The sequence below is a fragment of the Ambystoma mexicanum genome, chromosome 3q (genome assembly GCF_040938575.1).
Source record: "Ambystoma mexicanum isolate Mex_15411 chromosome 3q, UKY_AmexF1_1, whole genome shotgun sequence".
NCBI classification, from domain to species: Eukaryota; Metazoa; Chordata; class Amphibia; order Caudata; family Ambystomatidae; genus Ambystoma; species Ambystoma mexicanum.
The window spans coordinates 1,264,138,188-1,264,697,314 of record NC_090926.1 but is presented as its reverse complement, the minus strand read 5'-3'; the positions used below and the strand labels follow the sequence as shown (position 1 = coordinate 1,264,697,314).

Sequence of the window (559,127 nt, the reverse complement as noted above, 5' to 3'; positions counted from 1 at the left end):
ATTGTTTGGGACATTTTGGAAAGTCTAAGGGGGTCGTATTGCCATCTGTGTAGCAGTTTGATGGCATGAAGCTTGTATTGACTTGATATGGACGTTTTGGAGGCTGCCTTACACATTGTTTCCCATAGGTTGGAATGCATTTCTTCCCCAAAGTCTTTTTCCCATCTCTTCCGCAGGGGTTCCGTTGAGCCGTTTCCCGCCGCTATTAATTCTTGGTACATTGCGGATATGAGGCCTTTCATCTCGGATTTAGAGTCCAGGATTTTCTCAAATGGGGTGAGATCTCTGTTTAGTTTGTCTCTCCATTCTGCCTTCGTTAAGACCCCTTTCAGTTGGATGTACTGGAATGTAGATAGGGTGCCTATACCCAGTGCTTCCGTTAGATCTGGTAAAGTGATAAACGCGTCTTTTTTCTGTAGATGTCCTACTCTCTCCAGGCCTGCCTCGTACCATGTTTGGAATCTGCCCACATCAGGTATATGGTTGTTTATGCCAGGCGACCATAAGTGGCTGAGCGGGGATGGCCAGGTGGTGATTTTGCGCATTTCTTTGCCTATGCGCCAAATACTCCATATAGTGCTTAGGATAGGGTGGCCCTTGATTTTCCGTTGAACCCTTTTGTGCGGGGTCCAGAGCCATTCCGATACTGTGGCAGGAGACAGATAATGATTGTCCATTTGGACCCATTGGAGGTTAGTATGGTCTCTAAGGTGTGGGATCAGGACACGCAGCTGAGCAGTTTTGTAGTAGGTTCTCAGGTCAGGAAGCCCGACTCCTCCCTTGTCCTTCGGGAGCGTTAGTGTGTTGTATGGGATTCTTGGTTTCTTCCCCTGCCATATGAATCTTACCATGATCTTTTTGGTTTCAATAAAAAACTCTTTGGGTATCTCAACCGGTAGCATTTGGAATGGGTACAGGAAACGGGGAAGGCATACCATCTTAACTGCATTGATTCGTCCAAGCCAGGAGATCGTGAGCTTCTCCCATTTTTTGAGGTCGGCTGCGAATCGCTGGAGGAGCGGAGGAAAATTGGCTTTGAAAAGATCGTCCAGGGTTTTGGTGATCTGTATGTCCAGATATTGTAGTGTGGCATGTTCGAGCTTGAGGCCAAACGGGAGGAACTTGGCGTCATTAACTTCTGCGGTTCCCTGAAGGGGGAACAAAATGGACTTGGTCCTATTTACCTTAAACCCAGCGAATTGGCCATATTCATCCATTAATTTGAGGGCATGAGGGATGGACTCTGTGGGGTTAGTTATGTGGAGGAGAATGTCATCTGCATAGAGGGCGGCTTTGTACTCTGTTGGCCCTAGCCGCATCCCCTCTATCAAAGGGTCCGCTCTCATCTTTTGTGCCAGGGGTTCTAGTGAGAGTGCAAACAGAATTGCGGAGAGGGGGCATCCCTGTCTAGTCCCGCGATGCAGTTCGAACCACCTGGAGTATTCCCCGTTAACGAATATCGCTGCCATGGGGGATGTGTATAATGCTCGTATTCCCTTTCTAGTTCTCGGGCCTATTCCCACTTTCTGCAGGACCGCTCCCAGAAAATCCCACTCCACTCTATCAAAGGCCTTCTCGGCATCAATCGATAGTAGGACAGGGTCGCCAGGGAGGTCATGGGCCGTGTGGATGAGGTGTAGTGTTTTGCGCATAGAATCAGCTCCCTGTCTCCCCAGTATAAACCCGACCTGGTCCGGGTGGATCAGGCGGGGCATTAGCGTTTCCAGTCTGGCAGCTATTACCCGAGCATAGATTTTGGCGTCGAGATTGAGGAGAGAAATGGGACGGTATGATCCACAGCACTTGGGGTCTCTCCCTTCCTTGGGGATCACTGTTATAAGTGCTCTTTTAAAGGAGGCTGGAGCCACACCCGTTTCTATGATTTCATTAAATAGTTCCGTTAGGAAGGGTGTTAGTTGGTTGCTGAAAGTTTTATAAAACCCAGCAGTGTAACCATCCTCCCCTGGGGACTTGCCGAGCGTTAACCGTTTAATTGCATCATGGATCTCCTGTTCACTAATGGGGGAGTCGAGGAGCTCGGTGTCAGCATGCGTTATTGTAGGCATAGTGATCGGGGATAAGTAAGCGGTTATGTCTAACTGGCCAGGGGTTATTTCGGAGGTGTAGAGTTTCTCATAAAAATTGGCAAAGGATTCCGGGATAGTCTGGGGGGTCTGGGAAAGGGGGACAGAGTCATCCAGTATTTTGGTCACCCTGCGCTCTGTCCTTTGTTCTCTGAGCCTGGCAGCTAATAGAGCATCGGCCTTGTCTCCTTTTTCGTAAAATTTCTGTTTTAAAAACTGCAGTTTGCGTACTACTTGGTCGCGCTCTAACAGCCTAAGTTCTTCCCTTTTCTGTTGGGCTATTTTCATTCTGTCTGGGTCTACCTCTGGGTCTTCCCTTATCTCACCCTCCAATTGACATATTTCGGTCCGTAGCCTATGTTCTATAATCTTCCGCTCCCTTTTTTTGGAGGACCCCTCTCGGATCAGAATGCCTCTCCATGTGGCCTTCCCTGCCTCCCATACCATTTGTTTGGAGACCTCCCCATTATTATTTATTTTAAAATATTCGTCAATTTCGGTCTCCATGGTGGTTTTGAAGACCTGATCTTTCCAAAGAGACTCGTTACATCGCCACTTTCCTCCGTTGACAGGTAGGTCCGCCCAATTGATATCGGTCAGAACCATGTCGTGGTCGGACCAGGTTATTGGGACTATGTCGGATTGCTGTGTCGTGGTTGTGAGAGCACTTGAGAGATATATATAGTCAATCCGTGTAAATGTGTGATGGGGGTTTGAGTAGAAGGTATATCCGCTTTCGGTGGGGTGCATGAGTCTCCACACGTCCTTCATGTCGTATAGAGCCATCATTGCAGCCAATTCGATGGGCTCCCTCTTGTTTTGTTGTCTCGCTTCAGGTCTGCCTGGCTTCCAATCCTTGTGCGGGTCAGCCCATTGATTAAAGTCTCCTCCCAGGATGATATGCCCTGTGGCTTCTAGCATTATTTTAGGGATCGTTTTCTCAAGGAATGCAACCTGACCAGTGTTGGGTGCGTATACGGTGGCAATAGTCACCTGAGATTTTGCTATTTTGCCCGTTATGAGCAGGGCACGGCCCCCGACGTCGGACCATGTTTTATCCACTTCAAAGTTGATTCCTTTCTTGAGTAGAATTCCAACACCGCCTCTTCTGAGTGGGCCCGAACCCCAAAACTCGAGGCCTCCTCGCTTCCCCAGGATGCTCCGCTCCTCGCCCCTAGCATACTTGGTCTCCTGCAGGAGGAGTATGTCAATATTGGATCTACGAAATTCCCTAAGGACCAAGGATCTTTTAGTCGGGGAGTTCAAGCCTTTCACATTGATAGTCCCGACCCTGAGTGAGTCTCTCACCATGTGTTCATCAGATGTCGCCATTGTTGGGTACTTTTAGAGGATCGCTCACTTCAGGTGGCCAGACCGGTGTTTGATTCTTCCATCCCATGCCTTTGGTGGTAAAGCAAATTCGTTCAGATGTTGGTGCTACTGTTCTCAAGTTCCTCTTTTCCCTTCCCCCCCTTCCCCCCCTCTCCCTGAGTTGATGGTGTTCAAGTGAACCCAAGAACTGAAAGTGTGCCATTTTAGGCGCTTTGACGGCGTCCAATTCGGACTTGGTGGAAATGTTCAGTCCAGTATTGGACCACCAGTGGAGACCGTTACATCACGGTCCGATTCGAATATACTACCATAACATACCATTGAGCCCCCTTATCCCCCAGTCCCCCCACCCCCCATCATACTTTAATTCAACAATAACATTAAGAAAAGGGGAAACAAAGGTGTAACGATACGTGTGCACTCCGGCTCTTTTCTTCCGAAGCTCATTTCCCTCCTACTTCAGGAGGGGGTTTTGCGGCCGAGCGTCGTCGTCCAGCAAGTGAGCTCCTCCCTCTGTGACGATGGATGATCGTTTCCGAACATTTGCAGGCGTGGGTTGCAGTCAGTTAGCTTGCAAGGTTCTTGAGATTCTCTTTCATTTTCCATTTTCGGGCGTATTGTTTGGTCGCATGAATTTCCTTGATCCTTTCACTCTTTTTCTTCTACTTCTAGGACCCTGAAGTTCCCATTGCATTACCGCTTGTTCATGCCCGTCCCTTTCACCTCCTCTAGGGGCCGTTCCGAGGATGTCCGCAATGCAGTCCTTGATCTCTTGCTCTGAACGAAGGACAATCTTCGAGCTACCGTGTTCAAATGTGAGGGAGAAAGGATATCCCCACCTGTATCTTGTGCCCTGTTCCTTGAGCCACTTCGTCAGGGGGCTGCAGAGGCGCCTCAGTGCCAGTGTAAGTGAGGATAGGTCCTGGAAGATAGTGATTTGCGCACCTCCCAGTGTAAGCGAGTCCCCGGATCTGGCCTTCATCAGGATCCTGTTCCTGTCCTGATACCGATGAAACCTTGCTAGGACAGAGCGTGGTCCACCAGGGGGCCCACCAGCCCTGTGTATCCGCTCCGTTTTAGGTTCATCTATCTCCTCGTCTGCCATTAAGATCTTTATGATGTTGTGTATTGTGGTTTTGAGTGAGTCCTCCGTTTCCCCCTCGGATTCCGGAATTCCGAAAAAGCGGAGGTTGCTCCTTCTCTCTCTGTTTTCCAAATCATCCATTTTGAGGCGTATCTCCTCTTCCCTTCGTTCGATGTTACGGATCCTCGTGTCCATTTGGGCTTCAAGGGTGTCAATCGAGGCCTGATTGTTCTCCACACCTTCTAACCTTTCCTCGAAATTGTCCATTCTCTGGGTGATCCTGTCGATTTTACCGCCTAGGTTGGCTCCGAGTGACTTTATCTCACTTAGCAATGCAGCAATGTCCCCTTTGGTGGCAGCGGCTCCCGCTTCCGCGGCGTCTGTTGACATTGTTGCTTTCTGTCGAGGATTCGGGGAGGATGGGGCGTAGGTGTATTTGGCGAGCCTACTTTTTGCGCTCATGGGGTGGGTCCCAGATCAGAGGAGGCACACGCCCCGTAGTCGGGGGCCTTACCCTCTTTGTCGGAGCGTGGGTGCCCACCTAGCAGGTTGAAAGTCCAAGGCACAGGGGACAATCCACTTTGTTGGTATTCCGCGAGGCGAGCGCTGGGCGTGGTGTATCCGGCAACGTCTTGGGTGGGAGTATCCCCCAAAAGAGTGTCTTCGTCTGATTTGGGTGCTTGTTGCAGGGTTAATAGCAGATGAAGGCTGGTGGAGGTAACGGTGCAATAAGGGTGACAGCCCTTGACGGCGCTTCTGGGTGTTTCGTGGTGTGGCAGGAATCAAGGGAAAGCGTTGGGGAGGGTCATATGCTCATTGATGGCCTTGATGCCCAGTGTCTTATAGGTGGGGTATCCATTCAATCGTGGGTATGTGGGGCCCCAATGATTGAGGCCTATGTGTTTTATTGTCTCCTTTCCTCTCCCCTCTCCCCTCTCCCCTTTCCTTTATTTGGGGGATTGCGCTGTTTCCACACAGTCAGGTGAGTGTTGAGGGGTGGATGGGTCCGTGGGCGGATCTCTTCTTCGTTCCGCATACTCCTCCCCGAGCGTGAGTCTCTGGCGGGTGTCTGGAGCCGCGCCCGCAGGGCCTCTCGCGTGATACGCGGTTCCTCGAGGAGAGGAGAGGCGGCGCGTAGCTCCAGCTTCCCGCGACCGCTGGGGTGAAGGGGGGCACGGGGTGATCACTGTTCACAGGGGGTGTTGGGAGGGGGGGGACGGCCGCGTACCTTTCTCCCTTAGGCGGGCTCGCCCCGTGACCCAGTGGTCGCCTCCTTCAGCGCGGGCACCCGTGGCGTCGGCGTCTCCGCTGGCCCCTCCCGGGTAGAAAGCTGCTGTCTCAGGGGGATAGGCAGAGGAGGCTCCACCAGTCCCGGAGGTCCGAGGCCTGCCACTCGTTGCTGCCCAGGGTACTGGAGCGCCGCGGGGCCGTCACACGTCGCACGCGTTGAAAGGCACTTATCTCAGCCTTCCGAGCTCCGTTTTGGATCGGATTTTTTGCCGGCATGGGGGGTGATCCTCCGACTACTGCTCCACTATTTTGTTCGTGGGGGGGGGTCCCAAGGAGGGGGCTCAATCCGCCTTATGGACCTACGGTGTCGGAGCTCACACAGAGGGAGGATCCATCCGTGCGCCCCCTGGTGGCCAGTCGCATCATTACTTTTTGAGAGCGTTCTATTTCACCTCCGTCCCTCTGAGTCCCACCGTTGACTCACTTTGCTGAACTACTCCCGGTTCTCCTTTTGCCCCCCTGTTTCTTCACTGCTCTTCACTGTGCACTAAGGTTTCTTGCTCCTTCTACCCTTTGGACACTATGCAGCTAGATTACTTCATGCACCATTTTCACCTCTACTAAGGGTACTGGAGGCTCTTCTGATTCTACCCTTGTTGTCATCTTTTCATCCTTCACTTCTGGATTGCCTGAATGGACGCTTTGCTGCTCCTGGTGGATTGTTATGGACACTGGCTAGTTGCGCCCTAGTGGCGATCGGGATAGGTTATTTGGAACTTCTTCATTGAGAACAATATTGGGGACATTTCTTCAGTCTTCACTACCTTCACATAAAAGTCCCTGGTCATCACAGATAAGTAGGTTCTCTGCAGTTTCGCCATACACTGCAGGTAAGATTGGGATTGTGTGGGGGACGGCTGGTGGTTGCACTACCTTATCAAGTGCTCTGATTTTTGACCTTGTGACCTTACCTTTTTTCCCTAGCTCTGTTGCTCCTGACTTTTCACCCAAGCCCCTGGCCTGTCAGGTGTATTTCCTACCTTGCAAGCTGCGCTGTTGCGGGGGAAGGTTTTTTTGTCATCGGTCCACGGGCTACGACTGAACCAACTACTAGGAAGTGATTAGAGCAGGCGCATCATTCTAGTGGTTCACAACAGTGTGGGCAGAGTGTCTTGTGCTTGCTAACTTGCACAACACTCTTTTGGACTTTCAGTTCTGCTGTAAGGAGTCTCTTCCATTGTTGTTCTGCTTGGAGGCAGATCCAATCTACAAATACTCACCGGTAGTGCGGATTGCGCACTGTGTGTGGGCAGTGTGTCTTGTGCTTGCACACTTGCAAGACAATCTTTTGGACTTTCAGTGCTGCTGTATGGAGTCTCTCTTCCATTGTTCTTATGCTTGGTGTCGGACCCACTCTACAAATACTCATTGATAGCGCGGAGTACATGCAGGTGTGTGGGCAGTGTGTCTTGTGTCCTCTGTCAACTGGGGAGCTAGTGCTGGTGTTTGGCATTTAAGGGGCTAGGAACTGTGCCCTACTTTTCCCTCCATTATCGCCTGATGTCATTCCAGGATGGCGTTAGAAGGTCCACACACCTGGCAGCAGTGCAAACTTCAGGAGCTCTCACCCTCGAGCCTACAAACACCACAGAAGGCGAATGTCTCTCCCGCGCACCTAAGAACATGGCTCCAAACATGATATGTGACGGCTTTATGGTAGCGCATATCCCCTCTTGCACTCACGCTGGAAAATGGATTATGCATGTGATCCCAGACACCCCATGTCCCACCCTTCAATCGTCGAACTCGGGGAATGGTTGGGGGAGGTTCGGACGTAGTGCCATGGGAGGGTAATGGTAACCTCTGGGACTCTACCAACCCTGTTCACCTTCCAAATTACATGGCTCCCATACCCCCCCCTGACCCTTAAAGTGGAGCAGGCAACTTCCACTGGCCTTGAATTGATTTTGGAGCAATGTTTGGGCCAAACCGTTGCGGTTTGCTGCCCCCAGCCCCCGTGGCTACCATCTTAAGGGGAGGTTTGTCAGATGATGCTAAATTAACAACAGACAGCTCTCAGCAGCCTGTTCCCTTGGCCCACGTAACTCACCACTCCATTTCTAAAGGTGCAGCGGGGCCGTGATACTGAGGTTTTATACACGCAAATTGAAAGCCACAAAAAGGCTAGTATGGTGGTGCATGGCCTCTTTCTTTACATCAATCCTGCCTGTCCTGGAATCTTTATCTGGGGCCCCAAAGGTGCAGGGACGCTGTGTTTCTAATCAATTCCAACTGGAAAGCTTGCTCACTGGAGAGGAATCGTATTAATCTCCACCACAGGCCTGCTCAGTCTTTTCACCTGGAGAATCAAGGAACCAGATTGGCAAAAAAATGACACTGATGGGCTGGAGGCCTGCCTTTCCGATGCAGCATTTCTTCCATTGCAGAATAGCATCATGGCAGCCCTAGCCATCTCGTCGGCTCCCTTTTGTAAGCTTTACAAGTCTCTAAACGATATGTTGAGAGATCAGTCTACCCTCCTGGCAATGATGCACTCGAAATTAATTTATTTGGAAAACCTAGCTACCGCAGTGCACAACAGGTTGGACAAACTGGCCGAAACGCATTTGGCATGGCAAAACAGTCTATGTGATCTGGCTAGGCGTGAGGAGTTTGATTAAAATACTTTGATGGCTGCCCTCATAGAAGAATGCAAGTGGATGAGATTGCCTCATAACATTTTAGCCACGCCCTGCTCAAACATGTCTGAACCTGTGGGCGGTCAGCGTCAAGTTTCATCAAAGCATCAGGTTGATGCTAGAGCCGTAGCCACCGGCACTGCTATTCTAGTCACCCCGCCAGCTGCATTAGACTCAGAGCCCTTTGAAGTAACCTTTGATCGGATATCTGCTGGGCCCTCTACCTTAGAAGCTGACGAAACACTTATGGATAATCTAGTCACCACCAATAAGAACATGTTTTATTTACATTAATCCCAGACTGGGGGCCTTATTGTGTTGAACGCCTTGCTACTGCCCATGGAATCCTTGGCATCTGTTTCCTCAAAATCCTTTCCAATATTCCAAAGATCATCCCAATTGGTTTCAGAGATGCCCAAAGTCAAACCCCTTCACCAACAACAGAAATAATCTAAATATCAATAACCTTTACATAGACCCAAGTCCAATGGGAAAAGGGCATTCCTAAGAAACCTAAAGACTCCACCAAAGAGGCAATTGATTGCTAGAAGAAGAAAGTGGACGAACCAAATCCTGACTTCGCCTGTGGTTACAGCCGTGGTACTCCCTTCCCCTCACTCTAGGCAGGCTATTCATGGCTGCGGAATCAAAACCCCAGACGACACAGGGGTGTCGGCCTTCTTAGAAAACATCAGTGTTTATGACAAAGATGGCATGTGGGATGATCGGGTTTCTGAAGCCTCTAGAATTGTGATGCAGGATGGTAGCTTGATAGTCCCAGGAGAGCGACCGCTGGAGGTCTCCCCTGTCAAAATGGGGCAAAATGAAAGTGTGGGCTAGAATTTTACCCCCTTCCAGACTCTGGAAAAATAAATATTGGCGGAGTGTGATAACCCACAGGTGACAATATATGGTCACCATTACTCCAATCCTCACAAAACTACAGGCCTAAACGCTGCCTCAGCAGCTAGAAAAGGAGCTCTAAGGTTATGTTGGAATGCATTCTGCCAGCAAATGACAACTTAATCCTTAACAAACGTTATGTTCTGAAACTGCTGCTCTAGATACTAAACTTGAGATACATTAACTCTGATGACATTCGAGTGGCGCAGTTTGTTAACGAAAAAAGAACAAACCTGGTTATTCTTCATCTAAACTCCTTATTGATCAGATCTATCTTGAGGGAAGCAGGGTGCGACTTGCTACACTTAGGTTTTGAATTATCGGAGTACACTGACGGCATGAGAACAATCCCAAAGACCTCCTCACAAAAATATGATCGAGTCTCCTCTAGGCTGGAGAACAGGGTAAATGTCAACTTTGAGGTTACCCTCAAAGAAAAGAGGATAGGTCTCAATGAGCCAATCAAGTATCTTCCCTTGAAAGTAAGGATTGCAGTTCTTAAGTCCACTGCTAATTTAGACCAGAAGGTGGAAGAACCTTTGAACCCAATGATGTCTAATACGATCTCCCAAGACTGGTCATGGTTGGCCCGTGCACTGGCCTGTTCAAGCAATCATTAGATCCAAGTAGCCCCTTCGCCTTTGGATTTGCAAATTGGCTCATGGAATTCAAGGGCTTTGTTCAAATATTCAACAATGACCTATATCTGGGTTGGCTCAATGTATTGTGTTTACAAGAGTCTTGGATAAGAGTTAATCCTCACTGTGATTGTTTTGAAGGTTATCTGAACCCGTCAAAAAAAGGTCTGTTGGGCTGTTAACCCTTATAAAACTGGGCAGGGTATTTGTGGTTAAGGAGATTTATAACCTGAGTATCTTTATCCTGGTATTTGAAAAATCAGATGATAGGGGTCTACCATGTGTTCTTTAATCTGTATTGGAATGATGCCATGTGTGGTAATGATGGGTTTATTGATTCTGTAATTGACCTGCTCTACGAGGTACTTGTTGCCCACAGAAACCCACACTTTATACTATGCAGTGATTTTTTGACAATCATGGGATCCTAGCCCCCACCTGCAGTCTGTCCAAGAGGGCCACTCGATGGTCCAAAGAGATCTCTTTGCTGGGTCTCTATTTGTTAAAAGGGCAGACAAAGGTTGACTCCCCAGCTATGCCTACCCGGTCTAGGGGTATTCAACTGGCTTGTTTAGATTACTGCTTTGTTTCATTTAATGTTTTGTGCAATGTGCTTTGATTCACTGTGAAACCAATGGAAACCAGCAATCATGATATGCTGCAGCTGAGCAGTGTGGGATTTGTTTCCTCTTCTAAAAAATGTCTAAAACCATCAGTACTAATAACGCAGGGGAGGCATCAACTTCGGATTAGGCCCAAACAAGACCCTGCTCTCATGACGAAGCTGGGGTGGAATCTGTTGGGAACCAACTCTGAAGTCGAATACTCATGGATCCTAAAGCATTTCATGGAGCATTCTACTGCCCACCACAAGGCAGAATTTAAACCCCTGCATGTCTATAATATGTAGGTGGTGAAGGCTAGGAAACTCCTCCACACGGATAAAAGGAAACTTAGGAGAGCAAGGTGTGAGGGCTGGGAGTCCCTGATTAAGACACACAGCCAAAAATATAGAAATTGGAGGATAGCAAGTAGAGGGTCTATAGCCCAATATGATCCAGAACATAATCTGAAACAGTGTGTAAACTGAGCACGAGGTCCCTGTGGGATTTAATAAATGACAATACAAATTTTCAGTCCAACTTGCAAATGACTGCAGTCTCGGAGGAAGCGTGGATGGCACATTTCTCTGCACTTTTTTCAAAGGAAGGACATAGCACAACTCCAAAGCAGTGCTCGGTGGGTAATTCATGGTCCAATGTGTTTGACAGGGTGGACATTGAAGCTAGGGTTAGGAGCTTGAGCTCCTCCCGGGCCCCTGGACCCGACGGTCTGACTAATGCTGTGTTAAAGGAGGCTGTGGGTCCCTGGACTGAGTTCATCTTTCTGGTTTTTAGGCAGGTTGTATTCTTTTTTAAACGTTTTATTGATTTGGCTGATTTACTCAACCTTTCAAAAATTACCTTTATTTCATTACAACAAATAGATAAAATCATCTAACAAAAATATTTCACATTGATCACTATAAAATACCTTCATGATAATAAAACCAAAGAAACTAAAATAGCAAACTGGAATTAACATTTTAGAGATAAACAACAATTTATACGAAATCCAATTTGTTACTACATCAGTCTTAAAAAAAGGAAAGAATAAAAAGGAAATGTGTAATTCATGTCAAAAATGTTGGTTAAAAAAATTCAAGATAAAAAGAAAAGAAATTTACCAAATTTAACCAAAATTCCAAATGACCAAAATTTCCATATTTCCTGGCTGTTTCTCCCAAGATCAGCTCATCATTATTCAGATCTAATTCTAACAGAAAATTCATAATGGCATACCCTAATGGTCTCAAGCGGATATGAAAAATATGATGCCACAGCTTATCTGCATCTATATTTCCATATTGTTTAGAAAAGACCACAAGTACTTACATCGCTCGGGTTGCGATTTAACACACTCAAACGATACATGTTTCAATGTTTCAGTTACGCTATTGCAAAATCAACATAGCTGCCATTATGGTGACAGGGAGTGCTATTTCCCTGTGACCTCTCGTGTTTTCCATAGATTTTGTCTCAATTGCAAAAGGCCTGCACAATGCTGTTTATCAGGGGACTGAAGTAGATAAAATTCAATTGAACCATATCTCTTGTGGGCAAATGGATTTTTCTTAAAAGTACTATAATAGCCACAGCTTTCTCTTGTTCGAATCTAGTCTAATTCCCATAATTTTTTCTTAGCCAGATTTAGATTTTGTAAAAGGATCTCCTCTGAAATACAAGTATGTATAATTTCTTGAGCTTTAGACCTCCAATTAGACATAAACACATTGTTAGAGTTTTTAACATATTTGGACAGAATGGTCAGTATGTTCTGTTTCTTATCCGCAAGTAAGCATTTCCAATAGAGCATACACATTTTCCACAAATAATGAGCATTTAGGGAAATTAGACCCAATTCATGTCTAACCAGTACTATCGGCGTGGAGGATGGTAACTTTAGGATTGTTTTCCAAAAGGAGCCCTCCAACTTATTCCACTATGAAATAGATTTTGGTGTTTTGGTTTCAGAACCATAAGTTATAATTGGAATAGTTTTTTGTTTATAATATGAGAAAATCGGTGTAACAGAGAATTTGCCAAATTTACCATCAATGACTCTAGCTTCTGATGAAGCAGTGTTTAGTTTCATTTTCACACTTGTCTCATAGGGCAGATCCTGCAAATGGTTATTTATGTTAACAAATAGGTATATATAAGATGATACATTTGGTAATTCTGATTTGTCCAAATACCAAACATTTTTACAACTACGTTGCTTCAGATTTCCAAACTGAACGACTTGAATTTTTTTTGTATTTATTGCTATCATATTTTGGTTGGCATATTTTTCCAGAGATTTGAGCATTATATTATATTATTTATAAGTCTTGATTAATCTTTTATAATATCACTAAAGCCCTCACCCACATCCAAAATAAAAAAGTTATAAAGAGTCGATGCGAGAATGCATCCGTGCTTCAATCCCCTCAATGTCACAATTCGTTCTGATAGAAGACCCTCTCTACTTAACCTTATTTGGATGGAGGTGTCAGTATGGAGTTCCATACTCCATTTGAGTATGTTCCAAGGACAATTCTCCTTCAATAATTCCAAAAACAGCAGTTCACAAGGTAACGCGTCAAAAGCCGTTTTGAAATCAACGAATGCTACATACAAGGGTTGTTTCTCTTTCTGATGTTTTGCAATAATAACATTTAAGGCCAATAGATTTATGCTAGTACCAAGTCCTGTAATAAATCCTGTTTGGTACAGATCTCTCAAATTATTTTCTGTCAACCATAAATTAAACTCTTTTAGCACAATACGTGCAAAAATCTTCCCAGGACAGTCAAGTAGGGCTATTGACCTGTAGGAAGAAGGATCAGATCTATCTCCTTTCTTGAAAATGGGCAGTATCACTGATTGTTTCCATGATCAGAGTATTACATTTGAGGACATGACCTGGGAAAAGATTTTATTGAGAATTTGAGCCCATACCTCCGGATGTTTTTTCATCATGGCATTGTCCAAACCATCTGGCTCTGAGGCTCGTGACAAGGTTAATTTGGCAATATCATACTTTAAGTCTCCTTCATCAACACTCAACTGATGACTCCAATTTGATCTATGAATTATGGGGTAGGGAATGGTGAAGGGCGTTTGATAGATATTTTGATAGTATTGATGCCAGACTTTTTCCGCTATTGAATTCAATGGCATTATTTCTTGTGGCCAAAGAGTTGCTTTATTGAACAGCCCCCATATTTCAGCTGTGGACTTCATTAGCATCTTCTTTAACATTTGTTCACTATCTTTTTGATAGCACAGGGCTTTCCTACTCCGCAGCCAATGCTTGTATACCGATTTCAGATGTCTGGTATGTTTCTTTCTTTCTGTGAATGGTAAATACTGAACTTGTCCAATATCGTATCTTAATTTGCACTTTCTGATTTTCAATTCCATATCAAATACATGCACATGTCTGTGCCCCTGAGAGTTGCGTTTTGATTTAGATACCAGAAATTCCTGCATCAGGGAAACATATCCACTTTCTCCTTGTGCATCAAAGATTCAAAATCAAGTAGGGTTTGGGTTGACCATCGTAACCGATTGCTACCATTGTTGGCGACCACTTGACCTTTAAAGAAGTCTATCGGCTTCTTAGAAGCACTCACATCCCATAAAAAGGTTAGACGTAGTTGTCAATGGTCACTCAAGTTATTAGGAGTTATATGCAGAGATTCAATCCTGGATAATAAATTGTGATCTGTAAAAATATAATCAATGATAGCTTTAGAGGAGACTCTATGCCATGTAAAATGTGCAGGAACATCTGATTCTATTGTCCCATTTAACATAACATATTGTCTCTTTCATCAGGTTAATCCATCTTCTTCCATCAGGTTTTTGCTGCGCTAATACATCTGATATTAGATGGAGATTCAGATCACCCATGACCACCACAGAGTCTATCTTCTCGACTAATAATAAATTGTCAAGTACTGTTTCTATCTGTTTAAAAACTTGTCTGACGACAATTGAGCTCTAGCCCAATAAATATTTATTATTGCCATGGTATAATCCGCTTTCCACAAGATGATAGCTTGAATGAACGGCGGGATTGTATCGCATAGCTGAGCAATAAAATTTGATTTCTTCACAGCTACCATCACACCAGCTATAGGGCAAACTCTTACCAATCTTAATGCAGGGGTAAACAATATCTGATATCAGTCCCATGTTGGAGCACTTGTCAACCACGTTTCTTGTAGTATGACGATATCAAAATCATTCAGATTGCTTTCCTTTGAGTTGATGAAATGATGGAAACCTCTGGTATTCCAGGAAATTAGCGAGACACTCTCCAGTGCCGGTCATTGTTATGACTGAAAATGGTTTTCGGTTTAGTACCTGTTTTGAGAGAAGGGCTGAGATTGGGAGGCAATTAATCTCTCTGCACTGTAGATTCACATTCTTGTCTTCTCCATTTGCTCATTTCGAGTCCAACTCAATCGGTTCTGCTCCTGAGTTAGAATAAAACCCATCTCAAAAAGCAGGGACCTTTCACCCCAAATCATATTTGCTATGACCATCGACCGTATAGAAATCCTGACTCTTGAAAGATCGTTATCAAGGAATTCAATAGCGCTAATATCAGAGGACATTATATTTCTTAGATTTGGTACATCCCTGCATATTTTCATTCTGCTTGAACGATTCAGATCAAATTTATCAAATGGCTGGCCTCGACATTCAACAATTAGAGAGTGATGATTTGGTTCTTGATGCATCCCAGTCGCAAACTTGTTCTTGTTTGCCACTTGCTAATGCATTGGTCGAGAGGCATCTGTATTTCCAACTTGTCTTGAGGTTGCCTGAAACTGTATTGGAATTTGTTGGACCACTCGGTCCCTTCAATATAGGTTGGTATGCAGGAGTTGCGAGAGCTCCCTGACTTAATGTGTGTAAAGCCTGCTCATTATGCTGATTCAGTAGATATAGAGCAACCGATTTTTGAATTTCCTCCCTCATTTGTTCGGAAGAAAAACTTCGACTTTCTGCAATAGTTTTAGACACTTCTTCAATAAATTTGACTTCATCTTGTTTATTCTCCATTTCTTTCTTCTGGATAATGCGCTGTACAGTTTTATCTAAGTTTTGAGATTCTGCCAGGGCCACTAGTTCGTTGAGTGGTTCATACGTCATGATAACCGGTGCTTTGACTTGTTTCAGTTGTTGCTCCACCACCTTTATTTGATCTTGAGCCACTTTCTGATTTGACTTTTCCTGTTGTTTTTGCGATTTGTTAATCATTTTTAGGAATCTCCTTGTTTTTGCTTTATGAGCATTCTTTGTTTGGCTAATTTCTAGTTTTTTCCTCATTTCAGATGAATTCCTACACGTTAACATGTCTTTCTTGCTCATTTTAGAATTTTTAGCATCAAATATTTGAAATGTTTGAGCATCTGAAGTTTCAATTAGTTCCCTTCCATAAGGCACATTTATTGGTGATTTTGCCTTGTTTGATACCGATCCACCATCAACAAGAATTGTTGGGTCCTTCGGTTGCACATTGCTGCAGTTTTCCTTTCCAATTACTTTAACCATATGGACTCTCGTTGTAACACCTTCATGAGTACCCTCCTCTTGTGAGATCAGCACGCGCCTTTCGTTGTCAGTTTGAGAACCTACAGTAGGAAAATTTGCAATGTCTGATTATTTCGTATGTTTCACATGGTGTATTCACATTGTTGTTCTCACAATTTTTGTCATTTCGATTAGCTAATTGCGATAGCACAATGGTTTGGTAATTGATTTTTTAGTCCATTGCTTTGTAAAGTTTAGCTAAAGTCAATAGGGCCGTGTTCATAGCTGACAGCGTGTTATTCACCATTGTATGTCTCACGGCAGGATCCTTTACTGCAATAGGCTGGCTAGCCGTATCTTTAGACCCTTTATTCTTCATTTCATATTTTTATTTCCTTGCTGTCAATCGTAAGAAAGACAATGACTGTGTTGAGATTTCATTTTCCACACATTCATACGAGTGTAAATTGTATATTGGGATGCACTCACAAAACTCCGACCGTTGGTACAGATCTTTTGGTTTGTGATATCGCCATCTTTTCGGCTATGCCTTTCATTCGGGAAACCTCAAGTTGCATTAGGTCAGCAGTGTTAGAGTGCACGAAAACAATTTCTTCCTCGGTACAAGAGGTATTGCTAGTATTCATGAAGTCTAAAGCCTCATTATCGACTTGACCAGTAATGCGTAACACATTGTAAGCCACTCTTACGGCCTGATTCATGGAATTATTTGCGTGAAAAATGCAGATTTGCGCACCTTTCTGCCCGAAAATCCTTGTTTGAAGTATGGAGATTTTCAGGCTGAAAGGCGAGCAAATCTGCGTTTTTCATGCAAATAATTCCATGAATCAGGCAGTTAGTCTTTTTTGGTTCTCCACAGTACATGTAGTAGGCTGTTCAGTACCAGAATTGACTACCACCGGATGCACACTTATTGCAGCCATCTCACAATGATTACCTTCGGTTGTCATTGTCATATCCGAGAGCCCAACAGTCATTGTGTCTATGCCGATGGTTACTGGCAGATCTTTTTTAAGGGAACAACTTCCTTGCCAATTTGAGCATCCAGTGCCTTTAGTTTGTTTTGGCTTATGGGTCTTGCAGGTATTGGGTGGTCAAAGTAGTTATAGTATGTCTGTATATCCGCTCCCATAGACCGGGTGCGAGGATGCCCTTTGAGAAATTACTTTCTCTCAGCCATACTGCCAATCACTTTTTTGTGTACAGGAGAATCGCCATGACCTTGACTGAGGAGGTCACCAGGAACACGTAATGGCATTCCTGATTTCAAGCTGAATTGAGTAAAATACATTATCCCAACCGCTTTTAAAGAAGTACTCCGTAGATAATAAATCAGAGCACAATACTATTTTCCTCTGTACTTTTATGTAGGAAAGACTTTTATAATAACACACACACACTTCCGGGCCTACCCACTCGAAAGTAATGACCCCAAAGGACGCACCTCGTACTCTAGAGGACGCGCACCTCCCTCTGGGGATCAACACCCTGTAACTGGAATTGTCAATCATACAACACACGCGCTCATCACACTATGCGCACTGAATGTGGCAAACAAACAAAGTGGTGCAAGGGGACCGGAAAGCAATAACAAGAACAAATACTTCAGCTACACACCTTACCCTGCATCGTAAGTTTTAAGGCGCTAGCATTCATAGACCACCTGCCCAGACCGGCCCACAGACAGCAGCCCCTTTCTCAAAAGCACACAGCAAAAGAGCAAGCCCGGGCAGTATATGGAAAGCTGGGTAAAATGGGCAGGGATTCCATACTTAGATTAATCCAGGCAAATCCAGGCAAAAACCACTAGAAAATGATGAAATAAAAGTTAAAGTTGCATTGTAACTAATAAATCCAGTCAAAATGGGGAGCACTTCTCACTTCATACTGTTGATTGCAGAAAGGCAGAAAAACTGCAACCAAGTCACAAACTCGCTCGGCGTTGCAGCGTGTATAGCAGCCACAGACAGCCCTTGATTCCAAAGCCCTTTTCTCCAAAGCGCGCAGGTTGTATTCTCTTGCACCATTCCAGATTCCTGGAAATCGTCAAATATAGTTCCTAATTTTAAGAAGGGCAACAGAGAAGACCCTAGGAACTAGAGGCCGATAGCTCTCCTGGACATCATGGGCAAGTTCTTTTCCTCAATTCTATTACGTGACCTAAACACCTTTGCTGGGAACTCAGCCCGTTTAGATCCAAGACAATCTGGCTTTACCAAGGGGGTGGGCACTAGCCTAAACATCTTTCTGTTAAACTTATTACAGATGAATGCAATCAAGAATAAGGGGGTCATTACGAATTTGGAGGTAGCCATGGTGCTATTAGCACCATAGCTGCCTCCAAAGTCGTGTCCCGGTTCTCTGAATGGGGATTTACCGGGTCATTCCAACCTTCGAAGACCCGGTAAATCCCCATTCAAAATACTCTTCCCCATTCGAGCCCCCATAGGGCTCAATGGGAAGGGGGAAGGATGCTGTTATTGGCTCCCTGGTCCCTTAGCGGCTCCCGCTAAGGGACCTCGGAATGCGGCGGTAAGCGGTTAACGGCACCGGCATCCTTACCGGTGCCATTAAACCTTACCGCTGCACTCATAATGAGGCCCTAAGTCTAGCTATTATTTAGCCTCTATTGACTTTCAGCAGGCATTTGATAGTGTCGACAGGGAGAGGTTGTGGGCTAAACCTTGGAGATGGGGTTGTCCCACCGACTTGGTAGATGCCATTAGAGCTCTTTACACCAACACTTCAATTGAGGTCAGGCTGTCTATACGAGGTGTGAAGTCCAAGAAAATCGAGACCCATAAAGGTTTAAAACAAGGATGTCCCCTCGCACCGTTATTGTTCAGCCCTTATATTTCTGACCTGCCTAAAACCTTGAATGCTACCTCTGCCTTCCCACTGAAAATTCAGGGATTCCCTATCCCTAGGGCAGTGGTCTTCAAACATTTTTGGCCTGGGCCCCCCTTGAGCAAAGTTTGGGCAGGCCGGGGCCCCCCCCCCAAAAGTGCCAGATGGACAGTATGTAGAAATCGCTATGAACTTTTGCGTGCCGTCACCGCACCCTACTCCCAGTACAGACCCTGGGCTCTCCCCACCCTACTCCCACCACTGTCCCAGTGCTGCCGCCCATCCTGCTCCCACCACAGTCCCATAACACAAGCATATACACATCCATACACATTTAAATACAAAATAAATCACCATAAACGTACCTCGCGTGGTTGCTAAAATGCCCCACTCCAGGTTGCTCTGCCCGTATGTGCGAGGAGGTGCAGGAGCACCCCCTCGCACATACATACATACATGCAGTGCCCCAGCCAGCATGTCCAATGAGCTATGTAAGGCTGGCGAATCAAAACACCCCCAGCGTTGCGTGGCTCAGTGATCATGTGCGGCTGGGGAAATAAACTGTCAAAGGCAAACGGTGTTTCCCTTTGACAGTTCAGCCAGCCCAGTAGCACTCCCTCAGCTGGAAAAAGCATCTGAGGGAGTGCTCAGTGTTTCACTGGGCTGGCTCCTCGGATCCTCCATAATGGGTGAGGTGTCCAGTGGGTGGACGCCCCTCACCCATTATGGATGTGCCGGCAGGCTTGGACTGGCCTATAGGGCAATATGGAGATGAGCGTACCAAAAATGCAAAATGCTAGTGTAGGCCAGTAAAAATGGGCCACTTTTTTGGCCAATGTGGGCCAGTTTGAGGAGTTACTTCACTATGCAGCTAGTAGTTTGGACCATTGTTGCTGAATAAATATTCTTTAAATATCACCATTTGTTTACATTTCAACAAAAAAACAATCCCTTGGGTACTATTTCAAACAGTCTGTGACTAAGCACTGAATATCCATTTGCAACTGCTGGCCATTTTTCATTGGTGCCTAAGACCGTTTTATGGCCCAGTCTGACCATGTGAGCTGCCCCTTCCCATTTCCTCCAATCTAAAAAAAATAATTTTATTTTTTTACATTTCATGCTGGGCTCTGGCGCCCCCCCCTGGGATGCGGCAGCGCCCCCCTGGGGGGGCGCACCCCACAATTTGAAGACCAGTGTCGTAGGATTATATATTTTGCTGATTTGATTCTCATTGACCAAACCCCAGTTGGTCTGCAGCACAGGTTAGGGAGTAGTTTCTTACCTGTAACTCAATTTCTTCAGCGTTTGTATCTTTCATGGATTCACATGCTGTGAATATTCCCTGTCGTCAGGCTGGGAATCCCTGGTTACTTTGATTTAGTACTTTTCCTATGGAAAAACCTTGACACCTTGAGTGTCCCATCAATATTGTTGTGGGTGCATTTGGTCCCTGTCAATAGGACGTCAAGTGTATAAGCTCGACCCCAGCAGCTTCCCCTCAGATTTTAAACAAGCAAGCTGGAGGGTAACCCCCTGTAGATGATGTTTGCCTGTAGGGGAAGGACGAGTGCACATGCGTATCCATGAAAGATACCAATGCTGGAGAAATGGAGTTACAGGTTCGGGATATAAAATCTATTCACAGCATGTTAATCCATGAAAGATCCAATGCTGGAGAAATGGAGTTACAGGTAAGAAGCTACTCCCCTCTCCAGCATTGGATCTTTCATGGATTAACATGCCGTGAATAGATTGTATATCAAAATATATGTCTGGAGGAGAAAAAAAACCAGGCAAATAAAGATTTGAAACCTTTGCATTTTTACGCTTATGCTAGAAGTATACATACATAATTACAAAAATCTGGGAAGCTGCTGGGCTTACCTTACTGTGACAGCCGTTGAAGGTCTGCTCCCCCCATTTGCACATTTTCTGCATACTGTTTTTCCAGGCAGTAGCGCCTAATGAATGTGTGAAGCGCTGCCCATGTTGCTGCTTCACAAATGTCTTTGATGGGCACTCCCGACCAGAGAGCTGCCGAGGCTGCTGTGGCTCTAGTAGAATGTGCCCTGGCTGTAATCTGCAACGGCTTGTTGGCCTTTGCGTGGCAGAAGGAATTCGCAGAGGATAGCCACCTTACAATGTCCTGTTTTGTGATGGCTTTACCTTTGTTCGAGGGCCCAAAAGCAATAAAGAGCTGTCTCGCTGCTTTAAAGGATTTTGTCCGGTCCAGATAGTATTTTAATGCCCTTTTTACGTCTAGGCAGTGCGATGCTCTCTCCGCTCGGGAGGTTGCTTTCTGGAAGAATGTAGGTAGGTTAATAGTTGCATTCTTGTGGAATTCAGATGGCTCTTTCGGGATAAAGTGAGGATTGGTGGAGAGGATTACTTTGTCCTTTGCAAATCAGAGGTATGGAGGGTCCACCACTAAGGCCTGTATTTCAGAGACTTGTCTGGAGGACGTAATGGACGCCACTTTCCAGGTTACAAACTTGATATGCACCGAAGAGAGAGGCTCAAAAGGGGGTTTCATGAGGCCAGCTAGGACCAGATTTAATCTCCACATGGTAGAATACTTTTCTTCGGTGGTAAAATACGAAAAAGCCTCTTTAGGAAGTGCTTGAGCAGCCGGTCGCTGTAGAGAGGAGGTTTTCCTCTTTTCATGGTGAACCTGGAGATTGCTGCCAGGTGGACATTTATAGAGGGGATTGCAAGACCTTCCTTTGCTAACTTCAGTAGATAGGGAAGAACCTGTTGAGGTTGTATGGCCAGCGGTTGACGGTTGGACTGCTATGAACACCATGCATAGAACCTTTTACACTTCTGTTTGTAGGAGTTGTTAGTGGAAGGTGCTCTAGCTGCCGCTAGTATGTGCTGGCATTCCTGCAGGATGTCTAGGTGACCGAATTCAGTGTGATCAGGAGCCACGCTGTCAGCTTGAGGGAGCCAGGGTCATGATGCAGAATTGCACTGTTGTTCTGTGACAGGAGGTTGGCATGAGACCCCAGACGTATTGGGTTTTACGCCGATAGTGGAAGGAGATCCGAGTTTGTCTGGGCCAGTATGGTGCCACCAGGATTATCTTCCAATGGTATCTGTGGATCGTCTGGATTGTTATCCTGATCAGCAGGAATGGCGGGAACGCATATGCGAAGATGCTGCTCCCTGGAAATGAGAACGCATCTCGCTGTGAGCTTGGGTGTGGTAACCTGCTTGAGGATTCTTTGCATTGTTTGTTGCACATTGTAGCGAAGAGGTCCAGAGGAAGCTGGTCCCACGCAGAGAAGATCTTGTTTACTTGGTTGTCGTGAAGGTGCCATTCATGGGACTGCGTAGAGTCCCTTCTGAGGGTGTCTGCCTGTTGGTTGTGTATCCCCGGAAGGTAAAATGCATGCAGAGCGATGTTGTTGTGAATGGGTAGTGCCAAATGGATTGGGCTTCCTGAGACAAGGTGTCTGATCTTGTTCCTCCCTTCTTGCGCAGGTAAAACATTGCGGTGGTATAGTCTGTGAGGATCCACAATACTGAATTTTTGATCAGTGGAAGGAAAGACTTTAGGGCCCAATGGACCACTCGCAGCTCCAGGACATTTATGTGTAGGGGTTATTCGTCGGGAGTCCACAGACCTTTGATCTGGTGTTTGCCTAGGTGAGCTCCCCAACCGCCAAGGAGACATCGGTCATGATCGTGAGTTGGTTCTACTAGTGGCATCCCTTTCGAGAGGTTGTCGAGGACCACACACGATTTCAGTGACTTTGAGAGAGCATGGGTGATGGTTATTTGGTCTCCCTAGAAACCGTGTGTCTGGGACCACCTGGTAGCTAGACATCGCTGTACTCGTTGCATGTGTAGCCTGCAATTGGGTATTAGTGGAATGCAGTACAACAGGATCCCTAGTAGAGCCATGTATTTGCGCACCGTGATTTGTTTGTTCTGTGAAAAATGGTGCACCCAGGAACACCAAAAATTTCGATGGCATAGTTGATTGCAAATCTCAATTGTTGGAGCAGAGTTTCTGCCTGCCTTCGCGAAGTCGCAGTTTATTGATGTGTTGGGCCTCAGACCAACCAGTCTTCTAGGTATGGGTAGACCTGGTGGCCCTGTTTTCTGAGGAAAGCTGCCAATGGTGCTAGGCATTTGGTGAAAGTCCTGGGGGCTGATTTGAGGCCGAATGGAAAGACTCGCAACTGACACTAAAATGCTGGAAGAATGACCTTCTGGCTCAAATGAAATTCCGACACCACTTTCGAAAGAAAGGAAGGACGAACTCCAAGGACAACCCTGTCCTTATGAAACACAGTGAGGGGTGGCTTAACTGAAAGTCCCTGCAACTCACTCTGCGAGTGGAAGTGACCGCAACTAAAAATACTGTTTTAAGAGTCAACAGTCTGAAAGGACAAGAATGTAAAGGCTCAAATGGAGCACCCATTAGAAGTTTTAGAACACGGTTCAAATCCCAACCAGGCACCTGGAAAGGTGACGGTGGAAACCCATTAGTGAGCGCTTTGAGAAACTGAGAAATTAAAGGAATCTTGAAATAAGAACACTCCTCAGACGAGCGCTTAAATATGGACAGCACCGCCAGGTAACCTTTAATGGTACCCACTTGCAGGCCCTTGTGGGCTAACAAAAGCAAAAAAGACAGAACCACAGGAATGTCACTTGAAAAAGGATCCACATTCTTAACCCTGCACCAGTCGCAGAACTTTCTCCAACGGCAACGGTACAGGGACTTGGTTGCAGGCCGTCTGGCCGAAAGTAACACCTCCATCATGTCTTCAGGGAGGTCCCAATCCTTATACCTCAACCTTTCAGAAGCCACGCGTGAAGGTTGAGGTATCTGACCTCTGGATGGAGAACCTGAACCCCCCCCCCTCCCGTGAGAGCAGATCATCTCGATAGGGAAGACGACGTGGAGGGCAGATGGACAAGTCTAGAAGGTCCGGGTACCACGTTCTCCGGGCCCATGCCGGAGCAATGAGGATCATCCGGGAACCGAACCTCTGTAACCTCTGCAGCACTTGCGGGATGACGGGGACTGGAGGAAACGCATACAGCAGTGGGAAGGACTCCACCATGAACACGTCTCCTAAGGCCCCTTTTGGAGGAAATTCCCACGAGCAGAACCTTTTGCACTTCCGGTTGACACTGGAGGCGAAGAGATCCACTTGAGGGGTCCCCCAAAGGCCGAAGATCTCCATGTGACTTTCCTGAGCCAGCTCCCACTCGTGCGAGATCGCGCTATGCCTGCTCAGAGCGTCCGTCGTCTTGTTTTCGTCTCGGGTCAGATGAACTGCCGAGATCGAAACTTCCTGCTGGATGGCCCAGAACCAGAGCTGCATCGCCTCCCTACCCAGAGGAAGTGACCCTGCCCCCCCCCCCCTTTTGTTGAGGAAGTGCATGGCCACTGTGTTGTCCGTCAGAATCAGGACATTCCTCCCTCACGCAGCCGGCAGAAAAGCCTTCAGGGCTAGCCTGACGGCCCTCAGCTCCAACAGATTGATATGGAGTCTGGACTCCAACGGAGACCAATGACCACTGTCAACTCATTGGCATGAGCTCCCCATCCCGTGAGGGACACGTCCATCACGATCGTCACCTCTGGCCAGGGCAGCCAAAATGGAGCCCCCCTCATCAGATTGCCTTCAACGGCCCACCACAGGAGGTCCAGGGCGACAGAGGGCGGCACCTGAATGGGGTCAGACATCCTGCCGGAGGACTGTGACCACTGCATCTTGAGAGCCCATTGTAGAGATCTCATCCGCAACCTGGCCTCTGGTACCAGAAGAATGCAGGATGCCATGAGGCCGAGCAACCTCAAGAACTCTAACGCTGGGAGACTCTGGGCATGCTGAAACTTGTGCACCATCTGCTGAATGTGATGAGCCCTCACCTGGGGAGGAAAACACTGCCCCAGGGATGTGTCGAGCACTGCTCCGATGTACTGGAGCCGCTGAGTTGGCGTCAAGTGGGACTTGTTTAAGTTGAGGACAAAGCCCAGCTTGTGAAGGGAGTGGCAGGTGACGGACAGATGATCCAGGACCTGCTCGGGGGAGCGCGCCCTGATCAACCAATCGTCCAGGTAGGGGTAGACATGAATCCCCCCCTTTCCTGAGATATGCTGCCACCACCACGAGCTTGGTGAAGACCCTCGGGTGGAGGTCAATCCGAACGGCAGGACCCGAAAATGAAAGTGCGAGTCGCCAACCGCGAACCTCAGGTACTTCTTGTGCTTCGGATGGATCGGCACATGAAAGCAAGCGTCCTTGAGGTCGAGAGACACCAACCAGTCCTGGAGTTGAAGGGCCTGGAGGACTTGAGAAAGAGTAACCATCTTGAACTTGTCCTTCCTGAGGAGCTTGTTCAAACCGCGCAAGTCCATGATGGGTCTCAATCCCCCGTCTTTCTTCAAAATCAAAAAATAAGGGGATTACCATCCCTTGTTCCTCTCCGCTACAGGCACCAGTTCTATGGCGCCTTTCTCCAGCAGGGATTGTATTTCCTGCGCAAGGAGCGGATACAGACTCTTGAAAGAGAGATTCCCTGGTGGATTGTCGGGAGGCCTCTGCCGGAAAGGAAGACAGTAGCCGTGGGCTATGATCTCCAGAACCCACACATCTGAAGTAATGGCACACCACTGTACAAGATGCTGCGACAGCCTTCCCCCAACCGGCGAACCATGGGACATGACTGAGCTGAAGCGGCTGCGGCAGTGCCTGAGGGCAAAGAGGCAACTGCCCGAGCGGCTTTGGCAACTCAAGTAACCTGTTTTCCACCTCTGGTACTCCTACGGTGGCCCCTTTGACTTGCAGCTCCTCTCGATTTAAGAACTTCCCCTCCACTGCTGTCCCCTATGACGAAAAGGTGGAGGTTGGCGGACTGCAGTGCTCAACGACTTCGCTGCAGCTTTAGAGGTCTGCCACCTCTCAAGGCTCTCGTCAGCCTTGCTGCCAAAAAGATGTTCACCATCAAAGGGCATGTTGAGGAGCCAGGCTTGCACATGGGGAGCAAACCCGGACTTCCGCAACCACGCAAACCTGCGTATTACGGTGCTCGCCGCCATGGACCGGCTGACACAATCTGCCACGTCCAGACCCGACTGAACGGACTCACACATGACATCTTTGCCATCCTGCACAATAGCAAGAAAACCATCCCGTTCCTCCCCTTCGGGAATATGTTCAGCCGCTAACGAAATACAGTTTCACAGAGTGTGCATGAAACGTGACAAGGCACACACGGAGTTGGCTGCCTGTAAAGCCATACCCCCTGAAGAAAACACTTTCTTCGCCCAGCCATCAAAACGCTTGTCGTCCTTATCAAGAGGGACGGTAGGGTACGACGTCTGCTTTGCTGGGGCCGTAGCCGCCTGCACCACCAAACTCTCCGGAGTGGGGTGTGTGGTCAAGTAGCAGGGGCCGCTACTGGCTGGGCGGTATTTTCGCAAAGACTTGCTCACTGCCGGGAGACTCTCCGGAGCAGTCCAAGCTTCTGCCACCCTTCTCTGCAAGGCCATATGGAATGACAGTACCGGGTCAATTGGTGGACCTTGGTCGAGGATATCCGTCTGGTCATCCTGCAGAAAATCCACTGGTGGCGCTGACCACCCTAAGTATTCCGTGACCCTCGACATAAAGCGCCGGTACGAGGAATCAGCATGAGTGCCAGGCTCAGGCCTACAGAACTCCACCTCCGGAGAGGTGTCCAGACCACTGGCATCGTGCAACGACTGCCGCAGGTCTTCAATCTGGCTATGACCAGACAAAATCTCGTCAGCTACCTCCTCAGGAACCATACCTTCCTCACACCCTTCATCCACCTCAGCAATATAATCCAGAGGCTGGAATGAGGGCACAGAAAAAGGGACAAAGACATTTTTAGCCTTGGCCAGAGCCTTTCTAGGGGGTTCCACTGTGCCACAGGGTACCTCCGACAAAGCAGCCTCAAAAGGAGTCTATGTAATCGGTGTTGACGTCGAGTGTGGCACCGACGGCTTCGACACAGTCCTCGAGGGTGGAGCCCCGAGCGTGTCCTTTGACAGCCTGGGCGCCGAAGGCGTTGACGGATTCCTCAGAGGCAGAGCCTTGAGAGAGTCCCTCGAAGACCTCACAGGCTCCGACGGTCTCGAGGGCGTCGAGGACCGGGACATGGAACAGGCATGTCTAGAGTGACCATCCTTGTCCGACCAGGACCTCGAAGGGGCCCGGTGATCGCAACGACCGCTCGAGCCCAAAAGGCGTGCGAGTGGTGTCTCTAGTACGGTCACGGCCGGCGTCTTTCGACGGCGCAGACGGAACGGAGCCCTGCGACTGAAAAATCTCCAACATCTCCTGCCGGAATGAATCCCATTCCGCAGGAGTGGAGTGCTTGTTGGGACAAGCCACCCGCCGACGAGCGGAGTCCTCGGACGAGGAAGGCGACCGATGCTGGCGCTTCCGTGAGTGCCTCGAAGAGGAATGGCGGGACCTACTCCTGGACCGGGACCCCCCAGGGACCTACGCCGACGATGCGGAGAATCACTCCTCGAATCGTCAGTCGAAAGCCCAGTGGATCTCGACTTCTGGGGCATGGCCACCTTACATACAGAAAGCTTCTTCTTACGCTCCCGCAAAGCCTTCAATGTAAGCGACTGGCAGTCTACACAGTCATCCGTGTCGTGGTCCTCACGAAGGCACCAGAGGCAAGTGACGTGCGAATCCGTCAACGACATCTTGGACCCGCAGTCCCGACACTTCTTAAAACCCGGCCGCGGGGTGGAAGAAGACGAAGACATCAGGGAAATCTTCACAAGGAACAGGTTCGAAGAACCAAAAGAACAGAACTCAGAAGACCGAGGCGCGCCGAGATCTCCAAAGCGAACATGTTCGCATAAAAAACGGAACTGAAGCTACGGGCGTTGTGCGTCCTACTTATAACATACAGTGACGTCAGCTCAACGGAGGCCCTCGAGGACAGCGTATCGTCGTCATCGACGCAGACACCGAAAATTTTCCGAAGCAGCACAGCTGTGGTGATTACTGTCATAGATATGGAATATGTCGGAGGGCCCAATCCCCTCAAACAACACATTGTCATGATCTCTGCCCCCAACCCCCTGAGACAACATACTAGAGCCAGCCCTCGATCACCCACATGGACCTTAAAGGCCTCTCCGTCTTATCGGAAACCCACTTGGAGTCAGACCTGGCGCCTGCGGTGCCAGGCGTAAACATAACTCTGAGGACATTGGCATTGGACTAATGTACTGTGGGAAACATGGATGCCCCCACATAACCCAGTTCTATGAAGTGAGCTATGCGGTCTAGCTTATTGGGTGGGGTTCAACACAGGGATACCTGGGACACTTGGAGGCTATTTAAACCACGCCCGGGCAGAGGAACAAGCTTTGCGTTACTCTGCATTTGCAGCGTGACACTCACCGTGTTCGGCTCGGTCTCTTGTAGGCCTTTGCCTTTTCCTCCGCATCCGGTGCACCTGCAAGAACAAGAACAGTGTTAATAGTATACTTACCTTGGGGAGTATCCTGCTTCCATCCATCGCTCCGCCAGTCCTTTGGGCAGCATTCACAACGGTGTCATCTCCATCTCGGCACGCTGCATCCTAGAAGAAGCGAACAAAAGGAAAAGACATTAATACGCATACGCGTATCCCTGCTCACCCGAAAACAGCAAGAAGTGTCAAACGCTTACCTGGACTCGAGCCGCTCAGGGTAACTTCAGTTCCGGAGCATGCCATCGATCTGCAAAGGGAAAAGACAAGACAGGTTAGCACATAAAGGACAAGAAGGTGCTGCATATCGCGCTTACTCACCACACCTTATTCTCTCAGCCGGCAGCTACGCTGGGACATTACAGCGCTTGTAGGGAGCAGAGAGAGATTTGATCAGCACAAGATCAAATCTCAGATTTGATCAGCACAAGAAAAAGCAAACAGCACAGCGCATCGCGCTTTCACTCACCGCTTAGTGGTCGGCTCCCTTACGCCGCTTGACATCTCCGGCCTTGCCAACACCTAAAGGAGAAAGGAAAAGTTATAAAGGGGGCAAGAGACAAGAAGAGGACAATTCAATAAGAATCGACAAACCTACCTTGCCAGACCCAATTGGGCCCGCACCAGTGAAGCAACTAGGTTGCCTAGTGCCCACATCGACTGACGCACCCCTGCACCGAAAGAGCAGGGCGGAGAGCACACAACACCAGAAAACAAGGTGAGGAGAGGACACAGGTTTGGTCCCCAAGGGAAGAGGGGGTTAAGCACCCAGAGACAACAGAGTTTAAATCCGGAAATCCTGTGTTTCAGGTCCAGTCTCCAGCCGAACAGATTCCAGGGAAGGGTTTGAGGTCGTGGGAGGTCCAGACAGGCTGAGTGGCGTCCCCGTGGATACCAGGTGAGCGTTACACACATTTCCTCCCACTCGTGAGTAAGTCATTACTGGGCTTTGTACCGCCTACCTCTCTGCAAGGTGGCGAGCCACATTTGCATTGTGCTTGGTGGTAATCCCTGCTGCGTTGGGAGGACTGGTAGTTCCTTCGATATCCCTGGGAGTAGTAGCCGGATCTTCAGTAGCTGGATCTTCCGTAGCTCTTGTGCCTTGTGGAAGACAACCTGGTGTGACCTGAGGCTCCCGGAAAGGGATGAAAAGACCTTCTGTCCTGTAAGGCAGTTAATGATCTAGCAGTATCGGAGTTTGCCTTCATTGCCTTAAGAGTCTCAGTGATTGTGTTGCCAAAAACGTTCTCTCCCTGGAATGGCATGTTAACCACCTTATGTTGATTGCAACTCCTGTCTAAAGTCGGTGCAGCATAGCCATCCTTGTCTTCTCAGGATGACCTCATTACCAATTTGCTTGAATCCCGTCCCTGCAAGATCCACTCCAATGTTGATACTGTGGTTTGAGGCCTCCTCGCTCTCACGTACCAGTTTCATGGCCTCCTTTCATTGTTGCTCTGGCAAATGCTCTAAAACGGGAGCCAACCAGTGCCACATTTCGCAGTCATAGTGAGCCACTATCGCCAGGTCATTGGCAAAATTAACTGTCATTGCCCTGATGGCTAGAACTTTCTTGCTGAAAGCATCGATTTGTCTGCCCTCATTCTTTGGGGGTTAAGCGCATTTGTGTTGTACACGTGCTTTGCGACTTGCTGCCGCTTACACTACCGACTCCGGAGAGGGTTGAGAGGTTAGACATTTTAAGGTCGTGTCCGGTGCCTTGAATTTCTTGTCCAATTTTAGTTTTACTGCAGGTTCAGAGAAAGGATGTTTCAGGGTTCGTAACCCCACTTGCCAAACATGGACTAGGATGGGTATTGCAAATACAGCCTTTCAGCGCTTACCCATGTGATCAAAAAGAAAGCAGTCTTTCTTTTCCTCTGCCGGAGTTAGGCCAAATTCTTGGCACGCCTTTGATACCATGGCATGGAAAGCACCAATGTCGTCTGATGGAGAGAGTTGTGCTGCACTTCCTTGTGTTTCCTGGTCTGGGTCATCTGTATCCCACGTATCATCTTGGTGAGGAGAGTTCAAAGATGTGGAAGAGCTTTTGTCCCTTGGACCTATGTTCTGATCTGTACCCACTAGCTCCCGTTCTTCTTTGCCGCTTATTAGTGGGCTATTTCTTCGTGGAGGTGTATGCCTGGGTGGAGATTGTGACAAACGCAAATATTTGGTGTGGCCCCTGGACGAGTGCCCCTGATCTCCTCCTTTAACTGCTTGCTGAACTGGTGTTACCTGGTCTTTCCTGCATTGATGGATCCCCTGAGGCTGAGGAGGTGGGAGCTTAGCATTGAGGAACTTGCAGAGATATTATAGATCGTGGATTTATAAGAGAGTATGTTGGTGTCATATCTCCTGTTCCCGATGGTGTGGAGGGAAACCCAAGGGGTACACACTGAAGTCTTACTGGTGTTCCTTCCCCTCTTGATTGGAGCCAAATGGAAGATCTGTCTTGCGCATTGAGTTGGATCATGCATTCTTCGGAATCCGAATCCATGACCCCTGGGCACTACTCTCTAGGAGGTTCAAAGTCAGATGTTATCTCATGTTGTCAGATTTCATCAGGCATGATTTCGGTGTATTTTATGAGTGGCACATCTAGAGGGAGTTTCCTGGGCTCTGTTGGTTCCTCCGTTGGAGTTCTCAGTATTCCTTTACTACAGGACAGTATATTTTCCTCTTGTAGCTATGGGATATGTTGTTCAGGATGAACCGTGGCTTGAGCCATGGTAGAATACATTGATGGAGGTGTGTGAAGTACTGCTTCACTCCCTGGAGGGTTTTGTTTTTTGTCGTCGATGAGTGATGTCCCGATTTCATCATCAGAGGATGTCTTGTGGACGACTCTTGACCAGACAAGGATCTATGCCCTTCTTTAGAAGTACAATACTCAGACGACGAGTGTTGTTTCTTCTTCGTGGCCGAAGGTGGAGTCTTCATGGATGATTTGGTCTTATGCTTCTCTTTCGTCGGAGAGGATGTTCTTGACGAATGGGACGTCTGTTTTGTTGACGGGCGTGACGATGGTGCTTTTGTCGATGGGATTTTCGACAACTGTTTAGACGTGGACCGGGAGCCTTCTCTGCTAACCAGTTTCTTTTTATTAGGAGACTGAGGTTGTGAGGCAGTCTTATCCTGGCTAGTCAACTATTTAGGCTCACATGTCTTGTTTTTTTGTAGGTCGTTCTTCCGACCTGGACCTGTGGCTTGATGGTGAACGCCTATCAGAGGGGGTAGAAACTCTCCCACTCCTTGACAAGCCTGCCTCTGACGCCGGGTATGCCCCTTCATCTAGCCAAGAAATCAGTCAACACTTCCGGTCTTTGAGGGTTTTCTGAGAGAAAACCTGACAGATTTCACATTCTTCAGAGGAATGGTTCGGGTATAGGCAGTATATGCGGTATGCAGTGATAATATCATGGCAAAAATGTCACCTATACAAAAAATCGTGGCAAAAATTCTGTGGTTTGACCGGGTAAAGGTGAACCCTATAATACCATTTAAGGGGAACAGGGGTTGCGTGGGTGTCCCCGCTCCCCTTAAATGGGATAATGGGAACCACTGCATTTTTGCCGCAATATTTTGTAACCACAGCAATTTTTGACGCGATTTTAACACATGGAACCGTATATGCAGTCTACATGCCTGTCACCTTCATAGATGTTTTAGGTTGCATGATGGTGATTGACGGGCGTGACGATGATACCCTCTACCCTAACCTGTTTAGGAATGGTTAGGGTATAGACAGTATATGCAGTCTACATGCCCGTCACCTTCATAGACAATTTTTAGGCCGCACGTCCCACATGGCCTGAACAAGGATTTTTTAGGTCCAACGGTCTCCATGTTCGTAGCAGAGACAATATTCATCAGTTGCTCTGGTTTTAATGTAGTGTGGAATAATATATGTTTTGTGTATAAAGATAATTTCTTCATGAAGAGAAGAACTCGAGGAACCCCACCATCTAGAAAGACGGTTGAAATCTGAGGGGAAGCTGCTGGGGCAGAGCTATCCACTCAGTATCCTATTGGTGGCGACCAAAAGCACCCACAATAGTGTTGTTGGGACACTCAAGGTGTCAACGTTTTTCCATAGGAAAAGTACTAAATCAAAGTAACCGTAAATTCCCAGCCTGACGATGGGGAATATTTACAGCATGTGAATCCATGAACGATCCAATGCTGGAGAAGTACAACGTATGACGTTCATATCTGCCAACAGCTTAAGAGTGAACACCACAGAAATCCAGCATCTCTATCTTAACATCAGCCCAGAAAGGATCCTAAAGAAAAAGAAAACATAAATCAATTTGCTTTTTACTTGTAAGGTACGATATTGCCTGTAGTGGAATCAGTTACATACTTAGGTACTCTGATCAATCAGCGTAAGCGAGAGGCCTTGGTACCTAAGGCTCAGAACTAAAATTAAAAGATTGGCTGTCCAGGGCTTGGCCATTCACAAATGTTATGGAAGGTTCACAACAACTCTGGTGATATCTTTCTATAAACCAAAGGTGATTCCGGTCCTAACATATGGGGCTGAAGCAATGTTAACTGTTTCCTGGGAAGTGTGGGGGCTCCTTGAAGGCTGGTTTTGGAGGACAGTCCAGGTGTTGCCTAAAGGGTTACCTGTTGCCATGATTAGGTACAAGTCAGGGCTTCAATCCATGGAATCCATAGTAAGATGGAAGATTATTGCGATCTTCAGGAAGTGTGTTCTGTCCGAACATCTTCCTCCCTTTGACATTCTGCAGAATGCTATCAGAGCAAATCATAATTGGCTGTTGGACCAATGGCAAGTGTGTCAAATAAGGTTTTGGTGATGAAGCCAGATGAGGTTAAGCTAAAGTTCAAAAGCCAGGATTGGATTGACACGCAGGCAAAACGATCCAAATAAAAACCATCCCTGGATTTTGTCAGAACACCAATTCCTACTACACGGTCCCGCGTACCCGACAGGCTTACGGGAGTCAATATAGCTAGGGACAGCAACAAGCGCTTCTATTCCTCTAAAGGCTTGTTTCGAAGGCATTGGGGGTTGCCATGGCGACGATGGCCACTACTACGTCTGCAGTCACGTGTTGCTCCGGTTTCCCGGTCACGTGACTCCCGCGTTGTAGTCACGCAATCTTAAGTCCGCCCAGTCCACTGTTTCGGTGCTTCTGATTGTTTTCTTTGGATTACTACAGTGGCGCTTGCTATTTTGGATCTTGTCTCTTCTTGACCTCTGGCCTGTCTTTTGGATTTTGCTCTTGTCTTACCCTCGGTATCTCTGCTTCGAACTTCAGCTACGAACCCCTGCTACGACCCGGACTTCCTTTTGACTTCGATTCTTGTCTCATGCTTTGTTTTGTCTGATTACCTGGTTCTGACCCGGAACTCTTGGATCCTTCATCCTAGGCGTACGCGTGCCGGCGGGAATAGGATACGAGTGCTGGATTAGAGACTGCCTGTAGCACTTCTGGGATTCTTTACTCTAGGCGTACGCGTGCCGGCGGGAATATGATACGAGTGCTGGACTAGAGACTGCCTGTAGCACTTCTGGGATTCGTCTCTAGGCGTACGCGTGCCGGCGGGAATAGGTCTTGCACCGGACTGAGGATTCCTTCAACTCCGTGAGTCTGGGCTCATTTCGGACTCTTCTTGGATCCTGGGAGATCAAAATCATCCTACTTTCTTCGTTGCTTCCCGTCTCACGGATATACAAGTAAGAGTCCTTATTTCCTGCTCATTTTCCGTTATTGGTTCTTTGCCTTTCCTTGTCTTATATAGTTCCTGTATCTTTACAGAGGCTGTCTACTTCCGATCTGTTGTCATTTTCTTGTCGGGATGTACCGTACCTTACCCTACTGACAATCAGTGAGTGTTCAGCCTATCATGTGAAATTACCAGTCATCGAGAAGAAACCTGCAGTCATCAGGAGTTCCAGAGGGTCCTGTTCATTCTTCAAACATCTTTCAACCAATTGACCGCTCAGACTGTTTTTATATACAACTGAGTGTTACATTGGTGGGAAGAATATACCACTGCACTACGGGTTCAACAGCTTCTCTTCAATCACCAGGCGCTTCACCCTGTTAAGGCTCAGAGCTCTGACAGATTTAGCCTTCGAAATGAGGTATGAAGGCAATTGGTTCACTGCCCTATCAAAATTTCCATCTCCTATGTACAGGGATATATTTATGAGATTTCGGATAAATATTCGTCAGGAAACAGAGTTTACTAGAAACATTGAACTTGTAGATTTTGTGTGCTGGGAAATTCTATTGAAATGTCTTATCACCCGATGCTGGCTTGCAAAGTCTTAGCTGAATTAAGATCTTGCTATTTAGTAGACCTGCTCAATGAAGTAAGCTTGTTATCCGCTCAGGAGCTGTAGTAGCTACTGCTAATTGGGGATAGTAAAAGTCTTATTTTTGTAGCTATGAAATTCATGGATCAAATATTGAATGGTGTTGATGTGTTGGAAGGGGATTAATAACCTGGATGGAGATTGGGGTATAAAAAAAACCCAAAAACATTGTCAGAATGTTATGATTTTATGTGACATTTTTTTGTTGTTTGGAAAATTCTCGCTTTAAAAAAAAAGATTTTAATAAATGAAATGCAAATGAAAATAAAATAAATAAATAAAAATAAATGCCTATCTGGCACTATCTCTAAAGGATGGGAGCACACTCGACCATCAAATAATAAATAACAGTCCTAGTAGTGTCCGTAAACATAAAATGGACTATACTAACAAAACCTATTGCCTGCCCTTGCACTTTAATAACAAATGTGTGCAGGGAAAATGTACATGTAAAGAAAATAGTGTTCAGAAATGATATGTCAGGATATCTGAGGAACAAGGGTCCCTTCCCCACGTTTTCAGCACGGGACAAGGTGACACCCTAGAGTTTTAGAGCACATGGGCTTCTTCGGCACAAGGATGCAGCTCAGGGGGGGGTGTGGCTATCCAGCCATGGTGTAGGACGTGCCTCGCTAGGCAGCTCCTGCTGATCCGCAAAAACGTTTATTAATAATGACTGCCGAGCTCCAGAAATGCAGGCAAGGGCGTCGGAAGAAGTGCGCCACACTCATTGAAGGAGGCGAGAGCAGCACAAAAAGAATCTCCAAGTAAATGAGATTTGAAGAATCAGACACTCGTGGAGATCGGAAACAAGATGGCGGACAACAAAGGAACAGATGGACACAGTTGGTGACACGAAAAACCGGGTCAGTGTAACAGGAACCCGGGAAGGGATCGGCATTATGGAATATATGGACTCAGGACCGGACTGGCAGCAATAGCGGCGGCATCAGCGGTTCGCAACGTTTGACTGCAGCACAGGCACCCCCAAATGAAGGGGCACGGCGCTGCAAAGCGTTAGAGGAACCGGTGGCATCACAGGAGACCGGCACGTAAGGATAAGGAACCTATGGCCCCGCAGGCACCAGCGCGAAATAACATGGCAAGGTAAAAACAGAAGAAAGAGCCGCGCTGGGGACAGAGCACTGCAGGGGCACAAGAATGCAGCAACCCGCCGCACCATGGAACACACAGGGCTGTGCTTCTAATTCCATGTTAATTCTGGAGCTACATCAAAGTGTCCTCCTTGGGAAAAGCTTTGAATGTGGTGAACTGAGCAGTTCGATCTGCATCAGCTGGCAGTGAAACTGACAAGGTATTCGCATGAGTGGACCAGAACTGTAGGGATACCTGCCAAAAACACACCACCAGACAGCAAACGAAAAAATGACACTGGAAGTCATGCGGTGAGAGACACTGGGCAGTAAGGCTGCAAATGGGCACTCCCAGACTCGACAACATAGTTCGTGCATTGGAGGAGAACAGAAGGGAGAGACTACACACAAGTTAACACAGACTGCAGCGCAATGCACTGTGCATGCACTCTGACAAGAGCTTGATCCCCCACGAGGACTGGACGGAAAGGGTCTTTGGCATTGACTGGGGAGCATGAAGCCGCAGGAAAAGAGACAATCCACAGAAGCATAGGGTGCACGGAGGGTACCCAGCTGTTGTTGGAAAGGATTTGGCAGGCGTCACTGCAAACACCAGTAGGAGGCCTGAGAGCTTTGCAGCCACTGGATGGGTGCTTGGGCATAAGGAATTGGTGGCGGGAACCCAGCGGGGAGCCTTTAGTAGTGTCAAAGAACTGTTAATATGGAGTATGGGCTCCAGTCTCAACAAGACTTGTAACTCGACGGGAGGCTAGGCGACAGAGGCAGGCACCGAAGGGGGGAGCCCCATTTTTCACAAATGAAGAGTAAGCAATACAAACTAAGGAGCTAAAACAAAGGCTCCCCTACACAGGTGTCACCGCACTAAGGTGACAAGCGCTGCTGGAGAAGCTACAGAACCTTGGGCGGGTCAACACAAATGCCAACCCTGGGCTCATATACAACACACAGTAACAAGCACAGCCACCAGTAGGCAGCAAGGAAGAGCCTGAATTCCACTGAGGAGCGAAGGACAGCTTCACCACAACAAAGCTGGAACACCTGGGCAGACGCTCTGGCTGTCACTTGCCCAACTACCGGCCCAACGGCACGAAATTCAAGAGGCGCTGAAACAGCACAGCCCGCATAACACACACCCAAACTCGAGAGAATAGAGGAGACAATCCCAGCAGTCGCTGAGATGGCATCCAAACAACACTAATCGAAAGGGAAGCAGCCCACCATGGACGAATACGCCAGGACATCCCAACCAACAGATGGCACCAGCAACAAGGAGAGGAGCCCACAGACAGATACAGGACCAGCGAGAAGTGAAAGACAGATCCTAGAGGCAATAGCAGACTTAAAGGTCACGTGGGAAACTAAACTGGAAGCAGCTATGGCAAATATCAAGACATCTCTTGGATTCAAGATCGATGCAGTACAAGTGGACGTCAACCTAGTGCGACAAGACATCAAAGTGATAGCCGAACGCACAAGCAAGCTGGAAAAAGAAGTTCAGTCAAACATTACCACCTGCAAGGCGAACGCCTCTGAGATTCACACACTGCGCCAACAAGTGAGCAATGCTCCTCTCACTGAGGCCCAACAAGGCTGAAACACGTGTATGGGGTAGCTGTTGGTACTCTTGTTCAGAGAGGAATTGCCATAGCATTTTGGTACTGGACTGCCCATGTGGGCGGGACAAAGACTGATATGCAAATGGATAATTTCCCATCTGTGAAAGGTACAGTGAGCAAAAAGCGTGTGCTGCAAACTCTCATCTCAGAACAGGTTATCATGCCATGTTCTTTCTGGAGAGGAGCGCCTGCTACCTTTTTTAAAACAATTTGGAAAGCACGACTAAGGAGGCCGAAGGCCGGGCCCGGAGGAACAACGTACGCATAATAGGGCTCCCGGAAGGCGAGGAAGGCTCAAACCACACAGACTATATAGAAACCATGTTGCTGGAAGAGATCGGAGGAGGGGCACTCTCCCAAGGATTCGCGGTAGAGAGCGCCCACCGCGCACTGACATGGAGACCGGCCCCCCGGAGCACCGCCGAGGCCGATCATCACAAAATACTAAATTACCAGGACAGGGAAAGAATCCTGGAGTACTTTCGCAAAGGGGGCACCATAAGGAGAGCATCTGTGGCAATAACTACACACTCCAGGTGCAAAGATGCGGACTAAACTTTGGGGCAGTAAAGAGGAGATTGCGGGAAGCGGGATTCAAATACATGCTGATGTATCCTGCAAAACTTAAAGTCTTTCATAAAAACAAGGCATTGTTCTTCGAGACCCCGGAAGAAGCTATGGACTGGCTGGATGCACAGAATGGCTCGCCGGAGACGAAGGAGCAACGCGAGAGCAGAGACGAGAAGTGAAGCATCGGCACGGAACACTGAGGTGCTGTATATATAATGACAATGGGACTTGAATAGAGTTCTGCACAAGCTTGGGAGGAGTTAGGATGCACAGGTGGTGGGTAGAAAACATTGAAGCTAAATGCAGGCGGCACAGAGGACCCGTCTAACACCCCACCAGATAGACTAGTTCGGTTGTTAGTAGTGTGGCAACCTCCTGTTGGGTTCCTAGCACCGATATACAGGGTAGGACTAGATGCGGGAAGGCCTGAGAACCAGGGATGGAGCTGGGCTACAGTTGGGGACCGGGAGGGGGGTGTGTTGGGGGGGTTTGCAGAGTATATGGTTAGGGTTATAGGGGTAGTTGTTGGGGAACAAGCTTGCACCCATATGCCTTTGTGCAAGATTCACGCCAAGTACACCTGGAGTGAAGAACAAGGAGGGAGGGGGGACGGGATACAGATGATAATGGGAGACCTTAGAATAGTAACCTGGAACGTCAGAGGGCTCAACAGCTACCTGATGTACCTGAGAAGGCAAAAAGTGGACATAGCCCTATTGCAAGAAACCCACCTCACCAAAGAGAAGAACAAGTTACTTTCTTACCTGGTAACGTTCTTTCGATGGGATGGTCCGACGACGTATTCCATATCTATGACATGTAATCAGCACAGCTGTGGTGATTACATGTCATAGATATGGAATACGTCGGAGGACCCAATCCCCTCGAAACAAGAGTTGGTAAAGAAAAAGTGGAGAGGGACCACCATAGGAGCAACGTATTTAGCATAAACCAGGGGAGTAATCATTTGGGTGGCGCCACATGTGCCCTGCCAGATGCTACAGGCCACGGTGGAGCGGGATGGGAGGATGGTAGTGATTCGGGGGCTGCTAGAGAACAGAGAATTGTGCATCATAAACACATAAACCCCAAACCAAGACACAGTGGCCTATTTTAAGACATTATATAGTAAGATCAGCACCCACATAGGAGGAGCGGTTATATGGGAAGGGGACTTCAATTGCACGCTGAACCCCAAAATTGACAGATCAGACACGTAACTAGATAAGTCCACCCCTGCAGCGAAAATGCTACAAGCCCTGCTAAGAGACTTTGGGCTGGAAGACATATGGAGGCAGCAACACCCGCATGATAGGCACTACTCACACTATGCCGCCCCGCACAACCTGCACACGAGACTAGATTACATGTTCGACTACTCCCCTCTGGTTCTAACATGGCAACATCAGCCCCCCAGAGCCAGGATCCCAACATGGATACTTAGTGCCGAGGCATTGAAGGACACTGCATTTCCAGAGGACCTAAGGGAGGAGATAATTGGGTATTTCAAAATTAATACAGGAAGCGTGGAGACAGAGGGTACCCTATGGGAGGCCTTTAAGGTGGTAGTGAGGGGGGCGGCCATATCCAAATCTAGAGGGCTCCAAGGGGGCATAGTGCGAGAGCTACAGGAGACAGAAAAGACACTAGAAGCATTTATGAAAAGAGGGGGCACCTCACACGAAGTCGCTGAACGTGTGAGCCAATTACAACAGGCATGCGCTGGGCTCTGGGAGAGGCTATGTGTCACGACCCTCGCCCAAAACCCCCTCTGGCAAACCCATTGGCCAGGTGGAGTCAGGACTAGGGCCTCTAGAGCCTGGCATCCTCTTCAAAAGCCCTCATGGGGCCAGTTCTGGCGCCTATGGCGCCAGGCTCATACATCATGAAAAACAATGTGCTTGGGAACTACTTTATTGTATTGTTAGCCAACATGGAGGCATCCACATAGCTTGGTTCCCTAAGAACCAAGCTATGCTGTCTAGTGTTTTGGTGTGGCAGGCCTGGAACTACTTTCCCTGGTACTACTTTACCTGGGCTATATAAACCAAACCCTGACTGCAGAACATGCTTCTTGTTACTTTGCAGCTTGCAACGTGACACTCACCGTGTCCAGCTATTCCCTCGAACCTCGGAAAAGCAGAACCTGCAATGAGACAAAAGGAACATCATTAGCAGCAGCATCTTACCTGCAGTCTTCATCTTTAAACACTCGCAGCTACTGAGAACAGATTCCTCGAATCTGCATGCCTCCCGGACAGAACGACCTGAAAGAGGAAGATAGAGGCAACATTAAGGAAAGCTGGAGAGACATTTACAAATTACGAACTGCTCAAAAGGCTTACTTGGCTGGTCCCATCTCGGCTGGCACCATTCCGCACATTCCACTCGTGCTGAAGAACACACCGACCTACAAGGAATGAAAACACAGGTTAGCAAAGGCAAGACTTCACAGCGCTGCGCATAGCGCTTACTTACCGCATCATAGCGCTCTTAATGCACCATCATTTACCAGCGAGGCTCAACCAAGCCAGTTTGCCACGCTGAAGCTCCGCATACCTAAGGGAGAAAAAAGAGACATTTTAAACAAAGAAAGGCATGCAGGATAGCAACAAAACTAAAGAACAGCAATAAGACCTACCTGAACAATATCAAACGGGCCGGCGTCAGTGAAGTAACTGGACCGCACTCGCCCATGAAAGGCAACGCGCCCCTGCAAAGAAGGCAGGACGTAGAGCACGCCTAATTCTACCACAAGGTGAGGAGAGGGCGCCAGAGGGACTGAAAGCATACAGGGGTGGAGGGAGGATACTTGCCCCAGTCGGTCAGTCTTGAATACAGTCCTCCTGTATTTTCAGGCAGAACCCTCCCTGCAGACCACATCAGGGCAAAGCTGAGAAGCATACCAGCGAGTAACCCGGCTGGGTGGCGTCCCTGTGGATACCAGGTGAGCGTAACACTATGCAACCTGAATTATAAAAAATACATTGAAAGACAACACGCAGGGGGGAGACAAACCAGGGAGGCTGCTCGCATGGCTATACACAAACGAGACACCTAGAACAACAATTAGATAGATAACGGGAGAAGAGGGCCAAGTCTGGAACACCCAGGAGAGTGTGAACGAGAGATTCCTCAGATTCTACAAACACCTCTATGAAGATACAGTAGAGATGACAGAGCAGGAGACTCAAGAGACGTTAGAAGACATTGGACTACCTAAACTGAGTCGGGAAGATAGGGAGAGCCTAGACGCCCCAATCACAATAGAGGAATTAGAGACAGTGATAATACGTTTGCCCACAAGCAAAGCCCCTGGAACAGACGTGCTCTGCAGTGAATTCTATAAAATATATAGACAAGAAGTGCTTCCTCCGCTAATGGCAATGTTAAACTAGGCCTTCGAGAAAGGGAAGCTGTCGGAATCTTGGAGGGAAGCGGTAATTATTCCACTCCTTAAACCTGACAAGCTAAGCGCAGACTGTGGGTCGTACAGACCACTATCCATGATAAACCAGGACAGTAAAATTCTTACGTCTGTGCTGGCGAATAGACTTAAGCGGGTAATAAATAAACTCATACTCCCTGATCAAACCGGATATGTCCCAGGTAGAAGCATATCTGATAACCACAGGAGGCTCCACCATATTATAGAACAGGAAGAGGGCGACCCAAGTGAAATAGCAATAGTCTCGCTAGATGCAGTGAAAGCCTTCGACTCTAAGGTGGCCTTGGATGATGGCGGCCTTGAAAGAATATGGGATGGGACCAGGGTACCTGCGGTGGGTGAAAATGGTGTATAGCTCCCCAACAGCCAGGGTCAAAATGGGAGTGATAATCTCAGATAAATGGCACCTCAGCAGAGGCACAAGACAGGACTGCCCATGGTCTCCGATGCTGTACATCCTTGCAATAGAACCACTAGCAATCTACTTGAGACAGCAGTACGAAGAAATAGGGGTTCACACTAGGTGAGGACCGCACTTGATATCGTTCTATGCGGATGATATGCTGTTATACTTGCGGTTCCCAGAGGAAAACTTGCAATACATCTTGGAGGGGATGGAGCGCTACGCGACTCCTTTTGGCATAGCAGTGAACCCCAAGAAATCGTGCATGTTCCCCCTGATGAGGTACAGAGGAGTCCCGCAGGAGAATTTACCCATCTTGCAGATAGCCTGGCAGACCAGGACATTCAAATACCTGTATCATACAATTGCAGACGAGCATAAATATAACACTGAAGGAGCAGTAGAAGGTATCAAGAACAGCATGGGGTTCTGGGCAAAGCTCCCCCTAGCCATGGTGGGAAGGGCGGCCTTGCTCAAGATGGTGGTCCTGCCTAGGCTACTACATTTTTTCACAAACATGCAAACGTCCCACACATGTTGCCCAAACGCTTTTTCATTAAACTCCAAAACATATGCAGAGGCTTCCTGTGGCACAACTCCAGAAACAGAGTGGCCCTCTGGCAATTACAAAACACGTATGACAGAGGGGGTATAAACCTGCCGAACTTGGAGATCTACCACCTGGCGGCGCAGTTACAATGTGTCGCTAGGTGGCTGTCGGAAGAAGAGACAGCAGAATCTAGATTGTTGAGGGGCGAATGCAGCCCTCACTTCCTAAAAGAACTGATATGGCTACCCAAACCAGAGATGCATGGGCGATCGAGATTGCTGCAACGAGGCTGGAAGACGTGGCACAAAGCGTGTCGAGTTATGGGAAACCCGACCCCATGCTCCCTCAGGCGCCACTTGTGGCGCTATGCGGGGTGGATGAGCAACTGAGGAAGGGGATCCGTAAATACTGGGAGTCGGTAGGCCTAGCGACCTTGGGAGACATAGGGCAAGAGGGGAAAGCACTGGAATTCCAAACGATAGTAGATGAAACTGGGATACATACGGGCAATAAATAACATATACCAGAATAGTTAAACGGGTGAAGGAAAAGTAGTCTGAAATAGCACTAGCAGAACAACCTGATACTGCCACAGAAACGATGTATGATATTTCGGAGGGGGGGCATGAAATATCCCAGATTTACGAACTGGTGATGTCCAAGGTGGGCAAGGAGCTGCTCCAATTGAGACGGGACTGGGAAGAGGAAGCGGGAGAACCTATGCAAGATGGGCAGTGTGAAAGAGCTCAGTGATACCATAAAAAGGTGTCCAGGAATGCGAGGCTACAGCAGATTCAGTTATATGTCACCCATAGGGCGTACATGACTCCCCGAAAGATGGTCAGATTTGGGGGTACAGAAGTACAAAAATGCCCCAAGTGCGGGGAGATGGATGCCGGGATGATCCATATGTTCTGGAGGTGCCCGGAGGTGGGAAAATTCTGGGAGGAAATCAAGCTAGGACCATCTGGAAAGGGAATCAAGCTAGATGTGGAATCCGTGTGGGCATGCATGATGGGGGATTCACCAGACCACGAAACCTGAAACACGTATGCAAACTCAAGGAACTGGCCTACATTCTGGCCAAAATGAGAATACTTTTTTTAGTGTGGAGACTAGTGATTAATCATATACCAATAAATGTGTGGCCTCAGAATATGTTTTTTTCTGGAGTGGTCCTCATAGTATATGTGGACTGCTATCCTTAGGAGTAGGGTGCACGGATCTTCTGCCCATCACGAGTAGGGGCGAAGATTAATGTCTTGGTAGGGCTTGGGGCCACATTTCCGAGAGGAACTGTTTCATAGGTCATGAGACCTTTTTGCTTTTATTGACCTTCATAAGAAGTGTGTGGTCCCCAAGTATTGGATCACTTTTGTGAATGCTAAAATAAATTGAAAGTTAAAAATGGGATTTTTGTATAGGCCCATCCGTTTTAAAGTTCTCCTTTTTTAGTGGTCTTTTTTGACTGGCTTCTTTCAGGATTGTGGTCCAGTATTGCCTCAGTGACGTATTTCATTTGGTGCTTTTCCACTTGGATTGGTTTTTGATACAGGAGTCCATGATACAGCGGTTTTTTGGTTGAATACTTCCTCCACAACACAATGTTGTTTTGGTCTTTTTCAGAGGGGTATCCCGGCTAATTTCTTGGGATATCCTTGGTTTTAAAAAGAGGTCAATGACTGTTATTTGTCGTCATCTTCAGGAACGTGATTTGTGAGCCTGTCTTGATAAGATCAGGACAAGAATGGGGTCCGTGGAACCGTCATCCCAACTACCTAGAGAAAGGAGAAAACCAAAAAGGGTTTTTTTTTGTTTGTGAGGTCATGTTATTTAGAGATCATCATATGAATAGATTGTTAGTGAACAAATTAGGGTTAATTAAATTGTTAAAGATAATTAATTGGACAGTCTGTGTCTATTGGCAGAGGGGAACAAAGAACTTGCTTTTTACCCAGGGCGTGATCTTATCCCCATAAATAATTGTTACCTTCCATGCAGCTCTGCTGATCAATTGCTATGAGCTGTGTTATTATTGAAGGCTGGAAGGTTGCATCTTCATATCCTGTAAAACACAATGCGGTGGTGTGTCAGTCTGTGTACTTAACCAATTGCATAGTACATGAGTGATATTGTTCCGCAAAGTCTACTAGATGCCAGCTGATCCGTATCTGTGCGCCCTCTGGTGGAGAGGTGGCGCCCAAAGGGGCCATGCAGCGTGGGGCGTTCTCGCTGAGGGTCTATGGGTCCCTGCTGCGAGTGAAGCAGCCTGGACCATAGCATTGCATGCAGTGTGCTCTCGGTCGCGAGCGCTACAGGCAGATGTGTTTTCCTTGACTCGCGATCATGAGAGGGTCATATTTTTAAAATGGCGCGTAAGACGCGGGTGTTTTTTGAGGACGGGCGGGACTGCCCGTGTTAGTTGGTTGGAGTATACGAGCGCGATCGTGCGCAAGGCCGGATGATATGCCTGCCGCAGCCCGCGATCACGGGTACATTTCGTTTACATAGCCTTTAAGTTTTTGGAATTGCATTTTCAAGTGCTTCTCTTACCGAGTTGTTCGTCTGGCCGCCGCTTGTCATCAAACCGTGGGACGCCGGAAGACTTCGCTCTCAGTGTCAACCAACGGTTGCTTGGCAACGGTGCCGGATGTAGCTCTACCGACCCCCGGGTCGAGGGGTCACACCAACCAGGGCAGCTTTCCTTTGCGTCCATTTGGGCATGGTACGCAGCAGCTCCAGCAGACCCTCGCTACCCTGTGAGGAGATGCTCTTCGAGAAGTTTCTCGGCCTCATGAGGTCTCCTCAGATGGGGGTTATCATCAAGGACACCATCAGGGAAGTCATCCCTGCCATGCTAGTGGCACCACAGACTCCTCCATCGGGGCCCAAGGCCCTGGCGCAGCCGCCAACTCCGCAACCTCTGCCGCCAGGTTGCAGTCCCTGTACCTCAGCCTCTGGCACCATCTACTCCTCCTCCTCCTCCACAAGATCCTCCAGATCCGCAGGATATGGACGAGGAGGAGGATCCGGACACACCATCCTCAGCCAGGGCCTTCCACGAATGTCTTGCTGGCCTGGCGGAGTACCTGGGCCTCCCCCAACTCGAGGTTGAACATCCGACAGAGGGGGTTCTGGCTAAAGTCCTCACGAGATGCCCCTCTGCCAACACGGGGATTCCACTGCAAACCGATGTAGTCTCCTTGGCCAAGAAGGGTTGGCTCAAGCCCCACTCAGTCCAGCCGGTCAATCGACGCCTGGATGCCAAGTACAGGCAGATGGAGGGGGATACACTCTTGCTCTCCACCCATCCTCAGCCACACTCCTCGATGATCGCTGCAGCATCACTATACTCCAAGCCTCAGTCATCCTCAGCCTCCTCCTCTGCAGCACTGCTGGGCAAGGAGGAGATGATCCTGGAGGCGTACGGCAAGAAGATCTACTCCAACGCCTCCTTGCACCTGCATCAGGCCAACGCAGATGCTATGAACTCCTCACCTAGTGCCAATCACGCTTTAAGGCGGGGGCTAGCGGAAGCCAAACTCGTGGCTCATGACCTCATGGAATCCACAGTGGCTCATATTGATACCTCAGGCCGTGCAATCTGCATTGCCACGGACATGAGGAGAACAGCCTGGCTCCAGGCAATGAAATTCAACCCGGATGTCCAGGAGCGCATTCTAGATCTACCGTTCGAGGGGGCAGACTAAGAGCTGTAAATATGGAGGGTTCTGCGGCTTCCAGGAATGCAGATCCAGGCAGCCGGACCGCTCGACGTCTCAGGACCGGCGCAAACAACAAAAAGTGGGGGGTGCAATGGTGTTTTCCAGTCCCCCTCTTCAGCGTCAGCCTACAAGGGAAAGAAGGCATGACACGCCCCTTCGGGTCCATGTGTCTCCGGTGGGGGGCAGGATTGCTCTCCATGCACAATTCTGGCACCAGAATTTAACGGACCCCTAGATCCTCTGTAGTATCCACGGGGTACCTTCTTCCTATCCCAGCCTCTCCTCCCTCCTCCCCTCCACTACATCAAGTTGGGACAGCAACTCTTTTGACGGAGATCCGGTCGCTCGTAGAGAGGCAGGCAGTGGAGGAAGTCACAGCCTCCCAGCAAGGTTTTGGCCTCTGCTCCAGGATTTTCACCATTCAGAAGAACCAGGCGGCCAGAGAGTTGTGCTGGACCTTTCCACCCTCAACCCCTCCCTACCCCTGCAAAAATAAAGATAGTTATGCTAGCTTTTTTAGCAGAGACATTGGACAAATGAGACTGGATGTGCTCCATGGACCTGAAGGAGGCTTACCTACACGTCCCGATTTGGCAGCCCCATCGTTCTTTCCTACGGTTCAGGATCATGGGCTACCATTTTCAATACAATGTCCTTCCATTTGGCCTCAACTCGGCCCCCAGAGTCTTTACCAGACTCATGAACGCTGTGGCGGCCCGCCTCAGAGCGCAGGGCCTCCACATATTCATACCTCGACGACTGGCTCGTCAGGGCTACATCTCCGGAAGCGGTTCGCCACTCTTCCCATTCCCTTATGAACACACTGCACGGTCTGGGCGTCTCGCTCACCCTCAAGAAGCCACAGCTGCAGCCTACTCAGACTCTGACATTCCTCAGACTCATTTGGGACACTTGCTCCGAGAGGGTTTTCCCATCAGAGGACAAAATCTCGGCCTTCAAGAGGGCCACTGCCCACTTCCTCAGCAGAGGTGACCTCGGCATGGTGGTACCAACATCTCCTGGGTCTACTGGTGGCAGTCCCGTTAGCCGTGCCGCACACAAGACTAAGGATTAGAAGAATTTAGCTGCACTTCGCGGCCTCATGGAATCAGGAGCAGAGCTCGCAATCCGAGATCATGAACGTTCCTTCATGTTTCCACTCGGACCTAAACTGGTGGTCCATGGACTACAAACTACAGACGGACAAGCCCTTTCGGCCGCCCTCTCTGCAGGCCACCATCACCACAGACTCCTCACTCGAGGGCTGGGGAACCACCCTGAAAGATTTCTCTGTCCACGGCACCTGAACTAGACAGGAGCAGGAATACCACATCAATTGTTTGAAGCTGAACACCATCTGGCTAGCGCTCAGAGCATTTCTACCATTTCTCAAGGACAAGGCTGTCCCTCAGACAGACACCTCGACCAGCATGTACTACGTCAACAAGCAGGGAGGCACCAGATCCCCTCCTCTGTGCAGACTGGCGATCAGCATGTGGGAATGGGCCCTGGAAAACGACATTTACCTCTCGGCAGTCCACCTCCCGAGGGAATCCAACCTGGAGGCAGACAGGCTCAGCAGGCTGGAAGCAGACAATTACAAGTGGAGCTAAACAACCTTGTTATTCAGGAGATCTTCAACAGGTGGGGTCATCCCCAAGTGGATCTCTTTGCCACCTGGCACAACAGGAAGTGGCCCCAGTTTGCATCCTGGTAGGGTCTGGGTCCTGGCTCTCTGGGCGACGCGTTTTACCTCCAGTGGACCGGCATGAAGGCCTACGCCTTTCCTCCCACGCCCCTGATCCACAGGGTAATTTGCAAGATCAAGGAGTCTCACCAACTCCTCATCATTCTGATTGCTCCATGATGGCTGGCCAGGCCATGGTTTTTGGAGCTCCTCAGCCTCGCAGAGATGTCCCCTATACACCTCCCAACAGGTCCAGCACATCTTCTGGCACAGCAGGGGGGCAGAATCATCCACCCCGCACCAGGGAAACTAGCCCTCACAGCAGGGTACATGAGGTGGTAACGCTTTGGCACCTTAGCCTCTCACAAGCCAATCTGGAGATCATACAGGGCACCAAGAGCAAAGCCACCAGGGCCCAGTACAAGAGCAAATGGACCAGATTCTGCCACTGGGCAGACTCCAAGGGAATTGACCCCTTGGCCTGCAATTTGGACGAAGTGCTCTCCTTTTCAGCGCATTCAGGCGTACATGTGGACACCTGCTGTACATACCTTGCAGCCATTGAGGTTTATAGGACTTCTGAGGAAGGCATTTTTCTCCTCCAACCCTATCATCAAGAAACATCTGACTGGTCTTGCTAGGCTCTACCCGCCCGTCAGGAGACTGCACCGGGTGTGGGACCTTAACATAGTCTTGGGCGCCCTGGCGCACAAACCATTAGAGCCAATGGCATCCGTGGACATTAGACTGGTCACCATCAAGACGGCCTTACTAGTCGATCTTACCTCGGCTCGCAGAGTCCACGAGATCCAGGCGCTGGTCGCCTCTGAACCATATACCACCTTTCACAAGGAAAAGGTAGTCATGCTGACGCACCCGGCATTCCTAACCCAACGTTCCATCTGCATTTCACTTGAACGAAGAAATAGTCCTTCTCACGTTCTTTCCCAATCCCAAGGACGGAGCACAGAGATTGCTGCACTGCCTGGATGTCAGGCGTGCCCTAAAATTCTACTTGGGCAGGAGCAAGGGCTTCCGCAAGTCGGACGCCCTGTTTGTCACTTTTGGAGGCTCAAGGCCAGGCTATCAGGCCTCCAAGGCCTCCATATCCCGCTGGATGGTCTCTGCCATCAAAGAAGCACATGAGGGCCAGCACAAGACACGTCCGGCCAACATGCATGCCCACGCAGTCAGGGCTAAGGCAAAGGCCATCACATTCCAGCGCTATGACCCTTGGCAAGTCATAAGCAGGGTGGCCACGTGGGCCTCTCCCTCAGTTTTCTGCAAGCATTACTGTTTGGATGCCGACTCTAGATCGGATGGGGCTTTCGTACAGGCATTTTGCAGGAACCTATTTGCTTAAGGAGGGTCTTCTCTCCACCCTGGGGCTGAAATCAGTTGTAATCGCCCATACAGTATGGAGGAAAGGGGATGGGACGTAAGAGTATTTATAAGTTACTCACCGTAGTGACTAACATACTTAGTCCATAGTCCCCTTTCCTCCATACGTCCCACCAACCTGCCCCCTAATAATACTGGTGTCATTAGGTAATGCTAAATCTATTGTCGACGCATCAATGGGGACTGAGGTGTTGCGCCGTAGGGCGGAGTCAGGGCAGCGCATGCTCCATGGGCCACACCCCGCGTGCCTCTAAATTTAAAGGGGAAGAAGGTTTTTTCTGGTGAAAAAGGTTCAGTCTCCCGTCACTTGGAATGGACACCCATACAGTATGGAGGAAAGGGGACTATAGACTAAGAGTATGTTAGTCACTATGGTGAGTAACTTATAATTTGATGTGTCAGTGGCTCAAGATGACTGGAAAGAGCTCTTACCAATGGCAGAATACACCTACAATAACTCATACCATTCCTCAGTAAAGACCAGTCCCTTCTTCTGCACCTACAGGTTCCACCCTTTGTCCTATCCAACTCAAGTGCCTCCCGAGACAATATCCAGCAAGGCCATAAAATAGCGCAGAAGGCTCTCCAGGAATCCGAAGAAAGACTCAAGAGGTATGCGGACCGACATTGTACCACCACACCCCAGATCAAGGAAGGAAAACAAGTATGGTTGTCCTCCAATTTCCTGCCACGACATTTGATACCCTCAAAATTATCTCCCAGGTACTTCGGTCCATTTCGAGTCTTATCCCGGATTGGCACAGCAGCATTTAAGCTTCAGCTCCCAAACTTGCGGTCACGTATCCACCCGGTACTCCATGTCTCTCAATTGAACCCAGACAAACGTAGCCGATTCCATCGGTGGGTTAAGAACCAACCCCCTCCGATTCTCACATCTACGGGACTGGAGTATGAAGTTGGGGGAAATATGCGATTCCCGTTATCATAGAGGCAGGCTACAATACCTGGTGGACTGGAAGGGCTACTCTTCGTCAGAACGCAATTGGGAACCCGTTTCAGCGGTCCATGAACATCGTCTTGTTCGCATCTTCCATCGGCGCCACCCAGGCAAGCCAGGGGTGTGCCCCTCTAGGAGGGGACATACTCTATTTGTATTTTATTGATTTATAAAGCGCATTACGCCAAAGCGCTGTACAAAAAACAACATGATACATAAAATACGAATGATAAAACTGTTGAAGCATAACAATATGAATCAATCAAACAACAAAACAATGGAAAGAGCAATTAAGTGAAAGGGGGGGAGGGAGAAGGGACAGGTTGGGGGTGGAGTGAAGGAGGAGGAGGGCAAGAGGGGGAAAGGGAGGGAGGAAAAGGGGGGTAGAGGATGGGAGGGAGAGTGTCAGGGAAAGAGAAGGGGGAAGTAGAAGAGGGTAGGTGATTCAAGGAGGAGGATGGAGAAGAAGAGATTTCTGGGAAGGGCGGAATGAAGGGAAGGTGGGGGAAGAATGGATGGCAAGAGGAAGGGAGTTCCAGTGTAAAGGAGCTAAGAGCTGGTAGGAGCAAAAACGGGAGGAGGCACAGGGAGGAGGAGGTGAAGTGAGAAGGAAATGGTCAGCTGATCGGAGGGAACGGGAGGGAGAGTAGAAGGAGAGAAGGGAGGAGAGGGGGGGGGGCAAGACCATGAAGAGATTTGAAGACAAGACAGAGAAATTGAAATTTAAGTTGCGAGTGAAAAGGAAGCCAGCCAAGGTAGGAGAGAGAGGAAGAGATGGAATCACGGGAGGTAAGGAGACAAAGGGTGCGTACAGCAGAGTGGTAGATAGATTTAAGAGGGGAAGGTGAGAATTAGGGAGTCCAAAGAGTAAGGAAGAGCAGTAGAAGAGGCGGGAGAAGATAAGGGAGGAGATTGAGAGTTTAGTAGCGTGGAAAGTGGGAGAGGGGCGGATTTTGCGAATATTAAAGAGGTGGAAGCGGCAGGAGCGAGAAGTGAGGGAGATGTGTTGGGAGAAGGAGAGAGAGGAGTCGAAGAGAACACCTAGGTTGCGAGCCTGAGAAGAGATGGGTAGATTGGAGGGAGGGAAGTGAATGAAAGGGGGAGGAGAGGAAGGGGGAAGAGAGTTAGAGGGAAAAAATAAGACTTCTATTTTGTCAGCGTTAAGAGAGAGAAATCGGGAAGACATCCAGTTCTTGATGGCAGTGAGGCAGGAAGAGAGCTGTAGGTGGAGGTCAGTTGAGAAGGAGGAGAAGGAGAGGAAGAGTTGAGTGTCGTCGGCATAGAAGTGGTGAGAGATGCCAAACGAGGAGATAACAGGGGCAATGGGGGAGGTGTATAGAGAGAAGAGAAAAGGGCCAAGAACAGAGCCTTGGGGTACGGCATAATCAAGAGGATAGTTAGGAGAGGACCGACCACCCCAGGAGACTGTAAAGGAGCGGGAGGAGAGGTAAGAGGATAACCAGTTGAGCACGGAGCCTTTGAAGCCAAAGGAGGAGAGAGTGCAAAGTAGGAGGGGGTAATCATCAGTGTCAAAGGCTGCAGAGAGATCAAGGAGAATAAGGATAGAGGATTGCTTAGCATGACGGGCAGTAAGAAGGGAGTTCAGAATAGAGATGAGAGCAGTTTCAGTGGAGCGTTTAGGACGAAAGCCTGATTAGAGGGTGGTAGGATAGAGAAATTAGTGGTGAAGGATGAAAGTTGAGAGTATGCAAGGCGTTCAAGAAGCTTGGAAAGGAAAGGGAGAAGAGAGGTAGGTCTGAAATTGGAGGTGAGGCATGGGTCAGCAGAAGGTTTCTTTAGTATGGGGATGACCGTGGCATGTTTAAAGGCAGAGGGAAAGGTAGCGGAGGAGAGACACATGTTGAAGAAGGAAGTGAGGTAGGGGATAAGAAGAGGGTAAATCTTAGGGATGAGAAGGGAAGGGAGAGGGTCAGTAGGGGCAGACGTGGGATGGGCTTTGGATAGGAGGGTGGAGACCTCAGAGGGGGAGATAGGTGAGAAGGAGGACATACAGGAAGGGGGAGAGGGGGCGAAGAAGAAGGGAAGTCAGAGGTGGAGGTGAGAATTATTTGCCGAAGGGAGACAATCTTAGAAGAGAAGAAGTTAGCAAAGTCAGAAGGAGAGAGTGAGGAATTAGAGGAGGGATCAGGAGTGGGGGGAGAGAGGAGTCGAGAGAGAGTTTGGAAGATGCGGCGAGGGTGAGTCGCTTGAGATTGGAGTAGGTTAGAGAAATAAGAGGACTTAGCAGAGGCCAGACAAGAGTCGTAGATGGAGTGATGAGAAGTAAGAGGTTTGGTTGGATAGTGAGGGGGCTTTGAGCCAGAGTCTCTCGAGATATCTGAGAAGGTGGCTCAGAGAGGAGGTGAGGGCTGAGCCAAGGTTGAGAGGGTTTCCGGTTAGAGATAATCAAGGGAGTATGAAATACCAGATGAAAGGGAGGAAAGAGCATCATTCGCTGATAATAAGGAGTAGTTATGGATAGATGGGAGAAGAGAAGTACAGGTGTCGGCGAAGAGAGAGGGGTCAAAGTTGCGGAGGTCGCGTCGTGAGAAGACTGGAGCGGAAGGGTAAGGTGAGGAGGAGTGAGGGAGAGGAGAAAGGGAAAATGAGAGTAGTGCATGGTCAGAGAGATAGACAGGAAGGGTAGAGACAGGTGAAGAAGGGTAGGAAGAATTAAAGATGAGGTCAAGGGTGGAGCCGGAGGAGTGTGTGGGGGAGGAGGGGAGAGGGGAAAGGAGGTAGGAATCAAGGATAGAGAGGAGGGGAGAGGATTGAAGGGGGGTAGGGAGATGAAGATTAAAGTCGCCAAGTACTGACAGAGGAGAGGGGGAAGGAGAAATTAGCGAGAGGAGGTGATCCAGGTCTTCATGGAAGGAAGAAAGTGGGCCTGGGGGTCGATAGATGATCAGGAGAGAAATAGGGTGGGGAGAGAAAAAGGATTTGTAAAGGAATTCAAAGGAAGGGAAGGAAGGGAGGGCTGGAGAGGTGGGGGAGGAGATAAACTTAGGGTGGTAGAGGAGGCCGACACCTCCACCACGGCCGGTAGCACGAGGGGTATGAGAGAAGGAGGAGGAGGAGGAGGAGGAGGTGGTTAAGGAAGCTGGGACAGAAGTGTTATGGGGGGTTCCAGGTTTCAGTTAAGCATAGAAAGTGGAGGTTGAGGCGAAAGAATAAGTCAAGAGTTGCTGCGGTTTTATTGCAGATGGATCTGGCGTTCCAGAGTGCTAGGTTCATGTGACTGGAATGGTGGGCGGGAGGGGGGAAAAGAAGATTAGGGAAGTGAGTGAGAGAAGGTGAGGTTCGGGAGGGGTAATGGGGGATAGGGGAGAGGACGGGGCATAAGGGGGAGGGAAAACGAGAAAAGGAGGGAGAAGAGAAAGTGAGAGTGGAGGAAGGAGAGGGGAGGGGAGAAAGGAGAGCGAGGAGAAGATTTGGAGTATTGCATAACAGGGGCTCAAAAATAAGGCAAGTCAGGAGGGCCGTAGCAGTAGGTACTAGTGAAGGCGAGGATAGAAAGCAGTGTGGAAGTATCGAGATGGGCCAGAACCGGGGACTGGGTAGAGGAATCAGGGGCAGTGTAGGGGCCACATGGAGGGACTAGGGTAGTAAATGGGGGGGGAGTGGACAGGTACTGAGATCTTGACCAGTTGCTCTTTCTACTGAGAGGGAAAGATGTAAGGAGGTGAAGGCTGAAGTGGTGTGGAGGCACCAGTAGTAAACACACAGTACAGGTTGTAGTTGGGACCTTGACCCCTACGTAGGTGCAGCCCTACGGCAAGACAGAGGAGGAGACGTGTAGACTCAGGCGGGCAATGTCAGCTGGGGGTGACTGAAGGCGGCTGATTCCAGGGTGGTAGACCCTCACGTAGGTGCGGCACACAGCAAAATAGGCGCCAAGGTGATGTTCAGGTGATGTACTGTGATGAATCCTTGGCATTCACGTCATTCTCATAGAGCACAATGCGCTGTATTGGCAGAAGGCAGGATTCCCACTACCAACATGGCGGCATCTGATCTACAGTGAGTCTAGTGGTGCATCTACACCCGGTCACACCCCCAGCGCCAGAAACAGGATATAATGGCAAACCGAATGGGCAACTTTGCGTTTCTACTCTCTCTCAAGAGGAAATCCGCTCAGTAAGTTCTTCGCGCACTGTCGATTTCACAAACCTTTCTGTAACTACTTTTGCTTTGTCTTGTCTTCCAGCGTACTCATTATCAATCTATTGATTCCCTCGCAGTCCTCCTCTGCTTACGGCGGCAACGTCAGTCCTGTGCACGTTGAGGCTCTCGCTTCGGTGTTGGTTCTGTGGCAGCCACTCAGAGCTCTGAATGCGGTTGTTTCACACCACTGGTATGCAACCCTACTTCTAGTCTGCCCCGATGACTAGTATAGTATTCCCGTAACCGTTCCAATCCTTCTCAGCCAACACTCCGAGTAGACCTCTTTGTGGGACTACATCTCCCATAACTACCCGGAGGAAGTTAACAGGCACGGCTGCAGGGGAACACCTGTAGACTATCTACACTCCAGGCAGAGCCACGGACACGCATCTGGTATGAAGTGATTCGTGGTGTAGGACTTGCCACATCTTGGTATCGGTCTTCCTTTTCCTTGATCGGTTCACTGCCTACTTCACTGTGCTCTTTCTCTTATATATCAAGGATCGTTCCGCTCTTACAAATCTGGAACAAGTCTGCTGCTTTGCTCCTTCCACCTCGGAGCCGAACAGAACAGCTTGCTAGGGGACTGTCCTTTTCTAGCTACCCATCGTCTGATTGAATCCAACCGGAACTATATTAATCCTTGTGTCTTGATTCAGGGAACTAGACACACAGAGTGGTCCTCTACCCCGACGCTATCTCTAGTACATCGGTAGGCATAGGACCTACACACCCTAGCAGCTCACATCAGGGTTTTTTCCCCCCAGGAGGGTTTCCCTGGAAACCCCTCTTTGATCCTGGTTTCTCAGGATGACAGAGGGGTGACTAGATGGATTCTCATATCTGCTACCTCGTCATCAGAACCAGGTAGGTGGCTTTGAATTACTTACAGCTGTTATAACCGACTCATTGGGGTCTCGAAGTATTACAAGTACCAACAAGCATGATCTCAGTTGTATTGCTATTGAGGGTAGCACAGATAGAAGTGTTTTAATGAGGTACAACTACTCATAACTGCCAGTCAGTTTGATCACCAGTGTCATCGGCGTAGTTGGTATAACTCATGCTGTCAAGATGGTCAAGGAGAGGACGAATTAATAATTTAAAGAAAGTGGGAGAAAGAGATGCACCTTGAGGGACACCACATTGCATCAATTGGATGGGAGATTTGTAGCCCCTGAGACAACACAAGCAGATCTGAGACATAGAAATTAGGAGAGCCAACATAAGGTGTTATTGGAGCACTTCGCGATAGTGCCTAGTCTCTCCAGCAGCAAAGCGTGATCGACAAGATCAAAAGCTGTGGCGAGATCTAGGAGAATTAAGAGGAAAATCAATCACAGCGGTTTCAGTGCCATGTGATGCACGAAAACAGATTGTAACAAGCCCAGTAGATTATTATTTTCAATGTGTTGCTGTAGTTGACTATATGCGACTTTGTCCAAAATCTTTAACAAAAAGGTAACATTAGTACCAGGGTGATAGTTGTCTGCAGAGACAGGATCAAGAGTAGCCTTTTTTTTATAATCGTGGAGATCCAGACATCCTTGAGAGAAGCAGGCACAGTAGAATTGGTAAAAGATGAATTAACCAGTCTAGTGACCAGAGGGCCTAGACAACTGAAAACGCCCTTAATCTTAACATGATGACAAATGTCAGGGCAGGGGGATGGCTTAAGGTGTTGGACAATATTGGATAACTCAGACTCCAAGATCTCTTTAAAATTGAACACGGGGATAGAGGTGTCAGATAGGTTAGGGACATGGGCCCCAGTGATGGAACTATGAGGATTGAATAGTTTAGCTTGTAGCAAGGTAATTTTATTGCGATGAAGATTGAGTTTGGCATTGAAGCCCGATTGAATCTCAAGACACCACTCATTACTTTTAGTGATGGCAGAATAGGAGTTAGCTTTGCCCTCAAAATTTTTTAAAATGACTTGGCATTGCTGATGCTATTGCCAGAGAAATCGTGTTTAGCAACCAAGATAAGTTTGTAGTCAGTGGTGGATTTGCGATACCAGGCAAGATTAGCCTCAGAAGGATTGTCGCGCCAGGTCTCTTCCCTTTTGGGAGTTCTTAGGTCAAGGATTTTGTCAGAGAACCATGACTGGCCCAGTGTTTCTGTCTTGACAATTTTAGTTGGGGGGCGGGTGGAGGAGTGTGTCTGTGACTGAGTAGACAATATCCTTGAATTGATCAACTAGGGTGGTGGTACAGCATGAAGGTAGCACGTTTGCCAGCATAGTTTGGGCACGTTCACTGAAAGCGCCGAGGGAGGTTTTTCTAATATTCCTGTGTGTTTGACACAAGGGTTGGAGTTCCGTCTAACAATTTTAGACGGGAGATCCAGTGAAAAGGAAATAAGACAGTGATCAGACCAAGGGCAGGTCATCATTTCCAAATTAGTCAAAAATAAGCGATGAGACAGTACCCAATCCAGAGTGTGTCCATCTTTATATGCCCAATAATTAAAGTCACCTAAGATGATGACGTAGGATGTGGGTTTAATAAAGTCACCAAGAAGCATAAACAACTGTTCTTCGAACAGAGGCATACAGTTGGACGATGCATGGTGATAAGACAGATGGTGTTGGAGTTAATGACATTTTTGATCAGAGTATGTTGGCACTGATCAATGGTGATGTGTGATAAATATGTTATGCCAAGGAGTCTCTTATAATCACTGCAGTGTCGCCATCCCCGCCCCCCCGCCGACAGGATTGGCGGCCAGTTCGAAAGATTTGATAACCATCGGGAAGGGCTTCGGCAGTGGCACGATTGGTTATGACAGAGGCAAGTTTCAATGAGGCATAGAATATCAAATTTTCTCAATCCCCTCTGCGTGCTGGACTAGAGAGCGGGTATTTAAGAGCCCCATTTTAAAGCAAGAAGGAGCAAAAAGGAGTCACTTCCACATGGTTAGGGCACGCAGGGGTGAGCGCAGTAAAATTGGAAGATGTTTTGGGGGTTCATATGACATGCAATGAGGTTACAGAATGAGCAGGAGTGAAATCAGCATGAGGTATGGTTTGCAAGCCACCGGCAGGGCCAGCTATAGCGTATGGGAGCTGGTATCTACCTGATGAGTCTCCCATTTGTGCGAAGCAACAGGAGCCCACAAAACAGCTGCAAGAATGGTAAACAGGAAATGGAAGGACGGAACAGCACGGACCGGCCTAACTCACGTGCCTGGTTGCAGAATTATAGGAGCAGGAAACTACAGATTTGATGGGGGTTTGTTGGCCTGGTAAAAAACAATCAACACAACTTTTCAAATGCAGAACTAAAATTCTTAAAAGGCTAACAGTACATACAACAGATACAATAGATAGAAATCAAGGTAGGAGGAAAGATAAAACTTAATAAGGAACTGATGTAAAGCAGCAAATTAACTCTAAAGGTTCCAGTTTAGCAGCAATCAAACAACAAAGTAACAAAGTATTGGAGCTCTAAACTTGTTGCTTAAATAACTTTAGACTGTGTAAGAAATCCACAAGAACTCTTCATCATTCGCTGTTTGTCGAGACTTCAAGCCCTCTCTGAACTGCCTTTAGCTAGGGCTGCGTTTTCGAACTTCCAAGACTTGCCAGGCGAAGACACGTCTCTAGAACCTTGTACTAAGCTCATGTTGTAGTAACCACTTCTTTTCTTCCCTTCAAGTGACTTTTCTACATGTGTGTGCAGAGTAAATGCATTACTGTACTAAGTTGGGGATCAACAAACCCCTGGGATAGGTTACTAAAGTCTTACCGCCAGTAGGACTTTAGGAAAACTCCCCTAATAGGGGCAATTGTCCTGGAACTCCAGAGTGTGTCCATGCTCGATGACGTCGAGCACCCATTTGCCTGTGGAGATGTTATGCCACATGTCGACAAACTGAGATAGCCGGCCTCCCGGCAGTGTGCTGAAGTGGGGGCTGGGGACATGGGCCTAGTCAGGCTTCGTTCAGCGTCTGTGTCCTTGTGGCTTGCATACGACTATGCTGGGTACCTACCCTGTAGGCCTGGGTACTTCCTCTATATGTCTCCTGTGCAGTGGATCGAGAGGGCAAGCAGTAGGAAGGGCTGAGCACCTTGGAAGTCCGGGAAACCTTTCCTTCCTCAGAGCGAAAGGTCTGCCTCTTTTGTTGCAGCAGGGCCAGAGAGCGTGCCCTCTCTGTCTGTCTTGATGGCAAGAAGAAATACGGCCACTGCCTTGCCTTATCCCAGTCAAAAAGCAAGCTGACCACTCTGGCTAGACATCTTGCCTGAAGTTTGTGGCTCTGAGCCAACCTTGACGGTGTGGGGCGACCCGTTGCCCATCTGCCGGAAACCAGAGTCGGAAATGTCAAGGGCGACCATGATTGCCTGGTCAGATGCCACTTCCCCCTCCTGAAAGATGGCTATGGCCTCCGGTTTTTCTGTCCTCTGACAGGAAATCCAGAATGGGCACCAATTTGTACCAGAGTCCTCCGTTGTAGTGTGCAAGGACGGCTGGGGATTTGGCAGTCTTGACTGTAGACAACTATGCGCTTTCCAGTCGCATCCATCTTCCTTCCATCCAGGTCACGTGGTACTGAGCAAGAGGATGATGGATTAGACTACCTCTTTCTCGGAGCAGCCGAGACTACAGAGTCCGGCGTTGGATGGCCACTGAGGCATTAATGAGCCGTATCCGGAACCATATATTCCGTCTCCAGCCTCTCCTTTTTAGTTGGTGCGGAAAAGGGTTTTTGCATCACCGCCAACCCATCCTCCCAGAAGTTATCCAGAAGCAGGACTGAGACCACAGTCTTTCTGGAGGATTCACAACTCTGGAAAATGAATTCCTCCTTTCCTTACTGGAACAGGTTGAAAATCTTGGCCGCCCAGGAAACATTGCCTGGAAATATCCCCCTTCATCCGGGGGAGAGCCCCTAGATGGTAGTTCTACATCTGGAGGCTCACCATCTGCAGGGACGTAGTCTTCAAACTCATTCGTACCCTGGGTACCATCTGTATCCAGGTTGGTGTTGGTATTAGTGTCTCTTACTGACAGGTCTAACTCCTCTACAGTATGGGGAAGTGAACAGGAGGTGGGTGCAGGATCAGAGGCACTGGAGGAAGTGGCACTAGGCGGGGCCAAGATGGTCTTGATGGACTAGCCACAAGGGCTGGGCCCCGAACCACAGGAGGATCAGGAGAAACCAGTGGGAGGCACAGCTGAATCTCTGACCAGACTGTGGAGAGTTGACAAAATGTCCAAACAGACATCTCTTGGCGATAGATATCTCAGAGCCTGAGGCGTCAAGATCAGTGCATGAGGCCAGGGGCTCGTAGAGTGAGTAGGCTCAAGTTGTTGCGCAGGCAGCTGTGGTAGCAGGCCACCCCACCCTCCATAGGGTGTGGGTCAACATTGTTAGAAACCTCTTCCTCCTTGGACAGGACAGAAAGAGCAGACATAGGGGATGAAGACCCAACCCTGGCAGGCCTCACAAGGGATGTGGCAGGCAGCTCAGGGGCCCTTGTGGGCTTTGGAAGAAAATAGATCTTTTGGCGCCTCCCTCTGCTGGAACCTTTCGTTAAGGTGCCCGCTACAGGCCCACCTGGAGAAGGTAATGCAGACCGAACAGACCCAGCCAGGGCTGACAGAGGCCTTAGAGGCAATGCTACCCTTGAGATAGCCGTCGTTACTGAAGAGACAGTGCCTGCAGTCAGCCTACAGACGTGACAAAAACCGGTACCGCTGGCCTGACGGATGGTGTCGACAGAGCCTATGTCTTGGAGTCATCAACGAGGATGTTTTTGGGGTCGTCAACGATGATGCTGCTGACTATGACCAATGGTTTGTCGACAGTGAATGAGTGGGCAATCTCTGGCTCCTTGAAGACAGGCTTCCCTTCGTGGCCATTGCCGATGCAGTCTACAGACGCTGCAGTGCTAGTTGACGAAGAAGACTTGAGTGTGGCGATTTTGCCTTTTTAGGTACCTTCCCCTTGGAAGTGCCCTCAAAGGATCTCAACCACTTGCCAGTGGGAGTGTACGCTTCTTGGGCCTGCTTGATTGCGCACAGATGCCAAGTCAGAAGCCATTACCTTGTACAGCCATTAGACCAGCCTCCAATGGCAATTCTTTCTCGTTTTAGGGGAGAAAGACTGGCAGAAGACAGAGGGCATCTCCTGATGTCCCGGACCAATCTACCATCTAGGGACCGGCACACAAGGGCCTGCAAGATGCGATCTTGCCGCATCCACAACACATGCGACCCCGCACATACCTGGTATCCCGACCTGCCTATCCGTGTCCAACTTTCTCAAGGAATCACTGACTCAGAATTCGCCTGTGAGCACGCCCCAACGAGAAGGAGACTACCTATACAGGAACGTCCCAGTGCCAGAGCTGTCTCCTGTTATTCCAAGGTAGCTGTACCCATCACAGAACTTTACACAGCCAACTCTAGGCTTATTATCTGTGCTCATCCTGACAATGTGCACAACCATACTGGCACAACACCCCGATCTGCCACAAACGGGACACCACCAACCAACATGCTAGCACCCCCAATAGTGCTTGTATCCCACCTGCAAATAACATTATGAAAGTCACCAGCACAAATTTGACTACCAACTTGAAAGGTAGCTGTCAATTTGTAGATCTCTATAAGCAAGCCCCAAACTCAAATGTGACTGAGCATAAAGGCTATAAATGTTTATACCCTCCTTTCCTTCAACCACACCGCCAGTGCAGGAAGCCCAAATGGAGATGTTCACAATACAGCCTTTAGCCCTAATGCCGATGCTAAAGTTTGTTGCCCTTTGAATTTCTTATATGCTTACAACACGATTGCTGACCATAACCCCTCCCACATCCGAGCCATCCTTGGTCAATAAGCCAATTGTGAACGAGCACACCATGGTTCACAGCCCAGTTGCCACTTGTGATACTGTTTGCTGTCTATATGCAAACTGCCATTTTTCTCACCAGAAGCCAAATACCTTTTCTACCAACAATGTTGGTAACTCCCCCCACTCCTCCAACCATCCAGCCCCACTGCCATTGCCTGTAAAGCAAATGTTTCTGGCTTTAACAGCGCTCTTAGGCTCATCTCTAATGAAACAATTGGTCATCCTCCAGCTCCTAATGTGAACATACATGACCATAGCCCAATTGCTCACAACACATTTCCGAAAACTGCCAATCTTACCAAAACCCCCACATATCATCCGATAACGTAAACCCAGCCAACACCATTGCCCCCAAGACGACAACCTCAGGTCCAACAGCATGGGATCGTTGCCTTAACTATGCATTGATCAATGCCCACTCCCTACCAGCGCACGCCTTAGACATTAACAGCCTTATCACCTCTTGTAACACAGATGCACTAGCAATCTCCGAAATGTGGCTACATGAGGCATCAGGGCCAACATCATCACTAGCTATCCCCCGGGGACACGTAATCTACCGTAAAGATCGACCAAACCTTACAGGAGGCGGCGTTGCCCTCCTCGCCAACAAATCATTCAATAGAATACATTGCCTATGTTACTCACCACTCCGAAATAGGCCGAAGATGCAGAGGAGTGACCTTGGAGATGATGGTGGTACAAGAATCGATATTCAGCCTTCCATCACAGCTCCCCTGAGTACAAGACTCAGGCTTCCTCAAAGAGGGGCTCTTTCTACAATGTACCTCTCTGCTGTTTTAGTTGGGACAGACAGAGGTGTCAATTGAATAAAAGAGTGGGGAGAACACACACCGCCAATACCAATGCTGCAAAGGAATACAAAGATATTAGACAGTGTTGAAGTATAGGCAAGTATTCAGAACAGTTGAATTAAATGGGAAACTACCTAGATAAGTATTGGAGTGGAGCTTCCCCGGGGTGGATCTACAAGAAATAACACAAATGAATGGGAATAGTCTAAAGAGCCTTTTAAAGGATCAGTCCCAACTTATATACATCGAATTGGCAACAACTAACCTGAAATAAGATATTTTGAGGAAAGGAATCCATAAAACAGAAGACAACGAAAGGAGAAAATAACAAACAGGAATGTTAGCACAGTGAAGTCGCCCCAGACGGCATGAGGGTCGCACTAGTGCCGGGTTGGTGCAGTTTCAGCAGAGCGTTTATATGCACTTGAAGACAAGTTAACAGGCTAGTCACTCAATGTCCCAAAATCCAACAGGAGACAAATATCCAAACAAGTCGTGGAGATAAAATAGTAGCAGAGATGGGATTTGCCAATTAGGTATGTACCTGAGCACACATGCATCCAGAGTAGGTGTAGAAAAGTTCCGGATAGTTGACAGCAAGTCCTCTGCTTTGGTTCCGTATGCAGAAGCGGTAACCTGGAATGAAGTACTGCAAGAGACAGAAGGGAGCCGGATCCAGTAGCGTTCTGAGTCAACAACAGACGAGCACGACAAGAATAAAGGAGGAGACAAGCCAATCCAATAGTCAAGCAAGGGTCAAAACCAGGAGTTCAGATGAGGAATCGTGTGGAAGACACGAAGAAGTAACGGACGTAACCGCGTGTAGCTTGTTACGCTAATTAGCAGCAACGAGCCCCTTGAAAGACGGTGGTTTTATAGTCGTAAAGGGGCGTGTCTTGCCGTACGTCTTCCACGTACAAGACGTGTCAGCTGACCAGGAGTCCGTCGTAGTTTGTACAGGCGCCATGGTAGCCTGTATCTGGTCCACAGAGGAGCTTGTAAAGAAGTCGTATTCTGCAAGGAGGCCCGTGGAGAAGCCCGAAGTGTAACAGCCTAGCATTTCGGTGCTGGACTGCCCTTGTTGGTGGGACAAAGATGGATATGCAAAGGCATATTTCTCATCTGTGAAGGGTGCCGGAAGCTAAAACATAGTTGTAGACCCTCCCGAGTGGAAGAAATTCCATAGAACAGGGTATTTGACCCATGTTCGTTCCTCAGTAGAGGGGCTCCCACACGCCTTTGTCACTGTCGGACAACTTGACACCAACCTAGAGGGCCATGGAGAGAGGCCCTCTCAAGTATTCCGCCGCACCTACATGCACCTCATATCACCCAGCAGGCCCCACCGCAAACTTTGAACAAATCCTCCTCCATATCATTTGGGACAATATTTAGACCGCTTCCAAAGTCATTGTATTAGGTGACCTAAATGTAGGCCTCAATGATTCCCATGACAATCAAGCCACCTCACTGGCTAACGCCATCAAAACCTTGGCATTCAATGTATGCATTAACAATCCCACCCACGCGAAAGGCTGTGCACTTGACTGGATTGCAGAGCTCAACTGCTCCATCATCGTGTAGTCTAATATCCCCTTGCCCTTGGTCGGAACGTTTAATACCCTTTCTTGACTCCCATAATTTTAAAGGCACCTCTCTCTAGAGACCCTGCTGGATCACTATACCTTACCCTAACTAGCCCCCCCCCTTCAACCCCCCCCCCCCCAAGTGCCCTAGATGGTTTACTCCCAACCTCCTTGAGTTCTGCAACAAGAAACGTGCAGCAGATTCACCATTGGTCATCCTGAAAGCCCAATTCACCAAACTAGCAACAACTTATAAACAGGAAATCCTTAATGCAAAACACACTAACAACTCGAACACTAATGAAATATTTACGCTTTAATCTTCAGAGAACTGGAAACCCCAGCCACCCCACCCTCCACCATGAACAAGGACAAAGCCTGGCGCACAAGTATCCAGGTAGCCATGATCAACAAAAATCGACACGGTCAACCAAAAAATCTCCAGCATGCAAGCCACCTACACTCACCCCTGGCACCATAAACCATACTACGGTACCCTCCCATCTAAGCTCGAATACCCCCCAGTTGCGTTTCAAAGAAGTCCTTTGTCCCCGGCCCCTGCCATTGTCTCCCAAGTGTCCCATGACTTTGGTTCCCCTACCCTCCCTCCTTCCTGCCCGCCCCCGTCCTGTGATTGGGTATGTACAGCCTGCTTTGTTCCTGGAGTTGGCCAGTGCTCCCTGCACGCCTGATTCCAACTTGGCGTTGCAGGTGAGTGCGGTACTCCTTTAGGACCCTCGGCCCATTGGTAATGCCTCAATTTTGGCCTTTTCCCAACGGCCCCCGCTGTTGTCTCCCAAGCGTCCCTTGACTCTGGTTCCCCTTCCCTCCTTCCCCACCCCCTCACCCAGATTGGTTCAGTCAATGCTCTTAAGCGACATTCCCAGGGAAGCCCTCTGCCCAGCTGCCCCTGCGGCTAAGGGCTGTGAGACAAAGGATGGCTTCCCACATTGGCGGCTCCAAGAGGTGTCAGCAGGTGTCAGCAGTGGAAGCCAGTGACTAGCCATCAACCAACATCAACCACCAAAGTAAGTGTGGCATGGGTGGGGAGTAGAGCAATTACTCTAATCCAAAACACCCTGTCATTCTACATTACCCTACCTCATAACTGTGATTACTACCATGTGCCACACATAGATAAGAATTGTGAATGTCAGCCCTAATGTCTAAATTTTGTGCTATTGCAAACACTACCCTGCGTCGCATCTGGATGGGACTGTGAATGCTAGCAAGTCCCAAACTCAAAACTTTGAATATCGGTATGTGCCGCTCTTGGTCAGAATTGTGAACATCTGCCAGCATTACATCCGCCCGGCAGGACCCTCATATCTAGGTGTATCCTCTTTCTACTAGCATCCACCTCCTTCTACTATATGTGTTTAGTCTTAGGTGTAGGACTTTCTCCCACTATGCAGGACTCTCAAATCTAGCTGTATTTAGTCTTGCACCCAAATTGCACTTTCAGATGTAGGTTTTAGCTGTGTTTAGTCGTGTACCCAAATTGCACTTTCAGATGTAGGTTTTAGCTGTGTTTAGTCTTGTACACAAATTGCATTGTCAGGTATAGGCCTTTATTCCACTATGCAGGACTCTCAATTCTAGCTGTGTTTAGTCTTGTACTCAAATTGCATTGTCAGGTGTAGGCCTTTATTCCACTATGCAGGACTCTCAATTCTAGCTGTGTTTAGTCTTGTACCCAAATTGCATTGTCAGGTGTAGGCCCTTATTCCACTATGCAGGACTCTCAATTCTAGCTGCGTTTAGTCTTTCACCCAAATAGCACTGTCAGGTGTAGGTTTTAGCTGTATTTAGTCTTGTACCCAAATTGCACTTTGTCAGGTGTAGGCTGCTTCTCCCACTGTGCAGGACTCTGTGTTTAGCCTTGTACCGAAATTGCTCTGTTAGATGTAGGTTCTAGCTGTGTTTAGTCTTGTACTCAAATTGCACTGTCGGGTATAGGCCTCTCTCCCACTATACAGGACTCGAGTCTGGGTGTAGCCCCCATCTCTGCTCAATATAGGCTGTTACCTGCTACATTATGAAAGTTAGGCCCACCGGTATAGGAATCGCTATTCTAGAACTGAACATTTATTTCCACAGCCAAGCAAGCTCACAGCCTACGGTACGTATATCTCACACCACTAGCATGGACACAGGCCGCAGACACGACCAAGCATCCATGCATGATAGAACACGCCTACGGCTAAGCACATCCGGCTTAGTGCACACATAGCTGGCCAGACTGAAACACCTGACTTATTTCAACACCTCTGCCACGAGCATAGAGCAACACCACCCGAAAGGAATCTGGTATAGCTGGCCTCGTAGACTCTCTCAACAATAGCAATCTATCTCCAGCCCTGAACATCACCCACCAATGTGTCTCACCTCTTTTGGGCTGCTTATGCCGAGCCTTGCCAGCCACCCAAGTCCTAGAACGGCAACATGCACACACGCATCCACTAATCTAACCCCCCCTAGTATTTCCATCCACATTGACTACGGTCACCAAGGGCGTTCAACCAAGGAAAAAGCACATTGAGGCCACACAAATGGGGAAAGTTTACTATAAAAATAACAAAATACAATACAATGTCAGAGCTTGAAGTCATAGCTGTCCTTAAAAACTTCTAAAAACAAGAGAAATGTCTGCCCTGCCGTGATTATTAAGGACTGCTCAGATGCCCTAGCGCGATTCCTTGCCTCCTTCATAAATGCTGCCTCCTCGACGGGAATAGTGCCCACCAGCCTCAAAGAAGCTTGGGGGCGCCCTCTCAAAAAACCATCGCTAGATTCCACAGTACCTAACAACTACAGACCAATCACTACAGTACCCTTTCTGCTGAAAATTCGAACAAAGCCGCCTAACTACAAGTACAGCACTTCCTAGAAGTAAACCACATTTTAGGAATGTGCCAGTCAGAATTCTGCCCGGGCCATGGGACGGAATCAGCACTACTGTCATGCCTGCGCCATGGGCGCATATATTGGCTATCATTATGGACAAATGGTTATTCATTTATCTACAGAAAACTCTTGGATCAACCGCTATTCACTTCTTGGACCTTATTTCCCATTTGCGAGACTTTGGTGCTTTTCTATTTTTCCCCAACAAACTACACTTACCACAATGCACTTGGCTATAACCATCTATTCCTGGCTATTCCTATTTGTCATCATCGGAACTACAATCCCCAGAAGCCCTAGGGATCAGCTCTGCTTCCACCAGTTCAGGAACAGAGAGGGAGGAGGCAGATTTTATGCAGGTGTGCTGATCCAGGTGCGACCAATTAGCCTGCTTCTGTGCTGGGCAGGGCGGTATAAAAGCTGCTGCCTGCAGGAGCTCAGTCTCTTGCATTAAGAGTCCTTCCAGCACCTTTTTGCTTCGAGCTACGAATTTTTGTATGCTGTTCCTGCTTACACCTGCTTTTGATCAAGTGCCCTGCCGGGCTTTCTGCATTGCAGCCGATCACGCTCTGCTGCCTTCTACCTTCCGCCCTGGCCCTTCCGTCTCCAGCCTTGCAGCCGATCACGCTCTGCTGCCTTCTACCTTCCGCCCTGGCCCTTCTGGGCTCCCTGCCTCAGCCCTGCTCCTCTGGGCGTCCTGCCTTGCAGCCTGCTACGCCCTGCTGCCTACAGCCCTAGCCTTTTGGGCTCCCTGCCTCAGCCCTGCTCCTCTGGGCACCCTGCCTTGCAGCCTGCTACACCCTGCTGCCTACAGCCCTAGCCTTTTGGGCTCCCTGCCTCAGCCCTGCTCCTCTGGGCGTCCTGCCTTGCAGCCTGCTACACCCTGCTGCCTACAGCCCTAGCCTTTTGGGCTCCCTGCCTTGCAGTCTACAGTCCTCTGCAATCCACAACTGTTTACCTGCATTTATTACTTTCAGTTATTGCAGCCTCCGTTTCCTGACTGTTGCTCCCTTGCTTTCTTTCTCGTTTTCAACCCTCAGTTCTTTATCCCTGTCCAATTCAGTTATACTGCTTTCCTTTCATTTCCTTCTGCTAGTTTGCTCATCGACTTCCCTATTCCTGGATTTATCTGTTATTGTCTTCTCTTGTATCGTTTGTAGACCCCTTTGTACAGGGCTTGTCTGTTGGTTTCCGACAAGCAACCTCTGCCCCTTCCCTTGTCTAGTTTCTGTGTTACAGACACCCACAGCTGTTGTTCCCAGCCATGAGCAAACAGCGTGGGCCTCCGTTATAGCAAACTGTGCAGAAGGCTAGAGTTTTTCCTAAGGTCCGTGGACCATTCTTCCCCATATCTGCATACACCCCAAGAGGGAATCCATTCTGTTGTACCTTATTTCCTTGCTACACTTGCCTACTCTTTGTTCTCTTTTACCTTCGGCTGTGTGTGTACTTATCTGTCCACCTTACTTCGGCACAACCACCCAAACCCTACCTGGGTGCCCTGTGCCACTCTTAACAGAGTGCCATCCGTGACAACTACTCAACCTAAAAAACCATTTAGATGAGATCAGAGACTATGGTAAACCGGCCCTCCTCCCGGATCTGCCAGCCGATCTTGACCTTGTAGATCACAAAAATCTTTGTCACCATCTCACTACCTCAGCCAACCTCTCAGCCAAATCCTCCAAATGGATCACCTTTCTAGAAGGGAGAGTGATGAAAGTTTTTGCCGAGCATCCCAGTGACTCTCCAACCCCTATCTCATGTGGGGTTCCCCAAGGGTCATGCATCTCCCCGACTCTCTACAACATTTACCAGATCTGTCTTTGATATACTGGGCACCATCGGCATATCCTACACCAACTATGCTGATGACACCTAGATCCTCCTCCCTCTCGAGGCAATTATGCAGAAGACGAACACGCTGTATACTCTCCCATCCAGACATGGATGGCAGCTAACCGCCTCTGCCTGAATGTTAACAAAAATGTGCTCCTTCCTATAGGGCCCCCCAACCCTACTCATAAATCCGGACCAACAATACACAGCATTCCCCATAGAAGACAGCCTTGTCCCAGTCTCTCCTGCCTTGAAAACTTTAGGGGCCTACCACCCTCATTATCCCACCAGGTTAATGCTATTGCATCATCTTCAGTTTATGCAACTAAACTTTTAAATGCATCTAGACCCTTCCTTTTGACGGACAGTAGCCTTTGCACTGCCAGAGCACCACAAATGCTTTATCAACACCGCCCACCCGCTTTTCTGCTACACAATATCACTTGAACCCATTGTACTAGGCCAACATGGACCCCATATGCCCACTGCCTCCGCCAGCCCAAAGTCAAAAGCTCTAAAGCAGGAGGTGCAAGTTTTCCATTCACATCAGCTAAACAGTGGAACTCCTTAGTGCCTACGGTTAAGAGCAGAACTTCATACCGGGAATTCCGAAAAGCCATGAATACCTGGCTGTTTACCTAGATCCCACAATGCTCAACTGAGTGCATGCGTACTGCTCTACCGCTAATGTCTGTACTTGACCTCATTGTATGTCGTGGCTCATGAACTGTAAGTAACTGGTTGTAACAGTGCAGCGATGTCCCAGGGCTGTTGTGCGCTTTATAAGTGAAATAAATTAAATAAAAAAGATGGGGCATCCCTCCACAACATGATCCAGGTGCAGGCAGTAAATACACTTTTGGTGGCTGTCTTTAATGCAGCCATTCTTCGGAACACATCTGGAGCAGACCTTGAAAAGGACCTTGTCTGCCTCAGACATGGATGGGTTAATGGGCCCAAATCTCAGCTTGCAGCTTCACACAACGTAGCGATCCAACAGAAGGTGGGACCAAGACCGGCAATGGAAGCCTGCTGCCGACAAGTCACAGCGGTGACAGACTACACTGCCATATCCCCTGTCCCTCTCAAGGCTTGCTCCATTCCTCCCTCTCAGCGTGTGCTGGAATAAGGTCAAAATAATACCAGACCTGGCAGAAGCCCTGCTCCCACACTCCCAGACGCAGATAGAGCTCAACCCATCAACCACCACATGTGCAGGGGAACTGCCGAGGTCCATCCTTAACGACTCCCTTACCTCCGGCATCTACCCAGCACCCTTCAAAATGACGCATGCCAAACCCCTTCTAAAAGAAACCATCATTTGACCCTCTCCAACCAATCAACTATAGTCCCATTTCCAACACCCGATTCTTGGAAGAGCTCATTGACCGCACTGCATACCTCCAGCTCAACTGTTTTGTGGAAACCATCAACCTCCTAGAACTCATGCAATCAGGTTTCCAATCTCGCCACGGAACAGAGACCGAAATAATCTCTATCTGGGATGACCTCAAAGTTACTGCAGACTCAGAAGGGTGCGCCGCACCTGTTCTTGCTTGACCCCTCAGCAGCTTTTGACACAGTTAAAAACACAATCCCCTTGACAAATTACACTCTTTAGAGATCCAAGATTCAGCACTCGACTGGATTGCTTCCTTCCTCACTAAAAAGACAGCAAATCACCTATGCCCCTCTTTTCTTCTCCACCGCATGCCCAGTTAGCACAGGAGTATCCCAAGGCGACGATCGCTCGCCCCTTCTCTTCAACCTTTACATGACCCCTCTGCCCAGGCTTATCCGCTATCACAAACTCACCTGCTATAACTATGCAGATGAGACAAATCATCCTGAGGATTCCCAAATCGACCTCAGACCTTCACCCTGACCTAGCAGCATGCATTACAGCTATTGATCTCTGGATGGCGAGTAACCATCTTCTTCTCAACCTGGGGAAAACAGATCACAGTGTGTGGTAAAACAGTTCTATTCCCACCGCTGTCTCCCTGGCCACCCTCCCTCTGTGCCCCCTTCCCCACCTCTGTCAAAAACCTTGGCTGCGCAATGGTCTCTGACCCAATTCTGTCCCACCACATTAACAATGTACATTAACAATGTATCCAAATCCTGCCACTTCCACCTTAGGCTTCTGGAACACATCTTCCCCTACCTCACCTACCACAATAGACTGGCAGCAATTATGTCCATTGTCATGTCCAGACTCAACTATGCAAACTCCCTTTACCTGGGGTGCACCGGCCTATCAGCTGAAACTCCAAATAGTCCAAACCTCTATTGCCAGACTGCTCCTTGCGCTGGGGCCAAGGGATCACATCTCACCTGCTCTCTGCACCTTACACTGGCTCCCGATTGGGCGATGGGCAACCTTCCAAATCCTGTGCATTACTCAGCCGGCCCCAAATACTTACATGAAATTACGCCTTACCACCCAACCTGCACTCTAAGGTCAAGCACTGACCGCCTCCTAGTGGTCCCCACCTCCAATTCAGTCAGGATTGGAGGGTCCGCCCACTCAACCCCAGCAATTTGGAACGCTGTGCCACCCCCCAACCCGCTTGTTCGACACATCCAAGACTACATAGCATTCCGGAAAGCACTCAAAGCCTGACTCTTCTCCTAAATGGTACAAAGGACAGATTTGGCCTGCGCTCCCCCATGAAACCATGCCTGCCGAGCAACCCCTATGGGCAGGTAAGAATGACAGACACAAAACCCGGTTGCCTGTAACAATTGTGTTTAACGTATGATCATGTTGGCTCCTTGCATGTTCGGCAATAAATGCCCAGTTGCGCCTATGCAATAATGCATTGTGTCTACCCTTTGTCCGAAAACTCCAAACCCGGGATCTAATAGCCTTCTGTTCTAGCGCTAAGATTGGACTTGATATTTGTTTTCTGCCAGGTATGCACTATGCTCTCAGATCAGGTGATGTTTACCTTTATTTGTCTGGACATTAATACCAAGGACTACAAACCTAGGGCCTGGTAGCACTTATGTTCTAACGCTATGATTGGTCTGGCTCTGTCTTCTACTGGGTATGCACTACGCTCTCAGATCAGATGAGGTCTCTAGCACGTTCAGTTCTCTTAAGTAGCAACGATGCAGTGTTACTCACAACTCAAACCATAAACTAGTACAGGAATAGTCAACCATCTGCTGTAAACGAAAACCTGGGACTAAGAACCATGGGCCTATTAGCACGTATGCCCTAACATTAGGAATGGACCAGCTTTGTTTAACTGGAAAGGTACTACGTTCTTCAATAAGGTGAGGGATCTGGCTAGACAAGCTCCTTTAAGTGACAACGATGAGCTGTCACCTAATAATCAATACTGAAACCATACACTAGACCAGGAATACTCCACCATCCACTGCACATAACAATGTCAGACAGGCACAACACTAACAGCACGGCCTGGTTTGACGCTGGACCTTCAGGTTCATCGAGTACCTGACCATGTATCTAGGAAGTACTCGTAATTCCGATGGGACAGAACTGGATGTAACTGCACATAGAGAAGGTGTTAACCTATATTCAATTGCCCGCTCAAGTAGACACAGGTATGGTGCACTGTAGATCTGCAATCGCTTGGCCCAGTAAAGGTTTGCAGCAGGTTTGGGAATCAGCCAAACTCAACATTGATGATATTGTTAAGCCAGGGAAGTTCCAGCTGTGCTTGGCCAAACAGAACTAACTTCACACTAGACCGAGACATTTTTATTGTTTTCAATATTATTCAACTTACAATGCACCAAACACAGTGCTCCAATAACAATCCCCAAACTTCCCCTTCCCCTCCTTGCAACTCCTTAGAGCTCCTCAATCCCACCATTCCCTTTCAATGATTCACGGGAGTGCCTTCCCCAGCACTTTCCAAGGAGCTATCTCCTCCAGAGGCTTCCTGCATAGATCCCGACAATGATACGCATGGTCGCACCTAGTTGCAAGTGTACCCGCCTCTAGTCACACTGCCTCCCTCCACACCACCGTCTCAGCATCTGCCCATTTCAGGATGTCCCTCCACCAGGCCCCTGCATTTGGTCTGCTACTTGCTTTCCACCCCATTGCTATCCTTCGTTTGGCCAGAATATATGCCAGATCTTTAAGTTTACTCACGTGTTTGAGTTTGCCTGGTCTCGGAAACCCGCTCACCGCAAACGCCCACAGAGACTCCACGTCCAAGTTTATTCCCGTACCCACCAGGAGGAATGCCGCCTTGCCCCAGAATTTTGAAATTTCAGGGCATGCCCAGAACATGTGTACCATCCCCGCCTCCACCTCACCGTATTTCGGGCATGTCTGTATCCCAGCATTTTTGAACTTGACAATTTTCTTAGGTGTCATATAAGCTCTATGCGTGACATATAGTTGTATCTGTTGCAGGCTCACATTTCTTTACACTTTCTTATGATAGTTTTGCATTCTGACCCATAGCCCCATCCCCTATCATGTCTCCCCCTTCCTCCTCCCAGTCTCGCCTCAACTGAACCACCTCCTTCCCGACTTTGGACATCATCAGTTCATAAATTCGGGAGACCTCATGGCCACCCTCAGACATCACCTGGAACATTTCTATAGCAGCATCCGGCTGCCGGGTCAGCTCTATTTCTGACCATATCTTCCTTATTAGCATTATCAGCCTGACATATGTAATGCATTGTCCACTTTGTAATCGTGTATCTTCTCTCAATGTATCAAATTCTATCCTCTCCCTGCCATACATCTCCCACACTTGATATTCCCACGGGCTCCCAGTGATCTCCGATAATCCTCCTCAATTGCATGTCTACCCCCTTCAACGCCACTAGTGGTACCTGTGGTGAGCACAGCCGCAGGCCTCCCATCACTTGGCAGGATCTATGCCAAATCATCCTCCCCAAGTATAGTAGCATCGGCCTCATTTCTCTCTAAGGTTCCGCCAGCCACATCCACTCATTCAGGAAGAACGGTATACATTCCTCCCTGAGCAATTTAGATTCTGGTGTGGGGTCCTCGGATGTCCATCTCGCCACATACTGGAGTTGGTCAGCTAGGTAATACACCTCAAAATTTGGCAGTCTGATCCCACCTTGTTCGTAGGGGTTCTGTAACTTCCATGGTCCGATCCTAAACCTAGAATTATGCCAAATGAATCCTCATCATATACTCTGCATCTTAGTGAAGAACCGCTTGGGTATCATGTATGGGACATTCGCAAAAAAATGTAGTAATATGGGTAGCACTATCATCTTTAACAATGCCACTCTGCCCATCATAGGCCGCGGTAACCTGGCCCAGAACACCATACTGTATTCGAAGTTCCCAACCGCCCTCTCTGTGTTATGTTGGTGTTTCTCCTCAGTCTTATGGTAGATGTCCACCCCCTGGTACCTAAAGGTGTCAGTTGCCCAACCTATCTGCAACACAGGTTGTTCCCGACATGATAATCCCACGTACCTGCCCCGGGGAAATATAACCAACTTTTTAAGGTTAATTGTTAGACCCGAGACTGCCGCATAACGGTCCATTACCTCTAGAATGTATTGTAAGTTTTCTTTGGGGTATTGCAGACATAGCAACATATCACTGTATGCAGATGATATCAGGTGTTGTCGCCCTTTCGTGCTGATGCCTACCTCGCTGTATTGGTGCCTCAGATATGCCGCTAGATGTTCCAGGACCAGGATAAAGAGCATCAGGGACCATGGGCACCCCTGCCTGGTGCCCCGGCTCAGGGTCCATCGCTCCGAGATGGTCTGTCCTGTACGGACTTGTGCCACCGGCTCGCTATACAGCAACTGGGCCCATCTCAAGTACGTTGATCCTATTCCATATTCTTTTCGAACTGCCATCAACCACGGCCATTTGACCGAGTCGAAGGCTTTTAATGCGTCTAGGGAGACAATCACCACTTCCCGGGGACTCCCTTCTGTCCGATCAATAACATGGTGCAGCCTCCTGAGATTATCCGAAATACACCTCCGCGGGACATACACCCTGACCAGACTGGGTATCAATTTATTTATCAACGGCCTTAGTCTGCGTGCCATCACTGCGGTGAGGATCTTGCTATCCTGATTGAGCATCGACAGTGGTCTATAGGATCTGAAATCTGTGCCCATTTTATCTGGCTTTCGGAGCGGGATAATGATCTCTTCCCTAGGGTTCTCTGGTAGCCTAGCCTTATCAAATGTCTCATTTAACATGGCCAGCATCGATGGAAGTACCTCGGTTTTATATACTTTGTAAAACTCACTCGGGAGCCCATCCAACCCTGGGGCCTTGTTAGTGGGTAGTGTCTGGACCACGTCTCCAACTCAGAGCGTGAGTGGGGCTTCTAGGGTCTATCCACCTCCCCCAGTCTGGGCAGAATGATCTCAGCCAGTGTGCCTGATATGTCGATATCCCCCTCCTCCGCAATATTTGCATATAGCCTTTGGTAGTATTCATAAAAGCAGTCATTCACCCCTTCTTGAGTGTCCGTCATCGACCCGTCCCCCTTTTGCATTTCCCTGATCGCCTGTCTGGGGATTTCATTCTTGCACAACCAGACTAACAACCTTTCCAGCTTATCTCCCTCTGCGTGTAGCCTCAATATATTTTTTGTAGCTCAGGTTGCATAATCTCTCCCATTGGGCCCTGCATTTCTCTTGCAACTGATGTATAACCCCCTTCCTCCTCCGTGGGGCCCGCTCCCTCTTGCATTTTAGCTTCCATCTCTTTCTGTGTCTTGCAGTTCTCGTACTATGCCACCCTGTAATCCTTTCGGTTTAGAGATTGTTTCCCCCCTAACCACCACCTTGAATGCCTCCTACAACGTACCAGCTGACTCAACACTCCCCGTGTTATGTACAAAGTATTCTTTTATCGCCTCCCTCAGGTCTTCCCTGAATATAATGTCCCTCAATGCTTCCGCTCGAAGTTTCCATGTCGGGATCTCGGCCTGGGGGCGAGATCTGCCACGTCAGGACCAGCGGCGCATGGTCCGAGAGGACCGCTGCTTTGTATTCAGCACCTCTCATGTCCCCCAATAATGTGTTAGAACAAAATATATAGTCCAGCTTGGTGTGTAGATTGTGTGGGGCTGAGTAGTGTGAGCATCCTCTGTGTTGTGGCTGTAGTCCTCTCCACACATCCACCAGACAGAAGTCCCTCAAAAGCGTCCTCAAGGATTTCGCTACTGCAGTAGGCTTAGCTATTTTCTCATCTAATCTATCAAGTGTGGGATCTAATATACAGTTAAAATCCTCACCGAGTACCAATCCCCCAACTACATATGAGCTAAACTTAGTGTACAGTCCCTTAAAGTATGACGGCGTGCCGTTGTTCGGGGCATAGACATTAATGATGTTTATTTCTTTGTTCCCCAACAGCCCCTTCAACAACACCAGTCAGTTCCTGGTGAACTTAAGCACAAACACTATAATAGGGAGCATAAAGTTATCTTGGCAGGCACAGGAAGGTAATCAGGAACAGGGGATCTCTTCCAACTGCACAGATACTCACACATACCTACCAATATGCTGGATCTCTATTCTTTGCACCAAAAAACAATTAGAATGCGGCTATCCCCCATGATTAACTTCGGCCTAGCTTTATACATTTATCCACCACCATGCATCCCTCAATGATCATTAGAACACAGCTATACCCCACGAAACAAATCGGTCCAGCTGGACACAATCTCATACAAGCATCAGCTACACATGACAATTTGGCCTGGCTGCTCAAATACTACTGGCCTCTGACAACCTCCACACCACTCCTAACATTAGAATGCAACTACCCACTGCAAACCTTCTGCCTTGTTAGGCAAGTTTGTATGCAGTACCCTGTGGGAGACTACATCAGCGTTGTCCTCTTGGCAATAGTTTGGTATAAGCATGTACTACACAAGTTGGTAGAGTGACTGAGCAGCCAGGCCTATCTCAAGAAAGGTCAATGTGAGCTGTGGGGCTGTAACAGACTTTCACAATGACAAGTATCCAAATAAAACTTATACTCAAGGTTTCTTGATTAAACACTTATTTAACAGTCAGTTTGAATAAGCCTTCTTTAGAAGGGAGCAATAAATGTAACAAAAATATACTTAAAAAATACACAGTCAGTTTTAATAAATCAGTAGATACCCATTTGGGATGGCACATAGACACTTCCTAAACCCTGAGGTGACAAATAACTAGAACACTGGACATTGACATATCACTGCCATGTTTAGAGCTATTTTTGAAGCCCTCAATGCAATGTAGATTAACCCTTTCCCAGCTACACAACTTATAGAATGTGTGACTTTTTGGAGGGATGGTTAAAGCACAAAGTCAGAGGTTAGAAGAGTCTTTCAGGGAACCAGGACAGCCAATGTCAATTGAGCAGAAAATTTAGGAGAGCTGAATGACTTCTTGAAGGTGAGTAAAAATTCTTGCACAAGGTTTTAGAAATCTTTGTAGAAAAATAAATCACTGTTGGGCCAAACGCTGGAAGGTGTGTGAAGGGCAAAGCTGCAAGCAACTGTGCAAAGCCACCCAAGGCAAGTCTCAACTGAGAGCTAGCGTGGCTACACAACACGAGGTAAGTACCCCTTAGTTTTACAGTACCTTAAGGTCTGAAGGAATTGGTTCCAGCTGGCTTCTGTTCCTGTAGTAGTCTACAGATCCTGTTGTTCCTGGCCTGGGCCTCAGTCGTGGGTACTAGAGGGAGGACGTCTGGGGACTCTTGCACTACAGTTTGAAAGTTGGCAGGAGCAATGGGCAAACTTCAGATCAGCAGCACTTCAGCACCACTGTGGTTCTCCGATACCTAATGGGCTTTCCTTGCATCTGGGGTCCAGCACGCTGTTGAGTCCGGAGGATCTTCCTGTAGCTCAGGTCCGACTTAAAGACTACACACTCGATTCTGGTGTTCCTCTCCCTGGTAATCGGTTCCTGTAGCAGCAATAGAAGTACAGCCAGCTCTGAGAGGATTTCCAGATGAGTTTGTCTTGGGGTATATTGGTCCCACCAACCCAAGGTGAAAGTCGTCCTTTGCAGGGCTTCTCCAGTCGAGGCAATTTCAGAGCTTCAGCACTGCAGCAGGGCTTCACCAGGCAAACCAACGGTCCAGGAGTTGCATCAGGTGTCTCTTCCAAGTTCTTCTCTGGATTCCTTCGTCCAGTGGTCGACTCTGCCTTCCGAGCAAAAGACCTCTACCTTTATGCAGGTATCTCCCATTCATTCGCAGCCTAGCTGTCAATCACACAGCAGGGTGGGTGTCCTCCAGGGACAGCCAGCGGCTAATCACCTTTGGGTGCATTCCTGTAACCAAGGAGACTAAGCACAGAGTTTCGGGCACCTCCGTCATTTCCTGCCCTGTCAGACACCACTGGAGCCAGAGGCGGGCTTCACCAGTGTATCCCACCAAAGACAAGACTAACGAAGAGACCCAACCTGGTTTGGCCCGCAGAATAAATCTCAAGAAGGACCTTTCCAACAAGAAATGGTGAAAAAAGACAACTGGTGCCATTTTTTTTTTTAATTAAAATGCTTTGATTGATTTGACAAACTTTTCATTTATATTTACATACACTTTTACAAAAGGTTTAGAAAAATATATTCTTATTGTTCATCTAAGGTTCTTTAGTGATCTCACTCCAAAATTTAATCACCATGAATATAAGACGTTGATTTTTGCCTTCAAGATGTTCTGCCCATTTTTCCTCGGTTGTCGACTGTTTTCCCGAAATTTTGAAGAAGTCTCTGTATAATTCTCTTTTTGCTTTGAGACCTGGATAAACCATAATCAAATGAAATAGAGTTTCCACTCTGGTTTGATCTTTGCAAAATCGACAAACCGAGGACCTGGTGTCTGTTTTATCTATCAAAGATAGGTAGTCTCGGGTGGGCAGTATATTTAATCGAAAACGTAAAAAAAGATCACTGGTATTACAAAATGGAAACTGTGACAGGTATGATGTAATTCATTAAGTGCTCTTATTCAGTTTCTGCATGAAGATGTCATTTATATTTTTTCTGTTCTTCTACAGTTCTTATCCAGTCATTCATTTGAACTTTCCGTTTTGCATACTGCGGTCTATTAACCAACATTTCTTCCGTGATCTCTTCTCTTATAATTTTCGATTTGATCTCAATAGACCATTTCAAGAGTACAGATGTCTGAAATGTTTCTTTTTTTTCCATCAAGATTTCCAACACTGGTGTTTTTTCCTCGGAAATTATTTTTCTTAACAGATCCATTTGTTTCCACAGTACTATGGATTGGACAGATTGTAAAGCTAATTCAAATCGTATTCTATGAATAGGAAATACATTATTCAGTGCAAAGGTTTTCCTCCAAAATATTGCTTCATAATAGGGCCATCTCAGTTTTTGGTTAATGAGTGACTCACTCGCATATGTCAAGATTGGAATTACTTTTTGTTTATAGGACAAAATTGTGGCTTTTGCTGAATATGTCCCATATTTTAAGTGAAAGAAGCGTCCTTGTTTTGCCAGAGATCTCGCTTTCTCCTCAATATGTTGTTTCCATTCTGCTTCATTCACGGATTAATTAAAACACCTAGATATTTTATTGTTTTGGTTGCCATGACCACTTTATTTTCTAGTTGAATCTTTATATTATATTGGAACTTATTTTTTTGGGTAGTAAGTTTCATTATTCTAGTTTTGTCGATGTTAATTTGTAGGTTATTCTCTGTCATGTAGATTTGGGCTTTGTTCACTGTTTGTTGAAGTCCTTTCACAGTTTTATCTAGGATAATAATGTCGTCAGCATATATTAATGTTTGAATGGCTTCACTCTTGAGCTTTGGCGGATTGGCCATGTTACTTTGAATTTTATCACCAAAGTCATAGGTAAAGAGATTGTAGAGGCACGCGGCTAAGGGACACCCTTGTTTTAACCCATTGCCAGTAGGAATGGATTCTGTCACTCTTCCGTCCTTCGTGAGTCGGACGCATATCGAGGTGTTCGAATATAGCTGTTTTATTGGATTTAGAATGTTTAAAGGGCATCCCCAAGATCTTAGCTTAAACCATAGTAATTGCCTATTGACTGAATCAAAAGCAGTCCTTAAATCTATAAAGATTGCATATACTTGGTATGATTTTGCCATTGCTTCATGTTTTATCATATTTAGCAACAAAAGGTTTACATTCGTGCCTATTCTATTTACAAAGCCTGTTTGTCTTTTAGCTTTTTTGTCGTGATCTATTGCCCATGCATTGTTTTTTTGGAGGTAACCAGCAAATAATTTTCCCAGGGGATCTAATAAGGCTATCGGTCTGTAATTAGCCAGATTTTTTCGATCTCCTGCCTTATAGATAGGAATCAGAACAGCTGTTGTCCACGTATGAGGAATCTCTTTCGTCTTTTGTATTAATCTTAAAAGGAAAACAAAGAATTTAGCCCACTCTTCTGGCGCCGCTTTTAAATTACTGTTTGTTTGCTAAGCCATCAGGGCCTGGGGCTCGCGAAGAGTTGAGTGACTTGATAGTATTAATAATCTCTTCTATATCCCAATTAAGATCCCATGGATCATCATCTTTTTCTATTTCATTTGTGTCTGGTTGTACAGTCTTTTTATATAAAGTTGAAAAGGGATTCACCCATCGATCTGCTTCTACTTCTTGAATCATATTTTGTGATATGGCTGAGCCATTCAACAGGGACCATAGTTGCCGCGTATTTTTTTGATTCAGTGCTTTCAAAATTGCTTCTGCATCATTCTGCTTTATGGAGGCTTTAATTGATTTTATTGCATTGGAATACTTGTGTTTTATGATGATATGGCATTTGTAACGCACCTATACACACGTGTTTCAAGGTGCGACGAGGCAGGGAGGGGGAACAGAAGGAAGACAGACAACGATCCTACTAGGCCAGGTATCATTCAGATCGCGCAAGTGCATGGGTAGGGGGAAGGGAAAAAGTGAAAGGGGAAAGGGAGGGGTAAAAAAGGGCAGTACAGGGTAGAAAAAAGATAAATGATAGGGCCAGCTGGTGGCAAGTGCAAGGTAAGTGCAGACAAGTGCTGGGAAGGGGGCTGTAGGGATACAGAGACAGTCCCACAGTGCAGGGGTTGCCAGGGAGGCAGTGCAAGTAGAGAGTGGCAGTGCCAAGGACCGAGATCAGTGAGAATGGCCCAGTTGCAGATTCGGTGCAGTTTCAGTCAAGAATTAGCAGGAGGAGGGGGAGAGAAAGCGGAAGCAAAGAGGAAGGTTTTGAGGTGCTTCCAGAACCGGAGATGGTTCTCCTCAAGTTTCAGGGAGGAAGGAAGGCTGTTGCAGAGGGAGGCCCCTGCCGCGGAGAGAGATCTACCTCCAACTTGTTGCTTGGAGAAGCGGCTGACCCTGAGGGAGTTGGAGGAGGATGAGCGAAGAGCTCGAGAAGGAAGATATTTAGGAAGAGAGAATGGAAGGTATTTAGGCCCCAGTCCCCAGAAGGCCTTGCGGACAATGCAGAGGGTTTTGAACTTAATCCTTGCAGCCACTGGGAGCCAGTGTAGAGATTTCATTCCTGGAGAGATACGGTCCCTGGGCTTCAGGCCAAGTCTTGCAGTCCTGTTCTGGATAAGTTGCAGAGGGTGGAGTGTAGAGGCAGGAAGATTTAGATAGAGGCTGTTACAGTAGTCCAGTTTCGAGAGAACCAGGGCTCGGGAGACCGTGAGCTTCTGGGGGAAGGAGAGGAAAGGAAGAATACCTTTGAGGAGGTGCAGCTGGTAGGGTGACTTCTTAGAGACGTCAGATATGTGACGAGAGAAGGCGAGTGTGGAGTCGAAGATGACCAAGGTTTTTTGCCTTGCAGGTAGGAGCAGGAAGAGGGCCAAGCGAGGCCGGCTAGAGAGCTGCAGGGAAGGAAGGAGTGGGTGTGCCGATGAGTAGAATCTCAGTCTTACTAGCAGAGGTCATTGGCGGCACAGCATTCCTGGATAGCAGACAGTCAGAGATGAGGGAAAGAGAGGAGGCGGCCGAGGGTAGCCTGAAAATGAGCTGGGTATCAGCTGGGTATTGTTCCTTTTTTATTTCAAATTCAAAGTTTAATTCCTTCTTTTTTCTCAGTTTTCGCAAGCATTTATGGTGTTGCTTTTTTATCGTTTGAATTTCCATGTTAAAATAATGGGAATGAGTGTTTTTGTCCCTGGTTTGATCCCACTTGATATTTTTCTAAGATCCATCCATAATTCAATTTGTTTGTCTTGAATTGGTGCATCTTCAAAGATTGAGACTATTTCTGATATTTGATGATGTTTTATTCGGAGTTTATTCAGCCCGTTGTTAAGTTCAAGTTCAGGTAGAGTTATTCGTTGGTCATTATTTGCATGGATAGCCCATTCAATCTGTATCAAATGGTGATCACTGTCCGGCTGCATCGAGTTACCAGTCGACGTTATTATTTTTCGAATACCTTCCGATATATAAATATAATCGATAGATGAATTGGAATTTTCTCGTGACCACGTCGGTAGTGGTTTATCTTTGCTATTTACTGGTTGTTCACTCAGAAAGATGTTTCGAAGATTTACTTCTTTAGTCCATTTTTTAGCTCTACTTGACATCTCTCGCTACGGGCTAAGTTATCACCTTCTTTATTAAAGAGATGAAAATTGAAGTCTCCTGCTATAATGAATTCAATTTCACTATTGGAAAAGGCCAGGTTGTCAATTTCTTCACAAACTGAATCTATGAATCTTGTCTCTGACATAGCGTTTGGATTCCAATAGATGTTAAAGATGGATATAAGATCAACAGCCTTAGGCAAAGACACTTTGTTATTATTCTCTGTTGACATTCTAATAGTTAAGTATTGTGCCCATGGGTGTATGTTCTTACTTGAGATTATTCTCCATGCCGGCAGTAATTTTATTAGTATCAACATTCCAGTTGCTGGTCTTCCCTGTTGTGAGGGTATTGCTGGCTTCATTAAGGTACTATACCCATCGCATATTACCTCATTGCTCAGCCAAGTGTCCTGGAGGCAGATGATGTCCAAATCATCCAAGATTGATGAATGTTTTTCAAGGAGATGTTTATGTCCTCTCATATTCCAAGAGCCTAAAGATATTTTACTCTCTTGGAAATCATTACCATTTCATTATTATAGGTAAGTTTTCCTTTCACTTTGATCGACTGTCAAGTTTGTTTTGTGCTGTGATGTCTCACGATAATCACGCGATAGAGTTTGTGTCATGATCTCTGCTTCCAAAAGGTCAGGGTTTTCCCAACTCCCTTGGAAGCAGATCCATAACCCAGGTTCCGAGTGCCAACCAGTCCCAATTGGGACCTTTTGGACCCAGTCCTGGCGCCAGTGGCACCAGGCTCATAAATATGCCCAGTCCCAGCGCTGGAAGCGCCGGGCTCATAATGCTTGGGTGGACTTACCTGCAGCAGACCATGCTGCTTACTTGCCTGCCAGTTGAGCCTCTGCTCCTCTTCTGTTTGGAACTACTTTTCCTGTTGGGTGGGGCAAGAGCCACTCCCTAGATTCAGAACACTGGAACTCTTCTGGAAAGCAGGAACTCTTTTCTTACCTAGGCGTGGCTGTGGAAGGAGACACCTAAGCACTACAGGAGGCTATTTAAACCACACCCGATGGATGAATATTGCTTTGCGTTATTCTGCATCCTCTGCAGACGAACGCTCATCGTGTCTTCTGCATCTGATCCTGGGCCTAAGGAAAAAGGCTTACCATCCTGAATCCAGTCTTCAGCAACACCTATAAAGACAAGAAAGAACAGGTTAGCATTACGGTCTTCAGTGACAGCTCTTCACTTACCTGGTCCATCTGCTGTCACCAACGCCTCGCGCTGCATTCCGGCATCTGAAAGACAAAGGCTTACCTACTCTTCGCACGCTCCGGAGGCCTTCGGCGCTGCATCCCACATCTGAAAGACAAAACAAGGTGCGTTTAAAGACATTGGGGAACTTTAATACTCACGTGCCATTACTCCTTTCCACATCTAACCCAGTGGGTATTCCGGCAACCTGCAGCCGCTCCGAACTTATACCTGCAAAATAAAAAGACAGTTAGAGCGCATTGTGAAGCAGGCAACTAGCGCTTACTTACGTGCTTCCAGGCGCTTCTATTCATCACACGGGCTCCATCTTCAACTCACTTCAGCCCGTCATCCGCCATCGCCGGAACCCTGCAAAACAAGAAACATCATTACTAAAGACTTTAAAGACATTAGAATTACTCGAAACTTACCGTTCGTGCAGTAAACGACGGACAGCAGTCCTCTGAAGTCAAGAGGCCTGCTCCCCTTATCCAGTGAAGAAACTGGTTACAGCACCCTGCCCCGAGGCAGATGGAGAGCACGGCGTTCACTTACCTAAGGTGAGAGCGTTAACCTTTGGGGTTCTACAGGAGAAGAGAAAGGGAAGAAGAGAGAGACATTCAATAACCCAGTTCATTAATCCCATATTTTCTATCAGCAGACATCTTACCCTTCGAGTCAAACATACAGTGCACAGAGGTCCAGCCCAAAGAGCCATCCGTGTGTTACACATCACCTTTGAAGATACGGTATACGCCCAGTCAAGACCGGCATCTCTACGGGAATCAGGTGAGCGTTACAATTTGGGTGTTTCTTTGATCTTGTGCCTGCAACTTTGTTCTTGAATCATTTGCATTTTGCGCAGATCTTATCACTTTGCTGTGTTCTAGATGGTTAATTGCCTGTTGCCTGAATAATGCAAGGTTCTTTGCTTTTTTGTCGGCCATCTGTTTTGAAACAAAGATTTCTTCTATTTCAAAAGCCAAATTTAGCAACTGATGTCTGGTTGTTAAGACACGTTGTATTGTGTCTTGTTTGTAAAAGTCAATATGTGCTTCTTCCATATATCGTGTATTTGGAAACAATACTACTTCTAGGTCATCAGAATTGATTTTAGTCAGTTGAGGAATAGCTTTAAACAATCGTAGAATGTTAGATATGTTTATCATTACCGGCTCTTCTGTATTTGATGTAGTCAGAAATACTGCTATTCTATAGGCACAAGAAGCCTTCGACGGGTTTTGAAAAATTGGTCTAACTAATAAAGAACTTGAATGAGCCGTAGGGTTTTTGTTGTCAATGGAGAGGTTACTTGAAACATCTTCGTCATGTTTGCTTTGAGATTGATCTATCACTGTGTCTTGACATTCGTCAATGATGATCAAAGTGGCATCTTGTGAGTTTAATGAGATTGAGTTACACTCACATCATCGGCAGTTGATAAATCTATCATTGCTATAGAATTTACCAGATCGCAAAGCGTTTCTTGGTTGATTACCTCCAACAGCGCGTCCAATGGTTCCAACAATGCTTGCTTGTCCACAAGAGCAACATTTTTTTGTGCGTTTGACATTTTTAATTTTTGAGACGTTTGTTGTGTAAACTTTTTTTTTTTCACAATTTGGTCAATGTTCTTTTTTTACCCTTCCAGTAACAATTTCTGAACTGACTGCATTTTCCTGAGGAATGCACAAGAACCGTTTTGAGGGTTTTTTGTAAGTCTCTTATTCTTTGGTTTGTTTGTTATTTCGTGACCGACTATCCCACGCTTTGAAAGATCAAAGATGTCAAATGGAGTACAAGAAGGTGGTTCAACATTAACCTGCAGTGTCAGTATTGTCAAAATACTTGGTACAGCCAAAACGGACTGAATTTCATATTGCGTGCTTTGATTCAATTTCATAACATCTGCATTATTTGAAATCTCAGTTTGTGTTTGATTTGTTGCATATTGTTTTTGGTCTGTCGTTTGTAATTGTTTTTTTGCTTTGTCATCATCAATTTTTTGGTAATTGATGAAACAGTTTCCAAAAGATTCTCTTTATCTACTCAATCCACTCTTGCTAGTTCTGCTAATCGCATTTGCCACATTCTAGATGTTTCGGCTTCATGTTTTAGGCGTTCCTGGATGGTGTTTGTAAAAGTTTCCAGGTAAATTTGTTTGGTCATTATCATCGCTAGCAACGTTGCTTGATCTTTTGTGGAATAGACAATATATTCTTGAATCTTTAGAAATGGAATCATTGCAGTAGATAATACCGCCACTAGTATATTTTGTAGGTCGAACATTGTCGTGGGCAGTCTTTGTTGAGTTTCCAAAGAATCATTTTGATCATCAGTTTTTATGCTTGAGGAAAAGGAATCCATATTTTCCGTTTTAAGTTTGGGTGGCAGCTTATTCAAGGGAATTGTACTTTCTTTCAAAGGAGAACAAGATCTTGATTGTACAATTGGCGTAGATGTCTCAATATTGCTTAGTGGGTTTGGCGTGAATACTCCACTGAATACTTTGTTTCATTTTTCCTGAGAATCCATAATAGCGTATATCTGTGATATCAAGAGATAGATGAGCAATTCTGACTGCTATAGGTTTGTTATGATCATTGTTTCTTGAGACCATTGGTAAGTATCTTGACTGCCAGTGTAATTTTGCTGCTTTTGCTCGATCTTGTAACGATGGTGTGAAGCAACTGTCATCTTCTGTCGGTTTTTGAGGTATTTTAGGTATAGATTGCACTGGCAGTAGTATAGCCAATGCCGAATTGTCTTGCATGTTGTTAACTATATCCATTTGCTTTGATTTCAGTGAGCAACTGTTTTGGAGGGGAGGAACATCCTTTGCGGAAACAATCAGTTTAATAGATTTTATAGTGTTATTTTCACTTGTGTTGTTCAATTCTATTACATGATTTGACATCAGAATATCTTGTTTCGGCAAAAGACATTTCCGAGGTGACAGTACAATAGAATCTACAATTTTAGGTATGGTTTCTAAATATGGTATTTCTTTACAGCCTTCAGTTCTTATTGGTTCATTGGGGAGATCATCTATTGGAGTGCCTTCTCCAGGAGTCATGTGATAAATGGGGATTTTGCTCATTTGGGCTGTGGATTCCTCTAACTTCCCTTGCAGTCTAGTTCAGGGTTTAGACAGTTCCATAGATGATGTTACAGTCACAGACAGCAGACGAGTCTCTGATATATCTGATTTGCAAGAATCACCTCAAGAAATTAAGCACTTACCGCCAAAACCAGCTGCAAACAGCAGACAACAGCGCCCCCTTATCTCCACGTGGGCTTCACGCCGCAAGGGTCGCGCTGTTGTGATTATATGCCGGTGATCAGGGGGAGTGTCCAACGAGGGCCGTGTGACGCCAGTCACGTGACGATGTACGAGGCTCTGGTCTAATGCTCAGCTGACAGTCTTACGCGATTTGGAGCGTGTGATGGATTCCGGGTACAGAGTCTCAAGGTAAGCAAAAGTGAAAGAAGGAGCAGTTCCCAGCCGCATCAGCAGACAACAGCGCGCCCTTATCTCCACTTGACAAAATGGGCACCCATGGTTGCTTTACTGCAGCTGCAATTGCAGCCCGCGGTAGAAGCACTCAATGGTAGTAAAAAGTAAACCACTGCCACCAGCCATTAATTGTAGAACAGGTAAACAATTTACATGAGAAACTAGACAAGGGGATACTAAGTAACCCCTCCAGCACCCTATTGTAAGATAGTGTGTGCTGGGTCTAGAAAGTTACAAATGTAAGTAAAGTCAATCTCACTTCACTGCTCTTGGAAACAGTAGTTATCCAAGAGAAGGTATTTAAACCTCAGAAAAAATCCAAAGGATTTCTTTGCGACACTGCACTGAAGGTGCTGTGTGTCGATGTATAAAGATGATGCCTATGGGGTTTGTCCAAGAGATTTAAAAATCACAGAAAAATACATGAGAGTGGGAAAAAGGTCTCACTCTCTCCATGATAGAAATGAAAAGTCTTAAAGTCCAGGAAAAGAGTTGGGGGTCACTAAGGTAGAACGGAAGTAGCACATTTCTGATCATTCTCCCCAACACTCGTCCCTTCCCCCCAATACTAAGACAGGAGGATTTAATCCACTCCTGGATGAATCATCTTACTCCAGTTGGTTATACTTCCTGGAGAGACCATCAGCATTTTGGTGATTACACCCGGACTTGGGCTCTATGGTGAAATCTAACCCCTGAAGGCTGGTTGACCATCTTAACAATTTAGGATTCTCCCCCTTCATCTACATTAAGCAAGTCAACGGTTGCTGGTCTGTTTGAATTACAAAAGTAGATGCATACAAGTATGGTCTTAACTTCTTCAAAGACCACACTAATGCAAAACATTCTCTTTCAATTGTTTCACACCTTCACGGTCCTTCCTACTGATGAAGCAGATAGGATGTTCCCTGCCTTTCATCCAGCTGACTCAGAACTGCACCTATCCCTGTATTTGAAGCATCAGTTTGTACAATAAAGGATTGGTTGCAGTCAGGAGCTCTCAAGACTGGTGCTTGACAAAGAGCTTTCTTAAGTCCTTCAAATGCCTTGCGGCACTCCCATTCCACCTGACCTTGGGGAATTTGGGTGAGATCACCACATTCAAGGGAGAAGCTTTGAGTTCCTATGGTATCTGTGAGACCTAAAAAGGCTGTCACCTGGGTTTAAGTAGTGGGAGTGGCCCAGTCTTGTACAGCGTGTACCTTGCTAGGCAATGGCCTCATTTCACCTCCTCCTACCTCATGTCCAAGGTAGGCCACTTTACTCTGACCAATTTGACACTTGATTGCCTTTATGGTCAGATGGGCCTGAACAAGAGCCTGCAATACATATCCCAGGTGGTCAAGATGCTCTTCCCAAGTGGGGCTGAACACTGCAATGTCATCCAAGTATGCCATGCAGAAGTCCTCCATCCCATTCAGAACATGATCTACCATAATTTGGAATGTAGCAGGTACATTCATTAGTCCAAAAGGCATAACCCTAAACTGGTAGAGGCCTCCTGGGGTTGAAAATGAAGTTTTCTCTTTGCCATGGTCAGTCAGAGCTATTTGCCAATAGCCCGAGGTTAGGTCAAATGTACTGAGGTACTTGGCTGAACCAAGTTGGTCCACCAGCTCATCTGTCCTAGGCAAAGGATGGGCATCAGTCGTGGTGACTGTATTAAGAGCTCTAAAGTCCACACAAAATCACAACTCCTTGGATCCTGCCTTGGGCACTAGCACAACTGGACTAGCCCATGGACTTGTAGATGGCTCTATTACCCTAAGATCAAGCATCTTCTTGACCGCTTCCTTTTTGTGGGTTCTTACATGGTCCGACATTCTGTAACCCGTGCTTTTGACAGGGAGACAGTCACCACCGAGTATATCATGCTGGCCCCAAAGGGTCAAGCCTGGTGACAGTGAAAACAGGGAGGCAAACTGATTTAACAGAACTTTGCACTCCTCCTGTTGTTGCAGAGTCAGATCAGAAGAGAGATGAACTCCTATATTGCCATCTAAAGGCTGTCCCCTGAGAAGATCAGGCAGAGGTTCACTCTCCTACTCCTCTTCATCAGATGCTAAGAGCAAAGCTCCCAGTTCTGGTCTGGATACATATGCCTTTAGCCGATTAGTGTGAAAGACCCTAGGGGCCTCCTTGGGATTTCCCAAGTCCACTCAGTAATTGACCTCTCCAAGTTTGCCCACAACCTTGAATGGTCCAATCCATTTGTCCTGTAAGGCCATCAGCCTTTTAGGCCCCATAACTAGAACTAGCTGGTCTGGAGTAAACTCCACCATATTGGCCTTCTGGTCATGCCACTGTTTAACCAGAGCCTGACCTGCTTCCAAGTTATCAGAAGCTTCTGTCATCATTTGTGTCATTCTCCTTTGGAGACCTAACACATAGTCAGTGACTCTCACTGGCTTGAGGGAAGGAGCACTCTCCAACCCTTCCTTGATTAGGGCCAAAGGACCTCTAACCGGATGACCATAGAGGAGCTCAAAGGGGCTGAAAACAACCCCTTCCTGAGGGACTTCTCTATAAGCAAAGAGAAGGCATGGCAGTAGAAGGTTCTACTTTTTTCTAAGGGGCTCCTCTACAGCACCAATCATGCTCTTCATAGGTCTATTAAACCTCTCCACCAACCCATTGGTTTGGAGATGGCAGGCGGTTAATAACTTGTAGGTCACTCCACAGTTTTTCCACATGGCTTGCATGTAGTGAGACATAATTGGTCGCCCTGTCTGAGAACCTCCTTAGGAAAACCAACCCTGGTTAAAAAAAATACCAAGGAGGGCCTTAGCCACTGCCTCAGTAGTAACAGTTCTCATAGTACAGTCTCAACAGTACCCCCATATATCTATATCTATCCCATATATATCTGTACACATCCTGTCGCTATATAACTGTCGCTATGTACGTCCCCACTGTCCAAATCACGTGCCTGGTCTCAGGCACTTACACTGATAACCACCATATCACACCATTATGCCTACTCTCTACTATACACCATCATTCAACCAGAACACAGCTATACCACTGTTAATTCGGCGTAGCTGTTCACATACGAACACAACTCCATGATCACCTCATCAACCTAATAAAAGGCAACTAGCTCAGCACATTCCGGCTAGCTGTTCGCATAGGCGTCCCTCAGGCCTAACACAGCCAGAACCCAGTCTAGGTGTCCACGCACCAGACTGAACACATCCAACTGATTTTCCTGGCACCACACCTATCGCTGGGAAGCAGCTATCATCCAACAACTACACCAGCTGCACACATATCCGGTGCACCCAAGCACCGTTCGACATTCTCTCTCTACTGACAAACAACGGTTCCCAAAGGCGTTCAACCTACCAGCGCTTTGAGATCATACCAATGATACATAAAACGCTATACAAATGCCAAGTAAAGTAACATAACATGGGTATGGCTTCAGGATACGTGGTGGCATGGTCTACCACAACCAATATTAATAGGTTACCTGAAGATGCGGGAGGGTCAAGGGGGACCAACAATGTCAATCCCTACCCTCTCGAAAAGAATGTATCTACATCAGACCCCATCTTGGGCCAGCAGAAATAAAGAGAAATACTTTCCTTTATCTTCTTAAAACCTAAGTGACCAGCTAAGGGAATCTCATGAGCTAACTGTAGAAACTGGGGTCTTACCTTCTGAGGCACTACAAGTCTTCTGTAGTCTCCTGGGGCAGACTCAACAGGCTCACTGTAAAGGAGGCCATTCTCCCACTACAGCCTGTTTCTCCCTGGCTCTTGCCCTATTCAGCTGGGAAGCTGCCTGTTGGTGAAGTCCTTCAAGAGTAGGACACTCTCTTTGACCTCTGCTGAAGTCTGCCCTAGAGGGTCCACCTTCTGCAAGCAACGTTTGTAGCTCAGGATGGTCTTTAGCATCCAGATCTCCAACATAGGGAAGGGCTTCTTCCAGCTCTATTTCACCAGTAGCTCTTTCACCATTCTCTGGTTGTTCTTCACACTCAGTCTTAGCTGGTGGAGGGGTCACAGGTGTGACCTTGGACTGTCCTCTTGGGGATGTCCTAATTTTGTACACAGTGGTGGCACCCTTCTTCTTTCCTGAGACCGTGGGTTTCCCCTTTGTCTCCTTCTTTGTCCTTGAAGTAGAAGGAACAAGTTACTTACCTGTAACTGTTGTTCTCCATCATGGGTCTGGCATGGATTCACATGCTCATGAATATTCCCCGTCATCAGGCTGGGAATCCTCCGTAATAGAAAAAAAGAGTTTCCGTTTTGTTTCCAAACAGTCTTTCTCCTATAAACCAAGCACTGAGCTCTGGGTCATACTGCCCCCCAGCCAACGACTGTCCTCTACCTAAGCCCCTCCTCTGGCAGCCATCTTCAGATTACGTAGCACGTAAAGTGGCAGTAGGACCATGAAAAGAGCCGCAGAGGGGCAGGCGGGAGGGTTTGCATGTGAATCCATGCCAAACCCATGCAGGAGAACAACAGTCAGAGGTAAGTAACTTGTTCCTTCTCCAGCATGGGGTCTGGCATGGATTCACATGCTCATGAATAAAAAACACATAGCAGTACACACATGCACAACAACGGGAGGTGGCAAGGCTCAACAGAAGCAATCTCTTATCTCCTCACTAGGCTCACCTTCAAGCGAACAGGTTGCGCAGCACAGCTTGGCCGCCTTTGGACTACTCCCTGGAATCCCCGTCGATGCAGTAGAATCTCCTGAAGGTGTGCATCAACCGCCACGTAGCAGCCCTGCAGATGTCCAGCAGGGGCACACCGGAGCAGCAGTGATTGCTCTGGTAGAATGGGATCTTGGCCGGCCAGGCAACGGTCAGTTTGCCAACTGGTGACAGCGAGTGATACAGCCCGAGAGCCACCTGGAAATGCAAGCCTTGGACAGGGCCTTCTCATGGTTCACAGGACCAAAGTTCATAAAAAGCGGAGAGGTTTTCTGGAAACTATTCGTGCGGCCACAAAACTTCAGCGCTCTAGCCACATCCAGCGAGTGCAAGTATTTCCAGCCAGCGACTAAGGCGTAGGAAAATATACAGGTAACACAAAGGGCTTGTTTAGATTAAAGTTCGACGGCCCCTTGGGCATGAAGGAGGAGTGCGTCCGCAGCACCACCGTCGTCTCGTAAAAAGTTAAGTAAGGTGGTTTACAGGATAGGGCTTGTATCTCACCCACTAGTCATGCAGAGGTGATGGCCACAAGAAAAGCCGTCTTCCACGACAAACTTGAGTGGAACAGAATGCATAGGCTCGATCAGGGCTCCCATGAGCCTAGTAAGTACCACATTGAGCTCCTTCCCTGGCGAGAAGATCCGTGACCACTGCCAGCTTGACTGGAGGGGACGCTGACATGCTGAGAAGGTCCGGGTACCAGATCTGCCTCGGCCATGCTGGTGCGACAAGGATCATCCTGCATCTGCACGGTCTGAGTTGATTGAATGGTCCGAGTTGATTGATGACTCGAAGAAGCAACAGCTGTCATGATGCATGCCCCCAGACATCAGGAGCAGACCAGCCTACCCCAGTTGCTCGTAACCCATGGGGACCTGTAACAAGCAAGATGGACAATTCCACCTTGGGGGAACTCAGGACACCGAAGGCCACGTGGTGGGTGAATGGTGGGGGCCGGAGACAGCATATCCTGGAGGAAAGCAAAATGTGAATACTGGTGTGAAATTACACGGCCGACATGCCAGCATCGGGACGCCTCTCTGCAGGTTAACAGAGACGCTAGCGCCCGACTCCGGCGTCAATCAGGAAGTGTTGGAGACCTCCGGCGACCTTCCGCGAGTCGGAACGCTGCGTGTCTGTGGATTAGCAGACCCGCAGACATTCGACTCGGGCGGCGGTCGGGAAAGAAAAGAAACGCCAAGTGGACCCACGCGAGTCGGAACGTCGCCGGCTTACAGATTAGCAAGACCGCGGACGTTTGACTCAAGCAGCAGCAGTCAAGGGGCTGCGAACAGGGAGAGGAGGGGCTATCCCGGCCAGGGAGAACCGTGGGAGCTCCGCAGCATTGAGTGCGACGGAGCCGCGGATTATGTAACCAAGGATCCTGACACTCTAGCAAACACGAGGCTCCCAGAGACACACACAAACCCTTCCAGGGAAATATTATTAAACACTTACCTAGTCAAAGGAGACTGGGACCGGGAGCGGCTGGAGGTTGAGGATGGTGATACTGTGCAATGCATCCAGGGACAAAGGTGCGGGGCTTGGGGAGGTTTATGTAGACTAAACAAGGAAGTGAACACTGATTGGCCTGTTGAGTTTTGCCTATTTAAAGACGGCAGTGAAAGGCTAGAGTGTGCTCATTCTTGGCTTTGTTGCAGGTCGAACCAGACAGGACACCAGGAAGCACTGAAGGCTGGTGAGCGTATGAGGACTAGGAAGAGAAGCCTGGCCAGAAGTCCTTACCCACTCCCTGCAAGCAAATTGAAACAATCCAGACTCAGCACAGAGAAGGAGATTGTTAAACAATTCTGAACAAAAGCTTATTTTCTTTTCATCCATTTTTGTAAGTCTGAATAAAGACCCATTTTATTTTTCTCAACATCGGCTGGCAGTCTCATTGTCAGAGGACCTTTAAGGCCACAAAAGGTTGCCTTAGGACTTCCTAGAGTCAGTCATGGCGCCGTTGGCGCCAGGCTCATATTATTCCATCTTGTTACAGGGAGCATGGAAACACACATAGCCCATCCTAAAAGAACTGAGCTATACAGTCTAGCTTCGGGTGTGGCTGGAAGGACTACTTTACCTGGGACTACTTGTGCAGGGTGTGACTGGAGGGATTACTTTACCTGGGACTACTTGTGCAAGGCCATATAAACCACACCCTAAGGACAGAACATGCTTTTCGTGATTCTGCACTCATGCAGCGTAACGCTCACCGTGTCTGCTTAGCTCCAATTACCCGGTCTTCAGCCACGCCTGCCTTGGGAACCGCGAACCATCAGCACCTGTGGAGAAAGGAAAGGAAGAGAACAAGAGCAGCAATTGAGTCCTTACCTGAGAAGTAGTCCATCCAAAAGGTCTTTCCTTCTGCCGCTCTCAGGATCATTGCATCTGCAGAAAGGTAACACAAGCATAAAGAGCCAACACTCACCCAGAAGCTGCGCTCTTCCTGAATTCCATCGAAGTGGTTCACCTGCTCGCCGCTCTGGAATCACACCGCACCTTCAGAACAGAAAAGAAAGAACAGCAGGTTAGTCGCGCAAAAGAAAAGAACCATTTGTACATTTCGACACCACGCTCTCGCGCCAATACTCACCTGCGGGAATTCTGCTCAGCGTCGTGGGGAGACGGCAATCCTTCATCTGGCACCCTCCTAAACCGCATCTGTAAGAGAATAAGAACAAAAGTGAGAACTTTGGCAACTAAAATCATTTAAGCAAACTATGCCAAGTGTCTATTGGCATATAGACTTACCTACAGAGTCGCAGTTGTGCAGGACTCCGCTACAGCCCACAGGATCAGTGACGCAACTAGATCCAGAAGAGAGGCTGGAACATTACCGCGCCCCTGCATTCAATTGCAGGACGGAGAACCCCCCATTAAAACACCTAAGGTGAGGCATAGACAGAGAGGGGCACTTGGAGGTTATGGGAGGTGGGAGCCTAGTCTGCCCCTCACGGCTGGTTAACATCTCGTTTCACATTCTAGGCAAACGCTCCCCTGTGAAGAAGTAGTGAGACAGAGGAGACACGTGCAGGCATTCATCACTCAGCTTCGTACGATGGCCCCGTGGAGACCAGGCGAGCGTAACAGCAACGGAGGGAACGCATACAGAAACAGGCCGTCCCAGGGGAATGAGAATGCATCCTCCATGCTCCCTGGCTGAGGAAACCTGCTGGCGAACCTCCGGCACTTGGTGTTCTTCATCAATGTCGTTAACAGATCGATCTGGGGATTGTGCCATTTGTCGAACAGATGGTCCACTTGGTCCTGCCGAAGCTCCCACTCATACCAAGAGCGTAGCTCCCTGCTGAGAGAGTCAGCAACAGTGTTTTTTACTCCTGGCAGGTGGAATGGAATGAGGAACATCCCCTGGGCAACGGCTCAGTGACAAGTCCTGCACCTCCCTGGAGAGTGCCGGGGATCTGGTGCCCCCCTGCTTCCAGACGTTAAACATTGTGGTGTTATTGTCCATGAAGACCCTCACCACTTTGCCCTTGAGGGATGGCAGAAACGACCTGAGGGGCTAATAGATCGCACGTAGGACTAGTACGTTTATGTGTAGCCTCTTCTCTTCCGGCAACCACAGGCCTCTGGCGTGAATATGTCCGGTGTGGGCTCCCCATCCTTACAGAGACGCAACCGTCGTGACCGTATCCTGGTATGGTGGCTCTGGAAATCCGTGCCTCTGGCAATATTAGAGCGTACGCCCCACCATCTGATCGCTTGTCGGACACCTGGAGGCAACAGGCATCGTGGAACTCCTCAAGCGGCTGCATCTGTAGCCTGCAGAGCCGCATCAGGTAAATGCACGACATCATGTCGAGCAGCGACTTGATGGTCCTCCCTGTGGCGATCTTCAGTGCCAACAGCCGTTGCATCTTGCCCAGGATGGACGATATCCTTTCCTCCGATGGTGACGCCAGGCATGACACAGTTGAGCTTGGATCCCAGGAACAGAGTGTCCTGCGATGGAGTTAAGCAGGACTTTGCATAGTTCACCAAGAACCCCAGATCCGTCAGAAGATGGACGGTTTGAATTGAATTTGAAAATTAGAATTTTCTTTTCCATCTTTCTCGTGCTGCTTCGCCTCATCCTTTTTCTGAGTGGCCCCAATATCCTTGTGAGTGGCCCTATTAGCAACGCACAAGTCAGCAGCCTTGGCCAACTTCTTGGGAGCAATCTCTTGAGTCAGCCTAGTGCTGTCTCAGCTCAGGAGAGCAGGCATCAAAAATAGATTCCAACAAAAACAGATTCCTCATTCCTTCAAAGGACTTCACCTTGTAATCCTTAACTCAACCATCTAAGTTTTTCAAACATTCACACACTGAGGTAGCTCAAGGATTACCATCTGTCCTTTTGGGGGTCCTAAACCTTTTAAAGGTACTGGGAAGGAGTTTTCCCAAATCTGGCTATCAAAGCCAGCTTCACATTCTCATACTCCTGCCTTTCAAGTTTACACAGCTCCATTACAGCATCAGTTGCAACCAAGGGAAGCCTAGACAAAGTCAAGGAATCGACTGATTCCATGTGAAACCCTGAATCCCATGATTGTATTCAAAAGGCACCCAACCAATCCAAAATATAAAGTTTCACATTATATATACAGCTTCTATTGGCGGGCAAGGCCTCTTGGGACTGGAAGACCTAGAGGACTCTCGGAGGGAAACATTTTCAATAGACCAGCTTTTCATTTCAAGTGCATGTTGCATTTTGATTCCCTGAGCTTGATGTTCTGATGTGTGGCTTGAGCCTGCAACCTTTAAATTCCAATTCAAGTCTCATTTTCTCAAGAGACACATATTCCGGACTCAGTGATGGACCTTGTGGGGTCCCAGTGGACATGATTTGAGGCAAAAGGGCAGGCTGAGGCAAAGAGGGGGTCTCCTCCTGAGACACCTCTCCCTCCTCTGACTCTTCTAAGAAATTAGTTTCCACATGTATGTTAGTAGGTGTTACAGGCCTACTACCCAAACTATGGTGATTCAACAACGTTGTAATCAACTCATTTTTCTTTCCTTTTATAGTAAGATTCCTGACTTTAAACATTCCTTTCAGTTGATATACTGTCAAAATGATCAGGGCTTCCTGACTACAGTTATCCATATTTGGCATGTTACAATTGCTGTTCTGGTGGAGCTTAGCCTTATGGAGGTTTAGTTGAACACAAGTAAAGCAAAATATTTAATGTAACAACTCTACAATAGATCCTCACCACCTGCCACCAGTGTTAGGCAAGATTGTATGCAGTACCCTCTGGGAGACTGTACCCGCCTTGTCCTCTTAGCAATAGTTAACCCAAACTTTGGTATAAGCATGTACTACACAGGTTGGTAGAGTGACTGAGCCGCCAGGCTTATCTCAAGAGGGGTTAATGTGAGCTGTAGGGCTGTAACAAAGACTTTCTCAGCGACAAGTATAAACAAAAACATATACTCAAGGTTTCTTGATTAAACAATTATTTAACAGTCAGTTTGAATAAGCCTTATTATAAGGGAGCAATATATGCAACACAAAAATATACTTCAAAAACACACACTTTCAGTTTCAATAAATCAGATATCCATTTGGGATGGCACACAGACACTTCCTACACACTGAGGTGACTTAAATAACTAGGACACTGTGGACATCACGGCCGATTTAGAGCAATACTGAGTTTGGTGTTTAAAGGGAAAAGGTTAGAGGGTAGAAACAATGGTAAACAAATATTCATAAGCAGGTAAGTACTTTTGAACCCCCAATACAATGTCGATTAACCCTTTACCAGCTACACAAGTTCTAGAATGTGTGACTTTTTAGAGGGATAGTTATAGCACAAAGTCAGAGGTCATCAATTGAGCAAAAAGTCTAGGAGAGCTGAAGGACGTCTTGAAGGTGAGTAAAAAGTCTTGCAAATGTTTTAGAAATCTTTGTAGAAAATGAAATCACTGTTGGGCTACAAGCTGGGAGGCCTGTGAAGGGCAAAGCTGAAAGCAACTCTGCAAAAGGCAACCAAGGCAAATCTCAACTGAGAGCTAGCAAGGCTACACAACACGAGGTAAGTACCCCTTCGTTTTACAGTACTTTAGGTCTGAAGAAATTGGTTCCAGCTGGCTTCTGTTCCTGTAGTAGTCTGCAGATCCTATTGTTCCTGGGCCTCAGTCGTGGGGCCAAGAGGGAGGATGTCTGGGGACTCCTGCACTACGGTTTGAAGGTCGGCGGCAGCAATGGGAAAACTTCAGATCAGCAGCACTTCGCAGTTACAGCTTCTCCCGAATAGCACCACTGCGTTTCTCGGATACCTTATGGACTTTCTTTGCATCTGGGGTCCAGCACTCCGAGGTGGCTCAGTCAGTCCTGCTTCCTGGGAGTCCGGAGGATCTTCCTGGAGCTCAGGTCCGACTTAATGACAACACACTTGATTCTGGTGTTCCTCTCCCTGGCAATCTGTTCCTGCAGCACCAATGGAAGTACAACCAGCTCCAAGAGGATTTCCAGATGAGTTAGTCTTGGGGTCGATTGGTCCCACCAACCCAAAGGGAGAAGTCATCCTTTGCAGGGCTTCTCTAGTCTAGGCGAATTCAGAGCTTCAGCACTGCAGCAGGGCTTCAACGGGCGAACCAACAGTGTAGGAGTTGCAGCAATCGGCTCTTCCTTTTATGCAGGTTTCTCCCATTCATTCCCAGCCTAGCTGTCGATCACTTTGCCCACGCATTTTTCCCAGGTGCGTTTGGCCCCACGACCCCTCCCGGGTCTGAGACCCCCCGGCATCCACGATTGCTTCCCCCTGACCCTCTTCCGCTTTCCTTCTCCCATCCCCTCTCTCCTCCCAGCCTGCACCTCTCACCCCTTACTGGCCACTTGTTCTTCCATTGCACGACCTAGTCGCCGGCACCACCGCCAGCACGCCACTTTGCCCAGGCATTTTTCCCAGGTGAGTTTGTCCCCACAACCCCTCCTGGGCCTGGATTCCCATATTGTAAAACTTTTTTTGAGCCCCCCCGATGTTCACGCTTGCTCCCCCCTGACTCTTCTGCTTTCCTTCTCCCTTCCCCTCCCGCATCCCAGCCCGCCCACCTTCCCCCCCTAGTTGCCGGCACCACCGCCAGCACGCCACTTTGCCTAGGCGTTTTCCCAGGTGAGTTTGTCCCCACGACCCCTGCTGGGCCTGGATTCCCATATTGTAAAACTTTCTTTTGAGCCCCCGAGGTCTCGTTGTTCACGCTTGCTTTCCACTGACCCTCTTCTGCTTTCCTTCTCCCTTTCCCAGACTCCTCCCAGTCCGCCCCCGTACCACATGCCTAGTGGCCAGGTTGCTACACTTAACGGACCCCCCAGGGCAGTCCTATGCCCGTGCAGCCCCTGCAGGTACAGGCAAAGTGCTGCTCCCACAGAGGCGGCTCCATAGCGTGTCTGCAGGTGTCAGCAGGGGAAGCCAGTGTCCAGCCGTCAACCAGCAGTGACTAGTAAAGTAGGATTGCCCCGGGTGAGGAATAGAGCCATCACTATACCCTGAACACCCTGCCACATAGCAACCTTGCCTACACTAGAATAAGACTGATTATTAGCCTTTGCCACTGAGATAACACTATGGTTGTTGGCCGTATTGAAACTGCATTGTGAAACCTAGGCCTTTCTCCCACTATACACGACTCTCAGACCTAGGTGTGTTTTTCTTCAGTATTTAAATTGCATTGTGAAAGTAGTGCTGTCTTTGGTGTTTGCCTTCTTAGCAAAACGTTCATCTAGCAAACTGTTCTATTGTCTGAGCTCTTGTTTTGTTCAATTGTCTACTATTATCTCATCTCTCCTTGACTCGTCTGCTTGCGCCCCTCCGTGTCCTTCCATAGTGTTCTCCCCATCCCTACACTCCCCCCCCCCCCCATCTCCTCTTCTCTCCTTACCTACTCTATGGTGCTCTATCTCGCCTATCTTTTCTAAGTGCTTCATTATTGACTATCCTGCTCTACTTAATAAATCTGGTAAGAAGAAGTTTAAAAAGGACATCCTGGTCTCCAACCCAGGCCTCCCCAGCGCTATTACAAAAATCGGGGGTTGCCCCAAATAGTGGTACAGCTAATGAGGGGGTCTCAAATATTCAAACAAGGAAATACAAAAGCTGTAAAACATTCAGTTCATAGACTAAAGTCATTATTTTGCTTAATTGGTGATAATGGTATCAAACATATCCACTAATTTTCCTTAATGGCAGCTAAGGATAGTCTAAGGGAATCTTACACAATATAAAGCCAATGTTGTAAAAGAAAAGAATTTATTGAACACAAAGAAAAGGACATAATAAGACCATAATAACAAATTAGCTATCGGTTACAATGCTGAAAGCAAGGTGCATATAAAGAGTTGAAACACCTCAATTTAAACAGTTGAAAGACACAAATAATATGTTCAAATTTTGACAAAGCTAAACATTGAATGGAAAAAATACATTTATACACAAAAGTAAATTCACTAAGACAGGTCTGCCTACGTAAACTTTTCACATTACTTCATGTTGAAAAAACTGGTGGTCTCAAAAAAATATGATTTGAGATGGTTAGAGTTCCAGCAAAGAAGAGACCAGAACTACGTTTTGGCAGGGCCACCTGTAAGGCCGTTGGTGTCAGAAAAAAGCGCCTTCCTCAGGGCAAAAGTAAAAAGCAATAATCCCCAAAATAAATGTGGGGGGAATTCTTCCGGACAGAATTGCAAGATGCCGAAGTCACCTCTGTGCCAACCCGAGCACAAATGTCCTGTGATGATCAAGGACCAATTTTCATCAGTAAAGCCTTGGTGAAGAAATTATCAAGGTGTCCACGGCAGGATAAGGTCCTAGTTCCTTGGATTCATCATCTCTGGCCAGACTTAAGGAAGTGATGCTGGCGGAGTACAAATTGATCCTGAAATCAGATGTATGAGATTCCTTACATCTATTGAGTGGCCAGTTGATGAAAATGAGTGGGTTTCATAAGCGATTTAGAAACCTTTCCCTTGTTTGGGGAATCGGGGCTGTGCGGGAAGCGCTACAGCCGAGAGCAACAGATTTGCACGGGAGTCTCGCATCAATACCAGGGCTTCCTCCAGGCAAACCCTCACTGACGACCTCTTTGTTGTTCCCCCACCAGACCTATGGACTCTTCCTATGGTCTCTGTGCTTTCTCCTTTCTCTTCTCCCATTAATGGTGGCACCCGGTGGGAGGCCCGCCTGGCCTCCTTTCACTCCTCTAACTTCATCATAAATGTTTACCTGAATGGTACCATTTTGGTCCAAGCACCTCAGGCCATCCTTCTCATCTTTCATAGATGCTTCCCGCGCCTCATCAATTTCTAATCCTGCTACCTCTCTCTTCCCTCTGCGGCTTCCTTGCCTCCCCCGCTGTCTCCTCCTTCCCCTTTGGCCCACCCCTCGTGGTTCTTCAAAACCTCCCCAGGGCGTACGACTGATTTGTATCCCTCCCCGGAAGTCTTTCAAGGATGGCAACCTTCTCCATATTGCCACTCTTAACTCTCGCTCAGCTGTCAAACACTCCTGACATCTGCCGCCTCCTTGAAGAAGTTGACCTCAATGTTCTCGTTCTCATCGAGACATGGTTCACAGCCAACTCTGTCATGAGTTTTGACACTCTCCTTCCTGATGGCTACAAGATCCTCTACGCGCCCAGGTCCAATCATTCCAGAGGGGGGTTTAGCCCTGATCTTCCGAGTGGATTCCTGCCTCTTCATTCCTACGCAGGTCTACTCTTTCGAATGCCTCGTCTGCAGGCTCTCTCTCCTGGCCATTCCTTTATTGTGGTTACCATCTATCGGCCACCTGGTCAGATGTTCTCTTTCCTCGCCGAGTGGGCAGACCTCTCCTCTTCCCTCCTGGTCTCGACCACTCAACTCCTCCTTCTTCTTGTAGACTTCCACGTGGATGCTTCCTGTCCTTCCTCTGGACTCTATCGCGACCTCTGCAACTCTCTCTCTATCCTCCCCTGTGGCCCTACTCCCTCTGCAGAGCACACTCTGTGTGTTCTGATCTCTACAGACCTTCCCCTTTCTATTCCTCTCACCACTCCTCTTTCCTGGAGTGATTACTTTCTCCTTTCTTCCCAGCTCACTCTCCACCCCTCAGGCCAAGCCAACTTCTGCACTGCCACCTTCCTTCTCGGTTATCCGACCCATGAAGCGTGCATCAGTTGAGGCTTTCGCTGACATTTTCAACCCTCCTACTCCTTCGGCTGACTTGCACCCTCACACACCACATTCTATGCTCCACTCTGCTATATCTGATACTCTTGATGTTCGTGCCCCTGTCATGAGGATCCGCTTGAAGCCCAAAGCCAAGTGCAACTCCTGGTATGCCTCAGACCTCGTCACCCTTAAACCCAAGTGCCGGGTGGCTGAGAGGAAATGGCATGCTTCCTGTACATCCTCTGACAAACTGGCCTGCCACTTGCTCCAAAGGCAACACAGGCTCTCTGTCCACACCAAGAAGAGAGCCCTCATCCAAGTCTGCAGCATCCAAGAACTGGGTGAACTATTTAAAATCTGAAAGGAGCTGGCCAATCCTGCTGCAGTCTCAACCTCTCCTGCCTCCCTCCCGGGACCTCTGCATGGCCCTGGCTTCTCATTTCATCTCTAAAACTCCTGTCCTCTCTTTCCTCTCTTCCTCTTTTCTCTACTCCCCACTCCTCCTCTGGCCCTTCAATGGCCATCCGTCCTCCCTCCTTCTCTGTTTTTCCCCTGTTCTCCCCAGACAAGTTTTCTAGACAAGTCTGATCTATGAAAACCTCATCAAAACAGGTTCTCCCTGTTCCTCTAAAAACATCAAGGACCACATTGACACCATGGCTCCTTCTTTGGCTGACTTCTGCAACCATTCCTACGCCACTGGGGTCTTCCCTTCCCCGCCTGAAGCACTCTCTTGTGCACCCTCTTCTTAAGAAACCCTCAGCCCAACCCTCCTGCCCTGCTAACTACCGCCCAATCTCCATCACTCCTTTCCTGGGCAAACTCCTGGAAACGTTGGCAATCTCCCAGCTTAATCGTCACAATGAAATCAGTTGGTTGTCTTCATGACCATCAGTCTGGCTTCAGAGAAGCCAGAAGCACGGAAACTGCTCTCCTGAACATTTGTGAAGACCTGCTCTCAAACCTTGACTCCAATACCATGTGCCCTCATCTTACTTGATCACTATTCTATTTTTGTAGAACGCCACTCGCCCGCAGGCCTCATAGGGCTAACAAGACCGACATAGAACAGGTAAAGATGGATGCATTTTGGGAGATCTAAGTCAGAAACCAGATGATATGCAGACTGCTCAACCGTCTCCGTGATAACCAGAGTATCACCGATCAGGCCCTGGTTTGGCTGACCTCTTACCTCTCCGATCGACCCTCCCAGGTCCAACTTGGGTCCTTCCTCCCCTTCCCAGGGGTCTAACCTCTCTCCCTGGCTGTGACGACACTCCGCTCATTTTCAGGCTCCCCTCCGCCACCTTTTTTTTGGCATGCTTTATGCACTCTTTTGGAGTGGTGTGAGTGTTTTTTCTAATATATATATATATATATGTATAAAAATAATTTATTTATGTATTTATATTTTTTGGTGAGCACTGTGTGCTAATCTGGTGTCTGTCTAGTGTTTATTTTGGCTTCTTAGCCTGTTTTCTCTGTTCTGGGCTGCATCCAAAGGGTGCAGTCTGTGGGGTGTAGTCCTTTGTTTGTGTCTGGCCTTTTCACAGTCCCACCCTCCCCCTCCAACCCGCCCACCTCCCCTAATTGGTGCGTCCACCTGATCATAACTGACCTTCCCAGGGAAGACCTCTGCCCGGCAGCCCCCTCGGCTAAGCGCCCCGAGGCAAAGGGCGGCTCCTACAGTAGCGGCTCCAAGGCGTGTCCGCAGGGGAAGCAAAGGAAGCCAACAGACACCAACAAAACTAAGTGTGGCATGGGTGGGGTGTAGAGCAATTACTCTACTCCAGAAAGCCCTCCCCACTCCACCTCACCTCTCCATAACGTAGACTGCCATAGAATTATGCCATGCATTCATAGAGAGATTTGTGACGACAAGCCTAATTCCATTCTTGGCCTGACTGTAAATGTTGCATTGCATTACGCACCAACACACTAGCCAATGTTAACTAGTGCCACACCTATACAGAAATGTTTAAGATTAGCCCGTGTCATCTTTAGACAGGTGTAACAATTTAACATGTGCCACACCTGGATGGAATTCTTAACGTTAGCTTGCGTCACATCTAGACGGGATTATGAATATTAGCATGTACCACACTTAAATGGAATTCTTAACGTTAGCTTGTGTCGCATCTAGATGGGATTATGAATATTAGTGTCAGGAGTAGGGTCTGGGGCAAGCCCAGGAGACAGTATACGAGAAAATGAGGAAGAAACTACGATTCCCAGCATGCTTAAGGGGCGAGTTGTAGTCTATGCACTTCACGCCATTGAACAGCGGAGCCATTAAGAGAGTATTTAGCCGTTGACCGCCCAGCCACAGGTGCCGATAATTAAGGTTATGCAGCACGGGCGGTCATGACGGCGTTTGAGGAGCATTGGACGAACTAATGGTGAGCGGGAAAGAAGCGTTCATGGAGGCGAACGGAACGGAAGGCAACACGACAGGGAGAGAGAGCGTTGCCGGTTTGCACTCACGGACCCTTGCCGTCTGACTCTAGTGTTCACGTGAATCCTGCAGCAGCCTCCTGCAAATTCGTTTTCTACGCGGGCCGCGGCGGTGACTTAATTTCCTATCGCTGCCTGCAGACTATGCGCGGCAGTAGCACGCTGAGGCTACGGCGCTTCACGGCGACAGTTCCTGATGTCTGGGTGTTCTTGCGAGGCACCCGGACGCTAAGATAAGTAACTCCTAGTATTCATGTGCATCTTGAGAACACTATATGGTGTGCTACGTTTGAGAGACTTATGAGTTAATGTAAACCAGTGCATGTTACACGGGTTACACTTGGAGTATGAGGCAATACTCTCAGTGCAGGAAGATTCTCCATCAATGGGAAGGGGCAAGGTGGTCCAGTCCTATTATGACAGGAATGTCACGAGTTATGTGCTTTGTTTCTGTTTGCTTATGTTAAATGTCAGCCCACGGGGCCATGTGTCATGTTGAATTCATGTAGGGAGTATTCCCTTGTGTGTACCATACAGTTGGTGTTGCTTTATGTCTGCTATATGTGATATCTCCATGGTCAGAGTCATGGGTATGGTAATTAAGAACCCAAGTTCCTACGTTAGTACATTCAGGCAGTAGACAGGTATACAGGGGTTTCAGTATTTAGTATTTTGTGTGATATGGGATACATTACTCACCGTAATCGTATTTCTGATGCTTGTATCTGCTTAGATTCACATGCTGTGCATAGGCTGACATCTAGTGGAAGCTGCGGAGTATTACAGTTTGTTTTTCGAAAATTGGGCATCGACACAGCCAGTGTCAGTAATGCTATCCCTAGTGTGACGTCCACTGTACCCATGATCCCTCACACATCTAGGACCCTCCGATTATATTTTTTCTGACATGAGGTAGCATGAGGAGTAGCGCGAGTACAGATGATCCAAGCAGATAGAAGATAGATAAGACTACAAGCAGCCATGCGCCTTCTCTCAGAGGGGAAGGAAGGGTGGGTGACATGTGAATCTAAGCAGATACAAGCATCAGAAATACGATTACAGTGAGTAATGTATCCCTTCTGAGGCTTGTGGAATCTGCTTAGATCACATGCTGTGCATAGATTAGCCAGCAGTGTTAGAAGGAGGTGGGATTTGAGAAGGGTCATGAGCAAATAAATGTCTTAGAACCGCTTGTCCCACTTGAGTATCTGTCTTGGAATGGGTGTCAATGCAGTAGTGCTGAGTAAAAGTGTGAATAGAGCTCCAAGTAGCTGCTTTGCAATGCCTCTTGTCGAGTGGGCTCTGGGCGTAAAAGGCACGGTGACAAACAGTTGATCTGTTTTCCTAAGCGGTCTGGTCTTGTTTACGTAGTAAAGGACCGCCCTACGCACATCTAGGGTGTGTAGTTTAACCTCAGCTGAGCTTTGTGGGTTTTGGAAGAAAGCCGGAAGCTCGATGGACTGGTTTACATGGAATTTAGAAATAAACTTAGGCGAGAACCTAGGGTGTGTCCGTAAAACCAGTTTAGCCTTATGAATAGTAAAGAAAGGATCCTGCACTGACAGCCTGAATTTCACTGACCCTTCTTATGGATGTAATGGCTACTAAGAAGGCAGTCTTATAGGTCAGGTGTTTGAGACTTGTCTTATGCATGGGCTCGAATGGGGGATGTGTTTAGATAGCACCACGTTCAGGTCCCCTCCTGGTGGTGGGTTAGATCTAGGAGGATGAATTCTCTTTAATCCCTCCATGAAGGCTTTAACCACGGGTACCTTCCACCACGACACTTTGCTATGTGAGGTGGTGTACGCTGACAGTGCTGCCAGGTGTACTTTTAGTGAGTTGAAAACCAACCCTGCGTCCAGGAGGTGGAGCATGTATGTCACGATTGTGGAAGGAGTGCAATCAACTGGGTTGATTTGTTTATACTGGCACCACATAACAAATCTCTTCCATTTGTCGAAGTAGCAATGCCTCGTGTTCGGTTTCCTAGACTCTTTTAGGATGTCCATAAACCTCTGTGGTAAATTGAGATGTCCAAACTCTATGACCTCAGGAGCCATGCTGCTAGGTTCATGGAGTTGGGTTGAGGATGCACCTTCTGACCTTGGTGCTGGGACAAAAGGTTGTACCAGCCCGGGAGTTTGATGGGATCGCACACCGAGAGTCTGCGTAGGTGTGGAAACCACAGTGGTCTTGCCCACATCGGAGCAACTAGGACGAGCGTCATCGACTCTCTGTTCATCTTGTTCAGCACCTTCCTGGAGAGGAGTTGGTGGAAATGCGTACGCAAACATCCCTGACCAGTTCATCCACAGGGCGTTCCCCAGGGAGTCTGGTTGGGGAAACCTGGATGCGAATCCTGGGCACTGTCTGTTTTCGCTTGTGGCGAATAGGTCTATAGTGGGGAAACCGCACTGAGAGAAGAGATCTTCTACGATATCTCTGTGTAGACACCATTCGTGTTCCTCCAGTAAGGGATCTCTGCTCAAAGCGTCCGCTAGAGAATTGAGATCCCCTGGAATATGTTGAGATGACAGAAAGATGTTCCGTCTGAGTGCCCATATCCAAATTTTCTGGGCAAGTCTGGACAGATTTGGCAAACGAGTCCCTCCTTGCTTGTTCAGGTAGAACATGGCTGTCGTGCTCTCCGTCCGGATCTGCACCGACAGGTTCAATAGGTGGGGCTCGAACGCTTGAAGTGCTCTGAAAACTGCCAGAAGCTCTAGCAGGTTGATGCGATTCTTGGCCACTGTGTGAGACCAGAGACCCTGAGCTGTGTGGTGGAGATGGTGAGCTCCCCACCCTATCGGGCATGCGTCCGTCGTGACTAGCGCCTGTATCTCGGGATCGTAAAAGGGTTTCCCCTTGGATAGATTGTCTCTTGTCCACCAGTGGAGGCTTTGTACAAGTGTTGGCGAAACGACCACTAGATCGTCCCACTGACCACTTGCCTGAGACCACAGTTTCGCCAACCATTCTTGCATGGGACACATGCGCGCGCGCGCGCGTGTGGGGGACCAGGTAAATACATGACGCCATCATGCCCAGCAAACGCATTGCTTTGCGTACTGTTATCTGGCGACCGGTTTGATTTTGCGGAATTTGCAGTAGTATATTCCGAATTCTTTCCTCTGAAGGAAAAGCCAACCCCTCTTGCATATTTAGAACAGCTCCTAGGAACTGCTTGGAGGTGCTGGGCACCAGACTTGATTTTTTCTCGTTTATGGAGAAGCCCAATTCGAAGAGGAGGTCGATAGTTCTTTGAATGTTTGTCCTGCAAATTACTGGGGTCTCCCCCGTGATGAGCCAGTCGTCCAGATAAGGGTACACTGGGATTGCCTCCCTGCGTAGGTGTGCCGCCGCCACCGCCAGTACCTTGGTGAATACCCTTGGAGCCGAGGCTATCCCGAAGGGCAGTACCTTGAACTGGTAGTGCTGACTGTCCACCTTGAAGCGCAGATATTTTCTGTGCGCTGGGACCATGTAAATATGAAAATAGGCATCTTTCATATCCAATGTTGCCATGTAATCCCCCTTTTTTAGAAGGGGAATTACCTCTTGGAGAGTAGTCATGCGAAATTTTTGGGGCTTGACATACTTGTTTGCAGGCCGTAAATCCAATACTGGGCGCATTGTCAAATCTTTTTTTGGCACAAGGAAGCAAGTTGAATAAATACCCTTGTTTACCTGGTGCCCCGGGACGAGTTCTATCGCGTCCTTTGCAAGAAGAATTTCGATCTCTTCGAGTAGGATCTTCTGGTGGTCTAAGGAGTGTATTCTTTGCCGTGGAGGGTGGTTTCGAAACGCTCTAGGAGTTCTATGCAGTATCCTGCGGACACTGTGGACAGCACCCATCTGTCTGATGTGATCCCTTCCCAAGCTTGGGTGAAGATGGAAATGCGTCCCGCTACTGGGGATGCGCGAGAAGGGACCCTTAACGGAGTGTCACTGTTTTGGTGGAGGCGTGCCCCCTCCTCTATTGGGACGGCCTCTACCCCTACCACGACCTCTTGTTACCCCTGCCATAACTCTGGGTAGACTGCTGGTTAGTGTTCCATGTAGTACCCTGGCCTTGGGAATAGTTAGAGCCTCTTTGGAAGTTTTGTCCGCGAGGCTGACGAAAATTGCCATTCCCTCTCTGGCTAGGGGGTTTGTTGGTTAGTTGCCCTAGGGACTTGAGTGTCTCGCACTCGTCCTTGGCATTCTTTAGCGCGTCCTCGACCGCCTTTCCAAACAATAGATCCGGCTCCACCGGCTTATCTATCAAGGATGCTTGGGTCTCGGCCTTGAAACCAGACTGCCGTAGCCAAGCATGCCTCTTGATGACCGTGCTTTGAGCAATTAATCTGCTGGCGTTATCCGCGGCATCAAAGGTTGATTTTAAAATGCAACCTGATACGGCTCTCCCCTCAGCCGAAACTCGTGCCAATTGGCTCGTGCGCGTCGAGTCTCGGTTGGACTTCTGTTTGCTGGAAGTGGTGTGGGTAGCGCTCGTGTCGCCGGGGGTCTTCCCCATAGCTGCCCTGCCAGACAACCTTCCGAGGTCGGGGACTTGCGCTTGGCTTTCCATCGACTCCACATTGCCCTCGCCGTCCGAAAGTACGGCGTCGCTGCCATCGCTGAAGGCACCCTCCGCGGCCATGGCCTCTTGTCGCCTGGCGTGGTGGGCTCAACGCTTTGTCGAACGGTCCTTAAGGGTCTTCGGTTTAAACCGACTGCACGCTCTGCAATTCACCTCGGGGTGGTCCCTCGGCAAGCAGAGGTTACATGTGGCGTGTCTGTCAACCCAAGGATACTTGCGGTTGCACTTGGGGCAAAATTGAAAGGGGGTACCCTCCATACGCACTCTATGGCAGCGGGCTGGGAGTGTAGGAATATAAGTAGTGTACCTATATTAAACAGAGTGTAGGATATGTGCCACCCCCCACTCTCCCTACTTGCAGGGCCGAGTCCAGAGGACTTCCGAAGCCCGGGCCGAGGCCAGAGGCCTTCCGAGGCCCAAATCCGTCGCTGTAGTCCGACGGTTGAATTTTCTCTGATCCGGCGTCGAGTGTCGATGTTCGGAGACTCGACGTAGAGGTGGAATAAACGGGGAAATATATAACAATATTAGCAAAATCTGACTAAGTCAGGGAACTCTGCTCAGTGCTTCCGACCAGCAAGGCGGAAAAAAACAATCTGAGGGTCCTAGATGCGTGAGGGATCATGGGTACAGTGGACGTCACACTAGGGATAGTATTACTGGCACGCCCTGTGTCGACGCCCAATTTTCAAGTTTCGAAAAACAAACCAATACTCCGCAGCTTCCACTAGATGTCGGCCTATGCACAGCATGTGATCTAAGCAGATTCCACAAGCCTCAGAAATATATATATATATATATATATATGCATGTTCTCTATTCCCTACCTTCCCTTTGTCATTACACCCCCTTTCCCTAACTCCATCTTCCCCCAATTGGCTGCCATATGGTTATCTGTGTTTCTACATTCAGACGCCCGTGCCAGCCACGGTGGGAGAGTCGATCTATTCGGCTTCTGTGGTTCGGGAGAGAGGGTTGAAACCATTTCATCCCTTCTTCGACTTGACAGAATTATCGGCCCCCGATTTAGGGGTATTTGAACCACCCAAGTCAAATGGATTAAAATCCTCCTTCATTAGCAGAAGTGCTAACGACATTGCAAGAGATCCAAGCAGAATTAATGCATGCCAGACAGGAATCAAATACTATTAAGGCTCAGGTACAAGGGTTAGTGGCTCAGGGTACTCCCTTGGAGGGGGCAGGGACGTCTACGGGGGCTACCTCAGGAAGAACATCTACTGTCATTGTACAAGCACCCAGCAGTGTGCCATTAGCAGCACCAGAAAGATTTGCAGGAGATCCTAAGAAGTATATGACATTTTTAACACAATGTAGATTGCATTTTTTGTGTAAACCCGCTGCATTTGAAACCATCCAAGCTAGGACAGCATTTGTGATTTCTTATTTGACGGGGGATGCAACGGCCTGGGCCATGCCTTTGGTGCAAAAGGATGATCCGCTGTTGTACAATTGGGATATGTTTTTGACAGAATTTGGACGGCTATTTGATCGAAGAGAAGTTTCATTAGCCCAGGACAAGGAATTGTTAGCCTTAAAGCAAGGAACGCGTGATTTAGTATCCTATGTTATGCAATTCAATCGGTTGGTCATAGAGACAGATTGGCCAGAGAATAAACAGACGGTCTTGTTTTATCAGGGACTTAGGGAGGAATTGAAGGATGCGATGGCCCAGGTGGAACCACATCCCAGTTCATGTACTGCTATGATTGACCTAGCCTTGAGGTTAGATCATCGCATGAATGAAAGAAAAGGGGATAGGACAAGACCGGAGGCGGCACCTTTTGTAAGACTGGACAAGGGCCGGGGAGGAAAAAGCAGTGATGGGGAGCCAATCCAAATAGGGGGCGTAAGAGGTCCTTTGTCGGCAATGGAGAAGGAGCAGCGCAAGGCTAATAACTTGTGTTTGTACTGTGGGCAACCAGGCCATTACATACGAACATGCCCTAATACGCCAAGGAAGGTGGGAAGCAAGGTGGAGGCGGGAAAAGGAGAAGGCCGGCCTTAGGGGGAACGCAGGTGTCAGGCCCCAGTATGAATAGGTTCCCAAGCTGGGCAGCTAATACCATGGATCACAAAAATTCACATGTGTATCTGTTGGTAACGTTGATTTTTGCATGCACAAAACAAATGGTGTCAGCTATGGTAGATTCAGATGCTACTGGAAATTTCATTGATATCGATTTGGCACAAAAGTTGGGATTACCAGTAAGAGACAAGGCCCAGGTGGAAGGAGTACAGTCAGTGGATGGTTCTCCTTTAATATCTGGTCCCATTTCTCAGCAAACCCAACCAATTCAGATGAAATGTGGATCAGGGCATACAGAGAAGATTGTGTTGGATCTGAAAGCAACTCCTCAATTTGGTCTCATTTTGGGAATGCCTTGGTTGACCTTACATAACCCTAGTATTGATTGGGTCAAACGAGAAGTTTCATTTAAAGGGGCAGGGTGTGAAGAACATTTGGAGGAAGTGGTTGGACCGGCCCTTTTTCTGGCAGATCAAGTAAGGGATTCACAAGTGTTGGGGGCTGTGGGCCTTGGCATTCCTAGGCAGTATGTGGATTTCGCAGGAGTGTTTGACAAGAAGGGAGCAGAGAGGTTACCTCCACATCGCTCTTATGACTGTGTAATCGAACCTCGAGCCAAGTTGCCATGCAGTCGTATTTATGCTTTAACAGAAAAAGAAAATCAACACTTAAAGGAGTATTTGGATGATATGTTGCAAAAAGGGTTCATTAGACATTTCACTTCACCAGTATCATCCCCTTTGTTTTTTGTGCCGAAGAAAGAAGGAACACTCAGAACCTGCATCGACTACAGAGCCTTGAACAAGGTGACCATAAAAAATAGGTATCCCCTGCCTTTAATATCAGTTCTCTTGGATCAAGTGAAATCCGCAGTGGTCTATACTAAGTTGGATTTGAGAGGGGCATATCACTTGATTAGGGTAAAGAACGGGGATGAGTGGAAAACAGCCTTCAGAACTAAATTTGGATTATTTGAGTACTTGGTGATGCCCTTTGGGCTGTGCAATGCCCCTGCCGCATTTCAGTATTTCATGCAGGATGTGTTTAGGGAATTTTTGGACATATTAGTCATTGTATATATTAATGAAATCTTGATCTATTCCGAGTCGCAAGAGCAACACGTAGATCATGTGCGAGCAGTATTACAAGAGCATGAATTATGTGTTAAGTTGCAAAAATGTGAATTCCACACTACTCAGGTGGAATTCCTTGGATTCATACTCACTCCTACAGGTATAGTCATGGACTGGCCAGTGCCTCAATGTATCAAAGACATTCAATCCTTCTTGGATTTGCCAACTTCTACAGGAAATTCATTAAAAAATGTTCACAAATTGTGGCACTCATAACTAAATAGTTATGAAAATCTTCAGGGTTTCATTGGAGTCCAGAAGCAAATCAAGCATTCAGTGCACTAAAAGAGGCATTTACCTCTGCTCCTGTATTGAGACATCCAGATCCAGAAAGACCTTTTCAAGTAGAAACTGATGCTTCCAATAGAGCGGTGGGTGCTGTGCTGTCTCAGAAAGATGGAGAAGGGAGATGGCATCCAGTGGCTTTCTACTCCCGGAAACTCACTGGTTGTGAGCAGATTACTCATTACTCTATTACGGACAAAGAACTATTGGCCATACGAGCAGCATTTCTGGCGTGGCGGCAGTATCTTTTGGGAGCGAGACATCAAGTACTGGTAGTAACTGACCATAAGAATCTACAGTACTTTAAAACTGCACATACGTTAAGTCTCAGACAGTTGCGGTGGTCACAATATTTCAACGAGTTTGACTTCCTGGTGACTTTTCGGCCAGGGAAGAAAAACGGGAAGGCTGATGCATTATCTAGACAGCAAAACTTAGAAAATGTAATGACAGAGGTGAAGACTATTCTTCCTGTGGAAAGAGTGGAAGGAGCAGTGACCAGCAGTCTGTTGAAACAGGTGAAAAAAGAAATGAAAAAACAAAAAAAATGAGGCATGAGTCAGGAAACCTTTGGAGACTGTCAAAGACGGGCTTCCGTACTATGCAGGGAAGTTATATTTACCCAATCACGACTTCCAAAGGCTCTGCAGTGGTGCCATAACTCCCCATTGACAGGGCAAGTGGGGAGAAAAAAAGACACAGGAAATGTTGACGAGGTATTGCTGTTGGCCAAACTTAAAACAGGATACCATTGATTATATCACAAAATGTGAAACATGCAAAGCCGATCATGTACGGAAGGCAGGACTATTGCAACCTTTGTCTACTCCTGAAAATGTTTGGACTCATATTTCTATGGACTTCATAACTGACTTGCCTCCTGATAATCATTATGACACCATTTGGGTGGTAGTGGATTATTTGTCCAAACAAGCTCATTTTGTGCCTTGTCAAGGTATTCCAGGGGCAGGGAAATTGGCAGAATTATTCTTACAGAACATCTTTAGGTTTCATGGGTTGCCACAAAGTATTGTGTCAGATAGGGGTCCACAGTTTACATTTAAATTCTGGCGTGCCTTTTGTCAAATGCTGGGTATTGAGTGTGCTTTATCTACAAGTTATCATCCACAGACTGATGGACAAACGGAGCGTGTCAATCAGACTTTGGAGCAGTATTTACAATGTTATTTGCATGACGGGAGGGATTCTTGGGTACAGGCTTTGTGGTTAGCAGAGTTTACGTACAATAATACTGAGCATGCTTCACTAGGAATGACACCTAATGAATGTTTGTATGGACAAGGACAGAATATGTTACCAGAACAGTCACCCCCAGTGGAAACCTTTCCAGTGTTGCAGGAGAGAAAGGAATTACTTCTGACTATGAGACAAAAGGCTAGAGTAAATTTAGAGCAAGCCAAGAAGGATTATAAGAAACAGGCAGACAAGGAGACTGGCAGCTCCTCATTATCGAGCGGGTGACAAAGTATGGTTATCTACACGTAATTTACCATTGGCAGGATATCGTAAATTTGCCCCCAGATTCATTGGTCCTTACGAAGTTGTAACATGCATATCGCCAATGGCTGTGAAACTAAAGTTGCCCGATACCTTAAAGATACATCCTGTGTTTCATGGGTCTCTCCTTAAACCTGCAGTTCCGGGAACACATGTACAGAGACCACCAGTCATCACCAAAGAAGATCAAACAGAGTATGAAGTAAAGAAAATATTGGATTCAAGACTCAGACAGAGGAACTTGTGGTATTTAATACAGTGGGCTGGTTATGGGCTGGAGGATTGTTCCTGGGAACCGGCCAGTTCGGTGCATGCTCCAAGATTGGCAAGACAGTTTCACTTACGTCACCTGGAAAAGGCAGGACCTGGGAGGAGCCCTGGGAGAGGACGTATTGTCAGGAGTAGGGCCTGGGGCAAGCCCAGGAGACAGTATACGAGAAAATGAGGAAGAAACTACGATTCCCAGCTTGCTTAAGGGGCGAGTTGTAGTCTATGCACTTAGCGCCATTGAACAGCTGAGCCATTAAGAGAGTATTTAGCTGTTGACCGCCCAGCCACAGGTGCCGATAATTAAGGTTATGCAGCACGGGCGGTCATGACGGCATTTGAGGAGCATTGGACGAACTGATGGCGAGCGGGAAAGAAGCGTTCACGAAGGGGAACAGAAGGCAACACGACAGGGAGAGAGCGTTGCCGGTTCGCACTCACAGACCCTTGCGGTCTGACTCTAGTGTTCACGTGAATCCCGCAGCAGCCTCCTGCAAGTTCGTTTTCTACGCGGGCCGCGGCAGTGTCTTCATTTCCTATCGCTGCCTGCAGATTATGCATGGCAGTAGCACGCTGAGGCTACGGCGCTTCAAGGCGACAGTTCCTGATGTCGGGGTGTTCTTGCGAGGCACCCGGACGCTAAGATAAGTACCTCCTAGTATTCATGTGCATCTTGAGAACACTATATGGTGTGCTACATTTGAGAGACTTATGAGTTAATGTAAACCAGTGTAAGTTACACTGGTTACACTTGGAGTATGAGGCAATACTCTCAGTGCAGAAAGATTCTCTATCAATGGGAAGGGGCAAGGTGGTCCAGTCCTATTATGACAGGAATGTCACGATTTATGTGCTTTGCTTCAGTTTGCTTCTGTTAAATGGCAGCCCACAGGGCCATGTGTCATGTTGAATTCATGTAGGGAGTATTCCCTTGTGTGTACCATACAGTTGGTGTTGCTTTATGTCTGCTATATGTGATATCTCCATGGTCAGAGTCATGGGTATGGTCAGGGGTATGGTGTAGGGTAATTAAGAACCCAAGTTCCTACGTTAGTACATTCAGGCAGTAGACATGTATACAGGGGTTTCAGTATTTAGTTTTCTGTGTGCGCTATATATATATATATATATATGAGATACATTACTCACCGTAATCCTATTTCTGATGCTTGTATCTGCTTAGATTTACATGCTGTGCATAGGCCGACATCTAGTGGAAGCTGCGGAGTATTACAGTTTGTTTTTCGAAACTCGGAAATGGGCGTCGACACAGGGCGTGCCAGTAATACTATCCCTAGTGTGACGTCCACTGTACCCATGATCCCTCACGCGTCTGGGACCCTCAGATTGTATTTTTTCTGACATGAGGTAGCATGAGGAGCAGCGCGAGTACAGATAATCTAAGCAGATAGACCTACTGGTTTGAACAGGGGTCTTTGGGCTAACAGAAGACAGACTTGTCCATCTGTTTAAGAGGGAAAGAATGTTTTTGAGGTGTGGAAGGAGGCTGAGACTGCTTCCTCTGTTTTTCCCCTTCGAGGTTCGGGTGTAGTGTCTCTATCTCTGGATAATGGAGGTTGGGACTCGGGAGCAGCTGTTGTGCGGTCTGTTGACGCCGACTCCTGGAGTGCGGACTGGGGAGAGGTCGGTTTCGTCTTCTGACGATCGAACCTCCGTTACCTTGGGGAGCGAGGCACTTCTGGCAACAGTGGATGGTTGCCTGGAGTCATGCGGCGATCTAGATCGAGAACGCCCAGATAAAGCCGATTCAGACTGTTCTCTATGTGCCTCTTTCCGAGTACTCGACGTGCGTGTCGAGTCTCGGTTGGACTTCATGTGTTTTGTGAAAGTGCTGTGGGTAGCGCTTGTGTCGCCGGGGGTCTTCCCCATAGCCGCCCTGCCGGATGACCTGCCGAGGTCGGGGACTTGCGCTTGGTTTTCAGTTGACGCCACGTTGCCCTCGCCGTCCAAAAGCACGGCGTCGCTGCCATCGCTGAAGGCGCCCTCCGCTGCCATGGCCTTTTCACACCTGGCGTGGTGGGCCCAACGCTTGATCGAACGGTCCTTGAGTGTTTTCCGTTTGAACCTACTACGCGCTCTGCAGTTAGCCTCAGGATGGTCCCTCGGTAAGCAGAGATTGCACGTGGCGTGCCTGTCAACCCAAGGGTACTTGCGGTTGCACTTGGGGCAAAATTGGAAAGGGGTACCCTCCATACGCACCTTGTGGCAGCGGGCTAATAAGTGTAGGAATATATAAGAATGTACCTATATACCAAAGGAGTGTAGAGTATGTCACCCCCCCACTCTTCCTACTTGCAGGGCTGAGGCCAGTGGCCTTCCGAGGCCCAATCCGTCGTGCAGCTCTCGACGGTCAATTCTTTCTCTGTGCCGGCGTCGAGGGTGGATGTTCGGTGACTCGACGTTGGGGTGGAGAAATGGGGAAATAACAATATTTGAGCAACAGTATGGCTAAGGCCAGGGAACTCTGTGGAATGCTTCTGACCAGTATGGCGGAAAAAAACAATCTGAGGGTCCCAGACGCGTGAGGGACATGGGTACAGTGGACGTCACACTAGGGATAATATTACTGGCATGCCCTGTGTCGACGCCCATTTTCGAGTTTCGAAAAACAAACGAATACTCCGCAGCTTCCACTAGATGTCGGCCTATGCACAGCATGTGATCTAAGCAGATTCAACAAGCCTCAGAAATACATATATGCATGTTCTCTATTCCCTACCTTCCCTTTGTCATTCCACCCCCTTTCCCTAACTCTGTCTTCCCCCCATTGGCTTCCACGTGGTTATCTGTATTTCTACATTCAGACACCCGTGCCAACCACGGTGGGAGGGTCGATCTATTCGGCTTCTGTGGTTCGGGAGAGAGGGTTGAAACCCTTTCATCCCTTCTTAGACTTGACAATTAGCATGTACCACACTTACATGGAATTCTTAACTTTAGCTTGCATCGCATCTAGATAGAAATGTGAATGTTAGCTTGCGCCACACTTAGATGGAATTCTTAACTTTAGTTTGTGTCGCATCTAGATAGAAATGTGAATGTTAGCATGTGCCACACTTGGATGAAACTGTGAATGATGGTAAGTGCAACACTTGATTGGAATCGTGATCACTAGCCTGCCTCACATCTAGACAGAATATTGAAAATTAGCAACGATGGAATAGTGAATGATAGCAAACATCAGACATAGACATAACTGCAAGGACAGCAATGCCAACTAACCAATCCACTAACAATTTCATCCCTCTGCATACACTTCTCAAACTCTAACCAAACACAACCACAAGCCTAAAATGCAGCAATACGCACTTCACTACACTGCAAAACAAAACAAACCCCACATAGACTTGAACAACAGCACACGACGACTACCGACCGTAAAACAGCCCAAGCCCAGCCGACTGACCCACCTTTGCTGAGGCTGCCATCAGCACATCACTGCTCTCTTGCACTTTTCCAGCTTATTCCCACTAACTCACCCCCTCCCTCTTTCAGAGCCACCAGAGCGCCAGTGGACCACTCTGGTGGTGATAGTGCACGGTACAAATATCCTTTAACATCTCCGACTGTCCGCTATCCAAGAGTGGTGTGCCGCCAATGATCACTGCCTTAATGCCAGTAAGACAGATTCTCCTCAACGGCACACCTGCTCCCTCCTTTACCATCGCTCTTTGGCCGGTCTCTCTTGGCCCTCTTCCTTCTCCCACTTGTGAGGCTAAAAACCTCAAGGTCATCTTTGACTCCACACTCTCCTTCTCTCCTCACATCTCTGACATCTCTAAGAAGTCACACTACCAGATCCACCTCTTCAGAGGTATTCTTCCTTTCCTCTCCTTCCCCCAGAAGCTCACTGACTCCAAAGCTATGGCTCTCTCTAGGCTGGACTGCTGCAACAGCCTCTTTCTAAATCTGCCTTCTTCTACTCTCCGCCCTCTACAACTCATCCAGAACAGGACTGCAAGACTTGTCCTTGGCCTCAAGCCCAGGGATCGCATCTCTCCAGGACTGACATCTCTGCACTGGCTCCCAGTGGCTGCGAGGATTACGTTGAAAACCCTCTGCATTGTCCACAAGGCCTTCTGGGGTTTGGGGCCTCAATAACTTCAACTCTCTTCCCAATTATCTTCCTTCTTAAGTTCTTCGCTAATCCGCCTTCAACTCCCTCAGAGTTAGTCGCTTCTACAAGCAACGAGTTGGTGGTAGATCTCTTTCTTCAGCTGGGGCCTCCCTCTGGAACATCCTCCCTTCCTCCCTGAAACTTGAGGAGAACCATCTCCCGTTCTGGAAGAACCTCAAGACCTTCCTCTTTGCTTCTGCTGTCTCCCCTTCTCTCCTCCTGTCTCCTGCTGAACTCCTGACTGACACAGCACCGGTCACCTGGCTACCCTCTGATCTCGGGCCCAGGTCCCCTCCCCTGCCAGCTGCACTACCTCACAGGCAACCCCTGCACTTGGGGGCTGTTTCTGTATCCCTATAGTCCCCACCAGCTCCTGACACTTGATGTATGCACTCACCCCTGCACTTGCCACAAGCTGGCTGCACTTTTTACCTATCGTTTTTATGTATTCTATTTATTACTTTTGATTCTATGTACTGCACTCCCCCCCCCTCCCACACTTTACCTTTCTCCCCTCCCCTGCACTTGCGCAATCTCAATGTCACCTGGCCTAGTAAGATCATTGTCTGTCTTCCCTCTGTCCCCCCCCCTTGCCTCATCGCTCCTTGTAAAACTTGATAAGCGAGTTATAAATGCCATATCATATATCAAGGTGGTTGTCCTCCAAAGACAGCCAGCCGGCCAATCACCTTTGGGTGAATTCCTGTAACCAAGGAGACTAAGCATGGGGAGTTTTGGGCACCTCCCTCGCTTCCTGCCCTGCCAGACATGCTGGAGCAAGAGGCGGGCTTCACCAGTGAATCCTGCCAAAGAAAAAAAAAAGGAAACAAATGGGACCAAACCTGGAATTGCGTGCAGAGTAAATCTCAAGAAGGACCTTTCCAGCAAGAAATGGTGAAAAAAAGACGACCAGGGCCATTTTGACAAAATGGGCAACCAGGGGCGCTTTACTGCAGCTGCAATTGCAGCCCGCGGTAGAAACACTCAATGGTAGTAAAAAGTAAACTGCTGCCACCAGCCATTTATTGTAGAATAACATAAAAAATCTTATTAGAGAAGTTAGATAAAGGGGATACTAAGTAACCCCTCCAACACCCTATGGTAAGATAGTGTGTGCTGGGTCTAGAAAGTTACAAATGTAAGTACAGTCAATTTCACTCCACTGCTCTTGGAAACAGAAGTTATCCAAGAGAAGGTATTTAAACCTTAGCAGAAATCAAAAGGATTGCTCTTTGACACTGCACTGAAGGTGCCGTGTCACAATGTAAAAAGATGATGCTGATGGGGTTTGTCAGACTCCAAAACCCAAAGAAACAGAGTTCAAATCACAGAAAAATACATGAGAGTGGGAAAAAGGTCTCACTCCCTCTACAATAGAAATTAAAAGTCCTAAAGTCCAGCAAAAGAGCTGGAGGTCTCTAGGAAATTAGCACATGTCTGAGAATTCGCTCCAGCAGGCCTAGAAGCACACATACTTTGTGGACACGCACTTCCACTGACCTAGACTACGGTTCCTAAGAGCGCTAAACCCACAGTGCATTGAGATCATAACAACGGTAGAAGGTGCTATACAAATGCCCAATAAAATAACTGAAGAAAAATGTTGATGAAAAACTATCAAAATAGGCGAATACTCAAGGAGCGAAACTCAAGAACTCCCAACACGAAAAAAAACGTGCAGTATGAATCTGAAGATGGTCACTTGGGGTGGAGCTAACGAGGACAAGTGTCATTGGTTGGGGCAGTATAACCGAAAGTGACAGCAATAGGCTATTCAAGCAACAATGCCATTTTTAGCTTAAAGCTAAACTGCTTTATTTTACAGAGGAGTAATACCATAGGCTTATCACTTGCATGCATCCATACTTTTGAGTAAAAGAAGAGCGCATAGGTAGAGTACGGACAGGGGCGACCATGTTGGGTTGCATTCTGAAACACAAGTCGTAGACGGATGCCATCTGTGACAACCTCTTATTAAACCTTTCCAGCAGACAAACTCTGCCCCTGTGACTAGAAATATCCTCGTTGAGACACGTTCATGCAGCCGATTTTCCCAGGACTCCTTGGCAGCATCCTCCTCACCTCTCTGCCGCAATCTAGCCTCTCGCCAATCTCACCAGATTATACACGATTTAGACCTTCCTTTAGGGAACAGCTGCCTTAGATTCATACATATGTAGTCCATGTAAATAATACAAATATACAAACCTTAAATTCTGGGCATGCACACAAAGGCTGTTCCAACATTTTGAAAAGTATCAAAGAGGATCTCTAGAAATCTACAAAGCTGAACAGGACCTGTTTCAGTGTTTAGGGTTGTATTGTATTTTTACAAGCTCACAGATATATTGAAAGCTTGAAATGAGGAAAGAAAATGCTCTCTGGAGCTTTCACATTATCCCAAAGGATAAGCAAATGACAGTCTTAAAAGCAAATTTCACCTGGTTGGAAAACGGCTTTGCAGGGAAATAAGTAAAGTTGCAATGAGGAGAAGTCACTATGTTTGTAGCGTGCTGTGGTTGACTGGTCCTGACTGGTTTTAAAAGTGCAAAGCAACAAATGTGTTCGGTTAAAATGCAGTCTACAACACCGACAGTTCCTTCGTCTACTTGAATCCCTTTGATAAAACAGAACAGTCTTTTTTTCAAACGCATCTCTTCTATATATACACTTTGCTCAATCGCTCTACTTCTTGGGCCTAATTCTTTTCTTTCCTTCTCAAAGTCATTCCACTTCTAGGGCCTGCTCTCCTCGGACGATTGAGTATTCTTCAAGGGCTCCCTCTCCTGCTTCATAGTGAGAGCAGGGTTATGTTTTTGGATCAGACGTCCAACTCCCTCACCAGATCAGTCCTTCTTGGGCCTCATCCTGTGCTTCTTCCCTGTGTCCTTATTGGTGGGTTGGGCCTGCGTCCCATCCTTTTTCTTCTTTTCCCGCATGATCTGTTTATACCTGAGCCGCTTGGGGTTCAGGCCATAGGCCCGCAGGCGCTGCCCACTGAACTCGCGGCCACCCAGCCTCACTTTGGCACTCAAGAGATGACCTTGCAGTGTTCTCTTGTGCTTTACCTTTTTGGCTGCTGGGGAGGGACGGGGTGTGCTGCCATTCTTGGCACCAGTGTCCTTTGGTTGCCTCATAGTTTTGCAGTTCTCCCTTGGATGGGATCCAGCAAGTGAATTCTTTGGCTTGTCTTGGTTTGCTTTAACTTTGGGAACGAGGAAGTCATCATCTTCTGCCTCAGATATAGGAGCATCTGCCTCTACTTCACCCAGGATCCCGCTTTTGGTGCTTGGGTCCTCTTCACCTTTCTTTTGTTGCATCATCTTGTCCCGTCTCTTTATGTCAGACTGTCTCTTTGTTGCAGGTTGATCTTTCAAATCCTCTACTTTCCTGTAAACACAAGTAACATAAGAGAATGTTTTAGTAATTATGAATGTTTCATCCCAAGCAGCAAGACAACGGGGTGTTGGTGTATGTTTCCTACTGGAACAACAAGGTTGTGTGGGCTGGGTGGAGGTGTAGCGAGAGAGCTGTGCATTACGAAGCACTGAATAGCATGGCTACAGTAGAGCTGTGTTTGTGTCCTACCTGAACAGTAGGGAGCCATTCATGGCTGGATGGCGGTATAGTGAGAGCTGTGCGTTTGGCAGCAACAGAATATAATGGCTGCAGTAAAGCAGTGTTTGGGTGCTGCTGGAAAAGCAAGGAGTCATGTACAGCTGGATGGCAGTGTAGAGTGAGAGTTGCGCGTTTCCCAGAATTGGAATGGAAGGGGGACTGTAGAGTTGTCTGGGGGTCCTACTTGAATAAGCAAGTATTCATGCAGAGTTGGATGGAGATGCTGCAAGAGCCGAGTGTTTCTCTGCAATGGAATAGTATGGCCACAGTAGAGCTGAGTGCCAGTCCCAGTACTTGACTACCAATTCGGGATCCTTTAGGTCATGACCGGTATATTAGTAGAGGTATGTGATGGCCCCAGCACGATACACTACTCCCCCTTTCTCCAGCCTTTTCTCTAATCACCTATAGGTGTCCTAGTCTACCCCACTTTTACCAATTACCACACACACTTCCTCTCTAACTGCCCCATCTGCATCCTATGTGATCTATCCATATGTTCCACATGCCACTACCTTTTTAGCTTTCCTCTCCTTCCTTTCATCCACCTTTCCCAATGTAGAGGAGCAGGTGGATGCATTTTCTCTAATCGCGCCCCCTCACCGCCGTCATACTGGAACAGTAGGAGAAGAGCCCTATATGGGACTCCATGTGTTTTCCCTATACAGCATCGTGTGTATGAGAGACAATATACACTCAGAGAACCATATCAAATGTATCTTTGCAGAGTGGAAGGATATTGTGTGGAAGGATGCCAGCACGCACCATTGGACATCATGGAGCGCCAAGTGAAATTTGGTGAGCGAAGAGTAATGACATGAAGAAGACGTGTGAAGACATACTGAAACGATATGAAAATACTTAAGAGCGACGATGTAACTGAAGTAACAAGAGAAACATGTACGAAATAAAAGAGTAATCACAAATACAAAAGAAGATAAGCAATAAGTGTAAATACGCAGTAAGCAAGGTAGATAAGACATATAGACGCTTGCTATGAGGAATATGTAACGTGGCTAGGACGCCCTTAATTGGAAGATAGACGCCACCTCGTGTTAAGATTCAATCCAGCTACCTCAGATACAGACCAAGGTTGCTGAGTCAGGAGATGCTGGAAAATAGCTTTGGGTGCAAAACGAAGAGAAGTCTGTGTTGGCCTGGTATCAAGGATGATATTTTTGAGCCAATTATTGGAAAATTAAAAGTGTATAAAATCTATAGACGATAGAGTGAGCAAGTCTCTAGAGGCCAAGAGGAGCAATGACACCCAGCATAATGTATTCAAATAGCAGTAATAAGAGGTTGAAATTGACAAATTTGCAGTCTTGTCTCACATGATTCAGAAGTCGGAAATAAGGGCAATTCATTAAAATATGGATTAAGATAGGGATGTCCTTACACTGCCTTTGATGTCCCAGCACAGAGAGCAGGCTACAAGGTCAACTGCAGATGGGACACTTTGGCTCATGGTCGAACTGATGAGAGCTGATGGAATAATTGGGAAAGTGGGGAGCAATCGGACATGACTCAAGCACCTAGGTTTAGTTTCGCTTACGTGCTGCTAACGAGATGGAAGTCCAAGGCTGTGTGAGAATGTCAACCAATCAGTGGGTCTATGGGGTAACCTGCTATACAATGTTGCATAGACCAATCGGCTGCCATCTTGGCTGCTATAATCAGTATTATACGTATTTAAAAGGTATTTCAAAGCGTGCCCTGCAGATAATCAACAGCCAATGGTGTACTAACCCCTATGCATTCTCTAAGTAGATATGTTCCCCTAACCAATCCCTCCCGCCAATAGGTTTTACAGTTTGCCACGTAGGATGTCGTAGATGACGAATATTGGGGTATATAACCTCTGTATAATCAAGTCTGTGTGTGAGTGTGCAAGCATCGGTCTGATGTCTGCCACTTTGCCCAGCTTTATTAAATTGAGAATAAAGTAGCACTTTGCCATATTCTTTCAGTCTGTCCGGTTATTTGGTCAGATCTTCATTGGTAATCCCATCTAGCACAATAGACGCTTCAAGGTGCTAGAGCACACATTCCTTTTGACCACATCACTCTCTCATCTTGCAACTCATCTTCCCTGTCCTGATTTCTCCACACCATCCCTTGCAAGATAACACCATACTTACTCATCACACAGCGATCTCAAGATCAGCTGTTTCTTCCGTGGGTTCTGAGCTTTCATGGTGTATATTTTTTGTTCGTGTTTTTCCTCATTTTCTGACCTGGAACACAGACAATACGGGGATGTTAACACACCAAGGCACTCAGCCAATGCACTGCTCCAGATATGATTAACAGTAAAATGCATGAAACATGACCTGCCAAGCACAGATTAGCAGCTGCACTTCAATAGTGGCTACTGCACAACCACATGGACACACAGTGTGCCACACCCTGTACTGCATCATCCTCTCCCTAGTCCCCACACGCCTCCAACACAGTCCTCAGACCCCTCCTCTCACCTGTACATACAAGTCTTCCTCAGGGAGCACCACCTGTTCAGCTCCTGATCTTCAGCGGCAAGAATCTAGAGAAACAAAATAAAAGTTATGCAGCGCTGAATTCACAGCAGGAAGGATGGCAGGGCTGAAGGACAATGGCCAAGGAGGCAGAGGGCATGATGCATATGGGAGGGCATTAAGGGGCATCACTGTTTCTCCAAGAAGGAGAGAGTGGAGGCCTCCGGGGGAGCTGGGGAAGCACAGCTAAATGCAAAGTATAAAGCAAGGGCTATAGGCTAGGGAGAAATGGGATCAGGGGGAGAGATAAGGGGCTACAGGGTTAAATAAAAGACAAATACAGGTAGAGCTAGGGGGAGAGAGGAATGGAGCGGCAGGTTCAAAGGTCAGGAATAAGAAATATTTGGGCTGGAGGTGTCTTGGGTGGAAGGAGAGAGGCTCACGGCAGTAGAGGAGGTGCAGCATATGGGAGCGGTTACATGGTTATCAGTCATAGGGATAATGGAATGGAAAAGCCAGGGCAGTAGATTAACCCGTCCTGAGCGAGAGAGGAAGGGTCCCAGGGTTACAAGTCAGCAATGATAGAGAAGCGAAGTTGAATTGTGAACAGGTCAGGAGCGAGACAAGAAGCGCATGGTTACCCATTAGTGTTTATGGAAGAAGAGAGCAAGGGAAGGTGAGGTGCACAGGAGAAGCTGGGGCTGGAGCTGAGACCAGTCAATGCAGAGCAAATACCTCCTCAGTAGAAAGGCCGAAGTCACAGGGCACCACCTGTCTGTACTTGAAACGGCAAGGCAGGTCGTCTATTATATCCTCATAGTCTAGCCGATAATATTCATCCAGGTATTGCTCGAACGTATTATCGCCTACAAGGACAAAACAAAAATGATGGCACTGGCGGAGCCTCATCACTGCTAAACAGTGTGATGTTGGAAACGGTAGGAGAAGAGTAGGGTTGCCTTGGTTCCGGCCTCTACATTTCTCGCACTTAACCCTCGCCTACCCATTCCTCCCCCCCCCCCAGCTTTTTGCGCGCTTGACACTCTGACCTGCACTTCCTTTCACTGGCACACTCTGCTCTGACTAGCACCTACCCCTTCACTCTCCCCCGGACTTCTTGTTACTGTACTTGCACAATCCGAATGACAAGGCCTAGTAGGACCATGACCCCTGTTCCAACCCCCCATCCCCCACAACTTCATTTTCTTGCTGCGCCAGGATACACCTTTGCTGTAAAGGCGCATTATAAATGCCCAGAAAATGAGGGGAAAGAAAATCAATTGGCAGCGAGACCACCGTAGGACTGCACTAACAGAGGCTGCGGCCGCACGACAAGCAGATTCAATCAGCAGAAAGGAGGCTACAGGGCAGAGTGCAGCACTCTGCAGGGAAGCAGCCAATGTTGTCCCAGCGCCTTCCCCCCATTCATAGCGCAGCTCGTACAGTAACTACTTTACTTACTGGGATCAAAGATAGGCTTTTCTTGACTGACCACCTCTGCAAACTGCGATTTGCGCTTCTTCTTTCCTACGAGAGGTGCCTCCTGTCGCAACCTCTTTCTCTTCTTCTTTGAGATGGAGGGCTGGGGCTGGCTCGGGTCATAGTCTGCATCCATCTGACAACGAAACAATATAAATAAGTGTCTCCTGGAACACACAGGGGAGAGAGTGCGCATAAATGATTGAAGAAACACAGGAGCAGCCCCTTGGCACAGAAGCCTCGGAGGCACAAGGGGAATTGCTGATGGAGGTGAAGGGAGGCAGAAAGACCAGGTGGGGAGGAGGTTTTAGGACAGACTGTAAGAAGGTGAGGAAGTTGGGCCACAAAGGGGGGGGGGGAGGGACACAAAGCAACACAATAGTGGAGATGGGGAGGCTGCATGTCCACGAGTGAGGGGTAGGTTGGTAGGCTTTCACGTGGACACAGGTGCCGGAACACAAAGGGGATGGGTGCAGGGTGGCCAAACAGAAAGGGGGGGGGGGAATTGAGCGAACAGGCCCACAAAGGGGGGGATGGGGTAAAGCACAGGAGCAAAAGGGATGGGTCCACAGCAGCACAGAAGTTGTGGGGCACAGGTGTACAAGTGGAAGCGGTGGCTGAACAGGTCCGGGAGGGGGGCGGGCACAAGTCCAGAAATGGTTGAGGGATGCAAAGGAGTACAAAGGGGTGCGGGCGGGCAGGCACACAACTACAAAGAATGCAGAGGAAAATTACCACAAATGGGGAGGAAGGGTGACAGGACCATGCAGGTGGGCAGGGGCTGCTGGGAGGAGGGGGAATTGTGGAAAGGATGGCCATCCCCCAGAAGAAACAGTGCGACAGGGAGGCTGCAGGAGCACTAATTAATTATAAATATGCAAGATGAGAGGCGGCAGGAGTACAAAAGTGGGTTTGGCTCTTGACATACCACAAAATCAGGGTCATTGCAGTGAGGCTCCAAGTCTTCTCCGCCCCACCCTTCCTCTTCAGGATCTGCCACTTCGTGTCCGGTCCAAGTATCCCAGTTCCACTGATCTACTTTCAAAGAGTCCAAAAAAATATGATTGTTCTCTACATTATGCGTAAGACATAGCCAATGGGTTCATAGTCGGAGACTCCAACGTCAGTAACAGTTACCAGCATGAGTGATGCAGGAAAACAAATACAGCTGGGAAGACAGAGGAGTTCACCTGATTGACTGACTTGGATGATATGTGTTTGTACATTAAAGAGTAGGAGAAATTACTTTCCGGTAATGTTCTTTCTATGGATTCTTCTCCCGAAGATTCATCAGATAGATATCCCTTTCCAGCGTCAGCTGCTTCAAAAACATTGCGTAGTGCATCTTGACTTGATACGCAGGTTACCGGATGGGACGTCGGTATTGGTATTTGTTATGTTTATATAGCGCTTTACTCCAAAACGCTGTATATTTTAACTAGATATATGACAATGCATTACTTACCGTAAAAACATTTCTGATGGTTGTATCTGCTTAGATTCACATGCTGTGCATAGGTCCGACATCCAGTGGTCACTGCGGAGTATTGCATTTTGTTTTTCGTAGTCGAAAATGGGACGTCGACAAGGCGTGTCTGTAACACTATCCCTATAGTGACGTGCGTTGTACCCACAATCCCTCACGTGTCGAGGTCCCTCTGTTTGTATTTCTTCTGCCCTGAGGGAGCCTTCTATACGTGAGTGAGTACAGAAAAGAGAGAGAGATGTAGAAAGGTGTCTATGTTCCTTCCATCCGAGCGGGGAGGAAGGGTGGGCGCATGTGAATCTAAGCAGATACAACCATCAGAAATGCTTTTACGGTAAGTAATGCATTGTCTTCTGATGTTTGTTAATCTGCTTAGAATCACATGCTGTGCATAGACTAGCGAGCAGTACCCGGAGTTGGCGGTGGGTTATGAGAAGGAACAGTAGAGAAAAGATGTCTTAATACTGCCTGTCCCACTTGGGAGTCAGATCTAGAGTGTGCATCTAGACAGTAGTGTTTTGTAAAGGTGTGCACAGAACTCCAGGTAGCCGCTTTGCAGATGGACTCAAGGGGAACATTTGCAATGAACGCTATGGAAGCCCCAGTGCCTCGAGTGGAATGTGCTCTTGGCTTGAAGGGTAGTTCTCTCTTAGCAAGAGTGTAACAGAGTGATGCATTGAACAATCCATCTAGATATAGTGGACTTTGAAACTGCATCTCCTTCTCTTCCTGCTGCCACCGAGACAAAGAACTGATTAGTCTTTCTCAGTGGTCTGGTTCTTTCCATGTAGAACATGACAGCTCTGCGTACATCTAGTGTATGCAGACATTTTTCTCCCAAGCTGGAAGGGTTTTGAAAGAACGTTGGTAGTTCTATTGACTGGTTTACATGGAATTTCGAGATGAATTTTGGTGCAAACCTTGGGTGTGTGCGCAGAACCACCTTATCCTTGTGAACTGTTACGAAGGGGTCTAGAACAGAAAGCCTGTAGTTCACTTACTCTCCTAATGGAGGTGATAGCTATTAGAAAAGCAGTCTTAAGAGTGTGGTCTTTAAGAGTTGCCTTTGCATGGGTTCAAAAGGAGGGCCCATGAGTCTAGAAAGTACCACATTATGTCCCATCTGGGAGCTGGGTTAGCTATCGGAGGGTGTATTCTCTTTACCCCCTCCATGAAGGCCTTGATAACTGGTATCTTCCACCACGACACTAAGTTGGGAAGTGGTGTATGCAGAAAGTGCCGCTAGGTGGACTTTAATGGAATTGAACACTAGACCTGAATCCAGTAAATGGGTCAAGTACAGAACAATGTTAGTGGGAGAGCAGTCAACGGGGTTGATGCTCTTACCTCTACACCAGATGACAAATCTTGTCCACTTGCTAGAATAGCAGTGGCGAGTATTAGGTTTTCTGGCTTCCCTGAGGATGTCCATACATCTCTGCGGGAGTTGTAGATGTCCAAATTCTATGATCTCAGGAGCCAGGCTGCTAAGTTCATGGTCTGAGGGCATGGATGCAGTGTCCTGCCCTTGTCCTGTGACAGCATGTTGTACGGGCAGGGAAGTTTCACTGGGGGAGATAGGGACATCTCCATCAAGTGAGCGAACCATGGCTGCCGGGCCCGCATTGGGGCCACTAGTATCATGGTAACCTGCTCCTGGTGCATCTTGTGCACCACTTTGTTGAGAAGGGGAGTCGGGGGAAAGGCGTAAACAAATTTCCCTGACCATTGAATCGACAGACCGTTCCCCTTGGACTGGTTCTGGGGGTACCTGGAGGCGTAACTTTAGCATTGTGAGTTCTCCAGAGTTGCGAACAGGTCTATTTCCGGGAATCCCCATTGCGTGAAGACGTCTAAGACGATGTCTTCGTGCAATTGCCATTCGTACTCTTCGGGCAGGGGGAAGTCTCTGCTGAGTTCGTCTGCTAGCAGATTGAGTTCCCCTGGTACGTGTTGTGACAGTAGGAACATGTTGTGTTTGAGAGCCCACTTCCATATATTCTGGGACAGCTTGGACAGTCCTGGAGAGTGGGTGCCCCCCTGCTTGTTGATGTAGTACATGGCTGTGGTGCTGTCTGTAAGGACCATCACTGTCTTACCTTGTAGGTGTTCCTGGAAGGCTTTTAGTGCTTTGAACACCGCCAGTAGCTCCAGTAGGTTTATGTGCTTGGATGCTACGTTCGGAGTCCACACTCCGTGAGCAGTCTGATGGGATAGGTGAGCCCCCCATCCTGTGAGGGATGCGTCCGTGGTTAGAGTGGCCTCCACCGCGGGTGTGGCAAAGGGTTTCCCTATTATCAGGTTTTCCTTTGTCCACCACCGTAGCGAGAGAACCAAGGCTTGCGAGACCACCACTAGATCGTCCCATTGTCCGCTGGCCTGACACCACTGGCTGTTGAGCCACTCTTGCATTGGGCGCATGCGCAGGCGCACGTGAGGTACCAAATAAATACACGACGCCAGCATTCCTAGCAATCGCATCGCTTTGCGCACCGTCACCTCTCGACCTGCCACATATTGGGGGATCTGAAACAGCATGTTTTGGACCCTCTCGTTGGAGGGGGAAGACGAGGCCGTCCTTTGTTCGAATTAGAGCCCCTAGGAATTGTTTGACTTGGCTGGGGTCTAAGCTGGACTTCTTCTCATTGATGGAGAAGCCCAGTTGGAACAAAAGGTCTACAGTCTTTTGGGTGTTTGAGAAGCATGTCTCGTAAGAATCCCCTGTTATGAGCCAGTCGTCGAGGTAAGGGTATACTGGGATGGATAACCTGCGCAGGTGGGCCACTGCCACTGCCAGTACTTTCGTGAATACCCTTGGTGCAGATGCTATGCCGAAGGGTAGCACTCTGAACTGGTAGTGTTTGCCCTCTATCATGAACCTGAGGTATTTTCTGTGCGCTGGCAACATTAAAATATGAAAGTATGCATCTTTCATGTCCAGTGTTGTCATGTAATCTCCCTGTGATAGCAGTGGGATCACTTCCTGTAAGGTCACCATATGAAACTTTTGGGGTTTGACAAACTTGTTCGCTGGGCGCAGATCTAATACAGGGCGCATGGTTAGATCCTTTTTGGGTACAAGGAAGTACACTGAATAAATACCTTCCATTACCTGAGATAGAGGCACGACCTCTATGGCTCCTTTTTCCAGCAGTTGGTCCACTTCTTGGAGAAGGATGGCGAGGTGTTCTGGTGTCATGCGGCGTCCCCTCGGGGGTCTGTATGTTGGGGAACTGTTGAACTCTATACAGTGGCCGAGGGCTACGGTGGAAAGTACCCAGCGGTCCGATGTTATTCCGTCCCATGCTGGAAGAAAGGATGTTAACCGGCCCCCGACCGGCGTTGCATGGGAGGGGACGCGAATCTTCGCGTCACTTGGTGGTGTTGTTGGCTTGGGAGCCTCTGGGGGTGGAACCCCGGCCTCTTCCCTTGCCACGACGTTGACCCCTCTGATTGTACTGGCCGCTATTAATTTGGTAGTTGCTGGCAGAGTACTGTTGTTGGTTTTGTTGCTGGCGTTGTCCATGAAAAAAGCGCTCATTACCAAATCCCCGCCTGTTAGGGGGTTTTGAAATTTGGTCTAAGGTCTTTATTGTATCAAATTCTTTCTTCGCGTTCTCCAGCGCGTCATCCACTGCTCTCCCAAAGAGGTTGGACTCCTCTGTGGGTTTATTAATAAGGGAAGCTTGTGTTTCCGCTTAAAACCGGCATTGCGAAGCCAGACGTGACGCTTCAGTAAAATTCCTTGTACCAAAGTGCGGCCAGCCGTCTCTGCTGCATCAAGGGTATTCTTGACGATGCTTTGATTGACCAGAGAGCCCTCGTTAACTGTAGTCAGTAAACGAGTCCTTAGGGGTTCGGGAGCTTCTTCGATGTCCTGTCTGAGCTTAGCCCATTGAGCATCGGCGTAGCTTGCCAATAGGGTGTTATTATTGGCGATTCTGGTAGAGAATGCTGCAGAGGTGGTGATTCTCTTGGCTAGGGCATACAGCTTCTTCCCCTCTTTGTCTGGGGGTGCCTCGCTAGTAGATAGTGGGACTCCTGCCCTTTTCCTGGTGTTGGTCACAACCAGGGAGTCCGGGATTGAGTGACCCTTAATATATAATGGGTCTGATTGAGAGGGAAAGAACGGTTTCTCAATCCTTGGATTGACCCCTCTCACCAATGCCGGAGTGGAAAGAGAAGGTGTAATACGTCTCTTAACTGAGGCGAGGATGGGTATAACCTGGCTAGTGGGGGGTTTTTCTTTGATAATCCTCTCCACAAAATCGGTGTCTGGGGCGACCTCCCCAGTTTCGATCTCGAAATGTGCTGCTGCCTTCTTCAGCAGTGCATTGAAGGTGGGTTGATCATCGACAGGCGAAGGGTTCCTGACTGGTGTAGTTTCAGTAGACCTGATGACAATACTGCTACTGCCTGTGTCAGTCGACCTAGCCGGTGACTGCCAGGGATTTGGGTCGCCCTCGCCTGTGTCTTCCTGGAATCCTTCCTCACATAGGTTAGTTTCCTCGTGAAAACCTTCCTCTTCTTGTTGGTCCTCAACATAGGCGAACTCATCTTCATCTTGGAAGAAGGTGTCTTCCTCAGTGGGATTGTAAGAGTATGTCCTCCTGTATGGGGTTATAAAACTTCTGGTATTTAGCCCTTGGACTCTCCAGGGGTGCCTCCCTTGGTCTCTTGAGTGCCCTGTCTTCTGGGATGGACATGAACCTATCTAGTTTGTCCATACAGGTCTGGAACCTTTCAAAGGTCCACTGAGGTTGGCCAGGACAGTCTGGGAAAGAAAAGGGGGTTTCTTCCTCCTGTAATAGTCTGGTTCTGTCCCATAACGTCGAAGAAAGAGATCCTTCGCCTTCTGAGTATCCTTCTTGCTGGCTAGGGCCTTCTGTCGGCGTCGGGAACAGGCCTGATCTGTTTTCCGGCGCCTTCGGCGTATCTTTGGCCTTGTGCGTGGTTTTCGGCGTTGCACTCGCCGTAAGTCTTTGGCCGTCCTTAGATGCTATGCGCGCGAGGCTTTCGGCGATCATACTCTCTTCCGAGGGATCGGTCGCCGTCGCGCTATGAAACGTCGAGCCTTTGCTCGTCGAGTCCTTGCTCGTCGAGTCCTTGCCCGTCGAGTCCTTGGTGGCAACGTGAGCGCTCTTGCGATGCGCGTCGGCGGAAATTTTGGTGTTAGCGCCGTTATTTTTAGAGTGCCCAGTCGCCGGTGGCGGGGAGGGCTGACGACCCGTACTGTCTGTGGAAGACGTTGGTGGGTCCGGCGTCCCTGTTGGCGCTATGGCTGCCTTCGTCTTCGACGAATGTGTGCCTGGGGGTATGTGCTTTGGTGTTTTTTTTGTGTGCGTCCTTGTCGCCGGGGTGTTCATCCCCATAAACTGGGCGTGAGCCGGGCTTGTCGGGGCCGGGGACGGACGACGAGGAGCGTGAACGCTCCTTTGAGAGGTCTACAGCCTCCGTTACGGGGGCTGTGTAGTCACTGTCCTCGTCACACTCGGCGGCGGCAGCGGGCGAGGAGTCAGGCCTAGACATGGCGTAGGCCGCCCACCTTTTGACCCTGCGGTCTTTTAGAGTTTTGGGCTTTAGTAATTTACAGACCGCACAGCCGTCCTCCTGGTGATCGAGGGGCAAGCAACGGTTGCACCGTTTGTGCTTATCCTTCCAGGTATATTTACCCTTGCAAAGCGGGCAAAACCTAAATGGCGTCCTCTCCATAGCTGAGGGTAATAAGTGTGACTACGACCTCGAAAGAGAGGGAGGGGAAAGAGAAAGGCATTCTTAAAGAAAAGAAAGAAAGACCACAAAACCCCACTCTCCCTACTGTGTATGGCCGGCGAGGCCAGGCCACGTGTTCGGCAGCGCCGAAGGATCTCCTCCGCTCGTCCTTCCGTCGAAGATCTTGCTCGGCGGAGAAACGGCTCTGCGTCGAGGGAGGGATCTACGTTATTGATATTAATAACAAACGACGAAAGGTCGAAGAAACTATTTGGCAATGTCTCTCGAGGAGCTCCGCATAAAGGCGACCAGTAGCTGGGCGGAAAAAAACAATCTGAGGGACCTCGACACGTGAGGGATTGTGGGTACAACGCACGTCACTATAGGGATAGTGTTACAGACACGCCTTGTCGACGTCCCTTTTTCGACTACGAAAAACAAAATGCAATACTCCGCAGTGACCACTGGATGTCGGACCTAAGCACAGCATGTGATTCTAAGCAGATTAACAAACATCAGAAATAACATAACAGTAGAAGCATTTACAATTATGAATCAGACCAACAAAACAGTAAGTAGAGCAATTAAACTGGAGAGTAGTGCAGTAGAACTGAGAGAGAGGGAGGAGTGAGGGGGAGAAGGAGGAGGGAAAACAGAAGGGGGTAAAAGGGTGAGAATGGGGTTGATGGGGGAGGGGAAGGAGATGATCAGGGGGAAAAAGATCAAGGGAGGAAGGGTTTCATGGCGGGGGATGGAGAAGGAGAGATTTAAGGGATGTGTGGAATGAGGAGAAGGAAGGAATAGAGAGGATTGAGAGGTAGATGAGTTCCAGTGCAGGGGGGTTAGGAGGTGGAAGGAGCGGAAATGGGAGAGGGTACAAGGGGATGGAGGAACAGTAAGAAGGAAGTAGTCAGCAGAACGAAGTGAGCAGGAGGGAGTGTAGAAAGAGAGGAGGGAGGAGAGATAAGGGGGAGCAAGACCATGGAGAGATTTAAAGACTAAGCAGAGAAAATGAAATTTAAGTTGGGAGTGAAAGGGAAGCCAGCCACGGGAGGAAAGGGAAGCAGAGATTGAGTCAAGGGAGGTAAGGAGACAGAAGGTACGGACGGCAGAATGGTAGATAGATTTGAGGGGGGCAAGATGAGAAGTAGGTAGTCCAAAGAGTAAGGAGGAGCAGTAGAAGAGGCGAGAGAAGATAAGGGAGGAGATAAAAAAAATGTAGTAGCATGGAAAGTGATAGAGGGGCTGACTTTGCAAATATCAAAGAGGTGGTAGCGACAGGCACGAGAGGTGAGAGATATGATGGGAAAGAGAGAAGTCAAAGCCTAAGTTGTGAGCGTGGACAGAGATAGGGAGATTAGAAGGAGGAAAGTGAATGAAAGGTGGGGAAGGGGGAAGAGAGTTGGAGGGGAAGAATACGACTTCAGTCTTATCAGTGTTGAGGGAAAAAGCGGGTAGACATCCAGTTTTTAATGGCAGTAAGACTGGAAGAGAGTTTAAGGTGGAGGTCGGTAGAGAAGGAAGAGAAGGAAAGGAAGAACTGAGTGTCGTCATTATAGAAATGGTGAGAAATGCCGAATGAAGAGATTACAGGGGCAAGGAGGGAGGCGTAGAGTGAGAAAAGGAAAGGGCCAAGCACCAAGCCTTGGGGTACACTGTATTCCAGAGGCTGGGTAGGTTCCCCAGGAAACAGTAAAAGAGCGGGAGGAGAGGCAAGAGAACAGCAAGTTAAGAACAGAGCCTTTGAATCCAAAGGAAGAAAGAGTGTTGAGAAGAAGGGGGTGATCGACAGTGTTGAAGGCAGCAGAGAGGTCAAGAAGACTAAGGATAGAGGATTGCTTAGAGTGTCGAGGGGAGAGGAGGGAGTTAAGGATGTAGGTGAGGGCCGTTTCAGGAGAGTGTTTAGGACGGAGGCCAGAGTGAGAGGGGGGTAGGAGAGAGAGATTGGTGACAAAAGGTTGAGAGCTGCGAGTAGGCAAGGCGCTCGAGTAACTTAGAGAGGAAAGGGAGAAGAGAGATGGGACGGAAGTTCGAGGTGAGAAGAGGATCAGCAGAAGGTTTCTTCAAAATCGGAATGATAGTGGCATGCTTGAAAGCAGAGGGGAAGGTAGCTGAGGAAAGGTAGGTGTTGAAGAAGGGAATAAGAGGAGGGTAGATCTTAGGGATAATAAGGGAGGGGAGAGGGTCAGTTGGAGCAGACAAGGGGAGGGCTTTGGAGAGGAGGATGGAAACGTCAGAAGGAGTGACAGGCGAGAGGTCGGACATGCAGGTTGAGGATGAGGAGGGAGAAGGGGTAGGGGGGGAATAAGAAGAGTAATTGATTTTTTGCCGAAGAAGGGCAAGAATCTTGGAAGAGAAGAATTTTGCAAAGTCAGAGGGAGAAAGGGTGGAAGAGGCTGGGGGATCGGGAGTAGGAGGGGAGAGAAGACAAGAGAGTTTGGAAGATGTGACGAGGGTGGGAGGCTTGGGAGTGGAGAAAGTTAGAGTAGTAGGAACATTTAGCAGAGGAGAGACAAGACTCAAAGTGAGTGGTAAGAGAAACGAGGTTTGGTTGGAAAGTGAAGGAGATTTGAGCCAGAGTCTCTCAAGACGTCGGAGGAGACGCTGCATGGAGAGAAGTTGAGGAGAGAGCCACGGTTGAGAGGGTTTCCGGGTTGGACAGAAGAAGGAAAGGGGGTAAAGTAGATCAAGAGAGGAGGAGATAGAAGAGGAGAGCGTGGATAGTGCGTCATTGGCTGACAGTGAAGAGACATCTTAAAGGTACATATACTGCGTCACTACGCCCCTGTACCAGAGTTCTCTACCCTCTCTCCTCCAAGCTCAGCCACTGCAGAGGAAGACCAAAAGACTAGCAAACAGCCAAACTGTTACAAAGAAGGTGGAACATAAAACAGTAACTTCTTCAATGGATTGCTTTTCTCACGCAAATTACTCATCAGATAGACTCCCAAAGCAGTATGTGGTCTGGCGGTGGGATGGAAGTCCCTACACCAGAAGGTTATGATGCACTGCCCTTCCAAAGAGAGCATCAGTCCCACGTGACACATCCAAACAATAATGCTTGGCAAATGTTTGCAACGAGGATCAAGTCGCAGCCTGACAAATGTCTTTAACTGGCACTCCCCTTTGCAGTGCACAGGATGCCGCTACACCTCTTGTGGAGTGTGCCCTAATGGAAGCTCTTTCTCTGGGTGTTGATTGCACTCTGCTATACAGTGCGTTACTCACCGGGAGATTGTCTGTTTAGTAACAGGCAATACTTTTGGTGACAAGGAAAAAGCTACAAACTGATCAGTCTTCCTGAATTCAGATGTTCTCGCCACATAGAAACCAAGAAGCCCTCTTGGGGTCCAACCTGTGGAACCTCTCCTCTTCCTTAGAAGGGTGCAAAGGAGGGTAGAAAACAGGTAAGTTAATGATCTGGGAGGTGAGAACTCCAACACAACTTGGGCAGAAACCCAGGTCGCACTTTCAAGGAACCTTATCCTTAATGAAACTGAGAAAGGGAGGCCTGCATGACAAGGCGTGCAGCTCACTGACCTTTCTGGCTGATGTAATTGCCACCAAAGAGACAGTTTTCAGCGTGAGCTGTCTTGGAGAACAGGAGTGCACAGGCTCAAACGGAGCCGCCATAATAAAAGGAGACCAAATTATGGTCCCAATCCGGGACAACGAAAGGGATGGGCAGAAACGTATTCACTAGACCTTTCAGCAACTGGGCCATAACCGGGATTGTGAAGAAAGAACCTTGATCCGGGGACCTTTTCAAAACAGACAGGACCGCCAAATACCCTTTGAATGTTTGTACCTGAAGGCTTGAAGAGGCTAGTGACAGAAGGAACTCTACCACTGAAGTTGTGGGACAAGCGATTGAATAGCTCCTGTGTTCCCTGCACCACGCCTCAAGGCTTCTCCATCTGCGCACATACAACGATCTTGTAGATGGTTAGCGTGCAGACAGCAGCACCTCAAGTACCTCTTCCGAGAGGTCCCAGTCATCAAACATCATCCTCTCATGAGCCATGCATGTAGGTTGAGGGGCTTTGGGTTTGGGTGGAACACCAAACCTTCCGACTGGGATAGGCGGTCTGGCAGCGGAGGCAATCTGAGAGGTGGGCAGATGGCCAAGTACAGAAGATCTGTGTAGAATGTCCTCCTTGCCCAATCCGGGGCGATCAAGATCATGGTCGCTTGAAACCTCCTGAGAACCCACAAAATGAAGGTAATCGGGAGGGCATAAAGGAGTTTGAAGACCCACGCCACCAGGAAAGCATCACCCAGTGCGCCTCTCGCCAGGAATTCCCACAAACAGAACTGTTTGCACTTCCTGTTGGACCACACAGATCCAGTGAAGGGGTACCCCACTGAGCGAAGATCTCCTTGAGAACTTCCTGACACCACCCACTTTTGTGAGACCATGCTCTACCTCCGCCAGTCCGTTCTCTTTCCCCACCAGATGTACGACTGAGATCTGGTTCTCCAGTAACCAGAACCACAGCTGCAGTGCCTCCTCAAATAGGGGCAGCGACCCAACACCTCCCTGCTTCTTAAGGTAGTGCATTCCCACTGTGCTGTCCGTCATAATCAGGAAATGTTTCCCCTGCGAGAGAGGGCACACAATCTTTTAGTGCTAGCCTGATAGCTTGCAGCTCCAGCCTGTTGATGTGCCAACAGCTCTCCATAGCTGACCAAAGGTCGCTCACCTGCAGATCGGAGCTGTGAGCGCCCCAACCCTTCAATGACGCATCCGTGATCACCCAGGCCCGAGTTCCACCACCATCATCATGTTGTCCCTGCTTGTTAGGCAGCATTGCATGCAGTACCCTCTGGAACCACCACACACAATTAGGACTACAGGTGTAAGCAAGACCAACCTCTGGTCTAAGTCTGTACCACACAGTTTGTTGGTAGCGAGCTGAGCAGCCAGGCGTATCGCAAGAGTGAATGTGAACAGCACATGTAGTTACAGAGAGGACTTTCAATCACAGTGGTTCAAGTAGACCATGGGTGCACAACATACGGTCCGCGGGCCAGTTACGGCCCGCCTTGATTTTTTTTCCGGCCGGTGAGGCACAAAGACTTGTGTGTGCTGATTTGGGGGGTGGGGGGGGTTCGGGTCTGTATGGGTGCATGCATGAGAGTGTGCTGAGTTGGGGGTGGGGGTTCGGGTCTGTATGGGTGCATGGTGTATGCTTGAGTGTGTGCTGATTTGGGGGGTGGGGGGTTCGTTTCTGTATTGGTGCATGTTTGAGAGTGTGCTGGGTTGGGGGTTCGGGTCTGTATGGGTTCATGGTGTATGCTTGAGAGTGTGCTGATTTGGGGGTGGGGGTTCGTTTCTGTATGGGTGCATGTTTGAGAGTGTGCTGGGTTGGGGGTTCGGGTCTGTATGGGTTCATGGTGTATGCTTGAGTGTGTGTGCTGATTTGGGGGGTGGAGGGGGTTCGGGTCTGTATGGGTGCATGCATGAGAGTGTGCTGAGTTGGGGGTGGGGGTTCGGGTCTGTATGGGTGCATGGTGTATGCTTGAGAGTGTGCTGATTTGGGGGGTGGGGGTTCGTTTCTGTATTGGTGCATGTTTGAGAGTGTGCTGGGTTGGGGGTTCGGGTCTGTATGGGTTCATGGTGTATGCTTGAGAGTGTGCTGATTTGGGGGTGGGGGTTCGTTTCTGTATGGGTGCATGTTTGAGAGTGTGCTGGGTTGGGGGTTCGGGTCTGTATGGGTTCATGGTGTATGCTTGAGTGTGTGTGCTGATTTGGGGGGTGGGGGTTCGGGTCTGTATGGGTGCATGGTGTATGCATGAGAGTGTGCTGAGTTGGGGGGTGGGGGGTTCGGGTCTGTATGGGTGCATGTTTGAGAGTGTGCTGATTTGGGGGGGTTCGCGTCTGTATGGGTGTTTGTTTGAGAGTGTGTGCCGAGTTGGGGGTTGGGGGGTTCGGGTCTGTATGGGTGCATGCTTGAGTGTGTTTGGGGCATAGTGTTTGTTTGGGGGTGAGGGGCCCATGGAGCATAGTGTTTAGTTGGGGTGAGGGGGCCATGGGGCATAGTGTTTGGTTGGGGGTGAGGAACAGGGGGCATAGTGTTTGGTTGGGGGTGGGAGCCATGGGGCATAGTGTTTGGTTGGGGGTGAGGGGGCCATGGGGCATAGTGTTTGGTTGGGGGTGAGGGACAGGGGGCATAGTGTGTGCTTGGGGGGTGAGGGACAGGGGGCATAGTGTTTGCTTGAGGTGTGGGGGACAGGGGGCATAGTGTTTGGTAGGAGGTGGGAGCCATGGGGCGTAGTGTTTGGTTGGGGGTAAGGGGGCCATGGGGCATAGTGTTTGGTTGGGGGTGAGGGGGCCATGGGGCATAGTGTTTGGTTGGGGGTGAGGGACAGGGGGCATAGTGTTTGGTTGGGGGTGAGGGACAGGGGGCATAGTGTTTTCTTGGGGGGGGGGGTGAGGGACAGGGGGCATAGTGTTTGCTTGGGGGTGAGAGGTCCATGGGGCATAGTGTTTGCTTGGGGGTGAGGGGTCCATGAGGCATAGTGTTTGGTTGGGGTGAGGGGTCCATGGGGCATAGTGTTTGGTTGGGGGTGAGGGGGCCATGGGGCATAGTGTTTGGTTGGGGGTGAGGGGTCCATGGGGCATAGTGTTTGGTTGGGGGTGAGGGGGCCATGGGGCATAGTGTTTGGTTGGGGTGAGGGGTCCATGGGGCATAGTGTTGCACTCCAAGAGTGAACTCAATAATAAAGCTAAAACAGGCACAGTTTGGAGATGTACATCCTTTGCTTTTTTGAGGAAACCTGACTCAACGAAGGCCATACTCCTCTTGGGCAACCCAAACTATAGCAGTCCAAAATAACTGAATGTCCAAACAAGGGTCAATAAAATATATATAATTTAATAACTAAATCGAAATAAATGATAACAATGGAAAATGTGTAGTACAAAATGCAAGTTTGAAATGCAATAAAAATCGTTACCCCTCAAAAACATTCTTTCCATGTGTTTAATACAAATTGGGGATTGAAAAAGCCTCCTGACATGTCCCGCCTACCGCCTCGCCCACTTTTACTTTTCGGCCCACTATAGCCCTAATGTAAGGTACTTTCAGCCCTCTGTCAAAATCAGTTGTGCACCCCTGAAGTAGACACTTATACTCAAGGTTTCTTGGTAAAACACTTATTCATTTAATTACACAATCATTTATAAAACATTTCACTAGAAGACGACAACTTAATATTATAGACCAATACACTCCAATACAAAACTAAGTTTTTGAGACAGTTTGAGCTCCCATGAAAAAGGGGCCAAATGGCAGTTCAGTTATTTAGCAGTGGCAAAAAGGCAAAAAGGACAAAAGAATAGATTATATATACTTTCTGGGCAGTGCAAATAGTTTCAGTTCACCAGAATAGTTCAATTCAAGTCAATGGTCCAGGACAAAGTCAATGGGCTAGTCTTCTGGATAGGATAGGAAAGAGCAGTTCTGGTATCAAACGGTAAAGTCTTTGCAAAAGTTCTCAGAAGTAGTTTAGGTGAAAAAGAATCATGTGTGGGGTCACAAGCTAATTAGGCCTGCAAGTTGGGAACGTTTCACAAATTTTTCTACGAGAGTGGCGTTCTCTCCGTCCGGTTGGCACAGTACCTTTGTATGAAGAAAACAAATGTTTCTGAAGTCGTGGTTCCTGGCTGTTCCTGCAGATCTCGCTGTTCCTGAACCTCTGTCGTGGGGACAAGAGGGAGGACGTCAAGGGACTCCTGCACTGCACGGGATTGTTGAAGAAAGCAAACAAAATGGCGTCACTTCAGTTCCAGTAGCTGTAGATTCAAGACTGGTGTCCCTCTCCCTGGTTAAACCTAACCAGCCTTGAGAATGTTATCTAGGTGTCTTACGAGTTGATTGGTCCCACCAACTCAAAAGGAAGAAGCCGTCCTTGAAGGAGTTTCGCTGTCGAATGGAGTTTGGCAATTCGGACCTGCAGCAGGGCTTCACCGGGCAAACCAATGGTCCAGTGGTTGCAGCAGCCGTCCTCTTCCAGCTCGTCTTCGGTTCTTTCGTTCCAGTGGTCGACTGCCTTCCAGTCCACAAGACTCGCCTTTTAAACAGTTTTTTTTTTTTTTGTATATAATCTTTATAGATTTTTTAACAAAGTTTCAAAAAAAAAAAACAGTTGAGAAGAAAGGATTTGTTCGAAAGGAACGGAAGAAACGGTGGAACTTTTCATTCAGTCTGTATTGGAAGAAGCACATTAAGAATGTATTTCATGATGTTTATAGTTGCCAACTGCCATGCCTGTTTGTCTCCGTCCAACAGTTTGTTCCAACATGTTTCTTCCTTTTGAAGAGTAAAATTTGTAAAAATGTCTGTCGGGTATCTGTCACAAATTACTATCGTCGCCGGACAGTTCAGGAGTAGGTGGCGTATGGTTTCCTTGTCCGTAGTGGACTTGCAGAGACGGCAGCAGCTGGATAAGGATTGTTGTCTAATCGCCAGTATTTCGTTAAGTTTCTAGAAGGTTCAATCTTATTTTTAAAAAATAGTTTCGGGCCGCTCTATTTGGAAATAATTTCAGAAAAGGTTGGATAGAGTCGAGTTTCTTAGAGAAGGGAGGTAGGTGACTGGCAAGTTTATACTTTGAGGCAAAGTCATTGGTGTTGATCCAGTCGAGTTCTTTGATTTTCTTGACAACTCGAACGGGATTGGCGATGAGGTCTTCTGTGTTGCAGGCAACTGAGTCTAAGATGTTCAAAACTTTAGTTTCCCATCGAGTGAGCATATGGCAAGTACCCAGTCGGATTTCTTCACTTATCAGCTGGTATGCGTAGGGCGTTTCTTTCTGTCTACATTTCCGATAAAGCATGACGCTATTACAATCCACAATTGATTTTAACGAGGAGAGAGTTAGTTCTCGTCTAATTACTGATATCGGAGTTGTTTTCGGCAGGCCCAAGATTGGGCGCCAGAAGTTTGCTTCTAGTTTTGGCCATAAGTCGTGAGGAAGATTCGGCATTGCTTCGGCGCCATATGTCAAGGATGGGATAAGTTTCCTTTTGTAGAAATCTCTTACAGGTCTAATTGAGAATCTACCATATTTGATGTCAATCGCCTTTCCTTGTGTGGCTAGCTTGGTAGTTTTGGCGCGTAGGGACTCTTGCATTGCTTTTTCTTTGTATGAGCTATCTAGGGTGACTCCCAAATATTTAAAATTTGTGACTTTTTCGATGGTAGTAGTGCCGAGTTTCAAATTCGGTGCTGATTTCTTTTTAGGGAATTTCTCTATTATCATCATTTTTGTTTTGGATTCATTTATTTCCAAATTGTTTGACGTCATGTAAAGTTGAAGATTTGTTAATTGGCGTTGAAGACCAATAGGGGTATTATCCAGCAAAATCAGGTCGTCGGCGTAGAGTAGGCGACTAATTTGTTCTCCTCCGAGTTTAGGGGGGAAAACTCGAATCTTTGTTTCCGTTTCCTGAAAGTCGCCTAAATAGGACAAAAACAGAGCCGGTGCCAGTGGACATCCCTGTTTGACGCCTCTGTTAGTTGTTATTGCTTGTGTTAGTGTGCCTTGCTTATTCAGACGGACCCTCATGGTAGTATTTGAATAGAGGGCTTAAATTGGGTTGAGTACGTCTAATGGACATCTCCATAGGGTAAGCTTTCTCCACAGTCTTTCTCGATCGACTTTGTCAAAAGCTTGTGTGAGATCGACAAAGATGATATATAGGCGTGGGCGACCCTCCAAGATTTTGCTTTTGAGGGCACTCAATATCAAAATGTTGGCATTTGTCCCCAAATTCTTTTTAAAGCCAGTTTGAAGCTTGTCGTGGCACAGGGAATCTTTGGCCCAAGTAATGAAATGTTTTAACAGCAAGGACCCAAACATTTTGCCTATTGGATCAAGGAGGGCGATAGGACGATAATTCGCTGGATCTAATCTATCCCCTTTTTTATAGATAGGGACAACATTTGCACAAGTCCATGAAGATGGAATTGATTTTGTGGATGTGCAGCGTTTAAATATTTGGCTCAAGAGAGGAGCCCAAGTCTCTGGATGAGATTCCAAATCGAGGTTCGTAATGCCATCCGGTCCAGGCGCACGTGATGGTTTTAACTTTTTAATTAAGGCGATAATGTCCTCAATGTTGTCCACACTGATCCAGGGGGTATCGTTTGGTTCCATCAAAGGGGATTTGATAGTTGGACTCTTAAAAAGAGTTTGGAAATGGCATTCCCAGGTCAATTGACCAATTCCGTTTATTTGACATGGTCGATCTCCTGGTGCAGTTGAATGAAGTAAGGTCCAAAAGTCTCTGGCGTTGTTTCTGGTGATGGCCGTGAGAATATTTTCCGCGTCTTGTTGGTACAACTTATGACGGTAGCATTTTAACCATGATTTGTAGTCTTTAACGGCCGCTTTAATGGTCTCAAGTGCAGATGAGGGCTCCAACCCTTTTGCTTGTCTTTTTATTCTCCTCAGTTCTCTTTTTTTTTCCATGACTAATGTGTCATAGGTATGTTTTCGGTCTGATGGTGGAGTCTTCTTTTTTTTTTGAGGAGCTTTGAAGATGGTCAGTAGGGGTAGGTAGTCCACGTCTGTCTTAGGGAGTTGATTACTGTAGTCTTTATATTGTGCTGTAATAATAGTTATTGCTTGTTCCGTTAATCTGAGTCTTGTTCCTTGCGTGGAGAGTTCAATATCTGAAGTCATGGTGTGGTTAATCGGAGAGGACGTAGACCAGGTTGTTTCTAGCAGGTTATGGTCGCTTTCCTTTGTTTTAATCACTTTAAAGGAGATGATGTGAAGTAATAGAGAACGAGATACAAAGATATAGTCAATTGTGGAGGATGAGTTTGCTCTTTCCCAAGTTGGAAGTCTATTAGGGTCGGGAAATGTTAGATCTAAGTTGTCAAAAGATCTAGATTTCATTAAGTTTTGCCATTTTGTCGGCCTCTGATCTGCTGCTGATTTTTTTGATCTGTATCCCTTTGGGTTTATCGAGGGTTGACTGTTTATGTTGAGGTCGCCACATAAAATTACGTGATCAGGCTTATGTGTAACTTGCACCCAGTCCAGTTCTTGTTCTATTGTATTGATGAATCTTGAACTTTCAATAGTGGCTGGGTTCCAGTAGATGGTCACAATTATGAGTGTCTTTAGCAAGGTTTTAGATGATTCTCTTTTTTTGGTAATCCAATTTAGCTTTACCATCAGCATGAAATGGTTTTCTTTTAGCTTTTGCGAGTTTACGAGACCTCGTCCGCTACGGATTGCGATCAGAAGACCAGCCGTTGGGCGGCCTAAAGAACCTTTCTTAGCTAACACTGTGTGGATTTCATAGCCATCAAGTACTGGAGAGTGTAAAAGCCATGTCTCTTGTAAGCAGACAATATCATAGTTTATTAGGTTTGAAGGTCCTGATGTAAAATGAAGGAAACCTCTGGTGTTCCACGAGCACAATTTTATTTGGTTTTGAACATTTGCATTTAGACGGTCTGTTGTGTTGCTGTTGATCGTATTCTCGAATGGCTACTTTTGTTGGTTTAACTTTAGAGCCTTTGGTAACCATGACCAGAGAGAAAGTAGAGGTGAGTTTGAAGATGGATTTGTTGTCACTGGATAGGGTTCGTTCTGAACTGTCCTTTGAAGTTTTTGACCTTCTTTAGGGAGCGTCAGTCTACCAGCCCGCTCTCTATGCTCTGGGTTTAGATTTTCCGGGCCTTTAGATGGCTCCTTAGATTTTGATTTATTGATTATTTCAGACTGATTAGGTTTTTGATCCAAGGCTGGGCCGTTGATCGTTTTTTTTGATGATTGGTGATGTTTTTGACGTGAAAACTGGGAGTATTCTGTTGCTTTTGTAGATGCCAAGAAATCTTTATTAGCTTGGTAGTTGCAGGTTTTAATTTTTCTCGAAGATTCGGTGAGATCGTAGCCCATTATTAAAAGTTCCTCAAGGGCAGATTCCAGGGCATTTTTTGTTGCGTGTGACGCTATGTATAGGTGTGAAATTGCCCTGGATCCCTGATGGCTCGGGTCAACAATTTGGAGATCATCAGACTTCACTACTCGTAGTTTCGGAATGTAACTGAATAAGTCCATAACCGATCTTCTATTTAATATTACCTCATCATGATTTCCCGGGATCTGTTCTAGTTTCAATATCCATCGTATTAGAGGTTTTGTGTGGTGTTTTGTGGTTTTTGATTTGTAGGTTGGTCGTTGGGCTTCCTTGCTGGGGGCTCTTGTTGAAAATTTCTTTGGTTGTGCTTTTGGCCACGAACATTGGGAATTGTTATGCGATCTATGGGATCGTCTTGCTGGCTGCTTACTCGAAAAAGTTTTTTTCCGTATTTCGATTTCTTGTTTTGGATAGTTCGTTTTAGGGGCTATCAAGGACTTTTCAAGTGCAGGATCTTTAAATTTATGGTTAGTCATGGCCAGTCGCGTTCTTCGTTCCTCTAGAGTTAGAAATGGAGATTCTCTAGTCTTTGTTTCTTTATTAGAATTTCCTACCGGCAGTGTAGGAATTGTAGATGGATCAAATATTTCTTCCGAGTTTCGGTTCAAGGTGGTTGATTGGTCAGTGATATGTTGAGAGATGTTCATCATTTCTTCGTTATTTAGAAATGCTTGTATTCCTCTAGGAGATACATTTTGTATTTCCTTTTCGACTCTGCTTACCACCCCAGTTTTCTTTGGTTTGTCCTTTATTTTTAATGGAGTAAAGAGGTCTCTTTGAGCATCTATAGCTTTTAAGCTTGTTGAATTCGCTTGTTGAATTAAAGGTGTTATTGGTATTAATCCTTGTTGGTGAGAATTTGTTTTTTCCACCCTTTTTGTCAACTTGGTTTTTTCTGTCGAGAAAGTGGGTGGGACAGTTAGGTCGATGAATGAAGAAATTTGAGTACTTTCTGAATTTGTTTGCGAGATGACCTGGGGGGTATAGCACGTAGTTGGAGCCAATTTTTGAGGTGGGTCAGTAATCTGATCGTGGTTCGGTTTGATCATAGATGCGGAAGTCTTTGATTCTTGTGCCATGATATAACCCTCTAAGAAAGTTATTTTGTTCAGCATTGAAGTTTGAATCGCTGTGTGATCTTTCAACGAGTCCGCTATTGTTTCGTATAGTTTAATGAAAGGGTTGAGGGCTATCGATAGTGCTGACATTAAAGTACAAGTGTCAAGCTTTTTTGGATGTGGGTCAGTTGCATTGGTGTCACGATGAACAGCTGATTTAATTATCCCAGGAGTTGATGGTCGTATAGGTGGTGTAATGATGTTTAATGATCTTCTAGGGGGGAAGTCATAAGAATGTCTTCTTTGGTTACTATAATTGTCTAGGTTTGAGTAGAAAGAATCTAAAGTTTTCTCAAACTGTAACTTGTTTTTAGATTTGACAGAATACTGACTTCCACCATCTTTGTCTTGAGTTTGTGGGATTAATCTTGAGGGCTCGCTTAGTTGTTGTGGTGAAGTCGACAGAACCTGATCTTTGTGCTTGGTGCTGTCGTTTGGTTGATGTAATGTGTCATTGATCATTTGTTGGTCTTGTATCAGAAATTGAGTGGGATTTATTGTCGTAGAGCCAGTTTGCTTTGGTGATGCCGAGATAGATTGGAGAGGAACAGAGCTCTCTCCTTCGACTTGCTCTCGCGTGAAAGTCTGGGTGCTACTCTGCACTTCTTGATCACTGATGAAGGTTTTCGCAGAAGTAGTGCTTTCTGGGGCTGGTGTTAGATTAGTTATAGATAGTAGTGCCAAGTTTCGAACCTGCGAAGTCCCCGACTCTTCCTGGATAATTTGTGGTATTTTTGAGGACACTTGGCCTGAGAAATGCCATTTTGTTGGATCAATATCCGGAGCTGGCCAGGTGTCATCTTTTGTTTGGGGGATAGGGGACCTTCGTTTTGCTTGTAACAATCTACGATGCTTGCTAGGTGGTGTTATTGCATCAGCTGCCTCAAGGATTTCTGCGTCAGTCAGCTCTTTACATTTTTCTTGGATGGCTTTGGAGTGTCTATTGAAAAAGTCTGATAATAGCTTAAAAGGGCCTTGTGGTTTTTTACTGCCCTTTCTTGTTACTTTGGAGCCGGCACGAGGAGCTTTAGTAGGATGTGTTTGTTTAGGTAGAGGTTTAACCAATCTTGTGGGTTCCACTTGGTTATTTGACAATTCTAGGGTTGAATTTTTCTTGGTAGAGACGTCTCTAGGTCGTGATCTCTTTTTTTTTGTTATGATATTAGACTCCTGCGATGGTGACTTTGTTTCTTGGGGCACAAATGAGCTTGTTGAAGCCATTGCGTTGTTTTCTGGATTTGATATGTTTGCTAGTAAGTTAATATGGGTTTCCCTATGTATCATTGCTGATACCGTAAGACCAGCTATAGGTGGCGCTGCATCCATTTCTCTTTCCTTCACCAAGGTTGATGAGCCGTACTTGACTCTCAAGCCACTCGGGCACTCCTGCCCTATTGCCGATGGGCGCCGGATCTCAGAGGCTCCAACTGGCTGTGTCTCTCCTTCTCTCAACTGGTTGGCGTGCCGGGCGCCTTCTCTGGGGTCACCCCCCAACCCCGCCCTGTAAACCTCGATCTCCGTCGAGACACGCGCTGGCAGCCCGCTCAACGCCGCCTCCCCTTCGAGGGGCCGCGGAGCCACGGCTGCAGTGGCGGGGACGATCAGAGCACTCGGCCCTATCAGCGCCCTCGGGGGCTCCGACTCCGGGCTCAAGGCGGTCCCCCCTCCGGGGGACCCCCGAGTCCTCGACGAGGCAACGACCGATGAGGGCGGCGTCGACTCTCTCTCGGGGCCAAGCAAAACCCCCGAGAGTGCCGGCCCGGGCCGCGGGCTGTCAGCGGCCGGCTTCAACACAGCAGTCGGGGGGAAACCCGCGGCGTCTACTCCCAGGATTGCAAGCTCCTCCTCGGGTAAGGCAGCTTCGCTGCAAGGTGGTAAATGTTTGTTGCTACAGGTGGCAGAGCCTTTCTCAATGGTTTTATGATAGGGAAATTGGGCGTTAGCAACACAGATTCTATTTCCCATTTTTGTTTTAGTGTTGAAGCTTGGGTTCGTGGGGATATCACGATCGTCTGTTGTTTCCATTGCAGTCGAAGGAGGACTAGTTTGAAGTTGATGTTGTATGAGTGATGTAGTTGTGTTTTTGGTTAGCGACTTGATTTTACTTCTTAGAGAGCGGCCTGTAAAGTCTTCTGAGTCCAACCATTGTGGTTTTGAAGGTGACGAGGCCGCCAGGCCCGTCTTGCCTGGCATGACTGCAAGACTGCCACTCACCGCCACTCCGCGTCCGCTCCGCGGAGTAAATGAGGTTTTGTAGGGAAAGGTGTAGCAGGAGACACACCTCTCGAGGGTAGAGCTGGAAAAAACACTGGCTGCTGCAAGACTGCCACTCACCGCCACTCCGGTGAGAAACAGTTTTCTCCCTTTCATTCCAGCCTAGCGGTCTCTCACCCAGCAGGGTGGCTGTCCTTGCCGGACAGTCAGCCAGCCAATCACACCAGAGTGCATTTGGGTCTCCTAGGAGGCTAAGCACAGGGAGTTTCGGGAAACTCCCAAACTTCCTGCCCACCCCAGACACTCAGACGTCAAGGGTGGACTTCAGTCTTGAAGCCCGCCAAAAGCACACAAACAAAGGGACCAAACCTGGTTTGGCATGCAGAGACAAACACTAGAAGGATCTTTCCAAAAAGTAATGGCGAAAAAAAGAAGACCTGGACCTGTTTAAACAAAGGGGTTTAAGGCGCCATCTTGAAAAACATGGCTCCCGTGATTTTTAGCTACTGGTGTTTGCGGTCGGGAAAAATCATGGTAGTTCGTTGTAAAATCACTGCCACCAGCCTTTCGATAGGAAAGGGTAGCATTTGACTGCTACATGAGTGTTTAGACACGGGATACTAAGTAACCCCTCCAGCACTCTATTGTAAGATGGTGTGTGCTGGGTCTATGAATTTGGAAAAGACTAGTAAAGTCAATTTCCCTTTACATTCTCTGGGAAACAGTTTATCTCAGAGAAGGTATTTAAACCTTTGGGGAGTCTAAAAGACATCTCTGTGTCACTGCACTGAGGGCGCTGTGCAACACACATGAAAAGATGATGCCTATGGAGTTATCTAAAACTCAAGAATCAGAACACAAATGTAAAACATCAAAACACATGACAGAGTGGGAAAAAAGGATCACACTCTTTCCAGGTTAAAAAATCAAGTCCTCAAAATCCAGCAAAGTTGTTGGGGGTCTCTAAGGTGAAGGGAATTAGCAAATTTCTGAGAATTCTCCCCAACACTGCTAGCCCACCAAGAAAGATAGTTGGCCACCGACCTCGACACCATGAGAACATCCTTCAAGGAGCTGAATTACTGGGACCACCGACTCCTTAGTAGCCACTGCAGGGAGCACCTTCTCAGCCTGGCCTCTGGCACCAGAAACATACAGGATGCCATGAGGCCCAGCAGGTGCAGGAAGGAGACTGCCGACAAGCTGGAGTGGTTCTGGAACAGATCAACCATCTGCCTTCCAGTAGTTACTCTCCCCTCTGGGGGGAAAGCCTTCTATACAGGTCCCAAACTCTTAGCATCAGTCTGTACTACTCATGGAACATTGATACCGAGTGGCAAAGCAGTCAGGCTTATCATAAGAGGAATATGTGATCTGTAGGTAAGTACACTGAACCCAGTTAGTACAGTAGTCCAAAGAAACACTTAACACATTTATATTAAAATATAGATGTATTAGATTCTCAAAGAATGTCTTCAAATACTTGTATCACTTAACCAACACACAAAGGATTACTTCTAAATACTTTTCAAAGGCCACTGCTTAGTTTGGAGTTGCTTGGGTTACAATTGTTGAGTTTGACACTAATGACAGTACTACCGGTATTAATGCGCACAGACAAAGATCTATACAGCAATTGTATTTAGTTAGCAAAACCACACAAGATAAAGTCTTTTTGGAAGGAAAAGGGTTAGTCAAACAGTAGCAGAGCTGAAGGTTCTAGGTGCAGTTTCGGGGCAAACTAACACTTTCCTAACTATCCCTAACTATATGTAAAGGTCAGTTCAGAGAGGGCTCAAAGTCAGTGGCGGCTTGTGAGTTTGAAAGCTGGTGGGGCGTAAAATTCCCTGGGTGAATTTTGTAGCGAGCGCGTGCAGCGCACAAGCCCACCCGCCCATAGGGTGTGCGGGGGGTTCTCCCCCGCAAAATATTTGGAAAAATGGCCTACAAAATGTGCAATTTACTGTCCAAAAAACCTACTGAAATATGAAAAAAAGCATTAGGTTTTACATAAATTGGTGGTACACTATTCTTACGTCTGCATGTGTGATGGTGTATTTTACAGCAGCTTGTATTGAGAATAGCTGGTACTAAGGTGTACACTACCATGATCTTGTCCTCCCTGCCCGCTCCCCCGTCTCTCCATCTCCCTCCACCTGCCCCCCATGCACGTTGCTCTTAGCCCTGCCCTGCCCAACTGTTCTGTGTCCCTCTCCTCCCTGCTTCCCCTGTCTCTCCATCTCCCTGCACCTGCCCCCCATGCACGTTGCTCTTAGCCCAGCCCAACTGTTCCGTGTCCCTCTCCTCCCCGCTCCCCCTGTCTCTCCATCTCCCTCCACCTGCCCCCCATGCACGTTGCTCTTAGCCCAGCCCAACTGTTCAGTGTCCCTCTCCTCCACGCTTCCCCTGTCTCTCCATCGCCCTCCACCTGCCCCCCATGCACGTTGCTCTTAGCCCTGCCCTGCCCAACTGTTCCGTATCCCTCTCCCTCGCCAGCCAGCTCCACAGACACCTCCGGCACTCTTTTTCTTCCATTTCACACACTGCCATGCAATGAGGTGCCAACATGCAGGAGCGGTTGCACGCGGACCTGCAGTCAGCAGACGCATGGCGATTCTGCATGTACTGGCAATGCATACTTAGTTATTCCTTTTGGTGATGCATATAGCGCTTTATGCTCACAGTCACAGACTGCCTCAAAGCACTGTAATGATCGAATTTATGCACTCATGACACTCAATATATAGACTTCAGAAATATGAAGGGGGCAGCTAGCCCTGATCCGGGTATCGAACCCCTATTACATTGCATTGGCCCTTTCTCGAGGTGGGCATGTTGTGCTTGAGTTCTCCATCCGACAGGTTGCACAATGTTTACCTACTGCCCCATATCAGTAGGTCTACAATAGCCATCTTGGAGGCCATCGGTCAGCCCCTCTTTAAGGCCCGTCACATGGAAGCCAGTGACTGGGCACATATTGCGGGTCGGTGAAATGGGCGCTCAATCGACATGCAGCACATGAGGTGGGCTTGAGGTCTCGCACCCAATGGAAAAACCACACCATAGTGAGTGTCTGGTTTCAAACCAGACACTCACTACGGCGGCCATCTTGGAACCCCACGAGGGTTTACAAGTGCCCATGCGAAGGGGTTCTCCGCACGCTCACTCAGTCTCTACTTCTGGAAGGAGTTCTTGGCTTGTACGCTCTGTGCCACTCATTTCGATAAGTAAACTTCATATCCCTGGCATCTGGAATGCAATTTGTGAACAGTCTCATGACCTCCCCGTGGAAGTGAATGGGGTGGGTTTTAGCCCGACCCAGCCCCACCTGATCCTGCTTGCAGACTTCCTGGGAAGTTTTCCAAAGAAGGGGGGCCCGATCCTCGGATGTGCTCATCTGGCATTGGCTATAAAAGGCCAGTATTCGCTCCTAATAAAAACTACACTGTAGCCCAACCAGACCCACGGGGCCAAGGTACATTAACTGATGCCGCGCCAGACCGTTTGGATACTCAAAGATGCTCACAGCCATCGTTAGCTTGAACGAATAAGCTAAAACAGCCTAGAGAAATATCAAAGAAAAATAAAAAAACACTTCTACCAGCGCTAGAAAGTCAAAGAATGCGTGAGTATTTAATAGAGATGAGGATGGACTAATCGAGGAAATGTTCAAAATGGGACCCAAAATTAAACTGCCATTCCAACACAGGGGCACGTGTGCATTACCGGCAGCCCGACTGGCACACCGCAAAAATGTAAAGACACTGGCCCAAGTGGTTGTTTTATGGGACTACCACAAAGGTTTGTTGGCAACAGCTACTATGCTTTCTGCCAGAGAACACATTCTCACTTTATGAATGGCAGGCTAGCAATGAGGGCTTCTCCCTCTATTGGCAAGAAAAATAATCCCGGGAAAGAATGAAAAGAGCATGGTAGACGAACAACCTCACCTATGCGTATGCAAGGACTCCTGCGAAAGGAACTTTATCTTCCGTGCCCCTTCCCCTAGCTCCTTCCCCACCTGCGCTTCGAGGCGTTTTGCTCTGCATGAAGCGCATTACCATTACCAAACACGTCATGGAAAAACCTTGGGATCGAAGCCACGGCCTCTAAGATTGTAATGGTTTTTCCAAGACGTGTCTGAGCTCTCCTGAGCGCCCTAATTGCCTGAAGGTTAGTAAAAAGTGGTGAATCAACTTTCAGGTAATTAGGGCGCTAAGGCGTGCCTCAGGCCCGGGACACAGACAACTCTGGGGCCATGTGTGACACAAGGCCCCAAGTTGCCTACACGGCCCCGACAGTCAGAACTGAAAGACGTGTAGGCCCTGGCCTGCATGTCTTTCAGTGCTGACTGTAGGGGCCGTGTTACACACACGCGGCTGCCCAAAAGAGTGGGTACTAACTTACCGCAGGCAAGGCAGGGCCCAGGCGGTCTCTGGTCGGACTCGTCCGTCTAAGCAGGTCCGGTCGGCCTTGTCCACTCGCTCGTCGTCGGGCAGTGTAAGAGAAGTGTGAAGGTGGCACAGGCGCACGTACACACCCTGCGCCACCTGCATAGATGCAGTAATGTCATTGGCTGTTTGCCAGCCAATGCAAGGTGTGTCACTGGCTGGAAAACAGCCAATGACATTACTGTAGCTAGGTGGGGGGGAGGAATCTTCAGTGCGCTGTTTGCGCACATTTTATGCTGGCGGGGCCACCCCTCAAGCGCCCCGCCAGCCTACTAATGAAAGGTGCTTACGTAGAGTGCGTTGAGCTAGGAGCTCCACGCACTCTATTGAAAAAATGAAAGTAAAACAGGACGCGCCCCGCTGTGGCAGCCAGCCGACGCCCATAGGAGTCCTATGGGCGTCGGCCGGCTGCCACAGTATAGTTGCCACAGCGCCCCCACGCTGTTGGGAAATGCAGCAAATGCAAGAAGATTCAGAAGAGATTCTTCTGAATCTTTGTGCTTCTGCTCTGCTTTTTTATCTTGCTCTTCTTTATGGGGGGGCGGCGCCCTGCCTCCCTATAATAGCAGCCGCCACTGCTCAAAGTCTTAAGAAGCAGCAGAACAGCAAAAGTTCCTGTGGATACTCTCAGCCTCTAGTTAAAAATAGACAAATTAACACAACACTGGAGACTGTTCGGACAGTTTTTCTGAAGTCCAACTAAGGTAAACCCATTCAACTGAGGCAGTACAAGACTCCACTCTTAGTATAAGGCTGTACCACCTGAGTACATGGCAGCTTAGGCAGAGCAGCCAGGCTTTTCTAGGAGGGAGAGAGGGCTGTAGAATCAGTACTGATAGGCAAGACTGTATGCAGTAACCAGTGGGAGACTGCACCAGCCTTGACCTCTTGGCAATAGTTAACCCAACCTTTGGTATAAGCATGTGCTACACACGTTGGTAGAGTGGCTGTGCAGACAGGCTTATCTCAAGAGGGGTCAATGTGAGCTGTAAGGTTGTTACAGTTTCCCAATGACAGTTATTCAAATAAACACTTACACACAAGGTTTCGTAATTGAACAAATATCAATTTAACAGTCCTTTGAATAAACCTTCCTTAAAAGAGAGCAATCATAACACATCATAACACAAAATATACTTCAATAAATACACATTCTCAGTTTCACTAAATCAGTTGATACCCGTTGGGATGGCAGACACTTCCTACACACTCAGGTGATTTAAATAGCTAGGACAGTATGGGCATTGATTGATCACTGGCACATTTAGAGCAATACTGAGTGTGAGATCCAAGGGAAACCTTTAGAGGGGAAAAAACAATGGTTAACAAATCTCCTTAAACAGGCAAGTACTTTTCGAACCCTCCAATGCAAAGTAAATTAACTCTATCCTGGGGGAAAGGCAAAGAACAATGTCAGAGGTAAGAAGAGTCTTTCATGATATGATAGGTTATTTATAACGCGCTTAATACCCAGAGGTTTCTAAGCGCTAACCCGGGGATCGAACCTGTGTTGCTCCATGTCGTCTTGCTTCCAACACGAGACAGTTGCCACTGAGCTATCCTCCAAAGCAATGGAACCAGGACAGGCAATGTTAGTTGATCAAAAGGCTCGGTGAGCTGAAGCACTTCTTTCAGGTAGGTATAAAGTCTTGCACAATGTTTTAGAAGTTTTTGTATAAAAAGAAATCACTGTAGGGCCACAAGCTGGAAGGCTTGTGAGGGGCAAAGCTGCAAGCAACTCTTTAAGGGCAACCAAGACACGTTTCAACTGAGAGCTAGCAAGGCTACACGACAAGAGGTAAGTCCTCTCAGTTTTACAGTACCTTTGGTTAGAAGAAAACTGCTTCAAGCTGGCTTCTGTTCCTGTGTAGGTCTGCAGATCCTGTGTTCCTGGGCTCAGTCGTGGGGACAAGAGGGAGGACGTCTGGGGACTCCTGCACTACGAAATGAAGGTTGGCGGCATCAACGGGCAAACATCAGATCAGCGGCACTTCGCGGTTTCAGCTCTTCGCGGCTCTCGCAAACCGCACCACCGCGGTTCTCGTATACCTTAATGGATTTTCCTGGCATCTGGGGTCCAGAACTCTGTTGAAGTGGCTCAGGCTTGGTCACTCCTGCTTCATGGGAGTCCGGAGGATCTTTCCGGAGCTTGGGTCTGACTTAAAAGCAATGCACTCCATCTGGTGTTCCTCTTCCTGGCACTCTCCTGAAGCAGCAAGGGAAGTACTGCCAGCTCCGAGAGGATGTCCAGACGAGTTCACTTTGGGATTGATTGGTCCCACCAACCCAATGGGAGAAGTCGTCAGTTGCAGGGCTTCTCTAGTCGAGGCGAATTTGGAGCTTCAGCAATGTAGCAGGGATTCACCGGGCAAATCAACGGTCCAGGAGTTGCAGCAAGCATTCCTTCGTCCAGTGGTCGACTGCCTTCCAAACAAAAAGCCTCGCCTTTTATGCAGGTTGCTCCCATTCATTCGCAACCTAGCTGTCAATCACACAGCAGGGTGGCTGTCCTCTGAAGACGGCCAGCCAGCCGGCCAATCACCTTTGGGTGTATTCCCGTAACAAAGGGGATTAGGCAAATGGAGTTTGGTCATCTCCCCCACTTCTTGCCCCCGCTAGACACGTTGGAGCCAGAGGCAGGTTTCAGCACTGAAGCCCGCTAAAGACAAAACGAACAAAGGGACCAAATCTGGTTTGGCGCGCAGAGTAAATCTCAAGAAGCGCCTTTCCAACAAGAAATGGAGAAAAAAAGACGACTGGGGCCATTTTGACAAAATGGGCACCCATGTGTGCTTTACTGCGGCTGCAGTTGCAGCCAGCGGTAAAAACACAATGTTAGGAAAAAGTAAACCACTGCCACCAGCCATTAATTGTAGAAAGGATAACATAATATATGTTACATGAGAAACTAGACAAAGGGGATACTAAGTAAGCCCTCCAGCACCCTATTGTAAGTGTGTCCTGGGTCTAGAAAGTTACAAAAAAGTAAAGCCAACTTCACTGCTCTTGGAAACAGTAGTTTCACCAAGAGAAGCTATTTAAACCTTTGAGAAATCTAGGAGACTTCCCTGTGCCACTGCACTGAAGGTGCTGGATGTCACAAGGCAAATATAATGCCTATGGAGTTTGTCAGACTGCAAAGCCAAAAGAAGAACAAGTTACTTACCCTATCTGGTAACATTCTTTCGATGGGATGCTCATCCGACGTATTCCACATCTATGACATGTAATGACCACAGCTGTGCTGCTTCGGAAATTTTTTCGGCGTAGGCGTCCTGCGTCGATGACGTTGATACGTTGTCCCTCCAGGACCTCCATCGAGGGTCGTCACCGGATGTTATATATATATAGGACGCACAGCACCCGTAGCCTCAGATGTAGTTTTTTCCCCAGAACGTGTGGCACCAATCTCCTGCCAGGATGACTGCAGAAAGCCTTGCGGAAACGTAAGCTGCAATCGCATAAGAAATTCTGTAGAGGGGCAGGCTGGGAGGGTGCGATGTGGAATACGTCGGAACATCCCATCGAAAGAACGTTACCAGATTGGGTAAGTAACTTGTTCTTCGAGGGGATTGTGCCCTCCGACGTATTCCACATCACTGACAGACTCCCAAAGCAGTACCAACGTATGGAGGTGGGAAAAGAATTTACAAATTTAGAATTTTAGAATCCCCAATCAAATTGCTGAATACAGGACTGCCTTACTAAAGGCCAAATCCGGCCCATGGATGGAGTCCAAGGAATAGTGTCTCACAAAAGTATGGACAGAGGCCCATGTGGCTGCTTCGCAAATCTTGCGAATCAGAACGTCCCTCTGTAGAGCAGTGGAGGCCACCATACCCCTAGTAGAGTGAGCCCGTAAGCCTACTGGAGGGTCCTTTCCCGCCAAACAGTAACACTGAGATTGTCAGAATGATCCATCTGGACAAGGTCTGCTTGGAAACGGTCTGACCTAAACGCCTTCCAGCATAACCAACAAAGAGCTGATCGTCCACTCTGACCCGGGACATCTGTGAGAGATAGAAACTCAATGTTCTCCTAGGATCCAACCTATGGAGCCTCTCCTCTTCCTTATCAGGATGTGGAGGAGGATAAAATGCCGGAAGAACCACCTTCTGGCTCAAATGGAATTCCGACACAACCTTTGGAAGAAAAGAAGGCTGCACCCTAAGGACAACCCTGTCCTTATGGAACACAGTGAAGGGTGGTTTGGCGGAAAGTGCTTGCAACTCCCTCACTCTGCGTGCGGAAGTAACCGCAACTAAAAATACAGTTTTAAATAACAGTCGCAACGGACAAGAATGAAAGGGCTCAAACGGAGCTCCTATCAGGAACTTTAAAACCAAATTGAAATCCCATCCCGGCACCTGGAAAGGCGACGGTGGAAACACATTAGTTAGCCCTTTTAGAAACTGTGAAATCAAAGGAATCTTAAAATAAGAACATTCCTCAGACGAGCGCTTAAGTATAGACAGCGCTGCCAGGTAACCCTTAATGGTACCCACTTGCTGGCCTTTGTAGGCGAAGGAAAGCAAAAAAGAAAACCAAAGGAACGGAACATTGGAAAGGATCCACATTCTGTACCCTGCACCAGTCGCAGAACTTTCTCCAACAGCAACGGTACAGGGATGTTGTTGCGGGCCGCCTGGCCGAAAGCAACACCTTCATCGCGTCTTCAGGGAGGTCCCAATCCTTATACCTCAACCTTTCAGTACCAAGCATGAAGGCTGAGAGACTTTACTTCTGGATGGAGAACCCGACCCCCCTCCCGTGAGAGCAGATCGACTAGGTAGGGAAGACGACATGGAGGGCAGATGGACATGTCCAGAAGGTCCGGGTACCGCACTCTCCTGGCCCATGCCGGAGCAATAAGGATCATCCGGGAACCGAACCTCCGGAACTTCCGCAACACTTGCGGAATGACTGGGACTGGAGGAAACATGTACAGCAGAGGGAAGGACCACTCCACTACGAACTACGTGTCCCCTAAGGCTCCTCTTGGAGGAAATTCCAGCGAGCAAAAATCTTTTGCACTTCCGGTTGACACTGGTGGAGAAGAGATCCACTCGTGGGGTTCCCCAAAGGGCGAAGATCTCCAACAGAACTTCCCAAGCCAGCTCCCACTCGTGAGAGACCGGGCTCTGCCTGCTCACAGCGTCCGCCGCCGCGTTTTCATCTCCGGCCAGATGAACTGCCGAGATCGGAATTTCCTGCTGGATGGCCCAGAACCAGAGCTGCATCGCCTCCCTGCACAAAAGGAGTGACCCTGCCCCCCCCTTTTTGTTGAGTTAGTGCATGAACACTGTATTGGCCGTCAAAATTGGGACATTCATCCCCCGCACAGACAGCAGAAAAGCCATTCTGGCTACTCTGACAGCCCGCAGCTCTAACAGATTGATGTGGAGTCTGGATTCCGACGGAGACCAACGGCCGCTGGCTGTAACTCATTGGCATGAGCTCCCCACCCCGTGAGGGATGCGTCCGTCACCTCCAGCCACGGTTGCCAAAATGGAGCTCCCTTCATCAGATTGGCATCTGCGGCTCACCACAGAAGATCCTGTGCGACCGAGGGCGGAATCTGAACGGGATCCGACATACTGCCGGAGAACTGCGACCACTGCATCTTGAGCGCCCACGGCAAAGATCCCATCCGCAGCCTGGCCTCTAGCACCAGGAAAATGCAGGATGCCATGAGGCCGAGCAACCTCAAGAACCCGAACGCCGGTAGACTCTGGGCACGTTGAAATTTGTCCACCATCTGCAGAATATGATGAGCCCTCACCTGGGGAGGCGAACACAACCCCAGGGAAGTGTCGAGCACTGCTTCGATGCATTGGAGCTGCTGGCTAGGGGTCAAATGGGACTTCTTTAAATTGAGGGATAAGACCAGCTTGTGAAGGGAGTGGCAGGTGATGGACAGATGATCCAGAGCTTGCTCGGGAGAACGTGCCCTGATCAACCAATTGTCCAGGTAGGGGTAGACATGAATCCCCACTTTCCTGAGATACGCTGCCACCACCACCATCAGCTTAGCGAAGACACTCGGGCGGAGGTCAATCCGAACGGCAGGACCCGAAACTGAAAATGCCAGTCACCAACCTCAGGTACTTCCTGTGCTTGGGATGAATCGGCACATGAAAGTAAGCATCCTTGAGGTCAAGAGACACCAACCAATCCTGAAGTTGAAGGGCCTGGAGGACTTGAGAAAGAGTTGCCATCTTGAACTTGTCTTTCCTGAGGAACTTGTTCAGCCAACGCAAGTCCATGATGGGTCTGAATCCCCAGTCTTTTTTCGGGATCAAAAAAAAAAAAAGGGGAATATCATCCCTTGTTCCTCTCCGCTACAGGCACCAGTTCTATGGCGCCTTTCTCCAGCAGGGATAGGATTTCCTGCACAAGGAGCGGATCCGGACTCTTCAAAGAGAGCTTCCCGGTGGATTGTCGTGAGGCTAAACAGATGGACACCATCAAAGGGCATGTTCAGAAGCTGGGATTGCACATCAGGAGCAAACCCAGACTTCCGCAACCACGCAAATCTGCGCATCACGGTGTTCGCATCCATGGACCGACTGACAGTCTGCCGTGTCCAAACCCGACTCAACGGCCTCACACATGGCATCCTTGCCATCCTGCAGGAGGGCTAGAAAACCATCCCGTTCCTCCCCTTTGGGAATACGCTCAGCCGCCAAAGATACACAATTCTACAGAGTATGAGTGAATCTTGCCAAGGCACAAACAGAGTTGGCTGCTTTCAAAGCCAAACCCCCAGATGAAAACACCTTCGCCCAACCATCAAAGCGCTTATCGTCCCTATCAGGAGAGATGGTAGGGTACGCAGCTTGCTTTGCGGGGGCCGTAACCGCCTACACCACCAAACTCTCCGGAGTAGGGTGCGTCGACAAGTAGCAGGGTTCACCACAGCTGACGCCCGGTATTTTTTCGGAAGCGACATTCACTGCCGGAAGACTCTCCGGAGCAGTCCAAGCCGCAGCAACTCTTATTTGCAAAGCCACATGAAATGGCATATGAAATGGCAAAACCGGGTCAGTGGGTGGGACCTTGGTCCAGGATATCCATCAGATCATCCTGAAGAAAAACAGGTGGAGCGGACCACCCCAAGTATTCAGTCACCCTCGACATGAGACTCCTGTATGAGGATTCGACATGTACGTACCAGGCTCAGGCCTGCCAAACTCCACCTCCGGAGAGGTATCAAGACCACTGGCGTAATGCAAGGACTGACAGAGTTCTTCCATTTGACTGTGACCAGACAACAGGTCATCAGGAACATCAGGAGGCACAACCATTTCCTCCTCAGACCCTTCTTCCACCTCCGAAATATAATACAAAGGTTGGAATAAATCCAATCTGGGTGGAGGAACAGGGAAGGGCTCAAAAACAGGCCTCAAGGACCTACTGAGAGTCTTCCTCAGAGTTTCAAAAGCCCTCCGGGGCACCTCTGGAAAATCCACCACAAACTGCGTCGAGGGCGCTGATGGATTCGGCGTTGACCGAGCCGCTGAGAGTCCCTTGACTGACACCGCGCTGATGGCATTGACGCCTTCCTCGAAGGCTTCACAGGATCCGCCGGTCTCAATGGCATTGAGGACCGGCACCTGGATCTGGCACGGCTATGGCGATCAACCATGTCCGATTGGGACCTCCACAGCACCATATGATCGCGCTGACCGCCCGAGCCCGAAGGCGTGCGAGTGGTGGACCAAGCCAGTTCCTTGCCGGCTTCCTTCGAAGGCGCGGACGGAACAGTGCCTTGTGATTCGAAAATCGACAACATCTGCTGGCGGAATGTCTCCCATTCGGCCGGCGACGAAGACTTGGTGGGACAAGTCAACCGCCTTCTGGCAGAGTCCTCAGACGAGGACGGGGAAGGCGACTGGTGACCGCGCTTCTGCGAATGCCTAGAAGAGGCAGAGGAATGGCAGGAACCACTCCGAGACCCCTTGAACATTTGCCGACGGAGAGAGTCACCCCTCGAGTCGTCGGTCGAAAGGCCAGCGGATTTCGATTTATGGGGCTTAGACACCCTACCTACTGTTAATTTCTTCTTCTGTTCGGAGGCCCTCGATGAACAACGTATCGACATCATTGACGCAGGACGCCTACGCCGAAAAAATTGCAGAAGCGGCACAGCTGTGGTCATTACCGGTCATAGATGTGGAATACGTCGGAGGACACAATTCCCTCGAAACACAGATTCCAAATCACAGAAAAATACAAGAGAGAATGGGGGAAAATGTCTCACTCTCTCCAGGGTAGAAATTAAAAGTCCTAAAGTACAGCAAAAAGAGCTGGGGTTCTCCAAGGTATAAGGGAATTAGCACATTTCTGAGAATTCACCCTAACTACAAAGAAATTGTAATACAAATGGTTCAAAGAAATGCTGAAACACTATGCACTGTACAAATAAATGGTTTATTTAAATACAAGTAGGCCCAGATAAATCTTGGGGGGAATAAGTACTATCAGAGAGCATATAAACACATTATAGAAAAACACTATGCTCGAAGGTACACAGACCAAAGCATATAAACTAATTTGGAAATCCTAACAGGGGTTCTAGGGAAGTCAAACCAATAGGTACTTTCTATATTACTTTCAGAAATATAAGGTTGTAGACCCTAGCAGTTGTACCGTGATGCTCAGAAAGAAATCACTTTGTAAACCAACTGGACAATATACTTTTCATGAATAGTGGAACACTTATTCTAGGTACAGTAAAAATCTATAAATTCTTTTGTGATAGTTATACTAGGCAAGCGATATCTAAGGATGTAATATTCTATTACAGGTGCTTTTGAGATCAGTAAAACACAGATTGAGATAAGCAATAACTTATTTTAGGATGGCAAACCGCTATCTCAAATTAAGTAAAACCTATACTCTTTTTAAAGGAGCTATCTTGTCTGCACTTACCCTTGCCACCAGCTGGCTGCACTTTTTCCTTATTACTTTTATTTATTCTATTTTTTTATTGTCGATCCCATGTACTTCACTGCCCCCTATGTTCCGCACTTTTCCCCTTCCCCCTTCACTTGCGCGGTCTCAATGTCACCTGGCCTAGTAAGATTGTGGTCTCTGACTTGTGTATAGGTGCGCTATAAATGCCATATATCATATCTACAACTTAAAGGCATGTATAAACCTCAAACTTTGTGTCCGTCTAAAACAGAAGGGAAAGCAAAACCCGGTATTACACTTTATGAATGACTCAAGGTTATTCTAGGTAGGTAAAACCTAATGCAGACTTATTCTGGACAGGCTAACAGCAAGTCAGGGGACGCAAGACCCAGTTGGGAAACATTTACACCTATTCTCTGAAAGAAATAGTTAGTGAAGCCAATTTACTAGTGAGAACGAGGCACCACCAATTTACAGGCGAGTAAAATAACCTTACAAACTTTTTATTAGAATGGTGAAACAGTTTCCAAGGAAAGAAGAACAAGTTACTTACCCCTGGTAACGTTCTTTCGACTGGATGTTTCTCCCACTTATTCCTCATCTTGGATATTCGATATCCAGCTTCAGCTGCTTAGGATTTTTTTTTAGCCAGATGGCTTTGACTCGATGTCCCTCGAGGGCCTCCGTCTCGAGGTGATGTCATCAAAGGCATATATAGCATTTGCAGAGCCTTTTGGCTTCAGTTCTGTTTTTTCCTACAGTAGAAATATCCGCACGACTACGGGTTTGACCATACTCAGCCTTGAAGGTGCAAAAGCTGCAATAGCATGGGAAATTCTACTGAGGAGTAGGTTGGGAGGGCAATGGGGAATACGTGGGAGGAACATCCAGTCGAAAGAACTTTACCAGGGGTAAGTAACTTGTTTTTCGAATGGATTGTGTCCTCCCACATATTCCTCATCTTTAAAAGACTCCCAAAGCAGTGTTTGATTTGGTGGAGGGAGTAGAATTTTGTTTTTTAATGGTTCCCATGAACCGAATGCCGGACTTCTTTCCCAAAGCCCTGACTGAGGGAAGACTCCAGGCAGTAATGTTTTGTGAACGTGAGAATAGATCACGTTGCTGCTTCACAAATACTGTATTGGTACACCCCTTTGCAGGGCTGTAGAGGTAGCCATGCCCTTGGTGGAATGGGCCCTTAATCCTTTAGGAGGATCCTTCCCTGCCAGCCTTTAACATTCTGAGATTGCCAGAATGATCCATCTGGATAAGGTCTGTTTAGTAAAAGCCAGACCCTGTATGTGGCCCGTATAGCCAATGAAAAGTTGATCATCAATGCAGAGTTTTGACAGTCTGTATATATCAAAGCTCAGAGCTCTGCGAGGATCCAACCTATGTAACCTCTCCCCCTCCTTGCCAGGATGAGGTGGAGGATAGAAAGAGGGTAATAAATGTTCTGTCCTACATGAAAATCTGAAATGATTTTTGGTAAAAAATAATGTTTAACCCTCAGAGCAACCCTATCCTTCTGGAAGATAGTAAAGGGTGGCTTGGACGAATGTGCCTGCAACTCACTCACTCTACGGGCTGAAGTTAGAGCTACCAAGGGAATGGTTTTAAAGGTTAACAACCTTAATGGACAGGAGTGTAAACGTTCAAAAGGTACACACATTAGACATTTTCCAGATTAAAGTCCCAAATTGTAACCTGGAGAAGAAGGGGGGGTGGAAGTTGCAGAATTTGTTCTAATGGCAACGGTACAAGGACTTTGTTGCTGGCCTTCTGGCCAAAAGTGCAATCTCCATTACGTCATCCGGGAGGTCCCAATCCTTGTATCTGAGCCTCTCAGAAACCATACGTGGAGGCAGAGAGTCCTGACCTCTGAATGGAGAACCCGGCCCTCCTCTCACAAGAGAAGGTGCTCTCTTAGTGGAAGACGCATTGGAGGACAGATGGACATGTCCAGAAGGTTCGGGTACCACATCCTCCTGGCCCAATCCAGGGCAATTAGGATCATGTGTTTCCCAAACTTTGTTAACCTCCTGATCAAGTGATGAATGACGGGGACTGAAGGAAACAAGTGCAGGAGTGGAAACTCGAGTCCACTTCGAACGCGTCCCCTAGAGCTCCTCTTGGAGGAAATTCCCTGGAGCAGTACAGTTCGCACTTCTGGTTGACCCTGATCGCGAACAGATCCACTTGAGGGGTTCCCCCAAGGGTGAAGATCTCTTGAAGGACTTCCTGAGCCAGTTCCCACTTGTGGGAGACTGTTCTCTGCCTGCTCAAAGCGTCCGCTGCTGTGTTCTCTTCTCCGGCTAGGTGAACAGCCGATAGAGAGATTCCTTCTTGAATTGCCCAGTACCAGAGCTGCATTGCCTTTCTGCACAGTGGTAGTGACCCTACACCTCTTCTCCTGTTGAGGTAGTACATGGTCACTGTGTTCGACATTATCAGGACAAAGAGGGCAGAAAGGCCTTCAGCGCTAGTCTGATGGCCCTCAGCTCCAAGATTGATATGTAGTTTGGACTCCGCTGGAGACCAACGACCGCTAACTGTCAGATCGTTGGTGTGGACTCCCCACCCCGTGAGGGAGCAGTCCGTCACTACTGTTATCTCCGGCCATGGTTGCCAAAAGGGTTCTCCCTTCAGAATGTTGTCCTCGCAGGCACACCACAGAGGATCCTGTGAGTCTTTGCTTGGAACCTGAAGTAGGTCCAACATCTTTTCTGAGAACTGGGACCATTGAGTTCTGAGAGCCCATTGAAGGGGTCTCATTCTCAGGTGAGCCTCTGGCACCAGAACAATGCAGGATGCCATGAGGCCGAGCAACCTCAAAAAGAATCGAAGGCCGGGAGACACTGGTCACTTTGGAATTTGGTGACCACCTATAGAATGTTGTGAGCCCTCACCTTGGGTGGTGAGCTCTTTCCCAAGAAGTATCCAGTACAGCTCTGATGAACTGGAACTTTTGAGAAGGTGTAATATGGGACTTCTTGTAATTGAGGGATGTTGGGCAAGAATTGATATAGTAACCCAGTGAAAGACTACACAACCCTTGTCCTCTTGGTATTAGGTAACCCACCTATTGGTATTGGCCTGTACTACACAATTTGGTAGTGTGACTGAGTGGCCAAAAGGACAAGGGTTGTGTAGTCTCCCACCGGGTTACTGCATCAATTCTTGGTGCAGGTGGGGGGCGGGAGGGAGGTGGAGGAGGAAGACGTGGAGTGGTTAAATTATTTGCTGTACTTGTGCCCAACTAAAACAGCCACAAGGCTAAGCTCCATAAAAAAGTAAAGCAATTGTTACATGCCAAATATAGATAACTTTAATGAGGCAGCTCTGATTGTCCCGACAGTGGATCAACTGAAAGATATGCGCAAAATAAGGGGTCTGACTCAAAGGAAAAAAAATTACATTTAAATCACCAAAGTGTGGGTACTAGGGCAAGTAATATGGAATACAATGATGAGGATGTCAGTTTAGAATCCAGCTCCAATCTGCAAGAGGAGTCAGAGGAGGTAGAAGAGACTCAGGAAGATAGAGCCTCTTTGCCACAACCTGCCCTTATGCCTCAGCCTGTTTCAATTGGGACCCCACAAGGTCCACAGTTAAGACCAGAATACGTTTCTCTTGAAAGACTGAGATTAGAGTTGGAATTCAAGAAATGGCATGCCCAAGCTGAAGCCAAACATCAAGAGGTGAAACGAATAGAAAGAGATGCAACATGAAATATGAGAAGGGTGTTCCTTGATTATGATTCCCTTTCAGGGTCCTCTAGGTCTGCTAGTCCTAAAAGGGCCTTGCCTGCCCAAAGAAGCAGTGAGTATGTATGAACCTAAACTTGATGTATTGGATTGGCTGGGTATGTTTGAATACACCTATGGTCTCCAATGAATCAGTGGGAATGATTTAATTCCATGGCTCATGCCTAGGCTCCCCGTGAATGGCTGTGATGCTGTAATGGAGTTGGGTGCAAATTGATAGAAAGGATACATACTCTGTTAAGGTGGACTATGTATTTAACTAGAAATAAGTATTCGTAAGAACAAGTGACATTTTCTGGACTCCTCCTATTCAATAGAATGACGCTATTAGAATAAACTAATGTAGTAATATGGATTAAATTAAGTATCTGCCATGAGGCTGTGAAAATATGTATGCTTCAAGCTTAAAGACATAACGCATTATGATTGTACCAACACAGAGTCGTCTGTCTTGTATATCCCTTGATCTCAATAACACGGAATGATCGTGTTAGCGGTTAGTGTCACATCATGAAATAGATGGATAAATGATCATACATATCTATAGTGGACTAACAACTGACTGTATGAGATTTGAATGATAGTCAAAGAATATCTGGCCTTTCCGGTTGTTGTAGAGGTTGGAAATGACTTCCAAGGCTTCTAAAACTTACCTGGATAATGAGGGGTATATAGATACACACATTTTTACATATATTTCAAATATATTGGCTAGTTAATAGAATTCATGTAGATCAATAATGTCTTTCTAATAGGGAAATGAGAGCATGTTGACTGTGGCAAGTACTTTTTAGCTATAGAGCAAATGCTTCGGTTACCCACACAAGATGGCGAATGCACTGCACAACAGTGTAGTTGCTAACAGTCTAGTTTTAGTAGAACTAAATGAGGGCAACGCGACGGCAAGCTCTCCCGCGAAATAGACAGATGCCGAAAGGCTGGTGAGTAAGAAGGTTGTTAGTTTTAGTACAGTCCCTGGAGAGATTTTATGAACGCTTCAGTACTAATTGGTGTAATCAATGAGTAATTAGGTGCCCGTTTGGGATTTTTCCTTTTTTCTCTTTTCATTTTTCTTGGCTACCTTTAACAATTGACAACATTGAACGCAATCGGGATGTCTGGATGACATGCGGAATCGCGCCCCTGCAAATGTTGATGAATACTACAGAAATTGTAACTAAAGAGTTGGTGCTAATGTACGAGAGTGGAAGGTAATAAGCTCTTTTTTTGTTGGTATAAACAAGTTCTAAGGTGATACGTTATGCCTCAGTAAGGGTGCAACTCGTGAGTGAATTTGACTTGATTCTTTGATTTACAGATAATTGAGGAAAAATCTTTTGCTTTAAAATATTTGTGTTGGTAAATTACGATCTTATTAATCAAGTGAGAGTTAATAATAAGTATTAATGGATTATATAGTTAGAGTTGTATCCAGCTCATGGTAATTGGCTTCATTTCTTCCATATCTGGGGTAACAACATAAGCAATCAGACAAGTGGAATTGGTAACTATGCAATTTTGCTACTTCTCATATCAAGATTAACATGATGTGACACACCCCAACAATGATCATTGATAAACAATTTTTTAAATAGAATAACAGGTCTTTCAATTTCTGTTTTCTCTTTGATTTACCTAAATGGTACGTATTTATGTTGATGTATTACATTTTGTTGTATGAATAATTGTAATATCCTTGAAACACTTTGGGTTGTGCTACCCATATGGGTCTGTCAATTGTGACTGACTAATATTTGTCATGTTGAATGCATATTTCATTGTAAACTGATTATATATCAGCCTCAGAAGAAGAGACATTCTCGAAACACGTGTCAGGCTGATCAGATCTACAATTAAACTATGCATTTTAAAAATCTATTGTTTGGGGCAGTGTGATTGTATAAACCCTGCATGATAGGATTATGAATCAGTGAAGCTGGCATTATAAACCAGATTTGGGAAAACCCCTTGCCAGTACCTTAAGAGGTTTAGGCCCCTCAAAAACACGGATGGTAACCCCTGGGCTACCTGGGTGTGTGAATGTTTGAAAAACCTAGATAGTTGGATTAAGAGTTACATAGTGAACTCCTTTGAAAGAATGAGGATTTTTTTGTTAGAATACATTTTTGATGCCTGCTCTCCTGAGCTGAGACAGCACATGGCAGACTCAAAGGAGATTGATGCCGAACGTTTAGCACAGGCTGCTGACTTGTGGGTAGCCAATAGGGCCACTCACAATGACCAGTGAGCAACTCACAAAAAGGAAGAAGGGAAGCAGCACAATAAAGAAGGCAAAGAGAATTCCAATTCCAACCATCCAAAGGAGGGCCATAAACACAGCAAGGGTAAATTCCATGGAACACCTGGTGAGGCTAGTGAAACCTCTGGTGCCAAACCAGAGGGAGGTCAACAGAAACCCCCATTCCAGAGAACATTTGGGAAATGTGTTGTATGTGGGTCTGTAGATCATGTGAAAGGGGATCTCAGATGTAAGGGTAAACCTTCATGGGTCAACACTGCCTCCTCAGCCTTCATCCCTGAGGGAGAAGCACACATGGCAAGTGCACACATGGGTGTCATTTTAGGAGGGAGGGGCAGGGGTGTTTGTTCCCCTCCCCCCACCCCCCCCCCAACTTTCATGGCACACCATTTTGTCCCCATTAATTTGGCTGGGGCACCTTTTGTTCAGATGTCATGTCCCCCCCCCCCCCAACATTGTAAGCAAAGTTACTCCATTGAGTGCACACTTCCAATTACTGGCTGAAGACCCCATTGGAGACCAGGCCAGAGTTTCTTTAGTGTCCCTGGGTCTGTGGGAACAACAGAATGTGGATGTGTACAACTCCATACCAGAGAACACCAACTAATAGTCTGAGGACAGTGTTCTTGTAAATAGTCAGGAGACCCCTGCCATCAGAGACACTGGGGCGAGCATTACAGTGCTTGATGAATGTTTTTCCAAACCTGAGGATGTAGCTAAGGCACCCAAAGGTCGCACTAAACTTGCAGGAGGCCCTATCCAAATGGTTATTTATTTATTTATTCACATTTGTTTAGCGCACAGGCAGCCCAGTGGGCATCGTGGCGCTTGTTACAGGAAAAGAAATGACTTATTTTACATACAATGCAGTCATTACTTAGTTGCACGAGAATAAAAAACAGAGGAAGTGAAGATGACTAGTTGTACATACATTGAGATGAAATTCTTAGTTACAAAAGAAGAAAAATGTCTACAGGGGGGAAGAGAAGGGAGAAGGGGAGGAGGAGAGAGTAAAACAACAATAGGAGATGGAGTTAATTAAACAATATGGTTTTCAGCTTTTTTCGGAAAGCAGAGAGGAGAGGTTTCTGCTCTCAGTGTGCTAGGTAGAGAATTCCATAGCTTAGGGGCAATGTAGGGAAAACTAATTCCACCTGCTCTAGCTCGACAGATACGTGGGACCTTAAATTGGTTGGAGTGGCATTGTCTGGTTGGTCTGGAGGAGTGGGACTTAGTTAGTGTATCGGACAGGTAAGATGGTGCGAAGAGGTTGATACATTTGTGTGTGGTGGTAAGTATTTTGAATGTGATGCGTTCTTTGACCGGAAGCCAATGTGCTGCCTTCCTGGCTAGCGCGATGTGGTCCCTTTTAGGTATATTGAGGGCTGCTCTTAGAGCATTATTCTGTGTGGTTTGGAGTTTATTGAGATTGGAGTTGGAGGTGCCAGCCAGTAGCGCATTGCAGTAATCTAGTTTGGCTCTGATGGTGGCTCTGGCGATAGAGAGGCAATTATCTCTGGTTAGGAATGGTTTGATGGCATTGAGGAGTTTGGTGCTAAGGGCGGAGGCTGAGACAATGGAGTTGACTTGTTTGTCCATAGTAAGAGAGGCGTCGAAGTGGACTCCTAGTGTTTTTACCGAGGGTAGAACTGTGATGACACAATTGTCAATGCAGAAATTGGTGTAGAGTGGGTCGAGTTTAGCGAGAGTGGGTTTTTGCCCCAGGATAAGAATTTCAGTCTTATCTCCGTTGAGACATAGGCCGTTAGTGGCCATCCATGCTTGGATGGTGGCGTATATGTTCTGGAGGGTGGCTGCGTCCTGCTGGTATAGTCTTGTGAGCGGGAGGAGTACTTGGGTATCGTCCGCGTAGTTGGTGTAAGCGATCCCAAGTGCGTCTAGTTTGTCAAAGAGTGGTTTGGTAAATAGATTATAGAGGGTAGGAGCCGTGCATGAGCCCTGGGGGACTCCATGCCTGATGGTCGTAGGCTCTGCATTAGCTGTATTGGAGAATACTTTCATTACTCTTCCTTCGAGGAAGGAGGTGATCCATTTAGTGGCCTGGTTGGAGAAATGTGCCGCCTGTGTTAGATGGTTGGTAAGGATGGCATGATCGACTAAATCAAAAGCCGCCGAGAGGTCTAGAAGGAGCAGTAGGGCCGGCTTGCCCTTGTCTAGAATTAGCGTAATTTGGTTCTTCAAATCTAGTAGAGCGGTTTCAGTGCCATGACCTTTGCGAAAACCAGACTGCCTTTTTCATAGGATAGAGTAGTTTTCAAGGTAGGACTGTATCTGCATGTGGGCTGCTTTATCTAGGATTTTCAGTAGAAATGGGACCGTAGTAATGGGCCGGTAGTTGTTCGGTTGGGTCGGATCAAGGGTAGGTTTCTTTAAGAGCGGTCGCACCCATGCCTCTTTAAGGCTGTCGGGAACTAGGCCCATCTTGAATGAGGCATTAATGAATGCTGTGATGATCGGTGTGAGGGGTGCCGCGCACTCTTTAATGATGTTGGGGGGGCATATATCGCCTTTGCATTGGGATGGTTTAAGCTGTTTGAGGATGTGGAGAGTATCTGCTTCGGAGATTGGAGAAAAATTGAATTGGGGGGTGTTAATGCTTTTTGTGGTATTGGCGGGGTGGGTCTGTTGGGGGGGGAGAGCCTTAAGGTGTTGTGCTATTTTGTTTTGAAGAAGGTCAATTTTATTTAGCATCGCTGTTTGGATACTGTTACACCAGTCTTCATCCTTAGCAATCTCATCTGTACAGATAGGGGGGACAGTAAGCTCTTTAAAGATGGTGAAGAGCTCTTTTGAGTGGGAGTTAGCTTCCAGGATACGTTTATTGTATGTTTCTGACTTGGCTTTAAATATGGCACTTTTGTATTTTTTGGAAATGCAGAGAAAGTCTGCTTTGGTGGCATCACAAGGGTTGGCCTGCCATGTTTTGAGGGCTTGGCGCTTACATTGGCGTAGATTCAATAGGTCCTCAGTGAACCATGAGTTGGGGTGAAACGATTTTTTTTCTTTTTTGTTTTCAAGAGGCGCTGGGGAGTTGACAGCATGGGTGAGAGTGTCTTTAAAGATATCTGCTAGAATGTTGGGGTCAGTGGAGAAAGGAGGTGCTAGGCATGGGCTTTTGAGGAAGGGACGTATATTGTCTGCCGTAAGTTTTTTGGCACTTCTAGCTAGCTTGGCCGGAGCGGGTCTAAGTGGTTTGGAATATGCGGATATGGGAATGGAGAATTGTAGGCAGTTGTGATCGGACCATGGGAGGGATGTGTTGGAGTTGAGGGTGGAGCCACAGTTGTGATCTGCCACCCAGTCTAGAATACAGCCTTTATTATGGGTCGGGGCAGTAACTATCTGGGTGAAGCCTAGATCTGTGAGGTTTCTAGCAAGGGTGGTAGCTGTTTTGTCGAGTTTGTCATTGTATCCAAGGTTTAGGTCTCCTAGGAGCAGAGTTCTGGAAGTTTGTTTGATGTTTTTACCCAGGAGATGGTTGACTATGCCTGTGAAATTATTGGCAGGGCCTGGAGGTCTATATATGACATGTATGTTAACTGTATCTTTAGGGGTGAGGGTGAGTTTGGCTGAGAGGATGTCCGTGGAGTCTTCCCCGGTAGTGGGAGTCTGTCTAAGTGCTAAGGAGTCTTTGAAGATGAGTGCGACCCCACCTCCCATTTTGGCTATTCTGTCCTGTCTTAAGATAGAGTAACCTGGTGGTACAGCTATGCTGATAGTGGGGCCAGAGGCGGAATGCAACCAGGTTTCTGTTATGGCTAACATGTCTAGGTCTTGGTTAGTAATGGTATCATTGACTTCTAGAGCGTGGGCGTTGAGTGAGCGAACATTCAGTAGGGCACATTTAAGGTGTTGGGGCGTTTTGGGTTGTAGTGGCTTGAGGCTGGTAGTTAGCGTAGGCTTATTGGTAGTATGAATAGGCTTGCAGGACATGTGATGTCTGGGAAGAGCTGGCGACTGGGGCTTGTTAGGGCGCTTGTAGGTGGTGGTGTAGGGCGGGCGGCAGGTTTTTGCGTACGTGCGTGAGCCTAGGCGTGAGTTCCTGATCGTTACCTGCATTGGTTTGGACGGGAGTGCTAAAGGCCGAGTGCGTGTTCTGAGTCTACGCTGCCTATGTAATGTTTCAGGCATTTTGGGGGGAGTATTGGGTGTGGTGGAGTGCCTGAGATCCATGATATGACTGTTTGGTTGCCCTTTAGGCACGAGCTAGCCAATACTGCTAGTAAATATGATGTAGATTGTATTTAAGAGGATGAATATTATGTGTGCGGTGTGCATGTTGAGATAAGGCGGTGAAGGCTGGGGTACTATAAGGGTTGGACAACCTGAATAGCACTGAGGTCTCTAGCGACCGTAGGGCACAACGCAATAATAAAGTGGTCTCTAGCGACCTTAGGGCACAACACAATAACAAGGTGGTCTCTAGCGACCTTAGGGCACAACACAATAATAAAGTGGTCTCTAGCGACCTTAGGGCACAACACAATAATAAGGTGGTCTCTAGCGACCGAAGGGCACAACACAATAATAAAGTGGTCTCTAGCGACCGTAGGGCACAACGCAATAACAATGTGGTCTCTAGCGACCTTAGGGCACAACACAATAATGTGGTCTCTAGCGACCTTAGGGCACAGCACAATAATAAGGTGGTCTCTAGCGACCGTAGGGCACAACACAATAATAAAGTGGTCTCTAGCGACCTTAGGGCACAACACAATAATAAAGTGGTCTCTAGCGACCGTAGGGCACAGTCATGTTACATAGTGGTTTCGGGAGACCTGGATTTGGGTATTCCAGGGAGCAGAGAGAAGCAGATCATAAACGCATACACTAGGGGGTACATACATTTTGAGTATTTGCCGGGAGGCGGTGAAACACCAGCGAATTCACTGTATATACTGTGTGCGGCAATTGGAGGCATAAATGGAAGCTAGACAGTCAGTGTGCGTGTATCAATATTGCTGTATGTTGGGAGGTATTAAAACAGAGCATGTGCATAATAGCGTGAGGTACATGGAACCTGACTGCTGTAGTCCGTGACTAACGAACGCACTGTGCATGTAGTGCTAAAGAGCATACAGCCAGCTCTCATCCAGTGCAATAATATGACTGTTAGAATACCTGTCAGTTTACAGAATGAAGTGCCAGGGAGAGTCCTGTTGGGAAATAATTTGAAAACTCTTGGAGTTGCATCTAGTACCCACAGGCCTCCCAGCAAAAAGAAGCAGGAGCAAACAAGATTGGCCAGAGAGGCACCCTTAGGAGACTCTTAGTGGGAGGTTGAGGAGATTTGCAATACTCCCCAGTCCACAGATAGGCCACCATTCTATTCCCAGGAAAAAAAGACAAAAGAGAAATCTAAGGTCTCTGGGATAAACAAAGGTCTCAAACCTAAACCTGTTCACAGGACAAGGACATCCCCGAGAGGACAGTCCCAGGTCACCCCAATGACTCCTCCCCCAGCTGAGGCTGAGTGGGAAGACCAACTGAGGCTGAAGTGGGAAGAGACAGCTACTGGTGACAGAGCTGGAAGAAAACCTTCCCTGGGTTGGGGATCTGGACCCTAGAGACCATCCTGAGCTGCAGACTTTACTTGCAGAAGGTGGGCCGTCTAGGGCAGACTTCAGCAGAGGTCAAAGAGTGTCCCTCTTGAGAAGGTCTGCGCCAGCTAGAAGGGCAAGAGCCAGGGAAGCATATGCTTTACTGGGAGGATGGCCTCTACAGTGAACCAACTGAGTCTACCCCAGGGAACTACAGGTGACTGGTAGTACCCCAGGAGGTGAGATAGAAGTTCTTACAGTTAGCACATGAAATTCCTTTGGCTGGCCACTTGAGTTTCAAGAAGACCAAAGAGAGGTTATCTCTGTACTTCTACTGGCCCAAGATGGGGGCTGACGTAGATAGATTCTGTAAGAGCTGTCAGACTTCTGGTAAGAGGGGGGCCAGGAATGTGGAACATTTAGTGCCCCTCCCTGTGGTGGGAGTCCCTTTTGAGAGGATGGGATTTGACATTGTTGGTCCCCTAGACCCTCCAACGTCTTCAGGCAACCAATTTATATTGTTTGTGCTAGACCATGCTACCAGGTATCCTGAAGCCATACCTATGAGAACCGTTGCTGCTCAGGCAGTAGCTAAGGCCCTCCTTGGTATCTTTACCAGGGTAGGTTTTCCTAAGGATGTCATCCGACAGGGGGGGGGGGGGTCACATTTTATGGCCCACTGCGTGCAGACCATGTGGAAAAACTGTGGCGTGACCTACAAGTTCTCAACAGCCTACCATACCCAGACCAATGGGTTTGGACTATGGGCATGATGGGTGCTTTAGAATAACCCCTTAGAAGAAAGTGGGACCTTCTACTGCCATGGCTTATCTTTGCTTATAGGGAAGTCCCTCAAGCAGGGGTTGGGTTCAGCCCCTTTGAACTTCTCTATGGTTATCCAGTCAGAAGCCCTTTGGCCCTGCTAAGGAAGGGGTGCAGAGTGATCCTTCCCAACAGCCAGTGAGAGTCACTGACTATGTGCCAGGCCTCAGGAAGAGGATGGCACTGATGACAGAAGCTTCAGATAACCTGAAAGCAGGTCAGACTCTGGTCAAACATTGGCATGACCAGAAGGCCAACATGGTGGAGTTTACTCCAAACCAGCTTGTCTTGGTTATGGTACCTACAAGGCAGAGGGCCTTACAGGACAAATGTATTGGAGCCTTCAAGATTGTGGGTAAAACTGGAGAGGTGCATTATTTAGTGAACTTGGGCAATCCCAAGGAGGCCCCTAGGGTCTATCACACCAACCGTCTGAAGGCTTATGTATCCAGACCAGAACTGGGAGCTTTGCTTCTAGCCTCTGCTCAAGAGGAGGAGATTGAGCAATTCCTCTCTACCTTAGAGACCGCCAGCAACTTTGCTGAATTTTAGAACTTTACATTTTTATTAACCTGGAGAGAGCGAGCCCTTTTTTTCCCCACACTCTCGTGTATTTTAATGTGATTTTGTACACTGTTTCTTTTGGTTTTGGAGTCTAACAAACTCCATGGGCATCATCTTTACATTGTGTCACATAGCACCTTCAGTGCAGTGACACAGGGAAGTCTCTTAGATTTCCCCAAGGTTTAGATACCTTCTTTTGGACAAACTACTGTTTCCACGAGCAGTGAAGTGAAATTGACTTTACTTACATTGTAACTTTCTAGACCCAGCACACAATCTTACAATAGGGTGCTGGAGGGGTTACTTAATATCCCCTTTGTCTAGCGTCTCATGTAACATTTTTATGTTAACCTTTCCTCGATGAGTGGATGGTGGCAGTGATTTACTTTTAACTACTGTGGTGTGCATTTACCGCGGGCTGCGTTCACAGCTGAGAAGTGCTTCAGTTTACCTGGACTTTTGCACAATTGACTTAGGCTCCCTGAATGACTCTTCTTCCCTCTGACATTGTGTGTAGTGTTCCTTCCAGGAAGGGGTTAACAACTTTCAAAAGTACTTACCTGCTTCAGAATATTTGTTAGATCTCTTGTTTTTTTTCCATAACATTTTATTAGGTTTTACGAATATGCATTATACACAACAACGATATATATTGCAGGTATATACACAACGTCAACAGTGCACTGTTCGTTGGCAATACCAAAACAATGATAAAATTTACGCCAAGAGATGAACTTGATCAAATTGCTAGGGCCTTTGTTCATATTTATCCAAGTCCGACCATTTACATGCTCCACCTGTTTTTCCCCCCCTAACAACGGTTTATTGGTTTTTGCAGACCAAAACAAGAACAGCAACATTACCAAAATCGGCGATTGCTCCCGTCTGATCATGCAGCCCGAGCCCTCAGGCAAGGGATGTGTTTATGGGCGGTCTGGCTACTTCTGTCCATGACCCCTCTTTTTCGTGGTGTCCGAGCGAGTTCATGCGCTCTGGGATGATTCGGCTTGAGTCTATGGTCTAATAAAGCGGGCTGCCCTGGAGCCATCTTGTTAGTGGAGGCCTCCTAGTAAGAGCTGGAAACTTAGCAACGTAGTCCATAAATGGGTCCCAAATATTTAGAGCTCTGTTCAATTAGCCAGACCGAATTGCTGTGACTTTTTCGGCGACAGCTATGTCCCAACACTTGACCACCATAACGCTACTGAAGGACCTTCTTCGATTTTCCACAACCGGGCCATTGCAATTTTTGCTGCTAGGAGTAGGTGCGTGCATAGCCGAGGGATGTACCCCGAGACTGGGAATGACCCTCCTCCTGTTTCACCCAAAAGGATTATCCCAGGATCCCAGGGGATGGAAAGGCCGGTGATTTCCTTGATGTGGTTTATTAACTCTTTCCAGTATGCCTCTGCCTTCGGGGAGTTCCAGACCATATGGAATAGTGTGCCGGAAGCGGGGCAACCGCGCCAGCAGGTTCCGGGAATGTCCGGAATGGCCTTGTTTAGCTGAGCAGGGGGTAACAGTACTTATGGCAGAGTTTGTAGCCCCCTTCCCTGTTTGTGATGCATTGTGAACTCTTATGCAGTCTAGTCCAGATTTTCTCCCATTCCTCTACCTCTATTTCCCGTCCCAAGTCCTTCTCCCATTCGAGCATGTACCCTTCTTTTTTGGAGAGGCAAATGCCTGAATTTTCTTTTTGAGTGCTGCCAGGGCAGGACCCGGGATGTGGACCAGTAATGCTGTGCAGTAGTACAGCCACCTGGGGATTAGATTCATTTTTATGGCCGCGATCGGCCCGAACCAGGAGATTTCTTGGGCCTTCCACCTCTTTAAATCGTTTTTGAATTCCTTAATCAGTTGTGGAAAGTTGCTGGAGTACAAGCGTGGCAGGTCTTTAGTGATGTGTACCCCAAGGTATTCAGTTGCTCCTTTCACCCATGGGATCGGCATTAGGGGACTAAGGCTAGCTCTTTCCTGCTTAGGATTGCTAGGGCTGAGGATTTGTCCAGATTTACTCTGAACCCTGATAGAGCTCCAAACTCTTTGACCTCTTCCCACAAGGCCCCCAGGGACGACGCCAGGTTTGATGCAGTTATTAAAACATCAGCGTATAGAGCGATTTTATATTCGTGGTCTCCCAAGGTGATCCCCTCTATCCTCCTGTTCTGCCCAACTCTTGCTGCAAAAGGCTCCATGGAGAGAGCGAAAATCAAGGGCGAGAGTGGGCATCCCTGCCTGGTGCCCCTAGATATATGTATTGCCTCAGACCTGGTTCCATTCACCCGTAGATGTGTGGTGGGAGTTTGGTAATTGGCCATTACCCACGTGATGAAGTTTGGTCCGAAGCCAAAGTGCTCTAGCACAGCTCGAATATAACCCCAGTCTACCCAATCAAAGGCTGTGTGCGCGTCCAAAGATATGATCGCCATTCCCACCTCCAAATTATGGGCACTTTCAATGAGATTTATCGTCGTCCTGATGTTTGTTCTAATTAACCTTTTTCTTTAACCTACTCTTAAGTCTGATTCTAGTAGTATATACATGTCCACAGTGTCCTAGTTACTAATGTCACTTGAGGGCGTAGGACATGTCTGTGTGCCATCCCAAAAGGATATCTACTGATTTAGAAATATTAAGAGTGTGTATTTGGGAGGGTATTTGTATGTTACTATTATATTGTCCCTTCTGAAGAAGGCTTATTCAAACTGACTTAAATAAATTAATAATTGTTTAATCAAGAAATCTTGTGTGCAAGAGTTTATTTGAATACTTGTCACTGTGAATCTCTGTGTAACCACCCTACTGCTCACATTGACGCCTCTTGAGATAAGCCTGGCTGCTCATTCACGCTATCAACCTGTGTAGTACAGACTTATAGCAAAGGTTGAGTTCCTATTGCCAGGAGATCAGGGTTGTTGTAGTGTACCCAAAGGGTACTGCATACATTCTTGCCTAACACTTACCTTGCATAGCTGTGTGCCATTCAAAAATACAGAGTCCTTGCTTCCCTTAGTCTGTGAACTGAAAAGCATCTGTAATTGAATATTAAAACCCAAGTTCCAACTCGCCTAGAATAACGGTTGTCCTAAATCAGATTTATACTGTTCCTGGAATAGTAATCCACTATTTGGAAAAGTATATTGTCCCGTTGACTTACTATGTGATTTTTTTGCTGAGTGTCACAGTACAACTGTTATGGTCTACTAACCTTGTATTCATGCAAGTAATCCAAAAGTAACTATTGGTTTTGGCTTTCCTAGAACCACTGTTAGGTGTTCCAAATTAGGTTATATGCTTTGGTCTGTGCACAAGCATAATGTTGTTTTTATAATTGTGGTTATATAATATGATAGTACTCATTTCCCCCCAATATTTATCTGGGCATACTTGTATTTAAATAAACCCTTTATTTGTATAGTACATAGTGCTTCAGTGTTTCTTTGGACCATTGGTATTACAATTTCTTTGCACCGATTCTACAGCCCTCTCTCTACCTCCCTCCCAAGATAGGCCTGGCTGCTCCGTTTTACGCTACCCTGAATGCCGGTGGTACAGCCTTATACTAAGAGTGGAGTCTTGCACTGCCTCAGTTGAATGGTTTTACTAAGCCCTTCGTTGAACTTCAGAAAAACCCTAACACCAAGTTGGTATTTGGGTGCCCCTATTGTGCACTACCGAGGATATGGACATAGGCGGCACACTGCCCCAAACTAGGTAGGTGGGGTGGGGGGAACAGGGGGTCATAGGGGGATGCAGGATGGCAGAAAGTGATCTACGTGATCACTGCGCAATGGCATTTTGCGATTTTATCTTTTCGGATTTGCAATTTCCCGATGCATAGTGATCACGTAGATCCCAGGAAAATCACACAATACAATAGGACACGTCCACTGTCACCAGCCACAACTAGGAGGTTGTCTAGGTGACTAAAAAGTCACAGAAGCATAGAGAAGGGGGATACTAGGTATCCCTCTGGCACTCCACTGAAGGTGGCATGTGCCAATCTCTCAGACTAAAGAGTGTTAGGAGAGATGAAGAACTGTAGGTACTTGATAAAAAAAAATCTTAAGGGTCCCCAGCAACACTGCCCATAAGGAGCTGTGTGCTGCAATAGTAAAATAGAATACAGAAAAATAGACTACAGCACAGGTAAAATACAAAGAAAAGAGTTTCAAAAGACAGAGCCCACAAGAATGAATGAGTGGGAAAAGGCTCCACTCATTCAGGGTTAAAGAAAAAGGTCCTGAAGAGCAAGGGGATTAGGCATGAAAATGACAAATCTCCCTAACACCAAGTGAAGCAGAGAAACCTATGTGGAGAGACCTATCCACATGAATGCAGAGAAACCAGATGTGGAGATACCCACCTAAGTGAATACTGAACAACAAGGTTGCAGAGAGACCTGCCAAAGTAAATGCTGAGATGCCAGATGTGGAGAGCTCTCCCCAAGCGAATGCTGAGAAACCAGATTGTGGCAAGACCTGAACAAGTGACTGCTGAGAAACCAGATGTGGAGAAACCTGAACAAGTGAATGCTGATAAACCAGATGTGGAGCGACCAGCCCACGTGAATGCTGAGAAAATAGGTTGTGGCAAGGCCTGAACAAGTGAATCCTGGGAAACCAGATGAGGAGAGTCATGCCCAAGTGCATGCTGAGAAACCAGGCTGTTGAGCACCCGGTCCAGTTGAACGCTGAGAAACCAGATGTGGGGAGACTTGCCCAGGTGAATATTGAGAAACCAGATGTGGAGAGACCTACCTTAGTGAATGCAGACAAACCAGGTTGTGGAGTGACCTGTCCAACGGAATGCTAAGAAACCAGATGTGGAGAGCCCTGGCCAAGTGAATGCTGAGAAGCTAGGTCATGGAGTGACCTCTCCAAGGGAATGCTGAGGAAATAGGTTGTGGAGCAACCGGCTCAATTGAATGCGGAGAACCAGGACATGGGAAGACCTACCCGGTAAAGAGAAGTAATCAATGGTTGGGGATAAACCAATAGGGCAGTGAGGAGCGTGAACGTCTAGACGAGCGCAAGCTGGAAGAAAAAGAATGAGGTGAACCTAAAGAGAGATCTGAGCAGCTGAAGACCTGGTAGAGATTTAGAGGGAGGGATTGAAGGAAGAAAGACCACAATAGACTCCATACTCAGTAAACCCATGTGATATTCCTTCCTTTTGTCTTATGGAATGGGGATAGAAATAGTATAGGCTTGCAATTTCTTCTGTTGTCCAACGCTAGGAACATTTGTGTTTTAGTCTAAGGATTAGCCTGGAGGCGAAGAACTTGTGAAGCCTAGATGTTCAACTTTTCTGTAGGCCACATTGTTGAATTTTCATGTGTGCAGATTTGTTTGTCAGGTTTCAATTTTATGCTTTAGAGGAATTCCTTTGAAGTTGTTGGTGAAATATCAAACATTGTGTTGACCCATCCTGGGCCCTATCATTATTAGGAACGTCCTTATCATTTGTAGACTTTATCCTATAGTAGATTGATGCAACCCCTTCGTGAACTGATAACTTAATACAACCACTTGTTTGAATTACATTTACTTTGTGCCTTGTTTCTTACTACTCACCCTACATAGAGTACCTATCAATTTATAAAATATACAAAGAACACCAATACCCAAAGCACACATAGCAGCACAAAGGGATAGGGCAATTGCTAAATGAAACATACTCACCATCTAGTTCCTCATCCTCAAACTGAGGTTTCTCTGCTTCACCAACTTCGTAATAGTCGTCTCCAAAGAATTTCTAATAGGGGGGAAATAACAAGTCTATGTTCAGGAAACATAAAATAAATTAGCCACGATAAACAAACAAATTCCAGCTACAATAAAAACAGATTCAGCGGACACCGGGGAAGGTGAACTGTTATTTGTATGGCGCCTTTCACACAGGAGGTTACACAAATTATTTCAGCTTAGTTACAGTAGATACAAGAATAACAAAGATGCAGTGGATTATACAATAAGGGTAGGTACCAACATTACAGATATAGAAGAGTTGCTTGAATAATGGTTAAGTATATACAAGAGTACAAATACAGAAGAATTACTTGGTGGTCAGAAGGAATTACTTGATTAAATCAGGTGAAGTTGCCTAGTGAAGTCAGACAGGTCAGAAGTCCTCGTGTATGCAGGGCTGGAGCCAACCATTGAAGTCATTCGTAACAAGCCAATTGATGGTATTGCGCCTGGACGTGAAGAAAGGTTGGTTGGCTCTCAGTGAGGGTGGTAGGGTGTTCCATGCTTGCGCTGCCAGAACATGGAAGCTACTTCCCCCTGCTTTTTTTTAGCTTAAATCTGGGCACAACTAAACATGCTGAATTAGCTGTCCTTGTAAGGCGAATAGTGTTTTTTTTTGCGATTCTCTCAGTGAGGTAGTTGGGGGCTGCTTGGTTGAAGAATTTATGTGTAAGTGAGAAGGTTTTGAGCATAATTTTGTCCTTAGTAGAGAGCCATTTGACCGGTCTCCTCAGGTGCGAGATATGATCTCTCCTTGGTATGCCATGGGCGGCTCTATGAGCATTGTTTTGCAAGATTTTGATTTTAAAAAAAAAATGTAAAATTGCAACATAAATACCAAACAGTGAACAAGTTATAAATTCCAATTCTCATGTACAGTTTCTTATTGTTCTTATAGATCATGCCACCAGGCTTCCACTTGCGGTCTATTACCTGCTCTCCAGCTCATTGCTATTCTGCACTTAGCAAGTATATAAGCCAGGTCTTTGAGTTTACTTACGTGTTTCAATTTGCGCGGCCTAGGGTACCCCCCCCCCACCATGCACGCCCACATAGATTCCACATCCGGACTTATGTCTTTCCCCGCCAAGCGGTGGGCTACCTTGCCCCAGAATCTCCCGATTTCCGGGCATGCCCAGAACATATGAACCAGTTCCGCTTTCTCCTCCCCACAATTAGGACATACTTGTATTCCCGCAGTGTGCCGTCAGTACTTATGTTTTCCAGTGAGTGGCACTGTGACAGTTCCTGACCCCGCCCCGTCACATTGTTTTGCAGGTGGGTACTATAGGAAGAATAAAGACACACGTGGGACAAAGATGAATGTGATGTTCCCATGAGCGACAACACTAATTACAGAGACCGTGCAGTAAAGTGAGAAACAGGCATATAGCAAGAAGAAGTAAGTTATGCCATATAGGTTGGCTGTACATTAGGTTGGTATGTCCAAGAGTTGGGCATCTAGGTTGACTCTGGACTTTTGGTTTGTAGGTCATCTAGTTTGTGGCTCCTGGCTAATGGGTTGGGAGCGGGCTCGGTTGAATTTAGGAATTCGGTCCTCTCGAACGCTTGGGATGGATTTACTTGCGCAACCTCCATCATTTACGAAGTGGAGGTGAATGCGCGTCTAAACAACCATTGTTGTTTGTTATGTACAATTTGTTTTGTTAAACTAAAAAAATGAGGCTGGATTATAAATGGGTGTTTTTATGTCCGTCATAGGAAGTATGAGACTGTTAAAGTGTTGAAGACATCGTCCACCAATACGTATGACGAGAGTGAGGATAGGATCACTCCCTGGTGATCAACAAAGGTTGTTGCCTTTGCGAAGGTCGAGAAGACTGTAGGCCAGCTGGGTTGGCCATAAATCGACCGAAACTTATGTAGACAGAGTCCATATGAGAATACTACTGGACTTATATGCGCACTATTAAGAAAGAAGGGTGCAAAGGAAAGAACATACTATTGGAGATAGTGGGAGTAGGAAGACCTTACTAAGATCTGTGAACCCTTGTTCAAAGGAAATTCTTGCTCCCACACATGTCTTTGACACTTAAGAGTGGAGGAGATTATTACTGCTGTACTTTCTCTCCATTAGCACTTGAAGTGAAAAGAGGGTGAAGAGAGCACCATGGTCAAGAGAGGAATGCAGGGCGAGCTGTGCATTCATTGAAGAGGGCAACTTCAATAGCTAACTTTGCTACACAAGTGTCCATTTGATTAGCAAACCTACAGAATTGCATAGCAAATTGCTAAGCGACACTGCTTATTTTATGCCTTGCTGGACTATGCATAACAAAGGAGCCTGGACTATGCATAACACAGGAGCCTGGACTATGCATAAACAAGAGAGACTGGACTAATGGATAAACAAAAGAGACTGGACTAATGGATAAACAAAAGAGACTGGACTATGCATAACAAACAAGATGGAGGAGGTTGTGCGAGTCACCTGGTCGAATGTTCAAAGAAATTCTGAGCTGTTTTGGGTGCAGCAAACTAGTTGGTAGCATGCTTTCCAGTTTTTGGGAATGTGATTGAGTGCCGAATTTTCGAAGTGCTGTATCGCATTGATGCGATGACCTCATTTTGAATACGACAGTGGCAAATATTAGACTGCTCAGCATGTTAAAGACTCAATTGATGATTTCTTCACAATAATTATGGCTACATAGAGCCTCATGGAGGCACAGAAACAGCCTTAACACCTATGAGGATTAAATAAATACTAACAGTGGACATCTGGATGCAGGATAGAGACATGGCTGCTTTCTACAATAAGTGTGCAAGGTCTAACATTTAGTTATCCTCCCACAAGCACCATGGTTGATGTGTAGTGCCACAGGTTTACACCGAGCAACAGAAAGGACTCCAAAACTGTACCCCAGGATTCACTATTGTTATTAGGTCATTGTTTACAAGAATGGGCAACTCAAAGAAAAATGGGAAATTAGAAATAAAACAAAGCAAAGGATGGTTCTCTCCTCAGTGGGGTTGAGCCACGCCCCTCAGAAACCTCCCTTGCTCACCATCTCCTCCATAGGCTGCGGGGTATATGGGCTCCCTGGCCTTAGAAGCAAGTGCCCCAGTTCATCCACTTAAGGGATTAGCTCACCCTTTTCTGGAGTGTTGGGTTCCAGGGTGACCAAAAACCTTCTTTGTGATTTGAGCTAGATGTGGGTTTTCCGGGGTCCTGTACCCCACGAGTGTTAGGGAGAATTCTCAGATGTGTTTATTCCCTTCTACCCTAGGAGACCCCTAGCTCTTTTGCTGGACTTTAGAACTTTTAATTTTTATCCTGCAGAGAGATGTTTTTTCCACACTATCATGAATTTATATTTGATTTGAACTCTGTTCTTTTGGTTTTGGAGTCTGAAACTCCATAGGCATCCTCTTTTTACATTGTGATACACAGCACCTTCTGTGCAGTGACACAGGGAAGTCCTTTGGATTTCTGAAAGGTTCTCTTGGATAAACTACGGTTTCTTAGAGCAGTGAAGTGCAATTGCCTTTATTTACCTTTTTCTTAGTATCTCCTTTGTCTACATTCTCATGTGACATGTTTATTTTACCCTTTCTACATTTAATAGCTGGTGACAGTGGTTTACATTTTCCTACCATTGTGTGTTTTTACCGCAGACTGAATCCTCAGCTGCAGTATTGCACCCATGGGTGCCCATTTTGTCAAAATGGCCCTGGTCGTCTTTTTCGTCATTCCTTGTTGGAAAGGTCCTTCTTGAGATTTACTCTGTGCGCCAAACCAGGTTTGGTCCCTTTGTTCGTTTTGTCTTTGGCTGGGTTCACTGCTGAAGCCCACCTCTGGCTCCAGCGCGTCTGGCAGGGCAGGAAGCGAGGGAGGTTCCCAAAACTCCCTGTGCTTAGTCTCCTTGGTTACTAGAAAGCACCCAAAGGTGATTGGCCGGCTGGCTGTCCCTGCTGTGTGAGTGATGCTAGGTTGCAAATGAATGGGAGAAACCTGCATAAAAGGCGAGGTCTTTTGCAAGAAAGGCAGAGTTGACCACTGGACAAAGGAACCGAAGAAGAACTTGGAAGAGAAGCTTGCTGTAGCATCCTGGACCGTTGGTTTGCCCGGTGAAGCCCTGCTGTATTGCTGAAGCTCTGAATTCTAATCGACTAGCGAAGCCCTGCATAGGACGACTTCTCCCCTTGGGTTGGTAGGATCAATCGGCCTCAAGACGAACTTGCCTGGAAACCCTCTCCCTGCTGGCTATACTTCTTTGCGGATACTGGAACCGAGTGCCAGGGGACAGAACCTCCAGTATCGTTTTTAAGCCGGACCCGAGCTCCAGGAAGATCCTCTGGTCTCTCCAAGAAGAAAAACTTCCCAAGCCTGAGCCACCTCAACAGAGTCCTGGACCCCAGAAGCAAAGCAAGCCCACAACGTGTCCAAGAACCGCAGTGGTGCTATTTGCGAGTAGCTGAAACCGCAATGTGCCGCTGAACCGAATTGCGCCCATTGATGCCGACAACCTTCGAACTGTAGTGCAGGAGTCCCCAGACGTCCCCCCTCTTGTCCCCACGACTGAGGCCCAGGAACAACAGGATCTGCGGGAACTACAACAGGAACAGAAGCCAGCTGGATCCTTTTCTTCAGACTCAAAGTACTGTTAACTATGGGTAGGTACTTTATTGAAACTGAGAGAGTGTATTTCTGAAGTATATTTAAGTGTTGCATATTTGCTCCCTTCTAAGGAAGGCTTATTTTAAAACTAACTTAAATAATTATCTTATTAAGAAACCTTGAGTATAAGTGTAATTTGAATACCTGTCACTGTGAATCTCTGTTACAGCTCTACAGCTCACATTGACCCTTACTGAGATAAGCCTGGCTGCTCAGTCACTCTACCAGCTTGTGTAGTAAATGCCTATACCAAAGGTTGGGTTACCTATTGCCAAGAGGACAAGGCTGTTAATTCTCCCACAGGGTTAATACATACAATCTTGCCTAACAACAACTCACTCTGTTCTAAAGTCTTGTAAGCAGACAGGTCAGCAGCCGTAGCTGGCAAGGAGTTTGAGAGGGGCTACCTGGGGGGGTCTGCTTGGGCCTGTGCTTCCAGGTCTCCCCCGTTCCCAACTCGCTGGTCTCACAGTAATATCTGGTTTCTCCTCCCATCACCGAGTCCTGCCTATGGTCAACCAGGCCAGCTAGAATCTGCCCCTCCTCTGCTCTTTCATCACCACTGTTCTTATATCAGTGTTTTCTCTTCCTGAGGTTCTCTGCAGTCTCATTTTTAATGCCTTGACTGCCTCTTTGTTAGGTAAAACTTTCACAATTATGATAAATCTTTTTTTTTTTGCTTGGACTTGGCAATTATTTTACCTTGTCCCTAGGTGAGTGGGAATATATTTCCCCTCTCACCTAGTCTTTTATTCTTGCAATGGGTGACCTTTTTATGTTCCTCCATAGAGCATGATTTGAGTTCTAGTTCCGTATACCTTTGGACTGACTAGTTTACTATGGCAGCACACAGCGTTTTAAATGCAGTGGTTTCCCGTTTAAATGTCTTATTATTTCTTGGGTGAACTATTGTTCCCAAGAACTAAAGTGGGATTCACATCCTCTTTACACCGATTTTAGTGAGCCAGTACACCACCACCTCTTGTGGAATGCTGGGGGGATACAATGTATCCCTTTCTTACTTACCTGGTAGCATTTTTGTTACAATTGCAAGTTTATTTGAATGGCTGGAGGCTGTGGTATTAGCATAATGACTTTTTTGTCTTATTACTAGCATGCTGTTAAATCAGCCTCAGTACTCCACATAAGGGCCACTATTCTGCTAGAATGGTTGGGGGGAGATGGGGTTCTTTTTTCGCCATTTCTCGTCTGCTTGTTGTTTCTGTGGTTTCCCCTGCTATTCTAGGCAGGAACGACCAGAGTTGAAGTTTTGTCTTCGTGGGAATCTTCTGTATTCCCTGCCAAGGCTCCAGAGTGTCCAGAATTTTTCGAAAGTCCAACTGGTGTGGGACTTCATAAAACCTCTCTATTGGTATTAGGGACCCAACTCTTAATATATGCCTGTACTACACAAGTCGGTAGAGTGGCTTAGCAACCAGGCTCATCTTAGGAGGGGTAATGTGAGCTGTCGAGCAGTACCTTCAAATATAATGCAGGGGAGTAACCTTTCTATGTTTTTGTGACAAATCTGCCGTGGAAAGTCTGCAACCGTTGGAAGTTGCAATGAGCCCCGACACGCTCTCCTGAAACGTGCTCAGCGGTCCAGTGTTCTCCCAATATGGCCGCTGCTATGTATATACCAGAAACAGTGCATCGCTTCCCAGCTTGGTCAGACGCTAGAGAGTTTGCTCTTCGCTGCCCGCTTTTGTTCTTCCTGGTGTCCCCTGTGTCCCGGTTCTCCCCCGGTACATGCTGTTCTCTCTCCCCTTCTTCGCTGCATGTCCTCACGCTTCTTTTGCCTGCTTTTCCTCACAGCGTCGCGCCGCTGGTTCAGCTGCACAAGTTTGTCCACACTTCCTCCCAGCGTCTTGTCGCTGTACTGCTGGGCTACTACTGCATGCTTTCCCGCTGCCATTGGGGATCATCTCCTTCATCCCACATTGTATTAGCCTCACTGACTATCAGACTGCTCTCACACCTATTCTGATTTGTTTCTCTCTTACCTGGCATTGTGGGTTGCAACTTCGTGCATCCCAGGACTTGGAGTCCTGTTTCTCGCCTTCCATCCATCATTGCTGAAGCTGCACCAAGCAGGAGTACTTACCTCTTTGGATTCTCCGTTTGACAATCCAGATGCCTTGGGAACCTCTACTTGGAATACAGACAGTCAGTTCTACTTACCTACATCAGATCATCGACACCAGGGTTTTTCTGCCTGGCAGATAGCTTTATAGGCAAAGTGGCCTCCGGGGGAGCTCACCTCTATCTCTTCCAGAAGACGGGTAAGAAGGCAACACCCCAAAGACGGAAGAAAAAGAACGAGTCCCGAGACGTGTCCACAGAAGACGCAGGTGAGGATCCAGAGGAGGTCGTCTGCATTGTTAAACAGGATTCAGCCTTAGAGTCGGAGAGCTTTACATGCCCAGCACACAGAGTGACATCAATACAGGTCAGTAACAGCACGTATATGAAAGACCTTTACAAAATTGAGTTTTGGAGGGGCAGGGGGAGTTTCAGTTAGATAAAGCCCTTTAGCAACTGTTACAATAGTCTTTACTCCTAAAGGGATGTAGATAGCAAAAACAAGTGTTCTGCAATTTAAAACCTATGGAGGTACCAGCACTGCCAAAGCCAAGAGGGCTGAGAAGAGGAGCCTTTAGGAAACCAGGACAACCAAAGTCAAGTGGATAGTTCTAGTTCTGATGCAGTTCTTCAAAGAAAATGTTCACCAAACAGTCATTATTTCTATAAGAATCACAGGAGCTCAAGAGGAGCCCACCTGATGGTGCCCAAGCTATAAGGCCTGCCTGCACAAAGGAGTTGAGGTCAACTCCAAATTGGAAAAAGTAGAACTTCCCAAGTCAGGAAGCACAAAAGATGGCAAATGGTAAATATACCGCAAGTCCCACAGTACCTTAAAGATGAAGCAGAATTTGTAGCTGGCTTCCTTCCTGATTCAGACCCTGATTCTTGCTCCTTGGCCGTCGTGACGAAAGGGGGGACTTTTGGCGGGCTTCGAGGCAGCAATCGGGAGAGGGACGCGGCAGCAATGGATTCCACTCACTTCAGCAGCTCTTTTTGGTTTTGGCGCCTTTTTCTCAGCGCCAAGGAGGAACGAATATCCCTGGTTAGATTTTCCTTAGTCACTCTGTCCTGAACTCTGGTGAGGGGACATTTGATGACAAATTCCTGCTTCTGTAGGACCCCAAGGTTTCCTGCGAAGTTTCAGCCGGATTCGTTCTCTGAAAGAATGTACTTGATGGTCCTGGGACCCTGGGTATTGGGAAATTGCAGCCCCGGAAGGTCACAGCAATTTGGGGGTTGGCACAGAACGAAGCAGGTCTTGAGGCTAGTTGGTCCCAGTAGCATAAGAGAGGAAGTTGTCCTTGGTGCGTCTTCCCTGTCGATGTGAAAACGGGGTCAGCACAGCTGCAAGGCTTGACCAGTGCTTTGTAGCCCTGGAAGGTGCTGCTGGTGTCTCTGCTCGACGTCTTCTTCGGATTGCATGTTCCAGTGGCCGACTGTAGTCCCAAAATCCTCGCCTTTTATGCGGGATCCCATTCACTCGCAGTCATGCAGCTGTCAATCACCTGGAGGGTGGCTGTCCTTCGGGACAGCCAGTCACCCAGCTAGAACTGGTTTCAGCCAGACATTCCTACAGACAGAAGGACAGCTAGGTTCCGTGCTCCTCCCTCACTTCCTGCCTTCCCAGACGCACTGGAGCCTGGGTGGGCTTCAGGGCTGAAACCTGCCAAAGGAAAAACGCACAAAGAACCCAAACCTGATCTAAACAGAGTAAAAGCACAGAAGGAAATGACAAATGAAAAAAAGAAGACAGGGGTCCTTTTGGAAAAATGGTCACCCATGGGTGCTGTACTGCAGCTGAGAAATCAGCCTGCTAGAAACATGCTGAAAAGGTACTAAAAGGTAACCACTGCCACCAGCCATTTAAGTCAGTTAGTGTAACAAAATGTTACATAAGTGGGATAAGGAATTACTAGGTAACCCCCCAGCGCCCCGCATAGGGTGGTGTGGGCTGGACCAACAAAAAAAAAGTTAAGTAAGATAAAAGCTATCTTACTATTCTTGGGAACTGTAGCTCTTATAAGAAAATGGATTTAAACATTTACAGAAGTCCAAAGGACCTCTGTGGCAGTGCACATAGGGTGCTGGGTGTCACTATGCAAAAGGCAGATGCCTATGGAGTTTACCAGACTCCAAATAAACAGTAAGAATTAAAAATCCCAGTCAGAAAAAGAGATAGCGTTGAGTGGTAAAAAGGGCCACTCAGGAGATTAAAATAAAAAAAAAGTCCAGAGTCCAGCAAAGGTGCTGGGGGTCTCTAAGGTTAAAGGGAATTGACACAGAAACTGAAAAATCTCCCAGGCACTCGTCCCCCCTAGACTAAGGGACATAAGGATTTAATCCACCCCTGGATGAATCTCTCGTTCCAGTCGTTCATACTTCCTGGAGAGACATCAGCATTCTGATGATTGCAACCTATGCTGAATGGTAAAATAAAGCCCTGGAGGCTGTTAGACCATCTGAGCAGTTTAGGATTTCCCCCTTCATTTGCATTAACCACCTCAACGGTTGGTGGTCAGTTTGAATAAGGAAAGTAGAACCATACAAGTATGGCCTAAACTTTTTCAGAGACCACACAAGGGCACAACACTCACGCTCTATGGTTGCCCACCTTGTTTCTCGGTTCTACAGCTTTCTACTGATGAAGCAAATAGGGTGTTCCCTGCCTTGCTCATCCAGTTGGCTCAAGACTGCCCCTATTCCTGTATTAGATGCATCTGTCTGTACAAAAAAGGCTTGGGTGTAATTAGGAGCTATGAGAAGTAGAGCTTTGCAGAGGGCCCTTTTCAGCGCTTCAAATGCCTTGGCACACTTTCATTCCATCTGATTGTCTTTGGACATTTTGGGGAAGAGTCTATGGTCCCATAGTTCATTATAAAGTTACGGTAGTAACCTGTGAGACCTAGGAAGGCTCTCCCTTGGGTCTGACTAGTGGGGGTGTCCCAGTCCTGTATAGCTTGTACTTTACAAGACAGGGGCCTATCCTCACCTCCTACTACCTCATGTCCAAGGTAGACCACCATACTCTGACCAAGTTGACATGTGCTTGCCTTAATGGACAAATGGGCCTCTTCAAGAGCCTGCAATACATATCCTTGGGCGGCTATGAAGATGGTATTCCCAAGTGGGGCTGAACACTGCAATGTCATCCAAGTATGCCAATGCGAGGTCCTCTAACCTATTCAGAACCTGGTTCAGCATACTTTGGAGAGTGGCAGGTGCATTATTTAGTCCAAAAGGCATAACATTAAACTGGTAGAGGCCTCCTGGGGGTGAAAATGCAGTTTTCTCCTCTGCATGTTTTGTCAGAGCTACTTGCAAATAGCCTGAGGTCAGGTAAAATATGCGGAGGAAATTGACAGCTCAAAGTTTGTCCACCAGCTCATCTTTCCTAGGTAAAGGATGGGCATCAGTCTTCGTGACTGCATTCAGAGCCCTACAGTCCACGCAGAATCTCAACTCTTTGGATCCTGCCTTTGGTACTAGTACCACTGGACTAGCCCATGGACATGTAGAAGCACTATACCCCAAGGTCAAGCATCTTGTTGATCTCTTACATGATCAGTCATTCTGTAGCTCCTGCTTGTGACAGGGGGGCTGTCACCAGTGAAGATACCATGCTGGGCCTGGGCCACGCCTGGTGTCAGAGAAAACACAGAGGGGAAAACTGAGTTAACAGAGCCTTGCACTCCTTGTTGCTGCAGTGTCTGATTGTTAAGACAGTTCTTCTGAAGTCCAACTAAGGGCTTAGTAAAATCATTCAACTGAGACAGTACAAGACTCTTAGAACAAGGCTGTACCACCAGGGTAGCGTAGACAGAGCAGCCAGGCTTACCTTAGGAGGGAGAGAAGGCTGTAGAATTAGTACAAAGACATTGTAATACACCTATGGTCCAAAGAAACACTGACACACTATGTATTGTACAAATAAATGGTTTATTTAGATACAAGTAGGCCAAGATAAATCTTGTGGTGAATAGGTACTATCACAGATCATACAAATACATTATAAAAAAACAACACTATGCTTTAAAGTACACAGACCAACGCATAGACCTTATTTAGAAAACTAACAGTAGTCTAGGTAAGTCAAACCTCTTTATACACATTCAGTATTGGGCACATCTATTCTTGGTGAGTAAAAATCAATAGTTGCTTTTTAGAAACCTTTCTGTAATACAAGGGTAGTAGACTTTAGCAGTTGTACTGGGATGCTCAGCAAGAAATCACTTAGTAATCCAACTGGACAGTCTACTTTTCTGATTAGTGGAACACTTATTGTAGGAACAGTAAAGCCCTATACCTCGATTTCAGGAGAACACCGTTATTCTAGGAGAGTTGGACTTTTTACACTAATTGAGGATTGCACCATGCATACTAAGGTCAGCTACACCTAAAGAATACTTTTCAAGAATGGCACAGCTATTCTAGGCAGGTAAAACATATATACTTTTAAATGGAGCTATCAGCAACTTTAGGATCAGTATAACCTAAAGCCGATCTATTCTTGGACAGGCGAACCGCATGACCCAATTGGGGAAACTCATAACAGGAATAGTACAGTGGAACCAACAGCATTAGTTTTAGGAAGAGTAGGACCCAATTCACAGGTGAGTAAATTAACCTATCTACTTTCCGTTAGAATGACGAGACAGTTTCTAAGGAAAGTAAGATTTTGAGTACACTTATTCAGAATGGCACAGAGGTATTCCAGGTAGGTAAAACCTATATATACTTTTCAGAATGGCAGAACCTATCTAAGGTAAGTAATAACATTTGTAAATGTTCGCTCCAAGAGTTACAGGTACCAACTAACTTTTTTTAAAGTACGTACACTTTTCAACACTAGTTCTCTTTTCAAGGCAGACCCCTTAAATAATCCAGCCCTTCCCAATCCTAGTACATGAGTCCTCTCAGAGGCAGAAGAGGGACCCTAGTGGTCTAGGAGCCAGCAATCGGCAGGGTGGGATAAGGCTCAGTTGCAGTCAAAGTCAAGAGTTCCTGAGGATGACTGGGCAAACAAGTAGTTCACTTTAAAAGTTAATTGAGGGTCCAGAGAGTTCAAAGAAGACACCCTCGGAGTATTCCAGCAGTGGGCCTGGGTGAACTGGATGAGTGGCCTCCCAATCACAGTAGCACCCCAAGGATACACAGGAATCACCGCAGGCTTAGGTAAGTAGATACACCAGTCAACACAGTGCCTTATGAAGGAAGAGGAGCTCCAGCAAGAAGACTTCAGGGTCTGCAGCCAAAAACCCAGTTGTCCAATTCCTTTATCGTGAAGATTTTAAGATAAGACTCTGGATGGACTTCTGCAGAAGGGATCACAGGGAAGGCTCTAAACAAGATGTTGTTCACATGTTTCACTCAGCACATAAGAAGAGGATGCCATAAGAGGCACTTCTAGATCTGCAGCCAAAAACCCAGGCACTGCATTCCTTGTCATGAAGACAGAAGGGAGGACCCTGGAATGGCTTTTTCAGTAGAGATCGAAGGAGGCTCCAGGTAAATGTTTCGTCGCGGCTGGATGTTGGCTCTGTGGATTTGGCACCCTTTTGAGGGGCCAGACGAGTCAGATTCTCATCATTTGCGAGGTCCAGCACACTGATGAGGGGACTTTTCGGACTCGATTCACGTCTCGAGGTCAAGCAGGATGCCCACAAAGTTTCAGCAAGATTCGGATTTCGGAAGACCGTGCACCGCACAATGGCTTGAGATCCCAGGGTATTGCAGCACAGAAGCACAGTAATGGTTGGGCTTCACGCCCATAACTGCTTACCCGAGATGTAAATGTAGGGTGTTCCGCCAGGCGCCCACAGGCAAACAGGGATGGGAGCTGCCCTTTGCCTTGAGCCCTTCGCTGGCTGCCCTGGTAGGGCATTCGAAAAAGCAGATGTTCCATTCACGTGAGGGGACACGGACCAATGTAAACCAAACGTGTCGTCCGAGGCAGTGGGAAGGGACAGGGAATGAAGGTGGATGGTAGAAGGCAGAGAGAAAGCACCCAGAAGGTCTCCAGGACAAAGAGAGTGACACCTAGACGATCTTCAAGGCATGGTGCCTTCAGATCGCGCCAGTACGCAGACAGGTGCAGAAGAGGGGGAGGGGCAAGTGCAGGGGTCTAGGGGGAAAGATGAGGGGACCAAATGCCCCCAGTCAGTCAGAAACCAGGGTAAGTGCTGAGAGATGCCACTCTCATGGGTCTTTCACCAAGTGCTGTAATGATGAGGCAAGTGCAAGAGCCGGAGGCAAGTGCGAGAGGACTGGTGAGGGTGCCAGGGACCTGCGAGACTCTGAGGTACACCAGGCAGCAGGCTGCGCGGAAAAGGAGAGAGAGAGGGATAGGGTGGAGAGAAAGGTTAGCAGGGTAGAGGGAGAGAGAAAGAAGAAGAGTAATTTCTTAAGGAGTTTCCGGGAACCTAAGGAGATCAGGCTCAAGACGGAGTGCGGCAGGGAGACTAGTCCAGAGGGAGGTCCCTGCAGAGGATAAAGATCTCCCTCCAAATCCCTGTTTGGAGAACCGGCTCACTCGCAGAAGGTTGGAGGTAGATGAGTGGAGAGCCTGGGAAGGACAGTATTTAGGTAGACATGTTGCAGATAGGTAGGCCCCCAGACCCCAGAAAGCCTTGTGGACAATGCAGAGGGTCTTGAACTTGATCCTTGCAGCCACAGTCCCTGGGCTAGAAGCCAAGGATAAGTCTTGCGGTTCTGTTCTGGATGAGTAGCAGAGGGCGCAGAGCAGAGGCAGGGAGGTTGAGAAAGAGGCTGTTGCAGTAGTCCAGCCTTGAGAGAACCAGGGCTCTGGAGACAGTGAGCTGCTGTGGAAGGTGAGAAAAGGAAGAGTACCTCTGAGGAGGTATAGCTGGTAGTTGGACTTTTTAGAGATGTCAGATGTGAGAGGAGAAGGAGAGAGTGGAGTCGAAGATACCCCCAAGGATTTTTGCCTCGGAGGTGGGTGCAGGCGCAGGGCCAAGGGAGGCTGGCCAGAGTGAGTGGGAAAGCAGGAGTCCCAAGACAAACTATCTCAGTCGTACTGGCATTGAGGCAGAGGTTGTTTGCAGCACACCATGACTGAATTGTAGACAGTCAGATATGAGCAAGGTAGAGGAGGTGGATGAGGGTAGCCTGAAGGAGAGTTGCGGGTCATCTGCATAACATTGACAGTTAAGAGATGAAAGTGACAATCACACGTGCAAGGGCAGCCATGTAGACATTGAAGAACCAGGGGTATAGGTTAGAACCCTGGGAAACGCCATAGGTTGAAAGAGTAAAAGTAGAGAGAAAGGACCCAAGTTCCACCTGGGATGGGCGGTCAGAAAGCAATTAGGTCAACCACGCCAGACCCTGATCTGTGATTCCCAGGGTGTTATGCAGGCGTGCAATCAGGATGTTGTAGTTTACTGTGTCAAAGGCAGAGGAGAGTGTTAGGCAAGTTTGTATGCAGTACCCTCTGGGACCACTACACACAACTGACTACAGGTATAGGAAACCCAACCTTTTGTATAAGCTTGTACTACACAGTTTTGGTAACGTGGGGGGCAGCCAGGCTTATTCGCATTTTATATTTGTATTTGTTTATTATTTGCATCGCGCACCTAACCCTGAGGTAACTGGGCGCTGGAAAACGTAAACGTGTTACAAGCATACATACATACATGCATACATACAAAAGTTACAGGCAGGCCTCCAGATAAGGTGGGTACTAGGCCTTTTTATGCATGAAAATCTTGTAAATGTGACAGCTTTATTATTTTCCTGGGTACATTTACACACAGGTTTAGAGCAGAGGGCAGTGCAAAGGTCAGGTTACTTGACAAAAACCAGAAGGCTTCTTTTGATATTCATCTACATGGATGTAATTGCAAGCCACCTCTGAAACAGAATGTATTTCTCTGAAGCCTTTCAAAAAAATATACTGCACGCTGTGATAAAAGGAATGGTTTATTTCCATTCAGCTTCAGAAGTACTGTGCATGCTATCCTAGAATTTTAGGATTGTAAAACTAATAAGATGGAAAACTTAGTTGCAATTGAGAATTCATATTTGTTAACAAGTTATGCTTTTTTTCCAGTGAAAGCAAACCAGTATTGCACAGTTGTATTTTTCTAAGTTCCGGTGCTGTGTGCATAATCATGTGGAGGCAGATCATTTTTAGACTTCTAATTTAATGTACACTAATTATAAAAACAATGTGTAAAATGATGACTATGCACAGTCTAGTTTACTTACATCCATTCAACCTTGCAGTCGATGGGGTACATTACTATAACTGGTCAGTGGCAGCAGAGTCGTTGATCAAGGGTGAGTGATTGTCATTACACTGATCAAAGGTGTTCTAGCCTCTCAAATCCTCAGGACTACAATTAAAACATCAAAAACCTGACTCTCAAGGAAGTGCAAGCGCTGTTCAAAAACAAACAAATGAAAGTTACATTGGTAATTGAAAATAGAAACTCAGCAAAACCTGTCCCTGTGATAATCCAGATAGGTATTTAACTTTATGTAGCGCTTTATGAATGGCTCATCATACATCTAGGTACTGTGATTATTATAACTCAGTCGATATTCAGTTAACCAACCTCTGAAGGATGTTAGCCAATAAGATAGCTCAGCCGGCTGAGCACTCTTTGCTGCAATCTGTGTGTGATCTGTAGGTTGCGGGTTCGAATCCCAGCAAGTCCAACTCAGCCTTTCATCCTTTTGAGGTCAATAAAGGAGTACCGACTTTGGTTTGGTGGTAATTGTGATAAATATGTGCTATGCACAGCCCTTTGCCAAAGGAGCTATATAAATAACCATTTGACCACTAGATTAGATATAGAATTCAGCATGGAGTCCTTGCCTCTTTGCACTGTTGTATCATAACACTGGCCTACCATTAGGTAGTAACAGCTCCAGGAAATTAGGACTTTCATTAAACATCAAAAGATAATTCTGTTATCGAATCTCAAAACACACAATACAATTCAAGCTTGCTTTACTATGTAATTGGCTAGATTTTTGTGATTTCTACATTTAAATATATACAGGAGAGATCAAATGGCCAGAAATAATGAAAGGTGTATTCTGTTACAATGCAGAAATCTGCCGCATAGTAATGATTTCCATACAGTTATTGCACACGTCGGCAGGATGTCGCATACATTTTACTCTCCTGCAAAGGAGAACAGTCATTTTTACCCTCTTAAAATCACATTTACTCTCAAAGTTTAAAAATAGAGAGTAAAATACTCCCACCTCCAAAATCTTATCTGGAGCACGGGTTACAGGCATACACACATAGGAAATAAACAGGGTAGGTAGACCAAAGGCAATATGTAGGTCTAGTCGTCAAATATAGAGGGGCATGGAAATAGACAATGTGTATACATTTGAATTTGTGTACTAATACATGACAATGGCAGAAACAGTGGAGATAGAGCGGCTTCAGATGTTGGAATTATCAGTGACCCAGCTCTTAGCTCGGATTCTGAAGGCAGAGAAGGAGGGTTCCATTCTAAATGGTAGGAGGCAGAGATTTCCAGCATTTGGCAGCTTGGACTGGGAAGCTGGCTCCTCCAGCAGTTTTTACGTTAAACCAAGGCACTGCGAGGAGGCGTGAGTGGGAGGATCTAGTAGGTCGAGGTGGTTGATATTTGGTAAACTTGTCTGATAAATATTTAGGAGCAGAGTTTGATAGACATTTGTGGGTGATTGCCAGAGGGCGTAAAGTTATCCTATCGTGTACTGGGAACCAGTTGGTATTTCATCCAAGACTTGAGATGTGGCTGGATCTAGGAATGTTTACAGCTGATCTCAGGGAATTGTTTTGTAAGACCTGAAGTCTATTGAGATTCTGTTCAGACGATCCTAGGAATAGCGTATTGCAGTAGTCTATCTTCGAAAGCGCTAGAGCATTAGCTAACATGATGCAACTATTAGGGGACAAGTATGATTTACAGGCGTTAATCAGCTTATGCGTGTAAACTGTAGATTAAGCAATGGAGCCAACTTGTTTCTTAAGGGATAGCGTGGAGTCAACATAGACTCCTAAAGTTTTTATTTCCTTAGCAACTTTGATCAGATTCCCGTCAATATTGAAGGAAGTGTAGCGTCAGTCAAGCTTGTTTAGGCGAGCCTGTGTGCCGACAATCAAGAGCTCTGATTTTTCATCATTAAGGCAGAGGCGAGGCTGTGGTCAGCCATCCATGCCTGAATTTCCAGGTAGATTGCAAAGATTGTCTTGGAATCATCTTTGTAGCATCCAGACAACGTGATGGGAACCTGGGTGAAATCTGCATAGTTTGTGTAGATGACACCCATGTCGTCAAGACGGTCGAAGAGGATCTTTGTGAATATGTTATAAAGCATTGGTGAAACGCATGAGCTCGGAGGCATCCCGCAGTGGATGGGGATTGGGTCTGCTGAGGCTGAAGGGGAGAAAACTCTGGTGGGGTCAGGCTTATCAAAAGAGGGGTCAATGTGAGCTGTAGAGGAGTTACACAGGAATTTAAAGTTACAAGTATTCAAATAAACTCTTACACTCAAGGTTTCTTGAATAAACAATGTCAGAATAAGCCTTCTTCAGAAGGGAGCAATATAACAGTAACACTCAGATACACTTCATGAAATACACACTCTTAATATCTATGAATCAGTAGATACCCTTTTGGGATGGCCCACAGACACTACTTACACACTCAAGTGAGTTCAATTGCTAGGGTGCTGGGGACGACATGCATTACTTACCGTAATAGCATTTCTGATGATTGCATCTGCTTAGATTCACATGCTGTGCATATGGTCCGACATCCAGTGGTAACCGCAGAGTATTGTATCTTGTCTTTCGGGGACCGAAAGGGGACGTCGGCATAGGCGTGTCTGTAACACTATCCCTATCGTGGCGTGTGTAGTACCCAAAATCTCTCACGTGCCGAGGTTCCTCCAATTGTATTTTTTCTGCAATGAGGGAGCCCAAGGCTATAGTGAGTGAGTACATAAAGAGAGAAAGTAGTAAGACGTCTATGTTCCTTACACCCCGAGCGGGGAGGTAGGGAGGGCGCATGTGAATCTAAGCAGATACTGTAATAGCATTTCTGATGATTGTAAGTAATGCATGTCTTCTGATGCTTGTTAATCTGCTTAGAATCACATGCTGTGCATAGCGAGCAGTACCCGGAGTTGGAGGTAGGTTGTGAGAAGGAACAGTAGAGAAAAGATGTCTTAGTACTCCTTGTCCCACCTAAGAATCAGACCTAGAATGAGTGTCTAGGCAATAGTGTTTTGTAAAGGTGTGTACAGAACTCCAGGTTGCCGCTTTGCAAATGGACTTGAGAGGAACATTTGCAATTAATGCTATGGATGTCCCAGAGCCTCGATGTGCTCTAGTCTTGAATCTACCTGAGAGCTGATTTAGAGAGAGGATCCCCTTCTCTACCAGCTGCCACTGAAACGAAGAATTGTTTAGTCTTCTTTAGTGGTTTAGTTCTTTCCAGGTAAAACATGACTGCCTTGCGCCCGTGTAGTGTGTGAAGGCTTCTTTCGGCCATGTTAGTAGGGTTCTGGAAGAAAGTGGGTCGTTCGATTGATTGGTTCACATGGAACTTTGAGATTAATTTAGGCGCAAACCTGGGATGTGTGCGCAGAACTACCTTATCTTTGTGGACTGTAACAAAGGGATCTAGAACAGAAAGAGCTTGTAGTAGAGCTTGTAGTTCGCTAACCCTTCTGATAGAAGTGATAGCCACTAGGAAGGCTGTCTTATAAGTCAGGTGTTTCAGACTTGCTTTATGCATAGGCTCAAAGGGAGCTGCCATGAGCCTGGTCAAAACCACATTCAGATCCCATCCAGGGGCTGGGTGAGAGATGGGAGGATAAATCCTCTTAACCCCTTCCATAAAGGCTTTAATCAGCGGTATTTTCCACCACAATACCTTTTGCTGTGATGTGGTGCAGGCTGACGGAGCAGCCAGATGAACCTTTAGGGAACTGAAGACAAACCCAGTGTCCAACAGGTGGGTTAGATACAGCACAATGTGTGAGGGTGAGCAATCGATGGGATTGACGCCCTTGGAATTGCACCAGATGACAAAACGTTTCCACTTGCTGGCATAACAATAACGTGTGTTAAGTTTTCTCGCTTCCCCGAGTATGTCCATGCACCTCTGAGGGAGTTGCAGGTGTCCAAACTATGATCTCAGGAGCCAGACTGCTAAATGCATAGTTTGTGGGCATGGGTGTAGGGTCTCCCCCCTGTCCTGAGACCACATGTTGTACAGGTAGGGAAGCTTGACTGGAGGGGAGAGGGACATTTCCATCAGGTGAGCGAACCAGGGTTGGCGGGCCCACATGGGGGCCACCAGTATCAAGGTAACTGGTTCCTATTGCAACTTGTGCACTATCTTGTTGAGAAGGGGAGTCGGGGGGAGGGGGAAGCATAGACACATTTCCCCAACCATGTTATCCAGAGACCATTCCCCTTGGATCGGTTCTGGGGGTACCGGTCGATCGCCATTCGTATTCTTCGGGCAGAGGGAAATCTCTGCTGAGTACGTCTGATAGAAGATCGAGTTCCCCTGGAACATGTTGGGACAACAGAAACATCTTGTGTCTGAGAGCCCATATCCAAATGTTCTGGGTCAGCTTGGATAGCCCTGGAGCGTGAGTGCCCGTCTGTTTGTTCAGGTAATACGTAGCTGTAGTGCTGTCCGTTAGAATCAGCATTGTCTTCCCTTGCAATTGCACCAGAAAGGCTTTCAAAGCCTTGAACACCGCTAACAGCTCCAGTAAGTTTATATGGTTGGACACTACTTGAGGAGAGCAAACTCTGTGTGCTGTCTGCTGAAGCAGATGAGCTCCCCACCCTGTGAGAGATGCGTCTGTCGCGAGAGTGGCTTCCACCGCAGGGGTGGTGAAGGTCTCCCCTTCAAGAGGTTTTCTCTTAACCACCACTGCAGAGAGAACGAGGGCTGGCGAGACAACTACCAGATATTCCCATTGTCCGCTGGCCTGACACCACTGGCTGTTGAGCCACTCTTGCATGGGACGCATGCCCAGCTGCATGTGGGGAACCAAGTATATGCATGACGCCATCATCCCTAGAAAATGCATGGCTTTGCGTACCGTCGCCTCCCTACTGGGTACATATTGAGGGATCTGAGAAAGTATGTTCTGAACCCTCTCGTTGGAGGGGAAGGCGAGGCAGTCTTCCGTCCGAATTAGAGCTCCCAGAAATTGTTTTACTTGGCTGGGGACTAAACTGGATTTCTTTTCGTTGATTTAGAAACCCAGGCTGAAGAGGAGATCTACTGTTTTTTGGGTGTTCAAAAAACGAGTGTCGAACGAGTCCCCCATGATGAGCCAGTCGTCGAGGTAAGTGTAAACTGGGACCGATAGTCTGCGCAGGTGTACTGCTGCCAGGACTTTGGTAAACACCCTTGGCGCCGAGGCGATCCCGAAGGGAAGTACCTTGAATTGGTAATGCCTGTTCTGGATCATGAACCTTTGATATTTCCTGTGCGCTGGCAACACTGAAATATGAAAGTATGCATCTTTCATGTCCAATGTTGCCATGAAGTCCCCTTGTTTCAGCAATGGGATCACCTCCTACAGTGTTACCATGCAAAACTTCTGGGGTTTTATAAACTTGTTCGCTGGGCGCAGGTCTAGAACAGGGCGCATGGTGAGATCCTTTTCGGGTACAAGGAAGTACACTGAATAAATACCCTCGTTTACCTGAAGAATAGGGACGGCTTCTATGGCGTCCTTTCCCAGCAGTGCTTCCACCTCTTGGATCAGGATCTCCAGATGGTCCGGTGAAAGGTGCAATGAGCGCAGCGGTCTGAACTGTGGAGGTCAGGCGAATTCCATGCAGTAACCGTGGGCGACCGTCTTTAAGACCCACGGGTTGGAAGTTATCCCCTCCCATGCCCTGAGGAAAGATGTTAATCGCCCCCCGACCGGGGTGACATGGGAGGGGACCTGGACTTGGTGGTCGTTTCTGACCAGAGGCCGTGGCTCCTCTGGGATTGGGGCCTCTGCCTCTACCCTTGCTGCGTTTCTGACCCCTTGAAGGGTAGTAAGTGGGGCTTCCAGATGTTTGATTTGTGTTGAAGTTACCTATCCCGTAGTTGTTTTGACCAGCACAGGCTTTCCCTGGAAAGCACCGCTGAGAGTTATTACCCCTCTGCGAGGAGGGTTTCTGTGTAATTTGTTGCAGAGACTTTAGAGTCTCATGCTCCTTCTTGGCTGTTTCCAAAGCCTCATCCACCGCTTTCCCGAAGAGGTTAGTCTCCTCAATGGGTTTATTAATGAGGGAGGCCAGAGTCTCAGGTTTAAATCCTGATGTACGCAGCCAAGCGAGTCTTTTCAGTAGGGTCCCTGGAGCAAGAGACCTGCCTGCAGTTTCCGCAGTGTCCAGGGTGTTCGTCACCACGATCTGGTTAACTAGTCTTCCCTCCGTTACAATGGAGAGAAGCTTTGACTTGTCAGGTTCGGGGACCTCTTGGAGGCCTTCCTGGAGCAAGTTCCATTGGGCATCAGCATAGCTTGCTAATAGAGTAGTATTATTAGCAACCCGTATAGTGTATGCGGCTACTGACGTGACACGTTTGCCAAGGGCATACAGCCGCTTAGATTCCTTGTCCGGTGGCGATTCCCCCGTGGCAGGGGGGTACTCCTGCCCTCTTTCGAGTGGTAGTCAATATCAATGAATCTGGGATGGCGTGCCTTTTGATGTATAGAGGGTCGGAAGGGAAGGGCAAAATAATTTTTCGACTCTTGGGTTCACTGCCCGTGTTTGAGCAGGTGACACCAATGAGGGAGCTACCCTTCCCTTAACAGAGTTAAGGAGGGGGAAGGATTGACTCCCCCTCCCGCAACCACCCCAAAGCAAGCGGCGCGCAGCGAGGTCTCCTGCACCCCTGCAGCCCACCCCGGGCTGACTCGCGGCCCTGCGGGTTGCAGCACCTCTCGGCACTGGCTCTGGAGGGAACGACGGCACAATCAGTGCCCCATCAGGTAGGGGCTGCTGGGGGATGAGGGCCGGGTTGGGGGCCCTCCTCACATCCTTCCTGGGCCCCCACCACCCTCACCAGAGGAGCTTGCAGTGCGTGCTCCAATGAGACACAGAGACGCTGCTCCCCCCCTGACGCCCCCCTCCGGCGGCCCCTGGAACTGGCTCCAGTCTCCTCTTCTCGGCGCCTAACCATCGCCTGGGGGATAGTCTACAGCTGACCCGGACCCCGCGTTCACAATTTCTGGGGCGCCCCAGCCCAAGCCTACACTCCGTGCCTCTGCTCTGGGCTGGAATTCAGAGGCTCCTCTTCTCCCTCTCCTCCAGCCAGTGGAATAAAGCTAGGAGCTTGTGCGCACAACGGGCACCACTTGGCCAACGTGGGGGGTCCACAAACCTTTGTCTCCAGCTCCACTGCCCACCCAACCTGAATCCCCGAGCCCTGGACTTTTGATACCACTCACTGGGGGTAAAAGGACCCGCCAGGCAGCGACGCCATCCACCTGGTGCCCCGGCCCAGTGTTACTGCTTTTGGTTCCGGGTACAGATGGACTGTTCCCCATATTGGGTCACCCTGCCTCGGCCCCCCTATATCTGCTGCTAGGGAGAGGTTTTAACCCCACAGCATCCCCAGAAGCGGCACACTCCAGCTACCCACTTCCTGGGGTCCCCCAGCCCATTGCTCCAATCACGCTCCTTCCCCCAACCTGATTCTAGTGGGAACCTAGTGGTCTTCTCGCCTCTCTGGGGCGGTGTGTCATTCCCTCCTCCCCCTACCAGACAGAGGGACCTTCTCCTCCACCTAAACCCCTCGGAACTGTCGAATTTGATCCTCCACACTGGGGTGCCTCATATCGGCTGACCTCGGGACCAGCACCCCCGACCCATAACCGACGCCTTGCTGGCTGGACGCAAAGCCAGCCTTCCCAACACCTCCTCCACCCCACAACCTGGCACCATGTCTAAGCAAACGAAAAAAACCATCCAAAAACGCAGACCTTGCAACCATGCTTACCGCTCCGGACAAAGGGAAAAAAACAGAGCTTGCTAAGCCCACCTCGCAGACATCCGAGGAGGGGAGTGATACCCCGGCCATCAGGGGTGACCTACTGGCTTTTCTGGTAGACATTAAAGCCAAATTTCGGTCCTGCGTGTCGGAACTTACCACCAAATTGGAACAAACTGACCACAGGGTAACTGAGGTGGAGCAAAGGCTAGGTGAAGTCGAGGACCGCTCTCAAGACCAGGCAACCACATTGGGAGACATCCAGCAGGCAGTAAGAGCTCTACAAGACAAATGTGAAATCCTCAAATTCAAGCAGGAGGACTTGGAAAATAGAGCCCGCCGCAAAAATCTTTGGATCTAGGGAGTCACATCCTAAGTCCCAGACAAAAACTTGCCAGAATATATTGGAGACTTCTTCCAGGCCCTCCTCCCGCATCTGGACAAATCTCAACTACTGCTGGATCGGACCCACAGACTGCGCCCGCGCCGGGGAGTGAAATCAGAGCTCCCTCCAGATGTCATCACTAGAATCCACTACTTCTCAACGAAAGAAGCCATCTCCGCCATCAACAGCTATCGCGATGAGCTCTCCTTCAAGGGCCTGCCTATTCGGATCTATCAGGTTCTTTCGCAGCTGACTCTACAAAGAGGGGCGCTCCGACCCCTGGCCCTCTTCCTTCAGGAACAACAAGTCCGGTACAGTTGGCTTTTCCCTACGGCACTGCAATTCTCATTTAACGGCTCTCTCCGGAGGGCCAGTCACCTGGAAGATGCCGTCAAGATCATGCATCCCTCCTCCTTCCCCGCAACCTAGACGGTCCTCATGGTCGAGGGCATCCCGGAACAAGAGAAGGTAATCAGATCTTAAGTTATGCTAAAAGACCCGTTACTGCACTACCTGCCTAGGCACCCAATCCCCCCTCTTTGCTAACCTAACGCATCAGTTTGGGCCCTGCACAAAGTTACGGTCACCCATTGCGGCGGGCTTCGCCAATGGATCATGCCCATGCCAAGGTTCGGCCCACCTTAAAGTCCTTGGAAAAACATGTTACTCCTAATGTCTCAATTGGCCCTGTTGGCCTGGGGTTGGGCTACACTCACAAAGTTGCCCACCCCTCCAGTTAAAAAGTTGGCCTCCCGTTGGGGGCCGGTGTTAAAACCCCAAGAGCAGGAAAGCACGCTCCCAAATCACCTATATGATGGCAAGTAATGGGCGTTCGGCCAATTCCCTCCCACCCCCTCCCAGAGCCGGGAGTAACTGAGGCTCTGATCCAGGAGCATCAAACACTGAGATGCCTCTCATTGAACGTTAACGGAATTAACGTCCCCCCCAAGCGCAAGTCAATCTTACAGAAACTACAGGACGAGGAAGCCGGGGTGGCGTTGCTCCAAGAAACTCACCTCCTTCCAGCTGTCTTTAGCCGCCTTCGATCTCGCACCTACCCACGCCAGTTCTTTGCCTCGGGAGACTCCAAGAAGGGGGGGCACGGCGATCCTGTTTAGGAAAAAATCCCCAGATATTGGACTCTATAACCTGCCCAGAGGGCCGCTTCGTGGCTGTCAAATGCCTTCTCCTGGGGGACCTTTATACTTTTGTATCAGTCTACGCCCCCAACTCGGGGCAGGCAACCTTTTACGACTCGCTGGGTTCCTCCCTCTCAGGCTTCATAGAAGGCCAAACAATAATAGGAGGAGACTTCAATGGAGTACCAGACCCCACCAGAGACAAATCCCACCCCCCCCACCCCTGGTGATTTTACGCAGCCCCTCAGCCTCCTATGCCTTTTCAGAACCCTGGAGGTGGTGGACTCCTGGCGGGTGCTTCACCCCACCGAGAGAGAGACTATTCTTTTTTCTCCCATGTTCATCAAACTTTCTCTAGAATTGACCTCCTCCTATCTTCGCCCCAAACCCTCGCTTTCACCAATGAGGTATCCATCGGCCCAAGGATCCTATCGGATCATGCTCCAATAATAATGGAACTCTGCATCCAGGACCCCACAGCTAACACCCCACGTAGATGGTCGCTCTATAACCCGATCCTCAATGACAGGCTAACCAGGGATAAAATCGCAACCACCATTAGGAACTTCTTTGAGGAGAACCCAGTCTCAGACACCTCCCCTGCTAACAACTGGGATGCGATGAAAGCAGTGGTCAGGGGAGCCCCGATTGCCAAAGGGGTGGCATTCCACCGGGACCGGAGACAAATCTGGCAAGCCCTGGAAGAAGAATTGCTGTCAGCAGAAGAAGCCCAAAAGAAAAACAGATGGTCCCCCAGATCTCAACGATCCCTCCGCTCAGCCAGAAAGAAGCTGGAGGCACTCTACGCGGAGCATACTGCACAATTACTGGACAAGACCAGACAATTTTATTACACCAAAAACAACAAGGCTAACAAGCTACTGGTTGCCAAGCTGGCCAAAATGAGACGCACCAACACCATTGCAGGGCTCCGAGACCCACAAGAGGTGACTCACTATTCTGAGACAATGAAATAACTAGCAGTGGACCACCTAACTCATGTCATGACGGCACCTCCACGAGACCGATCCAAACAAAAAGAATACCTGCGGAGGGCCGCCCTGCCACGCCTCCCTGATTCCGCGAGAGAGCAGCTGGAGGCTCCAATAACAGACAAAGAGGTCAACGAGGTTATCAAGGCCCTTAAATCGCGGGCTCCGGGCCCAGACGGGTTCTCCCCGAGATTCTATAAAATATTCAAACCCCAGCTGATCCCCCCCCCACATGGTGACACTTTTTAACTCATTGAAGGGGTCGAGCTCAGTGACCCCCTCAATGCAAGAGTCCACAACTGTCCTCCTTCCTAAGCCAGGGAAGGACCCGAGAGACCCAGCCACATACAGACCTATCACCCTACTGAATCTAGACACCAACCTCTACTCTAAGATCCTGGCTAATCGGCTATCACACATACTTCCAGACATAATCCACCCTGACCAAACGGGCTTCATCCTGCACAGAACCGCGGGAGACAATATGCAGAGAAACCTGGACCCGATAGACATCACCCACCGAAACTCCGAAGGCCTCGCCCTAATGGCCCTAGACGCCACCAAAGCTTTCGACAGGGTAGACTGGTCATTCATGGAGTGCACCCTAGAAGCTTTTGGTTTTGGCCCAACGTTCCGTTGCATGGTTCTGGCCAACTACAAAGCCCCTAAAACCATCCTGAGGATCAATGGCGCCCTCTCAGCTACGATCTCCATGACCTGCGGGACAAGACAGGGCTGTCCGCTGTCTCCCCTTCTCTTCGCCCTCACAATGGAACCCTTCGCCCAGAGGATCAGGCAGAATGACCTTATTAAGGGCCCGCAGGTGGGCCAATCTCAACACAAAATTGCATTGTACGCCGATGACGTACTGCTGACGCTCTCAGAAGCCAGCACTTCAGTGAGGCACGCCCTGGCAGAAATAAATAATTTTGGGGAGGTCACCAGCTTCAGTGTCACCTTTGCCAAATCAGTGGCCCTGGGCGTTGGCCTCCGGTCAGAGGAACGGGAGACACTAACCAGATTGTGCCCAATCAGGTGGCGGGAATGGTCCATCCCCTAGCTCACATCTCGGCAAACCCAAAAGACACTTACCAGGCAAACTTCCCCAGTTTATTTTGAGAACTAGAGGGGGACCTGAAGCGCTGGAACACGCAAGAAATCTCACTAATGGGTCGGATCATGGCCACCAAAAAGAACTTTCTTGCGAGATTCCTCTATGCCTGCTCCTCCCTCGCCATACCCATACCGACACTAGCCCTCCAGGATCTACAGAGGAAAATGCTAAAGTTTATATGGAAAGGCAAGAAGGCCAGGATCTCCCACAAGACTCTAGTTGGCAATGCCAGGCTCAGAGGACTGGGGGTCCCCGATCTCCAGGCATATAGGGCAGCGGCGCACTTAGCACACATCCACGCCTGGCAGATAAGCACAGCACGCCCCAGATGGATGGAATTGGAGCAAGCTCAACTCCCGCTCCCCCTGCGATTCCTCCCACATATTCAGCCCCCCCTCAGAGCGATGGAAGAACATTTTGCAGACAACCAAACACTAAGCTCCTGGGACTGGGCCCTGAAACGGAAGGGAGTCCCGAGAGGCCAAAGTCCACTCTCACCAATCTTTCATAACCCAAACTTCTCGCTGGGGGCTCATCCCTGTAACTTCCAAAATTGGATAGATGGGGGCCTCGAAACACTGGAACAGCTATACTTTGGGAACAAACCCCGCACCTTTGAACAATGCAAAGAGGTGTTTCAACTCCAGGAGGGAGATAGATTTACTTATTGCCAGCTCCGCCACTGGTGCTCCCACCCCCAGACCCTCCAAGCGGCCACTTGCCCCCCCTGTTGCCCCTTGAGCTAACACTTAAAGACCTGCCAGCTAGAGGCAGAACCTCGACCCTATACAGACGCTTCCTGGGGGACTTTCTAGTGGCAAAAACCCGATGCATGGCTCAGTGGGAGGTGGACTTGAGTCACTCGATTGACGATCAAACATGGGTGGACATCTGGACACGCACCCACACCTCATCTTCCTGCGTCACCAACAAGGAACACCAACAAGGAATGCGCATACAAGCTCATGCTGCGATGGTACTACCCCCCACTCAGATTATACCATATGAACCCACAAGTGGACCCCCACTGCTGGAGGGGCTGCGCCCAGCCCGGCTCCTTCTTTCACATGTGGTGGACCTGCTCCAAGATTCAGCAATTTTGGGTTAGGTGCCTGTCGACCATCGAACAGAGTACCGGGACCGCCCTCCCACTGGACCCTGAAACCATCCTACTGGGGGTCCCGACACCTGGGATTTTCCCCCGCTCCGGAAATAGGGCAAGACTATTAACGCAATGCCTCTTAGTAGGCAAAACTGTGCTAGCCCGCTTCTGGAAGTCTGCATGGCTCATTGGTGGGGAAAACTCTGGGATATCCTGATCGCTGATAAGGTCACCGCGTCGAGAGCGGGGTTCCAGCACCGCTTTCAGAATATCTGGGCCCCAGTACTGGACTATGACCAGCGGTTCCCCGCCCTGACATTCAAACCGATAAACACACGATGGGCCCTGTGAGATCAGGAGGCGACCTAACAGGCGGGGGCAAAGGGCTGCGAAGTGGCCTAAGAGAACTGGGAGTGGAGGTCTGGGGACCGGGCCTTGGAAAATGAAATGGGGAGGGGGGAAAAGAATACGAACCTGAAGAAACTATTAATGATATGCAAAGTTACCATGCAATGTTTGTAACCTGTCCTGCCTTGCTTTAAAATAAATGTGTTTTAAAAATGATATCCTCCACGAAATCCTGCTCAGGTACCGCCTCTTGAGTGGTAATTTTAAAGTATTCAGCTGCTTTTTTCAACATGGAGATGAATGCCATTTGGACATCTACAGGAGAGGCCTGGCGAGCCGGGGTGGACGAAGGAGAGTCTAGGCACAAAACATCAGAGTCCTGATCTTGCTGCGTCTATGGGTCCGGACCTTCCTGCTGGGTTTCCTCCCAGTTGTCCGTAGTATCCTGTTGGTCTTCCTCATAGTGTTGCAGAAAAGAAGCTTCTTCTTCATTATAGATTTCTCTATACGTGTCCATCTGGACCAGGTCTTCCTATTGGAAAACATGAGACTGATCTTCCTGAATTTGAAGGTTAGAGTCTACCCGTGCCCTTTTCGGGGGGAGGATGATCAGAAAAACTGATAATCTGCTCCAGCCGATCCATACACCCTTTGAATTTTTCTGTAGTCCATTTAGAGGACCCAAAAGGGCCTGCGTGAGGATAAACGATGTTCTCCGCCCTGCGGCATTGAAAGGAGTCTCTCAGGGTATCGGAAAGAGGCTCTCGACTATCCTCGTAAGCGTCATCAGAATCGGGAACCCAAACCGCCAAACTTTTTTCCGCAGCTTGTCCCATAACCTTAGGCGGAACCGGGGTAAGGCCCACCGCCACCGTAATTCTTCCGATGCTGCTTTCGATAGTCGCTGAATCGTCGTGAGATAGAGGCTCCGATGGTTTATCGGCAGGTGTAATACCTTCCGTGGCGCTAGAGGGCCTAGCGGTTGGTTTTCCGGGTAGAGGCCTAGCGGCAGTTTTCGGGCCTACCACGGCCTTAGAAACTGTTGAAGCGTCGGGCTCCCGCGCTTCGACGCGTGTAGGTTTCGGAGTAGCGCCCTTAGCTGTTTTAGGTTGCCCAGTCGCAAAATGCTGCTGCGGAGAAGGCTTTGGAACTGAACGATCCGGCCCGGTTGGCGATTTCGCCTTTTTCGACAAAATCGGCATAGGGGTTGTGTGCTTAGTGCGCTGCGCTTGTATGCCCCTGTCGCCGGGTGTTGTCCCTGTAGCAAGACCAGAGTCAAGCCTTAAAGGCTCGGGGACGGGCGTGTCGGACCTAGAAGCGTCGGCCTCAAGGTCTATAACATCAGTAACAGATATTTGGTCATCCGAAGTACCCCAGTCACTTTCAGCGGGTGTGACAATGGGGGAAGGGGGTTCCACGAGTGACATACCGTATGCGGCCCACCGCTTTACACAGTGCTCCTTAAGGGTCTTAGGCCGAAGGAGTTTGCACACAGCACACCGCTTCTCGTCGCGCTCTAGGGGGAAGACAGGTGTCACACGTCCTGTGTTCGTCCTTCCAAGGATATCTGACCCTACACTTAGGGAAAAATCTAAAAGGAGTCCTTTCCATAGCTAAAGGGAAGGATGACCAGACCAACAAGGAAAAGAGGGGAAGTAGGAAAGACATTCAACATAATGGCCACCCAGACCCCACTCTCCCTACTGAATAGGTCGGCCAGAGGGCCCGACCACATGGAAAATCCGGCCGCTGGATCTTAGGTGCCGAAATCTACAACCGTTGATGAATCCCCCGTAGTCTTCATCGAAGATATTCTTGTTGGGCGAAGTAAATTAACGAGGAATAAACCAACAATTTGGTAAAGATAAACAATGTCTCTAGTAAGAGCTCTGCTATAGGGCGACCAGTTATATGGGCGGAAAAAAACAATCTGAGGGACCTCGGCACGTGAGGGATTTTGGGTACACCACACGCCACGATAGGGATAGTGTTACAGACACGCCTATGCAGACGTCCCCTTTCGGTCCCCGAAAGACAAGATGCAATACTCTGCGGTTACCACTGGATGTCGGACAATATGCACAGCATGTGATTCTAAGCAGATTAACAAGCATCAGAAATTAATATATCACTGTTGCATTTAGAATCATATAGTAATAAGTGAAAGGAAAAGATTTAGAACGTACAAGAGACCACAAATATTCTTAAGCAAGAAAATACTTTTAGATCCCCCAAAATAAGATTTTTCCAGTGAAAAGAGGTTAAGCCAAAGTCAATAGGCAAAAGTCTATATGAGCCAGAGCACTTCTATGTAGGTAAGTAGAAAGTTGTTACAGTGTGAGCTGAATGCTTACCTTGAATGATCACCTTAGCATTCTATTCGTAGCTCACATTGCCTCTGTCGTTGCCTGTTTACTTGTGGAAGAGGTTCCACATTCCATTGAAGAACAGTTGGTTTGTGTTGTTGGAGTCCTGCTGGGCTCAGGGTTTGCTGCAATAAACTTCCTTCTCTACCTACACAGTGTCTTCGTTATTACACTGGCGACGAGGGCAGCTAACCCTGCAACCCCACGCGTGCAAGAGGCCAAGTACTGGTCAGCCTTGACAAGTATCAGGGCAGCCCAGTAGGACTACGGCACTTAGAGCCCACAGCACACTGGCCGCCGTTTGCCTTTCCCCAGAGGCGTGGACCGGAGGAACGGTGGCGAGCAAACCTCTAAGCCACAGGGAACCAGTGGCGTTCTGAGCAGCGTCCAGCAGCGTGCCTGCGCTACCTTGAGAAGGAGGGGGTCAAGCGTGGCACCGGCAACTGCATCATTACAGCAGAACCACGCATCAGAGAGCAAAACAGTCCACAATCGTGCCGCGCTGCCTGCGCTCTCCTGAGCCAGAGGGGGACGAGCGCGAGCGCGGCCCGGGCAAAAAGAACCGTCAAGCTGGCCTGCACTCCCTTGTAGCAATCAAGGTTGAGCGCGGCCGGCACAGCAGGAGGAGAGCGTCGATCTCACACGCAAGCCTACGCGGCACCATTGAGGAGGTAAGGAGCTTCCTAATCGTTTCCAGACCAACTGGTGAGTGGAGCTACACGTGCCCATGTGATCCCATTCACCCAAGCCGTAATTCGGATCACGTCAAGGGGTGGAACCTGGACCTGCTTGCACACGCTGCGAGAGAGGAGGGGCAAGGTACTGCAGGGAGTAAACTGCCCAGGAAAAAGGCTGCACGGCGTAGGCAAGGTGTAAACTGGGCGCAAACTGACATCCAACCCTAAAACTATAGAAACTGGTACACTTTACTCAAGAAGCAATCTGCAAGTTTACCTAAATTAGAAGCAAGCTGTGCACTTGTCAAGTGCCAGAATAAGACTCTCCCAACCCAGCAAATCCCTTATCACTTACTGCCGCGGCTGTATATTGTACATTCAAGTGATTGTAAAACTCCAATTAGACAGAAGGGGCAATAATGAAACACAGCAACGCCCGTCCACCTCCAGCCTTTCTCCCTAGTCCAGGGGAGCGTCCCATAGCTTGGGATCTGTGGGTAAACACCTTCAAGGTGTACTTGAGGGCGGCAGGAGGATCCAGATAGAGTGACGATGACAAAGAAGCCACCCTCTTGAATTGCCTAGGAACTGAAGGGCTAAGAGTTTTTAAGCATCTTCCAGGGCAAGACGTGCGTGCTCCCCGTGCAGATGGAGGAGATGGTGGTGATGAGGATGAAGGAATGGTACTGGCTTATGAGACAGCCTTTGGAAAGTTGGAAGCACGTTTTGGAAATAGGCCAAATGTGGTGTTGGAAATATACCACTTCTTCTCAAGAGCCCAAGGTGCTGGAGAAAGTATTGACACATACATCACAGCATTACGTTCGCTCATCGCATCTTGCAAATTCATCGGTTTGGCGGACGAGTACATCCGTGATCAGATCATGATGCGCACAAGTGACTCCAGAGTGAGGGCGAGGCTCTGGATTAAGAGGGATCCACAATTGGAAAATGTGATAGAAATAGCGAGAGCTATAGAGGAATCCAAGAGGAGTGTCCAGGAAGTGACGGATAAAAGCAAAAATGTACACGCCATAATCGCTAGGAGAGGGTTTGACGATGCCAAGGGAAAGATCGAGGACAGCAAAGGAATGCTTTCCCCAAGAGAAGGGTGTAGGAGATGTGGATGGCGGGGATATGCAACCGGCTCGAAGGAGTGTCCCGCCGCCACTGTAGAATGCAGAAAATGAAAAGGGAGAGGGCATTACGCCCAAATGTGTAAGAGCATTGTCCAAGACAAACTGTCAGGATGGTTGATCCTAATCCAGATGAAGATAATGTAATGTTGTAGGTTATGTGGGTGACACCAAGCCTGACCCTGGTGATGAAATTGTGCGCAAAGGGATGTTACTGAATGTGGGTAGTGAACACGGGAGGAAGGGTGCGTGGGCCACGTTGACCGTGAATGGTGTGCCAATGAAGATGGTCGACACTGGGTCACCCTACACTATAATATCTCCTGAGTTATATGTGGCAAGCTACCACAAGCAGGTGGCCGAGTTGCTACATTCTGACATTAACCAGTGTGCATATGGATGGGTGCCAATTAAATTGTTGGGATACAAATGGGCCACCATTGAGTTCAGAGGGTGTGTTACCTGTGGGAAGTTGTATGTGGCCCACAAGGGAGACTGTAGTAGGGTGGGATGAACAGGCGGCTCTCGAGATAGAAATCCGGCCAGGTAAGGCTGTTCCTGTTTTAAGTGTGAATGCGGACGGAAACATGATGGAGCAAGAGGCGTTGTCTGTAGAGTATCTCAAAGAGGCCTTTCACAGTGCGTTTACTTCAACCCTGGGAAAGCTGAAGGGGTTTTCCCATAAGATAGTGCTCAAGAGGGGTGCTGTGCCGAGTGTACACAAAGTGAGGAGGGTTCCCATGTTAGTCCGAGAGGGGCTAGCTCCAGGAAACTGGAATAATAGAGGAAGTGGAGAGCTCTGAGTGGTTGGCACCCGTTGTATTAGTGCGAAAAGCGGACGGGGGGGATGAGGATGTGTGTAGACCTAAGGGATCTAAACGCCAGCATATGGGTGGACAGGCATCCCCTGTCCAACATAAACGAGTTACTCGCAGTAGCTGGAAGGGCTTCATGCTTTTCCACTTTCGACCTATCGGCGGATCACCAGATTGATCTCCATGTAGAGTCCCGCCCCTTGACATAATTTGTGACCCCTTTCAAAGCTTTTCGGTTTTGTCGAATGGCATTTGGTTTAGCATCCACATCGGCTGTTTTCCAAACAATTATGCAGAAGTTGTTTGGAGGTATATCAGGAGTGGATATTTTCAGGATGACATTCTGATTTGGGGGAGGAGTCGAAGTGAACATGATGGGAGAGTACTTGAGGTAATTGAAGTATTGAAGAAAAGTGGCCTCACCATAAAAATGAGCAAATGCCATGTGGGGGTACCTAGTGTGACCTACCTAGGGCACACCCTGGATATGAATATAATTCATCCCAAGGAGGATCTTGTAAGTGTATTGAAAGATGCCCTTGTAAGTGTATTGAAAGATGCCCCGGCCCGCGTCAATAAAGAGCAACTGAGATCATTCATGGGTCTAATGGACTACAATAGTTGTTTTGTTGCATTGTATGTTGATGAGCCACTCAACATGACAGCATTGTTAAAAAAAAGGGGTCCGTTGTGAATGGTCCAAGAAGTGTCAGGTCGAATTTGATGGATTGAAGGAGGAGGTTGACCGGGCTCCTTCTCTGGGTTCATTCTCACCCAAGAAGAAGACGGTGTTGACAGTCGACGCCAGCGAGGTGGGCATTGGAGCAGTACTAGAGCAGTGGGATGAAGGGGAGTATCGTCCCATAGCGTTTGCCTCTAGGGTATTGAGGGACGCAGAACAGAGGTATGCTGTCATCGAGAGGGAGGCTTTAGCTGCTGTCGGGGCTTCTAAGCATTTTAGAACCTTTTTGTGGGGTGTGCAGTACACCTTGCGGACCGACCACAAGCCCTTAGTGCACGTCCTAACCACCAAAGGTTTGTCTCACGCCTCATCCAGAATCTCGAGGTGGATGGCGGATATACACAAATTCAATTTTAAGGTGGAATACATCCCTGGTACTAAAAATACTGTGGCCGACTGTCTCGTCTTCCCAGCGTCAGAGGGGTGGTTGAGGACAACAAGGTAGATGTGGACAAGTGCGCCATGGTGGCCAGTGTAGTTCCGGCTATCGATTTGACTTTGACAAGTATCAGGGCAGCACTTAAAAATGGCATTTTAGATGAGGAGTTGGTTAACTGTTATGGTCACGTGTGGTATGAGCTTCGGAAGGTCAGTGGGGTGTCGCCAGAGGCTGGTACCTCTGGTGTCTCTTAGGAGTAGGCTTGTTGCACTGGATCACGAAGGGTATCTGGGTAGATTGATGACAAAGAAGATTGAGGGAATCTTATTGGCGGCCCAGAATGGATAGTGATGTGGAGGAAGAAGTGAAAGATTGAGTGGCGTGTGCCACGAGTGATAAAAGCAAGGCTCCCAGCCCTCAACCAGTGTATCCGGTGGATGTTCCGAAAGGTTTGGGCAAAGGTTGCCATTGACATTATGGATCCCAAGGGTGTTTTAGGAAGCAATTTTTAGGTTCATTGTTGTACTTGTGGACTATACCTCCAGGTGGGTTGAGGCAACTGCCTTGGAAACTGACCGCAGAGAAGGTGGTGGACTTCCTAAATAAGGTCTTTGACAGAGAAGTTGTGCCGGCGGGCATTGTCACTGTTAATGGAGTCCAGTTTGTGTTGAGCCACATGCAACAGTTTTTAAAGAGCATGGGAATACGGCATCATAGCGCCTACTTGTATAATCCCGCGGCCAACGGTTTCGTTGAAAGGATTAACAGATTTGTTAAGGGTGCCGTTCAGCTAGCGGTAGCTAATGGTCTATCTTGGAGCAGTGTTGTGTCAGAGGCGCTTAAGGCATATAGGTACACCCCTTCTGTACTGACTGGTTGTTCTCTGTTTCAGTTTATGCGCTGAAGGAAACCGGGTACCAAGTTGAAGGTGCCTGCGTGGGGGGGGGGGGCGGATTACTCATTCAGGGGTGGACATGCAGGAGGTGTTGGAGCAGGTCTGTAGGAAGCAAGAGGTGCACAAGGAGCGATATGGGAGCAGGAAGCCCTTGGCTGTTTTTATAGGTGACCATGTACAGATTAAGAATCCTAGGCATGTTGTTAAAGGCACCAGTGTCTACATGCAACCCTGTGTTGTTGTCAAGGCGGGGTATGTCAAATTGGAGGATGGATCTAGATGGAGTAAAAGGAGTGTGGTCGTTGTGGAGAAAGGGCATGTCGGGAGCAAATGTGACGTGGTTAGTGCAGACGTGCTTTCAGGTGAGCCTGTGAGTGGTGAGGTTTGTACGGATCCCATGTGTGATGTGGTTGGTGCTGCTGCAATGGTGCAAAGGCAAGGTACCAGTGTTGAGGGTTTTGGGTTGCCGGGTCCTGTCGGCAATGTTGATGGTGTGCGGGAGAACGGCGACCTCGTGCGGGACAGTAGTCACCCTGTGCGGGAGTGGAGGGTGCCTGCCAAGTTTAAGGACTATGTTGTGGGAGCTATTGTAAATTAAGTTGTGTCCCTTCAGGGGTGGTGGGTGTGTGTGTCTGTCTGGAGAATGTTGTGTGTGAAATAAGGGGAGGGGGGTGGTGTGTGTTGTAATGTTCCCTGTCTGGGTATGTAACCTGTTTGTGAAATGGTTAATGATACATGGAACCTTTCTGTCTTCACAGCTCCAGTGAGGTCAGAGGGTTCTTGTTTACTTGTTACATTCCAAAGTTAAAGTTTGTATGCTTTTACCTGAGGACCTCTGGATGCGCCGGGGGTCTTTATCTTAATAAAGAATTCTTCACGAGCATACCTGAGCTGCCATCCATCATTTTAACAATGGCGACGAGGATGGGATAGTGCGAAGACCCCCAGCAGCTGCAGGAATCTCTGCTGCGCCACTCCGCCTGAGTGTAGCAGTGGCCATCGAGGGGCATTTGGGCCAGAGCCGTCCTTTTCCCAAGTAAGTGCTCCCCTGGTGTGTCCCCAGCCCCTCCGGAGCTTCTGCCAGCGGCCGCGGCTGTTGACGAACATGGTCTCTCGTCTCCCCAGTAGGCCCCGGGCTTTACCGTACAACACGGTGCAGAGGCGCAACTGAATCCCCGTTTTAGTTCGCTGAATTGTGATAGTGATTCCCTCGTGCTCAACGTACACCGCCGTTGACACACGGACAGCCAGTGGGGTGCAGTCAAGGCAGAGCAGGACAATATCCTCTTCTCAAAGTAAAGCAGCACAATACTGAAGCTTGAGGCGATAGAGCTTCAGCCTGGAGAAGTAAGCAGAGTGAAGTGGGGTGTAATACTCTGCACAGTGCGGAACAGAAGACTTGTACAGGATAGAGACTGTGACTGTATTCAGTTTCATGACGGTCGCCCTCGGAGGCCCAGTATACCACCAGAGTTTTAGACCCAAAAAAAATAAATAATTATAAAAAGTTTGGTTAAGGGGCATAAGGAAGACTGCAAGCACCTATTTTTTTCCTGTGTCAAGTGGAGACAGATTCAAAGTATCAGGGCAGAACCGGATCATTGTTAAGCAAAGCTGCCTGCTGTCCAGTCACCAATACTTCGCTGTAGTATATATATTTTCTTTTTTTCGCAAACGCTTAGTCGGAGTGCAGGCAGGTTATCCAGGAGGCAAGATTTTTTGGTCTGGCCCGTGCAACAAGTTTTGGAAGATAAATATGGCGACATGGTATTACCAGGCATAGGCGTTCCTCCCATATTTATGCCTACTCCTGGCCCTGCAAAGATTTTGTGGTCTCAGTGGCGCAAACGCTTTATGCATTACATCAAGGCAGCTGGTGGCACTTCATATTCTAATGAAAGAAAGCTCGCCCTTTTGCTACATTTTCTGGGATATGAGGGGCGAAGGATTTATGAAACACTGCCTCAGCTGTCTAGAGACGGTAGCGGCGACGCTGCAAATTAATTTGATTAAATTGGATTTGCATTTCAACCCAAAGACGAGCACGATATTGGAACGGTACAACTTCTGCATAAGGGTGCAAGACCAAGGGGAATCGGTTGAGGAATATGTGACACCTTTGCGGCATTTGGCTTTGTCATGCAAGTTTCAAGAGTCGTTTGATGAACATATTCGAGACCAGTTTATGGCTCATTGCAAGGCGGAGGAGCCAAGGCCGACAAGGGTGCCGTGACTGAGAAAAGGTGAGGGAGTCTGTGTGAAGGAGGAGGAAGGCACAGCAGGCAAGGGAGCCTGTGCAGAGGAGGAAGACACAACAGGCAAGGGAGTCTGTGCGGAGGAGGAGGAAGGCACAGTAGGCAAGGGAGTCTGTGCGGAGGAGGAGGAAGGCACAGTAGGCAAGGAAGCCTGTTGTGGAGTAGGAGGAAAGCCCAGTAGGCAAGGAAGCCTGTTGCGGAGTAGGAGGAAGGCCCAGTAGGCAAGTGAGCCTGTCCAGGGGTAGAGATAAGCTTTGAGAGGTGACGTAGCAGCCTGTCAAGGAGGAGAAAGGTGGGTTGAGGACCCTGAACCATGATGGTTCCATTCCGATAGACATTAATGATAATCTGGGAAATTGTATTGTATTTGGTTATTTATATAATACTCTTTCCCCACTTGTGTGGCCTCAACACGTTTTTTAGGTTGGAACACCCTCGGTGACCGTAGTCAATGTGCTGGAAAATACTTAAGGATTTAGATTAAGAGATGCATGTGTGCATTTTGCCGGTCTAGGACTTGGGTGGCTGGCTAGGCTCGAATAAGCAGCCCAAAGCAAGGCCAGGCACGTGGGTGGGCGCTGTTGGTGGTTTGCAATAGATTGCTATTGTTGAGAGAGTCGATGTGGGTCCAGCTATACTGGATTTCTTTCGTAGATAGTCGACGTATGCTAGTGGCAGAGGTGTTGAGGTACTTCCTGTGTTTCAGTCTGGACGGCTGTATGTGCTGCTAGACCGGAAAGCATAGCCATAGCTGCATTCTATGGTGCATGGATGCTTGGCCGTGCCTGCAACCTGTGTCCATAGATGTGCTGGATGATATTCACAGTTATATCTAAATGTGGCACTAGCTAACATTCACAATCCTGTCTAGATGTGATGCAATGAAATGGCAAAGATGTCAAGGAGGACCTCCCAGCAGGTGCCGCCGTTAATGGGAGAAGAGGTGATAGGAGAGAGAAAGGCAACCATGTGGAGAGTCCACAAGTCGGGTGAGGGAACGACGAAGAGGATGTCTGAGGGTCTCTCTGGCGGAAGCCGTGACGCAAGTGTCTTCAAGAGGAAGGCCTGGGTTGGAGCCCAGTATGTCCTTCTTAAGTTTCTTCCGGCCATATTTAGTGAAAGGAGAGGGATAGGAAATAGAGTAGCAGAGAAGATAGGTGAGCTAGATAGCGACAAAGCTAGCTGCAGTGGTGAGAAGGAACCTTACCAGGCTGATGTACTGGGGCACAAGGAGGGGGGGGGGGCAAGGAGTGGGATACAGTGGGTAGGTGGGGCACAGAGGACAAGATATGACATGTATGATGTGAATGCAGGATGCACTCACAGCAAACATTTTTAAAAAAAGGTAAAGTAACAGTTTTGCATCCAGCAAAAAGCGATTTAAAAAATAAATAAATGGTAATAGCAAGTACCCAGCCATGTTTGATTTTAGCTAAAGCAGAATGAAACACAATGTAGATGGAGCACCGGGAAACAGAAGCACCCAAATTCGAATTAAGCAAAACACCCCAGAAACGTTTTTAAATGCAATAAACACTGAATGCAGATGGAGCACCGGGAAACAGAAGCACTGATATACATGTAGGAAAGAAGTAAGTATAGTAAAAGGAATGAGGTCCTCCAACTTCGATTTTTAAATGTACAGCCAAAATGCAATGCAAATTGTGTGTAGGCAGATATGCACAAGAGGTGAAAGCCTGCAGGGGGCCGCTTAAGGTGAAGTAGGCGGCCGGTGGAGGGTTGCAGAATAAAGATCATGGGGCAGTCAGAGTTTTGAACAGTGCCGGAGGAGGGCATAACAGGCTGTGAGCGAGGGAGGAGTAGGCAAAGGAGACACCTATGTTTAGGAGTGCGATCAGGAGCCCAATTGAGCTCAAGGAGAAAGGGACAGCATGTGAAGCGCCATCCATTACCACACAGTTGATAGGAGAAAGAAACAAAGGATTACAACACAAAGCCAGGGAACACAACTTGAAGATCAGCACAAAAAATGGATTGCAAATCATACTAAACACAATAAAAAAAGGATTGGAAATCTAATTGAAATACACTGAAATCCTCCTAAAAAGCAGCAGCCAGTGCCTAACACACCTTACCCATTGGTTTTTGTGCAAGTCGACTACAGATTACAATCTGATGGCAAAAACCTGGCAACTGCAGAGGAGGAGATAGAAACTTACTAGCTAGACAGAACACGATAGACACATCGAAGCTGGATTAGCCCAACGCTAGCTGAAGATGCAATAGTTGGTGTGACCAAGTTGGGAAGCCCTCATCTTTATGAAAGAATGGGGGCCGGCACTGAGTAGGAGGGTTTTATAGGCATGGATGGTATCCACTTCCAACTCTGCCTCACTGGACAGAGAAGCTGTGCCGATCCATTCAACTGGCAGGAGGTTACAAGGATTACCCGGAGAATCTTTTACAAAGAGGGACTGGCAGCTTCAGACTCCCTTTAACCCACAAAACGACTACACAAGAGAAGGCATCAGACAGTGTGAGAATTCGTTTTGAGACAGCACTTTTCTGTTATTCATGTATCATGTGTGTACATAGCCAGAGTGAACCATAGCTCCTGTTCCAGTCTTCTGTGCATCCTTTGTGGGACACCCGTCAGCTGCTATAAATTCTGCAGACATTCAGAGGGGGGGATAATTTCTGGAAGTTGGTGGTCGTGGAGTAGGAGTAAAAGAAGAACAGAGCAGAGAAGTGGAAACAGGATGAGAGTAGGGCAATAGCAGGGAACAGAGGTGGCAGAGGATGAGAGTGGACGAAAGGAGGATGGAAAAAGATCCCAGGCGAGAGAATACCACAGGAGAAGAGTGGGGCAGTCGGCCACTGCTGATACTTGAGAAAATGTTTATGAAGCATATGGCTCACCTGCATTAGCTGGTCATGCTTAGCCGGATCAAAATCCTCATCCAGATCTTTCTCATGGAAGCCAACATTTTCATTACCCGTGATATCCCTGAGCTTTTCGAGACGGCCCATTATCTCTTTCCGCTTCAGGTTCTTAAGCTGCTTCAGGTCTTCCTTCTTGCGCTCCTTCTCCTGGAAGGAGACAACGATGAGAGAGACCAGTTAGCCGGAGGGACAGTCAGAGAAAAACATTTATGTCCTCTTTTTCACAATATTACTGCAATGCTACAAACTCCTTCCAAATAAATGCTTAGAGTGATCTGGAGAGTACCCTTCCCACATGTGCCTAGCTAGAGCTTTTCTCATGACTTTTGCTTTTAAATAATAAAAAGGTGGATATGGTTTGCTGCCCTCAGAGCCTTACGGCACACCATGCTCGCACCTCAATTCTCACACAGCCTCACTGTACTGCTCCACTCATACCTTACTGTCCACACAGCAGGACGAAACATACATCACAGCCATTCCAGTCAAGCGCTGCCTCCCACAGTTTGAAGCCCCAAAATGCACACTCCACAAGCAGTGCCTACCAGTCAACCCGTCGTCCTCTCCCACCCACTGGCTCTTGTGTTACCCATGCATTGGCAACCTCACACAGTGCATAAGAGCACATTCCATTAAGTATTATGCACTTCTCCCAGAACCCCTGTTCTTAGCTTCTAGAACCTGATCACAAATGCTTGCCCCTGGCCAGTCTCACCTTCCGTTTGCGCTCGCTGATTTCTTCCCTTTTCTCCTTTCGCCGTTCGTCTTTCCTGCGCACAGACTGCACAATGGTCCTGGGGAATGTTTTTACCTGTTGGGGTGGGATGAGAACAACATGACAATATCAACACCGCCATTAGATCAACCAACAGAGTTTGACAAGGCCTTGGCCTCTAAACACAATTTGCACCATTTGGGAAAAGGGACACAGAAATGTGCATCATGACTCTTGAATGATTTCATACCTACATCTGGTTTGGATGTCACACTGCCCGTGGCAGTCGCTTCGCTCGGTCGGTGTAGAGGGGAAATATTTGATATGGCCTGTACCAGATCACACACGATGACCCTCACCACACACCACATGAGGGTAGGGATACAAAAGAGCCGGATAGGTTTTGCTTTTTCCAATGACACCCCATCCAGGATTTCAAATGTAATGTAATTCAGTTTATAGGACTATTGAATTATGCGAGTCTCCCAAGCACATAGTGACCCAATGACACCCTGTAGAATGTTTCCAAGGTGTCTGTTAGGTAAGATTTTCATAGCAATGATAAATCTTCCTGACGTACTTCAACCCCAGAATTATTTGCTTTACTGGTTGATTACGTTTCCCTATACCTCAGTCAGTAGGAACCTTTTCCCACACTCACAGAATCTTTTCCTCTTTTTATGGGTGTCCTATTAAGACTCTTCATAGTGTCTTTATTTTATCCTCTTTGACAACTTTTTTGCGCATACTTCCTATTGTTGCTAGGTTGCCCTAGGCGCCCCCCTTTTAACTTTCTCTGGCTAACCTTGAGAGAACTACAGTTCCCAAGTATAAAAAAGATCTTTGGATCCCTTTTACATTTCTTTAGGTGTGACCAGCACCCCACCGCCTCATGTGGAGTGCTGGGGAGATGTAATGTATCCCCTTTCTCATTTTTACTGTAACATTTCTGTTCCAGGGACAAGCTCATCTTTAATGGATGGTGGCAGTGACCTTTTTATTAATTCGTCCCTTTAACGCAGACGGTTTCCACAGCCCTGGTAAAGGCACCCATGGGTGCTTATTTGACCAAACTGGCCCGTGTCTTTTTTCGCCCTTTCAGTGTTTCAACTAACTTTTAAAGTTAACTACTTACTTGTTTGCTCATTCTTCCCCAGAACATGTACAACAATTAGGAAAGGCTCGATAATTTAAGGGGCTTGCCTTGAAAACAGAACAAGTGTTGAAAAGTATACTTATTTGTAAAAATGAGTTAGTTGGTAGCTGTTGCTCTTAGAGTGAACAGTTACAAATGTTCTTACTTACCTTGAAAGTGTCCTGGCACTTGTAAAATAATATGTAAGGTTATTTTACTTACTTTGGAAACGTTCTGCCATTCTGAAAAGTATAAAGTTAACTTTCCTTAGAAACTGTCTCGCCATTCTACTAGAAAGTAGATGGAAGGTTTAATGTTACTATTAGTACCACTTATGTTGGGATTAATGTTACTATTAGTTGCTGCTTTCTAAAGAATGCTTTAAATATATGCGTGTATATATATATATATATATATATATATAAATAAATATTTATACTATAACATTAAGTGTGTAAGTGCTTAACTTGGATACCTGTATTTACTGAGTTCATTGTACAGCTCAAGTTACCCCTCTTAGGATAAGCCTGGCTGCTCAGCCATACTCCCGTCCCCTGCACACCTATGTGCTGAAAATCAGCCAGTAAATGGCAATGTAAACTTTTAAAAACAATTTAGCAATTTAGATATATAAGTTCTAAAGAAAGGACAGTTCAATGCAGCCAATTTGGTTTGATTTAAAATTCTTCTTTATCGTTTCAATATGATGAGCACAACGCTTTTCGGGAACAACACTTCCCTTCATCAGTTGCAGAAGATCTAGAATATAACGATGTACAGTTAATCCAGGAGTTTCAAAACCAAAAAACTAGTCATTTTAATTCAACATCAAAGGGATCGTAAAATGGTATCCATGAATGAGCTTTTACAGGAGAGAAAATTGTCAAAGTTACCCTTCCATAGCAACAAGTTTTAACAGGTGAACTCCACAAGTTGTGAGGATAGAGCTAATATGACAATGAGATTGGAACGTAGAACAGTGATAGGTGTGGTTGGAATCTTGGTGCGTTAGTAAACCACAGAGCACAGAGACTTAGTTTAAAGAGAAAACTGAAATTCCCTTCAGGAACACAAGAGTGATTATAGCCAAAAGGTGTGCAAACTTTTACTGAAAAAATGGTTAGACCGATCTAACCCATAACTGGAAAGCATAACTGCAAAGCGCATTGATGGTCTTATAAGTACCTGTGGGGTGGGCCCTGGGTGAATGGAGTGTGCGACGAATACGCATTCCGTGTGTAGATGCCCAAAACTGGTATGAATGCAGTGTGTAGTGTTGAATGGCGCGATACTTGTCCGAATCCACATCCCGTGTTGTGAGTGTCTGGATGGAGAAGAATGGCCTGAATGCACTGCGAGTCTGATTGGCTGACTGACTGTCCCAATATTGCGATTAATTATTAAAGTATCATTTTCAGTGGTTCCAGGAAACTGCAGGCCCAGAGAAGGAACATTCCATAGCAAAATAGAGAATATGTTCTCATATTTGTTGACAAAACTGTAAACTGTATAAGGGAACTAAAGGGAAGCAAATGAAGAAAGAGGGAGAGATAAAGGAAAGGGACAGACCAAGATCTCTGCCCCGCCCGCCCTCAATTGTCTATACAGTTTCTATCTGACATTGCGAGTTGCGGCAGGGTACACAAACCCTCAATGGGAGAGCCCAGAGGGGGGAAAAAAGCAACAGTGGGGGGGAGAGGGGAATACTTAAGCAGACAGACAAGAACACACAACAACCGGTGGATCCATTTTTTAATGAAGCAGAAGGTAATAGAAGAGGTGGTGCAGAGGAAAAACAGAGTTGGGGGACCAGGAGGAATGATTGTCGGGGAGGATACAATTTCAACTGGAAGAGGAAGATGAGAAAGAGGAGGAGGCAGTAAGAGGGAACAAGGGTAGTGCATCCTTAGACGAGGAAGGAGTAGGGGGAGGTTGGAGCAATGGAGAGGGCGACGAGTGGACACCGAACAATGACAGAAGGGGGAGAAAGTAAAGAAAATGACAGGACATTGGCGAGTCAACCTCCCTTCGTAAATAGGAAGGGGAAGATAAAAGTAGGTCTGGCCCGGGCCTCCAAAAGAGGAGGGGGGCATGGCCCAGGATGAGGCAAATGCTGCTGTTACAAAAGGGGGCGCACATTAAGTATCGTGGCAGACAATGGCCCGGGACAATCTAATATGCAGCCTGCCCTCCCTTGTGGCAGTGGCCAGCAAATGGATACAGGCGCTTGAGAAAAAGACTGCTGGGGTGACACTGGCAATTGGGCATATGAAGTTTATTTGCGACCACAATAGAACAAGTGCACAAAATATGGGAGCAGGCGGGGTACAAGGGTGTGAAACTAAGCACTAATGCACATGATGAGGCTCCGTTCAACAACTGTCGAGCACACGTGTGGGAGGTTCTGAGAAGCATGTACCCAGATAGCTACGACTTAGGAACAGTAATGGCACACAAGATGAAGCCAGACGAGGACCATGCAGGATATATAAAACAGGTGCAGGATCTCTGGACGCAGGAGACACAAAGTGCTGGGACGAGTGCATACCCTTTTTACACCAGATACTGGTCAAGGAATTGCCGGCGGATGTCCAGTTATCAGACAAGATTGTGGGAATAGAAGCGAACGGATGGCCAGAGATGCACGTATTAGGACAGTTTTTCTGAAGTCCAACTAAGGGCTAAATAAAACCATACAACTGAGACAATACAAGACTCCACTTTTAGTATAAGGCTGTACCACCTGAGTACATGGTAGCGTAGACAGAGCAGCCAGGCTTATTTTAGGAGTGAGGGAGGGCTGTAGGAAAGTAAAAATAACTTTTAGTATACCAACTGTTCAACAGAAACACTGACAACCAGAAGTATTTTAACAAATAAAGGTTTATTATAAATACAAGTTAGGCCAAGATAAATCTTGGGGGTAAGTACTTGGTTATAGAATTATTATTTCTTTTATTTTTAAACTTTCTTTATTGTACTCTATCCTCAGAGTTGATAGACCTAACGCTAGAGGAGGAGGCGTAGCGATCATCTCCAAATCCTCCCTAGACTTCAGATCAGCCTCTTCAGTGTCACTCACATCCTGCGAGATACTCACTGCCAAATTGCTGCCAAATTGCAAACTTCCCCCACAAGTATGATCACCCTCCACCTCATATACAGACCCCCAGGAACCGCTGGGGTCTTTGAAGAAGACCTCACATCTTTCATTGTTGAAAACTCAAAACCCTCAGCACAAATTATGATCTTCAACCTTGGTTACCAGGACCCGAACGATGCACATGCTGCATCCCTAGCCAATGTCCTAACAGAACATGACTTCACACAACTCAATGTACTCCCCACCCACCAAAAGGGCAGAATCCTTGACTGGGTAGCAACTGACAATTGCAACACAACCTCTAAGGACCCCCAACCTCTGGCATGGACAGATCATCACTTGATCCCTCTTGAGGTCAACATTAATCATGTACTACCCAATAAATACCCCCTGGCACCAGCCTGTACCACCAGGAACAGACGCAACATCACTGCCGAAGCCCTACTACCTCTGGTCCTACCCACCCTCAACGCTCTCCCAGCCAACGCTGATTTAAACCTATTGATTGACACATTCAATGACTCCATGGCTAAGGTGATGGACACCATTGCCCCTCTGAAACTACGTAAAGATAAACCAAAAGCTCATCGGAACTCGTGGTACAACCCTGAACTCAAATTACTCAGAAAAAAGAAAGCTAAGGCACAACTCACATGGAAGACCAACCACTCTGTAGAAAACAAATCTAACCTCACAAACATATCCTCTCTATACAAAAGTGAGATAATTCGCACCAAAAAAAGATGTATACAACACCAGGATTGCTCAGGCAGGGTCCTCCACTAAAGAATTATTTAAAATTCTGAAAGAACTAGAAAACCCTATTTCACCTCCAGACACTTGTTTGAAAGACAAATCCTGGTGCACCAGCATCCAAAACGCCCTCAACAAAATCACAGGACTCCAAACCAAAATAGAGGACAAACGCCAACAACTCTCTGATAACAATGTCACCAACCCTAGCCTACCCACGCCCAACAATACCAGATCGGGCTTCACATTTAAGAAAGTTACCACGGCTGAAGTTCAAAAAATCATCACCTCCTTAAAACCATCAAACTGCAAAGGGGACAGCTGTCCCGCCCAGATCATAAAAGACGCAGCTAGAGAGCTTTCCCCCTTCATCACCAAACTTATTAACCTATCCCTTCATCAGTAACCCAGTCCCCAGCAACCTAAAACAATCATGGGTTCTCCCACTCTTGAGAAAACAATCCCTAGACCCAGCCATACCCACCAACTACAGGCCTATCACCACAGTTCCATTCCTACTAAAAATCCTGGAGAGAGTTGCCTACATCCAAATTCAGGCATATCTGGAATCCAACCAACTGCTAGGAATACGTCAATCTGGCTTCAGACCTCAACACGGAACAGAAACTGCCCTTGTTGATCTCAAAAGCCAGATTGATGAAATTAAAGACAAAGGCAATGCTGCAATTCTACTCCTCCTAGACCTCTCAGCGGCCTTTGATTTGGTCAGCCACAAAATCCTTTGTAGTCACCTAGCCACCGCAGCTCACTTCTCTTCTGCCATTAACTGGATACAATCTTTCCTGGCAAATAGAACCATGCGGGTCTTCTCAACAACAGCTGCAGCAGACCCCATCCCCCATCTCATGCGGGGTCCCACAGGGTTCCTGTGTATCCCCCACTTTGTACAACATATTTACAAAGCCCCTATTTGACCAACTGGACCATCTGGGTGTCACCTACACGAATTACGCAGATGACACCCAGATACGCCTGACCATCACAGGCGATTACCAAGCAGACGTCACCCGGATCAACAAAATATTCTCCATCATTCAGGCATGGATGGCCTCTCATGGCCTCTGCCTGAATGATGAGAAGACAGAGCTCTTCATCGTCAGCTCCCCCGACAACCTAACTAAACTTAGTCCCAGTTACAATAACATCACGATCGATGGTCACACCATCCCTATTGCCAAAAGCATGAAAACCCTCGCTTCTACCTGGATGCCAACACTAACCTCTCCAAACAAACCAATATGATCGCCTCAGCCTACACCGGCAAGCTCATCATGGCCAGTAGACCTTTCCTATCGCCCAATAGCTGCCTCACTCTTGCCAGAGCCCTCATACAATCCAAACTGGACAACTGCAACAGCCTGTACCTAGGTGCCAACCAAACTGTAATCAACAAACTACAGGTACTACAAAAGAACGCTCTGCGTGCAACCCTCAACATTCCCAGGCGAGAGCATATCTCCGCTGCTAGGAAATCCTGAAAATGGCTCTCCATACACCAGAAAATTGACTTGAACACCATCTGCCTCACGTACAAGTCCCTTAATCACCTAGCACCACCATATATAGCTTACAAATTCACCATGAAACCTACCACCAGAACCACTAGATCCTCCAACACTCTATTCTTGACAGTGCCCAGATTCCACTTAAAAAGAGCTGGAGGAACCAGCTTCACAGTACTTGCCTCCCAACTCTGGAACACCCTACCTCTCAACATCAAAACTATCGAGTCCTTCCAGATCTTTAGGAAGCAGGTTATAAGCTGGCTCCTGAACAAAGAGTAGCACTACTGACTCCTGAGCTCACATCGCCAACTCGGTAAACTGCTGCATGTATTGTAAATGACTGTATATTGAAATTGTATATTGCTAAAGGTATATTGTTTAAACATAACTGTAAATTGTATTCCTTTATACAATATACATATATAGTATAAGTATGTATGTATGTATTAAGTATGTAACACAAAGATATTTCACAATTATGTAACCGTCTTCTTAAAGCGCCCTTCTACCTATGGGTTTGGAGCACTATACAAATAAATAAAACAAACAAAATCACTTGGTTCAGAACATTACCCTTCACATTTGAAGATGGATAAAATTCAGGTTATTAGATACCGTATAAACATGTATGGGTGTGGTTAAGAAAGCGGATAAGGGAGGGGGAATCGTTATCTTGAACCGGTCAGATTACGTTAATGAATGTCAAAGAAAAACGTATGAATGAGATCTACTACAAGAAACTGAGTAAGGACCCCACGGGGGAATTAGCTTCCTTAATTGAAGAAAGTCACAAAAGCAAGAGATCGAGGATGGATCAGCCCACACTCTGTCTACTCAGAGTTTCTATTGCCTCCCGAAGAGCCGCAAAACCCTCAGTAATCCTCCAGTAACGGCCAATTGTGGCAGGGATCAATTTCATTATGGAACCCCTCTCAATCTTTGCCGACTACTACTTAAAAGACAATGTAAAAAACATGAAATCATACTTGAAAGACACCAAAGATTTTATCAAGAAAATTGAGAACTTGGGAGTACAACACAGACACTCAACTCCTGATAGGTTTAGACATTGTGTCTTTGTATACCAACATACCCCAACAAGACACTATAGAAAAGATTGAAGAAATCGTCCTGATGCGGACTGACCAACATCCAGTACCAACCTCGTTCAAAATGTGGTGCATTGCTATGGCACTGACTAAAAACTTTTTTGAATTTGCCTGGGCATTATACCAACAGGTCGAAGGAATGGCTATGGTGGACACTATGGCCCCCGGGTTTAGCCAATCTATACGTTGAATTCTTTGAAAAAGAATACATTTATACACCTAATCTGAAAATAACATCAAAGAACAAGTTACTTTCTTACCTGGTAACGTTCTTTCGATGGGATGTTCGACGACGTATTCCACATCTACGACAGGTAATCACCACAGATGTGCTGCTTCGGAAAATATTCGGCGTCTGAGTCAATGACGTCGATACTCTGTCCTCGAGGGCTTCCGTCGAGCCGACGTCACCGGATGTTACAAGTAGGACGCACGACGCCCGTAGCCTCAGTTGTAGTTTTTTCCACGAACGTGTGGCACCAATCTTCTGCCAGTATGACCACAGAAAGCCTTGCGGAAAGGTAAGCTGCAATCGCATAAGAAATTCTGTACCGGGGCATGCTGGGAGGGTACAATGTGGAATATGTCGTCGGAACATCCCATCGAAAGAACGTTATGAGGTAAGAAAGTAACTTGTTCTTCAAAGGGATTGGTTCCTCCGACATATTCCACATCTATGACAGACTCCCAAAGCAGTACCAACGTATGGAGGTGGAAAAGAATTTACAATTTAAAATGCCTAATTAAATTGCAGAATAAAGGAACGCCTTTGCCAAAGGCCAAATCTTGCCCATAGATAGAATCCAGGGAATAGTGTTTTACAAAAGTATGGACAGAGGCCCATGTGGCTGCTTCACAAATGTTACGAATGGGAACACCCCTCTGCAGAGCAGTAGAGGCAGCCATTCCCCTGGTAGAATGGGCCCGTAAGCCTACCGGAGAGTCCTTACCCGCCAAGCAGCAACATTCAGAAATTGTCAAAATAATCCAACTAGACAAAGTCTGCTTAGTAACAGCTTGTCCCAAACGCTGATCGTCCAATCTAACCCGGGACATGCGAGAGATGTAGAAACTTAAAGCTCTCCTAGGATCCAACCTATGGAGCCACTCATCTTCCTTACCAGGATGCGGAGGAGGATGGAACGCCAGAAGAATGACCTTCTGGCTTAAATTAAATTCCGACACAACTTTCAGAAGAAAAGAAGGCCGAAACCTAGGTAACACAGTGAAGGGTGGCTTAACTGAAAGTGCCTGCAACTCACTCACTGTGCGAGCGGAAGTAACTGCAACTAAAAATGCAGTTTTCAAAGTCAACAGTCTCAAAGGACAAGAATGTAATGGCTCAAACGGAGCTCCCATGAGGAATTTTAGAACCAGGTTCAAATCCCAACCGGGCACCTGGAAAGGCGATGGTGGGAACACATTAGGGAGCCCTTTCAGAAACTGAGAAATCAAAGGAATCTTAAAATAAGAACACTCCTCAGACAAGCGCTTACATATGGACAGCGCCGCCAGGTAACCTTTAATGGTACCCACTTGCAAGCCCTTGTGGGCTAACGAAAGCAAAAAAGACAGAACCACAGGAATGGCACATGAAAAGGATCCACATTCTTAACCCTGCACCAGTCGCAGAACTTTCTCCAACGGCAACATGACTTTGTTGCAGGCCTTCTGGCCGAAAGCAACACCTCCATCATGTCCTCAGGGAGGTCCCAATCCTTATACCTCAACCTTTCAGAAGCCAAGCATGAAGGTTGAGAAACTTGACCTCTGGATGGAGAACCTGACCCCCCTCCCGTGAGAGCAGATCGTCTCGGTAGGGAAGACAGCGTGGTGGGCAGATGGACATGTCGAGAAGGTCCGGGTACCACGTTCTCCAGGCCCATGCCGGAGCATTGAGGATCATTCGGGAACCGAACCTCCGTAACCTCCGCAGCACCTGCGGAATGACGGGGACTGGAGGAAACGAGATTAGCAGTGGGAAGGACCACTCCACTACGAACGCGTCCCCCAAGGCTCCTCTTGGAGGAAATTCCTGCGAGCAGAATCTTTCGCACTTCCGGTGACACTGGTGGCGAAGAGATCCACTTGTGGAGTCCCCCAAAGGGCGAAGATCTCGAGGAAAATCTCCTGAGACAGCTCGCACTCATTAGGGACTGTGCTCTGCCTGTTCAGAGCGTCCTCCGCCTTGTTTTCATCTCCGGCCAGGTGAACTGCAGAGATCGGAATTTCCTGCCGAATGGCCCAGAACCAGAGCTGCATCGCCTCTCTGCACAGAGGGAGAGACCCTGCCCCCCCTTTTTGTTGAGGTAGTGCATGGCCACTGTATTGTACGTCAAATTCAGGACATTTTTCCCCCGCACAGACGGCAGAAAAGCCTTCAGAGCTAGCCTGATGGCCCTCAGCTCCAACAGATTGATATGGAGTCTGGACTCCGATGGAGACCAACGACCGCTGACTGTCAGCTCGTTGGCATGAGCTCCCCATCCCGTGAGGGATGCGTCCGTCACAATTGTCACCTCCGGCCAGGGCTGCCAAAATGGAGCCCCCTTCATCAGATTGCCTTCGGCGGCCCACCCCAGAAGATCCTGTGCGACCGAGGGCGGCACCTGAACGGGATCCGACATCCTGCCGTAGGACTGCGAACACTGCATCTTGAGAGCCCACTGCAGAGATCTCATCTGCAGCCTGGCCTCTGGAACCAGTAGAATGCAGGATGCCATGAGGCCTAGCAACCTCAAGGAATCGAACGCCGGGGGCGTGGCTAGCGCGCGAACGATGCGGACGTGAGCCGAGTGAGCTCCCGTGAGCGCTGATACAATCCTGTACTTTTCTCCTGATTCCTGGGGATTTCAGGCGATATCAACGCCGCGATTGTGCCCGTGAAGCTGTGGGCTAGGATCGACTGAAATCTGGGCACCTAACGGTCCACCCGACGGGCTGAATCTACAGTTTGCTGAAGGCCGGTGGCGCCGTCCGAACTGCGAGATCAAGATGGCCGCCGGGGCCTGAGGGAAGGTCTCCTTTGCATGACTGTGGCTCGTGGTACGGTGTGAAGCGGTATACGAGGCGGACACCATTTGAACCTGCTGGCACCCGGAGGACGCCTGGACAGACCCGAGCCCGGTGACAAGCGGCCCCCATTCTAGGGCCATCTCGTCCCAGCGCCGAGCGGTGGAGGACAGCAGCAGCCCGGCTTGACCGCGCTAGAGGTAGGTGGATTTCCCCCCCCCGCTCCACACGGAAAACGGAGCCGGGTGCCGCGTAGGGGACATAAGGGGACCACCACCTAGCGAGGGACTGTGAGATACGACAGAGGCCTGCACGGTCTCTGGAGGCCCCGTGAAACCCCAATACAGGACGCCGAGTCCCTACTACCCAGAATACATACTAGCCGGTTGGAGGACGCTCTGGGGGACCCGCGGCTCTCCATCTGATCCGCTGCAGGCCTGCAACACCACACACCGGAGTGGGTTCAACTGGGTATAAATAATATCACTCGATCCACTGTGCCCGACGCTCCACGGTCTCCGGAGCCATGGGGAAAGACAGGCAGAAAAAACCATCCACACAGAGCAGTATGGACCAATTTGCTGTCGCTACAACCCCGGCCCCGGCGGGCCCAGCAACACAACAGAACTCCCCCACGGGGGACGGCCCTCTTTCCCTACATGATGTAATGGCGGCCATTGCTAGTTCCCGATCCTCCATGGAGACTAAAATAGACAGTATGGCGGCAGATGTTTCCTTCCTGCGCCATGACCTGCAGAAACTAACTTCCAGAACAGGAGAGGCGGAACACCGCATCTCTGAGGTGGAGGACAACATTGGCGGGATCAATCGTCAACTGTCCCAGGCCTTGAACCGCCTTAAAACCCTTGAATCGAGGGTGGAGGATGGAGAGGGGAGATCCCGCCGTAACAACGTCCGCATCCTGGGCCTGCCGGAGGGGGAAGAGGGACAATGCATGGAACTATTCTTGGAGCAGTGGCTCGTGGATATCTTCGAGGCCACATCCTTTTCAAAGTTTTTCTCAGTGGAGAGGGCTCATAGGATGCCGCCGGGCAAACCACCCCCGGGTGCTCCGCCACGTACTATTATCGCCCGCCTACTCTACTATCGAGATAGGGACGCCCTCCTGCAACTGTCACGATCACAAGGGTCGATTACCCATAACGGCTCCCGAATCGCCTTTTTTCCGGACTATACCCGAGAAGTGCAGCGGGCACGACAATCATTTGAACCACTCAAGAGACAACTGGCTCAACTGAATGTGAAATACGGCCTGCTCTTCCCGGCCCAACTAAAGATTTATCATAAAGGAACTACTGTTCACTTCAGTGACCCGCAAGAGGCATGGAAATGGGCGGAGGCCCACGTAGAAGGCGACTGGACAGCAAGGCCAAGGAGACCGAGAGGAAGACCCCGGCCGAGGCCTAGGCGAGCCTCCCCGAGGAGACACCCAGAACGGGAAGGACAGGAGATCCTGGAGCCAGTGGCAGATCAAGAAGAACACTAAACAGAGTATTGCCCCTTACTCCTGGGGCCTAGGAGATATGCTCTGACAGGGGGGCGTGCACTTTTCGCACTCCTGAGCCCCACGCATAAATAGTCCACCATGGAAGATGTTGACATTGGCGCAAGGGAGGGAACTCTGGAGAAGGCTCTCATCCTCCCCCCTAGCTAAGTCCTTTCCCTCTCCCTTCCATTTCCCCTCCCCCCTTCCCCCCTTTTTTCTTTTTCTCTCTTGTTTATCTAGACCCTGTCCAAGGGTCTGGCTTTTGAGCGGATACATTAATTGAAGGCTCAGATATGTTGGGGCGACAGGTACTTCGTGTTGGGGTGGAGTATAGGGTGGGGGGGAGTTGGGAATGTTTAAAGTTTTGTTCGTTATTTCAAGACTGTCATGTGTTCGTAGGTCATGCGAATCATTATCTCTGGCTGAAGGCGCTCTGTATTATTTTACGGAACACCCCCGCTCTTTTGACACAGGCAGATACCATGTCGCCTTCTTTTACTGATTGCTACACCCTTGACAGTCCCACCATGTGTACTAAGCATCCTCCGCACAGATTAACTGGACACCCATACGACACACTAAATCTCTGAAATTCCTTATTTGGAACGTGAATGGGATGGGGTCGGGAATCAAACGGCGTCTTCTCAGACAATTTTTAAACAGACACTCCCCTGATGTGGCCCTTCTGACAGAAACCCACCTGGCGGGATCAAACTCTGCCTTTTTTCAGAGGACTAACTACCAACTTGCCTTTCAGGCGGGGTACACAATGGGCTCCAGGGGCACCCTCATTCTGATACACAAGCGCCTCCCATTTGTCCAGCAAATGGTTGAAAGGGATCGGAGGGGCCGATACGTGTTCGTTATGGGAACGATCTGGGGTCAGACGGTGGCTATTGCCTCAATCTACTCTCCACCTGGGCTGGGACAGGAGTTACTGGACGACCTCACTACCCTTATAGGGAAACACCACCCTGATACACTCGTTCTGGGGGGAGACTTCAATGACACCATGAATGATAGCGTGGACCGTTCCCATCTCCGAAATCGCAACCCAAACACTCCCACTAGATTAGCCAATTTTACATCTGCTCTTGGGCTCCGAGATGTATGGAGGGAGTTACACCCGAATGCTAGGGAGTACTCCTTCCACTCCGGCGCTCACGGCTCCATGTCCAGACTGGATTACCTCTTTTTGCCGCATACCGACCTCTACAGGGCAAAGTCCGCAGTTCTACTCCCCCAGGGTATCTCGGACCACTCACCTCTTTCAGTTGAATTATGTATGCAGGGCCCCCTCCCCCCCTAGAACGTGGAGACTCAACAACTACTACCTGGGGTTCCCGGAGCTGATAGCTCGCCTAGAGGAGGTGTCTGCCGAATACTTTGAAATTAACGAGGAGTCGGTGGATAACCCCGTGACACTATGGGAGGCATATAAAACAGTGCTCAGGGGTGAGATTCTTTCCTGGACGACACATAAAAGAAACACCCGGCTTCGGGAAATACTAAAAGCCGAAGAGGAAGTGAGTAACTGGGAGACTAAGCATATCTCTGACCCTACGCCCGAGACCCATCGATCCCTCCAGCGTGCCCAAGAATGCCTTCGGAACAGAGCGATGGATGACGCTAAGCAGGCCCACTGGCAGGCTAGAGCGAGGGTGTACGAACTAGGGGACAAGGCGGGTAAACTGCTCGCCTGGCTACAGAGGAGGGACGAAGGACAACGCCATGTCCGGGGAAATAGTTACGCCACAGGGCGACAGCTACCATTCAGACTCTGGGATCGCTGAGGCCTTCGCAGAGTTTTAGGCGGACCTGTACCGAGCCCCGACCTCACCATTAAACCCCTCCCTCCTAGATGCGGTAATGTTACCGACTCTCTCGGGAAAACAAAGAGACCAACTGGACTCTGCCTTATCGGAGGCTGAGATTTCGGAGGCGCTGTCTCAGCTCCAATCAGGGAAGGCCCCGGGCCCAAATGGATTCCCTGTCGAAACGTGGCAAAAGTTAGGAGCAGATAAAATGGCGGCTCCTTTACACAGATTGTTCCTTGCTGCCCGGGATCAGGGGACCCTTCCACCAGATCTTTGCAAGGCGACTATCGTAGTCATTCCCAAACCTGGCAAACCTTCACATGATTGTGCCTCCTATAGGCCTATATCACTGATCAACGGGGAGGCTAAGATCCTCGCTAAGTTACTAGCGAACCGTTTACAGTTAGTTGCACCCACCCTGATCCACCCGGACCAATGTGGATTTATGCCCTGCAAATCGACTCGGATGAATCTACGCCGCCTCCATCTAGCGTTGGAGAGATCCCCGATCATAAACGAATCCTTGGCCCTGTTGGCAGTCGATTTTGAAAAGGCGTTTGATTCCATTCGATGGGACTGCCTCTGGGAGGTCATGCACCGTATGGGATTCGGAGAGGCCTTTCTGGGATGGGTACAGTTACTTTATACTAATATCAAAGCTGAAGTGAAGGTAAACGGCTGGTCCTCCAGGTCCTTCCCCCTGGGTCGGGGTACACGACAGGGATGCCCACTGTCCCCTCTTTTATTCGCCCTTGCTATTGAACCACTGGCTCTTTGGCTTTGCCAAAACACCGCCTGGAAAGGATTCAGTTGGCCGGAGGGTCACGAGGATCGTACGTCCCTGTACGCAGACGACCTCCTCGTATATCTGGGTGACCAACCAAGATCTTCCCCCATTGTAACACAACTGCTCGTCCGCTTTGGGGAACTTAGCGGACTTAGAATCAACTGGGAGAAATCAGTCTTCTTTCCGGTAAAGGGTGGAGACCAAGCAATTCCCCAGGGGTGCCCGTATCGGGTGGAACGACAGGGCTTTCGATACCTGGGAATATGGATATCTGGGGACTTATCAAGTTATATACAACACAATCTCCGACCGATCACGGGCCGCTTCATTATTGATGTCCGACACTGGAAACTCCTCCCCCTGACACTTATGGGAAGAGCGGCACTCTTTAAAATGATATCCCTTCCCAGATTCCTTTACGTTCTCCAGAATGCCCCACTTGGAATCCCCGATCTGGAGTTTCACCAGGTGGAGACACTCCTTAGAGATCTCATTTGGGGGGGAGGCCAACCACGAATTGCGTTAACCACACTTCAGAGATCGATCTGGGAGGGAGGAATAGGAGTCCCCCGTCTACAAACGTACTACTGGGCATCACAACTGGTAGTGGTTAATGATCTTCTCCACGGAAATCGAGACTTGCCCCACATACGTGCTGAGGTAGCCACCATGCAGAACACCGACCCGCTGTCCCTCCTTTATCAATCCCTCCCGAGAACCCCCCCACCCACAACCAAAACACACATGATTACGGTGTGGAGACAAGCACACCGATTCATTGGGTGGGGAAACAAAGTTACTACTGCACAACCCCTCTGGCAAAACTACAATCTAGCTGCGACCCAGAAATTTGAGCCGTGGCCCAAATGGGTTAAGGCGGGGATTATTAGGGTTGGGAATGTGCTCACGCAGGGTAGATTGACCTCATTTGATGACCTACAATTGCAATTCCAGATTCCACATACGGAACGATACCATTATATACGCCTGGCCCACGCCCTAAGTCCCTACCTAACAGATGATACACAACTGCCAGACTATACCCCTATAGAGCGTAACATTCTCCCGGCGTACATTCCCACCAAATGCACTTCCATCCACTATAATGCCATGTCCTCCTTTGCCACCCCTGAACTGAACGAGCTGAAGGCGAAATGGGAAGCGGATGTGGGAGAGATAGATCCAGAGGACTGGACACAAGTCCTCATGCACCCCCGAGAAATCGCTATTTCCTCTAGGCTTCGACTTGTGCAGTTGAAAATACTGCACCGGGTTTATTACCCTAGAACGCGCTTATATGGCTGGAATCGGGCCCCAAACCCGAACTGTTTGCGATGCGGGGAGGAGGAGGGAACCTTCTTTCATATTTTGTGGGCCCCGAAATACAAACTTTTTGGAACGCATACTGTAGGGAACTCTCTCGAGTTCTGAACCGAACCCTGCCACAGGACCCAAAGACTCTGCTTCTAGGTGTGCCTGGTGAGTTAGAAGCTAATAAGTGGGAGACATTACTCCTACACACAGCGATGGGACTGATCAAGCGCAACATAGCGCAGAAATGGGGAGCCCCTGACTCCCCAACACTGGACCAATGGAAATTAGATATGGACAGATGCGCTATGATGGAGCATAGGATTTACTCAGCACGGGGCTGTCCCAACAAAGCCTTGAAAATATGGGGCAGATGGGAAGAAGGAGCGACCTGAGAACTCCCTCCCACAGCCTGAGGAATGTGTACTGGGTGTTTTGTCTTGTTTTGTATTAGGATATGTATTTGTATTACATACTGCTGCACGTTCTGTGGAAGCCGTTCGACTTCTGATGCTATGGTACTATCTCCATTGATTCTGAATGACCATGACAGTCTTTAAGTTGAGTTGTTTGCTTGTTGCTTTATTGTGATTATTTTATTATGTCTAAAACAATAAAATACTTTATAAAAAAAAAAGAAATCGAACGCCGGAAGACTCTTGGCATGTTGAAACGTGCACCATCTGCAGAATGTAATGAGCCCTCACCTGCGGAGGGAAAAACTGCCCCAGGGATGTGTCGAGCACTGCTTCGATGTACTGGTGACGCTGGGTTGGCGTAAGTTGAGGGAGACGCCCAGCCTGTGAAGGGAGTGGCAGGTGACTGACAGGTGATCCAGGACTTGCTCGGGAGAGCGCGCCCTGATCAACCAATCGTCCAGGTAGGGGTAGACTTGAATCCCCCCTTTCCTGAGATACGTTGCCACCACCACCATGAGCTTGGTGAAGACCCTAGGGGCGTAGGTTAATTCGAACGGCAGGACCCGAAACTGAAAGTGCAAGTCTCCAACTGCGAACCTCAGGTACTTCTTGTGCTTGGGATGAATCGGCACATGAAAGTAAGCGTCTGAGGTCGAGACACCCCAACCAGTCCTGAAGTTCAAGGGCCTGGAGGACTTGAGAGAGAGTAACCATCTTGAACTTGTCCTTCCTGAGGAGCTTGTTCAAACCACGCAAGTCCATGATGGGTCTCAATCACCAGTCTTTTTCCGGGATTAAAAAATATGGGGAAACACCATCCCTTGTTCCTCTCTGCTACAGGCACCCGTTCTATGGCGCCTTTCTCCAGCAGGGATTGGATTTCCTGCGCAAGGAGCGGATCCAGACTCTTCAAAGAGAGATTTCCTGGTGGATTGTCGTGAGGCCTCTGCCGGAAAAGAAGACAGTAGCTGTGGGCTATGATCTCCAGGACCCACACATCTGAAGTAATGGCATGCCATTCTACAAGATGCTGCGCCAGCCTTCCCCCCAACCGGCCAACCATGGGACATGGCCTCATGACTGAGTTGAAGCGGCTGCAGCAGTGCCTGAGGGAAAAGGGGCAACTGCTCGAGCGGCCTTGGCACCTCGAGTACCCGGTTTTCCACCTCTGGTACTCGTACGTTGGCACCTTTGACTTGCAGCTCCCCTCGATCTACCAAAGGTAGAGTAGTATCGAAAGGAACCTCCCATCCATTGCTGTCCCCTAGGACTCAAAGGTGGATGTTGGCGAACTGCAGCGCTCAATGACTTCGCTGCAGCCTTTGAGACGTTCACCATCAAAGGGCATTTTGAGAAGCCGGGCTTGTACATCGGGAGCAAACCCAGACTTCCGCAACCACGCAAATCTGCGCATCACGGTGCTCGCCGCCAAGGACCGGCTGACACAGTCTGCCACGGCCAGACCCGACTGAACTGATTTGCACATGGCATCCTTGCCATCCTGTACAAGGGCAAGAAAGCCATCCAGTTCCTTCCCTTCGGGAATATTTTCAGCCACTAACGAAACACAATTCCACAGAGTGTGAGTGAAACGTGCTGATGCACACACAGAGTTGCTTTCAAAGCCATAACCCCTAAAGAAAAGACTTTCTTCACCCAACCGTCAAAACATTTGTCGTCCTCATCAGGAGGGATGCTGGGTGCGACGCCTGTTTCACTGGGGCCGTTGCCGGCTGTGCCACCAAACTCTCTGGAGTAGGATGCATGGACAAGTAGCCGGGGTTGCCACTGGCTGGGAAGTACTTTTTCGGCAACGACTTACCCACTGCCGGGAGACTCTCTGGAGCAGTCCAAGCTGCTGCCACCCTTCTTTGCAAGGCCATATGGAATGGCAGTACCGGGTCAGTTGGTGGACCTTGGTCCAAGATATCTGTCAGGTCATCCTGCAGAAAATCCACTGGTGGCGCAGACCACCCCAGTACTCAGTCACCCTCGACATGAGCCGCCGGTACGAAGACTCAGCGTGCGTGCCAGGCTCAGGCCTACCAAACTCAACCTCCGGAGAGGTGTCCAGACCACTGGCGTTGTGCAAAGACTGATGCAGGTCTTCCATCTGGCTATGACCAGATAAGGTCGCCAGGAACCTCATCAGGAACCAAACCTTCCTCAGACCCTTCATCCACCTCAGAAATATAATCAAGAGGCTGGAATAAATCCCTGGATGAGGGCACAGAAACAGGCACAGCCACATTTTTTGACTTGGCCAGAGCCTTCCTCAGGGTTTCCACCGGTCTCCGGGGCACCTCCGATAAAGCCACCTCGAAAGGCGTCGAGGGAGTCGACTGAATCGGCGTCGAGCGTGGCGCCGATGGCTTCGACACAGGCCTCGAGGGCAGTGCCCCCAGGGTGTCCTTCGACGGCCTCAGCGCCGATGGCTTCCTCGGAGGCAGAGCCTCGAGAGTCCCTCGACGGACATGGTGCCGATGGCTTCGACGTCTTCTTCGAAGAACTCACAGGCTCCGACGGTCTCAAGGGCGTCGAGGACCGGGACCTGGAGCGGGCATGTCTAGAGCGATCCACCTTGTCCGATCGGGACTTCGAAGGCTCCCGATGATCGCGCCAGCCACCCGAGCCTGAAGGCGTGCGAGCAGTGGCCCTAGCATGTTCTCTGCTGGCTTCTTTCGAAGGCGCGGACGGAACGGAGCCCTGCAGTTCAAAAATCGCCATCTCCCTACGAAATGTATCCCATTCAGCAGAAGAATGCTTGTTGGGACAAGCAACCCGCCGACAGGAGGAGTCCTCAGACGAGGACGGGGAAGGCGACCGATTACGCCGCCTCTGCGAGTGCCTCGAAGAGGCAGAGGAATGGCGGGAACCACTCTGGGACCGAGACCCCCCCCCTGGACTTACGCAGACGACGTGGAGAGTTGCCTCTCGAATAGTCGGTCGAAAGCCTAGCGGATTTCGACTTTCGGGGCTTGGAAACCTTACCGACAGAAAGCTTCTTCCGTTCCCGCAAGGCCTTCGATGTTAACGACTGCCAATCATCGCAGTCATCCGTGGCGTGGTCCTCACCGAGGCACCAGAGGCAGGTGTTGTGCGGGTCCGTAAGTGACATCTTGGAACCGCAGTCCTGACACTTCTTGAATCCTGACCGCTGGGTGGAAGACGACGAAGACATGATATCTTCTCAGCAAGCATGTTCGGAAGAACCGATAGAATAACTCAGAAGTACCGAGGCGTGCCGAGATCGCCGAAGCAAACCCATTTGTGGAAAAAACAGAACTGAGGCTACGGGCATCGTGCGTCCTACTTATAACTTCCAGGGACGTCGGCTCGACGGAGACCCTCGAGGACAGCGTATCGACATCGACGCAGGACATTTTCCAAAGCAGCACAGCTGTGGTGATTACCTGCCAGATGTGAAATACGTCGGAGGAACCAATCCCTTCGAAATATGGTTATGCTACACGACGTGCTGGTCATTTGGCAAGGAACTCCGGAAACAGCAGCAGAATTCTTGAGATGGCTAAATACCCTCAATAGACATCTCCAATGTACGATGACAGTAGAAAAGGAAGCGATTAACTTTCTAGATCTCACACTGTATCACGAGGAGGGCAGAATACTCGTTAAAGCTTTTAAAAAAAACACTGAGAAAAACTTGCTCTTGCATTACCAGTCTCACCATGTTAAGCTATTGAAAGACAACGCAATAGTTCGAGCAAACAAGCCTTTGAAGATGTAGCACAACATCTAAAAAAAGTTGAAAAAAAAAGAGGATACCTGAAAATGTTGTGTGCGTCAACACTTTCATTGACTAGAGCCTTACCATTAGGAACATCATTTCCAAACACTGGAAATTATTAAAAACTACGGAATCTGACCCAATGATGCCACTCTTTGCCTACACAAAGTCGGCCTCTACAGGGAATAGGGCTAGTCACAGCAAATATCGCTGCACTCCTCCACCACCTGCGAGCATCTCCAGTCAATGGGGTCTACCCCCCATAGTAGTCCACTATCCTTGTGGCCAATGCATGGCCTGTAAACTGACCTCCAAAAGCAAAAATGTTGATATAGGTACAAATGGTTTGTGGACACAGAAAACATTTTCTAATTGCAACACAGATCATGTGGTATATATGATTACGTGCCCGTGCGGCCTAATTTATATAGGCAAAACTGAACACAAAATCAAGACACGTATATGTGAACATAAGAGTTGTTTGAAAAATAAAATCATACAAGCCCCGATGGTTAAACATTTCGTTAAACAAAATCATGGCTTTGAGAGTTTCACCTGGACTGTGTTGTTGACAGTCAGAGGTGAAAACTCTGTAGCCAAAAGTAGAAACATCATAAGAAGGAGCAAGAACTTATTTTCAAAACCTGCTGTGTTATCAGAGGGTTAAATGAGGCCATAGAATGGCATAAGGTAATCTAGAGTAACTCCATATGTCTTGATAACACTTGTCGTGCCCAGCAACCTTCCTTAAACAACTTGAGGATAGAACAGTACATCTCTATACATCTCCTTCCTTGGTCCCCATGAGGTGACCCTATGATATAAGTGCTTAATTACGTTATTAATTTATCAATGATTAAAATCTAACAACTCAGGCCTCCATATGGGAATCTGCTATCTTCCATTAATATTAAATAGTGTGGCCCATTCTAACTTGGAACTGTGCTAAACCTTGAGAAAATATTTGCGAGCGAGGATGAAAAGTGGTCTTAACTCCCAAGTCAACACTTAAATACATGGATACATTTTAAAAGAACTAGCACTATTCAGTTATTACCCAAGCCTATAGATGGGATTTTTCCCTTCATCGCCACTAGATGGTCAAGTCGAATACGGAATAGTGGTAAACACTAAGAAGGGATGGTTTAGTGAGACTGGAAAGTATTACCATGCCTATAGTAAACCACCGCAAGATGGAGATTGCTGAAGTTTTTGGTTGACGGTGGTGGCATAAGTCGCATTCGAAACTCGAGGCAGAATCCCCCACGGAAGCACTGACCCGAGGGGACGCCGGCATAGGAAGCGGGATTGCGCCCATAGAAAAGGTAATGGTGCATCGGTGCAGCACTCGCCTCTCTAGTGTTTTGACAGAGGGCATAATCTTGTAATAGCATTACTGTTTGCTCAATACAGAAGTTTAAGACACTGCAAGAGAACCCTGTAGTTTTGATCTCAGGATGCGCCGTTTTTGCTTAATGTCGCCCGTTTTTTAGGCACATCAGATAGACGGTGCCGCTGTTTACCGTTGCAAAAGAAGAGGTTCTGCCTCTAATATCCATGAGAAGCACGCTTGAGGTAAACGGACACAGTCTGGGGATGAGTTTTGTTGTTTACACTGTAATCGACTAGAACCCGATATGTACCAATGAGCAGTAGAAACCAGTTGGAGCCGAATACATAATATGTTCCCAACCGCCGGCCCACCTCCAGGAGAGCATTATTAAATTCTAAATCCTAAACCAATATCGATCTCATGGCTCTAAGCACTAGTTGCTCTTTTCCCTTCACGCAGTCTTTCTTCCATCTTTTTAATTGATTCCTAAAACATTGATAATATGAGGTATCTTATGAACCACCAGAGATCTTGACCACTTGATAGTGGGTTGATACAATTATATGCATTTTTCTAGAATCCATCATTCCACATTTGGGCTAGACTACTAAAAATCAGCCTGCCGAAACACCACGACCACGCCAACACGAGGCAACAAATGTTTCGCTGCAACGTGTTCTACAGATTGATACTGTATTACCAATAAGTACTTCAGTGACTTATTTGGGTTTTAATCTGTTTATACCAACTGCAATCCTGTGCCATTTATATAGCTACAGAGACGTTGAGGAATAATGTCCTTCAAGATGTTTTGTGTTAATGTCTAAGTGACCTACAACTATTTCCTCCTGAAGAAAGTTCTATATAAAAGTCAAAGACCTGAAACATGTTGAGGCATAATACCAGGACTTTTTTTTGTACTAAGATTCTGCTACATCAGATTGCATGTTTAAAGTCTGTAATAATGAGACGATCTTGAACAAAACTGATCCCAAATGGTGTCAGTTATGAATTTTGGTTCCATACTAACCCGATCTTTCTAAGCAGTTTACTTTTTTAAAATAGAGGTGCATTTTTACTGTGTTTTTTATAATTATTGAATAAAATGTATATATTTTTGTGAACAATTGTGTTGTGAATATCTGTTGAAATTGACAGGATTGCTGTTGTATATCACCCCTACCTTGTTGCTCTGTATACTCTACTTGGTGGTATAGGTGTGGGCATTGCCTTCGGGGCGACATAACATTATCAGAGCAACCGCAAACCTAGGTAAGCGGATGGAAGGGAGTAAAAAACAAAGAACGGTGGTACCATAGCAGACATTTTCCCCAGGAGTGCCTTAGTCCATTAGAGAGTCCCTGTTAATGCGCGCCAAATAGGCCCTGAAGTGTGACCATAGGTCTTTTGGGTGGTTCACGGCTGGCTGCATAGGAATCCATTGCTCCTTGTTATCAATAGGCCTAGTAACAGCGTTCAGATACTGGTCAATAGATGGCACTGTGGGCTTCATCCAGTGAATCAGCAAAGAATAGCAAGCAACAAGCCCAGATGTACGAATTTCCGCCATCGCCCCCATGATCTTCAAAAACATGAGACATTGCATAGGTGTGGTATCCAAACCAACACCCCTCATGTCCTTGAGGATAGTGCATATAAACCTCCAGTAGTCATCTAGCATGGGGCATCTCCAAATCATGTGGAAATATCCAGCTCTCCCCTGCCCCCACATCTGAGAAAACAGCCTGTAGTTGCTTGGGAGAACAGTTTCAATTTAGCCGGTGCATAATGATATATGTGGAGAACCTTATATTGTATCAAGAGAAATTGTGAGTTAAATGAGACCACCCATGACTGCGCACAGATGTCCCTCCAAACATCATCCGTAATCTCAAGATTCATGTCTGAAGCCCATTTAGATCGTCATTTTGTTAGGGGTCTCGGCATCCGGTCCTGCATTAAACGATACAGAGAGGATACCACACTGCGGGAGCCATAGGCCTCCATGATATATCCCAATAAGGGGTAGTTCTAGGGTTCCACCGGAAAACACTCCCATTGGCTCTTAAAGACCCTGCAGAGACCCATATATTGGAGCCTATGAAAGGATTTGGACTGTGTGAACGCAGGGATGTCGCCAGCAGAAAATAAGTTTCTGAGCCTAGCGCCACTCCGTCACCACCTCCACCCCAAGAAATACCAAATCACAATACCACAACGGAAAGTTACTATGATAAGGATATGATGACATGATATGACATTTATAACCTGCCTGTACACAAGTGTTTTTAGGGGTGACAAGATAAGGAGGTGGAAAGAGAGGGAGGACCAAACAACAATTTTATTAGGCCATGTGTCGTTCAGATCGCACAAGTGCAGGAAAGGGGAGAAGTGCCGGGGGGGGGGTCAGGGGTTAAGGCGGGTTGTGGGTGGGTTGGCTGTGCTGGAGAAGTGCAGGCAACTCAAAAGTGCAGCCAACTGGTGACTCATTAGTGCAGAGAGAAGGGACTGTAGGGTTACATATACAGACCACAAGTACTGGGTGAGCCAAGAGGCAGTGCAAGGTGCAACTGGTCAAGCAAGGACCTGGAACCAAGTTCAGAGGGAGCAGTCAGGACATCAGCAGGGGAGAGGAAGAGAGAAAACGGAAGCAAAGGAAAAGCGACTGACCCTCAGAGTTGGTGGTGGATGAGTGGAGAGCTCGAGAAAGGAGATGTTTAGGAAGAGGGAGTTGGAGGTAGTGCGGTCCTAGGCCCCAGAAAGCCTTGTGGACAATGTAGAGGGTCTTGAACTTGATCCTTGCTGCCACTGGGAGCCAATTAAGAGATTTCAGAGCTGGAGAGACGCGATCCCTGGGCTTGAGGCCAAGGACAAGTCTCACAGTCCTGTTCTGGATAAGTTGTAGAGGACGGAGAGTAGAGGCAGGTTGATTTAGAAAGAGGCTGTTGGAGTAGTCCAGCCTAGCCTAAAGAGGACCAGAGCTCTGGAGACAGTGAGCTCCGGGGGGAAAGTGAGGAAAGGAAGCACACCTTTGAGGAGGTGCAGCTGATAGTTTGACTTCTTGGAGACATCAGAGATGTGACGAGAAAAGGAGAGGGTGGAGTCGAAGATGACCCCAAGACTCTTAGCCTCACAGGTAGGAGCAGGAAGAGGCCCCAGACGGGAGGCCAGAGAGAGCGAGGAAAAGGTGTTCCGATGAGGAGGATCTCCAGATTACTGGCACGAAGGCAGAGATCATTGGTGGCACACCATTCCTGAATTGCGGACAGTCTGGAATCAGAGAAGGAGAAGAGGCGACCGAGGGGAGCCTGAAAGAGAGCTGGGTGTCATCCGCATAACACACTGAAAGTTGGAGCAGAGAGCAGCGATGCGGTGCGCAAGAGGTGCCAGGAATTGGTTGAACAGCTAGGGAGAAAGGTTAGACCCCTGGGGAACACCGCAGGTGGAGAGAGATAGAAGAGAGGAAGAACCCCAGAGGGTTGTTGCGTGAGAACGTAAGTCAGCCAGGCCAGGGCCTGATCAGTGATACCCAGGTTATCACGGAGGCAATTTAGCAGGATGGCATGGTTGAGCATATCAAAAGAAGAATATACAATTCCCAACAGCTTCCACATCTTAAACCAAGCGGCGCTTGCAGGCTCAAAAAGGCAAGGATCTACCAGCAATATCAACGACCGAAGATCACGCTCACCTGCCGAATGTTTCTAGAGCTTAACTTGAGGGCTAATCACTTCCCCGGAAAACCAAAAAGCTGCGTACTGTGCTGCCAGCTGATATGTCAGGAAGTCAGGCGCAGCAATTCCTCCCATCTCCTACAGCATTGTAAAGATTTCCCATTTGAGGTGTACCGCACGCGAATGCCACACAAAGACGTTGACAGCAGCTGCCAATTCCCTAAAGAATGTCTTTCGAGGCCATAAGGATACATTTTGGAAGAAGTACAGCAATTGGGTTAGGGGGTCTAGGGGTGTGCCGCTGTCATAGGATTATAATAGAAATATAAAAACACCACAATGCTTGAAGGTACACAGACCAAAGCATAAACCTTGTTTAGAAAACTAACAGTATTTCTAGCCAAGTCAGACCTTATCAAGCATATTTAGTACAGGACACACATATTCATGGGGAGTAAAACCATAAATTACTTTCAGATTACTTTCAGTAATACAAGGGTAGTAGAACATATCAGTTGTGCAGTGACACTCAGTTAAGGAATCACTTAGTAAACCAACCTGCAAGTATACTTTTCTGAATAGTGGAACACAAATTCACGGAACAGAAATCTATATCCACATTTAGGATAACACACAGTTATACTATGTGAGTAAGATCTTTTGGTGAACTATAAAATTATAGTTGCTTTCCAGCTCAGTGGAACACAGACTAAGGTAAGCAAGAACTCTTTACGCTAATTTAGGATTGCACCAGGCAGACCAAGGTCCGCTGCACCTACAGAACAGTTATTTTGGGAATGGCACACAGCTATTCTAGACAGGTAAACCCAACAGGTTTAATATACTATTACAGTTGCTTTTCAGGTCAGTGGAATCCAGACTAAGGTAAGCAATAACCCTTAACACTAATTCTGGATGGCAAACAGCTATTTAAAGTAAGTAAAACCCATATACAATTTAAAGGAGCTACCAGCAACTTAAAAGGTATGTATAAACCTAAGACTGTTTTAGAATCGGTATAAAACAGAACAGGGAAAGCCAAACCCCAAGCTACACTATAAGAATGATCCAATGTTATTCAAAGAAGGTAAAACCCAAGGCAGATAGGCTTTACAGCAGGTCAGGGGAAGCAAGACCCAGTTGGTGAACTTCACTATTTCATACAGAATACTAGTGTTTAAGTGAAGCCAACAGCATTACTTTGGGAAGAGGCAGAACCAATTCACACCTTACATAGACATCGGAATGGCACAACACAGATTCAAGTTAAGAAACTGCTCACTCAGAGTTACAGTTACCAACCAACTCATTTACAAGTAAGTAAACAAACTTTTAAACACTTGTTTTAGGCAACAGGCCCAATCCTTCCCTTATTCTAGGAGCAGGGGTGTTCTTAGTGGCAGAAGGGGGTGGAGAAGGGTCACGAGGTCTTTAGTATCCCAACAGACAGTTCAGGAATGCACAGAAGTAGCACAGGTAAGTATTCTTGATATTGATATTTTATTTGTATCACGCTCATACACAAGTGTTTCAGTGGAAAGTTAAGGGAGGATGAAAGGGTCCAGGGACTTCTGAGAAGAGACACTAGGAGGATTCCAGTAGTGGGCAAGTGTGAACTGGATGAGAGGATTCCCAATCACAAGAAACACCCCAAGGCTACACAGGAATCAAAGGCTTAAGGTAGGTAAATACCCCAGCCAACACAGTACCTCAGCACAGAAGAGTTGCAGCAGGGGAGACTTCAGGCTCTGCAGCCAAAAACCTGGTCGATGGATTCCTTTGTCATGAAGACGGAATACAGGACTTTGGAAGGAATTTTGCAGCAAGGATCAATGGGAGGCAAGAGTTTCTTCGTGGCTGGATGCTGCTCTGTGGTTTTGGTGCCCTTTTCAAGAGCCAGAAAAAAAAACTGGAATATCGTCGATTGGATTTGTGTCGCTAATCTGGTCCAGTACTCTGGTGAGGGGACTTCAAGGACTTCAATCACGTCTCTGGAGGTCCAGCAGGATGCCACCAAAGTTAGTTTGATTCTGAATTCGGAGGCCGTGCGCGCACAATGGATCGAGGGGTCCCAGGGTAATGGGGTATTGCAGCCCCGCAAGGATGCAGCTCAACGTGGGATGGCTCAAAATGCAGGTCTTCTGGAGTCTAGTGGAACTCACCAGGCCCAGGGTCATCGTTTTCAGAGTCCCCAGGTCGATTGGAAGGAAGGGTAACTGCAGACTCTGGTTACACAGCAGGCTCTCCGGCCGCTGGAAATCGTCGCAGCCGCGTCGTCTTCATCTTCCTCTTCGAATTCAGGTCCAGTGGTCGACTACCTCTTCAGCTTCCAGGATCAAAATTTTATGCAGGAACCCAGCCAATCAAACAGAAGTTCAACATTCAAACTTGGGGGATTGGCAGTCCTTTCAGGACAGCCAGCCTACGCGTTTGAACTGAATTCTCGATGACAGGCTGGAAGACAAAGAGTTTTGGACTCCTCCCTCGCGTCCTGTCTTCAAAGACACTCTGGAGCCAGGGCGGGCTTGACCGAGGTCTACCACAGAAGATAAAAATCACAAAAATCACACAAAGAAATGTTCCTCCCATGATAGCAGGGAAAAGACCAAGAAGGGACAAGAATCTCAAAATGGCAAAAAACAAAGAATGGGGCCATTTTGGTAAAATGGGTACCTATGGGTGCCATTACCGCACCTGTGAAAACAGCCCACGGTGAAGGTGCACCGAATTTGTATAACGGTGCCCTGCTACCAGCCATTTAAGAGAAGCTTGTCCCTGTAACACAATTGTTACATTGCTAGTGAAAAAGGGGATGGATTTTAGCTCGCCAGCACTCCACATAAGGTGGGGTGGGCTGGTTTCACCTAACTAAATGTAAAAGGGATCCAAAGCTCCTTTTTAGCCTTGTGAACTGTAGTTCTCACAAGGTTTACCAGAGAAAGTTAAAATGGAGCACAAAGGACAACCCTGCAACAATAAAAAGGTATATACCAAATGTTGTCAAAGAGGATACAATTAAAAGGACACCCATAAAGAGAGTAAAAGGATATGCGAGTGTGGAAAAAGGTTCCGAGGTATAGGGAAAAGAAATCTACCAGTCCAGCAAAAAGTTCTGCGGTTCTCACAAGTGAGGTAGATTTAGGAACAAGGTTAAAATTTTACCTAACAGGCAACAATAGTACACTACTGTAAAAGAAAGCAGGATAGCGAGAGCAAGGCAGCAGAAAATGCTGCAAAGGCAGAAAATAAAAGGGTACAAAAGAAATTGCCACAGTATACAATAGAAGGGGCAATACCTGATACTGCCGCAGTGGCACCCACCGAACAGGGAGGGTTCCCGGTGGGGAGTGTACCACAGCAGGGAGGTAATGTGCTGCCGCAGTATATGCCATGGTGGGGAGCCCTACAGCACAGGAATTACATGCAGGGGGGACACCGTCCCATGGGCAGAGTATACTCGCAACGAGGATGAGGATACAGGGAGGCAGGACACAAGGTCTTTGGACCATGCTTTATATGGTATACACGCATTTCACTGCGGTATTTTTCATTGCAGGTTTTTTCATCGCCTTTTTTTTTCTCTCGAAAAACTCATCGTTTTTTGGGGGGGGGGGGGTAAAAAATTAAATATATGGTTTGGGTGTAAGGGAAACCCCCCCCAAAAAAAAACAAAAACGATGAGTTTCGAAAAAAAAGGGGGATGAAAAAACCTGCAATGAAAAATACTGCAGCGAAATAACGTAGAACCCTTTATATGTGGGTACATGGGGCACTTCGCTCATACATGCCCTTTCGGGCAACAAGCTTAGGCACAAGCAATACAAATGGAACAGCAGCAACGGTGCCACAGCACAGTGGCAGCAGATGCATCCCCTCCCAGCCCAGCTGCCGCAGGGACAGGCACCCCTGCCAAAGGGAAAGCAGCAGGTCCAAGGGCAACCAATGGATGGTGGAATGGCACCTCCAAATGTCACACAAACACCAGCACTAGCCGCGAGACGTACAGCGGTGATGGGACAGAGCGTGGTAACCCACTACACCGGGGTCAGTGTTGTCGGAGGAAATCCCTTCCCTTTTCCACAGATCACACACTGGGGAGCACGCAGAAAGCTTCAGTGTGTCCAGTCCTAGCAGTAACTGATGACCCAGACGAGGAACTCGAGGAAGCAGTGAAACAGGAATAATAGTTCTCATTCCTTATAGATCCAGGAGCAACACAATCTTGTATAAGGGAAGGGGGATTCCCGCTATCAAATAAAGTGATGAATACGCAGGCTTCTCAGGGGCGGTTGTGACGGTTCCAGTAACAAAAGATTTACCACTAACAATGGAATGGAGCAAATCGTAGCGCCATTACTATATTCCAAAGATACCCCAATCAATATCCCAGGGAGAGACTTGCTCAGCAAACTGAACACCACAGTATCATTCACAGAAAAGGTGATAGTGTGCTCAACGCCACGCATTTACTACACACGAGTGACAGCGCTCTGTTTAGCAGCACACGCTCCAAGCACTCTACGAGGCCAACCAATGTACCCTAGCATGTTCTGGTATGGGGTTGAGATACGATTGGGATGGGTCCCGGAAATATGAGGGAAGGTGTTCGGACTGACGTCAGTATTCTTGTTTAGACCACAGTCCCAGAGGAAGACATAAGAGGCACCATGCTAATACTACAGCTTGAAGAGGTAGCGATACGCAAAGACATGATGATCCTATGCGGGAAAGACAACGACATGGAGTGGAGTCCAGTGCTTTGCATTAACCCAACAATGAAAGTAACACCAGTAACGGATGAACAACTGTCCTCCGATGGGGAAGAGGAGGGAGAGATGTTCCAGCTACAAACACCTTGCCCAGTAAAAGTAGTAGAGAAGTTAGTGCCGATATTGACAACTGATAAGAAGGGGAAGCAAACACACAGATGAAGATCTCAGAAGGGTTCCAGAGAAATGATGGACCAAAGGGCCACATGATGTCGGGGTACTAAAAGCAGTGGTGGCGGTGAAGATAAATGAAGGGGCACGGCTGTCCCTAGCAAAACAATACCCATTGTTAAGAGAAGCAGATAAAGAAATATACCCGACTCTACATGCACTATGGCAGCAGGGAATCATACAGACATCCACATCGCCATACAACACAGCTATATATCCGATAAAGAAATCAAAGGGTGATTCGTGGAGATTCATGCAATATTTATGCACTCTTAACGATGTAGTGGAAGCAGAGTTTCCCTTGGTACTGAACCCTGCTACAAAACTGTGGAACATCCCAACAAAGGCAAGTTACTCCACCGTCATAGACCTGAAGATTGGCTTCTTCTCCATCCCACTTCACATAGATTCGATATTTTACAGCTTTTACATATCAGGGAACCCGATTTGAACACACTACATTGCCCCAGGGGTACTGCAATCCACCTAGCATTTTCAACAGTGTGATACAAATGAACCTGAGCAACGTACAAATGCCAAGCAGAGTGATATAATAGGTCTATGACCTGCTCGTATGCAGCGAGACTGAGGAAGAATGTAGGGCCAATTCAGTGCACCTCTTAACATTACTAGCAGACAAGGGGTATAAGTTGGATAAGGCAAAACGCAATACTGCCAGGAGGAGGTTGTGTACTTGGGACAGATATCCATCGAGGGACGCAAGTTAACACAGGAGAGGATAGAGGCAATTCACTTGACTGCACGTCCACGCACAGTGAAATAAATGCAGACGTTACTGGGGTTATGCAACTACTGAAGGGCATGGGTTTTTGACTCCTTTACATTCACAAAACCCTTACTGCAGGCCCTTAAGGAAGCGTAGGAGAAGAGGGACCTAAAACGGACACCAGAACTAAAAGAACCATTGGCCCATGCGCCAGTGTAGGCAACCCCAAACTACAAAAGACAAGTTTTACCTGTTCTCCCACTAAGATGGCTCACCGGTGCCAGTCCTCATGCAAAAGAAGCCACAGGGACACAAACGCTTGGCTTACTACAGTGGTATTCTAGACCCAGTCATGCAGGGACATTTTCCATGTGAACAAGGCCTAGTAGTGGCAGTGTTTGCAATAGAGAAGGCAGCAACAATCACCATGTAGTGCCCTGTAGTAATGTATGTGGAGCATTTGTTATTTGCCATCCTGGACAATGAGTAATACTGACATACCCAGCCATTAAGGTCGTGGAATGTTGTGTTGTAAACCCGGCAACATTCATAGCAGAATCCATGGAAGAAGGGGACTACGTACATGACTGCGCAGCACATAAGGACAGAATGGAAGGGAACATACGAGTCAAAGAAGAAGAAATAGAAAGGGCAGACATGGTCTTCATTGACGGATCATCAAGCATAGATCTCAACACGGGAGGGAGACGTATTGGAGCAGCAGTGGTATGCTACAAGAAGAGGGAATACATGATAGAGTCCCAGCAGTGGTTAGCATCGCATCATCGAGCACAGGCAGCAGAGCTAGTGGCCATGAGCAGCACATTAAACATGATGGAAGGGCATGCAGCTAACCATTTCAGAGTCAGCTTACGTAACATCCACAATACATCCAGGACTGGCGCGGTGGGAAAGAATGGGGTTCTGGAAAAGTGACAGGTACCTAGGACAATATGCTTAGTTGCTCAGGCAATTGATTGAAGCACTGAAACTGCCAGTGGAGGGGCCATCATAAAATGTGCCACCCATACAGGTAAGCAGGACCGAAAATCATTAGGGAAGATAATGGCCAACAGAGCAGCTGAAGATGCAGCATACTTACCTGAGGGAAGTACAAGACTGTTCCCAGGTACGAAAGGGAGAATAGAATACAAATAATGGTGGCAGGGAGACGAAAGGGTCAAGAGGAAGAAAGAAGGGAAAGTTTCAACACAATACCAATTGTACAGATTATAGAGTTGCAAGGAGAGGTTCCAAAGGATGAAAAAGATTTATGGATGCAAAGAGGTTGTTCCCTTTCACCCACCGATTTCATATGGAGGCAAAACAGCACAGGGAAACCTGAGATTGTTAGGTGTAGCATTGGAAAAGCTGCACTTTCTCAACCATGTGTCTAAAGCAAATATAGCAGCAGAAATAAAACGCAGACTGGTATGTTCTGAATTTGCATGAACGAGTGGAAGAATTTATAGGAAATTGTCTGGTGTGTCAGCAGTTTTTGTCTGGTCATACTTTGAAAACTATAAAGGGGACATTGCCATGAACAGAAGGGCCCTTCCGTTACTTGCATATCGACTATGTTGATATGCAATATAGATGTGCCTCTTAAAAGGTACATGCTCATTGTCTGTGCATTTTCACGTTAGCTTGATGTGTGGCCCTGTGCTAAAAACGCTGCAAAGTAAGCAGCAAGTTCCTAGTAAGGGATGAGTTTTCAAGATGGGGGTATGGGATTAAATAGGGTCAGACAATGGCCAACATGTAGCCAATTACCATTTTAAGGAAATAAAACACCTACTTGGAATAAGACACAGGCTGTGCACAGTGTACCAGCCGCATGCGAATGGGATTGTCAAGAAAATATACTGATTTCTTAAAGAACGCTTAGCAAAGCTAACCACATCTTTTGAATTTGTTATGTTGTCCAAAGCTAACCACATCTTTGTGCCAAACTGGCTTTATTGTCTCCCATTGGCGCTTTTTGCTCTTTGCAACTCATCCGGTGCAGATCATCACTTGACTCCACACAAAATTGTAACTGACAGGACACAGCATGCACCTGTCCCTCCTGCATGCTCAATTTCGGATGCAAATACCATATCACAGGTTCTGGGAGAGGAGCTGCAAACATACTTAACTGAAATAACAAGTGCCCTCAAATACATTTCCTGCTAGGTTCCACAAGTCAGGCGACCAACACTGAAAAAAAGATAAATGCGCACGCAGAAGAGGAATTCCCACAAGCACAGCTCCTCTACTCAAGGACAAAGTATTCGTCCGTAATGTTGTACGGAGGCGGCAGGAGCCAAGGTTCACCAGCCCTTACGAAGTTGTGTAGGCGACACCCACAGCTGTGAAATTAAAAGAAAGGAGGGCATGGACACATCTCCAACGTCTGCATGGTCAACACCACCACCACAGGAGGATATGAGTGAAAGAAAACTTGATGGGAACTATAACACAATTATCATTGACATTTCTTACAGCTATCAGAAGGAGATGGGAAGGACACAAGTGGGACCGGGGGAGGAGGATGGGAGAAGGTATAAATAGGATGTGAAAAATATAGGAATAGGATTGCTTTGTCTCTTTCTTGTTGCGCTCTTCTGGTTCCTACTATATAAAGAAAGTAGAGGTGTCCCCACCAACAATGGAAAGTATACCCGTGTTAAGAGAAGTATATTAAGCACCAAGAGGTTCTATTATCCCATCGGGGAACATATGGTATGACGAAATGAAAAGGGTGGGGCGAGAGAGCAATAATAGCAGGTGCTAGGTGTGCTCACTAATCTCACACACTACAGGGACACCAAAACAATTCTTGCTCCAAGAAGTAGCAGCAGAGATGTGGCATGCCTGATGCTCCTGTCCTTATACAGAACTTGGAGGCTGTTTCTGGTGCACCCAGTAGAAGTACAATGGATAGACAAAGGAGAGGGGGTATATGCAGACAATTCCATACAACTTGACAGTATGGCCAGGGAAGAGTCAACAAAGCATGTGATCCTGAAGTACAATATAGAAGGTACATAACGGGGGGAGCAATTGGCTACTGCCCGTAGGAGAATATATTGTAAAACCTCAACAGGGTATGATATACCATGGAGCTGCACCAGACCCACGATGCAAATAAGGGGTTCAGTGTTTCAGGATGGAAAGTGGGGATGATGCAGTGTAGCGCAGAAAGGCTGGTAGGATATGAAGAGAGGGTGGTAAAGAAAATACATAACGAATGCAAGGGAATATGGGATATGAATGTACATGCCTTGACATGTATCGATGAGAAACACTGTCCAGTGTCCATAAAGCCACTTACAAAAGCATTCTCTATGTTTCAGAGCAACAGGGCAATCGCACTGGGGATGAATGCTGACAGAGGACGATGGCCACCCCAGCAATGCAGAAAGGGACAGCAGCGGTGATGGACTTCCGGTGGGCGTTTGGATCCAAAGCTTTTGCCCAGCTGCCTCCAGACCAGGGAGTGGTATGCGCACTTGTGATCCTTCACAACTGTGCATTAGTCGTTCCCCGGGCGGACCCGTTACCTTTGAACACATTCTATAACATGGCAAAAGCCCAAGTAAAAGGGGCAGAAGGAGGTGAGAGACAAGTATGGGCAAGTGACAAGAATGATATAGCTGTCGAATCAGCCCAGAGTTTAGATGCAATCCTCCATCATTTAAGACTTTTTGGCAAAGCATCAGTTTTCTTCACGTCCCTACTATTCCCTGGGGTACAAGCAGCCGCTAAGGCCAAATGGCTGCAGATTACTCGCTATGAGGTGCCTTAGTTGGCGAATGCAACCAAAAACGGACAGAACACAGTGCAACATCAGCTTGGTGCCCTGCGCCTGGTGGCCCTACAGAAAAAGATTTGTTCTTGATTTAATGACCGCCATGGAGGGTGGGGACTGCCACGAAATGAGAAGCAGCTGTTGCACAGTAATACCCGCTAATGATGCTGCCAATGGAACTCTCACAAAGGCTGTCGAGGAAATACGTACAATGCATGAAACAATGGTAAAAGACATGATAGCGCCTTGGACAATTGGCTGGGATCACTATTTACCTGGGTGGCTCGTGGCTATGTTCAAAATTACTGTCCCTATGCTCGTCATGATGCTTGTTGCCTTCTGCATCGGCCTGTGAAACATCAAACAATGCAAATGTTGCAAAGGAAATGTACGATATAGAATGTCTGCCAATAAAATTGGCGATGAAAATAGCGAGTTAGAAAGGCAACCGCCCAGGGTGAATGAGGGGGAGGACGGAGTACGTGTGGTTATTGCAGCACCTCCACCAAATGCAGAAGGTTATGATGCTATTTGGGTAGCATGCTCCCTAGATGGACAGGATTCTTTAATAATTGGGGACCCACTGGAAGGGTACGGGGAAGAAGGAGGGGACATGGACAGGGTAACACGGCTATAGATGCCCAAGGAATTTAAAGATCCAGCGCCAGACAGGGGGGTGCACCTACCAATTGCAGGGATAAGGGGGATGGGCTGGGACACCTAATGGGGAAATAAAGGGGAATCTCAGAGCTGTGGCCAGTCCACGGACCAGGCATGGAGGGGAACAATGGGTGATGGGGAAGGGGTACACTCTGTATATGAGACAACATGGACACAATGGACCTGTATCCACTACAGTGTTTGCAAAGGTTGCCATCTTGCAGGTACTGTGTGAATGTCTCCCTTCCCGCTAGTTCAGGGTGCCTAGTGTTCCTTCCTTTCTGGTGCTGACCAATGGCAGATGAATAAAGGCCCGGAGGTGAGCACAAATTACTAATTGCAAACTGTTTGCGGATGGTGTGGGAAGCAATGTGGCGTCACACTGGGAGGAGATGAGCTGGGAGAGGGCAGGTCTGTTTGTTCAAATCATGTTTGGCTAATATATGTCTAGATATAGGGGTATGACATATACCAACCAGTTAGCTTTGTGGGAACTGCGAAGACGTGAAGTTTTAAGTTGAACTGTTTCTAACTCCATGAACATTATATTAGCAATATCAAAATGATGTCCGCTGTGTACCAGTTGGTCAGTTCTCATCAACCAGTTCTGTTCCACTGTGCCTTTAGATTTGTGCTTGCCCAGCTGTAATGAACAGTGTTACGTCTTGCCCAGTGTGAGCTTTTTTGGACAAAAGTGGTAACCTATTTATTACGAGCCTTCGAGTACCCCTAATACACATCTATCGAAAGGGGAAGGACAGGGTTCCAACTACAAGATGGATGAAAATCACTATGGGGTAGCAATGGCAGAGCAGTCTTGGCTTTACTCTGGGGAAGACAGAAGGCTGCTGGATAGGTACAGTGATTCTCAATAGTTAATATTGCACTAGAAAGGTATTCTGTAAAGTATACATTGGTTATTGTGGACTTGCACAGTAAGTAACTAAGCAGGCCATTTAGGTTTACAACACAGATAAATAGCAACAACTGTAGGTGTGAAAAATAATAAATGACCCTGGCTTTAGACACTTCCCACACCTAAGCAAATCTAAGACCTATGACTGGTAGAAAAGCATACACGTTAAAAAGCTAAGGGGTGGGGAGATCATGGATCCCCCTACAGAGAGATAAATACATACACATGTCCTGAAATTGCCAAGGGGTGAACAATTGTTCTATAGGGCACATACACCCAAAAGGGAAAACATTAGAAATGTAGAAAGCGTTAAATAGAGGACTTTAGAAACCAGCCCCAGACAGTGGAAGGTAGAAATCCCCTTTTTAGCACATGTGCAGCTCTTTATGTGCTTAAAATCCTTAGTCGTCCACAGGCAGGGCTACACTACAGGGCCCTATAGGGTCCCATATGTACCCCTTTTTTCATAATAAAGTGGCAAGGTTGATGGCTGTGTACGGTTGCACTGGGGGGACAAATCAATTTTACCCGACTGGATTATTTTGGACTGTCTTCTGTATTTCCGAAAATGAAGGTTGACTGATTGCCTTGAAGGCCTGCCTGGTCACATGATTATCTCTTGTCCCTCTGTGTATATGAGAGGATGTGGCCATCTATTGCACTGAATACCTGTATTCCAGCACGGTGGACTGTAGTGAGCCTGAAACTAGTTCTGACTGGCATATGCAGATGCCATCTGAGATAGTGTGGATGCAAGTCTTTGTGCGATAGACCCAACCAGAACACATGGAAGTCTGCAGGGATGGTCTGAAATTGACTCCTCTGTTTGAATTATACGATGTGTGTTAGGCACGAATTGATGCAGTAACACTGTGTGAGACTACACAACACTTATCTGGTTGGTATTAGGTAACCCACCTTTAGGTATAGGTCTGTAATACACAAGTAGATAGTGTGACGGAGCGGCCAGGCCTATCAAGGGGGGTACATGTGAGCTGTAGCAATGAAATCCGTAAATACAAGTAACACTTGCACTCAAGGTTTCAGTTATTAATAGTTATTTAACAATATGCAACACTACAAATATACTTTAAAATACTTTTCAGAATCAAACAAGTTAGTGGATACTCTTTGGATATGCTTCTTACACACGTCCTACACCCTGAGGTGACTTCATTCACAAGGACAGTAATGATGTTTATATAGTTATATTTTGGAGATTGAGGTTGTAGAAAGTAAAGGTTAAAGGAAGGAAAAAGGTTAAACAGGTTCTCAGCATATGTGAGGAAAACTTAATCTTCCAATGAAATCAAGACAAGCCTTTCCCAGCAATAACTGTCTAAAACAAGTTACCACCTCTGAAGGACAAATAATATCAAAGTCAATGGTCTAAAAGAGTCTGCAGAGAGCCAGGAAAGCCAAAGTCAACTGGAGCACAGCCTATGGAGCTGAGGCACTTCTTAGATAAAAAGTATTTCATAAAGTTAGAGAGTTTGTAGACAATTCACTTGTAGGGTCAAAAGCTGTTAAGCCTGTGAAAAGCAGAGTTGGAATCAACTCTAAATGTAAGCCACTGCAAGTCTCAACTGAGAAAAGCACAGCTCAAAGACACTGAGGTAAGTACCCCAACTCTTAACCGTACCTCTGGTTTGAAGAACAGTGGTCCAGCTGGATTCTGTCCTGGTTGCAGCTATACAGAGGGAGGGGTTGCAGGTCATTTGGTCGAAAACCAAATGATCGAATGCCATTTGATCGAGAGTCAAATGGTCGAAAAAATTGTTGATTTTTTTATGGGGAGGAGGGGTTCCTCCCCCAAACCCCCTTTTTCTATATTAATTTTTTTTTTTTACCAAACAAAACTAAAAAAATATATAAATTAAAAAATTCAACCTTTTTTTTCCGACCATTTGACTTTTGATCAAATGGTCATTCAATCTTTTATTTTCGACCATTTGACCGGACACCAGAGGGAGGACATCTGCAGGTATCCTGTCGTGGCGGTTTGGAGGTCGTCGGCAGCTACAGGATCTTTTCGGTTCAGCAGCACTTTTGCCATTCCAGCACTTATCAAACAGTACAGTCGCGGATCTCAGATACCAGTTGAGCTTCCTTAACTCCTTGGGTCCTGCACTCTGGTGAGGGGGCTAGAGCTGGAGGGTCCTTAGGAGACTCCTGGAGCTTCTGGCCAGATTTCATACGTTGCATTCGACTACAGATTTCTCGACCCCTGGCACTCGGTTCTTGCAGCAGCGAAGGAGCACAGCCAGTCGGCGAAGATGGTGCACTGGAGTTCGTCTCTGGGTTGGTTGGTTGCACTAACCTAAAGGGAAGAAGTCATCACCTCCGGAGCTTCTCGGTCTAATTGAAAAAGGAGTTTCAGCAAAGCAGCACGGCTTCACTGGGTAATTCAAAGGTCCAGGAGGATGCAGCAAGCTTGGTTTATGGTTTCTTCCTCGGGTGTTTTTCCCAGTGGTCGACTGACTCCAACCCCAAAACCCTTACCTTTTAAGCAGGTGTCTCCGTTAGGGAGAATTCTCAGAAATGTGCTAATTCCCTCTACCTTAGAGACCCCCAGCTACTTTGCTGGATTTTGAGGACTTGATTTTTTTAACCTGGAGAGAGAGACCCTTTTACCCCCACTCTCTCATGTATTTTAATGTGATTTTTTTTAACTCTGGTTCTTTTGGTTATGGAGTCTGACAAACTCCATAGTCGTCATCGTTTACATTGTGTCACACAGCACCTTTAGTGCAGTGACACAGGGAAATCTTTCAGAATTCCCAAAGGTCTGAATACCTTCTCTTGGATAAGCTACAGTTTCCAAGAGCAGTAAAGTGAAACTGACCTACTTACATTTGAAACTTTCTAGACCCAGCACACACTATCTGACAATAGGGTGCTGGAGGGGGTTACCTAGTATCCCCTTTGTCTAGCTTCTCATGTAACATTTTTATATTACCCTTTCCTTGATGAATGGCTGATGGCAGTGGTAACAACTACTGTGGTGTGCATTTACCGCGGGAAGCTTTCGCAGCTGCAGTAAAGCACCCAAGGGTGACATTTTTGTCAAAATGGCCCTGGTCGTCTTTTTTCGCCATTTCTTTGTGGAAAGGTCCTTCTTGAGATTTACTCTGCGTGCCAAACCAGGTTTGGCCTCATTGTTCGCTTTGCCTTTGGTGGGATTCCCAAGTGAAGCCTGCTTCTGGCTCCAGGGTGTCTGGGGTAGGCAGGGAGAGAGAGAGAGAGAGAGAGAGAGAGGTGCCCGAAACTCCCTGTGCTTAGTCTCGTAGGAGATCCAAATGCACTCCGTGGTGATTGGCCAGCTGACTGTCCAGCAAGGACAGCCACCCTGCTAGGTGACTGACAGCTAGGCTGGAATGAATGGCAGAGAACTGAATAAAAGGCAAGGCTTTTGGCTTGGAAGGCAGAGTCAACCACTGGATCGAAGGAACCGAACAAGAACTTGAAGCGGACGCCTGCTGCAACTCCTGGAACACTGGTTTGCCCGGTGAAGCCCTGCTGCTGTGCTAAAACTCCAAATTCGTATCAACAGAGAAGCCCCTGCAAGGACGACTTCTCCCTCCAAAGTAAGCCACCTGGACATCCACATCGGAGCTGGTTGAATTTCCACAGGGTTGCTACTGGAAACCATATTGCCAGGGAGAGGAACACCAGATTGTGAGCGTTGCTTTTAAGCTGGCATAGAGCTTCAGGAAGATCCTCCGGACTCCCAGGAAGCAGGACTGACTGAGCCTGAGCCCCCTCAACAGAGTGCAGGACCCCATAAACAAGGAAAGTCAATCTCGACAGCCAGGAACCGCAGTGTTGCCATTTGCGGTAGACGCGAGGAGCTGAAACTTTCAACAGCCACTCATTTGAAGATTGCTGGTTGTGAGCGGTGACCGTCCCATTGCAGTGCAGCAGTCCACAGAAGTCCTCTCTCTTGTCCCCATGACTGAGGCCCAGGAAGAGAGAAATCTACAGAGCTGCTCAGGAACAGAAGTCCGCTGCTGCAGTTTTTCTTCAATGCAAAGGTACTGTAAAGTCTGAAAGAACTTACCTCTCACTGTAGAGTTGCTTGCATCTTCTACTACTCAAGTCTAATCCGCTTGTGGCCCTACATTTGATTCTTCTCTTCTTCAAAGACTTCTAAAAACAATGTGCAAAGACATTTCGATTTACCTACCAGAAGTGCTTCATCCTATATAAGACTTTTGCCCATTGACTTTGACAGCCTATTGAACTGAACAATTCTTCTTGGGGGATCTTGAAGTATTTGCCTGCTTAAGAATATTTGTGGTCTCTTGTATGTTCTAAATAATCTTTTCCTTTGACTTATTACTAAATGATTCTAAATGCAACAGTGATATATTAATGTTCCAAGCACCATATCAACTGAAGTCACCTGAGGGTGTAGGTAGTGTCTGTGGGCCATCCCTAAAGGGTACTCCCTGATTTAGAGATATTAAGAGTGTTTATTTCATGAGGTGTATTTGAGAGTTACTGTTATATTGCTCCCTTATGAAGAAGGCTTATTCTAACTGACTGATAAATAAATTAATAACTGTTTATTCAAGAAACCTTGGGTTCAAGATTTTATTTGAATACTTGTAACTGTAAATCTGCGTAACTCCACTACAGATCACACTTCACCACTCTTGAGATAAGCCTGGCTGCTCAACACGCTACCAAAACTGTGTAGTACAGACTTATACCAAAGGTTGGGTTGCCTATACCTGTAGTCAGAGTTGTTTGTAGTGTTTCTAGAGGGTACTGCATACAAACTTTGCCTAACACTCACGACTTTCTTTTTATTCTTTATTTTGTCCCCAGTGGTACGATGAAGATGCTCTGAGCCCCTTCGACTCTACAGCACCACGTCTGAGGAACTGTCCAGGGAATTGTGCTACAAAGTTATTTACTACTTTATCTGTTTTTTCACGGCTTATAGTCTCACATCTTCCCGGCCCCCTCCTGGACTTCTACCTGTTCCCGTTACCTTCTCCCAGAGAACTGTTGACCGGTTTCACTAGGGGTCACGGTTCCACTCTCTCTATTTCAACTTCTTTCACACTATTTCTGCGGCAGGCTTCTCTACCCAGCCAGTTACTGCTGGCAGTCTTGGCATAGTTGTTGGACCCCTTGGTCCAACGACAGGTCACGCCATCACCACAGTCTCTTGCACTCTCCACACATTTGCCTACGTGGCTCTGCTTTAGGCTATGGTAGGCGGTCTCGACACTGTTGTCGGACCAGACAGTCCACCCACTACAGGTCGCACCACCTTTCCGTCTCTCCAGGTTCACTGAGCCAGTTCCCAACTGACTCTTAAGACGCTTCTTGGGCGTCCTGCTGCTTTTTTCTTCAACTTTGGAGACATGCCTGGCTGCAGTCGCCCAAAGCCAAGCTCAGCCTTACGGGCTTCAATGCGGCCCCCTCGGTTGCCAGGTTCTCCTTCTGGATGTACAACAGCTCTCAACATACCTTGCACGGGCCACTGCCAGACAAGTCAGAAGACGATGAAAAACCCAGTACTCCTTTGCTGTTCAGTTTAAATAGCAGGGATGACCCCACCGTAACATAAGTCTTAATGACAGCAGCTGATCGAGCCTTCGTCCCACTCAATTGTAGCATTCACAAGCTTTTCCTCGTTCCTGTACCTATGACATCAGCATGGTTTGATATTTTACAATAACAGTTTCGGCTTATGTGTACAAGGTTTGGGCATTAACAGCCTGCAGTGTTGGGGTTCAAATGGGCCCCGTTTCTCAATTACGCCCTTATCCCCAGGACAGGAGTCCCTCGCCTCGAGTTCCTCCTGCTTTTTAACACACCCATAGGGGGACTATTGGCTAGCGGCCTCACCACCCTAGCCTAATGGAAAAGGGCTCCCCTGTGGGGAGAAGTGACGAGAGACTTGTATATTAATATAACTAGGCTTACAACTCAATTTTCACTATTACTGATACTACTATTCTGGGCTAAACGCAAAGTGCTAAAAGTATCCATATACTCTGTGTTGCTTTGTGGTTTTGGGGCACGCCATCAACTATTAACCACGCGGCTCGCCGAATCCTTCTAATTTTGTGTCTCAGCTCAACTGCATACGGGTCACCCCAGTCCTATTTACTAGTCTAAAGAAACAATTACACATAAAATGTTATATTAAAATATACATGTTTTATATGTACACAAGGAAGGTGGATAAATACTTAGTTCACTTAACCAACAAACTTAGGAATAACACTTTTCAAAAGGCCATTGCTTCAATGGTAGTTGCAACCAGCACAACACGGAGTTCTACCATATCATCAGTACTACTGCGCACTCATGTCAAGACAAAGATATACACTAAATGTATTTAGTGAGAAAAACCACATAAGGTCTTTTAGGAAGGAAAAAGGTTGGTTAATCACACAGCAGCAGAACGTAACGTTCTATAGACACACCAACGCCTTAAAAAGTCCAATCCCCAGCTATACGAAAAGGTCAGCGCAGGAGTGGATTCAAAGTCTTAAGAAGCAGCAGAACAGCAAAGGTTCCTAGGATACTTTCAGTCTTCAGCAAAAGTCACTTTGCAATTCAACACAATGAGGGGGATCCTGCAAAAGGACTCCCTATGGGACTCTTTCACGCACTCCAGTCACTCTGGAGTGTCTTCTTTGTTCAAGGTTAGTTATATATTTCACCCCACAGTACCTTAGGTTAGAAGAAGTGCAGCAGCTTCGGACTCAGTCTCTCGATTCCTCCGCCTGGTGATGAAAGGAGGGAATCTCAATGGGATGGCTCAGCAGCAGTCCAGAGAGCGGACCCCTGGCATGGACTTTTTCGGTCTTCGGTCTCCTTGGTCAGTCTGTGGTTTTGGCGCCTTTTCTCAGCACCAACAAAGGACGGTAGTCGCCCGGTTGATCATCTTCGAGTCTGCAGTCCTGCACTCTGGTGAGGGGACTTGGGTGAGTCAGATAGGGTCTCTGGAGCTTAGCAACGACATGGACGTATTCTGACTTTCAAAGACGTTGCACTGCAGATGGGTGGGAGGTCTTCTGGTATTCACAGTTTGCAGCTCTGGAAAGGCACGGCACCTCAGTAGATGGCTCAATTTGTAGTCGTCTCAGGGAAAGTTGGTCCCCCCCAGCCAAAGGGAAGGAGGAGTCCTCTTCGGACCTACTCTGTCGAGTAGAAAATGGGGGTTAGGACAGCAATCATTGCTTCACAGTGATTGTAAGGGTCTACAGGTGTTTCTGGTCATTGTCGCTTTGGTTACTTCTGTTCCAGTGGTCGACTTGCCTTTCACCTCCGGAACCGGAACTTCAACTTTTATTCAGTTTTCCCACACACTTCTTCACAAACTATCAAGACAGCCAGACCCCCAATGGGAACTGGTTCCATTCAGGAACTCATGCAGATGAAGGGCAGGGGAGTGAATAACTCTCCCCCACTTCCTGCCTGCCCAGACACACTGGAGCCTAGGCAGGGACACCCAAGGGTTCCCACAGCAAATGTGCTGTAGGTCGTGGCTAGGGGACACCATCTCCACAGCTACAGTGCAATTTAGACAGCTTTGACATCCACTCTAATGCTTGCCGCAGTGAACAACGTTGGGCACAAGTGAGCACAAATACAACATGCACTGGTGCTGCCTACAGTTTGACAGCTCCTTTTTATACCACAAGTGTTTTTCTTGGGTTTATCCTGCCGTTTATTTATGAGTTATGACAAAGTTCTAAAAGTCCTACCCAAATACACTGCAAACTCTAATCTTGAACCGTTTCCGGAACAATTAGAAAAGCACTGCTCTACAGACTGTAAGGCAAGAATTGATGTACTAACACTGTGGGAGACTACACAACACATGTCCTCTTGGTTTTAGGTAACCCACCTTTTGGTATCGGTCTGTACTACACAAGTTGGTAGTGTGACTGAGCGGCCAGGCTTATATCAAGAGGGGTAAATGTGAGCTGTAGAGCTGCACAAATGAAATCCACAAATTCAAGTAGACAAGTAACACTTATACTCAAGGTTGTGTTATTAATAATCTTTTAACATTAGTTTTTAAATAAGCATTCTTTAAAAAAGGGAAATATATGTAACAACCAAATATACTATAAAATACTTTTCCAGAATCAACACCAAGCTAGTAGATAATCTTTACAGATGCTTCTTACACACTTCCTACACCCAGAGATGACTTCACTATCAATACGTTTATTCGGAAACAAATTTTCCATAAACAATACAAGATAAAATGCAATACAAAAATACAAGACACAAAGATAAACACATTACATAAGATGACGAAGTTTTTTAAAAAGTGTGTGTGTATGCCAATTAATATCCTCCAAAGGGGTACCAGAGTAATCAATTTATCAATGTTCAGTCAAATTGTGAGCAATGATTTTAGTTCTCCGGGGCCAGGCCTTTCTCAAAAAGTCCACCGAGCCCCAAGCCACGGGCAGCTGAAAATGGATAACAAAGGGCCTACCTTGAGACATTCCAGAGTATTTTCCTCCTTAGGTCTGTATAGGTTGGGCAGAACAGCACAACATGCAAAAGGTCCTCCACAGGGCACCGACAGCAGGGACAAGCCAGAGATTGTACATTGTGAGACCAGTTTTTAGTTCGGGCCCCAAGCCATAGGCAATCAAATCGCGCTCTTGTGATTTCCCAGCGATCATAAAGTTTATCACTATGTAGTAAATGCGGCTGAATAGTGTATGCAATGGTTAGAACAACGTGCTTTCTGTTTGCGGGAATGCCAGAGGCAGAGGCCTCTCTGTTTGACTCAAGAATGGTTTTAAACAATTGCTTTTCTACATTTCTGAATGTAGATGAGCCACAGCATTTTCTTTTTGCAGCCGGACTATTTGTCACTCGCAGTCGCGGCCATCGCCGTGACTGGCGTTTACTTCCGCGTTGGAGTTTGAGAGGTCATGGGGGAAGGTTGCTTTAGTCCCTTTTTTGTGTTTATGGCCGCAGCTCCTAACGCGAGACGCAACGCTGCCGGGAGTATAAAATCCCTGCCTCCCGGCAGGTCATTGCGTTGCAACCCCTCTCCGTTGTTTACTTCGTTTCTGGGTCCTTCGCTCTTCCTCTGCACCTCGCTTTGGATTCTACTAGGGGTTAATATTTACCCCCACGCGGTTACTTCTCATAGGTGTCCAGTCACCAGTAACCTCCATACTTTGTTTCCCTTTGCCATCCGCCGACCCCCTTTAGGCGGCGTCTGCCGTGCTCTCTCTCTCTCTCTCTCTCTCTCTCTCTCTCTCTCTCTCTCTCTCTCTCTCTCTCTCTCTCGTCCTCTCACCTAGCTCTTGAGTCTGGTCATCGCGGGGTTTTCTCTCCCGTGCTCCCGTGTTCCTCCGCAGTGCCTCTCGGAAGACTTCTACCTTCAGTCCGGACCTCCCAGCTGCTGTTTCCCTCGCCTCTCTCCAGGTCGACCGCTACAGTGGACGTTTTCAGCGTTTGGTGATCCTTCGCTTCCTCCTCTTCTTCGGTGGACTGCTGGCCTTCTGAGAACAGTCTTGGCACCTCCTATCAGGGTTTTTTCCCCTAGTGGGTTTTTCCCTGCTTTTTCTGGTTTGATTCCGGAGAGGGGGTCGCTGTGCCGCTGTTCACACCCAGCGGCCACAGTGGCTTCTCTCCGTGACAAGCCCTCGCACCAGAGGAAAGAGAGAGACTACCTGGCACGTCGAGGCCTGCAAGATACCATCGACTCGGAAAGCCCAGGTGAGGAGAACGTGGGTACGGAGGGAACACAGTCAAAGGTACCCCTTCAGTCACACTATTCACCAATGCGGTTATAATTTTATGTGAAAGAACAGCTTTCTGATTTGCCCATAATGCCAACCAGTGCACGAGAGGGGCCAATAACCAATCACCACCAATGTGTGGGCACCCAAGTTCCAAATGGGTGCCATCATTTGGCACAGACTGCGGTAACCAAGTAGTTTTTAAAAAAAAGGTGTTCAACATTTTCAATACTTGGGATCTTTTCCATTCCCCACAATGTGGCCCCATATTTAGTGGCTGTTTTGGTTTGCGCCCTATAGACTTCGAGAATTAACTTAAGTGGATGCCCTAGACAGTCATTTTGAAAACCTGTCAAGCCCCCCAATGCCGGTCTCATCCTCATGCATTGTTTGTCCACATGACCAAACCCTCGCCAGTTCTCAGTAAAACAGATTCCCAGATGCACAAAACTGGTCAAACTGGTCATCCTGGGAATAGGTTCACCACCACTCAATATTCTCTGCAACTTGAGGTGTCTGACGCCTCTGCTCCTGCAAGCCATGACAGCCGATTTTTTTGGAGTTCACCGAGAGTTTGTGAGTGGCCATAAATTCAGTATAAACATCCACCAGGCGTTGCAAGGCTATGGGGGTACGAGCTATGATAACCATATCATCAGCATAGCCTAGGACAGGAAGGGGTACACCTTCTATCCGGATAAAATCAGCATTAGAATCAACAAGAGCCTTATAAACACCATTTATATACAGGGCGAATAGTACCGGTGCCACAACACACCCCTGGCGAACACCCAGAGAGGTCTCAAAGAAAGCTGTACACGGTCCCTGGTCACCAAATCTCACGCAAGCCAATTGTTTTCATGGATTATTTGGAGCACTTTAACCATGTCTTCCGGGCAGCCCATGGACCGGAGCACAGTCCACTTTGTCAAATGCAGTGCTCAGGTCCATGAAAGACAAATATAGTGGCTCATCCCTAACATAAATTGATGAAGCACCCACCAAATAAAGATTCAGTGCCTGGTCCCTGGTTCGCAAGCCCGGACAAAAACCATATTGGGTCTCTAAGTACCCCTGAGTCAGAGATCCATTGTTCAAGCTGTGCCAAGACTGCCCCAACAAAGATTTTAAATAAAGTGTCCAGAAGGGAGATTGGATGATAGGAAAGAGGGCTGCCAGGGTCACCCTTCTTGAAAATAGGGAAAATTATAGCCTGTCCCCATGTTGCCGGATAGGTGCCCAATTCTAAATTTGCATTATAGCACTTGGTTAGTACTGGGGCCCACAAATCCACTTAATTACAAAAAATGTCAGTGGGAATGGCATCCGGTCCGGAGGCACGATAGGGGAGTTGTTTGCCAATAACCAACTCTAACTCTTTAATTGTTAGTCGCAAGGGAGAACCACGTGATCCATTATAGCCCAGAGATGGAGGAGCTTTAGATAAAGGGCTAAAATGGTTGGACCATGCCAGGGCACTTGGAGCGTTCCCTTTACAAGTGTTCAGTCTTTTATGGGGAGGCCCATTGGCCACAAATTCCCAGCCTGAAGAAGTTCCTCCCAGGCTTGCTCTTCTAAGCAGCACTTCCTTTTAGCAAGGGTGCTTTTATAGTGTGCCAGAGCAGCAATTATATCCCGTCGGGTGCGATCTTTTGCAGCCAAAATGCCTTTAAGGTTTTTCTGAGCTGACCAACAGGGTGCATCAAACCAGGTTTCCAAATTCTTTCGCCCCGTTTTAAAATCCTTTTGAAAGATGTTCAACATAGTGTCCCATATTTTTTGTGATGCTGAGATTATGGGAGCTGGGAGATATCCATTTGAGAGAATACTGTGTCCACAGGATCCAGCTTGGCCCATTTTATTCTCGATTTGCACAGGGGATTGAGACCACAATGGTCCAATTGTGGAAAATTAACAATTGGAACCATCAGCGATCGATTCCCAAGACCAGCCGCAGTGTGTGATGGTCGCTACATAGGTTCATAAGAACCTCAAACTCTTTAATTAGGTGCCAATCTCTTACGTGAAGACAAAAATAGTCAATGATGGAGGATCCCTGTGTGCCCAAAAAAGTTGGCTTCCCAGGCCGATCTATGCCTACACGGCCATTCAGAGACCGCACCCCCACTCTAAGAACCACTCACAAAACTGCAATCCCCTTGCACACATTCTTTCATCCTTCATTTGTGCTGGGGCTACCCCGTGGGCAAATTCTTCACCAAGGTCTAAGTTTACTGACGGCACCCCCGGTCCTAGTTTCGAATTAAAATCACTAGCCAGAATTAGTAGTGAGCCCCGATTCCTATTATCGCTACCATATGATTCAATAAAATCTCTCAGCGCACCTGGGCACCCTTGATTAGTAACATGTGGGCTATTGTAAAAGTTGACCAAAAATAAAAAGACGGCCACCAGCAGGGCGTGCAGTGATACATTGCACATTCCCATTCTTAGTTTCTCTCACCATCAGCGTAGAGCTAGGGACGCCTTCACCAAGATTGCCAGGCCACCAAAACATCGCCCACGTCTACCTTTTTCAGCTGGAACACATACTGAAACAGCCATCAAAACATAATGGGGAGAGTGCCCACGTCTCCTGAAGGAACATGATATCATATTCCCTCAGGACGACAGAGGTCTCTCTCTGCGAGAGCTTAGACACGGCACCTGCAATGTTCCAAGATAAAAGACATGGATGTCTGAGGGGGCATTCGTTCGTTTGAGAGATGGTTTGCCCCAATACATCACCTGTTCCAGAAAAATCCTTAGGCTGACCCTCCTCCCCCACGGCAGCTGGTCAATCTAGTTCTTCAATTTCACCCAGGACCTTATAACTATTTGTGAGATCTACCAGGGCCACTGGCGTTGTTGATACCATCTAGCTGCCTCCCCCAGAGACCTCCAGAGGCAAGCATGGGTGCAAGGTTTTAATGGTGGTCCACGGTGCTGATGGAGGTCTGTTTGCCAGGTAAATCACTCCTAAGGGAAAGAAGGCACTATTTTGCAGGAAAGAGTTGCCGGCCCTACACTCAGGATTAATTGAGGTAATCACATAGTTAAGCATTGCTGGAGTAATCAGACACCACCACACAGTCCCCCACAGCCCATTTAGGTTTCTTCCCCACCCAGGAAACCCTCCTAGCCATAAGAATACCTCCTCTAGGGTTCACCTTCATACCAGGCAAACGTGAATTGATCCATTGTGCAGTCTTATTTAAAAGGGAGGAGGTGGATTCCACCTAACCGAAAGGCAGGGGAGGGAGTCCGGTGATGACTCCCACCAAAGGGGCAGCCTCTGGAGGAAGGTTGAGTACTACTTACTCACTGATAGGACTTTGTCCTTTAAAATCTTGTGTGCCCACAGCTGAGACCCCCCAAGCAGCTCTTAGACCCCTTCCAAGTAGTGCCTTCCAGAAGCGCTGCGTTGTGCCGTATTGGGAGCACAATTGGTATAGCGGAGACTATAGGATTATGAGCAACCATCCCACCCCCATTTAATTTAATTGAAGGGTTTGGAAGGTGGGGTTCAGGGGTTTCCACAGCGGGTCCAGGTGCCGCTGGTCCTGCGCGTTCTGCAAAAAGTTCTTTAATTTCTATGATGTCTTTTTTTAGACCTCTTATTAGGTCATCCATGATGCATAAGGTTGTGCTTAAAGAGGTTTTAAGGGCCCCTATGTTTTCTAGGATCGGTGCAAGCTTTCTGTCCAATACCGCATCCAAGATTTTGAAGTCACTTGAAGCGGACTCCAAAAAGTCATTAAATGATGCAGCGAGGCGAGGGTTCTGGCCACTACCCACCAAGCTACCCATAGGGGCAACTGCTTGTACTTCCCTATATATTGGGCATCCAAAGAGAGTCGCTACACTTTCACCGGCCAATAAATCAATTTCCAGAGGGTGATTGTTCGATGAGATTTCAAGAAATTGTGAGAGGCTGGGGAGTGAGGAGTTTGGAAAGGGTAGCGGGGGCATTCTTTTATCACCGGATGCACTAGATTGTGGACTAGCAACTTCAATAGCTCTTTCTATGTGTTGGATGCGCTCTTCCAGTTTACATGCCATTTGCTTAAGATATTCATTTAAAGTAGATTGACCGTGTTCAACCTGGCCCCTTTGCTTTTTCTGGACTTCAGTTTGGGATGGTTACCGACAGTATCCTGGATACCCGGCACACCCAAAGAACTGGGCCTCACTCGCAGCCCCGCATCCTAACAACCTATAGCCCTGAAGGCCGAAATCAAGGGTAGGGAGTAAAAGCAGATGGAGAAATGGCGCGAGTAAGGCTAATAGGCCACTAACCCGACATATAGGGCAGGGACAGGGCACGCCCGACAGCTTGAGGAGCTGCCTTAGTCAGTCTCTCCGCCCCTGTCCTTCAAACTGCCACAGACTATGCAGATCGCCAAACTCTAATTATCAGAATAGCAAGCAGCATCCATGGAAAAAATATTGCAGTGATTATAGGAGCAGATAAAAAGATGGCTTATTAGGCAGCGTCCGGGTTCAGGATGGGTTCTGTGGCAACAATGTCTCAATTACTGGCACTTTATTTTTTGTTGAGGTCCTTAATACCAAGGTGCCACAGTGGCAGCCACAGCTGTACCCAGAGAGGGTGTTCTAGAAAGCAGGCGAACCCCTTGTTTCAATGACTTCGCAGGCAGAGGCTAAGACAGGCTACAGCATGGGGTGGGTGGACACAGGTGGAAGGTTTAATAATCAAAGCGGCCCTCAGCCTGTAGCCCACTCAAGGTACTTCGTAAAGAGGTTGGGCTGTAGGTGCCAGCATTCCAAATAGACACAGGTCGGGCTGCGCGAGATAAAATATTTAAAGTTTCGGGCTAATACTGCCAAAGGAGGCACAGAACACCGCTTATCAGGAATGCGTGGTGAAAAACAACTGTTAGCTACTGGGTGAGTTATACTCCTGATTTTACAGGAGGACCAGCCCCTAAGTTCGACAGATGCAGTAGTTTATCTCCGGAGAGCAGAGGAGGGGGAGATTAGCTTATAAGTGGGCCGCCGCTCTTCACAGAGCACATCAGGTAATTAAAGTAGTGGGAGGAATTGAAGCCAAGTACTGCCAAGGTGCAAAAGGAGCCGAAAATGCACAGGGGCCAGTCAATGCTTCGTCATCCTCGGCTTATGGAGAGAGAGGGGGATGTAAAATCAGTCAGCCAAAGCACTCCTATCCTCACCTCTAATTCCGTCTCAAGGTCCGCCTTGAGTGCACACCCTCAGCCACGAACACGAACGCAAACACGGCCCGCCGCTGGGATGATGACAAATGAAGACAGCTGCCGCCCTCAGACACCATAGACCTGCAGCTCTGCACAGACTGCAGCGACTGCCCCTCGCCGCGGCTTCGTCGTAGAATGGAGCTTTTCAAGGATCACAGGCAGGTGTGGGTGATTAACCCCTCCTCTCCCTTGCAGTCCAGCACTCCCAGGCAGAGACTGCCCTTAACTGCCCTTCGCCCTTCACTAACTAGGACAGTATTGGCAGTTATATAGCACTAGTACACCATGTAGATTCTGAGGTGTGTAGAAAGAAAATGTTTAAGGGAAGGAAAAAGGTTAAACAGGTTCTCAGAGCATGTGAGCACTTTAAATCTTCCAATGAAGTCTAGATAAAAAGCTTTCCGAGCAATATTAATTTAAACCAATGTATCACCTATGAGGGACAGTAATTATCAAAGTCAAATGGACTAGAAGAGTCTGCAGGGAGCCACGACAGCCAACGACTTGCAACGTTAAGAGTTTTGTTGAAGTAAAAATCACTGTAGGGTCACAAGCTGTTACACTTGTGAAGGGTAGAGCTGAAATAAATTCTAGCAAAGTAGCTACTGCAAGCCTCAACTGAGAAGAGCAAAGCTAAAGACACTGAGGAATGTACCCCAAGTCAGAACAGTACCTTTGGTTAGAAGAGTGGACCAGCTGGCTACTGTCTGGTTGCAGTGATGCAGATCCTGGGTACCTGGGCCTCAGTCGTGGGGACAAGAGGGAGGATGTCTGGGGACTCACGCAGCACCAATTCGGAGGTCGGCGGGCAGCTACGGGCTCTTTTCAGGTCAGCGGCACTTAGCTGTTTCAGCACTCGGTAAACAGCACCACCGCGGATCTTGCATACCGATTGGGCTTCCTTCACGCCTTGAGTCCTGCACTCTGGTGAGTGGACTAGAGCTCTGGTCGTCCTGCTTCTGGAGGGTCCCGAGGAAACTCCTGGAGCTTCTGGTCGGATCACAGACGTTGCAGTCGACTAAGGATTTCTCGACCCCTAGCACTCGGCTCCTGCAGCAGGAAAGAAGTACAGCCGGCTGGGGAAGTTGGTCCAGTGGAGTTCGTCTCGGGGCTAGTTGGTCCCAGTAACCCAAGGGACGAAGTCGTCCCTTCCAGAGCTTCTCTTGTCGATTAGAAAAAGGCGTTTCAGCACAGCAGCAGGGCTTCACCGGGCAATTCAAAGGTCCAATAGGATGCAGCAAGCTTTGTTCAAGGTTTGGTCAGGATGTTCTTCCCAGTGGTCGACTGTTTTCAGTCCCAAAACCCTTGCCTTTTAAGCAGGTTTCTCCCATTCATGCACAGCCTAGCTGTCACTCAAACAGCAGGGTGGCTGTCCGGCAAGGACAGCCAGCCAGCCAACCAGCCAATCAGGACTGGGTGTATTCAGGGATTCCTAAAGACAAAGGACAGGGGAGTTTTGGGAACCTCCCTCACTTCCAGACTGGAGCCAGAGGCGGGTTTCAGTATTGAAGCCCGCCAAAGGCAAAACCAACAAAGGGCTCAAACCTGGCATTGCGCGCACAGTAAACCCCGAGAAAGATCTCACAAACAGAAAATGGCAGAAAAAAAAAAAAAAGACGACCAGGGACATTTTGACAAAAGCCGATTCAGCCTGCAGTAGAAAAGCACAATGGTAGGAAAATGAAAACACTGCCACCAGCCATTTAAAGGTGGGGAACATAAAAAAAATGTTATATGAGTAGGCAGGAAAAGGGGCTGCTAAGTAACCCCCAGCACGCCACATAAGATAGTGTGTGCTGGACCTACAAAGAGAAAAGGTAAGTAAAATCAATTTCACTTTACTATTCTTGGGGACATTAGTTCACACAAGAAAAGGTATTTAAACCGTATGAGAAATCTGAAGGATTTCTCTGTGACACTGCACTGAAGGTGCTGCGTGTCACCATTCAAAACGTAGATGCCTATGGAGTTTGTCAGACTCCCAAAACAAAGTAAACAGATAATCCAAATCAGGTCAAAACACATGAGAGAGCGAGAAAAAAAGGCCTCACTCACTCCAGGGTTAAAATTAAAAAGTCCTAAACTCCAGCAGAAGAGCTGGGGGTCTCCAAGGTTGAAGGGAATTAGTACAGAAATGAGAATTCTCCCTAACAACTGTATCCTAAAAAGCTACTCTTTCACATTCTATATAATCGTGTCTGCTAAAACCTTATAAAGCCTATGTACAGTGTGGCCGTTCCCCCGAGTGTTGCTGTATACTACTCTATCTTTTCATCAAGAACCTTGAATGCTATGCCACAAATACCCCTCAGATAGTCTGCCAATATAGAGAGAATCCTTCCAACCCACATGTGTATTGACACTGCTGAACTCTAAACATAGGGTCTGGAGAATCCTCTGGATATCCCTCAAGGTGTCAGGGGAGCAATGGGAGCCCGTATTCATTGCGCACTAGATTCACCGCTCCGACAAACCAGTTTTCTCTCTGCACCGCTAAGAATCCAAATAGTCTGGAGCCCATCTTACCATGTCAGAGTCTGGCTCTTCAAAACGGAAGTTGTATTTTCGCTCAAAGTCCTCCTGTTTCTTCAGAAAGAGCTCCCCCTCATCTTCGGAGTCCTCCAGCTCGGGATGCACAATTTCCTCATAGGTGGGGATCCTGCAACACAGAATTAACCACTTTATACTTGCGCTAAATGTTTCAATTCAGTAAGAGAAGTCGTTGGATTAATGCAGCTGCAGGTCATACGTTCAACTCCCGGCAGAGTAATCTTAGCCTTTCAACCTCTATTGATAAAATGAGTGCAATGGAGCTGGGTAATATTTCAAACACTACAAAGCTGGAGGTACAAAAACAAGCTATATAGCACCACCCCTTTCTGCTCTCAAGGAGGGAAGGATAGACATTGGTGCGTGTGCTACTGCGCGAAAAGAAGATGTGCTGGTATGCTTATTGTGTTCCCACAAGGGTGCCTGAGTTAGGTTAAGCATATTAAGGGGCTTGTACCAGACCCCAGAAACTGCTATGTGCCCAATTTCATGACTGCACAGTGCTGTAGTGCTGTTCAGGTTGATAGCGCTGCTTGAGCAACACTGACACACCCAGTAGAGTGGCATAACAATAATGCTAAGAGAATCTCCAAGCAATGGCGTATGCAGGCTGTCTGCTGCCCTAAACCCAAATAAGTGAGCGCCCGCCTCCAGCTTTACTCCACCTCTGCCAGACTCTGCTCCTTCCCCAGATTCCGCTCTTTCAACAAACTATGTCTGTGTTGCCCAAACCATGCCCCTTCCTTTTGTCCCCAATTATGGCTCCATAACATAAGGATGATTTTAAGGTTGCAGGGATTAGAAAGTTATTGCTTCCTCTCCATTCATTCAAACCTGTCATCTTCTGCTATGTTAGCAGTAGGCAGTGCTAGGTAGGATTTTCATTTCAGGGATGCATCTTCCTGACCCGTGTCAACCCCAGGACTTTTTGCTGGACTTTGTGATTATATATCCCTTACCACCTATGAGTGACTTACGTCTCTCCATAGTGTGGGATTGGAGTTATAGTTTCCTATAACCTTTGGACTGACTAATGTACTATGGCAGCACATAGCATTTAAATGCAGTGGGGCTGAGTTGCCTTTGGGCTTCCCTTTTTAATTTCAATTTAATGTACTTGGTTGAACTACTGTTCCCAAGGGGGTTAAGTGGGATTTCCATCCCCTTTACATTTGATATAGTGAGCCAGCACACCCCGCCTCATGTGGAGCACTGGTGGGGTACAATGTATCTCCATGCTTACTTGCCTGGCTGGTGTCCGTGAAACTACTTTTATGACTTTTAGTCAATATTACTCGCAGGCTGTCAAATCAGCCGCAGTGATGCACAGGAGGGCCACTGTTAGGACAGTGTTTCTGAAGTCCAACTAAGGGTTTAGCAAAACCATACAACTGAAACGGTACAAAACTCCACACTTGGTATAAGGCTGTAGCACCTGGGTAGATGGTAACGTAGACCGAGCAGCCAGGCTTACCTTAGGAGGGAGAGAGGGCTGTAGGAAAGTACAAAGAACTTGTAGCATACCAAGGGTTCAAAAGAAACACTTACAACCAGAAGTATTATAAAAAATAAAGGTTCATTATACATACAGTTATGCCAAGTTAAGTCTTGGGGTAAGGACTTTGTCAGAGTCATAAACACATTATAAAAACAACACAATGTTTTAAAGTACACAGACCAAAGCATAGACCCTGTTCCGAAAACTAACAATATTTCTAGGCAAGCCCGACCTTATCAAACACATTTAGTACAGGACACAGCTATGCACAGGGAGTAAAACCATAAGTTACTTTAGACTGTCAATCATGGAGTAACACTCAGTTTAAGGAATCACCTAGTAAGCCAACCCTGTTATCAGAATACTTTTCTGAATAGGGGAACACAGATTCAAGGAACAGTATAAATCTATAACTACATTAAGGACAACACTCAGTTACACCAAGTGAGTGAGATTTTATGGTCTAATATACAATTACAGTACATTTTCAGATCAGTGGAACACAGACTAAGGTAAGCAATAACAACTTATTTTAGGATGGCAGGCAGCTATTCAATTTGAGTAAAATTGAAGGAATAGTTACTTTTGGGAAAGAGGCACAACCAATTCAATTGTGAGTAAAATAACCGTACATAAACATTTCAGACTAGCAGATCACATTCAAGGTAAGAACCATTGTAACTGCTCACTCTCAGGGGGCAGTTACCAATCAACTCTTTTACAAGTAATTCACTTTTAAACACTTGATATACTTTTCAAGGCAGAACCCTTTTCTTATCCAGGCCTTCCCCAGCCTATTGCAGGAGTTCACTCAGAGGCAGAAGAGGGACCCTAGTGGTCTAGTCAGCTGTAGGTAGGGTGAGATAGGGTTCAGTTGCAGGGAAGTTAGAGTTGCCGAGGAAGTCTCTTCAAACAAGTATTTCCCTTTAGAGTTAGTTAGGGTCCAGGGACTTTGTGGAGACACCCTAGGAGGGTTCCAGCAGCAGGCCCCAAAGCTATACAGAAATCACACAGGCTTAAGGTAAGTAAATACCCCAGTGTTAGTGAGATGTATCATTATTGTGCTTCATCCCCTCTCCTAGTGAGACCCAGAGCACTTGTTGCTGGACTTCATTTTTCCTTTAATCCTGAATGAGTGGGGCCTTTTTACACTCATTCATTCTTATGGGCTCTGTCTTCTGGAACTCTGTTATTTGCATTTTACTTGTACTATGGACTCTATTTCCCTCCATAACTCTTAAAGGCATCTGTATTTTACTATTGCAGCACACAACTCCTTATGGGCAGTGTTGCTGGGGACCCTTAGGGTCCGCCTTTGAGATGCTTTTCTTTATCCTAGAGTAACTACAGTTCTTAGGGATAGAGAGATACTTTGTATCTCTCTAAAAACATAGTCAGAGATTGGCACACACCACCTTATGTGGAGTGCCAAAGGGATACCTACTACTGACTTTTTAGTCACATAGACAATCTCCTAGTTATGGCTGGTGGGAGTGCAAGTGTTCTACCAACTATGTGTACTTTTTGTAAAGCAGGCTATGTCCATTGCCCAGTAGTGCACAATAGGGGCACCCAAGTACCAACTTGGGGCCACCCTTATTTTTTTTTGCAATTACTAGCGTGGTTGTTCTTGGTTAGCCCTTCTACCCTCCTGGGAGGGTGAGACCTGTGTGACCGATTTGCCTTTGGCAGGAACCTTTGGGTGTCCCTGCTTATGCTCCAGTGTCTGGGCAGGCAGGAAGTGAGGGAGAAAATTCCCACCCCCCTGCCCTTTGTCTGCCAGAGTGCCTGAATAGCACCAGATCCCAGTGGGGGTCTGTCTGTCCTGATTGGGCAGCCACAAGCCCTTTACTGTACATTGCTGAGAGAGATTGCAGACGAGTGTGTGCTGGAATTGTATAAAAAGGTGAGGCTCCTGGAGTGAAAAGCAAGTCGATCACTGGAAGCTGAAGTAAACAAAGAAGACGACCAGAGACCCCTGCAGACCCATTGCAATACCGTTTAGCGACCACTGCTGTCCTGGCCTTGTTTTCTATGCGACAGGAGTTCCAAAGAGGACAACCCCTTCCCTTTGGCTGGTGGGAACAACCAATCCTAAGAATAACTTTGATTTGAGCCATCTCCCGAGGTCCTGTGAGTTTCCAGAGCTGCAGAACCCCAATACCATGAGACCTGGTGCCCATTTCGACTGCATCGTTGTGGAAAGGACGAGATCCGATCCAACTCATCCAGACCCCCTCATAAGAGTACAGGACTGCAGGAAGTGAAGAACATTGACCGGACAAATCGCAGCCTTTCTTGTTGCTGCAGAAAAGGCGCCAAGACCAGAGTGTGACCAGAGAAGTTCCTGAAAGTCGTGCTAGAGATCCTCCCTCAAGACTGCTGCTGAGAGAAAACCGGTCCATTGTCCTGCCTTCAGTCCTCAGACCAAGGAATCTAGAGCAGCACCATCGCATTTTTTGCAATAATATTGAGAATCCCAGATTAAACTTACCACATGGACGTTCCTTTAAGACTAGATGGAAAAACTATTTGACACTAAGCGGTTTTCTGTACACAGCTAGTACCACGTTGTTAATGGAACATTAAAAACATTTCTGTTGAAACTTTAAAGTGGATCATTTGTATATCTAACAGCATAACCTGGCCCATTAGAGGCTCTGGCATAGTTTTGTTACTTTGACACAGGTTGGCAGCGCAGAAAGTGAGGTTTTCCAAATCTGTTACATTTTGTTTGAAGGGGTCCCTGAGAAATTACCCTTCTGGTCTTCACTGCTGACGCATACCTCTTAATAGCTAAACATATCCTTTAGACATATATGGAAATCGGATTTACAATTATTTTTGTGCGCACCTCCTATCACAGGATAATTTCTCAGACACTTCAACCTCATCTCAAGAGGGGTCAATGTGAGCAGTAGGGTTTTTAGACAGAGATCCACAATGACAAGTATTCAAATAAACTCTTACAATCAAGGTTTCTTGATTAAACAATTAGTAATTACAGTCAGTTATATAAGCCTTCTTTAGAAGGGAGCAAAACAGAAAACATGTAACACTTCAAAACACACTCTTAGTTTCTCTAATCAGATGATACCCATTGGGGATGGCACACAGACACTTCCTACACCCTCAGGTGACTTGAAAAGCTAGGACACTGTGGCCACTGATTCATCACTGGTACATTTAGAGCAATACTGAGTTTGGTGAAAAGGTTAGAATGGGGAATAAAACAAAGGTTAACAAATAATTCATAAACTGGTAAGTACTTTTTGAACCCTCCAATGCAAAGTAAATGAATCCTTTCCTGGGGGAAAAGGTAAAGATACAAAGTCAGACTTAAGAAGACTCTCTAAGGGAGCCAGGACAGCCAATGTTAGTTGAGCAAACTCTAGGGGAGGTGAAGATCTTCTTTGCAGGTAAGTAAAAGTCTTGCACAATGTTTATAGAAAAGTTTGTAGAAATAAAATCACTTGAAGGTCCACAAGCTGGGAGCCTTGTGAGGGGCAAAGCTGCAAGTAACTCTCCAAGGGCAACCAAGACAAGTCTCAACTGAGAACAAGTAAGGCTACAAGACAAGAGTTAAGTCCTCTTAACTTTACAGTACCTTTGGTTAGAAGAAATGGTTCCAGCTGGCTTCTGTTCCTGTGTAGCTTTGCAGATCCTGTTGTTCCTGGGCCTCAGTTGTGGGGACAAGAGGGAGGGCGCCTGGAGACTCCTGCACTACAACTTGAAGGTCAGCGGCAGCAAGGGGCAAACTTCAATTCAGCTGCACTTTGCGGTGTCAGCTCCTCGCGTCTAACAAATCGCACCACCGAGGTCTCATGGATATCACTCTGGACTTTCCTTGCATCTGGAATCCAGCAAGTTGAGGTGCATTAGGCTTGGTCAGTCACGCTTCAATGGAGTCCGGAGGATCTTCCTGTAGCTGGGGTCCGACTTAAAAGCGATACACTCGGTTTGGTGTTCCTCTCCCCTGGCACTTCGGTTCCTGCAGCAGCAATGGAAGTACAGCCAGCTCCGAAAGGATGTCGACGGTTCACTTTGGGGTCGATTTGTCTGAACAACCCAAGGGGAGAAGTCGTCCTAGCAGGGCTTGGCTTGTCGAGGCGAATTCAGAGCTTCAGCACAGCAGCAGGGCTTCACCAGACAAACCAACAGCCCAGGAGTTGCAGCAGGCGTCTATTCCAAGTTCTTCTTCAGATTCCTTCTTTCCAGTGGTCGACTCTGCCTTTCAAGCCAAAAGCCTCACCTTTTATGCAGGTTTCTCCCATTCATTTGCAGCCTCGCTGTAACTCACACAGCAGGGTGGCTGTCCTCCGAAGACAGTCAGCCGACCAATCACCTTTGGATGCATTCCTGTAACCAAGGGGATTAAGCACAGGGAGTTTCGGGCACCTCCCTCACTTCCTGCCCCTGCCAGACACGCTGGAGCCAGAGGCAGGCTTCACCAGTGAATCCCGCCAAAGACAAAATGAACAAAGGGACCGGACCTGGTTTGGCGCGCAGAGTATATCTCTAGAAGGACCTACCTTTCCAACAAGAAATGGCGAAAAAAGAAGATCAGGGCCATTTTGACAAATGCATGGGTGTTTTACTGCAGCTGCAATTTGCAGCCCGCAGTAAAAACACACAATGGTAGGAAAAGGTAAACCACTGCCACCAGCTATTAATTGTAGAAAGGGTAACATTAAAATGTTACATGAGAAACTAGACAAAGGGGATACTAAGTAACCCCTCCAGCACTCCATTGAAAGATAGTGTGTGCTGGGTCTAGAAAGTTACAATGTAAGTGTCACTTTCACTTCACTGGTCTTGGAAACAGTAGTTATCCAGGACAAGGTATTTAAACCTTTTGAGAAATCTGAAAGACTTCCCTGTGTCACTGCACTGAACGTGCTGTGTGACACAATGTAAAAAGACGATGCCTATGGAGTTTGTCAGACTCCAAAGTCACAAAAAGTTCCAGAGTCCAGCAAAAGAGCTCAGGGTCTCCGAGGAGGGTAGGAACTAGGCACTAAAATGAAAATTCTCCCCAACACTAGCCTGCATTTAAGGTAATTTAAAAAGTGCTGAGGGTCTCGTAGATAGAGGGGATGTGGCATAAAAATGAAAAGTGGATGCCCTGAGCGAGTGCCGAAAGTAAATTATATGGCTCTACTGTCCGAGCCGACTTACAGAGGGAGTGCTATAGGTAAATCTGGTGTATAATTCCTTCAATACATGGTTTTCTCTGCTTCAGAACTCTTAAATGGTCAGTGTTCACAAATTCCTCTGGTCCATAATTACATAAACTACTTCATTTTGGGAACAGGTAGAGCATGAGATTACAGATTCCACACAGTTTCAGATAACCAGCTATATGAACCATCACCCTTAAGGGGTACCGTCACTAAATTGCCTTGTACTATCCTCATGCCTTAGGGCGGGAACTAAGTGTGGGGGGACCAGGCGATCCTCCTTTACACACCCAGCTCATTGCCCACTAGCGCAGGCATCTAGCTCCTTTTTACCCTACAGATGCCCCAGAGTCAAGCAGGAGACTGTCAGAGTTCATAGTAACTAGAAACTGTGTCTAGACTGGGCCCATGTGCTCTAAACAGGACATACATTTCAATTATTTGTGTAGGAGGTACTTGGTACTGGATCGACCGGGCAGTACCTGGTTAACAGCCCAAACCTGGGAGGTCCTGGCATTCTCAGAGTCCTAAGATCATGTATGAACCCGGGGAGGCAGCCCTCCACTATGACTCTGAAAGCTCAGCCTGCACAAGAAAGTTCTTAGCAGCTGAAGTGATACAAGCAATAGCTTTTACACCCAGTGCAAGGGTAGGGGTCACAAAAGCATGCTGCAACTTGCCTTTCTATTTCCTCCGGCTCAGCCTCCTCCTCTTCAAGGTAACCTTTATTTAGGATGTAATCCCGCAGAAACTGCTCTCCCGCTTCCAGTTCTGGGTTACTCCAGAACTCTTTCAGGGGTTTCTGAAGAAAGAAAACATGGCATGAGATCATCGCTGAATAGTGCTGTACATAGCTCAGCAAATGTACATCAAACAGCTCATGCAAACATTGACAACCCTCTAGTATGTACATTTCTGGTGGAGAAAGCAGAATAGATGTTTTGAACATAGAATAAAGAAGGACAGCAGCAATTGTCTGGGGGGGTGAGTAATAGTAAAGTAGATGAATTGTAACAACGAATGAGGACTGCCATCAGGAAACAGGAGAGGCTGAGGGAGTCCGTATCAGTCAGGGGGATCACAGGCATAGGCGATTGAGATCAACTAGTCCCAGCCATTTATTCATTTATATCTCGCCGAAGCCCGCAAGCCACATGGTGCGTACATTTAGACGAAAGACATACACAAATATTACGGGATGTAAAGGTTGATTAGTCATACCCTAACTAGTTGTTTATTTAAAATGCGTTTTTAGTTTTTTCCTGAATATCATGTCATTTTCCACAAGTCTTGGAGAAGTCGATAATCCGTTCCAGGTCTGAGACACTTTTACGGGAAATTGTCATAGTCCATTCGCTCTTTTAGCAGCAATCCGTACGATCTGTCCATGCGCCTCAGATCTCAGAGATCGACCCGGGGTGTAAACGGTGATCTGTTCTTTCAGGTAGGCAGGTGCTACTCCAAAAACGCTGCGGTGTACCATACTCAGGATTTTAAAGGTGAACCTGTCCTCAAGAGCTATCCAGTGAAGATCTTTCCTGCCTGCTGTGATGTGATCCCTTCTGGCTTTCTGTCCAGCGATTCTTACTGCGTGGTTTTGGATGATTTGACACCAAGCTATACAGCCCTTGCTTGCTCCCATCAGTAGGGCATTTCTGTAGTCTAACCTGGAAAGGTTCGTGGACCTTGCAATGGTCAGCCGTTCTTTTTGCTCAGGTACGGTCTGATGTGTTTTAACAGTCTCAGGTAGTACCGACAGTTTTTGTTCAAGTGGGTGACATGCGCTTCTGCACCCAGTGACGCTTCCAGGTATATCCCAAGTGTTTTTACTTTTTCTAAGACCAGGATGTGGGAGGCTTTGATCTCAAAGGTCGAGTATTCCTGGCTTAATTAGCCCGTGCTTGATGAGAACCGAATGTCATCAGCTCGGTTTTGCTACCGTTCAGGCACATCCAGTTGGCTTTCATCCAGGCCTCTATGATGTTGTATATGTTTGCCACCCTGCTGTTCTCAGTGTAATAACAACCATTCAGCTCTACCACCAGCTGATTGTCGTCTGTGTAGTTGGTGAAATAGGCTCCTATGTTGTTAAGCACTGTGCAGAAACACCTAAAGGTACAAATAAAACAGCAGTAGGGACAAACTGGCCCCTTGTGATATGTCACAGTGTATGGGTATTGAATGAGAGGATTCATCCCCCCCACCCTCACTGTATTTTAGATCTTCGGTCTGAAATGAAAGAGATCATCCACCCTGTAACGTCTTTGGTACAGTTACCCAAGCTTTCTAGAACCCATTGTAGTTGTTGAAGGTCCAACAAATCAAATGTGGCAGATTGATCCAGTAGTATTGTTGGGGTGAATTCTCAAAAATGTGCCAATTCCCTTCTACCTTAGAGACCCCCCCCCCCCCCAACTCTTTTTCTGGACTTTAGGACTTTTTATCTTTTATATCATTTTAATGTGATTTAGTATCTGTGTTTCGTTTGGTTGTGGAGTCTGACAAACTCCATAGGCATCATCTTTACATTGTGGCACACATCACCTTCAGTGCAGTGGCACAGGGAATTATTTTATATTTCCCAAAGGTTTAATGCCTTCTCTTGGTGAAACTACCGTTTCCAAGGGCAGTGAAGTGAAATTGACTTTACTTACCTTTTGTAACTTTCTAGACCCAGCACACACTATCTTACCATAGGGTGCTGGAGGGGTTACTTAGTATCCCCTTTGTCTAGTTTCTCATGTAGCATTTTTATGTTACCCTTTCTACAATTAATGGCTGGCGGCAGTGGTTTACTTTTTTCTACCATTGTGTGTTTTTACCTCGGGCTGCGTTCACAGCTGCAGTAAGGCACCGATGGTGCCCATTTCATCAAAATGGCGCCACCCTTCTTTTTTTTGCCATTTCTTGTTGGAAAGGTCCTTCTTGAGATTTACTGCGTGCCAAACCAGGTTTGGTTCCTTTGTTTGTTTTGTCTTTGGCGGGATTCACAAGTGAAGCCCGCCTCTGGCTGCAGTATGTCTGGCAGGTAGAGGAAGTGAGGGAAGTGCCCGAAACTCCCTGTGCTTAATCCCCTTGGTTACAGGAATACACCCAAATGTGATTGGCCGGCTGGCTTTCCAGCAAGGACAGCCACCCTGCTGTGCGATTGACAGCTAGGCTGCAAATGAATGGGAGAAACCTGAATAAAAGGCAAGGCTTTTTGTCTTGAAAGGCAGAGTCGACCACTGGACAAAGGAATCTGAAGAAGAACTTGGAAGAGATGCCTGCTGCAACTCCTGGACCGTTGGTTTGCCCGGTGAAGCCCTGCTGCCGTGCTGAAGCTCCGAATTTGCCTCGACTAGAGAAGCCCTGCAAGGACGACTTCTCCCGTTGGGTTGGTGAGACCAATCCACTCCAAAGTGTACTCATCTGGACATCATCTCAGAGCTAGCGGTCCTTCCACTGCTGCTGGAACCAAAGTGCCAGGGAGAGGAACACCAGATAGATAGAGTGCATTGCTTTTAAGTCGGACCCGAGTGCTAGGAAGATCCTCTGGTCTTCCCTGATGCAGGACTGACCAAGCCTGAGCCACCTCAACAGTGCGCTGGACCCCAGAAGCAAGGAAAGTCTGAAGTGGTATCCGAGAACTGCAGTGTTGCCATTGCTGCCGCTGACCGTCCTATTGCAGACCAGGAGTCCCCAGACGTCTTCCCTCTTGTCCACACCACCGAGGCTCAGGAACAACAGGATCTGCAGAGCTGTACAGGAACAGGAGACAGCCGGAACCATTTCTTCTAACCAGAGGTACTGTACAGGCTAAGAGAACTTACCTCTTGTTGTGTAGCATTACTTGCTCTCAGTTGAGACCCGGCTTGGTTACCTTGCAGAGTTGCTAAAGCTTTGCCTCTCACAAGCATCCCAGCTTGTGGCCCTTCAAGTGTTCTATTTTCTACAAACATTTCTAACAACATTGTGCAAGACTGATTACCTACCTACAAAGATGGATCTTCAGATCTGCTAGACATTGTGCAATTGACATTGGCTGTCCTGGCTCCCCGAGTGACTCTTTACCTCGGACTCTGTTCTTTATTTTTTCCCCAGGAAAGGGTTAAACTTATTTTACATTGGAAGGTTTCAAAAAGTACTATGATTGATTAAATTTGTGTTAACCTTTGTTTTATTCCACCATCTAACCTTTGCACCAAAGTCAGTATTGCTCTAAACGTACCAGTGATGAATCACTGTCCACAGTGCCCTGGCTATTTAAGTCACCGGAGGGTGTAGAAAGTGTCTGTGTGCCATCCCCAATGGGTATCATCTGATTTAGAGAAACAGTGTATTTTGAAGTGTATTATTATAAGTTTTATATATATTCCTCCCTTCTGAAGAAGGCTTATACAACTGACTGAAATAAATTAATAATTGTTTTATCAATAAACCTTGAGTGTAAGAGTTTATTTGGATAACTGTACTGTGAAACTGTCACAACATTACTGCTGATATTGACCCCTCTTGAGGGAATGTAGTCTTTTCATCGAAATCCAAGGCATCCAAGACCTTTCAATCGAATTCTATTCAACGAAAAGCATTTCCATCGAAATGCCTTTTCACTGAATATAATTCGATGGAAATTCAATGGATTTTTTATTTTAAAATTAGGGTTAGGGTATGGGGTAAGGCAAGGGTTGGAATTAGGGTTAGGTTAAGGTGTAGGGCAAGGGTTATAATTAGGTTTAGGGGTTGTGTTGGGTTAGGGGGGGGGCTGTTTTGGGAGAGATTGGGAGGGACCCCACAAAAAAATGCAACGTTACATGGAGCTGGCCAGTGCCAAAATCCTTTGAAGATTTCAGCACTGGACAGCTCCATGTAACGTTTTAACGTTACAAAAAAAATGCCTCGAAATGCTGTTTTTTACATTTAAAAATGCATATCCATCTAAACTTGTTCATTTTGAAATTCGATGGACTGGTTTTGATGGAAATGCACTTTTACGTGTAAAAGATAGCATTTCGATGGAAAGGCATTCGATGCATTTGAAATCGATGCATTGACCATAAACCCTCTTGAGATAAGCCTGGTTCAGCCACACTACCAACCTGTGTAGGCCAGACTTTTACCAAATTGTCCCTACTGCCAGGAGGTCAACGTTATTGTAGTGCACCCAAAGGGTACTACATGCAATCTTGCCTAACAAGTATCAGCAGGCCCGCTTTTCCCCCCTTCCGTAATGCACAGCATGTGGGTTTGGAGGTCCAGCAAGGCAGTTTCAGTGCTATGTGACCCTCTGAAGCCCGATTGCTGTTTATGGAGGAGATCCTTGGCTTCTACAAATGTTTGGAGTTGGGAGGTCGCCGACTTGTCCATGATATTCAACAAAAAATGTGTTATTGATGGGGCGAAGTCCTGTTTTTTTATACCAGCGGAATGATCGTGACTAATGGACTCTGGCATCTTGCTATCTCTAAAGGATGCGTTTACCATCCTTGTGAGCAGGCGTGCAAAGATGTCATTTTCTGACATAAGTTTAGGTGGCAGTATGTTCTCTGCACACGCAGTCTGTCTCGGTTGTCAGAAGGGTATTCATGTCCTCGATGGTGACAGGGCTGAAGTCACATTTTTCATTTTCTGTGTGTGTTGGGTTCTTGTGAGGTTTAGTTAGAACCTACATGGGACTTATTGCCTCTCGAATTTTATTGCTGAAGGCCTCCTGAACCTTTTCACAATCTTCTTGTGATGGTGGAAAAGGGAGGTGACGGACTTAGGTTTTTCTAATGATTTTAAGATCAGAAATAGTTTACTTGTTGAATTAGTGGCTGCTGAGATCTGTTCATTAAAATAAGTTTATCTTTGCCTCTTTAATCCTTTCTTTATATTGTTTCTCTATTGCCTTCAGTCACCTATTTTCCATTCTTCTTTTTTCCCCTCTTTAAGCTTGTTGTACGTGGGTTAAACCACTTGATGATTTGTGTTTGCTCTAACGAATTGGCGTTTCATTGGGGCCATCTGGTCTACTAGTTCTTGAACTTGTGTATTGTATGTTTCTACAATTTTATCACATGAATCAGCCTCAGAGGTACATGACATGATATTTTGTATGCACTGTTCTAACAGGTTTGGGATGATTTTTTAAAGCATTCTGCTGCATGTCTTTTTATGATCGTTCTTTCTTTTTATAGGCCGTTTTGCGAGGTCATTACTAATTCCACTTTGTAATGGTCGGACCATATACAAGGTGTGGTCTTGTGCATTGTGAAGTCTAAGTTGCAAGTTATCACCTAGTCCAACCGATTACCCTTTGCTGTATTGGGATCGTTGTTGTTAACTATGAAGTCGATAGCACTTAGGCCTTTTTCCAATGTCAGTGCTTCGTTGTCATTGCACCTCCATCTGTTAAAGTCCCCTAATAGTAGGGTTCCTGAGTTAGGTCCCCTCAAGTTGTTTGACAATTGGATGATTTCATTGTTAAAGTCTGATAGCAGTGAGGGAGCTCTGTATAACACAAGGATGTCGATGCAGCTGTTATTTGTCGTGGTATATTTGAGGAGGATGTCGTCACATTTTTCATCCAGAGACTCTGGTGGGTGCGGTGGCCCCTTGACCACCTAGGCATCCATTTTTTCTGAATTTGCGCTGTTTGTGTGGTCCCCCAGACCCGTACACACTCCCAGTAGCCTCCATCTCCAGCCCGATCCCACTTCAGTGTTATCCCTCCTCCTCCCGCCTCCTAGACTGCCCTCTGGCCCGGATTGGAATAAAGCAGCCAGGCCTACCCAGCCGCTCTGCATGCGCTCTGGGCATTTTCCATCCCGGGACCCCGGTGAGTGTTGTGGCCCCCTGGGCATCCATTTTTTCTGAATATGCACTGGTTGTGAGGTCCCCCAGACCCGTATACACTCCCAGTAGCCTCCCTCTCCAGCCCAATCCCACGTCCTGTTATTCCTCCTCCTCCCGCCTCCTAGACCTCCCTCTGCTCCCAATTGGTTCTTCATCTAAGACATAAGTGACCCTCCAAGGGCAGCCCTATGCCCGGCAGCCCCTGTGGCTAAAGGTCCAAAGGCAAAGTGCGGCTCCAACATAGGCGGCTCTAGAAAGTCTCAGCAGGGGAAACCAGTGGCCAGCCGTCAACCAGCAACGACCAGGACCAGTAAGGTAGGAGTGGTCTAGGTGGGGAGTAGAGCAATTACTCTACCCTGAAGGCCTAACCACTTCAAATCTATCTACAACACCTTAATAATAAACACCCCTGCTGCCTTCCTCACCATCACTCCATTAAACCTAACTGTTTTTAGTACAACACCTATTTGACCTGTTAGGCGTAGGCCTCTCCCCCACTATACAGGACTCTCAAATCTAGTTTTTTTTAAAATGTATGTCTTTATTAGTTTTAACAGTGTATAACCAAACTTACAACATTATCAATGCAATATTCATAATTCGCTCATCTTTAATTCCCCCCTTCCTTCCACCACCCCTCCCCCCCGCAAAGACCACTGTTTGTCCATCAATCCTCATTGTGCCAGCTTTCGAGCCTGGGCTGCCTGCTTCGTCTGGGGTAGCGTCCACCGCGCTGGTATGGAGCAATGGCACTGTGAGCGCCACCCACCGGTGCAGGTCTCCACTGGTGTCTAGCCTCTGTTCTTGTAGTGCAGTCTCCCATGCTCCGGTTTCGGCCGCCACCCACCTCAAGAGATACCCCCCCCACCACTGTGCCATGCTTGAGTTTTTCGGGCTTTTCCATCCCATGGCTATTCGTCTTTTCGCTGTTATGTATATTAAGTCCTTGAGCTTATTCAGAGGCTTGTTTTTCCTGCTTCGTTTGTATCTGCCCAAGATGCAAACCGCCGGTGTTTGCACCTCCACGTCGATGCCCGCTCCTGCCACTTTTGCCGCAGCTTGCGCCCAAAAGGCTCATATCACTGGACATCCCCAGAACATGCGAGACATTCCTGCCCTAGGTTTGTTACATTTGGGGCATACCTGGGTTCTCGCTCCCCAGAACCTTGAGATGGCTTCTGGTGTGAGGTATGCTCTATTAGTGATATAGAACTGTATGAGTTGCAAGCAGGCGTTCCTGGAGATCTTTTTATGATAGTGGGTTATTTTCTCCCATTCCTTGTCATCAAATTCTAGGCCCAGTTTTCTTCCACTTCGCCCTGCATTTGAGTTAGTTTCTGGTCGTGCCCTCCATTAGTGCCCCATAAAGTCGTGAGGTTTCATGACCCCCTTCAGCGGTGTTTAGCATGGTTTCGATGACCTCGTGCTCTGTTACCGGGTTTGTAACGTCTGGCCATCTGTCCACCATTCTCCGCACCACTGCTCTATGGAGCAAAAACTGCCCTGTCGGCAGTCCCGTGGCCTCGTTGAGTTCAGCGAACGTTAGGGTCTCTTGTTCATGTATCAGGTCCCCCAGTTTCGCCACGCTGTGGGGTTCCCACTGGCTACGCGTTTCATTTGTCCCCAGGGTCTGTTTGCCATGATTGCTGCTATGGGGATTTGTGGACAGTACGGGTCTTCTACGCTCACTGTCCTGCAGGCACGTCTCCAAAGCTGTGTCTCCAGTTTAATCAGGTATGGGCTGTTTTGTAGTGCGCCAGTCGGGACCCAGAGTAGGATAAGGAGGAGATCCGGATTTGTTGCCGCATAGTGCAGCGAGAAGGTAGAGGCAAGACTTGTCCTTATTAATCTGGATCCCCGTGTACCTGAATAATCCGTCTAAAGTCTCTAGGATATATGGCAGTAGGTGTTCAGGGTTGTGTAGATATAGAAGTGTGTCGCCGGCGTACAATGAGATGAGGTGGGTCACGCCGTCTATCTCTATGCCCCCATCCCCGTATTCCTGCCATAGGTAAGCTGCTAAGGGTTCAATGGCCATGATATATAACATGGGGGGGATAGCGGGCATCCTTGTTGCGTGCCCCTGTGGAGGGACGATCTGTTGGAGTATGTTTTATTCATGCGTACCCTGGCAGTGGGGTTAGTGTATACAAGCTGGGTCCATTTCAAGAAGGAAGGCCCTATCCCCATTTTCATCAAGGTGGCGTATAGCCATTTCCACTGTACTGAATCGAAGGCTTTGGTAGCATCTAGGGACACCACTGCGCATTTCTGAGGCCCGTTTTCGGTGCTGTATATAACGTGGTGCAACCTGCGCAGGTTCTCTGTGATGGAGCGCCCAGGCACGTAGCCAGTCTGGTCCTGGTGGATCAGTAGGGGGACTACTCTACGCAATCTCTTCGCCAGCAGGGCCGTTAGGATCTTGTTATCTACGTTTAACATGGAGAGGGGCCTATACGAGCCGCACTCCGCCCCGTCCTTCCCGGGTTTTAGTATGGGAATAATAACAGCTTCCCTCATGGTTTCTGGGAGGGTGCCATTTTCGTAAGCTTCATTGAACACTTGGGCCAGTAATGGAGCTAGGGTCTCCTAGTATATCTTGTAGAACTCTCCCGGGAGGCCATCCGTGCCTGGAGATTTCCCGGACAGCAGGGATCCAATGGTTGCCAGCACCTCATCAGAGGTGATGGGCTCGTCCAGGGCTTCTGCCATCTGCGTGTCTAATTTGGGTAGCTTAATGATGTCCAAGACATCTTCTATTTCGATGTCCGTAGGGGATGTGGAGCTGGAGTCGAGGTCTTGATAAAACTCAGAAGACAGTTTATTTCTACCTGCGTGTGTGCTGTGGTGCCATCTGGTTTGCGAATGTGACAAATAGGTGTCTGGGGGGTTTCCCTCTTATAAAACCATGCTAATAGTTTCCCTGGTTTATCCCCTAGGGTGTGGCTTCTCTCAAAGTGTTTTGCGCAACTTAATTTCCCCAGGGTCTCCCACTGTGTTAGGCAAGTTTGTCTATGCTCAATCTCCCTCTGCAAGTGTTTTGGGGTTGAGTCGGCCCTCCCCTCCAAATCTCCCAGCTCTATTTCAGTGAGTTCCAATGAGGCTGTGATGGATCTCTGGACACCTCCCACGGTTGCAATCATTTCTCCCCTCATGACCACCTTGTATGCCTCCCATACCGTACCTAGGTGTCGCACACTGTTTATGTTTGTCTGGCCGTATTCCACTGTGCTTTCTCTTATATGCTCGCGGAAAGCTGTGTCAAGCAGAGCCTCGCTTCTGAGCCTCCAAGTAGGAATCGGAGGCCTGGGTGGGAACACTTCCCAGGTAATTGCTAACAGAGAATGGTCAGATAGCACCCTGGGCAGACAGTGTGCGTCACCAAACGTGGCTTGTTGGTCTCTGCTCTCAAATATGTAATCTAGCCTGGTGTGGACTGCATGCAGCGGGGAGTAGGAGTATTCCCGTTGTTCCGGGTGCTGTTCCCTCCACTGGTCTTGGAGTAGGAGCTGTTGCGTTAGTGTAGCTAATATTTTGGCAGGAGGGGATGGGCGGGTGTGCTTGTTATCTGATCTGTCCTTTCGGGGGTCAAGCGTGCAGTTGTGGTCTCCCCCCCCATACCATGGTGCTCTCTCTGTAGGGGCTAAGCCGCGAGTATAGTGAGTGAAAGAAGACTGTTGCGTCGTGGTTAGGTGCTGATTAGACATACCTCTTTTCCCTCTATGGTGCGTGTGCTAACACCATCCTGCCCTCGTTGTCCGTTTTGGTGCCTATTAATTTGAGTGGGATGGTCGGGTTGATCCAGATCAGGACCCCTCTAGCATAGGAGCAGTAAGAGGATCCCATTAAAGTTCCCCGCCATGTCTTGGCTATTGCTTCAAGTTTTTGAGCATTTAGGTGGGTCAATCTTGCACCTTTTTAGATATGCGCAGATGCGGCGTTGCTTGACAAAACAATTCATGCCTCTGACGTTCCATGTCAATTTTAATTTTGTCAGCCATGGGTGCTGGATGATTGGACATTTGAGCGTGGCATCTCCTGAGGCTGTTCTTTCGACATGTTGTTTATGAAAGCTCTGTGTGGTCTTGGTGTTTCTCCGTTCAAGTCCCCAACTTTAGTGCAAACTCCCGCTTTCCCTCCCCCCCAATAACTTTAAACTCCCCAAACTAAGAACAGGTCCAGCAAGGTTTCCCCCATTATGACTATCCCGTTTCTACTCCGTTTGACCGTACATGGTCTCCTGGCGCCCTACGGGTGGGTATATATATACACCCCAATAACTTCTGGTGGTAGAGGGTTGTTCGTCTTCAGTGTCGCTCTATAGGGAATCGTTCCAGCTGCGCTGAACTTCAGTCATTTTGTTCGTGAGCTGTTATGGGTTAAAGGTCCTGCGTGCAGCCTTTTGTAATGCGACTCACCGCGGCTTTCGCCCTTTCTCATCAGCATCTGGGATCTGCTCCCCATCCATCCATTCTCGGGCCTCTGCGGGGGTGTCAAACAGAAGGGCCTTGTTGTTATGTATCACCTTTAGTCGAGCCGGGTATAAGAGCATGTAACTCAGTCCAGCTTTTTTCATACTGGCTTTGGTTTAGATGAATTGTGCCCTCTTCATTTGGACCTGGAAGGTGTAGTCCGGGTAGATAGCTATTTTCGCAGAGTCTCTCTGGATTTGGCCTCCCAATCTAGAGTAGGCCAGAATAGTCTCTCGGTCCCTGTAGTTAAACACATTTTCTATCACCGATCTAGGCGGAGTACCAGGGGGTGGTCTTTTGGTGAGAGAGTGATTGATGGACTCTTTCGATTGTGAAGCCTTGCAAGAGTTTCTCAGCACCTATCTCCTGTATCAAGAGGTTCTCCACGTAGTTTGGGGGGGGGGGTCAGATCCTTTGATGCCCTCCGGCAAGCCCAAAAGTCTGATGTTATTCCGGCGTGCCCGCCCTTTGGCCTCCTCAGCCCTGTCCTCCAGGTTCTGCACTCTTTGCTGCAGCATGTTCACATCTTTTACGAGCTGCGTTTTAGCCTCAGTGTTTTCTCGGACCTGGACTTCGTGTTTCAGTCCTGCAGGCTAAGGAGCGAACGTCCTGTCGCAGTAGGCCCAGATCTATGGCCACTGCGTCGATTTTATTTTCCATTGTTGTTTGAAACATCTTGATGGCCTCTAAGATCTAAGTTGCTTGGTTCGGCTGTCGCTTCGGAGGGATCAGGCCGCGCTTCTGCGGCTGTCTCTTTTGTGTTTTCAGGTCCTGTGGCCCCTCCGGCAGTATAGGTGTCCATGGTGGTTTGGCACCGTTTGGCCCTTGCCCGTTTCGAGGCCATCACAGCCAGGCTGAAGAGGTTTTAGTTGTGCCAGGTGTAGGCTTGCATTGGCGGTGAGGTTAGCGTTATTGTGGGGTAATGCGTGCTCCTTCCAAGGGGGGGGGGGGGTAAATGGCAAGGTCCCATTTTATGGGCCCTGCAGCCCTTCTGTGCTCTTTTAAGGTTGTCTGCCCTGCTAAGGCCGTTTCAGGGGTCTAATTCATGCAGAGTGGCTCCTATCTCCACTGGGGCATGTGCTGGGTCCCAGGAGACAGGGGGCCAGTTCAAACAGCACGCTGCTTACCGGCGTCTCGGGCAGGCCGTTCGGTTGTCAGCGTTTATTCGCGCTGCGACCCTCCTCAGTGCCCCAAGTTGATCCTCGTTGCCGTTCCCGGTGTGTGCGCTCAACATTGGGGGGGTGAGGGGGGGGGAACGGGTAGCACCTAGACAGCGGGTCCCCGGTGCGCGGTTAGTGCACCAGGCTCTCTCCCCCACTGCTCACCTCTTCTGTTTCTCGCTTGCCTCGGCTTTCCGGCGCCTCATCCGTCCCTCTGCTCGGAGTAGGTCCCCAGCAGCTGCTCCGCCGTCTCAGGGCGCCCTCGCTCCTCTGCAGGCCCAACTCGCAGCAGACGGGGCACAGCGCCGCCTTCACTCTTCCACCTCTCCACGCTCCTCGGATGTTGCCTCTTACGCCGAGATCCTCAGCCAGTCCGGATCTCTGAGTGCCCCACTCCCAAATCAGGGCAGTGCGGGCATTCCCCTCGGCCTCGTCACCGTTCGTGGGTCTCTGGTCCACTCTGCATGTAATGGGCTGGAGCCGCAGCACAGTTTTGGCACTCGCAATGTTACGCAGGCTGGTGCATGGGAGTCGCCATTTTGGGCGCTGCTCCGTGGTGTCACTTTGCAAGGTGTCTTGAACCCTGCAGGGCATTCTCGGTCACAAAACTCTGCACGGAGCTTCCTGATGTTGTCTGCGACGAGTATGGTAGCTCACGGTCTTCTGTGGTGCGTAAAAAGCAGCTTATTGTGGGCACATCGCACGGAACTCACCCAAGACGCATCCTCTTCACATGGCGGTTAGCCACGCCCCCCCCCCCGACTCTCAAATCTAGTTGTTTAATACTGTAATTTGTTTGGTCACCTACGTCTTATACATAGCTGTGTTTATAACACCCATTTGACCGGTTAGGCGTAGGCCTCTCTCCCACTATACATGACTCTCAAATGTAGCTGTGTTTAATATTCTAATCTTTTGGTCACCTGTCTCTCAAACCTGTGTTTAGTACAACACCCATATCGGTCAGGCTCAGACCTTCCCACTATATTGGAAGCTCAAATCTGGCGGTGTCCCGTTACAAGTTGCATTGTTGATTGTGGCCCCTCTCCCACTATACAGCACGCTCATATGTGACTAACCAACTCATATCCAGAGAGCATCACTGTGGAGTGAGACAGAGATCATTGGCTGATTGTTGTGGAGTGATACTGTGATAAGGAGCTCAGGCCCCAGAAGATGACACAGTGATTGTTAGTTACGCCCATTAGGACAACTCTTTAATTACTAGCTATTCTTCCTAAACCCACTTAATAGGCTCACTGCAGTGAACCTCCTCCAGGGAGACCCACACTAAGGACAGCCACTGATAACTCCCAACGTCATATCCCTAAAAACCTCCCTTACCTTACTCAAGACAGACTGAACAAGTCGGCAATACCAGCTGAGAAGACCACCTACAGACAGACCTAAAACTTGTAGCTGACAATTCCCTACACCCAGTACTACACCACAAGACAGCCAGACCAAAGCAAAAAAACAAACTCGCCATCAACAAAAAAAAAAAGAATGGGAACAAAACAACTCTCAAGCTCAAAATGCCACGCAAACGACCTATACCGAGGAAAAGAAAAAGAGCAGAAAGTACAAACACACCGGAACAGCAAAAAAGACTCAACTGCAGAGTACACTCCCACAAACAGGAACGACAACCGAACCAACTCTGAGAAGAGACAAATCCCTCTACTTAACTCCATACCTCGCAAACAGATCACCAAAACGAACCAACCCTATGCGAGAATCAGCAACAGCAGACAACAAAACACAACCACGCAGAAGAACGGACAATGCTAGAAATATCAAAAGCATAATCGACGCAATAACACCTTACATCACCAAAACAAAAAGGAACTTCCACTCGACACCCACAATTATTGGAAGAACCTGATGAAAACAAAAACCCAAGACTAAACCTATAAGAACTCTTTCACGACACAGATGCAGCTGTACCAACAACTCAGCTAGAGATCAACCTGAAAGGAAACCTCAACACCGATCAGAAGACACTAACAACAACAAAACTCAAACTAAAATACACCTCGAAACTCCACTGCAATCTAATAAACGCAAGATCCACGTCAAAACACTTAGAGATCTTTGACAACGGCATAGACATCCTATTCATCACAGAAACATGACTGGACGACAACTACAAAATCACACTCTAAAGCTGCCTCCCAACCAACTTCAAATGCCTTCAAGTAAACAGGAAAAATAAAAAAGGAGGAGGCCTTGCAAAAGCATTCAAAGGTACAGACCACAAAACATACAATGCAACCTTCATAGATAACTTCATAGACGCCAACACCAACAGAGCCATCAAGCACAAACATCTAATTATCCTGGGGGACTTCAACATCTTGTTTGAAGAAAGTCACGCCAATTCACAAAACTCATTGATTGGATAACTTACAAACATGAAACTACAACAGCTGGTCAAAGGGGCAACACACTCTGCAGGACACTGCCTTGACGCAATATTCGCCAAATGAAAAACTTATCACCATGGCACCACCGATACAAATACTATGGAGCGACCATCTCATCATCCCATTCGTGATCAGACTACCAACTCAGTCTGCATCCAGCCCCCCAAACTCACAACCACCACCAAAAGAAACTGAAAAAACGTCAAAGCAAGCAACCTATTCAAACAACTTGAGTTGACCAAACCCTCAACTACAGAACTAGAGCTGGCTGACCTAGACGGGAAAGCAGAGCTACTTCAGAAATAGATTGCTGATACAATTTTCAAAAATAATTTTTTCAAAAAAATAATAAATAAAAGCTCCGCAGAAAAACCATTCACCGCATCAAAAAAAAGGGCATTGGCAAAATGGTGCACCCCACTACTAAGCACCATGAAAAAGGACAAGAAGATGGAGCTTGAGTGGAGGAAAGAATACAACCCAGACAAGAAAATAATGTTCCAGAAACAAATCCGTGCATACAAGAAGGAAATGCAAAAGGCGAAGAGAAGGCATTATTACAATCACCAATGCCACCAACACAAAAAGAAATGTTCAACAAAGAAATGAGAAACCCACCAGGCTGCGACAACACCCCAACCCCCTCAGAGAAACTTTGCAACAACCTGGCAGACCACTTCAAGAACAAAATCAACAATATCCGACAAATCATACAAAACAGACCAACCAACCAACCATAACATTCAACTAACCGGACCCAACACAGAGCCACAGCACAAACTCCAAAACTTTCCTGAAATATCAGCAGAGGCATTAGTCTTGCTGGTAAAACACAGCAAGAATGCAGGATCACCATGGATCCCTGCCCCCCCCCCTGATATCTTCAAATCAATCCTCGCACAAGGAACGCCATCAAAATATGATAGAAATCTCCTAAATCTCTCACTAGCAACAGGAACTGTACCAAGAATCTTCAAATCATCATATATCAAACCACTTTTAAAAAACACTAGTGGCGATGTAGAAGACCTCTCCAACTACAGGCCGATTTCAAACATTCCCTACACAGCAAATCTCCTTGAAACCTACGTATACAAATTAACCACACGTACAAAAACACCACCTGCTAGACCAAGCACAAGTTGGTTTCAGACCCGCAAAAGGAACAGAAACAGCACTACTATCCATCGTAGACGACCTAGAAACAAACACGGACTCCGAAACAAGCACAGTCCTGATTCTGCTCGACCTCTCCGCAGCGTACGACCCAGTTAGCCATGACACCCTAATCTACTAGAAGATAGAGGCATAACGGACATGGCATTACTCTGGATGAAATCATTCCTAGCAGACAGAACAGAAACAGTATGGATAAAACCCTTCAAATCCACCCCACGAGTTAACGACTGTGGAGTACCACTAGGGTCTTCACTAACACCACTGTACAACATCTACCAGACTCCAGTAATCAGAATCTTCAAAAAATACAAAATTACATGCTGCAACTACGCAGATGACACTTAAATCATCTACAAAATCTAAGACACTCAAGCCGATCACTCAACCCTAATCGAATGTCTAAAAGAAGTATTCAACTGGATCAAAGACAGAAATCATGATTATATCCAAAAACCAAGAGAGCAACACTTACCTTCCATGGCCAACGGAAATGGGAACCACACCAACACCATCTAAGGTAGTAAAACAATCTGGGAGTCCCTAACCTTAGAACCACAAATAAACTATCATCAAGAAATGCTTCTTCCTCCTTCACCCTGCAAGAAGAATCTTACCTTTCCTCTCCTTCACCCACAAAACACTCACAATCATAGCCCTCATCAGGTCAAGAATCGACTATGCAAACAGCCTCTCTCTCGGGATACCAGAATACCGCCCTAAGAAACTACAACTGATCCAAAATACAGCAGCCAGACTGTTCCTCAAACTATCCAGAAGAGATCACATCACTCTAGCCCTAAAAATACTGCATTGGTTCCCAGTCAAACATCGCATCACCTTCAAAACAATGAGCATAACACACAGGGCAATCAGCAGACAAGGAGCTGAATTCATACAAAAGAAAATAATCTCCAAACCAACGAGACTCCTCAGATCAAGCAACGAACTCCACCTGGTACAAAAACCATACCTTAAGAAAAAAAAAAAAACTCGGGGGGGCTCCTCATTCTCCCACTTATCCGCAAAAACCTGTAACATCCCGAAAGAAATAAGAAACGCCAAAGACCACATACAATTCAGAAAACTACTAAAAACCTGGCTCTTCAACATCACAGATCCAAGCTGAAAAAGCGAAACAACTGAAAGGGAAACCACAAAGAAAAGGGTGACAAAATTTAGGATGACACGGATAACGTCCATAACCGACTAAAGTAACTCTTACTACAACAAGAGAGACAATGCCAAGTTGAAACCATGAGGACAGACATTAGCATTCCAAGCCAACTCCTGCCAACAACCTCACCTGTATCATACTTGTATGTATAGAGTTGTGTGAATGTTAGCACTGACCACACTTAAACTAAGTTGTGGACAATGACATGGGCACCGACTGGATGGAGTTGTGAATGAAGGCAGGGGCTACCCCTGGACGTAATTACAAGTGTTGGCATATGCCACGTTTCGAAGGGGCTGGGAGCGGAAGCCTGCATAAGAAACTGAATAAGATGATGAATGCCGACCAGCCGCCACATATGGATGGAATAGGCTTGACTGACCGATGCTGCGCACAGAATGGATTGGGAATGCTCTCTTGGTCAGACTGGAAGGACGCAAACACACCTGCCTGCCCCGCATACAGCCAGGTGACACGTAGGTGGCTGGGGTCGAACTTGGGCACGGGTACGAATTTGAGTGGATGCCATGTGCGAAAGGGACTGTGTCGGACGAACCCAGATCTGGATGCAAACACAGATGCCCGCACACCCCACCTGGAGACAATATGGAAGTTTAGCGCCTCGCTTCCAGACATCAATGCCAAGTAACCAATCCAATAACAATTTCAACTCTCTGCATACACCTCTCAAACTCCAACCAAACAACCAGAAGCCTACAACACAAGAATGCGCACAACCTTCACTACACTGCAACAACAAAACAAACCACACATAAGACTCGCACAACAGCACACGACGACTAACGACTATAAAACAGCCCAAGCCCAGCCAACGGACTTACCGGGCTCAGGCCGCCAACAGCACATCACTGCTCTCTTGCACTTTTCCAGCTTATTCCCATTAACTCACCCCCACCCTTCCCTTTTCTTTCAGAGCCGCCAGAGCACCAGGGGACCAAAACGGTGGTGCTAGTGCACGGTACAAATGTCCTTTAACATTAACATCCATGGCATTAAATGGGCAAAGGAAACATATGTATGTTATTTCTCGCTATGATTGCTACCTCCCACCCTGCCCTTGCTCTCTATTCTTACAAAAGAATGCAAAGCCTTCAGGTACTGCTATGTCAATGGTGGGTCCACTTGTGTCCTGCAACCACATTTCAGTCAGGCATAGAATGTCAATATTTTCCTCACTAATATAGTTTTGTATGCATTGTGCATGATTGTTTAAGGACCTAGTGTTGAGTAAACCCATCTTCTTCACTGGGTTATTATATCCTTTGTTTGGCGAGTCCTCTACTTGACTGACCCTGGTAGTTTGCCTGACTGTTACTGGATTCCCTTGTGGCTTTGGTATGTTTATGCCTTGTTCCGGGAGATGACTAATTCCGGCCTTCTATAGCTCGATCTGAGATGATTTTGTACTGCCTATGGTGATCGTTGTTTCGCTACTGTGTGGCATAATCTATTTGATTGATTGATTATTTGTATAGCGCTTATACACACGTGTTTTCAAAGCACTTCAAGGCAAGGGAGGGAGCAAGGGAAAATAGAATTACATTATTACATGGCCTTGAGACATTAAGAATGTTAAATTAACCATCGTACTAGGCACAACAACATTTCTGGTAGTGCTGGAGATTGACAAAAGGTGAGGGGGGTCAAACCAGCAACTATCGTACTAGGTCGGATGACAATTCTGATAGGGTAAGTGCATAGAATGGAGAGAGTAGAGAGGGAAAAGACAGGGAGAGAAGACTGAGAAGCAGTGAGTGTGGTGAAAGAGAAGAAGCAGCAGCAAAGCCGGTGAAATACAGTGTTATAGAGCACATAAGCAAATGGAGAGAGAGCACATCAAGTTGCAGAGGTCAATACTGAACACATAATGTTTGTTAGGCAAGATTCTGTGCAGTATCCTTTGGAAGACTACAGAAACCATGATCTCCTGGCAACAGGTATAAGTCTGTACTACACAGGTTGGTAGTGTGGCTGAGCAGCCAGGCTTATCTCAAGAAGGGTCAATGTGAGCAGTAGGGTTGTAACAACGTTTCACAGTGAAGGTTTCTTGATTAAAAAATGATTAATTTAAAAGTCATTTATATAAGCCTTCTTCAGAAGGGAGCAACACATGTAACAATTATAATACACTCGCGTTTCCCTAAATCAGATGACACCCATTGGGGATGGCACACAGACACTTCCTACACCCTCAGGTGACTTGAATAGCCAGGACACTGTGGACACTGATTCATCACTGGTACATTTAGAGCAATACCGAGTTTGGTGAAAAGGTTAGATTGGGGAATAAAACAAAGGTTAACAAATAATTCATGAACTGGTAAGTACTTTTTGAACCCTCCAATGCAAAGTAAATTAACCCTTTTCTGGAGGAAAGACAAAAGCACCAAGTCAGAGGTAAAAGAGTGTCTGAGGGAGCTAGGACAGTCAATGTTATTTGAACAACGTCTAGGGGAGCTGAATATCATCTTTGCAGTTAAGTAAAAGTCTTGCACAATGTTTTTAGAAATGTTTGTAGAAATAATATTCATTTGAAGGGCCACAAGCTGGGAGAAGGTATTTAAACCTTTTGGAAATCTAAGACTTCCCTGTGCTGAAGGTGCTGTGTGTCACAATGCGAAGATGATGCCCATGGAAGTTATCAGACTCCAAAGTCAAAAGAAACACAGAAAACACATAGAATTAAAAGTACAAAGTCCCAAAGTTCAGCAAAAAGAGCTGGGGGTCTCTAAGGTGGGAGGAATTTAGCCCTAAACTGAAAATTCTCCCCAACAATGTTGCAAGAGGTCAGCAAGTGCAAGCCAGGATTCAAGTTGTAGATGGGCACAACATGATTCAAGGTCACCATGATTACGTGATGCTTAAGGAAGTCCAGCATGAGAAGGACGAGATTCGAGATGGGTGAACCAACATGAGTCCAAAAGTTAAATCAAAGCATCAGCCACAAGGCGGTGATGTGTCACCATAATGTGTCAATACAAACTCCCACAATGGGCAGGGAGGGATTGATGATGCAGGGGGGGCTAGCAGGAAAGGGCTGACACACACACAGTATTAGCAGGACACTCTTTTCACCCATTAATGTTTGAACATACAGCTGAATCGCGCCCAGCCGTTGCAGTCTTTCCATTTCTAACAGGAGCTTCAAGCTCTTTAGGTACCCCATGACTGACTTCTTCCGAGCGTCTCCTCCGCAAAAGGAGAGTCAGAGCTTCTGGGCCTCAAACGTTGATGACAGCAAGGACCAGTGCAGACCGGTTTGCTGCTGAAGCACCTGACGTTTCAATATATATACCCAAAAATGCCCTTGGGAAATGAGTTTCTTTTTTACAATGCGTGTGCCAAATAAAAATTAATTGCGAGTGCTTTATCTCCCATAAAGGGTGGGGCCATCTTGCCATGGGTCCTGGTGCGAGGAGGTCAACCAGGCTAACAGGCAAATGCCTTTTAAGTGTGCATTTCCCCAGGGTGTATGATCAAACAACCTAGTTTATCAGAATTCCAGGAGAGTGAGGCCTTCACACAAGTGTCAGATGCCAGCCAATGACAGATGAGGGCGACGGAGGCGATGAAAGGGATTATCTTCTGGCAGGTAGCTGTGCTCATATGATGATGCACCTCGACCCTGCAACCTGCTAATGCTAACACCTTCCAGAGCCCATTATCCTCCTTAAGCCATCGACAGAATTTATAGCAGTCAATGGAATCAAATCACAATCTGCCCATCTCCATCCTCCCGATACTGGCAGCGGCAGGTGGGGAGTCCGACTGAGGCAGCACACCTGTCAAAGGATAACGCAGGAATTCTAAGGTGAGCTCTGGGAGGACAGACACCTCCCAAACACAAATACTGGTGCTACCGACACGGGCCAGGTGTGCACGTTCATGCAAATCCCCACCCTCCTCTGAACACAGGGACCTCTCATGCACCCCTGCCAGTGCAAGCTCAAAGGCAACACCTGTGAGCAATGGGATCATTCACTCAATGCTACAGATTTCGCTCTATTCCGATTCCAGCCTCTAAGCGCAGGAAAGGGCTTCGACCCCACGCGGCTCAGCAGTGTGGTCGTGTTCCCAAGATGAGTAGAGTTAGAGTAGATTTCCCTTTTGATGTCCCCCAGCACTTTTTGCTGGATTCTTGACTGCGTGAGTGGGAACCTTTTAACGCTGATAACGGGAACCCTTTTTCGTTCTTTTTGGTATTTCTTTATGGAGTCCTCCAATTTTAAGGCATCCACAGGACTCTCTGCAGTGCTGTTGGAAACTCCTACAGCTTCTCCTTCATGGTCTCTTTATTTTCCCTTGGTTGAGAGATAAGCACACCCCACCTTGTGTGGAGTGCTGAGGGGATCTGATGTATCCATTTTCTCGACTCTCCAGTAGCTTTTTGGTTACTGTGACACGTCCATCTGTTCAGGCTGGTGGCAGTGTACCTACTACACAACCTTATATGGACCTTTTATCGCAGGCTGTCATTGCAGCTGCGATTAAGGGCCCAATGTGCACCATTTAGCCAAAATGGTCATCAAACTCAATGACTTGTCCTTACTGTTGCCTTCTTCTAATACTGTGCTAAGTGGGGGAAGGGTCCTCTGGTCCCTTTGTCTTCGCTGGCTTTCATTGAAAAGCCTGCAAAGCCTCGGAGTGACTGGCAGGGCAGGAAGTGGGGGAGGTTAACCAAAACTCCCCTATCCTGCTGTGTGCCTCAGCGAAACCAGTTCAGACTGGGAGGCTGGCTTTCCCCATTGCACAGCCATCTCTGTTTGAATGGTGCATAGAGCATGATTGGTGGACTTAGCCGATGTCCCTGGATACATTCTGAGGTCCTGGAGCTGAAACACAGTCAACCACTGGAACAGAAGCATCCAATGAGGACAAAGGACGTTGCCAGCAACTGCCAATGATCACCAGAGCCCGTTAAGTGACCGCTGCCATCCCGACCTCAACTTCCAAGCGACAGGGAAGATGCGAAGAAGACTACTTTCTCCCATGGACTGGTGGGCCTAACCAGTCCCAAGACTAACTACAGTTTGCGCCATCACTGGAAGAGCTGCGACCTCCACGTTCTGCAATTCACCTGTACCCAGGGTCAGTTTCGCCTGGAACTTTGTGGCAATTCTTCCAAGCCTACAGCAACTTGACCCAGCTCCTTAAAGTCCTGCCACCAGAAAGAGGACCAAGAAACGAAGAAGAGTCTACCACTCTGACAACCGTCCTTCATCCAAGCCAGAAAAAGGCACCAACAAGCCAGAAGCGTGAATATCCTTTGCTGGGCATCCGACAGCACGATAGCTGTCGCCAGATCCACCCAAGTCCCTTTCTTCTGTCGCCAAGACTTCGAAACCTGTGACCGGGTCTACTGCGCTTCACTGATGAAGCCGGCCTGCAGCAACTGGTTCTTCACTTGAAGGTACTGTCCGCCTGCTCCTGGCCGAACTTGCCTGGAGTCTGCTTGCTTGATCCTATGATCATGTGTGGTGCAGAAAGCTTGAATCTCGAAGTCCCCAAAGAGTTACATTCGGGTGGACAACCCATTGTGCTCTAACATGCCTTAGAACATTGGTCCTTGGGGCAGTCCTTCAAGGAAACATCATTTACTTGATCTGTGAAACCCAACTAGTCCGTACCTAGAAACCAAGAAGAGATCCCGTTGGACTCTGCCACTGTGAATCTTGTACACTGTTTTCCCACCTTTCCTGCTCAATCCTTGGTCACTAGTGGCCCAATGGCCTCTCTGAACATTACGAGACTCTCATAAGATAGGGTTGGACTCTTTAAGACAGGCTGGAACAAAGTTACTGAAAGGTAGGAGTTTAGAAAAGTTTGTATATATGTTTTAGTTTTACTGTGTGATTTATTACAGAAAAAGCTATTCTAATGTGACTGAAACTGTAATTTGCTATCTTAATATCATTGCAAGTGTTCTTCTGTTACTGTGTTCTAACACTATTATGAAAAAAGTATTAAAATTCTTTTTTTTTATTTTGGGAGGGTCTGCCCCCCAAAACTCCCCTCCCCACATATTTGTAGCTATTCCCGACGCCCCAACCCCTTTTTTCTGCCCTTTCCCTCCCACCCCCCAAAATTTAGATTACTTTTTCATAATTGTGCACTCATAAAAATGACTGTTGAGGAAACGACAGTATACCCTCCAAGTTCTTTGTACCTCATACAGCCCTCCTCCCTCCTTAGACTAAGCCTGGCTGCCCGCCATTCTACCAAACCCTTGTGTGGTTCAACCCATACCTAAGAAGTGTAAACCTGTTTACCCAAGGTGGGCTTTCCCAAGTTCTGTCACAGACAATAACCTCTGTAAAACCCCTCCCAACAAGCATGTTGCCCCTGAGCCAACCTCCCGGCACTACTAGTAAGATGCCCATAAATGCAATAATTATCATCATCATATATTCTTATAGCGCAAAACTAGCTCAATAGCTATGGCGCCTTCTAGGGTTGAGCAAAACATTGGTAGAGAGACTTTAACAAGTCATCAAGTAAACCTTAGTAATAATTATGACAGTATAATATAAGGGTTAATCAAATGTGAATTCTGGGGTCACTTGCACAGCGGCACCTCAACCCCAAAAAAACTGCTCCAAAACAAAGAGGACCTCTCACATAGGAATGCTGGAGCAACTTAACCCCAAGCTCTCATCCCCCGGCTCTAGTGGCAGGACACATAGCTCTGGTCCCACGCCAAAATGGTGGCAACATTGGCATTCTGCTGGAGCACCACTAGGACCCTTACCAGCTCTTTCGCCTCCTCTCCATCCTGCAGTTCCGTCTGCCCCTTCAGCCAGTTGATGTAATCTTCCTCCTCTTTGTCCTATCGCAGATGGAGAAAAACAGTGTTAACTATGCAGGACTCTCTGTAAAGAGCCATCTCTGCACATTTTCACCAGCTCAAGGGGACTTCTGCAGTCACCTAACCCAAACCCTAAGGTGCCTGCACAGTCCCATTGTCAGAGACAGCAGGCACTAACATGCTATGAGATGCAATCACAGTGAGTGCTGGGCATCTTGCCATTTTCACTCAGTCGTTCCTGCAGAGTCATAGTTCCAACTTGAGGCGCACATGTGATTGCATCTCCGGAGTACTACACAGTACTAGTCACCCCTCTTTCCCACTAGTACGGCCCCAACCCCTGCCATCTGTGGCTCACCTCCTCCTCCTTGCTCTTGCTTCGCTTCTGAAGTAGCCCCGCTGTCCCATCATCTTTATCGCACTCCTCTGCATCACTGTCATCCACAAACTTTCGGAAGCTACGGGGCAAAAGAGGACAGATATATACTCGGACACTTATTAAAACAGCGCAGACATTAGGAAACGTCATCACTTAAGAACCGACTTAGTAACTCAATGCCCTGCCAGGCTGGTAGCATCTCCTGAAGTCCAAAGTTACTCTTATTATGCAAGGCAATGGGCCGCTGTTAGGAAGATGCATCACGTGTATGCTTCACCCCTCCCCTAGTGAGACCCCCCAGCAGTTATTGCTGGACTTCTGGACCTTTTTCCTTATATCCTGAATGAGTGCAGCCTTTTTCCACTCAGTCATTCTTATGTGCCTTGTCTTTTGGAACTCTGTTCTCTGTGTTTTACCTTTACTATGGATTCTACTTTCCTTATACATCTTTTAATGAATCCGTGATTAACTTTTGCAGCACACAGCTCCTTATGGGCAGTGTTTTAGGACAGTTTTTCTGAAGTCCATGAGACAGTACAAAACTCCACTCTTGGCATAAGGCTGTACCACCTGAGTATTTGGTAGCATAGACAGCAGTCAGGCTTATCTTAGCAGGGAGAGAGGGCTGTAAGAAGGTACAAAGAACTTGTAGCATACAAATGGTTCGAAAGAAACACTAACACCTAGATGTTTTAGAAAGAATAAATGTAGATTAAAGATACAAATAGGCAAAGGTAAATCCTGGTGGGTAAGTACTTTGTCACAGTCATAAACACAATATAAAAACACAACACAGTGCTGAAGGTACACAGACCAAAGCTTAGACTTTGTTTAGAATCACTAAAAGTATTTCAAAGCAAGTTAGACCTAATCATACATTTAGAATAGAAAACACCTATTCAGGGGGAGTAAAAAGACAAGTTACTTTTAGATTACTTACAGTAGTTCAAGGGTAGTAGACTGTCAGCTATGCAGGGACACGCAGTTAAGAAATCATATAGTAAACCAACCCTATTACCAGACTATGTTTATGAATAGTGGAACACAAATTCATTGAACAGTATAAACCTAAAACTACATTCAAGATAAACCTCAGTTATACTAAGTGAGTAAGACCTAATGTTGTGATGAACTATTACAGTGGTTTTTCAGATCAGTGGAACACAGATTGAGGTAAGCAATACTTATTTTAGGATGGCACAAGGGAGACCAAGGTTTGCAAAACAGACAGACTTGTTAAGAATTACACACAGCTATTCAAGGAAAGTAAATCCCAAAGCAGACGTATTCTAGACAGGCTATACAGCAGGTATGGGAAAGCAAGACCCAGTTGGTAAACTTATACACTAATATTCTGAAGGAAATAGTTAGGTGACACCAATAGCATTACTTTTTGCGAAGTTTGAAACCAATTCACAGGCTAGTAAGAATATATATATATATATATATATATATATATATATATATATATATATATATATATATATATATATATATACATACACACACACACACACGTTTCAGAATGGCAAAACACATTCAAAAGGATAGTAAGAACTTTTGTAACTGCTCACATTTCACAAGTAAGTCACCTTTTAACACTTTTCTTATCCAGTGTGTGACAATACTTATTTGTAATCCCGCCTGTGTTCAGAAAATAACTTTAAGGCAAAATGAAACACTGGAACAGAATTGTGCAACTCTGAGACAGGTCTTTATTATAGCGGCAGGTCGTACAATCTGCCATGTGAACCACCCGCCCTCATTAGCTATCCGTGTCTGCTCTCCCCCTTTCAAAAGGAGAGCATTAATACATTGTACAGCTAGTGTATTCTTACAAAGGTCTTTGATCCTGGCTAAATCTGCACTCCAGCCAGGGCGTCAACTTACTCTCTGGCAGCTTTCCTGGCTATATAACATGCTAAAACCTGTTCTGCAAGCGCAAGTGGGCAGCTGAATCCACACATAGGAATTCACTGTTATTTGCAAGCTCAGGATTTGCAAAAGCGAGATAAGCTGTCAGTTTTCTGTTTAAGAAAACCTATGTCACAAACGGCTTGCAGTTCTCACAGAGGCAGAAGAGAGACCCTAGTGGTCTAGGTGACAACTGTAGGCAGGCTGACTTAAGGTTCAGTTGCAGGAAAAGTTCCTTTGGAGGTTTCTTCAAATTAAGTAGTTCACTTTAGAGTTAGTTAGGGTCCAGGGACTTCAGAGAAGACACCCTAGAGGGATTCCAGCAATGGGCCTGGGCGAACTGGATGAGAGCGCTCCCAATCACATGAATCGCCTCCAAAGCTTCCCATGAATCACAAGGCTGAAATTAATACCGCAGCCAACACAGTACCTCAGCACAGAAGAGTTTGCAGCAGCACGTCTTCAGGATCTGCAGCCAAAAACCTAGTTGATTCCTTGTCGTGAAGTCTTAAGACAGGAGACTGGAAGAGAATTTGCAGCAGGCATCAACAGGGAAGACTCCAGGCAAGAGTTTCTTCACGGCTGGATGCAGTTCTGTGGTTTTGGCGCCCTTTTCAGGAGCCAGGAGAAGACTGAATATTGCCATTGATTCTCATTGTTTGCAAGGTCCAGCACTCGTTTCAGCAATATTTGGATGGTATGAGATCCCAGGGTATTGGAGAATTGCAGCCCATCAAGGTCGCAGCACACTGTGGGATGGCTCAAAATGCAGGATTCCTTGAAACCAGTGGATCTCACCAGCTCTGGGTAGGGGTCGTCACATTCGTGGCCCCCTGGTCGATTGGAAGGAAGGGTTACGGCAGGTTCCAATTACACAGCAGACTCTCTGGTCGCTGAAAATCACTATGGCCGTTGTTTCATTTTTCCCTTAGGTTTCAGCTCCAGTGGTTGACTTGTCAGCAGCTTCCAGGTCAGCATATTTATCAGAAACTACAGCACAACCTTTGCATTCTCTCCCTGCATTTTGGGAGTTAGTTTATTTCAGCAAGGTGAAAGGTAAAGGGCTGCAGAGTTTTGGACTTCTCCCTCACTTCCTGTCTTCTCTGATACTTGGAGCTTGGGAGGGGACTACAAAGGATTCCTGCCATAGACAAAACTTCCACCGAGGTCGTTCCTGCCTACAATGGCAGGGAAAGACCCCAGAAACAGCGAGCACACAAGAAATGGCGATAAAAGGAGCCCATCATTTTAGAAAAATGGTGGCCCTTCTGTGCATTACAGAGGCTGAATTAACAGCCTGCGAATAATAAAGACAAAGTAATAAAGGTAAGGCCACCAGCCATTCATGTAAACTCACAATTGTAACAAAATATTACCAGGTAAGAAAGAAACATTGTATCCCCCAGCACTCCACATAAGGTGGGGGTGCTGGCTCCCTTATACAGAATGTAAAGTGGTTACTACTTGGGAACAGTAGTTCACCCAAGTACATGAAAGAGAAATGAACAGGGGAGCCCATAGTTGCAACCCAGCCGAAGCCCAAAAGGAAACCATATATGGAGAGACATGCAAAGGTCACCCATAAAAAGAGTAAAAGACTAGATGAGAGGGTGGCGGGGGGAAAGATTCCCTCTCACCTGGTAACAGGGTATATTAATGACCAAGTCCAAGCAAAAAGGGGTCAGGAAGATCATAAATATGAGAATCTTACCCAATGCTGTCTTGCTGGGAGCCCTTTGGGTTCTCCTTTGAGAGCCTTGATTTATCTTTACTTGTTTATAGTGCAACAAGAACTTTTCATACATTGAATATTTCCAGATAAAAGAAAATCGACACATTTACACCAAAACCATAACAAACCTTCGTTGATTAGAGCAATTGGTGTTGCACTAAAATAGTAATAAGTCCATGTAAATTAAATGCAACAGTTCATACAAACTAAAGTCTTACATTCTGTCATTACGTGTGTCGCCATCTCCAAATTCTCAGAGGATTTACACACTGGGCATGTGGACCCAGTTGTGGACCTTTAAATCTCAGCAATGGTAAATTATTCATTCTTAGTCTCAGCATGAAGTGCACAACTGCAGGGCTCTGATTTAAAAGGCGATACGGCTGAGGTTTCAAGTAACGTTGAACAACATGTGTGACCGCACCATAATTACAGAGACCTGCCAAATGTGTGCAATCTTTACCCCAGTCCTAGATGTTGACCTTTCTAAATAGGGAGGCCTTGACCAGGTCAAAATTGACCACGTCTCAGGCCGAGGCGTCCAGTTCACAGGGTCAAAGACCTTCAATATTTAAGGTTTTGAAGTTCTTCCCACTGTTACATACTTCCTGCCAACTTAAATCCTCAAATAGTGGGCATTTCGGTGACATTTTGGACTTCATATACAAGGCCTCTTTTTTTTAGTAGTAATGTGCTTAATGATACAATCCCAAATTTTAGCCGTAAATATTCCATAGGGGGTGGAGGACGCTAGATTTAGTGCTGTACGCCAGAACCTCCCCTCTAAATGATCTAACCAACCAAGGGCCCTCATTGTTCGTGCCTCCAGTCCGTACAAGATCATTGGACAGTAGCATTAATTGTAAAGAACCAGAATGCCCTGTATAGTGTATCTCGCAGTATCAGGAGAACATTTTCGGAGAAGTGTCTGCTGGCGTGCATTTGTTGTTTTAGTCTGTAAAATGCTCTCAATTCTTTTTGTTGTTCATTTCAAGGCCTACATACACATAGCTTCCCAGATATTCAATCTCCCCCAGCTTTGTATTTCATATACTTTTTTATTAGATACTAACATGCATTTGGTCTAGGAAACGTTCACTCTGAGGCCCTTTTCGTGCACATACTTGTGAAGTTCGCTTAAGATGCTGTTCACCCCTCTAAGTGGGTGGTCGAATAACACCAAATCATCGGCATACAGCGTGCTTCCGACACTCTCCATCCCAATATTTGGGGGGCACTTAGAACTTGCCAAAAGACGAGTGGGCAGATCCGCAAGATACAGATTAAACAGCAGGGAAGCCAGCATAGAACCCTGCTCGACTCCCCTGCTTACTCCAATCAGTCCGGACATACTTCCTTTGTTATCCAGACATACACAAATGGTGTTGTGATGTTTAATTGCGAATATCAACCATTCTGGGCATCCTAGCTCCTGCAATTGTGACCACAACCTTTCTCGCTCCACTCGATCGAATGCAGCCTTGAAATCCAGAATGTTGCATATAATGAGGGACATCCTTTGCCAAAGTTCCATCTTTACAATGTATCAGGAAGCTTGACGATGTGAGTGGTTGCAGAGCCCGGACAAAATCTAATTTCACATCTATAAAGCAACCCCGATCTCCCGACCCCAACTCTGCAACTCTCCAAGCAAAAAGGCACAGTACAACTTTCCTGGTCTAACAACGACAGCAGCATGCAAATGTTATTATCCCTTTTCTTATAGAGATTGGGACCAAGACAGACTGCTGCCACAGGACTGGTATCTGATGTGTGATACAGATTCTTTTAAACAGTTCCAAGAGAATAGATGCCCAAGTATCCAGAGAATTCCTGAGAACCAAGTTAAACAGTCCATTTGGACCCAGTGCTCGTGAGATCTACCAATAACTCGTGTGATCCTCACTAACCATTCACTAGCTGGGTTGGGGGTCGACTGGGATATTTTGATCAGACCTGTCCTCTCTGGTTCCCAAGTATTTCTCCCAGGCATTACCTCCTATTGGATTTGTAGGATGCCTAGCTCCTCTGCCCCTTGCTTGTGAAAGAATTTGCCAGACAGTATGAGAATGCCTAGACTTCAAAGCCCCAGCATTTTCTGCCATTGAGCGTTTATTTGACAGACCCCATTGCTTCTTTATCCTTATTAACTACAGTTCTTAAGGATAGAGGGATACTTTGATCCCTCCTAAAATGTAATGCTACGAGAGATAGCACACACCCTTATGTGGAGTGCTAAGGGGATACCTAGCATCCCCCTACTCTTTTCTCCAGTGACTTTTTAGTCACAGACAACCCTCTAGTTAGCTGGTGGCAGTGGATGTGTTCAACCAACTATTGTGCTATTTTCACAGTCTCAGTTGTGCACAATAGGGTTGTTTATTACTAACATGGTGGTGGCTCTTTTCATCTTTTCTTGAAGGGTTGTCCTTTGTTAGCCCTTCTACCACCATTCTGGGAGGGGGAGGTCTGTATGCGAGTTTTGAGTTTGGCAGGACCCCTTTGTGTCCCAGCCTATAATCCAGTGTGGCTGTGAGGGCAGGATGCAGGGGATGAGTTTGACTCTCCCATGTCCTCTGTCTGCTGATGTGCCTGAATGGAACCAGTTCCCAACCGGGGGGCTGGCTGTACTGATTGAACAGCTTCCCACGCCTTTCTGTAAACTTCTGGGAGAGTTTGCAGAGGAGTGAATGGGAAATCCTAATAAAAGGCGAGGTTCCCGCGGCAGAAGGCAAGTCGACCACTGGAATCCATAGCATTCATTGCAAATGTTCCCCTTGAGTCCATCTGCAAAGCGGCTACCTGGAGTTCTGTGCACACCTTTACAAAACACTACTGTCTAGATGCACACTCTAGATCTGACTCTCAGGTGGGACGGGCAGTATTAAGACATCTTTTCTCTACTGTTCCTTCTCATAACCCACCGCCAACTCCGGGTACTGCTCGCTAGTCTATGCACAGCATGTGATTCTAAGCAGATTAACAAACATCAGAAGACAATGCATTACTTACCGTAAAAGCATTTCTGATGGTTGTATCTGTTTAGATTCACATGCGCCCACCCTTCCTCCCCGCTCGGATGGAAGGAACATAGACTTCCTTTTATATCTCTCTTTTCTGTACTCACTCACGTCTAGAAGGCTCCCTCAGGGCAGAAAAAAACAATCTGAGGAACCTCGACGCGTGAGGGATTGTGGGTACAACGCACATCACTATAGGGATAGTGTTTCAGACACGCCTTGTCGACGTCCCCTTTTCGACTACGAAAAACAAAATGCAATACTCAGCAGTGACCACTGGATGTCGGACCATGCACAGCATGTGATTCTAAGCAGATTAACAAACATCAGAAACTTTGATACCAAAGCTCTGGTCAGTGTTTGCTTGTATTATTGTACCCGAGTGCCTATTGTGTATACTTTGCATACTGCCTAACTCTTCTTGAGGGAGGTCTGACTGCTCAACCACAGCTACCAGGTAAATCTGGGTGGTGCAGATTGCTACCAAGTGGGTTTACTGCCAACACCTGTAGTCTTAAATCTTTTGCAGTGGTCCCTAAGGGAACTGCACAGGTTTCTGCCTAACACGGGGACGCAGATATTACCGACACCAGAACAATAACTCAGGTGAGAGAACGCGCAGCGACCTATCCTCCTGTGGGGGGCAGGACATTGCTTTTTTTGCATCTATCGTCAGATGCATGGGTTATACAGACCGTACAAGGCTTCATTCTACAGTTCCTAGGTCATCCAGTGCAGGATCGCCCCCCTCACAGAATTCAAATGACACAGGCCGAAGAAGATTTACTAGACGCAGAGATCCAGGATCTTGCGTGGAAAAACGCGATAGAGAGGGCTACAGGGAGCGGCCAATCCTTCCTGAGCAATATGTTCCTAGTCCGTCGCAAGGACAAAGTTCGTCCAGTAATCAATCTGAAAGAACTCAACAGCTGGTTAGTGTACAAGCACTTCAAGATGGAGGGAATCCATCTGCTAGGGGACTTACTCAGAAAGGGGGACTGGCTCACGCGCCTAGATCTGAAAGACGCTTGCCTCACAGTTCCGATAGCTCCCCACTGTCGACCCTTTCTAAGATTCAGGTGGAGAGACAAACTCTGGCAGTTCAGATGCCTACCGTTCGGCCTAGCGTCAGCACCATGGGCGTTCACCAAGCTTATGAGGCCCATCGCGACATCACTTCGGAAACAAGGGTGTCGGATGATTGTCTACCTGGACGACATCCTATTTATGGCCGAAAACAAAGATCGCTTACAAAAGCAGATTCAATGGGCGATACAGCTAATTCCCAGCCTAGGATTCCTATTGAACAAGGACAAATTAGAGCTTACGCCGACCAAGCGGCTAGAGTTCTTGGGTTTCACTATAGATACAAAGAAAGCTACCTTTGAGTTACCAACTCACAAAATGAGAGCTATCAAGAAAGATCTGAGAGCAGCACTCAAGAAGCCGCTGATCTCTCTTCGTTATCTAGCCAGGATAGTGGGTCTTTTAGCAGCATCCATACAAGCAATATTTCCCGGCCCGTTACATTATTGAGCTCTTCAGAGGCTGAAGATCAAGTACCTAAGGAAAGGCTGGAGATACCCTCGACTAGTTCCCCTAGACGAAGAATGCAGATCAGAACTCACCTGGTGGCTCCACAATATGGAAGCCTGGAACGGCCGCGCCATCTTCGGAGACATACCAGGGTTAGTTATAGAGTCAGACGCCAGCAGGTCCGGCTAGGGAGGGCGATGCGGCGACATAGAAACAGGCAGGAAATGGTCAAAAGAAGAATTGGAACTACATATCAATTGCCTAGAATTACTAGCGGGATCTTTTGCAGTAAAAGCGTTTACCAGAGACAAAGCGCACTGCAGCATCCTTCTCAAGATGGACAATATATCTGCTGTAAGGTACATAAACAAGCTGGGAGGTACCAGGTCCAGGATGTTAGCGGAATTGGCAAAGGGTTTCTGGCACGACTGTCTACAGAAGAAGATTACAGTCAAAGTAGAGTATCTCCCAGGGGCCCTGAACTCAGTGGCGGACTGGAACTCCCGACACCTAATAGATTACAGCGACTGGAAACTACACCGAGACATCTTCAAGAAGTTGGAAGCAAGATGGGGGCCATTGCACATGGACCTGTTCGCCTCGAGGCTAAACACACAGCTGCCGGATTACTTCAGCTGGAAGCTGGACCCGGAAGCCCAGGGGACGGATGCATTCATGCATTATTGGGGGTCGCAGAGACACTATGCCTTTTCTCCCCTTTGCGATGCTGGCGAGGGTACTAGCAAAAGTGCACAGAGACGAAGCTCAGATAGTGATGCCAGAGTGGAAGTCGCAAGCCTGGTTTCCAGTTCTGATGGAACTTTCTAAGGATTTTCCACAGAAGATTGCATACAGACAAGACCTGCTGACCGATCCAGCAGGAGACCCTCACCCTCTGATAGAGGATCAATCCTCAACACTGATAGCGTGCAGAATTTCAGGCATAGATGGCACTTGCCAGGCCTTTCAGAAGACGCTACAAGACTTATCAATCTATCATGGGCTCCATCTACGATCAGGAGCTATAATTCCGCGTGGCAAGCCTGGGATTTATGGTGCAGGGGGAGGAGTACATCTCCCATTTCAGCACCTGTATTCCAAGTGGTGAATTTCCTAGCCAGCCTCCCGTCTACAGGGAGGGCGTTCAGAACTGTAGGAGTATATAGGTCAGCGATCTCTGCTGGACACGAGCTAGTGGACGGAGCACCAGTAGGGGGAACACCCAGCAGTGTCCCGATTGCTAAAGGGTGTAAAGATGAGCAAACCTCCTACGCCCAAGTACTCATCGTTATGAGATGTCCAAAAAGTCATACATCTGTTCGAGCAGTGGCCGAGTAACAACTTTCTGTCAGATAAACAGCTTTCAGGCAAGCTAGCTGCACTCCTTTGCTTAGTGTCCTGTAGAAGAGTTTCAGCCTTTGAAGCCCTAGAGATAGACAGGAAGATGTATTACCCGGAAGGGATGGCCTTTACCATAGCGCAGCGTACAAAGACCAATTCTAAAGTGATCTCATACCCATACTGGCCGAATAACGAGAAATTGTGTGTGGCGAATTGTATAAAGTGTTATGAAGCAGCGACAGCAGCGGTTAGACCGAAGGGGGTTACCCAGTTGTTTATAGCGCGTATTAAACCATACAAAGCAGTTACGTCAGCTACTATTGCTAGATGGGTGAAGGAAGTGATGGAATTGGCAGGTATAGACACGTCTAAATTTGGAGCGCACTCTACCAGGGGTGCCATGGCTTCACAAGCTTTTGCAGTCGGAGTTCCGCTGCAAGACATCATGAAAGCAGCAGACCGGTCGAGCGATTCAGTATTTTAGACATTTGACTTCAAACCAGTATCTAATATAGCAGCTGCTGTTGTTGAAAGCTTTGAACAAGCATAATGCTCGGTCTTGTCATAGAATAAAGATTGCCCAAGCGACTAGCGCAGGAAGTCTTGATTCTATTAAAGGCACGGAGGCGAGCATTATCCCACCCTAACGGAATACAGCTGTAAGGGGCATAGTATGAACTGTAAGACATATCGCAGCAAATCTATGTAAATGCTTGATTATAACATCAGATAAGTCATATTCCCTGCCCTAACTTGCACATTTCTCTTTTTGCATAGGAGAGGAGCAAAAGAATCACCGAGATTAGAGTGTACGAAAGCAGCAGAGCTGCGGAGTTAGAATACGGAGATCCTACCAAGAATCGGAAGGACAGACTCAGTTGGATTATACGAGAGGCAATTGGATTTTAGCCATTTGTTCAGTAAAAGCGAGCTGCTAAACAAGAGGAAGGGACCCAGAGAGGCCGTGACTTATAGTAGAAGGGATTGCCTGATTGGACAGTGAGAGAGAGGCTATTGGACTACCATATTGAAGAGCCTCATGGGGGATGTAGTTTAGCTGCTTTAAGGCTAGGATGTTTCATTTTTTCTGTTTATACGAGTTATAAAAAAAAAAATACATTGAAACAAAAGAAAGATTTAAAAAGCTGTGGTTAGCAATAATTAAAGAAGTTAAGCATAATGCTCGCCTCCGTGTCTTTAATAGAATCAAGACTTCCTGCGCTAGTCGCATGGGCAATCTTTATTATATTGAGTGAAGTGTTGAGAGTATGGTGGGAAGGTGCGTTTATGTATGAATGTTTATAACATAACAAATGATGCTAAGCAAGAGCTACAATGTATTCTTGCAGAGGCAACAGTATGTTAAGTAGCTTGGAACCTGGCCATGCAACACTGGAGACTGCAGCATCCCTTTTAAGGAAGAGCAACAGTTTTGGATGAGCGTTGCAGGTATCCAGTGACCAAGTCGAAGAGTATATAAAGGCGCCTGCTTGCCATTAGTCTGTAGGATCCAGCCAAGGAAGACAGAATGCTGGTCAGAAGGGCAGAGTACTCTGCCATTCCCCCCAATCCTCATCGTTCTACAGATTAAAGTTGGTTATCCTTGCAAGATAGACTCATGGCCTTAATTCCCTAGAGGGGTGCTTTTACTCTGGTGTGAGCATGATCAGGGGGGTACCCCAATATATTTAAGGGGTACAAGTATGGGTGACCTTTCAGTGTAGAACATCTTTTTTCACTACTTTAGTGATTGCATTTATTGACTGAAGAACTGCTTGTGATGCTAAACAAACAAAATGTATAGTGTGTAATGTATAGTGGGTTCCCCAACTGTGAGCTGTTACCTAGATATTTGTACTTACCTTTGAATATTTAAAGTGTGCTTTCATGAACTATTGCAAAAAAAAAGTGTTGTGATTATTATACTTACCTGTACACTATACATATATGTATAATTTCTGCCAACTGTCCTTTCATTCTTCAGAGATTGCAACATTAAAACATGGTTATACTATAGCACTTACAATATTGAGAAATCTAGAATTAAGGTGAAAAACACCACAATTTATTTTAATATGTTTGTGGTAAGAGTAGTTTACGCACTATTTTGGGTGGTTCTGAGAACGATTTGTATTTAGTTGGGAGTTTTACAAATGTCATGTCCACCTTATGCAGGACTTTAGAAGACTCACACTTGGGACACAGGGCTCCAACTCTTAGTATAGGCCTGAACCACACAGGGTTTGTTGGTAGCAATGTCAAACGCAAGGGAAAAACTTAAAAGCACAGAAGGGACGAATTAGTAATAAAGCTGTCAGACAAAAAGGAGGAGTCCCCTCAATGAAAAAATTCAAAAATTCATTCTGTGGAGCCACACCTCTACTTGAGTACGAGGCTATCAAATTATATTTGAATAAATCTATAATGAGACACACACTTAACATAAAAATAATTATTTATTCAGTAGGCTATAAGTCCTACAACAATAGATATTAAAATTGTAATAAAATCTGCTTCAAATTAAATGAATACATCAATAAATAAAGAAAATCATGAAACCACATCTCAGGCCGGTGAAATCAAACAAATGATACATGTTAAGAAACCCATTGTACAGGCTCAAACATTTATATTCAATACAAACATTTTCTACAACAAAACCAGATCATATAGATCACAAGTCGGAGACGTAGTATCGCAAGAGAGGAATGGCTTTCATTGCGAGTCAATCTTATTGACCCAGGTATGGGACCTCAATCCTATACTCCCTGTCGAACTAGATGTAGCAGAGTGCCTAAAAACCAATGTTGCATACATGGTAGATAAGGAAATATAATATACAGATCTACATACACATCCCAGGTCTAAACACCAATGTTGCATAAATGGTAGCAATGGCTGAGCAGCCAGGCCCATTTTAGGAGGGAGAAGAGCACTGTAGGTGGCACAAAGAAGAGTAAACACAAAGACCGAGGAAACACTGACACACTAAACGTTAAGTAAAAATAAAGGTTTATTTTTTATATATATAAAAAAAAAAAATATATATATATATACACACACACACACCCCAAGTTAGGTAAAGTTAAGTGCTACTTTAGAAAAATAAATTGCATTATTCTCAGTAAGTAAACCACTTTGTAATAGTTTAAGAATACCAGCATGCAATTCAAAATGTGTAAAACATTAATAACTTTTCAGACTATCTGTTTCGGGACAAAATGGATGAAAGAAAACTTACATAAGTTAAGTAAATACTTTATTTTCACAGGGACCTAACACTTTAAAAGTCCATTCCTATCTAGTTATGAGTGTCTCAGAGTAAGATTGGAGGGCAAAACGAGTAAGGCACCGCTGTAGAAAAGTCAAGTGTTCTAGGTGAACTCTTGTGTAAAAAGGAAGTAGAAATTGTATTTGAAAAAAGGGTCAGGGACTACTACTTTAGGAGTAAAGAGGTTGCAGCACGATACCCCCACGATGCAGCAGCAGCAGCAGCAGCAGCATACACGGTCACTGGATTCTTAGTCAGGCAGACTAAAGAAGGGATACTGGAGTGCAGATCGCAGCAGCAGTCGAGTGAAGAGGCTCCAGACAAAGGATTCTTCGGAGTTCTGCGATTTTGGAGCCTTTTGGGAAGCACCAGGGAAGAACGATTATAGCCTGGTCGATTTGTCTCACTATCTTGGTCCCACACTCTGGTGAGGGGACTTCAAGGGGTGGGATCGTGCCTCTGGAGGTCTGGAAGGAGTCCAAACCTTCGGGATGATTCGATCTTCGGAAGACGATGTACTGCACAGTGGCCACGGGTCCCAGGGTATTGGCGTTTTTCAGCCTGTGAAGATCACAGCTTGCCGTTGGATGGCTTGAAATGCAGGTCTAAAGGGGAAGTCATCCTCTTCAGAGTTCTCCTGATGCTTGGAAGGAGGTGGTGGGGCGAACAGCAGCAATTACATATAAGGCATCGCCAATCATCTGGAAGCGACTGCGCACATCTCTCGTCTTCTTTTTTGTTCATTCTTCTGTTGCAGCGGTAGGCTCGTCTTCAGCCTCAGGATCCATGCCTTTTATGCAGCCAGCCCCTTATCCTCCCAGGTTAACTGGTTCCAAGCAGGCCCACCAGAAGGCAAAGAGCAGCAGAGTTTCGGAGTCCTCCCCCTTTTTGTGTCCTCACAGGCACACTAGAGCCTTGACGTACTTCACAAAGGATTCTCACTGAAAACAAAAGTCAAACTAGGACCTCCCCAACCAGCACAGCACAAGGACCAAGAAGGGACAAGCAAACAAAATGTCATAAAAAGAACACAGTCACCATTTTGGGTCAATAGTGACCCTTCTGTGCACTACCACGGCTGCAAGCACAGCCTGCAAGTAAAAACGTCACAAAAGTAGGTAGAATAAAACCACTGCCACCAGCCATTCAGATTAGCTTTTCACTGTAACCAACACGTTACATGAGCAGTGAAAAGGGGGATAGTATGTAGAACTCCACATAAGGTGGGGTGTTCTGATCTCACAATATAAAGGCATAGGAAGGATACAAAATATCCCCCTATAACAGAAAATTAAAGGGAAGCCAAAAGGGCTCCTGTAACACTGCAGAGTGCTGTGTGATGCAAAAGTCAAAAGACAGATGCCATAAAACTTGGAGAAAAGTATAACTCCAAGCAAAAGGTATTAAAAGAAATGCAAAGTATCCCAAAAACATATGGAAAAAGAATGAGTGAGTGTGGAAAAATGTTCCCACTCACTTAAGGTAACAGACCAAAAATCCTTAAATCCAGCCGGGGGACTCATTTGTAGAGGCGAGTTGCATAAAAATGAAAATCTACTGAACCGTTTTCCTTCCAAGTTGATGTAGTTAATGTATTTTTATGAAGGATTTAGAGATTTTTCTTGTAAACAAAATAATCTTTGTAGGTATCAATTCCTGTAAATGCACATACATATGTTATCATACTAGCTGTTCCTGGCACAACATACGCTGTTCTAGCATATCTTAAAGGTCAATATCAGTAATTCATATGATCACTTCTGTTCCCCATCTTAAATATCGGAATTACCACGGATTGCATGCAGGAAGGGGGCATAGGTCTCTGTGATTTATTAATAGATAGACTGGATGTCATTGCACCAGACAGCACTATAGCAGAGGTCCTATTGGTGGAAATTGCTTGTCGCACAGCTGATCACCTCAGCAGTGCAGTTGACATTAGGGGACAGACACACATGTTTGCTACTCCCCATTTGTTATTAGATGGGAGAACAGATTGATTTTAGAAAGTAAAACAGGCTGTTAAGCCGCATAGCTAGGAGCATGCTGGTGGAGCACAGTAAACACTTTTAGATGCGTTTACTTCAGTGATATATGATACAAGTCATTTATAACGTGCCTGTCATGTACACAGTGTTTCTAGACGCGACAAGACAAGGAAGGGAAGACAGAAGGAGGACAAAACAATAATCTTACTAGGTCTTGTGTCATTTAGATCACGCAAGTGCCAGGGGGTAGGGGAAGGTAGTGCAAAGGAACTCATAAGTGCTGCCAGGGAGGTGGTTCATAAGTGCAGAGAGTCAGGGGACTGTAGGGTTGCCGATACAGTCCCTAAGTGGTTGGGAGGCCCGGAGGTAGTGCAAGGCAACTGGTTGTGCAGGAGCCTGGCTCTGTATGTGCAGAGGGAGGCCAGGTAACCTGTATGCGCAGCAGACAGGAACATCAGGAAGGGAGAGGGAGAAAGTGGAAGCAAAAAGGAAGGTCTTGAGTTGCTTCCGGAACCTTCGGTGGTCCTGCTCAAGTTTGAGAGGCAGGGAGGCTGCGACAGAGGGAGGCCCCAGCCGAGGACAGAGATCTACCCCCCACCCTCTGTCTGTAGAAGCATATGACCCTCAGAGTTGGAGGTGGATGAGCGCAGGGCTCAGAAGAGGCTTAGGAAGAGGAAGTTGGATGTAGTGTGGACCCTTGCTCCAGAAAGCCTCGTGGACGATGCAGAGGGTCTTGATCTTGATCTTTGCAACCACAGGGAGCCAGTGGAGAGATTTCAGGGCTGGAGAAACGATCCCTAGGCTTGAGGCCAAGGACAAGTCTTGCAGTCCTGTTCTGAATTCATTGTAAAGGGTGAAAAATGGAGGCAGGCAGATTTAGAAAGAGGATGTTGCAGTAGTTCAGTGTAGAGGCGCCCAGGGCTCTGGAGACAGTGAGCTTCTGGGGAAAGTGAGAAAAGGAAGAATACCTCTGAGGAAGTGCAGCTGATAGTGTGACTTCTTAGAGACGTCAAATGTGACGAGAGAAGTAGAGGGTGGAGTCAATGACACCAAGGTTTAGCCTCACAGGAAGGTGCAGGTAGAGAGCCCAGGGTGGGCGGCCAGAGTGAGAGATGGAAAGCGGGAGCAGGTGTCCCAATGAGAAGGATATCAGTCTTACGGGCATTAAGGGAGAGATCATTGGAAGCACACCGTTCCTGAATTGCAGACAGTCAGGTATGAGAGAAGGAGCAGGAGAGGCTGAGGGGAGCCTGAAGGAGAGCTGGTTGTCATCCGCATAACACTGAAGTTAGAACAGAAGGTAGAGATGTGGTTAAAGAGCCAGGGAGAGAGGTTAGACCCCTGGGGAACACCATGTAGAGAGAGAGATGGAAGAGAGGAAAGACCAAAGTTGGACTGTTAGGTAAGATTGTGTGCAGTACCCTTTGGGAGACTACAGCAACCTTGGCCTCCTGGCGAGAGAAACCCAACCTTTGGTATAAGTCTGCACTACACAGGTTGGTAGTGTGGCTGAGCAGCCAGGCTTATCTCAAGAGGAGTCAATGTGAGCCGTAGAGATGCAACATAGAGATGCACAGTGACAGGCATTCAAATAACACTTACACTCAAGGTTTCTTATTAAAATAATTATCAGTTTTAAAAATATGACTTCTTTACAAAGGGTAATATGCAACAGTAAAATACACCTCAGAAATACACTCCTTCAGTTAAGTAAGTAGATACCGGTTTGGGGAATGGGTGGGGAGAGAAAGGAGAAGGGGGAGGAGAGAAATAGAAAGGAAAAAGAGAAAGAGCGAGAGAAAGAGAGACAGAACGAGAGAGAGAAAGAGAGGGAGAAAGAGAAAGCAAGTCCAGAGGGAGGAAAGGAGTGAGGAGGAGGTCAGCCCACTCAGAGGGGAAGAGGGCCACCTGGCCAGGCGGCCTGTAGATCGTGGCCACAGGAAAGCTAGAGAGCCGGCAGACCAGGCATTCAAAGGAGTAGTAGGTCTGCATAGGAATGACAGACAGAAACAGGGATCCACTCTGGGAAGAACAGGGATACTCCCCCCTACAGGACGTTGGTTCTGGGTTCGCAGAGGATCTTGTAGCCATCAGGGAGGGGCGTGTCAAAACTTGTGACAGAGCTGCCCGTGAACCAAATCTCAGTGAGACAGAGTACATCCAAATCAAGCTCTTCGAGTGTTTGCCAGCAGAGCGAGAGTTAAGAATAGCGACATGGAGCAGATTGCCACCTTTGCAAGACTTCAGTGGAGGGGTATAGGCATGAGATATGCCCTGCCGAAGTGTTAGAGGTGCCCAAGAATGGGCAGAGAAGGAAGGAGGATATGGAGGGTTGTCGGAGAGAAAGAAGAGGGTGCCAGAGAGGTGGCGTAGGAAGGAGGCGGCAGAGGAGTCAGAGAGGGGTAGGTAGGAGTAGCAGGAGAAGGAAGGACGTTGATAAGGCACGGGAAGCATGTTTCAAAAAGGAGGACATTGGCCTGAGGGCCCTGGACCAAGACTGGCCCATTTAAGTAGACATTAATGGTAGTTTTGGAGGAGTGTAAGGGGGCCAGGTGGGCCTTCCACCGGGTGCCACCATTAATGGGAGAGGAGGAAAAAGGTGAGTAACAAGGAGAGGGAACAGAGACCATATGGGGGGGGTCCATAGGCCTAGAGAGGGAACGGCCAAGAGGATGTCGGTGAGGGTCTATCTTGAGGAAGCACTGATGTAGGCATCAGCGTAGGGAGGCCTGGGTTGGAGACCAGGATGTCCCTTTTGAGCTTCATCCTACCAGACGTAGTGAGAGGGATAGGATAGTCAATAGAATAGCAGTTATAGAAGATCGGGGAGACATAGAGCACCATGGAAGGTACGGGCGGAGAGTAAGGCGAGAGGGGTGGACCAAAGCAGAGGGGGGTCTCATACTAGAGACAGGGGGGTGGAGGGGCAAACGGAGGAGGAACATGGGGGGGTCACACACAATGGAGGGGGCAACAAGTATGTACACCACAGAAGAAGACCACGGGTATCTTGCGGGGCCCTATTGTGTGTGGAGAAAACCGTGCAAGAAACAAATGAAATTCACACAATGCAGCACGTAAACAATACTATGGTAACACCACAAAGTAAAACACACAAACACTGGTCATGCAAGGAGACCTGGAAGTAATAGGAAAATGCAAGGGATGAAGTGGAATGACAATACAATAGTCACAATACGAAAGGGTATGGAATGCAGAGACACAAGCAGGGAACAGTACACTGCTCGCGGCTCAGGGGAGCCTGGAGAGGAAGGAAGTAGGCCTGGGTTGCATGGGGAGCAACGTTGAGAAGTATGCACAAGACCAGAGGAGCAGGAACAAGAATGTGGGGAAAACTCAGAGGGATGCGCTAGGTTGGGGGAGCAGGGATATGTTGCGTAGGGAAGCACATGGCACGAAGTGGAGAGAAGCAAGGTCATAGAGTGATCAGGCAAGGCGATGACCTTCTGTGATGCCCAGTAAAGGGACAGATGACTTGCTCAAAGAAGGGACGAGGTCCAAAGTGAGATGTAAAGAGACAGAAGTCATGTTAGGCAAGATTGTATGTAGTAACCCTGTGGGAGACCATCCTTGTCCTCTTAGCAATAGATTACCCAACCCTTAGTATAGGCCTGTACTACACAAGTTGGTAGAGTGACTGAGCAGCCAGGCTCATCTCAAGAGGGGTCAATGTGAGCTGTAAAGATGCAGAGATTCACAGTGACAAGCATTCAAATAACACTTCTACTCAAGGGTTCTTATTAAAATAATAATTTGTTAATTTAACAGTCCTTTTTGAAATAAGCCTTCTTTAGAAAGGGCAATATGCAACAATAAAATACACTTTAAAAATACACTCCTTCAGTTTCAGTTAAGTAGATAACCTTTTGGGATGAGAGACTGACACACACACACACACACACACACACACACACACCACACACACCCCACACACACCCCCCACACACACCCCACACACACCCCAATAGCTAGGACACTGTGGACATTAATATATCATTTTAACACTTAATGCAATACTGGAGTTGTGGAAAAAGGAAACGGTTAGGGAAGGAAACAGAACAGGTTCTCTGAACAGTTAAGTACTTTACAATCCCCCAATGAAGTATAGGTTAACCCTTTCCCAGCAATACAAGTAACTTATGTATGACCTATGAGGGACAGATGAACATATCAAAGGGTCAGAGGAGTCTGCAGGGAGCCAGGACAGCCAATGTCAATTGAACGAAGTCTAAGGGAGCTGAGGCACTTCTTGTAGACGGCACAAACGTCTTGCACAATGATATATAGAGAGTTTGTAAATAAGTATCACTGTTGGGCCACAAGCTGGGTGACTTGTGAAGAGCAGAGAGGCAAGCAACTCTGCACAAAGCAGCTAATGGAAGTCTCCAGTGAGAACAAGCAACAAGAGGTAAGCATCTCGAGTTAGATAGCATTTTAGGTCGGAAGAAAAGGATCCAGCTGGCTTTTGATCTGGTTGCAGTCCTGCAGTTCCTGTGTTTCTGGGCCTCAGTTGTGGGGACAAGAGGGAGGACGTCTGTTGGACTCCTGCACTGCAGTTTGATGGTCGGTGGCGGCAATGGGCTTACTTCAGATCAGCGGCACTTCGCGGTTTCAGCTACTGCCAAATAGCAGCACCACGGTTCTTGGACACCTTGTGGGCTCCCTTTGCTTCTGGGGTCCAGCGCTGTTGAGGTGGCTCAGGCTTTGGTCACCCTGCTTCGGGAGGGTCCTCAGGATCTTCATGGAGCTTGGGTCCGACTTAAAGACTATGCACTCGTTCCTGATGTTCCTGTCCCCTGGCACTCAGTTTCAGCAGCAGCAAAGTAGTACAGCCAGCAGGAAGAGGGGTTCCAGTCAAGTCGGTCTTGGGGTCAGTTGGTCCCACCAACCCAAGGGAAGAATTTGTCCGTTTTGGGCTTCTCTAGTCGATCCAAAATGTGCAGCTTCAGCACTGCAGCAGGGCTTCACTGGGCAAACCAACGGTCCAGGAGGGTACAGCAAGCATTTCTTCCAGTTTTTCCAGGCCCTTCGTCCAGTGGTCGACTCTGCCTTCTCTCCAAGAGACTTCGCCTTTTATGCAGGTTTCTCCCATTCGTTCGCAGAATAGCTGTCACACACACACACACACAGCAGGATGGCTGTCCTGAAAGGACAGCCAGTCTATCACCTTTGGGTGGAATCCTGTAATCAAGGAGATTAAGCAAAGTGAGTTTCTGGTACCTCCCTCGCTTCCTGGCCTGGCAGACAAGCTGGAGCCAGCGGCGGGCTTCACCAGTGAATCCCACCAAAGACAAATTCGAACAAAGGGACCAAACCTGGTTTGGCACGCAGAGTAAAACCCAAGAAAGACCTCACAAGCAAAAAATGTTGAAAAAAGAAGAAGACGGGCCATTTTGACAAAATGGGCACCCATGAGTGCAATACTGCAGCCGAGGATTCAGTCCGTGTTAAAAAGTCACAACAAAATACCTTGGAACACTAGTCAATGCCAATCAAGATAAAAGAGCAAAATTCTGTCGCATGTCATGGAATTCTATAAAATGAAGGCGATTCCAGTTCTGACATTCGAAGCAGAAACAGCCCTTTCCACATTGCAGGAAATGTGGAAGTTAGTAGAAGGCAGCCTCTGGAAACTGATCTTGGGGCTGCCAAACTGCCGTCTATGTATGGCCGAGTTATGTGGAATTCTCTCAACTTGTTCAGAAAATTCATTTTGAAAGACTGCTTGCCGCAATTGAGATTCTAAAAAAGAAACATAACTTATCAAGATGCAGTGATATTGGTATCGTCTTCAAACTGTAAACAGATCTAACAGGACACCAATTCTAGTGAAGACCATTTAAAAACAAATCGCAACAAGACTAAGGTCAAGTTATGGTGCACTGATTGGAGCAGCACCGAAAGAAAACTGGAACCATCGAAATTGTGGAGTGTGGCAAAAATGCACGACAGATTGTTAGATCGAACACCAAAGTATCTTCTGAAATGCCCATGTCCAATGCGGACAAATGCATTTCACCAATTTATAATTAACGATATCCACACAAAATAAAATCCTTTTCGCAAGGAAACAAGAAGGAATTCTGGACTCAGCATGTAGATTTTGCTGTGGGCCAACAGAAAACTTAAAACACGTCATCTTGAATTGTGCAGCAGCGAAAATCTAAAGACCACCACACTTGAGTTACTTAATATCAGACGCCCTAAAGACCAATGACGGAGATGGTTGGAGCGTCTTTATGGAGGAAATGTTATGCTCACCTGGTATCCACGGGGACGCCACCCAGCTGCCGGGTCTCTGGTACTCCTCTCGGTCGCTCCCTGGATTTATCAGCGGGGAAGTACTGCCTGGAAAACAGGTGGGCAATGTTCAAGTCTGAGCAACTGGGATAAGAGCCCCCCAACACCCAGTATGCTCGCGGCCCCTCCCAGACCTTTCCTCACCTTGTTTTGGGTTTTGGCGTGCTCTCTGTCCTGCCTTCTTGGCAGGGGCGCGTTGTCCTCTGTGGGCGAATGCAATCTAGTTACTTCACTGATGCTGCCCTTTTAAAGTCTCCCAGGTAGGCCTTATTACTGTATACTTTAAGCCTTTCCTTGATTAACTAATGTCCTTTTTTCTCTCTTTAGGTGCGCGGAAGTCCGCTGTGGAACGTTGGCTGGATTTGGACTCACCAGCGAGTGATGGTGTTTCGAGAGCACCTTGATGCGGTAGGTGAGCGCTTGCGCAGCGCTATGATGATGTCTTGCCTTGCTAACCTGTTGTCTTTTGCTCCCGCAGGTTGTGGTGTTCACCGGAGCAAGAAGTTTCAGAGCGGTGCTGATCGAGGGGTGACTTGAGGTAAGCTGCCGGCTCAAATGTATTGTCTAATGTCTCTTTTCTCTCTTGCAGGTTCGACGATCCAGGAGGCACGCTGTTCCTTGGATGCTGCTCGCAGGAGCAGTGGACAGCTAACGGCGGAATCTCAGGTAAGCTGCTGCTAATAACAATGTCCTTTTTGTCCTTTCAGGTGCGGTTCATCCGAGGTTTGCAGATGCTGCAGAACACGGTAAGCGTCACGTTGCTGGATCGCAAAGTAACGCGAAGCGTGTTCTTCCAATCGGGTGTGGTTTACATAGCCTCAAAAAAAAGTCCAGGAAAAGTAGTCCCTAAGCTACCACAGCCAAAACACTATACCGCATAGCTTGGTTCCCAGGAGCCAAGCTATGTGGATGCCTCCATGTTGACTGGCATTGAAAAAAGTAGTCCTCAGCAACAAGCACAAGTCTCATTAAGTATGAGCCTGGCGCCAAAGGCGCCAGGACTTGCCCCAGGAGGGCCTTGGCCAAGGATGCCTAAACTTGTTGGGGGCCCGAACCGAGACCCCTCCTGGCCCATGGGTCTGCCCGGGGGGTGGGGGTTCAAGGAAATGGGTCGTGACAGGAAATGAACCTAAATTATTTTTTGGACTAACATTTTCTAATGGACATCTTCCCTGATACGAAGTATTACTAAGTGGGACAAGAAAATTATTCTAATACAGAATGAAATTTAAAAATACTAAGATGTAATCTTGTAAGAGGTGGAAGATGAAGTAGTCTGTATTTTATGATGTATTGTTCTGTATTTTTTTGTGTTCATAATTTTCTCAATTTTGTTTAACTGTGATTGGTAAACGTTTCATGGGAACTATATACCTAATATTTAAAAAATGTATACCAAAATAAAACACACAAAATGGTAGAAAAATAATACCACTACCAGCAGCCATTAAATGTAGTGAGGGGAACATAAAAATGTTACATGAGAAAGTAGGATAAGGGGCTACTAAGTAACCCCCCAGTACTTCCACATAAGATGGTTTGTGCCCGACCTACATAGGAAAAACTGGTAAGTAAAGTCAATTTCATTTTACTATTCTAGGGGACAGTAGTTTACCCAAGAACGGTATTTAAGAGAAATCCAAAGTACTTATCTGTAACACTGCACGGAGGGTGCTGGGTGTTATAATACAAAAGGTGATGCCTATGGAGTTTGTCAGACTCCAAAACCAAAACCAAAAGAAACACAGAGTCCAAATCAGAGAAAAATACATAAGGGAGTGAGAAAAAGGTCTCACTCCCTCCAGGATAAAAAATGTAAAGTCCCAAGGTCCAGCAAAACAGCTGGCGGTCTCCAAGTTTGAAGGGAATTAGCACAGAAATGAGAAATTTCCAGAACAGTCAGCAACTGCCACAATAACAAAAAAAGAAATCATGAAAAACTGTAAACATTAAGGATTTAAAACTGTGTTAAGAAAGGCAAGAGCAATGAAGCACAATGAGCTTTTAAAGAAAGCAAAGCATACATGGCAATAGTGGGGCCTTCAGCGCAAATGTATTAAAGATAGGTGCCCTTTTGCAGGTCACGTGGACACTTACCTAGCTTGAATCTGCTTCTGCTCCTCTACGTAGCTTGGGGAGGCATCTCTCTGCAGACCATGGAGAAACGGAAAAGGTGGACCATTAGACTATTTGAATAAATTGCACAGACAACATTTAGTAGAAAATAAGATCCTTTTTGAACAGAGTTATATATGCCTGCACAGGAAAATACAGGTGTTCAGGCGGATTTCTAGGATCGGGCCTGTGGACAGATTTTAGGAGGCCACCCTAGTTCTAGTGAACAGGAAACTCAGCGGTCAGCCAAAACCCAATCCAGGTAAATGTGGAGAACAGTCAAGGCTATTCTCAAGGGAGAAGGAGTGGGGCCAGGGGCCCATAACGAGTCCACACAGTGAATCCCGCAATAGTTCAATTTAGACATCAATGTATAAAAATATACATGTATTCTAGGCCTCTACACACACTAAAGAATAAAACTAACTAGCAGGTGGTATTATCGCACAATACTCACCATAGGTTCTTAAAATGCATTGAAATTACTTATTATTCATATTATAAGAAAAATGAGGCCTTGTTCCCAAAAAGCGACAGGAGCCAAGATGCTTCTCCCCAGAAGTTAGTCTCTGGAGTTTGTTTCACTTGTGTTGGTGATTGCTCAAAGAAGATACTAGTTAAGTAAATTGTGTTCTTAACTTTCAGAAGGTATTACCCAGGTTCAACGACCAAAGGGCAGTGGAATGGAAGACAAAGACTACTCCAAATGTTATCTTATGGCCTTAAAGGATGGGGGAGAGGAGGATAGATGCTTTCTGTGGATTTGAGCTTACCGTCCCTTAGTCAGGTAGGGTTGGGGGGGGGGGGAGGGCAGGACAAGTGTTAGGGAGATCTTTCATATTTATGTCAAATGCCCTCTACCTGTGAGACCCCCAGCATTTTCTGCTGGACTCTTGGACCTTTTTTGTTGTTCTACTGAAGGGGGGCCTTTTTCCCCACATTTTCTTTTTGCCCCGACCGTGGGAACCCTCTTCATTATGTTTTTACTTTGTTTTATGAGTCTTCCTTTCCTCCATACTTTTTAAAAGGCATGTATGTTTAACATTTTCAGCACACAGCACCTTCTGGGCAGTGTTGCTGGGGTTTATAGTCTTTGCATTGAATTCTTTGCATTGAGAATTAAATGCATTGAATAATTTCCATCGAAAATGATTAATCGAATTCCCATACATTAAGTGCAAATTGTTTATGTAACAAAACCCTTCCATTTTTTGCATGCAAATTCGATGAAACATGCCTAACATTATATAACGTTTAAAGTATTTCAGCACTGGCCAACTTCCTCTAGCTTTATTTGGGGGGGTCCCCAATCCCCCAAGGGCACCCCCTCGACCCCAACTCTAACCCTAACCCTAGAAATCAATCAAAATGTATTCAATGAATATGCTTTTCGATGGAAAAGCATTTCAATGAATACATTTCGATGGATAGCAATCGATGAAATTTATTTCGATGCAAAGACTGGATACCGTTGCTGGGAGCCCTGTGGGCTCTCCTTTTTAGATTCTTTTATTTTCCTTAATAAGTACTGTCCTCAAGGTATCCTTCTTGGCTTTTTCTTTTATTAGATCAGTGTTAGGGAGAATTGTCATTTCTGTGCTAATTATCTTTAACCTTAGAGACCTCCAGCTCTTTTGCTGGACTTCGGGCTTGTAATATTTTGCTCCTGAGTGGGACCTTTTTCTCACTCCCTCGTGTATTTTTCCAGACTAGGATTTATGTGTTTTACTGTTTTATGGAGTCTGACAAACTCCGTAGGCAGCTGCTTTGCACAGACAGCACCTTAGCTGCAGTGCCACTAAGTCGCCCCTTGGCCTTCTCTAAATGTTTCTACCGTTCCCAAGAATAGCAAGATGATCCCTGTCTTACTTATCTTTTTCTTTCTTTGTGGGACCTGAACACCCCACCCTATGTGGAGGTTTGGGGGTGTGGAGGGGCGGTTACTGCATTATTTTGTTATTCCCTATCCCACTTCTCATGTAACATTTATTGTTACACCAACTTACTTTAAATGGCTGGTGGCAGTGGTTTAATTTTCCTAACATTGTACATTTCTACAGCATGCTGACCCCGCAGCTGCAGTACAGCACCCATGGGGGACACCTTTTTTAAAAAATGGTCTCATTCTTTTTTTGCCATTTTCTGTTTGTTAGTTATTTATTGGCTTTTACTCTATTAGTTGAAATTGGTTTGAGCCCTTTGTGTTTTGCCTTTGGCAGGCTTCAGCCCTGAAACCCGCCCAGGTCCCAGTGTTTCTGGAAAGGCAGGAACTGAGGGAGAGTCCTGTAACTACCTTGTCCTTTGTCTCTAGGTGTGCCTGAGTGAAAACAGTCCTGAATGGCCCACTGGCTGTCATGAAAGGATAGCCACCCTGCTGTATGATTGACATCCAAGGCTGAGAATGAATGGGAAACTTTTTTCAAATATATATATATATATATATATATTTATTTTTTTTAAACGCATAAAAACCAAGTTTTTTGGGACTAGAAGCAGAGTCGACCACTGGAGATGAACATCCGAAGAAGACGTGATGAGACGCCAGCTGCACACTCCTGGACCGCAAAAGTGCCCGGTGAAGCCCTGCAGCTGTGCGGACCCGGTTTTCACATAGACGGGGAAGACCCATACAGGGCAACTTCCCCCTTTGGGCTGGTGGGACCAACTAGCCTCAAGCCAAGCTTCCATTTGGCGCAACCCCCAACTTCCTGTGCCTCATCAGAGCTGCAAAAGCCCAAAGCCTGGTGTCCTACGACCATAGACAAGTGCATCGTCTTGCCAAGTCCGAATCCGGCCAAATCTTCGTGGGCATCCACAGGAACCTGTAGAAGCAGAGAATCTTGATCTAGAATCGCCTCATTCTTTCTCCCTGAAGAACCCACTTCCACCACTGTTTATCCGTCATTGTTAAGGGTTGGATGTGTTGCTCTAAATTTCAATAGCAGATTGGTTAGGGCATCACATGAAGTAGCAAGATGACAGTGTTTCTACCCCCTCTAACGACCCACCATAAGAGTTTGCTTCGGAGATCATCTTTCTTGACAATTCAACTTCTCTTGTTGCCAGGATATTCAGAGTAGCAGATCCCTATAGTGGAAAGATGGACATTTCAGTATGTATGTAGGAGGTTGGTTTAAGCCCTTACGTTTTCTTCCCAAACAGCGTCTCAGGGATCTATGCTCCTCCTCCTCACCGTTTCAAACCAATCCATTTCCTGAAGGTTCTTTTTGATTTTTAAAGGGTTTGAGATGACCTCATCCACCACCACCTCCATATCCACCATAATCGCCTCAATCTTTAACCACCATCGAGAGAGGGCCTTGTCCAGTGTTCCCTCAGTTAGCCCAAATACCTCAAAAGGGGTCACTACATTTCCTGTATAAAGTGATAGGCATGAATTATGCCTACAGTCTCTGGAGTCGATGTAGGCGTAATTATGCCAGAACTGGCCCTCCAATAGAGCCCACATTTTCCAGGACTGGTTTAGCATACCTTCAGCTCCATAAATTAGTATGGGCACCACTTTATCGATAGAACATTAGCAGAGGAGAGAGGAAGAATTTGCAATATTTACGGAGGAGCATGGTTCCCTGGGCGGCAAGACCTTTAGTCTTTAATCAAAGGGAATGATAATGAACTCATCTATGTTTTTATTAATTGTTACTCCCCCCCCCCCCCCAGTAAACCATAGTGTCAACCACTTCAAGAGCCTCATTCCCAACCTTCCATGAAGGACCATTCCTCGGCTTCCCACGGGCCAATCTTTAATTTTGTGTACATCGATTTTCATGTCACTGACCCCAAGATAGGTCTTGAACCTCAATTCGTCTATGCAGGTCCACAGGGGTCAGATCCATAAACACCAGGTTGTTGGCGTAGAGGATCCAGGGAATTTCCGTTCCATTAACCTTGTCCAGACCGTTTCCTGTGATTTTCCAAGGTCAGAAACGTACAGGCTGAACCAACAGGGGGGCTAAGGCACAACCCGGTCTCAGTCCACAATATGTGTTAATTTTTTGGGAAAGAATCCCTGTGGCTAATAGTCGGATTTGCATGTAGGTATCAGAGTAAAGAGCTTTAATAGACTCCAACAGGTCCGGTGGACAATTCCAGTTATTTAATTTTGACCACAATTTCTCCCCATTTACGCAGTCAAAGGCCTGTTCCAGGTCCATAAAGGCCATATGGATGCAGGTCCCCGATTCAAGAGCTTTGTTTTAGAATGTTGATTATAATGAGATTTAGGGAAGTCCCCACTCCCTTTACAAATCCTGTCTGTCGGGGGCGATGCCTCCCAGCAGTGGTTGCCCAAGCGGTCATATCACGCAGAAATACAGAGGCAAAAAGTTTACCCAGGAAGTCAAGAAGGGCGATAGTTCCGGGGGTCGCTACGATCGCCATTCTTGTAAATCGGTACTATAATGGCCTTCCGCCAAGACTTTGGTCAGATCTTACGCACAAAACAACTGACACACAACAGTGTGGCTAGCCTGCCGCAGGCGACGGGTTTCTCTTTTAGCAGCTGATTCGATATGCTGTCGGGCCCGCAGCTCTGGAGGAACTAAGTCTTTTGATCAGGCCCTCAAGCTCATAGCTCTCGATTTTAATCGTCCAACTAGAGAGCACCTCAACTACCTCACCTCCCACCAGCAGCCCTGGGTCAGCTAACAAACAAGAATAATGAGTGATCCAGCTAGACTCACTCATTGGACCCAGCATATGGCAAGTTCTAAAATTGCAGCCGTTGTTCAACAATTCCCACATATCTCTTGTATTTTTATTACAATCTGCTTCCAACATTTGCTCTGAGTCTATTTGGAGTCGTTGGCATCATATGGAGATAAGCCATTTTGTATACCCTTGCTTACAGAGACTGATCTTTTCCAGGGCCTCTAGGTCCTCATGTATCCCGATCTTCCTGATTTCACTACCATGGGAGCATAAGCATGTTCTGTGGAAGTTCCAAGATTTTGGTTTACTCTAGATGGCACTGTGAATTCTTTAAGAATCCACATATATTCAACATTTGAGCTGTTCCCTTCAACTGCGGCCTCATATAGTCCAAAGATGGCACTGATGGCCTTTTTACCCACTCTTAGGCAATTATTAGCCCAGGTGACCTCCCCTGGGCCCATTACACCCCTCTCTTCCAACCTCTGAGACCATTTTAACGAGATGGCAATTAGGTCATGGTCGCCAAGGGACTGTCTAACTATTTCAAATTTAGACACTTTTCCCAAAATGTTACTGGACATGAAGCAGTAGTCTAAGCATGACCTATTTTGACCTCTACCCCATGTGCATGCCCCTGGTACGTTCCCCTCTACTTGGGCATTCAGCATGACTAAATCTCGGATTCCAACCTCTTGGAACCACTGTAAAGCTCTTCCCTTCAATGCACTCTCCTTCTCTGGCCGTCCCATCTCATCAAGCAGACGGACATTTAAATCCCCACAAATGATTACACTCGGCATCTCCCATTCCCACAGCACTTCATCTATCACTTTCATTATTGTTTTGATGAAATTTGTTTCCTTACAGGTATTCACCCTCCGGTAAACAAGCCTTAGCAGAAAAAAGGCACGCGTTCCTGACACTGTTCTTACAAATTTTAACACCTGAACATATGGATTTGGGGATTCATGGCTCCTCAATGTAAAGACTGAATCTACTTTAATCAACGTCAGGAGGCCTCAAATAGGGTCTCCCCATAATCCCCTTATTCGCTGGATTGAAATAGGGTTCATATCCATCACAAGAAGGAGGGGTGGTTCTGAACCATGTCTCCTGTAAACAGAGAATGTCATATTAGCCCAGATCCTTTACATTTTCCGTGAATAATTGTTTATACCCTCTCATATTCCAGGATCCAATTTGAAGGGCAAGGCCAGGTGCTCCTTGATCAGTCTATTTTTGATTGCTTTTAACCAGTGCTCCGGCTAACTAGTCCCAATTGAATAGCTGTGCTCCAGCCTGATTCCCAGCGTTACCTTTAGACTCAGATTTCCGGGACAGATTACTGATATCAACTGTAAATCTAAGTTTGGTCATATCGGGTAGACCAAAAGGCATCTTTTCCGCATCTCGGGTGACAATTAACTCCAGTTTGCCCCTGCATTTCTTAGTAAGCTGAGCACGTTGATGATTAGGAGTCCTTTGACCCAACCGATCCACTCGATTTCTCCGCTTTACATCTGTTTTTATCCCCATTGAAATCCCTCTGGACGATTTCACGTCAGCGCCTCCACAATGCTAGACTTTCCTTTTTCCTGCCAATCTCTTAGGTCACAACCCAGAGGCAGTATTTTGTCACTTTGTGAAAGTAAAGATTCATTAATCTCCTAAGATATTAAATGGAGAATAACCCAATCCATCTTTTTTTCTTCAACAAATTCTACCACTTTGACATCGTCAGCGGATATGTGGTGGAGTCCCGGAACATATTGGGAAAGTTTAATCACATTGCTGCGATCTAGGATCAGGGTTTTCAATCCATTCCCAATTCTTTCCAACTGAATTTTACAGTGTTGTTCCAAGCCCTTTTTTTTTTAACCTAGGCTGGGTATTAGTTGCCTGCATATCATTTCGGAGAGCTTCCAATAGAGGTCTTTTCTGTTCCTTTGTCAAGAAGCCCTCTTCCGTTGTTTTTGACTGTGGGACCTTGTCGTTAGCTCTTATAATGCTCTTTGACCTTATAAGATGTCCTGGGGCTACTTGATCGGCCAGTCTTTCAATTTCTGCCCACCCCGAGTGAGGCAGATTGTTCCAGTTGGCATCATCTTCTTGAGATATTACTTCCAGCAGGTCACTTAAGCAGGTGTCATCTATCGACTCCATCTTCTCCTCAGGTTAATCTCCATTTAATGTTGAGGCTCGAGTTAATGAGTTCATTGATTCAGTAGCAGGCAATGCGAGCTCCTTCCTAGATCTTTTAGGGGATTTTCTTATTGAAAGTGAAGGAGGAGTCCTTAAGTTGTGCAGGAAGGCCCTAGGTCTACGAGACCTGTTTTTCCGATTAGGGGATTGGTTTTTGCACCCCCCCCCACCTCCACACCCCAACCCATTGGTTGTTGAGCTTCCTTACGATCTTGGTGGTGGAGGTGGTTCTACAATCCCTTTGAATATTAAAAAAACGTATTGGGTTCCTTGACCTGATCAGGAACAATCGGAACTGGGCAGATCAGAGCAGTTAGGCAAGATTGTATGCAGTACCCCTTTGGGTGCACTACAACAAACCCTGACCTCCTGGTAATAGGAACCCAACCTTTGGTATAGGTCTGTACTACACAGGTTGGCAGCGTGTGATCAGTCAGGCTTATCTCAAGAGGGGTCGATGGGAGCTGTACGGGAGTTACAGAGATTCACAGTGACAAGTATTCAAATAAACTCTTACACAAGGTTTTTTGATTAAACAATTATTAATTTAACAGTCAGTTTGAATAAACCTTCTTCAGAAGGGAGCAATATAAAGAAACACACAAATATACTTCGAAATACACACTCTTAGTTTTCTAAATCAGCAAATATCCATTTGGGATAGCCCAGATACACTACCTACACCCAAAGATTACTTAAATAGTTAGGGTGCTGGGGACATATATATCACTGTTGCATTTAGAATATTATGGAAAGGAGTGTCAAAGAAAAGAGGTTTCAGAATAAGACAAGGGTTTACGCAATTATTCTTAATCAGGTAAGTACTTTAAAACCCCCTCAATTCAAAGTCAGTTAACTCTTTCCTAGAAGGAAGGCAAAACACATAAGCAGAGGAGAGAAGAGTCATTCAGGGAACCAGGCCAGCCAATGTTAAGTTAGCAAAAGTCAAGGTGAACTGAAGCTCTTCTTGCAGGCAAGTAAAATTCTTGCACAATGTTTTAGAAATATTTGTAGGAAAAGTAGAATCAAATGTAGGGTCACAAGCTGTTAGGCCTGTGAGTAGTAGAAGATGCAAGCAACTCTACAGGTGCAACCAAGACAAGTCTCAGCTGAGAACAAGCAAGGTGGCACAACAAGAGTAAGTTCTTAGACTGGACAGTACCTTTAGGTTGAAGAAATGTGCAGCAGACGACTCCTGTTCCTGTGCAGCTCTGCAGATCCTGTGGTTCCTGAGCCTCAGTCGTGGGGACAAGAGTGAGGACTTCTGCACTGCAATGGAACGGTCACAGACCGCAACCGGCAATATTCAAACAAGTGGCACTTCAGTGTTTCATAGAAGACCATGGCAAGAATGGCACCATTGGGTGCTTTACTGCAGCTGCAAACGCAGCCCGCGGTAAAAGCACACCATGGTAGTTAATAGTAAACCACTGCCACCAGCCATTCATCGGGAAAAGGGCAACATAAAAAGGTTACACGAGAAACTAGACAAGGGGATACCAAGTAACCTATCCAGCACCCTATTGTAAGATAGTGTATGCTGGGCCTAGAAAGTTACACATGCAAGTAAAGTAAATTACACTTCACTGCTCTTGGAAATAGTAGTTTATCCATGAGAAGGTATTTAAACCTTTGGGAAATCTGAAAGAGTTCCCTGTGTCACTGCACTGAGGTGCCGTGTGACAGAATGTAAAGATGTCGTCTATGGAGTTTGTCAGACTCCACAACCAAAAGAAACACAGAGTTCAAAATCACATTAAAACACATATGAGAGAGGGGAAAAAAAGGTCTCACTCTCTCCAGGTTAAAAATTAAAAGTCCTAAAATCCAGCAAAGTTGCTGGGGGTCTCTAAGCTAGAGAGGAATTAGCACATTTCTGATAATTCTCCCCAACAGGCGCCTCAATCACCATTTGATCTTCAATGAGGTTTCTTGGGTCTACTGTTGGCAGAGGGGCCTTCTGCTCATGCTTCCACCTTGCTTGCATCCATTTATAGTCCTCTAGGATGGCTTCCATTAACGTGGATCGATCTGACAATTCCCTTCACGCCATGTCAGAGGCGATTCTGCCACTGTGCAGATGTTTCAGCCTCTTTATTAAGGCAAGCTTCCACTTTCGATGCTAACCCTTCCAAGATGGTCGCCTGGTCTTATATCGAACTGAATTTTGTTTTGTGAAGGGCAGTAGAGAGGTAGGGGGATGCCATGATCACCCCCTGTAGCTCATTCAAGTCCATTATCGAGTTTTTGGTCGAGCACTACGATTTCTCCATCCAAGGTCACCTTGACTTGTCCCAAGAAAGTCATTAGAGTCACTTTCGGAGGTACTTCTGCAGGTGGGTTGAGCAGGTTGCAAGGATGTCATCGGCGCCGTGGGAGTCAGAGTAGCATGACCATAATTTCCCAATACCTCTTCAGTGTCTTCCACATCGTTGGTCTATGGGGGACGCCACCCCATGGTTTGATTTGGGTACTGGCAGCAGTTAAATCATCCAAGGACAGATTGGCTTCTAGGGCCAAACGTCTGTCTAGGATGCTTGCAAGGCGTTGCCTTTTTTGAGTTAAGTTTTTGCTGTTAGTACCGTGAGATCACAAGAAAGTTGTGCAGCAAGGTCTGAATTTTTAAGAGTACTCGTCGGCCGGGGAATCAGAGTGACGTCAGATTGGCTTCCCGACACCACTTTGTCCCCACTGGTTTCAGATGACTTACAGTAAGCATTACCCACACTCATGCTTTGATTATTCGCGGTTATATTAGCTGCTGGAGTGGTACTCTCCCCCATTTTCAGTGATCATATTTGTTCAAGCTCCGCTGTATTCATTTTAGCTCTGGCCGATTCTGGGGCTCCTTTAAGCACTTTCCTCAAAGCTTCCCCAGCCCTTTAGTGGCGTGCTCTGGATGCATCACTATTGCCAGATTATCATCTATAGTCTCAGTACGGATGTCTATGCCATCTGTTGTCACATCTTCTCCAAAATCATCACTTAGTCTTAAGGGAAAAGAAGTCTGTTCAGAGCTTATTGGTGCTGAATGCTCCACACTATTTCCCTCAGTGTTGTTATTTGAAACTTGTATTTTCCCAGAACAGGAGTCGTCTTCTATTCACCGGGCATATGATGCTCACTGAAAAGATCTTTGGCCAATCTAGTGGAGGGGGAGGGTCCAATTCCCAAAGTAGCATCTGGAAGAATCACCTCCAGGCCAGTGATGGATAAGGGAGCATCCAGAGTCTGGGCAGTTGATTTAGTCAGCTGTCTGGCTGCTGATTCTCAGGGAGTTTTTTTCCAAATGCAACATTTTTATAAATTCAGTCTGTTTCAAAGTTTAAATGGATTCTTCTTGATTCGAGAGGAAATCAGCTCGAGTTCTCAGCAGACTCCTGTCCGCTAGAACAACAGTTCAGAGCTTTTCTTTTAGATAGCTTTCTTAGATTGCCTCCCTGTATCTATCACAGGAGAAGGTCCATTTTGCTGAGGGCAAGAAAAGATCCGGGCCACTGGCTTGCTGACAACAAGGCGAGTGTGTACACTAATGTGAATTATGAGTTGTGCAGCAGTGAGCGTAGCAACAGGCGAGGGATTGTAAACCAACAAAAGGTAGAGGAGGGGCTTACCGGAGATGGCGTCCGGAGTTCCCGATGCATGTTCAGTTAGTCAGTCCACCTCCTCTGTAGTCCGCTTCGCTTAGGCCCAAATGTATCGGAGCGAGGGCTTGATAACAGTGCCTGGGGCAATATTCCCGTTCCAACCCGCATGTTTATCAGCAGAGAAAACAACAGAGACTCGCCACAGTCAAAAGCTGTTAGACGCGGCAGATGTATACATGCTCCAAGTGATCCCACTAGATGTGTGGCGGCAGGCAGGTAGAAAGCAGCACCGCCCCCCCATGCTGGTATGGCTTGGGGGGCTGGGGGACACCCAGGCACCCAGCAGTCCACAGAACACCAAACACTTAGCAAGACACTTGGCGTAAGCGCTTCGCGTTTGTCTTTAGCCTTTAGTGGGTAGCCTCCGCCTCCAACGTTAAAGGGACTGTGCACCCAATTAACACAGCAAGGTCTCCGCAGTATACTAGGTGCAAGGATCACAGCAGCTTCACCAGATTTTACTGAACACTTAGCAAGACACTTCAACACAAACTTCGGGTCTCCCTGTGCCGGGCTCGGACACCTTTCAGATGTCGAAGACTCAAATGTGTGTGGCTTATTTGTCAGACCACTGCAGGACCACTTCAATTCAATTTTTCAGTGTTACTTTCACTCTTCCCAACTCTAGGAATTTATCTTCTTTTTACTTTAACTGTCCATTCACTTTCTCGCTTTAAACAATGTAACTTTCGCAGAGACTTTCGAGTGGGTTACTTCCTTTCACTGACCATTGTTACCAGTATCGCCGATTTCCCAACTGTTCTTTACATCAAAATTCTTTCACAGGTCTGCATTTCTTTGCGTCTCGTCCATACGTGTGCAGCCTTCACTTGCGATATGATGTTGCTACTTCATTCACTTTAACACACAACAGTCTCTCAGGTCGCTTGCCAATTTAACGGCTGTGTGCGCCTCTTTGTTGACTTTTTCCGATTTTCGAGTCAATGTTAGTACCACAGGCTTGCCCTCCCCTCCCAAACTCTGCCTTTCACCCAGGAGGGTCTCTGGTGTCCTTGGAACACAATGCAATCTTCACTTGTGGGATCTGGCCTTCTCCACGTGTCCTTCACGGCCTGTCGGAGGCAACAACCTCCAATAAGGAAGCCTTGGCGTTTTCGGCCCGCTGCTTTCGACCATTGGTCGGTTGCACTGCTCCAGTAGATGTGCCTTTGTCCTGAAAGTTCTGTGCGTTCTCGTGTTCCGCCTTGCTCTCAGTGTATCTTTGGTTTCTGCCTTTTATTCGTGTAAGAGCCAATTGGTATCAGGTTTATGCACTTAGGATTAAGTGCCCGACTGTGCCTGGACTGAATAGCTAGCGGGACATGGGCAGTACGATGTATGCAAGTCAGTGTTGTTACTCTCAGTCACCCTCTTCCTCAGCCCAGTGTTTGTGTAAAAAGGGGGTGGGAGGGAATTGAGATTTCGGCACATCCTAAAACATAGGACGGGTTTGATAAACTAAATGAGGGTGAATACCGCCTCTCACCATCAGCTACTCACCCCCACTCCCTGAAGATCCCTCACCCAGGTGATCATACCGCACTAGTCCTTACCCCCAGGGTCTGGATCCAAAGGCAATGGGGTGCCCTGGGGGGGGGGTGGCGGGTTATAGACAGATGAGGAGAGAAAAAGAAAGATATATATATAATACATTACTCACCGTAATCGTATTTCTGATGCTTAGATATCTATCTGCTTAGATTCACATGCTGTGCATAGGCTGACATCTAGTGGAAGCTGCGGAGTATTACAGTTTGTTTTTTTCGAAACTCGAAAATGGGCGTCGACACAGGGCGTGCCAGTAATACTATCCCTAGTGTGACGTCCACTGTACCCATGATCCCTCACGCGTGTAGGACCCTCAGCGTGTAGGATACTGGCAGTATTTTTTCTGACATGAGGTAGCATGAGGAGAAGCGCGAGTACAGATGATCCAAGCAGATATAAAGAAAGGTAAGACTACAAGCATCCATGCGCCTTCTCTCAGAGGGGAGGAAGGGTGGGTCGCATGTGAATCTAAGCAGATACAAGCATCAGAAAACGATTACGGACAGACATGGCGGGCACTAAGAAAAAGCAGTTATTTAAATATAAGGTGCAAATAACTATTAGCTGCATACATTTGTAAAATCCTATTTTGTTTTTCTCAAAGCCTGATGGAGAACAGCAGGTTCTCTGCCAAAAGGAATGTGGCCTACGCTAAAAATGGATCGCATAGCATGCAGAGTTACGTCACTGAGGCTAAGCTCTGGCAGAGCACACAAAGTGGTTGAGCAGACGTTAGCTGTCTGTCAAAAGCCCATGTATACTAAATGGGGATTTTAACATGCTCAATGCCGAATTATGGAAAACAATGTTTTAAGGGGAATTACTGCTCCAGATAAAAATACGAGTATAATGAGTGAAGTATGGAGAGCATGACGGGAACATTTGTTTATATATAAATATTCATAGTATAGCAATATGATGACAAACGAAGCTAAAGTGTTCTTTACTTCTTGCCTTTCTGCTATTAAATTCTGGATGTCCTCACACTTCCTTACTCTGAATACTGATAAAACTGAACTCCTTTTCTTTCCTGCTATCACTGTCCCTCCTCCCTCCCCTCCCCCTTCATTCGTTTTCCCCCCGCCCAGCTCTCCTTCTCTCCCCACTCCCGCAACCTTGGTCTCCATCTTTACCCTGGCCTCTCTCTATCTCACCACATTTCTCACTGCTAAATCCTGTTGCTTTCACCTCTATAACATTTGTAAAATTCGACACCCCCCTCCCCTCCTTACCTTTCAGGCCACTAAACTTTTAATTACTTCCCTCCTCTTCTACAGACTCTTCTACTGTTCCTCCCTTCTCTTCGGACTCCCCTCCTCCCATCTCCCCCCTCTCAAATCCATCTACCACTCTGCCATCCGCTCTCTATGCCTTCTCTCACCTCCTGACTCCATCTCCTGCCTCCCTCACCTCTCTGGGTTGGCTCTCTTTCCACTCCCAATTCAAGTTCCTTTGTCTTGTTTTCAAATCCTTCTATATTCTTGTCTCACTTTCACCTACCTTCTTCCCTCACATTCCTGCTCTTTCCCCTGTCCTTAACTCCTCTTCCACCTACCACTCCCTTGTTCACCTCCCCCTCCTACACCCTTCTCTCCGCTGTAATATTGCAAGTTATCAGGTTGTGGTTCAATTGTCATCTTATGCTTGCTGTATGTTTACTTGTTCTCATGTAAAGCACTTTGGAGTAAAGGGCTATATAAATTCAATAAAATACAAATGAAGTGTATTCTTGCATAGGGTAGCAGTATGCTAAGTAGCATGTCCTAAAACGGACATCACTGGCCATGAAGGAAGGAATGAAGGAAGACTGGAGCATCCCTTTTATAGAAGCAGGACAAGTGCCACCTCAGCAAGTTATGAGTATAAAAGCTCCTGCCTGGCTCCAGTCTGGAGGAGCTTGGAACAGTGGAGGGTCAGAGCAGACCATTCAGGAACAGAGTTCTTTGCCCCATCCTCACTTCTGTAATGATTAAACTTGCAAGATAAGACTCTTGGCCTTGCTTCCCTAGAGTGGTGCATTCATTCTTGTGTGAGCGTGAGTAGGGGAACCTGTATAAGTTGGGCTACCTTTCACAAGTTCCCTAAAGATGTGAAAGATCTCTTTTGTGTCTGATTTGGCATTTGAAATTCTGGCATTGGAGGTGGATTTTGCTGAGATGATAGCTTGCTTGTAGATCTTTGCGAGTTTAGAGAATTCTCTTCTCATGGTGTCGGGTGGATTTCTCCTCCACATAAGTTCAGCATGGCGTTTCTTGTTGCGCAAATCTAAGAGGAGATATATATATTTCTGAGGCTTGTGGAATCTGCTTAGATCACATGCTGTGCATAGGCCGACATCTAGTGGAAGCTGCGTAGTATTACAGTTTGTTTTTCGAAACTCGAAAATGGGTGTCGACACAGGGCGTGCCAGTAATACTATCCCTAGTGTGACGTCCACTGTACCCATGATCCCCAACGCGTGTAGGACCCTCAGATTGTATTTTTTCTGACATGAGGTAGCATGAGGAGAAGCGCGAGTACAGATGATCCAAGCAGATATAAAGAAAGGTAAGACTACAAGCATCCATGCGCCTTCTCTCAGAGGGGAGGAAGGGTGGGTCGCATGTGAATCTAAGCAGATACAAGCATCAGAAATATGATTACGGTGAGTAATGTATCCCTTCTGAGGCTTGTGGAATCTACTTAGATCACATGCTGTGCATAGATTAGCGAGCAGTACCTGAAGAAGGAGGTGGGATGTGAGAAGGGTCATGAGCAAATAAATGTCTTGGAACCGCTTGTCCCACTTGGGTATCTGTCTTGGAATGGGTGTCAATGCAGTAGTGCTGAGTAAAGGTGTGAATAGAGCTCCAAGTAGCTGCTTTGCAAATGGTGTCAAGGGGTACATTTCCAATGAAAGCCAGAGTGGCCCCAATGCCTCTTGTAGATTGGGCCCTAGGCGTGAAAGGCAGAGTTTTTTTTCAGTGAGTAACACAGCTGGATACAGTTAATAATCCACTTCGAGATGGCACCTTTAGAGACGCGATCCCCCTCTCTGCCTGTAGCTACAGAGACAAACAGCTGATCTGTTTTCCTTAGCGGTCTGGTCTTGTTTACATAGTAGAGGACCGCCCTATGCACATCTAGGGTGTGTAGTTTCACCTCAGCCGAGCTTTGTGGGTCTTGGAAGAAAGCCGGAAGCTCGATGGACTGGTTCACGTGGAATTTTGAAATAAACTTAGGTGAGAACCTAGGGTGTGTGCGTAAAACCAGTTTATCTTTATCAGTAAAGAAGGGATCTTGCACTAACAGAGCCTGAATTTCACTGACTCTTCTTATAGATGTAATTGCTACTAAGAAGGCCGTTTTGTGTGAGACTGCTTTTGTGCATGGGTAATTGCTACTAAGAAGGCCGTTTTGTGTGAGACTGCTTTTGTGCATGGGCTCGAATGGGGGGCCCATGAGCTTAGATAGCACCACGTTAAGGTCCCATCCTGGTGGTGGGTTTGAAATAGGAGTGTGAAGTCTCTTTACTCCTTCCATGAAGGCTTTAACTACTGGTACTTTCCACCACAACACCTTGTTATGGGAAGTGGTGTATGCTGACAGAGCTGCCAGGTGTACTTTCAGTGAGTTAAAAACCAGTCCTGCATCCAGCAGGTGGAGCATGTATGTAACAATAGTGGAAGGAGTGCAATCAACTGGGTTGATTTGTTTATTCTGGCACCAGATAACAAATCTCTTCCATTTGTCAAAGTAGTAGTGCCTCGTGTTTGGCTTCCTAGATTCTTTTAGGATGTCCATACACCTCTGTGGTAAATTGAGATGCCCGAACTCTGACCTCAGGAGCCATGCAGCCAGGTTCATTGAGTTGGGTTGAGGATGCACTGTTTGACCTTGGTGTTGGGACAGTAGGTTGTACCAGGCCGGAAGTTTGATCGGTTCGCACATGGCTAATCTGCGTAGGTGTGGGAACCACAGCTGTCTCGGCCACATGGGAGCAACCAGGACGAGCGTCATCGATCCCTGTTCATCTTGTTGACCACCTTCCTGATGAGAGGAGTTGGTGGAAAAGCGTACGCAAACATTCCTGACCAGTTCATCCACAGGGCGTTCCCCTGGGAGTCTGGTTGGGGGAACCTGGATGCAAATCCTGGGCATTGTCTTTTTTCACTTGTGGCGAATAGGTCTACAGTGGGGAAGCCCCGATGAGAGAAGATAATCTTCTATGACTTTTCTGTGTAGACACCATTTGTGTTCTTCTGGGAGGGGGTCTCTGCTTAGAGCATCCGCTAGAGAATTGAGATCCCCTGGAACATGTTGCGATGACAGGAAGATGTTCCGTCTGAGTGCCCATTTCCAAATTTTCTGGGCAAGCTTGGACAGATTTTGCGAACGAGTCCCTCCTTGCTTGTTCAGGTAAAACATGGCTGTAGTGCTGTCCGTCCGGATTTTTACTGACAGATTTAGCAGGTAGGGCTCGAACGCTTGAAGCGCTCTGAATACTGCCAGAAGCTCTAGCAGGTTGATGTGATTCTTGGCCACTGAGTGAGGCCAACCTGTCAGGCATGCATCGGGTGTGACTACCGCCTATATGTCGGGATCGTAAAAGGGTTTCCCCTTGGACAGATTTTCTCTTGTCCACCAGTTTAGACTTTGTACAAGTGTTGGCGAAACGACCACTAGATCGTCGCACTGACCACTTGCCTGAGACCACTGTTTCGCCAGCCATTCTTGCATGGGACGCATGCGCAGGCGCGTGGGGGACCAGGTAACTACATGACGCCATCATGCCCAGCAACCGCATTGCTTTGCGTACCGTTATCTGGCGACCGGACTGATATTGCGGAATTTGCAGCAGTATATTCCGAATTCTTTCCTCGGAAGGAAAAGTCAACCCCTCTTGAGTGTCTAGGATAGCTCCTAGGAACTGTTTGGAAGTGCTTGGCACCAGACCTGACTTTCTTGTTTATTGAGAAGCCCAATTCGAAGGGGAGGTTGATTGTCCTTTGAATGTTTGTTCTGCAAATTACTGGGGTCTCCCCCGTGATGAGCCAGTCGTCCAGGTAAGGGTACACCGGGATTGCCTCCCTGCGTAGGTGTGCTGCCGCCACCGCCAGTACCTCGGTCAATACCCTTGGAGCCGATGCTATCCCAAAGGGCAGTACCTTGAACTGGTAGTGCCGACTGTCCACCTTGAAGCGCAAGTACTTTCTGTGCGCTGGGAACATGGAAATATGAAAATAGGCATCTTTCATGTCCAATGTTGCCATGTAATCCCCCATTTTTTACGAGCGGGATTACCTCTTGGAGAGTAGTCATGCAAAATTTTTGGGGCTTGACATACTTGTTTGCAGGCCGTAAGTCCAATACTGGGCGCATTGTCAAATCTTTTTTTGGCACAAGGAAGTAAGTTGAATAAATACCCTTGTTTACCTGGTGTCCCGCGACGAGTTCTATCGCGTCCTTTGCTAGCAGATTGACGATCTCCTCGAGTAGGATCTTCTGGTGTTCCAAAGAATGTATTTTGTCGTGGAGGATGGTTCCGGGGACGCTCTAACAGTTCTATGCAGTACCCGACGGATACTGTGGACAGCAAACATCTGTCTGATGTGATCCCTTCCCAAACTTGGGTGAAGTTGGAAATGCATCCCCCTACTGGGGTTGTGTGAGAAGGGAGCCTGAACGGAGCGTCACTGTTTTGGTGGAGGCGTGCCGCCTCCTTTACTGGGACTGCCTCTACCCTTACCACGTCCTCTTATTACCCCTGCCGTAACCCTGGGTAGACTGTTGGTTATTACTGTTCCACGGTGTATCCTGCCCCTGGGAATAGTTAGATCCTCTCTGGGAATTTTGGCCGCGTGGGCGACGAAAATTGCCATTCCCTCTTAGATTAGGGGGTTTGTTGGCCTAGGGATTTGAGTCTCTCATATTCGTCCTTGACATTTTTCAGCGCGTCCTCGACCGCCTTGCCAAACAGATCCGGCTCCACCGGTTTATCTAAGAAAGATTCTTGGGTTTCAGCTTTGAATCCAGAATGCCGTAACCAAGCGTGTCTCTTGATAACAGTTCCATCTGCTTTCAATCTGCCGGCGTTATCCGCGGCATCAAAGGTTGCTTTTAAAATGCAACCGGACACGGCTCTTCCCTCCACCGCAACTCGTGCCAACTGGCTCGTTAAGGGTTCTGGGGCGTAGTCTATGAGTGCCACAACTTCTTCCCACTGATGGCAGTTGTAACTGGCCAACAGGGTGGTGGAGTTGGCAATACTTGCCTGGTAGGCGGAAGTGGAGGCTACTTTCCTGCCCAAACCATACAGTTTTTTGCTCTCCTTGTCAGGCGAAGTTTCGGACGATGACAAGGGTGTTCCAGCCCTCTTACGGGTGTTAGTAACAACCAGGGAGTCCAGTTTCAGGTGCCCCCTTATAACAGTGGGTCTGATTGGGCTGCCCTGAAAAGTTTCTCAATCCTGGGGTTCACTACCCTGGTGAGGTTAGGATTTAAAAGTGAAAGGTCTATTCTCCTCTGAATAGACTTAAGGATAGGGATGGCCTGAGCAACAGGCCTCCTTTCTCCCACTAACTCTTCTGCAAAGTCCCTCTCCTCTTGAGCACCCTGTGTGTCAATGTGGAAATGTTCTGCCGCTCGGGACAGAACTTCATTCAGGAGAGGTTGATTGTCGACCGGGGAATCTACTCTGTAGGTCTTAGGGTCTTCCTCTTCCTAGTCCTCAGCATCCCCACAATAGCCCGTACCTTTGCTCTTCCAACATGCCCAAATCTGGATCCTCACAAAAGGATGTATCCCTTTGATATTGGGAGTAGGGCTGTATATAGAAGGGGTCCGAAGACCATGTTGGGGCTTCAAACCGGGACTTCTTACTTGGAGGCATTGGATCCTTAGAGCCTGAGGGTGCTGACCCGTCGGGAGTATAGGAGAGAAAGTGTTCAGGGTTTTTTGTGTAAAAATCTGCCAATGAAGACATCCTTGACATAACCCTGTCTATGTCATCACTAGACCATTCTCTAGAACTGGAAATGATCTTTTCTGGGGCTTTCTCCTCCTTATCCTGACTAGACTTACTGGTTTTAGCAGGTGTCCTTGGGATAACAGAGGACTGGGACTTGTCTGTCTGTTTATGTGGAGTGGGAAGTTTTTGAGGTGTGTGAGGAGGCCGAGACTGCTTCCTCTGTTTTCCCCCCCTCCCCGTGGGCGGAAGAGTGTTTTCCCTGTGTTTTCGCCCCTCCGGAGCCTTCCGACGCTTGCCGTCGAGGTTCGGGGTAGTGTCCCCATCTTTAGAACGTGGAGGTAGGGACTCGGGAGCCGCCGTTATGCGGTCCACGGGCGCCGACTCCTGGAGTGCGGTCTGGTGATGGAAGTCGGCTTCGTCTTCAGACGATCGAGAACGCCCAGAGGACACCGATTCGGACTGTTCTCTATATGCCTCTTTCCGAGAACTCGACATGCGCGTCGAGTCTCGGTTGGACTTCATATGCTTTGTGGAAGTGCTGTGGGTAGCGCTTGTGTTGCCAGGGGTCTTCCCCATAACCGCCCTGCTGGACGACTTTCCGAGGTCGGGGACTTGCGCTCGGCTGTCTCTTGACGCCACGTTGCCCTCGCCGTCTGAAAGCACAGCGTCGCTGCCATCGCTGAAGGCGCCCTCCGCTGCCATGGCCTCCTGACGCCTGGCGTGGTGGGCCCCAACGCTTGATCGAACGGTCCTTAAGTGTTTTCGGTTTAAACCTACTACACGCTCTGCAGTTCGCCTCGGGGTGGTCCCTCGGCAAGCAGAGATTGCACGTGGCGTGCCCGTCGACCCAAGGGTACTTGCGGTTGCACTTGGGGCAGAATTGGAAAGGGGTACCCTCCATACGCACCTTGTGGCAGCGGGCTAGTAAGTGTAGGAATATATAAGAATGTACCTATATACCAAAAGAGTGTACAGTATGTCCACGCCCCACTCTCCCTACTTGCAGGGCCGAGGCCAGTGGCCTTCCAAGGCCAGGGCCGAGGCCGGCGGAATTCCGAGGTCCAAATCCATTGTGCAGCTGTCGACGATCGAATTCTTCTCCGGGCCGGCGTCGAGTGTGGAAGTTCGGTGACTCGACGTTGGGGTGGAGAAATGGGTAAATATAACAATATTTAGCAAAAGTATGGCTAAGGCCAGGGAACTCCGCAAAATGCTTCCGACCAGTATGGCGGAAAAAAACAATCTGAGGGTCCTACACGCATGAGGGATCATGGGTACAGTGGACGTCCCACTAGGGATAGTATTACTGGCACGCCCTGTGCGACACCCATTTTCGAGTTTCGAAAAACAAACTGTAATACTCCGCAGCTTCCTAGTCGGCCTATGCACAGCATGTGATCTAAGCAGATTCCACAAGCCTCAGAAATATATATATCTCCTCTTAGATTTGCGCAACAAGAAACGCCATGCTGAACTTATGTGGAGGAGAAATCCACCCGACACCATGAGAAGAGAATTCTCTAAACTCGCAAAGATCTACAAGCAAGCTATCATCTCAGCAAAATCCACCTCCAATGCCAGAATTTCAAATGCCAAATCAGACACAAAAGAGATCTTTCACATCTTTAGGGAACTTGTGAAAGGTAGCCCAACTTATACAGGTTCCCCTACTCACGCTCGCACAAGAATGAATGCACCACTCTAGGGAAGCAAGGCCAAGAGTCTTATCTTGCAAGTTTAATCATTACAGAAGTGAGGATGGGGCAAAGAACTCTGTTCCTGAATGGTCTGCTCTGACCCTCCACTGTTCCAAGCTCCTCCAGACTGGAGCCAGGCAGGAGCTTTTATACTCATAACTTGCTGAGGTGGCACTTGTCCTGCTTCTATACAAGGGATGCTCCAGTCTTCCTTCCTTCCTTCATGGCCAGTGATGTCCGTTTTAGGACATGCTACTTAGCATACTGCTACCCTATGCAAGAATACACTTCATTTGTATTTTATTGAATTTATATAGCCCTTTACTCCAAAGTGCTTTACATGAGAACAAGTAAACATACAGCAAGCATAAGATGACAATTGAACCACAACCTGATAACTTGCAATATTACAGCGGAGAGAAGGGTGTAGGAGGGGGAGGTGAACAGGGAGTGGTAGGTGGAAGAGGAGTTAAGGACAGGGGAAAGAGCAGGAATGTGAGGGAAGAAGGTAGGTGAAAGTGAGACAAGAATATAGAAGGATTTGAAAACAAGACAAAGGAACTTGAATTGGGAGTGGAAAGAGAGCCAACCCAGAGAGGTGAGGGAGACAGGAGATGGAGTCAGGAGGTGAGAGAAGGCATAGAGAGCGGATGGCAGAGTGGTAGATGGATTTGAGAGGGGGGAGATGGGAGGAGGGGAGTCCGAAGAGAAGGGAGGAACAGTAGAAGAGTCTGTAGAAGAGGAGGGAAGTAATTAAAAGTTTAGTGGCCTGAAAGGTAAGGAGGGGGGGGGTTGAATTTTACAAATGTTATAGAGGTGAAAGCGACAGGATTTAGCAGTGAGAAATGTGGTGAGATAGAGCGAGGCCAGGGTCAAGATGGAGACCAAGGTTGCGGGAGTGGAGAGAGAAGGAGAGCTGGGCGGGGGGAAAGCGAATGAAGGGGGAGGGAGGAGGGACAGTGATAGCAGGAAAGAAAAGGAGTTCAGTTATATCAGTATTCAGAGTAAGGAAGTGTGAGGACATCCAGAATTTAATAGCTTTGTCTGTCATCATTTTGCTATACTATGAATATTTACATATAAACAAATGTTCCCGTCATGCTCTCCATACTTCACTCATTATACTCGTATTTTTATCTGGAGCAGTAATTCCCCTTAAAACATTGTTTTCCATAATTCGGCATTGAGCATGTTAAAATCCCCATTTAGTATACATGGGCTTTTGACAGACAGCTAAGGTCTGCTCAACCACTTTGTGTGCTCTGCCAGAGCTTAGCCTCAGTGACGTAACACTGCATGCTATGCGATCCATTTTTAGCGTAGGCCACATTCCTTTTTGCAGAGAACCTGCTGTTCTCCATTAGGCTTTGAGAAAAACAAAATAGGATTTTACAAATGTATGCAGCTAATAGTTATTTGCACCTTATATTTAAATAACTGCTTTTTCTTAGTGCCCGCCCATGTCTGGGTGTGATTATATTTGCATGAAAAAAGCTCTCAGTGCTGTAATGCTTAGAAACAGTCAACATGCGCTTGGGGATGCCGGAAGGCGCGAGCTCCTCCCCAACATTACCACCTTTCGTTAATTCTACAGTAACAAACTCATCCCCGCCTGACATATCTACAACCCCAGAAATATAACTGAGTTTTGCTGTTTATTGTATGGAAAGGTGTTTTAGATCCCCCCAATTGATATCATCTTTGCACTATTAGGGACTATATTAACCCAAGACCGGAGAACCTATTTACTGCTGCCCCCAGCCATGACAGGACCCAATCAAAGGCAAACGATAGCCAATCCGTTTTCTGAACTCCACCTTCTTTCTTCATTTGAACACCTGGATTGTGTTCCGCCTCGATGACGTGGGCTATTGACCCATTCTCAGCATCCTCCTGGGCTATAAGAGTGCAGCAGCAACTTGTACTTCAGGAACCAAAAAAGATGAAAAGAAAGTCTTTGCTGAGCTAAAAAGTCGATACTCGTCAGGTATTCCTCGTCAGGAGTTCTTTGAGGCATTGTTTGATCTCTTCTTTCTTCCCCGCTGTTGAAATCCTTTTTCTGGCAGCATACCAAATTCTTGTGATTTGGAAGTTTCTTTCTGCTTCTTTAGGTGCTGGAGTGGCTGTTGGCACCTCAACAGGCATTTCTTCTCCCTTCAGGTGTTCTTCCAGGATTACTAATCACACTGAGTGCAGGGTGGCCAGTGAACACTTGCCCCTCCTGAGGGTGGGCAGTGCACATAGGCTTGTTGGCCACAAACCCAGTAGTAATCCATCACTGCTGCCGTACCTTTCGTCATAACAGGGATCACAAGAGTGTGGTTGCACTGTGTGTGTGCCAACAGGAACTGTTCCTTCATTGAGTCTATTGCTCTATGAATTTGCACTGGTTTCTTTATTGTTGCAATCATTGTCAACCTTGTGATGTATTGGGACAATATTTGCGCACACAGTATCTGGGATACTGCTTCTCCGCTGCACTCGATCCATCCATCTGGCGGGCTTGTCACTGTGGTGCCCTGCCATTTGTCGTTGCCATTTGAGTAACCTCCCAAGGAAAAATATGGTACTTTTAGACACTGGCGGTATTTCATATTGACATTGCATAACGCCGAGTATAACTCAATGCTCCTCAACTGCACGCTGTGTGCCTGGAATGTGTCCTTTATCCTACTTAGTGCAAGATTTACCAGGCATTGTGCCTCTGTAATTGGGATGGGATGTGGAACTAAAACCTTAGGAGCCCATGATGCATGCGGGATAAGTGCCCACAGGTAACAGTTTTCATTGATTATATTCCTTCCTGCAATGCGCATATGAAACACTTGTGTATAGGCGCATTATAAATGCCATATCATACCAGCTAATGGAGGATTCTGGGTACTCGATATCAGAAATGATGTCAAAGACCATCCCCTTATATAAATCATACGTCAGTCGTACTTCCTGTTTATTCGTCTAAGAAAACCTGTAGGGGGGGCCGGCAAAAAGTGAGCCATTTTGCATTTTCTTTTTTTATATATTCATCTTAGCATTATTTTCCAACTGTCCACCCCTTCCTTTATATGGCCACCCCACATAACCGACATATCTTCATCCACTCCAACAACCACGACCAGTGTCATACAAAACTATATACTACTAAAAAGATGCACTACATAATTTCTAGAACAAATTTAATGTATCTTAACTTTATCCCTACATAATAGAGAGGTTTGGAATACATTGTCAGGCATCCTTGCTTATTCCTGGAGAGGGAAAAAAGGTTATCAAGGGAGAGGGGGAAAAAAGAGGGAAAAAGAATTCTCAGAAAGGTGCTAAAGAGACCGCCAGCTCTTTTGCTGGACTTTAGGGCTTGTAATTTCTATCCTGGAGAGGGCAAGACCCTTTTCCCACTCTTGTGTATTTTTGTTTAATTTGAACTTGGTTTCTTTTGGTTTTGGAGTCTGACAAACTCCACAGGCATCATCTTTTTAAATTATGACACACAGCAACTTCAGTGCAGTGGCACAGGGAAGTCTCTCAGATTCCCAAAGGTTTAAATACCTTCTCTTGGTAAAACTACTGTTTCCAAGAACAGTGAAGTGAAATTGACTTTACTTACATTTTGTAACTTTCTATACCCAGCACACATCTTACAATAGGGTTCTGGAGGAGTTACTAAGTATCCTTTTGGTCTAGTTTCTCATGTAACATTTTTATGTTACCCTTTCACAATTAATGGCTGCGGTCAGTGGTTTACTTTTTACTACCATTGAGAGTTTCTACCGCGGGCTGCAATTGCAGCGGCAGTAAAGCACCCATGGGTGCCCATTTTGTCAAAACGGTCCCGTTCTTTTTTCGCATTTCTTGTTGGAAAATTCCTTCTTGAGATTTACTCTGAGCGCCAAACCAGGTTTGGTCCCTTTGTTTGTTTTGTCTCTGGCTCCAGCGTGTCTGGCAGAGGCAGGAAGTTAGGGAGGTGCTCGAAACTCCCTGCTCTTAATCCCCTTGGTTACAGGAATGCACCCAAAGGTGATTGGCTGGCTATCCTTCGAGGACAGCCACCCTGCTGTGTGATTGACAGCTAGTCTGCGAATGAATGGGAGAAACTTGCATAAAAGCAGAGGTCTTTTGCTTGGAATGCAATCGACCACTGGGCGAAGGAATCCGAAAAAGAACTTGGAAGAGACGACTGCTGCAACTACTGGACCACTGGTTTGCCTGGTGAAGCCCTGCTACAGTGTTGAAGCTCCGAATTTGGCTGGACTAGAGAAGCCCTGCAAAGGATGACTTCTCCCCTTGGGTTGGTAGGACCAATCGACCCCAAGATGAACTCATCTGGAAATCCTCTCCGAGCTGGCTGTACTTCCATTGCTGCTGCAGGAACCGATTACCAGGGAGAGGAATACCAGAATCGAGTGTCGTCTTGAAGTCGGACCCAAGCTCCAGGAAGATCCTCCAGACTCCCATGAAGCAGGTCTGACCAAGCCTGAGCCACCTCAACAAAGTGCCGGATCCCAGATGCGATGAAAGTCCATACGGCATTTGAGGACCGCGGTGGTGCCATTTGCGAGCAGCTGAAACCGCAAAGTGCTGCTGATCTAAAGTTTGTCCATTGCTGCCGCCGACCGCCAATTTGCACTCCAGGAGTCCCCTGTCGTCCCTCTTGTCCCCACGACTGAGGCCCAGGAACAACAGGATCTGCAGACCTACAACTGTAACAGAAGCCAGCTGGATCCAATTTCTTCAGACCTAAGGTACTTTAAACTGAGGGGTACTTACCTCCTATTGTGTAGCCTTGCTACCTCTCAGTTGAGACTGGTCTCGGTTGCTTTTGCAGAGTTGCTTGCAGCTTTGCCCCTCAAGCCTCCCAGTGTGTGGCCCTACACAGAATTCATTTTCTACAAAGACTTCTAAAACATTGTGCAAGACTTTTTACTTGAGTGTTTCAGCTCCCCTAGACTTTGCTCAATTGACATTGGCTGGCCTGGCTCCCTGAAAGACACTTTCTATCCTCTGACTTTGTGCTTCATCTATCCCTCAACAAAAGGTCACACATTCTATAAGTTGGGAAAGGGTTAATTTACTTTGCTCTGGGGGTTCAAAAGTACTTACCTGCTTAAGAATGCGTGTTAACCTTTGTTTTATTCCCTAAAACCTTTTTGATATCAAATTCAGTATTGCTCTAAATGTACCAGTGATATATTAATGTCCACAGTGTCCTAGTTATTGAAGTCACCTCAGGGTGTAGGAAGTGTCTGTGTGCTATCCCAAATGGGTATCTACTGATTTATTGAAACTGAGAGTGTGTATTTTTGAAGTATATTATGTTAAATATTTTGCTCCCTTCTAAGAAAGGTTATTCAACTGACTGTTAAATTAATAAATAATTGTTTAATCAATAAACCTTGAGTGTAAGTGTTTATTTGGATACGTGCCACTGTGAAACTCTATGTTGCAAGCCTACAGCTCACATTGACCCTTCTTGAGAAAGAGAGAGACAGAGAGAGACCCTTTTTCCACCAGGGCCGACCGGGTTCTGGACCTTCAAAAAATTGAAAACAGATCAAAAAATTGAAAAAGATAAATAAAAAAACGAAAAAAGAAAAGAAAAATAAACAATCAGGCATGTGCCACTGCGCACCACCCTGGCATGAATCCTTTATCTTACTCTGTTGATTGAGCTTTGCCTCGTCTCAGGTGCTCTTCAGACATCCCAGAGATGCACCCAATAGCCAACTCCTTCATACGGACGGCAAAAGGAGTACAGAACACCACCTCATATGGACCTTCAAACCAGGGGCTGATCAGTTGCCCAGGTAATAATGATACAGTTGTAATATGGGCAATGTTGTATACGGAACTGTAGTTTCGCTTCCTACAGGGGAGGTCACTATTTCTCTACCCCCCCCCCCTTTACGATGCCCCCACTACCACCTCTGTGTGCCTCTGTCCCGTGGTTTATAGTGATAAAATCGAAAACAAAAAATTTGAATGTCAGAATGTCGAAAGAAAAAGTCAATTTCTTTTAATGACGTTTTTTTATTCGAAATGGGGGGTTCCTCCCCCAACCCCCCCCTTTTTTTGTTTTACCCATTTTTTTTTATTCCCGGGCCCCAAAATACATAATTAAAAAGGAGGGAATTCTTTTTTCAGTATTTTGACCGTCACCGGGTCAATTATTCATGAACCATCAACATATAGTATGTCTTCTGTCAATGCATGAGCCGTTCATCAGAGTGGGAAAACAAATAAAACTCCTGTATAATCCGGAGTTACTAAAACAAGTGCCATGCAAATAGCTTCTTTTAGTCCTCAAATTGTGTAGTCATTTTGTCAGTCCATTCCAATTTACTTTTAAGTCCTCTGTCCTTCCCTGAGACTTTGTAACCGTGTCCTTGTGTAGACTTCATAGTCTAGGATCCATGCCCTACAATGACGACATAAGCCCAAAAAAAGTGCTGCATTTCTTTGACTGTACTGGGCCTAGGAGTGGTGCATACTCCCGCTGCCCTATGTGGCAATATTTTTTCCTGTTTGCAAAAATGAGTTGTCCCAGGTATAGTCCCTCGAGTTGGCAGTATCGTAACTTCTTTTGATCTGCCTCATCCCCTTGGTGAGCCAGCAATTGCAATAATGTAACAGAATCCCTCCTGCACCGATGTTCCTTTTCACTACATACCAAGCGATCATCCACGTACTGGATGATTGTGCTAGGCACCTGACTTCAATGTAATCTGTACTGGGGTCCCATCTCTCAGTAACCCATCATCATGTGGATTAACAGTCCATAATTGTGCTGGCACATATAGCATGTCCCCCTACAAAAATAAAGACGGGGCCACCACTGCCCTCAGAGGGCACTGTACCTTCCTATATTGCACCATGATATCACAGGGGATGCAGATTTCCAAAATCTCCCCACTTTGCTCACTGTCCTCAAATAACCCTTCATCAGTCATTTCCTTTAATTGTACTATTGGATCTATACATAATACTGTGCGCCACTCGCACCCGCCCAGGTCAGTTCCAATGAGGACTACTCTTGCCCGACACTACTAGTCCTTGCAAATCTAATGACAATATTATCCCTTCCACCATCGCGGGAGGCATGGGTGGGAAAATAAAATCTTGTCACTCGTCAACATTGTCGCAGTTTGAGGCACCGCTTATACTAAGACCTTAATACCATAGAAAATTATATCCGTGTCCACAGGAACCCCACTGCCTACCGACTCCCTTGATATTGCATTGATTACTACCATTGCTTGAGCTACACACATCTCTGGAGTGGAACACACTACCCCTTAATCTGAAAGATATAGGTAACATTTCGTTTACCGAGCAGAACCCTACCCAACAGGTTCACAGGGGAACTATCTGAATATACAAGGGGGCTCGTACTAGCTCCCCTCCCACTTTTATATCCTGTTGCTCAATGTATGGAACCGTAGAAATAGCCCCAGAGAATCCCTGCACATAAAGGGTTTTACCTGATAATGGAACGTTCCCCACCAAGACGCATGATTTGGTTGCACGTGAATTTACCATAAATTTAAATTGCTCGTTTCCTATTTCCGCCTCCAACAAGGGCTCCTCTTCAGAGTGGGCTGTTGTCAACAGGATTGGACACGCAAGTGCTCTCTGTGGGCTGTCCTAATCAGACTATGTATTTGTCCAGGGGAATGAAAAAGGGTCAGGCCACCAGGGGGCACAGGCTTGATGGCTGCCTGATCGTTCTGTTCCCCGAAGGCCCTGGGAGAACTGCGGAGCAAAGAGTGAAAAAGGAACGTCACCCCTCCAAAAATACAAAAATAAGCTGTGGGAACCTTTGGGGACCCCGGCGACACCTTCCAGAGCCTTGGAGGTGCCCGGGTCCCCGAGATACTCGACTTGGAGCGCTCGCGCTCCCCCTCCACGTCCACGTCCCCCTTCCGGGCACACGCCGCGAAAGAAACGGAGCAGCGCAGCCAGGCTCTGCCCTGCTGCAGCTGAGCACAGTGCCACAACGGACCTGCGAAGCCGGCACTCCGCGGCCCTGTTGGCGGCATCGGGAGATTGCTGGGACCCCGTGGGGATCTGGGCCCCCGCCCCCCCCAGTTACTCGCCTGCCTCCCGCTCCCGCCGCGGCGCAGCTGGAGGAGCACATTGAGCATGCAGGCCGGCCCGGGCTTTCATCGGAGGGTGCTCCATTGACGCAGCCGTGTCCCTCGAGCCCCCACGGACAGCCCTGCACGTAGGCTCGTACCGTCGCGGGAGCGTGCCCGAGCCCCCTCTCCTCTTTCTCCCCACCACGGGGGGCACCACACCACCAAGCGCCTTGGGGAACCCCTCCAGCTGCATGTGGGGCACAGCACGCCCTGGCCCACATCATATAGGCCAGGGCCAACGCGGGAGCGCGCCTGGGCCCATCCGAAACACGGCTGTGCCCCCCACGGGGTTAGCCGCCCCTACCAGGCAGGTCACATTGGATCAGAGCCGCTCCAGCAGGGGTGATAACATATCCCCACAAGGTCACCCTACACCCGGCTGGCGCCCATCCCCCCCCCTCCCATCTATGTGCCCAAATTACATCTGCAGAAGAGCTCACCAGGCCCAAGGGACTGCTCAAGGGGCTTCCACTCCAGCGACCTCAACGGATTCCCCAGGCCCACACTGGTGCAACCGTGAGTACTAGCAACCGGGGGGAGCTGGAATCCGGGCCACCTACACCAACTACTCCCCCCTCCTACCACCATGCTGGAGAGCCATTGACAGGGGAGTGCCATCGCAGGAGAAAACCCCTGACACTGTATGTAGAGACACAAATAGGGGGTCCCCGGTGGCCCTACATTGGTAAGCACTCGAGACGCCTGATCACCCCACAGCTATAGACACAATCCCCAACAAGAAGCAAGGAATAAGGGATACAGGCGATCCCCAAGCTGACCCCTGCGACACGCACACGATACGCACGGACCCCCCACGGAACGAATCAGACTACCAAGCCTTGCCCACCCTGCGACACCCTAGGGGGATATCACTGGGGTCACTGAGAAACCACAAAGACCCGGGGGTGCAAACACCTCATGAGTTGGAAAGAAACCCTGCCAAGATACAAGTTCACACCTGCAGAACCTGAGATGAAGACCAACACATCACCCCCGCCGGCACCCGATATGAACACCATGCAGAACAACATCCAGACTATCCTCGATGAAATCAGGGGGATGAGAACGGAAACGGGAGCCAAGTTGGCTGACCTAACTGCCAAAGTCGCCACGTTGGAGGACAGAGTAGAGGGGGTTGAGAACAACCAGGCGTCCACTGATCTCCTGGAAACACAGATGGAGGCAAGGTTTAAGGAAATGCAGCGAAGGGAGGGGGAGCTCGGTCTCAAAGTTGACGATATGGAAAATGATAATGGAGAAGTAACCTGCGATTTTTTGGCCCGACGGAGGTGGATGGGGAGATCCAGACTGGTCTGGAGGGCAAAGGGCAGGAGATCATTCGGATTGTCTTGGGAACCGACTACGGAGAAACCATCCTGATTGATAGGGTCCATCGAGCCGGTGGAGGTGGTAGGGGTCCACGCTCTGTTCTTGCAAGATTCCATTATTACAGAGACAAAGCAAGAATACTTGAAAGGGCTAGGACCTTAAGAGACATACAATATTGTTAGGAAGAATTCTCTGTTTAGGCTGAATTCCCTAACCTAGCGAGTCCCCCAGCAGCTTTGCTGGATTTTTTGGGGTTTATTTTTTCTCCTGCCAAGAGTGAGACTCTTTTACCCTCACTCTTGGACATGATTTAAGTGTGTTCCTTTGACTCTAGATGTGCTTAATGGGCTATGGGGTCTTTTACTCCATAGGGCTTCATGTGTTTTTGTGATATGGGTTACACAGCACCCTCAGTGCAGTAACCCAGGGGTGTCATAGTGACCCCCAAACATAGACTCCATACCCTGGGACTGACTACTGTCTCGAACATACCGCCGGTTTATTTATTTAATATTCATTCGCCGGTTGATATTTTTTTGCCAAAACTCGATTCTAAAATGGCATATGTGTTCTCTTCTGTGACTCCAACCCAAGTCGAGCCCTTTATTCAACTTTTTGGCGGGCTTCTTCACAGAAGCCCCAAAAAGTGGTGCCACTCCGTCTGGGTACCATAGGGGGTGTTGGAGGGGGTTTAGGCACCCTGGACTGAGTTACCTTGGTAACTCAAGTGGCACTCTTGTGTGATTGGCCCAAGTGGTGAGCCGGCCGGCTCACCACTTAGCATGTTTGAGTGACAGCTAGGCTGAGCGAATGGGGGTTTTCTGCATAAAAGAAGGGCTTTGGGGACTGGAACTTCAGAAGTCGCCACAGGACCTAAGAACCCGACGAGGGAGAAGCTGAGCCGACCTGCCACGACGACACCACCGGTGGAGCCCTGCTGGACCGTCTCACCACTTTTCCCAACGACAGAGGAGATCTCCCGCCTGAGAGTCTTCTTCCTTTGACTGGTGGGGATAACCAGTTTCACTGTCTTTTCGTCTTCCCGACGCATCTCGTGGCCGCCTTGCCTGTGCCAAGCACACCGGCAACTGGAATACCACGTTTTACCACGACCGCGAAATAAAGGGTAATACCTTTAACCGGCTGGTTTCTTCCCTGGCAGTGCAACGACCTTCATCTTTCCTCCAAGTCGAGATCTTCTCTTCCTCTGGACAACGCCGAGACTTGCACCCGCTGCCAGGAACAACTGCCACCGCTGGAGGATCCTTCCCACTTAAGGTATCGTGTTCCACCTGGCTTCCCTTGCCACCGACTGTACGGGGTAGATTTAGCCCCCGGATTTCCAACCTGGGTTAGCCTGAGACACCCTGGCTAAACTTTTCTGGGCCTCTCTAAACTCTATTCGAACTCTCTCCAAGACTTTCAAAGCCTAGTGTAACCGTGTGATCTTGGGCGCATTTGTGCTCTGCTCTCTCTAAGAGGGGGCCCAGCTTATGGACTTTGGCTCACCAGTGACTTTTGCTCTTCTGCCTTGCTAAAAGTGTTCCTAAATCTTAGAGTGGTGTATCTTCACATATTCTGCCTTTTTCCCTCCCTTTTCATGAACTTATTGGAGTGCCATCTATAGTTAAGCGCTCACATCTGTCTGGAAATAAGTGGTGTTAACTAAGACTTGTCTGATAAGGAATAAGGGTTGTATATATCATAATAGTAACTGTGTTTAGAGTGATTTACCATAAGAGTGCTGGAGTGATTCAAACAGTGTGTGTTTAAATAAATAATTATATACTTTGATACCAAAGCTCTGGTCAGTGTTTGCTTGTGCTATTGTATCCGAATGCCTATTGTGTATACTTTGCATACTGCCCAACTCTTCTTGAGGGAAGTCTGACTGCTCAGCCACAGCTACCAGGTAAATCTGGGTGGTACAGACTGCTACCAAGTGGGTTAACTGCTAACACCTGTAGTCCTAAATCTTTTGCAGTGTTCCCAAAGGGAACTGCACAGGTTTCTGCCTAACAAATATGATAATTCCAGTGTGGCTATCTATCAAGACCTGTCCGCCCTCATGCTACAAAGGAGGAAAAAATGCGGCCCAATTACCAGATGGCTAAGGAGAAAGGGGTCAGATATTGTTGGGGACACCCATTCTACCTATCTTTTGAGTGGCAGGGTGAGAAGCATCAGCTTGTGACTGAGGAGGATATTCAAAGAGCCACCAACGAACTGGTGGGGGACTCCCCAGGAACCTCAAGGGAACAGAGCGGTACTGATAGGGACCTGAGCTGCACCCCACGGGGCCTTGTCTTAAGCCAGGGGAAGCACAAAGTGAAGGGCGCTCGGAAGTTTCAAAAAAATCAGACATCCCCCGGGTGGTCGCGGGGGATCTATGTGAACATGGGGGAGATGGAGAAAGAAAAGAAAGGAGATGTATAACTTTTCTTCCTTACAATACGATCCCCCACGTGGTCCTCGTGGGCCCCACCAGGTTGGGGGGTGTTGTATGTTGCATTATTCGGTGTAGCCACAGTTGGCGAGGTGGACATATACGATTATATGGGAGAGGGAGAAAGAAAAGAAATGTAATGGTATTCTTTTGTAATGTAATTGCTCCCATGATCCCTGTGGGCTCCACCAAGTTGAGGGGGATTTGTATGTTGCATTTGGGTGTTTCCACAGTTCAGAAAACTAGACATCCCCCGAGGTGCCACAGCGGGCCCACCCGATCGCGGGGGGAGGGTGGTGTACCGAGAAAGGAGAGGGTTGAAGTTATTTTTCACAATGTGGTTGCTCACACGGCCCACGGGGGCCCCCCCCAGGCCAGGGGGTAATTACATGCCACCTTAGGATGTTGCCAATGTTGGCGAAGTTTAGGTTTAATTGACATGACAAGAAGAGTTTGAGACCCACCCCACAAAGGGTCGGAGGGGCGTTGGTCTCTCCGGAGGCAACCAGTGTTTGATCTCTGATTCTGGGGAATTCCTCCACGCCTCATATAGGAAGTCGATATATAACGGGCCCCTTGACTTTGGGGAAGCAATACAGGTTGTTGGCAGGGGATGGGAGGGAGGAGTTAAAGGGGAGGTCCCATATGGGGATCTGAAATCTAAATGAACTTGGGAATTGTTCCTTAGCGAAAAGACGGAGGGTATGTTCCATACCAATTGCTGATCCTGATGTTTGTCGGGCAAGGGAAACGAACGCCTTACAAAACGGGTGAGGGAGACGGGGAACAAGGGTGGGGTGGGGGGAGGGACAAGGGAAACAGTTACATCATACCATGGAACTGGGGCTTAAGCATGTGGTCTATGTGGAGGGTACTTGTTGAAACTCCACGGGGCATGGGCATCGACGACCATGGCTGAGGGGCGAATTGGTACGCTCAATGTCAAGGGCCTCAACTCACAAAACAAGCGATCTCTTACAAGTAACATGTTCCGCAAACAGAAATTGCTAGTTCTCTTCCTACAAGAAACACATTACAGGAGGGGAGCAGAATCAACGATAAAGCGAAAAGAGATGGGCAGAAACTTCGGGCATCACACAAATCATCAAAGAAGGAGGGAGTAGGCATTCTCCTTGGTAAATCATTACACCTTACCGATGTTGAGACGAAACAGGGCTTTGGGGGCAGATTTCTGGGGATTAAGGGTTCATCCCCGGGCACACGTTTTAATTTGGCCACATTGTATGTGCCGAATTCCAGCCAAATTAAATTTATTCATAAAGTCCTCAAAGTCATGGACAAATGGGCTGAGGGAGGGATTTCAATCTCATTCAGGACCCCCAACTAGACTGGTGGTCTGCCAAGGGGACGGGGCCGAAAGCTCCCACCAAGGATAACCTAACCATGAGGGACATACTACAGGATTACTACTGGGTGGATGTGTGGCGAAGATGTTGGCGAACCCCAGGGGGTTACACGTTTTTCTCCCCCTCTCATCAAACATACACAAGGATTGACCTATTACTGATATCGGAGGAGGGAGGAGGGGAGGAGGGGAGGTAGGTGGCACCACGGTCAAACCAGTAACCTGGTCGGATCATGAGCTCCTTGTCATGGAATGGCGGTTACAGGATATTCCGAAATCATACAGGTGGCGCTGCAACGACACCCTCATGAGGGACAAGGTGTTCAGGGAATTCCTATGGAAAGAAATAGAAGCCTTTTTTGTGACAAATGATACAGGGGGGGTCCCTTATTGCGGAGGGCTCAAGTAAGAAACGGGAGAGAGCCCTAATAGAATCCAAACTCCGAGAGGACCTACGGGTCATGAGGGCACAGCTCACAAACGACAATGTAAACCGTGAGGACCTCCTTGGTGAAATGAGAGACAAGAGACAAGCCCTACATACAATCCTAATCGGAGAGGTGGTCAAAAGAATGAGATATACAAAGCAACAATACTATGAGAAGGGGGACAAGGTTGGAACACTTTTGGCACATAGGCTGAGAGGGAATAGGGCAGACAGGTGGATAGATAAAGGTCAGAGACGAGGCGGGTAAGGTCCAGACAACAGCCAAATGTATTGCCACGTCCTTCGCGGGTTTCTAGGAAGCGCTCTACACTAGACAAGGGGACGAATCATTGGAAGACATCCACAGATATCTTGTGGACCATCCCCTGCACAAGCTCACAGACTCAGAGGGGGGCTCTGGAAAAGGAAATAACAGGAGGTGGTGGAGGGTGAAAGAGTGAAAGTAGGTAAACCCCCCGGGGGGGGCGGATATACAGCCGACTTCTACAAACAATATCAACCGGTATTGACACAACCGTTGGCCAAACTCTTTAACCAAATTAGAGCCTTGGAATCCATTCCACCAACATTCCTGCATGCCCTGACTGAGAGCAGATGGGGCGACACTTAACAGATTTTGAGAAGTTCATCATTACATACAAAGGAACCAGAAAGGTGATATCAAAACTCTATAGCTTTCTGCTACTCCCTACCCCACGGGACCCCCCATCCCCCCAGCCACAATGGGAGAAGGACCTAAGCACACCTATTACCGAAAATAGATGGTTCAAGATATGTAGACAGGCTAGCCGCTCCACAGCTGCACCCCAGTACCGCCACCAGGCCCTTAAACTGATCCACAGATGGCACTACCCTCCACAGAGGATAGCCAGAATGAAAAAGGGCTACGATCCTCACTGCTGGAAATGTCGCACCGAAAAGGGGGATTATTATTATTATTTTTTTTTTTTTTAATTGTTTATGGTTTGTTTTACAAACCTTTACAAAATTCTTTTAAAAACATAACAAACAAGACAATAATATCTCATATAATTCACATATATCATAACAGGCACCCTCCTTTACATCCAAACCCAGACAACATCTCTACATAGATTATTCCTAAGAATCTAAAACTATTGATTATACATCAACATAGCAGACCACAGCTAGTATCACTAGACTGTTTTTAGGCATCAACATCACATATTAAAAGTCCAGGGTTCACTACTTGAATCTTGACAGAGGTATAAAACACTCAATTTCATTTCATTTCATATCCCAATTGCACACAAAAACATTTGCATAGGGCTACAACTTTAAAAAGCACTACCCAAGCTGGTACAGAAATTAGTACAAACACAATATTCCTCTAATGAGGCCAACTTGATTAGTTGTTCATGGTTCATCACTTTCAGTCGGTAGCTTTTCTGAAAATTTGTTTTCAATAATTGTTAAGAAATGTGTTAAGCCAATAATGAGGCTTTGATTCATCACTGCCATGCATCTTTGCCAGAGGGCCTCACTGCTTAGGGTAGATACTGCATAAAGATATTTACCAAGTATGTGGGTTCTAATAGATTCAAAATACACACAGTAAACTGTCAGATGTTTCAGTGTTTCCAACGTGGTATTATCATTGCAGAATCTACATTGACCATTATTAGGTGATTTATTATGGGATTTCCATGACATCAGTCGCTCATTCGTAAGTAACTGGTTCAAGCGAAATCTCAAATACGTCTTCCTGGCCCGCTCGCAAGGAAAAATAGCCTGATACATAGGCCGATGTCCCCACTTCCATGTAAATTTTGCGTATTCACCAAAAGTATGATATTCATTAATTTTATCAATCAATAAACACCAATGATATCTGAAGTATTTAAGTTTGCATGAGGGCAAGCACAGTACCAACTCATCCCGAGAGATCATGGCACTAAATAGCAACTCCTCCATCATCTTCTTATATTTTAGAAATGATGGAGGGTGTCCTTTCTTTATCATAGATTCTAGATCTTCATAGAGTGAATCTTTAGGGGGCACTAGCATTTTACCGTAGTGCCTAAGAAGTCGCCAGTGCCATTTCACTGATAATGGTAGTAAGCCCATCTCATGACGCACAACAACATTTGGGATCGAGTGAGGCAGACCCAAAACAGTTTTCCACATTTTACCTTGGATCACGTCAAGAATTGGTTCCACATCAAGCAAACATATCTAGAGCATACAATAGTATTGGTTCAATCTTTTGATTATAAAATTTCATTATAGGGATCATAGAGTATTTCCCCAGACGATGATGAATCATTTTCATCTGTATAGTTAACATTTTTGCCTTATCGGCCAGAAATATCTTCCATCCTTCCAAAGAGTACGAACTAGCAAGTTGGTAGCCTAAATAGCGGATGGCAGTGGATTTAGGAATAGCAATCCCATTCAGTCCCCATTCAAATGTATCAATTTTTTTCCGACCTTCATTAAACGTTATTATGAAGGATTTTTTAAGATTGATCTCAAGATTATGTTTGCTAGCAAAGGAATGAAACAGGGCCAATTTTGTCTGTAACCCAAAGGGGGTCCTATCAAAAAATAACAAATCATCTGCAAAACTCAACCAATTTAGCACAGTTGCCCCCAGTTTCACTGGAAAAATGATGGCATCCCTCCATTGCTCGTCCAAGTTTAATAGATATAAATTAAAGAGGACTGCAGCAAGGTTACATCCCTGTTTCAGTCCGATCTCAGTGGGAATTATATTGGTGAATGCCCCATTGCTAGTCAACCGAATTCGATAAGTGGTTTGTTTATGAAGGGCAGCAATGATGGACACCAGCTACCCAGGAAATCCAAATTTGGTCAATTTTGTCCATAAAGTGTGTCTAATTACCGAATCAAATGCAGCAGTGAGATCCAGTGACGCCATGTATACCGGTCCTGTCTTATAAGATCTAGTTTGTTGGTATACATGAGCAATGAGTGTCGCGTTAAGTTGACATCCCATTTGGCGTCGGAGGCCAGTCTGATATTTCGAGAGAAGATTGAACTTTATGATATGCTGATTAATCTGTTGGAGTAGCAGACTAGTAAAGATCTTTGCTGCAGCATCCATCAAAGCTATCGGCCTATAATTGGCCGGATCATTCAATTGGCTCTTTTTGTAGATAGGTATGATATTAGCCATACACCACGACTTAGGAATGTAGCCCAAACAGTAAATCGCATCAAATTTTATTTTGAGCATTCTTGCCCACAAGTCCGGGTTAAGTTTAATAAGACACGGTGGAATACCATCCGGACCTGGGGCTCTAGATCCTTTTGTTTTCTTAATGATTATGGTTATATCTTCTATCGACCATGGGCAGCCACGCCGGGTAGGCCTAAAGATTAAAATATCCCTATAGCCGCAGAAAGCCAAAGGTTTAGTAATTTTAGCCTTAATATACGCCATCCAGGCAACTGCCAATATTGCCGCTTCTCCAATTGACTCAGTATTGGCAAACAGGGATCGCATGGTAGCCCACACCTGTCTAGTATTGTTCTTTAATAATAAGGTAATTAGATGTTGATTATCCTTATTTCTCAATTCCTACCTCATTAGTTTTAGGTGTCTTTTGTAGGTCGTGTTAATATGGGCTTTGCTTTCATTAAAAACATTGTTTGGAACATTAGATTTAGTAAGCTGTCTAAGCAGTGTACGTTTCTTTTTCCTTAGAGCGACTACTTTTAAATTATAGTGATGATGGTGCGTAATTATAGGCTTAGTAGCCTTATATTTCATCAAACAAGCTATATGAAATGCAACTCTAATGGAATTCTGGATCTCAACAATGATCCCCGAGATACCACCAGAGACAACTCCTGTTGATCAAGATATCATTTTCAATTTTGGCGGTAACTTCATTACACGTGCTAGAAGAACAAGTTACTTTCTTACCTGGTAACGTTCTTTCGATGGGATGGTCTGACGACGTATTCCATATCTATGACATGTAATCACCACAGCTGTGCTGCTTCGGAAACTTTTTCGGCGTCTGCGTCCTGCGTCGATGACGTCGATGCGCCGCCGTCGAGGACCTCCTCCGACGTCCGACGTCATCCGATGTGAGAAGTAGGACGCACGACGCCCATAGCCTCAGTTGTAGTTTTTTCCCCCAGAACGTGTGACAGAAGTCAACTGCCAGTCAGACACAAAGCCTTGCGGAACGTAAGCTGCAATCGCAAAAGAAATTCTGTAGCGGGGAAGGCAGGGCGGGAGCGATATGGAATACGTCGTCGGACCATCCCATCGAAAGAACGTTACCAGGTAAGAAAGTAACTTGTTCTTCGAGGGGATTGGGTCCTCCGACGTATTCCATATCTATGACAGACTCCCAAAGCAGTACCAAAGCAAGGAGGAGGGAAAGAATTTAGAATCAAAATGTAGAATAGCCAATCAAATAGCAGAGCAAAGGACCGCCTTGCCAAAGGCCAGATCCTGCGCTCGGATGGAATCAAGGGAATAGTGACGTACAAATGTATGAACTGAAGCCCAGGTGGCTGCATCACAGATGTTGCGAATAGGAACACCCCTCTGCAGGGCAGTAGACGCAGCCATACCCCTGGTAGAATGGGCCCGTAAGCCAGCCGGCGGGGTCCTTACCCGCCAAACGGTAGCACTCCGAGATGGCCAAAATAATCCAGCGAGACAAAGTCTGTTTCGTCACAGCTTGCCCCAAACGCTTTCCAGCGTAACCAATAAAGAGTTGATCATCCACTCTGACCCGGGACATGCGTGAAACATAAAAGCTTAAAGCTCTCCTAGGATCAAGCCTATGGAGCCTCTCCTCTTCCTTACCAGGATGCGGAGGAGGATAGAATGCCGGAAGAACAACCTTCTGGGCCAAATGAAATTCTGTCACTACCTTCGGAAGAAAAGAAGGACGAACTCTAAGGACAACCCTGTCCTTGTGAAATACAGTGAAGGGAGGCTTAACTGAAAGTGCCTGTAACTCACTCACTCTGCGAGCGGAAGTAACCGCAACTAAAAACACAGTTTTCAGAGTTAACAGCCTCAAAGGGCAAGAATGTAAAGGCTCAAACGGAGCACCCATAAGAAACTTAAGAACCAGGTTTAAATCCCAACCGGGCACCAGGAAAGGTGACGGAGGGAACACATTAGTGAGCCCTTTCAGGAACTGTGAAATCAAAAGGGATTTTAAAGTAAGAACACTCTTCAGACGAGCGCTTAAAGATGGACAGCGCCGCCAGGTAACCCTTAACGGTACCCACTTGCAAGCCCCTGTGGGCCAAAGAAAGTAAAAAGGACAGAACCATGGGGATGTCACATGCAAAAGGATCCACATTCTGAACCCTGCACCAGTCGCAGAACTTACGCCAACGGCAACGGTACAGAGACTTTGTTGCCGGTCTTCGGGCCTAAAGCAACACCTCCATCACGTCCTCAGGGAGGTCCCAATCCTTATACCTCAACCTTTCAGAAGCCAAGCGTGAAGGTTGAGGGATTTGACCTCTGGATGGAGAACCTGACCCCCCTCCTGTGAGAGCAGATCGTCTCGGTAGGGAAGACGACGTGGAGGGCAGATGGATAAGTCGAGAAGGTCCGGGTACCACGTCCTCCGAGCCCACGCCGGGGCAATGAGGATCATCCGGGAACCGAACTACCGTAACCTCCGCAGCACTTGCGGGATGACAGGGACTGGAGGAAACGCGTACAGCAGCGTACGAACGCGTCTCCTAAGGCTCCTTCTGGAGGAAATTCCCGCGAGCAAAACCTTTTGCACTTCCGGTTGACACTGGAGGCGAAGAGATCCACTTGAGGGGTCCTCCAAAGGGCGAAGATCTCCAGGAGAATCTCCTGAGCCAACTCCCACTCGTGAGAGATCGCGCTCTGCCTGCTCAGAGCGTCCGCCGTCACGTTTTCGGCTCTGGCCAGATGAACTGCCGAGATCGGAACTTCCTGCTGGATGGCCCAGAACTCGAGCTGCATCGCCTCTCTGCACAGAGGAAGTGACCCTGCCCCCCCCCTTTTTGTTGAGGTAGTGCATGGCCACTGTGTTGTCCGTCAGGATCAGGACATTCTTCCCTCGCACAGACGGCAGAAAAGCCTTCAGGGCTAGCCTGACGGCCCTCAGCTCCAACAGATTGATATGGAGTCTGGACTCCGACGGAGACCAACGACCGCTGACTGTCAGCCCGTTGGCATGAGCTCCCCATCCTGTGAGGGATGCATCCGTCACGATTGTCACCTCCGGCCAGGGAAGCCAAAATGGAGCCCCCTTCATCAAGTTGCCTTCGATGGCCCACCACAGAAGGTCCCGGGCGACCGAGGACGGCACCTGAATCGAGTCCGACATCCTGCCGGAGGACTGCGACCACTGCAGTCTTGAGTGCCCACTGCAAAGATCTCATCCGCAGGCGAGCCTCTGGCACCAGAAGAATGCAGGATGCCATGAGGCCGAGCAACCTCAAGAACTCGAACGCTGGGAGCGTCTGGGCATGCTGAAACTTGTGCACCATCTGCTGAATGTGAAGAGCCCTCACCTGGGGAGGAAAACACTGCCCCAGGGAAGTGTCGAGCACTGCTCCGATGTACTGGAGCCGCTGTGTTGGCGTCAAATGGGACCTTTAAATTGAGGGAGAAGCCCAGCCTGTGAAGGGAGCGACAGGTGATCGATAGATGATCCAGGACTTGCTCGGGAGAGCTCCCCCTGATCAACCAATCCGTCCAGGTAGGGGTAGACGTGAATCCCCCCTTGCCTGAGATGCGCTGCCACCACCACCATGAGCTTGGTGAAAACCCTCGGGGCGGAAGTCAATCCGAACGGCAGGACCCGAAACTGAAAGTGCGAGTCGCCAACCGCGAACCTCAGGTACTTCTTGTGCTTGGGATGGATCGGCACATGGAAGTAAGCATCCTTGAGGTCGAGTGACACCAACCAGTCCTGAAGCTGAAGGGCCTGGAGGACTTGAGAGAGAGTAACCATCTTGAACTTGTCCTTCCTGAGGAGTTTGTTCAAACCGCGCAAGTCCATGATGGGTCTCAATCCCCCGTCTTTCTTCGAAACCAAAAAATAAGGGGAATACCATCCCTTGTTCCTCTCCGCTACAGGCACCAGTTCTATGGCGCCTTTCTCCAGCAGGGCTTGAATTTCCTGCGCAAGGAGCGGATCCGGACTCTGCAAAGAGAGGTTCCCCGGTGGATTGTCGCAAGGCCTGTGCCGAAAAGGAAGACAGTAGCCGTGGGTTATGATCTCCAGAACCCACACATCTGAAGTAATGGCTTGCCACTCTACAAGATGCTGCGCCAGCCTTCCCCCAACCGGCGAACCATGGGACATGGCCTCACGACTGAGTGGGAGCGGCTGCGGCGTTACCTGAGGGCAAAGAGGCAACTGCCCGAGCGGCCCTGGGACCACTGGTACCCTGTCGTCCACCTCTGGTACCCCTGCGATGGCCTCTTTGACTGCCAGCTCCTCTCGCTTTACTGAAGGAGGAGTAATAACGAAAGGAACCACCCCTCCACTGCTGTCCCCTAGGACGAAAAGGCGGAGGTTGGCGAACTGCAGCGCCCAACGACTTCGCTGCAGCTTTTGAGGTCTGCAACCTCTCAAGGCTCTCGTCAGCCTTGCTGCCAAAAAGGTGTTCACCATCAAAGGGCATGTTGAGGAGCCGGGACTGCACATCAGGCGCAAACCCCGACTTCCGCAACCACGCAAACCTGCGTATCACGGTGCTCGCCGCCATGGACCTACTGACGCATTCAGCTAAGTCCAAACCCGACTGAACGGACTCACACATGGTATCCTTACCATCCTGGACCAAAGCAAGGAAACCATCCCGTTCATCCCCTTCGGGAACATGTTCAGCCGCTAACGCAACACAGTTCCACAGAGTGTGCGTGAAACGCGACAAGGCACAAATGGAGTTGGCCGCCTGAAGCGCCATACCACCAGAAGAAAACACTTTCTTCGCCCAGCCATCAAAACGTTTGTCGTCCCTATCAGGAGGGATGGTAGGGTACGACGCCTGCTTTGCCGGGGCCGTGGCCGCCTGCACCACCAAACTCTCCGGAGTGGGGTGCCTGGTCAAGTAGCAGGGGTCGCCACTGGCTGGACGGTATTTTCGCGGCAAGGATCTGCCCACCGCCGGGAGACTCTCCGGAGCAGTCCAAGCCGCCGCCACCCTTCTCTGTAAAGCCATATGGAACGGCAGAACCGGGTCAGTTGGGGGACCAACATCAAGGATGTCTGTCAGATCATCCTGCACAAACTCCCCTGGGGGAGCAGACCATCCCAAGTACTCAGAAACCCTAGCCATAAGGCGCCGGTACGAGGAATCAGCATGAGAGCCAGGCTCAGGCCTACAAAACTCCACCTCCAGAGAGGTGTCCAGTCCACTGGCATCATGCAGTGACTGTCAACTCGTCAAACTGACTATGGCCCGAGACAATGTCATCCGGAACCTGACTAGGAACCAGGCCATCAGAATCCTCATCCGCCTCTGAAATATAGTCCAGGAGGCGAAAAGAAGGCACTCGAGAGTGCTTGCTCTTAACCAGAGCCTTCCTAGGGGGTCCACCCGTGCCCTGTGGTACCTCAGACACGAAAGGCGTCGATGGCGTCGAGCGAATCGGCGCCAGCGTCGAGAGAACCGGCATCGGCGCCGAGAGGATCGGAGTCGACGTCAAGGAAATCGGCGTCGACGTCGAGGAAATCGGCGTCGACGTCAGATGCAGCGCCTCCAGAATCGGCGGCGTCGACACAGCCCTCGAGGCCGGAGCCCCGAGCGTGTCCCTCGACGCCACAGACGTCGATGCCTTCTTTGAAGACCTCACAGGTGCACATGGTCTCGAACGCGTCGAGGACCGGGACCTGGAACGGGTACGTCGAGAACGAGTCCCCTTGTCCGAACGGGACCTCTCCCGTGACTCGTGCCGACCACTCCTGCGAGCGGTGTCTCTCGACCTCACACGACCGACCCCACTCGGGGGCGCGGACGGCTGAGTACCCTGCGACTCAAGAATCGCCAACATCTTCTTCCCGAAGGAAGCCCATTCCTCCGGCGTCGCACGGCTGGAGGGGTAAGCGACGTGCCGGGCAGAGCCCTCCGAAGAGGACCTGGAAGACGACCGGTGTCGGCGCTTCCGAAAATGCCTCGAAGAGGCTGACGAGTGGCGAGACCGACTCCTAGAAGGAGACCCACGAGACTTCCGACGACACGGAGAGTCACCCCTCGAATCATCCGTCGAAAGCCCCGCAGACTTCGACTTCCGGGGCTTGGACACCCGACCTACCGACAACTTCTTCTTACGTTCGCGTAAGGCTTTGGACGTGAGCGACTGGCAGTCGATACAGTCATCCGTGTCGTGGGCCTCCCCGAGGCACCAGAGGCAGGCGTCGTGCGAGTCCGTCACCGACATCTTGGACCCACACTCCCCGCACTTCTTGAAACCCGGACGCGGGGTCGAAGACGAAGTAGACATCTTCAGAAGGAATTACACAAACGAAACAGGTTCGAAGAACCGAGAAGAACAGAACTCCAAAGAGTCGAGGCGTTTGAACTGAGAAACACGAAGCAACACGTTCGCGGAAAAAACGGAACTGAGGCTATGGGCGTCGTGCGTCCTACTTATCACATCGGATGACGTCGGACGAGGTCCACGACGACGGCGCATCGACGCAGGCGCCGAAAAAGTTTCCGAAGCAGCACAGCTGTGGTGATTACATGTCATAGATATGGAATACGTCGGAGGACCCAATCCCCTCGAAGTCCACTTAATTGTGGCTCCTGCGCGATCAAATTCAATTGCAGTAAGCATGGGAATATGATCATAAAATGTCACATTTAATCTAAGGTTAGAGTTCAAGGATAAATGATCTCCCTTCTCAACATTACAAATCGCTTTAGGGTCCATTAATTCTAAGAGCCTAGTAGACACAAAAATATAATCAATAAGTGACGCACAGGTACCTCTTGCCCAGGTATAATGGGCGCTCCCCGGTAGGAACGGGACACATTGAATATCCCATTGGAGAAAGAATTCCAACCATCTTAAACCATTAGCCTGGGATTTTTTTTTTACATCATGTATAGCCTCTTTCCCATTCTTATCTACACAGGTGGAATTGAAGTCACCTCCAATGATTACATTCAGGGTTAGGTTCTGAATCACAGCCTGTTCAAAAATATGGTTCAGTCGATTAGTGATCGTTTCAAAAGAAACTGCGACCTCATTCCAATATAAGTCAACAATCAGAATCTCTTGACCCACGATATCTTTGTATACAATTCCCACCACCAGTAAAGCTTCATCAGCCCACACAATAGAGGATTCTAGTTTTAACTGCTTATCAATCAATATCGCAAGGCCTTCAGCAGGATGGCCTTGATCACCTCTTCTAGCAGGCTGTAGATAAGCATCGAATCCTTCTAAGACCAAGTTACCCATGCACATAGTTTCCTGTATCAGACAAATCCCAGGGCGACTGTCACTATCTAATGTCTCATTCCATGACCTTAAATTAGCACTTCCGCATGAGTTCCACGAGCAAATCCCAATCCCCAAATTTTCATCCTATTTGCTTCCTAATTTAGGATGCGGGGCAGGTGCAGTCAAAGCCCCCATACTCATCATACCCGTAAGGGATGCTGCTAGGTTCATAAATTGTTTCAGCACCTCCTCATTGATCAGTGGTAGGGAGCCCACTGCATTAGCTATTTGCGGGGAATCCGGAATAGTCGTAATGAAAATTTCAGCAAATTCACTGGTATTAAAGAGACAAGGATGTAATCCCAGTATTTCCAGGTCTTCACGCTGAGCTCAAATCAGTTTTAAGATGATGTGTGACTGATAACCACATATCATCCGTGTGGGATTATTGTGAGCCAAACAAACCCAATCTATATCATTACTTCTAATCGTACGTAGTGCTGGGATTTCTTGAAAGGCTTTAAGCAACGCCGAGCGATTTAAGCTCGTTTTGGAAGAGTTTATTTGTTTGCTTTCCCATCCCATAATAGAAGGCATCTCAGGGGTTAGAAACATTCCGTCTTTTGTTGCCACTTGATCGTTAGAGTAGGATTCAGCGGAGACCTCATCACTCTGAATCAATGATTCTAATTTTGACCTATTTAGGTCCCTGTTTATACTGTGCTTTCCTTGCAAAGCACCCAACTCTTCAAGTCCGTCCCCCTCATCAGTTGCTGCCCTAAATACAGGAGCTTTGTTAGCACTATACAAAGGTCCCACTGTCCCACTGTAGGGGGGGTTGATTCATCACTGGCCGATCCAAGTCCACCTATCCTTTACTATTTATCTTAGATTTATTTATAGTAAGTTTATTCGCAACTTTTATTTTCGTGCTTTTATTCACAGCTGCAACCTTGGTTTTATTGGAGGCCTTCTTTATATATAAGGCAGGAAAGAACTTTGTCAAGTCCGTTTGTTTTTGTTTGAGCGAACAACCCTGCTCTCCCGCAGCCGTCTCCCCCAAATCTCTTCCTGTGTTGTGTTTATTCGGCAATTGCTGTGGATCGCCAGGACTATGTGTAGTGTCAATGCTCAATACTGCCTGTGACTCTTTATTCAGTTGCGATAAATCAATCCTCTCTTCATCATGCAACAAGTTCTTTGGATCGACCTTCAATGAATCCAGAGTAACTTTAAGAGTCATTTTCTGGTTCTTTGTTTTTAGGTTTTTTGCTTGATTTATTTTACGTTTTGTAGCTCTCAGGAGCATTTTTTTCTGTTTCCTTGACAGGGCAGGTTCATATACCTGTGCCTCAATCGTCGGCGTTCTCAATTCCTGCTGACCTAACTGAGCCTCATCTTCTAAATCAATCAAATTGGTTAGAGTTGAGGGACTATCTAAAAGTTCCTCTTTTGGTAGGTTAGGTGTCGAAGGAATCGGAACAGCAATCACATCATCATTAATCATCTGAACGTCCAAACGTTGTTCACTACTATCGCCCCTTGTTATACTGGCTATTTGTTGTGTGGCCTCTGCATTGGCCGATACCAGCTCTGTTATATGTTTTATTTCTGCTGCTACAGGCAAATTATTGTTGGTAGTATCACCAGCCGTAACCGCTGCAAAATTAGTTGTCGCCATGAATCCCAATCGTGGGTCAGCGGGTGTTTGGGAGGCTTTATTGTTCAGTGAGCAGCTCACCCTTTGTTTCCCTTTAGAGAGAGCCGCTACCATATCACACGTGAACAATAACCCCTCTATTCTGTTGACCTTTGTAAGAAGGTCAGTTAACAAACTGTGTAAATATCCAAGTTGGACATGCGTCTGATCATGTCCTTTATCTAGAAGATTCAGGATTCTAGACAATACCGGAAACTCAGCTCCAATATCAGAGGACTCAATTAAGTTGCGTTCTGCCTCGGCTTCTAGGGCCGACAAGGTAATTTGTGGTTCAACAGGGGAGGGTACCAAAGCCGGAAGAAATTCCGACATCCTAGGAGTCCCTTCAGAGGGGATTTTTATTTCTGAAGGAGAACTGGTCCCTAACTTTTTAAGTTCCTTATTCCCCTCATTGTTACCAATTTGGTCGTCAAAAAAGGTATGCACCTGGTCCTTCAAGCTCTGTTCTAGATCAGCATCCATATGGACATGTACATCCTCCATACAGTACTTATTGGCTTTAATTGGGGTGGAGGGCCCTCTAGAGAAACGCATCCTTCTGTCCAACAATGCCTCAATTGCAGGTGCAATAATTGAAACATCAGAGAATCGAGGTTTAGTCGTGGAAATACCCATCTTTGCTAATAAATCACCCTTCGGACAATCTCCTGAGGTTTCACTCAGAACGCCATTATCAGAGTCATGATTCTTTGCTTTGAGGTTATAGGTCATTAGTGCGGTATCAGACTTATTCTCGGGCATGGTTTCCACTAAGATGTCAGGCTGTGTTATTTTACCAGTCAAATCGGCAAGGGTTTCTACACATGCCGACGTTCCCACCTTGTTAGATGAGTTGTTCTCCTCACTCTCAGAGTCTACCATTGCCTCATTATCTGCATGTATTAACATAGTATCAACCATATCATTGTTCATCTTACTATGGATTTGTCGCCCACTACGGAGACCATTCACCATATTAACTCGAGTAGAAGGAGCCGATTACCCAGTGCTCAAATAATCCAAAGAGCGCCTTGGTTTTACAATTATTGCAGTCAACCTACCTTACCCCCCCCCCCCCAGCACCCAGCGCACTGCACACTGCACAGTGCACAGTGAACAGTACTTCCTCTGTACTTCCCACGGTGCGCGCGCGAGTGCGCTGCCTGCTGGGTAAATGTAGAAGGATTCCAAGCGGTGTGGGCGTCTCAAGGGCGGAGCCCAGCCAAAGTAGTCCTTCCAAAGAAAGGGACAGAAAAAAAAACAGCTAATCAATATACTAGCTTATTCATCCACCCACATACAACGTTAGTGCACTTCTCGCGTGCACGATAAAATCACGAGATGAATATTAGGCTAAACACCCCCATGAACACTCAGTGCACAGTGTACTCGCGTGGCTGCTAGAGTACTAGGCATGCTCGTTATGCATACTGGAGATTGAACAGTCACCTTCTTCCAGTGCCACTAGATCAGGCAGTCCAAGGTGTTCGGGTAAAAGACTTCCTCCTGCTGTCGAGCGAGGCAATTCACGAACGTCCGTGCAGGCAAAACATATGCTTGATGTTAATCCCAGGCAATTTCCACAGAGCACGGCACGCCAGTAAACAGTACTTCCTCTGTACTTCCCACGGGGGATAATGTACATATGTGGTGGAAGTGTTGGGTGGTACAAACCTACTGGAATGAGGTCCTGTCTTGGATAAAGGATGTGGATGGGATAGAGAGGACCCTATCCCCTTGGCTAATGTTGTTCGGCATCGAGGTGGTGGGGGGGTCCAAAGGTTCAACATGACAATATGCTGCATGTAATGTTGGTTGCCGCCAGATTATGTTGGGCCCAAAAATGGAAATCTCCCCAATCCCCTGGGAGAGAGAATGGTAAAGTACGGGCAATATACAATATGGAATTTTTGACTCACCCGATTGACGAAGCCAAGTCAAACATTGAGAGCCTATGGCTTCCCTTCTTCGATAAGTACTGGAAAACAGCGTAGAACACTCGACGCATCCCAGGCTGGTTCCCAGGTCTGAACATTGTGGTTTGGTCACCACCTCCTGATCATGAGAATGTTGCTCGGAATGGGAGAAGCTCCCCATGTGTGTTGGCCCTGGCATACTGAGCGACCCACACTCATTTCAAGACTGCCCATTGCCAGTGACACACTTGTTAGATAACAAGATGGACCCTATTGTTGTTATTATCCTCTGCACCATGGTATGGGGGAGGGGGGAGGGAATGGATGGGAGTGGGGAATAAGTTGTCTTTAAATTTTTCCTTTTCAGTTGTAACGTTCATTTTGCTGATTGTATTATTGCATCATTTATGTCATAACCACAAAAACCTTAATAAAAACCGTATTTTCAACAAAAAGAAAAAGGGCCACCCCGCCATTGTAACTCTGTGGAATGGGTCGCCTGTTCCCCAGCCATCCTGTTAAACTGTGTTCCCTCACCCTGTTGTAGTTGATGCCCTTGCCCGTCAGTCCCATAAAGGAACAGATTTTGACCCACTTCGCCCAAATTGCTGTTGTCCCAGTCCTTGAGGCCCTTGGAATCCCTGCCCTGGAGGATCCCCTCCCCATCCCACACATGTTCCTGCGCTCCCTTGCGAAATGCCGCCATCTCCTGCAATACCAGCATTGTGATGTTCCCAATCATCCTCCCTGGGGCCCTATCGCCACAAACCTTCCTGCTCTTGCTCCTCAAGATCCTCCTCTTCCCCTTGGTGCTCCTTCATACTGCCACTGTGCGTTTGGGTACTGTCCTCCCCCATCCCATTGTCTGTTCTCCTTCGCCCCATAGTACGGCAATTGTGGCATTCACATTTGAGTGTCTCCTGTCCTATCTCCCTTGAGCCGGTGCCATCGACCGGTACTTGGACGAAAACCTTATTTAGATTCGTTTCCACTAGTTTTGCCTCGTCCGTTTGCCACTTCTGTGCTGTATGCCTGTCCCGCTCCTTGATTCTCTTGCAATGGTGGCCTATTATACTTTATATCTCTGCCCACCTTTTGGCTTCAACTCCCACAATTGTATCTAGTGCCTTCTGGACCTCTTTTGGTAATCCCCTCTTTACGATAAAATAAAAAATGGTATGGTCTCAACTCTCCACATTTCCTGTAACTTAAGTATAAACCTAACCGGGTCCTCATCACCCATTGTGCACTGCATTAAAGAATGTAAGTCAGGAGTATCTGGGTACATACTTCGTAGGGCATCCCATACCCTTGCCCTTACCTCATTAAAGGCTGCTCCATCATGTTCATTACCTGCAAGACTTACCCCAGTCCGTGCCCATATGTCCCTAGCCTGACCCCCAACTATGTCGACCAGTAAACACTACAATCTCCTAGTGCTAAGGTTACCCCTGCTGTTTGTTTTTCCAATACATAGATCCATTTACTAGCACCGGCTAAAAGCTGGGGTAGCGCTTTAATCATATAATTTCTGTTCATTTGAGGCCATGGCACATACTGCGTTATCCCTACTCCTTTATTTATAAGATGCATCTGCATATCTATTTTGTCTTCTACCCCTTTTTTCTTCTGATTTTGTACTATCACCATTAAATCTGGTCTATTTCTTCGTCTGTCCCTCCTCACTGCCTCTTGCGGCAGGGACGAGTTTCTCACCCGCTCCTCTCCTTGCCCTGCCTCTTCATTATTTCTACCACCTTGAACTTCCCCTTCAATTTCCCTTGCTTGTCCTACTGGTTGTCCCACGACCGTCCATATCCTCTGCCGATCATTTCTTGTTGCCCCAGGGTTAAACCTAAACAAAAAATCTCCTGACTTCCAATCCCCCATTTTCTGCACCGGTACCCTTATTTCTGGTGATGCTGCTTCAGGTTCTTGTAACTTGACCAACCTTTCCCGCAATGCTCTTAACTTGTTATCTATGTTTAGTTGTGGACCGTCTGGGTACATGGATGGTACGGGCATATCAGCGCTTGTGGATATATGGAGGTGCAAAAACCCTCGAGTCCCCCCCATCCCCCTAGTCGCTAATCCTGTTGACACTCTCCCTGCCACTGGAGGCTTATAGACTGGGTTTGTATGCCCTACTGCAGGTTTAGGCGTTACGGGGTATATCCCCTTATATTGGATCTCTTTTTCACCTTCCTGATCTTCCACATCCTTAAATAATTGCCAGAGATCTAGAATCTCTATTCTTTTTTTGAACTCCCCCCCCCCCCCTTATATTTCGCTGCTAAAAAGACTTTTTTCAAGCATGTTTTTGTTATGGGAGCTCTGCTCTGGCCAGGACCCCCCCCTCCTTTACTTCTACTATCCATGGTTTATTTATTCTGTCAAAATACAGTGGCAGAACCCCATGCATGTTTTTTTTTTTTGGAGTTTCTTCCTCCATAATGTTGTGTGGGGCCCTAATGCTTCACTTAGACCCTATTGCTATACATGCTTCAGCTTTTTACACAGATACAGATCAACCCGCTTTTTCCCCCCCACCACCTTATACCACACACACACACACGACTCATCCACCTTCCTTCCTTTTTTACCACAAAAGACAGCAAGAGAAAATATACAAAAATAATTCACTAAAATCCAGGCCCATTCCTTATACCGAGCCACTACCGTTTTTCCTTATATCCTTTGTAATACCACCTTCCCAGCCTTTTTTGATATGCTGAGGATCCCATTGCTTTTATCGTCATAAAAGAATAATGCGTGGTACTACCTTCTCAACCCATTGTGGCTGAGGATTCCTGGGGCTCCCTTCCTTCTCAGTCGTTATACGCTGAGGTTCCCTTTTTCCATTATAAAAAGTAGAAAAACAAAAGTATGCAACAATTTCAATACATAACCCACCTCTTCACCAATCAATTCGTCCACACATCACCAAAAGTCCTATTCCATTGACCGTGTGCATCATCCACATCACCATACTACCATAAATTCATACATACATGTTCCCATGCTGTTATCACTTGCAAGAATATACTCACATGCACGCTGTTCACTTGAGTTTCCTCCGTTACGAAGCTGGCCTGTTTCCCTCTGGAGCCACACCCTGCTTCAGTGAGCGGAGAGGATTTCTTTTAAAATGGGTTCTACTAAAACCACTCAGGGGACATGCTTTTTTGATTTGGGGGACCAGTCACTGTAGATGGGCGTGGCTCCTGGTGACTGGCCTGGGGCTTTGCAAAGTACGGGGTGAAACTGAGATCACATCAGGGTCACCACTGAAAGGTAGCCCAACTTACATGGGGTACCCCTTAATTATACGTGTACCCCTAATCACGCTCACACCAGAATGAATGCACCCCTCTAGGGAAGCAAGGCCAAGAGTCTTATCTTGCAAGGATAACAAGTTTAATCATTACAGAAGTGAGGATGGGGCAAAGAACGGTCTGTTCTGTCCCTCCACCGTTCCAAGCTCTTCCCGACTGGAGCCTGGCAGGAGCTTTTATACTCATAACTTGTTGTAGTGGCACTTGTCCTGCTTCCATACAAGGGATGCTCCAGTCTTTCTTCCTTCATGGCCGTGATGTCTGTTTTAGGACATGCTATTTAGCATACTGCTAGCCTATGCAAGAATACACTAGCTTAATTTTTCAGCATTTTGCTACATTATGAACATTTATATATGAAACACATTTTCCAGTCATGCTCTCCATACTTCACTCATACTTGTACTTTTATAGGGTCCCGTAATTCCTCTTAAAACATTGTTTTCCCTAATTCTGAATTGAGCAGGTTAAAATCCACATTATCAGGCCGATCCATGGAATCAACGTGCACCGAAAAACGGCGCACGCGTGCGAAAACGTGTGATTCGCAGAGAAACAGCGAAAATCGCAGTGCAAGTGCGATTATCGCACAGAAAACATTGCACATCAATTCATGGAAGTCCGTGCACGCGCGAAATGTGGGATGTGCGCTGAGAAAGTGCGCGGCGCACGCTGGCGCACAGGTCAACGAACGCCGTGCGATAAGGCCACAGCGAATTCGCACATAGCGCGGCGCACATAACAAAAGTAGGCGTAACACGGGGCGTCACACGCAGAATGGGGAACAACTCGTGAAAATGTGGGCGTCACGGGGGAAGTACAGGAGGCAAGTGCGCAGAACGCCCACACGCTCGCCTACAGCACGTATTCATGGAATCGAATAGGGAAAAACAGCGCACGGCCAAAGACGCGCACAGGCCCATACATGTCCGTCACACGAAAGCAGGCGGTAGCGTCCCTGCGCAGGAAAAAAATGTGCGCCAAAGTCCTACACGCACGAGAAGACCCACACGCGATCGGGCCTGGGGGAGCGTGTGCGTGTATTTCAGGGGTGCGCGTGAAGTTCCACATGCGATTGGCCTGGGCGCGTGTATTTCAGGGGTGCGTGAGAAGCTTCTCACACGCGATTGGCCTGGGCGCGTGTATTTCAGGGGCTCGCGGGTGTTATAACACGCGATCGGGCCTGGGGGAGCGGGGTACGTGTATTCCAGGGGCTCGCGGGTGTTTTTACACGCGATCGGGCCTGGGGGAGCGGGGTACGTGTATTTCAGGGGCTCGCGGGTGTTTTTACACGCGATCGGGCCTGGGGGAGCGGGGTACGTGTATTCCAGGGGTGCGCGAGAAGTTCCACACGCGATTGGCCTGTGTACGCAATTCCATTGGACCAAAGGCCCTGACAGCGCAGGCGCGTCTGTGACGTGACACGCGCGGGCGTGTCCCTGTACACGGGGGAATGTTACAAGACCAAAAACTGCACGTCCGAGTGTCAGCCTGCGTTATTGGAGGATAGTGCTTCAGTGTGTATACGCGGAAGTGACGTTGGACGTGTGGAGCGGTTTAAAAGGTGCGTCTAGTACGTTATTTCCTTGTACATGCTTCCCGTGGAGAGCGAGTGGGTGAAATCTGTACTTCTTGTCGGTTCACACGCGATTTACTTCACAGCGTTTCCAGTTCGTACTCCCTGTTACCTCTGTCAGTATTTTTCTGATTTTCTTTTCGACCTGTTTCCTCAAACAGCGTTGACTTCTCCTTTTGTCCTGTCTCCTCAGACAGTGTACAATTCTTCTTTTGGCGGGGGTGTTGCCAACACGCGCGTATTTTTCAAGCTCTTTTCCCAGGCAGACGGTGAGTCGCGCACGTTTTTACCAACTGTGCTAGCCCCGTGTGTAGCGTACTCCTTCAGAGGTCATTGTAGGCTGCGTGTGACACGCATACGTTCATTTGTGTGTTTCTGGGTGCCACAGCGTAGTGCAGGTTCCTTTTCCCACGCACGTGGTCTACGAGGGGTCGCGTGCACGTCATTTTCTGTTTTAGGGGTGCCTGTGCATTGCGTGACCGGTCCTCTTTCCCCCAGGGGTTACATACAGCCTTGCTAGAGCACTTGGGTACGAATTCCATCTAGTGCCCTACCCCTTTGACCCCCAATTGCCCAGGACAATTATCCACTGCAACTCCCATATGCACAACTCCATCAGTGCCATGGCTGGGAGGCGAGCAAGTGGTAAGGGTGGCAAAGGTGGCCGAGCCTCAAGAGGTGGGCGTGGTGGGCGCGGTAGGGGACGTGGCCAGGATTTGTAGACTCCCCCAACCCCCCCACGTGTGGAGGACCAGTCAGGGACACACATCCCCCCCCATGGTTGAGGTAAACGTGGCTGACACCATCCCTGCTCAGCCCTTGTTGGACCGGCCCGTTGTGGCACCTGACCTAGCACAGGGTGACTCCCAGGCTGACTTCCAGGTCACCAAGTCTAGGCCACGGGTGGCGGCGCAAGCCAGTGTCACCAGGCCACGTGGTACAGGGGCAACCATGTCATCTGCTGCCCCGAGTAGGCGGGGTGGGGAGGCTGCAGGGGCAGCTGCAGCTCCGTCCACCCCAGCTCTGACTCCCCCAGCAAGGACAGTGTTGGTCCCGGTACATCAGACTGAGGTTCCTCCTGCCATAATCACACTTCAGCTAATGCCTGCAGATAGTCATGTGGTCAGTGTGCCATCGCACACTACTACTACACAGTCCACCGGTGCTCCTGCCTCTAGTGTCCAGAGTGGCGTAGGGCACTCCGGATCCCCACCACCCACAAAAAGAAAGAGGAAGAGTGCTCGTCCAGTACAGGCTGATGACCCCGACACGGCTACACGGTCCGGCACGCCAAGGAAGCCTAGCTTCAATGATGCCGAACTGGATGCACTTGTGCAGTATGTGTCCGAACATGACGCCGAAATGTTGGTCACTTCAGGGTGTAGGATTACACCTGCTCGACGTCAGGCACACTGGCAGTCCATCGCAGACAGCATAAGTGCCCTTGGGTGTATGAGGCGCACAGCTGTTGAGTGCTACAAGCACTGGAACGACCTTAAGCGTAGGGCAAAGAAAAAGCTGGCCTCAAGTCATGCCGCAACTCTGGTGACTGGAGGTGGGTCTCCACAAGAGGACATAGAACTCACTCTACATGAGCATGTTGCTGGGACCTACGTCACAGAGGAGCAGATCCAAGGTGTGGGAGAACTGCCAGATTACGAGGCATTGTCCGGAGAGTGCACATGCATGTGTGTGTGATCCATGTGTATGTAGTTTGTGGGAGGGGATTCGGTTGAGTGCCAGGTCAGGGTGTGTGTGCCTGAGTGTTTTGTCCCACCCAAGTGCTTCATCCAATGCATTCTGCGCCCCGGGATTTGGGTATTACAGTGTCCCTTCTGGCCACAGTAGGCGTTTTGCAATACATTGCGCCAGTTGCCCTTGAAGTGGCATCTTGCTACCACATTGTTCCGTATTAAGCTGTGTTCATTCAGGCTGATTGTAGGAATTCACCTGGTTCTACTGCGCATCACTCTGCCCCATTGTCACATATATGTCATGCCCATGGTACATGCCATCTGTGTGATGGCATGTGTCATGTATGTGTATTGGACATGCCACTCACAGGCCAATGTGTGTTGGCACTGCTAGCCAGCATGCAGCTGATGTGTTGCTCTCCCATCTTGGTGTCATCAGTGTCTGACATTTTCCTCCCCTTCCAACTCATGGACAGTGCATGCATGGGAGGGCTATAGTCATGTGGGACATGTGTAAATCAAGTACTGGTACTGTAGCTTGTCTGGCCTAATAGCGTGCCATGGTGCTAATGCCGGTTTCCATTTTTTGTCTTTCTTGTTTTTGCAGAGGATGACGCACCTGATGCTGTTGAGGGAGAGGAGATGGTGCAGGCCCAGGAGGGATCTGAAGCACGACCAGGCACCAGTGGGGGACGTGGTTTGGTGGTGGGGGAGAACCCTCTCTTGCTGCAGGCCATACTGTCCCGGGGTGTCCCTGGCTGCACCTCCCCAGAACTCTTTTCAGGTGTTGATTCGGATGAGGCCTATGTGGATTAGCAGGTTTGTGTTCATGGAAGGGATACTGTTCTGTCCGACCCACCTGCACCAGGGGTAGAGCCCACTATGGGGATGTCAGTGTTGGTAGGTGCGCCTGTGGTGGTTACGGATGCAGGGCCACACTCCGCAACATCTGATCCTGTTCCTGGGCCAGCAGTTCAGAGGGGAAATGCAGTCCTGCAGCCTCAGGCAGTGCCGACACAGCAAGGCGCAGTTCGCCTTGCCCCAGACAGGTGTGGTGCCCGCCAACGCGGTGGCCGTCCGCCACCAGGCAATATCGCATGGGAGCAATCCATTTACGGTATGGCCAACCAACAGGCAGCATCATCCGAAATGATTGCTCAGGCCATGGAGAGGGTGGCCACTTCCATTGTCCCTCCAGAAAGGCAGATGGAGCTACTACAGCAGGCAACAGACTCCATTTGCCAATCAGTCAGGGAGGACATGTTGGCGTCCAACAGGGACAGACAGGCGGCCCTGGACAATCTGAGGGAATCAATTTCTATAGATGCCCAGGGACAGAGGGAAGCCCTGAGGGGAGAGGTCCGGCACCTCAGGCAGACTCTTGTGGACCTTGAGGCTTCCACTGTCACCAGGACGGAACAGCTGCTGGAGCGCGTCACCCGTACGCTCTCAGCAGAGATGCAGGCAACTCGGGCGGAGGTCCGGGCAACACGTCGGGTGTTGCATGGGGATCTCCGCACCATATCCCTCCAGAACGAGGCCTTCCAGGCCTGCATGCTTGCTGCCATGGAGGACCAAACTAAGGCATTGCGTGGGCTGCCTCCCATGGCACCACCACCTCCTGTGGCAGCAACAGCAGAGGTTGAGGAGAGCGAATCCAGCAGTGAATCTCCCACTATTTAGTAGCCGTGCAGGCCATGAGCCCATGGAGGTGTTTTTTTTCGCAACATTCACGCAGGTGACTGTTGGTGGGCACCCTGTCCTCGGACCTCCTGGGTGGCCTCCCCCACCCCCCCTGGCCCACACATGGCCATTTTTGTTTTTTGATTTTTGATTTTTTGTTGCAGTGTGTTGCCTTGTGTGGCTCCCGTGGGCATCCACTGTATTCCGGCTGGGCACATGCAGGCTTGTCCTGAGTTTGGGTTAGATGCTTGGGTCAGTGAGACACACCCTTCCTGCTTCCCGTTTCCATTGGCTTGCAAAGGGTGTTCCCAAGTGACAGTGAATTACACAGTGACGTTGGACTCCCATGAGCTGTGTGGGCAGTCTGTAGTCAATACTGTGTATACATTCCTAGTGCATATTGTTGTTGTATTGTGCACTGCATGGTGTATTGATGTGTGCTTGTGCATCCATGTCTCCCTCCTGATTTGCAGGTTCATTCCTCATGTCTTCACAAGGCTGTCCACTTTGGAGATGGGGCTCATGTTGTGAGCAGTGGACTTCCAGATGTGCGTGGCAACAACACTGTACAGTTGGAGGTGGTGGATGTGCTGGCATTCTCATGTTGTAAGACTACGTATCCTTTGCCTTAGTACTGTCATGTTTATGCTATGTCGATTGTATTGTGGTATTTGGTCATGTGTGTTGTTGTTTCTACATTCATGTGGGCATATTGTGTGTGGCCAGTTTCCATTAGGGACACTGTACTTTGTGACACGTGTCATGTTTGGGGGATGACTTTGTTTGCTCTCACATGGCATGTCATGCCATGGTGTGTTGGGTGGCGGTGCTGGGGAGGGGTTGGGTGACATGGCACTGTTGTCATGTTGTGTCTTGCAAGGGGGTAATGATTTCAGCAGCATAGAAGTGTGTCTTTTGAAGACAGCATTGGTGCTGTTTGTGTAGTTTGGGAAGCACACAATGGAACACTTCCAGATGTACAATCTCAGGCTGGTATTGTTGTGACGGTTGACTGTCCATTGACACATCATAATTGTCAGTAACAATCATCATTGATTGTCAGCTGGTATGTGCCAGGGCTGTGTGTACTCCACAGGGGTGTGATTTTATGTGAAGTAATTAGCCAAGAGCTGCGTACGGGCTGCCTCACCCCGTGCCCTTTCCCCTCCCATACGCAGTGGGCATGCATGTGGTTAGGGATGTGGGGGCACCACCATGTCCACGGCCAGGCCCCGGCGTGTTGGAACGTTGTGCAGGACACATGCTGCCATTATGATCCTGCACACTACTGGGGGAGCGTATAACAGCTGCCCGCCAGAACGGTCAAGGGAGCGGAAGCGTGACTTGAGCACTCCGAATGTGCGCTCCACGATGCCCCGGGTTGCAATGTGGGCTGTGTTGTATCTTACCTGTGGCGGCGTGGTGGGGTTCCGAATTGGCGTCATCATGTGGGTGCTGAGAGGGTAGGCACTGTCCTCTGGGGAGGTGGTGATGGGTATCATCAGTGGGGTTGTGACATTACTCAGTATCTGACATGCATACATGCGCAGTGGCATTTATACTCACCGAGCAGCCATGTATCGCCATGCCGCCCAGCTTCTATGTCCCGGTTTAGGGTAGACATTCTGTAGATGAAACTGTCGTGGGTGGAGCCTGGATAGTTTGCGTATACTGAGGTGATGATTCCCTTGGCATCACATACTACCTGGGCGTTGATGGAATGCCAGTGCTTGCGGTTTCTATAGATGTGCTCAGTTGCCCTGGGGGGACGTAGAGCAACATGGGTGCAATCAATGGCACCTAGCACTTTGGGGAATTGTGCCACCCTGTAGAAGTCCTGGGCAACAGCCTGCCTTTCTGCAGGTGTTCTGGGCAGGTATATGTGCCTGCGGACTGATGGGCGTGCAGTGATGATGGCCAAGACCTGGTGTAGGCAGCGTGACTGCGTGGCCTGTGACACCCCCCCCACTATGGCACTTGTCCGCTGAAATGATCCAGTGGCCAGGAAGTGCAGTACATTGAGGACCTTCTCCAGGGGGCTGAGTGCTTGGGAGCACAGGGTGGTTGATGTGAGGTCATCCTCCCACTCACTGACCAGGTCGAGTATTATGTGAGGTGGAAACCTGTACCTCCCATACACATGGTCATCAGGCATCCCAAAAATGCTGGTTCTGGGTGTAAAAATTCTGGCCCGGACTATCCTCCTCCTCCTCCTCCTGTGGTATCCCACCGCCACTGCTGCTAGGAACGGTATGTTCATCCTGGCGTCTGAGCTGGTTTGTTGTTTGTGTGCACTTTTATGCTGTGCGGGTGGACGTACCCCTACTTCCTGCTGGCTTACGTGTTTCCGGATTGGCCACGTTTGTTTCCATGAATACGTGTTGTAGGCGAGCGTGTAAAACTTCCCGCGCAGCCCTGGAATACCCGCACCCAGCCCAATCGCGTGTGGTACTTCTCACGCACCCCTGAAATACACGTATCCCGCTCCCACAGGCCCGATCGCGTATGAAACCACCCGCGCACCCCTGAAATACACGCACACGCGCCCCCAGGCCCGATCGCGTGTGAAACCACCCGCAAGCCCCTGAAATACACGCACACGCTCCCCCGATCGCGTGTGAAACCACCGGCGAGCCCCTGAAATACATGCACACGCTCCCCCAGGCCCGATCGCGTGTGAAACCACCCGCGAGCCCCTGAAATACACGCACATGCTCCCCCAGGCCCGATCGCGTGTGAAACCACCCGCGAGCCCCTGAAATACACGCACACGCTCCCAGAGGCCCGATCGCGTGTGAAACCACCCGCGAGCCCCTGAAATACACGCGCCCAGGCCAATCGCGTGTGGTACTTCTCCCGCACCCCTGGAATACACGCACACGCTCCCCCAGGCCCGATCGGGTGTGAAACCACCCGCGCACCCCTGCAATACACGCACCCAGGCCATTCGCGTGTAATACTTCTCGCGCACCCCTGAAATACACGCACCCAGGCCATTCGCGTGTAGTACTTCTCGCGCACCCCTGAAATACACGCACCCAGGCCATTCGCGTGTGGGACCTCTCACGCACCCCTGAAATACACGCACCCAGGCCATTCGCGTGTAATACTTCTCGCAGGCGCAGCCCTTTGCAATGGTTTTGCGATCTTGGTGGCTTTTTCCTGCACGAGGGCGTTCTTGGGGGGGGGGGTAACTGGCGCTGATGCAGGGTCGCTGCGCCACGTCTGCTTTTGGAGGTGGGAATCCATGAATATGCTGTGCGCGGAAATTGATTTTATCGCACGCGGCTGGCGCAGACATTCGCAAGGAAACGCTGTGCGCCAGCCGCGTGCGACACTTTTGGGAGGAATTACATGAATCGGCCTGTTGGTATACATGGGCTTTTGACAGACAGCAAACGGCTGCTCAGATACTTCGTGTGCTCTGCCAGAGCTTCGCCTCAGTGATGCAACACTGCATGCTCTACGATCCATTTTTAGCGCAGGCCACATTCCTTTTGGCAGAGAGCCAAATTTATTCAGCTAATAGTTATTTGCACCTTATATTTAAATAACTGCTTTTTCTTAGTGCCCACCCATGTCTGTGTGTGATTATATGCGTATGAAAAAAGCTTTCTCAATGCTGTAGTGCTTAAAGAGAGTAAACAGAAGTCTTGCCTAATTGTAAAGCGATTGGGGGGTGCAGGCAGGCGCTAGCTCCTCCCAACACATGAGACCCCTTCCTTGTCCACCCCAAACCCCTGCCCCCGGTACCATTATTAAGAATGATACATGGTGCACTAGCATCCAATTGCTATGCTCAACAAGATCGACACCCTAAACAAAAGAATTCTGAGCAATCTAACCAACTGCCACACAAACCCTCAGCCACCAAGTCAGAGAAATCCTCTCACTATGCAGAGCGTATTCTAACATCCATTTGTTCTTCCCACAAATTGTTCAAGATTGTTGAAAGAATTCTCATACCCCGTCCGTTCCTTGACCCAACTCGCTCTCAAGCAATTTGTGATGACATTAGTACCCTTTTCTAGGAGATCATTATAAAAATTCAGACTGCCATTCTGGCCAGCTGCCCTAGCAAATCTATTGAGGACCTCTCTTTCGGGGGCGAATCTTTAGGAACCTCAAAGTTCTCGGTCCATTTTAAGGCAGTCTCAGACCAGATGATTTCCAAAGCTCTTCTCCATCTAAAATCTGCCTCGCCCGCGGAACCTATTCCTACATTCGGAAATCTCTTCCTGCAGACTGCATTTCTTTACTCCCAGCAGCTGTCAATCACTCCTTCACTCGTAGTGTTATCCCTCACTCATGGGGTTATCCCTTCCTCATTTAAGCATTCTGTTGTCTCTCCACTTCTGAAGAAGCCTGATCTGGATCAGTCTCGTCCATACAGCTATCGCTCAATATGATTACTTTCTGCCATCATGAGAATTATGGTAGCCATCGTTACACCTCAGGTGTCTCTTTCTTGAATCCAATGATCTTTAGCATGGCTCTCAGGCAGGCTTTATATCTACCATAAGAACCAAATCAGTAATGATTTCGGTTCTTGATGACTTAGCGCTATGCCAGGACGGCAAAGAGGGGTAGGCGTCTCGATTCTTCTTGACCTCTCTGCGGCCTTCGATACAATAGATCACAACATTATGGCCCAACGGCTGGTTTCAGAGGCAAACCTCTTGAATGGTTTAGCTCTTTATCTGATCCGTCAGCAAAATGTTTCACTATATCCTTTTTCTTTTGTTTTGTATGCAATCACCTGCAATGTTCCTCAGGAGTGAGAGTCTCTCTCTGTATCTCTGCCCTTTGGCCGATCTAATAAAATCTTTTGGAATTTGCTTCAACACCTACGCTGACAACACCCAACTGTTTTTTCTTCTCGACTCACAGCCCCCAGGTTTTTCTTCTAATCTTAAGAACAGTTTATCAGCAGTCTCAATTTGGATGGACAAAAACAGCCTCAACTTGAATGGAAGTAAGACCGAAATCTTGGTCTTTGTCACCCCGGACCCCAGTATGTTCTATAATTTATCTTTTTGGATGGAGCCATTAGGGATCCTTCCTGCACCAGTCCCCAGTGTAAAAAGCCTGGGGGTTAAAAGGTTACCCCCAGGATCCAGAGAGGGATTGCTTCAGTCTGCAGGGCAGGTTTTCACAGACAAACTTCTTTAAAAAAATCTTGCCTTTTCTGCCTCCTGCCTGTCATGCTACTGCTGTCACCTCGTCCACAATGGGATCCATTGATTTTTGCAATGGGATGGATCTATTCAGGTCAAGCAGACTAGCTGATTCAAAGACTTCAGATTTTGCAGAACGCTGCAGCCCGCCTACGGGGCCACCAGATCTGAGCATATCGCCTCACTATTAAGTAAGCTCCATTTGCTGCCGGTTAGGAGACAAATTGAGTTTAAGATCCTGTCCATTGTTCACCTGGCCGTTGCCTTCTCCAGCCCTATATTTTTACAACAGAAGCTTAAAGCCTACACTCCTTCTCGTAGGCTTTGCTCCAGTGATAAAAAACGGATGTCCCGCGTGTCCACAAATCCAGATCAGGGGAACGTTCCTTTTTGGTCCTGGCACTGAAGCTCTGGAACGAGCTCCCACAAGCACTACGCGATCTCCCAGACCTTCTGGGTTTTAGGAAACTACTAAAGACCATGCTGTTCGCTGTCTAAATGGTTTTCTGTCTGCTACCTTGGTTTCTCTCCCCACTTTTCCCTCCGGCCTCTTCTCTCTTTCTTAGCGCCCTGATGCCTTACTAGCCTTGGTCCGAGCTCTACAAATTATGATACAATACATACACCAACCAAAGCTACACCTCCAGTTAGCCCTACCCGCTCGTTCCCCCAGTTTCACTTCAAAGAGATCCACAAGACCGAAGTCCTAGTTATAATCAAAAGTCTAAAACCCCTTAGATGTAAAGGAGAGATTTCCCCAGCTCCCAGCATCAAAGAATCTGCGGAATTCCTATCTCCACTCTTCACCGCGTTTATAAATGCCCTCCTTCTCAACAAGCACAGTCTCAGCCTCAAGGAAGCCTCAGTTCTCCCTCTCCTAAAGAAACCATCCCTAGACCCCTCTATCCCTACCAACTACAGGCCAATAACAACTGTTCACTTCCTACTAAAAATCCTTGACAGGGTGGCCTACCCACAAGTTGAGCACTTCCTTGAAGCCTACCAAGTCCTAGGAATGCGGCAGTCTAGTTCGAACTGGCCACGGTACAGGATCAGCCTTGCTGGACTTGGAAAAACCATCTGGATGAGATTGAGATTAGGGACAAAGGAAAGCCAGCACTTCTCCTCCTCATTTATCAGCTGCGTTTGACCTTGCCGATCCCAAACTCGTATGCCACCACCTATGCCAACTTCTCCCCTACGGGTACTGCCTGGATTGCATCCTTTCTTGAAGGAAGAGCTGTGAGAATACTGAAAGTGGCTCCCTTGACTAGTCCCCAGGGATCTGTCATCCAAGTGGCCATGACACATTAATCGCTATTGGATCCAGTTCCTGGGGGTGGACCAGTGAGGGAGGATCACCTGGATGAGGGGTCCTTGAGGAGCGGAAGAGGAAGACCGAGAGGTGAGACGCGGTATACCCCTTTTTTATAACACCTTTCCCCAGCCTACCACGTTGGATACTCACAACACTAGAGCCTTTTTACCTCACATGTTTCCAACACAAGAGTCAGGCAATTGACCAGACCCACACCCCCGGGGGCCCTTTCCCCTCCCCACAGGGAAAAAAAGGTGGAGCACGAGAGCACATTACCAGCAAGGCAAACTGCAAGACGAGACAGCTATCCAAGCACGGCAGTTCAAGAGGAGGAGAAAGGCGGCGAGAACCGAAAGGGTGACAAAGAGAGAAGCGACCTTGCCCTTTCTGACCCAAACCCACAAATCATCAGTGAAGGAAGCGTAAGACTGTCAATAGCCAGTGTGTGTTGCAGCAGATGATCACGGTACACGCCTACACTGATAATCAGAACAGGGAGAGACTTGCTACCCTGGAGTTCGGAATCAGTCTTAATAGTCCTTATGGCAAAGAAGACGAAGGAGACATTCTTATGGATCACTAATCCACTGCAGAGAATGGGTCCTTATTTGCTTTGCAAACCAAGCGTTCTAGTCTTCCCACATGGTGGCAGCACTGAGCACTGCTCGAGTAGAGACGTTGACTGAGAATACTCATACACATACCTCTGTCGTCCTCTTTCAATAATACGACATTTCTTATGAGTGGCCTACAGGAGGAAATGGTGGAGGGGGCTATGTGCGAGGGCAAACTTGAATATGATAACGAGGCTGCCCTTTGCTCGCCCAAGCCTCCAATTTCGGCTGGAAAGGTCTTGGCCACATTGAGGTCTTCCTTTTCCTTACAGGAGGCGAATGATATTATAGGGGAGGAGGGGTTTGGGGTTTGTTCTGGGCAGCCTGTTGATTGTTCTCATCCTCAAATCCAGCAAGGGTTTTCTTGCAACTCGGATACTTCGATCTTGGCCCCCACGATTGTTAACGAATTGGGTCGAAGAATGCGGCTCTCGTTGGGCCCTTCGTCTCCAGCCGCTTCCTCCTTCCCATTTCGCGAACAAGTACACCTACACCAGCCTCCATTATATAGCTGTGCAAAATCGGGAGGCAACATGAGTAATCTGGTGTTGACGCCATGTAGAGATGTTGCCGGGGGGGGGCCGCCTGCTCTCATGAGGACCACAAGGCTGGGGTAGTTTCTCCTACGGGCTTTGCTCAATCAGCTGGCGTTAGCCCTTTCGATTCGGGATCAGAGGGTTCTGATCCTGCTGCTACAAAGGGAGAGGGTGGTTTGGCTTCAACCCCGGAGGAGTTACGGCTACCAGCCCATAGCACTGATCCAGTTAATTTTCCCGTAATTTCAAGTCTACTCAATTTACTGGATAGAGGTCACGAGCTTACGCATTATTCCATTAGGGAGATGCAGGGTTCGCTTTCCTTAATGAAAGACAAAATGGCAAAAGTGGAAGGCTTTATTATGGCGGAGGAACGATCTAGATCGTCCCACCTGGCCCAAGTAGAAACACTTTTGGAAAGGTTAGCAGTTTCCCACTTCCAGCCTCCCAAAGGAGTTATGTCTTTCTCCCAAAGTACTCAAACAGACAGGGTTGTCTCTGTTATAGAAGCTCCACAGAGATTGTACTCCCAGGTGGTGAGTGGTGGAAAGGGTGATAGAGTGGAACCTATCAACCTGGTTGAGGCTTTGAAACTCCAACATGCACGTCTGTTGCAGATGGAGCAGCTTGTATATAAGCTTGTCGACGTACAGCGTACGCCGGACCTTCAAGGTGGCGAAGGAGAGGCTATTTTGGCGGATGATAGGCAAGCCCCCCCGCCTGATAGCCCCTCCATTCTGGTGGATTTAGTTAATGCTCAGTCTAGGCCCTCTGACATGGCCGCTATATCGCCATCAGATTACGAGGACGACCCTGTTGAACACGAGGGTAGGAACTTTGTTTCGCGGAAAGCTAGGAAATCTTTCCTAAGAGCTCAGAAGCGATTGAAACAGACCAAAGCGCGACTTAAGAAAGTTGACATGGCTACCTCCGGCCCTGAAAACGCTTTGGTGACGGAGATGAGGCCATGTCTGAATAATGGGACCTGCCACGACGACTTGGGAATGGCCCTGTATGATCTAGACAATGAAAGTAGGCGGCATCTGCAGATTGCTGCCTTGAAGAGCGGAAACACGCAGATTGTGCCTCGCCCCCCGGTAAGGGCAGGCTCTGATAAATTACAACCTAAGCTGCACTGCTTTTTCCCCAACACTGTCTCTAAAAAAGTGGCTATAGGGTCGTCAGCGGTTAAGTTAGAAGCAGCAATGGCGCCTCTACAAAGTCCCCCTGCTATCCAGGAGATACCTATTACGGTTAAGCCGAATGTCCAGTGGACCTTGGGCCCCGCTGCCTTACAGGAGGGACCTTTTGTGGAGCTAAGCAGTTCCGCTAGGCCAACACTTATTACTTCAACTTCAGTGTCGCCGGCGCGTGCTCCTTGTGTTGAAGTTGAGCCCCCCCTTTAGCAACTCTGGGAGGGTCTGATCTGGACGCACCATCTTTTGTGCAAACGCCAAAGGAAATGAAACTAATATTAGGCTGGACTAGTAATCCAGAGATAAATGGGCCTGCTCGTATAAACAGATCCTTCTTAATGAATTCATTTTTTCAAATTCCAGCACTAAGAAATCTTTCATCCAAAGACCTGGATTGGGTCAAACTAGCGACCCACAATAACAACAGAGTACTCTGCAGAGTTCAGTCTCAAATTATTACCAAAATGCTATTTGAATTTGCTGAAGACTTTCATTCCATTGGTCTTACTCCTAGATTGTTCTATGATATGGATTCTGCATGGGCATTCCTTGAATGGGTCCAACCTCCCCCCCCAGAATGTCCTAATGCTCTCGTTGGTGACCTGCCTGAGTCACAAGTTAACAAATTATCTATCCAATTGGCGTCGCTTTCCCAAGCCTTAAGTGGTCTAGCCTGGTTAGAACCTTTGATAAAAGCGACTGCCGCCAACATAGAGCCCAATCCAGGCTCATAACTTCCATTCTTGAATGTGGCCTCTTGGAATTGTTGTGGGTTAGGCAATCTCACAGCATGGCTGAGCCTGACAAGAGGCCCGATATTTTGTTTCTTCAAGAAACTATGTCATTAAATGCCTTTAGCCTAGATGGCTACTCTTGTTTTTCCATGGTGGCTGAAAGGTTTACCACAGGTCGCCCCTCAGGAGGCATAGCAGTTCTTATAAATAACAGAATGAAAGCCATAGCTGCTATAGTGGATTTATCGGCCTCTTGTGTGTTAGTAAAATTGACGCTTAAGGGCTGCAAAGATTTTAATCTGCTCTTACTATCCATATATTGGAATCCTAAAGCTGTCCCGCTGGATCTGCTAGTGGAGGATCTGGAACGGATCCTATCTTATGCTGCTAGGGTTTACCCCGACTATGAAATCATGATCGGAGGCGATTTGAATTGCTATTTATACTTAAAGAGCGCAATACGCCCCTTTTCTTGCTGTTCAGCCTATACGCAACAGGCCAAGGACAGAGGGCAGACATTACTAGCTTTTTTCAATCATGGGGGATATATCCAATCCAATTGGTTTCACATTCCATTCAGTTCTCTTGGCAGCGAGGTTTATCCACCTCTCTTATTGATTATTTATTCGCCTCTAAAGCATGCTCTGGGCTGCTTGAACCTATACTGATAGTAGATCTGGGTATGAGTGATCATCATATGCTGTATTCTCGTTTGCATATGGGGGGTGAATGCTATGCAGCTTCTGCCCCTGCAGCCCTAGTGGCATGTGACAGAAATTATATATCTGTAAACTGGCATCCTGCCGTGTGCAGAAAGGTCACATTTTTGGTAAATAGGGACATCTTAGTGAGCTGGGACGCTAAGACGTCTACAGAGAACGGGACCAAAATTAATGAAATAAATGCAAAAATGATCAATATGCATTTGGTAGGCGTGGCGAAAGATCCCTTGGGGAAGGCTAAAATTGGGGTCGCCCAGGTTAATGCTTCTCAGGTCGCATGCTTAAAAAAGCAAAGAAACTGCGATCTTCGGCTACTAAGGAAGTGCATTATATGTCAGTTTGAATACATTCGCCAAAAAAACATGATTGTGGCGCATTATAAGCACCAATTAAGCCTGTTGCGTCGGGCAGCTCATATTCTAGCCAACCAATATATGATTGGTCTGTTGTGTAAAAAAAAAGTTCGGGACATATGGGCCATATTAAGAAATCCAACAGGAAAAGTCGATCGTCGCATGGTGGCTGTTATTTTAGGCCCTGAATGGGAGAGGTTCTTTAGTTTAAAATTCTCTCTACCCGATAGGTATACCGAGTCTGAGAGTATTCCCGTGTGCTTGTCCCTTCCGGTGATCTGTCCATGGGGAGTAAAGGATATTATATGGGCAAATGAGCAATTGAATCCATCTAAAGCTGCCGGCCCTGATGGGCTGCCCCCTTGTGTGTTTAAGTCCGATCCTCACTTTTGGGCCAGGTACTTACTTTCATGTTACCAGTCAATTTATCATACCGGGATCATTCCGGCATCATGGTTAATAGCCATTATTATTCCCATACATAAAAAGGGGGTGTTAAGCAATCCTGCGAATTTCAGACCTATTGTTTTGATTGACACAGTGGCGAAAATGTTTACACGACTTATTTTGGTTGACTTAGAAACTCATATAAGAACCCTCAATATTTTGTCCAAAGCTCAGGTAGGTTTTCGTAGGGCTATGGGCACTCAATTAAATGCCTCAATTTTAGCACATTTAAGGAGATCTGTGCAAGGAGAATCAAAGGGCGCCATTTATATGGCTTCCGTGGATCTCACATGTGCCTTCGACAATGTTCTTCGAGCTCGTCTTTGGCAGAAGATGTTGGCTTATGGCATTCCATCCACCTTGGTGGCCCTAATTGCTGCCCTCCACACGAACACCTCATGTCAGATTCGGATCAATGCTAAGGGGCTTCTTTCTGCTAATATTCCTACGAGGATAGGGGTCAAACAGGGATGCAATCTAGCTGCGGTTTTATTCAATCTATATCTCGCAGATATTGAGAATCTCTGGAAAGAGACTAACTCATTTCCCGTAACATTGGGTACTATGCGATTGCACTGGTTGGCCTTTGCCGATGACATTATCCTATTTGATAGAGTGCCATTCGGTTTCCAGAACAAATTAAATACATTCTATGAATATTGTCTACAGAACAACATGACCGTTAACCCGGTGAAATCCCATATCATGATTTTCACAGCAAAAAAAAAAACTGCCTAGATTTAAATTTTTCTATCAATCAGCAGCCTATTGTTAGGAAGGATGCGATTATTTATCTGGGTTATCACTTGTCAAATGAGAACTCAATTGTTGGATGGCGGAACTTGCTGAACGCGAAGCTTAGCCCTCTAATGGGCCAAATGCGAATAATTTACGCTAAATACTGCAGCTTTTCTCTTTTGCCCCTCATCCAATTGTACACAATGAAAGTAGAGCCCATTTTGCTTTACACGCTCGATATATGTTTGTTGAAGATGGGGCCCTTGTTAAATTTGATCCAAGGGCGACTCTGGAAGAGCATTTTAGGGTTACCAGGCTATGTACCAAATTCCATCATATTACACGAGTTGGGGCTCTATTCTCTAGCTGACAAATCTCTTTGGAGGAAGGTAAATGCTTTTTGCAAATTTCTTTTGCCACCTCCGAATTCACTCTATGAGGAGTTTCAGATAATGGATAAAAACTGCCTGGCATCAGTTCTGGAAGCGAAAGAAGAAATAATGGAGACTCTAACTTCCCTTAATATGACTCTAACAGACATGACTAATACCCCAATTAAAGTTAAAACTCGATTCTTTCGCAACTCCTGGGCTCAAAACTCTGACAAGGTTGGGGGATACTCTTCCTTTTCGACCTATGCTATGTTTAGACATGCAGTTACTCCAAGGTTGCCCTATATCCTATGTTTTCCTGAAAAAAGAGCTAGACAGACTTATATGCGTTTCCGTTTGGATCTTATCCACACAGGAGCACGTATTCGGTCTTGGGCCGGGTATAGGGAGTTGGCAAGGGGATATGAGTGTCGATTTTGTCTGAATAAGTCTGAAAACGAAACGCTGGAACACCTTTTTATTTACTGTGAATTCTTCGCGAAACAAAGGTTATGCTGTTTGGATTCTGTGTTCTTTTCTTATTCGAGTTTTGAAGCCAATTTAGTATGGCTAAGATGCATGCAGGGCTCCTCGAATGCCATTGTTTTAGCAACTGTCAGACTTGTTTCACTGATTGAAGAACAGCTGTTACCATTGAATTGTGCAATTTTTAATAGGAAGGGTTTGCCCTTCCCGCATAGGTCATAAGGGATTTGGGCGCAATAACTAGGTTTGTATCTGGGCTTATTGCTGTATTTTCCTCTGTTTAGTTGTGTTGCTGAACCTTGATTGATTGTTTGCTGTGTCTTTTGCCTTTGCGCTATCATTCGTAAGGGAGCTTTTAGGTGGAGGGTAGTTTGTTATGATGTATACGCCTACAGTGTATTGTAGGTGTCTCATGATAGCGCTTACAGCGTCTTTGCACATTTAAAGGGTTCTCCCTTAAGGTATTTTAGACGAAATGAAATTTTGGGTGAGGTGATGCAAATTGGTTGTATTTGTTTTATGTATATAATAGGTTTTAAATGTATTTATATTTATATGATGATCAAATTTTGTAAAGGTGTAAAGTAAATTTACTACCAACACAATAAAAAAAAAAAAAAAAAAATACTCGTACACAGCGCTAAAGGTAGGAACCACACGTTGCTTCGCCTATCCTTTGCGAGCATCGACGTTAGTTTTCAATTTTGCCTTTTGTGCAACTACTTCAGGTCATTCCACCTTTTTCTCTCCTTCCAGGGGGGATCCCAGCTCCAAACCCTCACGGCTTGCCCTGCAGCCACTCTTCATGGAATAACCCTGCAGCTCTTCTCTCTCACGGTGCTGCTACTCGGTTGCCATTCTCTCTCTCCTACCTACTCCTGAGATTCTGTCTGCTGTTCTCCTTCATGGCTTGCTCTGCAGCCGCTCTCCTAACGGCATTCCAGCAGCTTCTCTCTCACAGCCCACTACTTGGTTGACGCTCTATAGCTCCTGCTTGCTCCAGAGATTCTCCATCTGCCGCTCTCCCTCACGACTTGGTAGCCGGAACAACATTCTCTACCCGCGGGCTTCCCGCTTCATATCCTGCATCATTCACAGGAGCAGGCGAGAGATTCTGCACACGTCCATTCGCTACTGGAAGGCACCTGACTTGTTATACCCGAACTCTACGGAGAAACTGCCTTCATATTCTACAGTCCAACTCATATTGAAAGAAAAGAACCTACAAAGGGGTTTTTCCCTTTCAAGGGTTTTCTCCCCGAGTGCATTTCTGGGCTCTGCCCAGGGAGTTTCTACAATGTTCTTATTTCCACACTAGGACTCTGGAGAGGCTTCTTGTCTTTGCACCATTTTCTTCATTCATCATTCCAGACTTCAAGGCTACAATGAAGAACAGGCAAGTCCTTTGAATCCATAAATTGGATCACTACTGACTTCCGGGTTGTCAATAACTAAGACCTGGTACCGGCTTTGACTCCAGAGACAAGAAAAGCCAAGCGGTTCATCACAGCCGGTGAGTTGAGGGGAGAGCCAATAAGAAACCGAACTGTGTTGAACAAAAGTCGCAAATGGCAAGTTAAGAGAAGTTCAAAGAACTGTTAACATTAAGGGAAAACTTGCAGAGGGGTCCGGCACCATGTGGGTGCTCATTCGAGACACTCTGGTTGATCCCACCTGTGTTGAAACTACCAATACCAGAAGGCCATAGGAGAGCCGAAAGGAAAAGGTCAAAGTGGTCATACAGGGGTCTAGCAAAACCCCCTGTACAGTCAAAAGTCTTTGACCTGCACGTAATTGGAAAACTAAGGGAGATGAATCCTGCATAGTGAGAAAAGAGAAATAGCTAATTAGCACAAGTTGGCAAGAGTGAACCCGATGGAGGGATGCCGATGGAAAGGGGCGAAGTGAAGTCCCTATGAACAGTATGTTGACAAGAGTGAACCCGACAGAGGGATGTCCACAATGAAGAGATTAAAGCTTGTGAATGCCACAGGTGAAATTGTTTTGTGAAAATGCCGTAGTGAACCCGACTGAGGGAGGCCGATATTCGATAGGGGTCTGATCCTCGAAGAGGGGGACCCAGGGGTGAAAAGTCATCACCCAACCTACATTTGGAAAGTAACATTTTGTTTGTTATTTTGAACACATCAGGGCCTCGTGGGCAAGAGACTTTTTGTAGAAAAGAGAGTTAACCACCGAAGGTCCTGATAGCTGAAAATGGACCTGTCGTCTTGTTCTGGGAAAGCTTGAGTGTGGTGTAGTCTGGAGTCCCGCCTTGTCAGGAGACCCCCGGCTACCACATCCAGACTATCATTTGTGAACACTTCTTTCTTTCTTGTGTATCTTATCCCACACTCTTTCTGTATTTAGTTGTATGGATTGGCAATAGTTTGTGTTTGTTTTTAGTATAGGCCCTTTTATTTGAATAGGTCCTTTTATTTGACAAGACGCCACTAGGACTGCCTTATTATCTGATCTTCATAGCTTGCTCCCATCTTAGACTTAGGTTTAGATTTGGCGTTTTTCCAACCTGCACATACATTTTAATAAACACCCTTGAACTGTGATCACTTGTGTCCGTCTTTACTGTTGCCACCATGAGTTCCTTACAGAGTCATGAGGGTCTTTGCTGAGAACGCCAACACCTCGCCATTCGCTATTCCATGTGGGGTAGCCCAAGGGTCGTACATATCACCAACCCTTTACAACATCTTCACTCGGCACCTCTGACATCTTGGATTCTCTCGGTATAGCTTACAACTACGCCGATGACCCCCACATTCTACTCCCTCTCACAGGCAACTATGTGGATGACCCCATTACCCTCAACAATACCCATTACATGATCCAGTCATAGATGGCAACCAACCACTTGTGTTTAAATGGAGAGAAAATGGAAATCCTACTTGTTGGACCCCTGCAGTACTGAAAACGCTCAAATTAACAATACACTGCCTTCAAAATCAATAACATCATGGTCCCCGTCTCAGTGTCTGTAATAACCCTAGGTGTGTACTTCTCCATGTCCCATCAAGTGAACGCTATTGCCTCCTCAGCAGCCTACGGCACCAAAATACTGACCTCTACAAGACCCTTCCTCATCAATGATAGCGGTCTAACAATTGCTTGAGCAGTCATCGGCTCGAGGCTCGATTACTGTAATGTCCCATTTGCAGGTACCTCCTCCAGAAACCTCCAAAAAATACAAGTAATACAAAATAACACCTTGCGAGCAGCAACATTCCAAACAAAGAACAACTCTCAGCTGCCAGAAGAGATCTTCACTGGCTGCCTATCTGACAACATATCGTTTTCAAAACCCTGTCAATCACCCATAAGTGCCTTTCCAACACAGCCCCATACCTCTCCCAGAAAATAGCCAAAGCCAACTCAGCCAGACCCACCAGGAAGCTCTACGCTCATTGACTTCTCCTACCCAAGGTTAAACGAGCCAAAACGCTGGTGGCTCCAGCTTCCCTTACATCGTCGCCAAACAGTGGAATTCTCCCCCCCCCCCCCGCTCTGCTGAGAGCAGAACAATCCTACTGGGTATTCTGTAAAGCTTGAAAAAAACAGTTGTTCAACTAGACTTACCAATATTTTGTGCAAGGCTCCTCTCCCTTCCTTGCAACACTACCATCTTCGAACCAAATATACAATATGTGAAATTGATTGCAAATGTACCTGCATCTGTAACAATACCCCAATGCCTTTGGGCTGTTTGTGCACTTTATAGATGAAATAAATAAAGCCTCATCGGGGTGTTGGGACAGTTTTTCTAAAGTCCAACTAAGGGATTAGTAAAACCATTCAACTGAGGCAGTACAGGACTCCACTCTTAGTATAAGGCTGTACCGCCAGGGTAGCAAAGACAGAGCAGCCAGGCTCATCTTAGTAGGAGGAGGGAGGGCTGTAGAATCACTACAAATGAAATTGTAATACAAAATGGTCAAAAGAAACACTGAAACACTATGTATTGTAAAAATACATGGTTTATTTAAATACAATAAATAAGTACTCTAACATTATATATAACCACAATTATAAAAACAACACTATGCTTGAAGGTGCACAAACCAAAGCATATATACTGTGACGCTCAGCATGAAAGCATATCAACTGGACAGTAAACTTTTCTGATCTAGTGAAACACAGATTCTAAGAACAGTATAAACCTATAACTCTTATTCAGGATAACAGTTTTGCTAGGGGAGTTGGACCTTGGGGTGTAATATTCAATTACAGTTGCTTTTCAGTTCACAGACTATGGGAAACAATAACCAACTTATTTTAGGGGAACACATACTCAAGGTAAGTAAAACCTATACACTTTTTACAGGAGCTATAAGCAACTTAAAGGTAGGTATAAACCTAAGACTGTTTTTGTGTCGGTCTACAACAGACCAGGGAAAGCAAGAGCCAGTGCTACACTTCATGAACGACTCAGTTATTCCAAGTATGCACAACATAGTGCAAACGTATTCTGTACAGGCTAACTGCAAGTCAGGGGGAAGTAGGACCCAGTTGGGAAACGTACACCAATTTTCTCCAATAAATAATTAAGTGAAGCCAACAGCATTACTTTTGGCAAAGGGGCACAGCCAAATCACGGGCGAGTGAAATAACCTTATATCTACTTTTCAGAATGGCACAGCATTGTAAGGTAAGTAATAACTTGTGTAACTGTTCAATCTCAGAGTTACAGTTACCAACCAACTCTTTTACAAGTAAGTAACTGTTAAACATGTATTCCCTTTTTCTAGGCAAAAGGGCCCAATCCTTTAAAAGTTGTTGAGCATGAGTTTTCTCAGTGGCAGAAGGAGGGGGGGGGGGGTCACTAGGGTCTAGCGTCCAACAGGCAGTGTCAGGATAGGTAAAATAGCAAAAGTCAAGAGTTCCTAAGGAAAACTGTTGAAACAAGTAAGTACTTTACTTTTAGAGTTAGATGAAGGTCCAGGGGCTTCACAGAAGACACCCTAGGTGGATTCCCGCAGTGGGCCTTGGTTAACGGGACAAGAGGACTCCCTGTCACAGAAAACACCCCAAAACTACACAGGAATCACAAGAGACTTAAGGTAAGTAAATACCCAAGCCAGCACAGTACCTCAGCAGAGAAGAAGATTTTGCAGCAGGTCCACCACAGGATCTGCAGCCAAAAGCCTGGTTTGATTCCTTGTCGTGGTGAATGGAAACAGGATTGCAACATGGATCAACGGGGAAGGCTCTAGGCAAGGTTTTACTCAAGGCTGGATGCAACTCCGTGGATTCAGCACCTTTTCAGGAGCACAGAAGACAGAATATCGCTGATTGAATTCTCATTATTACAAAAGGTCCAGCACTCTGGTGAGGGGAATTTTCGGACTCGATTTGTGTCTCTGGTGATCGAGTAGGATGCCCACAAGGTTTCAGTCAGATTAGGAATTCAGAAGACCATGTACCGCACAATGGCTCGAGGTCCCAGAGTATTGCAGCCCTGCAAGTTCGCAGCACTGCATGGGATGTCGCATAATGCAAGGATCAAGAAAGGACAAGGAACACTAAAATGGCGAAACAAGGGTCCATTTTGGTATGGGTGGCTTTACCGGGGCTGTGCACAAAGCCTACGGTAAAGGTGAACCGAATTAATAAAAGGTATCACTGCCACCAGCCATTCAAGGTAAAGTTGTCCTTGTAACATAATAGTTACAATGTATTCCCTTTCACACTAAAACTGTATCCCCCCCAGCACTCCACATAAGGTGGGGTGTGCTGGTTTCACCAAATAACATGTAAAAGAATCCTAATATAATTCTAGCCTTGGGAACTGTAGTTCTCTCAAGTTTAGCCAGGGAAAGTATAAAATGGGAACCCCTAGGGCAACCCAGCAACAATAGGCACCTATTGCCAAAGTTGTCAAAGAGGATACATTTTAAAAGACTATGGAGATTCTAAAAAAATGAGACCCGTAAAAAGGGTGAGGGGAAAAGGTTCACACTCACAGAGGTATAAGGAAAAATAATCTACCAGCCCAGCAAAAGTTTCTGAGGTTGACACAGGTAAGGAAGATATATCATTATTATGAAAATCTTACCCAACATGGGAGATAAAGAACACCCTTAAGTCCTGTACTTCCTGCGGAGCTCGACCTTGCAGCTCAATTAACTGTACAACGGATAACACATTAAATCCTTCCTGCATCAACATGCATTGCTCTGACATTTGCTTCACATCTTCTAATTCAAAATTCCGAAATATTCGAAAAGTATGCTGTTCTTTTGGCTGCGCAGAGGAAACTCCCCCTTTCCAACGTGACAACACTGCGTGTACAGTAGTAGTCAGAATACGTAACTTCCACATCTTGGAATCTCTGAAGCGCAGCAATAAGTGCCACTAACTCTGCAGTCTGTGCAGAACAATATGAGGGCAGTCTCGCACTCGTCACTACTTCGAACTTGCCATCTTTCTGTAATTACACTACTGCCGTCCCAGTATGCCTCTCACCAGTCGTTTGATCAATTTTTGAAGAACCATCAATAAAGACAACTCCCCCCGACCACCCCACCCCCCCAAGAGCATTTTCTCTAACATGAGGAATATCATCATAAAATTCAGTACACATTGGGCAGTCGTGCACATAGTCAACCCTTTGTACTTGTTCTGCTCTTAATGTCGCTGGATTCACCATTCTCCATCTAGCAACCTTGATTGCTGGATTTGAAATAATCACTTTGTATCCAGACGCTCTCTGTGTAGTCAAGGTACTTTTGGGTTTCTCCAAAATGGCAAATAGGAGTGCTCAACAAATAACTGAGCATCCCATTGTAATAGTGGTAGCTTTTTCAATCTTGAAAGTAGCAGCTGCTAAAGCTTGTTCGCAGGGATAATGTCCTTTCATCACTGGGTCTAAAATCCCACTATAATAGGCTAATGGTTTGTGTCCCTGTCCTAATGGTGTTTTTTTGTCCAAGTACTGCTGTCATCACCGTTAGGGAGATTTATCATTTGTAAGCTTCCTTCCCTCGCCTAGTGAGAGCCCCAGCACTTTTTGTAGGACTTCTGGACCTTTTTTTTTTTAAAACCTTAAATGAGTGGCGCCTTTTTCCATTCATTCATTCATTCGTGTGGGCTCTTGTCTTTCGGAACTCTATTCTTTGTATTCTACCTTTACTATGGAGTCTGTCTACTCCATAGCTCTTAAAGACATCTATGGTTTACAACCGCTGCACACAGCGCCTTGTGAGCATTGTTGCTGGGGGCCCTTAGGGTCTGCCTTTAAGATTCTTTTTCTATATCCTCGAGTAACTACAGCTACTAAGGATAGAGATGCTCTCCCAAAACTAGTTAGTCTGAGAGATTGGCACACACCACCGTGTAGTGGCAAATGGATACCTTGTAACCCTGTTCTCTCTACTCCTGAGACTCTTTAGTCACAAACACTATCCGATTTATGGCTGGTGGCAGTGGACGTGTTCTACCAACTATAGTGTAGTTTTTATACCACAGGCTATGTCCATAAGCCTCGGTAGTGCATATTAGGGGCACCAAGTATGAACTTGAGGCCTCCCTTCTTTTTTTGCCATTACTAGCATGGTTGTCCATGGTTAACCCTTCTACCATTCTGGGAGGTAGAGGTCAGTGTGTGTGTTTTGCCTTTGGCAGGAACCCTTGGGAATCCCCGCCTAAGCTCCAGGGTTTCTGGGTAAGCAGGAAGGGGGGGTTGTCCACCCCCTTGTCCTAGGTCTACCTGAGTGCCTGAATAGGACGAGCTCCGACAGGGGGTCTGACTGTCCCGATTGGACAGCCAAACGCCCCTTTCTGTTAAATGCTGAGAGAGATTGCAGAGGAGCGAGGGCTAACACTATATAAAAGGTGAGGCTCCTGGAGTGAAAAGCAAGTCGACCACTGGAAGCTGAAGTAACTGAAGAAGACGCCTGCAGACCCTTTGCAACACCGTGAAGCGACCGCTGCTGCCCTGACCCAGGGTTCTGTGAGACAGAGGAGCTCCAAAGCTGACAACTCCTTCACTTTGGCTGGTGGGAACAACCAGTCCCAAGACGAACTTTGATTTGAGCCATCTCCCGAGGTCCTGCGAGTTTACAAAGCTGCGGAACCGCAATACCAGGAGACCTACTACCCATTTAGAGTGCATCGTCGTGGAAAGGCCCAATCTGTCCAAATCTTTGCTGAGCCCTCAAGGACACTCCACAGATCCAGTCCATCTCGCCCAGACCCTGTCAGGGTGCGGGACTGCAGGCAGCGAAGAAGATTGACCAGGCAAATTGCATCCTTTGTTGGTGCTGCAGAAAAGGCACCAAAACCAAGAGTGACCTGAGAAGTTGCTGAAAGTCATGCCAGAGATCCTCCCTCGCGACTGCGAGAGATCACATCCATTGTCCTGCTTACAGTCATCAAACCCAGTAATCCGGAGGTCGAGTCCAGAGTTGCAACATCGCAGAGCATCCACCACAAACATTTTCTTCTAACTTAAGGTACTGTGGGGTAAAAAGGTATTACTTATCTGTTTCCAGCCCGTCACTCTAGAGCACTGGTGTGCACACTGAGGTGCCCAGGGCAACCCGTCTTACCTCTGACTCAAGCCACTTTGTGTGTCCCTTGCAAGGCCTTTAACGAGGTCTCCAATGTTGGTTGAGCCTTCTTTCATCTTCCTTCCTAGAGACTAGAAAGTATCCATAGGAACCTTTGATCTCTACTGCTTTGCAAGACTTTAAGCTGCTAAAAACTGCCTTTTAGCTACGATTGCGTTTTTGATTTGATGTGCCGCGAAACTGCCTCTAGAACCTGAAGCTCTGCTAGGATAAAACTAACCAAACCGTTTTCCGTCCCCAAAAACGACCACCTTGTATGTGTATGCAGACGAAATACAATTACCATATTACTTTATGGGCGCGCAGATACCGACAGAACTATCAAACTCCTGTAACAATTGTATACGTTCAGCAACTACCAATTAAGAGACCCTTTGGAAGTGTGTTGGTTTATTGTGCCAAGTATTTAACAGTGACTCTTGTGTGTATATACAATAAATGTATATTTTAATATAAATGTATGTGTAAGTGTTTCTTAGATGTGCTGTACTTACTGGGCTCAGTGTACTTCCCTACAGCTCACATCTTCCTCTTAAGATAAGCCTGACTTGCTCTTTCACTCTACCATGGTCCTGGAGTAGTACAGACTGATACTAGAGTTGGGAGATCTACTAACCACTGGAATAGCTTACTAAAGTCTTGCTTCCAAGCAGGACTTTAGGAAAACTCCCTCAACAGCAGGTTCTTCCAATGACGTATACGTCTGCTTCTCTACACTGGTCGTGCTGCACATGCCTTAGTCTTTTTGAACAGCCAGCGGCCATCACCAAATATGGGCACCTCAGTATCTTTTTACACACAGGAAATCAAAATCAGGTTTACCCATGGAACTTCTACAGGATCCAATACAAGAGCACAAGCGTAGTCTTTTTTTTTTTTTTAAAACAAATGTTTTTTATTGGAATATGCCACTTGTCGCACTGTACGAAAGTTACAAACACACTTTTGATATGAACTTTGTTTCGTATATTTCATGTTATGGCTTTTAAAAAAAATTTATTTAATATACTTTTAGCCCAATCGGCTTTGTGTATATATACACATCATTACATAATTAACACAGCATTACAAAAATATTCGACATAATCAAGCACATGGCATTACACTGATCAAAACACATTTACAATTGTGTCTTTCATTGTCGACTACACCAAACATCCTACATCATCACTTAATATAATTAATTCATCTGATACAAGATTTAAAATATTAAAAGTTTGAAAACTTTACAAAAATATATCTCTAGACAATTCCTCTAAAATCACTAGACACTGCTAATATTAACCTGAAAATAAAAACGATTGGTGCTATTCCCTTCCATCAATTTATGCCACAAATTAGCCGACTTACTTAAATCACATTTATTATTCTATGATTTAATCCATTTCGCTCTGATAAGAATCTAGTTTTAACATTCAATTAATAAGTGCTTAACAGTCTCAACTGAGTTATTACCACACAATCTACATAGTCTATCCGCTCTACTTGCGTGCACCCATCGAGTCGAGCAAACCACAACTATTACATTTTATCAATAAGCTGTTGATGGATTGTATATGAAATGGAATACTTCATGTTTTAAGTTTTATTGTAAAAAAGAATTACAAAACATGTAAAGAAACAGAGGAAATTACGTAGCCCCCGGCATGTGGTACAAACACAGCAAACCGAGTAGGATTATTCGGTATGGAGTGAAAATGTCTTTATAAAATCGAGAAACAAAAGACCGATATAGAAAGACCGCTCTGTGAATGCACAGAGCGGTCTTTCGAAATCTAACAGTCACGCCCCAGCCACACAAGAGTGCGTGTAGGGGCTGACTGGCTGATCGAGATGGGCAGGAGAAGACGGTGGGAAGAGGTAAATGTGTTTGTGTATGCTTTGGGGTATATTTAAATGTGTTAGGGTTAGGACAGGGATGGGGAGGGTGCAGGAATAATGCAAGGGGAGTGGCGGGGTTGATCTCCCCCCCCGTTTTCAGAGGAGAGGGGGCTGGGGTAGGAAATAAAGTGAAAATGGCATATAATGAAGGCCACAAAAAAATATTAAATAAATAAATAAATAGGAAGAAAAACCTGTCTTTTTTATGTGCGTGTTAGGTAAAAATTGATGCAGTCACCCTGTGTGAGACTACACAACACTTATCTGCTTGGTATTCGGTGACCCACCTTTTGGTATAGGTCTGTACTACACAAGTTGGTAGTGTGACTGAGCAGCAAGGCACAATCGAACCCAAGTGATTCTTTCATGTAATTAGATTGAGTCATTCATTTAGACCAACAATTCCCAACAGAACATAAAACCGGTCTCTCTAATTTAACTCAGGATATATTTCTATCATTATCAAAAACTACAATACAAGCACTAGACTTTGATGGGTATTGGTGTTTGTTTCTAAATCAAGGCGCACTGCTTTTATCTAAATACCGCAATATTTTCGACAATGGGCTATGTTAGCAAGTATACTTTGGACCTATTTGAACGTGAGTTTTTTGGCCAATTAATTACACGCTTACGAACGGACACGCGACCATTTGACTCTGTCCGCTCACATGATACAACATACCGATGCTTTAAAGCAATACCGAGTTGAGAACAGGCAAATAATTTACACGCAGAAGCAAACGCCACCTACCAGAGGCATTGGTGCCTTAAACGTCGAGCGTACTAAGAAGGTAAGATATATGACATTTGCTGGCAACAGTGCTAAGGTAATCTTTCAGCATAATAACCCCTTGTAAGGAAAAATTCAAACTACCAATATTTGTTCTAGGGAATTGTGTCCAGGTATATCCTTCCCACTGTATCTTGAGGCGGATCGCATTTAGGACACCATAACGTATTCAGGACACGACTACGCAGTGTTAAAGTTACGTTTCTTTGGATGAGACGAGCCGATGTCATTTGACTGCATGTGCCACACAACATTGACCACGGTAATTAAAGTAATCGACATGTCCTAATTTACATTTCCATATATTTTCTGCCATAATTAACGCTGTATTTTGAATCTGGACACTTCCATTTTATTTTTTTGTGATTTAATTCGCAGAAACACCCACATTTTTTCCATATATGTCTCACGTGGATGGAAAGGTCGGAAGACGTGAGATTTGCAACGGACATAAAAACGGAAGACTCTTCAATTAATTTGAGGTACAGCTTTCCTACGATTTAAATCATTCCTAGCATGGATCACTCATGCATCCATGATTCAAACACGCCCTATTTTCTCCCTCCCCGTGTAGGCTACTTATGCGCAGTAGATGCCAAACAGGCGCACATGGTTACCACAACCTAATTCGCAAACAGGTGACTTTTCATCATTCATTTCACTCAATCAAATGTTCAGATTTACAGAATGCATGAGGACTGGAGCACCCGAGGAACTTTCACCTATTATGTAAGCAATACTTCACTTTGAGATATTGCATAACCAGGCTCACTCTTCGATGGGACTGCATTTGGGACAGACACCAACCCTGCTATGGAAATTAGGCACTCACCTATCTCAGTAATCTGATGTTTGGCACAACCTGTAATTATTTGTTCACAATACATTGTGAATTTAACCGACTGTTTGTCATTATAACATTGATGTTAAAGACATAGAGACAAACAATTTCAGGTGTTATTGACAACCCTTTGTCTTCTTCCGTTTACTATTTTATGGGTTGAGCATTCATGCTGCTATTGGAACAGGTTCATATATATGTACTATAAACCAGTATGTTGTCTAATTGGCTTGTTGCCAACACTAATCAATTTATGTATTTTGTTTTTAAGTCTCATTTTCTCCAATCTTGTCTGTGTACCCATTTTTCTGACTGTAATTCTATCATAACATATGGTGCCGTTTTGTACATGTCCATATTACTTTATTTCGCATATGCATGGAATTGTTCCGATGCCAACTGTCTATGCAATATATTTTGTTTGATATATCTCTTCTGTATTTCCCCTTTCTTTTATTTTCTCTTCTTTTCACTTTGCATATTGATTACTTGATTTATTTTTTTGGGCTTATAACTTGAATGATTGTTTCCGTTTTGTGAAGTAAATAGGCAATCAGGCCCTGCATTGAGAAAGACCGAAGTCTGTTGAAACACGTGTCGGCAAAGATTGGACAAATATTTCACATTGTGACGAATAAATTATACTTTTCTCTAGCAACAGGCAGAGATTGTGTTATGCATTTTTTGAAATCGAGAAGTAACAATCTATATCTGAAGTACTGTATACCAACTCTATACATGTATACACCTTACTAGGTCCACACACTTAACTAGTTGGACAGCGCACATCATGGGATTCATTTCAGTTCTATCTTAAGAGGGGTATATGTGAGTTGTAGAGCTATACAATACAAGTATCCAAGTAACACTTACACTCAAGGTTTTAGTTATAAATATATATTAACATCAATTTTTAAAAAAAGCAATCTTTGAAAAGGCAATTCATATAACAAATTAAATATACTTTAAAATTATTTTCAGAATCAGAACAAGTTAGTGGATAATCTTTGGGTATGCTTCTTACACAATTCCTACACCCTGAGTTGACTTCAAATCACAAGGACAGTAATGGCATTTACATATATATATCACACTAGTTATACTTACTTTGCAGATTCTGAGGTTGCAGAAAGGAAGGATAGAGAAGGAAAAATGTTAAACAGTTCCTCAGTATATGTAAGGACAACTCTTCCAATGAACTCTAGATAAGCCTTTCCCAGCAGTAACAGTCTACAACAAGCTGCCACCTATGAGGGACAAGCAGTATCAAAGTCCATGATTCTTCAGGGAGCCAGGACAGTCAAAGTCAACTGGGACACAGTATATGGATCGGATGCACTTCTTAAATCAAAGACTTCCACAAAGTTAGAGATTTTGTAGAAAAATCACTTGTAGAGTCACAAGCTGTTAAGCCTGTGAAAGGAGAGTTGGAATCAATTCTGCAAGGTAAGCCACTGCAATTCCCAACTGAGAAAAGCACAGCTCAAAGACACCAAGTACCCAAAGTCTAAACAGTACCACTGGTTTGAAGAAGAGCGGTCCAGCGGATTCTGTCTTGCTACAGTGGAGCACACCCTTGTTCAGGGAGGACATCTGGAGGGCTCCTGCAGTGGTACTTGGGAGGTCGTCAGCAGCTATGGCCTCTTTTGGGTTCAGCGGCACTTTCCGGTTTCAGCGCTTAGGAAACAGCACTGTCGAGGATCTCAGATACCGGATGTGCCTCCTTCACTCCATGGCTCCTGCACTTTGGTGAAGGGACTCGGGATCTGGTCGTCCTGCTTCTGGAGGATCCTTGGGAGACTCCTGGAGCTTCTAGCCGGATTTGTTAACGCTTCAGACGTTTCACTCAACTATGGATGCTCAACCCCTGGCATTGGGCCTCCGAAGCAACAAAGAGGCACAGCCAATCAGGGGTGATTGTCCAGCAGGGTTTGTCTCGGGTTAGTTGGTCCCACTAACCCAAGGGGAGAAGTTGTTCCCTCCGGAGCTTCTCTGTTGAGGTGAAAAAGGAGTTCAGCACAGCAGCAGGGCTTGACCTGGCAATTCAAAGGTCCAGGAGGATGCAGCAAGCTTTCTTAGTTGGTTGTTTCTACCAGTGGTCGACTCTGCCTCTAGTCCCAAAACCCTCGCCTTTTAAGCAGGTTTCTCCCATTCATGCACAGCCTAGGCTGTCAATCACACAGCAGGACGGCTGTCCTGCCAGCCAATCAGGACTGGTGGCACTCAGGTATTCATAGAGACAAAGGAAAGGGGAGTTTTGGATCCCTCCCTCACAACCTGTCCTTCCAGACACACTGGAACCAGAGGCAGGCTTCAGAGCTGAAGCCAGCCAAAGGCAAGACAAACAAAGGGCTCTCACCTGTCTGAGCGCACAGAGTTAAACCCAAGAAACCAAATCGAAAATGGCCATTTGACAAAATGGTCACCCATGGGTGCTGTACTGCAGCTGAGGGTTCAGCATGCGGTAGAAAAGCACAATGGTAGGAAAAATTAAACAACTGCCACCAGCCATTTTGAGTAGTGAGGGTAACAAATATGTTACATGAGAATGTAGGACATGGGACTACTAGGTAACCCCCCCAGCACTCCACATAATATGGGGTGTGCTAGACCTACAAAGAGAAAAAGTAAAGTCAATTTCACTTTACTATTCTTGGGATCTGTAGTTCATACAATAAAAGGTATTTAAACCTTTTGAGAAATCAAGGATTTCTCTGCGACACTGCACTGAAGGTACTAGGCGTCATCATACAAAAAGTAGATGCCTATGGAGTTTGTCAGACTCCAAAAACAGCGAAAAGAGAATCCAAATCAGGCAAAAACGCATGAGAGAGTGAGAAAAAGGTTGCACTCACTCCAGGGTTAAAATTAAACCAGTCCCAACCATTCTGGTTGGAGGTGAAAACACAAATGCAAAACACCTTCAAGGGAGTAGATGTCAAGGAGTCCCCCCCCCCTTCTCACCCGAATCCGATCTTTGCTGGATTTCTTGGTCGATGCCTTCTTGCAGACGGATCGGGTCTTGAATAAGGCTGCACGAGTCTCTTCCGACTCCAGCCTGCGTTCAAAGTTCCGGGATGCAACGATCCAGGAATCCGGGAAATTAAGAAGGTGCACTACTCAGCACACGAGTCCAGGAAGTAAGAAAGAAAGGAGAGGGACTAGGAATGGAGTGAGTTAGGGACAGAATCAGGGAAGCAATACCGAAAGCTACAGAGCACACGTCTGGTTGCTAATTCGCAATAGCATTGAGATGCACAGAGCCGCGGGGCGCGTGGTCTATAGAGCACGCTACGTCCAACGTCTAGAGCGAGGATGGTGTTTCACGCTGGACGGCCATGTTCGGAGTACCAGGGAGTGCAAGCCCCGTTGAGACAAGGACCAGGAAGTCCAAAAGGGGCGCGTTCTGTAGGTGATGACAGCATGCCTCCTCCGAAGACCCGTTCCTCCAAGTGTGCCTGGGTGTAGGAGGTGAAATTTTCTGAGCAGTCGAGGGGCCTTGAGATTAGAAAGTGGTTCCCAGGTTCTTTCACTAGGAGGATATCCCTGCCATCCAACCAGGTATTGAAGCTGACCCACTTTATACCTGGAGTCGCATATTCGGGACACTTCATATTCCAGTTGGTTGTCGACCAGCAGAGGAGGGAGTCTGCATGATTTCCGGGAGGATTGGATGTAGGGTTTTAATAAGGATGTGTGAAAAACTGGGTGAATTTTCTTCCAGGGGTCTGGTAGTTTGATCCGGTATGAGACTGGATTTATAATTTCCTTGATGGGAAATGGACCATAGTACCGAGGGGCCAATTTGTTTGGCCGTAGATGTCGGGGTAGTAATTTCGAGGACAACCAGACTGGATCACCAATAGCATGAGAAGGCCCTGGTCTTCTATTGGAATCTGCATACCTCTTAGTCTGTGTTCTTGCCTTCTCTAACTTTTCTTTGGCTTCCTGGTGTACGTTGATGAGGGTTTCAATCCAGGAGTCAACAGTAGGTACCGGTGTGGGATGAGGGAGAACAGAGGGTAGAACCGATGGATGGAAACCTTGCCTACAATAAAAGGGACTGGTCTTAAGTGCTGAATGGTCGGAATTGTTGTAGGTGAATTCAGCCACGGCTATCAGGAGCGACCAGTCATCCTGAACCTTGGTGGTGAAACATCAAAGATACTGTTCCAGGGTCTGATTAGCACGTTCTGTGGCCCCGTTGGTTTGGGAATGATAACCTGATGAGGGTGCGTTGGATTCCCAAAATGCGACAGAGATGTTTCCAGAATTGTGAGACGTACTGAGTTCCTCGATCAGATATGATCTTGGAAGGAAGTCCATGCAGACGGAATATGTGTTCCAGAAAGATTCTAGTAAGTTCGGACGAGGATGGTATCTTACACAGGGGTGTAAAATGAGCCATATGAGTGAACAAGTCAATGGTAACAATGATGGTCGTGTATTCTCGGGAAGGTGGTAATTCCACAATGAAGTCTGTAGCAATGAATTCCCATGGCCTTGTTGGCAGTGTAGGTTGCAGTAGAAGACCCCGCCGGTCTCTTGTTATGTTTATTTTCACTACAGATAGCACAAGCTTGGATGTACTGCTGTACGTCAATCTTCATTCCAGGCCACCAAAACTGTCTTTGTATGAGGCGGAGGGTGTTGGTTATGCCACGATGTCCGGAGTGAAGGGTATCATGACAGATGTTTATTATTCTTTGTTGTAATTTCTGTGTGGGAATGACCAGTGCATTGTCCTTGAATAAATATCCGTCCTTGACTCTTAGATCCCATCGATTCTTCCTTGAAATATCCTTCCAGAGATCAGAGGATTGGGTTTGCACTAGAATTTCTTCCAGGAGATGGACTGCTTGAGCTACAAAGATCGTGTGGGGAAACATCTTAGGATAGGCCCTATCTTCAGTAGTTACATAGTCAGGACGTCGAGATAAAGCGTAGCAATCAGGTTTTGTGATGTGGAACTGGTACTGGGCAAAGAAGTAGGCCCAACGCGCCTGACGACTGTTCCTACACTCCAATGACTTTAGAATTTGAAGGTTCCGATGGTCCGTGCGGACCTGAACTGGATGTCTAGCACCCAGAAGTAGATGTCGCCATTCAGTGAAGGCTTGGTAGGTGGCTAACAGTTCACTTTCCAGGACAGAGTAGTGGGTCTCACTGGGAGTCAGGGTTCGTGAAAGGTAAGCAATGGAGTGTTCCAGTTTATCCTCAAATTCCTGCTTCAACACCGCTCCTATGGCGTAGTTAGAGGCATCCGTTTCCACTAGGAATGGTCGATTTATGTCGGGTTGGGCTAAGATGGGGGCTTGCGTGAACTCTGCCTTTAAACGTTGGAATGCCTCATCTTGCAGTGTCGACCAGATAAAGGGGGTGTCTTTCTTCAAGAGAGCAACGACCGGCTGAACGATCTCGGAAAAGGTGGATATGAACTTCCGGTAGAAGTTGGCAAGCCCTAGGAAGGATTGAACTTGTTTCACCGACGTGGGAGCGGGCCATGCCAGTATGGCCTTTAACTTTGAAAGGTCCATACCAATTCCTTCTGGGCTAAGGATGAATCCTAGGTAGTGAACAGAAGTAACGTGAAACAAGCATTTTTCGGGTTTGGCTAAAAGTTTGTGTTCACGGAGTCGTAATACTGCCTTTACGTGTTCTTCATGCTTTAGAAGGTCCTTGGAAAAGAGCAATATGTCGTCCAGACAGACAATGACGAAGAGGAATAACATGTCAGAGAACACCCTATCCATGAAACGTTGAAAAACTGCGGGGGCATTAGCTAGTCCAAAGGGCATGACTAGATATTCATAGTGACCAAAGGGTGTTCTAAAGGCGGTTTTCAATTGGTCTCCTTCCCGGACACGGATCAACTGGTAGGCACCCCGGAGATCTAACTTCGTGAATATTACGGCCCCTCTCACAGCTTCCAGGATATCCGAGATCAAGGGTAACGGGTACCGGTCTTTGAGGGTACATTGATTTAAGCCACGATAGTCGAGGCAGGTCTGAGTTCCTTGGTGTCCTTCTTGGGAACAAAGAACAACGAAGCACCCGCTTGAGATTTTGAAGGTCTTATGGTGCCATTTTCAAGGTTGGTATCCAGGTATTCTCGGAGGGCCTTTTTCTCAGGTTCGGAAAGGATGAACATTCTCCCGAAGGGAATCACTGCTGAGGGATCTTTATCTATGGCATAGTCTTCAGGTCTGTGAGGGGGTAAGGCCTGGACTATGGCAGTTGAAAATACATCAGCATATCCCTGATAGGCCTCGGGGACTTGTATGATATTGGAAACCATGAGTGGTGTTTGCTGGTCTCTTGGTGGTTCTTTAGGGGGTGTCAAGGAGGGATCCAGGAACAGACAGTGAGACATACAAAACTCTGAGCCTAGGAATAGTGATCCTGCTGTCCAATTGATATACGAATTGTGCTTCTGTAACCAGGGCATATCAAATACCATGAGGTAATGAGCTGACTTAATGATGTCGAATCTAATCCGTTCTTGGTGATGGTTTATAGAAAGCTGGATCTCTTTAGTCTGCAGGCTTATGGGCCCTGAAGTGAGGGGTCTTCCGTCGATTGCTTCCACCGGCTGCATGGTGCTTCGTGTCTCGTATGGAATGTGAGGACTAACAACCCAATCTTGATCAATGAATATTCCCATAGCTCCGCAGTCTACCAAGGCCAAAAGGGAATAGGTCTTATTCTTGGAGGGGGATAGGAAGGCCTGCAGTATCCCCAAACTGTTTTGTCCAGGAGAGTTCAAGGATGGAATTGATGTGAAGCTCTGCTCCATCTAGGATCGGGAGCTGGCGTTTCCCGAACGCCGAGGAGGGGCTAGAGGACATTCCCTAACCAAGAGTTTCTGTGGCACAATACATGCACAACCATGTATGAATCCTTCTCATCCTTTCTTGCAGGGATATGGGTCCACGGAAGGCTCCCATCTGCATGGGTTCTGGTTCAGTGACTGAGCCTGGGTTTGTGTCCGTCTTGGTGGTGCTCTCAAAGGACACTTTCGGAGAATTTCTTCTTCTCGGCCTTCCTTTCCTGGATACGAAAGTCTATTTGCATTGCAAGGTCCATTAGTGCCTGGAATGAGTTTGGGCGAGCCACTCTGGCCAACTCATCCTTAATCTCCTCATTCAGTCCTCTCCTAAAAAGGGTAAACTCGCCTCAGGGACCAATCACCTTCCTTGGTTAATTGCTTGAATCGGGTTACAAAGGTGAGCATATCCTGGGATCCCTGCTGAAAGTCTAACAGGTGTTCCTGGGCACTAAGTCCTACTCTAGGCAGTCAAACATGGTTTTAAGGGCCTGTATGAACCTATCATAGTAATCTACGAGAGCATCGCCGGAATTAACGAGGGGTGTAGCGCAGGTTAAGGCATTTCCTGAAAGGTGAGAAATTATGAAACCCACCTTAGCCCTCGGAGTCGAAAAGTAGTAGGGCTTAAAAGTAAAGTGGACCAAACATGAATCCAGGAATCCACGAAGGGTGTTTGCCGACCCATTGTATCTGTCAACTATGCCGCCCAGCAACACACTTTCTTTTGTGGCAGAATCACGGGATAGAACTAAATGTTTGAGAGCTGCGTTTTCCGCCTATAGATTCTGTACCTCGGTTCTTAGTTCTTGCATGCCACGCATCAGGTCCTGAACGGCCGCTTCCGTGTCCATATCGAGTTTGGTCGGGTGGCATCTCAAACTGTCAAGGAGTTCCCCCCCCCCTTCTCACCAGAGTCCAATCTTTGCTGGATTACTTGGTCGATGCCTTCTTGCGGACGGATCGGGTCTTGAATAAAGCTGCACGAGTCTCTTCCGACTCCAGCGTGCGTTCAAAGTTCAGGGATGCAACGATCCAGGAACCCGGGAAATTAAGAAGGTGCACTACTCAGCACACGAATCCAGGAAGTAAGAAAGGAGAGGGACTAGGAATGGAGTTAGTAGGGACAGAGAATCAGGGAAGCAATACCACGAGCTACAGCGCACACCTATCGTCGCTACTTCGCAATAGCATTGAGACTCGCGGAGCTGCAAGGGCGTGGTCTATTAATAGAACACGCTACGTCCAACGTGTAGAGCGAGGATGGTGTTTCACACTGGACAGCCATGTTGGGAGTACCAGGGAGTGCAAGCCCCGTTGAGACAAGGACCAGGAAGTCCAAAAGGGGCGCGTTCTTTAGGTCATGACAGTAGAAAACCTCGGAGAGGAAGTATGGATGTGTGGCATGTGGAACCCACGAGACAGGACACTCAAAAAGACACAAAAGAGGAACTTCATGGGCTTCCTTATAGCAAAAATGGAAGCAGAAAACAACCCCATCCAATCAAGAATGGCTACACAGAATTTGGACATACGTGGCGATGGAAAGAATCACATACAACATACAAGAGGACAGGTAGAGATACGTAACAGACTGGGGGGAGCGATATCTACAAAGCGACTATATGCTGCAGTGGTGCCCACACAAAATCTGCATACTGGACATGTTTACAGGATAAGACGGATGCAGAACAATGGAAGCAGTGGGGCCAGTAAGAATAATATAACCGGTGAGGGAGGAGGGTAAAGGGGGGTGGGGGGAATGGGACACTGTTGAAGTCCCGATGTTCATGTTTAAAGAAATGCCAATAAAAACATTTTAAAAAATAAATAAATTAAAAAGTCCTAAATCCAGCAAAAGAGCTGGGGGTCTCCAAGGTTGAAGGGAATTAGCACATAAATGAGAGTTCTCCCTAACAGTTTCTGGGGAACAGCTTGGAAGGAGGAGAAGGGAAAGGGTTGACAATATCCCACAAAGGTTTTAGGAACAGAGGGCATATTATGAAAGTGGCAAGGGGGATACTGTGTCTCACCTAGGGACATCCTCTCGCCATTCCCCCCTTCCCACCGCATCCCGCATCCCTCCCCGAGCGTGTCCCTGCTCCCTCCCGCCTCCCAACCCGCCCAACGCCCGTGATTGGTTACTGGGCTTCCGGGCCCAGGGTCTAGCGACCCGCGCTGCAGGCACCCACTGCCTCCTAAAAAAAATCATCGGCAGGTGAGTGCCATTTGCAGTGACCCAGGCCAAGGTAAGGAGTCTCCCGACCCCCTCCTCCCCAAACCCTGCAATGTAATATTGCATAGGTGCCTAAAAGCACCATAGCGCACTCGGCGCGTGGTCCCTCTCCCCAGCCCACCCGCTTCCTGGTTCCCCTGTACCCGCCTCCCAACACGCCCACTCCAACCGGATTGGTCCCCATACACCACTTCAAGGACATCCAAGGGCAGCCCTCTGCCCGGCAGCACTGCGGCGAAGGACCCCGAGGCTAAGGACGGCCCCAAGATGTGTCTGCAGGTGTCCGCAGGGGACGCCAAGGAAGCCAGCAGCCAACAGACACCAACAAAAACCGTGAGTGTGGTATGGGTGGGGAATAGAGCAATCACTCTACCCCAGAAAACCCCTGCCACTCTATCTTACCTACCAAGAACATAGACTGCCATAATACTTACATGTCCACTCTTTATAGAATTGTGATTGTTAACACATCCACTCTTTATAGAGCTTTAAATGTTAGCATGTCCACTCTTAGATAGAAGCGCCAAATGTGATTGTTAGCATGTGCCACACTTAGATGGAATTTCTCAAGTTTAGTCTGCGCCAAATCTAGACAGAAATGTGATTGTTAACATGTGCCACACTTGCATGGAATTCTCAAGCTTAGCCCGCGTTGCATCTAGATAGAAATACGATGGTTAGCATATGCCACACTTAGATGGAATTTCTCAAGTTAAGTCGGCGCCAAACCTAGACAGAAATATGACTGTTAGCATATGCCACACCTAGATGGAATTTCTCAAGTTTAGTCTGCGCCAAATCTAGACGGAAATGTGACTGTTAGCATATGCCACAGTTAGATGGAATTTCAGAAATGTGACTGTTAGCATATGCCACACCTAGATGGAATTCTCAAGCTTAGTTTGCGCCAAATCTAGGCAGTAACATGATTATTGGCATGTGCCAAATCTAGACGGAAATGTGACTGTTAGCATATGCCACAGTTAGATGGAATTTCAGAAATGTGACTGTTAGCATATGCCACACTTAGATGGAATTTCATAAATGTGACTGTTAGCATATGCCACACCTAGACGGAATTCTCAAACTTAGCCCGCGTTGCATCTAAATAGAAATATGATTGTTAGCAAATACCACACCTAGATAGAATTTCAGAAATGTGACTATTAGCATATGTGACTCTTAGCATGCACCACACTTAGAATTATGAACCTAGCTTGCGCGGCATCTAGATAGAAATGTGACTGTTAGCATGTACCGGACCTAGATGGAATCCCACAATTGCAAGGACAGCAATGCCAACTAACCAACCAACTAACAATTCCATCCCTCTGCATACACCTCTCAAACTATAACCAAACACAACCACAAGCCTTAAACGCAGCAATCCGCACAAACTTCACAACAATGCAACAACAAAACAAACCACACAGACTTGCACAACAGCACACGACGACTACGGACCATAAAACACCCCAAGCCCAGCCGACGGACCCACCGGGCTGAGGCTGCCAACAGCACATCACTGCTCTCTTGCACTTTTCCAGCTTATTCCTACTAACCCACCCCCCCTCCTCCCCTTTTCAGAGCCGCCAGAGCGCCAGGGGACCACTTTGGTGGTGATAGTGCGCCGTACAAATGAACATTAACATTCCCCAAGTTCCCTCTGGCGAGGTGATGCTCCCTCGCATATCCACCCCCAGGGTCGGGATTCAAAAGCAATGGCCTTTCCATGGCCACATGAGAGGAGGATTCTGGGGGAAAAGCAGCAAGTACGCCCTCAGGTTCCTCACATGACCCAGTTCAGAAAAGCAAGAGGTCCAGCCTTGGACTTCCTGCACAAATGTCCTACAGCCTAGTGTAACCCGCAAATTGTCTTAGAACCAAGAAGGTACAGGGTGTCGAAAATGAATGTGAAAGGAAAAGACAACAGTTGCAGAAACCACCTGGAGTTCAAAGCAACACATACATGAAAAACACTGTGCAAGGCAGCTTTGGCAATATTTGCATGTCCCAGATTATATAAATAAATCATTATTTAATTGTAAAGATTTGCACTGAGGTGTCGCATTTAATTGGTATAAGCTATCACATTTGGTACATTACCTGGTGACGAATGTAACCATCCTCATCATCAGTGTCTTCATCTTCATCTATATATTTCCTAATGAAGGAAATATATACACCTTGAAACAACCACATATGTCTCAATGTATCCACGTTCTTTATCTTGCTACTGACATCAATCGCCATGCGCGCACACAGGGAAGATAACGCAAGTGCAGACTCCCCAAGACCTATCACTGTGACCATCACTACTAGTCCGACATGGCCCACCCTAGTGAAAACCCACCACAGAGCCAAGCGGCGCAGGTCTGTAGCTCTCCAAGGTTCTTCACATCTCTCTGGTAAGGAGGTCCCTCCTACTATGCTACTCTTGCTGTGGAATACTCTCTCACTCCCCAGCTTTGGTGAGAGAGTGGGATACAGGGTGATAGAGGGGCGCCCACCCCCTCATATGCAGATTCTAAATGTTGAATGGCCTAGAACGGGTCAGGACAAGGGAGTAGGCGGAACTGACGCTTCCTCTGCTCTCGGACTTTGAATGTGGAACGGCCTCCACTGTTCCAAGATGGAGGAAAGACCACTACTGAAGTCCCCAATGAGCCATCCCTTCTTTGCTCTGGTCCAGGACAGTGGGCAGGAGTTGGTCTCAGCTCTCATACTCTAACACTGCCTCAGACCCATTTCTGGTGGGATCTCTGCATTCAGACACCACAAGTACATGAACAGACCTATCTGGCCCGTGCAAGGGTTGGTCCCGTACAGCACTCACCCTTCTTTCTCCAGGATCACCTTCCGCTCATAGTCCCTCAGGTACATGGGCTTCTCCCGCTCTTCTGGTAACGCCTCGCTCTCTGAGGAGGTCTCTATAAAGTGGCAAGAGAAACATTGAGAGAGTTATCTGAATGGAAGCAAGGACGGGCACCCCTGCTCTGCAGCAAGGCCACAGCTGGCCCTGTCATAGCAGGTATATGTCCAAAGGCAGGATGCCAGCGCTGGAGAACGTACAGGAATATGGGGGAAAATATTGAGGGTGGTGATGAGCCCAAATGGGGGTGAGGAGTGATCCGACAGTATAGGTGGCGGGTTGGAACATTCTTGTGATTGGAATGGGTTTGGGATGTGGATGGAGCCTATGGGGAAGTAAAGTGTGCATGGAATGTGAATAGGTGTTTATGGAAGTTGTGTTCATGGGTGGTGGTGTGATTAGGACTCTGAATTATAGGAAGAGTCCAAATGTGATGCGTTCAATATTGCATATCCTATGCTGGTCAATATCGTTAATCCTTTACCTTGTGGTCATTATACCCTATCTCTTGCCTGCATGCAACGACCCTTAGTCATAACTCTGCATGATGACCATTCTTAATTCTGCAGAAAAAATATCGCCATTCCTGGCTGCAAGTCTGTAAGGACAAGTGAGGTGGAGCTTATTGTGCAATAGGCTTGAGAAAAATCACTTTACACTAAGGGGGGGGGGGGGTTACCAAGCTCTGTTGTCCCAAACAATCTTGGATATCAGGGAAGGCTGGGTGGGAGGGTAAGTGAATGAGGCTGAAGGACCTGCAAGAAAAGCCCTTCAGTTGTATGAGTTTTTTTGAACTGGCATTCTGTCAGGATTTGGATACTGACTCAGGGAGACCCTTGAGCACCTTAGCAGTAGACCCCCACCTTCAAGATCCACCAGGATCTCCAAACGGCAACAAACATAAGAGTAACATCCCTGTGAGACCTGGATGAGTTTCAATTGAGATAAATAGGCAGGACAACATGAATGACAGGAAGACAGTGGACCGGACTCACAAAATTGATCCAATCAGGACATTTTTCCCCTTGTAATATTATTTGTAGATCAACCACAAATCACTGTCTTTATCATAATTCAATCTCCATGATAGCTTGACACTGCGAATGATGGTAATCATAGTTCTATTACCTGCACGACTTATCAAAATCTGTAAAAAATGCGAAACATTGTTTGAATTAAAGTAGCCACAAGCTCATAATTCTGCACTCCAGTCTCTAAACAGAACGCCATGAATGCACAACTGTGAACATAGTGTTGCTGGAACTTGTCGTTCGTGTTAATTTCCCTTCAAGGGCCGCACATGCAACAAATAGCGGTTACTGAACACTTAATCAATTTGGTGGGATAATGCTTTAGAGCAATTGCTGCTGGTTTATTTTGATGTATCCTACTGACTCTTGTGGCCCCCAAGGCTTTTTGTAGAGCCGTACACACTGTATTGCAATCTATAAAAATAAACAAAATAAAAAACACATTAGTCTAGATCAGCAGCCGTCAAACTGTGGGGCAGCCCCACCAGGGTGGCTCAAAGGATGTCCGGTGCGGGTGGCGGGTACGCAGACTATTTGAAAAAGGATTTAGATGTCCGTTTTTAATATTTAAAAAAAGGATGAAGGCGACTGCGTTTAATAGAAAATATAAGCAGTAGAACATGTTTAAAGTGCCTGGGGCTCCCCATGGACATCTTTTGGAACCTCTATGGGGGTCAGCCCCTACGTTATCAGACGGCAGACTCTGTACGAAAATGTTTGAATACCACTGGTCTAGATGCTCATTCGGGTGCAAAGGCCAAAGCTCAACACTCAGTAGTATCATCAGTTTTCATTTAGCAACATTGTTTTTTTCCTCTTTCTCCACCTCTTGGATGTTTAACGACCTCTTTTAAACACAGCCTTAGTTGTGTTATCTTGTAATTAGCCAGAAGGATAAGTAGCCACACACTTATAATTCTTCTGTCATAAGCTCGAATTGTGCTTTATAACATGGTCTTAACTTCTCTGGAGGCACAAATGATTGCCCACTTGAGCAATTCATAAAATATACAATAGTGTATTCAGATAAGCCTGTCATCTATGACTAATTAAATGTTATTACCTGTATATAGATGTGTTGTGCTCTAAGCTTTGACAACGTTTTTACAAACAGTACAGTTTAAGCAACAAAGGATTTCTTTTATCATTAATTTAATCACGTCTGCCCTCACTATTTTTTTATCTGAGGTTTTGTTACTGTTTCATAGCTATCAAAGAAGTTATGGCAAAGAAAGCTTGTCATTTTCAATATTAAAAATTGTCCAATACTTTTTAATATAGATTTCACCTTATTGGTCTGTAGACCATGCTTTAAGAAACAAGTAACCATGGCAAGACACGTGTGGCGTTCGTTCCTTATACAATTCCACACTGTGCCACCAATCTGCCCCACATTTACTTAGTTGCTTGTGAAGATCCTCCACAAGCCCCTGGCTACATTACATGTGGATACCCCAACCTGTTCTCCAGATTTGAGCCCCTTCACACGAGACGGTTGCCTGAAAGCAACCTCAAGGTGGGCGTAATTTTAAGCGTCTGCATGCAAGGAACAAAATGAGTTCCCCCGGGGACCCCGAAAAAACAAATTTCATGGCCCTTGGATGCACCGTTTCCGCGATAGTTGCACAGCAAAGCATGAAATAGGCAAAACATCAGTTTGGTCGTAGAAGGACTGGACAACGCTAATTTTAAGTGTCTCGATGCCAGGAACACAACTTAAAGGAAAACCATGTTTCAAGAGCCTATGACGCACTGTTTCTCAGATATTTGGACTTGAACACACTGCACCATGCCAAGATGAAGCAACAGTTGGGGAGAGTGCACACAAGTCCCCACTATGTTGCAGCGGGCAAACTCTTGCATCCCTTCCACATCTGCTCCAGGGTATGCAAGACAGCCACACAAGCCCTTCCTCAGTGCAGTGTACTTCACATCAAACGATAAGCGACTCCAAACAGGGACTACAGGATCATTGCTTTTCAACAATGAATGACAGTGTTATGTCTGTATACATGACATCCCACCCCTTTTCCTGGATTTGATCACCTCAACACATGACACAGTTGTCTGATATCGGTAAAAAAATTATCAATGTGGTCGTAGAAGGACCTGACAAATCTAATTCTAAGCATGTTGACATGAGAAACAAAAGAAAAAAATGTTTGAAATAAAAACATGTTCCAAGGCCATAGGACACATTGTTTCCAAGATATTTGCACCGCAACACACAGCACCATGCCAGGGTGAGGAGACAGACGGGGAAGCGTCTCAATGCAAGAAACAAAACTTGAAGAATAGGGACCTCAAAACCATGTCAAGGCCCTAAAATGCACCGGTTCCGAGATATTTGGGACGCAACACACAGCAAGTAGCGCCCCACACTGAGGCGACGGGTGGGAAAGCGCACAGTAGGTCCCAGTATGGCGCAGCATGCCAACAGTCTCTTCTCCTCCAGGTCTGGCCTGGGATATGCAAGCCAGCCACACACACCCCTTCTCAGTGCAGTGTACTTCAGAGTACAAAGCACATCAAGCGATAAGCGACACGGAACAACTACTTACTGGATCATTTACTTTCAGAAATTAATGAGAGGGTTATCCTGTCCGTCTACAGAACCCGTATGGAATACAGGCATTTTTGCAAGTAAACTATATTTCCCTAAACACATCTAGGCCTTTCCAGAGGCCTAGATATATTTTAATGTTTATTAACATTAAAATATAAGGAACCACAGTCCAATCACACAGCTAGTCTCTACTAGCTCCTCAGATCCTGCCTTAAACTCCTCCTCCTTCTTTGCCACTCTTTCAGAAGCGGAGTGCCTAGGAACCCTGCCTGTGAACCTTGCCTACTGTGATGAATACTTTGGAGTCCTCACAAAAACCAGCCTAAAGTCTCCTCCCAGGTGGCCAGGGAAAGGCAGAAGGGTGGATCACTAGGGAGGAGAAAGGCCTCAGGGGAGGAGGGGGACTTCGTGGGACGAGACGCAGTACTTGTCTGCCTCAAGGAAGAGAATGTACTTAATACCGGAATACGTAATGGCTTGTTGTCAGCAACAGCCTTTAGTGTCTCAATCTACTGTCAAACTGGGGGTTAGAGCAATAATAATCAGTTAGATACAGAATTAGGAAAAATCCTTTTAAGGTTAGGGACATTTGTAGAAACGAAAGCGCTTACGAGTCCCAGAGAAATAAGGAAGGGAAGTCTTCAAGTGTTACCAATTTAAACCCTAAGAAACCCAATTTTTCTGTAAAACCACATATTTTATGGAATCCTTATGGGACTTTTTAGGACAGTTTTTCCTGAAGTCCACTCTTAGTATAAGGCTGTACCACCCGAATTCATGGTAGTGTAGACAGAGCAGCCAGGCTCATTTTAGGAGGGAGGGGTAATGTAGAATCAGTACAAGGAAATTGTATTATACAAGTGCTCCAAAGAAACACTGAGACACTATGTATTGTAAAAAAAGTGTTTATTTTATATACAATCGGACCAAGAGATTCTTAGGTAAGTAAGAGAAGGCATATAAAAGCATTATAAAAACACAACACTATGCTTTTGAGTGCATAGACCTTATTTAGAAAGGTAACAATAGTTCTAGGGACTTTTGTATACACATTCAGTATATGGCATACCTATTCTTGCGGAGTAAAACCGTAAGTTACTTTCAGATTACTTTCCAGAAAAACAAAGGTAGTAGAGCCTGTCAGTTATGCAATGACACTCAACAAGGAAATCACATAATCAACCAACTTGCAAATATACTTTTCTGAATAGTGCAATACAGATTCAAGGAACAGTAAATACCTCAACTACATTTGTGATAACAGGCGAGTATAATATATAATTACAGTCCTTTTAAGCTCAGTGGAACACAGTCTAATATAGGCAAGAACTCTTTACACTAGGTTTAAATGATGGAGGCAACCCAAGGTCGGCTACACCTAAAGGAACACTTTTCAGGAATGGCACACAGCTATTCTAGGCAGGAAAAACCTAATATTGTAATCTACCATTACAGTTGCTTTTCAGATCAGTGCCACACAGATTGCGGTAAGCAATAACTCAAACTTGTTTTAGGATGGCACACAGCTAACACAAGGTAAGTAAAACCTATATACTGTGTAAAGGAGCCATCAGCAACTTAAAAGGTAAGCCTAACTGTAGGCAGACTTATTCTGGACAGGCTAACAGCCTGTCAGGGGAAGCAAGATCCAATTGGGGTCCCTCATACATTTATCCTAACAGGAATAGTTAAGTGAAACAGCATTACTTTTGGGGAAGAGGCACAACCAATTCACAGGTGAGTAACCAACATTATATATACATACATACTTTTCGAATTAGTGCAACACACATTCAAGGTAAGTGCTCATTCCGAGTTACAGTTACCAACCAACTTCTTTTACAAGTAAGTCACTTTTGAACACTTGTTATTCTTTTCAAGGCAGAACCCTTTTCTTATCCAGCACGTCCCTTATTCTATAGCACGAGTTCAATCAGAGGCAGTAGAGGGACCCTAGTGGTCTAGGTGCCAGCTGTAGGCAGGGCGAGATGAGGTTCAGTTGCAGGCAAACTCGAGTTCTAGGGGACGAAAGTTCAAACAACACAATTTCACTTTAAAGTTAGTTGAAGATCCAGGTACTTCAGAGAAGACACCCTAGGAGGGTTCTCGAGTGGGCCTGTGTGAACTGGATGAGTGGCCTCTCAATCACAGGAAACACCCCAAAGCTATACAGAAATCACAAAGGCTTAAGTTAGGTAAAATCACCAGCCAACAAGTACCTCAGCACAGAAGAAGAGTTGCAGCAGGAAGACATCAGATCCGCAGCCAAAAAACCTGATTGATGGATTCCTTTGTCAAGAAGGAGGAAAACAGGACTTTGGAAGGACTTATGGATTTGGTGCCTTTTCCGGAGCAAGAAGACAGAATATCGTCTGTCGGATTCTCGTCGTTTGCAAGGTCCACCACTCTGGTGAGGGGACTTTTCAGACCCGAATCGTGCCTCTGGAGATCAAGCGGCTCACGAAGTTCCAGCGAGATTTGGAATTTGGAAGACTGCACCGCACAATGGCTCGAGGTCCCAGGGTATTGGGGTGTTGCAGCCTTGCAAGGTCGCAGCACGGCGGCTGAGAAACCCGATTGTGTCTCACCGGCTAGTCCAGAGGATCTGTCATCCAGGTGGCCAGGGCACGGCCATCGCTTTTGGATCCAGTTCCTGGAGGTGGACCAGTGCGGGAGGATCATTGGTGTCTTCGGGGAATGGAAGTGGACACCGGACGGCGAGACGCAGTATCCCATTCCCTGCAACACCCTTTCCCCATCCTACCAGGTAAGATACTTAGGAACTTAACCCCACCACCCCCTTTCACGACACAAAACACGTTCTCACTGACAGCTCACTGTGAGAAAAAAACGGACTAACACCTGAGCTGTATACCTGACATGTCCCAAAACAATGGTCAGGCAGAGTCAGGCAAAGCACAGGAGGAACAAGCAGTACCAAGATGGCAGTTTCATACAAGAAGAAGAGATGGCAAGACCGGAGAGGGTTGCAAGGAGGGAAGTGCCCATGACCTTTTCAGAGAAAGACTGTTACTTTCAAGAACCTTCGAGAATAAACATAAGACCTTGAATTAAAGCTGAAGAGGCCTGCATTGTGTGTTGGTGTTTGGTAAGATTTTCATAGTAATGATAAATCTTCCTGACTTGTGTCAACCCCAGAACTTTTTGATTTTCCTTATACCTCTGAGTGGGAACCCTGTTCCACACTCTCAGAGTCGTTTTTTTTATGGGTGTCATTTTTAAGACTCCCTATAGTACTTTTTAAAAGTTATTCTCTTTGTCAACTTTTTGGCAATAAGTGCCTATTGTTGCTGGGTTCCCCTAGGGGCTCCCCTTTTAACTTTCTCTGGCTGGCCTTGTGAGAACTACAGTTCCCAAGGGTAGAAAGGCCTTTGGATCCCTTTTACATTTTATTAAGTGAGACCAGAACCTCCCACCTTATATGGAGTGCTGGGGAGATACTGATAACTCCTTTCTCATTTTAAATGTAACATTTATGTTACAAGGACAAACTTACCTTTAATGGCCCGTGGCAGTGAAACATTTAATTAATTTGGTACACCTTTACTGCAGGCTGTTTGCACAGCCCCGGTAAAGGCGCCCATGCGTGCTCATTTTACCAAAATGGTCCCCTTCTTATTTTGCTATTTTAGTGTTCCTGGTCCTTTCTTGTTCCCGACATCCAGGGTGGGAAATTCCTTTGTGTGATTTTTATCTTCAGCAGGAGTCCTGTGGACACCAAGCCCTGGCTCCAGAGTGTCTGTGAAGGCAGGAAGCGAGGGAGGAGTCCAAAACTCTGCAGCCCTTTGTCTTCCAGCCAGAGGGCGAGATCCCAGTTCAAACTGGAGGGCTAGCTGTCCTGAAAGGACGGTCAACCCCCCATTTTTGAATGTTGCATGGCTGTTTGATTGGCTGGGTTCCTGCATGAAAGTCCGATCCTGAAAGCTGAAGAGGTAGTCGACCACTGGAACCAAACCCGAAGAGGAAGATTAAGAAACCAGAGCTGAGACAATTTCCAGCAACCGGAGAGCCTGCTGTGTAACCGGAACCTGATGTAGCCCTTCCTTCCAATCAATCTGGGGACTCTGCAAACAACGACCCCGACCAAGAGCCTGGCGAGACCCGCTAGACTCAAGAAGACCTGCATTTTGAGCCATCTGTAGGAAAGGCATGGCATCAGAAGTAAGACAAACAAGTGATCACAGTTCAAGGGTGTTTATAAACGCCCATCTAATCCTAAATCTACAGATGGGAGCAAGCTACAACCATCAAAACAATAACGCAGTCCTAGTGGTGTCTTGTCAAATAAAAAGGGCCTATACTAAATAAACCTATTGCCAATCTTTACCTCTAAATACAAATAGTGTGGGGGTAGTGTATGAAAAAGAAAGACGTTTTCACAAAATGTTATGTCAGGATGCTCAGGCCATTGGCCTCCCTTCCCCACGTTTTCAGCACGAGACAAGGTGGTTCACTGTAGCACAATCTCTAGCTTCTTTGGCATGAGGATACAGTTCAATCACTAGCATCAGGGCCTTCTGTGCCCGAGTCCCTTTCTGAGGGCCTGATCTACCAAAACAAAGTTATTTTCTTCTAAACAGGACTCCCTTGGGGAATATGTAGAAGGAGAGAAATAAACTTAGTGATGCAAATTCACTGAGAAACCTAAATTCTACGTTGGGGACATGTTCCATAATTCCAGATGATTAGGACGAGCAAGAGGACCGCAGAGGCAAGGGACTGCAAGTGGCAGTGAATTGAGTACAATTTCCCACACCTGAGGAGGACTAGGAGGCATAGAAAGGCCCATAAGGTGCAGGCCACAGGAGAGAGCAGTAGTAGAAGGTGTAGTAGCTTTTCCAACTCCACGTGGCAGTAGAAGACAGACATGAGCAGATACGCCAGGACCACAGTGGTGTGTAATTGGAATGCCGGTCCTGAGTGTCTCTCCAAGGCTCGCGTTTGCAGAGGTTGGGCAACGGAGAGCATACCTTTTTGCAGCCTTTGCCACTGTTAGACGAGCACTGGTGGCGGACGAGCTCCAGTAGCTGCAGAAGTCAGGAGAGCTCCGAAAATCTACAGAAGTGGGCCACAGGAAGCCACGAATAGGAGGCTGCCGGGACGCTCAGGGAAAGTGAAGCAGCAGACCTGGAGGCAGAGAAGCGAGAGGATGTGCAGTGAGTTTACTGTTAGATTGTGACGCTGCAGCACTCCGTAACCGCCCGCTAGCTCGATCCAGGGATTTCAGTCTCAGGATTGAGATAAACAATGTAGCGTTGAAGAGGAAGAAGTCTTGAATACTGAACTAATCCGGAGCGGATACATTTTGCTGTTGTGAACCAAGTGGATATAAAAAGGCATACAGGGCAGAATAAGAACGTAATCATCATACCAAAGGAGTGTGATGGAGCCATTGTGGGCCCTAGTAAAAGCCAACAACAAGAGGGGCAATATCCATAAAATCAAAGACAAACCATCTTTGTCCAAGCCAAAAGAAAAAACTTATCTAGGCAATTACAAAAGAACAAGGCAATTACGAAAGAAAAAGCATTGCCACAGCCAGAAGAAGACAGTTGAGAATGTTTAAACTCACACTGCCAAAGCCAAAGAATTGTGAAAGTGAAACAAAATTCTTATCAGCAGTTGGTTGATGGTTAGGGAGATCAGTTGTATGCTTAATCCCCTCTCCTAGTGAGACCCGGAGCACCTTTTGCTGGACTTTTTCATTCTCTCCTGAATGAGGACAGCCTTTTACCCCCTCATTCATTCCGATTTGCTCTGACTTTGGGAACTCTATTCTTTACGTTTTATCTTAACTTATGGAGTCTTGCTTTCCTCCATATTTCTAAAAGGCATCTGTGTTACACCTTTGCAGCACACAGCACCCTATGTGCAGTGTTGCTGGGGACCCATCGGGTTCTCCTATTATATCGTTTTCCCTAACTACTGTTCTTAAGGAAAGAGGGATACTTTGTATCCTTCCTAAAACTAACTTATGAGAGATTAGCGCACACCACCTTATGTGGAGTGCTAAGGGGGTACCGGTACCTAGTATCCCCCTTCTCTCTGCCCTTGTGGCTTTTTGGTGAAAGGGACAACCCTAAAGTCACGGCTGGTGGCAGTGGACGTGTTCTACCAACTTTGGTGCCATTTCTTTTAAAATCACAGACTGTATTCACAGCATTGGTTATGCACCAAAGGGTCACCCATGTTCTAACATGGTAGCTCCTTTCTTTTTTTCATGACACTCCCCTGTCTTTTGTCTGCGGATGTTCCTTAATGGAACCAATTGCCACTGGAGGGCTGGCTGTCCTGATTGGACAGCCACCCACCCATTTCTGTAAACTGCTGAGAGAGTGCAGAGAAATTAATGGGAAATCTGAATAATAGGTGAGGGTCCCGAGGCAAAAGGCAAGTCGACCACAAACAGAAGATCCGAAGCTGAAGACTACCAGAGACACCTGCAGACCCTTCCAGTAACCGTGAAGCAACCACTGCTGTCCTAACCCAATTTTCTTATCGGCAGAGGATCCCCAGAGAGGGAGACTCCTTCCCTTTGGCTGGTGGGACCAACCAGACCTCTGACGAACTGCAGATCGAGCCATCCCCCGAGGTGATGGGACCTTCCAGGGCTGCAAACCGTGAATACCAGCTGACCTTCGACCCATTTGCAGTCCAACGTTTTCTCTCGAAACTAATCCCTCCCAGAAGTTTGGTCAGCTCCAGTGGGGCCTCCTGAGGCACGATCCCACTCATCCAAGTCGATGTGGATCGACCAGGCTATCACCGTTCATTGTTGGAGCTTATAAAAAGGCGCCAAAACCACAGGACTGACATGGGAGAACGAAGAAATCCTTGCTGAAGGTCCTTTCTCATGACCGTTGCTGTGACATCCCATTCAGAGTCCTTCCTTTCGTCACCAGACCGAGGAATCATGAGAACGGGTCCACCACTGCTGCACAGGAAAGAGGCTAGCTGCATTTTCTTCAACCACCCTATGGTACTCTGGGGCTCAAGGTAGAGCTTACCTCAAGCCGAATAGTCACTGGGGCGCGATAAGAGCTGTTTGGGTGTACATCCATACCTCTTGCCCAGGCTTAACAGCTTGTGCTTTTCTAGGGAGTCCTTTGAAGGGTCCCTATAAAAACTGTTGTTATCTTGCTAAAGGATTTTATTTAAGTGGCTATGCCTTTTCTGCTGATGCATAAGACTTTCTGACCCTCTCCTACACTGACTTTAATCAACTCTGTTAGGGATTGGACCGCTAAGAAGTAAATTACTGCTTACAATGTTGAATAACACTCGTTTTCCCTTCCCACAGACTGAATGACTATAGTAAATGAATCAAACTCATTTCTCTGTAACAAATGCAGGTGTGCGCCCCCATTTACCTGCCACTACCCACTACTATTTAAAAACAGTATAACTGCCACTACTGTCATTTTTTTTCTGTAACAATTGTTAAACTCAAGCAACTACTATTGAAGTAGTCACCTAAGAAAAGTATTGCTAATATGTCCTATGTGTGTTGGTTAGTATGTGAGAAACATGAAGGTGTCTCCCTGACTAGTCCCTGGGGGATCTATCATCCAGGTGGCCAGGACACGGCCATCGCTATAGGATCCAGTTCCTGATTATAGATTAAAAGAACGCCAAATGGAGAAGAAGAAGGGAAGGACATATCGACCTTCAATTGAAAACCCTTCTTCAGTTAGGGCATCTTCATCAGGTGATGAACCAATGCAATTAGGCGCTGCGACCAGAGGCCCATTATCCCCAGAGGAACGGTCTCGCCGACGTACTTTGGAATTATGTATGTACTGTGGGGCAAATACTCATTCTGTTCAGGAATGTCCTATTGCCCCTCTGAGAAAGTCGGGAAAAGCCAGCGCCCGGCCGTAAGAGGAACCACGGTCCAGGAACCTTTAAACAGCATAGGTTCCTCATTAAAGGAGACACAGAATCCAGTGCCTATTTCATCGGGCACTGGAACTATGGAGGTTGGTTTGATGGTGGTGAAAGTCTCCTTAAAATTTGGAGATAAAGTGGTGCAAAATATCCCGGCTCTCATAGACAGTGGGGCAGCTGGGAATTTTGTGGATGATGTCTGGGCCGAGGAACAAGGCATTCCACGATTATCCAAGAGTGTGCCTATTCCAGTCGAAAGTGTAGATGGAAGTCCTTTGGTGTCAGGACCCATCAAGAATCAAACAGGGTTGATACAGATGTTTATAACCTCTCATTCCGAAATGCTTACTTTAGACATTATTAGAGCCGCCCATCATCCGGTGATTCTTTGTATACCATGGCTAAAAAGACAATCCTTTTATCAACTGGTCTGCGGGATCATTCTTTTTGGGATCCGAATATTGTTTGGAACATTGTATTCAAAACCATTCTGTAGTACCCAAGGGAGAACTGGCTACCATTCAGGATACTTCAACTGTGCTTTCTCTAAATCAGATTGCAGGTCTACCAGATGAATATCAGGATTTTCAATTGGTGTTCTCGTCATCAGAATATGCTGAGTTACCTCCTCACAGGAGAGATGACTGTGTAATTGAATTGATTCCGGATCAACCTTTACCCTTTGGGAGAATGTATATTTTATCTGCATCAGAGAAGGAGGTCCTTAGAGAATATTTACAGTCAAATTTGAAAAATGGCCTTATTATGGAATCTACCTCACCAGCTGCAGCCTCGCTATTTTTTTATTCCCAAGAAAGATACCAAAGAATTACGCCCCTGCATGGACTACAGGGGTTTGAATAAGATAACAGTCCCGGATAAATATCCAATGCCTTTAATTCCAGATATTTTGGAGGCCGTAAAGGGGGCCAAATTATATACTAAACTGGATCTAAAAGGAGCTTATCATCTGATCCGTATTAGAACGGGTGATGAGTGGAAGACCGCGTTTCGCACTCCATTTGGGCATTACCAATACCGGGTGATGCCATTTGGTCTTTCAAACGCCCCCGCGGTTTTCCAGAGATTTATGGACCATCTATTTGCTGATATACTCCTCCATTACGTTATAGTATATCTAGATGATATTTTAATTTTTTCCAACTCTTTGCAAGAACATCAGAGACATGTCCGGGAAGTCTTATCAAGACTCCAACACAATCATCTGTATTGTAAAATTGAGAAATGTGTTTTCCATCAACCTCAAGTAACATATTTGGGATACATTCTTTCTCAGACTGGAATAGCGATGGATCCTTCAAAAGTTTCCGCTATCCAAGACTGGCCCGCCCCATCTTCTGTGAAAGAGATTCAAAGATTTGTTGGATTTGCTAACTTTTATCGAAGGTTCATTCCTCATTTTTCTTCATTGACACATCCCTTGACCTCTCTTTTAAAGAAGGGAGATCCCTTTTATTGGTCTGACAGTACCCAAGGGGCTTTCGAAGAATTAAAGAAACGATTTACATCTTTTCCGGTTTTGATGACTCCTGACCAGAACCAAAAATTTATAGTGGAAACTGATGCATCTCATTATGCGTTGGGAGCAGTATTACTTCAAAAAGATTCAGAGGGTCAAGAACGCCCGATTGCATATTTATCGAAAACTCTATCGTCTGCTGAGTTAAACTACTCAGTGTTGGAAAAAGAACTATTGGCAATTAAACAGGCTTTTGAAGAATGGAGGCACCTCTTGTTAGAGGCAAAAGAGATCATTGAGGTCCGGACGGACCATCACAATTTGAGAGCTCTGCAGTATGCGCAGACTTGTAACAGCAGACAGGCCAGATGGGCTCATTTTTTTTCGCCATTTAGAATTCTTTTTACTTTTATTCCTGGAACAAGCAATTTACGAGCTGATGCCCTTTCTCGGAAAGAGATTTTAACGCAAAAACAGTTCAGATCCGAGCCCATCTTCCCACAAATGCAGGTAACCCAAGTGGCCATTAAGGACCTGCTTACTCGCATTCAGGAACAAACAAAGAAAATGTCAAAGAATTTGAGAGAGGAACTTTCCACGCGAGGTTTGATTATGGAGGCAGGATGTTATTTCCTGGACAAAAGAGTATTCATACCAAGGAATCATTTACGAAAAGAAATCTTGAGACTCTGTCATGCCTCAAAAGTAGCTGGTCATAGAGGGATTTCTACTACGCAAGAACTGGTAGCAAGATATTTTTGGTGGCCGTCCTGGAAGAAGGATGTGACGGAGTATATAACTTCCTGTCCCCTCTGTTTGCAGACTAAATCCTCACGTCAATTTCCGCTGGGGAAATTGGTCAAAATGCCGTTACCGTCACGTCCATGGCAGATTATTTCTACAGATTTTATAGTGGATTTACCTCCCTCAGGAGGATGTTCCTCGATTATGGTAACCATAGACTCTTTTTCGAAACTTGCACATTTCATTCCATTAAGCAAAGTACCATCAGCTTCTGAGATGGCAAGAGTGTTTATTGAGAGAATATTTTCCTTACATGGCTTACCTGAAAAGATTATATCAGACCGAGGATCACAATATACTTCAAAATACTGGAGTCAAGTTTGTCTCAAGTTGGGAATTACAAGAGCCCTTAGTTCCGGCTACCACCCACAAACTAATGGTCAAACGGAACGTTTGAATCAAACGCTGGAAGGATACTTAAGGATTTTTGTATCCGCCGCGCAAGATGACTGGAAAGAATTATTACCTGTGGCAGAATATGCATATAATAATTCCTTTCATTCTACAATCAAAATGAGCCCGTTCTTTTGTACCTATGGATTTCATCCTTCGTCATTTCCTGTGCCAAGTTTTACTGCTTCTCAATTTCCTGATGTGAATTACCTTATGAAACAACTGGATAGGTGTCATGAATTAACCCGAAAAGCGCTCCAGGAGTCACAAGTACGGATCAAGAAGTGGGCTGATAGACATAGAACTTTAGCACCGGATATCCAAGTAGGAGATCATGTTTGGTTATCCCCCAGATTCCTTTCTAGACATTTGTTACCATCTAAACTGTCACCGAGGTTTTTTGGGCCTTTTCGGGTTTTATCCAAGATTGGCCAAGCTGCTTTTCGTTTACAACTTCCTAATTCTTGGTCTCGGATATATCCGGTATTTCATGTATCACAACTAAAACCGGATAGAAGAAGTCGATTTCATCCTAAAACCTCAGTCAGTCCTCCTCCGATACTGACCTCTACAGGTCCAGAGTTTGAAGTAGCCAAGATCTGCGATTCTAGATATCGTTATGGAAAACTCCAATATTTAATAGATTGGAAAGGATATTCTCCTGCTCAAAGATCATGGGAATCCGCCAGGGATCTTCATTCTCCTCGATTGGTTCGGAACTTTCATAAGCAGCATCCAGGCAAACCGGGGGGGACTCCGGTAAAGAAGGGGCATACTGTAATGATTTCACTCATTACACTACAGGACAGGAACGGTTCGTGTCCCGTTACCCATTGTAATGTGGCGGATCCATCAGGACCTGTTAACATTCTAGCTTCGAATGCGGCGGAAGGGACGTTGCATCAGGGAAAGGCCACGCCCACAGTCGAGAGAGCAGAATGTGTAAAAGAAGGGAGGACAGACAGCACGTCGCGTAGCTACTCTCTACGAGTTTGCAAGACGCTCCGTGAGTTCGCTTCAGGTTATTTATTCACTTTGATTATTCGTACTTGTTGTTACCTTTTGTATCTAAGGGAAACTTGTCTTATCCTTTTCCAAATTCTGATTCTTTCTATTGTATATCCGTTTAGATAGCTGGTACCGTTTCATTGTTTACCCTCTCTCAAGAACGGCAAAACAGCAGCATTTCCGTTCGTGTGCAGTGTTGAATCTTTTTGGTAGGTGATTAATTCGTTTAATCCCTTCCATCGGATCTTTCTTAGCTTAGGGAAGGAAACTATAACTATCTTGCTGTTTCCATATAGGAAACCATTGCTATTTTGGGGAAAGCGAAAAGCAGGAAAAGCAGGAAAACAACCAGTTCCAGCATTCATTGCAACTATCTGTTGCAGCAATCCATATACCGCTCTCAAAAGGCTTAGGTTAGAACCCTATGGTTTATTCTTTGGGGAGATTCTTTGTGTCCAAATCTTTCGAGTTCTCAGAGTGTCTTTTTCTGTTTATTAGCTTGTCTTTTTAGGCGGAATTCGGCGGCCCTGAATTTCCCTTCTGTGTACTAGAATTCTTGTCAACATTTACTATAGGGTAAGGTTTTCTTAGTATTTCTAGAATCTTTACTCTTTAATATTTCCTTTATCTAATTTGGGCTAACCTCTGTTAAATCACATACTTACAGCTGGGCAGATTCAAGGAATTATTCAGGACCTCAGAACTGAACACAAGATCTACAAATTGTAACCCCTTTTGAAGGTGGACGTAGACCCACGATCCCTAGCAGCTCAGCACAGGGTTTTTTCCCCCACGAGGGTTTCCCTGGGACTCCCTTCGTGGAGTAGCGTTTTCAGAGCTGAGTCGCGCTGGGGGTCTCAGGGTGATTCTTACTGCCTTCATTGTCCAGTTCATCCCTCGGAGTCTGTTAGAAGATAAGGTAGGATTGAAGATTTATATCATAACTAGTCTTCATTCACCAATAGAGTGAGTGAGAAAAGGTTACAGAGATTACATCCGATATCACACGATGCCCAGATGTTACAAATGCTTACTGGATTCCATTTCAACATGCTCAGGATCCCATCCCAAGCTACCCTCAACCCCAATCCAGTACACTTCTCCTCAGGAGGGGGCTCATTGATGGACAGGGAAACGCAAGATCTGGCTATGAAAGGTGCCACAAAGAGCTCTTCCTAAGCAATCTTTTTCGGATGAACAGGAAAGGACAGTTTGGACCAGTGATAAACTCGTGGGAGTTTAACAACTGGGTTGGTTATAATCGTTTCAATATAGAGAGCATTCACATGCTTATGGACATATTGTAAGAAGGGGTTTGGTTAGCCTCGATCTGGGCACACAGAAACTTCCTCCATTTCAGTTGGGTATTTAAGTATCTCTCCTTCAGACTATCCTCAGAGACATGGTGCTTCGCAAAAACAATTAAGTCAGTTAGGACCGCTATGCAGGTACAAGGTGTACAGATGGTTTTGTGCATTAACAACATGAAGTTCTTAGATCGATAAGCAAAGCAGGTAGGAGCCAATTTCTCTTTTGCAGTGTCTGGATTTCCCCATCAACTGGGAGAAGTGGAAATAGAAGTGGGTAGCTGCCATCACTCAAGGTGCAGGATATAAAGGAGATTTTCTGTTTTAACACAGAGGGTATCTCTCACAGACTTGCCATCCCCGAGTGATGGAATCGAGCAGGTCTACGGTGGGGAGCAAGGTGTGGAAATATTGCTACTGGCAGAAAGAGCTGGGTGTAGCAACTGCCTGAAGCTCCTGACCAGTTCCTTACCAATCTGGGCACTGCGAGACACCAGGTGTCTCACGTATTGATCCTCTGGGATTGGTCACCTAGGTGGTCAATACATGGATCTCTCTGTTTGATCAAGTTTCTAGGATTGGACCAGTACGGGAGGACCAACTGGGTGAGGGATCCTCAGGGAGTAGGGTAGGGGGGTACCCGATGGGGAGACGCAGTTTCCCCTTTCCTTTCAGACCCCTTGCCCATCATACTGTGCAAGATTTGCTTACTTTCCAACTTGTCCCCATCCCCAGTTTCCATGTAAATACTGAGATGAGGAAGTGAGGGACTGGGAGGATGAAGATTACTGACAGAAAACACAGTCATGCACAGAAAACAGACTCTTCCCTTTTGAAAGCAAACTGTCCCAGTAATGAGGCCAGAAAAAGGCAGGCTTCCCTTTCCAACTACTCACACCCGATTCCACTTAACTCTACCAGGTAGTATATAAGGCAGAGCAGGAGAACACACTTTGAATGAGCTGGGGATGCTGGAAGGGGCTGAGAAGACAGAGGAAGACCAAGTGAGCTGCAGAGAACCTGGGAGACCTGGAGGAGAAGAAAACCGCCCAGACACTGGCACTCAGACTACAGGGGAGGCTGCAGTGTGGAGAGTAAAACCAGGGGCAGCTGGGCTTGCCCGGCAGTAGCCACAGCAGAGCTCCTCCCCTGTGCCAAGCAGGCAAACCCAGGTCTTTGAGGGATAGGCAGCAAGACCCTGACCTCTTTTCAACATCCCCTTTTAACTCCTGCAGCTAGCAAAAAGCCAGAGAATGCTGTTTTGGGGAGCCCTGAAGTGGGAGCAAAAAATAACCAGATGCATTCTGGGACTCAAAGTCCTAAACATTGAGACTTTTACAAAACCATTGAAAACCCTGTGCAGAGAGCGAGGCAACAGGCACAAAGGAGCAACCCTTCCATGGTGGCAGCTGGATCGCGAAGGAGTGGTGACAGATCAGGATGGGCTGTGAATTGGGAGAAACCCTTGACCCTGGTCCACAAGGATCGATTAACTCCAGCTCATAAGAAACCAAGAGGGAAGACAAGAGAAAGCTTCACGAGTGGTGCACAATATCTGGGGCCCTCCTGCGCATCTGCTCGAGGCAGAGGGGAGTCATTGCTGCTGGAGTATCGTCCTTAACTCCGAGAACAAAGCTGCAGATGAAAAGGCTTCACGCAACTGTTAAATTGAAAGCAACTGTGAGATACCGGTTTGCGTTGGAAATTAAGGCTGTGTGCGGCAAGAGTGTTGCAAAGTGAACAATTCATTTCAACTTTCTAATTGAGAAACACGAGTAAAGATGGCGTGAGGGACTTTTTCAATTGAAGTAAAAATAAGGCGAGTCAGAGATAAGCTGCTGCAGAGTGGTCCGACACCCGAGGGGGGAGACCAGTCAAAGGTCTCTGACAAAAGAAAAGCAGGCTTGCGCCCGATTGAGGGGAGTCTATCTTTATGGGAGAAAGGAAATTGTGTGAGACACTCATTAACACATATGGTCTGAGCTCTGCTGAGGGAGATCATTTGTGTGTTCTGAAGAAAGGAAATCCGAGCCCGACCGAGAGGGATCCGAGATCTGAGCCCGACTGAGGGGGATCCAAAGGGAACGAACATTTGTACAAAGGGGGGAATCCGAGCCTGACTGAGGGAGATCCCGATACGAAATAGAAAGTGGGAGACCTAGAGAAAAGAACGTTGAATCAGTATATTGTTGTATATGGAATAAGACATTAAAAAACCAAGAGACTTAAAGAGAAATGAAAGGAAAATATGCTGAGAGGGGATCCACCAGGGGGCGCCGAGATGCACTGACGCATCCGCACTGGTCTCCTCCAAAGGGCGCTGTAATTGGGACCTGAGCCCCCCCCCAGATCCCCAGGAGTGCAGTGTCGACCCCCCCCAAGGAACACTGTTTCAGCGGAGCCCCCGCGGACCCCAACTCCGATCTCCCGGCGTGGAGATTTCGCTGAGATCGGACCCTCGGAAAGAGGAGGGAGAAGGAGCTCCGCCTTCCCCCGCGCTGCGGCTCCGCAGGAAGTAACGGAGAGCCGCGGCTCGGGTAGGCCCCGCGGATGCTGCCCCCCCCCCTACGTCGGACTTCACTGGGACGGATCCCGACCCCCAGTCCCCCGAGCGGGGCCACATAAGGCAGTTCACGGCACAGAATTGGGAGAGGGAGTGAGCTCAGCCCTCCCCAGCACCGCGTCCCCTTACGCGGAGCACCGGCAAGCCGCGGCCTACGCGAGGCCTGCGACACAGCCGGACGGCGCGGAAGAGCGCCCCCCCCGGGGGCCTACGAGTCCTCCTGATCGCGGAGCTGTGTGCTGGGCCAGGCAGATCGAGCTTCCCCCGAGCCCACCGTTGGACTGTTGAGTTGGCACAGGAGCGCACTCAGGAGGCACGGCCTGCCCCCCCCCCGCCCCCCCCCCCAAGATCTTCAATTCCATACTACATTGGAGACCCCCTGAGCCGGAGGCATCCGCAAAGGCGCCCACTCCACCCCTCCCCAGGCGGGCCTTCCCTGGATCCCGCACAGTTTGGGGGCCGCACAACGGGCGCTCGGGGGCGAGGGTGCCCCAAATCAACATCCTGCAACCAGCATCACGGAGGTAGAGGTACCCCCCCCGGGCCAACCACAGCAGCCATTGAATGGCCCCAAAATAGTGGCCACAAAGACCGCCAGTACTGTGGCGACTTGAACTAAAACCCAGGACGAGGAGTGATAGGCCCGCGTCGGCGGTGCTACGGAGACGTGGCCTGAGCAACCACCCGCCCCAACAGTGAGTACAACACCGTGGCCGTACACAGGGAAGACCCTCCCCCCCCCCCCCCCCCCCCTCGCGTGGTCCGGTGACCCGACGGTACCGTCCATAGGGCCTAGAGCATCAGGGAGAAGATCCTGTGGGGATGGTCAGGGGAGGCCTATGAACTGGAAGGAATCTCTGCAGAGATTTCGACGTAAACCCTCAGGCTCCCCTACCCGCCCGGGAATGGCGGCCTCGGCACCCCTGGACGTGTCTGACGCTAGCACGGTCACCAAAGGCATAGCGGCCCTCCTGGAGGAAATAAGAGGCTTCAGAGCAGACATAACGCTACGGCTGGATACCCTGGATAAAAAAGTGGACAACATAGACGACAGGGTCCAAGCCCTTGAAAACAACACAGCCTCGAATGACATTTTCGAGACGCAATTCGACATGCGCCTATCGGAACTCGAGAGGAGGGAAGAGAAGTGCTCCCTAAAACTGGATGACCTGGAAAATAGGGAACGACGCTGTAATCTTCGCTTTTTGGGGTTCCCGGAGCGGGAAGGTGAAACGCAAATGGACATAATTAAAGCTGTGAACGCAGTAGTGGGATCTCTCTTTGAGGGGGCGAACACAAATGAACCCACAATTGACAGAGCTCACAGGGCGGGAGCGATCAACAGAGGCCCCAGGTCCATCCTCGTGCGTTTCCACTACTTCTCGGAGAAGAATAAAATACTGGAACTGGCACGTAAGAGAGGCCCGGTCGACTGGGAGGGACCCCGGATTTCGGTGTACCAGGATCTGTCCGCCTTCACCCTGGCAAGACGTCGTCTCTGTTCCCCGCTGACGAAAATGCTCCAAACCAAGGGGGTCCGATACAGGTGGGGATACCCTTTTTTTTCGCTTTCCTTCGAACTGGATGGGTACAAATATGCCCTGGTCACGGAGGATGACATTCGCAGGGTGTCGGGCGAACTCCTTGGAGAGCCGAACGTGGAGGGGGAAGACCAAGAACGTGGAAGAGAGCCCGTCGGACCCGGGAGAATTAAAGCTTCTCAGGAGGGACGTAAAGTCCGAGGCCACAGGAAGTTCAGAAGAGTGGCTCCGGCATCTCCTGGGCAACCTGACACTTGAGGAACCCCAGGAAGTCTCACGGTCCAGTTTGATTTATATGTCATTGGGGGAAACACTATGATCATTTGTATTCTGAGCATGATAGGGGGGGGCTCAAGTTGGGGTTGTTGGGGAGTTTAAGAGCCCGGAGGAGGGAGACAATGGTGGCCTGGCTCAGCGACAGGATGAAGCCGCTGGTCTACCAGGCGTTCAGGGGGGAGGTGGGAGGGGGGAAGGAAAGGTTGGGGTTAGTTCAAGAGGACTCTAATGGGGCCAAGCCAAGTTTTCTGGTCTGTTTTGTAACTGGGTTTTTGTTATGGGTCTATAGCGGGAGGTGGAAGCACTGCGGGAGCGTTGGAATCATTAGTCCCGAAAAGGGAGACGTGAACTTTTGCCATGGCTATGGTGGATGATTCCTTGCAATATTTGACAGTGGGTTCGCTAAATGTACGGGGTCTCAACTCTCCTACCAAAAGGTCGCTGCTGGTGAGGGAATTCACAAGGCTCCGGCTCCATTTTTTTATTCGTACAAGAAACACATTGGGTTCGGGACAGGGAGCCAAGGCTGAGAAGTCTATGCAGCGTCCTTCCAGGCCAAGAAACGTGGAGTAGCCCTTTTGGTTTCTCCCGGGGCTCACTTCGTCCTTAAAGCCCAGAGGTCAGACCTGGAGGGACGATATATCATGGTTAAAGGGGAGGTGAGGGGTCGGCTGTTCACCCTGGTTGGTATTTACGCTCCAAATGAGGCGCAAGATGGCTTCTGGATGGGGATGAGAGAGAAAATCGTAGCTTTTTCCGAGGGTACTCTGCTGGTCGGGGGGGATTTTAATATGGTTCTTTGCCCTGATAGAGACAGGAGCTCGCCCAATCCATGTCCTAACCAACGTCTCCAAAAAAAACTGACCGAGGCATTTAGATCAGTCAACGACGATCTGGGCTTGAGCGACACACACCACACAGAAAAAGATCGGGACCCCGACTTCACTTTCTTCTCGAAACCCCATGCCACTTTCTCCCGTATTGATTATATTTTGGTCGACGCCACGCTCCGGGGCGAGGTCACAGACTCAGGGGTGGAGGTGGTTCCCTGGACTGACCACGACATGGTTAGAATAAAAATGGGTGTGCCCCCGGCCCCCCCACCTGGGTCCCTATGGAGATGTAACGACCTCCTCCTACACGATAAAGAGGTGCGACGATCCCTCCTTACAGCCATCACCGAATACTTCTCTATCAACGACAACGGGGAGGTCGGAGTTGTGGGTGTTTGGGAGGCATTCAAGGCGACCATCAGAGGCATTCTCATCGAGACAGGTTCAAGAAAAAAAGAGGGAGAGGGGACAGGAGGAGGCACGGTTGAGGAAAAAGATAGAGGCTATCCAACCTGGTGGGAAACTAAAAACACAAATGTTCCCCGGGAAGTGGGAGGAACTCCAGAGGTTGCACTCAAGCCTGGCAGACCTCCAGGTGGGACAAACAGAAAAAAAGCTGTCCTTCCTGAAACAAAAGTACATGGAAAAGGGGGAAAAGGCTGATAAAATACTTGCTTGGAGGCTCCGGGAGCTCAGAAATAGTAGGAGGGTTAACTCCATCCGGCCACCGGGAGGGGATCCAACTGTAAGAGACAGCAAAATAGCTGAACACTTTCGGCTCTATTATGAACACCTATACAGCTCGGAATACGCGGGGGACGGAACCGAGATCGACAGTTTCTTGGACTCTCTCCCGATTCCAGGCCTCTCACCTGAAAATGCAGATATACTGGATCTCCCCGTATCTCCAGAGGAGATAATAGATATTATATCCTCCCTGAAGAGTGGAACAGCCCCAGGCAACGATGGGTTCAGAGTCAAATTCTATAAGACTTACCGGTCTACGCTAGCCCCGTTTCTGGCCAAAATGTTTAACTCAACGCTTGACCAGGGCACCCTCCCGCCTTCGATGATGTCAGCACTGATAGTAGTAATCCCCAAAGAGGGGGAAGGACCCTTCCCAATGTCAATCGTATCGCCCCATTTCCCTTCTTAACGTGGATGTCAAGATCCTGGCCAAACTTCTGGCGAACAGGCTGGCAAAACTCCTCCCATCTCTTATACATGGTGACCAGGTAGGGTTCCTCCCGGGGCGCCAGGGGTCCGATAACATACGAAAGACACTAGGCCTCATGTACGAGGCCTCGAGGCAGGGGAAAGAGGGTTACCTGTTAGCTCTGGATTCAGAAAAGGCCTTCGACCGCGTCGAGTGGCCTTATATGGGCAAAGTCCTCCAGAAAATGGGTCTCGGGGAGAATTTTTGTAGATGGGTCTCGACACTATATAATGCTCCCACGGCAAGAGTTTTGGTTAACGGCGGCACGTCGGAACCCTTGGCTCTATCTAGAGGAACCCGGCAGGGCTGTCCCCTTTCCCCCCCTTCTATACGCTCTGGCAATGGAGCCCCTGGCTATAGCGATCAGGGCGGACTGTGAAATTACGGGGATTCGTTGTGGCGATTGCGATTTTAAACTCTCATTATTTGCCGACGATATCTTGGGGTACCTAACTAACCTCCAGGTATCACTACCCAGATTGTTTAATCTTATAAACCTCTTCGGGGCCTTCTCGGGGCTTAAGATAAACGCCTCCAAGTCTACTATTATGCCAATGGGCCCCGGGGACAAAGACATTGGGGATCGCTCAGAATTCTTGGGAGTGAGGATAGAACGTGTGTCCACCAGGTATCTGGGCACCGACATCCCTAGGAACCTCTCGCTACTATATCAGTTTAACTTCCCGGGGATCTTGGCCAAAATCACCAGCGATCTCAAACGATGGGCTCCCCTTACACTCTCCTGGTTTGGCCGTATGGTGACGGTTAAAATTAATATACTACCCCGCCTCCTGTATCTCTTCGCAGCCCTCCCTGTGGTCATCCCTGAATCCTTCTTCGAGGTTTTACAAACCCGTGTCCTCCAGTTTATATGGGAGGGGAGGAGGCCAAGAGTCAAATTTTCCACCTTGACCCTGCCGAAGTCTCATGGTGGATTCACCCTCCCCGACTTCAGATTGTACTATAAAGCAGCCCAGCTCCGGGTGATGATGGAGCACATGCGAGAGGATATGAGGACGTACTGGACATATATAGAAGATGTCCACACCCACCCTAAAAAAGTTAGAGACCTATTATGGGCCTCCCCGAAAACCATCCCCTCCTATCTTAGAGAACACCCCACACTGGCAGTCCTATGGGCACTCTGGAAACCGAATAAAGATAACAAAATGCTGTCGTCCTGGCCGGCCCCTTTAACATCGCTATGGGGTCCCCCTATCAACCTAGACACCAGAGGCTTCCGTGACACTCAAGCATGGTCAGACATGGGGTTGGAGAGAGTTTCCCAGCTCTCCCGTGAGGAGGGCTTCGTGGACTACGAACAATTGACCGAAGCACTGGGTGATAAACCACCATCGATCTTTGAGTACTTGCGTTTGAAGGGAATTCTGACTCACCCCCGCTGGGCTGACAACTTGACCCGCCCCCTCACCCCCTTTGAGGAAGTAATAGCTAAAAGTGTCTCTCGAAAAGGCTCCCTGTCCAAGTTCTATAGTACCTTGATAACGGCCAACCTGGAGGGTAGGCAACCCTTCAAACGTATATGGGAAGAAAGGCTGGGTATGGCGTTGGATGACCATACATGGAGGGCAGTTTTCAAAACCATATTCTCCGGTACTCTGTACACCGCAGCCATGGAGCATAGTTTCAAGATTCTGCACTCCTGGCATCGCTCCCCAACCACTCTCTCTAAAATGTTCGCAGAAGTATCCCCCTACTGTCCTAGGTTGTGTCACCAAAGAGGCACATGGTTCCACATGTGGTGGGGATGCCCGGTTATCCAGGTGTATTGGTCAGAGCTCCTCAGCTGGATTAAGGATATAGAGGGATTCTGCCCATCGCTTCTCCCCTTGGAAATCCTCCTGGGTTCCCCCATGCCGGAAACGGAACAGAGTGCATTCCCGAGGGTCATCGGGGCCATGCTGAGGGCGGGGAGGCTAGCATTGGCCCAAAAGTGGAAAAGCGCCTTAGCACCAACCAAGGAGGAGTGGCTCTGTAAACTAAGGGGTATATTTACTTATGAAAAACTTACGGCAGTGAAAAACGATAAACTCTCGGAGTTCTCACAGGAATGGACAGCAGTTCTCCTCTACGACGAATGTGTCTCTATGCGATTGTAATGTTGGACCCCAATATATGTCCCCCGAGCATACCCTAGCGCCGGCCTTAAAACTGGAGACTCTCCACCATTCTGCTCTGCACCGCGCTGCTCCCACGATGTCAAATTGTAAAACAAGTGTATGTAATGATGTCTGAAAGTTCTCACTGCTGCTTCCGCAACCTGCAAAAACCTAAAGACTTGGTATGTTGCAAAACTGGGGGGAGGGGAGGGTGGGGGGTGGGGGAAGGGGATTATGTTGCAAAAGTTGGGGGGGTGGGGTGGGGGGGTATGTTTGGATGGGAGTAAAAAGTAAAAAAAATTCTGTCAATTATGTTTGCTCAGTGTATTGCTGGCAGGGACTGCTCGCGCACCCTACCTTTTTTGTAATATGACAATAAAAACAAAGTTTAAAAAAAAAAAAATGCTGAGAGATCCTGGTGTGCCTTCGGGACTGTGCTCCCGGTGCTACGCTGCTCCGCCTTGTCCGGTGCTGAAAACGTGGGGAAGGGAAAGTTACAGTTCAGCAGTCCTGAACTACCAAGCCCATTTGTTACTCACCGTTTTTGAACTCCCGACAACCCAACCAATGACAAAATACACAATGCGACTCCCAACTTTTTCTTCAAAGAATACTCCCACTGACTGGACTATAGACAGCCTTATTTGAACACTGAACAATTATCTCTAGATCCTACCCACACGATAGATGAACAGATGGAATGGACAGATTTAATGGATAGAATAGATTGATGGAGTGGATGGAAGAATGGAGGGTAGGGATAGATATCGAATTGATGAATGAAAAGGATGGAATTGATAGACGCCAGAGTAACAAATAAGATTAAATAGATGGCATAGATGAATGTGGGATGATTAGAAGGTATGTTAATGCAACTGAAGGATGGAATGGATGAAATATGTATACTGAATGAATGAGATGGAAAATGATGGCATTTAATAGAATGGATGACGCATGTGGAACAAATGGAAGCAATAGATGGCATGGATGCTAGTGGAAGGAATGGAAAGTTTGTTATATGCAATGGATGGAAGCAATTAATGGAATGGACGGGATGGAGCGGTTAGAGCAGCTGGAGCGGATGGAGTAGATCGAATGGATGGTATCGAAGAAATTGGATGGAATGGACAGAATGGATGAAATGCAATGGACCCAATGAATGGAACGGACTCAATGAATGGAATGGAACGGACACAATGGATAGAATGGATGAAACTGACAGAATGAATGGAATTGATGAAACGAAATGGACGCAATGAATGTAATGGACGCAACGGATGGAATGGATGGCGTTAAGGAGAATTCTCATAAATGTGCTAATTCCCCTTCACCTTAGAGACCCCCAAAAACCTGGCTGGATTTTGAGGGCTTGATATTTTTACCTGGAGAGAGTGTGGGCATTTTTCCCACTCTCTCATGTATTTTGATGTGTATTTTACTCTTGTGGTCTTTGATTATGGAGTTTTAGACAACTCCATAGGCATCAACTTTTCATGTGCGTTACACAGCACCCTCAGTGCAGTAACACAGGAAAGCCTTTCTAGGCTATCCAAAGGTTTAAATACCTTCTCTGGGATAAACTACTGTTTCCCAGAGAATGTAAATTTAAATTGACTTTACTAGTCTTTTTAAATTCCTAGACCCAACACACACTATCTTCCTATAGAGTGCTGCAGGGGTTTATCTACTATCCCCTGTGTCTAGAAACTCATGTACCAGTGAAATGTTACCCTTTCCTATCGAAATGGGTGGTGGCAGTGGTTTTACGATGAACCACCATTGTTTTTTTCCGACCACCGGTAGCGTTAAATTGCAGGAGCCATGTTTTTCAAGATGGCGTCCGAGTCTCCTTTTTTTTTTAAACGGGTCCTGGTCTTTTTTCACCATTTCTTTTTGGAAAGGTCCTTCTAGAGTTTGTCTCTGTGCGCCAAACTAGGTTTGGTCCCTTGGTTTCTATGCCTTTGGCAGGCTTCATGACTGAAGACCGCCTCTGGTGCCCGAGGGTCTGGGGTGGGCAGGAAATGAGGGAGGTGCCCGAAACTCCCTGTGCTTAGTCTCCTAGGAGACCAACATGCACTCTGGCGTGATTGGCTGGCTGACTGTCCGGCAAGGACAGCCACCCTGCTGGGTGAGTGGCAGCTAGGCTGGAATGAATGGGAGAAAAATGTTTAAAAGGCGAGTCTCTTGGCTTGGAAGGCTGAGTCGACCACTGGAATGAAAGAACCGAAGACGAGCTGGAAGAGGATGGCTGCTGCAACTACTGGACTGTTGGTTTGCCTGGTGGAGCCCTGCTGCAGGTCTGAATCGCTAAGTTCATCTCGACAGAGAAGCTGTTCAAGGGTGATTTCTTCCTTTGAGTTGGTAGGACCAATCAACTCATAAGACACCTGGATACCATTCTCGGAGCTGGTTGTATTTTCCTTAGAGTGCTGCAGGAAACGGAATAGCCAGGGAGAAGGACACCAGTTTATATGCTTGAAGACCGCTACCGGAATCGAAGAACTGCCATTTTTCCAGCTTTGTGACCAGTCCCCGTGCAGTGCTGGAGTCCCCCGACGTTCTCCCTCTTGTCCCCACGACTGAGGCTCAGGAACAGTGACATCTGCAGGAACAGAAGTCTCCAGCTGCATCTTTTTCTTCAATATAAGGTACTGTGAAAACCTGACTGAGCGAACTTACCTTTCACTGCGAAAGTTCATGAAACTTTGGCAACTTGCAGGCCTAGTCAGCTTGTGACCCGCCATAACTTTCTTCTGAGAACTACTTCTGAGAACCGTGGCAAAGACTTTTCCGTTTATCTACCAGAACCGTTTTTACCTATACCAGACACTAGCCCATTGACTTTGGCCTACCTATTTCATTGGACCAACTCCTCTGGTGAACTCAAACTATTTGCACTGTTTTAAAGTAACTCTATTATTCGTTTTATTAATTTATGCCTTTTTGCTCCTACTTCAATTGCTCTGAATGCCAGTTTCCTCCTACTTGAAAGTAGTTTAAATGTTTGAGAACCGGTTAGTGTGAAGTATTGAAGGATATTTTTGTGTGATATTGATTGCCTCTTTTTAGTGAACATTTTCTAAATGACTGTGTAATAAATTAATGAGCGTTTTACCAAGAAACCTTGAGTATAAGTGGCTATTTGAATACATGTAATTGTAGACCTCTGTGTAACCCAATTACAAGCTCACATTCCCTCTTGAGATAAGCCTGGCTGCTCAGCTCGCTACCAAAAACTGTGTGGTACAGACTTATACCAAAGGTTGTTTTGCTTACACCTGTAGTCCTAGTTGTGTGTAGTGGTCCCAAAGGGTACTGCATACAAGCGTTGCCTAACAGATGGAATGAACGGAATGACACACTGGATAGAATACACAAAATGGTTGGAATGGATGCATTGGATGCGATGGATGAAATGGACGGAATGGATAGAATGGAAGAAATAGATGGAATATTTGAAACGGATAGAATGGATGAAATGGATAGTAGGGATTAAATGGATAATATGAATGAGAGAAAGATGGGATGGATAACATGATCGGAGATATATATATAATTGATGGATGGAACAGCATCGGACAGACGGAACGAATAGATCGAATGAATTGGAGGAAGAAATGGATGGACGCTCTGATGAAAGGGATTGATGGAATGAATGGATGAAGAAACGGATGGAGGCGTTGATTAGATGGGTTGACTGAATAGACGGACTGAAATTACCCTACCCTCTAGTTCCTGTGTGTACCCTTGTACCCCGCTTTCTTGCCCCCATGCGGCTCTCGCATTTACCCATTACCCCCTATCGTTGTAAGCCCGCCCCAGTCTCTGTCTCCCTACCTCGCAGAACTCCCTCCCATCCTGTTCCCGTAATGTCGCTATGTATCCCAATGCATTACCCAACCCTCTCGTCATCATGTGTGCCCACCGTGCCTGGGGTATCACCGTGCACTCTGCTTTCTTATGCCCATGCTGTATCTATATATCCGTATGCCCCCTCCTGCCACCGTAAGCCCAGCTCACTGTCACTGCATGTCCATGTGTCAATAAGGTAAACAATGATATAATATCCCATCATTACGCCTACTCTCTACCATATACCATCACTCAACTGGAACGCAGCTATACCCCTGACATATTCGGCCTAGCTGTTCACATGCGAACACTACCCCATGAACACCTCAACACCCTAATAAAAAGCAGCTAGCCAATGACTTTCCGGCCTAGTTACTCACATAAGCGTCCTTTAGACCTAACGCAGCCAATCCCAGACTGGATGTCCACCCACCAGACTGCACACATTGCAAATAATATCTTCAACGCCACACCTAACGCTAGAATGAAGCTACCATACAGCTATTACATCAGCTGCACACATATCTGGTGCACCCACGCACCCTAAGACACCACCTCCCTCTACTAACCTGAACTGCGGTTCCCCAAGGGCGTTCAACCTACCAGCGCTTTCAGATCATACCAATGATATATAGAGCGCTATAACCTAAGTAACCTAACATACACGTCATCATCCCACAACCTTATGTTCTTTAGAGGAAGGCATGGCAATAGGTCTATTAGTATAGGTCATCTTTGTTTTGACACACCACCACTAGGACATTGTTTTTTTTTATTTGATGGTCGTAGCTTGCTCCCATCTGCAGATTTAAGGTTAGATGGGCGTTTATCAAACCCCTCTTGTTGAAATTAAAAAAAGAAAACTTGAAATGTACTTATTGTGTCCGTCATACTTCTGATACCATGCCTTCCTTACAGCACCGAGCATGGTCTGTGTTATGATATATTTTATTTGTATCGCGCTCATACACAAGTGTTTCAGAGCGCCACGAGGCAAGAGAGGGGAACAAGGGTGGACAAAAACAACAATCTTACTAGGCCCAGTGACTTTGAGAATGCGCAGGTGTGGGGGAGAGGGATGGGGATGTGCTTGGGAGAGGGGAGAAGTGGAAAGTGCAGAGCAATGGATACAAACAATAACTAGTAGTACAGCCACAAGGGGTGCAAGGTTTCAAGCACAGACAAGGGGTGTCTGATAGGTGAGGTAAGGCGACTGTAGGTTTACAGGTACAGACCCAAGTGCAGGGGTTGTCAGGAGACAGTGCGGGAGTGTGGCTGAGTGGGCAGGGACCTGAGACCGAAATCAGAGGGAGTCAGGTGCACGGTGCCGAAGCAGACAGATCAGCAGGGCGGAGAAAGAGAGAAGGCAGAATCAAAGAGGAAGGTCTTGAGGTGCTTCCACAACCGGAAACAGTTTTCCTCAAGTTTCAGAGTGGCAGGGAGGCTGTTCCAGAGGGAGGCCCCAGCCGAGCAAAGGGATCTACCCCCAACTCTGTGCTTGGAGAAGCGACTGACCCGGAGGGAGTTGGAGGAGCGAAGAGCATGGGTAGGAAGGTATTTAAGGAGGGAGAGTTGAAGGTTTTTAGGACCCAGGCCCCAGAAAGCCTTGTGGACAGTGCAAACAGTCTTGAATGTAATCCTTACAGTCACTGGGAGCCAATGAAGAGATTTGTATTTGTGCGTTTATATAGCGTTTTAATCCAAAACGCTTTACATTCTAACAACAGAATACATAGAACATTATAACAGTAGAAGCAATTTACAATCATGAATCAAACCAATAAAACAGTAAGTAGAGCAATTAATCTGTGAGGGAAGAGGGAAGGGAAGGGAAGGAGGAGGGAAACGGAAGGGGTATAAGGGTGAGAATGAGAGAGGGAGAGGGTAGAGAGGATCATAGGGAAGATTTGAGGGAAGGAGAAGGTGGGGAAGGTTTCATGGGGGGAATGGAGAAGGTGAGATTTCAGGGAATGCAGGAGGAGGAAAAGGTAGGTATTGTAAGAGGATTCAATTCAGCACTACAGCCAAGTCAACGCCTAGTCTAGAATACTGAATGAAAACCCTTATTGATATATCTTTATGTCCAGTTCATGCGTTCTGGATGACTACCCCTATATAACACCCCTCTCTTGGAATCCTCCTGACCCCACCTGAGCCAAGACGTAGTTCTGTTTTGCAAGTTAAAAGGTTTAATTGATAATTTAAACAATATAGATATATATATCACACTTTAGAATAAATTAATAATTGAATAGCACACTTAATCTGATATGATAAAGATTAACAACGGAGAATCTGGCACTAGCACACTTCTTGATAATCACTAAGGAGTTGACATGAAATGGATAAGATAGCAACAATACTTTTATGGTTTCAAATGGATGCAATGTGGAATGAAATGCAGTAAAGAAAATAACTTGATAGGATTTCAGCAAAGACAATGTAATCACTTTCTTGGACAATTCACCCCCCCCTTTTATGCAATGCAAGGAAATGGAAGGAAGGCACAGTTCTCAGAAATGCAATTAAATGTGATTCAGTTAACCCCAGCAAGCTTAGACTACAGAAGTTGAAAACACAGGCCCAAATGCTTTTAAATGTGCTGGCAATGTAGAAAAAAATATGCTAAAATGCTTTTAATTCCCTCTAGGAGGTTCAGGGTGAGTGAAATCAAGTTAATATTAGTCCAGGCTCACTTTAGCAAGGATCTAGGGTGTAACTAGCAGGTTAAACGAATTTTTGGCAACTGAAAGGCAAGCAGCAGCAGATTTTTACACGTGAAGAAATTTGCAAATCGCGGCAAAATTCGCGAGTGCGTTTTTCACGATTGCGGCAAAACTATATGGGGTAGGAATGCGGTTCTAGGTTCGTAGGAAAGCCACGATTCCCAGCTTTCTGTGGAAAGTTACTGCAAGTCTCTAGCACAAACGGTCATGGAGATATGAGCGATTAAATAAAGGTCGTTTTTCAGATTTGAAATTTTAAAGTTCAAAAGACAAGTGCAGCTTGCAACTAGCAAATCACAGGTGACAGCTTTACAAATGACAGGTGACAGTTAGGAGACAGTTCTACTTAGATTAAAATAGATTGAATTATATTATTTTAACTAAGAGATTGGTTCTGCACAGTTTTTGCTGGGTACTCACAATATCTTTAGAAATGCCTTGCCACGGATCTGGTCAGGTTTTTGACTGGACTCCGGTTCAGCTCTCTGCACTTCACAGTGATCTGGGTCAGCTCTCTCTGGTTCTGCTAACAGGTCAGCTCTACTCTGCTGGTCTGGGTCTCTAGTTCTGGATAGATTGAAGTCTCTAGGTTGGCTCTCTGGAGGTAAGGTATGGAATTTTGGCAGAGCTTCCAGCTGCAAATGGAAATGAATGTCCCTATCTGTCCTGTCTGTCTGCTTTTATGTGTTTTTTTAATGGGTGTGTGTGAGCAGCATCACTAGCCAGCCCCTCTCCACTTATCATTGGCCAAGCTTTCATTTCTCCCCTGATTGGGGAAGCTAAGTTGTGTCAGAGTGATGTCATTTTACAGCCTGCAGAAAGTCCACTCCTCCTGTCAACTTGCACACAAATCTAGATTTGAACCAAATCCATATTTGCAGAGGTACATATTGTTTTAAAATTACACGCACCCCTCACATATCACAGGAGGTATCCCCTGTTCAAACGCTGCTCTTCCTGGGGGCTTGCATTCAGAAATGGCAATATTTTGCACTTTTTAACTGGTTTGCGATACCAGACATTACCCCAAATTTACACACATGTGCGCAAGGAGTATGGACATTAGTTGATGAAGTGTCAGATTTTTCACATGCACACATTTTGAGTAATATCCTCTTTTCCGCTAAAACCCCCCTGAACATGCCACCGGTTCTAAAAACCTCTTAAAATGTGGGCAGAAAAATCACAAGAATTATGGTATCACTTATAAAATTTTCACATGTCCGCTCTATGAGTTATTCATCTTTTTAGAGTTAGGTTCTGGCCCCAAAGGGGTGTGGTTTTCCTCCAGCACAAGGTTGAATTTCTGGTTTTTCCAGTTCTGCCAAGCCAGCTTGCTCTCACAGGCAGTGCCCCTCCCCTTTACTTCCAGGAGGAAGCTACATTTACGACATCTGCAATAAACCATCTGCCTGGGGCAGGACAGGGCTTTGTTCAGAGCTCCTGTATTCTGTGGGGGCTCCCCTTAATTCAATTATCAGAGAGATGGCATATCCTTAGTGTGGCCAGCAAAAGGCAGATAGGCCTGGGAACACAGCTGTGACTCAAGTTTCACTCCTGATGGGGGTAGTTGCCAGGCAGAATTCAGTTTCTCAAGCCAGGTTTCAGATAAAATGTCACTTTTTGTTCCCCAGTTTAAGTCAAGACAATTTTTTACATATGCAGCTAGAATGCTGATTCTACGTTCAAAACTATGACATTTAAACAATTGCAACCTATGTGACACTCAGAAGTAGGTCACTCAGTCAATTTAAACATTTAGATTTTTTAGTGTCTTTCAGTCCAAATTTACTTAAACTGCTGAAATCCACAGCTCAGCCAGTCTTGTTATAAACCTTCAAGTCACTTCAGAATATAACTTTAGATTGTATCCACCTCTCAGTAAGTCTTTCTTTGACATGTTTTGGGTTCATTTATTCAGTTTTACACAAAATCTGGTGTTGTTTTAGAATGCCGGCTTTTGGATAGTGGTGAGTACTGGTACTGCACCCCTTTTTGGGATTTAAGAAAATGAATTCTCCACAGTTATGGGTTTGCTTTTGGCAATCAGCATTGCCACTCCCAATGGTTTCAGACTACTGTGTGGGTAGTCCAATGGTGGTTTTAGGCAGTGTCCTTCTGTGCCCATAACATCAGCAAAAATGAGTGGCAGCCTATTCTTCATGCATTTCCCTGTGCATTTTCTGGGAAGCTCTGGCCATCATGATGTTTTCCATGTCAGTACTGCACAGTTTTGAGGTAGGGCTCGGATGCATGGGTAAATACATCCCACAGTATAGAGCGGATTGAGAGACGTAAGGAGTTCCAGTGCAGGGGGGCTAGGAGCTGAAAGTAGAGGAAACGAGAGGAGACATATGGAGAAGGAGGGGCGGTGAGAAGAAGTGGTCAGCTGAACGAAGGGAGGGGGAAGGAGTGTAGAAAGAGGAGAGAGGAGATATAAGGGGGAGCAATATCATGGAATAATTTAAAGACTAAACAGAGGAAATGAAATTTAAGTTGGGAGTGAAAGGGAAGCCAGCCAAGGAAGGAAAGCAAAGAAGAAATGGAGTCATGCGGGGTAAGGAGACAGAGGGTACGGACGGCTGATTGGTAAATAGATTTGAGGGGGGCAAGATGAGAAGCAGGTAGTCCAAAGAGTAAAGAGGAGCAGTAGAAGAGGCGAGAGAAGATAAGGGAGGAGATTAAAAGTTTAGTAGCATGAAAGGTGAGAGAGGAGGGGACTTTGCAAATATATTGAAGAGGTGGTAGCGACTGCCGCGAGAGGTAAGAGAAATATGGTGGGAAAAGGAGAGGGAGGAGTCAAAGTGAATGCCTAGATTGCGAGCGTGGGCAGAGATAGGAAGATTAGCGGGGGGGGGGGGAGTGAATGAAAGGTGGGGAGGAGGAAGGGGGGAAGAGTGTTGGAGGGAAAGAATAAGACTTCAGTCTTATCAGTATTGAGGGAAAGAAAGCGAGATGACATCAATTTTTTTAATGGCAGTAAGACAGGAAAAGAATTTAAGGTGAAGGTCAGAGGAGAAGGAAGAGAAAGAAACGAAGAGTTGAGTGTCATCAGCATAGAAATGGTGAGAAATAACGAATGAAGAGATAACAAGGGCAAGGAGAGAGGTGCAGAGAGAGAATAGGAAAGGGCCAAGAACCGAACCTTGGGGTACGCCATACTCCAAGGGAGGGTAGGCGAGGAACAGCCGCCCCAGGAGACAGCGAATGAGCAGGAGGAGAGGTAAGAGGAGAGCCAGTTAAGAACAGAGCCTTTGAAACCAAAGGAAGAAAGAGTGTTGAGAAGTAGGGGGTGATCAACAGTGTTGAAAGCAGCAGATAGGTCAAGGAGAATAAGGACAGAGGATTGCTTAGAGTATCGAGCGGAGAGGAGGGAGTTAAGGATATAAGTGAGGGCAGTGAGTGTTTAGGTCGGAAACCAGATTGAGAGGGGGGTAGGAGGGAAAGATTAGTAACAAAGGCTGAGAGCTGGGAATAGGCAAGGCGTTCAAGTAGTTTAGAGAGGAATGGGAGAAGAGAGATTGGACGGAAGTTAGAGGTAAGACGGGAAGGAGCAGAAGGTTTCTTCAGAATAGGTATGATAGTGACATGCTTAAATGCAGAGGGGAAGGTGGCTGAGGAAAGGCAGGTGTTGAAGAAGGAAGTTAAGTAAGGAATAAGAAGAGGGTAGATCTTGGGGATAAGAAGGGAGGGGAAGAGGGTCAGTTGGGGCAGACATAGGGTGGGCTTTGGACAGGAGAAGGACACATCAGATGGGGAGACAAGCGAGAAGTCAGACATACAGATTTCAGGGCTGGAGAGAAACAATCCCATGGCTTGAGGCCAAAGACTCGCAGTCCTGTTCTGGATGAGTTGCAGAGGGCGGAGAGTGGAAGCAGGAAGATTTAGAAAGAAGCGCACATCCAAGTGTCAGCAAGTGTGCTGTTTGGTTTGGCAAGGAATGGTGTCTAGAATCCCAGGACTTCATGCTAGTGACTCGCTTTTGCTTCTGTGGCAAGCTGGAAGGACGAAGAAGGTCCACGTGTGGCGGCGAGATGAAACACTGCTTTGAGACTTTTTCCCAACACCAAGGACTTCAGAACCCAGAGTAATTTACTTGTTATCTTCCTCTCTCGACTAATGCGAGTAACGGAGGGTTGGGCTAATTAGCATGGACTGAGTGGGTTGGGCTGTGGGTTGGATTGTGTGGGTTGGACTAGGTGGGCTGGGCTGTTTCAGAGCAGCAGTCCCTTTCATCATAACTGCTGGGAACCTAACTTAGGCTTGCTTTTTTTCCATTACCCTGTAGATACAGTGCGTGACTAAGCCACAGCCCTGCACAACGTACAGCACTATTTAACATAGGGTGTGCGCGCATCCAAGTGTCAGCAAGTGTGCTGTTTGGCTGTTCAACTGCTCGCAGCGCGCCAGCTGCCACGTAGGGTTGTACCTTTTCCATAATTACGACGCCATTACTCCTCTAAAGTGCCTCGTATAAAAGCAGTGGTCTTCAATTTAATTTTTAAAACATTTCTAAAACGAGCTTTCTGCCTATGCACCAAGGATTTTATACGCTGAAATCAGGCATGCCTTCTCACTTGCCGATTTCTCGGGCATCCGTTACACTTAAATCCACCCCAGTGAAACCTTCACTTTTAATTGTTACCAGGAAAATGTTAACTGGTTTAGGCCCATTTGTCTTGGATAGAACACGCATGCATGATGAAATACGGGACATACGCGATTTTTGTAGGCCCAGTTTTATGAGCCCTATTGACATAGAGGAAGCTATTGTTGTAAACTTGGGGGCGGAGAACAACCGATACCCAAATAATTTTGGGTGGGGTGGGCTCTTTTGGGGGGGTGGAAAGGGTTGCGAGGAAGATCTGGCTATTTATTTAGTTAGGTTAGCCAGCCTCCCGGTGAACACAACATTGAGGTCCTGCCAGAGGGTCAGGAATTAAAAACTGCTGAATTTCCGGACGAGGATGCTGTGGTGGGTTCAATTTTAATGGATACTAATCGTGGAGACAAACGTGCTTCAATTGGGGTTCCAGCATGATTTTCACCTATTAATCCAATAGCTGATTCGAATCGGAAAAAAATGCTCTCCAAGTCTGTCTCAGAGTCTATTTGAGCATTCCAAAAAAACGGCTGCGAACCCTTCCTTGTCCTTTGCTCATCCAACTCCCTGACGTCCTCCGCAAATATCTGAATCTGCAGGCTCGTCTAAGGAGCGGGTGCAGAGAACTCTTGATACGGCACCTTTATTACAGATTACCTTGAATGCAATGAATACCTCTATAGCTCGTTTAAATATTTTGAAAATTTGGAATACAAAATAGTGCAGCAGTCCAAACAGATTGATGGTATGATGTTGCAAATGAAAATTGATGAGAAACTCTAAGTAAGACATGGATTAAGCGAAATAGCTACAAAGCCTGATGTGTAACATTTTTGAGCCACGTCCTATTGACAATCCTCACGATAAGTGGAAGGCGATCCCTAGCATCTCCTCCATAATTAGGCCAGATGCTATAGCCCATGGCATAGATGGTGACAATCAAACTTCGCCCCCACCCCCAATACATTAAACTCGACACTAAGTGCGAGTGATGTGGTGGTGAGTGGCGATCAATCACTCCACCATAACGCTGAATCAGGCAAATGCATAAACATTGACAAGCCTGAGCCCGATAGCCAGTTAAATGGCAAGGTGGTTCCTAATGCAGTCAATTCAGCTTTGTCTTATAATTTGTTCAATATCGTAGCCTGCAACAACAAAAAAAAGGTTAAGAATAATGCAAACAAAACTAAGAAAACGAAAAACCAAAAGAGCACTTGTAAGAAGTCAATATAAAACACTTTGTAAAACAAGTGTCTGTCCCCATTTCACCCGAAGTCCCTCAACATGCAAACAAGAAATTCTCTAACCTAACTAAAAGGAAGATCAGAGAAAATATGGAATTGGAAAATCAGTCACCCGATTAAGAGCCTCTAAATGCCTTAATTGTGGCTTTAGCAGGGGAGAGTGCCCAACAGAAGACTGTTGAAGATGATTCTGAATTTAGAGCCAAACACATACAATTGTAAACACACTTATAACACAGGATACTGCTCCCTGGCCGCAAAATAGCTAGTGACTCGACTTGTAAAGATATTCATACTGTAAACATTCCACTGATAGGGGGTGGAAGGGGCGGGTGCAAAGGCTTTGTCGGGAGATCTCAGTACTACGAGTGACATAATGTCTCAGATTAAGGATTTAATACAGACCACCTTCAGGGACCTTACGGGAAAATCACGCCAGTCATAGGGAAGAACAGACTTCGATTAGGAACAATGATCCTTCCAAAAAATGTTTAACTGTCAAACAACTTGATCATGAAGAACAACATTTAGTACCAACAAAATCTTTTTGGAAGGATCATTGTTTTATATTAAAAGGCCGGCCTGCTCCTTTTTCTCAATATGATCTGAACAGAGATTCTGTGCTGCGATTTTTGAGGATTTTCATACCTTGCAGGAAATTAACTTATCTGACATCTCTCAAGTGGGGTTTCTAAATGAGTTAGATTTTTCAATAGTGCGAATATGGTTTCCATCTAATGTAGTCAGAAATGTGATTTGGCAAGCTAAATTACAGATATTTACCCTGGGCTTTGTATTGGCCTTGGATCACACAGTAGTACAGAAAACTTCCATGGGTGATTCACTCAAAAGACAAGATAAAGAATTTGTCAGAAAAGCTATCGAAGGCCTTGTTCCATAGTCATAGAAAGACATTCAGGGGCCAGTACCTCGCAAAACACAATAATTTCTCTAACTAAACAACCCAAATCATCTCAAGACTTTAGTATTAGCTAGCTGGAACACTTGTGGCTCATCTCATCTTACTGACTCTAGGGCCAATACGCTATCCTCAACACAAATTCTTGCCTTGCAGGAGACCTGGCTATGTAGTACTCCTGTGTGGAATGGGTATGACATCATACTACATGCAGTGAAACTCAATAAGAGACTCTAGGGCCAATACGCTATCCTCAACACAAATTCTTGCCTTGCAGGAGACCTGGCTATGTAGTACTCCTGTGTGGAATGGGTATGACATCATACTACATGCAGTGAAACTCAATAAGAGACTCTAGGGCCAATACGCTATCCTCAACACGAATTCTTGCCTTGCAGGAGACCTGGCTATGTAGTACTCCTGTGTGGAATGGGTATGACATCATACTACATGCAGTGAAACTCAATAAGAGCCGTGCCTCCTCTGGCCTTATGGGAGCAGTGGCTAAAAAACAATTGTTCTCTTGGGCCGCCCCCAATCATTACATTCAACTTGTCGGAATATAAATAAGTATAACATTGCTCTATTTAACTTGTATCGCAATCCCGTAGCTATTCCAGATAGCATTTTCTTTGGTGATCTAGAATCACTCTTAGATATGGTAGCACAAGCTCCAGATATCACTAATTTTTGTTGGTGATCTCAACTTACAACTTTAATTAATGATCGCAATTTTGTTATGCTTAATTGAACCTTGCCTAAAGATATGCCACCTAAGAGCACGTGGCAGTGAAAACAAAAGTGAATCAATCATCGATTACATTTACATGGACAAGGGTACCTTCAGCCAGACCCATGATTTTGAGATCATTTCACAGGATGCTAGTGACCATGAAATGCTGGTAGCTAAATGGTTTCTGGGTACTTCTGTGAATTTGATTCCTCCCGATTCATTTGGCCAGATATTAAATATTAACAATTCTGGCAATCGTGTGCAATGAAATGAATCAGCATTATTGTCTCTGTACCGGAATGGTTGGAGAACGGAATCTTATATTGACACTCGCCAACTATGTAATCAAAAAAGTAAAAATCAATATAATCTACATAAACCAAAATATGGTTTTGATCTGGAGGTAAAGGCCCAAATTCACATGTATGTAAAGACAAAGCTAGCTCTAACTTTACCGTTCTCGTTGCGTTATCAAGCAGTGCAAGCTTTAAAATGTAAATATAGGAATTGGATGCGTAAGCATAGTACCATCCTATATCAACGTGATGGAGAAGATATGTTAAGAGTTATTAAATCTAAAAACACATCTGACACCTGGGCACCGATTAATGCTGCTACACAACCTGCAAAGGGAGCAGTACAAATCAATGGTGTAACGTAACATCAGAGGATGGCGTACTTTTCGAAGTGAGCGTCCCGATGGTGGGACACAAGAGGAGGGGAACCCAACTGCAGCTATGCGAACTTGCAGATTACAGAAGATGAGATTCTGTGATACATAAACAGGTCTAGTAACTCAAGGGCCCCTGGTCCGCTTGGACTGAGCAATAGGACCTTCAAACAATATCCACAAATATTGGCCAAAATTCTTTATAATCTATTTGATCAAATTATTCAAACCAATAGTTTACCAGAGTCATGGAGATGTTGTGTGGTGGTGCCAATCTTCAAGAGGGGCGATCGGTCTTGTCTTACCAACTATAGACCGATCGCCCTTCGTAATGCGCCGGGCAAGCTTTTTTCGAGATTCATTTTAAAGGAGTTTAGTCAATGGACTGACAATGCATTGTTTCAAACCGGCTCATAGCCAGAATGGGGACCGTAATGAACTTACTTACCATCAAACCAATTAGCTCTCACTTTATTCCCTTAAATCAAATCACTATATATTACTTTCGTAGACCTGAGAGCAGTTTTCGACTCAGTATCTAGGGAACTTCTGATAGAGAAGTTAACTGGAGCTAAACGTCCCGCTCATTTGGTTCAATTAGTGAGAGATTTGCATACTGAAACCCGAATTCGGGTTAGAGTTGATCTACAAAGCTCCTTGACTCCGTATATCGAGACATGAAGGGGGCTGAGGCAGGGATGTATCCTTACCTCTGCCCTCTTCAATTTCTTCATATCGGATATCCAGGAGTCCTGTTGGGATATTCTTGCCGACCCACCTAAACTAGTATCTAGCCAGATCTCGGCTATCTTGTATGCCGATTACCTTGTTTTGGTCTCGAAAACTCCATAGGGCCTCCAGAGACTGCTGGACGCTCTAAAAAATAATTTTATTTCAATTAATTTGAAGAAAACAAAGACATGGTAGGTCATAATAAGAATCATAAACCCAAATGTAAATTCACATGGACGCTAAAAAATCAAGTACTAGAACGTGTACATCATTACACGTATCTGGGAGTCACTGTGTCAGACCAGGTAGATGATAAAGCTCATTTCGCATGTTTGGAGTTAAAATTATCCAGATCTACCACAGAAGCAACTATAGTGGAAGGTAGATATGGGAAAAGTTCAATTCTACCTGCCCTGACATTTTTTCTACAGAAGACAGCTCCAATCCTATTATATATTGCTGAATCTAAAAATCCAATACGTTTGTTTGTTTGTTTGTTTTGAATTAATGTGGAACAGACTCAAATTTTGATTTTGGAAACGCTTGCCCAAATTGCCAGGATGTGTACTGGGGTAATGATAAGATATGAATTGGGAATAATTTCCCTTCATGCACGTTACATCTGGCAATTAATTGCACTTTTTAGAAAATGTCTGCTATTTATCAAATCAACCTTATTGATAGCGATTCTTGCAAGGCATATGTTTGAGCCACAAGATCTGCTTGTCAGAAGATTGAGAGTGACTGTACTTCGAGCTGAGGCGGATATACCTCTGGACATACTAATGCAAAATCCGACCAGGGCGAAAACGTTCTTACTTCAGCTGGACTGGATAAAAACTTGAGAAAGTTGTACGGGTCATCAAGACTTTTTGCAATCAACTGTCTAGTCACAAGAAATTCAGCCATCCAGAGGCATACTTGAAACAATCTCCCTCTCCTGAACACATCGGATTTTTTGAGGGCCAGATTTAATCTCTGGCCAACACATGAAATACAGACCAGGCGCCAAAGGGGTGTAACCAGAGATTCTGCATGTTGTTTTTGCAGGAATGGTGCCGAGCGAGAAACCTTACAGCATTTACTGACGACCTGATGAAATTATCAGCTCTACGCGTGCAGTGTTTTAAAAAAATATTAGGCATGCATAGAGATCTGTCCTCAGAATATCTATGTCAGATGATATTTTGGTAACTGTCAGAATCGTTACAATCAATTTCTTAAAAAATTTAAAACTGGAAGAATGTAACCATTTGAAATGAAGATGGTTTGTACATTCGAGAAAGTTTTTCCTTCTTATTGAATTTAAAGATTATATTATGTTTTGTATGATGTGTTAAGTTTTAATCTAATTTAATTCTTAGATGAAATGTAAAACAAATTCCTTTTTTTGATTTGTTAACATTTTTATTTTGCATCAAATCATTTATATATTGAACATTCAACTTGATATCAACGAAATTGTAAACGTTGATATCAGCTAAAATCAATAAAAAAAAAAAAGTTTTTAAAAAGAAAGAGGCTGTTGCAGTAGTCCAGCATAGAGAGAACCAGAGCTCTAGAGACTAAGCTTCTGGGGGAAGGAAGAATGCCTCTGAGGAGGTGCAGCTGGTAGTTTGACTTCTTAAGAGACGTCAGGAGAGTGTGGAGTCGAAGATGACCCTGAGGTTCTTGGAAGATGTACAACGTGTTGGTGGTAAGATACATCAACCACGTGGGTGACAACGCTCAGGCTACCGACGGAATTAGCTTAAGGTTTCTAGCACTTCTGCATGCAGATGAAAATCTTGGTCGTTTGGGAGTACGTACTGAGCCTCTGTAATTTAGGGGCCCGACTAGAACTTGAGCCAACTCAGGGGTCTCAAGAGAAACAGACGGACAGACAGTCTCCTCAACCATAAGGCTCAGACAGAATACATTGCATTTCCCCCTGTTTTCTGAATAAAAGTCCATTAGTGAAGAGGAGGAGGAAAAAGGTCTCGATGATTACTCCACGTTGACAGCACAGGTTCGGTTTTCAATTCTCCTAGAACTTTCAAATCTTACTTTCCCCGGAATCCACACTGCTGCGTCTGAGGCGTGCCATCCAGTGGTTATATCACAGCGTTGTGGCCTGGACAGTGCCTGGGCTCAAAGGGATGTGCCAGTGCTAGTCTTCGGTTCCTGGCCTCATCAGACAGACTACTGCGATGAATTTGGAGGTTTTGTCCCTTTTTCCCTGGGGGCTGCGGGGTGTCACTCCTTTTTAACCGCTGCTGGAACCACAACGCCATTGGAGGAACAAATCCAACACTCTCAATGCAAGAGCCAAGGAAACAAGAAACGCAGAAATAAGATAATCAAAACCCCGCTTGTGTACAGATTTGATTACCAGAAAGCTGTGTAGAAGTGTTAGGCAAAATTGCATGCAGTACCCTCTGGGACCACCACATACAATTAGGACTACAGGTATAAGTCTGTACTACACAGTTTTGTGGTAACGAGCTGAGCAGCCAGGCTTCTCTCAAGAAGGAATGTGAGCAGTACAAGAGGTTACACAGAGGTCTTACAATCACAGTGGTTCAAGTAGACACTTACATTCAAGGTTTCTTGGTAAAACACTTATTAATTTATTACACAATCATTTAGAAAACATTGACTAGAAGGAGGCAATTTAATATTATACACAAACACACTTCAATATCAAACCGATAAATTTCTGAACAAATTAGGCTCCCCTGAAATAGGAGCAAAATGGCATTTCAGTTACTTTCAATGGGAGTAAAAAGGCACAAGTTAGCAGAATAGATCACAGAAGGAGTTACTTTCTTAGGCAGTGCAAATACTTTTAGTTCACTAGAGAACTCGATGCAGTTTAATAGGCCCAGGCTAAAGTCAATGTACTAGTGTCTTGGATAGGAAAGAGCAGTTTTTGAAGTAAACGGTAAAGTCTTTGCCAAAGTTCTCAGAAGTAGTTTGTACGAAAAAGAATCATATGTTGGGTCACAAGCTGATTAGGCCTGCAAGTTGGGAAAGTTCCATGAACTTCACCGCGAGAGAAGCGCTCTCTCAATCGGGTTGGCACATTACCTTAATATGAAGCAAAAGATGCAGTTGAAGACTTTGGTTCCTGGCAGTTCCTGCAGATCTCACTGTTCCTGAGCCTCAGTCGTGGGGACAAGAGGGAGGACGTCGGGGGGGACTCCTGCACTGCACGGGATCGTCAGAAAACGCGGACAAAATGGAGCGACTTCAGTTCGAGTAGCTGTAATTCAAGCACACAAGTTGGTGTTCTTCCCCCTGGTAAATCCTAACTATCTTCGGGAATGGTATCCAGGTGGCTTACGAGTTGATTGGTCCCACCAACTCAAAAGAAAGAGGTTGTCCTTGCAGGGGCTTCTCTGTTGAGATGAACTTGGCAATTTGGATCTGCAGCAGGGCTTCACCGGGCAAACCAACGGTCCAGGAGTTGCAGCAGCCGTCCTCTTCCAGCTCCTCTTCGGTTCTTTCATTCCCGTGGTCGACTGAGTTCTGGTCCAAGAGACTCGCCTTTTAAACAGTTTTCTCCCATTCATTCCAGCCTAGCTGCCACTCACCCAGCAGGAGACTAAGCACAGGGAGTTTCGGGCCCCTCCCTCACTTCCTGTCCACCCCAGACACTCAGACGCCAGAGGTGGTCTTCAGTCCTGAAGCCTGCCAAAGGTATGGAAACAAAGGGACCAAACCTTGTTAGGGGAGCAGAGACAAACACTAGAAGGACCGTTCCAAAAAGAAATGGCAAAAAAAGTAGACTGGGACCTGTTTAAACAAAGGAGCTTAAGGTGCCATCTTGAAAAACATTGCTCCCGCGATTTTTAGCTACTGGTGTTCGCGGTCAGGTAAAATCATGGTAGTTTGTTGTAAAACCACTGCCACCAGCCATTTCGATAGAAAAGGGTAGCATTAGACTGCTACATGAGTTTCTAGACACAGGGGATACTAGGTAGCCCCTCCAGCACTCTATAGGAAGATAAAGTGTGCTGGGTCTAGGAATTTAAAAAGACTAGTAAAGTCAATTTAACTTTAAACAGTAGTTTATCCCAGATAAGATATTTAGACCTTTGGGAAGTCTAAAAATACATCCCTGTGTCACTGCACTGAGGGTGCTGTGTAACACACATGAAAGGATTCTTATGGAGTTCTCTTAAAACTCCATAATCAAAGAACAAGAGTAAAACACACATCAAAAATACACGAAAGATTGGGGGAAAAATAGGCTCACACTCTTTCCAGGTAAAAAAAAATCAAGTCCTCAAAATCCAGCAAAGTTGCTGGGGTTCTCTAAGGTGAAGGGAATTAGCAAATGGTTGAGAATTCTCCCTAACAAGAATACCATGACTATTGATCAGACGCCACCTCACTGGAGCAAACCCTGTGACATAGAAGCTACCCTGGTTGCTCAGAGTGGAGAGGGGCAGAGAGAAGAGTGAGCAAAGGGGGGGAAAAGGAAGGATTACTAACTCCATACCAAGGACATAAAGGCTGAGAGAGAGGAATAACCAAGAGGTATGAGAGCCAACTAAACTCCGAGAGGTGTATACCTCTAGGCATGCCATTGAAAATCTTGAGAACCAAGAGCCGTATGGCAAGAGGGATCCCATATATCGCAGATAAATAAGTGAAGCCTTGAAATAGAGGAACCGAAGGGAGTTCAAGAAACCTTATTGTGGCAAACATCTAGACTACTTACAAAAGCCCACTGTGAACTGAGAGAGCCGTATGGCAAAGAGATATGTGAGAGTTGGAGACAGAGGAACTCCAGGGTTAGGGGAGTCCAAGAAACCCTCAGCCAAAGGGCTCCCATGAAACTAGAGAGGCATATGCAAAGAGGAGGTACCAGTACTCTAGTAAAATACACGAGGCATTGGAACACAGAGGCCTAAGGGGACCAGAGGGGCCCAATAACACAAGTGGAGAACAGATTCAAGGGGAGCACAGAGGCACCCAATGCATGAACCGAGCGGTGGAGAGGGATCAGAGAAATATCCCTCCTCCTAAGACAACTTGGACATTTGGCCTTTTATGAACTTCAGACCGACTGGTAAATTTGAGGAACGTTTTGGAACTTTAACAGACTGTCGAGAACTGTTAAACCAGGGAGATGGTTGTCTGATAACCATTGGACCCGGTATTAGGAGGGATTCCTGGAAGCCCCGAGCGAGATTGGGGTGAAAAATTGAGGGCAGGGCAGACTGCCTCATTCTTTTATATTTGTTCTAACTTGTAAAACCAGATTAGAGGATAGGTTTGGACAGAGGAATATTTCTTAATTTTTTTAATATTGATGAGCACCTTAGTATAGTTTGTTAAGAAGGGAGCTCCCATATTAGCAATAGGGCTGTAAAGGAGTTATTTTATGTTAAATGAATTTTTTTTACAACATGTCCTCTGGTTCGAGTTCTTCTTGCCACACCACCCTATGGGGAAAGCTACTACGTTGCTGGTGCATTCAGGCACCGCTGGCACATGGAGGACTTTGATGTCATTTCAGTATATATAGCGGTGGTGCTACATTTCTTAGCTTCACTAGACGTTGGCTTTACGCAGGTCAGAGGATTATAGGTCTGCCATTTCTGGCCGGACATGATTATGTGGATGGCAAGCACTCTTTGGTCTACTGGCTCTTGAGAGGCGTTACGTTTCGAAGACCTCCTGAACCGCATTATTTTTCCCTGTATGGTGTAAGCTGAAGGTTCTGCCCTTCTGAAGGGGCTGGGAGGATAATGTTCACCTTGGCCTTTAGGAACTATCATCTAAGATCACTATGCTTCTGTTCCTAGTGTTGTGTAAGCATGTTTAACATGCAGGCTTTGCGCTACTTCCAGACACTTTACTCACTAGAGAGTCTGCTTTACTGCTTCCAGGCATATCAACATGGGTATCAGGATTGCGTCTTACTCGTCTTTTTTTTTTCCACTAATCCAAGGTTATGCACGGTCCGCTGACTGAAGCGGTAGAGGCAGGTACTGCCTTTCACAGACCATCCAGCTGCTGCAGACAGCTCCACTAGAGTATCAGGCAGCCCCATAGGCCAGCCTCTGCCACACACTAGCTGAGCAGGTTAAATGCACCATGGAACAGGTTGGTATCAACATACCCACTTGCGGGCCCCACTCCTCAAGCTTTGGATGAGCATAGTACTTGCCTTTTGCCATACGATACAGCCTACCCCATAATTCTTGGTATTGTAAGTATGCAGGTGCAGTGCCTTAAACAAGGAGGGAAGTACAAGCTGCGGAAATTCTATTAGCATGAAAATTTGGTCTTTTTTAGAGTCAATGTTTCTGTCATTTGTCGCAGCTTTTCAGGTCATTTTTTTGTTGGATTCAGTTTTGCCATTTTTAGAGAGCACTAGGCTACCGAGTATGTAGTGGGATGACAGGCAGCAAAAGATGTTGTTGCTGGTTTTCATTAGCATATCAGCCGCTTGCCACATTAGCCAGAGTCCTGCCATCTTGAATCAGACCCGTTAAAGAGTGTAGATGTTATGTCATTTAGGGCACTAGGCCACCGTTCTGAGCCTCTGTCTTTCCATTTAATTAAACTTTATTCCTGCTTCCCCCAGCAAGTGTTTAGCATGCCAAGGTCCTTCCAGGAAGGGCGAGGTGCAGCACACATCAGTTATTGTTGCAGGGCCTAGTGAGCTTGGAGTGAAATGTAGAATAACGGTTTGTGTACTTGGATAAGTACAATGGTGGTGAAGGATATATTTTGATGCAAACGAACCCTGGAGTGAAGACATTGCCAAAGCATCAAACTAGATTGTGGCCATAATGCCCCCTCTAAGGGGCGTTGGGAAAACTGGGTCTGCAATAGAATGGCTCTAGCATGAATAAATATGAGAAATTAATTTCCAAAGAGTAGAGCCTCAGTTATGCGATTAAGCCACCTAGTTCCCAAGAGAAAGCCGGAAGAATGCGTGCTAGGGATAGCACAGGTTTCAAAACGGGAGTTGCAAAAAGTGTTGCAGATTGAACTGCTACAAGGCCTGTGAACCGTCAAGTGCCAAATTGCTTGAGCTCACGCGAGAGGATATTAGTGAGTCTAATTTGCTCACTTCACTGTTCACATTCACTACGTGATTGGGTCGTTTCGGTGTGACTGCACATTAGAAGTTATGTGAATTTGCTTTGAACAATGAGGTTATGCCGTTTTAGTAAATGTTACATTTACAACTTCAGCCAATCAGGATGTAGTATTTTCTGCTGACTGCACAATTAGGTCACTCGTAGGGGGCTGAACTTGTCAAAGGAAATGTACCGAGGCGTACTAACATATTGTGTTTAGGTTTTATATAGGTGTGAGCCAATGGGGAATGTGGGATTAACAAGTACTTGTTGTCTATTCGATTAATGTGATTTTTGTCTTTAAATACTGTGACTCAATGTGGCCGGGTCGGGAGCGTTTTCCGTTCTAATGAGCCGAGTGACCCTACCGGCCGCAATTTGCATTCATTAAAGATGTTTTCCTAGCAAATCCTGCCTCCGTTATTGCTTCCATGGAATGATTTTTTTCGATCATATTTGGGCCTACTGTACAGAATTGATATGCATTTTTAGCGTCAAACACTTAAAGCAATGTAGAGGTTGCAATAATGTGGCTTGGGGCAGGAGGCTGCAGAAGCTAGTGTTAATATTGATGTGCACAGTGCTTGCTGGCACCGGTATATCCAATGGGGAATTAGTCCATACCTTCATGGTGATAAAAGGTGGTGTCCTGCTGGTAGATCCGGGGATCCTTCTTCTTTAACAAGGACAGGGTCCGGTAGAAATCTTTCTCCAGTTTGGGATCCCACTTCTTTGGAAGGGAAAGAGAGATAAAGAAGAGCAGGTGTCAAAGCCCAAAACTGATCATGGGTCAAACAAAAACCAGTCACTTCTAAGCAAGAGTCCAACATCATCTCTTCACCACTAAGATCTTGTACATTGCACTACACATAAAAAAACTCACTGGAAATGTACTAAATTAACAGCCATATGCATATCTGCAGTTGCCCAACAATTAATATTGACAGCCGACATCAACGTGACCAAACAGTGTACAAAAGAAGAAAAGATGTCTTAAATCAGTCAGTTATTGTTTTGTTCTGTATGTAGAACATATAAATAATAAACAGCAGGGGTAGAAATTAAGATTGGATAAGCAGGGGCTAAAAGCCGCTCTCAGGCATCCAGCATTAACCAGTGATCAGGAGCTAGCACTGGGAAACGAGGATCTAGTACATAGCATTCTGCAAATCTAACTGTCACATAAGATGCAATCTTATAATTGTGTCCTTTATTTTTGACACCTAAATGCTGTATAGAGGTGTTCTAATGTTTATTCATAGATTGCGCAAACGCACTGTTAAATTCACATAGGTCAGTTTGTTCGGCACAAGTTGGTCTGAGGAGCCAAAGGAAGCTCCTGGTAACTGTTGGTGTCACACCAACCAGGCTCTTTTAGGTTATGAGCAGGAGCTAAATATCTCACAGCCCGCCTTAATTTCGAACCCTGAAAGAGGCTGCGGTTTCACACCCTAGAATATCGAGTTGCAGCCCAACTTATTAGAGCAGTAGCAATTCCGGATTGTGAAGGGGCTTGTGGAGGTAAAAAAAAAAAAAAAAAAAAAAGCAGGACCTCCTAGACGACCCTGCATTTGTAACTCAGAAAGCTTCTCAGGTATGACTATGGCCTAGATTATAATGTTCTACAGCTTTATCGCCAACATTACCATGTTCTCTTCCTCTTCTTCGGACTCAGAGGTGGACGTATCTTCAGCCTCCTGACGTTCACCATATCGGTCTTTAACTGTGGAAAAGACAACAAATTACATAGAGCACCTACTATAAACGAGGAGCAACAACTTCACCACTGGATTGGGTCAGTGCCCCAACCTCTGGCTCGGGATAAGGCACGTCGAACAAACGTAAGGTTTTTGCAAAATGTTGTGGCACATGAATGCCCAGGAAGAGATTGTCTCGGGAGGATAGCTCAGTAGCAACGTGCTCGCCTTGGAAACAAGACTACACAAAGCAACATAGGTTCGATCCCCGGGTCCGTGCTTAGAAACCTCTGGGTATTAAGCACGTTATAAATACACAACTAAGACATATTCCTGTAACAGCGCCTCGATGTCCCCGGGCTGTGCGTTTTAAAAATACAAATAAATTAATGTTTTCCACTAAAGTCATGCACATACATTTATTTATTTCAGCGCACAAAAGCCCAGAGGCATCTAGGCGCTGATAACAGAAAGCGCATAGTACATTGGAGAAGTGCAAGAGTACTAGTAATGGTTACAGACAGTGTAGGTGAGTGTATACAAATTAGCAATGCCTCACCTCATGGTAAGCGGGGCTACACCAAATGTATAAATACAAATAGGTAAAATGCAACATAGTAAGGATGCACAGATTGGACTGACTGGGTTGGCAGCCCAAAAACTTCTACAAGAAGACTGGGTTGGCGCTCAAACTTCAGCGCTGGATCTCACAGCAGGCAAATGTTCTGCACTGGATCAAGATGGCAGCAACCATGGGGGGAGGGGGGTGGGCAGGGGTGTTTGTCCCCCCAACTTTAATGGCACACAATGTTGTCCCCATTCATTTGGCTGGGGCACTTTTTCTTCAGATGTCATATCCCCTCCAACATTTTCTGAAAAGTGACTCCACTGGCAGCCACACACCAGCAGAGAATCAGGTCCTGCCTCACAGTGCAACACAGGCTGCAGTTGCTGCGGCTACTCCAACTCTATGATGGGAACCATGGGGCTCTGGTTAGTTCACGAGTGGAGGCAACAGATGTTACCAGGGCAGCACTTTTCCAGTCCCCAGACTTAAACCAACGGTGTCAGGTAACATGTGTGTCTACAGAAATAAATAAAGGCAACTCCCACCACACATGTCACCATCAGGTCTATGTTGGAATCCGAAAGCCTGGAGTGCTGGTGGCACAGTCACAGAGCCATTGGGACCCCACGCGATTGGTAAATAATAACAGGGCTGTGCGACAGCACGGCGCAGCCACGAGCACACTCACGTCGTTGGAGCTCCTCCTTCCTACGGTAATCGTCATACCGAGAAGCAAAGCGTGCATTAACGCGCAGCTCTGCAGACCCAGGCATGGCAGGTCCGGAAACGAGAGGACTGGCCCCGGTGGCAACCAATCACGGCGAGCACAGGACAAGCCCCGCCTATTCCGCCCCGAGGAGGCTACCGCAAGACTGGCAACCAATCACGGCGAGCACAGGACAAGCCCCGCCTATTCCGCCCCGAGGAGGCTACCGCAAGACTGGCAACCAATCACGGCGAGCACAGGACAAGCCCCGCCTATTCCGCCCCGAGGAGGCTACCGCAAGACTGGCAACCAATCACGGCGAGCACAGGACAAGCCCCGCCTATTCCGACCCGAGGGGGCTACCGCAAGACTGGCTTCAAGAGTAGAGAAAGGACTACTGCACCAGGGGACCGCCATGGGCATAAAGGAAGGACTGCGCGAGTGGTCTTAGACATAGAGGACAGAATGCACCAATTTTACTTTCTGCATAGGTGACTAGACGTCCTGGTTTTTGCTGCTTTGTCCTCCTTTCTCAAGATTCTATGTCAAGACTCGGAGGCTCAGATTATGCTCTCAACTTCTCTTTACTACTCGAGCAGCAATTTAACAAATAACAATTATGAAAAACCAATAACAAAAAACTACAGTTACCAGCAAAAAGCAATTAATTCGTAGTCCGTTATTCATAAGCTCCTAAAATCACGTGGTTCCTCAGTCCAATCATAACTCATCTCATCTCCTATAAACCCTGCTGTAACCATAGTCCTTCCTCTTTCTTTGCTGCTCTAGCAGCCGAGATAAGTACATTTATCTTTATTTTATGACATGTTAATGGTTGTAGTGATAAGTTTTTAAGAGCAAGTGCGCGCGGTTAGAGCGCTTTTAGAGCGGCACTGGGAAAGAATTGGCGGAGCATATCCGCTTAGAGACGCAACAGGATTTATATTCCGGCATCTCGGGTTGCCTCGTTAGGAGGCACGCAACGGGACTTGGAGGTTCCGGCACCATTGCAAACTTCAGTACGGCAAGAGATGTCAGTAGAGTTCTCAAGGATTGAGGTCGTTATAAAAAGAATTAATGATGTAATTGAGCGGCGCAGCGCTTGAGGCTCGGTTGACAAGAGCAGGAAGAAGCTCTATTTTACAGGCGACAAGGGCCACCTGGTGGCGGAAAGGCAGCGCTGCGGGCTTCAAGGCCACTGCTGTCATATATATCTAGTGACGGGCCAGTCCCAAGTAAACTAGTGCAGACCGCTCATCAAACTGCCTAGCTGGGGAGGTGATCCCTGGGAAGGTATTTGATTTCAGTCTCTTATTGACGGGCACAGTCCCAAGGAAAACTGCTATCATTACCAGAGACTCGCCTAGCTACAAATAAAAACATAATTGATGGGGGCAGCACAGGGAAACTGCATATATATTACACGGCACAGTTGAGAAGGATGAGTGATTACTCAGAAGGCGCAGAAGGTCCTCATGTGAGCGGCTTACGCATGAGCGAAGCAATTCAAAGGCTGGCTAGTGCTGAGAGGCCCCATAGAGAGAGGGGCATAATACATGACCTGGTGGCTTTGTCGCAGGGCAAGGCGCACAGGAAGAAACGGGGAAGTAGAAAAAAACCTGCAGGGATTGTAGCTCCCAAGCCCTCCCGGGTTCATCACGCAGATCCAAAGCGGGAAAGACAAAGGCGAGGTCTCGGGAGAGACTGGTCACAAGTTCAAGTGAATCTGATGAGAAATACTATAGAAGCAGTTTCGAAATCTGACGCGGACAGTACATCAGAGAGTCAGACCTCCCCAGATGATGACGAATGGGAACCCAAGGGCAAGAAAGGCTGGAGGGAGGATGTGGACACACATAAGGAAGAATTTGACCCGGATGAGTTGGTACATCCAAGGTGTAATGAGTAGGACCCACCTGAAAAGATTGCAGAATATATAAAGAAAAGATTGAATGGAGAGAAAGGTTGATCCCATACGAACGGATATAGTACACATAGTAAATTATTTGGCAGCACAGGCAGCTCAGGCGAAAGCTTACAGGTCTATTAACAACTATAGATCAGCGATATCGGCAGGTCATGAGTACATTTGAGGGCAGGTGAGCATCCCCTCATATGTAGGCTTCTGAAAGGAGTCAAATGCATGAGACCACCCATACCTAGATATTCTCGTCTGTGGGATGTGAGCGTGTATCAACGTTAACAGGCTGACCCACTACCTTACCAGGCTGGTCGGTAATGTCCTCCTCTTCGGTGGAACACAGATCGTCTCCTGATACCCTTTCCTCCTCACCTGACGTTGAAGAGTAGTTCAGTTTCTTTCTTCTGGTGTGCAGAGCAGTTGATCTCTTCTTCTTAAGAAGGTAAGGTCGGTCTCGAAAGGAAGCCACCGCGGCTCCTAAACTGGAGTCACGGTGATCCCCCTCCGCGATGGACTAGACGGAGTGGGGGGAAAAGCCAGCAGCAGAAAAACCCCTCCGGAGCACAGAAGCACACTGATCCGGAACCAAGAAACTTAGAGGTGAATTGACTGCCACGATCGGATACGATCTTTAGTGGAAGGCCGTGTAGTCTGAATATGTCCTTTAGGAAGACTTCGGCCAAAACCGAGGCCGAGGGTACGCTGGACAAAGGAGAAAAATGCGCCAATTTAGAATAGGCATCGACAGTTACCATGATACACGTACAACCTTGGGATGCCGGTAGGTCTATGATGAAATACGTAGAAATGTTTACCCAAGGACCTTGAGGGATCGGGTTAGGTGGTAGCAACCCCAAAGGCTTCTGGGTGGAATGTTTGTTTTGTAGACAGGTCAAACATGTGCGGATGTATGTCTGAGTGTCCGCCTTCATCTTAGGCCAATAGAAGGATCTTTGGAGCAACTCAAGGGTACCGCGTAAACCCCGATGACCCGCAACCTTCGAGTCATGACACCACCGAAGGGCTTGTATCTGGAGATTGTGTGTTGGAAGAATCAACATCCCTCGAGTGAAGTATAGTCCGTCCTTTATCTCGACAGGTGATCTCCCTAGGCTTGGAGTGGGTCTTTCCAAAGAAGATGAAGCTCCCCTAACCTCCTCCAGAAACAATGACACCGCCAGGATTATCCTAGTGTGGGGAAACATCAGTTCTTTCTGATATGTAGGACTGACTTCTTCTCTACGGGATAGTCTTGCAAGAGGTGAGTGGTGGAGCCACAATACAGGCAAAGACTACTCTCTCGTCTCCTCTTCTTCTCTTCTGCTGTCACGGGAGCTCTGGTGGTTCCAATCTGCATTGGTTCTTCCTTCGGCAGTGGACGAGTAGTAGGTGAGGAGGCCGAGGGGTGAGGTTCAGGGAAGGAACCGGAAGAACGAGCCTTCTTCTTCTCATTCTTCCTTTCGGTTATGCGGAAATCGATCCTGATGACGGCCTTTATGAGATCGGAGAAGGTATAAGGGTGGGGAATCCTGGCAAGTTCGTCCTTTAAGTCCTCCCGCAAGCCTCTTCGAAAAATTGTATATTGGGCTTCTTCCTGCCAACCGGCCTCTGCTGCTATTCTTTTGAAAGATGACAGGTAAGAAAGTAGGTCTGAATTGCCTTGACGCACATCAAGCAAGTCTTCACTTGCGGCGTAAGCAGTTTCGGTATGAAGGAATGTCTGTTTGAGGAGATCCTTGAATGCAGCAAAGTCTTGTAATACCGGATCAGACTGAGATACCAAGGGAGTAGCCCATGCCAGGGCGTTACCCGTCATGTGGGTAATCATAAACCCTACCTTGGCATGATCAGTCGAGAAGGTGCCTTTCCTGAAAGCAAAGTGAATGTTGCATGCATCCAAGAATTCCTTTACTTTTCTTTTGGTACCATCAAATTTGCCTGATACTAAAGGTAGGGGGGGGGTCAGTCGTAAGCTGTTCTCGGGCGGCAACCCTCTGTTGAAGAGCGGCATTATCTGTCTTTAAAGTCTGTACTTCCAGAATCAGATTCTGTACCGCTGCGACAAGCGCCTGGAGCTGTTGTGGGGTTGCCATATCAGTACTTTGGCGTTGCAAGCTATCAACGTTAACAGGCTGACCCACTACCTTATCAGGCTGGTCGGTAATGTCCTCCTCTTCGGTGGAACACAGATCGTCTCCTGATACCCTTTCCTCCTCACCTGACGTTGAAGAGTAGTTCAGTTTCTTTCTCCTGGTGTGCAGAGCAGGTGATCTCTTCTTCTTAAGAAGGTAAGGTCGGCCTCGAAAGGAAGCCACCATGGCTCCTAAACTGGAGTCACGGTGACCCCCCTCCGCGACGGAGTGAGGGGAAAAGCCAGCGGCAGAAAAACCCCTCTGGAGCACAGAAGCACACTGATCCGGAACCAAGAAACGATGAAGTAACACTGCAGATCCACTTGAGGTAAGTGAGGATGGTGAGCGTAGTGAGACAAGCCGAAGGGAATGAACGGCTGCCGCACAGGTAGCAATGGAGGAATAAGCAAGAACGAGAGAGAGAGAGCCAGGGAGCGCACAAGCGCGGGGAAAAACAGAGAAAGGGATAACAGAATGCCAGGGATAGAGTGAACGAAACAGAATAGGAGAAAAGGAGGATAGCGGGCGGACACCGCCAAGAGGAAAACGTGAACGGAGCGAGAGCAACAGAGGGAAATCCGAAGTTGCAACGCAGCGAGCCGCCTAGTACAGAGTGGTGATATACTAGGCGGCGGCCAAGTTTAGGAAGACTAGACCGTAAACATCGTACACGAAAGAAACGTGACGGCGCAGATCAATGGCGGCCAAGTTTCCACCTTTTCCATATCCGCCAACTACCTGTGGTCGTGACAGCGTGGTATTAAGGATGTTTGAGGCTTGGCCAGACAATGAGTATCTTTCTAGGAAAGCGCTGTGGGCTAAGTTAACTACTTTGTTATGTTTGATTTCATGCAAGAGAGTGTCTGATGTGAAGGCTTTAGAGGTAAATAGGTGTTATCTGTCAGCTGTTTTAAAGTTTAATATCACTAACCTGGGCAGACCGCGGTCCACAACGGAGGCAACTTGGCAGAGATTGGGGAATCCCCGGTGGACGCCCTGCTCTCCCTCCCCGAATTGGAAAACAGCGAGGAGGCATGACCCCCAGGGAAACCCTCCTGGGGAATAAAACCCTGAGTCGCTGTGGTTCTTCTGATCAGAAGGCAGCAGCCTGGACGGTCCCCTCTAGTCGAGCTGTAGTGTGACGAGGATTGGATTCCTTTCCGGGAACACAAGATAAAACAGGTAAGTGCCAGGTAAGAAGGGTAGAGAAAAAGGAAGGTACGTAAGGATTAGAGGAGACACGTACGTGTTTATCAGAATCTGATTCACTACGGGGTGATGAGGTTCACGGGTGCATCCAGAAGACTGAGGAGTCGGGGTACCTGACCTAGACCTGTGGAACTGGGCGGAATGAAAGACAGAGGGATGAATGTTTGAGATATGGCAGGAATTAAGATAAAGCCGGGGGAGCTGAGATTGAATGGACTTACTAACAAAGGTGGAACTTCTGTCTCGAAAGTGACGGAAGAGATGGGAGATGGCCAGAGAGTGAGCCTGTGGGTTTGAGAAGCAGAAAGAAAGACGGGGGTTAGAATTCAAAGGAGAATGCAAGTTTTAATATTTCAGAAGAGGAGATTCCTAGAGGCGAACTTACGGAGCGTCGATAAAGATAGTAGCGACGCGTACACTGGTTGCACTTCCTTCCTTATCAGGAGTCACGCGAACAGATGCAAAAACATCAGAAGTGAGTGAATCAACTAGACCGCGGTCATCCTTACAACGTACCGTCGCTATGGGAGCCTGCAGTACGATATTCTGTACCGTTCTTCCTAATCTCCGGTTTTGCCACCATGACCATCGCCGGTAAGGTGTAACAGTATGCCCCCTTCTCAGGGGAGGTGAACCTGGTTTTCCGGGGTGGAAGCGATAGAATCTTCTTACCAACTTTGGGGCATGGACCCCCAGAAGCTGCTTCCCATGTTCTTTCTGAAGGAGAGTATCCTTTCCAATCAATCAGAAACTGAAGGCGACCTCGTCTGTACCTTGAATCACAGATATTGGCCACCTTGTATTCCGGACCTGTTTCTGTGTCTACTGGCGGAGGGTGAGACTTGTTATTTCGAGCAAAGCGATCCGGAACGGATAACTTGATCTGGGAGACATGAAATACCGGGTGAATTCGGGACCAAGAATGAGGTAGCTCTAATCGAACTGCTGCTGCTCCCACTAGACAGAGTATCTTAAACGGACCAAAGAATCGAGGAGACAATTTGGAAGGAACCAAATGTTTGGGGAGAAACCGGGAAGCTAACCAAACCAGATCTCCCTTCTGAAGTAGAGGTACATTAATGTGAGTTAGTCTTGTTCTGCACTGGTGTACCTGCCTAGTTTCTGGGTTTATCTGGAATCTCAGGAATTTCTGCAATCTGCTGGCACGCCCAGGCTGAGGATGCTCTCAGAGTTCCATGCAGCCGTTTTCCTGACACGGCTGCATAGATGCAAACATTCAGAAGCACCTGGGAGAGAGATTTCAACAGGGAAATTGGGAGACGTTCATTTCCCCATAGGGATGCATTGGCGCTACAGTTATTTTAGGTGGGAGAAAAAAAAAAAAAAAGCAATATTTTTCACAGAAAAATCGTGAGTCTCCCGCCTATATCGGGAGGGTTGGCGTGTATGTGGCTGTCAGCCTGCAGTGGCAGGCATTAAACATACCATCTCATGGAGTTCTGAGAGTCACTGGGCCATTTTATCTTTTTCTATTGTGTTAGCAGAAGAAGTCTTGCTTCCAGGCCAGGTCGAAAATGTGCGAAGGCCCATTTCAACATGATATGCGTCAGGTTTAGGGTTTTTTTGTGCAAAAAATGTGGACAGAGTCTTGCCGAAAAGGGGGCTGGGTGTCAGTTACGTCATTCCCTGGGTATCTGGTTTACAAATGCAGGGAGGTATGATCATTGGCCAGGAATGCATGCTGATAGAATGTTGGTGTATGTATGATAGACAGCTCAGGAGAATGTTGAGTGAGTGTTGTGGGTGAGTGTTCAATTAATGTCAGTTGGGGGCCTGAGCTGGTTGTGAGAGGATGGCTAGTGTGTCTGTCATGATCTATCAGTATCTGACCATTGATGTCTACCTGTCTACTTACCTTGTATATACACGCAAGTAACTGGAACCGTACAAATGTACCTATGTATAATAAAGCATCCTGGATTTACTCCTATTGCTCCATAGCTGGTCTGTGTACAAATGGTCTGAGCCCTACAGGGCTTCTTAACAATTGCAGTCCGTATAAAGGAGCGCTAAATCCGACCACTTCGAGAGTAGCAAGTCTATGGCCCTCATTACAACACCGGCGCTAAACTATGGCGCTATTAGCACTATGGTTGGTGCCGGTGTTGTAACGAGTCCGCCATGGTGAAATGGGGAAATACCGCCCCATTCCAAGGTTGGCGGGTCAGTATTTCCCCATTTCCCCATGGCCCTTCCCCATTCCCATTTTTTCCCCATAGGGCTCAATGGGAATGGGGAAGGCGGCAATTACGGTATCACAAATTGCGGTACCGTAATTACCTGCGGGGTCCCTTTGCGGGTCCCTACTTTAACGGCTGGTCCAGACCAGCCATTTAGGTCGGGTCCCGCAAAGGGACCTCGGAGTAAGGCGCTAAGTGGTTAACGGCGCTGCAGCCTTTTACGGTGCCGTTAAACACTTAATGAGGCCCTATGTCGAGGCCCTATGTTAAGACCCACAGCCTTGGATTATGCTTTCTCTCTTCTTTGCTTTCTTGAGCAGCAAACATTAACAATAAACTATATCACAAAGCATACAACTACAATCCCCAACGTAGTTTCAGTCTTTGATAGTTCATATTGTTATTGGTCCTTTAAAACATGTAACCCTTTTTAACCAATAGTCCATAATCAGCCTTACAAACACTGTCCACCATCTTAATTCATCCTCTTTCTTTACTGCTCGGGCAGCCAATTAGGTACACGTTTGTGTATCAGTGATATGTGTTTTATTTGACTTTGTGGCGGCGCTAGCGTTGGGGTGCAGTGCAAGCGCAGCTGTTTCATTAGGTTTGGTAGAGCGGATCTGCAGGATATTTAATTATTTATCGCCTCAGAGCAGAGGCTCCGGAGACCGCAGAGCTTAAGGCCAACAAACATGGGGCATCGCAGTCGAGGAAGCCAGCCGAGGGAGGCGCATCAGGAATTTTGCACTTCCGGCGCGGCTCCCGACTGACTTTCGTGACCGTCGCCAGTGCGTACGTCGACTAATAGCTCTGGGAGTCTTTAGGAATATATTTCATATTTGGAGCTGAATCACGCAATGCACGTACCCACCCCAGCGAGTTGGTTGAAAGCATCGCACGCGGTGTGTGAGCATGGCGGAGCCACAGGCTTCAGTCAGAACGCTTGACGGAGCGACACCTGCGGGGCACTGAGTGCACATTTAAAAAAGTAATACTTGACGGGCAAAGTCCCCAGTATAAACTGTTTGTCAGAACTATAGCCAATACACCTGGTTCACTACACACTTTATCTGTGTTTTACATTGACGGTTACAGCCCCAGGAATCCTGTGTTTTGGGTTGTCTTTAAGCAATTTCCCATCTGGAAATTATAGAGGATGGTCGCTCCAGTGAGAAAGGAAGGGCTCAGGTCAGCCAAAAAGAGGGTCCAGCCCAGTATGGGCCAGGTCATACGGAAGGCTCTGGGAGCCAGTATGGCACAACAAGGGTCCCACCAGTTGTCTCTCATGGAGTACTGGTTAAAGTGCTCTCAAGCTATGGTAGACAGCAAAGGGGCGGGTGAACATGGGAGAGAGAAAGGGGGGAGAAAAAGAGCCTGTGAGGCATGAGAGGCCAAGACCCCAGGGCACCCCACAGAAAGTGAAAAGTAAGAGAAATGCAGTGAGAGCCAGAGTGAAAGAGAGCAGGTGGTAGGATGCATCCTCACAGAGCTCGGAAGATGACTTGCCGAGTCAGTCCTCTGAGGAGGAAGTGGAGGTGACATCCTGCAGTGAAGAGGGCTGTAAAAGACCACCTAAGAAAAAGAAGGCCACAGACATGGAAGAGGAAGTCGGGATGAGTTTGACCCAGATTCCCTTGTACACACACGATCTGCTGAGTGGGAAGCCCTGACTAAAATAGCTGTATATTTGAAAAAGCTTCTTAGGACGCCGCTAGAAGTTAGAAGTTAACAAAAATGTATTATCTCCTTCAGGGGTAATCTTTTATATCACGAAGAGAACAAAAATGAATTTGAGAAAAGTATCATATGAATCATTCCGTGATCAGCCTAAATTAGGCCCGGTTCGATGTTTACAGCAATATGAAAACATGACAAAAGACCTGCGACCTGCAGAGGTGTCTCAGCTGCTCATTGCACTAAGGAGACCTTTCGGGCAGTGGCTCCCGCAACCCTGGCAACATGGGTGAGATGGGTGATTAGTTAAGCAGGCATTCATATAGAGAGCTATGGTGCCCAGTCAGAGAGGGGAGTGATTGCTTCTAAGCCCTTTAATGTGGGAACCTGACTGGAAGACATTATGAGGGAAGCTGACTGGTCAAATTAATCGTCACTCAAGCCATTTTATTTCAAGCCGGTGGAAAAGATGGCAACGCAGGTGATAGGTAAGCTTTGAGCAAGCATAATCCAAGCCTCCGGGTCTTGACATAGAATTCAGATTTTCAACACTGTTACAGAAAGCCATTATTCTATTAAAGACACAGAGGCAAAGGATTATCCCATCCTAATAATCATGAGCAATGATAAATTATGTGATGATGATGTTTCGATGTAGTTCTGTTATACAAATTATAATGTGTCCCGATAACCCACCCAGATAGAGCAAGTGTCTGAGATATGGTTTATGTTGCAGGTTCCATCCCAGACAACAAACTGACAGGAAGGCAAACGTTTTGGAAGACTAGCAAAAGCAAGAGGATGAATAAAGATGGTGGACAGTGTTTGTAAGACTGGTTATGGACTATTGGCTAAAAAAGGTCACGTGTTTTAAAGGACCAATAACAATATGAACTACCAAAAAATCAAACTACGTTGGGGATTGTAGTTTTACGCTTCGTGCTATATTGTTTATTGTTAATGTTTGCTGCTCAAGAAAGTAAAGAAGAGAAAAAGCATAATCCTTTGCCTCCGTGTCTTTAATAGAATTATGACTTTCTGTAACGTTAGCGTTGAAAAATCTGAATTGAAACAGAAGAAAAACTGCTAAAGGATCCACAGATATAGAGGAAAGACAAAAAAGTCACTACTAGCCGAATGTTGTAGGGTTAGCATGTGTCCCACTACTCGCTAGTGCAGGGAGTGAGTGACACATACCAACCCGACAGATTTCGGCAATATGCGATTGCTATTTGCTTTCAAAGTAGTCCTACTGCCCACAGATTTTAATAACAGACTCTGCAACCTTTGAAGTAAGGATAACTCAGCAAGTCTTACATAGCACTACAATCTCCAATTTGACTGAACTGTGGAGTACGTGTTTAAAACTGTTATAGGCTGAAAACACTGTTGATATACTTAATATTACCAGATAAATGCACCAATCTCTCTGCCCATTTGTTAGGGAGAATTCTCATTCTATGGCTAATTTCCCTCACCTAGTGAGTCCCCCGGCAGCTTTGATGGATTTCTGGAGTTTATTTTTTCCACCTGGTAAGAGTGTGAGCTTTTCCCCCACTCTTACCTGTGTTTTGCCATGTGCATTTTGACTGTTTTTGTGATTGTGGACTCTGGAGTACACCACTTCAGTAGCCCCACTCTTTGTGTGTTACACAGCACCTTCAGTGCAGTAACACAGGGTTGTCTCTTAAGGCTTCCCACCGACTCCATTTTCTGGGGCTGACTACTGTCCCCCAGAAAAGGGTAAAGTTGCCATTAACTTTACATAGTCACTTTTAACCATGATCCAGTACACCCCATCATATATGGAGTATTGGAAAGGGTTCATTCTTAGCTCTTTTTATCTGTGCCTTTTGGAGCATTGTTTCGCTCCCTTAACATTTAGACTTGGCTGGTGGCAGTGGTACCTATCGTAATTTTCCTACCGCGGTTTTATTATATAACGTGGTAACGTTTTAGGCTATTTTAGTGGCCTCGAACTTTAAAACCTCTTGCCCAAATACTTTTTATTTCGGCTCCGGTTGGGTTTAATCACCATTTCTTTCTGTTAACCTCCTTCCTGGGTCTTTCTTTGCGCGGCAAACCAGGTTTGCCTCCTTTGTTCACCGACCTTTGGCGGGCTTCTGACCAGAAGCCCTTCTTTGGCGTCTGGGTGTCTAGGTGGGTTGAATGTGAGGGAGGGGTGTAGTCACCCCCTGCACAGGGTCTCCTTGGAGACCCAAGTCGCAGTTTGTGTTGATTGGCTGAGGTGGTTGTCCGCGCTGGACAACCCTCCTGCTGAGTGATTGACAGCCAGGCTGGGTGTATGGGGGATTTTGGCATAAAAGGCAGGACTCTTGGGCTGGAAGTCAGAGTCGCCACTGGAACTGCAAGGAACCGAAGAGAAGCGGAGAAGAAGACGGCTCCTGCAACCCCGGATCCCGGTGAAGCCCTGCTGCAGTCCTGAGCTATCTACCCTTCAACGACAAAAGAAGATCCAGCCTGGAGTCTTCTTCCCTTGAGCCTAGTGGGATCAACCAGCTCACCCTTTCTTCAGTCAGAGCATCCTCTCCTGGGTCGAAATCTCTGCTGTGCTGTAGTGGTCCGGATAGCCATTAGAAGAGCCCTCTCCTTATTTAAAGGAGCACACCTTTTATTCATCGTCTTTTCCGCTGCTGCTGGCCTCATCCCTGGGTAGTGCAGATCGCTCCAGACGTCCCCCTTCTTGTCCCCACGACTGAAGCCGCAGGATCCGTGAGTCTACAGGAACTACAAGGAACAACTGCTGTGGCACCAGCTTTTCTCCAACGGAATAAGGTACTGTGCACATTTGGTCGTTCTCTCCGACTGACCATCCGGAATCGGTTTGAACCCTTTTCCTCCACGAAGAGTTATACTTTCTTCCCTCCCTCTTATAACTTTTCCTTCCATTTGACAATATCTGAGTACTCTTGGCATCTCGAATCTCAAACTGTTCAACGTGTGATCCTCGGCAACTGAGAATCTGCTCCATTGACACTGGCGCAGGCCTATTGACTTTAATCTGTATCTTTGAACAAGCCCTCTGATTCCCTTGCCTAGACAAAAGTATTGCCTGTGATTTTATCCCCTTTTCCCTTGTTTGAAATTCTAAAGTACAAAGTGTGTTTTAACTTCGTGAGCATTTCTATCCGTGGGTATGTGTTAGTATCGCAACACCGGTCTGGCGAATCCTAATGTACTTACCTTGAATTTGCTGGAACAAGTGGAAGTGGATGTGTGTGGTGTATTTTACGTGTGGTTTTGAATTTATACAAGTGAAGCGTTTCATGAACAGATGGTTTTAAATAAATGTACTTATATTTTCTACCTGAAACCTTGAGTCAGTGTTTGCTTGAGTCACAGTAATTGTGGTCCTTTGTGTAATCTCTACTACTGCTCATTTTCTCTTGAGATAAGTCTGGCTGCTCCGCTACTGCTACCACTTTAACAGTGTAGTACAGGCTTGTACCAAAGGTGATCTTGTATTACCACTTGTAGTCTTAATTGCATGTAGTGGTCCCTAAGGGCACTGCACAGGATTCTGCCTAACACCAATGTCTAATCAGTGATCTTGGTGGTCATAGTATATTTATCTATGTCCCAGGTTCAATACACAGTTTGTGTTTTCACACATATTAACAAGATGTCTTTTATGGGGGCCTAGTGTTGAGGCGAGGGCCCCTCAGCAGGCAAGACCACACAGACACAGTGTTTATGGTTCAGGCTCTGCTGCTGCACTGCTTGCATGCCACACATGCCTCCCCTTTATTTTACTTGCACCTTGACGAATCATGTCGCTGGCGCCTTAATGGAGCACATACTAGAAGCCTCCTTTTTCATAACAACAGAACAATACAACCATAACCACTATTGAAAACCATGTAGTAAGAACTGCTGTCCAATTGTTTTCTATTTTATTCATGGGACGTTGTGAGAAACCTGAAGTTGTCTCACCCGCTAGTCCCCGGGTATCTGTCATCCAGGTGGCTGGGGCACGGCCATCGCTTTTGGATCCAGTTCCCAGAGATGTACCAGTGCAGGAGGATCACCTCGATGGGGGGTCTTCGGGTAGTTGAAATGGGACACCGGACGGCGAGACGTGGTATCCCCTTCCCTATAACACCTTTACCCAATCCTACCAGGTAGGATACTTAGGGATTCAACCCACCCCCCTTTTCCGACGTGAACACTTTCTCAAGGAGAACTCACTGTGAGGGAAAATGGACTAACACCCGGGCTGTATACCTGACATGTCCCAACATGATGGTCAGGCAGGGTCAGGCAATTACTGATCATTACACACACCTGACTTCCATCACACCTCCCCACATGGATACAAGGCAGAGCACGAGAGCACTCTCTGAGCGAGGCAGAGCTCATGAGGAAGCAGCAGTTCCAAGATGGCAGTTTAATACAAGGGGAAAGACCCCTGGGAAGCAGAGATAGGCCGAGAAATCACGGAAGGAGAGTGGTCAAAAGCCATGCTCTACCCAAATAAGGTATCCAGAAACACCAGACTGAAGCAGATACAACTTAATATACTCCATATGGCATACATGACACCCCGGAAGATCTCACAATTTCCAGGGGCGGAAATACAAAAATGTTCGAGATGCAGAGCAATGAACGCAGATATTTCTTTTTTTTAATTATTTTTTAAAATTTATTTTTATTTTCAAAACCAAACAAAACACCACACAATACAACTGTTTCAGTACGTAGAAGCATCATTAAACCATCACAATTCACAGTGTAATTCCCCAACCTCCCCCCACCCACCCCTCAAACTAGAGCCGGCTCACTCGTGTCATCCGTAGGAGCATTATCGGGTAGCGCAGTACTTATGCGCTCATCATCCGAGTCTTCCGATTCGTTATTACCCTGGTGAGGGTTTGCCATAGAGGCCACCAATTGCCGCCAGGCCAGCAGGGGCCCTACTTCCTCCTCACCCCCCCTAGTGACCTCTTGAAACCAAACTACGGATTCCGCTTCCGCCCATCTTAGGAGGTCCGCCCACCATAGTTCCACCCTGGGTCTATGGGCCACCTTCCAGCCCATAGCAATCCTGCGCTTGGCTAGGACATAAGCTAAATCCCTCATCTTGCTTACGTGCTTCAAGTCCCGGGGTCTGGGAAAAATCCCGAGCATGCATGACTAGGCCGATCCCACGTCCAACACCACTCCCCCACCAGCCAGTTTCGTTTTAACCTCGTCCCAAAATCTGTGCACCTCCGGACAAGCCCAAAACATGTGTAGCAGCCCCGCCTCCACCTCTCCACACCTAGGGCATTTCTGCGTAAACGAGCCTCCAAACCTTGCAATTTTCCCGGCAGTCAGATAAGCCCTATGGGTAACATACAGTTGAAGTTGTTGGAGTCTCGCATTCCGGGACACCTCGTTATGGTACCTCTGGGCTCTCTCCCATTGCCCGTCTATCATGGGTCCACTCACCTCTTCTTCCCAATCCCGTCTCAATTGGAGCAGCTCCTTCCCAGCCTTCGCTCTCAGGAGCTCGTATATCCTCAATATTTCGTACCCGCCCTCCGAGACATAGGTTCCAGGGAGGCATCAGGGTCATCAGCTAGCACCGTCTCGGGCCATCTCTCTCTAACCCGTTTCAGAAGCCTAGCGTAGGTTATATATTGGCCTCTATGCACCCCTGTCTCTTCTTGCAACCTTTGAAAGTCCAATGCCTCCCCTTCCTGCCATATGTCCCCAAGGGTGGCCAAGCCTACCGGTTCCCAGTATCTACGGACCGACTCAAATAGTTGAGAGTCGTTCCCGCACAGCGCCACCAGTGGGGCCTGCTGGGAGAGCGGCTCCGAATCACCCATCATTCCCCATGTTCTGTGCCAGACCTCCCAGCCCAGCCTCAATAGCCGCCCCCTTCCCACCAGTTTGTCCTTTCACAACCACACCACTTCCCTCAAAAAGTATGGGGCTGAGTCTCCCCGCAAAAGCCTGGCTTCCGCCGAATCTTCAGCCAACAGTCACCTGGCCACGTACAGCAGCTGCCCCGCCAGATAATAGAGTTCAAAATTTGGCAGGCCTATGCCCCCCTTATCGCACGGGTTCTGGAGTTTCCACAGGGCCACCCTGTTTCTGGAGTTGCCCCACACGAAACCCCTACACACACTATGGAGTCTAACAAATAGGCTCCTGGGAATCAAAAACGGGACATTCACAAAAAAATGCAAGAGCCTAGGCAGGACCACCATCTTGAGCAAGGCCGCCCCCCCATCATAGTCAGGGGTAATATAGACCGGAACACCATGCTGTTCTTGACGCCCACTATTGCTTTCTCTGTATTATGTTTGTGCTCCGCCTCAATCTTGTGGTAAATATTTACTCCCAAATGCCTAAATGTCTCAGTCTGCCATGGTATTGGCAGGATAGGCAGTCTCTGTAATGGGACGTCCCTGTATCTGCCCAAGGGAAACAGACTAGACTTTCTAGGGTTCACCGATATGCCTGAGAGGGTGGCGGAACGGTCCATCACCCCCAGCACATACTGCAGGTTCTCTTCCGGATGACGCAGATAGAGGAGCATGTCATCCGCATACAGTGATACCAGGTGTCTACCACTTACTGTGCTGATACCCACCTCCCCATATTGTTGCCGCAGGCATATTGCCAGCGGCTCTAGTGCTAGTATGTATAGCATGGGTGACCAGGGGAATCCTTGTCTGGTCCCCCTGCTGAGTTGCGAAATATCTGAGACTATGGATCCTGTCTTGACTCTCGCCATCGGGGTACTGTACAACAACTGGACCCACCTAATATATCCAGGTCCCATTCCGTATCCCCTTAGGGACGCTTTCAGCCAAGTCCACTGTACCGAATCAAAGGCTTTGACCGCGTCTAGCGACACGATAGCCAGCTCGCCCGTATCTTCCTCAGTTTGGTCAATGATGTGGTGTAGCCTCCTATGGTTATCAGTGATGTTCCTGCCTGGGACATAGCCCGTCTGATCTGGGTGTATCAGCTTGCCGATCACCCTCTTAAGCCTATTAGCCAGCACTGCCGTAAGTATTTTGCTGTCCTGATTGAGCATGGACAAAGGTCTGTAGGACCCGCACTCCGCGGCCGGCTTGCCCTGTTTCAGGAGTGGGATGATCACAGCCTCGCGAAGGGACAATGGAAGTTCCCCCTGCTCATAGGCCTTGTTGAACATGGCAAGCAGTGGCTGAAGCAGCTCCTGCTTGTATGTCTTGTAAAACTCGCTAGGCAACCCATCCGACCCGGGCGCCTTGCACGTGGGCAGACTCTGAATCATCACCTCCAGCTCATCCGAGGTGACAGGAGCGTCCAACTCTGCGCGTTCTAGGTCGTCCAGGGTGGGCAGCTCTATGTCCTCTAATGTGTCCAGTATGTCTTGACCCATATCCTCCCCTGTATCCTCATACAAGTGTCTATAAAACTTGAGCAACGCCTCGTTTACCCCCTCTTGGGTGTTGCAGATGCGGCCTTCTTCATCCCTGATCACAGAGCAGGGGGTCTCACTCTTATACAGCCAGGCCAGCAATCTGCCCGGCTTGTCGCCCCCTGTGTGTAGCCTCGCCGTGTATTTCTTGTAATTTAATCTACACAGCCTATCCCAGAGTGCACAGCAGGTTAACTGTAGGTCCTTTATCTTTGTTCTATTATCACGGGCAGTGTCCTCATGTCGTGTGAGGCCCTCCAGCTCCCTTTCTGTTTCCTGAAGTTCCCTTTCGATGCCCCCTTGGAGCCCTTTAGATTTGGAAATGGCTACTCCTCGCACCACCACCTTAAACGCCTCCCACAGCGTCCCCACAGAGCGTACACTGCACGTGTTTATATCAAAATATTGCTTGATGGCATCCCTCAGATCCTCCCGGAACCCCTCATCCTGCAGTGCCTCTGTCCTAAGTCTCCATGTTGGGATCCGCGATCTGGGGGGCTGGTGTCGCCACTCTACCACCCAAGGTGAGTGGTCAGATAATACCCGGGCCTTGTATTCCGCTCCTACCATTTCTCCCGCTATCTCAGCCGCTACAAACACATAATCTATCCTCGTGTACAAGTCATGTGGCGCTGCGTAGTGCGAGTACTGCCTGTCCGTAGGATACAGCCTCCTCCACACATCCTCCAGGCCTAGGTCATCCAACAATGTCCCGAGCGCTTTGGCCGCCGGCGCCATTTTCCCCGCCTTGTCAACTGACCTGTCCATTTTGGGATTCAGGGTGCAATTAAAGTCCCCTCCCCACACCACCGCTCCCCCGGCCAGGGGGCCAAGTTTACCATAAAGGGACCTAATATAAGCCGCCGTGTCATGGTTGGGGGCGTACAGATTTATGATATGCACTTCCCTGTTTTCCAGGAGCCCTGTTACCGCCACCATTCTGCCTTCCGGGTCTATCGTTGAGCTGAGCACCTGAAACGGCACATGCGGCGCCACCCAGGTGATAACTCCTCTGGCATACGCTGAGTACGTATGAACGCAGATATAGGACGTATGTTCTGGTCTGCCCAATAATTCAGAAATTCTAGCAAGAAATGGAAAGGCGCCTGCATGATAAAGGGGTAAAGGGACAGGAATGGTCAGTGGAAGCGTGCCTCCTGGGGCTATACAAGTCTCCCGGAAAAGATAGAGCGATGAGAAGAATGATTGACCTAGTGTGGATACTAGCCAAAAGAAGGATTGCGAAGAAGTGGAAAACTGAAAATGGGCCGAGAATAGAGTCATGGTGGAAAGATCTAGAAAGAAGTTCTATGGCAGAAACAGCAGTATGGTACAAGGCACTAAGAATAGGCAAGAGTGAAAGCTCTGTAGATGTCACAGCATGGAATGCACTAGTACATGGCCTGTTCTCTCCAGATGACAAACCCCCCTGAATCAAACCCCCGACACACAGATTATTTTCAGGAGACCTTGCAAAATATACTCTGCGGACACCTGTTGCATCTCATCCAATCAATGGCCAGAATGAGCCAAGGATCACATAATCCTTTTGTGACTGAGACTAGTTTATTGATATTGTTTGTATTGGGGCTAGGATGGGAACAGAAGGGAGGAGGGGATATGGGGAATGGGGACATTTTAATGCTCTGATGATGCTTGTTTCTGGTATCTTTCCCAACCTTGTAAAATGTTTAAAAAAAAAAAAAATGCAAGGCGAAAGACAGCAAGACCGAAAAGGAACACAAAGGAAGGGCCCTTAACCTTTTCACTGAAAGACCATTACTTTTATGAACCTTCAAGACTACAAAACGTAAGACCTGGAATCAAAGCTAAAGACTCCTGCATTGTTGAGGCTCTCCAGCGATGATAGTGAAGGCGGGGACAAGCTGTTGCCGCTGTGGCACTGTCCTTGGCTCTTACAACAAAGAAAAGCTAGTGAAGGCAGCACAGCCAGTGAGTTGGGGAGACTGATGCCAACCCAGGCTCTCTGGAACCCAAGGTTGCAAGCAGCAACATTGTATGAATTAATTTCAAGAGGATAGTGCATGAAGCGTATGTAGCAAGTGATGCAAACAGAATTAATGTACTAAATGAGTGACTGACATTTGAAGCGAAGATAGATACCGTAAACAGAGTGGTCCGGCACCACGTGCATGCTCATCCGAAAGTCTCTGTTAGGTATCCAAACGCAAAGGGGACAAATGTAAAGCGAAGGAATTGTAAAATCGAAGTGGTCCTGCAATGGATCAAGCTAAACCCTGTGAACATTTGAAAGTCTTCAATACTTGATTGAAATTGGCTGAAGGAGCCTAATTGTGTTTAAAACGGGACTGTGAGTCACTCAAAAGAATATCCTGCAAATATTGTGCTAAAGAGATCTGAGCCTAATTGAGGGGGATCAAAAGGGAAACAAACATTCTGCTAAAGATATCTGAGCCCGATGGAGGGGGATCTGGGTGAATAGTGAATCACCTAAAGTAAAGGAAAATAACGTATTGTTTTTATGTGGTTGCGCCAGAACCTCTGAATGGAGACTTTGAGGTGTGAAGAGACTTCCATACAGAAGGGCCCGATGTTATGATTGCACAGTTTCCTCGTGCTAAAGAAGCCAGAGACTGTGCTACACGGATGTCCGTGATTCCATCGAATCCACTTCACCTAAAGGTGAAATCTTCAAATTGGATTTGTCTTTCGAATTTATTTTTTATAAGGCGCCCCCTTTTTTCCCCCTACCTTATCCTATCCCTGTACCCCACCACCATAGATGGATTAGAATGTATCCACTTACCTAAACCAATTTGAAGAAAAAATTACAAAGATTTCTGATTAGATGAAATTGGATTCGGTGAAATGTAGATATCCTGTGCTATGCTCGAGTGAACCGCCTTGTCCAGTGCTAAAAATGTGGGAAGGGAAGCCAATGACCTGAACATCCTGACATACAATTTTGAACACTTCTTTCTTTTGTGACATTATTCCCCACGCTGTTTGTATTTAGAGGTAAGGATTGTCAATAGGTTTTTTAGTATAGGCCCTTTTATTTTGACAAGACACCACTAGGACTGCGTTATTATTATTTGATGGTCGTAGCTTGTTCCCAGCACATGAAGGTGACAGCCGCTGTAGATTCCTTGTTATTCTGCTCTCCTGTGTCCTGAAACCTGCTGCACTGGAATTTTCTTCATACCTCCTTCGGAAGCTGAGAAAAGGCAACTGTCCCGTCATGGACGATCGTTCTATTCAGCAGCCGCCGAGAGTTGGAGGGATGCGAAACTACAGGACTCGAACTTACCAGCGACCTTGACTAAACTGGCAAAGTTTAGAGCCGGACTGTCCCAAGGGTCGGTGAGTACTTGCATCACTTACCAGTGGCCCCCTGGCACAACAGATAATTTTTACACACAAGTATCCCTTAAAGGTATTCGATCTAGGCTGGGTTATTCGTCGTTCACTAGCTATTCTCACCTTTTGAAAGCTTTTCTACCGCCAAGGACAGATCCTGCTCGAATGATGGTAACCAACTCTTTATCGCCGCAAGCCCCTTCCTGACTTGCCACAGCCCTCCCAAGAAGACCCGGTTTTTGCTTCACCTGCACGACCATGTGTTTTCATGCACAAGGCTCCCCTCTTCTTAGGACTGAATTTGAAAGTTAGGGAACGACTCAGAAGAATTGCCTAATGCTATTAATGTGTTAACTCAACCCTCTCTTTACATGTTGTGGCTGTATTCTATCACTGTATTGCATTATGAAACGTAAGGTATATATATTGTATAGTATAAAGATTTTGTGTGGTAAGTATTTTTGCATAACTAAAGTTTACATTTGTCTATTGGTCCGGCCGATCAATAAATGTATAGATATTTTTCATATACACTTGTCTAAGAGTAATTTATGGTTCGTTGCTGCATGTACTCTTTGTGGGCTTCCAATCACTCTCCCCCTCCTGAGACTTAGCCTTGACCACCTGCCAAGCTACCTAGATCGGTCTGGCTTGTCCAGAATGTTCCCCTATTTCACTAAACCAAGGGTGGCCTCCTAAACTTCTGCTCAGCAGGTTTGGTGCACAGCAGTGGGATAAGATCGGAGGTGCGTGTTGTGCACTGGTAAGGTACCTGGGTTACACTTACACGAGAGACATAGGGCCTCATTACGGGTCCGGCGGTAACCCTGCTGGTGTAACATATTTTTTCTTCTTGTTCCCCTGAGCTTAAGCAGCACTTGGCTGACTCTAAAGAGATTGATCCTAAGATGTTAGCCATTGCAGCAGATTTATGGGTGTCACACAGAGTATCCCCTATGGAGAAGCCTGCTTCTGGTAAGCAGGAGGAGGAGAAAAAGCACAAAGATAAGGAGGGTGGGGATCTGAAAAATCTTCCTCTCAGAGGGGCCACAAAAACGAAGTCACCCGAGATCAGTCAGAGTAGTGGAGGTAACCCTCCCAAGCATAGCTCAGGTTACAGTAAGCCTCCCTATGTACACACATACTCAATGGATCTTGTGTGGCTTGTGGAGCAAGTGACCATGTGAAGGGTGACCCCAGATGTAAGGTCAAAACATTGGGGTCCACTCTGTGAGTCTGACCTTCCCCTCCTATGAAGCGGAAGAAATAATCACAGGGGCATCCTTCTCCACAGATTCCTTCACCAGTGGGAGAGAATCTGAGGTAGTGTCCCTCGGTCCCTGGGAGCCAAGAGTTTCAGAAGCTTGTGCTAGGATACCTGACAACACCAAGCAGTAATTTAAAGATGGTGTGCTGATCAATGGAGTAGACACTCCTGCCCTTAGGTATAGTGGAGCCAGCAGAACTGTGGTGGATGCCAGACTGGTCACCCAAGAGGAGCTTGCCAGAGCTCCCATGATGCCCAGCCCAACAAGTTAGCTGATGGCCCCCTCTCTCAAGTTCCCAGTAATGCCTGTAAATTTGACTATCAATGGTACAGTAGTGAGGATTCCTGTGAGCATACAGAGGCAAGTCTCTGGAAAGGTCCTGCTGGGAAATGACCTCACAGACTTAGGTCTTGTGGAGGACACAGCAGAGAGACCATGCACAAGGTCACAAACAAGAGTTGCCCTGGCCAAGTCCAAGGCTGAGCCAAAGCCAAAGGGGAAACCCAAGGCTAAGGGAGTCAGAAAGTCAAAAGGAGGGAAAGATAATATTTCCCCTAACTCACCTACCACTGACATGGAGGTAGTTGGCCAAGCACCTGAACCCGACGAGGAAGATGTGCTGCCTGAAATACTCAACCCACATGACCATCCTGAACTCCAGAATATATTGGTTGAAGGTGGTCCTGATAGGGAAGAGTTCAGTAAGGGCCAACGTGAGTGCCCATCTTTGGAAGGCCTAAGGAGACAGGCCTGCTCCCAGCTTGAGAGTGAACCTCCTGGGAAGCATAGGCTTTATTGGGAAGGTGGGCTCCTGTACAGTGAGCCCCCAGAGTCTACTGAAGGAGACCATAGGAGGTTGGTGGATCCCCTTCAAGTAAGACCCTTCCTCCTGCAATTGGCGCATTAAGTCTCCCTTTTCTGGTCACCTTGGGATCAAGTGTTACGGTACCACAATCCCGTACCTTTGTCAGGCCTTTACGACTGTATAGGCTACGACCTGCTTCACGCGGAAACCGGCACATGGCTGCCCCGTTCCTTCGGTGTTGGAGATTACCATGGAAACAAGCTGCAGCAACGTTCAATGTCCAAAAGCCCATTGACATGACTGCCGCATTGACGGGTCGGACTGACTACTGCCGAAGGGCTAATCTTCTGCGGCTGCATAAAGTTGTTGCAGTTCCAGCGTTCGCTGCTTCTGATTGTAGCTACTTTCCTATACTTCGTGATTCCAGTGTTTCGGTGTAACTGCTTCCTTGTTGCCAACTTCCGCCCGCTACTCAGACTGCCTTTGCCTCTAGTCCCTGCAACCTTCCAATCATTCATGAATGATGTCTTCCATGACGTACTTGACCAGTACATGGTTGTCTACCTCGATGACATTTTGATATATTCCTCCTCTCAGGAACAACACGTTGCTCATGTCCGATCTGTACTACAGTGGCTACGAGATCATAGTCTGTACGTAAAACTGGAGAAGTGTGTACTTAACTCCACAGAGGTGGAATTCCTGGGGTATGACCTGACTGACCAAGGCATCAGAATGAGTCACTCCAAAGTCAATGCCGTATTGAACAGGCCTGTGCCCACTACTGTCAAGGCTTTCCAATCATTTCTGGGATTCTCAAACTTCTACCGTCATTTCATTTACTCCTTTTCCCACATTGCTGCCCCCTTGACGGTCCTGACCAGTGTCAACAAACCGTTCTGTTGGAACCCTGAGGCGCAGAACGCCTTCAAAACTCTTAAGGCTGCCTTCTCCATGGCGCCGGTCCTGCAGCATCCTGATCCTGAACTGCCTTTCCTTGTAGAGGCTGCACATCTAGCTTTGCAGTGGGGGCTATCCTTTCCCAGCATTGTCCTGATTCTAGTGAGGTACATCAAATAGCCTTGTATTCTAGGAAACTCGCCCCTTATGAACAGAATTACACCGGTACTGAAAGGGAACTGCTGGCTATCAAGGACGCCTTCACAGAGTGGAGGCATCATCTGTTAGGGGCTTGTCATCTGGTCACAGTCTATTCTGACCATCACAGCCTTCTGGCGTTTAAATCCATGAAATGTCTCACGGCCCGGCAGGCTCGCTGGCATCTATTTTTTTCCCAGTTTGATTTCTTGACATAAGTCCTGGTAAATGATTGCAATGGATTTCAATGTGGAATTGCCAACGGTCCGGGGTTTCAACACAATCTGGTTGGTGGTGGATTACTATTCCAAAATGGCTTTGTTTATACCTTGTGCTGGTCTACCATCTGCGCCTACCTTGGCTAAACATTTCCTCAAAAACGTTTTCAGGTACTTTGGGTTGGCCTCGGTCATTGTTAGAGACTTTGGCACCCAGTTTACTTCACACTTTTGGAGAGCCCTGAAGAGAATAGTATTCAATACATGGGATGAGCCGCGCGCATCGTCACGCGAAACCCTGCCTCATAGTTACCATGGGAGACGGGTGTTCGCGAGGCGAGAGCGACGGTTGACTGAGAGGTATAAGGAGCGGATGTGCCGGCGGGCTCTGTTACAATAAACTTGCGTAAATATTACTTTTACTTGTGTCCGCCTCATCACTACAAGCCCCAACTTTGTCTTTTTCCATCGACGACAGGTACACCAAATCGCATCTTCCGCAGACGGATGACCAGACCGAAAAGGCCAATGCTACATTAGAGCAGCACCTACGGTTGTTGTGTCTGCAATACCAAGATACCTGGTTGTCAATGGTTCAAAAAGCCGAATTTGCATACAATAATTCAGTTCATTCGGCTACCGGTGCCTTGCCCTTTTTTGCTCTGTACGGACAGCACCTCTTTTTTCACGTATCCTTGCTAAAGACCTGCCACCCTGATACTGTCATGATTCGCCGTTTCCGCCCTTTCTGGACTTCATGGTCCATCAAGCACTGCAACGTCATACCTGCTATTCTAGCAACATGGCCGACACCATTGAGAAGCCGCTGTCTAGTGTTTCCGCAACACCTGCCACGTCCTAGAAAACAGGCACGCCCCCGTGGCTCTGCACTTATAACGCTACCTTTCCAAGTATCCGGCAAGTGCGTACCTAACTTTCCTCTACTCCCATGCTACTCCCCTTCTAGTTAGCGGTTCCCAAATATCCTTCCTGGTTTCTAATTGTGCTGCTCCACGTGCTCCCGCCTGGGGGTCCGCTCGTTCTTCTTCCTTCCCGGGCCTTCGGTCCTGTTCCTTCCGTGTCCGCATTCTGCCTTCTGCACTGTGCGAGTATCTGGACTTCTCCCTGGTTCCTAGACCCATGCCGGACTTTAGACTATTACTCACCTGATCTTCCTGGAACATTGAACGCTTACCATCTCTCCAAGGCTGGTGTGCGGTCTACACACTGGAGGCTGAGGATACTCATCCAGAAACAAAGAAAGACCTCAGAGAAAGAAGTCTTCAAAGGACAAACAGGTGAGACAAGAGGCAGATAGATTTGTTTCTACAAATCGACTTCCGTATTCAAGAGAGAAAGGCAGAGAAAAGAAAGACACAAACAGTCCTAACCAAAAGTTCCCGTGGATTATCCTAGCCCTAAAGAAACAACCACTCCTCACTCCCCTGATCCTGAACCTATGCAACTTGGCTCCTTGCGGGGTCCAATCTCTCCACAAGATGGATTTGCAGGATCAACACTGGACTATGTGGCCCTGATTCATGGATTATTTGTGGCAAAGAAAAATGGGATTTGTGCACCATTCTGCCCGCAAATCCCTGTTTAACAAATGGAGATTTGAGGGCAGAATGGCGCACAAATCCCATTTTTTTCAGTGCAAATAATCCATGAATCAGGCCCTGTATGCAGTGGTCGAAGTGAGCGGGAGCAGCTGGGAGCGGTGCTCCTCTACTTTTTAAAATTATGTTTTACAGCTCCTATACTTTTATTTTAAAAAGAAACCGTTCCGGAACGGTTTCGTTTTAAAATAACAGTGTAGGAAGAAGTTGAGACTTGCACTTGAAACGCTCCCTTAAACAACAGGTGCATGTGTTTGGGGGTTTGCATTGTGCGTGGGAGGTGGTGTTTGTGGGGAATGGGTGCAGGCTTGCAGGGACCATAGCTCCACTACTTTTCGTGCACTTCGACCACTGCCTGTATGTATTGTGCTTCTGATAAACATCTCGTAAGAAACTGTCCAATAGCCCCGCCTCGGCGTTTGGGAAACGCCAGCTCCCGATCTTGAACGGAGCCCAGCTTCGGGAGAAAGGTACTTGCGCCGTTTCTTCTCCTTCCTTGAACTGTCTTCATCAAAACACCTTGGTGGTACCACAGGCATCCTTGTATTCCACCAATAAGGAGACTCATTCCATCCTGGCCCTAGTGGATTGTAGTGCTACGGGAATATTCTTGGACCACGAATTGGCCTTAATGCACAATATTACTTGAGAATCTAAAAGAAACAATCTAAAGAAACAATCCAGGCAGTCGAAGGGATAGATAGGAAACCCCTGTCTGGACCCATAACCCAGCAAACCACGGAACTATTGCTCTCAATAGACAACCACCAGGAGATGCTAACTTTTGATATAATAAAGGCAGCTCATTACCCAATGGTTCTGGGCATGCCCTGGCTTCAAAAACACAACCCATACATCAACTGGGCGGTCGGATCCTTGTTTCTAGGTTCCGAATTTTGTCTGTCTCATTGTCTATCCTGGAATTTGATGCAAACTATATCCACGGAACAAAACCCTATTTGTGTTTCCATCGTTACACAAGTACCTGAGATATATCAACAATTTTCAGATGTATTCTCGACAGCCATTGTTCAGTCACCACCCCCCCACCGGCCAGAAGACTGTGCTATTGATACGGAAGTCTCTGCAGTTATACCATTTGGAGCAATGTTTATACTTTCAGAGCCTGAGAAAAGAGCACTACGTGAATACCTGGACACCAATCTCGCCAATGGAACCATTCGTCCTTCTAAGTCTCCTGCTGGGGCCTCTTTGTTCTTTGTGCCCAAAAAGGACACCAAAGAACTCCGACCATGCCTGGACTACCGGGGCCTTAACCAATACACCCTCAAGGACCGCTATCCTGTACCACCCATTTCAGACATATTGGAAGCAGTACATTGTGCTGTAATCTTTATCAAACTCGATTTACGGGGCGCTTACCATCTGATGCGCATAAAGGAAGGCGATGAGTGGAAGACTGCCTTTGGTTATGCCATTTGGTCTTGCCAACGCTCCTGCGGTTTTCCAGCGCTTCATGGATAGAGTCTACTCAGATATGCTATTCCTCTTTGTCATTGTTTACCTGGACGACATATTGATATATTCCAACAATCCCATATTACATCAAGAACACGTAACCTTGGTTTTACAACGCCTACGAGAAAACAAGCTGCTGGCTAAACCAGAAAAATGTATCTTTCATGTCCATACAGCCCATTACCTGGGATTTGTTTTGAGTTCCAAAGGAATATAAATGGATCCCGCCAAGGTTGACTCTATCCTTTCGTGGCCTGCTCCTACAACAGTAAAACAGACTCAATCCTTCCTGGGACTTGCAAACCTTTATAGGAAATTCATTCCTACATTCTCTGCTATAGTACAACCTTTAGTTGCATTATTAAAGAAAGACATTCCTTTCAACTGGTCTGTTGGTCAAGAAACTGCCTTCCGAGAACTAAAACAAAGGTTTACTCAAGGTCCCGTCCTGGCTCAACCTGACATCAATAAACCCTTCCTGTTGGAAACTGATGCCTCAGATTACGCTATTGGGATGTGTTAAAACAAGAGTCAGAGGACAAAGAAGACCATCCCATTGCTTACCTATCTCGAACTCTGAATCCAGTGAGACCCATTACTCAGTCCTGGAGAAGGAATTGCTCGCCATCCGGCAGGCTTTTACTGAGTGGCGTCATCTGCTTCTGGGTGCCAAGTTCCCGGTACAAGTATGAACTGATCACAGGAACTTACAGGTCCTGCAATACCTGGAGTGCAGAAACAATCGTCAGGCTCGTTGGGTCTTTTTCTTTGCCCAATATCAGTTTCACATCCATCACGTACCCGAAACAACCAACATAATCGCTGATGCCTTATCCAGACGTCCTGATTACAAACTGGTTGAGGAACGTGCTTTTCCCAAGATGTTTTCTGACACTGTATTTGTGGCCCAGGCCAGTTCCTTATTGGACAATGTCCGTACTGAGACACCACTTTCTGATCTCTGGAAGGATTATACTAAGACCAACCCATGGTCCCTGGTTGCTAAAGGTGGTTACCTCTTTAAGGACAAGAGATTGGTGATACCTACTCAGACCCTGAGAACCAAGATAATAAACCTCTGTCATGATACCTTCCATTACGGGCATCGGGGCATTACCGCTACTCTCCATCTCATCCACAGACATTTTTGGTGGCCTAGAATGATTGATGGGGTAAAAGCATACATCCAAGCCTGTGCTGTCTGCAGTCAGAACAAGTGCAACAATAGAAAAGCTGCAGGTCTTCTCCATCAACCCACCTTGCCAGACCATCCTTGGGAAATAATTGCCACCGATTTTATTGTGGATTTACCTCCTTCCGAGGGTTTCACTACCATTATGGTTACCATCGATCTATTCTCCCATATGGCCCACTTCACTGCCTTGTACAAGCCACCTTCAGCACAAGAAATGCAGGGATATTTTTGAACCACATCTTTAGGCTGCATGGACTCCCATCCAAGATAATTTCAGACCGTGGGCCTCAATACATTTCCCGATTCTGGATGTAACTGTGCCAAATGTAAAATATTCAATGTGCTTTATCTTCAGGATATCATCCTCAGACCAACGGGATAACCGAACGAGTAAATCAGACCCTAGAACAATATTTACGATGCTTTGCTGCCAAGGTCCAGGATGATTGGTCAGTTCTAATCCCAGTTGCTCGGTTTGCATACAACAATTCTGACCACTCTGTTATCAAGACAGGCCCTTTCTTTTGCAGTCAAGGGTTCCATCCATCTGGCCTGCCAACTCTCCTATATCACTCCAACCCGGTTCCTTCGGTTGATTCCTGGATTGAACATCTAGTCACTGTACATAAGGACATTAAGAATCATTTGGAAAAAGCCAGGATGGATGTTAAAAGACACGCTGATACCAGGAGGAGACCTGGTCCCATGTATGCCATTGGTGACAAGGTCTGGCTTTCCTCTAGACTCTTGCCTCGACACCTGCGACCCAATAAATTGGCTCCTCGATTTTACAGGGCTTTTTCCGTCAAGGAAATCATTAACCCAGTGGCATATCGACTTCAATTACCAGAATCCTGGAAGAAGATACATCCCCTTTTTCACACTTCCTTGCTCTAACCCTATTCTCAATCCACCAGGACAGCTCATCGACCTACCCCTGTGCTCGTCAATAATCAGATCAAATTTGAGGTCTCCAGGATATGTGATTCCAGATATAGGAGAGGTCGACTACAATACTTGGTGGAATGGAAAGGTTATCCCTCCAGCGAACGAACATGGGAACCAGTGTCCAACATGAAGGCCCCCCGTTTGGTACGGAGATTCCATCTAACTCATCCAGGTAAACCCGGTGGATCGAGGTTTAAGAGGGGGCATGCTGTCATGATTCACTGTTTCTGCCCTTTCTGGACTTCATGGTCCATCAAGCACTGCAACGTCATACCCGCTATTCTACCAACATGGCCAACACCATTGAGAAGCTGCTGTCTAGTGTTTCCGCAAGACCTGCCACTTCCTAGAAAACAGGCACGCCCCCAGGCCCTGCACATCTCAATGCTACCTTTCCGAGTATCCGGCAAGTGCGTACCTAACTTTCCTCTACTCCCGTGCTACTCCCCTTCTAGTTAGCGGTTCCCAAATATCCTTCCTGGTTTCTAATTGTGCTGCTCTTCGCGCTCCCGCCTGAGGGTCTGCTTGTTCTTCTTCCTTCCCAGGCCTTCAGTCCTGTTCCTTCCGTGCCCGCATTCTGCCTTCTGCACTGTGCAAGTACCTCGACTCCTCCCTGGTTCCTAGACCCATCCCGGACTTTAGACTATTACTCACCTGATCTTCATGGAACATTGAACACTTACCATCTCTCTGAGGCTGGTGTCCGGCCTACACACTGGAGGCTGAGGATACCCGTCCGTACCTGTACAAGTCCCAAACGTCCAGAAACAAAGAAAGACCTCCAAGAAAGAAGACTTCAAAGGACACACAGGTGAGACAAGAGGCAGAGTGTGACAGATTAATGCCTTCCTGCCCGTCCTGTTCCAATCATGGTGGAAGACGAGGAGGAGTATGAGGTGGCAGCTGTTCTAGATTACCATTCACGTAACGGTCACCCGTACTACACGGTGGACAGGAAGGGGTACGGCCCTGAGGACAGGACCTGGCAACCTCTTGTTAACATCCATGCCCCTGTTCTCCTGCACAACTTCCATGCCTCCAGGGGGGTGCCGCTGCCTTTGGGAGTGGATACTGTTACGGTTCCACAATCCCGTACCTTTGTCAGGCCTTTGCAACCGTATAGGCTACGACCTGCTTCACGTGGAAACCGGCGCATGGCTGCCCTGTTGCTTCTGTGTTGGAGATTACCATGGAAACGAGCTGCAGCAGCGTTCAATGTCCGAAAACCTGTTGCCATGACTGCCACGTTGATGGAGTCACGTGATCAGGTCAGCTGACTACTGCTGCACAGTCTGTCTTCTGCGGCATCATAACGGCATCCTAACGTTTTTGCCGTTCCAACGTTCGCTGCTTCAATTTGCAGCTATTTTCCTTCGTGTTTCCAGTGTTTCGGTGTAACTGCTTCCTTGTTGCCAACTTCTGCCCGTTACTCTGACTGCCTTTGCCTCTGGTCCCTGTGCTTTGAATAATTCCTTGTTGCCGACCTGTGCCTGTTACCGGACTGCCATTGCCGCCGGTCCCTGCAATCGAACCACTTCCATGTTGCCAACTTCCGCCCGCTACTTGGATTGCCTTTGGCTCTGGTGTTTCGCTCCAATTATATTCCACTCTTCAAAATACTCTTCAAAATACAAACTCTTCAATCCGGATCTTCAAGTTCCGCTTCAATTAAGACTTCAGCTACGAACTGCATGCTGTTACGCCAGCACCAGTTACAGGACTACCCCTACCATGCATTGCAAGTAGTGCACTTCCAGGACGCTCTGCAGCTGTTATTCTGTGAACCATCCCGAATCGAGTGCGTCCCTCGTGCCGCCCGGGTCCAGATTTCCTTCCTTGTTATTTTGTTATCCTTTTTGTTGTTAATTGGACTTCCTTTTGCCACAGTTCCTCCGCAACTTCATTCTGTTTCCAAAACAAACCAGCAAGAAAGCTGTTTAGTCTATATCCACGCTATTGTATCCCATTGTACAATTAGGTAATACGGTTCTTACTGTTTTCTAGGACCTAGGGGAATAGAGTACTACCACTGCACCTCCCAGTTACTCTGGAACGCTCTACAGAGCCTTGCAATGTGAATATACTATCACATAGAGCCAGTCAATAATCTCTGCCCAAATTAATAACTACCATCTTGTTTTTTCTTGCAGCCTGGTTTCATGGCGGTGTGTACTCCCCGCTCTTTTATGTGAGCCATTCCTCTGGCTGTTTTTCCTCTCATGTCAGAGGAGAAGATCATAGAAAAGAGTTCCCTTGTGTGAGGAGGCATGGGTTAAGGAATAACCCAGGCTCTACAATCCAATTGGTCCAACCTGGAATCTATCACTCTCCTGCCAATCATCAGTCAACTGCTCCGGAGATATCGGCTCCGTGAGTAAGAGCAAGAGAACCAAGAAAAGGTTATCCATGCACTTTTACTAGCCCAAGATAGGGTGCAAGTAGAAAGCCATTGTAGGAATTGTGCCACTTGCCAGATCTCTGGAAAAAGTGGCAAAACAATCCCCGCTCCATTGGTGCCACTCCCTGTTGTGGGAGTGCCATTTGAGAGGGTAGGGATTGACATTGTTGGTTCCCTCAAGCCTCAGATATTCTCTGGCAAAAGGTTTATCTTGGTGCTGGTCGACCATGCCACAAGATATCCTGAAGCCATCCCATTAAAGGCACTGACTGCCAAGTCAGTTGTTAAAGCTTTGCCAGGCATATTTATTAGGGCTGGCTTCCCTAAAGAAGTTGTGCCTGACAGAGGTAGAAACTTTATGTCCAGGTATATGCAAGTCATGGGGAAGGAGTATGGGGACGCTTATAAGTTTTCATCAGCTTATCATCCACACACAAATGTGCTTTAGTGATCCCCCTGCTTAAAAAGCCTTCTCTCGACCCCGAAATAATGGCCAATTATCGTCCCATTTCACTCCTACCTTTTCTGATGAAGGTTATGGAGGCACTTGTATCGCCACTACTATCCACATTTTTGGAATCCACACAGTTTCTTGACTCTTTTCAATCTGGCTTCCGACCTGGTAGAGGGACCAAGTCTGTTCTTAACTCGGTGATGGATGACCTTATGCGTCTTGTCGATCAGGGCGGTGTTGGAGCAGTCCTGCTTTTAGATCTGTCGGCTGCGTTCGACACCGTCGATCATTCTCTTCTTATTTCATGGCTCTCTGAGGCCGGAATCTCAGGTCAAGTCCTTAATTGGTTCATAGCCTTTCTTACTAATCGCTCACAGTCAGTCTCACTTCCTCCTTTCTGCTCTGCTCCTCAGGGTTCGGCGCTTTCCCCTATTCTGTTCAACATCTATATAAGGTATCTGCTGTTCCTTATCTAGTCTCATGGGTTCCGTTTCTATTCATATGCAGATGATACCCAGCTACTGGTCCGTTTTGACCTAACCAAACTTGAAACAGCCTACAGATTAAAAAAGTGTCTGGAGGAACTTGGTCTATGGATGACGCTGAATTGGCGCAAGCTAAACGGCACAAAAACTGAAGTCTTGGTTGTGGGTACTTCTACCCCTCATATGTTCTGGACGGCCGACTTCTAGCCCCCATCACTGGGCCTATTTCCTATACCCGTCTCATCAGTTAGAAACCTTGGAGTTCGTTTCTCGGCTACCCTGACCATGGATGAGAAAGTCGGAGCAGTTTGCCAATCAGGTCATTCAAACTTAGGGTTCTTCGAAAAGTCCTCCCCTTCATCCCCTCTGCCAGTCAGGCCCCGGTTGTGGCTGCCTTGGTCCTTAGTGTCCTTGACTACTGCAACTCACTTTATCCGGCTCAACCTGTCTACCTGATTGGCCGGCTGCAGCTGCTTGAAAACGCTGCAGCTCGTTCCATCATCCACCATCCTCTTGGAGCCCACATGACCCCAGTACTACGACAACTTCACTGGCTCCCTGTTGCTCAGCGTATTCTGTTTAAGTCTATGTGCATAGTACATCGGACGTTTTACGGATCTGGAGCTGAATATCTGCAAAGTAAATTCGCTCCCTATCAGCCCTCCTGCACCCTCTGTTCTCTTACCACCCGGCGGGTGGTTGTACCTTATTTTAAGCTGGCCCGTAAGGGTGGCCGTGCCTTCTCTGTCGCTGCTGCTAGAATGTGGAATGACCTTCCCCCCCGTTACGCGACACCACCAATCATCTTGCTTTTCGTCGAGGATTAAAAACCCTGCTTTTCTAGCTGCGTTCCTTTCTGCCCACCTCCTCAGCGCCAAGATGCCCCCGGGTGTACGTGCGCTTTAGACGTTTTGCTAACATAACATAACATAACATAACATAACAAATGGTTTAGTTGAGAGGTCTAATAGAACTCTCAAAAGCATGATTGGGGCTCTGGAAGAACCCCAAAGGAGAAAATGGGATCTCCTGTTACCATGCTTACTCTGCTTACAAAGAAGTGCTTCAACCCCTTTGAAATTCTTTTTGGTCACCCTGTAAGGGGACCACTGGCCATAGACAAAGAAGGGTGGGAGCTCCCCACTCCCACTGTCACTACGGATGTAGTGGACTATGTGCTGGGGTTAAGAGGATGTTCCTCCTGAGGGCTCAGGCCAGTGACAAGCTGAAGGCTAGTCAGGCATTGGTCAAACATTGGTATGGCCAGAAGGCTTCACTTGTACACTTTACCCCAGTTCAATAAGTCCTGACCATGAACCCTATAAGGCCTCGAGCCCTACAGGATAAATGGTCAGGCCCTTACACAGATGTGCAGCAGCTGGGTGAGGTTAACTATTTGGTGGATCTTAGAAGGCCTGGACAGGCCCCACAAGTTTTTCACATAAATAGGCTGAAGGAATTCATTCCTAGGGTTGAAATAGTTGCACTGCTACTGGCATCAGATATGGAAGAGGATGAATCAGAACCACTCCCTGACTTGTTCCAGAATGGTCCTTCAGATGGCTCCATTGAGGGTATTCAAGTGGCCCCTCACCTGACTTTTGACCAGCAAGGAGAAGTAAGAACTTTGCTGAGGCAGTTCTCCTCCTTGTTCTTACTGACTCCAGGTTTCATTCTGCCTTTCCTACCCTTCGTGATTAAGCCCCATCCCTCTGCCTCCCACCACCCTCCATCTGCGCTGGACTTCGAACTTGCTGCGCACTGCTGGGGTAAGGAACCGTGACATTCTCTGTCTTTTGTTTGCTGCGGCGAGTGACTTTTATTCTGGCTGGTAATTCACACGATTCGATCGTCGTGTGTGTGTTCTTTTGGCGGCTGATGTGTCCATCATGCTGCAACATGCCTAATGTACTTGGCTTTGCATTTTATATGTTTTGCCCTACCTACTGTCACCATTCCTTAAGGCTTTCCAAGATGGCTGTTCCTCGTTTTGCCGAACAGATGTAATTGAAATGTTTCCCTGTTTCTGGGCCAGCTCCCAACCCACTCTCTCATTGGTTGTCTTTAGCCCCTTAAGACAATGGCTGCAACCGGGAGGCGGGAGCCGGCCACACCTGCTAAGGCCAACAACGAAGGCCTTGTCTACCCCTGTCAACCACGGTACACCCACCCTGCCCCCGCCTATGTATCTGAGTCCCCCTTGCCAACCGCTTGTGTGTGTGAGTCCCCCCCTGCTCCCCCCTTATGTGTCTGAGTTCCCCTTACCCCCCACTTATGTGACTGAGTCCCCCTTGCCCCCACTTATGTGTTTGAGTCCCCCTTGTCCCCTGCTTACGTGTTTGAGACCCCCTGACCTTAGTGTGTCTGTGCGCTCCCCCCACTCTCCCCTTACCCCCTATTGTGTCCTGTGACCCCTTTTGTGTCCTGTGCCCCCTCACCACCCCCCCCTGCCCCTGAGTCTGTCTGCATGCCCCTAAAGTCTGGTACTACCCGAATTGCCATCAGACATAGTAATCGTAGTCACCTGTCTTGCAGCCACCCCCCGTCCTCCCCTGCCCTTCATTGTTTTTCTACCCCGTTGTCCCCCTTTCTGTCTTTGCCCCTTCCCTCCTCCTCGTCCCTCTGTGACTTTTGTCTGTGCCCCTCTTCCTCCTCATTGTCTATATTCCTAGTCCTGTGCCCCTTCCCTCTTCCTCTCATTTTCTGCAGCACTTACTCCTATCATTGTCTCTTGACTTTGACAGCAGCTTGTCTGTTCCCCTCTCTTTCTCCCTCCTTGTCTTCCCTCCCCTCCTTTCAATATTCTGAATTGTCGTCTCACCTTCTGTTTAGCTGCTTGTTTGTACCTCTCCTCCCCTTCAACTCCACCCCGCCCCTTTTGTACACTCATGCACAGCATCAATTGCCGCCAGGCATAGTAATGTTTATGCTGGTTTTGTCTCCTTCTCCCTCCCCCTTTCTCCCTTACTGTTTCCTTGCACGTGCACTGTCTGAAATGTCGTCAGGTTCATTACGATAGTTATTTTCTCATTCTTAATTGTTTTCAAGGACTGTAAGAATGTAACTGTATTCTCCCATGTTCCCTCCCTACTTGAAGTGCTTTGAAACATTTTGTGTATAGGCGCTATACAAATAAACAATCAATACAATACAATACAATTTCACACATTTTTGCAAACTGGAGATAGTGTACCTACCAAGAGTAGGGGATATAGAATGTCGGACAAGGTGAGATCCTACATCATGGCTGAGGTCAACAAGATGTTGGATCTGGGAGTGATTGAGCCTTCCAGTAGTTCCTGGTCCAGATGTGTGGTTTTAGTGCCAAAAGCTGGTACCGCTGAACTTCTGTGTGGATTACAGGGCTCTGAATACTGTCACCAGGACATATGCTCATCCCCTACCTAGAACTAGTGAGCTGGTGGATACCTTGGGTGCCTCCAAGTACCTATCAAGGATTGGTGACTGGCCTGCAGATTTGCCCACTAGGTCTGTAATGTCCTCCTCCTCACTTGATAGGAAAGGTTCCCCCAAATTTCCGTTCTCCTCCTCACCTGATGTAGAAGAGTAGTGGGTTCTCCTTCGACGTGGTTTCTCCCTTTGAGACTTCTTCTTGGAGAGCAGATACGGTCTGCCTCGAAAAGAAGCCACCGTGAATCTCAACAGAGGAAACCTCACGATGACCCCCTCCCGTGACAGCCAGTTGTTATCGGGGGAAAAAGCCTCCGAGGCCCAAAAAACCCCCACAAGTTGATAGAAGACTCCTGAAGCAGGTCCGTTGAAGCGGGGAGCACTAAACGCAGTATCCAGAGAAATCGGCTCCAGGCAGAAGCGGTGGAATCACAAGAAGGTAAACGAAGCAGCGTGAATGGGCTTCACAGAGGAGAGAGCTCCTGAAAACATTGACAGGAGGAAACGACCAGCAGGGAGTACTTCCGATAGAGTAGGAAGCGAGGAAAAGGGGAGAGAGCAAGCGGGAGAGAGTGTAGCAGGAATTGGGGTTGGAAGATCGCTAAGAGGGGACAAAGCTACAGAGCGCACGCAACGAACGGGAAAGCAAGTTGCAACGCGCCAGCCCGCTGAGATTCGGATGGAGAAATACACGGCGGGCGGCCATGTTGGAAAACACTAGACTGCACCGTACGTTGAAGCGAAAACGTAACGGAACCGTCTAATGGCGACGGAACTTCCACCTTCGCCAAATCCTCCAAGCGCCAATGGTCGTGACAGTATGCCCCCTTCGAAGGCCCCTTCCTCCAGGCTTACCCGGGAGGAGACGGTGGAATCGTAGAATCAATCGGGGGGCAAAAACCTGTGCAGCCGGTTCCCAAGTATCCTCGGAAGAGGGGTAGCCTTTCCAATGTATGAGGTACTCCAGGCGTCCTTGATGGTACCGAGAGTCTCGAATCTGGGAGACCTCATATTCCTCCGAGGTAGAAGTAGGTCGAATCACTAACTTGGGAGCAGCTTGTTTCCTGGCATCAGGGACAAAGGGTCGAAGGAGGGAGGAATGGAACACCGGATGTATCCGTCGGAGAGTCTTTGGCAACTCTAAACGGTAGGCAACAGGGTTGATCTTTGTCTCTATCTTGAAAGGTCCAATGAAACGAGGAGACAACTTAGAAGGACGGACCCAACGGGGTAGGAACTTGGTGGACAACATGACCTCTGTACCCTTGTCCCAAGAAGGCACTTGTCGTCGATGTCTATCGGATTGTTCCTTATACCGTCGGCTAGTCTCACTTAGACTACGTTCCGCTGTGTCATGAGCTTCATTCAGGCGATTGAGAGTGGTCTCTAAAGACGGGATGTTGGTCTCATTCCAGGCTGTTGGTATGATGGATTTAGGATGGAACCCATAAGTGCAAAAAAAAGGGCTGATGCCCGTTGCGGAATGCACAGCATTATTATATGCAAACTCAGCTGTTGGAAGTAGAGAGACCCAGTTGTCTTGTTGTTGATTAGTGAAACACCGTAAATACTGTTCCAGTGAACCATTGAGTCTTTCGGTCTGGCCATTAGTTTGAGGGTGATACCCAGAAGAGAGAGCCCTCTCCATGCCCAAGAGCTTACATAAGGCCGTCCAGAACTTGGAGGTGTATTGAGTACCACGATCGGATACGATCTTCTGGGGTAAGCCGTGTAATCTAAAGATATCCCTGAGGAATACTTCAGCCATAAATGAGGCTGTAGGCAGCTGGGATAAGGGAGAGAAATGAGCGAGTTTGGAGTAGGTGTCGACAGTAACCATGATACAAGTACAACCCTGGGAACTAGGTAGTTCTACGATGAAGTCAGTAGAGATAGAATTCCAAGGACCCGACGGAACAGGTTCTTGTTGTAACAATCCCAGTGGTTTTTGAGTGGAATACTTGTTCTGTTGGCACACTAAACAAGATTGTACATAGGTCTTGGTATCTGTCCTCATGTTGGGCCAATGAAAAGAACGTTTTAACAGTTCCAATGTTCCTCTAATTCCTCGATGTCCGGCGGTCCTGGCGTCGTGACACCACTGAAGAGCCTGTTGGCGATGTTTCTGCGCGGGCAAGAACAGTCTTCCCTGGATGAAGTATAGACCATCTTTCCTACAGACAGGCAGCTTATTGACGTCTAGAGCAGGAACATCTGAAGAGGTTTCCCTTACCTCCTGCATAAAAGAGGACACCGTTGAGACAATTCGGGTATGTGGGAACATTAACTCCTTTCTGTAGGTAGGGTTCAGGTCGTCTTTGCGGGACAAAGCATCAGCAATCTGATTTTGAGTACCCGGGATGTAGGAAATAGTAAAATGAAATTGAGCAAAGAAATGAGCCCACCTGGCCTGTCTAGTGTTGTAACATTCTTGTTGTCTGAGGACCTGTAAATTTTTATGATCGGTGCGTATTTGGAAAGGATGAAAGCTTCCTTGGAGTAGATGTCTCCACTCGAGGCAAGCCAGCTTCATGGCCAAGAGCTCCCGCTCGATGACTGAATAGTTCCGTTGGCTCGTAGTTAGTGTCTTTGAGAAGTAGGCCACAGGGTGTTCCTGGCCCTGGTCCAATTGCAGAAGAACAGCTCCTACGGCTGCCGCTGAAGCGTCGGTCTCCAGAATGAAAGGACTCAGCTGATCGGGCTGTCTAAGTATAGGTGCAGAACAGAAACTTTGTTTCAGGTGGAGAAAACTATCCTCAGCGGCTGTTGACCAGATAAAAGGTTCAGAAGATTTCTTTAGCAGCGAGGTTATGGGTAGAGTGAGTTGTGAGAAGTTGGGTATAAACTTTCTGTAAAAATTGGCTAGTCCCAAAAACCGTTGTATCTCTTTGACAGAGGTGGGAGACGGCCAACCAAGAATGGATTCAACCTTTTTGGGGTCCATAGTAATCCCTTGCTCGGATAGAATGAATCCTAAATAGGATACAGAAGACTGGGCAAAGGTACATTTCTCCGGCTTTACTAGAAGGTGATGTTGTTTAAGCCTACTTAGGACCTCTCCAACATGAAGAATGTGGTCTTTTAAATTGCGAGAGTACACCAGAATGTCATCCAAGTAGACCACAGTGTTTTGACCCAAAAGATTTGAAAATAGGCGGTCCATGAACCTCTGAAATATGGAGGGTGCATTTACTAGGCCAAACGGCATTACTTGGTATTCGTAAAGGCCGTAGGGAGTGCGAAAAGCCGTCTTCCATTCATCACCCGCTCTTATCCGGAGTAGATGGTAGGCGTTTCGTAGGTCGAGCTTGGTGAATACTACAGAGCCCTGAACGGCTTCCAGGATCTCATGGATGATAGGCATCGGGTAACGGTCTTTGATGGTCACTTTGTTGAGACCCCTGTAGTCTATACACGGTCTCAACTCCTTGCTCTCGCGTTTAGGAATGAAAAACAAAGAGGCGCCTGCGGGAGATTTAGAAGAACGAATCAGTCCATTGGCGAGATTGTCGTCAAGGTAGCGCCTGAGAACTGCCTTTTCTGACAATGAGAGGGGATACATCCTGCCGAAAGGAACCAATGCCTGAGGAACCAGATCAATACCACAGTCTTCGGGTCTATGCGGAGGTAGTTCAATGGGTACCTGTTCTTCAAATACTTCAGTAAATTTGGAATAGCAACTGGGTATACAATTTACGGTATTCTGTTCCGTAGCACATACCGTCTTGACCAATTCATGTTGGGGTTCAGGTAAACACTCCTTCAAACAGTACTTGGAATGAAAGCTTAACAGGTTGTTTGTCCAATCCACAGTTGGGTTGTGCTTCCGGAGCCAACCGATACCCAAGATGACAGGGAAATGAGCTGCTCGGATTATGTCAAATGATAACCGCTCCTTGTGTTGCTGAATAGACACTTGTATAACTTCGGTGGTATGAGTTATGAGTCCGGAACATAGGGGTGTTCCATCCACTCCTTCCACCTTTTGATCCTCCTTTTTTGCAATTCTAAATAGACCCACCTTATCCGCCCACAAGGTGTCCAAAAAGTTTCCTGCGGCTCCGCAATCCAACAACGCTTGCGTGTCGATTTCCTTGTCTCTGAAACGGAGCGTGATGCCTATCACCATCAGGCGGAGGTCCTCTGGCGTTCTGGCAGAGGTCACGGAAAGTGTGGTGTAAGAACAGGGAAGCACCCCTCGGTAGTCCGTCCTACCAACTACCGAGGGCGCTCGTTTCCCGACCTTCGGGGGGGCACAGAAGGGCAGTCCCTCAACAGGTGGGCAGCAGAACCGCAATACAGACAAAGATTTTCGTCACGTCTCTTCCTCTTTTCTTCGGCGGTCAAGGGAGGTCTAGTGGTTCCGACTTGCATGGGTTCGTCTCGGGTCTTTCGAGTAGCAGGTGAGGAGGCGGGGGTGTGAGAGTCTGAGAACAAGTTTGGGCCACGGCTCTTCTTTCTTTCGTTTTTCCGTTCGGTTAGGCGGAAGTCTATTCTTAGTACTGCTGCTAATAGATCCGAGAAAGAGTCAGGACGAGAAATCCTGGCAAGTTCGTCCTTAAGTTCTTCCCGTAAACCTCTGCGGAAAATCGTGTACTGAGCCTGTTCTTGCCACCCAGCTTCCGCAGCCAAGGTCTTGAATGTTGCTATGTAAGATAGTAAATCTGAGGTCCCTTGCCGCACGTCCAGTAAATCCTCACTAGCAATGTGGGCACATTCCGTCCGCAAAAAGGTCTGTTTAAGGAGATCCTTAAAGGCAGTATAATCCTGTAACACAGGATCTGACTGGGATACCAATGGTGTTGCCCATGCCAAGGCGTTCCCAGTTAGGTGTGTGATCACGAAACCCACCTTAGCATGATCCGTGGAAAACGCATAGGGTCTAAAGGTGAAATGTATATTGCAGGCATCAAGGAATTCTTTTACCCTTCTCTCAGTGCCATCAAACTTTCCTGACACTAAAGGCAAAGGGGGTAGATCAGTAGCCTGTTGTTCTCTAGTTGCTACTCTCTGTTGGAGTGCTGCGTTGTCGGTCTTGAGTGTTTGGACCTCGACATTAAGGTTCTGAACTGCGGCCACCAGCTCCTGTAACTGCTGTGGCGTGGCCATGTCTTCTTCTTTTTGGCGTTGCAAGCTATCAAGGATTGGTGACTGGCCTGCAGATTTGCCCACTAGGTCTGTAATGTCCTCCTCCTCACTTGATAGGAAAGGTTCCCCCAAATTTCCGTTCTCCTCCTCACCTGATGTAGAAGAGTAGTGGGTTCTCCTTCGACGTGGTTTCTCCCTTTGAGACTTCTTCTTGGAGAGCAGATACGGTCTGCCTCGAAAAGAAGCCACCGTGAATCTCAACAGAGGAAACCTCACGATGACCCCCTCCCGTGACAGCCAGTTGTTATCGGGGGAAAAAGCCTCCGAGGCCCAAAAAACCCCCACAAGTTGATAGAAGACTCCTGAAGCAGGTCCGTTGAAGCGGGGAGCACTAAACGCAGTATCCAGAGAAATCGGCTCCAGGCAGAAGCGGTGGAATCACAAGAAGGTAAACGAAGCAGCGTGAATGGGCTTCACAGAGGAGAGAGCTCCTGAAAACATTGACAGGAGGAAACGACCAGCAGGGAGTACTTCCGATAGAGTAGGAAGCGAGGAAAAGGGGAGAGAGCAAGCGGGAGAGAGTGTAGCAGGAATTGGGGTTGGAAGATCGCTAAGAGGGGACAAAGCTACAGAGCGCACGCAACGAACGGGAAAGCAAGTTGCAACGCGCCAGCCCGCTGAGATTCGGATGGAGAAATACACGGCGGGCGGCCATGTTGGAAAACACTAGACTGCACCGTACGTTGAAGCGAAAACGTAACGGAACCGTCTAATGGCGACGGAACTTCCACCTTCGCCAAATCCTCCAAGCGCCAATGGTCGTGACAGTACCTCAGCACATTTTACCTTACTTCAGGGTATTGGCTAATATCCCTTGCAGAACATGCCAAGGAGAAGACAGCATTTGCTACCCCATAAGGCCTACACCAGTCAGAGTAATGCCATTTGGGTTGCAAAATGCACCTGCCACTTTTCAGAGGCTTATGAACCATGTTCTACATGGGATGGATGAATTCTGCTTAGCACATATGGATGATGTAGCTGTCTTCAGTGCCACCTGGGAGGAACATGTGAAGCACCTCAGGATTGTGTTACAGGCTCTTCAGAAGGTCCACTTGACCATCAAGGCCAGCAAGTGCCAGATTGGATAAGGATCTGTGGTCTACCTTGGGCATGAAGTAGGTGGAGGGAGGATTCAGCCTCTACCCAGTAAAGTACAAGCAGTACAAGACTGGCCTATGCCCACTACACAAACCCAAGTGAGAGCTTTCCTAGGACTCACTGGGAACTACCGAAATTTCATGACAGACTATGGCACCATAGCTGCCCCTCTGACTGCTCTCACTACTCCAAAGAAGCCTAAGAAGGTCTCTTGGACTGAGCAGTGCGAGAAGGCCTCCATTGGCTTAAATGACTCCCTGTGCCAGGCCCCTACTACCGTGAGAAACCTGACGATGCCACACGTGCTAGTTCCCAGGGATCTGTCATCCAGGTGGCCAGGACACAGCCACCGCTATTGGATCCAGTTCCTGGGGATGGACCAGTGCGGGAGGATCATCTGGATGAGGGGGCCTCAGGGAGTGGAAGTGGGACACCGACGGGTGCGATGCGGTACCCCCTTTCTTATAACACCCTTTCCCCATCCTACTTCATAGGATGCTTAGGATGCTCAAAAGTTCTACCCCCCCTTTTCCAACACGAACACTTTGCTACACCGAGACACACAACGGACCAACACCAGGGCCGTTTACCTGATATGTCCTAACACAAGGGTCAGGCATATTCAGGCAATTAACAATAACTATGCACACCTGACAGCCTTTTCCCTTCCCTACAGGGATAAAAGGCGAAGCACAAAAGCACACTTTGAGCAAGTCTGAATGCACGTGGAGACCCCCATTCCGGAACGGCAGTTCAAGCAGAGGAGAAAGGCGGAGAGACCTGGAGGTACGACGAAGAGGAAATTGCCCTTGCCCTTTACAACTCAGATCCGTGAAGCCTCAGAAAGGGAAAGCATAAGGCTGGGAAGTCAAGCTGGCGTGTGGTGTGACAGGTGTCAGCAACACACTGAGCCCTCCCTCGCTGATAGTCAAAGCGGGTGTGCATGCGTGAGTGAGAGAATGTGTGCTCTGCCAGCGTGATCCAAAGGACAGAAAACAGACTGGCTGAGCCCGTGCGGGGAGTAAGAAAAGTGCAGCCAGGCGGCTTGGCTCTCACGCTACAAGGCAGGTCGTTGCCTCAAGGGATCCCAGGATTTCCTGGGGTACATCTGCACTTGTGCTGGGAGGAAGTGGAATGTGCCAGCCCTGCACGGGTTGCAGAAGCACTTGCAGAGAGAGAGAGTTGCCGAGGAGCAGCCGCCAGCACGGCAACGCCTGGAGTTGGGAGAAAAGGATTCTAAAAAGCAGTGGCGGAGTGAGCTGCCGAGTGAAGTTGCAGACTTTGGCAGACCCTGAGTCTTTTTGCAGTGGACACTGTTTTCCCAGCTCACCTGAATCTCACCTGATCCTTCAAAAATCCACTTCAGCCGCAGAGCGGCCGCGGAGTGAGCTGCCGAGTGAAGTTGCAGACTTTGGCAGACCCTGAGTCTTTTTGCAGTGGACACTGTTTTCCCAGCTCACCTGAATCTCACCTGATCCTTCAAAAAGCCACTTCAGCCGTGGAGCAACCGCGGAGTGAGCTGCCGAGTGAAGTTGCAGACTTTGGCAGACCCTGAGTCTTTTTGCAGTGGACACTGTTTTCTCAGTTCACCTGAATCTCACCTGATCCTTCAAAAAGCCACTTCAGCAGCGGAGCGGCCGCAGAGTGAGCTGCTGAGTGAAGTTGCAGACTTTGGCAGACCCTGAGTCTTTTTGCAGTGGACACTGTTTTCCCAGCTCACCTGAATCTCACCTGATCCTTCAAAAAGCCACTTCAGCCGTGGAGCGGCCGCAGAGTGAGCTGCCGAGTGAAGTTGCAGACTTTGGCAGACCGTGGCGTGACCACGGCCGTGGCCAACCTGGACAAAACCGCTAACATGGACCTGCAGCCTCGCGCCGACGAGATGGACAGGACAGCCTCCTCATTGGAGAAAGTGGCAAAAACAACAAGGGAAAACCCGCAGCCCCCACTGCCTCCACCGTGCAGCCTCGGAGCGGGCACAGGTATGGCGTTCCTTTCCCCCTCCCTTCCGGATGCTGTAGGTGCCGAAAAGTGTTCCCTTATCCCCGTTTCCTCATCCTCCCTATCTCTATCCCCCTTGCCCTCCTTACCCTTGTCCCACTCCTCTCTCCCCGTACCCTCCCCATTCCCCACCCTCACATCCCCCCTTCCCTGCCATACCGGTTTGCCTGCTAGCTCGGAGGCCGAAACCACCCGTCGGGTTCTTCAACCGCTGAAAGAAACCCTAACGGGAAAACCGAACATCAAGAGGCGTGGCGAAAAGCCATCGGCACCTAAGCGGGTGCCAAAACGGACCATCTCCTCGGACCAGCCCGAACTCACCACGGACTTTCAACCAAAAAATGCAAGGTTGTCGACAAACTTGCATAACCGTGGTGAATCCATTTCTGAGGCTGTAACAGCTTTTGCCTTGGGACCGTCGTCAGGGACTCAGAGTGAGCACTTTCAATCAGAGACTCTGCCTACGACTCTCCCCGAGGCGGCTGGCTTGAATCTTCTGCTTGCGCGCATCCCCCCCTTAGAGGAAGGCTTCAGCTCGCATTTGATCGGACCAACTCTGAGAGTGCAGCCCCGCTTGCACTGAATACAGAGAAGCAGTCTGGAATCACTGACAAAGACGAAAGCACTACCGCGCTGTGCCCCCTGACGACCACTACCATCGAAGGTGTGGCGCACCAGCCTACAAGCGCTGATGAAAATGAACAAAACCAAATGACATGTCCAATGAAGGGCCCAGTGGAAATCGTCTGTGCTGTTCAAATGCACAGTGCTCCAACGTTGGAAGGGCGGGAGAGTCCTACAGAGGAGGGTTCTATACAACCACCCGCCTCTAAGGGAAACAAAAAGTCTCTATCGAAACCCAGCTGTACACGACCCCGCCCTCTGTAAACATAAAGACATAATCGAATCTGCTACAGAACCTGGCACCTCGAGTGGGAACCCAGGAAACTCCGTAGTTGCCTGTCCACAAATGGTAATTTTACCAACAAAAAAAAAAGAAAAACAAGGAGCACAAAATGAGGACCAACACAAATCACTCGCAATGATGTCTACGAAAATCCAGCGATATAACCACAACAAGGTTAGAAGAAGACTGACCTTAAGACTCAAGGTCCCCCTAAACAAGAAAATGGGCCAAAGAATGGACCAACCAAGCCCTTTACAGTGGCAGTCTTGAACGATTTCTTCAGGAAAAAAACGAAGACGTGCCTAAATCCCCAGCAGGAGATGTCGGATAGCGAAATTCTAGAGAGCCTCTCCCATGTAGGGGAAGATGTAACAACTTCGAGATGCCCTTCAGAGGAATCTATCACAAGCCCGGGTCTTTTGGAGATCACCCCACTCATGACACCGGCAGCCGCCGCGCCGCCACTTAGATGGCATTACTCAAACAAACCTACATCTACGGCTGAAAATGCTGAACCCCAGGATGGGATCGGGGAGAAGAGTAATCAAGAGAAACCTCTGGGTAAATCAAGAATTGAAACTGCAAGCACTGAAGCTAGGTGGCTGAACCAACAGCTAAGCTATAGCTTGCGTGAAAATTCATCTAAACAATGCTGTCATGCCCCAGAGCTACGAAACGAAGAAATGAACAGTGCAGAGAGCCCTGGGCCGCAGGAAGTCTCAGCACAACCACCTATGACAAGAAACCCTGCACGGACAAACGAGTCCGATCCAAATAACTCTCAGAAGAACAATGCCAATGAATTGACAAAAATACCTCCGTTGATCTACACTCCAATACCTATGCGTAGATTAAGCGGAATTCAACAGTCTTCTCCGCAACAATCTGTTCAACAGAAGCTGGACTTAACAACCATAATGTCCACAGTAACGATAGCACTGGCACCGTTTACCAAGCTGTATGAGAGTATCAACGACACGCTCCATGACTAGGTCTCCATGCTGGCCTCAATGCAGTTAAAATTGCAGTATCTGGAAGGCTATATTATGGGGTCCCAAGGATCTGAGGCTGAAAGAAGAGCCTGTTAGACAAGGCCAGCTGAGTCCGGTCCCTTCCATCATCTCTCCGAACCATATGCATGTGTTGAAAAATATACAAACCGACGGACGCACCATACCAATGCCCCCCCCCCGCTAGTCTCGTCTGCTACCATACATGAGGCAGCTAGACCGACATCTCAACAGGACCGAGACCATGGTACTTTAGTATGCAAACAAGTGGACGAGCCTCTAGACGCCATCATTGCTATATTAGAGGAGGAAGAAGAGCACCCAGCATCCAGCCAGAGCGTGGCCACAGAAGCTGCTGAGAAACAAGTACCTAATCCCTTCTCCTACACAAAGACTGTAGAAGGTACGAAGAGACCAAATAAAGGCCTTGACACAAATCCCAAGATCTTCACATATGGCATATTCAGTCAGCAAAAATCGATAGTTAATCGAAACTCTAAGAGGGATCACAACACGTTACAAGTTACATCGGGTTTGCAAGGCCAGAAGAGGCAGCCCAAGGCTGCTGCTAGAAGAGAAGGCCCCTCGTCTAACCCTAAGGAGATATCCGGCACGCATCAGAACCATGCGAAGGAAAAACGAAACAACTGCATGAAGGAAACTGTCCTGTCCTTGTCGTAGAGGAGCAGTCAGACTGGAGTATCTTGACAATTGATGAGATCGGGTTTGAAAATAACCCAAAGAAACCATCGAAGAAAAAAGCGAATGAAGTGACTACAGGCACCCCAAATAACGAACCACCAAACAAAGTACAAATCCACGAATTTTCTGTTTTGCCGTCAAAGACCTCAGAGAAAACCCAAAAACCTCAGAAAGTGGAGTTTGTTGATACTATAAAATCAAGGTCAAACGCTGCAGAAAAAAAAAAGATCTGATCCGGTGCGTAGAGCAAGTACAAACATCTGGAAGAGGAATAAACCCTCGAATGTACCTGCCCACTCCCGGAAACAGGGGGAAAAAGACGACCAGAAAAAAAGTGCAAAGCCTAACAAGGAATCAGGCCAAAAGATTACAGATTCATATTCTCAACCCATCTCTCCGGAGAATAAGAAGAGAAAAGATGATAGAAGACTGGAACCAGAAATTGACCGGAAACCGGAATCGAAGCAAATTGTGAGCGATTTCACTCTAAGGTTGAAGAACACCAACTCAGAGCGGGATGGCCTGATTATGAACAGAACCACCATCATCAAAATTTTAACTCAAATTCCAAGCCTGAAGCATATTCAAAATAAGGATCTCTGGATGGTGGAACCAAGTACGTCAGGCAGAACTGACTACTCTTACATACATCTCAACTCCGAAGCTATCAAGCTACACTTACTGAAAGAATCCGAAAATCTGTTGGCAGTGGGTTTCGAACTATCGGAAATTAGACGCTCAAACAAACAAGCGGATACAGTAAAAAGATCGGACAGAGAAACAAGTAACCGAAAGGATTCACCGACGACGCCCAGGGACAATCGTATCCGCTACATTAGCAGGATGACCCACGCTCGCCCTTCACAGAACGCTCAATCAACAAACAAACAAAGAACCTACAGGTCTAACCAGATGGAAAGAGAAATATCTGAGAAAAATTTACACACAGAAAGCTATCAGGAACAGAATTTCGCTCGGAGCAAAAGATCCCAACACGTTTTACGAAGCGACCAAGTACCAAGTAGCCACGGAACATCAGGTGCAAATCAAACTGAACTCTGGTCCTGGCCTAAAACTGACAGCAATCCTAGACAAAAGTATTAGCAATGATTACTGGGAAAGAAGAACCACCTACAGATACCCCAGGAAAAGGCCACCGACAAGAAAACATCCTCACTGAAACTATTAAAATTAGGTTGCTGGAACACGCAGGGTTTTGTGCACCTCACCAAAGAAACCGATGTCAACTTGGGCAACTTTGATGTTCTGTGCTTACAGAAGACCTGGCTGACCTCCAAACCCCAGCTGGACGGGTATGAAATAATCTTTACGAGTGACAAGAAAGGAGTAACAGGATGTCCCTCAGCCGGCCTTATAACTGCGATTAGAGCCTGATCAGGAGTGGACGTTTCTGAAATCCTCCCATCACTGCACTGGATCCAGGCTTCAATACTCACGAGAAAACCTTCGCCTAGTGAACAAAAAGAGAGCACAGTTCTCCTAATAAACGTTTATTGGAACCCTGAGACGACAACGAATGAGGATTTCACTAATGAATCCAAAATCTCCTAGATGATGCACAGAAAAAAAGGTTGGACTACAGCATTATCATAAATGGTGATTTCAACGCCATATGTGAAGGGATCAGTAATCGCTCGAAGCTACCAAACCAAAAGTCCCTAGCATGGCAAAGAGGGAAACTCCTCGACAAGATAATGTCTGATAGGGACATGCACAACCTCCACTGGGATCGTTCCAAATCAAACCTTCTGATTCCGTTGTGGCAAAGAGGTGGCCAAAAAGGGACGATAGATCACATATTTGTCTCAAGAGAAATTCTGCCGGAGATCCAATCCTTTAGGATCAGACCTACAGCCTTCAGTGACCATAACCTTCTAATTGTAGAAGGCTGGTAGTCCAGAACACAAACGTTCTCGTGCTCTCTGTCACTTGAGATATCAGAGAGAGGCAAACGAGTGAAGATTTCCGAAAAAGGATTGCTTGAACTAGATGCCCAATACACACGATCCCGAAACAAGATCAAGACAAATGCAAAAAAGAACGGGATAGACCTGGACTATACACCCTTACTAACCAGATTCCTGATGGCTACAGTGAAAACATCTAAACCACAGAAAGGACACCTACACTCATATAACAAAGATCTGGTAGAGAAAAGGCTAGAGCACAGAAGACTGAAGAAACTGTATCAAAAGGTACCTTCTCCCGAGAATCTGGCAAATTGGTCAACGGCAGTCCGAGTTTACAGAAGCTGGCTGCTGCACTACTGCTACAAATTATACTTGAATGACTCAGAACAAATGCTGTCCGCTATCTGTGGAAATAAGCCAAAGGAATTCTGGAACCTGATTAAGGGGACACAAAGTAACATCAATGATAACATCACGAATAACGTGGGAGAGGCCCGTATCACGGATGGCACTCTGTTAAGAGTGGCACAGGACACCCAGGAAGGGTTAGGGTGGTTGTGCCGAAGTAAGGTGGACAGATAAGTACACACACAGCTGAAAGTAAGAGAATGAAGAGTAGGCAAATGTAGCAAGGAAATAAGGTACAACAGAATGGATTCCCTCTTGGTGTGTATGCAGATATAGGAAAAGTGTATTCCACGGACCTTAGGAAAACTCTAGCCTTCTGCACAGTTTGCTATAACAGAGGCCCACGCTGTTTGCTCATGGCTTGGAACAACAGCTATGGGTGTCTGTAACACAGAAACGAGACAAAGGAAGGGGCAGAGGTTGCCTGACGGAAACCAACAGACAAGCTCTGTACAATGGGTCTACAAACAGAACAAGAGAAGACACTAACAGACAAATCCAGGAAAAAGGAAGTCGATAGCAAACTAGCAGAAGGAAATGAAGGGAAAGCCATATAACAGGATTGGATAGCGATAAAGAACAGAGGGTTGAAAACAAGGAAGAAAGCAAGGAAGCAGCAGTCAGGAAACAGGGGGACTGCAACAACTGAAAGTAAATGAAGTAGGTGAACTGTTGTGGATAGCAGAGGACGATAGGGTACAAGGTCAGGAAAGCAGGAAAGCAATGAGCAAGTCCAAAGGAGCAGGGCAGTAATGAAGGAAGCCCAGAGGGAAAGGGCTTAGGGCAGCGGAGTGAAGCAGGCTGCACGGCAAGGAGCCCAGAAGGACCGGGCAGCAAGGAGTGAGGCCAGGGGAGCAGGGCCGCTGACTGTAGAAGGCTGCTGAGGACTGTAGAAGGCTGCTAGACTGGAAGCCCAGAGGACGAAGACTGTAGGTTGAAGACAGCGGAGCGTGATCGGCTGCAAGGCAGGAGCCTGGAAGGCAAGGGCGGAAGGTAGCAGCGGAGCGTGATCGGCTGCAAGGCAGGAGCCTGGAAGGCAAGGCCGGAAGATAGCAGCGGAGCATGATCGGCTGCAAGGCAGGAGCCAGGAAGACAAGGGCGGAAGGTAGCAGCTGAGCGTGATCTGCTGCATGGCTGGAGTCTGGAAGGCAAGGACGTAAGGTAGCAGCGGAGCGTGATCGGCTGCAAGGCAGGAGCCCGGAACGGCCAAGACGGAGGCTGAAAAGCAGCATAGCGTGATCAGCTGCAATGCAGAGAGCCCGGCAGGGCACTGGAATCAACCCAGAAGTAAGGAGGAACCGCATACAAAGATCCGTAGCTCGAAGCAAAAAGGTACTGGAAAGACTCTTAATGCAAGAGACTGAGCCCCTGCAGGCAGCAGCTTTTATACCGCCCTGCCTAGCACAGAGGCAGGCTAATTGGTCACACCTGGATTAGCACAGCTGCATACAATCTGCCTCCTCCCTCTCTGTTCCTGAGCTGATGGAAGCAGTGCTGATCCCTAAGGCTTCTGGGGATTGTAGTTCTGATGATGACAAATAGGAATAGCCAGGAATAGATAGAAGTGCATTGTGGTAAGTGTAGTTTGTTGGGAAAAATAGAAAAGCACCAAAGTCTCGCAAATGGGAAATAAGGTCCAAGAAATGAATAGTGGTTGATCCAAGAGTTTTCCGCAGATAAATGAATAACAATTAGTCCATATTGATCGCCAATGTATGCGCCCATGGCGCAGGCATGACAGCCCGTTGGATTGACCATTTTTCTAAACTATTTGCACCAATCCCGGACGAGAACACCATCAAACCTCTTAGCAGAGAAAGCCATAAAAATGATATCCCGTGGAACATTCCCGATGACAAAGAGTCAATCTTAAATAAACTCAAGAAACTGAACAACTCAAGGGCTCCCGGTCCTGATGGTATCAGCAACTTGGAACAAAATAAACATCCTGAGTTGTGGGCCAACATCATGAGCAAGCTCTTCTCAAACTGTAATCAGACTAAGGAAATTCCACCTACCTGGAAAAAAGCAAACATCGTCCCAATCTTTAAGAGAGGCGCAACTGACGATCCAAACCAGTACAGGCCGATTGCCCTTTTAGACGTCATGGGGAAAGTCTTCTCGTCCTTTGTACTGGACGCCTTCCAAAACTGGACTCGTGCTGCTAATTCCATGGACCCCTTCCAGGATGGTTTCATCAGAAACTCAGGAACATCTACCAACATCTTGCTCATGAGCTCCCTGAAGGCTAAAGTTCTACAAGGTGGCCTCCCGATCTACGTTGTCTTCATTGACCTGGTCCAAGCCTTTGACCAGGTCAATAGGCAGCGCCTCTGGGAGAAATTGGAAGCAAAAGGATGTCCGGACTCAATCTTAAACCCCATAAAGGCTCTACATCAAGGGACCTCCATTCAAGTTCGCCTCAGTGCGGACGGACGCTGGTCTGAGGAGATCTGGACAGCACGAGGAGTTAAACAAGGTTGCCCCTTGGCTCCCTCCCTATACAACTCCTACATTGCAGATTATGGGGAATCAAGCAAAGTTAGGCACTTTCCACCTTCGTTGGGAGGGGAGAAGATCAACCACTTATTGTATGCCGATGACATCATCCTGATGGATTTGCCGCCCATTGGCCTTCAACGCCAACTGGATAATTTGGTATCATACATGTCAGAAAATAACCTACGGCTAAATAATGAGAAAACCAAAGTGCTCATTTTGGGTAGGCCCCCAAAGAAGAAACAAAAACCCTCTTGGCACTGCGACGGCAAGAAACTGGAAATAGTACATGCTTTCAAATATCTCGGAATCACAATCAGTAATGACAGGGATGAAAAGACCATGCAAGAAACACTCTGGTTAAAACTAAAGAACCTCACAGCGCAAGCAAAGGCAGTGGACAAGAAGCATAGTCGTTTTTCGATTACCCCCGTATTGAGATTCTTCAAGTCAAAGGTGGCTCCTGCCTTGATATACGGCATGGACGCAATGCCACTGGCTCCGAACACCATATGGGAGAAATATGAAAGTTATTTCTGGCGAAATGTCCTAGGTGTGGCGACATCTACACCAATATCACTAATAAGGAGAGAACTTTGCATATCATCATTGTTAGCAACAAAAATGAGAGCCACCTTGATGCTATACCGCAAGGTCATCAACAAGCCAGAAGCACGAGTGCTAGATCTTATCCGAAAGGAAATCATAGACGGTGACAATTGAATGCTCGCGAAATGGGAACAAACTAATTTAGCGATCTTGAAAGAATTGGATCTGACGGTGGAAACACTAATTCAAAATCCCAACAGAGTGGCGAAAAAACTGTTTGAAACAGATTGGATCCACACGCAAGAAGTGGCCAATACCTATTCTTTGACAGCCAGTTTGCCAACTGCTTCGATGAAGCTCAATGCATTACGAGGTTACCTCCATAAATTCCCAGACAAGAGCCTCAGTCGCACGTTCTTACGATTTAAATTAAACAAACTGAAAACCAATGAGATTCTGGCAATTCGTAAGCAAGTGCAAACGAACACATGTCGCTTTTGCAAATCACAGGAAAACATAGAAACCACAAAGCACTTGATACTGGAGTGTCCCAGCCTGGTGATGGAAAGACATTGCTTTCTTATGGACCCACTGAAGTACTATTCAACCCTAGACTTGGAAAACCTTTGGTCACTGTTGACTAATGGGAACAACAAGCGATGTGTCATAGGAGTGGCTTTGTTTCTCAAATCATTGAACTTACAGTAGACAAAACTTTCTCCGGGGAGGTCTGTCATCAATTGCGAACCCATTGAAGGTCCTCCCCTCTTGTATATTGGGACTTAGGATCAAAGACTAAGCTAAAGCAAGGATCTGTCTCATACAAGTTTGTAGACAGGAGTCTATAAACGGTTTTCTGTTTTTGTAAAAATTGTCATACAATTAAATAAAAAAATAAAAAAAAAAAACTAAAAAAAAAGCGTGGAGAAGCGCTTGCCACTGTGGTGCTGTCCTTGACTCCCGAGACAAGAAACTCCAACAGTTCAGCACAGCTAGTGAGTCGGAGAAGACAGATAGTAAAACCAAAATGTGCTGGGCCCAAGGTTGCAGGAGGCAACCTTGTTGAACAAAGAACTTGTGTAATTGAACTTTAAAGAAATCCTAGTAAAAGGTTCAAAAATAGAGTGGTTAGGCGTCGAGGGGACGCTCATTCGAAGGACTCTGACTGAAGCCTTTTTTGGGTTGTGTTTTTTTGATGAAACTAGGAAAAGCAAGAGGCCTTAGGAGAGGCAAGTGTGACGTGTCAAAGTGGTCCTACAAGGGTCAGGCAAAACCCCTCGTACACTCGAAAGTCTTTGACACATTGGAGAAAACTGATTGAACTGGGAAACTGGAAAATGTGAACCTGACAGAGGGATGCCTGTGAGTTGAGGGTAAAACAGTAATATACCCATGAAGATTGTGACGACAAGTGTGAACCCGGCTGAGGGATGTCCACAATGACTGGTTGATTAAAAAGACATTGAGACTGTTGAATGATAAGTTTTTGAGTGAAAGGCAGTAGTGAACCCAATCAAGAGAGGCCAACATTGCAAGAAGGATCGGAGGCAGGCTGAGGAGGATCCAAGGGAAAGAGAGCAATCGTCCAACGTGAAAGAAGGATTGGAGCCTGGCTGAGGGGGATCCAATCGCCTGATGTGAAAGATTAGGATCAGAGCCCAGTTGAGGGGGATCCAAGGGGCGAAGAGCAATCACCCAATGTGGAAGATTACCAGAGGAACTTTTGTTTTCTTTATTGTTTATGATTCAGTAGGCCTTCTAAGGCAAGAGACTTTGCCAGAAAGAGACTTGGCCCCAGAAGTTTCTGGCATCGTTGAAAGCAACTGTAACCTCATTCTGGCGAGGCCCCGAAGTGTGCTGTGCTCAAAGGTCCTTCCTTGTCCTGTGCTAAAAACATGGGGAAAGGAGACCTCCATCTATACCATCCTGACTTATCACTTCTGAAAACTTCTTTCTTTTCTTCTGAACATTATCCCACACTCTTTTTGAAATTAGCTGTAAGGATTGGCAATAGGTTTTTTAGTGTAGGCCAATTTATTTGACAAGACACCACTAGGACTGCCTTACTATTATTTGATGGTCGTAGCTTGCTCCCATCTTAGATTTAGGTTTAGAGTAGGAGTTTTTCCAACCAATTTATACAGTTTAATAAACACCCTTGAACTGTGATCACTTGTGTCTGTCTTTACTGTTGCTACAATGAGTTCCTTACACTACAAACATGCTTTTATTGTGCAGACAGATGCCTCTGACACTGGGATAGGTGCTGTACTATCACAGATAGATGAGAAAGGCAAGGAACACCCGATTGGATTCCTTAGTCTCCAGCTTAAGGACAGAGAGCTCAGGTGGTCCACAGTAGAGAAATAATGTTTTTCTGACATGTGGGCCCTAAGAAAGCTGAGGCCCTACCTCTATGGGACCCACTTCACTTTGCAAACTGACCATAAGCCCTTAAAGTGGCTGATGATCATGAAGGGAGAGAATCGAAAGTTGTTCAGGTGGTTCATAAGCCTGCAAGGGTTTTACTTCACTATTGAGCACAGGCCAGGTGTCCAACATAGAAATGCTGATGGGTTGTCCAGAATGTTTAACCGACCTGAATATGAGGCCTCAATCTACCGAAAGCAACTTTCAAAAAGTGGCAACAAGTGGACTGTTGGGCTGAGGCGCCGTTCTCTTTCTCTCTGCTGGCCTGCCTTTGCCCTTGCCGTCCCCAAGAGGAATCCTCTCATGGCTCGCAACACAGACTGTTTTGCCTGAACTACACAGACCAAACGCCACCCTTCGTTCTTTTGCCCCCACCCCCCACCTTCCCGGCAAGCCTACAACTATCCACTGACATGCGCACCCGCGCATGCAACCAAGTGTCAACAAGTGGACTGTTGGGCTGAGGCACCGTTCTCTTTCTCTCTGCTGGCCTGCCTTTGCCCTCGCCGTCCCCAAGAGGAATCCTCTCAAGGCTCGCAACACGGACTGTTTTGCCTGAACTATACGGACCAAAGTAAATATCTGCAGAATCCCCTTCATACTGTAGTCCTTGGCTTTTTTAGTTAGCCTTGAGGACTTCTTGCTAGTTTGCCTTGAGGACTTGCTGTCTGCCCAAAGGTCTTCTTAGCAAGTCTGCCTTACCGGTTGTTTTTTTTGTTCTCCTTCTGCAGCGCCACCCTTCGTTCTTTTGGCCCCACCCCCCGCCTTCCTGTCAAGCCTACAACTATCCACTGACAGGCACACCGGCGCGCGCAACCAAGTGGCAACAAGTGGACTGTTGGGCTGTTAGGCGTGGAGGCGTGGGGGCTGGGACCACAAGTTTGCAGATAACAACTCAGGTATCTTGAAAGAGCGGAGTTATTCACTAATTTGTTTGTTACATATGCACTTGTAAGAGAGGCGAGTGACATCTTGGCTCTATTTTCTACCCCTTCTAACTGCTTAAATACTTATGTTTCAATTTCTCTATACCTAATTGGCTTATAGAAGACAAAGTAACAAAAGGCATAAAACAATCCTTGTATTGTAAAAGAGTAAATAAGGTTCAAAATGGTTAATGGCCTATGAAGCGGTAGAAAGCTCACAGGCATTCCTTTATATGTGAATATGGATGAGCATGACATTGTCGAATTGGAAATCTCATGCACTCAAGATAAATTAACTAAAGGTACAGAATGTATGGGCATTGAGGTAGCAGCACAACTTCACGGTAGTCCGGAAGTTAGGTTTAACAAAAGCGAAAATAATGAAATTGGTTTGAAGCGTTTCAAAACGAATGCTGACGGGGACAGTACCCTCCCTACTTACTCATTAAAGAAAATTAATGACAGACACCAGGTTGGCGGCGTGCAGAGTGACCCCAGGGGTGGGGGGATCATGGGAATTTGGGATTCCTTTGTGGATGGAGCATCACAGGAACAGTTTGAAAATAAGATCTCGGACTGCTCCCTAATTGCCCCAGTCATAGTAGCGGAACTGGGAAAATGCATTCGCCTCTCCCTGGGCCCCTCCACACAGACCAATAGGCGTTGAAAATGTTTTTATGTTTAAGAGTTCTCAGGAGAACAAAAAAAAGAGGCTAAATTACTAACACTGGATCCCGGAAAAGTACAGACAACGTTAGGTCACCAGGATCATATACCCTCCATCAAAGTAAGCTCTAGCTCCCCTGTTCATGACCCAAATGTCATACCCGTGGTCATAGATATCGACCTAGAAACAAACTCACATTATGGTATTGAGAGTAAGAGCAACACATTTGTAATAGGTAACTCTCACCCTGGGGGGGGGGGGGCAGGAGGTTCATTCAATGAAGTGGAAACATTTCCGGATGGTGAGCATCCTTTTCCAATAATGACACGTATATTGAATCTGCTAGACAAGGGGCACGAACAGACTCACTGGGAAATAAGGACAATGAAAAACACATTGGTCGAAATCATGGCAAAATTAAATAAAATGGATGGAGCGATGTTTACATGTGACGTAATAGCATCATTGTTAATGAAACAAAACAAATCTAGTTGTGATCTATGTAAGATCCTGCCGCCCTACGAGGCCCCCCCCTCAGCCCATATTCCCAGGTAGGCATGGTGACAATGAGGCGGGGGGAAACACAAACCTGGGTAACCCTGAAGAGCTTGTACCGGGGCCAAACTATCAAGGAGAGGGTAAGGGGGAAGCTGAGAAAGATGGGAGCCTAGTGAAAGAAGTAGCTACAAACACTGCAAAAATCACTGAATTGCTATCCAGGGTAAAAAATCTCACGGATGCAATAAAATCTTTGCATCTCATGGAATGTATGGAAGCTACTTTTAGTTCCTGCTCTCAGGAGGATCATGTAGGGCTGGACAGTCCGTCTGCCCTCACAGATTTGATAGACTTAGACACAGAAATTGGTAAGCCTGGAATACTGAGTAACTGGAAAGAACGGGAGGGGGAGACCCATATTGACAGAACCCCTATTGTGGTACTTACTCGTAAAGAAAGACGCTCTGTGTGGCGCCTAGAGAAACACAAGGCAAAATAAAATAAAAATTCCCAAAAAAATCGTACTAAATATGAAAGGAAACAGAAAAACCAGTCTAGTGATGACGTCCTGCAGGACCTCCACCAGCTGGACGAGGAATCTAAATCCCACCTAGGCATAATGCAAATAGAAAAATAAATCAACAATCTAGATCCCACAGGGAATAATGCCCAGAAAGAGAACAAAGGAACCATACCTTTGGGCCCCATTAGAGATACTCTGTACCCAATAGGTTCAAAGGAAAAAGAACCGTGCATTGCCTCTAATACACTAACTGAGGAAATGAGGCATAAGGGTACTAAGGGTCCCAAAATAATTGAAAGTAAAGAAACATACCAGTTGTTCTCGACAAATTTACGAGCCCAGGAGCATCAACATAAAGCACCACATGGCTTGGGCTTGAAGATCAAGAACTGCACTGACAGTAGCATTTTGAAAACAAATACATTTGAACAAAATACAGGGCTCTTTAACAAGAAAACAGAAAGGTGAGATAACCCAAGTAGAGGTTAAGAAGAAGGCGAAAGATTCTAAACCCACCCCAAACCCTCTAACGATCAGTTGGTCGGACCAAATACATTTTTGGAGGTATTTAATGAACAAATTACTCTAGCCAAACCTGTGCCATTAAAAGAAGCTAATGATCAAGAATTAGAACCAAGTGATGCCCCTGTGGGTAAAGGATCGATACACACAGGGGAGACAGAATGGCAGCTACCCTTGGAGCATTTTGCTCTAGCTTCACTGATCAAAAGCACACTAGAACTCACACTACCACAACATTCAAATACAACCCAAGTAAATAACGATATCGTCGTAGGAAATTCGATGGTCAAGTACTGTGTTAAACCCGGAGAAGGTGCCAGTGATCCATCTACAATGGTGACTCAAAAACAGGGAACTCCCTTGGAAGTAGGAAACAATTGTGGAAAACATATTATGGTATAGCATAATGTAGACCCAGAGGGTAACACTTTTAATGCCCCTTTGAAGGAGGATTTTGGTAAAATTTGCTGGCAAAGACCAATAATGACAGACTACCCAAGTTGATTTCTATTCTTTCTATTTTATTATGGAGGTCCTATCAGTTTGAATATAAATTGTGTGCTTTCTTTATTCAGGGAAGTTCCCAACTTGAGACTCCTTACATCAGCCGACATAAAACTAATTGATTACATTCACCCTGATCGCTTTGATTTTGTACGCATAGTCTTCCACTCTCGTACTGTGCACGATTTGGTTCTTAAAGAAATAATGGAACTGAACAGACTGAGATATGACACGAAAGACTTCAACCTGGTCCTAAATATACAATCCGATGGCTCTATGCCAAATGGAAATAAGAGGGACAGTCTCAGAGAAAGACTAGAAGGATACAGTAGGAATGTTGGGGTGGGACCATATGCACAGGTGGAAGAAGTGAGAGAAATCAGGAAAGAGGGAAATGCTTATGAAAGTAATTGGCTCCCCCCAAAAGTGATGATGTTAACTCATGGATTTGGTTGGCACAAACCTTGAAGGAATCAGTGGCTGAATTAAGAAATGTAAAATCTGGCCTTTAGAATAAGATCAAACTACTATCCTGGAACTCTAGGATGACTTGTAAGTTTCACATTGATGGGTTCGATTCAAGGTTTCAATTGGCATCCAAATCAAGTAGGGGTCGCCCCTCAGGGGGGTTGATTACTTCAGTCAAGATAGGGAAAGGTTTAAAAATCCTGGAGACTATTTGTCCGGCATTTGGGGTCTTGACAGTGGTTTTGGAAATGTCACAAGACATGGGGATACTGCCTGTATTGGTGGTGAATATATACTCTAACCACCTTCATAATTTATCTAATACAATCAAGGAGATTAACTCCCCCCTGACCAACCTGAACATCAAATACAAAGGCTTACAGGTAGTAATCACTGGTGATTTCAACGCTGAAATTCCTATTCCAGATAATAGGAGTTCGAAATCGGATTCCAATATAGGTATTCTGTCTTTTGTCAGAGGCGATGAAGGCCAAACAATAGAGGGAGGCCCATTGGGCTGCTCTCGGAAAATACTCCATGGCCATATATGGTACACATTCCTCTCAAATTGGGGTCTATCTCACGTGAATCAACTGAAAAAGAGTTCGGATTCCAGCTATATCTGGTCGAATGGCCTATACAGCTCCACAACTGACCACATATGTCTATCAGGGAGTCTATTCAAAATATGTACCTTGTTTGACTTAATTAACAACATCTTTAGTGATCATAGATTCCTCCAAATACATATGAACATCAGTTTGCAACAACAAAAAAGGAAACACTATAAGAAAAAAAAAATAGAAGTGAATAGAACAGGGAACAAAATAACCTGACATTCGGGTAACTTGAGGAAAATAAACACGGTTCTTAACACAGTTTGCCAAGCTAGAGGAGAGATGGAAGTTATTCTCGAATGAGAAATTTAGCACATAAGTAGGGAACATAATCATTGGCTCTATTAGCCCCAAGAGGAGACTCCTAGGTGTTAAGCATCCACATGTTTCTGACCTTCTAGTTAAGGATCACAAAACAATGTGTAATACAAATATTTGTAAAATTAAAACCCTACCTATTGATTGGGAGTCGGAAAATAAGCAAATCCATGAAGAAAAAGAAAAATTAAAAAATTAGTTACACTCACATAAGGCCCAGATGCTTCAATTAGATGGCGAGGCTATGCTAAGAGCTCTTAAAGATGGTTCGGCTCAAAATTTCTGGAAGCTTATTCACTCTATGAAGTCTCCTCTTATGATGTCACAAGTAAATAGTGTCCCAGAGGATGTTTGGGTAGGACACTTTGGGAATATTTATGCAGCAAATAAGATTCCTCCTTTATCTATCCCTGTTATACACAAACCCAACTGGGAGTGTTACTTTACAGAGGTTGAGATAATGACTCAAATAAAGAAATCAAATCCATCTAGAGCGGCAGGACCCAATGGTTTGGCAAACGTTATTTTTAAGGGGAACCCATTCCAGTGGGCAAATACCCTGTTTCTGTTGTTTGGCAACATCGCCGTAACAAAACATATTCCATCTTCCTAGAACATTTCTTACGTTATACCCATATATAAAAAAGGGGACAGAGGTGACCCACATAAATACAGGCCTATGGCGCTATTGGACGCTGACTCTTAAGATATTTGCTGGCTTGGTACTGAAGTTAATAGAACAATGGGCTGAATCCGAGGCAATATTTGATTTTAAGCAATTTGGCTTCAGAAAATGCATGGGGACCGAATTGGGAGGTCTTACGTTCTCACTTCTACAGGACAATCGATGCAAGGAAAAGGCTCCTGTGACATATGTGGGTAGTATTGATCTGTCAAAAGCATTCGACAGGGTGAATAGGTCTCTGCTATGGTCAAAAATGGCATTGTTAGGAATGCCAGGGAATATAATATCTCTCCTTATCCAGTTGCATGAGGGATCTGTGATCAAAGTCCGGCTGAACCAGGAAGGCAAACTGTCAATTCCAATATGCACATGGAATAGCCTGAGGCAAGGCTACATCTTTGGCCCTACATTGTTCAATCTTTTTGTTTGTGTTGTGGGTTTCCCATTTAATGCGGCGTTGTTTATCTCCCCCAAAATAGAAGGAATAAAACTAAACTGGTGTTCATATGCCGATGATTTTCTTTTGATCGATAGAACACAGATTGGATTACAAAGAATGATAAACAAATTTAAAGAATATATTGAAGCCAACGGCCTAAGTGTAAATGAAGAGAAATCTGTAATTCTTATTCTGGGTTCAACTAAAAAACCAGCAAGATTTTGTTGGTACCTGAATAATCATAAACCCAAAACTAGACGATCATTTGTATATTTGGGTTACCCTGTGTTTATAAACATAACTAAATGTGCATAGTGGAATGTTCAGGAAGAGCGTGTGTCGAGACTGATCGCACAGACTAAAAGAATTGACAAGATGTATTGTAAATACTCTATGTTACCTCTGATACGTTTCTATACCTCTAAAGTTATTCCCAAGCTCACTTATGGCCTTGAAGTTTTCCCGAGATGCGCTGAAAATACTATCGTAAGGGCAGAGTCCAAGTTCTGGAAAAGCATAATCTACTTTCTACCAAAATGTCTCCCTATATCATCTATTAGGTACAAACTAGGCCTTCAATCACTCAAAGGTTTAATAGAGTGCAAAACAATGGCATTACTAAGAAATCTTTTACTGGGATCAGGTAATAACTTATATTCTTATCTAGGCCTGCAGTTGAGATTGGGCAAAACTAAATTGAACTTCTTACTATCATTGTATGAATCTTCTAGAGATCTGCTCGTAAAAATTGGTACAGATTTCAAACTCCTAATTAGGAAGCCAATGCAAGTAAAAATCTGTTTAAGGTGGGCTGACTGGTCAAAAAGTAAAGATGTCTCCCCTGTATTGTCAACTGGTATCAGATTGAAAGCTGGTGGGTACTTTGGAACCATATTTAAGCAAATTTCCTGATAGGGTTTGGAGGAGTAACCTTATGCGGTTCCATTTTAACATATTACCAACTGGGAAAATTCATGAAATCAGAGACAAACTGAGAAAAGGGCATGTCCCATGTCGCTCCTGTAAAAGCATTACTGTAAAGGAAACATTACGACATTTATTATTGGATTGTGAGTAGCTTTGTGAGGAATGTGAAACTTACTTCGAACAATTTGTATCACAAACACAAAGATATTTTCCAGAGGTAGTTTGGTGGAACATGATGCATGGGAAATAGATTTCTCTAAAAATAGCAATCATACCATTTTTATCAAATGTTTGCGGTCTTATAGTATAGTTAAGAACGAAGAGCATTTCTTAGTTTTAGATTAATTTAAATTTTGGTGGAAAAGAATATTTTGTAAAAAGATGTAATGTAAATGTATGCAATTTTATTCTGTTTGTAGTTTTGTATCATGTTTTGTATGTATATTCTTGTATTGTATTGAAATTATCCTTTTTGTAAAGGTTTCTTTTGTTTGAAACCAAATACAAAGAAAATTAAAATAATTAAAATAAAAAGGATCAAATAATGGATGAATACCTAGGTCACTATACCAGAGAACTAAAAGCTAAGAAACTGAAAACAAATGTTGTGATGAAATGGACTACAAGTACAAAAGGTGTATGATATGATATGATATGATATGGCATTAATAACGCGCCTATACACAAGTATGAGGCAAGGGAGGGGGAACAGAGGTAGGGCAGAGACAATGGGCCTCATTACGAGTCCGGTGGTAACCGAGGCGGTAAAACCGCCTGGTTACCACCGGACTCGTATTACCATTCCGCCTCTGTGACTCCCGGAATTACCAGGGCATTACGACCCTGGTGTCTCGGGAATTCCGGAGGCGGAATTCGGTTAATACCCATTCCCATTGAGTCCTATAGGACTCAATGGGAATGAGGAAGTGGAAACCCTGGCACCATCTCGTGATGGTGCTGGTGTTTACACGTCCGCCTGCAGGCAGGCGGTGTTAAACCCGCCAGGTCAGACCTGGCGGGAACATCACCTCCCGCCTGCAGGACTCGGGATCGGGCAGTCCGGAATTAACAGTGGTGGCGGGTTTACCGCCACTGTTATTTCCGGACCGCCCGACCCGTAATGAGGCCCAATGATTTTACTAGGCCAGGTGACATTGATTGCGCAAGTGCAAGGGAGGGGGGAAGGAAAAAAGTGCAGGGGTAAGAGGGAGGTGGCAGTGCAGTATATAAGATAACAGTAAAAACAAATTAAGACAATAAATAAAAAATGCGGCCAGCTGGTGGCAAGTGCAAGGGTAAGTGCAGACATCAGGTGTCAGGTGCTGGTAGGGGCTGTAGGGGATACAGAAACAGTCCCCGAGTGCAAGGGCAGGGAGGGGGCCTGGGCCCGAGATGAGAGGGCAGCCAGGTAAACCAGTGCAGTTTCAGTTTCAGCCAGGAGATCAGCAGGGGAGAGGAGGAGAGAAAACAGAAGAAAGGAGGAAGCTCTTTAGGTGCTTCTGGAATGCAAGATGGTTCTCCTCAAGCTTCAGAGAGGCAGGGAGGCTTTCAAAAACCACAAACCTTCAAAATACAAGACCTCTGTCAAAACAACCTCAAAAAGTAACTACACCTCCAATGAATCAGAAATTGTACAAGCTACATTGTCCTCTTCATTAGCCACTTCTGAAGAATATTCTTTTTTTATAAGAGTACAAAAAGTACAGAAATACCAGAATCAATTCCCTGTTCAATTCAATGCAAAATCCGACGAGACAAGTATTGCATAAGCAATCCACAAACATAGGAGGACGAACAGGAGGGGCAGGAGGGGTAGGGGCAGCCTCTCCATATCACAATGAAGCATAGGAGGAATGCTAACAACATCCAGGAATGTCCAGGAAAGGAAAACTTAGTAGTGAACCTCTCCAATATAGCCTTATCCACAGGCTTGATAGATGCTTTTAACAAAGGACTCTCATTTTGCCCATCTTGTCCAATGCACTTCCCATGCACTTGCGCGTTCTCAATGTCACTGGCCCTAGTAAGATCGTTGTTGTGTTGTGTTCTCCCCTGTTCCCCTCCCTTGCCTAGTCGCGCTCTGAATCACTTGTGAACGAGTGCGACACAAATAAAATATCATATCATATCATGTATTATTTCACGCCAGATCTTGATCTATACAAATTTTGTCGAAGACTGAAACTCAAAAAATACTTTTCAAACATTTCAAAATCCAAAGAGACAAGTATTCAACAAGTCCCATCGGAGTTAATAGCCACACATTCAGAAGATACAGTCAGACTGTTAAACCTACAAGAAGCACATGAAGTTCACACACTTCATACCTTCTCAGAAGATTTGAATTTGGATACAGAGTTGTCTGAAGAAACTTTGTTAAAACCAAAGTCTCATTTCCTCCCCCATCTAGCTTCAGATAATGTGATTGACCTATTCCACAAAGCATTTATACATGACAATCACTTACCCCATGAAATCATTAGTACAAGAACGGCACACAATGAGTATCCACTGGTTGAACCAGGAGTTTACTTACTGTTTTGCTTTAGCTTGGCAACATGGAGAGATTGCGTGCTTACGCTGTCCGGACCCTTGCAAAATCAGTTATTGGACTCAGATAGACAAACATGACACATACAATGTTGGTTATAGTTATAATACAAATGGCGCGTTATAGGCCCTTTATTCATACATAACATACAGAAATTAATAATAAACACATAATCAGTTAAACATAGACAAAGAAAAGTCGTCACCGTTAGTATTGTTGCAGAAGACACCTTCATCTCAACCACTACGACACTGCTTAGTCCCACAGCAGGTAGGAATTTATTTATTTTTATTTTACATTTGTATAGCGCACATACAGCCCTCGGGCATCGTAGCACTGTTACTTGTGATTAGTTTAGTTACAGATAATAAAACATTTGCATTTTGGTCATAAATACATTACATACTGTTGAATAACATGCATTCCATTATGACTAGAGACTGATCGTCCTAACGGGATCTGGAGCGGAGCATCCTCCCTCTCAGCGAGACTGCATCACCCAGGGCCCAAATTCTAACTGCTTTCCCAAGAGTAAAACTTCTTTTCTTTATGCAGCTACTTTCGATCCTCGTCCCTCATGGGTTACCTTACCATGCTGCCCTCAGTGGAAGAGCAGACAATAAGCCTGAGGTGCGAAGAGTGGAATATTTCAGTTAGAAGCAGAAAAAACCCAGCTTCTCTCCTTGCTGTCGTTTCCATTTTCCCATTATCACTGCACCTGCAGGACGCTCCGACTCCCTTTCTAGCTTGTCCTACAGGGGGCAATACAACAACTATTCTCCCCGGCTTGGTCATCTGACATAAATATGTGACCTTGTCTTCACTGCAGAAATACATATTTACTTGCTGAGCCCATGAAAAGGTAGGCTTTCATTTCCATTTCATCGCGGTTAATAGAAGCGAATATCCAAGATGGTTGCGCATCTGGAGATTCTGGCTCATTTCGCATAAGCACTACACTGACGGAAGATGAACACAACTTTGTGCATATTCCTTTTCCAATACTAGCAACCATTTACTTCTTTCCAAAAATTCACAAACACTTTCAAACCTTTCCAATCTAAAGATCCATCATAAATGGTATAGGATCTCTAACTGGACCAATTTTTCAATATATAGATCAACATATGCAACCACTTTGCTTCAGGTCTACCATCCTATATTCAAGACACTAAACACATCATTCAACAGCTTGAATCCATAACCTGGGAACCAAATTACAGATTAGTGAATGTGCAAAGAGGCAGGCAGGCTGGACTTTTCAAATAAACTCAGTCTTTATTGTCTTATAATTAATAAATGGCAAGAATGAAAATGTCCAAATACAAAGGTTTCACAGAATACTTCTTCAGTTTGGCGTTGGATTAGTCTCCCATACGTCGCTTGTCCTGGGAAACGAAGTATGGGCTGGATTGCTGCCTGCGCCTGCTAGTCCTGGTATGCACACAGGCGCTCCGTAGCTCCTGTCGCCATGTCCGTTTGATTCTGCAACAAATCGAGAGTGATCCGTCAGTCCCTTCTTTGTCTCCTGTTTATATAGCCAAGGCTTAATTAACCAATCATCACTGTGCTTAACAGGCATGTTATGAAAATCCTCCTAAGCCCTCCAAAGCCCCGCCCCTACTCCCGAGACGATGCTGATGTCAATGGCCTTCCGCTCCTCGTGTGTGAACACATTGCCCACAACACTCATCGACATCGCTGGGATTCCATAACTAAGGTAAGCTTGTCGGGCTGGGTTTGTGTTTGTTTGTATGTTTGCTCTGTGAGGTCTGCCTTTACTGAGCATGCTGTCATTCTGTCTTTCCGTGTTTCTCCTTTCCCTACTCACACTGGAAAAAGTGCAGCGCATTGTGGCAGCTGGCTCCACAAGGCCATCGCTCTGCATGCAGCTGTCAGCCCATGCACCGCGGCTTCCACCTGATTCCGCACCCGTTCCAGTCGGGTTGCCGCGAGTCGGTCTAGTAGCGGCCAGATTGTTCCCCAGTTGAGTGGAGGGAACTATGTTCGAGTCGCGCCCCCACCATACCCCGGGGTTGACGGCCCCTGCCACAGCCGGGTCATTCTGTGCCGGGCTAGTGTATGTCTTTGAATGCCTCCGGTGAAACGAGCGGTCCTTGTGTTCCCCGTTTGGCGGGAGTAGATGTATTTGAAGGCTGGGGATTTCCTGTATGTTCTCACAGTGACCCTACATGTCACCTCACTCTACACCAGCATTCTTCACAACAAGGGAATTGAAACAACTCATTATTTTCTCAAATCCAGATCAATATCCTACTATCTACAGAATTTAATGATAACAGAAATGATAAATTTCGCCCTGAACAATAACATCATCTTTTTTTCCACTTAGATTTTATTAAGCATTTTCCAAATAAGTGCTCTTCAACCATTCACATTAGATAAAACACAAATAGAACAGCAAATAATCCCCCTTCCCTCCTCCCACGCCCACCCCCTGCACAATAACAACCAAACCCCTAAGGAAGCAGGAGAATCAGTAACAACTCTACTAGGGACCAAGCAAGTTTCAAAGGCTGACACCTTGGTTTGAACCCAACTAAATAAGAAAGAGGATTCAAATGTTGGAAAGAATACACAGAGCACAGTTCACCCTCTTCCAGCAGACTTCAGAGTCTTATTGATACACAGTCTTCGTGGAGCAAGACTACTGTCCAATCTAGGAGAAAGGCCTTCATAGTATCGTGGGTCAGGGCTGTGAGTTTTTCATAAATAAAAATCATCCACAGTTTAGCTAGCCAATCTGCATTGGAGGGCACCGATCGCATTTCCACTTCTGAGCCAGGGCATTCCTCCCTGCCCGCAACATTGCCTGTACGACCCTCGGCAGGGACTCTGAGTCTTCCTCCGAAGCCGGGACGCCAAAGAGAAGATCAAGGGGTAGCATAGGCAGGGAAGTGCCCGTGATCTCCTAAATCCAGCCCAGCAGATCTGACCAATACACCTGTATCGCCGGGCACTCTCACCAGAGATGGAACCACGTCCCGCGCTGGCCACATTGCCTCAGAAAAGTGAGGACACCCCAGGGTACATTTTCACCAGCCTCTGTGGCGTGAGGTGCCAAGCGTGAAGTATCTTAAAGTTGTGCTCCATAGCTGCCATGTATAGGGAACCCGAGACAAGGGGATTTAAAGATAGTATGCCAAGTAGATTCTACCACCTTCCCAACCCTAGTCTCCCACTGCTTCTTAAAACTCTGCTTACCCTCCACATTCGCTGTGATTAACGAGTTATAGAATTTAGACAGATACCATTTCCTCGATGTGGACAATGACCTTTTCTAGTGAGGTAAGAGGACGAACCAGATCTTCCACCCATTGGGTATTGGTCAGAATCCCCTTCACCCGGAGATAATCAAAGATCGACATCGGAGCGTCAGTCAAGACTTCTACCAAGTTATTATACTCAATGAATGCACCTTGACGAAATAGCTGCGGCACGCACTCAAGCCGGCATCCGACCACCTTTGTGTTCCACAAAAAAAACCTTTTGACAAGGAGGGACCCCACAGAGAAGATAAGGGGGGAAGGCCAAGAAGGCCAAGAAGAGAGAGAACGATTGTCCCTGTCGTCCCTCCATAGCGCACATAAAACCGACAAGATGTGGTGATGCCTGACATTACTTGGAATGCTCTTGTTAGGGGCCCATAGTAGGTCCCGCACTTTTCTGGGATGGGCGTGGATGTCCTCGATATCGGACCAATAGGTTCTCATATCATCTCTCGAGTGTTCCAACATTACCCTTAATTGCGCAGCCTTATAATAAAGGCGGAAGTCAGGCAAGCCAAACCCCCCGCAGGATCTCGGGAGCGTCAGGGTCGCCATCTTAACCCTAGGTTTCTTACCCTTCCAAACAAAGCGCTGAACCCTCGAATTAAGGGAATTGAAGAAAGAGTCGGGCACTGCGACTGGGATTGAGGAAAAGAGGTACAGGAACTGAGGGAGAATGTTCATCTTGACGGAAACCATCCGCCCAAACCAGGAGAGCGTCAAGGGGGCCCACTGCAGTAAATCAGACTTAAAATTATTGAGGATAGGAGGAAAGTTTACTTCGAAAAGGAGGGACAGGTCTCTAGGGAGGAGAACCCCCAGATAAGACGTTACCTTCCGCTCAATTCTGATCCCCTCCACCGAGTCTCTCCCCTCAATCCCAGCCTTGGGTCTACCCATTGGCATCAAGGAACATTTCCCTAAGTTCATTTTCAAGCCAGAGAAGGCTCCATAAGAATCGATCAGATCTAGCAGGTTTGGGAGAGAGCTATGCAGGTGAAGGGGCGAAATCGTGCAGCCCTGTCGAGTTCCCCTGGAGAGCGAAAACATAGCTGAAACTGCCCCATTAACTGCCACTTTGGACGTAGGGCCATTATATAGGGCTGCTATCCACCTGCAGAATTTGACCCCTAGCCCCATCTTCTGCAAGACCTTGCTCATGTAGACTCACTCAACACAGTCAAAGGCCTTTTCTGAGTCTAATGATAGGAGGTAGGCCTCCTCGCTTGTGGTAGCTACTTCATGCATCAGGTCCAACGATTTCCTGATATTATTACCCCCTTGCCTCCCAGGGATGAAACCCACTTGGTCGCCATGTACCAACGAGGGGAGATTCTGGGCCAGTCTCTTAGCCAGTAGATTGGCCAAGACCTTCAAGTCTGTGTTAAGGAGGGAGATCAGGCGGTAAGAATGACAGTGCTTCAGATCTTTTCCTTCCTTAGGGATAACCACAATGCGGGCCAATAGCATAGATTACGGGAGGGAGCCATTGTCCAAAATTGGGTTAAAGAGTTTGGACAGGAAAGGGGCAAGGGCAGAACTAAAGGATTTATAAAAGAGGACTGAGAACCCATCATCCCCCGGGGTCGTGCCTGACTTCATCGAGCTAATAGTATCGCTCACCTCCTGGGGAGTAATGGGCCTATCCAGGGAATCTGATTTCTGAGATGGGAGACAAGGGATTGGCACTGAGTCTAGAAAGCTATCTATGTCTGCTCCATCCCCACAGTATTCTGTCCTGTACAAGCGCTGGTAATATAAGCGAAATTGCTCCGCAATCCCTGGGTCACCCCTACACCTCGCCCCGCCCGGAAGGAGCAGCAAATCCACCCTCCTACGATTCCTGAGCTCTTACAGCCTCCAGGCTAACATGTTATCAGCTTTCTCCCCCCCTCTCCATGTATCTTTGCTTAAGAAAGGACAGTTTCCCCTCAATTTGCTCTACTAAAAGAGCGGCAAGCTTCGCCTTTAGCTGCTGGAGCTCAGCCCACCTATCCGGAGCCATCTGGGATTTTGTTCTGCCCCCTGGTTGGATCACCTCAATTTTGTCTCTGAGAAGTTTCTCCTTCCTGTCCCTCTCCCACTTCCTCGCTGTCCCCTTCCCTATGCGGACACCCCTGATTGTGGCGTTAAATGCCTCCCAAACCCCTACCACCCCCACTTGCCCATTGTCATTGATTACAAAGTACTCCTTAATGGTAGCATGGAGAGACTGGTACAGCTCTTTATCTTTCAGGTCCACCTCCCCGGCCCAGGAGCTTTCAAGGGGAACCCCAATTGGATCTTAACTAGGTCATGGTGTCACAACTCGCCCGCCGTGGAGACTATACCCAAGATGGAGACTGGAAAGAAGGTAGAAGACGGACTCCTTCCCTGGAATCGCTATGCGCGTTCTAGTCTTTTGACTTTATATTCCCGGAAGTTGCTAACACACTTGCGTTGCAACTTCCAGTGTTTGGAAAGTGTTTCCCAGCGCTCGTGTGTTATTTTCCTTTTTTCCTCCTGGCCGCTTTCCGAACGGCTTCCCCTTTCCGTTTCTGCCGTTCTCGGACGGCTGTTCCGCTGTATGCTGTCTACTGCTTACCTTACCTTCTTGGAACTCCCTCTTTCCTAACTCGCAGTTTTTGCGAGGAACCTGATATTCTTCTGCAACCTAGCCCTCCGGACTCCTAGTATCCTGCTGCTGCTGGTGTATATCTGGAGCCATTGTGGACTTTGCCTACTCCTTCAGTATCTCAGTGCATTCTGGGACCAGTAGTCCCAGCAAGATATCACAACCTACCAGGGTTTTTTTCGGCAAGGCTTTTTCCCTGGTCTGGGGTGGGCTCCCTGGGGTCCCCACTGCCAGGCAAATTGCATCTCAGGCAAAGTGGCCTCTAGTGGAGCCCATACCCATCGCACCAAACCAGGAGTAAGGACGCCCAAGAAGCCCAGCGACTCTTGGAGACAGAGAAGAAAGGAGATACCAACGGATGAATCCTGGGACTCTGATTCAGACGGTACCTCAGCCATAAAGACTTCAGGTGAGGAGGGGGTTGGTGGAGATAACAAGGATCAGACTGAATCTGAGAGATTGCAACGCCCAGAGATTATGGCCTCCCTAGAACAATACCAGGAAATGGTAAACGCCATCCAGGCCCTGACGGCTGAAGTACAGTCCCTAAGAGCTGACAATACAGCATTACAGCAACAGGTTCAACAGTTGGGACAACGGGCACCTCAACGGGATGATAACAGAGGAGAACTACTCCCTCTTCCCTTGTCGTGTGGGAAATATGATGGGGACCCAAAGAAATTAAAAGAATTCTTGGATGCCTGCACAATCCAATTCGCCTTTCGCCCCAGGACCTACGAATTAGACAGAACTAAGGTTGGGTTCTTGATATCCAATCTGACAGGCAACGCTCTGGCATGGGCTACGCCTTTTGTTACTACTTCAGATCCGATTCTCATTGATTACGGCCTATTCACACAACGACTAAAAGAAAGGTTCGAGAGACCGGAGGTCTTGTATTCCGCCTTTGAAAATCTACTCGACATACGACAAGGGTCATCGGATGTTCAAACGTACCTTGTGAGATTTCAAAGGATAGCTGCAGAAGCAGGATGGCCCGAAACTGCCCAACAGACTATATTCCGAAGAGGACTCCACGAAGACATTAAGGACGAACTGGCAAGAGTTGCCAGACCTAATTCTTTCCAAGACCTGGTCTCCTTAGTCTTACAAGTAGAGTTCCGCATGGCAGAAAGGAAGGCAGAAAGAAGAAGACCACGCAATTTTTTATCAGGACCAAACCCCTCTTCGATGCCTGAAAAGAGATCCACGGAAGAACCTATGCAAATTGGAACCACACGTGGACCTCTATCTACTAGCGAACGCAAAAGAAGAAGGGACTTCGGCTTGTGTATGTATTGTGGGTCGAACAGCCATCTATTAAGAGATTGTCCTGCAGTACCCCCCAAAAGACAGGGAAACGAAGGACCCCAACCTTAAACAGGGAAAGGGAAGGGGTGAACACCATAAATCCCTGTCACTTAGCGCAGCCTTCGGCTTTGGACTGTTGCAGTCTTATGGTGATCAAGATACTAATAGAATGGGAGCCGACAGGGTCCGTGGAGTGCATAGCCATGTTAGACTGTGGAGCGGCTGGCAACTTTGTGGACGACAAGTGGGCAAAGGAACATCTCTTACCCAGACGACCGAAGATCAGATCTATACCGGTGGAAGGAGTCGATGGTACCCCACTAACATCAGGCCCAATTAGTCACGAAACACAGGAGTTGAAGATAAAGATGGCTAATCATCAGGAATACCTCTCATTTGATCTGATCAGGGCGGCACATTTTCCGGTAATACTGGGTATTCCCTGGTTAAGAAAGCACAATCCTCACATTGATTGGAGTTTGAACACAGTAGACTTCAAATCACAGTACTGCAGTCAACATTGCTTAACTACAGAAATCACCCCGTCATTCAAGCAACACTGCATCATTCCTTCAGTGTCAACATGATACCAGCTCCCTATCAGGAATTCATTGATGTATTCACAGACACACAACCCCGCCTTCTACCACCACATCGCAGAGAAGATTGCAAGATTGATCTGACACCGGAAGCAGTTGTGCCTTTCGGGAGAATGTTTCCGTTGTCACTACCGGAAAAGCAAGCTCTGAAAGAGTACCTTGCCACCAACCTAGAGAACGGCCTTATTAGAGAGTCATCTTCCTCAGCAGGGGCTTCTCTCTTTTTTATTCCAAAGAAAGGAACAACAGAACTACGTCCCTGTATAGATTACAGAGGTCTGAATAGTCTTACAGTGCGAGATAGATACCCTATGCCATTAATGAAGGACATCATTGAAGCTGTCCAGGGGGCCCGGGTCTTCACCAAGCTGGATTTAAGAGGAGCTTATCACCTTTTAAGACTCCGCGAAGGGGTGAGTGGAAGACGGCTTTCCGGACACCTCTAGGACATTACGAATATAGAGTAATGCCTTTTGGACTAGTCAATGCACCGGCACAATTCCAACGATTCATGGACAATGTGTTTTCAAATATGCTCTACTCCTCAGTGGTCGTTTACCTAGACGACATTCTTGTCTTTTCTGCCACCCTGGCTGAACATCGTGTCTTGGTAACAGAAGTCTTACAACGTTTAAGGAGAAACAGTCTACTAGCTAAACCCGAAGAATGCATATTTGAGGCATCCACAGTACCATATTTGGGTTTTATATTATCTGCAGATAACCTACAGATGGATCCAGCCAAGACGAATGCCATTACAAATTGGCCTGTACCCTCTAATGTCAAAGGAATCCAACGATTCTTAGGACTAGCGAACTTCTATAGAAAGTTTATCCCCAATTTCTCTGAGATTATTCTACCTATCACCAATCTTCTTAAAAAGGGGGTGAAATTCCATTGGGATTCCGGCACTGAACAAGCCTTCCAAACCTTGAAAAGATCTTTTGTAACAGCTCCGATCCTCAGACAACCAGATCAAACACGCCCGTTCATAGTGGAAACTGATGCTTCCCTCGTGCTATCGGGGCAGCATTACTACAGAAGGAGGAAGACGGCTTAGAACATCCTGTCTCTTATTTTTCACGCACGTTGACCACTAGTGAACGCAACTATTCCGTGTTAGAAAAAGAACTCCTGGCCATCCGACAAGCGTGTGAGGAATGGAGACATCTGCTACAAGGATCTGTAGTCCCGTTCTTGGTCCGTACGGATCATAAAAACCTTAAAGTCCTTCAAAAGATGGAATGCCGCAACTCACGACATGCTAGGTGGGCGTATTTCTTCTCACAATTTGACTTTGAGATCACCTATCTCCCAGGAAAGGACAACACTCTGGCAGATGCCCTTTCTCGGAGTATGGGTGAAGATTCGGGAGATCTACCAGAACAGGAACTTATGTTAGCAGGGAAGACATTCATCGTCAACATAAACACATTTTTGGAACGGGTAAAAGCGGAACAACAGAACAATAGGAGTTCAGAAATGGATTTGAAAGGGAAGGGCAACTTTCTCTTTAAAAAGGAAGCTTTGTATCTACCAACCCGAGAACTCCAAGTACAAGCAATGTCCTGGTGTCACGATATTCCCTCTGCTGGACACAAGGGCCAAAGAGCCACACTAGAGTTAACATCTCGCCAATTTTGGTGGCCTTCCCTGGCTAAGGATGTGAAGGAGTATGTAAAGACCTGCCCTGTGTGTGCTCAAAACAAGTACGATTACCACAAACCCCTAGGACTTCTACAACAAGAAAAACAGCCCGAAGGACCTTGGCAACAGATATCCACGGATTTCATAGTGGAGCTGCCAGAATCCTGTGGACACACCACCATAATGGTCACAATCGATTCCTTTAGCAAGCTGGCTCACTTTTCTCCTCTTAAAGGACTCCCTACTGCCAGCACGACTGCAGAAGTCTTTCTGAAGGACATAGTCAGGCTTCATGGGATTCCCACCAATATAGTCTCAGATAGAGGCGCTCAATTCACGTCCAAATTCTGGACAGTTCTGTGCAGAACATTAGGAATCAGGAGATCTCTTTCCTCAGGGTTCCACCCGGAAAGCAATGGGCAAACTGAACGTTTGAACGCCACTCTCGAACAGTACATACAGTGTTTTTGTAACCAAGAACAAGACGATTGGTTCCATCTTCTGCCCATGGCCGAGTTCTCTTATAACAACACTAGACATACCTCCCTAGGCATGAGTCCTTTCAAGTGCACCTATGGTTACGACCCAAAGCATATACCTCTCTCTGGTATCCCTCCTACAAACACACCTTCAGTGGATCATCTACTGGATACCATACAGAGGATGCATCGAGTATCAGAATCCAATCTCGCAAAAGCTCGACAAGACTGTAAAAGATGGGCAGATCAAAAAAGAAGCCCAAATCCTCAGTGGGAAGTAGGAAGGCAGGTGTGGTTATCCACCAAGTATTTACCCAGATGGGTTCATCCAGGAAAGTTTGCACCCAGGTATCTTGGGCCCTTTCGTATCTCAGCCAAGATCAATCCTGTGGCTTTTAGACAGGACCTTCCCCCGATTCTCAAAAGAGTTCATCCGGTCTTTCATACCTCACTCCTTAAACCATATATTGAGGACCCTCATTCACGAAAGACAAAAAGCTCCCCGCAAAAGTCTCCAAAGACCACTGAGGAATATGAAGTTTCCGACATCATGGATTCCAGATACAAAAGAGGTGTACTACAATACCTGGTTTTTTGGAAAGGATACCCAAGGTCAGAATGCACATGGGAACCAGTTAAGAACATTTCTGCTCCTCGTCTACTACGGAGATTCCATCACCTCCATCCCGGAAAACCAGGGGGTGGAGGCCTAAAAAGGGGTCATACTGTCACAACTCGCCCGCCGTGGAGACTATACCCAAGATGGAGACTGGAAAGAAGGTAGAAGACGGACTCCTTCCCTGGAATCGCTATGCGCGTTCTAGTCTTTTGACTTTATATTCCCGGAAGTTGCTAACGCACTTGCGTTGCAACTTCCAGTGTTTGGAAAGTGTTTCCCAGCGCTCGTGTGTTATTTTCCTTTTTTCCTCCTGGCCGCTTTCCGAACGGCTTCCCCTTTCCGTTTCTGCCGTTCTCGGACGGCTGTTCCGCTGTATGCTGTCTACTGCTTACCTTACCTTCTTGGAACTCCCTCTTTCCTAACTCGCAGTTCTTGCGAGGAACCTGATATTCTTCTGCAACCTAGCCCTCCGGACTCCTAGTATCCTGCTGCTGCTGGTGTATATCTGGAGCCATTGTGGACTTTGCCTACTCCTTCAGTATCTCAGTGCATTCTGGGACCAGTAGTCCCAGCAAGATATCACAACCTACCAGGGTTTTTTTCGGCAAGGCTTTTTCCCTGGTCTGGGGTGGGCTCCCTGGGGTCCCCACTGCCAGGCAAATTGCATCTCAGGCAAAGTGGCCTCTAGTGGAGCCCATACCCATCGCACCAAACCAGGAGTAAGGACGCCCAAGAAGCCCAGCGACTCTTGGAGACAGAGAAGAAAGGAGATACCAACGGATGAATCCTGGGACTCTGATTCAGACGGTACCTCAGCCATAAAGACTTCAGGTGAGGAGGGGGTTGGTGGAGATAACAAGGATCAGACTGAATCTGAGACATGGTCCGACTAGGCAGTTGCTTCCACCCTCACTAATGAGATAAAAAAAAGAGACTTGTCCACCAGGATGTAGTCTATTCTAGAAAACGACGTATGGGCTCCCGAGAAGAAAGTAAATAAGGGGTCTTGGCCCTCTCGAGACGTGTGAGAATCTCTAAGCCCTAACTCGTCGTTAGTACTCTGCAAGGCGGTCGCCATTCGTCCCAGAAAAGGCCGATCAGATCTTCTATCACGATCAGGGTCCAGGGCCATATTGAAATCACCTCCCACCACACTCGCACCCTCCGTGAAGGTAATAATTCGGGACTTCATCTCAACCCAGAAGCGGTCCTGAGCTTCGTTCTGAGCATAGATAGCGATCATGGACACCTTGGCACCCCTAATCTCTCCCTTAACCATTATATAATGCCCCTCAGGATCCCTGCATTGGGCCTTCGGCACAAAGTGTGCATTCGCGGAAACCACTATCGCCACCCCTCTTTTCTTGGCTTGCATGAAGTGTGGTAGACTCTTTTTATTGACCTTGCTTTAAGGGTCAGTTCACCTCCCCGCATCCAGTGAGTTTCTTGAAGAAACAGGAAATCAAGCTTCAACCTATTGAACTCCTTCACAACTAGAGATCTCTTAAAGGGAGAGTTGAGATCCCGCACATTTAAAGAGCCCAAGGTCAGCGAGTGACTAAATTCAGCCATCGGGAGATCATTGTATACGCACTAATCCAACAGGAGGGCGGGCTCCACCAATGGACCCCCCCTGGCTGCTTCCCCTCTGGTCCCCTGTTAAACAGAACACACCCCTGCAAGCTGAAACTCCTAGCGGTTGTTGCAAACATTTGTAACCCAATTACCAGAAGAAAGAAAACCTTTGTCCCCCCTCCCTCCCTCTTCCCGAGCGCCTGGCTTCCCTGCGACATTGAACTTGCCGCACGACCAGGCCACCAAAGACCGCCTCCAACAAGGCGATAAACCACAACAATAACACTATTTTCCGATCCCCCCACCAAATTGCAAAGCAACACCAACTGCCACCTCCAATCCCCTACCCCTCAGGCATCCTAACAGAATGCATAAACCAAACCCCCATCATAGAGGCCTTTCAACAGGGGTTCCCCCAGGACGTGTTTGCCCCCCCCCTCCCTGCCCTGAGCACCCTTTCAAGTCACTCCATAGCAAAAGGAACACAGGACCAGGTCAAGTAGCCGGCTGTTTGGGAGATGACGGCGCCACTCTTCTATATTCTCTGTGGCCCCGGACGCAGTGCCTCTCTGCAAATCCGTTGGACTTATAGGGCTACGCCCCTTCCTTTACACTGCTCTTTTTGCCCTCACCCGGGGGGGGGGGGGTATCCCAGGAGCTCTTTATGTCATCCTCCGTAACAAGGGAGCATTTAAAGCCCTCCACTTCAAATGAGAGCGAAAATGGATGGCCCTACCTGTATCTCACAGCTCTGGACTGCAGCCATTTCGTTAAAGGACTGCAGAGCTGCCTGCGCACCAGTGTAAGGTCAGAGAGATCCTGGTAGATCATAACCTTCAAGCCCTCCCAGTCAATAGAGCCCTTCATCCGCGCAAGCTCCAGAATATTGGCCTTTTCGGAGTAATAATGACATTTTGCAAGAATCGATCGGGGCCCTCTAGCGGGTGCACCTCCTCTGTGAGCTCTATCAATTGTCAGCTCCCTGGTATTCCCTTCATCAAACAGTTTACTCACAACCGCAATCACTATTCTAGTGATATCTGCTTGAGTCTCCCCTTCGCGTTCAGGAACGCCCAGGAATCTCAGGTTGCAGCGCCGCTCTCTATTTTCTAAGTCGTCCCGCTTGAGGGCGACTTTCTCCTCTCTCCTCTCTCCTCTCTAGTTCAGATAGTCGCACATCGAATTGAGTTTCGAGGAGGCCCACCGAGTTTTGATTAGCTTCTAGGGCTTGGATTCGGTCATCCACAGATTCCACTTTTTTATCTAGCAAGTCCAGCCTTTTACTGATATCTGCCCCGAATCCACGGATCTCTTCTAACAGGGCAGCCATACTCCTACTCATTGATTGGGCATCCATGGCTTCTGACTGGTCCGTGGCAGGCATGATATGGCCCTCTCTCGAAGCCACTGGGGAGCAGCAGAACCTCTACAGGGACTTCGCCCAGTCCACTAGGGGGCGGGGGTAACCCACAAGGCAGACCCTACCAGGCGTCGCAGGCAAGCACCAGGGAAAAGTGCCGTTAAGGTTTCCCCCAGGGACCTCAGCTAAACCTCCAGAGAGCCCACAGGGGGGATGAAATTGCTAAACGTCAGGCCACCGAGGCGAGGCCGGAGTTCAAGGAATCTGATTGCACTGGGGAAACTCGTTCAGCCGGGCTTCTACACTGGTGGACGCAAAAGAGTTCACACTATAACCTTTCCTCTATAATCCAGCACACGTTAGAGGATCCTGGGTTCGGGTCCAGCCATGGGCCACAAACAGACTGCTCAGACGGGTAGTAAGAAAGATAAGTTCAGTAAGAGGGGGGTGTGACAGACGGGGAGGAACTCTCTGGTGCACCCGGGCAAGCGATTCGCCGTCCAATCAGGCTCACCCCCAAAATGGGTCCGCAGGGAGCCCAGCTCCTGAAGCCTCCAGCCACAGCAGGATCTGTTAAAGAGGACAGAAGGCAGGTGGGTGGATAGAAGAGAGGCTGGGGGTTCTGGCCAGTATTGAAGAAGCGTGGCCGTGGTGGAAGAGCAAGGCCAGTCCAGGGACGGGCACTAACCCAGGGAGGCACCAAGATAACTAACCCCAGGGTCCCCCAATGCCAGCATAAGGAATTCTAAGAAGCGTCCTGTCCTCCGGGCTCCCCTTTTGAAAAAGAAAGAAACAAAAAAGAAAACTCCACAGCCCAGGCCCGACTACGCAAAGGACGTAGCCGCCACAGGTGAGGGTCAGCTAGCGGCGGGCAATCAAGGAGGGCGCGTGCCGGTGCTGGGTGAAGGAGTACACAAGCTTGTGGTTCACGAAACGAGGAACAGCTGCTCCTGATCTGCCCGAAAAAGAGAGGCTCCTCTCGCTGGAATGAGATTGCCTCCACAGAAGACCAGGAGAGTCTCAGGCAAGAGGGAGAAACACTACGATGGAAGGCAGCTTCCCAGCCCCCCTCACACCCTGGAGCCACCAACCTTCAGCTCTCCACAGTCCGGGTGGGGGAGGAGGGTATGGGGCCGCAGCCAAGTCCCACGAAGATCTAAGCCACCGGGTGTCTTCAAGGGCCAGTAGCCCCTACCGGGATCCTGCGTCGGAGGAGGCACATCGGCACTGCGCTCCCCGGTCCACCAGGGCCCGCCAGCCGCAGCCGTCCCTTCAGAGCTCTATCACACCAGGCTGCGCAGCCTCCAGGAGCAGAAGTCTCTCATAACAGGCACCGTGAGAGGGTAAACACAGGCACCGCTCGCCCCCACCGTGCCACTGAATCACTCGATCGTGGGTCTCTGCCTGCCAGCTCCCTCGGTGTGCCTGGACTGGAAAGCAATTAGCGCCTCAGGAGGGAGAGGAGACAAGCATAGACGGGGATCTTCCCAACCCCCTGGGTGGGGGGGCACCGCATCCAACCACCCACCACTCTCCAGCAGCAGGAAGGCCTCAGTCCCTTACCCCACCTGGGAAACACACAATCTCTGCGAGCCAGCCGGCAGGAAGGGGCCTACACACGGCTTCCCCACCAAGTGAAGCTGTCTCAGATCTCGGGCATCTCGACCTCGCTGAAGATCGGGGTTTCACACATCTGATGCCTGCGGGGTCTACAAAGCTTCTGGGGGGGTCAGTGCTCCTTTCTCAGGGGACCAAGGGGGTCTCAGAATCCCTTTTAGGTGCCCTGGGGAGGAGATACACAGAGATGCTTTAGAAAATCTCAGTGCCCCCTGGTGGCTCCCAACATCTTCTTTTTTGACATGCGCCCTTTCTATGCCAACCTGTACATGGGACATTTTGAATTGGAATTTGCCTGGCAACATACATCCTTTACAACTTCAAACCAAATTGTCTACTGGGGTTGTTATGTAGACAACATATTAATCACATGGAATGGCAACCAAGCATCTCTCAAGGACTACTTCCATTACTTGAATAACAATAATTACAATCTAAAATGTACATTGCAAGACAGCACCACAAGAATCAGCTTTCTAGATCTGGAGCTCTATGTTGACAAGGATATTATTCAAACTACCCTTTTTGTGAAACCAACAGCAGGTAACAGTATTTTACATGCTAAAAGCAACCATCCAAATCATGTAACCAAGAAAATTCCATTTGGAGTATTTCTGATAGTAAAAAGAAACTGTTCAGACAATCAAGAGTTTGCAAAACATGCAGAAACTATGACTCGTAAATTTGAAGCAAGAGGTTATGACAGACAACATTTCCGACAAGTACTAAACAAAACTAAATGCTGCACAAGAGCGGATCTACTCTCAAATACACCCAAAACAAGTAAGTGAAACCCAAACCAATCTGCTGTTTATTACCGCATACAGTTCTGAAATTCATCTACTAAGAAAAATTCTGACCCAGCATTGGACATTCTTAAATTAGATCAAGATCTAAACTCTTTCTTGGAAAGCACACCATATCTAACTTTCCGAAAGGCCAAGAACTTCAAGCATATTCCAAGCTCATCACATTTTAGGGCACATCGACAACAGTGTGGCCTTCCACAATTATGGAACCAACAGCCCTTAAAAGGCTACTACAAATGTGGAAAATGTAACCAGTGTCCAAATTCAGAAAATGGGAAAAAAGATATTGACCTCCCGAACGGGAGAGTACGTTAAATTTCACAATTTATGTACTGCAATTCCAAATACGTGGTCTATGGAATTGAATGCATCTGCTCCAAGTTATATAAAGGTAGCACGATACGTCCACTCAAAACAAGATTTGCTGAACACCTTAGATCCATCAAAACAAAGACTTAAAATACCCTCTGGCCTACTATTTTCAATGTAAACATAATCAAGATACTATTGATAAAGTCACATTTTTTGGATCAGTAAAAATCCACATGCCTCCAAGAGGAGGCAACAGGGAAACGCTCCTGAGATGTAGGGAGGCCGTTTAGATACATTTACTAGACACTTGCCCCTTTTTTCATCTTTATGCTCCTTGCCCACAAAGAATATAAAAAGAAAGCAAAATGGCCAATATTTTCTTAACCAAAACACAGCTCCTTAAGTGACAAAAGAATCCTGCTCATTGGAGCAAACGTATACAATCAAAAACACTGTTGCGGCTATTCAATATAATTTTAGCACTATAGCATTATTTTCTATTCACTATGCAAAGGCTCAGTGAAAACAATTTGCAACTATTGAAATTAGAAAGGTAGGAAAATATTTGCTTTGAAGACGTTGCACTTAGAAACACCCTAAAGTAAGATGGCGGACGGCGTGATGATGCGATTGCGCATTATTGACTTCATCGCCTCATCACGTTGTTATAAATAGCGGGCATCTTTGTTCCGAACGTGGGTTAACATGACGCAAGGACAATACACCTAAGGGAAACCTACGATCACAAGCTTAAATGGTAAGAAAATGAGAAGGCAGCAAGCAATTAGGATATTTTAGCATCAAAAAGCTCTTAATCTACAATTGTTAGCAAATGTATTGAAACTGAGAATAATTTTCTTCAGGTACCATCCTTAATTAACGGGAAAAAGGCACATTAAGGAAAGACCGCCTCCCCCTTCTATGAACACATTACATTTCTAATTTGGACATGAACAAGCCATAGCGCAACAGAAATTGGATGTGAGCATACAAAACATATTTGGAGCTGTTAGAAACCTGCATATCTACGATTTATGAATGCAATTTGTAAATATAGGCATGATTGAGTTAAAGTCATTCTTTGCTTGTTTATCATTTCGAACAAGTTATTACCCTCCTGATGAACCACCAGACATAGGCGGGGAAACACGTGTAGAGGGATCAATTATGCATTAAGTATCAACTAGAAACATTCTAAAATTTGAAGAAGCAATACAATTCTTTGCCATTTGGCGCAAAACTACAGATACCATCCTCTTTGTCATTCAAAAATATCCATACTGAACATGAGGCCTATCCAGGGGTGGATTAGCGCCCCCTGTCCTTAGTCTGGGAGGGGCACGTGTTAGGAAAGATTTCATTTATGTGTAATTATCCCTCCATTTATGGACCCCCCAAACGTTTTGCTTTTGTTTGGCTTTCCTATCCTGACTTTTTCCAGTGGAGCCCAGCCTTCAGCTGAACTCCCCTGGGCTTTTGCTCACTTGTTATGGGGAAACTGACACGTCCTTCAGACTGTCAGTACCGGGAACCTTTGTTTCCCTTAGTCTTTGACTATGTTTCCATTTCTTGGTAACGTTTCAACAGTGCACAATGTACCTTCCAGTACCGTGTGCTGGGGTCCTTTTTGTTTTATGGCCCTAAACACCCTCTAAGGATTTTTTGGTGATTGTACGAGTGTGCCTGGGGTGAACCGGTGGCAGCAGTTACTTTTGATAATGTTTTACTTCTTTTATCTGAATCACACTGCGTTTACTGCGTTTCGTTCAAGACTGTGGCCAGGTCTGAAAATGGGCGAGCCACAAAGTCGTTGGTTCTGTCCCATGGCCATTTTGTCCCTTGCCTTCACCCAGGTCGAGTAACCCGGGATTTCCTTATTTGGGAATGCAGCCTCCCACAAAAACCGATCTCGTGTGTGTGCTCAGGAAGCGGGTTGGGACTGTCTGGTCCCAATCCACACTACTGGTGCCAGGATGTCTGGAGTGCCTGAATGCCTGGGACCACCGCGGACTGTAATTGGTCCACGACTGGGATGCCTGCATCAGAGCAGATCTTCGATTGGAATTCATTGATTTTGGTATGAAGCTAATCTTGGATAAGAGTGGTGACTCTGCTTCCATTCCAGGTCGATCACCTGAGTTCTCACCGAACTATAGAAGGAGCCAAGCCTCCTGCATGAATAAACAGACTTGTGAAACTGATGGGAGACGCTTTGAAAGGTTTTGGCACCTTTTGCCCTCTGCTGTCCCGTTGGACTCCTACTTTCTTTTTTGATCAAGAAGGCCTGCCAAGGCGCTTAGCCACTTTGGAGTAGTGGGAAGGACTAATCTCGGCGCCTCCTGCTTACCCACCGAACGAGCCCCTTCGGAAGTGTTCCTGGGCCATCCAGTGAACTGTCCAGCTCTACCTCAAGGTATCCCGCAGAACCGTCACCGCCTCGAGTAAAAAACGTGAGACCTGGGACATCGATTGCTTGTGATCCCATGCATTCTCCTACCAAATTCCGCAGGCCTAGCTCCTCAGGGTCCCGAATTAAGAGAGTGCATAACGCTGCCCTCATCTGTGATTCCTGCGTCACTACCTGTTGGTGACGGTCGCTGTAGATCCCTTGCTGTTCTGCTCTCCTTTGCCCTGAAGCCTGCTGCACTGGAATTTTGAAGCTGAGAAAGGGCAACTGTCCCATCAGGGATGGTGGTTCTATTCCGCAGCTGCTGAGAGCTGGAGAGCCACAAAACTGCAGGACTCGAACCTACCAGCGACCTCGACTAAACTGGCAAAGTTTGGTCCAGACTGTGCCGAGGATCAGTGAGTATTTGCATCACATACTGGTGACCCCCTGGTGCAAATGATCATTTTTATGCATGAGTATCCGTTAAAGGTATTCGATCTTGGCTGGGTTAGCCTGCGCTCCCTAGCTATTCTCACCTTTTCAAAACTGTTCTGCCACCATGGGCACACCCTGCTGAAATAGTGGGAACCAATTATTCATCGCCTCAAGCTGTCCTGCTTTGGCTGGTCAGGTGTACCCTCCCGAGACCCCTCCTCACCTCCTTCCTCTGTGGAGCTGTCCTGGGTCTCCGAAGACTCCTTCCGTGAGGGTTTCATGCTCTCCTTAACCTTCTTATCCTTTGGCTTCTTTTCCTTCTTCCCGTGTAAGTAGGGTCTGGCCACCTTGACTGGGACAGGAACCCATGCCAAAGGGAACCCCAGGGAGCCAACCCCAAACCAGGGAAAAAGCTGATGGCACCAAAAACCCCTGGTAGTAGATCTTAACACAAAGTCCTTGGAGTGAGTATAAAGAAACCAAATGAGGAGGGAGGGTCACACGGTGCAGCCTGCTAGAAAAATCAAGCGAGGTATATAACCATCAGATTGGAGAAACCAATGAGGGAATAGGCCTGGTCAAGGATAATGTAAAAATAACATGTCTTTATTAATCACATCTCAAATCACATAACAACTAATTCAGCGTACATAATAAAATAGCATAAAAACATACAGTTCATGTTGAATCTATACAAATAAAGTGCATGGCACCCCATACTCCACCCTACAGTGCAAAATCTGTGCAGCATAAAGGAGGTTTACTGCTGTTCGAAAGGGGGAGGGAAGAGAGAAAGAACTATATCAAAAATAGGTCCCCAACAGGGATCCCATTAGTACTCCTGCACTATTGATACAAACAAGAAATTCAGACAAATTTTAATAATTGAAATTTAGAAATGCAAAAGTGCTACGTGCATAGTTGCAAATTCTCTCCAGCCTATTGGTCTGGAATAACATACTTCATAAAAAGAGCGAATCTGGAATTTGTTGGACAAGCTTGAAATGCAATAGAAATAAAAATGCAGCATGCAATACTCATCACCATTTCAACCTAAATAGTCAACCACCGGTACCAAGTGCAAACTTCACCACTCTCGTGTGTTGCACTGGTATCACTAAATTAGTAGTTTTGACGACCCCAAGGTTGTCTAAGTCATAACTCACTCAAAAACAGAGAGAGGGGCGGCTTGACAGTCGTCTTCTTCAGGACTGGTAAGAAATGGTTATAAACTCGTAGATTTAACAACACATTTGTAAAATCAGTGGAAAGACATTTTAGTAGTCTTCCATGTGTCCTTCCATATCGTAGATCTTCTGTGTGTATAAATGATCCTTATAATCCTTCCAAGTTAGAAGGAACCAGCTTCTCCTGGAATGGACCATGGAGAGAGAGGGGATCCCTTTGTTCAAAGACTAAGTTGTAGTGATTGAACTTAGTTCCATTCATTTGCACAGGAACTCTTATCAATTCCAACAGCTGATATTTTGCTGATATTTTGCTGAATTTTAAATTGCCTTTTGTTTTTAACGCCGAGAAATACTTCATCCTTTCCGTGCACAAGCAGCATTATGTTTCGTTACGCTGTAGTGGTGTGATCAGGAGCTTGCACACCGTAACGCCGTCCAGATAAACAAGTGCGACTTCTCAGAAAGTCTCAGTCACTTGGAGTGAGTATAAACAGGAGATCCCCTTCAAAGAATCCGAAAGAGAAGTCACTCCTTCCCATGGGTAACAGGAATCTAGGGAAGGTGAAGCTCACTCTGGGAGCAAGATGGACAAGTTACAATGCAGACCAAAGTGTACCGGACCCAGCCTTGAAGAAAGTCCAGAAGGTAGGCCGGGACTACAGACAGTAGTCAAACAGAGACCTTGGGTACGAGGAGAAGTTTTGAAACGGAGCTGGGAAGAAAAGAAAGAACAGGGAAACGATACAGTAGACAGGTAAGTTACAGTAGAGAGGAATTCCAAGAAGCGGGAGGGTTGCAGAGCGGTAGCAAAAGGATCAGATAGTCAGAAAGGTGGAGCCAAGCGGAAATGCCAGAAACCAGAAAGAAAACAAGGTAAGCAGCCGAAACCGAGGAAAAGGCGTAAGACTTTCCCGCAAAGGAGAATGCGTAAATAGGCAGCGCCGAAATGCCAGGAAGAAAGCTAGTGAATCTGCTACAGCACCGAGAAGGGGAGAAGAGGACAGAGCAGGAACGAAGGGCTGGAATGCTGGATGAAAGAAATTAGATTCTGCAGTCGGTGAGAGCTGTAGACACTGTAGCGGGCACCAAGAGACGGATACAACACGCCATGCTGATGACACGTCGCATAGTTATAGTTACGCCTGCCATTTTGCGGTGGCCATCTTGGGTGAGGACTAGACCAGGGTGGAGTGTGCAGTTGTGGATGCACAATTCTGGATTGCACGTACCATTCTGTACTGGTGTTTCCATCTGTTCCAAAGACTCCATGGCCGCAGCATGACAGTATGCCTTCTCCCCATCGACACCCCCACATCCCCGGCTTAACCGGGTGCAGTCGATGGAACCGCTGTATGAGTCTAGGAGCATAAATATGGCTTAGAGATTCCCAAGTACGTTCTGACTTGGAATACCCTTTCCATTGGACTAGACTAGATATTGGACCGTGCCCCTTGGGTATCGGGAGTCCACCAGGTGAGATACTTCATACTCCTCCGGCTCTGCAGGAGGCGGTACTCTGTAAGTTTGTTTATTCCCCTGGTAAGGATCCGGTATGTACTACTTCAGAAGGGATGCGTGACTGGATGAATTCTCTGTAAATACCTGGGTAGCCGTAGTCTATAGGCCACTGGATTGATTTGTGCGGATACGGAAAGTGGTCCGATGTACTTGGGAGAAAACTTCCCTGGATAGACCCATCTGGGGAAATATTTAGTTGACAGCCATACACGAGTACCCGGAGTCCACTCCGGATTAGTTTCCCTCTTTCTGTCCGCCCATTTCTTATACACTTGGCGACTCTCTTCCAATGATTGAAGAGCTCCTTTGTGTGCTTCTTTGAGGCTGCTAAGAAGGCTATCCACTGAAGGGGAATTAGTGGATGAAAATTTAGTCCAAGGAAGATGCAGTGGATGATATCCTTATGTACAAAAGAAAGGACTCATGCGTATGGCCGTGAGTAAAGTGGTCCAGTTGGCTTGTTCTCTGTTGCCATAATATCATAGATATTGTTCCAGATTGGCATTGAGGCGCTCAGTTTGGACATTAGACTGGGGATGATATCCCGATGTGAGGGCTCTTTGTATACCTAGTAGGGTACAGACTGAGGTACAGAAATTTGAAGTAAATTGGGTTCCTCTGTCTGATATCAGGGTTTTGGGGATACCGTGTAGTCTAACAACATCCCGAAGAAAGACTGAAGCGGTTTCAGGAGCAGATGGTACTCCAGG

At 47.1% G+C, this 559,127-nt stretch overlaps 1 protein-coding gene and 1 long non-coding RNA gene across 3 annotated transcripts; one reads left to right on the top strand and one right to left on the bottom strand.

Annotated features, from left to right (window-relative positions):
- The first annotated feature begins 35,414 nt into the window (after window positions 1-35,414).
- LOC138447858 (uncharacterized) lies at window positions 35,415-43,947 on the top strand. Its single transcript, XR_011259962.1, has 2 exons — window positions 35,415-38,318; window positions 40,206-43,947. It is a non-coding gene; the product is annotated as an uncharacterized lncRNA (long non-coding RNA).
- A 76,352-nt stretch (window positions 43,948-120,299) lies between these two features.
- Window positions 120,300-473,179, bottom strand: KRI1 (KRI1 homolog). Of its 2 annotated transcripts, none has more exons than XM_069604296.1 (19): window positions 473,022-473,179; window positions 471,715-471,791; window positions 470,693-470,798; window positions 422,420-422,513; window positions 421,690-421,747; window positions 328,963-329,012; window positions 305,722-305,821; window positions 305,307-305,384; window positions 281,991-282,112; window positions 274,609-274,741; window positions 220,827-220,922; window positions 220,088-220,258; window positions 180,072-180,144; window positions 126,498-126,607; window positions 125,552-125,705; window positions 124,826-124,956; window positions 124,094-124,158; window positions 123,758-123,853; window positions 120,300-121,388 (listed from the first exon to the last, which is right to left on the bottom strand). In XM_069604296.1, the coding sequence occupies exons 1-19, from the start codon at window positions 473,104-473,106 to the stop codon at window positions 120,845-120,847; spliced, it is 2,343 nt and encodes a 780-aa protein (XP_069460397.1). In that variant the 5' UTR covers window positions 473,107-473,179; the 3' UTR covers window positions 120,300-120,844. The 2 variants fall into 2 exon arrangements, with proteins under 2 accessions (XP_069460397.1, XP_069460398.1); XM_069604297.1 differs by having other exon boundaries at window positions 126,498-126,604.
- Between the last annotated feature and the right edge of the window lie 85,948 nt (window positions 473,180-559,127).

Coding starts and splice junctions, on each gene's coding strand:
- KRI1 (XM_069604296.1), bottom strand. CDS start 473,106: ATGCCTGGGTCTGCAGAGCTGCGCGTTAATGCACGCTTTGCTTCTCGG. Junction 305,822..328,962: donor CAGAAGCAGATTCAAGCTAG/GTAAGTGTCCAC, acceptor TTTGCCCCGTAG/CTTCCGAAAGTTTGTGGATG. Junction 274,742..281,990: donor GAGCCGGAGGAAATAGAAAG/GCAAGTTGCAGC, acceptor TCTGTGTTGCAG/GATCCCCACCTATGAGGAAA.